Source organism: Corythoichthys intestinalis, chromosome 17 (genome assembly GCF_030265065.1).
Source record: "Corythoichthys intestinalis isolate RoL2023-P3 chromosome 17, ASM3026506v1, whole genome shotgun sequence".
Classification (NCBI taxonomy): Eukaryota; Metazoa; Chordata; class Actinopteri; order Syngnathiformes; family Syngnathidae; genus Corythoichthys; species Corythoichthys intestinalis.
In genome coordinates, this window is record NC_080411.1 from 8,766,324 (window position 1) to 9,311,463 (window position 545,140).

The following is a 545,140-nucleotide window of genomic DNA, read 5'->3' on the forward strand; positions in this document are numbered from 1 at the left end:
TTACTGCAAGTTTTCAACAGCTAATAAATCACTCTAACATCAGAAACTGAATACTTAAGGAAAACATGCAGAATCAATTATAAAGAATATGTAAATAGATTATTGATGAATTCTATATAAAATCACAACTTATGATAGAATAGAATAGCCCTTTATAATCATTATACACAATATACTGTTAGCAAAAGAGGCTAGCTGCCGCCTGGCGTAAACAGAGCCTTTCTGGTGAAAATTCTTGTGAGTAAATGCTTAAATCCCTGAATTCCTTATAGATATGGACTTAAAACAGTCTCGATTCTTGTTTAAAAGCAAAAAAACGTGCAGGTTGCATTTATTTTGTGTAAATTCTGCCAACTATGAGGCTAGTCAGTTACGAAAATTAGCTGCCTCCATTTGTAAACAAAGAAAATTCCTGGGTATAAATGCTTCAATCACGCATGCATGGTACGCAAAATGTAATATTTACCTTGAATCCTCGAACAAATCACTCCTGAGACAATCCTTCCTGTTTGTATGCTGTACAGCTTTTGTAGTTCTGCAAAAATCCAAGCTTAAATCTGACATGAGCGTGCGCCGTCTTCGGCTATTACTAAATGAAGCTCGGCCCCCTATAATAAGGCGTTACGCAAAGGATGATGAAGTGTCACGTCAATAGGTAATGAAGTCTATGACTACTTTGAAATTCTTTTTTTTTTCACAATTTCTATTTTATTTGGAAAACAATGAAGCTAAATTTAGCATTACTAAAGCATCCAGTGGGGCATCACAATACAATTAGCAATAACACGTTAAAGCAACACTAGATGACTTTTCAGTTTTGGTCGCTTTTAGCGGCGCCAATGAACAAAATCGGTAGTGTTTTGCCTTAAGGAAGACTGTGTTTCCCATTAGGACCAGCGCACACCCGCACAGTGTCGTAAAATCATGATCTCCCTGTCGCCTGCAAATGGTTTAAACATTTCTGTTTCTAGCGGCTGTGTGATGGATGAATAGCAATAAGGTAATGAATCCAGTTGTGGCTAAACAATAGCATATGACGGTGAGCAACCGTTGGGTTTAGTGTGAATAGAATAAAACTTTATTGTCATTGTCAGCAACAAATTAACTTTGTAAACAACAAAATTTGACGTGGCACTCCAGTAAAAAAAAATGTGTTTAATTAAAACAAAATAAATAGGAAAATATATACTCTAGGGCCAAAAGTGAGTAATTATAGCTCAGTTATGTGAAATAGTTAGAGTAACAGTCCGCTTACCCAGGTAGCGTGCGTCTTCACCTTGCTTGTCCGGAGCTAGAAAACGGAGGTAACTTGAGTTCAACGCATTCTAATTAGTCACACTGCGGTTATGTCAGTAGAAGCTTACTGTTCATCTGAGCGGCTTCATCCTTCTGAGCGGCCTCAAACTCCAGCAAATCTGTCAAAACAGTCAGTCATGCGTATCATCATAAACACATGACATAAAAACGGTTCATGATCTATACATGGGTTAATATGTTTTGTTATACTCATACAAAAAATAATCAGGATTTTATTTGGGAACGACTGAATTTTTTGGATGCAGCTGCTCATGGAGATTCATATATACCAAAGGGAGGTGCCTGTTTTGGTTTTAAGTCGCTAGCAGCTTTGGTTTGGAAAATATTCGAATTTTAAGTTTTTTAAAATAGGCCCCTTACGGATTGGGCTCAAGCCCCGTGACCTGTCAACCGATCGTGAAGTCTATGATTGGACATTATCATACTTGATCGCCGTGTCAAATAAATGCAAATCACCTGTTTTCTGCAGTTCCGTCAGGGAATCTGAAAAGAAAAAAAAAAGTACATTTGCAGTAGAAATTTGATGAACTATTTTTCTTCCTCCAATAACTGCTCACCATATTGAATCTTTTTCTCATTTTCAGCTGTTTGCAGCGATGCCGAGAAAGCTACCAGACAAATGTATTCATATTAAGGCACTGTTTAATCGATGAATGAATGAATTGCCTTCTGGAAGATTTTCATCATCTCACCAGAGTGAAGAGCCGACGCGGCCAGGACAACAAAAAGCGATGCTAGAAACCTCATCTTGCCCGTTTGTGCGACCAAACGGCATCGGATCGGAGCCTTTTATGTCCTGCGATGTCCCATCACATGTCCTGCTAGGATTCTGGTACCATTGTTCTACCTGAGTCACATCGGAATAACAGACTCATCCTTATTCTGAGTCTCAATGGACATCCATTGTTAGGCCTTGAATCACATGCGCCTTTATTTAGGGGAGGGAGCTCTGAGAACCCCCCTCGCATCCCCCCAAAAACCAAAACAAAAAAATAAAGACACGACATTGACAATAGAAGAGAATGTTTATTTCCTTTTGACAAAAATATAGTATACATTAAGCCCCTTTGAAAGTGCATGGACAAATGGTTCTCTTTTATCCCTTTCATGCATTAATTATATATATATATATATATATTTTTTTTTTGTTCGTTCATTCGTCCATCCCAGTCAAAATGAATTCGACGTCTAACGCCGTCAATGGCACCAAAAGGTAAGCATTACAGCCATCATCCTACTTTAAATTAATTGAATGTCTATTGCCACCAGTGGGATGCAAAATTTAGAGTGTAACCTGGGGCTTTGAACAATGTACAATTTCATTAATTAAATTTTTATTGACAATGTATTAATTGCTAATATACGGACCCCTTTAAAGGACAGGGACAGAAACAAAATAAATTTAAGCAATCTGGTGCGCACCAGAAACAATCGGGTAAACATTTAAGCATTTAAACTGGCGGACTTTTGGTATGCAAGTTAGCCAGTTGTTGTAAACATTAGCATCTTATAGCATTTAAGCTAGAGGAATATTGATATGCAAGTAAGCCAATTGTTGTAAATATTAGCATTATATAGCATTTAAGCTAGCGGACTTTTGCCATGCAAGTTAGCCAATTGTTTTAAACATTAGCATTATATAGCATTAAAGCTAACGGACTATTGCTATGCAAATTAGCCAATTGTTGTAAACATTAGCATCATATAGCATTTAAGCTAGCCGACTTTTGCTATGCAAGTTAGCCAATTGTTGTAAACATTAGCATCATATTGCATTGAAGCTAGAGGAATATTGATATGCAAGTAAGCCAATTGTTGTAAATATTAGCATTATATAGCATTTAAGCTAGCGGACTTTTGCCATGCAAGTTAGCCAATTGTTTTAAACATTAGCATTATATAGCATTAAAGCTAACGGACTATTGCTATGCAAATTAGCCAATTGTTGTAAACATTAGCATCATATAGCATTTAAGCTAGCAGACTTTCACTATGCAAATTAGCCAATTGTTGTAAACATTAGCATCATATAGCATTTAAGCTAGTAGACGTTTGCTATGCAAAATAGCCAATTGTTGTAAACATTAGCATTAATAGCATTTAAGCTAGAGGACTTTTGCTATGCAAATTAGCCAATTGTTGTAAACATTAGCATCATATAGCATATAAGCAAACGGACTACTGCTTTGCAAATTAGCAATTGTTGTAAACATTATCATCATATAGCATTTAAACTAGCAGACTTTTGCTATGCAAATTAGCCAACTGTTGTAAACGTTAGCGTTATATAGCACTTACGCTAGCGGACTTTTGCTATATATGCAATTAGCCAATTGTTGTAAACATTAGCATTATATAGCATTTAAGCTAGTTGACGTTTGCTATGCAAAGTAGCCAATTATTGTAAACATTAGCATTACATAGCACTTCAGCTAGCGGACTTTTGCTATGCAAATTAGCCAATTGGTTGTTAACATTAGCATTATATATCATTTAAGCTAGCGGACATTTGCTACGCAAATTAGCCAATTGGCTTAAACATTAGCATTATATAGCATTTAAGCTGACTTTTGCAATGCAAATTAGCCAAGTTTTGTAAACATTAGCATTATATAGCATTTAAGTTAGTGGACGTTTGCGATGCAAGTTAGCCAATTGTTGTAAACATTAGCTTTATATGGCATTTAAGCTAGCACTTTCGCTGTGAAAGTTTGCCAACTGCAGCAATGCCATTGGGGGGCAGTAGTCCGCTATCGTAATTGCTGTATAATGCTTATGTTTACCTGATAGTTTCTAGTACGCACCAGATTGCTTAAATTTATTTTATTTTTGTCGATTAAAAATATAAGTATCAGATCGGTATCGACAAAAAAATCATATCGCAAGTCAACAAAATCAGCATCGGGACATTGTTAGTCTCAAGTGTCAACGTTTGAATAGATTTCCACTGTCCCTGAAAGGGTTGGAAAAAAAGTACTATATGGCACGTATACAACAATCAAACCCGACAAATTTCTCTCCCTTGTGGCGATCACTGTAGCAAGATTCTATTGAACACGAGCATAGTTATTCAAGGCATCATTTACAGTGTATCATAAAAGTGAGTACACCCCTCACATTTCTGCAGATATTTAAGCATATCTTTTCATCAGACAACAGTAACAAAATGACACTTTGACACAATGAAAAGTAGTCTGTGTGCAGCTTACATAATAGAGTTAATTCATTTTCCCTCTCAAAATATTGCCATTAATATCTAAACCCCTGGCATTAAAAGTGAGTACACCCCTTTAAAAAAAAACATACATCCCTAAATGTCCAAATTGAGAACTGCTTGTCATTTTCCCTCCAAAATGTCATGTGACTCATTACAAGAGTGCTGTCAGCATTGCTGCAGAGACTGAAGAGGTGGGGGGTCAGGCTGTTAGTGCTCTGACCATACGCCGCACTCTACATCAAATTGGTGTGCATGGCTGTCACCCCAAGAGAAAGCCTCTTCTGAAGACGGTACAGCAGAAAGCCCGCAAACAGTTTGCTGAAGACATGTCAACAAAGCACATGAATTACTGGAACCATGTCCTATGGTCTGAGGAGACAGGCGGGTTTTCTTGTGTACCGTCTTCAGAAGAGGCTTCCTCCTGGTGTGACAGCCATGCACACCAATTTGATGTAGAGTGCAGCGTATTGTCTGACCACTAACAGGCTGACGCCCCACCTCTTCAATCTTTGCAGCAATGCTGACAGCACTCCTGTAACGAGTCACATGACAATTTGGAGGGAAAATGGCAAGCAGTACTCGTTTTGGACATTTAGGAATGTACGTTTTTTCAAAGGGGTGTACTCACTTTTGTTGCCAGGGGTTTAGATATTAATGGCTATATTTTGAGTTATTTTGAGGGGAAAACAAATTAACTATTATATAAGCGGCACATGCACACAGACTACTTTTCATTGTGTCAAAGTGTCGTTCTGGCAGTGTTGTCCCATGAAAAGATATACTTAAATCAGTGCTTCTCAATTATTTTCTGTTATGCCCCCCGCCCAGGAAGACATAAACGTTCCGCGCCCCCCCCAAATCTCTGCCGCCACTGTAAATATACTGTAGTATCATTTGTATATAAAATACTCCTCTGCATAACATTGTGTTCTTTTTAATATTAAAGAGAAAAGTAATATAGATCAACTTACAAACAAATAAAAATACTCATCCATACTGTTAAAATACACTCAAGATTTTTGAAAAATACAATTTAAAAAAGTCCATAAATAATAATAAATTCAAATTGATTAGCGACATTAACTTACGAGGACAATATGCCAAACAATTAGACCGAAAAAACAACAATTGATAGAACAAAAACGACAGTGTCATTGGACAGAGAGACAGTTTATTTTTGCTGCTGGCAGTATCAGCTCCTTTCCTATGTTGTGGAGTTATTTTGCACTGAGCAACTTGGTATGCCACCTTATATGATTATATGACAGTGCTCGCTGGTTTACTGATGTAACACTGACAAAGCGGGAGGATTGTTGGCAATATTCGGCACGTTTTTGCTAAAAAAAAAAAAAAAATTCAGCTGTCCGCTGCGAACATTTTTAGACAAAGTAAATAGACCGGTCTTTCCTCATCTCCCACTGTACTAAAAGTCAAAGCCAAAAGTTAAATGCTGCATACGCTTCGTCATATTTCCTTTTCTTAGCTTTTCATATCTCCAGAGCTCTTATTTGTGTGCTCTTGTTTGGTTAAAAAATATTGCGCACACGCTGAAAATGAGAGCGGCACTGCCACCCACTGAGTGGATGTACAATTACACTTAATTCTAGTACAGCAAAAAAGTACGTTCCCCAAGGTCACTTGCGCCACCTCCAGCATCGCTCTGCGCCCCCCAGGGGGGGCCCGCCCCACTATTTGAGAAGTACTGACTTAAATATCTGCAGAAACACGAGGGGTGTACTCACTTTTGTGATAGATTGTACTCTTTCAAACCCCCCCCCCACCCCCCCAAAAAAAATCCATAGTAGTCAGTTCAGGAGGTAGGACTGAGGGAGAAGTTATCAATAAGAAACAGCAAAGCACATTTACATACAAGTATAGAATTATACAAAATTAAGGCCAAGTAAGAAAAATAAGGGTAATTATCTCACATTTGCATTCTAATCCAGAGGAAAAATATTTGAAAGCGCTCACAGTAATGGCAATTGTTCTACTTGACATAGACAAAAAAACAAAAAAAAACCCTCACTAATACAGATTTGATACATCATTTTAAAGGCAAAATATAACTCATACATGCATTGGAATGAATTATTCTAACTGAATTACATAGTTTGTGTGGGCGTACCTAACTGAGAGTCACAAAGTAGGCACACAATTTTGGCAATACATCAAAGAATAGTTTCTTGACAAATCCTGCTGTGCCACATGGCTTCCGGTGCGTGGCCTCTAGTGATCCATTGCATTCATTATGTGGTTACGCCTACCAGCTACCGAGAAAAGTGTAAACCGCTTCCAGGTATACTCCAGCGTGACTTTTAGTGTTATGCGGCTGATTTCAAAAGAGAAGAAGATCGTGACCTGACAAAAACGCGTTTGATGGCATTTCTGAATTGGTTCAAGTTAATTTGCAATGACTTACATACAAATAGTTGGGATTGTAGAGTGCCTGCCCACTCAAAAATGGGACAGTTAAGATTCTATTTTTCTGATTTTGTTCCTGAAACAGTTACCAGCAAGAATATTTGATGGTAAATGTGGGAAATTACCTTCATTTCTGGACTATAAGTCGCACCAAAAAAAAACATCACTAGAATGTAAGCAGAGGTGGTAGAGTAGCCAAAAATTTTACTCGAGTAAGAGTAGCGTTACTTCAAAATAATATTACTCAAGTAAAAGTAGTCATCCAAAAAATGTACTTAAGTACAAGTAAAAAAGTATTTGTTGAAAAGAATACTCAAGTAATGAGTAACATTGTGAGTAACTGTTTAAGATGTTTCATTTTTTGTTGTTGTTTAGAGAATGGTATTTTTTCAGCACAGTTATCTTTATGAACTGTTATTACTATACTGTATTATAACCACATTAAGACAAAGAAATACAAAACAAAACAAATTCATTATTGGACCAAAGAGTGTAAGTGCCCTCTAGTGGAGAAAACATATTTCCTATTATGAAACTAAAACGATCATATCTCTGGTTTTCCGTGGTCAATCGGTGCCAAAAACAGATTAAAAGCTTATTAGCTAATGCTAAAATTTGAGTATGTACGTGTGTGCATACTTTTTGTCGTATTGACATCTCTATCCTGGCACAACAGTGACAATATCAATTAAAAAAAAAGATTTAGGTCTGACAACTGTTTTAAAACCAATATTTAGGTGTGGAGTTCAAAAGTGATCTCAGTTTTTCCTCTATCACGTCACGTTAATGAACTATAGGATCCCCTTTTTCTTAAAAAAAAAAAAAAAACATCTAATTTAGAAAAAAAATCAAAACATACATACAATGAAACATGAAAGAAACTGACACCAATTTTGAAATCAGCGTAACTTTTAGTTTTAATCAACATAAAAATGTACCTCAACATTTTTTTTAATTGTTCCCCAGTGTAATATGACTGGAATGTATAGTGCAAACATCAGCACTGCTTAGCGTTTTTAAGAAATCCATGTGCATGTTAAGAGGTTAAAGGTCCTAAAAAATGTCATGTCGAAAACATAAAAATGACTGCACAAATGTCATTTTATATAGAAAATTTGGCACGCAAATCTCGCTTGCTAGCATGCTTGCAGACTTCTAATCCTGTGCAAAGTGAGAATTTAAACGGCGTAAGGATTTGTGCCCCAGTGGAAAAAACAAAAATGACTGCACGAATGTAATTTTACATCTAGAAAACAAATTTGGCAATTAAATCTCACTTGCTAGCATGCTAACAGACTGCTAATCCTGCGCACACTGAGAACTGAAACGGGCTAAGAAAATGTGACTATGTGAAGGAAATGAAAATGACTGCACGAATGTACTTTTACATAGAGAAAACAAATTTGGCACTCAAATCACGCTTGCTAGCATGCTAGCAGGCTGCTATCCCTGTGCACACTGAGAACGTGCTAAGAATTTGTGACCATGTGAAAGAAATGAAAATGACCGCACAAATGCAATACATGTAGTCCCTAGGTTACGAACGAGTTCCGTTCCTACACTGGCGCCGTAAGCCAAATTTCCTTTTAAATCGGAATTAACTCTTCAACTACCCCTAAATACCCCCTATATCTCAAAATAACTATCCAAAAACATGTATTTAACATTATATTAATAAAACAAAGTAAAAAATAACTGTAAAATGGCAGGTGAGACACAGTTACACGACAAAAACAAAAAAGAAGACTGGAGATAAAATAGCAGATGAGCGCCGGGGTCGTAAAGTCGAAATCACGTAAGTCGGGTAAGCTGTAACTTAAATCTCACTTGCTAGCATGCTAGTAGACTGCTATCCCTGTGAAAATTGAGAACTCAAATGTGCTAAGAATGTGAGGCCATGTGAAAAAAATGAAAATGACTGCATGAATGTAATTTTACATATAGAAAACAAATTTGGCACTGACATCCCACTTGCTAGCATGCTAGCAGACCGCTATCCCTGTGCACATTGAGAACTTAAACGAATGTTTGAACATATGAAAAAAATGGAAATGACAGCACGAATATAATTTTACACAGAAAAAACAAATTCTGCACTGAAATCTTATTTGCGCATGTTGAAAAAAATGGGACTGATGATTTCAGTGAGCCAATTTTATGATTTTTTTTTTTTACAGGACCCATGAAAACCTGTGTAGAAAGAATGGAGCCCAAATTTTTCTAAGCTGACTAAGTAGCGCTTACAAAAAAACATTTTTGGAAAATAATTTTCTGACGAAAATAGAGTCAGACCCGCAGCTGCGATCACCCTGATACCCCGAATACCTGATCTTTTAGGGCAGGCTGCCCCGTGCGCTTCAGAGCTCTCCCCGCAAGCGCGTGTGCAGGTCCTCCTGGTCGATCCTCCCAGTCTGCTCGTGCCAGCGGTGGTGAGCCAGCAGTGCGGCGTTCCTGGCCGAGATGGCGCTCATCTCCATGGAGCTGGCCGCCCACTCCACGGCGCTCAGGTAGTAGAGTCGCTTGTGTAGGATAAAAGGCGGGATCTGGCGTCGCGGAGGCCGATAAGTCGGGTATGCCAACCACGGGGTCTGCGATACAGAATCCCACGAGAGGAACATGCGGGCGAGGTCGTCCTGGCTCAGCGCTCGAGGAGAAAACACCTTCCACACTTTGGCGCTGCTAGCCGGAGGTCGGCTGTATCCGGACGGGATGTGGACCGGGTCGAGGGAAGTCAAACTGTACATGACGTTGTCTTCGGAGTCCACGGTGAGTACCTCAGAGACCGTGAACTCCGAAGAGGGCCTCGTGACTCCGAGGTAGGAGGTGTTGAGCACTCCGTGGACCAGAACGGAGAACACCTGGTGGTAAATGCCGGGGAACTGCGACGCCGTCGGGGGAGATAGACCTGAGAAGGAGATGTCAGACTTGCCTTGGTGAAGTGGGGTCGCTATGACAACGATGTCATACATTGAATGCCCTGCGCCTGTGTCTCCTATATAGTTGACCTCATAGAAGCTGGTGGAAGGCCCTGCAAATAAGGACAGAAATAAAAATTCTTGATCATATGTAAGACACAAAATTTTAATTCATTAAAAACCACGGAAAATTTACACCGCGAAACTGCCGAAATATTGGTAAAACCTTTAAAAATAGCAACCCCCCCCAAAAAAAACAGTAAGAAAATACAAAAAAAAGCATGAAATAAACTGCTAAATCACAAAAATTATGCAAAAAAAAAAATCCTGTCAAAAAAATTACACCCCCACAAAAACAGTAAAAAAAGAACAAATTCACAATAAATCCATGAAAAATATATAAAAAATACATTTAAAAAGGCAAAAAAAAACTTCACTAAATGGCAAAAAAAAAAAAAAAAAAAACGTGCAAAAACAGCAAAAAAAAAAAAAAAAGCCAAACTGCAGAAAATTGGCAAAAATCACAAAAAACCCTGCCAAAATTGACACAACCCCCTGTCCACAAAAACACTAAAATCAGAAAGAACAATTTCGCAAAAAACAAAACATGAAAAATAAAAAAATTGAAAAAATACATTAAAAAGGAAAAAAACTGCACTGAATGGCAAAAATGTGCAAAAACAGCAACAAAAAAAATCTCAAACTGCAGAAAAATTGGCAAAACCTTGAAAAACTGCACATACAAACCCTGTATTTTAAAAAAGCCTGAAAAAATTGATATAATAAAAAAACACAATACATTGAAAAGGCAAAAACTGCACTAAAACGCAAAAAAATTGCGCAAAAACAGAAAAAATGGCAAAAACTTTAAAAAACTGCAAAATGAAAACCCAAAAAATAGGCAAAAAAATCACAAAAAATATGAAAAAAAAATTACACACATCCCAAAACACCTGAAATCAGAGTAAACACATTTGCAAAAAAAAAAAAAAAAAACCTAACTCCTTATAATTTTGATGTTATTTTAGTTTGTCGTTATAGGGGCACTGATTGGCTGCCATTGACGGCACTAGACGTCCAATCCACTTCGACCCTCCCAGTCTAAATGGATTAGACAACTGGCGCCCATCAATGGCAGCCATTGAGTTAGCAAAGTACTGACCTGAAAATGTCCCAAAATTGATAGCAATGGACTGAAAATATACAGAAAATGACACATGGGAGATAAGACTGGGCGATATGGCCTTATGTACTTATCACGGTAAATTGAGCAGATTTACCTCGATAACGATAAATTCGCCCAAGCGGGCTGTTGTATAATTTGAAAATCTGAATCAATGCATGATATACAAATTAACCTTTTCTTGTTGATTTATTCATCAGCTTTCAATTTAACCTATTTAACAATTGTACATGTAGTGTAACCATTAAGTATATAAACATATCTTGTATACCATAAGCATTCAAGTATGAACATTTATAAAAGCTTGTATACCTTGTTAATATTGAACAATATCAATATGGCCACTGTGCAATACTGCCCTTAATGCGTTTCTCATAAAGAACAACCAGAGTCTACCTGTCTTAGATGGTCGAACTTTAAAGGCAACGTTGGTCACTCTGGCTTGAATGAGTTCACTCTTGCTGTGATAAAGAAGCCCGGAGCAAACTCTCTTATTACCGCCATCCACCGCCCAATGGCCCGAGTCGGCTGCCGCAAGCGAAAGGGCACCTGGCACGACAACAAAAATACGTCAATAAAAGACTTCTTCACTTTGACGATGCAAGAAAGACTCCAATACCTGCCAGGCTGTTGATGCGGACACTTTGGCCATAAGTGACTCGTGTGAGGGGCGCCGCCACGTGGTTGAGAAAGATTTGAGGGAATCCTTCGGCTCTCATGGTTTCCTCCAGTGTGCGGTTCATCAGGCTAAGGAAATCGTCCCCACCCATGGCGTGTAGAAGTCGTTCAACACTGGTGAAGGAGTAACCGTACTGCTGGTATTGGTAGATCCTGCAGTTATAAGTCAATGGAGGAAACTATTGGCACTCCACGCCATAGGATGTGTAACATTTACTGTACTTTTCAGGCTATAAAATCACATTATTTTTCAAAGTTTGGCTGGGCTGTGACTTACTGTATATGTGTTTTTTTAATTTTATTTTTTTACACTAAGAGTTTGATGAAGTTCTGTTGTGTCGTTTATTTATACAGTGGTACCTTTACAAATTTAATTCGCTCCAGGACCTGGTTTGTAGGTCGAAATGGTCGTCTGTCGAGCGGGATTTTCCCATTAGAATACACTAAAATTCAATTCCTACGCTAAATACTTCATAAATACCACAGATAAAATTACAAATAGCAATTACACATAGCAAAAGCAAATTATAAATACAAATCTTTAACGTATAATGTTTGTCCTTGGTTTCTGATCATTTAAAAAATTTCCCTCAAAAAATGCAACTTATACCAATTTTTTTTTTTTTTTTTTTTTTGCTGGTGCAATGTATAGTGCAAAAAACAAGGTACTGCCTCTACTTGGCCTCACCTCATGAATTTATCCATAACACTCTCCACCCACATCTGCATGAACAGATAGTTGAGCCCGTAGCGCCACAGCATGCGCAAGAAGTTTACGATGAACCAGTCGCTCTCTTCGAAAGTGAGCTCATTGCCGTCAAACACTGCCTTTTTTGACGGGACGTCCTGGCGCATGGAGATGCCTGAATAAAGTTCGATTCATTTTTAGAGAGTCAAAACTTGTTCAGCCAGCTTTTCAGTTCAGAATACAGTGATCCCTCGTTTTTCGCGGTTTATGGGGACCAGAATCCGCCGCGATGTGAAAAACCGCAAAGCACTTCAAATGTAATAATTATAATAAGTTTTAAACTAGGGCTATCAAAATTATCGCGTTAACGGGAGGTAATTACGTTCAAATATTTGACGCAATTAATGCACAAACAGACTAAAATGACAGTACAGTGTAATGTCTGCTTGTTACTTGTTTTTTTTTTGTGTTTGGCGCCCTCTGCTGGCGTTTGGGTCCAACTGATTTTACGGGTTAGTACCATGAGTGAGCATGGTGTAAATATTGACATCAAGAATGGTGAGCTACAAGTTTATTTTTTGATTGAAAATTTTACAAATTTTAATAAAACGAAAACATTAAGAGGGGTTTTAATATAAAATTTCTATAACTTGTACTAACATTTACCTTTTAAGAACTACAAGTCTTTCTATCCATGGATCGCTTTAAGAGAATGTTAATAATGTTAATGCCATTTTATTGATTTATTGTTATAATAAACAAATACAGCACTTATGTACCGTATGTTGAATGTATATATCTGTCTTGTGTCTTATCTCTCCATTCCAACAATAATTTACAGAAAAATATGGCATATTTTATGGATGGTTCGAATTGCGATTAATTACGATTAATTAATTTTTAAGCTGTAGTTAACTTGATTAAAAATTTTAATCGTTTGACAGCCCTATTTTAAACATGTTACTTTCCCACCTTATTATTTTTATACAAGAATAAAGTAGAAAAATGCTTGTCTTTATTAAATGCTTCATTGAGCGAGTCCACTCAAATCAGCTCAAGTTGGTCACTTACACACAAAGAGTTGCCACAGCAACTGTTTAACAGGTTAAACGATGATTGACGCATGCGGCGCTTTGAAGTTTCAGCTTCCAAGCATCTTTGGCAAGATCAAACATTAACGTCTGTCAATCATCGTTATCTTTAATAAGCAATTCCAGTGCACTGCTTGAACAAGAAAAGCAGCAGGGGGGAGAGTGAGACTACGTGATCGGATCGGGGCAGCTCATCTGTTTTAATTTGTTTGTTTTTTAATTGAAAAAGAATCTGCGATGTACTAAGGGCAAGAAGTTTGAAGCGAAGGATCACTGTAGTTGCAAAATAGCCGAACTTGACGTGGAAATGACACCATTACCTAGTTTGTCAACAAAGTGCTTCATGTGAAGGTTGAGGGGATGGATGACCACGCCTCCCGTTTCATATTCCTGCTTAGCCATCTCAGCCGTCGCCAGTCGCCCACCGACATCGCCAGGTTCAAACACGTCGATCTTGACCGTGGCTCCGAACTCCTGCCTCAGGTAGAACGCTGCGGCCGCGCCACCGATGCCGGCTCCCACCACGGCTGGACACGAGAAACAGCAAGAATTTATCGACCCCATGTATGTGTGGAACAGTTTGAGTCGACCTCATTATTGACCACATATGTACAGCATGTCAATACGGAATTAGTAGTTTGTTGCTAAGGGAATGTTGGTTGTACACAAGTACAGAAACCACAGACCAGGATGTGGTTTATGCAAGTTTTAACTTCAACCTTTGACCCTTTGGTCACTACAGAGGACTTGCCGTTATTTTGAGAACATTTCCTGCTATATGTTAAAATGTCCAAAGATTGGGACAACTGGAAGTTAAACAAGGTCTAGGCCAAATCAAAAAATCTACTTAATAATAATGTGATAATCAATTGCGTAGTAGATTGATTGTTGTGCCTTTAATTGGAAGCTTTTCACAACATCTCACCTATGTTGGTAGGTGGCTCTAGGAGCTCAGGAGAAGAGGCCAAACTCCTCCTGATGCTGAGACAGATTCCCAAAAAGAGTAAGGATCTCAGGCTCAGGGTCTCAACACTCATGTTGGTCTTCTAGTGATCCAAGGAAATCTGAAACAAGATTAAGCAGCATCGTAGTGACTCAAGTGCCTTATCAGTTAATATGGCTCGAAGTCTAAGGCTGACCTAGTTAACTCTTAAACGCAATAACTCCTCAACACAATTTGGATGAAGCGTGTTCACCTCAGTATCGGAACACTCAATTTACGTTTCACACCTTATCAGGTCAATCAATGGGAAAAGAAAATATTTAAAATGACTCAACTAGGACTCACTGTTATTAACTTAAGCAACAATAACAAGTCTGCAGTTGTCCTTAGACTTTCACGTCAAAATAACAACTAACCTCACTATAACGAAGGTAATTTGACCTGTACTTACACAAAACGGGAGAAATTTACAAACTATATACACTCTATATTCTTGATTTTACACGGACAACCTACTGTCAGACTGAACACCACAGATAAGAACTGATAACTAGATACGCTATAGAGCACTGCTAAGCAACATGCTTTAATGGCGGCCATATTAGCGGGGGCAACGCTCCGTTAAAATGAATTAACGAACATTATTTAGGAGGCTTAATTAACAATATTAGAACATTAGGGGGAAAACTCACCCAGTTTGATTGCACCGTGTGCAAATTTCCATTTTCGCGCTGTCCACAAACATGGAATAAGCCGACACTTTATCCGCGAGTTTAGCGTCGCTGTTGGCACAAACTAAAAGTCGTTGTATCTAGTCATAGAACATAGGTAGCCAACTTGCGTCACACCCTTCCGTGTACGGATTCGTTTCAAAACAAAGGAAGTACACTTCTCTGCATAGATTACAAGGTTGATAATACAATAATATGCTGTTTTAGTACCTTAATTAAATATTAAACTTGCATTTATTTCCACAATGGTATGCAAGAACCATTTAAATAATCTTATAATTATTGTAATCTTGTATGTTTTATTTTGATGGCCACTTTCAATGTAAATTGGCCTGTTTAAAAAAAATACGCAATATCGTTATTTTCCTTAATGTAAAATAATAGCAACGTTTTTCCTGTTCTTTAAAAAATATATATTTTAATGACTTATAAATGTGAATAAAATTAAAGAAAAATGTTATAGAAAAAAAAGTTGATAGAAATAACCCGGAAGTGATGTACCGGTCTGCTCTTCTTAAACCATGCTGGAACGGAGGTGACCTTAGCATTCAATCTGTTAAATAAGTCAAATTTGTGCTTGACTTATTGCGTTAGACGTCTTTTCTGTATAAGTTTACTCTTAAATTTCTTTGAATAAAAAAGCACCCGGTACTAGCAGACATGGCGGAGGCTCAACAAGCACGCGTTCAGGCTGTAGTGGAAGAAATGGTCCAAAGCCTGGAGAGGGATCACATCCGAAAAATGCAGGTAAAGCCTCTGATTATACATACTTGGTCACGTGTGGACCATTATAAACGTGGCGTATTGGTGCTGGCAGGCTCGCATGTTCAAGTGCAGTGCTGAATGCTGTGATCGATCCACGGACTCAATGGTTCAAGTGCATCAATGCATTGATAGGTGTCACGCTCCTTTGGCTAAAGCCCAGGGGCTCGTTACTTCTGAGCTGGAGAAATTTCAGGTGAGGAATAGTGGTTTGCATCCATTTTTTGGTAAAGCTCTGGTTTATAATATAAGTCAATTTTCCCCAAACAATTCTCTGCAGGATCGTCTGGCCAGATGTACAATGCACTGTAATGACAAGGCGAAGGATCTGTTTGATTCTGGTGCCAAGGAACCAGCTGTCCGATCTCTAATGGAACGATGCGTGGGCAGTTGCGTGGATGACCACTTGAACCTGATCCCCAGCATGACCCGTAGAATCCAGGAGAACCTGGACTCTATTCCCCAATGAGACTATCGACTTCATTCATTGTACTGTTCTCATATTCAGAAGCGAATATGAACTTCGAGTGGAAGAAGCAATCCTCATCAGAACATGGCAAACACATAGTTCAGTATGCTGTGGAGTTTGGGATCATGCACCAGGAGGATACTTATGTTGTCATTTTTAATACAAGTATGTCCTACCTCCCATGTTGGGAAGGTATGTTGCTGGAAAAGAATTAAACGTGGTACAGGCTGCAACTGTTCTGTTCTATCTTTTGTAGAACATGGGGGGAAAAAAACATTGACCTACTTTCTACGCCAAATAATAGAAGTTAAAAGTTAAACCAGTTTTGATGATTGGTATACACTCATACAGTATATTAATAACAGTTAATATTAGGGCTGTCAAAATTATCGCATTAACGGGCGGTAATTGTTTTAATTACGTGAAAATATTTGACGCAATTAACGCACATGCCCCGCTCAAACAGATTAAAATGTCAGCACAGTGCAATGTCCACTTGTTACTTGTTTTTTGGAGTTTTGTCACCCTCTGCTGGCGCTTGGGTGCGACTGATTTTGTGGGCTTCTTTACCCATGTTGATTTATTGTTATAAACCCGGGCTGTCAAATTATTGTTGGAATGGAAAGATAAGACACAAGATGGATATATACATTTAACATATGGTACATAAGTACTGTATTTGTTTATTATAACAATAAATCAACAAGATGGCATTAACATTCTCTTAAAGTGATCCATGGATAAAATGACTTAATAGTTCTTAATAGATAAATGTTAGTAAAAGTTATAGACATTTTATATTAAAACCCCTCTGAATGTTTTCGTTTTATTAAAATTTTCAATCAAAAAATAAACTACCGGTAGTAGCTCGTCATTGTTGATGTCAATAATTACACCATGCTCACTCATGGTACTAACCATAAAATCAGTTGGACCCAAGCGCCAGCAGAGGGCGCCAAACACCAAAAAACAAGTAAAGACATTACACTATTCTGTCATTTTAATCTGTTTGAGCGGGCAATGTGCGTTAATTGCGTCAAATATTATAACGTGATTAATTTAAAAAATTAATTACCGCCCGTTAACGCGATAATTTTAACAGCCCTCTTATAAACAGTACTTATGTACCGTATGTTGAATGTATATATCCATCTTGTGTCTTATCTTTCCATTTCAACAATTTACAGAAAATGATGGCATACTTTATAGATGGTTTGAATTCAATTAATTACGATTAATTAATTTTTAAGCTGTAATTAACTCGATTAAAATTTTTAATAGTTTGACAGCCATATTAATCATTGACATCAACAATGGGGGGGCTAATAGTTTATTTTTTGATTGAAAATTTTAAAGATTTTATTAAAACGAAAACATTAGGAGGGATTTTAATATAACATTTCTATAACTTGTACTAACATTTATATTTTAAGAACTACAAATCTTTCTATCCATGGATCGCTTTAACAGAATGTTAATAATGTTAATGCCATCTTGTTGATTTATTGTTATAATAAACAAATACAGTACTTATGTACCGTATGTTAAATGTATACATCCATCTTTCCATTCCAACAATAATTTACAGACAATTATGGCATATTTTATAGATGGTTTGAATTGCGATTAATTACGATTATTTTTAAGCTGTAATTAACTCGATTAAAAATTTTAATCGTTTGACAGCCCTAGTTCATATAGATAACTTTGTTCTAAGAAAAAAAAAAATATTAGCAGTTACTCACAATGTTACTCATTGAGTATCTTCACACCAATTTTTTTTGCTTGTACTTGAGTACATTTTTTGGATGACTACTTTTACTTAATATTATTTTGAAGTAACCTTACCTACTCTTGAGTAAAATTTTTGGCTACTCTCCCCACTTCTGTATACTTGCTAAGTTGTAATACCAGCCAGAATTTGAGGTTATACGAAGACTGACACTCACATAAGGATGTGAGCTTTATGAAATGAAAAGTATGCTAGCGAACTTGTACCCACTGCTGGCATAGGTGATTAGCACATGAGCTAAGATCGTTCGATCACTGCTAACACCCCCAGTCAAATTGGATTGGACTATCGACGACAATGGCAGTGATACATGATCACTCAACGCCAGTCATCGCAGTTGGGAAGGATTTTATGTTTATCACTGTCAGTGAATGAGTTAATCATAAGACAATGGGCATTTGTTTACCAACTTGAGCAGTCAAAGCTGGCTAATACAGTGCAACTTATAGTGTAATAAAGAAATTGAGTTTTTTTTTTCCCCTCAAAGAAATAGGTCCTCAAAGCATTGAAAGTTAAATCTTTACAGTAGTGCTGTAAAACTCGAAACTGGTGTTGTCGCGTTAGGGTCTAAAGCTAAAATTCACAGTTTGGTCATGATCACAAGTGTACAAATAAAAATATATGATAGTCCCATTGGAGAAATTCTTTGACAGACCCAACTGGAAATCTGCAAGCATTCTAATTCTAGCATTCTAGTATTTTTCGGACTATAAGTTGCACTCCCCCTACCCCCATAGTTTGGCCGATGCGTGATTTATACGATGGAGCCACTTTCCAAATGTTTTTTTCAAACTAAACCACACCTTCTACCCCCGGAGTTGTTTAATAACTGAGGATTAACATTTCATTGGATTGAGTGATTTGTACGGGACCCCCCTAATGGGACATCGACAGAGATAATATAAATTTAAGCAATCTGGTGCACACCAGAAAGGCTCAAGTAAATATTAGCTTTACATAGCATTTAAGCTAGCAAGTTAGCCAATAGCGTACCGCACGAATGCTATTTTTAGACCGTGACGTCGCCATCGTAACGCGGAAGTGGGTCATTATAGACACGCCCTTGCATACAATCCATGTTATTTCTGCTTGTTTTCTCCGGTAATCTTTAAAAAAAAAAGAACATACCGAGTCAACACTGCTGCTACGGAACTTGCAGAAACAACTCTAGACGTTACAACATATGAAAAATGTTCTTCATACATTTCCCAAAACCAGAAACCAGGGGGAAAAAAATGTGATGAATGGATGAACTTGCGCGGACGTCCAAAAGACCAGTTTAATGCCAGCAAGGTGAAGCCATTCACATTTCATATGCAGTAAACATTTTGTTGGGGGCCATGGTCCTACAGAGGATGAAGAGCTAAGCCATTTTGATATTTTTACTTATTTTTAAGCGTGGCGTTTTGCTGTGCTCCTTCTGACAATGAATGACCTGAAAAAAATTCAAATGGTATATGACTGCCACTGTCACCTTTTCTGTTGCAAAAAAAAACTTTAGTAAGGGGGGAGGGTAAATAAATTATAGAATGAATTTGTTATGAAAAAATTAAAAGTGTTCCTTGGCTGTCTGTTGTTTTCTATTCTATTTTAGTTTTAAATTGCCTTTTAAGATGCCATGTCTGTTCTTGGAATTGGATTTTATCAAAATAATTTCCACCAAACATTTATACGCTGGTGTAGTGCTGCAACGATTAATCGATTAACCCGAGTATCCGATTAGAAAAAAAGATTCGCATCAAATTTTTCTGCTTCGAGTATTCGTTTCATTAAAGTGGCGTCGTAATGGTTTGTTTTTAAAGGGTTTGCATTTAGTTTTCTTAACTCGGGTGGATAAACGGCCGTCTATTCTACCTCATTTCACATGGCTGAATCCATCTGCTCCCTGTTAAGACCAACATAAGCTAGGTTTTTGTTTGAGCTAATGTTTTGTTATTTTTTTGCATTCGTAATTTAGTTTATATGTACTGTATATTTAGCCATTTTCTGTGGGAATATATGTCTGAACCATTTGTTAAGAGCATTGTAAAAAAACATTGGCATTTTATAGCATTTAAGCTAGTGGACTTTTGCTATGTGAGTTAGCCAACTGTTCTTATGTTGTACATAGATCCTCATTTATGCCTTTTGAGGCTCAGCACAAGTATTTTAATTTTTTATGTTCTTTATCCGATTACTCGATTATTCGAACTAAATGGTTCATTGATTAATCGACTGCTAAAATAATCGATAGCTGTAGCCCTACTCTGGTGCGACTTTTAGTTCGAAATATACGGTGATAAAGTTAGCACAGTACAGTCGCAAACATGTAAATATTACATTACGATACGATAGCACCACAGCCCATATCATCGGGCAGATTTATTGGCAAGAAACAACTTGTATACATACAAAAAATGTTAATAAAAATATAAATAAAGGCAGAAAAAACATAAGGGATGCCACTTAAGCATGAGTGACTGAAAGCTTGTACAGCCTTCCCTGACATGAGGCAAATTCATCAGCAGGTGATGAAATGTAACTTAATACAGAAGCAGTACATTGTGAAAAACCCCGTAGAAAAAAAAAAAGACGTGAGTGCTCGTGAAATAAAAGTTTTACAGTAGAAGTGAGTGAATCTTAACCCAAGTGGAGCACATCATTAAATTACTCGAGTGATTAGTTTTTTTCTTTACATATTCTAAATGTAATTACAAGGTGAAAACAAACTACGAATGTGTAAATGATATCCATTACTGCCAATCTTCAATACACGGTTCATTTTATCGGATGAAAACAGCTCATGTTGTGAAACTATCATACCTGTTGGCATACAAAAAAGGCATAATTCCAGAAATGCCAAGATGAAAGCGCCTGCGGAGTGTACAAACAGTGCCAACGTTACCACAGGAACGCGTGGCAGCTATCGGGCGTGCATCAGGAAATGCAGCGGCCGCTTCCCTCGTGCTCCGATGCCTCCTGGCGCTGGTCCGCGTACGGCGACGTGTACATGAAGTTGCAGCACACGTAGAGCGGGAAGGACAGCAGGCGGCTGTCGAGGTTCATGACTACATACTCCTAAAAAGAGGAGTATTAGTTAAAGGCCTTTTTAATTTTGGACCGCACGTACTTACCTGGTCCTTCTCAAGTGTGAGAAGCTGATAACCGGTAGAGCGGCTACACATCAGCTTGCCAAGATTGTCAAAGGAGGCCAAGCGTAACCTGGACAAGCAATATAAGCAGAAATTGTAGGAAACTAATGTATAGGGTTGCTTTTAGAGGTGTGCCATCTTAGGCACCCCACGATTCGATTCGATTACGATTCAGGGTGCTCCGATTCGATTATTGGACAATGATCACAGTACAACAAAAGAACAATTGGCTAACTTGCATAGCCAAAGTCCGCTAGCTTAAATGCTATAAAATGCTAACTCTTTTTTTACAATGCTCTTAACAAATGGCCTAGACACATATTCCCTCAAAAAATATGAAGGATGAAAACTAATTACGAATGCATTCAAACAATTAAAAGTTTTAATCGAGTTGATTACAGCTTAAAAATTAATTAATCGTAATTAATCGCAATTCAAACCATCTATAAAATATGCCATATTTTTCTGTAAATTATTGTTGGAATGGAAAGATAAGACACAAGACGGATATATACATTCAACATACGGTACATAAGTACTGTATTTCTTTATTATGACAATAAATCAAGATGGCATTAACATTATTAACATTCTCTTAAAGCGATCCATGGATAGAAAGACTTGTAGTTAAACGTTAGTACAAGTTAAAGGAATTTTATATTAAAACCCCTCTTAATGTTTTCGTTTTAATAAAATTTGTAAAATTTTCAATCAAAAAATAAACTAGTAGCCCGCCATTGTTGGTGTCAGTAATTACACAATGCTCATGGGTGCTTAAGCCCATAAAATCAGTCGCACCCAAGCACCAGCAGAGGGCGACAAAACTCCAAAAACATAAGCAACAAGTGGACATTGCACTGTGCTGTCATTTTAATCTGTTTGAGCGGGCCATGTGCGTTAATTGCGTCAAATATTTTAACGTGATTCATTAAAAAAAATTAATTACCACCCGTTAAAGCGATAATTTTGACAGCCCTAAATATGATATAATATAACACAATTAAATATATAATAACTAGAGATGTGCCGATCGATCGGGTCCGATCACGTCTTTTCAAAGTACCGGAATCGGCAAAAAAATATCGGCCATGCCTTTTTTTAATATATAGTTTAGTTAAATCGTTTTCTTATTGTATTTAATGTTACAGACATAATATAATACACTCATCCAGAGTCTTTAGTTTAGGCTTATTGTAGGGTTATTTAAAAAACCCATTAAAGGCGGCAATTAATTTATTAAAAAATGTGTCACATTAAATTATGTAACGTTGTTAAAATCTCCAATCACACTCAATCTGTAGTGCCACCATTTTACCTTTGAAGAGCAATCAAAAGCTGCGCAGCATGTGTAGAGTTAACTGTGGCAGCCTTTAATGACTTTCTTCAATTGGCTAATGCATTGCATTCACTCTCCTTTAGATTAGTAAAATCATGAGTAACAAAGTGGGGAAACAAAGTGCAAATGGATTTTATTCTTTACACCTTGAGTTACTTCCCAAAGCAGAGAAAATATATACATTGATAGCACGACGCACAGTCATGGTTTTACTTCCCATCATGGTTCCACTCCCATCATGCATTGGGGCATGCCGCTGTCATTTACTGAAAGCTCAACAAATACACTAGATGGCAATATTTAGTCACAATACACAAAGTCACGAGTCTTTCTATCCATAACGGTTTCACTTCCCATCATGCATTGGGGCATGCCTGCAGTATAATTTACAGAAAGCTAAACAAATACACTCGATGGCAATATTTAGTTACAATACACAAAGTCAAGTCTTTCTATCCGTGGATCCCTCTCACAGAAAGAATGTTAACAATGTAAATGCCATCTTGAGGATTTATTGTCATAATAAACAAAAACAAAGTACTTATGTACTGTATGTTGAATGTGTATATTCGTCCGAGTTTTATTCATTTTTTTCTTAATGCATTGCCAAAATGTATATGATCGGGAAAAATTATCGGAAATGACTGGAATTGAATCGGGAGCAAAAAAAAGCAATCGGATCGGGAAATATCGGGATCAGCAGATACTCAAACTAAAACGATCGGATCGGGAGCAAAAAAACATGATCGGAACAACCCTAATAATAACCCTCTCTGGGTTCTTCACAGAAAAAGCCAGGAAATAAATAACACAAGTTAAAAAAGTAAAAAAATAAAAAATAAAAATTATTTTTTAAAATTTGTTCATGTGGCCGGACCAAATGTGGAGGCAGGCAGTAGTTTGGGGACCCCTGCCTGAGGGTTTTATCCAACCCAGGATAAGAACCACTGACTTAAACACTATAATATAGCTCCGCACCGCTTACCTTTGTTTTGGACTCTCCCCCCCACCAACAACAAAAATACGGGGGGGATATCCTATATTTTATTTTTAGGCCATATTCTGTCAACCGCGCCCACAACAGGAAGTGAAGGCGTGGCCCCATCTCACCTGTACGCCAGATGTCTCCGTGGTTGCAGGCTCACAGCGCCCCCACATGGTTGACTTAATGTGTTCCTTTTGAAGATGATGAAGCGGTTGGTGTAGGTTACCAGCAGGTCAAAACCAAAGTTGAAACCTGTCCATCGCCAACAGTACTGAGAATTAAAAAAAAAAAAAAAAAAGTATATAATTTTGACATTACTTATTAATCAACAACAACAAAAACTCAATAAAATGTCTATGTCTCACTCACATCTCCATCTTTGGTCAGTTTTCTGCCACATCTCATACTGCTCAACTCAAATTCTTCTTTGTTGGTTTCCTGAGGGCTAATGAAGACCAGCATTAATCCATTAATTCCTTATATGGAACATAGTTTGAATAAGGTACAGATACAGTTGTGTCCAAAATTATTCACCCTACACCGCAATGCGGTATTGTAACAAGTCTGAAATTTCTCATTCATATAATTTTTTTTTTAGAAAGTACTTACTGTATTTTCTGGACTATAAGTCCCATTTTTTTCTCTCCATACTTTTGCTGAGCCTGCGACATTTACAGTGGGGCAAATAAGTATTTAGTCAACCACTAATTGTGCAAGTTCTCCCACTTGAAAATATTAGAGAGGCCTGTAATTGTCAACAAGGGTAAACCTCAACCATGAGAGACAGTGTGTGGGGAAAAAAAACAGAAAATCACATGCTCTGTGTTTTTATACGCATGTTTGCACGTGGGTGGGGAAAGAGGAAAGCAATTTCATCTGTGCTGTATGTTCTACATATATGCATATTTGACAATAAAGCTGAACTTGAACTTAAACTTCATCTCAATACTTTGTCATGTACCCTTTTTTGGCAATAACGGAGGCCAAACGTTTTCTGTAACTCTTCAAAAGCTTTTCACACACTGTTGCTGTTATTTTGGCCCACTCCTCCATGCAGATCTCCTCTAGAGCAGTGATGTTTTGGGGCTCTCGTTGGGCAACACGGACTTTCAACTCCTTCCACAGATTTTCTATGAGGTTGAGATCTGGAGACTGGCTTGGCCACTCCAGGACCTTGAAATGCTTCTTATGAAGCCACTCCTTTGTTGCCCTTGCTGTGTGTTTGGGATCATTGTCATGCTGAAAGACCCAGCCACGTCTCATCTTCAATGGCCTTGCTGATGGAAGGAGATTTTCATTCAAAATCTCTCGATACGTGGCCCCATTCATTCTTTCCTTTACACCAGGGGTGTCCAAACTTTTTGCAAAGGGGGCCAGATTTGGTGTGGCAAAAATGTGGGGGGCCGACCTTGGCTAACGTCCTTTATGTAGAACAATATAATTTGGGAAATATTAGTAAGGTATTCTGTGTGTCGCATTTGCTTTATTATTATTTTTAATTAATCATTTCAACAATCTTGCAACTAGCCTTTGTGCCGTTCTCTTTCGATTCTCGGGCTCTTGTGAAATATTGCTACTGTAAAGTTAAACTAGCTTCAAGTTGCTTCAATTTTTTCTCTGCGTATCTTCCCTGCGAATCTTGTCGTACATGTAAGCGTGTCTTGTTTGGTAATATCGCTTCACGTTGAACTCATTAAAAACACCGACTGTCTCTTTGCAATTAAGGCAGACACAGTTATTGCGTATTTTAGTGAAGAAATAGTCCAATTTTCACCTATCCTTGAAGTGTCGGCTGTCGCAGTCAACTTTTTGTTGTTGTTGTTGCCATCTAAGAATATTGGGAGTAAAAGGGTCAAAAGGGGTAATGTTGCTTTGAGTGCTGCCTCCTTTTAGTGGGTAAATGAGGAGCAGCATTTAGTGCGTAAGTTGGTAGCAGTACTGCTGACCAATTTATTAAGTCTGTGTGCGGGCCAGATTTTATTGATTTTATGACAGAGGCTGGGGGCCGGATGAAATTTGACCACGGGCCACATTTGGCCCCCGGGCCGGACTCTGGACATGTCTGCTTTACACAGATCAGTCGTCCTGGTCCCTTTGCTGAAAAACAGCCCCAAAGCATGATGTTTCCACCCCCATGCTTCACAGTGGGTATGGTGTTCTTCAGATGCAATTCAGTATTCTTTCACCTCCAAACACGAGAACCTGTCTTTCTACCAAAAAGTTCTATTTTGGTTTCATCTGACCAAAAAACATTCTCCCAGTCCTCTTCTGGAACATCCAAATGCTCTCTGGCGAACCGCAGATGGGCCTGGACGTGTACTTTCTTCAGCAGTGGGACACATCTGGCAGTGCAGGATTTGAGTCCCTGGCGGCGCACTGTGTTACTGATAGTAGCCTTTGTTACTGTGGTCCCAGCTCTCTGTAGGTCATTCACTAGGTCCCCCCGTGTGGTTCTGGGATTTTTGCTCACCGTTCTTGTTATCATTTTGACACCAGGAGGAGAGATCTTGCATGGAGCCCCTGATCGAGGGAGATTATCAGTGGTCTTGTTTGTCTCCCATTTTCTAATATTTGCTCCCACAGTTGATTTCTTTACACCAAGCATTTTACCTATAGCAGATTCAGTCTTCCCAGCCTGGTGCAGGTCTACAATTTTGTCTCTGGTGTCCTTCGACAGCTCTTTGGTCTTGGCCATAGTGGAGTTTGGAGTGTGACTGACTGAGCTTTTATACCAATAATGAGTTAAAACAGGTGCCATTAATACAGGTAACGAGTGGAGCCTCGTTAGACCTCGTTAGAAGAAGTTAGACCTCTTTGACAGCCAGAAATTTTGCTTGTTTTCAGGTGACCAAATACTTATTTTTCATTCTAATTTGGAAATAAATTCTTTAAAAATCAAACAATGTGATTTTCTGTTTTTTTTCCCCCCACATTCAGTCTCGCATGGTTGAGGTTTACCCATGTTGACAATTACAGGCCTCTCTAGTCTTTTCAAGTAGAAGAACTTGCACAAATGGTGGTTGACTAATTACTTATTTGCCCCACTGTATAATGTTAAAACATAGAATGCTTATGACAAAGCTAAACTGTCGCGGATTTACCCAAATGTAGACCTGACTTGTGACAGATGTCATATAGTGTTTTGTATAGTTGTTTTGGTCCTGTTGCACTGGAACTTTATCTGAAGTCCTGCTGTGCTTTATTGAGACGAACCCCTTGACCGGCATATTTGGAGTTGCCCCAGACCTGATCTCAATACATACTAAACAAAAACGGCTTTCTTTTTCATGTATAATTGAAAGGAGAGTCATTTGATTAGGATGGAAAGACCCAAATCCACCTTCTTACACTCACTGGATAAGGGATGTTATTTTGTGTATGGACCTTGAAAAGATTTACAATGCGAGGTTTTGAAAACGGTTTCTGTAAAGTTTGGCTCCCCTGTTCTAAGTTTGTTTTTCTATTGTTTCTGATTAGCCAGCCTCTTTTGTTTATTTATTTAATTTTGTTAATTAACGTTTCTCTCTATATTGTTTCACATATACAGCAATGTGAAAAAATTAAGACACCCGATTAAATATTCAGTTCTTTATTAAGAAAAGTTCACATATCAATGTCTGATTTTGTTTTTATCTCTGGGAAAAGAAAGTGATTTAATTGCAGGTAAAAAACAAAAATTACCATTGTTTTACTCATTAACCCATATAAATCAACAAAAATGCATAATCTAACTGAGGAAAAAGTTAGGACACCCTACCATCCAATAGCTAGTGTTACCCCCTTTGGCTAAAATAACTTCAGTGAGACGCTTCTGTTTTGCGATGCATGCTTTTATTTTGACGTAGGAAGCGTAGAGCAGGTAGTACTTTCGCACGCCAGTAGGAACGCATGTACACACGAAGAACGTATTTGCACACATGAAAAAGAGTGCACGCGCATACACGAGGACGAGCGCATCTACATTTACGAAGAAGTCCTCCAGCCGAGTGAGAGAGGGGGTGGGGGATACAGCTTAGCTCGCTGTCTACCTAGGACTTAGCTTTAACGTCTTGGCGTGTACAGTACAATGACCTATAATACATGTATTTGGATAGTTATTTTGAAATTTAGCAGGTATTCCGGGGTACTTAAAGGGTTAATTCCGACTTGCACGGAATTCAGGTTACGTTGCTAGCGTAGGAACGGAACTAGTTCGTAACCCGAGGAACTACCTGTATTCTGAAATGTTTATACTGGCCGACCATGGAGTAAACATTACCCGCAATCAGCTGCGAGAGGGCGCTCTTGGCTTGTAATTAAAAAGCCAAGAAATGTTAAGGCTCTTAAAGTATTAAATATATTAATATCATCTATATCAGCTGAGGTGTTGTAATGTATTGGCTTGCTAAGCTAAAGGGGTTTTATGTTAAGACTAGCAGCAGTATGTATATTCCTGACTGTGTGAAAAGTGGCGGAAATTGCTTAGTTTTGACAACTATTTAATTCGTTTTAACTACTCTTTTGTTGCTGCGTCACTGCGTTTGAGCAACAATGACGGACAACATACGGAACATTTAACTCCCAAAATTTGACTTATAGTCTAGTGCGAATTAGCTGCTGTTTTTTCTTTGTCTGATGCATTTTTCATTTGTTTGACTGACAGTGTATCACAAAAGTGAGTACACCCCTGGCATTTCTGCAGATATTTAAGTATATCTTTTCATGGCACAACACTGACAAAATGACACTTTGACACAATGAAAAGTAGTCTGAGTGCAGCTTATATAATAGAGTTAAGATACTTTCCTCTCAAAATAACTCAAAATATAGCCATTAATATCTAAACCCTTGACAACAAAAGTGAGTACACCCCTTTGAAAAAACGTACATCCCTAAATGTCCAAATTGAGTACTGTTTGTCAGTTTCCCTCCAAAATGTCATGTGACTTGTTACAGGAGTGGTGTCAGCATTGCTGCAGAGATTGAAGAGGTGAGGGGGTCAGCCTGTCAGTGCTCAGACCATACGCCGCACTCTACATCAAATTGGTGTGCATGGCTGTCACCCCAGGAGGAAGCCTTTTCTGAAGACGGTACACAAGAAAGCCCACAAACAGTTTGCTGAAGACATGTCAACAAAGCACATGAATTACTGGAACCATGTCCTATGGTCTGATAAGACGGGCGGGCTTTCTTGTGTACCGTCTTCAGAAGAGGCTTCCTCCTGGGGTGACAGCCATGCAAACCAATTTGATGTAGAGTGCGGCGTATGGTCTGAGCACTAACAGGCTGACCCCCCACCTCTTCAATCTCTGTAGCAATACTGACAGCACACTCCTGTAACGAGTCACATGACATTTTGGAGGGAAAATGACAAGCAGTACTCAATTTGAATATTTAGGGATGTACATAGTTCCCGTGCGGTGTACGCATTTTTGTTGCCAGGGGTTTCGGTATTAATGGCTATATTTTGAGTTATTTTGAGGGGAAAATAAATTAACTCTATTATATAAACTGCACACAGACTACTTTTTATTGTGTCAAAGTGTCATTTTGTCAGTGTTGTCCCATGAAAAGATATAAATATCTGCAGAAATGCCAGGGGTGTACTCACTTTTGTGATACACTGTAAACTCCAGAGCAACTTATAGTCGGAAAATACATTAAGTGTGATACCGACGAATGCCATGATACAATTATGAATAAGATTTAAAAAAGAAAAAAAAAAAAAAAAGAAAATTTAAAGTAAAAATATGATATCAAACACTAATTTTGAACACAACTGTATATACACAGGGATGGGCTTCTTACCCATTATCATTGTCAAATTCTGTCCGCAACATGGCGAACCACTGTGTCTTGTATACGGCTAACAACCAATCTGGAAGAATAAATTAAAGTAAAGAAAATGGTTCGTGTTTTTCTTGGTACATTTACAGAATTCAAATTAAATTGACATATACCAGAAGGTAAAATGTTGTCCTTCTCCAAAATGCGTGCGGAAGCGAGGTCGTTGACGATAAATTGGAGGCGCACGTGTTTGAACACGCGGGCAAAAGGGGCACCTTCCTCAGTGTTTAGGAAGGGCTCCCTCTCACACAAGTCTGGAAATCACATCAACAACAACAAAATAAGTCATAAAAAGTAAACAAAAAGAAGCATAGTCTTTTTTTTTTTTTTAAAACACACGTAGTACCTGTCCTCCGCTTGCATAGCCAGGCGTCGGCATCGGACAGAAGCTGCTTGATGGGTCCGTCCCACAAGGGGTCGAGCTGGAGGAACATCCACTGATGAAAAGACAAAATCATGAAACTCATTAATTCATTCACTGCCATTGATTAGATTTGACGGCATTGTCGGTGAAGGCGTTGAGTCAAGTAATTGGCAAAAATATGGTCGCTGGGACTTTGGGTTAGCAAGTCAAGTCATTGCGGCATAAAAATAAATATATACCTTCTTTAGAGCAGTGTAGACATCCATCTCTACCTGCATGACAAACAGATCAGATGACTGGATGAGCTGCTCCATCAACTCTGTTCTGAAAGAGAAAGATAAGGTTCAAGGGTGTAGAATTGCAAATGGGTGACTCTCATGGGAACTATGTATTACGGTAATGAATGACATTTACCCAAGCCATCTTAAAATAGCAAAATGCAATGCTGACTTAGTAATTTTTTTCCATCAACAGTTTGAACTCCCTAATATTTTATTTACAGTAAAATACCCAATTGATTAATGTCTAAAAACATGTAGCATGTACACACTATGGTAATGATCAACTATCATGGGGAAGTAAGCATATAAACCTAACTATTTACAATATTAAAAAAGGCCAAACAATCTTACTAGGGCTGCAGCTATTATTTTAGTAATTGATTAGTTACTTTGAGTAATCGGATTAGGAACATTTACTAGGTTTCAGAATCAAGTTTAGGAGAAGTTAAACCAAGGTTTGCTAAGATGGCACTTTCAAAAGAGCAAAAAAATAAACCTCCCAAGTGTTTCTTCACACTATGCAGAATTGCACTTTCAGTTAAGAATAAATAAAATACCTGAGCTTGGCCTCAAACGGTATAAAAAAAGTAAATGAATGAGGATCTAAGTACTGTACAACAAAAAGAACAATTGGCTAACAAAATTTTATTCGAAGCTTTTTTATAATCGAATTACTCGACTTAATTGATTAATCGTTGCAGTACTAAATCTTACCTTGTAGCCATCTTTTGTCTTGCCTTCTTTGTGGTGCATTATGGGTCAGAATAATATTTTTTTTTAACACTGTGAACCATGCACAGTGCAACAGTAATGAAAGCTGCATGCTTGGACACTAAATTTTCCTACAATATTTTCCAATATTATCAGGTGCCTGATAAAACAGGCCGATAAAAGCATTCCAAAATGATAGCGGTTTTTCCAATACCCGTTTTGAGTGGGCTAATATGCATATCTCAGTGACTTATTGGCACTTTGCACTTGATCCAAAAAACTGATGTTTGCACTATTTTGATTTCAACAAAAATATAGTGGTGCAATATAGGCACTTATCTTTTTGTCTTTGGATTGGAGACTCGTTTACAGTTTTGCACTTTGCATGCTTCAGGTGCGTTGTTCTTATTTTTCACTGAATGTTTATTTGGAAAGCCTTGAAGTTGTTATATTTATCATTATTAAAGCATCTAGTAGTGCATCACAATACAATTAGCCATATGTTAAGACACCACATATATCTGTATCTGTTTGATATCAGTATCGGATTTTTGGAGTTGGACAATATTGGATATCGGTTAAAAAGTCATTGTCAGACAACTAATATTCTTTTATACAAAGTAGGAAAACATTATAGCTTACAATAATGTACTCATTTATGTAGTTTTAGACACCTTTTTTTTCATGAATTTGCGACTCTAAAATCAGTTAAAAACTTCCGAAATACTCTTTTGGAAACAAATCATGGTCATGCCACATGATAGACATAACCATCTTTTGACTAAAAATGAACTACTTCAGGTCTTCATGACTATATCCTTAAATTTCTTCAAATATAAATTAGGTTAGCTTTATGAAAATCATCCATATATGTTTTTGTGTTCTTGTCATTAATACGCTTACCCAATTTCTTTCATCAACTCCACATTTTGGTGTGTCATGAGGTTGTTTAGAAGCCATTCCAGACATCTGCACAAAGACAGGTCAAATCAGCAGCAATTCGGAGTGTGAACAACCTTTGTGGCATAACAAACTAAAATGTGTTGCCTAGCAGAGCACAATGAGTCGAAAGTCCCACAAAGATTCCGAAATAAAAGGCAATAATGTTTCGGTGTTTCAAAAGTTCGAAATTGACATTTCCTGATTACATGTTCCATGAAGACCTCTTTTATGGATTCAAAGTTGTACTATCATAAAATAAACATCATTAAGTATTCAAAAATTGGATTTTGTAAAATGTACTCGACTAAGACTAATTTCTAGATTTGAAAAGTTCATTGAGAAACATCGAATAATAAATGCAGGTCAATATGGATTTAAAATTCAAAGAATTACTTCAATTGCAGCTATGGTATGGAACGGTATGCAACAATAAGAAAAAATAGGCTGTTGTACGTCAGACAAACTTGGTATTTCATGTGGGATTCCCCAGGGGTCAGTGTTAGGGCTTAAACTTTTCACTGTGTATATAAATGGTATTTTTAATGTATCTTAAGTACTGACAATGATTCTGTTCATAGATGACATGAATCATTTTACCAGTAGTGGCAGTTACGAGGAACTAATAACTAAAACTCTTTCAGGAATTTTTGTTTTGTTTTGTTTTGTTACGTGTTAAAGCGATCCTGTACCTTAAATACATGTAGGCTCTAATAAACCACAATTGTTCTCTTGTACTAAAATATGTTATTAGAAACACATAAAATGTTAAATCAATGGCAATATTTCATAATATTTACTACATATTTTGACCGTTAGTTGGCGCCATGGTTTGCGGGCTCGCAGCAATTACGTCATTGGGATCTTTCCAAATGTGTAGCGTGTTCAACAATTGCTTATTGCTGCCTAAACTCGTGAAGTAAAATGCCACAATGTGCTACTTTTGGATGCAATTTCCAGTCAAATGGAAACAAGGGGAGTGAAGTGAGTGGTCAAGGTGGAATTATTATTTTTAGTGAATAAATGTGCATAAGTGGAAGCTTCTCCGCCTTTTTGGTCCCTGTATGCACGTATCCTACCCACCACGCGTTACAACTGGCGCCCGAACATTTTTCCTGGATCCTCAGTCAAGTGAGGGATCCGTCTATTTTCTGGATCCGACAGTCCCACCACGTCTGCAATATTGGTTTCGGATCTATTTTTTTTATTCGTCGGTCCCACAGCGGCTTTTCGGATCAATCTATTTTGTGGAATCGACGGCCTGATCGCGGCTGCAACATTGCCATGGGATCGGTCTAATTCCTGGATCTTCGAGTGGATAAAAAACGCGGATTTGGATTACTATTTCAATCTTTTTTGTTGACTATTCTTCGTGGGAGTTTTCCCCAAATCATACCAAATAATCAAAGCACTATGGCACGCTACAGTGACGACAGTGACTCTGACATGGACCTTACAACAATGTTGGAGTTCGTCAGGGAACGCATGTTTGCGTACTGCAGAGCTCCTGAGTGAAGAGTGGTCAAGGTGGAAATATTTTTTTGTGAATAAAATTTGCATAGGTGGAAGCTTCTCCCCTTTTTGGTACTTTTATACATGTATCCTACCTACCACGCATTACAATGTACAAGACATGGATTACACAAGGTGTGCTCTTTGGCCTGTACTGTATGTAAAGCACACGACAGCTCTGGATGCTAACAATCTACATAATTATATTGGGATAAGTTTGAAAACGCAATATCCTTACCTTGAATATCTGCTAATAAAACCGGAGTTCCCAACAGCATACACTCTCCCTCTCAACCGGAGTTCCCAACAGCATACGCTCTCTCGCTCTGTTGTCATTGAGAATTTTGCCCAACTTTTGTCTTATCAGGTATTGGCTGCACGTATTTTTCCCTGAAGCTCGTCTTGTGAACGACCGACAGTGTTGTCCTGCTCCTCACGTTTCAGATCTGGTTCAAATTGGAAGGGTAGAACCGACGACATGTTGGGAAAGCTAACGAGTGACACGCTGGAATTTCGGCAACGGTCCCGGTGACGTCACGCACTGCGACGTAACAAGAATGGCGACCGATCACCTAAAATAATTTTACAAACTTTATTAAAACAAAAACATTAAGAGGGGTTTTAATATCAAATTATTATAACTCATACTAACATTTATCTTTTAAGAATTACTTGTCCTAAAAATAGAGGATCCCTTTAACAAATTGAAAGCTGATGAATTGCACTTGTGTAAAAAAAAAAAAAAAAAAAAAAAAACGCAACTGCCTAAGACAGAAAAAAAAGTATCAGGGAATATGGAAAGATTTTTCAGAATGAAAATCATTAGCATGTTGCTAACAAAATTCTGGCCTCTGATTGGTTTATTCATTTCTTCTTCCAAATACTGTATACCATCCTGTTTTTTTTCGTGTGCGGTACAATTACTAAAAATGACTTTTTAGCAGATTCTCAAGGTATAAAAACAGTTTAATGGCTCTTTGGAAGACGCAAGATATTGCTAACAGTCTGACTGCAATTTTGATATCACTGTAAATGGATCGCAGTGGACTGAACTGGCATCAATCAATCGAGACCCTTTGGTTGTTGATGAGGTTCAATGACATTAAGAATTAATTTTATACTGAAATGAAATTAACATGTTTTGGATGCATACAGAAACAGAAATTGTTAAAAAAATAAAAATAAAATAAAAATAAAAAACACCCACAAAAAGGTCAATATTTTGCTGCGCTGGGTCACATTGTGGAAGTCGCTCCACCAGACAGCAATGTCAGGATGATTAAACAAGCCATTAGAAACTAAACACAAACTTCCATTTTAAAGTCAGATTTAGCTCTTGGAAGAAAACAAGCACTGACTTTTTCATGACGGAATCCAAGCCGTAGATGCAAGAGGAAGCATAGTAGCCACACACAGTCTTAGAGCTGATGTTTTCCTTCATCGTCTCGCCGCACTGTTGTATCAAAGGATCCTGCCGGAACAATAACCTCCATGTCACAGTAGTGCAATTTTACCTAAACGGTAAATCCATTTACTAACCAGCTGTAGCATGCAAGCAGCTGCAAGGATACTGACAACCCCACTGGGCTTGATGAGAACGTCATCACGGTACAAGGATCCAAAGACGACATGCAGAGCTTGATCCACACAAAAAAGAGGACAAGTTGATGAAAACAGCACACAACATCATTCACTTGCCTCCTCACCTTCTATGTCAATGTTCTGGTCAGGTATCTCCAGGTTGATTTCTATCATATTAGACTCCTTCCAAGAGCCGCTAAACATACTGGAAAAATACCCTGACTGAGAAAGGGCAAAAGACGGCAAAGGTTAGGAAAGGCAACATTAGTAAGGTTAAAGGTTAACAATGTAGGATTGATGTCAAAAAATGGTACTGCAATTAGATCACAATATACAAGTCCAAGTTAGTTTATGTCACCATGACATACAGTGGGGCAAATAAGTATTTAGTCAACCACCAATTGTGCAAGTTCTCCTACTTGAAAAGATTAGAGAGGCCTGTAATTGTCAAAATGGGTAAAACTCAACCATGAGAGACACAATGTGGAAAAAAAAACTGAAAATCACATTGTTTGGTTTTTAAAGAATTTATTTCCAAATTAGAGTGGAAAATGGTCACCTACTGTACAGACAAGCAAGGTTTCTAGCTGTCAAAGAGGTCTGACTTCTTCTAACGAGGCTCCACTTGTTACCTGTATTAATGGCACCTGTTTTAACTCATTATCGGTATAAAAGACACCTGTCCACAAGCTCAATCAGTCACACTCCAAACTCCACTATGGCCAAGACCAGAGAGCTGTCGAAGGACACCAGAGACAAAATTGTAGACCTGCACCAGGCTGGGAAGACTGAATCTGCAATAGGTAAAATGCTTGGTGTAAAGATATCAACTGTGGGAGAAATTATTAGAAAATGGAAGACATACAAGACCACTGATAATCTTCCTCGATCTGGGGCTCCATGCAAGATCTCACCCCGTGGCGTCAAAATGATAACAAGAACGGTGAGCAAAAAAATCCCAGAACCACACGGGGGGACCTAGTGAATGATCTACAGAGAGGTGGGACCACAGTAACAAAGGCTACTATCTCTAACACAATGCGCCGGCAGGGACTCAAATCCTGCACTGCCAGACGTGTCCCCCTGCTGAAGAAAGTACACGTCCAGGCCAGTCTGCGGTTCGCTAGAGAGCATTTGGATGATCCGGAAGAGGCCTGGGAGAATGTGTTATGGTCAGATGAAACCAAAATAGAACTTTTTGGTAGAAACACAGGTTCTCGTGTTTGGAGGAGAAAGAATACTGAACTGCAACAGAAGAACACCATACCCACTGTGAAGCATGGGGGTGGAAACATGCTTTGGGGCTGTTTTTCTGCAAAAGGACCATGGCCACTGATCTGTGTAAAGCAAAGAATGGATGGGGCCATGCATCGAGAGATTTTGAGAGAAAATCTCCTTCCGTCAGCAAGGGCATTGAAGATGAGACGTGGCTGGTCTTTCAGCATGACAATGATCCCAAACACACAGCCAAGGCAACAAAGGAGTGGCTTCGTAAGAAGCATTTCAAAGTCCTAGAGTGGCCTAGCCAGTCTCCAGGTATCAACCACATAGAAAATCTGTGGAAGGAGTTGAAAGTCCGTGTTGCCCAACGACAGTCCCAAAACAACACTGCTCTAGAGGAGATCTGCATGGAGGAATGGGCCAAAATACCAGCAACAGTGTGTGAAAAGTTACAGAAAACGTTTGGCCTCCGTTATTGCCAACAAAGGGTACATAACAAAGTATTGAGATGAACTTTTGGTATTGGCCAAATACTTATTTTCCACCATGATTTGCAAATAAATTCTTTAAAAATCAAACGATGTGATTTTCTGGGTTTTTTTCCCCCACATTGTGTCTCTCATGGTTGAGGTTTACCCATGTTGACAATTACAGGCCTATCTAATATTTTCAAGTTGGAGAACTTGCACAATTAGTGATTGACTAAATACTTATTTGCCCCACTGTAAGTGAGAGACGGCTACTTTTCTCAATGTATAAGTACACTCCATTTATTTATTTATCGACTAAATTTATACACGTGTGTGTAAAGACTTTATCTTTGCCCCGGTCAATGGATCAACATGCTAAAAAATAACGTACCACCAGAAGAACAGCGGTCAATGGATCCACATGCTAAATATCATAGCACAAATGAATTTGTATCCTTATTTTGATTCTTGCCGTCTTGAATTCTTTGAGATTCGTAACTACGTTTTTTGCTTGAGAGGGTAGATATTAATGCTGCAACGACTAATTGATTAAGTCGAGAAATTTGCTGCTTCAAGGATTCGATTAGTGGCGTTGTAATGGTTTGTTTTTAAAGTGTCTCCCTTTAGTTTTATTGAAATGGGTGGATACACTGCAATCTCGTGGCAACAGTCAATATGAGATAACTCATCGAACATGGCTGAATCCAGCTGCTCCCTGTTAAGATCGACATAAGGTTGTAAGTTTTGGTTTGAGCTAACATGTTTGTTTGTTCGTTCGTAATTCAGTTTAGAGCTATATTTAGCAATTTTTGCAAGGGAATATGTGTATGATTTGTTGAGAGCATTGTTTAAAAAATAAATAAAATTTTCAAAAAAGAAAAAAAAAAACAAAAACATAACTTTACAGTCCCCTCAAGAAGATCGTCCGGTGTATGTGTGAGGTACAAGTGGAATCTTTATTTATTTATTTAAAAAAAAACAACCAAAAAAAACCTAAGTTCTGTCCCTGGATCCATACATTAAATTGGAACGAGGAATGACCTTTGTTATATCTCTTTTTTTTTTACCTGGCAGAGGTATAATTTATGAAGGTTCCACTCTTGTCCCAGCGCGCTGATGCGAATGTCGCTGTTTTCTCCATTGAGAAACAATGTTTGATAAATATAATTGGAGGTGCTTTTCAGTTTCTTCCTATTAAAGATTAACGAGAATCCCAAATATGGTTAAAGAAATGTCAGTACAACTTGCAAGTTAGTCAACAATGTCGGGCCCATTGACTTGCCTCCGTGGCGTATCGAGAACGGCGTCGTCGTCCTCCTTCTCATCTTCACAGTCGCACTGCGTATTTCGTTTCCTCTTCCATTCGCACTGATGTTTGCGGCTGCTTTCGCCGCTTTCCTCTGGTACCTTGGAGGACTGAAACCTGCTTCCCATGTTCCCCATCCTTTCCTGCACAAAGCGATGAAAACACAAATACAGTAGGGCAAGTAAGTATTTAGTCAACCACCAATTGTGCAAATTCTCCCACTTGAAAAGATTAGAGAGACCTGTAATTGTCAACATGGGTAAACCTCAACCATGAGCGACAGAACGTGGAAAAAATAAAAAGAAAATCACATTGTTTGATTTTTAAAGAATTTATTTGCAAATCATGGTGGAAAAATAGTATTTGCTCAATACCAAAAGTTCATCTCAATACTTTGTTATAGGGCTGCAGCTATCGAATATTTTAGTAGTCGATTAATCGATAGACTAGTTAGTTTGAATAATCGAGTAATCGGATAAGGAACATGAAAAATTAAAATATCTGAGCTGAGCCTCAAACAGTATATACAGGTATATATTTTTTTAAATGAGGATCCATGTACAACAAAAGATCAATTGGCTAACTTACATAGAAAAAGTCCGCTAGCTTAGATGCTATAAAATGCTAGTTGTTCTTTTTTTTTTTTTTTTTTTTTTTAACAATCCTCTTAACAAATGGTTCAGACACACATTCCCACAAAAAACGGCTAAATAGACCTATTAACTAAATAATGAATGCATTAAAAAACATGAGTTCAAACAAAAACCTAGTTTATGTTGGTCTTAACAGGGAGCAGCTGGATTCAGCCATGTGAAAAGAGGCAGACCAGAGGGCAGTGCATCCACCCTAATCAATAAAACTACTGTAAATCCAAACACTTTCAAAATAAACCATTTCAACGTCACTTTAATTGAACGAATACTCGAAGCAACAAAATTTAATTCGAATATTTATTTCTAATCGAATACTCGAGTTAATCGATTAATCGTTGCAGCTCTACTTTGTTATGTACCCTTTGTTGGCAATAACGGAGGCCAAATGTTTTTTGTAACTCTTCACAAGCTTTTCACACACTGTTGCTGGTATTTTGGCCCATTCCTCCATGCAGATCTCCTCTAGAGCAGTGATGTTTTGGAGCTGTCGTTAGGCAACACGGACTTTCAACTCCCTCCACAGATTTTCTATGGGGTTGATACCTGGAGACTGGCTAGGCCACTCCAGGACCTTGAAATGCTTCTCACGAAGCCACTCCTTTGTTGCCCTGGCTGTGTGTTTGGGATCAGTGTCATGCTGAAAGACCCAGCCGCGTCCCATCTTCAATGCCCTTGCTAATAAAAGGAGATTTTCACTCAAAATCTCTCGATACATGGCCCCATTCATTCTTTCCTTTACACAGCTCAGTCGTCCTGGTCCATTTCCAGAAAAACAGCCCCAAAGCATGATGTTTCCACCTCCATGCTTCACAGTGGGTATGGTGTTCTTCGGATGCAATTCAGTATTCTTTCTCCTCCAAACACGAGAACCTTTGTTTCTACCAAAAAGTTCTGTTTTGGTTTCATCTGACCATAACACATTCTCCCAGTCCTCTTCTGGATCATCCAAATGCTCTCTAGCGAACCACAGACGGGCCTGGACGTGTACTTTTTGACGCCACGGGGTGAGATCTTGCATGGAGCCCCAGATCGAGGGAGATTATCAGTGGTCTTGTATGTCTTACATTTTCTAATAATTGCTCCCACGGTTAATTTCTTTACACCCAGCGTTTTACCTATTGCAGATTCAGTCTTCCCAGCCTGGTGCAGGTCTATAATTTTGTCTCTGGTGTCCTTCGACAGCTCTTTGGTCTTGGCCATAGTGGAGTTTGGAGTGTGACTGACTGAAGTTGTGGACAGGTGTCTTTTATACCGATAATGAGTTAAAACAGGTGCCATTAATACAGGTAACGAGTTGAGCCTCGTTAGACCTTGTTAGAAGAAGTTAGGCATCTGTGACAGCCAGAAATCTTGCTTGATTGTAGGTGACCAAATATTTATTTTCCACTCTAATTTGGAAATAAATTCTTTAAAAATCAAACAATGTCACCCCCCCCCCCCCACATTCTGTCTCTCATGGTTGAGGTTTACCCATGTTGAGAATTACAGGCGTCTCTTAATCTTTTCAAGTAGGACAACTTGCACAATTGGTGGTTGACTAAATACTTATTTGCCCCACTGTTGGTGAAAGCCACACACATACAATGGAGCTTACATTTTACAAGTTCTACACACTGCTGCGTTCAAACAAGTGGTACGTGTATCGCTTTCAAAACAAAAAAAATCTTGTGAATAATACACTATGTCAATAGAATTTGCCGTACCAAATTGTGTTTATAATAGAAACAAACAAACTACTGAAATGTTGAGGATTTGTTGGATGGATACGAAACTTTTTGCTGCTATTGTACCTGGTGGATTTTTACATGACTTTTCCCCCCTCCACTGAATGCATACATTTTTAGTCTGTTGTTAATAACTTTATTCTGAAAACATAGCCAACACTATTGATTGCATGGGTCATCGATGATTTTCATCCGTGCATATGTTGTTTTTTATCGGCATGCTAAGTCAGCCCAATTGACCCGCGCTAGCTTAGCCACTCCGGAGCCCTGAAACTACAAATAACTAACATACTACACGGAATTTGTTGAAATCAACTTTACCTGCTACTTAAACCCTTGCTAACGCGAAGATTAAAGTGCGTAAGACAGGATAAAAAAAGTCTTAAATAGCATTATTATGTGAATTACAATCGTATTTTGACACGATTCGACTATATACAACAAATTGGCAAAGCGCAGATGACAAGAAATTACTCTTTTAATCTGCGGTTTAGCCACGCCTACCATTATAGGGCTCTAGGGTCCCCAACAGGACGTCTGCAGGTGAATGGTTTCATCCGATTTGGACTTAAGCCCGTTGAGGGGGAATTATTCATAACAGGGAAAATGCGACGAAGAGAGCAGCAAAATGTCATTCTGTCAATCTCTCTACTTCAAAATTTTTACAGGATATTCTTTTTATCGAAGTATTTTTCCCTAATTACCAAATAAATGGTATGGTCATGACAAATAACGGCCATGTGCTAAATGAAATATGAAATATTAAAAATGCACTTATTCAGTACGACATGGCAAAATTACTCCATAATGGTCAAAACTGTCCACTTCTTGCACCTCCCGAACTGTATTTTATGCCACCGGCTTTTGTCATTTCCCTGCCCGCCTCAGCTTCTGAGATGGAGGAAAGAGCGTAAATAACGGCGGGCTGGCAGTGCTTGTCGCTGGGATAAAACTCCGAAAATAGTCCATTCTCGGTGGGAAAAAAAACGGCCGACATGGGAGCACAGAGCTGCGCGTGGCCAAGCCGAGGAAAGCGCATTCTCGGCGGGCACGCGAGGAGGACTGATCGGGCTGGATCAGCCAAACCGTCGTTGTACTGGGGCCACAGCGGGCTGCCAGGACTCGCCATCAAGCCGAGAAAATCACATTCTGGGCGGGCACACAAAGAGGACTGGACGAGCAAAATCCAGCTCGCCGTTCTACTGGGGCCACGGCGGGCTGGCAGTGCTCGCTGAAAATAGCCCATTCTCGGCAGACATCGGAGCACGGAGCTGCTCGTGGCCATGCCGAGGAAAGTGCATTATCGGTGGGCACACAAAGAGCACCAGGGGGGGGGGGCGGCAATAGCCGCCGATCGCCGGCCACAAAGTGCAAGCCACTTCCTTATAAAATGTGTGCCATGATCCCAGTATTTGACATAATACAAAACACGATGTTTATTCACTTCCTCATAAGTCCAATGGTCACACAGCTGTCAGAATTGTTTTCTCCAGCACATTTGGCTGGCGTGATGCGAAAAATAAACGAATTAGTCCGCAAAATCAACTGAATCCGCAGTCGTTCTGCATAGTGTAGTATAGAGGAAGTCGGACATCCGGGCATTTAATGACCTCACCAGCCACAACACAGCGTCGCCATATTGTAAATGGGGCAAAAGACAAGTCACAAGCAGTTTCTCTGTCGTGCATTGTAATACTAACGCGTTTAACTTTCATTTGATTTGCGGTCTTTTTTCCGTCGGAATGGCGAAAAGTTGCTGTGTTGTGGGTTGTCACACAAGGAACAAGTTCGGAGCCGCATTTGAAGTTCTTCATTTTTCCACGTGAGAAAAAAAGGAGAAACAAATGGCTAAGAGCAATTAATCGAGGAACAGTAAAAGAAGACTGTTCCGTGGACTATTTTCGCCTGTGGGAACCTAAATCCAAGCACATTTACGTTTGCAGCCGACATTTTATTACTGGTGAGTACACTTTAATTTTTGCCCCAATTAGCTGCTAGGATTCAATAGACTAGGCAGTGGTTATTATTACCGTAACCAGCAACTCGCAAAGCATTATTTTTCTTTTGCCGTGAACTGCTCTGATTAGTCAATCGGAATATTATTGGCCTGGTCGGAATTGGTTATTTTGCCGTGATGTGCTCACGGCTAAATAACGCTTGGAGGCGAATTACCGGTTTCGGCAGAAATAATCACTTCTTATACACTACCAATTTTCTCAGTTCCACACAGTACATATTCCACGTAAATGATAAAGGTAAACTTACTGGGTGACTTTATGCGGTAGTTGTAGATGTTTCCGAACTCCACTGCAGGCCATTCCTTTGTTTATCCAGCTATCAGCTGCGACTTTGTATCGGCAGCTTTGTAAGCCAATAAACGCTAATTTTAAATTGCATCGCCTCCTCGCGTCTGTCGGCAGTGACTCTTGATAATAATAAGCCACATTTAAGACGTTTTTAGGAAAAAAGACGCAAAACACACCTGAAATGTATGAATTTCAGACATTTGTCTATGGAATGTTTAGCTGTGCGTTCCCCCTTCACAAAATGGCGACACGTTGCTAAGCGAGGTGACGTCATCGTGACATCACGCCGACTTCCTCCATTGGATGTATACTGAAGATGACTATCCAGTTGACGTCACATTCGGAATCCTCGTCAATCCAGGAAGTCGCGGGATTCAAAAAAACTGAATTAATATATCGATCGCTTTCGCACACATCCAAGCGCTCCATTTCATTCAGCAGCATAAAATACAGCGAAAAATATGAAATAAACATGCTTTTTGCTGTCATACGCACTTCAAGCCTGATGTAAAAAATTCTGAACTTTGCCTTTAATTTAACAAACTTCTACAATAATTAAAAAACGACCTGAATTTTATTACAAATTTGCTATAATTTACATGCTGACTAATTCTAGCATTTACACACCCAGGGTTTATAGGAAAAATTACTTGTCATAACTCAGTGAACAAATTAAGCAAATGAAATAAAAATAAAAATGGCATCATAATTTAGCTACGAACTAGCTAATACATGATAAAACAATTTCACAGGCTAAATTTGGGTTCGCATGTTCATCTTTTTCATCATATTTCCACTTTACCTTGCAATTTTAGAACTACTGCAGAAGTCACTATAGCGTGACCAACAGTTTGTGTAATGTGTCAAAACTCCTTCAGGTATCATCATTCCATCAGTTACTAGTACACCCTAAAAGGACTGAACGCGACCTATAGATGTTGCAGAAAGGTAAAAGGCTGCTCTCTTATATGACCTGCAAACCTATATGATGCTTAATTTAGCACGAAAATGTTACTTTACCTTTTGACGTGGACGGGACAGTCGGGTAGGTTTGACGTGGACTTTTGAGTACAAAACAAACCACGTCTGCCTGTTTCACCCACAGATGAGGATGGGTTAGCTCTTACGAATTACCATACAAAACAAAGTCTTTAACGACGACAGCGTCGGCCGTCACAAGCTAAGCTTTCGCAAAAGCCTATTCACCATTTACATATTGTCCAAAATTTGGAGAAAAATAGAAATTGAGATGTTTGCCGCTAAATAGCTATCCTGGGAAACTGCTTTTGTGTTTTTTCTCGTCTTCTTCTCTTGTAGCCTACGCGTACACAGGGTGCGTCACGCTGCTGAGCTCATTAGCGCCTTTCGTGTTGGAATGACGTAGTACATCTGATAACCCATAGATATCACATATGTCGAGATGTTAGAAGACGGAGTCAAGAGAAACTGTTGGCCATCTTGCGTCAGAAAAACTTTAGTGTAATTCATGGACTTACAAACGGGTGGTGTGACAAAATATCGATATGCTCCTGCCAAGAATCAAGATATCGTTTTAGAAAAATGTCCATTATAAAAAAAATAAATAAATAAATAAAAGGAACCAGCAAGTTACCACCAAAATATTCCACCAAAATAATGTCTCTGTTAACTCAGGCTGACAGTGCTAGACGCCCAATCAATTAAGCAGAGGTGGGTAGTATTGTGTTACATTTACTCCATTACATTTACTTGAGTAACCTTTTGAGAAAAATGTACTTCTTAAGTAGTTTAAGTAAGTAAGTAAGTAGTTTACTCAATACTTTTCACTTTTACTTGAGTAGATTTGTGAAGAAGAAACAATACTCTAACTCAGTTACTTTGGGCTACACTACAGTCCCTGACAAAAGTCTTATCGCTTATCCATTTTGTTGAAACAATTGCTAATAACCTGACTTTTAAATATTCAATTGGTTTCAGAAATGGCTCATATGAAAGGTAAGACCCTCCCAAATGATGGTGAATGTACAAAAATATATTTGTTTCACTGAAAAAAGATTTATCATTTAATGAAGACATAAAGGTCAAATTTTGGCAAGACAAAAGTTTTGTCGTCTACAGAAAGTAGAGTGAAAATTGAACAAAAAATGTAATTCAAATACAAAAAAAAATATGTTAGATGACATTAGCGAATTAAGTAGTGGTGCTGTAAGATCCAAATTCAATACTTTGTATGACTTCTATGGGCTTGAAGGGCTGCATCCATGCGGTTAGGCAAGGATTCATACAATTTATTGATGAAGTCATCAGGAACATCAAAGAAAGCAGTCTTGCATGCCTCCCAAAGTTCATCAACATTGTTGGGTTTCGTCTTCCCTGCTTCCTCTTTCATCCTGTTCATGTCTGGTGACTGGGCTGGCCACTCCTGGAGGATCTTGATCTTCTTTGCCTTGAGGAACTTTGAGGTAGAGATTGAAGTATGCAATGGAGCACCATCCTGCTGCAGAATGTGTCTCTTTTTATGGTTAGGAATGTAAGAGGCAGCTTAGATTTGTTGATATTTCAGACTATTTATGTTGCCTTCCACCCTGCAGATCTCTCGCACACCCCAATACTGGATGTAACCCCAGACCATAATTTTGCCACCACCAAACTTCACTGTTTTCTGAGTGAATCTCGGATCCATGCGGGCACCAGTAGGTCTCTTGCAATATTTGCAGCGACTGTGGTGTAATTCAATGGAAGATTCATCTGAAAAATCCACCTTTTGCCACAAAACAGTGAAGTTTGGTGTTGGCAAAATCATGGTCTGGGGTTACATCCAGAATGGTGGTGTGCAAAAGATCTGCAGGGTGGAAGGCAACATAAATAGTCTGAAATATCAACAAATCTTAGCTGCCTCTTACATTCCTAACCATAAAATGGACAAATTCTGCAGCAGGATGGTGCTCCATCGCATACTTCAATCTCTACCTCAAAGTTCCTCAAGGCAAAGAAGATCAAGATCCTCCAGGACTGGCCAGCCCAGTCACCAGACATGAAAAGGATGAAAGAGGAAGCATGGAAGACGAAACGCAAGAATGTTGATGAACTCTGGGAGGCATGCAAGACTGCTTTCTTTGATGCTCCTGATGACTTCATCAATAAATTGTATGAATCCTTCCCGAACCACATGGAAGTCATACAAAATATTAAATTTGGATCTCACGGCACCACTACTTAATTCGCTAATGTTATGTAACATATTTTTGTATTGGAAGTACATTTTTTGTTCAATTTTCACACGACTTTCTGTAGGCGACAAAACTTTTGTCTTGCCAAAATTTGACCTTTATGTCTTCATTAAATGATAAATCTTTTTTCAGTGAAACAAATATATTTTTGTACATTCAACATCATTTGGGAGGGTCTTAGCTTTCATATGAGCCATTTCTGAAACCAACTGAATTATTAAAAGTCAGGTTATTAATAATTGTTTCAACAAAATGGATAAGCGACAAGACTTTTGTCAGGGACTGTAGAGTCATTACATTTTTTTATCTTTATACTACATATTGACTTTATTTTTGCCAGGGATGCCGAAAGTGGCTATCTCAGTTTCACCAATGAGACGTAGCAACAATAACCACATGACCCCATGATACCATTCAGATGTAACAATGTTTTTTTTCTCCACTAGAGGGCACTCATGCTGCATTATTCTGGCCTAAATTCAATTATTTTTCTGGTTATATTTTTGGCCTAATATGGTCATATAATAGGTTATAGCATATTATAAAAATGACAATTAATATAGATGAAGTTGTGCTGAGAAAAACATAAACCATTATGAAAAAATCTGACATTTTAAGCAGTTACTCACAGTGTTAGTCATTACTTCAATAATGTATTCAACGAATACTTTTTTACTTGTACTTGACTAAATTTATGGATGACTACTTTTACTTGAGTAATATTTTTTAGAAGTAAAGCTACTCTTACTTGAGTAATTTTTTTTGTTACTCTACCCACTTATGCCATTTAGACTGGAATAGATGAATGATCGTTCATTCATTCCAAACCAGAGAGTTCACAGTCACTCTTTCCAATTTTCAGGCCATTTACAGGTCACTTTCTGTTCATTTTAGGGCATTCAAAGGTCACTTCCTCTTGAGTTTTAGTCACTGCCTATTCATCTGGGAGATTCCCGGGTCACTTCCTGTTCTGTAGCCCAAAATCAACAGGAAGTGACCCATAAAATGCCCCAAATTCAATAGGAAGTGACTGAAAATCAACAGGTAATTACCTAAAATGCAACAAAATTACCTCGTTGCCAGCCATTGGCTGCCACTGACGGCCATATATGTCTAATCCTTTTGAAGTGGGAGGAATGGCAGCGAATGAATGAATGTTTATTTGCTGCCATCATCCCAGTTCAAATGGATTGGACATCTACTCGTGTTATGTCCTCTGGTCTTGTGTTGACTACTTTTTGCGTTTAATTTCTTTCTAAGATTGTACATTGTTCATCCGTCCACAGGATGTCGCTATTGTAACTCTTACTTTGCAGTTTTTCTTTGGTATTGCTGTGTGCGCTTGGCTTCCCCTAGTGGCGACTTGCTGTAAACAGCAGGCAGAAAGAACTTTTTAATTCAGTTGGAAAAGAGGCCTTGAGGTTTTAAGACGTTACACACCTCCTCTGCACCATATACATCGTTGTGAACCCTTGACAAAACAAAATCTGTAAGTTTGTACGTTTTAACAATGGGTTAGATGTAATTTTGGTGTGTGTGTTCTGTTATTTTGTTGTTGTTTATGTGGCGCGAACCCACACGTTTTTGTGCTAAGCTAGAGTAGCCACTTCATTATTAGCTCATAATGGAACCATTTTTCTGTTATTTACATGAACATGGTATTGTATAGAACCTTTTATTTTGTGTATAACATTGGGGTTTTATGTATGTTTCAGTTTTACTACGCACACACACGTTCACACACAAAAATAAATGAGAGGAAGGAGTTTGGGCCTCCATTTTTCTTTGTCGGTTTGGCTCGCTGCCGAAGTCGAGTAGCCATACGCTCAACTGAGGGCAGAAGAACTAGTGATAAACTCATCCCAATTCATAGCAGAACCTTGTTTTTCTGTTTATTAGTTGTTTTTTCAAATATCGGATGATTTCCTGACCAATGTATTGATAATCGTCGTATCGCCATATCATAAGATTTGTATCGTGAATCTTATCGTATCGTGAGGTACCCAACCTTATAACAAACCGTATCAATGTAGCTATTCTTCCGTTTGGACGTTGGATTTTTTTTTTCATAATTACTAAGCAAATCTAAATTTTCCTGAATTTTTGACGATTTATGGCAAACCAAGCCGTTTGAACATTGTTAGAAAATCGAACAATCGGCTATTTTAAAGTCTAGGCTCCATCGACTAATTATCGAATAGTCAACAAGTGACGACGGTGGTCTCTATTGGCTAAGAGCGCGCAACAGATATCTAGGTTTTTTTTAATATATAATATCTATTAGAGATGTCCCGATCGATTGGGTCCGATCACGTCATTTTCAAAGTATCGGAATCGGCAAAAAAATATCGGCCATGCCTTTTTTTAATATATATATATATATATTTTTTTTTTATTAAATTGTTTTCTAATTGTATTTAACGTTACAGACATAATATGTTACACTCATCTAGAGTCTTAAATTTAGGCTTAAGGTAGGGTTATCAAATTTATCCCGATATCGGCGGTAATTAATTTTTTTAAAAAATGTATCACGTTAAAATATTTAACGCAATTAATGCATGCGCTGCACGATCCACTCACGCATTGTCACACTCAATCTGTAATGACGCCGTTTTACCGATATAGAGAGATTAAAAGCAGCGTAAAATGAGTAGAGTGAATTGTGGCAGCCTTTCAGCCTTTTTTTAATTGGCTAAAGCCTTACAATACCTCTTCCCACGATTAGAAATATCACGGGAAGCAATGTGGGGAAGCAAGGTAGCAATTGATCTTTTTCTTAACCCCTAATGTTATTTCCCAACGCAGAGAAGATTTATAAATTGGTAGCACTACGCACAGTCATGGGTCCACTTCCCATCATGCATTTGGACAGGGCTACGGTATCATTTTACTGAAAGCTCAACAAATACACTAGATGGCAATATTTAGTCACAATATACAAAGTCACATGTCTTCCTATCCGTGGATCCCTCTCACAGAAATAATGTTAATAATGTAAATGCCATCTTGAGGATTTATTGTCATAAGAAACAAATACAGTACTTATGTACTGTATGTTGAATGTATATATTCGTCCGAGTTTTATTCATTTTTTTCTTAATGCATTGCCAAAATGTAAATGATCGGGAAAAATTAACGGGAATGATTGGAATTGAATCGGGAGCAAAAAAAAGCAATCGGATCGGGAAATATCGGGATCGGCAGATACTCAAACTAAAACGATCGGGATCGAATCGGGAGCAAAAAAACTTGATCGGAACAACCCTAATATCTATATATAAACTGGATTCTTCGAAAAATATTTTTGTTGCAATGTTTGCTTCTTTTCTTTCGCATGCTTTGAAAAATATTTTTGTAGCTACGTTTGCTTATTATCTTTCTGCCTTCTAAAAGTTGGACCCCATTTATATCGGACTAAAACAACACTTTGTAAGTTTTCAGTTATGGTGTGGAAAAAAAACACAAAAGAGAATGAAAAAAAAATAAATCATTATCATTTTACACAAAACTCCAAAAATGCGCCGGACAAAAGTATTGGCACCCTTGCCCTAATACTATGTACCAAAACCTTTAGACGAAATAACTGCGAACAACCACTTCCGGTATCCATCATGAGTTTCTTACAATGCTCTGCTGGAATTTTAGACTATTCTTCTTTGGCCAACTGCTCCAGGTCTCTGAGATTTGAAGGGTGCCTTCTCCAAACTGCCAATTTCAGATCTCTCCACAGATGTTCTATGAGATTGAGGTCTGGACTCATTGCTTGCCACTTTAGAAGTCTCCAGTGCTTTCTCTGAAACCATTTTCTAGTGCTTTTTGAAGTGTGTTTTGGGTCATTGCCCTGCTGGAAGACCCATGACCTCTGAAGGAGACACTGGGCCCTAGAGGTGTGCAAAATTTCCGATTCTTAGATGATTCGCGATTCGGCCGGCGATTCTGTGTTTAAACAAAAACAATAATTGATTTTCAGAATTTCACAAGCAGTGAAAAAAGATGTTGCGATAAAAGTGTGTTCAGACCTGAGATGGGAATGTGCCTTTTTTGCCATTTGTTTTCCTTAATTGCCTGTTGTCGCTAATCGGCATCATACCTAAATGTATGACTATTTTATGGGCTATATTCAAATTAACACTTTCAATTTAATTTAGCATCTATTTGAAAGTAAAAACACACCCCAATTATTTTTTTTATTATTGGAAAAAAATTTAGGCATTAAGGGGTTAATTTACGCAAAAATGCATGGCATCCCCGCATTTCCTTCTACTCCTGAGTCCTCACAAATACAACATAATTTTATTTTTTGGGGGGTTCGGGCTCGGGCCTTCAAATCAAGTTAATTGATCTGGCTCGGGCCGGGTCGGGCTGGATTTTTTAGGCCCAAACTAAAAAGAAAGGACATACGTATTCATTCATTTTAATTAGGGCTGTCAAAATTATCGCGTTAACGCGCGGTAATTAATTTTTTTAATTAATCACGTTAAAATATTTGACGCAATTAACGCACATGTCCCGCTCAGAAAGTATTCTGCCTTTTGGTAAGTTTTACAGCAAGACATTTTGTGCTGTCCAACAGCGAACTCTTGTGGTCGCTTTGCGACATGGTTTATTGTTTTCTTTCCAGTTCATTATGGCTGCACGACGTCTCGGGCTGATAATGTTGTGCTTATATGATCCTTGGACAAGATTTGTCCGTAAGTATGGTTGTTGTAAAGAATGTACATATTATGTTAGTAAGCGAAATGTTATATTTTTTGTATGAGACGCTTTTTGTTTATGTTTAGTGAACCTGTATAGCGTGCTAAGCTAACGTTGTTGCTAATGAAATGATTGTGTACTTTTTTTTTTGTAGTTTTACGACGGTCTAAAGAGGACAATGGTTTGAGGCCATTTTATTAATAAATCAGATGAAAAAGGAAGAAGTCTAATTATTAAGGCGTCGTTCACTAGCTGTCTAGCTTTGGAAAAAGTAGACGCTTCGGAGTGAGGACAGCATAGACAGATTTAAATGACAGTAGAGTGAAATGCCCACTACAGTCCTTTTGTACCGTATGTTGAATGTATATATCCTTCTTGTGTCTTATCTTTCCATTCCAACAATTTATTTTACAGAATATATATATAATTTACAGAAAAATATGGCATATTTTATAGATGGTTTGAATTGCGATTAATTAATTTTTAAGCTGTAATTAACTCGATTAAAAATTTTCATCGTTTGACAGCCCTAATTTTAATCTGTTTGAGCGAGGCATGTGCGTTAATTGCGTCAAATATTTTAACGTGATTAATTTAAAAAATTTATTACCGCCCGTGAACACGATAATTTTGACAGCCCTAATATATACTGTCTTGTAACAATTTTTTTTTTTTTTTTTGGGATACACACGCACATTCATTCCAGCGAAAAAAAAAACCCACCCCCCCTGCAATGCGCAAAAAGAAAGGACATACGTATTCATTCAGTCAATGGGACTAAACATACAATCATCCAGCTTCATGTGGTGATGCGCGATAAATTATTGCTTACAGTTAACATACCAAATCCAATTTTATTGTCCTGACAGCAGGCTTTATTTCTTTTCATGGACATAAGTAAACTGGCATATTGACACATTCACAAATCACACAATCTGTAAATTCGCTGCCAACAGACCGGTCGCGCTCTACTCGCTGTACTTGGATTTCGCAGTGAGGGTGGATTTCATTTCCTCATAACTCCGCATGATTAGTTGCAATTGGTTGCTTTACAAATTCGCAGTAACAGCCACCACAAAACATTTTTGAAAAAGGGACTTTTACACAAACCTATGGAAAAATGACATCTTATTCAAATTCTTTTGTTATTACACTATTGTGACACATTCACATTAAACTGTAAATGTTGATTACACATCTAGCTAGCATATGAAAAAAATTATTGAGCATATATAGTACAGTGATCCCTTGTTTTTCGCGATTAATGGGGACCAGAACCCGCCGCGATAAGTGAAAAATCGCGATGTAGCGCCCCCCCCCCCCAAAAAAAGTTTTTGTATTTATTCATATTTAGCATTGGAAAGAGATACATATAAGACATGTTTTTTCACTTTTTTCAAACGTAGTATTTAAAAAAATATATATATATATACTATGGCTGTCAAACGATTAAAATTTTTAATCAAGTTAATCACAGTTTAAAAATTAATTAATCGCAATTAATCGCAATTCAAACCATCTATAAGATATGCCATATTTTTCTGTAAATTATTGTTGGAATGGAAAGAGAAGACACAAGACTGTTATTTACATTCAACACACTGTACATAAGTACTGTATTTGTTTATTATAACAATAAATCAATATGGCATTAACATTATTACCTTTCTTTTAAAGCGATCCATGTATAGAAAGACCTGTTGTTCTTAAAAGATAGATGTTAGTACAAATTATCGAAATTTTATTAAAACCCCTCTTATGTTTTCGTTTTAATAAAATTTGTAAAATTTTCAATCAAAAAATAAAGTAGTAGCTCGCCATTGTTAATGTCAATAATTACACATTGCTCATGGTGCAATGTGGGAAAATCAGTCGCACCCAAGCGCCAGCAGAGGGCGAAAAAATACCAAAAAGCACAAGTAACAAGGCACTGAGCTGTCATTTTAATCTGTTTGAGCGAGGCATGTGCGTTAATTGCGTCAAATATTTTAACGTGATTAATTTAAAAAATTAATTACCGCCCGTTAACACGATAATTTTGACAGCCCTAATATATACTGTCTTGTAACAAATGTTTTTTTTTTTTTTTTTGGATACACACGCACATTCATTCCAGCGAACCCCCCCCCCCCCCCCCCTCCACCCCCGCAATGCGCAAAAAGAAAGGACATACGTATTCATTCAGTCAATGGGACTAAACATACAATAATCCAGCTTCATGTGGTGATGCGCGATCAATTATTGCTTACAGTTAACGTACCAAATCTAATTTTATTGTCCTGACAGCAGGCTTTATTTCTTTTCATTGACATAAGTAAACTGGCATATTGACACATTCACAAATCACACGATCTGTAAATTCACTGCCAACAGACCCGTCGCACTCTACTCGCTCTACTTGGATTTTGCGGTGAGGGTGCATTTTATTTCCTCATAACTCCGCATGATTATCGCGCATTCCTCCTCCGTGAAGTAAGGTGACCGTGCCATCATCACAAGTAGTGTTTGACTGATCTCCGCCCCCTTTTATGTGAAGGTGCAGTAACTCTGACTGGGTTGACACAGGTCCGACTAATCAACCTCATAATCAGTGTCGTAGCACCGATTGACCACAAACTAGACAACTAGGCTTTGTCAACTTCGGTTACCCGCTGGTAAACTGGATTACTTCTGGGGAGGTTGAACTCCGTTCGTAGTATAGGCCACTGGGGCAGGGACGTCAGACCGAAGACTTTTCTGTGCCATAATCCAAAATCTCATCATTAGTTTTGTTTCAACATTACAGAACATGGAGTCCCGAGACGCGAGTGCAGGTAAACTTGTTAGCCTGGCTATGTTTTGTATTTTTAATTACCGGTAATACAAACACAGAGCTGCCAACTTTTAGAAAAAGCTTGGAGTGAGATTTTATTGGGGGTGACCAAAATTTTGCCCCGTACGCAAGCACCAGTGTTGTTAATCTTACTTTAAAAAAGTAATTAATTATAGTTACAAATTACTTCTCCCAAAAAGTAATTGCGTTAGTAACTCAATTACCTGAATGAAAGAGTAATTAGTTATTTGGCAAAGTAACTGGTGATAATTTTCATGTTTTGTTTTTTCTTCCCTCAAAAAATAAAAAAATAAAAATTTAATAAAAAACATAGGTAACAGTATGTGAAGTTTAAAAAGTTTTTGGGACAATTGGCCCTAGCCCAATTCTTTACCCTAATTTACCCTTTACCCTGAATCAATCGTTAAAAGTTGTTAAAATTGCTCCCATGATTGCATTAGTACTAGGGTTGTTCCGATCATGTTTTTTTGCTCCCGATCCGATCCTTATCGTTTAAGTTTGAGTATCTGCCGATCCAGATATTTCCCGATCCGATTGCTTTTTTTTTGCTCCCGATTCAATTCCAATCATTCCCGATAATTTTTCCCTATCATATACATTTTGGCAATGCATTAAGAAAAAAATGAATAAAACTCGGACGACTATATACATTCAACATACAGTGCATAAGTACTGTATTTGTTTATTATGACAATAAATCCTCAAGATGGCATTTACATTATTAACATTCTTTCTGTGACAGGGATCCACGGATAGAAAGACTTGTGACTTTGTATATTGTGACTAAATATTGCCATCTAGTGTATTTGTTGAGCTTTCGGTTAATGATACTGCAGCCATGCCCAAATGCATGATGGGAAGTGGAACCATGACTGTACGTAGTGCTACCAATTGATATATCTTCTTTGCGTTGGGAAATAACATTAGGTGTTATGAAAAAGATATATTGCTACCTTGCTTCCCCACATTGCTGCCCATGATATTTCTAATCGTAGGGAGAGGGATTGTAAGGCTTTAGCCAATTAAAAAAACGGCTCCAATGGCTGCCAAAATTCACTCTATTCATTTTATGCTGCCTTTTATCTCTCTATATAGGTATAACGGTGCCATTACAGAATGAGCGTGACAATGCGTGAGTGGGTCGTGCAGCGCATGCATTAATTGCGTTAAATATTTTAACGTGAAACATTTCTTAAAAAATTAATTACCGCCGTTATTGGGATAAATTTGATAACCCTACCTTAAGCCTAAACTAAAGACTCTGGATGAGTGTAACATATTATGTCTGTAACGTTAAAATACAATTAGAAAACGATTTCATTAAAAAATATTAGGGCTGTCAAACGTTTAAAATTTTTAATCGAGTTAATTACAGCTTAAAAATTAATTAATCATAATCAATCGCAATTAATCGCAATTCAAACCATCTATAAAATATGCCATATTTTTCTGTAAATTATTTTTGAAATGGAAAGATAAGACACAAGATGGATATATACATTCAAAATACAGTACATAAGGACTATTCGTTTATTATAACAATAAATCAACAAGATGGCATTAACATTATTAACATTCTGTTAAAGCGATCCATGGATAGAAAGACTTGTAGTTCTTAAAAGAAAAATGTTAGTACAAGTTATAGAAATTTTATATTAAAACCCCTCTTAATGTTTTCGTTTTAATAAAATTTGTAAAATTTTCAATCAAAAAATAAACTAGTAGCCCGCCATTGTTGATGTCAATAATTACTTACACAAGGCTCATGGGTGCTGAAGCCTATAAAATCAGTCGTACCCAAGCGCCAGCAGAGGGCGGCAAAACTCCATAAAACACAATTAACAAGCAGTTCACTGTACTGTCATTTAAATCTGTCTGAGCGTTGCATCAAATACTTTAACGTGATTAATTAAAAAAAATAATTAAAGCCCGTTAACGCGATAATTTTGACAGCCCTAAAAATATATATATATTAAAAAAAGGCATGGCCGATATTTTTTGCCAATTCCGTTACTTTGAAAATGACTTGATCGGACCCGATCGATCGGCAAAAAAAAGCAATCGGATCGGGAAATATCGGGATCGGCAGATACTCAAACTAAAACGATCGGGATTGGATCGGGAGCAAAAAAACATGATCGGAACAACCCTAGTTGCCAGTGTTCCGACCAAGACACGGCAGGATTTTATCACTGTAGCACGCAGGCACACAAGTTGGTGGCTCAAATATCAGGGAATTAGAATTTATTTGGGGTTGTACCCATGTTGTGCCCTGCATTCTGGTGGTTTATGGGGTCCAAAGCTATTGATGGGGCGGCCTACTGAAGATCATGATGGGCAACATTGGTTACATTCTATGAAGCAAAGACATAGTTGAAGGTCCACCGCCAGGACATTTTGGATTAATTTAATGTGATTTCCTTCCGTTTTTAAGTGATTTCCATTCAAGTGGATTGATTGACATTTTGATTGCAATGGTACTAATTGTTTTCTTAAGAGCACTTAATGATTTATGTTAGGGAAAAATGACACAAGATAAGTTAGGGAGGAATATTTTTCATTTTTCAAAGCCTCCCACCATTTCAGCTAACAAAGCAGTGGAACAAATAAAGTGCTATACATTAGTCTTTTTAAGCAATACAAAAGATAACAGATGATAAAAATAACTAAAATAGAGGTATGCTGATGAGCTGGTTAGTCTTTTTTTTTTCTATGACGTAGTCGGGCGTCAGTGAACAATAGGCTTCACCAGGCGTGAAAGTGGTTAGAATTTCTTGCCGGAACTTCCCAACGTGAAGGTCGCCATGGAGCCAGAAGTGTTTTTTTTTTTTTTTTTTGGAGGGGGGGGGGTCAAAACTACTGAAATGCAAAGAATACTGTTTTGGTCAGTTATTTCTATAACACATACAAAAACTGATTTTCATTCAAAATTGTATTTTTTCGATGATTTGCAAAATGAAAGTTAACAAAAACAGCTAATATAACCCCAACCTCCATCTCCTTATTTTCCCTCATTTCCTCACATACTAAATGCCAAACTTCAATTTTAACTACATAAGATCATAGGATGTATATTAAAATTGAAGATAATGTAAACATTTACTTTTTGTTGTGTTTTTTAACAATAAAGATAAAAGTAACATACAGTCAGAAAAATAAGTACAAATGACTTATATTATACAGAGTGAAATGGAATATATTTTGAAGATCGCGCAAACATTGACTTTTTTAAATTATAAGGAAATGAATAAGTAGCCTAACATAAATTAACAAATACAAGTCCAAAGTGCACATTGACAGCTAAGATATTCTGAACCTCCCCATCAGAGCAAATAAAATAAAACTAAATATGATATATTCATGATATGAATATTTCCTTGCTTTTAAAGATTTGATCCATTTTCTGTTGCATTGCCTTTTTTTTTTTTTTTTTTTAACCGTAATTTTCAGACTATAAGCCGCTACTTTTTTCCTTCATTTTGATACCTGTGGCTTATAGTCCAGTGTGGCTTATTTGTTCATTTTTTAGGTAACACTTTATTTGACAGCAGTGTCACAAGACTGTCATAAGATCATCAAAATTATGACATGACATTATCATGGACATTACTGAATGCTTATGTCATTAAGTATCATTTGGCAAATTATGTCACTAACTCAATTTTTGTCCATCTTGGATCTTTTGCATCCATTCAAAAGTGAGATTATTTGCCGGATAACACTTAATGACATCTATTATAAGCATTCATGAATGCTCAGGACAGAGACATGTCATAATTATGATTGTGTAATGACAGACTTGTGGCACCACTTTCAAATAAAGTGTTAGCAAATACCATAACGAGCAATTGATGAAACAATTGGAACAGTAACTGAAGAAATATTTAGCACAGAACATGATTTTTGATTGTATCCATTCAAAAGTGAGATTATTTGCCGGATAACACTTAATGACATCTATTATAAGCATTCATGAATGCTCAGGACAGAGACATGTCATAATTATGATTGTGTAATGACAGACTTGTGGCACCACTTTCAAATAAAGTGTTAGCAAATACCATAACTAGCAATTGATGAAACAATTGGAACAGTAACTGAAGAAATATTTAGCATAGAACATGATTTTTGATTGTTATTTACATCTGTAGCGCTGCAATGCATGCTAAGAGGCATGTTGGATGACAACGGTCAACAGCAGGTGGCAGCAGAGGTTGACTGTCTCCTCCAAGGGAGCAGTGATGGCCAAATGAAGCTTCTTGAAGCAATAAAGCTTTGCACTAATTGTTTCAAAGTTTAATGATGGTTCATTTGGTCTTATGACAGTCGGTCGTATGATGCCGCTGTCAAATAAGGTTGTACCGATTAATATCTTTTGGTGTAAATATCCCATGATACAGTGAGGACAGCTGCGGCTTATAGTCCAGTGCGGCTTATCTATGAACAAATGCCGTTTTCGTGCCAAATTTGGTGGGCTGCGGCTTATAGTCAGGTGCGCCTTATAGTGCGAAAATTAGGGTAATTTTTTTAATTTTTTGCTGTTTCAGAAAACATGCACATTTGAACCGATGAGAGCTAACTATCCCTGGTGATCACATGTCAGTATGTTAGCCAATTGGACAGATAAATGAGTCCAGGCATTTTGCTTTGCTGCGTGCATTCGCCCATTGACATGACCCCCCCACCCCCACCCCCCCCAATTCCCTAGTGGTTTGCTCCATTATGCTTCAGTCGCAAATTTGGCAGAAGTTTATTCTTGAAAGGAAATGTCATCGAAAAGACAACAAGGGTCGGGGGGCGGAAAAAAAAGCAGCGAGATGATGCCCGCGCATCACTTGCAGGTAAGAATGTCTTTTTTTTTTTTTAAACAATTGTTTATTTATTATCAGCTACGTTTACATGACCACAATAATCTGATAACTGGGAATAACCAGGTAATGACAATAATGAGATCTGACGCATTTACGTGCACTTCAGTGATGTGATAATCAGGAAAAATCTGGTTGACATGTTAAGTCAATAGTTGGATTTCTTTCCAAGTACATGACGTAAAACTCTTGGTCTCAGCATAGGCCTTCCTCCATGTCTACCAAAAACCCATGCTTGCTTGAAGTTGTCCCACTGAACCTCTTCAAATGCGAGTGTAGCGATTGCGTTACACAAGCTCGCTAACTGCAGAGTAGGCCCATAGGCTGAAAGCGAATCAGTTTGGCGTCCCTAAGGCCTCTCGAGCGACATCCGTTTTTCTTTTTGTACACATGCTCAGAGATGTAAAATAGCGGTGTTTATCAGATAAAGGATAGCGGACAATGCTCTTTACATGACCACTTGAATAATCTGGTAACTCCAGAAATCGGGTTATGATCGGTTTATTAGTGTGCACAACCAAAAAACCCCACTCCAAAACGCTGTGGCGGAAATGATGTGACTTGCAAATTCATTGCTCAATAAAAATTAAATGGAATGTTACGAGACATACCGGTTAGTGGTTTTATGCAACGACTATGTTGATACCAAAAATTTTCCATTAGTAAGAAGCCGTTGTCATTTCCGAGAGGTTCAGAGGCCAAGAGCGACATCTACTGGTGAAACTAATTAGAAGAAAAAAAAAACAATCTTAAAGCTATGTAGATTTCCCCTTTCATATTCATTGTTTCCACATTATGTCCAGAATGTTTATATAGTGCCCTATCAGTCCATGTCTATAAAGGTATAATATTAAAGTTTTCATGTATCTGTGTTTTAAATATGGGCCTGCATAATTATTTAGTTTTATTTATTTGAGTATTTAGTGCCAGTGGTAGTTTTTTTTTTTATAAAGACTTAATTATTATTATTTATATATATATATATTTCATTTTGTTTTTGTGTTTTTGTTTGGTTTGACAGTTTGAAACATTTGTGAATGTGAAATATTACTGTTGACAACTAAGTTATTTCGTAAAATAAAGCAATACTGACAAATGTTCAGATTTATTGTTCATTTCTATCGTTGGGGGGGGGGCACCACAAAGCATTTATGCCTAGGGCACCGAATAGCTAGCGCCGGCCCTGATTAAAATAAATGATAAATATCAGTGGAAACGGATTACGCTACTCAAGCACATTATTATGCTTGTTGTTAACACTCATGTATGTAAATCTGATGTTGGTAGATTGTTTTTTCCTTGGAGATGAAATGCATGTGTGTAGGCTTGCCACCCGTCCCTTGAAATACGGAATCGTCCCGTAATTGGGAATTAAAAGTTGTGTTCTATATTGAACCAATACAGAACGCAGTTTATTCCGTATTTCACAATTGTCCCATGGGGCGAACCGCGGGGATGGGCGGGCGGCGGTGCGCCCAGCCCATGCACGTCTGTCACACACAAATGCACACCTGTGCTCATGAGTGAAAACTGAGACAACAATAATGAAAAAAAAAGGGCAGGAGATATTAAAGACAGCAAGACAGTTATCTGCCTGCGGCCGCTGCTGTCTGCACTGCGCTCCACTTCCGGGTTTGTTGCCTAGTTACCTCGCTCGCTCTACTCAGTGCACTGCCCCGGGCGGTTTCAAAACAAAGATGTCTTAAACTGCAGACGCTCTTGGACACCCCACCTCATCCTCAAATGAGGAAACGTCTCCAAAAAATAGACTGGAGTGGGTGGCTCGATAGTCGTAAGATGATGATTATAAAGCGAACTGCAAGGCAGGCAGGAAAGTTTGCAGTGTCTCACGGAGGTGTAAAACAGCATGCTGCAGCCAGGGGACCTCCACAAACGGAATATAAGATCCCAAAAGAGCCTACATAACAATTCTTTGTACCTGAAACATCCCCTGAACTTGATTTGGTATGTTATCATGCTCTTGTATATGGATAACATATAGGCTATATTTACATTTACCTTCATACTGTACATCTTGCATTGATAGGAGCATAGCAAGGCTAATTCAGTTGCTTGCTACTATGGTTGATTATTTTCAGGAATGTTGATTGTTTTTTTTTGTTTTTTTTAACATGCATTTATTTTCAATCAATATGGAATGAATTTATGTACCCATAAAGAACATCTTATTTTGTTATGCTAACTAATGCTTCTCATTTGGAATTATTCTTAATAGATTAACAGCAAATAAACACTAAATAAATAGTCCTACTGCGAATATACTATCTATTGATTGATTAATAGTGATACCAAAATTAAAGCAATAATTTGAAATCATTCCACTCCTACCCTCTAAATTACTGCAGCTGAGGTGACACAGGTATAGCACAAAGTAAAACGTGGCCAGAGCTACAATAGTGCTGACTGTGGACACATGCTCAATCAGAAGATTTTTATGTGATTCCAAAATGGTGGAGAAAATGACTTTGGGTAGAACAAAGCAAGAGGCACTGTTGAAACAAGTCCTGGGTCCAAAGGCAGTGGGTGATGTGCTCAAGATCTTAACTTCACCCATCGCATTCTCCATCCAGACCGATGCCTCGAATAAATTGAGCAGGAAGAGGTCCAGTACTTCAGTCCAGAGTCTGGGGTCACCAACAAAAGGCTGGACTTCATAGAGGATGTAGACGAGTCAGCTGCTGGAATTGTAGCTTTCCTGGAACATTCCCTTAAGAAATTTGGCTTGTCAATGGGTCACATGACTGGATTCAGTGCCGACAAAACAAATTTTAATTACGATTTTCACAACTTCGTTTTCACTAACCTGCAGGGAAAAAAAAGTGCTGCAAGGAAACTGCAATGCCCACATAGTGCACAATACAGTTTTCTCATCTAAAAATAGATACATTTCTATGCATTTTAGCAGTTTTGGGTATGCCCCATTTTTTTCCGCCCGTAAGGCTTTGGGCGTGAGGGGGGCGTCCCTTATTTCTATTTCTGAAAGGTGGCAAACCTACATGTGTGGCAGTTTTGTATTTATTTATTTAGCGTTTTGACAGTTGCCGTCATATTTTCGGAATCAAAGCACCGTATACCGGAGCAGCGTTCCGGCCCTGAATCTTATACCGGAACTGCGTTCCTGACCGTTCCACTCACTTTCACCCCTGGGCTTCACTGATTGGTGGACAATGCTATTATCCGATTAGTTACTCGCAGGCTGGACGAAAAGACCGCTACTTCACGGATGCGCTCGTCAATCTTAGCACTTACTTGACAGATGCGCTTTTGAGTTTTCGCCCTAGCATCGCGGATGGCCCATTGTCGACACTCATCTTGGCATAGGAAAGCCACAAACACAAACAAAAGCACAAAGAATTGCGATAACTCATCCCGGTCCTAGGTCAAACTATACGACAATTTTCTCTCACGATGGCTTTATGTCAGACTACAGTGATAAAATCCTGCCGTGTCTTGGTCGGAACACTGGCAACACTGCAGGACGTGACAACGATCTGTCATCGCAGCCGTCTCTGAAGATCATTCGGCTACAATCAGTGAAATTAAGCCGGTTGCCTTTCACAAGTTTGTAGCTGATTGTATGTATGTCAGACTACACGGAAGATATCCCCATAAATTAACTCACTCACTCCCAGCCATTTTCACCAGTGCAAGGCCCTTTGCTCCCGGCCGTTTTTCTGGATTTTGATTGATTTTGTCAAGGTCCACAGAAAATTCTGTTCTATTGCTATATAGACATTGAACCCACCAAAAGAAAGATTAGACTCTCTTCTTTCAGCAGAAAAAAAAGTTCATATATTTTTCCATTCTTTAGAAATCAGCATTAGAAAATAGCTTGGTTTGAGCAATTTTCCAATTTCTGATGAAAAAAACGGAGAAAATAAGCCTTTTGTAAACGCATACATTTTAAACATAACTTTGACTTTAACACAGCCATTTTTTGCATTAGTTACATCCCAAACATCTGAATATTTTTTCCTTTTACAAAATATCATAATGTACAAGACAAATAGAGCTTTTGATAGCAAAGTAACAATTTGTTAACACATGACTACTGAGAGATGACGCCTGTTGTCGCCATGATGACGTGTAAACTTTTCCTTCATCGTTGTCTATCTCACAAAGATGGATTATTTTTCCGCCGCCTGGCATATATACCCTACCCACCGACGTCACAAAACCACGTGCTCGCTGCATGGTTCCGCCCACTTGTCCGTCATTTTGTCTCTGTATTAGCATTGGTTTCAATTGATCGAGGAATTTAAAATGCATTTCATGGAAGACCCGGTGCTTTCTGATGCCGTAAACTCACTGGATGTGTTGCATAAAAGGCGTTATGTGGAAAAGCTTCGTTCTATACAGTCGCCAGATCCATATTTGATGCCTAAATCGATGATTTTTGACCGGCTGCCTTCGCCGTCTCTGCCTGACGCTGATATTTACAACTATCTTGTCCACACAAAATCAGCCTATTCTCACGAAAGTTTGAAAAACTTTAAGAGCTTGGAGGCTTATAAATGCTACGTTGCTGGTTGGGTGAAACAGGTCCTCGTACACGAAAATTCGGCAGGAATCTTGTGCTCGGAAGGTGAGTTACGAAATTTTCAATTCAAAATCTTTTGTTCTTGCCAACATCCACTGTCAAGTCTAATGTATTTCATGTCATTTGTCAATGGAGCTAGGGCTTCTAATGTTTATATGGTTTAGCGATAGCACTCTCACTACATACATACGTGTATGTTGTCGGCGATTAGCCTAGCAATGATCTTAATTGTGGTTGTCAGCCCAAAACCCTCTAAATATATATTAAATGCATCTTACCAGATATAAAATGACTACTACATAATCTGTGGTAATCGTTTGGAGCCCAGTTTTCTCGTCGAATTGCAGCAGCCCATCTCGCTCTCTCCTCTCCGTGTCTCTTGGAATCCGGTAGAACTTCAAGTCTCTCCGTCTATCTTCTCTGTTATTGCAACCGACCGCCACACACGCCTTCACCATTTTGATTATTAATGTTAACGAGCAGAAAAACACGCCGTAAATAGGAGGAATGTACGTAGCCGTAACAGGTCAACACGATGTGTTGACGGACAAGTGGGCGGCACCAGTCAGGAGAGCGGAGTTGTGACGTCACGTGGGTAGGGTCTATAGCCGCCAGCGCTCCGACCGTGCTGCCCGGCCTTTCTTTGCTGTTGAATCGGGTTGCGGGTCTTTACAAAATGCGCTACTGCCCTCCAGTGGCCAATGTTATTGCTTTAAAATGGGTTTGGAGCCATGTTTTTTGTTTCTCAGATAGATAGCAAGCTATAGATTCTTCTTGTAAAAAAAAAAAATTTTTTTTTTTTAAACTCAAAAGACGTATAAATACGTTTTTGGGACAATGAAGCGTTTAAAAATAGAACATATTTATACGTTTCTGTGAGCAAATGAGTTAAACATGCTAGTCTTTGTATATTGGCATCGTCGGCACCAATTAGCTGATCATTGGCAGAGGCGTCGCGTCCAATTAGGCATACGCAGGCAATTGCCAAGGGCCCCCAGCCAGCAGGGGCCCCCAGAGGGCCAACAGAATTGGCACACAAAGATTTTGCAAACTCAGCTTCCCCGCACTGTTATAGCAAAAAGTATTGAGAGTGATTTAATACTGTGGAATTATTTGGCAGATTATCTATCAATTCTGTTATCAGTCCTAATTAGCATACATGTTTAAACAAGTCCAATTAGTTTTGACACTGTATGAATGTGCTAAGACTGATTCACCAAGAACTTAGTTTTCGCCACTTTTATGGCCAAGATGACCACACGCAAATTGGCAAAAGCTTTGTCATCTCTCCCACAGCAACTATAATTATTGTGGGAAGCGACATGGGGAAGAATGACAGGAGTCGATCTTTTTCTTAACACCCTATAGTGTACCCAACGCAGAGAAGATATAGCATTTGCAGCCACCGCACACAGTCATGGTCACGCCACCTCCCATCATGCATTCGGGCAGAACAGTTAAGTCACTACAGTATCATTTACTGAAAGCTCAACAAATACACTAGATGGCAATATTTAGTCACAATATACAAACTCACATTTATCCTTTAAGAATTATAAGTCTTTCTATCCGTGGATCCCTTTTACAGAAATAATGTTAATAAAGTTAATGCCATCTTGTGGATTTACTGTTATAATAAACAATTTCAGTACTTATGTACAGTATGTTGGATGTATATATCCGTCTTATCTTTCCATTCCACCAATAATTTACAGAAAAATATGGCATATTTTAGAGATGGTTTGAATTACGATTAATTAATTTTTAAGCTGTGATTAACTTGATAAAAAATTTTAATCTTTTGACAGCCCTAGTTAAATGTACACCTTATGCCTAAAGTATACATAACACAATAAAACAGAATTGTTGTGGAACTCAAAATGTTGACTGGACAGTTATGGACTATGCACATTAAATCATTAGTAACATAAAATATTACACAATACACCAAAGCAGTGACGTGCGGTCAGGGGAGGCAGGTGAGGCAGAGCCTCACCTGTCATCATGACAAAAAAATAATTATAGCATCAAATTTATATTAATATTTGTCCATTGCTCTTTATGTATGACTCATTTCAAACATTTTCTATAGTCAAAATCGCTGAATTTGCCCATTTCCTGTTCAAATAAAGAAATGAAACGAGAGGTGCGGCAGCACCGAGTAAAGCCTCACCTCTGATTGCGCAATCCTTAACAAACTGGGTTGATACATGGAATTGGAGCGTGCTGGTTGCCGTACATCTGCATGTCGCCATTATAATGTTTCCAGATACGTTTATTTGACCTGATTTTCCTCAGTCTGGCTAATGTCTTTAACCCTTAAAGTTTAATGTTTGTTAGCGACATATTTAGTTTTGCTGATGGGAAATAAAACCGCAGTGAAAAGGCGCAGGTTGCGGCAGATAGTACTCTGCCGCACTGCAAGGGGGCGTACGTGAAACTGGACTTTCCGTTAAAAGTGGACGCGGTTAACACAACGCCGGAGCTAAAAGGTTTGCTTCAAACTACGGGACAGAGGATAACTCGCGCTTTTCAAACGGACTGGTACACCCGAAAAGACTGGCAATGTGGCTGTCCTTCGAAAAATCGCCTTTGCTGCTTTCCCTGCCTTTTCTTCTCAACTTGTGCCAATGTCTGGACTAACACGAGATATTGTGACATTAAAAAACTACCACGAAGCCTCAGCAAACATGAGAGCTCGACCACTCACATTCAAAGCCTGTTTGCTTTAAAAACTTTTGGAAGCTCAAGGATCGATTTGGCTTTGACGAACAGCGGAAGCTCAACGGTAGCATCCTCAAAGCTAAGGTAATAAAAGAGTTTGAAAGACCTCATTAATGCAACCTGCATCCTAGCTAAACAGGAGTTAACATTTCGTGGTAACGATGAGCGTGTAGCTCTTCTAAACATGGCATATATGTAGAACGATTACATGGTTTTGCTGCGAAAGATGAAAGGTTAGCTAGACATTTGGACACATCCACTGTGTTTTCTGGCTTGTCAAATAGAACACAGAACGATCTAATTGAAGCAATCCTCTCCAGGCGGAGAGATTTTTTTTTAAAGTAAAGGAAAATAAGGAGGACTTTTACTAAAAGGGCGTAGATTTGCATAGGGACGGGAGGGACATAACACTACCAACTTTTCAGCATGCTAAAATTGTCCCTACCAACCTTTAAGCAACCTTACCTTTTTTGCATGATACAATGTTCAGTTATATAGAGAATTTAGATCTTTCAATAGTTCCATATGTTGTAAGGATAGAATTGACCCTACCATTATTAAGTGAATTATTTTCACTATGTTTATGTTTGCTAATAAAAACCAGACATTTATTCAGGAAGTTTTCAAAATGTTTCTTTAGTATTTTTTGAAAACAAAGGTTTGAATCGAACAGTATCATCTGAACCAATGCACGTAAAAGTTATTATCAGTAGATAAGGATTTATATTGCATTGATCATTTTGCCTATTAATTAATTAGGTTCATATACATGAGAAATGTGGCCCTTTGCCCCCTTCATCCAATCTGTTTGGTCTAATTAATGTCCCGTCCCCAGCAAAAAGTGTACCTACATGCAGGTTATGCTGTTATATCGTCCCTACGAATGTTGAGACCAAACCTATGCCCTTCCAAAGTAACGCCGGTTTTTGTGGTGAAGGACAGGCACAAGACCACAAACAGTTTTCATTTCAATCTTATTTAAAAAAAAAAAAAAAAAAAAAAAAAAAGAGCTTAGACCAAGAAAAATACAATAGAATATTTAAAAAGTAATTCTAATTCTTTGTTTTTCTTTTCACACTTTTTGTTTAGCAATATGTAATAAATTGATTAAAGTTTCAGAATTAAAAGTTTTAAAAACAACTGAATATTTCACTAAAGGTCAGAATTGAATTCTGTGGTTTTGTACACCAGGGTGTAGAGCAAATGCATGTTATTTTCTTACTTTTACGTATCGATAATATGTACCGTGTGTGCGTGTTTTGTGAAGAATGCTGATGAGATATGAAATAACCAGTAGCCAATTGAATAAGCTGCCCTTTTTGGTTTATATATTTGGAAATCTGACACTAAAGGAGTCAGTGCCTCACCAACCATGAACCTCACCGCACGTCACTGCACCAAAGTATATCAGTAGCGTGTCCTTAAGTCTTTCTGATAGTTTTCCCCTGACCTTTTTACTGCAATAATATAATGAACACCTGAAATTATGGCTTTTAGTTTTGGCCACCCCAAGATTTTAGGTGGCCCATCTGGCCACCCCTATGAAAAATTTCTGGAGGCGCCACTGTCAGAAAGCGCTCAGTAGGCGCAGGAGGCAGCGCTTTTTTCTGGAAAAAAGCCCCAAGTGTGAACACAGCCTAATACGAAATAAACAACGCTATATGAGCTGATGTTTTAAGCATGCTTGTAGTAGGCAAATAAACAAGGCTAACAAGGTGATCTCCTGCTGCTGGTTATGGGAACTGAGTTTACATTTACAACACAAAATCAAGTTCACACGCGAAAACACAAACAAATTTCTTTCAAGATTTAAAGGGGCAGTTTACATGGCGACTCTGCGACACAAAGATGCAATGACTGAGTAGCGGACTCGCCTCGCGTGCATTAGGTGTCAGCGAAGACGGAAGGCGAAGATGAAAAATTCTGAATCCTGCCTCCAAAGTGGAAGAATCCGATTGCGGGTGATTTAGGGGGGCTTCCTCGGCATGCATATCAAAGGCTCCCGCGGCGAGACCGCGCCGATAACGTCAGCACTAGTACACGTCACATTGGCCGTGCGCAGTGGTGCTACTAAACATTAAAAACAGCAAATATGGCGGAATGTCGGCTTTAATTTACCGTTTTAATAATATTTTAAAATTAAATATGTTGAATGTTTCCATTTTTGTGCCTTTGTGCAGTGGCGCCCCCAGGGGGTGGCCAGGGGTGGCCATGGCCACCCCTATAAATTTGTTGGCCACCCCACTGGCCACCCGGCTTGCCACTAAATCGTCGATTGTTGTAGCATCAATTATGCATTTCATCCCAAATTCAAATCTGCTAGCACCTGTTTTTCCCCAGTAATTATTTTGTTTTGTTAAATGTACACCTTCTGCCTAATATATACATAACCCAATAAAACAAAATTGTTGTGGAACTCAAAATGTTGACCTGACAGTTATGGACTATGCACATTAAATCATTAGTAACTAGGAGTGTCAAACAATTAAAATTTTTAATCGAGTTAATTACAGCTTAAAAATTAATTAATCGTAATTAATCGCAATTCAAACCATCTATAAAATATGCCATATTTTTCTGTAAATTACTGTTGGAATGGAAGAACAAAATGGATATACACATTCAACATATGGTACATAAGTACTGTATTTGTTTGTTATAACAATAAATCAACAAGATGGCATTACCATTATTAACATTCTGTTAAAGCGATCCATGGATAGAAAGACTTGTAATCCTTAAAAGATAATAAAATGTGTAAAATTTTCAATCAAAAAATAAACTGGTAGCCCGCCATTGTTAATGCTAATAATTACTTTCAAAATGCTCATGGGTGCTGAAGTCTATAAAATAAATCGCACCCAAGCGCCAGCAGAGGGCGACAAAACTCCGAAAAACACAACAAGTACACAATTCACTGTGCTGTCATTTTAATGTTTGAGCGGGGCATGTGCGTTAATTGCGTCAAATATTTTAATGTGATTAATTTTAAAAAAATAATTACTGCCCGTTAACGCGATAATTTTGACAGCCCTATTAGTAACATCAAATATTACATAATACACCAAAGTATATCAGTAGCCGTGTCCTTAAGTCTTTCTTATAGTTTTCCCCCTGAACTTTTTACTGCAATAATATAATGAAAACCTGAAATTATGGCTTTTAGTTTTGGCCACCCCAAGATTTTGAGTGGCCCCATCTGGCCACCCCTATGAAAAATTTCTGGAGGCGCCACTGCCTTTGTGAACAAAAGAAAAATGCCATTGCTTCGAGTGGGCGGGCATATTTTTTTCTGGGCTGATGGAGCTTGGTGGGGTCAAAGTGCATTATTCTCTGTCGCCCTGTAAATCTGCACTGCCCCCTAGGGCCTGGCATGAATACTACATCGTTTTCATGCGGAATTGCGACGTTGTTCGAATGGAGACGTAAATGAAAACGTAAATTTGAAATTTTTCGTATTCTCGGAGAGTCACCATGTAAACGGCCCCAAAGTTTAAAAGATTGGGTACTGTGGGGACTATTTTTTGCAAAATAGCCACCGAGAGGCTTAGAAGGCTCTGGGTTCCTTGACTCGTTGAATCATTCAAGATAAACTGAACGTAAAGTTTAAAGTGTTTATTCCAACTCAAAATTCAAACAATACTTCTTGTGGTTTCTAATCAAATCAACAGAACTAAACAATAACGTGCAGCAGTGAAACAACGGTCAACAGAAAATATGCCTTGAGCCAGCTAACCCCTTCGCTCTGTGTGTTCAACTGACTTGGCTCCTTCTGACAGCCCAATTGGAAGTAGGCATAACAGCTGAAATGTGTCAAAGGCTGATTACCTAAAACCACACCCACACCTACCAATTAGAAACCAAAGGTGACAGTCAAACAATAAGCAAAGGAAGATAATCAGGCTCCTAAACAAAAGAAATAGTTTAACATAATCAAAATCAACACTAATTGACATTACGGCTCATACAGGTACTTAATTGACGATATATGTCACTAAGTAATTATAACATACCTAATCTCTGTCTGTAATCTTCAGATTGGATATGACTTTCTTCAGAGATTCTTTGTCCATTCGAGTTTCTCCCGCGATTGTCTTCTTGAAGGTCTTCTTCTGTCGCAACTAGGATGTTTATGCAGCGAATAGGGTTACAGTGGCGAGTAGCGCCATCTACTGTCGGAGAGTTTGAAAAAGAAACGAACGAGCCTCGGCCTAAAATCCGATTGGTTTTTTTTGCGTGAGAAATTGGATGTGTGGCATGCGTGCGTGAGAAAACAGGCAATTGCGTGTGTCTCACGCTCAAAGCGTGAGAGTTGGCAGCTCTGTTTGAAACAGAGCATGAACAACATTTATTTGATTTTAAAATTGATACCTTAGCGTTTGCACGAGTTAGTTTAAATAGAAAATCCTGCACGACCAGTATGATGCACGTGTAGATCTTCCAAATGGGGTTGTGATTTTGTGAACTGTAGGCGCTTTAGTGGGCAGCGATGGAGATCAAAAATCAGCAAAAAGTCTTCCAGCCCCCAAAAAAACAGACAAAGCCGCACCCCAAAGTAAGATGGAGAAGATCTTCGGTTTCAAAAAGGAGGACCTGACCTCCTGGTCCAGCCTGGTGGCCCTCCTGAACCGGCCCATGGACCCTGCATCCCTGGGCATATTCCGCTGCTTGTTTGGTAAATAGATTCTTGTCCGCAATAGTTTTTAGATTTACTAGCAAGGTGATTGTTGACACAAAAATTGTGCAGGTCTGCTCATGGCTGTGGACATCACACAAGAGCGTGGCCTTAGTCGTGTGGACTACAAATACCTGGACGGTGCCCCCGTGTGCCGCTTCCCACTCTTCAACTTCCTAAAGCCTCTTCCAATGGACTGGATGTACCTGGTTTATCTGGTGATGTTCCTCGGTGGGTTTCCACCCCCATACATGTTCCCCCTCTGTTGCTTTAGGGTCTGTCAGCAGGGGGTGGAACTCTGAGCTAGATATGAAAGCACATGTGCAATTTGTTGCTTTACAAATTCACAGTAACAGCCACCACAAAACATTTTTGAAAAAGGGACGTTTACACAAACCTAAGGAAAAATGACATCTTATTTAAATTCTTTTGTTATTACACTATTGTGACACATTCACATTAAACTGTAAATGTTGATTACACATCTAACTAGTATATGAAAGAAATTATTGAGTATATATAGTACAGTGATCCCTTGTTTTTCGCGATTAATGGGGACCAGAACCCGCCGCGATAAGTGAAAAACCGCGAAATAGCGCACCCCCCCCAAAAAAGTTTATTTTTTTGTGTGTGTACAATGTATTTATTCAGATTTAACATTTGAAAGAGATACATATAAGACATGTTTTTCCACTTTTTTCAAAAGTAGTATTTTAAAAATATATGTATACTAGGGCTGTCAAACGATTAAAATTTTGAATCGAGTTAATCACAGCTTAAAAATTAATTAATTGTAATTAATCGCAATTCAAACCATCAATAAAATATGCCATATTTTTCTGAAAATTATGGTTAGAATGGAAAGATAAGACACAAGACGGTTATGTACATTCAACAGACTGTACATAAGTACTAGGGTTGTTCCGATAATTTTTTTTTGCCCCCGATCCGATCCCGATCGTTTTAGTTTGAGTATCTGCCGGTCCCGATATTTCCCGATCCGATTGCTTTTTTTTTTGCTCCTGATTCAATTCCAATCATTCCCGATAATTTTTCCCGATCATATACATTTTGGCAATGCATTGAGAAAAAAATGAATAAAACTCGGATGAATATATACATTCAACATACAGTACATAAGTACTGTATTTGTTTATTATGACAATCCTCAAGATGGCATTTACATTATTAACATTCTTTCTGTGAGAGGGATCCCCGGATACAAAGACTTGTGACTTTGTATATTGTGACTAAATATTGCCATCTAGTGTATTTGTTGAGCTTTCAGTAAATGATACCGCAGCCATGCCCAAATGCATGATGGGAAGTGGAACCATTACTGTGTGTAGTGCTACCAATTGATATATCTTCTCTGCGTTGGGAAATAACATAAGGTGTTAAGAAAAAGATCAAATGCTACAGTGCTTTCCCCACATTGCTTCCCATGATATTTCTAATCGAAGGGAGAGGGATTGTAAGGCTTTAGCCAATTAAAATAAGGCTCCAAAGGCTGCCAAAATTCACTCTACTCATTTTACGCTGCCTTTTAGCTTTCTATATAGGCAAGACGGCGCAATAACAGATGGATCGCGACAATGCGTGAGTGGGTCGTGCAGTGCATGCATTAATTGCGTTAAATATTTTAACGTGATACATTTTTTAAAAAATTAATTACCGCCATTATTGGGATAAATTTAATAACCCTACCTTAAGCCTAAACTAAAGACTCTGGATAAGTGTAACATATTATGTCTGTAACGTTAAATACAATTAGAAAACGATTTAATTTAAAAAATAAAAAAAGGCATGTCCGATATTTTTTTGCCGATTCCGATACTTTGAAAATGACGTGATCGGACCCGATCATCTCTAATAAGTACTGTATTTGTTTATTATAAAAATAAATAAACAAAATGGCATTAACATTAACATTCTGTTAAAGCGATCCATGGATAGAAAGACTTGTAATTCTTAAATGATTAATGTTAGTACAAATTATAGAAATTTTATATTAAAACCCCTCTTAATGTCTTCGTTTCAATAACATTTGTAAAATTTTCATTCAAAAAATAAACTAGTAGCTCGCCATTGTTGATGTCAATAATTACACATTGCTCATGGTGCAATGTGGTAAAATCAGTCCTACCCAAGCGCCAGCAGAGGGCGAAAAAACACCAAAAAACACAAGTAACAAGTGGACATGGCACTGAGCTGTCATGTTTGAGCGGGGCATGTGCGTTTATTGCGCCAAATATTTTAACGTGATTAATTTAAAAAATTAATTACCGCCCACTAACGCGATCATTTTGACAGCCCTAATATATACTGTCTTGTAATAAATGTTTGTTTTTTTTGTATACACACGCACATTCATTCCAGCGAATGTCATTTTGCATCTAGTTATATCTATGTACAGTACATGGGATATCTACCATGTCTACCATATCTACCATAACATGTGGGCGTAGTTTGTAGGCTATCTGCTACAACATGTATTATTGGAGCTACCTAACATCGCGTTTGCTTGGCGTCACAACTTTCTTGCCTCCTACCTACTCCTGTTCTGCTCTGTAGTCTCGGTGAGTCCGTCTCCCTCAGACTTTTCGAGCAATATAGTAACGCATAGTAACGCATGCCTTTCCGTCCTCAGTAACGGTAACGGCGTTGCCAAGATGAGAAAAGTAATTAATTAGATTACCCACTACTGAAAAAAATAACGCCGTTAGTAACGCCGTTATATTGTAACGCCGTTATTAACAACACTGATCGTTAGTATTCCATTCATTTTCTTGTTCCCAATTTCCCCACAGCGTTCGATACGTACTATTTACTGATGTGTATGTGTTTTGAAGGTGCGTTGGGTATCATGCTGGGCTGCTTGTACCGTCTTTCCTGCCTACTGTTCATCTCCACATACTGGTACATCTTCTTCCTGGACAAAATGGTATGGAATAATCACTCCTACCTCTACGGCCTCATAGGATTCCAACTCACACTTATGGACGGCAACAGATACTGGTGAGAGGTGGCTTTGAGCAAAAGTACCTGGAACGACTTTTACATTTTCGTTGCTATCTTTTAGGTCACTCGATGGCATGAGGCGACCTTCCATCAGAAACGCTCACGTGCCGCTTTGGAACTACACCTTGTTGAGGACGCAGGTTTGAGTATTACAGACATTCCTCTTTCCTATACGTATGTTGTCTAATAGTATTGTCTCTTAATAGATATTTATAGTGTACTTCATCGCTGGTGTCAAGAAGCTGGATGCCGATTGGATGGGGGGATACTCCAAGTCCTACCTAGCGGACCACTGGCTTTTTGATCCCTTCAAGTAGGTAGAATTTAGAACCCGTCTTAGTCTTAGTGCACACAAACTCATCACGTTAAATCCCATTTCAGGGTGATTCTTCCTGTGGACCTGGTAAGCTTGCTGGTGGTGCACGGTGGTGGCCTCATGCTGGATTTGAGTGCTGGTTACCTGCTGTTTTTCGATGCCACGCGGCCTTACGCGATGGTCTTTGTCAGCTACTTCCACTGCATGAACTCTCAGCTCTTCAGCATTGGTGAGTTTGTTCTGTCCAAAATTATTATTTTTGTAAATGCTATCATTGTCACCAATACATATTTATATTAGAGATGTTCCGATCGCATCCCGATCGATCGGGTCCGATCACGTCATTTTCAAAGTATCGGAATCGGCAAAAAAATATCGGCCATGCCTTTTTTAATGTATATATTTTTTAATTAAATCGTTTTCTAATTGTATTTAACGTTACATACATAATATGTTACACTCATCCAGAGTCTTTAGTTTAGGTTTAAGGTAGGGTTATCAAATTAATTCCGATAACGGCGGCAATCACTTTACTAAATAATTTATCACGTTAAAATATTTAACGCAATTAATGCATGCGCTGCACGACCCACTCACGCATTGTCACGCTCCATCTGTAATGGCGCCGTTTTGCTTATATAGAGAGCTAAAAGGCAGCGTAAAAGGAGTAGAGTGAATTTTGGCAGCCTTTGGAGCCTTATATTAATTGGCTAAAGCCTTACAATCCCTCTCCCCATGATTAGAAATATCATGGGAAGCAATGTGGGGAAGCAAGGCAGCAACTGATCTTTGTCTTAACACCGTATTTTCTTTCCCAACGCAGAGAAGATATATCTATTGGTAGCACTACACACAGTCATGGGTCCACTTCCCATCATGCATTTGGGTTGAACGGCTGCAGTATCATTTACTGAAAGCTCAACAAATACACTAGATGGCAATATTTAGTCACAATATACAAAGTCACAAGTCTGTATCCGTGGATCCCACTCACAGAAAGAATGTTAATAACGTAAATGCCATCTTGAGGATTTATTGTCATAACAAACAAATACAGTACTTAAGTACTGTATGTTTAATGTATATATTCGTCCGAGTTTTATTCCTTTTTTTTCTTAATGCATTGCCAAAATGTATATGATCGGGAAAAATTATCGGGAATGATTGGAATTGAATCGGGAGCAAAAAAAAGCAATCGGCTCGGGATGTATCGGGATCGGCAGATACTCAAACTAAAACGATGGGGATCGGATCGGGAGCAAAAAAACATGATCGGAACAACCCTAATATATATACCGTATTTTTCGGACTATAAGTCGCGTTTTTTTTTTCATATTTTGGCTGGGGGTGCGACTTATACTCAGGAGCGACTTATGTGTGGAATTATTAACACATTATGATATAATTTCACATATTATTTTGGTGTTTTGCAGTGACACTGATGGTTTTGTAAAGTTGTTAGCATGTTCTTATGCTATAGTTATCTGAATAACTCTTTATAGCTATGGCCACATTCGCGTTCTGCCTTTGGCAGTGTATGTTCAATAGTATTATTGACTTTTTTATCTTGAAATGGATGCATTTAGTTTGTGGCGCTTTCACGCCCACGTGAGGGCGCTCTCGCACTTGTTTACGTGACACGCCAGAAGAAGACGGACAGCTACGTAGCTCTGAGTGAGTGAGGGGCGAGTTAGCGAGAGAGAATAGACGGCTGCGAACCTACTTTCATTGTTTATGCTTTTAAAGAGCATATGACACCAGAAAAAACTCTTAAATGGCATTATTATGTGAATTTGAATCATATTTTGAGACGATTCGACTATATACAACAATTTAGCAAAGCGCAGATGACGAGAAATTAGTCTTTTAATCTGCCAGTTAGCCACGCCTACCATTATAGGGCTTTAGCGTCCCCAACAGGTGGATGACGTCAGCGGTAGACTGGGCTCATCGGTTTTACTATTCAGCCCATTGAGGGGGAATTGTTCAGAACGAGGAAAACGCGACGAAGAGAGCCGCAAAATGTCATTGTTTCAGTCTCTCTACTCCCAATATTTTTACAGGATATTCTTTTTATCCAAGTATTTTTCCCCAATAGCTATATAAATGGCTTGAGAAGGACCAGTCAGCCCGTCGAGGGGGAACTATTCACAATGAGGAAAACGCGACGAAGAGAGCGGCAAAATGTCATTGTTTCTGTCTCTTTACTTCAATATTTTTACAGGATATTCTTTTTACCCAAGTACTTTCCCCAATTGCTAAATAAATGGCATGGTCATGACAAATAACAATCTTGTGCTAAATGGAATATAAAATAATAAAAATCCATTTATTCAAGACGACATGGCAAAATTACTCCATAATGGTCAAAACAGTCGACTTCACCTTTACTGTCACACCTCCCGAACGATATTTTATGACACCTAAATCGGACATATGTAATTTCCCTTCCCCGGCTTCGGAGAATGTAAACAGACCAGAAGGAGTGACAGCTAGCCGACATGCTAACCCGAACCGAGGGACGTTTCAAAGTCTTCGAAGTGGAAAATCACACATAACTAGCCTGGATTATTTGACATGACGACCCGGTTGTCGAGTTTCTCTGCGGATCGGCAAACCGCCCGGCGGAGAGCAATTTACAGTTCGTTCCCTGGAGGAGGGTGGCTGGAGTTGTTGTGGAGCTAACGTGCTAACAGCTAACTGCTAATGAGCATGAGGATAGCTTTTTACATGCCTATCAATGATCAAACGTAAGTAGTCCTTTATTTAAAGGAATTTTATAGTGTTTACTTTGTAATCACTGTATTCGTATTTGACATAATACAAAACAAGATGTTTACTCACTTCCTCGTAAGTCCAATGGTCCCACAGTAAATATCCACGGTGAATGGGAACCTTTTGAAACTCCAAAAAGGCGCATACGCCTCTTCCTCATACAGAATGATTTTTCTGCAGCCGTTTGGCTGGCGTGATGCGAAAAATAAACGTATTAATCCGCAAAATCAGCTGAATCCTTCGTCCTCATACACAACAGTACACTGTAGCGTGAAGAGGACGTCTTCTACCGTACACGTCACAGCGCCCTCCTCCTCAATGCAAGACCGAAGCCGGAAGTCACTCATTTTCATGGCGCGGGATTCAAAAAACTAAATAAAAAATAGCGATCCCTTCCACACACATCCAAGCGGCCCATATCATTCAGGGGCATAAAATACCGCGTGTATTATGAAATAAACATGCTTTTTCGTGTCACAGGCACTTTAAGCCAAAAGAACTGCTGTGTTTTATAGAACAATATGTCTGTGAAAAAAAAGTCTTTGGAAGTAAGTTTGAGTTTGTTTATATGTGATCTTCCCCTCCCACAGGCATGTTCCCTTATGCAATGCTGGCGACCAGTCCACTCTTTTGCTATGCCGACTGGCCCAGGAGGTTCTTTGGTCGCTTCCCTGGCTTTCTCAAGGGCGCCCTGCCGCTTACGTCGGAAGAACCTCAGCCTAGTTCTTCTTGCGTTTACCCCGATCCCCCCAGCAGCAGACGGCAGCGGTCATCTACCACCTCCAGCTCTCCTAAATTCCGATTTAAACACAAACTGGCTGCCGTTTTTACTTTGGTCTACATCCTGGAGCAGTTCTTTCTGCCTTACTCTCACTTCATCACTCAGGTACAGTCACTTATTTGCATTATTGGTAAGGGTGTAACGGTACATGTATTTGTATTGAACCGTTTCGGTATGTGGTGCTCAGTTCGGAACGGAGGCGTACCGAACGAGTTTCTGACGTAATGTAACCCTTACTTTTCGAGGCTGTGAGTCGATCGGGTTACAGTTTCTTTGTGTAGATTATATTTACTCCGTCTTCTCTACTATAATGCGGACCAACACGGTAGGACAGTATAACCCAGAAACGTCAACGGCGCGACAACGTGGCCGCCGTGAGAGCGCAGTGAAAGGCGGGCGTTAAAGTCAATCAGCCAATGCACACCAGTCGCAGTGCGGCCGCGTGTTAGACGCGTCCCAGAAGCGGCTCAACACGACGCACGCGGAAAGAACGGCAGAGTTTATTATTTGACGCGAGATGCGACCCTCCTGCGCCAATACTACTACCGGTAGCTAGGATCGGAAAGACCGGAAGTCACTCGTGTAAAAATACGGTGGATCCGGTCGATTTTCAAACTAATATGCGATTCGTAACCCACTTTTTGAGTCCATCAGATCCCTTGAGTGGTAGATCGGGGCACAGTTGACTTGTCTTTGAATTACTGATGTCTTCTCTGCTATAATAATAACCAACATGGCCCCGTGTTCAATACAAAACCCTCCTACCACAACAAAACAAGTAGGAACTAATATTCGGAACTAACGTTATACAACATAAAATATACAATATAAATGAATACTACATCACATTTGTAAAATATAAACACATAATAAAATAAATAATAGCCCATTTAAATCAAATAAATTGAAATGAGCTAAAACACCTGAAATTAAATAATAAGACTAATACACAGATCCTGCTTACACAATTAAATGTATAAATTTCTGTGTGGCGCTTTAACTTGAGAAAATCCACCAGTAAAGCTTTTGAAAACCGTTCATAAGAAAAAAAAAAAGATTCATTGAGGCATTTCATTTGTAAAATACATGTTAAAATCTTTGTCATCTGGATTGCTTTTCTCTTTAGCACAGGACTTCTTTTTTCTTTCAGAAAGAAAGCTGACCAATACGCGTGGTCTGACAGGCAAATTGTTGTTGGATTGTCTTTAAATACCCGCTACTTTTTGAGCAGAATTCTAGCTCTGTATAGGCTAATGTTCCTATTGTTGAAAGCACAAAGGTGTGTAATAAACAACTAGCACATTTATATTTTGCATTTTGTTTTCTTACTGTACCGAAAATGAACTGAACCGTGACCTCAAAACTGAGGTACGTACCGAACCGAGATTTTTGTGTACTGTTACACCCCTAATTATTAGCATGTAGTCGCTTGCTTCGCTTTACTGTCAACAAAGTCTTATCACTCACTCACAGTTGAGCAATGAATGTCAGAAAGGTCAACTGATAAAACGGGATCGCCGCACTGTCGCTCACGTCCTGATTGTTTGCTTTCATCTGCCAGGGTTACAACAACTGGACTAACGGCTTGTATGGATACTCTTGGGACATGATGGTTAATTCCCGCAGACACCAGCACGTGAAGATCACGTACAAGGATGGAAAAACGGGAGAAGTCGGATACCTCAACCCGGGGGTGAGTTCCAGTATCCATGATACATCCTCAGAATCTCATTCTTATCTCATAATTTTTTAATCTAATTTTAGTTGACAAACTCAAATCTTAACAAAAACTCATCTCGAAATAACTATCCAAAAACATGTATTATATGCCATTGTACTGTCCTCGCCATGATGTTGGAGCTAAGCCCTAGCTAGCTAGCGAGCTAAGCTCCGAAATGACTATGTCAGACGTGTGGTCTGCTGACTTTATTCAGCTGCTCATGACATCAACACTTGCAGAATGTAACTGAAATAAAAATGAAATTAAATCAGTTTCATCTTCCATAACAGCAATTCAAATTGGCGCTTTTTAACTAGCTGCTGATACAGCAACAACAATGAACACAAACTTATTAGCATATACAGTGGGGCAAATAAGTATTTAGTCAACCACCAATTGTGCAAGTTCTCCTACTTGAAAAGATTAGAGAGGCCTGTAATTGTCAACATGGGTAAACCTCAGCCATGAGAGACGGAATGTAGGGGAAAAAAAATCAGCAAATCACATTGTTTGATTTTTAAAGAATTTATTTCCAAATTAGAGTGGAAAATAAGTATTTGGTCACCTACAAACAAGCAAGATTTCTGGCTGTCAAAGAGGTCTGACTTCTTCTAACGAGGTCTAACGAGGCTCCACTCGTTACCTGTATTAATGGCACCTGTTTTTAACTCATTATCGGTATATAAGACACCTGTCCACAATCTCAGTCAGTCACACTCCAAACTCCACTATGGCCAAGAACAAAGAGCTGTCGAAGGACACCAGAGACAAAATTCTAGACCTGCACCAGGCTGGGAAGACTGAATCTGCTATAGGTAAAACACTTGGTGTAAAGAAATCAATTGTGGGAGCAATTATTAGAAAATGGCAGACATACAAGACCACTGATAATCTCCCTCGATCTGGGGCTCCATGCAAGATCTCACCCCGTGCGGTCAAAATCATAACAAGAACGGTGAGCAAAAATCCCAGAACCACACGGGGGGGACCTAGTGAATGACCTACAGAGAGCTGGGACCACAGTAACAAAGGCTACTATCAGTAACACAATGCGCCGCCAGGGACTCAAATCCTGCACTGCCAGACGTGTCCCCCTCCTGAAGAAAGTACACGTCCAGGACCGTCTGCGGTTCGCTAGAGAGCATTTGGATGATCCAGAAGAGGACTGGGAGAATGTGTTATGGTCAGATGAAACCAAAATACCATAATTTCTCGAATATAAGGCGCATGCGTGTATAATGCGCACCCCAAATTTACTTGTAAAATCTAGGGGAAATTATTGTACCCGTTTATAACGCGCACCCTAATTTTAGCACCAATAAATAGAAGAATACAAGAAAACAGAGCTCGTGTACAGATACAGAAATGTCATTTTACTGACTGGTGAAACACAGCACAAGCATAGCACATTGGTAGTTCAAAACATTTCCATAAACTGACAATATTTACAGTAATAGGATGATTTGACAACTTCTCCAACTTACCAGAATCTCGGAGAAAACAAAACAGATATGACTTTTCTTTTAAAGGCTGCTGTATAACTTGCTCGTTTCATCATGATGAATAAATGTTTCTTCCATGGATTGATACGGTAAAATGAAAGAGAGAACGTAAGTCGGAAATCCGTAAGAGCTCATCGCTGTCAACACGACAGTAACAATAGGAACTATTGTTATTTGGGTTTGAGTTTCCCGAGGAACAGATATACTGTAGTTGACGGACACAGGAAGTCTGTGTGCTTACGTTTGTTATGGTCCGAGTTGCGGAGCTGCAATAAACGTTGACTAAAATGAGTTGAAGAAACTAAATTCTGTGCTTTATGAAGAGTGAAGAAAAGCAGAATTTAACACAGACGAAATCATTCGGCTGATTAGAGTGAAGTATTACCGAAACAAAATGGTGATGTCACGTACCGTAATGGTCAGCAACGGGTCGCCGCATACGTTTCTTTAACACAACGTGGCCGTGTCAATAAAAAAAATCGGTTTATATATATATACATGTAATATATATATTTTTCTGTCTCCATCCATGTACCCGTTTATAATGCGCACCATGATTTTACAAGTTGATTTGGGGGGGGGGGGGGGGGAGTGCGCGTTATATTTGGGAAATTACGGTTGAACATTTTGGTAGAAACACAGGTTCTCGTGTTTGGAGGAAAAAGAATACTAAATTGCACCATACCCACTGTGAAGCATGGGGGTGGAAACATCATGCTTTGGGGCTGTTTTTCTGCAAAGAGACCAGGACGACTGATCTGTGTAAAGGAAAGAATGAATGGGGCCATTTATCGAGAGATTTTGAGTGAAAATCTCCTTCCATCAGCAAGGGCATTGAAGATGATGGGTCTTTCAGCATGACAATGATCCCAAACACACAGCCAGGGCAACAAAGGAATGGCATCGTAAGAAGCATTTCAAGGTCCTGGAGTGGCCTAGCCAGTCTCCAGGTCTCAACCCCATAGAAAATCTGCAGAGGGAGTTGAAAGTCCGTGTTGCCCAAAGACAGCCCCAAAACATCACTGCTCTAGAGCAGATCTGCATGGAGGAATGGGCCAAAATACCAGCAACAGTGTGTGAAAAGCTTGTGAAGAGTTACAGAAAACGTTTGGCCTCCGTTATTGCCAACAAAGGGTACATAACAAAGTATTGAGATGAACTTTTGGTATTGACCAAATACCCTAATTTATGAGCCGCTACTTTTTTCCCTCATTTTGAATCCTGCGGCTTATAGTCCAGTGGGGCTTATTTGATGATGTATTTGGGTTAATAGGTAACACTTTGTTTGACAACGGCATCATAAGACTGTCATAAGATCGTCATAATTATGACATGACACGACACTATCATGGGCATTACTGAATTATTATGACAGATGTCAAAATGTGTCATGTTGCATATTATGTCACTAACTAAATTTATGTCCAGCTCAGATCTTTTACGTCCATTCAAAGGTGAGATAATTTGCTGGATGACACTAACCGACATCTATTATAAGCATTCAATAATGCCTATGACAGTGTCATGTAATAATTTTGACAGTATTATGACACCACCATCCAAGAAAATGTTACCAAATACCATAACTAGCAATTAATGAAACAACTGGAACAGTAAATGAAGAAATAATTAGGACAAAACATGAATTTTGATTGTTTTTACATATGTAGCGCCGCAATGCATGTTAGGAGGAATGTTGGATGACAACAGTGTTGACAGCAGGTGGCAGCAGAGGTTGACCGTCTCCCCCAAGGGAGCAGCGATGGCCAAATGAAGATTTTTAAAACAATAAGGCTTTGCACCAAATTGGTTCAAAGCTTAATGGTTGTTCATTTGGTTTCATGACAGTCTCATGATGCCATTGTCAAATGAAGTGTTACCAGTTAATATCTTTTGGTGTAAATATCCCATAATACAATGAGGACAACTGCGGCTTATAGTCCAGTGCGGCTTATCTATGAACAAATGCCGTTTTCATGTCGAATTTGGTGGCTGGCGGCTTATAGTCAGGTGCGCCTTATAGTCCAGAAATTACGGTACTTATTTTCCACCATGATTTGCAAATAAATTCTTTAAAAATCAAACCATGTGATTTTCTGTTTTTTTCCCCCACATTCTGTCTCTCATGGTTGATGTTTACCCATGTTGACAATTACAGGCCTCTCTAATATTTTCAAGTGGGAGAACAATTAGAACAATTGCACAATTAGTGGTTGACTAAATACTTATTTGCCCCACTGTATCAGTTAGCGTCTGTACATCATCAAAAACAATCACATTAACTCGCCCCAAGAATTCGACCACAATTGAAAACGCACAATAAACAGAACAAAAGGTGTTGCTTCTGGTTGCTTCACAAGCAACAAATGTGCGCGCAGGCTCTTTCCCTTCTCACTCGCAAGTCTCGCGTGCGGAAGTACTACCTGCTCTACGCTTCCTACGCCAAAATAAAAGTATGCATCACAAAACAAAAAACATTATAATAATAAAAACAATTTAAAAAAGACTGGAGAATCCAGCGTCGTACAGTCGAAATCACGTAAGTCGGGTACGTTGTAACCCGGGGACTACCTGTATCAGCATCTGAGAAAAGCATTTTTTGGGAAGCAATTCCTTGACTTACAGTGCTGGCCAAAAGTATTGGCACCCCTTCAATTCTCTCAGATAATGCTCAATTTCTCCTGGAAAATTATTGCAATTACACATGCTTTGGTAGTAATATCTACATTTATTTTACTTGCTTGTCTACCCTGCAACAAGTGAATGCTGGTATTACCCAGATCTTCATTCACAAAGTTATCTAAGTGGAGACCTGCAAGGTAACCACCATGTAACTACACACATTTTGTTCATGTGTGTAGAAAAAAACAAAAAAGAGAATGTAAAATGCTAATGATTTTTCTTTCCACAAAACTCCAAAAATGGGCCAGACAAAAGCGTTGGCACCCTTTGAAAAATCATGTGATGCTTCTCTAATTTGTGTAATTAACAGCACCTTTGGCACACAACAGGTGGTGGTAATAACTAATTCACACTTGCAGCCAGTTAAAATGGAGTGAAGGGAAAAGATACCATCATCGCACACACCATATAATTGTTTACATTAGTCTAACACATTCATCTAACTATTGTTTAAGCAGACTCCACTACATGCCCTTTGACACAGTAAAGTGAATCACCTTATCCAGGCTAATGAGGGGGAGATGAGAAAGAATGTTACAGGTTCTCGTGGGCACCGTCTAACTGTTTGCATTACTCTAACACACGTAATATAATTTATGAGGAAATAGTATTATTTTCATATCTACGGTAGGACTGCACTACTAATATAAAATAAATAGCACACCATAGTTTAATGAGAAGAAATAGAAGAGATACACAATTAGGGCTGTCCCAAACGACTAATTTTCTCCCGATTAGTCAGCCGACTATTTTTACGATTAGTCGACTAATCTAACAATTATTATTATTATTTTTTTTTTTTTTAATTTTTTTTTTTTTTACTAATTTAGCAATGAAATTTTTGTTGACGCTTATCAATTCACAAAAAACATATTGGAACACTCAAATTATTTATTAAAGTACAAATAAACACGTAAATAACAATAATAAATCACAAATAAACAATGAGTTCAAATGCTGATAGAATTAACTAGTGTAGCCTCCCGATTGAAAAGATGGTCTCTTAAACTGATGGTTTACAACTTTTATTCCATCCTTGATGTAAACACACTGTAAGAGCTACGGTGCACACAAATAAAGCAACATAATTAGAAATTAACAAAAACTTTTCACCTTTTTCCTTTTAAACCTTATTTATATATCAATGAATTGCCTATATGTATTGCATTTACCTTAATTTATTACCTTATCATTGACAATCTCTCCCTTGAGTGCAATCACTGTATATACTGTATATATTTATGACCTTTTAACCTTATATAATTTTCTATACCATAAAATAAACCATAACATGAAATAAACCTTTCAATTAGCATTAAGAACAATAGTAATAGCACTTATAGGCCCACTGTCAATGAAACATTATTATTTAGTAAGGCGACAGCACCCTCTGGTGTACAAAAAATGAAAAAAAAAAAATACAAACTGCGTGAAGGCGCTTGAGGTTTTTATTCACGGCCGACGTGCAGCCAAGCTTGGCATTGAAGAGACAGGACAGAAGAGTGTACTCTCCTTTGTTTCTTTGAAATAAGGCAATGTTTTGGACACTCTGGTGCGCTTTTTTTTGGCTTTGTGCCGCTTTCCCCGCTTGCAAACAGAGCATCCGACATTCTAACTTTCCACGCATATATTTTTTTAACCCTTCATTAACCGTCGACGGGATGTTGTGCTCGTCGACGGATTTACGTCATCGATGACGTCGACTATGTCGACTAGTCGGGACAGCTCTATACACAATGCCGTCTTATCACAGAAGCCCAACGCGTGCGTCACGAACAAGATTGACGCACCAACTCTTGCAATCAGCTCTCCCAGCAAACTCCAAGGACAAAGCGCTTTGTCCTAAAACAAGTACAAGCCAGCCCGGGCAACAAAGTTGATAGCGGGCGTCCCATCCGCGCACGAACCTAAGCCGCCCAAAACCGGCCACAGAGGGGAAGACCCAAAAGCAATGCCCAGACACACCTTCGGACACACCTTCAGCACGGTCCGCTTCGCCACGGACTTTAAAAAGACTGGACACTGAGATAACACAGATTTTTGCTGCTCGGAAACATGTAGCCTTGTTTTGGATCCAGAATTGTCCCTCCGTCGTCTGTTTTTGCCTTGTTTTTTACCATTGTCGACGAATAAATTGTCAACCTGTTTTCGGTGAGTGTTCTTCAAACTTTTGAAACATGGAGTCAGTACAAAGGGTTAAAAATAAGAAGAGAACGCGCGAAGTTCTGCCTTCCCGGTTGGCGCGCGCGGAGGCAGCATCGGCCGAGCGGCACTTGTTTGGCTGTCGCTTTTTCCGTGCGTCTTGGCCGGGGGGGGGCGAATTTCAACAGAAGTAAAGCTGACACAACTCCTGTCCTGTGTCCTTGTGTGTACCACATTGAGCATGGAGAAAAGAAAGAAGACCAAAGAACTGTCTGAGGGCTTCAGAAGCAAAATTGTGAGGAAACATGGGCGATCTCAAGGCTACAAGTCCATCTCCAAAGACCTGAATGTTCCTGTGTGTACCGTGCGCAGTATCATCAATAAGTGTAAAGCCCATGGCATGTTTGCAAAAACATTTTGGAAGGATGTTCTCTGGTCAGATGAGACAAAAGAAGAGCTTTTTGGGAAAAGGAATCAACATAGAGTTTACAGGGGGGGAAAAAATGAGGTCTTCAAAGAAAAGAACACTGTCCCCACAGTCAAACATGGCGGAGGTTCCCTGATGTTTTGGGGTTGCTTTGATTCCTCTGGCACTGGACTGCTTGGCCGTGTGCATGGCATTATGAAGTCTGAAGACTACTAACAATTTTTGCAGCATAATGTAGGGCTCAGTGTGAGAAAGCTGGGTTTCCCTCAGAGGTCATAAGTCTTCCAGCAGGCAATGACCCAAAACACACTTCAAAATGGTTTGAGAGAAAACACTGGAGACTTCTAAAGTGGCCAACAATGAGTCCAGACCTGAATCCTGTAGAACCACTATGGAGAGATCTGAAAATGGCAGTTTGGAGAAGGCACTCTTCAAATCTCAAAGACCTGGAGCAGTTGGCCAAAGAAGAACGGTCTAATATTCCAGCATCACAGTTATTTTGTCTAAAGGTTGTGCTACCAAGTATTTGGCTGAGGGTGCCAATACTTTTGTCCGGCCCATTTTGGGAGTTTTGTGTAAAATGATAATGATTAAATTTTTTTTCCCATTCTCTTTTGTGTTTTTTCATTGCACGCAAAATAAATGAAGATATTACTACCACAGCATTTGTAATTGCAATCATTTTCTGGAAGAAATTGAGCATTATCTGACACAACTGCAGGGGTGCCAATACTTTTGGCCAGCACTGTATTTCGTTACTAAATACAGATATTTTGCATTATACACAATCTGTGTGCGGCAGGCGTTCACGCAAAGCCGGCGCTGGAAGGACCACGGTGACATGCTAAAGCAGTACGCCACATGCCTTAGCGGCCTCTTGCCTCGCTACAACATCTCTGAGCCCCAAATCTACTTTGATATCTGGGTGTCCATCAATGAACGCTTTCAGCAGAGGTAACGTACCACAGCTCAGTATCAGCGATGACCACTACTGCGTTAGCATAATATTACTATTTTTAAGAGTAATAATCAGTCTAGTATGCATGTCATGAGGAGTATAGTTTCTTATCAAAATGGCATAGGAGCTACAGTGGGGCAAATAAGTATTTAGTCAACCACTAATTGTGCAAGTTCTCCCACTTCAAAATATTAGAGAGGCTTGTAATTGTCAACATGGGTAAACCTCAACCATGACAGACAGAATGTGGAAACAAAAACCCAGAAAATCACATTGTTTGATTTTTAAAGAATTTATTTGCAAATCATGGTGGAAAATAAGTATTTGGTCAATACCAAAAGTTCATCTCAATACTTTGTTATGTACCCTTTGTTGGCAATAACGGAGGCCAAACGTTTTCTGTAACTCTTCACAAGCTTTTCACACACTGTTGCTGGTATTTTGGCCCATTCCTCCATGCAGATCTGCTCTAGAGCAGTGATGTTTTGGGGCTGTCTTTGGGCAACACGGACTTTCAACTCCCTCTGCAGATTTTCTATGGGGTTGAGACCTGGAGACTGGCTAGGCCACTCCAGGACCTTGAAATGCTTCTTACGAAGCCACTCCTTTGTTGCCCTGGCTGTGTGTTTGGGATCATTGTAATGCTGAAAGACCCAGCCACGTCTCATCTTCAATGCCCTTGCTGATGGAAGATTTCCACTCAAAATCTCTGGATACATGGCCCCATTCATTCTTTCCTTTACACAGATCAGTCGTCCTGGCCCCTTTGCAGAAAAACAGCCCCAAACCATGATGTTTCCACCCCCATGCTTCACAGTGGGTATGGTGCAATTCAGTATTCTTTTTCCTCCAAACAATAGAACCAGTGTTTCTACCAAAAAGTTCTATTTTGGTTTCATCTGGCCATAACCCATTCTCCCAGTCCTCTTCTGGATCATCCAAATGCTCTCTAGCGAACTGCAGACGGGCCTGGACGTGTACTTTCTTCAGCAGGGGGACACGTCTGGCAGTGCAGGAATTGAGTCCCTGGCGGCGCTTTGTGTTACTGTGGTCCCAGCTCTCTGTAGGTCATTCACTAGGTCCCCCCGTGTGGTTCTGGGATTTTTGCTCCCCAATGTTGTTATCATTTTGACACCACGGGGTGAGGAGGGAGTTGAAAGTCCGTGTTGCCCAACGACAGCCCCAAAACATCACTGCTCTAGAGGAGATCTGCATGGAGGAATGGGCCAAAATACCAGCAACAGTGTGTGAAAAGCTTGTGAAGAGTTACAGAAAACGTTTGGCCTCCGTTATTGCCAACAAAGGGTATATAACAAAGTATTGAGATGAACTTTTGGGATAGACCAAATACTTATTTTCCACCATGATTTGCAAATAAATTCTTTAAAAAATCAAACAATGTGATTTTCAGTTTTTCTTTTTCACATTGTCTCTCATGGTTGAGGTTTACCCATGTTGACAATTACAAGCCTCTCTAATCATTCTAGGAGAACTTGCACAATTAGTGGTTGACTAAATACTTATTTGCCCCACTGTATGAGCCACAAGGATATTCAGCAGGATTCTAAGCGAATGAAAAAAAAAAGTAGCGGCTATAGTCTGAAAATTACAGTAAATAATAGAAAAGTTTGGAGTAGTGACGTCGTGATAGGATAGTTAGGCAAAAAACATGAAATCGACACTTTTTTTTTCTTAGTAGGCCACAAAAAACGTGACGGCAGGCCTTAAAGTTAGCTAGTGCAAGTGTACCTCAGGTTTTGTTTGGTTTCTCTAAGGACTTTCGACCCACGCGTGGACATCGTCAAGGCAGACTGGTCGCCGTTCCGACCCAACATGTGGCTAATGCCCCTCCTAGTGGACCTCTCGCCGTGGAGAAATAAGTTCCAAGAGATTGAAAGCACTTTGGACAACCAGACCAAAATAGTCTTCATTGCCGACTTCCCAGGTCCTGTAGTTACTAAATTGGTTCTACATGCATGAACAAAATGTGTGTACTTACACGGTGGTTACCTTGCAGGTCTCCACTTAGATAACTTTGTGAGTGAAGATCTGGGCAATACCAGCATTCACTTGTTGCAGGGTAGACTCAATGTTGAAGTAGTGGAGGAGAAGAAGAACTACTCTCTGGAGGCTGGGGAGAAGATACAGGTAAAAAGTACAAACATAATTGCGTAACATTTGAGTGTGTCAAACAATTTAGCGTCGGTCGTGTTGCAGGTTCCTGCCGGAGCTTACCACAGGGTGTACACGGTATCTGAGGGGCCATCGTGCTACATGTACGTTTACGTCAACACCACAGAGTCGGCGCTGCAGCAGAGCTTCAGCAAGCTGCTGGACCTCCAGGAGAGCATTCGCAATGGGACAGGTGACGTTCAAAGCCGCGGTTGTGTGCAATGTTCTTCCAGGTATTTTAGCGCATGAGTCACCCTTTATAGGGCAAGTGACTATTTTTGCTACTTGTATATTATCAATCATTATATACATTTTTTTTATAGTATTTTATGAATTTATATCTCGGTTGCCAGAAGTATCAAAAAGTGCCGAAGTATTGATTCTGAAATGTTTTATCGATATTGGATTGCATAAGTACCAATTTGTTTTTGCACTGCCGCAGGTCACCATGTTTTCATGGGATAAATTAGATTTAGCACTAATTCATATTTATATTTACTGATATTAATAGCAATATAAGATACTTTTGCATTTTCCTTGTTTATTCATTGTCTGCCACTAACTCCGCGCTAGATGTCCAATTCATTTGAACTGGGAGAAGGGGATGAACGTACTTCCATTCGACGTCTAGCGCCGTCAATGGCTGTGAAAGTTGAGCATTCACAGCCAGTCCTCCCAGTTTAAGTGAATTTGGAGTCTATCATCAATGGCAGCCAATGATTTAATTGCGCGTCACTTCAGTGTTAATTTTAGGGTAGTTACAGGTCACTTTCTGCACATTTTGAGGCATTCCAGGGTCTTTTTCTATAAATTTTGGATAATTTCCTGTTGATTTTAGGGCATTCAGGTCACTTTTTGGTTGATTTCAGGGCACTTGCTGTTGGTTTGGTTCAAATATGGGTCACTTTTTGTTGATTTTGGTGACTTTCAGGAGATTGAGGGGAATTCTTAGGTCACTTAGTTAACCCTAAAATAACTGCAACATGAAGCAATTATCAGAGAATCGCAAAATTTGAAAAAAAAGGTTCTAATGAAAACTTTTTTTCCAATTTGTGAAAAAATAAAAAAAAAGTCAAAAATGAATATGTGTAATTAGCGCTCTGATATCTATAACCCTTGCTAAATCCTGTTTGTTTTTCTCATGGAACCTGCAGATGCATGTGTTGACTTGCATCCATCTTTTTTTTTTCAAAAAGAATTGTCAAAATTCTGAATTAGTCTCAAATCATGAAATTTTAGGTGTATCAAATGTGATACGTTTGGCAATAAAAGGTTAATTTGGGGGCAATTGTGGGAAGGATTTTTTTTTTATTGGGTCAAAAATAATGACAGCCAATGGAAAAACACTATGAGTTAATGAAACAGTAAATTTTTTCCAAGCGGCTTCACTACGTTTTAAGAATGGGGGGCTTAGCCCACAGTAGTTCCACAGGATGTAAGTGAATGTAGCGTACAAGCACATAACAGCGAACAAAGACTAAAATTTATATATAAAGTGGGGCAAATAAGTATTTAGTCAACCACTAATTGTGCAAGTTCTCCCACTTGAAAATATTAGAGAGGCCTGTAATTGTCAACATGGTTAAACCTCAACCATGAGAGACAGAATGTGGAGAAAAAAAAACAGAAAATCACATTGTTTGATTTTTAAATAATTTATTTGTAAATCATGGTGGAAAATAAGTATTTGGTCAATACCAAAAGTTCATCTCAATACTTTGTTATGTACTCTTTGTTGGCAATAACGGAGGCCAAACATTTTCTGTAACTCATCACAAGCTTTTCACACATTGTTGCTGGTATTTTGGCCCATTCCTCCATGCAGATCTCCTCTAGAGCAGTGATGTTTTGGGGCCGTTGTTGAGCAACATGGACTTTCAACTCCCTCTGCAGATTTTCTATGGGGTTGAGACCTGGAGACTGGCTAGGCCACTCCAGGACCTTGAAATTCTTCTTACGAAGCCATTCCTTTGTTGCCCTGGCTGTGTGTTTGGGATCATTGACATGCTGAAAGATCCAGCCACCTCTCATCTTCAATGCCCTTGCTGATGGAAGGAGATTTTCACTCAAAATCTTTCGATACATGGCCCCATTCATTCTTTCCTTTACACAGATCAGTCATCCTGGTCCCTTTGCAGAAAAACAGCCCCAAACCATGATGTTTCCACCCCCATGCTTCACTGTGGGTATGGTGCAATTCAGTATTCTTTTTCCTCTAAACAAGAGAACCTGTGTTTCTACCAAAAAGTTCTATTTTGGTTTCATCTGACCATAACACATTCTCCCAGTCCTCTTCTGGATGATCCAAATGCTCTCTAGCGAACCGCAGCCATGTACTTTCTTCAGCAGGGGGACACGTCTGGCAGTGCAGGATTTGAGTCCTTGGCTGCGCATTGTGTTACTCATTGTAGCCTTTGTGACTTTGGTCCCAGCTCTCTGTAGGTCATTCACTAGGTCCCCCCCCCTGTGGTTCTGGGATTTTTGCTCCCCGTTCTTGTTATCATTTTGACGCCACGGGGTGAGGAGGGAGTTGAAAGTCCGTGTTGCCCAACGACAGCCCCAAAACATCACTGCTCTAGAGGAGATCTGCATGGAGGAATGGGCCAAAATACCAGCAACAGTGTGTGAAAAGCTTGTGAAGAGTTACAGAAAACGTTTGGCCTCCGTTAATGCCAACAAAGGGTACATAACAAACTATTGAGATGAACTTTTGGTATTGACCAAATACTTATTTTCCACCATGATTTGCAAATAAATTCTTTAAAAATCAAACAATGTGATTTTCTGGGTTTTTTTTTTCCACATTCTGTCTGTCATGGTTGAGGTTTACCCATGTTGACAATTACAGGCCTCTCTAATATTTTCAAGTGGGAGAACTTGCACAATTAGTGGTTGACTAAATACCTATTTGCCCCACTGTATGTATATATATTTTATATATATGCCTGACTTTTGTTTTGTGATGCATGCTTTTATTTTCGCGCAGGAAGCGTAGACTAGGAAACGCGCGCGTACAGACGCGCCCACACAACACATGCACACAGTGCACAGAGCAGCCGACTGACAGTGGTGACAGCCTGCGCGCACCTTTGTTGCTTGTGAAGCATCCAGAAGCGACAGCTGTACATAACCCCTTTTGTACTGCATATTTTGCGTTTTCAGTTGTGCTCAAATACTTGGGGCGAGTTTATGTGATCGTTTTTAATGATATGCGGAAGCTAACCGATACATGCTAATCGTTTGTTATAGAGATGTGATGCCGATTGATCGGGTCCGATCACGTCATTTTCAAAGTATTGGAATTGGCAAAAAAATATCAGACATGCCTTTTTTTAACATATATATATATATATATATATACATATATATATGGCGCCGTTTTACCTAAATAGAGAGCTAGAAGGCAGCGTAAAATGAGTAGAGTGAAATTTGGCAGCCTTGGAAGCCTTTTTCTAATTGGCTAAAGCCTTACAATCCCTCTCCCTATGATTAGAAATATTGTGGGAAGCAATGTGGGGAAGCAAGGTAGCAATTTATCTTTTTCTTAACACCCTATGTTATTTCCCAACGCAGAGAAGATATATCAATTGGTAGCACTACTCACAGTCATGGTTGCTAAAGGCGTGTTACATCCACCCATCATGCATTTGGGTATGGCCACAGTATCATTTACTGAAAGCTCAACAAATACACTAGATGGCAATATTTAGTCACAATATACAAAGTCACAAGTCTTTCTATCCGTGGATCCCTCTCACAGAAAGAATGTTAATAATGTAAATGCCATCTTGAGGATTTATTGTCATAATTAACAAATACAGTACTTATGTACTGTATGTTGAATGTATATATTCGTCCGAGTTTTATTCATTTTTTTCTTAATGCATTGCCAAATTGTATATTATTGGGAAAAATTATCGGGAATGATTGGAATTGGAATCGGGAGCAAAAAAGCAATCGGATCGGGAAATATCGGGATCGGCAGATACTCAAACTAAAACGATCGGGATCGGATCAGGAGCAAAAAAACATGATCGGAACAACCGTAGTTTGTTATTTTTGTATCAGCAGCTACTTGTAAACTCAAATTTGAATTGCTATGATTGAAGATGAAACTGATTGAATTTCATTTAGTTTCATTCTGCAAGTGTTGATGTCATGAGCAGCTGAATAAAGTCAGCAAACCACACGGACGTCTGACATCGTCATTTTGGAGCTTAGCTCACCGTCTAGCCAGGACTTTAGCTCCAACGTCTTGGCGAGGACAGTACAATGGCGTATAATACGTGTTTTGGATAGTTACAGTGCCTTGCAAAAGTATTCGGCCCCCTTGAACCTTGCAACCTTTCGCCACATTTCAGGCTTCAAACAGAAAGATATAAAATTTTAATTTTTTGTCAAGAATCAACAACAAGTGGGACACAATCGTGAAGTGGAACAAAATTTATTGGATAATTTAAACTTTTTTAACAAATAAAAAACTGAAAAGTGGGGCGTGCAATATTATTCGGCCCCCTTGCGTTAATACTTTGTAGCGCCACCTTTTGCTCCAATTACAGCTGCAAGTCGCTTGGGGTATGTTTCTATCAGTCTTGCACATCAAGAGACTGACATTCTTGCCCATTCTTCCTTGCAAAACAGCTCGAGCTCAGTGAGGTTGGATGGAGAGTGTTTGTGAACAGCAGTCTTCAGCTCTTTCCACAGATTCTCGATTGGATTCAGGTCTGGACTTTGACTTGGCCATTCGAACACCTGGATACGTTTATTTTTGAACCATTCCATTGTAGATTTGGCTTTATGTTTTGGATCATTGTCCTGTTGGAAGATAAATCTCTGTCCCAGTGTCAGGTCTTGTGCAGATACCAACAGGTTTTCTTCCAGAATGTTCCTGTATGTGGCTGCATCCATCTTCCCGTCAATTTCAGCCATCTTCCCTGCTGAAGAAAAGCAGGCCCAAACCATGATGCTGCCACCACCATGTTTGACAGTGGGGATGGTGTGTTCAGGGTGATGAGCTGTGTTGCTTTTACGCCAAACATATCGTTTTGCATTGTGGCCAAAAAGTTCAATTTTGGTTTCATCTGACCAGAGCACCTTCTTCCACATGTTTGGTGTGTCTCCCAGGTGGCTTGTGGCAAACTTTAAACGAGACTTTTTATGGATATCTTTGAGAAATGGCTTTCTTCTTGCCACTCTTCCATAAAGGCCAGATTTGTGCAGTGTACGACTGATTGCTGTCCTATGGACAGACTCTCCCACCTCAGCTGTAGATCTCTGCAGTTCATCCAGAGTGATCATGGGCCTCTTGGCTGCATCTCTGATCAGTTTTCTCCTTGTTTGAGAAGAAAGTTTGGAAGGACGGCCGGGTCTTGGTAGATTTGCAGTGGTCTGATGCTCTTTCCATTTCAATATGATGGCTTGCACAGTGCTCCTTGAGATGTTTAAAGCTTGGGAAATCTTTTTGTATCCAAATCCGGCTTTAAACTTCTCCACAACAGTATCTCGGACCTGCCTGGTGTGTTCCTTGGTTTTCATAATGCTCTCTGCACTTTAAACAGAACCCTGAGACTATCACAGAGCAGGTGCATTTATACGGAGACTTGATTACACACAGGTGGATTCTATTTATCATCATCGGTCATTTAGAACAACATTGGATCATTCAGAGATCCTCTCTGAACTTCTGGAGTGAGTTTGCTGCACTGAAAGTAAAGGGGCCGAATAATATTGCACGCCCCACTTTTAGTTTTTTATTTGTTAAAAAAGTTTAAATTATCCAATAAATGTTGTTCCACTTCACGATTGTGTCGCACTTGTTGTTGATTCTTGACAAAAAAATTAAATTTCATATCTTTATGTTTGAAGCCTGAAATGTGGCGAAAGGTTGCAAGGTTCAAGGGGGCCGATTACTTTTGCAAGGCACTGTATTTTGAGATTTAGGCGGTATTTAAAGGGTTAACAGCTTGCTATGATCCAAGGTTTTGATACTGGTGTGTGGCCACGGTGTAGACATCTGATGTTTCTCACTGTGGTCCGGAGTGTGCCTGCTCAGACACATGAAAAATTAGAGGGAACATTGGCCGTCAGCCCTCCTGATCAAAATGGATTGGTTGTTTAGCGCCCTCAATGGCAGCCAGTGAGTGCCCAAGCAAGTGGTCGAGCTAACTTGATTCTCCCCCAAACAGCAAAGGAGCCTCTTCCACCCGAGCTGCAGCCTCTCATGTCGAACGACGACAACACCGAGATTGATAGCGACCCTGATGATAACATCACAGACCCAGTCTTGAGGCTCTTCCTTAAGAGACAGCGTCACATCAAAGAGGTGAAGAAACGCAGGGAGGCCGGCGTGCTGGAGCGACTCGAGCGGTTCACCGTCAAGAAGTATCACGCTATACGACGAGGGTAAGTAAAGCAGAGTAAATCACCAATTCCATGACGATACGAGATCGACTCTTTAGTCGATATGCCATTATCACTTCCACGGTTCGATTCAAGGGTCTCTGATTGAATAGATGCAATAGAAACACAGTAATATCTGACACATAAGCATTCACTTTGTGATCTTTTCTTAAAGACCAAATGTGAAGTAATTTCATAAAATGCCTAATAGGGTCACATGAAAGTAGTTAAATATTATCCAACAAATAAAGCATGAAAAAATAATTTATATGTTATATATTTGACAAATAATCGCGTTTCCGAAGTTCGAGCCTGAAAGGGGACGAACCCGGAAGTGATACGTCACACCGAGAACAGCGATGGCAGCGCTCCATACAGCCGCCATACAAAGCCCTTCAAACAATGATTTAAACAACGATATAAGCGATAGATCAAGGGCAAGTGAGGAGATCCAAGTTTTTGAAGAGTTGGAGGAAGAGGAGGAGGTTGGAATTTTATGTTGGACCGTACATGTATTAGCCAGACGCTAACCAGGATGCAAGCAATGTGCCCAAACTACCTGACATGGAATGGAGACAAGACCCATCGAGATTACAAGATTGGTAAGATATAGGCTGTTATTATTTTTATGACTTGAAGCATGTCAGGTAAATAAACCACCTACTATTGCCTGGGATAAAAGAAAAGCTTTGACGAATCGCCGATCATGTTGTGGAATGAACAGTAGAAGCTAGCGACGTTAGCTTTTATTTACCCGATACAGTAGGTAGAACAAGTATTTGATACACTGACGATTTTGCTGGTTTTCCCACTTGCAAGCCATGTAGAGGTCTGTAATTTGTATCATAAGTTCTCTTCAACTGTGAGGGACGGAATCCAATACAAAAATCCAGAAAATCACATTGTATAATTTTTAGGGCTGTCAAATGAGTAAAATTTTTAATCGAGTTAATTACAGCTTAAAAATTAATTAATCGTAATTAATCGCTATTGAAACCATCTATAAAATATGCCATATTTTTCTGTAAATTATATATATATTCTGTAAAATAAATTGTTGGAATGGAAAGATAAGACACAAGATGGATATATACATTCAACATAAGGACTGTAGTGGGCATTTCACTCTACTGTCATTTAAATCTGTCTATGCTGTCCTCACTCCGAAGCGTCTACTTTTCCCAAAGCTAGACAGCTAGTGAACGACGCCTTAATAATCAGACTTCTTCCTTTTTCATCTGATTTATTGATAAAATGGCCTCAAACCATTGTCCTCTTCAGACCGTCGTAAAACTACAACAAAAAGTACACAAGCATTGCATGAACAACAACGTTAGCTTAGCACGCTATACAGGTTCACTAAACATAAACAAACAGCGTCTCATACAAAAAATCTAACATTTCGCTTACTAACATAATATGTTCATTCTACCATACTTACGGACAAATCTTGTCCAAGGATCATATAAGCACATTACAACGTAGGCGTCAGCCCGAGACGTCGTGCAGCCATATTGAACTGGCAAGAAAACAATAAACCATGTCGCAAAGCCACCACAAGAGTTCGCTGTTGGACAGCACAAAAAGCCTTGCTGTAAAACTTACAAAAGGCAAAATACTGTCTGAGCGGGACATGTGCGTTAATTGCGTCAAATATTTTAACGTGATTAATTAAAAAATTTAATTACCACCCGTTAACGCGATAATTTTGACAGCCCTAATGATTTTTAAATAATACATTTGTATTTAACTGCATGAAATAAGTATTTGATACATTACCAACCAGTAAATATTTCGGCTCTTAGTTCTTTTTTAAGAACCCCTCCTGTTCTCCACTCATTACAGGAAGTAACTGCACCTGTTTGAACTTGTTACCTGTATAAAAGACACCTGTTCACATGCTCAAACAAACAAACTCCAACCTCCCAACAATGGCCAAGACCAAAGAGCTGTGTAAGGACATCAGGGATAAAATAATAGACCTGCACAAGGCTGGGATGGGCTACAGGAAAATAAGCAAGCAGCTTGGTGAGAAGGTAACAACTGTTGGAGCGATTATTAGAAAATGGAAGAAGTTCAAGTTGACAGTCAATCTGCCTCGTTCTGGGGCACCATACAAGATCTCACCTTGTGGGGCATCACTGATCGTGAGGAAGGTGAGGGATCAGCCCAGAACAACACGACAGGACCTGGTCAATGACCTGAACAGAGCTGGAACAACAGTCTCGAATAAAACCATCGGAAACACATTACGCAGTCATGGATTAAAATCCTACAGCGCACGCAAGGTCCCGCTGCTGAAGCCAGTGCATGTCCAGACACGTCTGAAGTTTGCCACTGACCATCTGGATGATCCAGAGGAGCAATGGGAGGTCATGTGGTCGGATGAGACCAAAATTGAACTTTTTGGTCTTAACTCGGCTCGTCGTGTTTGGAGGAAAAAGAAGGATGAGTACAACCCCAAGAACACCATCCCAACTGTGAAACATGGAGGAGGAAACATCATTTTTTGGGGCTGCTTCTCTGCCAAGGGTACAGGACGACTGCACCGTATTGAGGGCGAGGATGGACGGGGCTATGTATCGCCAGATCTTGGCTGACAACCTCCTTCCTTCAGTGAGAGCCCTGAAGATGTGTCGTGGCTGGGTCTTCCAGCATGACAAAGACCCAAAGCACACAGCCAAGGCAACTAAAGAGTGGCTCCGTAAGAAGCATCTTAAGGTCCTGGAGAGGCCTAGCCAGTCACCAGATCTGAACCCGATAGAAAATCTATGGAGGGAGCTGAAAGTCCGTGTTGCCCGGCAGCAGCCTCGAAACCTGAAGGCTCTGGAGAAGATCTGCATGGAGGAGTGGGCCAAAATCTCTGCTGCAGTGTGTGCAAACCTTGTCAAGGACTACAGGAAACGTTTGGTATCTGTAATAGCAAACAAAGGTTTCTGTACTAAATATTAAGTTCGATTTTTGTGATGTATCAAATACTTATTTCATGCATTATATGCAAATTTACTATTTAAAAATCATACAACGTGATTTTCTGTTTTTTTGTATTCGATTCCGTCCCTCACAGTTGAAGAGAACTTATGATACAAATTACATACCTCTACATGCTTTGCAAGTTGGAAAACCAGCAAAATCGGCAGTGTATCAAATACTTGTTCTCCCCACTGTAAGTCGCACCCCCAGCCAAACTATGAAAAAAACTGCGTCTTATAGTCCCAAAAATACGGTACTTTTTTGCAAATCCTTGATCATAAGCAGACCGGTTGAGGAAGCAGGCATCTTCGAAGTGTTTGTAGTAGAGAACACTACTCGATGATGGCGTGAAATTCATTCGCTTCGTGCGAACGAAAGATGTCCATTTACGTGCCCTGCTATCCTTTGGCCACTCATACAACTTTTCTTTAAATTGAAAACAATACATCCCCACACACCGCCGTGGCATCTTACCGAGAAGCAATGCAACAATACTGTTCTATGGCGGACTTTCCTCGCAGTTCTCTGTGTGACGTCATTTCCGAAGATTTCCGAAGATTGTCGAAGAAAAGCATTTTCGTTGTCAAGGGCGTTGCTATGGGTTAAACAAAGAATCTGAAAGGGTTGCGTTAAAAAAATAACGACAATATGCTTATACTGTAATTGTTTAGCCATTGATATGATTCAAAAACATGGTTGGCCAACCTTACTTCACATTTGCTCTTTAAGATTCTTGATGACTGCCATCGCCATGCGAAACCTGGTGGTGGGATTGCCACCGATAGAGCAGCTGACGCAGGAAGTGGCGTTTGCTGACATGAAAGAACCCAAGGGTGAAAGTAACCAGTACAACCCGTCGAAAGATGAAGTTGGTCATGGAGAACTCTGAAGATGTTACTGCTGAATCAGAAGGACCTGGAATGTGTGCTCAATGGTACTACTGAACTGTTCGGGCATGAAAAATGGGTCAGGGGTTAAAAAGGTGAGAAGATTGTGGAGGAAATGTGTTCCGGTACACTGTACAACCCAACAAAATATTGAGCTCTGTCGACCCACACTGTGTTTCAGCAGGGCCGTGCAGAGACCGGTGGAGGGGCGGGTACTCGTAGATCAAAAGGGGCAATAATACACCTTACAACAACATAACTTACATTTTAACCAGCTTTAGATTATAATTGGTTGTGACCAGTGTTGTTAATAACGGCGTTACAATATAACGGCGTTACTAACGGTGTTATTTTTTTCAGTAGTGGGTAATCTAATTAATTACTTTTCTCATCTTGGCAACGCCGTTACCGTTACTGAGGACGGAAAGGCATGCGTTACTATATTGGTCGAAAAGTCTGAGGGAGACGGAGTCACCGAGACGACAGAGCAGAGCAGGCAAGAAAGTTGTGACGCCGAGCAAACGCGATGCTAGGTAGCTCCAATAATACATCTTGTAGCCGATAGCTAGTACAAACTACGCCTGCATGTTATGGTAGATATGGTAGACATGGTAGATATCACATGTACTGTACATAGATATAAGTAGATGCAAAATGACAGACATGGCACTAAATGAGTTAGTAGACAGCCCCCATCTTAAAGCAGTAGACTTTTTAGGACGGCTCTGTTGTAGAGAACCTAAGTAACTTTTTATCTAAAATACTTCTAAATCGGCAAAATCTTGACTTGAATCTATCTTTAAATGATGAAACAGGTTTAAAACTTTCATATGTCGAAAGTAGAGAAAAGGAAACTAATGCAATAATGGGAGCAATTTTAACAACTTTTAACAGTTGATTCAGGGTAAAGGGTAAATTAGGGTAAAGAATTGGGCTCGGGCCAATTGTACCAAAAACCTTCCCAAAAAACTTCACATAGTGTGGCCAATGTTTTTTTTTTTTTTTGAGGGGGGAAAAAAAAAAAAAAGTAATTATCACCAATTACTTTGCCAAGTAACTAATTACTCTTACATTCAGGTAATTGAGTTACTAACGCAATTACTTTTTGGGAGAAGTAATTTGTAACTATAATTAATTACTTTTTTTCAGTAAGATTAACAACACTGGTTGTGACTAGGCATGTGCCGGTATGAAATTTTGACGGTACGATAACCGTGAGCAAAAATACCGCGGTTTCACGGTATCACGGAATTGCAATTATAGCTCAAAAATTTTTTGAGATGTATGGGTTAGAAAAAATAAATTTTTTTCCATTGAACAGGATTTTTTTTTTTTCAGACCATAGTTGCAAATTGGAACATGAATACATTGTTAAAATAAATAATCAATAAAAAAAATATTTTAAATAAAATTAAACTAAATATAACTTATAGACTATACAGCTCAAGTTGCTCAAGATTAGAACAAGAACAAAATAATTTCTATAAAAAAGTAAAAACACTTCTGAATAAAAAAATTTAAAAATTTATACTGCATGACTTTTTTTTTTGAGGGTGGAAAAGCTTAAGTGAAGTTTCGCCATTTTCAGCCACTGTGTCAACTCTAGTCTACATGATGTCATGCCTTTGTGTTAAAAAGAACAATGAATTCATAAGTTAGTTAAAAATGTATGAGTTAGTTAAAATGTCAATATTGTTGTGGAAAGGTTTCATCTAAAAAATACAAAAAAAACAAAACAAAAAAACATTGGGAGTGAGACCTCACCTTGATCCAGCGAACGTGGATTTGTGCTTAGGGCAAGATCATCTTTCGCAATTAGCGATCTTTGACGCTATCACTTTTTCCCTTTCATTCAAGCGAATCAAGCTTGTTTCCTCACTCTGCGGCTGTCACACTCAATGAAGTTGTTCTCCCAGCTAAGCCTAGGCAAACATTCATCTTTGTAAGCTTTTAGTTTGTATATTGAATTTGAAAGGATAATGTGTGTTTTGTTTTTGACGAACTTTTTCCATGGTGCTAATCTGTTGAAGCTACTCACATGGAAAAATCTAATTGTACAACATTTTAAATGTATTCATTTTGTATATTACACTTACCACGATTTGAGAGCTCAATAAATTGAAGAACAGTACGCCTTATGTTTGGAGTATTTGTTTTTGGGTTAGCTGGTTGGCTTGCCGATAGCGTCACTTTCACACACAGCAACAAACGGGAGGGGGTGAGCGCTGCTGCGCCAAGCTGCTTCTGGCTGCATTTTTGACACAAGAAAAATAGCGAATACCGTACTACGGTCTGACGGAGAATTTTAGTGGTTTTGAAACCGCAACGTTTTCACACCACGGTAAACCGTGAAACCGGTAACCGGCACATGCCTAGATGTGACCAGTGTTGTCAGTGTAATCTGATTACTTTTTTCAGTAACGAGTAATCTAACGCATTCATTTTTCTACACCAGTAATCTGATTAAAGTTAGTTTCCTTAGTGTCTCTGTGTTACTATTTTTTTCATTGACTCATAACGTATGTAGAATGAAGAATACTGTCGTCATGTACGAAGAGCATTTTGAATAGAAAATGCTAAAATAAAAGGTTCCCGGTATGTGTTTCCATGACCACCTCTTAGCTATTTCCTGTTTTGGTCTCACGTCATGTGTTGTGGGAGTGAAGCGGGTGGGCATTTATGCCGAGTGTTGAGTTGTTGCGAGGGAATGTTGATCTGTGGATATCCATGAATGAAGGTGAGTATTTTTCCTTCATTCTGGAGAGTATCAGCAAAAGGTTGGACCCCCTACATGCGCGGCCGTCATCGCTCCAAGTTGGCAAGCTTTGTTTACATCATATGCGTGTTCAACATTTATGCCATGATTTATGTGTTCGTTTAGCATCTGTGGGATGTGTTGTAAGTCCGATTGAGTGTAAAGTGCTTAGTTGGCGCCACGTTTTGTGGCCAAATTGACCGCGTGTGTGTTGAGAGGAGTACTTCCGGGTTGTTAATGTGCACGGCTGCACGCGCATCCGCGCCCGCCACCACCTTTGTGTTTATTTCACTGTACAATCCACTTGTGTGTTGTTGATTATTGTGCCGTCAGTTTGCATTGTTTTACATTGGCACTGATATAGAGATGTCCCGATCCGATATTTGGATCGGATCGGACGCCGATATGGGCAAAAAAATGCGCATCGGTATCGGATCGGAACACGGAAAAATTCCGATCCAGACTTCCGATCCAGTTTTTTTTTTCGATCCGGTCCGGGTTTTCCAGCGCACCGATTTACATAATCCATTCCAGTTTTTTGCTACGGTTTCCCTAAAATCCGGTCCACATTTTACGGCACACCTTCAACACACTACATTTACACTACCGTCTCCCAATTTACAGAGAGACTTCATCGGTAAAAATGTCAGCTGTGTGGGATCATTTCACCTTAAAGGACGACAAAGAAGAAGAGGCAGCGTGCAAGATATGCCACAATAGAGTCAAGCGTAGTGGTAAAGCTGTAAGACGTTTTAATACAACACACCTAATCAAGCATTTAGTGACATACCACCACAAACAATATGAGGAGTATGTTAAGAAAACCGAAGACAAAAAGAAAGGTCCTACGCAACTAACATTGGCAGAAACTTTTGCTATGCGTGACGAACTGGCACTCGACAGTCCCAAAGCACAGGGAATAACAAGAGTCATTGCCGAAGAATTCATTCTGGATGACAAGCCATTATCTCACGTGAGTAAAGACGTGCGTTAGCAACATTGAAGTATTGAAAACCAGATGCGTTAGTAAACAGCCGCCATCTTAAAGCAGGAGACTTCCCTAGTAGGCTGTTGTGAACCTTCCAAGCGAACCTAATTAACTTTTTATCTAAAATACTCCTTAATCGGCAAAATCTTGACTTGAATCTATCTTCAAAACAGTTTTAAAACTTTCAATGTCGAAAGTAGACAGAAGGGAAATTATGGAATAACGGGAGCAATTTTAACAACTTTAACAGTTGATTTGCAAAATTAAATGAATTGAATGTAGTTTAAAGCTGCTGATACAGAATGGGGACTTGAGTATTTTATTTACTGTTTTAAAATGATAATTTGATACTGAAATAGTCGTTTATTTAAACCTGAGAGGCTTTTTATACAATTTTTGTAACTAATGCACGAAACATTAAAAGCATCTAATAGCTTGGGGGATTTGTGGGATTTTCCACTGAGGTTGTTGGTGTGTTTTGCTTTTTTAAGACTGTTTACAATATTATTTGCACGTTTTACTGAGTGACTATGCCATTTCTGTTTGTTATTTATAATGTTTTGTGTTTGTCACTGAATAAACAGGTCAGTTTCTTGTTACCAACCGTTGTGTGTTATTCAAACTCACCTAATTCAGCTGGCTAGTTGTTATCAAGAGTACTAAAACCTTTTTCAACATGAGTCTGACAACTAAGTAAGGAGGCTAAATAACTTTAAACTTTAATACATGCTCAGATAGGTCGGTATCGGCCAGTATCGGTATCGGATCGGAAGTGCAAAACAGTATCGGATCGGAAGTGCAAAAACCTGGATCGGGACATCCCTACACTATGCTGTTAACCATAACCCGAAATTCTGAAGTTTTGACATGAGGCTTGATCTTAGAGTTAGCGGGGTTTAGTTGGTCTGTGGAGTTGATTTCAACAAATTCCAAGCTGTTTGTTAGATATTTGTTAGTTTCAGGGCTCCGGAGTGGCTAAGCTAGCGCGAAATTCTGATATTCCCCTTTAAATTCAATCATCGGAAAGTCAATTACATGTGATGACATTTTTCTGTTGTCATTCTTATGTTGAGCCGGCAAAGGGAGAAAAATGGGTAAAAAGTAACTGATAATTACTTTTAAAGTAACAGTTACTTTGATAATGAAGTAATAGTAAAGTAACTAGATTACTTTTTTGAGGCGTAATCAGTAATCGGTAATTAAATTACTTTTTCAAGTAATCTGTGACAACACTGGCTGTGACTGTGACATACTTTAATTGGTAAGGGGCAACAGTGACTAGAAATTAGAGCAGTGAGGTAAACCGAAAATCTACCGTTACCGAAATTCTTCACGATGACCGACGTAATTTTGACCATGTCGGTAAATTCGCTAATTTAATAAAACAAGAAAATATTGTCTTTTCATCCCGCTTTGACTCTGTGTTGTTCGGCTATGTTCATTCCCCTTTAAGAAAGAAGTCAGTGTGCTTATGTATGGAGGCACGTGGTTTTCAGGAGGCCAAACAAACAGAAGCCCGGTAGGCTAACGCTAGCAGCTAACGCTACAAGCAAACGTGATGGAGTCGGGCTTAAGGGAGCTTCGCCAAACTTTCACCAGACATTAAGTAAACTCTTGGCGGGTTCCAGACGGGCTTTCACCCGCTGTCCTCCCTAGTTCTCACGATTTCAGGAGAGGATGCTTTCAGTGCTTTCTTGTAGCCAAGTCACAGGCTAACGCTAGTGGCTAACGCTACAAATGGACGTGATGGAGTCGGATAGCGGCTCTAACCTTGTCGAAACGCCTGAAATTAATGAGTGGACTGGGCACGGACTTCATTACTTTACAAGATTTTTTTTTTATACTTAATGTTTAGACTGCATGTGCAATTGTTAAATTGAAAGCTGGTAAATAAATTTAACGAGAAACTGTTAATTTGTATTCCATGCATCGATTCAAATTTTCAAATTACTGTATATAACAGTCCGCTTGGGCGAATTTATTGTCATTTATCGTTATCGAGGTAAATCTGCTCAATTTACCGTGATATGTACTTAAGGCAGTACTTCTCAAATGGTGGGGCGCGCCCCCCCCCCAGGGGGGCGCAGAGCGATGCCACGAGGGGCGCGAGTGACCTCGGGGAATATGCTTTTTTTTTTTTTTTTTTTTTTTTTTTTTGCCGTACTAGAATAAAGTGTACTTGCACATCCACTCCGTGGGTGGCAGTGGCGCTCTCATTTTCAAAGTGCGTGCAGTATTTTTGAAGTAAGCAAGAGCACACGGAAGAGACTCATGCAGAGCTGGACTCACGCAGCGAGCCACTGTCTTCTTCGGTTCTCACGTGTCCGGCCGAGAAGTGCCGTTTTCGGCTTGGGATCGTCACGACCACCGCCCTCACCTACGGTTCTCCCTCGGCCGCCGAGAATGCGCTTTTTTCGGGCCGTTTGCCTTTGACTTTTAATATAGTGGGAAATGAGGAAAGACCACTGTTTACTGAGTCTAAAAATGATTATAGCGGAGAAGCCAAATCAGTTAAGACGCCACTTAAAGACATTAGACCTCAATCTCATTGATAAACCGCTTGATTGTTTTTCAGCGAAAACGTGCCGAATATTGCCAATTGTCACAATCGTCCTGCTTTGTCAGTGTTATATCAGTAAACCAGTGAGCACTGTGGTGAATCAGCGAAAATAAAAACTTTCCTTCTGTCCAAAGACCTTTTTCCCCCCTTCTATTCAGTTTTGGTTTTTTTTCGGTCAAATTTTTTGGCATGTTGTCCTGAAGAGTAAATGTTTCTAATCAATTTGAATTGGTTATTATTTACTGATTTTATTACATTTTATTTTTCAGTATCAAATGGTCAAAAATGTACCTTGAGTGTATTTTTACAGTTTGGATGTGACTTTTTTTTTTTTTTTTTAACTTCAGGCAAATTGATGCGCGTTAAGTCTTTTCTGTTACAAGCAACACAATGTTAAAAAAGTTATACTTTATTATAAGTTGATCTATGTTACTTTTTTTCTTTAATAGAAAAAAAAGGACACAATGTTAGGCTGAGGCGTACTTATAATAGTAATATAGACGAATGATACTATTTACAGTGGCGGCAGAGAGTTGGGGGGGGCGCGAAACATTTACGTCTTCCTTGGGGGGGCGTAACAGAAAATAATTGAGAAGCACTGCTATAGACTGAAGTGCTTTTCTTTTTGTGAACATTATTTTTTTGGGAGAGATAGGAATATTATTTTCGTTGTGCTTTCACTAAACGATACTTATGTTTGTTGTGAAGGAGTTACCGAAGCTTATGCCAATAAACGGCGCGGTGCAAAGAACACCTGTGTCCACTCGCCTTTACTGTATAACATATATCTGTACATATCTTAACCAAAATACAACAAGAGACACATAATTGCCACTAAAAGAAAGAAAACTTACCGAAATATGTGTGGAGCACAAATAGCAATTTACATTGCATTGTGAATACAGCATAAACGTCTCACAACTACTAATTCGCCCACGTTTAGAAGAAATAATATGAGTATGGAACGGCGCTGTCACCAAGCGGCCGGTGGCATTCTCTTCACTTTTAATGTCCATAAACGGCCTCATTGTAATCTGTTTGACGCAAAGTGCGAGCGGGTCATCTAGTGCATGCGTTAATTGCATCAAATATTTTAACGTGATTAATTTAAAAAATTAATTAACGCCCGTTAACGCGATAATTTTGACAACCCTACCCTAAACATATGGCCAAATCTACACAGAAATGGTTCACCAGACACAAAATAAATTTCCTCCCATGGCCATCTCAGTCACCAGACCTCAACCCCATAGAAAACCTGTGGGGGTAGCTGAAGAGGAGAGTACAGAGGAGAGGACCCAGGTCTCTGGATGATTTTGAGAGATTCTGCAAAGAGTAATGGCTGAAGATCCCTCTTCCTGTCTTTTCCCATCTTGTGAAACATTATAGGAGAAGATTAGGTGCTGTTTTGTTGGCAAAAGGGGGTTGTACAAAGTATTAACACCAGGGGTGCTAAACATTGTGACACACATTATTTGATGTCAAATAATTATTTCTTTATGTGGGATTTTTCCCCCACTGAATAAATGCACTTGTATTGAAGGTTGGATTGTTCTCTTTTTTTCCATTAAGGTCCCATATTCGTTAGAAGAAAAAAAAATATTAGAAGCTAAAAAACACATAATTATTATAAATCCAATAATTATGGAGGGCACTGTATCTGTGTAAACTTGATAACCTGCAAAACTACTGCGGTCAGGCCAGTTTCCACAAGGAACAACTAAGTCAAGCACTTCAAAAATTTTCTTTGGTTTGAATCGAACGTTGTATCACGTGAACCAATACTCATAAAAGCTACTAGAAGTTAATACTGATATATTTTTAACTTTGATCATTTTGCCTATGAATTAATTAGGTTCATATTTGTGAGAAATGTGGACCTGGCCCCAATTCAATAGTCTGTTTGGTCTTATTAATGTCCCGTCCCCAGCAAAAAGTGTACATGCAGTTTATGCTGTTATATTGTCCCTACCAATGTTGAGACCAAACCTACGTCCTTGAATCTTCCTTTATGAATAATTGGAATATGTATTGTACATCGAAGTTGTTTCCTTTTTTTCTTTTTTTTTTTTTAAATAATTATTATTCACAAAGACAATGAAATGCGTTTTTTTACCTGTCTACTAACACACTGACCGTGTTTTCATTTCTTCATTAGAAAATAGAAAAATTAGTGAAACAAGCACACTTTGTAAATATTTGTTGGTTCAGTCCAAAGTGCACACATACAGACAATATACGGCATTAATGCCCTTTAGCCCCATTTTAACGTGAAAACATTTTTTTTTTTAAATGCAAATTGTGGATTAAAATTCTCTACTCACGGATATCACATTTACAACATTTTTTTTTTTGTGCTAACATTCGTCTAATATTTTGATGTCTACTCGTAAATTTACTTTGATGAGTCTGCTCGGAAATGACGTTATAATCTCATTATGGGCGGGCTTTAGAGGAAAAAACAGCCAATAGACGATGACTATCTCCTGAGGACAACATTCCTAAGCCCCGCCCCCTGGTCAGCCTGTGGTTTGGGTTTGCGTGGGACTGTGACACGTATGTTGGTCCGTCTTATTGACTCCACTGGGCAGGACACCTCCACCTGGGGCTGGGACGTCAAACCGAAGACTTTTCTGTGCCGTAATCCAAAACCCTATCATTAGTTTTGTTTCAACATTACAGTACATGGAGCCCAGAGACGCGAGTGCAGGTAAACTTGTTAGCCTGGCTATGTTTTGTATTTCTAAGTAATACAAACTTAGCATGAATAACATCTACTTGATTTTAAAATGGATACCTTAGCGTTTGCACGAGGCAATTCAAATAGAAACTCATGCAGGACCAGTATGACGCACGTGTAAATCTTCCAAATGGGGTTGTGATTTTGTGAATTGTAGGCGCTTTAGTGGGCAACGATGGAGATCAAAAAACTGCAAAAAGCCTTCCAACCCCCAAGAAAACAGACAAAGCCGCACCCCAAAGTAAGATGGAGCAGATCTTCGGTTTCAAAAAGGAAGACCTGACCTCCTGGTCCAGCCTGGTGGCCCTCCTGAACCGGCCCATGGACCCTGCATCCCTGGGCATATTCCGCTGCTTGTTTGGTAAATAGATTTTTCTCCGCAATAGTTTTTAGATTTACTATCAAGGTGATTGTTGACACAAAAATTGTGCAGGTCTGCTCATGGCTGTGGACATCACACAAGAGCGCGGCCTTAGTCATGTGGACTACAAATACCTGGACGGTGCCCCCGTGTGCCGGTTCCCACTCTTTAACTTCCTAAAGCCACTTCCAATGGACTGGATGTACCTGGTTTATCTGGTGATGTTCCTCGGTGGGTTTCCACTTCCACACATGTTCCCCCTTTGTTGCTTTAGGGTCTGTCAGCAGGGGGTGGAACTCTGAGCTAGACATAAAAGCACATATGCAATTTGTTGCTTTACAAATTCACAGTAACATTTTTGAAAAAGGGACGTTTACACAAACCTATGGAAAAATTACATCTTATTTAAATTATTTTGTTATTACACATCTAACTAGCATATGAAACAAATTATTGAGTATATATAGTATTTACAGTGTTATGAAAAAGTATCTGAACCTTTAGGAATTTCTCACATTTCTGCATAAAATCACTATTAAATGTGATCTGATATTTGTCAAAATCACACAGATTAAAAAACAGTGTCTTCTTTGACTAAAACAACCCAAACAATTATAGCTGTTCAGATTTTAATGAGGATAGTATGAAAACAATGACAGAAGGGGGGAAAATAAGTGAACCATCGCATTTAATATTTTGTGCCCCCGCCCCTTTGGCAGCAATAACTTCAACCGGACACTTCCTGTAGCTGTAGATCAGTCTGGCAAATCGATCAGGACTAATCTTGGCTCATTCTTCTCTACAAAACTGTTGTAGTTCAGTCAGATTCCTGGGATGTCTGGCATGAATCGCTGTCTGTAGGTCATGTCATAGCATCTAAATGGGTCTCAAGTCTGGACTTTGACTTGGCCACTCCAGAACGTGTATTTTGTTCTTCTGAAACCACTCTGAAGTTGATTTACTTCTGTGTTTTGGATCATTGTCTTTTGCAGCATCCATCCTCTTTTTAGCTTCAACTGTCTGACAGACGGCCTCAGGTTTTCTAGCAAAACATCCTGATAAACTTTTGAATTCTTTTTCCATTCATGATTGCAAGTTGTCCAGGCCCCGAGGTAGCAAAACAGCCCCAAGTAATGATGGTCCCTCCACCATGCTTCATGGTGGGGATGAGGTGTTGATGTTGGTGAGCTGTTCCATTTTTCCTCCACACGTCATTGTGTGTTACTCCCAAACAAATCAACTTTGGTTTCATCAGTCCACAAAATATTTTGCCAAAATATCTGTGGAGTGTCCAATTTTTTTTTGCGAACATTAAATGAGCAACAATGTTTTTTTAAACAGTGGTGGCTTCTTCCGTGGCGTCATTCCATGAACACCATTCTTGGCCATGGTTTTACATATAGTTGTTGTGCGCACAGAGATATTGGACTGTGCCAGTGATTTCTGTAAGTCTTTAGCAGACACTCTAGGGTTCTTTTTTACCTCTGAGTATTCTGCGCTGAACTCTTGGCATCATCTTCGGTGGACGGCCACTCCTTGGGAGAGAAGCAACAGTGCCAAATTCTCTCCATTTGTAGACAACTTCTCTGACTGTCGATTGATGAACACTTTTAGACTTTTAGAGATGGTTTTGTACCCAGCTTTATACAAATCAACAATCCTTGAGCACAGGTCTTCAGATAGCTCTTTTGACCGAGCCATGATGCACATCAGACAGTGCTTTTCATCGAGACAGTTCTTACCCGGTGTGTGTTTTATAGTGGGCAGGGCATATTTAAACCACTCATCAGTGATTGGGCACACACCTAACTTAAGTTGTTTGGTAAATATTGGTTTCAATTGCTCTTTGTCTCCCTAAGCAGAGGGTTCACTTCCTTATTTCCCCCCCCTTCTGTAATTGTTAGCGTGCTATCCTCATTAAAATATGAAAACCTATAAATGTTTGGGTGATTTTAGTTAAAACAGACAGGTTTTACATGTGATTTTGACAAAGACCAGATCACATTTGATGGTGATTTTATGCAGAAATGTGAGAAATTCCAAAAAGTTCAGATACTTTTACATACCACTCTATAAATATACACAAAAAATTTCAAGAATGTTTCACAACCTTGACAGTGTTGGTGTAGCCTCAAGCTAACAGGATATGGCTTTCAATGTCCTCTAGCTTGTAAAATGCATGCTTAATAGGGTTTAATTCATGAGATAGATTTGGTCGGTTTAAATCATTCCAATTTTTGCTGTCAAAAGGTCAAATTAGCTGTAAAATATTTGTATCATTAGTATTCCATTAATTTTCTTGTTCCTAATTTCCCCACAGCGGTTGATACGTTACTTTTTACATTATTGTTAAACTGATGTGTATGTGTTTGTAGGTGCGTTGGGTATCATGCTGGGCTGCTTGTACCGTCTTTCCTGCCTGATGTTCATCTCCACATACTGGTACATCTTCTTCCTGGACAAAACGGCATGGAATAATCACTCCTACCTCTATGGCCTCATAGGATTCCAGCTCACACTTATGGACGGCAACAGATACTGGTGAGGTGGCTTTGAGCAAAAGCACATGGAAGGACTTTTACATTTACGTTGCTATCTTTTAGGTCACTTGATGGCTTGAGACGACCTTCCATCAGAAACGCTCACGTGCCGCTTTGGAACTACACCTTGTTGAGGACGCAGGTTTGAGTATTGCGGACATTCCTGTTTCTTATATGTTGTCTAATAGTATTGTCTCTAAATAGATATTCATAGTGTACTTCATCGCTGGCGTCAAGAAGCTGGATGCCGATTGGATGGGGGGATATTCCATGTCCTACCTGGCGCACCACTGGCTTTTCGATCCCTTCAAGTAGGTATAATTTAGAACCCGTTTTAGTCTTAGTGCACACAAACTCATCACGTTAAATCCCATTTCAGGGTGATTCTTCCTGTGGACTTGGTAAGCTTGCTGGTGGTGCACGGTGGTGGCCTCATGCTGGATTTGAGTGCTGGTTACCTGCTGTTTTTCGATGCCACGCGGCCTTACGCGATCGTCTTTGTAAGCTACTTCCACTGCATGAACTCTCAGCTCTTCAGCATTGGTGAGTTTGTTCTGTCCACAATTATTATTTCGATAAATACTATCATTGTCACCAGTATATACATATTAGGGCTGTCAAAATTATCGCATTAACGGGCTTTAATTAATTTTTTAAATTAATCACGTTAAAATACTTGACGCAATTAATGCATGCACTAAATGACCCGCTTGCACATTGCCTCAAAAAGATTACAATGAGGCCGTTTATGGACATTAAGAGTGAAGAGAATGCCAACGGCCGCTTGGGGGCAGCACCGTTCCATACTCATGTTATTTCTTTTAAACGTGGGAGAATTAGTAGTTGTGAGACGTTTATGCTGTATTCACAATGCAATGCCAATTGCTATTTGTGCTCCACACATATTTCGGTAAGTTTTCTTTCTTTTAGTGGCAATTATGTGTCTCTTGTTGTATTTTGGGTAAGATATGTACAGATATATGTTATACAGTAAAGGCGAGTGGACACAGGCGTTCTTTGGACCGCGCGGTTTATTGGCATAAGCTTCTCCTTCACAACAAACATAAGTATCGTTTAGTGAAAGCACAACAAAAATAATATTCCTATCTCTCCCCAAAAAAAATAATGTTCACTAAAAGAAAAGCACTTCAGTCTATCGTAATGAGGCCCTATTCTGACACACAGTTAAACAACAATGCAAAATGAACTGGCATTCCATATCAAAATAGCTATGCAAAATACACGTAAAACTTTGGTCACTCTATTTTTATTATTGTTATTTTTATTCTTATTATTATATTAACTCTACTTTTGATAGAAAATTTTACAAATTTTATTAAAACAAGAACATGAAGAGGGGTTTTAATATAAAATTACTATAACTTGTAACTATAACAATTATCTTTTAAGAATTACAAGTCTTTCTATCCGTGGATCACTTTAACAGAAAGAATGTTAATAATGGCATTTGTGGATTTGTCACAGTAAACAAATACAGTACTTATGTACAGTATGTTGTATGTATATATCCGTCGTGTGTCTTATCTTTCCATTCCAACAATAATTTACAGAAAAATATGGCATATTTTAGAGATGGTTTCAATTGAGATTAATTGCGATTAATTACGATTAATTTTTAAGCTGTAATTAACTCGATTAAAAATTTTAATCGTTTGACAGCCCTAATACATATATATCTACAATATTTATACAGCGATCCCTCGCTACTTTGCGCCCTCATTCCATCGCAGATTTTTTAAATTAAAAAATACAGTATTTTATAGAGATGTCGTGATCATGTACAGCCTCTCACTCTCCGTCCTACTGCTTTTCTTGCTCAGCAGGCAGCTGAAATTTGCTTGCTAAAGTTAACACAAAAGAGTATAATACTCGAGAAATTATGAGACCTCTACTAATTGTGATTCGCGTTTGCTTCACAAAAATAAACAGCAACGCAAAGTTAGATAGGTTTGCTTGTAATAAGCCATGCCATTTGTTTTTATTTTTTAGAACAGCAACACAAAAAAATTAAGTCTGAAATCTCACTGGTGAGTAGAGCTGGGAATCTTTGGGCACCTAACGATTCGATTACGATTACGATTCAGAGGCTCCGATTAGATTATAAAACGATTATTGATGCACCCCCCTCCTTATTTATTTATTTAATTTATTTATTTATTTTAAGTTTTGTACATTAGTTCCAAAATTGTTCAAAAATACTCTCAGGCTAAACCAAACTACTATTTCAGTATCAAGTTAACTTATAGCAGTAAACAAATATACAAAAATAACATTAAATAAAAAAAACTCCAGTCCCCATTCTGTATCAGCAGCTTTAAACTACATTCAATTAATTTAATGTTGTGAATCAACCGTTAAAGTTGTTAAAATTGCTCCCGTTATTCCAGAATTTCCCTTTTGTCTACTTTTGACATGTGAAAGTTTTAAAACTATTTTAAAGATAGATTCAAGTCAATATTTTACCGATTTAGGAGTATTGTAGATAAAAAGTTAATTAGGTTTGCTTGGAAGGTTCGCTACAACAGCCTTGCAGGGAAGTTTACTGCTTTAAGATGGCGGCCGTTTACTAACGCCCGCATCTAGCTTTTTGCAGATGTGCTGCTGCCGCAACCGAGTCTATATTGCATCTAGTTCTATATAAATGATATCTACCGTAACATTATGTAGCTGTACTTGTAGCAGCTTTTCGGCAGCAGTCAGGTATGTTGTTGTGTTTTTTTAATCTCGTGGCATGAGTTGAGCTAGAGGCGTGAGTTGAGCGTTGGCATTACCCGAGGGGCCGGGTAATGAGAAGCATGATGTTTAGCTACTCTCGCTGCGCTCTTCCTCATTGCCCCCCAAAGACCGCGCGGCGCGCTGAGTGTATTGTACTTCCGCTTTACTTGGCATATTTCAATAATCGGAATTTGGATGTTTGTGAATCGTTCTCGAATCTTCCACGGCCGAATCGCGAATAATCTAAGAATCGGAAATTTTGCACACCTCTACTGGTGAGCTATTTTTAGAATTGGCCTGCTAACTACTCATGTGGTTTTTGGACATCCATTGGTTGCAGGTTACCCTGCCTAATGAAAAAAAAAGTCATTGGAAGTAAGTTTGAGTTTGTTTGTCTGTATACCCCCCCCCCCCCCCCCCAGGCATGTTCCCTTATGCAATGCTGGCGACCAGTCCACTCTTTTGCCATGCCGACTGGCCCAGGAGGTTCTTTGGTCACTTCCCTGGCTTTCTCAAGGGCGCTCTTCCGCTTACGTCGGAAGAACCTCAGCCTAGTTCTTCTTGTGCTTACCCTGATCCACCCAGCAGCAGACGGCAGCGGTCATCTTCCACCTCCAGCCCTCCTAAATTCCGATTTAAACACAAACTGGCTGCCGTTTTTACTTTGGTCTACATCCTGGAGCAGTTCTTTCTGCCTTACTCTCACTTCATCACTCAGGTACCATTGCTTATTTGCGTTATTAGCATGTAGTCGCTTGCGTCGGCCTTATGACGTTACTGTCAACAAAGTCTTATCACTCACTCACAGTTGAGCAATGATTGTCAGCAAGGTCAATTGATAAAACGGGATCGCCGCACTGTCTCTAACGTCCTGATCGTTTGCTTTCATCTGCCAGGGTTACAACAACTGGACTAATGGCTTGTATGGATACTCTTGGGACATGATGGTTCATTCCCGCAGCCACCAGCACGTGAAGATCACGTACAAGGATGGAAAAACGGGAGAAGTGGGATACCTCAACCCGGGGGTGAGTTCCATTGTTAGCAACTGTATTTAGCCATGAATCATCCTCAGAATCTCATATTCTCATCTCATTAAAATTGTGTCTAATTTTAGTTGACACTTACTCAAATCTTAACAAAAACTTATTTCGAAATACCTATCCAAAAACACGTATTATACGCCATTGTACTGTCCTCGCCACGATGTTGGAGCTAAGTCCTAGCTCGCTAGCGAGCTAAGCCTCGAAATGACAATGTCAGACGTCCGTGTGGTTTGCTGACTTTATTCAGCTGCTCATGACATCAACACTTGCAGAAAGAAACTAAAATAAAAATGAAATTAAATCAGTTTCATCTTCAATAACAGCTATTCAAGTTTGTGTTTATGACTAGCTGCTGATACAGCAACAACAATAAACACAAACGTATTAGCATGTACAGTGCTGGCCACAAGTATTGGCACTCCTGCAATTCTGTCAGATAATGCTCAATTTCTCCCAGAAAATGATTGCAATTACAAATGCTGTGGTAGTAATATCTTCATGTATTTTGCTTGCAATGAAAAAACACAAAAGAGACTGGGAAAAAAATTAAATCATTATAATTTTACTAGGACTGTAAACGATTAAAATTTTTAATCGAGTTAATTACAGCTTAAAAATTAATTAATCGCAATTCAAACCATCTATAAAATATGCCATATAATTCTGTAAATTATTGTTGGAATGGAAAGCTAAGACACAAGATGGATATATACATTCAACATACGGTACATAAGGACTGTATTTGTTTATTATAACAATAAATCAACAAGATGGCATTAATATTATTAACATTCTGTTAAAGCGATCCATGGATAGAAAGGCTTGTAGTTCTTAAAAGATAAATGTTAGTAAAAATTATAGAAACTTTATATTGAAACCCCTCCATGTTTTCGTTGTAATAAAATTTTTTTAAATTTTCAATCAAAAAATAAACTTTTAGCCCGCCATTGTTGATCTCAATAATTACTTACACAATGCTCATGGGTGCTGAAGCCTATAAAATCAGTCACACCCAAGCGCCACCAGAGAGCGGCAAAACTCCATAAAACACAATTAACAAGTAGGCATTTCATTGTACTGTCATTTAAATCTGTGTGAGAGGGGCATGTGCGTTAATTGCATCAAATATTTTAACGGGATTAATTTAAAAAATTAATTACCGCTCGTTAACGCGATAATTTTGACAGCCCTAAATTTTACACAAAACTCCAAAAATGGACAGGACAAAAGTATTGGCACCGTTTGAAAAATCATGTGACGCTTCTCTAATTTGTGTAATTAACAGCACCTGTTACTTACCTGTGGCACAGACTGGTGGTGGCAATAACTAAATCACACTTGCAGCCAGTTAAAATGGATTAAAGTTGACTCAACCTAGGTCCTGTCCCTATGTGTACAATATTGAGCATGGAGAAAAGAAAGAAGACCAAAGAACTGTCTGAGGACTTGAGAAACAAAATTGTGAGAAAGCATGGGCAATCTCAAGCCTACAAGTCAATCTCCAAAGACCTGAATGTTCCTGTGTCTACCGTGCGCAGTGTCATTAATAAGTGTAAAGCCCATGGCACTGTGGCTAACCTTTCTAGATGTCGACGGAAAAGAAAACTTGACGAGATTTCAATGAAAGATGGTGGCTAAAGAACATTCAAGCAAGTTCAAGCTGTCCTGCAGTCCGAGGGTACAACAATATCAACCCGACTGTCCGTCGGCGTCAGATTAAAAAGGGACTCTACCCAAAGAAATAAAAACGCCAGGCTGGAGTTTGCCAAAACTTACCTGAGAAAGCCAAAAATGTTATGGAAGGATGTTCTCTGGCCAGATGAGACAAAAGTTGAGCTTTTTGGGAAAAGGCATCAACTCAGAGTTTACAGGGAAAAAAAACAAGGCCTTCAAAGAAAAGAACACGGTCTCGACAGTCAAACACAGCGGAGGTTCACTGATTTTTTGGGGTTACTTTGCTGCCTCTGGCACTAGAGTGCTTGACCGTGTGCATGGCATTATGAAGTCTGAAGACTACCAACAATTTTTGCAGCATAATGTAGGGCCCAGTGTGAGAAAGCTGGGTCTCCCTCAGAGGTCATGGGTCTTCCAGCAGGACAATGACCCAAAACACACTTAAAAAAAGCACTAAAAATGGTTTGAGAGACAGCACTGGAGACTTATAAAGTGGCCAGATATGAGTCCAGCCCTGAATCCGGTAGAACACCTATGGAGAAATCTGTAAATGGCAGTTTAGAGAAGGCACCGTTCAAATCTGAGACCTGGAGCAGTTGGCCAAAGAAGGATGGTCTAAAATTCCAGCATCACAGTTATTTGTGCTAGCAAGTATTAGGCCGAGGGTGCCAATAGACCCTACCCACGTGACGTCACAACTCCTTCCTCCTGACTGGTGCCGCCCAATTGTCCGTCAACACATCATGTTTCCCTGTTACGGCTACGTACATTCCTCCTATTTACGACGTGTTTTTCTGCTCGTTAACATTAATAATCAAAATGGTGAAGGCGTGTGTGGCGGTCGGTTGCAATAACAGAGAAGATAGACGGAGAAGACGGAGAGACTTGAAGTTCTACCGGATTCCGAGAGACCCGAAGAGAAGAAAGCGAGATGGGCTGCTGCAATTCGACGAGAAAACTGGGCTCCAAACGATTACCACAGATTATGTAGTAGTCATTTTATATCTGGTAAGATGCATTTAATATATATTTAGAGGGTTTTGGGCTGACAACCACAATTAAGATCATTGCTAGGCTAATCGCCGACAACATACACGTATGTATGTAGTGAGAGTGCTATCGCTAAACCATATAAACATTAAAAGCCCTAACTCCATTGACAAACGACATGAAATACATTAGACTTGACAGTGGATGTTAGCAATAACAAAAGATTTTGAATTGAAAATTTCGTAACTCACCTTTCCAAGCACAAGATAGATTCCTGCTGAATTTTCGTGGACGAGGACCTGTTTCACCCAACCAGCAACGAAGTATTTATAAGCCTCCAAGCTCTTAAAGTTTTTCAAACTTTCGTGAGAATAGGCTGATTTTGTGTGGACAAGATAGTTGTACATATCAGGGGAGCTAGCAGATGTCAGGCAAATACGGCGGAGACAGCGGGTCGAAAAACATCGATTTAGGCATCAAATATGGATCTGGCGAATGGATAAACTGAAGCTTTTCCACATAACGCCTTTTATGCAACGCATCAAGTGAGTTTACGGCATCCGAAAGCACCGGGTCTTCCATGAAATGCGTTATAAATTGCTCAATCAATTGAGACCATTGATAATACAGACACAAAATGACGGACAAGTGGGCGGAACCATACAGCGAGCACGTGATTTTGTGACGTCGGTGGGTAGGGTCTATACTTTTGTCCGGCACATTTTGGGAGTTTTGTGTAAAATGATGATAATTTTTTTTTTCCCCATTCTTTTTTGTGTTTTTTCATTGTAGAAAAATAAATGAAGATATTACTACCAAAGCATTTGTAATTGCAATCATTTTCTGGGAGAAATTGAGCATTATCTGACAGAATTAGCCAGCACTGTATTTCAATACTAAATACAGATATTTTGCATTATACACACCCTGTGTATGGCAGGTGTTCACGCAAAGCCGGCGCTGGAAGGATCACGGTGACATGCTAAAGCAGTATGCCACATGCCTCAGTGGCCTCTTGCCTCGCTACAACATCTCTGAGCCCCAAATCTACTTCGACATCTGGGTGTCCATTAATGAACGCTTTCAGCAGAGGTAACACACAACAGCTCAGTATCAGCGATGACCAGTGTTGTCAGTAACGCGTTAAAAGTAGGCATGTGCCGGTTACCGGTTTCACGGTTTACCGTGGTGTGAAAACGTCGCGGTTTCAAAACCACTAAAATTTTCCGTCAGACTGTAGGACGGTATTTGCTATTTTTCTTGTGTCAAAAATGCAGCCAGAAGCGGCTTGGCGCAGCAGCGCTCACCCCCTCCCGTTTGTTGCTGTGTGTGAGAGTGACGCTATCGGCTACACAGCCAGCTAACCCAAAAACAATTACTCCAAACATAAGGCGTACTGTTCTTCAATTTATTGAGCTCTCAGATCGTGGTAAGTTTAATATACAAAATGAATACATTTAAAATGTTGTACAATTAGATTTTTCCATGTGAGTAGCTTCCACAGATTAGCACCATGGGAAAAGTTCGCCAAAAACAAAACACACATTTTCCTTTCAAATTCAATATACAAACTAAGTAAAAGCTTACAAAGATGAATGTTAGCCTAGGCTCAGCTGGGAGAGCAACTTAGTTGAGTGTTACAGCCGCAGAGTGAGAAAACAAGCTTGATTCGCTTGAATGAAGGGGAAAAAGTGATAGCATCAAAGATCGCTAATTGTGAACGATGATCTTGATCCCTAAGCACAAATCCACGTTCGCTGGATCAAGGTGTGGTCTCACTCTCAATGTTTTTTTGTTTTTTTCTTTTAGATGAAACCTTTCCACAACAATATTGACATTTTAACTAACTTATACATTTTTACCTAACTTATGAATTCCTTATGTTCTTTTTAACACAAAGGCATGACATCATGTAGACTAGAGTTGACACAGTGGCTGAAAATGGCGAAACTTCACTTAAGCTTTTCCACCCTCAAAAAAAAGTCATGCAGTATAAATTTTTAAAAATTTTATTCAGAAGTGTTTTTACTTAATAGAAATTATTTTGTTCTTGCTGTAATCTTGTGCAAATTGAGCTGTGACTGTGAGTATAGTCTATAAGTTATATTTATTTTAATTTTATTTCAAATATTTTTTTATTGATTATTTATTTTAACAATATATTCATGTTCCAATTTGCAACTATGGTCTGAAAAAAAAAAAAAAAAAAATCATGTTCAATGGAAAAAACTTTATTTATTTTTTTAACCCATACATCTCAAAATTTTTGGGAGCTATAATTGCAATACCGTGATACCGTGAAACCACGGTATTTTTGCTCACGGTTATCGTACTGTCAAAATCCCATACCGGCACATGCCTAGTTACAAGTAACTGATTACTTTCGTTCAGTAACCAGTAATCTAACGCTTTCATTTTTCGAGGCCAGTAATCTGATTAAAGTTTGTTTCCTTAGTGTCTGTGCGTTACTATTTTGTTTTTTCCTCATGATGTATGTAGAATAAAGAATACTGTAGTCATGTACGAAGAGAATCTGAATAGAAAATATTGCTCAAGTTTGGCAGTGACATCTGATGTCACGTTTTCTTATCGGGGAAAAAAAAACGGGTCACGTGTATTCCCATGCTCTGAGCGCTGTTGGCGGCCAACAAACAACTGGCTACCTCTCAGGATGCTAACAGTGGAAGACGTAGGATAAGAACCACAAACGGCTGCATTTGCTGATTGGACATACAGCCATGACTTCACATTTCTGTCTAATAAAGATGACCAAAAATATCCGTGCGTCGCAAACTTTGCGCTGGCGCAAAAGGGCAGTCGACCGCTAATAACTATCTAATTCAAGGAACCATTTGGAATTACAGCACAATGTGCCAAAAATCGAAACAAAGCCATCAGGTAACGAGACAGCCAGCACTTTTACAGTTTGTAACCAGGCTTTACATACATTTTATAGTTTGTAACCATAAGCGGAGTGTGACTTTGTGTGTGTGTGTGGGGGGGCATCATCATTTGTGCTTTTTATATATTTTCACTACTATTGTAAATTCTCACTGAAAATATCAAAACTGAATGAACATGAGGAATTATGTACTTGAAAACAGGTTTTATACTCTACATTTTTCAAAGTATCCACCCTTGAGGTGTCTCCCAACTTTTGGCCTATACTGCATGCATTATGAAATACTTTGTAGGATTCTTTTTCATTTCATTTGTTTTTGTTGTTTCTTTTATTGCTTTACAACTTTTATAGACAGCATTTTAACGGCTAGGCCTTTATTTTAAAGGGAGTTCAGAATTTTCGACATTAGGCTTCATCTCGGAGTTAGCGGGGGTTTAATTAGTCGTTAGAATCGTTTTGAACAAATTCCGTGCAGTTTGTCAGTTCTTTGTTAGTTTCAGGGCTCCGGAGCGGCTGAGCTAGTGCAAGTCAATGGTGGTTGAAATCAACTCCATCGACTAACTAAACCCCTACTAACTCGAAGATAAAGCCTTATCTGAAAATTTTTATTATTTCCGATGAAATTTTTCTGTTGAGGCAGCGAAGGGAGAAAAATTGGGAAAAGTAATTGACAAATTACTTTTAAAGTAACTTAGTTAATTTGCTTATTAAGTAATCAGTGAAGTAACTAGATTACTTTTTTGAGGAGTAATCAGTAATTTAATTACTTTTTGCATTAGCATAATATGACCATTTTTTGAGTGTAATAATCATTCATTGTAATAATCAGTCTAGTGTGCATGTCATTAGGAGTAAAGTTTCCTATCAAAGTGAGATAGAAGCACTTGCTATAATTTCTGGAGTAAATCGCACACCTGACTATAAACCACAATCACCAAATTTGATGTGAAAACAGTATAAGGTGGAAAACACTCAATGAGTTGAAGTTCCGCTCTGAGACTCCCAATTTTGACAAATTTCATAATTGTCCTATATGCTTGTGTGATACATCATTGGAAAGCTTAAAAATCTCAATTTTCTGGGGGATTTTTTTTTTTTAACAGGAGGGCATTTAAAAAAAAAAAAAAAAAAAAAAATTTAACCCCTAAGCCCTAACTCTAGGTGAGATAGCATGAGAGAGTATAATTAAAGACACCATGAATTTAACGAGATATTATCATGAACTTGCCTTGTTTCGATCCAAAAACTCCGTGTAGCATGTCACACCAAGTGTCAAGACACACATGAATGTCCACAGCTGGACTTTTGGGGGATTTTATAGGTGAAACACAGTAATACAACAAGGGTTGCAATGCAGAAATCGCAGATATCAAGGAGTGGTCGAGATTTTCTTTTCCAAATATTTACCCTCTGAAATGTTATTTTTTTTCTCCCAATTTTTCTTATGGGGGGGGGGGGGGGGGGAGTCACAAAACAATCAAGCGATAGTTATGTGGTAGACATCCGTGCCCTATTTACGGACACTATTTTTTCATTGTGACGTAATTTGTTTAAATGTTGAAAATATGCAAGTGAATAATTTTTTAAAGTGTTTTTTTTTTAATCTAAAAACTAGACATCAATTCATGATTCAAAGCTAAAAATTATAGACATTTGGAATCATTATTATTACTTACCTTTTTTTGGCTGGGTTGAAACAAAAGTGGTTGCCCGGTGTCTGTAAACGAGGGTCTCCAGGGTAAAACGGACAATTTAAAAAGTTTGTGGGCTTAATGCGCCATGAAACTGCTATGGTAGCATATAGACATATTGTTCTATCAAACACAAGCGTTCTTTTGGCTTAAAATACAGCAGTTTTTTTTAAAGAATGGTGCGAGAGCAGAACCATTCATATATGAGCCACAAGGATATTCAGCAGGGTTCAAAGCGAAAGAAAAAAAAAGTAGCGGCTTATAGTCTGAAAATTACAGTAAATAATAGTAGAAAAGTTTGGAGTAGCGACGTCGTGATAGGATACTCAGGCAAGAAACATGAAATCGACACTTTTTTTCTTAGTAGGCCACAAAAAACGTGACGGCGGGCCTTAAAGTTGGCTAGTACAGGTGTACCTCAGGTTATGTTTGGTTTCTCTAAGGATTTTCGACCCACGCGTGGACATCGTCAAGGCAGACTGGTCGCCATTCCGACCCAACATGTGGTTAATGCCCCTCCTGGTGGACCTCTCACCATGGAGAACTAAGTTCCAAGAGATTGAGAACACTTTGGACAACCAGACCGAAATAGTCTTCATTGCAGACTTCCCAGGTCCTGTATTACCTAAATTGCTTCTAAACGCATGAACAAAATGTGTGTACTTATGTGGTGGTTACCTTGCAGGTCTCCACTTAGAGAACTTTGTGAGTGAAGATCTGGGCAATACCAGCATTCACTTGTTGCAGGGTAGACTCAATGTGGAAGTAGTGGAAGAGAAGAAGAACTACACTCTGGAGGCTGGGGAGAAGATACAGGTAAAAAAGTACAATAATTGCGTAACATTTGAGTGTGTCAAACAATTTAGCGTCGGTCGTGGTGCAGGTTCCTGCCGGCGCTTACCACAGGGTGTACACGGTGTCTGAGGGGCCATCTTGCTACATGTACGTTTACGTCAACACCACAGAGTCGGCGCTGCAGCAGAGTTTCAGCAAGCTGCTGGACCTCCAGGAGAGCATTCGCAATGGGACAGGTGACGTTCAAAGCTGCCATAGTGTGCAATGTTCTTCAAGGTATTTTAGCCCATGCCCACCTTTTATAGGGCAAATGACTATTTTTGCTACTTGTATATTATCAATCATTATACCTTTTTTTATAATCCAATACTGCATTTTTATAGTATTTTATTATAATATTTTATTAATCTATATCAGGGTTGCCAGAAGTATCAAAAAGTGCCAAAGTATTGATTCTGAAATGTTGTATCCGGATTCGATATTGGATTGCAAAAGTATTGATTTGTTTTTGCACTACAGCAGGTCACCATGTTTTCATGGGGTAAATTAGACGTCTAGCATGGCTAGAAAGTTGAGCATTCACAGCCAATCCTCACAGTTTGAATGAATTTGAAGTCGATCATCAATGGCAGCCAATGATTTAATTGCCTGTCACTTCAGTGTTAATTTTAGGGTAGTTACGGGTCACATTTTGAGGCATTCCAGGGTCTTTTTCTATACATTTTGGATGATTTCCTGTTGATTTTAGGGGATTCGGGTCACTTTTTGTTGAGTTCGGGTCACTCTGTTCAGTCTGTTGGTTTGGGGCATTGTTGTTGAATGCTTTCACTGTTGATTTTGGTTACTTTTTGGAGAGTAGGGTAAATTTCCGGGTAACTTTGTTTATTGTTTTTTTGTGTGTGTGTGTGTGTGTGTGTGTATGTGGGTGGGGGTAAAAAAGTAACATTGGAGAAAAACGAAAAATTAAACATTTCATTTTTGGTTCATTTTGGTTATTCTGGAGAGTTTGGTGAATTCCCAGGTAACTTTGTTAATTTTTTTTTTGTGTGTTTGTGTGGGTTTGGGCGGGGGTAAAAAAATGACAGTGGAGAAAAACTAAAAATTAATGAAACATTTCATTTTTTGTTTTTATCGTCTAAATTTTAGATCATTTCCTGTTGATTTTAGGTCATTCAGGTCACAAAAATATATACGTTTTATACTCCGCAACACTCCCAGAAAAATTTGAAGAGAAAGTACTGTAATCGGTACTATAACATGTTTTGAACTTTTGTTTAAAAAAAATTTTTTTTTTTTTAAACACGCACAAAACAGTTTTTCAGTATCGAATCGGGACTATCGGTAGATTCTCAAAATCAGGTGACTCGGGTGCAAAAATATGCCATCAGGACATCCCTAGTAATTTGTATGATAAAAAGTTTTTAAAAATTAAAATCTAAAGTAATTAAAAACAAATACAGGCAGCCCCAGGTTACGAATGAGTTCCGTTCATAGCAGGCGACGTAACCCAAATTTCCGCATCAGTCGGAATGAACCCTTTAAGCACCTCTAAATACCTCCTAAATCTCAAAACAACTAACCAAAAACATGTATTATACGTCATTGTACAGTCCTAGCTAGACAGTGAGCTAAACTGTAATCTTTCCCCGCCCTTTTACTCGGCACGCTTACTCACATGAAGTACTACTACCGGCGCCAAAATAAAAGCATGCTTCACAAAACAAAGGTCAACATTTTATCAAATACAAATCTCGCCGAAGGGCAGAAATGTGATATTAATAAAATTTTAAAAATTTGGTACTGTGAGGTACAATTTACGCGACTTAAAGAAAAACGACTAGAGAAGAAATGGCGGACGAGTCGAAATCATGTCATAACCAGTGGCCTATACTACGAACCGAGTTCAACCTCCCCAGAAGTAATCCAGTTTACCAGCGGGTAACCGGAGTTGACAAAACCTGGTTGTCTAGTTTGTGATCAATCGGTGCTACGACGCTGATTATGAGGTTGATTAGTCGAACCTGTGTCAACCCAGTCAGAGTTACTGCGCGTTCACATAAAAGGGGGCGGAGAACAGAGTCAAACACTACTTGTGACGATGGCACGGGCACCTTACTTCACAGAGGAGGAATGCGCGATGATTAAAATCCACCCTCACCGCGAAATCCAACACCGATTCGGCGAGTTGAGCGCGACGGGTCTGTTGACAGCGAATTTACAGATCGTGTGATTTGTGAATGCGTCAATATGCCAGTTTACTTATGTCCATGAAAAGAAATAAAGCCTGCTGTCAGGACAATAAAAGAAGATTTGGTACGTTAACAGTAAGAAATAATTTATCGCGCATCACCACATGAAGCAGGATGATTGTATGTTTAGTCTCCTTGACTGTATGAATACGTATGTTCTTTTTTTTAGTTTGGGCCTAAAAAATCCAGCTCGACCCGACCCGAGTCCGATCAATCAACTTGATTTGCAGGCCCAAGCCCAACCCCCCCTCCCAGAATTTTATGTTATATTTGTGAGGACTCAGGAGAAGAAGAAAATGCGGGGATGCCATGCGTTGTTGCGTAAATTAAAGCCCGTCTTTTGTAACGAATTTTCGCTGACAAACAAGACTGTAAGATGCATATTCAATAAACATTTATATCTTTTATATTTGTGCGTCTGTCCTATCAGTGGATTTGACAATTTAATCTCTTCGAGTTGGCAGAAAAAAACGCAAGTTTTCTCAATGTTTAAATAGTCTACATATTTCTATGATTATTATAAATATTTACACAACGAAATAACGCTGGAAAGTCCGTTAAATATATTTCTTGTATGAGAGCAAAGCTCCGCATTCGTTTACATTCAGCGATTTCAACAATCAATTTGAAGCGTTTCCATACCCCACTCCGAATCGCACGGCATACAGTGTTCTTACGCAGATATTCAGCATCACCGATGGACTCATGGAATACATATATTGTTCCTGGCAAAAGAGCGCACGGACAGGCACACAAGCTGCGCGGTTGTGAGGGCCTGACTCGGCGGGTTACATTAGTGACGTCCGCCTCGATCAGTTGGAACAGGTAAAGAATTTCCTCACTTGAAAATATGTCTTTCATGGAGAACATCTTCCGGGTACGCCAGCGAATTTTGGCGGTCCCGAAATACCCGTGCCCTCCGGAGAGAGCCCCTCACAATCCGTGCGCCAATGTCGTATGGGTCGTCCAAGTACGCTGTCATTGTCAGGAGGACACGTCCGCGGAGGGGTGCTGTTTAAATAGAGCGTGGTTAATTGGAATCCTGATGTTAAGCAAGATCTAACTCTGACACGACCAGGTTTGGCGTGTGGCGTGTGTTGCCATGGCAACACTTCTCGGTTCCAACATATCCACCTTTCGTAGTCTCGCATAGCCGCGAACTTACGTCGCACGTGATAAAGTTACTCTCGAAGTTACCCTGCTAAGCCAGAAAACCGGCTTCGTAGTATAGGCCACAGGGGACTAACTGTAATCCGCTTATGCCCTCTAATAACACGCTAAAGTAGTTTTTGATGGTCATCTCTGTCAGCCCTCCCAATCAAAATAGATTGGATGTTTAGCGCCCTCAATGGCAGCCAATGAGTGCCCAATCAAGTGGTCGAGCTAACTTGATTCTCCCCCAAACAGCAACAGAGCCTCTTCCACCCGAGCTGCAGCCTCTCATGTTGAGCGACGACGACACCGTGATTGATAGCGACTCTAATGATAATAACATCACAGACCCAGTCTTGAAGCTCTTCCTTAAGAGGCAGCGTCGCATCAAAGAGGTGAAGAAACGCAGGGAGGCCGGCGTGCTGGAGCGACTCGAGCGGTTCACCGTCAAGAAGTATTACTCTATACGACGAGGGTAAGTGAAGCAGTGTAAATCACGAGATCAATTTTTGGGTAAATTTGCCATTATGACATCCACGGTTCGATTCAAGGGTCTTTGATTGAATAAATGCAATGCTTTGTGATCTGTTCCCAAGATTCTTGATGACTGCCATTGCCATGCGAAACCTGGCGGTGGGTTTGCCGCCGATAGAGCAGCTGACGCAGGAAGTGGCGTTTGCTAACATGAAAGAACCCGAGGGTGAAAGTAACCAGCACGACTCGTCGAAGGATGAAGTTGGTCATGGAGAACTCTGAAGATGTTACTGCTGAATCAAGGACCTGGACTGTGTTCTCAATGGTACTACTGGACTGTTACTACTAAGGCAAAAACAAGCAGATTCACAATGGACATTTTTGTTAAACTATTTGCCGTTTCAGGTCATGTTTAAACTAGGAAGTCAGTATTTTCGCCTAAAAGATTGTGCTGTTAAAAAGGGGACCAGATGTGTTTGTAAGGGAAACGATTGGACTGAGATGTGTATGAATGGTCGTTGACCAACTTTGAATATTTTACTGTAATTCAGGATCAGTAAAATAATCCGCTTTTACATTGTTGATTACTGTATTTCCTTCAAACAGTAGCCAGGCATGGCTTTCTCAGTTTTACTACAGTGGTATGAAAAAGTATCTGAACCTTTTGGAATTTGTCACATTTGTGCATAAAATCACCATCAAATCTGATCTTTGTCAAAATCACACAGATGAAAAAACATTTTATTTAACTAAAACCACTCAAATATTTATAGGTTTTCATATTTGAATGAGGACAGTATGCAAACAATGACTGTAGAGGGGAAAAATAAGTAAATCATCACATTTAATACCCCCCCCCCCTTTGGCAGCAATAACTTTTACTAGCGCTTCCTGTAGCTGCAGATCAGTCTGGCACATCGATAAGGACTAATTTTAGCCCATTCTTCTCTACAAAACTGCTGTAGTTCTGTCAGATTCCTGGGATGTCTGGCATGAATCGCTGTCTTTAGGTCATGCCACAGTATCTCAATGGGGTTCAAGTCTGGACTCTGACTTGGCCACTCCAGAACGTGTATTTTGTTCTTAAACCATTCAGAAGTTGATTTTCCTCTGTGTTTTGGATTATTGTCTTGTTGCAGCATCCATCCTCTTTTTAGCTTCAACTGTCTGACAGACTGACTCAGGTTTTCTTGCAAAAAATCCTGATAAACCTTTGAATTCACTATTCCATTCATGATTGCAAGTTGTCCAGGCCCTGAAGCAGCAAAACAGCCCCAAATCATGATGCTCCCTCCACCGGGCTTCACGGTGGCAATGAGGTGTTGATGTTGGTGAGCTGTTCCATTTTTTTCTCCGCACATGACGTTGTGTGTTCCTCCCAAACGATTCAAATTTGGTTTCATCAATCCACAAAATATTTTGCCAAAACTTCTGTGGTGTGTCCAAGTGCCTTTTTGTGAACATTAAACGAGCAACAATGTTTTTTTAGACAGCAGTGGCTTTCTCCGTGGAGTCCTCCCATGAACACCATTCTTGGCCATAGCTTTACACATAGTTGATGTGAGCAGAGATATTGGACTGTACCAGTGATTTCTCTAAATCTTTAGCAGACACTTGGGTTATTTTTTTCCTCTGAGTATTCTGCGTTGAACTTATGGCATCATCTTTGGTGGACGGCCACTCCTTGGTAAAGAAGCAACAGTGCCAAACTCTCTCCATTTGTAGACAACTTCTCTGACTGTCAATTGATGAACATTCAGACTTTTAGAGGTGGTTTTGTGTCCTTTCCCAGCTTTATACAAATCAACACTCCTTGATCACAGGTCTTCAGACCGAGCCATGAAGCACATCAGACAATGCTTCTCATCAAGACAATTCTTACCAGGTGTGTGTTTTATAGTGGGCAGTGCAGCTTTAAACCACTCAGTGATTGGGCACACATACCTGACAAATTGTTTGGTAAAAATTGGTTTGAATTGCTCTTTAAGTCTCCTTAGGCAGAGGGTTCACTTACTTATCCCCCCTCCTTCTGTCATTGTTTGCATGCTATCCTCATTGAAATATGAAAACCTATAAATGTTTGAGTGGTTTTAGTTAAAGCAGACACTGTTTTAACATCTGTGTGCATTTGACAAAGATCAGATCACATTTGATGGGGATTTCATGCAGAAATGCGAGAAATTCCAAAAGGTTCAGATATTTTTACATACCACTGTAGTTCTTGTTAAGGCTTGCAATAATAGAAAAAGAAACTAACGATGACTCGGTCATAATTGGAAACAAAATTTAAATCATTATTGCAAAACAACCTGTACAATTAGCGATGGTCACTGAAGAAATCTGAGAAATGTGTGAAGGGTTTGTTTATGCAATCCTATACTGTGAGTGAAACCATCCATTTTCCAAATTAAAAAAAGCTTTTTCTATACACTTTCATGATTAAAACAAACCAAAAAAAAAAGCCTGTGTTGTCAGTAACATTGTTTTAATCAGTCAGTTTCATTTATCTTATGGCACACTAGGACTTAGAACTCATCACAACACAAATAGTATACGAACTGATTCAATGCTGATTGAGTACAAGGTTTTACAAAATTGCTATTAACATAGATTTAACTTCACATTTTTCCAGGACATCTATTTACACAGGACAACATACAGGGATAGCTTCATTTTAGTAGGTCAAATAAAAATAAAGTAAAACTCAAAATGGATCGGATGTCTATCAGTGTCAATGGCAGGAAATGTGTTAGTGATGAGCTTCACTTTTTGAATAGAACTACAATGTGATTACATATTGCACAAAACGTGATACCTTGCCTTCATTTTTTGCAACGCATTACTGGTACTAGTGTCACATACTGGCCATTATTAAGTGTCACAATATTTTTTTTGGTAAAAATCATAAATGCATTAATCTCATCTGGTGAATAACAAAATCAAAAGCAACTAAGATCAGTCTTCAGGGTTTCAAATAAACCCAGTGTCCCTTAAAAGTCCTCTGTGACCCGGGCGCTGGTATTTGAAAGGGAGTGGCACCTCCTCGCTCTGCATATTTTTACAATTTTTTATTTTTTTTTTTTAAACCAGAACGCCTTGAATGCCTCATTTCCCATGTGGCTTCTCAGAGCAGCAGCTGTCCTTCAATCATATTTTAGTCAAGTAAATCGCCTCTTAAAAGATCGTGACTATTTTGCTACTTCATTCCCTTAAAACATCATTAACCCCTTGATGCCTACATTTACTTTAAATAAATCAAAAAGCATTGGGGGAATACATACGTACATTAAAATTGTTTACAGTATATAAAATTGAAAAGTACAATAAACTGGAAAATCGTAAAACAATACAAAAAGATCTTTTACAAAAAGAAATAGATGAAAATATAGAAAATGTACATAAAATGTTTTTTTGTTGTTGTTATTTTTAATATAGTCTTTTTTGGTAAGTGCCTTATGCTATAATTCCAACTTTTTATTTTTGAAACACAAAAAAAAAAAAAAAAAAAAAAATATATATATATATATATATCAGGGATTCCCCTATATTCAACAGATTGTGGCGCACCGCCACACTAAAATGAAAGCCGCCACGCCTGGCAAATGAGATGTATTTAATTTATTTATTTAAATAAAAAAAATTTTTTTAAGGCCGCTTCAAACTAGCGGCAGCCGAGTGGGAGGAGTTCAGCGGACACTTATTCATTGTGTATTGGAGCCTAATGTTCGTAACTATGCAGGCCCCCCCTTAAGAGACGCAAGGGGAACGAGTAGGAAGAATGGGAGAACGAGCGAGATAGCGAGAGATAGCGGTCGCATGTCGTAGCAGCCCGCTGTTATTTTGTTATTGTTTTTCTTTATTATTGTTACCACAATAAAGTGGGTAAGCAAATACAGACTTCTCTCCTTCTTGCCCATATCCGGGGCATTACAATAATTTGGATCGGACTTTTCGGCGAAAGTGAGCGGTGGACGGCCGTTTGGACGGAAAGCAAACTTTGACTAACTTGCGCTGAGAGACTGCGGAGAGGCGGGGCCCAAAATAAAGCCTTGCTCTATTTTCAGAGCGTTGGTCACAGTAAACGATTTATCAGTTCAAGCAGAGTAAAATGATACATATTCACGGTACAAGAACGTCGTTTCTGGTTCCATCGATTGGTAAGAAAAGGCTGTTTGTACGAGTGACGTGTGGGCGCTCCCGTCAGGGGGGACATTTCACGTGGAGTGGCTATTTTTCGGCACAACACCGGCGCGCCAACTTCAGACAATTACGGCTGACGAAACTTTGATAAATGCGCCCCCCCACCCAAATTTCGCGAGCTCTGGGACACTCGAAAAATGACTCTCATACCTCTCCTTGCTAAGTTAATGGTACCTCGACGTGCCTTTGTGTGGAAATTTAGTTTACGAACAACGGGGAAAAAACTATTCACCTTCTCACCGAATCAAGTAAAACTCTTTACACGGCTATTAGAATTCCCCCAGTGCTCTAAATGGGTCAGTTGACAGAAGGACTGTTATTGTTGTGGTAATGTAGTACTTATGAGGGTCAAATAAAAGGAAAAAGGAGGACTACGACGGTGGTCTGCAACCCGCGGCTCTCGGGCCGCATGCGGCTCTTTAGCGATGCTTCGGCGCTTTTTTTTTTTTTTAATGGAAAAAGATGGGGGAGGGAAATATATTTTTTTGTTTTAATAGGATTTCTAGGAGGACAAACATGACACAAACATTCTTTCAATTCATTAATATTGTAATGAAGTTAAACTTGTGGTGGCATAGTACAACAGAGTAGTCACGTGGTGCGTCATTCTCTATAGGATCCACTGCAGGGAAAATAAACATAAATAATATATATAATATAATAATAATATAATAAAATAATCATGAAGGCTAATTACGTATTTCTAGCCAACTTAGTCATTTCTATAGTAGGCTAATATAGCTAGTATCGATAATTATAAGGCTTGTACAAGGCTTTTAATTTTTTGTGGCTCCAGACATACTGTATCAGTTTTTTTTTTTGTTTTTTTTGGGGTCAAATATGGCTCTTTCATCAGTTTGGGTTGCCAACCCTGAGTCACTACGAGATGTAAGTCGTACTATTGCCACGAGAAAAAAAGTCGCATTAGTACATCGGGTAACGTAGCTGTAATCAGCTACGCATTTTACATACATGTACTGTAGCTGAGAGGTACAACATTAGCCTGGCTAATGAAATATTTCAAATATATCTTTGTTATGGTTCTTCTTGGGGGAAAAAATGAAGAAAAAAAAATTCGCTGTGGCACGACATGGTGAGGCTGTCCGACTCCGATGCAGCCCAACACCACAGCTTCAAAAAATCCTAGGGGAAACACTGTATATATATATATATATATATATGTTAGGGCTGTCAAAATTATCGCGTTAACGGGCGTTAATTTTTTAAATCACGTTAAAATATTTGACGCAATTAACGCATGCACTGAATGACTTGCTCGCATATTGCCTCAAACGGATTACAATGAGGCCGTTTATGGACATTAAGAGTGAAGAGAATGCCACCGGCCGCTTGGGGGCAGCGCCTTTCCATACTCATGTTATTTTTTCTAAACGTGGGAGAATTAGTAGTTGCGAGACGTTAATGCTGTATTCACAATGCAATGCAAATTGCTATTTGTGCTCCACACATATTTCGGTAAGTTTTCTTTCTTTTAGTGGCAGTTATGTGTCTCTTGTTGTATTTTGGGTAAGAGGTGTACAGATATATGTTATACAGTAAAGGCAAGTGGACACAGGCCTTCTTTGGACCGCGCCGTTTATTGGCATTAACTTTGGCAACTCCTTCACAACAAAAATAATATTCCTATCTCTCCCAAAAAAAAAAAATAATGTTCACAAAAAGAAAAGCACTTCAGTCTATAGTAATGAGGCCCTATTCTGACACACAGTTAAACAACAATGCAAAGTGAACTGGCATTCCATATCAAAATAGCTATGCAAAATACACGTAAAACTTTTCACTCTATTTTTATTATTGTTATTTTTATTCTTATTATTATATTAACTCTACTTTTGATTGAAAATTTTACAAATTTTATTAAAATGAAAACATGAAGAGGGGTTTTAATATAAAATTACTATAACTTGTAACTATAACATTTATCGTTTAAGAACTACAAGTCTTTCTATCCGTGGATCACTTTAACAGAAGGAATGTTATTAATGCCATTTGTGGATTTATTGTTACAATAAACAAATACAGTACTTATGTACAGTATGTTGTATGTACGTATATATCCGTCATGTGTCTTATCTTTCCATTCCAACAATAATTTACAGAAAAATATGGCATATTTTAGAGATGGTTTGAATTGCGATTAATTGCGAATAATTACGATTATTTTAAAGCTGTAATTAACGCAATTAAAATTTTTAATCGTTTGACAGCCCTAATATATATATATATATATATATATATATATATATATATATATATATGTATGTATATGTGTTAGGGCTGTATTTGACGCAATTAACACACATGCCCCGCTCAAACAGATTAAAATGACAGCACAGTAGAATGTCCACAATGTCGCCCTCTGCTGGCGCTTGGGTGCGACTGATTTTATGGGCTTAAGCACCCATGAGCATTGTGTAAATTATTGACATCAACGATGGTGGGCTACTAGTTTATTTTTTGATTGAAAATTTTACAAATTTTATTGAAACGAAAACATTAAGAGGGGTTTTAATATAAAATTTCTATAACTTGTACTAACATTTATCTTTTAAGAACTACAAGTCTTTCTATCCATGGATAGCTAACAGAATGTTAATAATGTTAATGCCATCTCGTTGATTTATTGTTATAATAAACAAATACAGTACTTTTGTACCGTATGTTGAATGTATATATCCATCCTGTCTTATCTTTGCATTCCAACAATAATTTACAGAAAAATATGGCATATTTTATAGATGGTTTGAATTGCGATTCATTACGATTAATTAATTTCTAAGCTGTAATTAACTCGATAAAAAAATTTAATCGTTTGACAGCCCTAATATCTATACATATATACACATTGGCAGTGTATCAAATACTTGTTCTCCCCACTGTATACACACACACATTCGTTTATTTTATTTCCCAATCTTACGATTTTCTCATTTTTAGCTGTATTTTTCAATTAAACTGACTACTTAGTACATTTTATCAGTACTATTTTTTTAACTTACGTATTCCTCCAATGCTTTATGTAGATGTGTTAACTCTTTGGACGTCCAATTCATTCGTTCATGCGCCGCCATCCCTCCCACTTGTAATGGATTGGATGTCTACTAGTGACTAAATCGGGACACCACACGATTGGACGTCTAGCATCGTCAATGACACTGAAAGACTTGTGTAAATTCAGACATCAAGGGATTCATGGTATTATTGCAATTCAAATGCCTCAAATCTATTGAGACAATAATACCGAGACCTTAAAGGGACATCGACAGACATGAAATACATTTAAGCAATCTTGTGCGCACTAGCAACAGTCTGGTCAACATTAGCATTGTGTAGCATTTAAGCTAGCGGACTGTTGCTTTGCAGTTTAGCCAATTGCAACAATGTAACAATTGTTGCAAGTTAGCCTATTGCAACAATTGCATAGCAAAAGTCTGCTAGCTTAAATGCTATATAATGCTAATGTTTACAACAATGGCGTACCGCAAGCAACACGTCACGTCCGCTCATTAATATTCATGACATTAGCTACTGTTGCGAAGGGGGGACACGCCACCGTTTGTCCCTAATAGGAAAAGAATGGAAATCGTGTACGAAGGAGATGTTTACAGAGCTAAACCTACCAATTCTTTCCGAAAATGATGTCCCTGGTGCCAAATTCACTGGCAAAGATGTGGAAGAACATAAAAAATGTTCAGTTAAAGAGATGGCTTGACTGTCGAAGGCTGAAAAAGACAGAAAAAAAACGAGCCGACCTTAGCATAGCCTTAGCTTTTTATCTACGCGACTGACAATGACATTCTCCTGTTTCAACAAGCTATCCTTTACCACCAGCCCTGTCTTTCTTATATATTTTATCCTTTGGTTGTCCTACATCTCTGACCGTTCTTGGGGGTAATTTATATTTTTAGTTTTGTGTAGCGATTGCAAATGCTACTCAGTGACAGCCAACGAACACTTAATTTTTTTCATTGTTAACAAATCTTAATTCTATAACTTATTTACACTTCCCCCTTACTAAAGTTTTTTTTTGTTTTTGTTTTTAACAACAGAAAATGTAACAGTGGCAGTCAGATACCATTTTAATTCTTTTCAGGTCATTCATTGTCAGAAAGAAGCAACACGGCACGTCATGCTAAAAAATAAGTTAAAAATATCAAAATGGCTTACCTCTTTGTCCTCTGAAAGACAATGCCAAACCAACAAAATGTTTACTGCATACAGTTGTGGTCAAAAGTTTACATACACTTGTGAAGAACGTGAACTTGTGAAGAAAAGTAGCGGAATTAACATTGTTTCTATGCAAGGGCGGGTCTATAATGTCCCATTTCGACTTTACTTCCACTTTACGATGCGACGTCACGGTCTAAAAAAAGCATGCGTGCGGTACACCATTGGCTAACTTGCATAGCAAAAGTCCGCTAACTTAAATGCTTTATAATGCTAATGTTTACTAGATTCTTTCTAGTGCGCACCAGTAACAATTTGGTTTTCTGGTACGCAACAGATTGCTTAAATTTATTTTATTTCTGTCATTGTCCCTTTAGGGGCTCCGTAGATTAAAGTAAGCACCCAAAAAACTAAATACCGTGTTATCGAAACATTGTAAATGAGGCAGAGTTTCTCTATCAGTCTTGCTTCCAGGCACACCTATTTCCCTTATTTTGTGGCTCTACCTGGGCTGTAGATCTGCATAGAAAACTCCACGGATGACGCCTTCAATTACAACATTGGGAAATGCATCTGAAAGACAAAAAGGAATGGAGAGAAAAAAAATTGATGCACATTCTGTTAATGAAATTTAGCATTGTTGATTTTGGTAAAAGCAAAATTTGTGCATTAGCTCTTACTATGTTACAGTAGTGTACTTTCCCAGTCCAAATTAAATGGACATCTAGCGCAGTTAATGGCACCCAGAAATGAGCATTCGCAGACAGTTGAAATGAATTGAATGTCTATCGTTGTCAATGGCAGGCAATGATCCGAATTAATATTGTAGCCTGAACTCACCATGTGGATCTGGCAGCAAGTAGGGGTCATTCAGAAACACCATGATGGGCTGGTGTGAAAGTTTACTAAAAATAAATAAATAAATAAATAAAAACTTGATGTTTTAAATAAATATGACAAACAACACAACTAAACTGACCTACCTCGATTCAACTGAATCTGTATCCAACGACCTAAAGGCGAAAAATTTTGATTAAAGCACCAGCCTTGTACCAGACTGAAAGCCACAAAAACAAGCATTTTTTGCTTTGAAGTTATCTTGAACTCACCCGCAACTCTCAGTCTTCGGCAGGGATGGGAAATGACGGATATTGAGGAAGTCTAGGAATATCTTTGGAAGAACCTCGTTCTCCATAATTATAGTCTGGCGAGAGAAAACGACATGGCATTGTTATACTGCGTGGCATAGTGTTCTGCTTTAGATGACCACAATGTATCCCACCAGGCCATCGGAGGGCAGTATAATACAGACTTGATACGTCTGCAATCAAAATAATCCGCACTAATAAATATTTTGTTAAATTTGAGGATTTACTGGGCTAATCTCAGACCTCAAATATTATGTTTAGCCCCATATCACATGAACATAATGAGAATAATTAGTAGGGATTTCCCGAAAGCAAAATTCTAGGCCAAAACCGAAAACTGGAAACACTTGGCCCAAAAACTATTCATTTTTTCTGGTATGTTGTAGCGAACCTTAGAGCAAAGCTAATTAACTTTTTATCTAAAATACTCCCAAATCGGCAAAATCTTGACTTGAATCAATCTTTAAATGATGAAACCGTTTTAAAACGTTCACATGTCGAAAGTAGACGGAAGGGAAATTATAGAATAACGGGAGCAGTTTTAACAACTTCAACGGTTGATTCACATCATTAAATTAATTGAATGCAGTTTAAAGCTGCTGATACAGAATGGGGACTTGAGTATTTTACTTACTGTTTTGAACTGTTAACTTCATATTGAAATAGTAGTTTATCAAAGCCTCAGAGGATTTTGTACAATTTTTGTCACTAATGTGCGAAACATTAAAAGCAGCTAATAGCTTTGTTGTGCATGCGAGTGTTGGCGAGTACCTGCAGGTAGAGTTCCAGTCCCTGTCTCCTCTGCTCCAATACTTTGGGGACCCAGTTTCTTACATGCTTGGACGGGATCTCAGGTGGTTTGATGCTCTTCTTCAGCTGCAAACAACAACAAAAAGGTGAACAAATCTCACTATATATATATATATATATATATATATATATATATACACACACACACATATACATTAGGGCTGTCAAACGATTAAAATTTTTAATCGAGTTAATTACAGCTTAAAAATTAATCAATCGTAATTAATCGCAATTCAAACCATCTATAAAATATGCCATCTTTTTCTGTAAATTATTGTTGGAATGGAAAGATAAGACACAAGACAATATACATTCAACATACGGTACATAAGTATTAGAGGTGTCCAAAATTTCCGATTCTAAGATTATTCGCGATTCGTCCGTGGAAGATTCGAGAACGAATCACAAACATCCAAATTCCGATTATTGAAATATGCAAGTAAAGCGGAAGTACACAACACTCAGCGCGCCGCGCGGTCTTCGGGACGGGACGGAGCGAGAGTAGCTAAACATGCTTCCCATTACCCGGCCTCTCGGGTAATGCCAATGCTCAACTCACGGCTCTAGCTCAACTCATGCAACGAGATTAAAAAAACAACAACAACAACATACCTGACTGCTGCCGAAAAGCTGCTACAAAGTTCATCCATATAATGTTATGGTGGATATCATTTATATAGGACTAGATGCAATATAGATTTGGTAGTGTTAGCAACACATCTATAAAAAGCTAGATGCGGGCGTTATAAACGGCCGCCATCTTAAAGCAGTACACTTCCCTGCAAGGCTTTTGTAGCTAACCTTCCAAGCAAACCTAATTAACTTTTTATCTAAAATACTCCTAAATCTGTAAAATATTGACTTGAATCTATCTTTAAAATAGTTTTAAAACTTTTACATGTCGAAAATAGACAAAAGGGAAATTATGGAATAACGTGAGCAATTTTAACAAATTTAACGGTTGATTCAAAACATTGAATTAATTGAATGTAGTTTAAAGCTGCTGATACAGAATGGGGACTGGAGTTTTTTTATTTACTTTTATTTTTGTATATTTGTTTACTGCTATATGTTATCTTGATACTGAAATAGTGTGGTTTAGCCTCAGAGTATTTTTGAACAATTTTGGAACTAATGTACAAAACATAAAAAAAAAAAAAAAAGAAAAAAAAAAGGGGGGGGGGGTGCATCAATAATCGTTTTATAATCGAATCGGAGTCTCTGAATCGTAATCGTAATCGAATCGTTAGGTGCCCAAAGATTCCCAGCTCTAATAAGTACTGTATTTTCTTTTTATTATAACAATAAATCAACAAGATGGCATTAACATTATTAACATTCTCTAAAAGCGATCCATTGATAGAAAGACTTGTAGTTCTTAAAAGATAAATGTTAGTACAAGTTATAGAAATTTTATATTAAAACCCCTCGTTTTATTAAAATTTGTAAAAATTTTCAATTAAAAAATAAGCTTGTAGCTCGCCATTGTTGATGTCAATAAGTACACCATGCTCACTCATGGTACTAACCCATAAAATCAGTTGGACCCAAACGCCAGCAGAGGGCGCCAAACACCAAAAAACTAGTAACAAGCGAACATTACACTGTACTGTCATTTTAGTCTGTTTTGAGTGGGGCATGTGCGTTAATTGCGTCAAATATTTTAACGTCATTAATTTAAAAAATTACTGCCCGTTAACGCGATAATTTTGACAGACCTAATACATATGTATATGGCGGAAAACACTCAGGTGACTTGAAGTTCCGCTCTGAGACCCCCAATTTGGCCAAATTTCAAAATTGTCCAATATGCATGTGTGATACATCATTGGAAAGCTTAAAATCTTGGTTTTCTGGAGGAATAAAAATTTTGAACAGTAGGGCATTTAAAAAAAATGTACCGTCATTTTCGCACATTAAGGCGCACCTGTCTATTAGGCGCCACACACCAAATTTGACACGAAAACGGCATTTGTTCATAGATAAGCCGCACTGGACTATAAGCCACAGCTGTCCTCACTGTATTATGGGATACTTACACCAAAAGATATTAACCGGTAACACTTTATTTGACAGTGGCATCATACAACTGTCATGAGACCAAATGAACCATCATGAAGCTTTGAACCAATTGCAAATTCATTGCTTCAAGAAGCTTCATTTGGCCATCACTGCTCCCTTGGGGGAGACAGTCAACCTCTGCTGCCACCTGCTGTCAACACTGTTGGATTTCCAACACGCCTCCTAGCATGCATTGCAGTACTACAGATGTAAATAACAACCCAAATTCATGTTCTGTGCTAATTATTTCTTCAGTTACTGTTCCAGTTGTTTCATTAATTGCTAGTAATGGTATTTGGTAACACTTTATTTGGCAGTGGCGCCTAAGACTGTCATTAGACCAGTACTTCTCAAATAGCGGGGCACGCCCCCCCAGGGGGGCGCAGAGCAATGCCAGGGGTGGCGCATGTGACCTCGGGGAACATGCTTTTTTTTTTTTTTTTTGCGCCGTATTTGAATAAAGTGTACTTGCGCATCCACTCAGTGGGTGGCAGTGGCACTCTCATTTTCGGAGTGCGAGCAATATTTTTGAAGTAAGCAAGAGCACAGTGCACACATAAAAGAGATATGAAGAGCTGTGCGCTCTTTTCGAAAGCCGTTTTCCGGCCTTGTTTTTGGCATAACACTGGACTCACGCAGCGACCCACTGTCTTCTCCGGTTCTCATGTGTCCGCCCGAGAAGTGCCATTTTCAGCTTGGGATCGTCACGACGACCGCCCTCACCTACGGTTCTCCCTCGGCCGCCGAGAATGCGCTTTTTTCAGGCCGTTCGCCTTTTGGCTTTGACTTTTAATACAGTGGGAGATGACGAAAGGCTTTATGTGTCTAAAAATGATTATAGCAGACAGACAGAAGCCAAATCAAATAAGACGCCACTTAAATACATTAGACCCCAATCTCATTGATAAGCCGCTTGATTATTTTTCGTCGAAAACGTGCCGAATATTGCCAACAATCGTCCCGCTTTGTCTGTGTTATATCAGTAAACCAGTGAGTACTGTTAGCATGCGCAGTGCAAAATAACCCCACACCATTGCAAAGGAGGTGATATTGTGAGCGGCGAAAATAAAAACTGTCCTTCTGTCCAAAGACATTTTTTCCTTCTATTCAGTTTTGTTTTTTTGGTCAAATTTTTTGGCATATTGCCCTCATGAGTTAATGTTTCTAATCAAATTGAATTTGTTTTTATTTACTGATTTTATTAAATTTTATTTTTCAGTATCAAATGGTCAAAAATGTACCTTGAGTGTATTTTTACAGTTTGGATGTGACTTTCTTTTAAATTCAGGCAAATTGTTGCGCATTAAGTCTTTTCTGTTACAAACATAAACAATGTTAATAAAGTTATACTTTATTATAAATTGATCTGTTACTTTTTTTTCTTCAGTAGAAAAAAAGGACACAATGTTAGGCTGAGGCATACTTATAATTGTAATTTTATAGACAAATGATACTATTTACAGTGGCGGCAGAGAGTTTGCAGGGGCGCGAAAAATTTACGTCTTCCTTGGGGGGGCGTAACAGAAAATAATTGAGAAGCACTGCATTAGACAATCATAATTTTGACTAGACACTGTCATGAGCATTAATGAATGCCTACAACAGATGTCATTTAGAGTTATCCGGTAAATTATCTCACTTTTAAAATGGATGTAAACGATCCAACATAAACGGAGTTAGTGACATAATTTGCCGGATGACACTTAATGACATCTGTCATCAGCATTCAGTAAAGCACATGATAGTGTCATGTCATTATTATGACGGTCTTATAACAGCCTTATGACGCTGGTGTCAAATAAAGCGTTACCTATTAACCCAAATAAATCAACAAATAAGCCGCATTGGACTATAAACCGCAGGATTCAAAATGAAGGAATAAAGTAGCGACTTCTAGTCCGAAAATTACGGTATACCCCTAAACCCTAACTCGATGTGAGAGCATTAGAGAGTATAATTAAAGACACCATGATTTTAACGAGATATTATCACGCACTAACCTTGTTTTAATCCAAAAACTTCGTGTAGCATGTCTCACAGTGTATCAAGACACAGCTGTGAATGGCCACAGCCGGACTTTTGGGGGATTTTATGGGCGAAACACGGTAATATAACAACGGTCGCAGTGCAGAAATCGCAGACATCAAGGAGTGGTCAAGATTTTCTTTTTCATATATTTACCATTTTAAACTTTTTTTTTTCCATTTTTTCTTTGTTTGGATCGATTATTTATCATGTAAAATGTTGGGGAAAATGTGACAGTAACAAAAAAAAAAAAAACAATTAGCGATAGTTATGAGGTAGAGATCCGTGACCTATTTACAGACACTATTTTTTTCATTGTGACGTAATTTGTTTAAGTTTATAAAATTATGCACTCGCATATTTTAAAGTCATTTTTTAAAAACTAAATATTAGACATCAGTTAATGATTCTAAGCTAAAAATGATAGACAATTCGAGTATTAAATATTATTACTTAGCTTCTTTTTATGGCTGGGTTGAAACAAAAGCGGTTGCGCAGTGTCTGTAAACGGGGGGTCTCCAGGGTAAAACGGAAAAATTAAAAATAGTTTGGGGGATTAATGCGCCATGAAACTGCTATGGCAGCATACATACATATTGTTCTATCAAACGAAACAGTTCTTTTGGCTGAAAATACAGCAGTTTTTTTTAAAGAGGGGTGTAAGAGCAGAGACTGCTTTTTCAGCCTTGTCTGTGCTTTCCGCCATATATATTATAACTTTCTTGTCAATTATTTTTAGAATCAAACTAGACCAGGGAGGGAAGAAGACCCAAATATAGGAACATGAGTGAATAGCAGGCATTCTGTTGAGAAGCTTTGTTCGCAATAAAAAATGGGAAGAGGAACTTTTTATGGCTGAGATTGCAAACAAAACGATGAACAGATTGTTTGCGGCCGGGTTTTCCTGTTTGCCAGCACTATAGATAACTAATGGCTGATACAGTGTGTTGTTTGAACTAAACATACATGATTTTGGAATGACCTAGAGAAACCAGTTTTTCCCACACCACTGTTTACACTTGGAAAACCTTGGCAGGGGTTTGCACATTCTGCTTTGTAATAAATAATTACAGTGTTGTTGATTTAGTGTTAATAAATTATTCAAGATGGAAGCCTGTAGCCCACACCCCAAACGTTATCTCAATGGCATAATACCAAAACGTGTGACGTCTCACCATTTTATGCAAGGAGTGGAATTCGCTATAGCGTTTCTCAACAACATGTTGCCTTCCGTTTATCAGCACGTCAATTCGAAAAACCTGAAAGAAAGGAAGAACCATGAGGGGGGAAAAGGGATGATTTCATCCACGTCCAGTCAGACACAAATGACAACTGATGTGTCAGTGATTATCAGGAGGAAACATGTGGCGGTGATGGTTAACGTCATACCGCTTTTGAAAGGGAAAGGTCAGCTACTAGGAACAAAACTACAACATGAAAAGCATTACTGAGAAAAGACATGATTTCATTTGAAATAATAGTGATTGTCATAATTATTTTTTAAAGAAATTTGAACAAAATATTAAATTCAAGATTTGCCACTGAAATAACTCCTGTTAACTCATTGGCTGCCATTGACGGCATTAGACATCCAATGCATTTAGACTGACAGTGCTGCTAGCCCCCCAGTAAAAATGGATTGGACATCTATCGCCGTCAATGGCACTGGAAGATGAAAATTCGTAGCTTGTCCTTCAGTTTAAATAATTTGGACATCTATCGTTGTCAGTAACAGGCAATGAGTAAATAAAGTAGTGCACATGTTCAATAATTATAAAAAGATAAATAAAAAAGATTGTCTTTCAGATTTTAACTGCAATGTCACGCCGCAGTTGTTAAACGTCAATAAAACACCTAACTCGATGTTAAACAGTGACAAAACATTGACAACTTGTGGTTTAAAATACAATTTTTTTTTTTTTTTTTTAATGTGATAAATTTCTCGTGTAGGATACAAACAAATCATGTGCAAGCTTACCGTGTAGCCCCTCTCGATATGGTTGTTTTCCGAGCGAAACGACGGTATACACACGCTGATAGGAGGCATGACGGCACAACTTGAGTACAACTTGAGTCCACAGTGATAACATTTAACAGATAAACACTGACGTTAACTGACAGTTTCACGAAGACGCTCGCGCGCACACACACACATGGGTAGGGAGCTAGCTAAAGAGTAGTACGCTCATATGTACTTGCGTACTTGCTTGCTCGCATGAAGGAGACACAGGGCGGGATTTATGACGTCACGCAAAGTATATCCCACAATGCATCTCTTATATTGAGGCTGGTGTGAGAGTACTTCGGTGATAAGTACGTATTTTAGCCTTGAATAATGTACAATATTACAAAAAATACATTTTAAAAAATTGTTAAGCAGTATAAGTAAGATTTTTCACGTAATTCCGTCTCTTGAAAAGCGCTGTGTAATTTTTTTATTTTTTATTTTTTATTTTTTTTTATTAAACAATACAAAACATACATATACCAAACATTACAAAACAACTAGTTCACATAGAATATACCCCTCTCAAAGCGCTGTGTAAATCAAAGTTATAGACCCTACTCACCTACGTCACAAAATGACGTGTCGCTGTATCCGGCCGCCATATTGTCCGTATTTTTTAGACTTCTTCTCATTGTTTTCAATTAGTCGTGCAAGTTATAGAGCAATTCATGGAAGCCCCGGTGTTATCTGACGCTGTAAACTCATTGGATGCGTTGCATAAAAGGCGTTATGTGGAAAAGCTTCAGTTTATCCATTCGCCAGATCCATATTTGATGCCTAAATCGATGTTTTTCGACCCGCTGTCTTCGCCGTATTTGCCTGACATCTGCTAGCTACGCTGATATTTGCAAGTATCTTGTCCACACAAAATCAGCCTATTCTCACGAAAGTTTGAAAAACTTTAAGAGCTTGGAGGCTTATAAATACTTTGTTGCTGGTTGGGTGAAACAGGTCCTCGTCCACGAAAATTCGGCAGGAATCTATCTTGTGCTTGGAAAGGTGAGTTATGAAATTTTCAATTCAAAATCTTTTGTTCTTGCTAACATCCACTGTCAAATCTAATGTATTTCATGTCATTTGTCAATGGAGCTAGGGCTTTTAATGTTTAAATGGTTTAGCGATAGCACTCTCACTGCATACATATATAATATGTAATAAATATGAAATGCGATAGCACTACTTCAGATTGTCCCTAGTTGAATTTATTTTTTGGCTTTTGACCTCAATAGTGAAATTGTAAATTAATTGTATGACAACTGTCTGATTATCCCCTTTTAATTATATATTTTCAGGTAGTTCATTCACAACGTCTGAGTGTATGTTGTTGGCGATTAGCCTAGCAATGATCTTAATTGTGGTTGTCAGCCCAAAACCCTCTAAATATATATCAAATGCATCTTACCAGATATAAAATAACTACTACATAATCTGTGGTAGTCGTTTGGAGCCCAGTTTTCTCGTCGAATTGCAGCAGTCAATCTCGGTCTCCTCTCCGGGTCTCTCGGAATACGGTAAAACTTCAAGTCTCTCTGTCTATCTTCTCTGTTTTTGCAACCGACCACCACACACGACTTCACCATTTTGATTAATGTTAACGAGCAGAAAAACACGCCATAATAGGAGGAATTTACGAAGCGCTAATGCATTAACATGACGAATATACGGACAACATGGCGCGGGGGCGTGGCTGTGACGTCACATGAGTAGGGTCTATAGTTATTCTGGACCGCCGACCCTGTTGAGGGACAGGTGGGGCGATTTTTTTATTGACGTCAGAGCACTGCAAGGTATCGAAACCCATTCGCGCCACAAAAAAAATGTATGAAAACTTTTTTTTTTTTTTCAACAAAACAAGAACTACTTTCCGCCAGTGGAATTTTTTTACTTGCTGGTGCCTGTTCTCGCCAGTATAAAAAAAAAAAAAGTTTTGTAGAGTAGAAATGGGCTTCTTGTTACGTTGAAAAAAAAAGTTTTCATACATTTTTTTCGTGGCGGGAATGGCTTTCCATACCTTGCAGATCTCTGACGTCAATAAAAATCGCCCCACCTGTCCGTCAACAGAGTCGGCGGTCCAGAAAAAAATTTCATACATTTTGTTTTTGTGCACTTTATTTTTTTTTACTTATTTATAAAAAAAAAAAATTTAAAAAAAAAGAAATTAAGGACTTATATTCGACATTCTGTACATTGAAGTAGACGCCGAAATTTATAATGCTTTTTTTTTCATCTTTCATCAGCGCTCTCTGGTGGCGAATGGAAGAAGTACACGCATAAAACGTCTCAATCAAGGTAGGTAGCAGGGGCGGAACTTAGGTGGGTGGCGGAGGTGCAGCCGGGCCTCCAAGGGGCCGGGTTTGCGGTTCTAATGTGGGCGTAGCTGGGCAAGGGGCGGGTCATACAGAAAAGTAGGATAATGAGCGGAGGTGAATTATAGTGTTTAACTGTTACAATATCTCTGCCAGCCGGTTGCCTCCACCCCCACCTTGGACGGTCCAGTTGGGGGTCCCGTTTAAGCTTATTTCACCCGGGCCCTGTTCACATTTGTTCCATCACTGGTAGGTAGATACAAATAAAAATGTAATATGTATTTATGAGAAAAAGGTCAAATTATATATGAAGACTTATGGCGCCATAAAACAATCCCTCTCACATAAAAGCACATTGGGAGTGCGTGCTTACAGACGGACAGACAGCCAGGTCAGTCAATTCAAATGGATCTTCCTTGCAATTTATACAGTATCACAAACTTTTATTGAAATAAGATTAATATTGAACACATTTTGCTGTAAAAAACAAAAACAAACAACTTCTATACTTTCATTGTGATTTAAAAATAAGGCATGTTATTGTATACTTTTGCAATTCAACGTCATTTAAAAGATTTAATGCTTTTATTTAATTATTTCCAACACTCAAAGGCAAGAACACAATCAAAAGAAAAACTAAGATATAAAATGAAGGAGTAAAACGGCAAAAAGGAAAGGCAAAATAACATCCAAATCTGAGAAAAAAACAAATACTGAAGGGACATAGCATGCACTGAAAATATTTTCTATTTTGTCTAATCTATAAACTATGAGTACTCTGACATTTCAAACTTTTTAAAAAATTGCGCCCTTGTGTTGTAAATACGTTCATATGCAGTCCTCCTTAATGTCAGCCACTCAGTTGCACGGTTCTCTTCCATTAATACCTAAAAAATAACAATGAATAGAACATGACTTAAGAGATCACAGATGCAAGCAATAATCAATCCGTAAGACGGTTCTTACGTCGCCATATGGCAACCAGACAAGTAAGCATAGTTGCCCGTGTAGCGGACGTCACAGCGCACAATGTTGTTGGTGTAGTCTTCCTCTGGCACCTGATAGGAAGGATTCACGCTAACCTGTGGACAAAAAGTGAAGAAGATTTTTGCTGGAATAGAAATAATATCTTTAATGGAATTTCCATGCTGCAAACCTTGAGGATGTAATTCCCTGGTTTCACGTCTGTGATGTCAATCCACTGGCAGTCGATGTCTGCGTTGTAGGTGTCGTAACATCCTGGACTCAAACCCTGGAAAATTAAGAAAAAGAACAGCACTGTTATGAAGTACCTGCATAAACTATCGTTTTTCATTGTTATATGCTTAAAACATTAGGAATGACAATAATTTATTGCGAAGAATTCTGAAGAATCTGTCATGGAACCCTTGGTGCTATTTGTTAGCACATCATATGAGAGTTTAAATCTAGAATGATTTTTTTCTGTGTTTTCCTCATCAAGGGCGTAAGTATGCATAGGGATGGTAGGGACATAACACTACCAACTTTTCAGGATGCTCCAATTGTCCCCACATACTTTCAAGCAACCTTATTTGCATTATGTAATGACCTCAGATATATAGGTAATTTATATTTCCTTCCGATATGTTGTAAAGAGAGAATAGACCATACCATTATTAGGTGAAATATTTTCAGACTTACAGTGAATCACAAAAGTGAGTACATCCCTCGCATTTCTGCAGATATTTAAGTATATCTTTTCATGAGACAACACTGACAAAATGCCACTTTGACACAATGAAAAGTAGTCTGCGTGTATCTTATATAATAGAGTTAATTCATTTTCCCCTCAAAATAACTCAAAATATAGCCAATAATATCTACTGTAAACCCCTGGCAACAAAAGTGGTACACCGCATGGGAACTACGTATATCCCGAAATGTCCAAATTGAGTACTGCTTGTCATTTTTCCTCCAAAATGTCATGTGACTTGTTACAGGAGTGCTGTCAGCATTGCTGCAGAGATTGAAGAGGTGGGAGGGGTCATTCCCACCACCATGCTTGACTGTAGGCATGACACACTTATCTTTGTAGTCCTCACCTGGTCGCCGCCACACATGCTTGAGACCATCAGAACCAAACAAATTAATCTTCGTCTCATCATGGTTCCAGTAATCCATGTGCTTTGTTGACATGTCTTCAGCAAACTGTTTGCGGGCTTTCTTGTGTACCGTGTACTTTCTTGTGTGTGGCGATGACCAGGTGAGGAGTACAAAGATAAGTGTGTCATGCCTACAGTCAAGCATGGTGGTGGGAATGACCCCCCCCCCCCCCACCTCTTCAATCTCCGCAGCAATGCTGACAGCACTCCTGTAACGAGTTACATGACATTTTGGAGGGAAAATGACAAGAAGTACTCAATTTGGACATTTAGGCATGTACGTAGCGTTTTTTCGGACAGCAGCAGCCACTGTAAGGAATGTAAAAAGATGTCAGTGTTGTGGAAGTGGGGACAACCCCACTAATTTTGCTACTGAAAGTCCGACCTGCATCAGATTTAGCATAACATTAAACTATGTGAACTTGCTAACCTGCAAAACTACTGTGGTCTAGCTAGCCGTATTTCATTTGGATCATTTATGTGCATTATCTGCATTACGGTAATGCAACGCGGTGGCTTCAGAGTGCAAGTCGCTTTATTTAGAAAAAAAAACAAAACAAAAAAACGGGGCGCTATCCAAGAATCGGTCCATTTCAGGGGGACATTGACATGAACTGACACGAAAAAAAAATCTGTGAAATGAAATCACACATCAGAATTTCATGTGAGTACTTTGATTCGAGTCTTGGGGTACTCTAGTATGCCTCAGATGTAGATTCGTCCTTATATACAGTATCTCAGATTTTTTTTCATTATTTTTTTTTTTCAAATCACTTTTAAATTACAATACTTTAGTTTGAGTCTACAGGTGCACCAGTGTCCCCCAGAAGTGGACCCATTCTTGGATAGCTCCCCGTTTTTTTAATAGAGGGACTTGCACTCACACACAGAGATTGGGGGGGGGGGGGGGTCCGGGGGGCATAGTCCCCTCCGGTGGCCGAAAAAGTCATTGCATGTAATTGACTTTCCTATAAAGGATATGAATTTAAAATTGACATTTTTTACTTTGTCTTAAAGTGGTTATGTAATAAGTTATAGTACAGTTTAATAATAACATTTCATATAGATAACCTTGTGCTGTTAAAAAAAAAAAGTTTAAAATCGAACATCGTAAGCAGCTATTCACAATGTTACTCATAACTCAAGTATTCTTTTCACCTTTCACCTACTTTTTTACTCTCACCTGAGTAAATCTTTTGGGTGACTACTTTTATTTGAGTATTAATAAAAAAAATTAAAAAAAAAAACAATATTATTTTGAAGTAAAAATACTCTTATTTGAGTCAAATTTTTGACTACCCTACCCACCTTTGGTGACAATATATCAAAATGGTGATATATCGCGATACTTTTGCATCCCAAAAGGTTATCGATATGCTCCTGCCAAAAATCGATACATCGTTTTAAAAAGGTGTTACTGTTTGGGAAAAAAAGGAACCAACAGGTATCTACCAAAATTTTCCACTAGAATAGTGTCTGTGTTAGCTCATCAGCTACCATTAACGGCGCTAGATAGCCTATCTATTTTGACTGGGAGAGTCAAAAATAGATTGGACATCTAGCGCCGTCAATGGCACTGAAACAGAGCGTTCACAGCCAGTCTTCCTGGTTTTAGGGGCATTTATAAGTCAATTCATGTTCATTTTAGGAAATTTACAGGTCACTGCCTGTTGATTTGGAGTAAATTCATGTTCATTTGAGGACATTCCAGGGTCACTTCCTGTTCAATGACTTAAAATCAACAGGAAGTGATTTGTAAATGTCATGAAATCCACAGGAAATGACCCAGAAACGAGCAAAACTCAACAGGAAGTGACCCAAAATCAATATATTGCATGTTGTTGAATTGATATCCTCACCCGCATATCGCCATATCGTGAGATCATCGTTATCGTGAGCCTTGTATTGCACATCGGATTGAATCGTGAGTTACCCAGAGGGTCGCAACCCTAATTGGCACTACAGTTTGCCAAATCTTGGGAAAAATAGATCTATTACGGCAACAAATACTACATGATTCTTGATCATGTCCGGTATATTTTGCCTCCGCTTGCATTAGCTAAGTGCATCACCTGAGTGTGTGATGTACAAGCGTAGCGCCTGTAGTAGCCGTAGTCGCAGGACGTGTCCTCAAGGCAGAAGCTAACTTTGTGGCCCTCGGCGACCGACCGCTGCGAAGTGGCATCCAGAAGCTCGTAGCGACTGAACTCGTCCATGCTGTGATAGTGCCTGTGGGGCCATACCACCATGTTTTAGCGCTGTACATACACCAAGGTAAGATGACTTTGTAGCTAGATGCTAGCTACAAAAATAAAAAATAAAATAAAAATACTCAACATTAGGCCTGAACGATATTGGAAAAAACTATTGTTGCGATTTTTTTTAGGTGTGCAATATATTGCGATATTATATTGCGATAGTAAAAAAAAAAAAAAATAATAAATAATTTTAAAGAAATATTCACTAGATGACTTGAATAGCTGTTTGGAAATACTTTGCATGACACACCGTGACCACAGTGTATTCATATAATACGGTTTCATTTGTGAATGATTAAGATTGCTGTATTATTATGAAGGGATCCAGGAAGCCATGTCTGCACAAAATAGATAATTTCTTGAACACAATATTTGACACTTCAACAGCAGCAAATACATTAAATGACAAATAAAAGAGCAGGTGCATTCGTCCCCTGAGTTTTTGACAAAATATAACAATAAATAACAACTTCGGTAAAATAACAACAAAGTTGTAAACATATTTGAACAAAAATATTAAATATGACAAATAAGAGTTGTTCACAAACTATAACAATAAATAAGAACCTCAGTAAAACAATAAAGTTGTCAACATATTTGAACTTAAATATTAAATCTGTCAAATAAAAGTGCAAGTGCATTAGTCCCCTGAGTTGTTTACACAAAATATAACAATATAGAACTGCAAAACTGCAACAAAGTTGTAAAAATATTTAAAAAATATTAAGTATCAAAACTTTATGTGCAGCTGTACTATAGTTATTTGAAAAATACGATTTACAGTTAATTTAAATATAAAAGAAACAGAAACTCAATTGAACTTGTAAATAATTGAACTGAATAACAGCAAATAACTGATGAATAACAGAACCATTTTAACTCCCAAATTTATGTATTTGTCTGCATATCGTCCACCTTCCTTGCTCAGCAATTCTCAACTGGGTCTCATAGGTTTTTGGCCAAGACTACTAGTTTATCCACCATTGCAGGCTTGAGACAACAACGTTGGCACGTAACAATGTTCCCACCTGTACTAAAAAGCCTCTGATGGGAAGCTCGTAGCAGGAATGCATAGATACCTGCGTTTTAAATGGTCCCACATGTTCGACGGATTACTTCTTGTTGAGGCAACCATGGCGAGGCACTGTCAACAGGGCTGTTTTTTGTTCCTTATATTCTTGTCGATAGCCAAAATACTTCCAAAACTCCTTTTGGAGACAGTCTTCCCTATTCAACGTGCTGCTTGATTGCTTGCTTTCACTTTGAAAACGGCCCCTCCTCCCTCCGCTCTGCTGTTCGGCCCCTCCTCCCTCCACTCCGCTCTAGCAGGGGAGGGGGAGGAGCCGATGACTGCGAGCTGGAGAGAATGAGAGACTGCACTCTCTTTCTCGCTCCTTGCTCAAAACAAACGTTTGTGGATTTAAAAAAATGAAATGAAAAAACTATCGCACGTCCTTGCGATGGGACTATTGCGCATGCGCACATCGCGATGGCGATGTTTAAACGATATATCGTTCAGGCCTACTCAACATACATCAGCAGTGTTTTGGAGTTCAGCCACATTTAGGGTGATTTGTACAGAATACAGAGAGTTGACCCCCTCCTCCAAACATAACTATGAAATGAGGTCATTTTTCTGCAGAATCAAGAAGCCATTTACTTTTCCATTAGGGAATAGGGTTCATCTATTACCGTTTGTTTTACAATGTCTGCGTTGTAAAGGAACACAACTGTCAGGTCAGGTAAAGTTCACATTGCATTGTGCTAGAAAGCTTAACTCATTCGCTGCCACTGACGGCCACAGATGTCCAATCTATTTGAATTTATTAGAATTTTCCTCACAGTAGTTTAAGCTCGCGAGATAGCAAGCAAGTACAATGGTCGGACATGATAGAAAATTAATTTACAAGGTGGAAAAAACTGACATATTTTCTAGGAATTAAATGACTGTCTTGTTTTTGATGGACTCTTAGGTCTACTATGGTACTGTATGTTGTTTAATAATAGGGATATTTGGAGAGGTTTTTTTTTTTTTTGGTAGTATTTGCCATTAAAAGTTTGAGAACCGCTAAGCTATCTAATTTGACTCACTCACCTTATGTCTAGTATTGTAAACATGATTTGTGGATTATTCCTTTTTATTCAATGAGACATTTTGACTCATTTGAGTTTATTTAGTGCTGCAACGATTAATCTATTAATTCGATTAGAAAAAAAGCTTTGAATTAAATTATGCTACTTTGAGTATTCGTTTAATTAAAGTGGCGTTTTAATGGTTTGTTTTGAAAGTGTTTGCATTTAGTTTTATTGATTTGGGTGGATACACTGCCCTCTAGTGGCAACAATAAATATGACATAGCTCATTTCACATGGCTGAATCCAGCTGCTCCCTGTTCAGACCAACATAAGCTAAGTTTTTGTTTGAGCTCATGTTTTTTTAAATGCATTCGTAATTTAGTTTATGGATATATTTAACCGTGTTTTGTGGGAAAATGTGTTTGAACCATTTGTGAGATCATTGTGAAAAAACCCCCAAAAAGTTAGCATTTTATAGCATTTAAGCTAGCAGACTTTTGCTATGCAAGTTAGCCAATTGTTCTTTTGTTGTACTTAAGATCCTCATTTATTATTATTATTTATAACATTTGAAGCTCAGCTCTGGTATTTAAAATTTTTATATTCCTTATCCGATTAATTGACTACTAAAATAATCGATAGCGGCAGCCCTAATTTTATTTACGCTATATGGAACATTATTAATATTACTGTGCAATTTTTCACAAACACGATGCAGTAGTCATTTATATTGACTATATTATGCTGTGTAGTTTAGTACCTACGTGAATATTAGCCGCTTTTGGACTGCAGGAACCTGAGTACTTAGTTCCTATAACTATTGGCCTCTCAAGTAGCTGTAGGAATATATGTGTATCATTCATTCATTCATTCATTCATTCCATATATGTTTTAGAATCCATAATCGGAAAAACAGATAATGATTTGTTATTTCATTTCTGGTTTTCAAAGAAAAAATATCAGTGTATCATTCGTTCATTCCATATCTGTTTTAGAATCCAAAATCGGAAAATGGATAACGATTTGTTGTTTCATTTTTCGTTTTCAGATAAAAAAATTAAAAACCTGAAAACAAATAACGGCCTGTTTTTCGCTGTTTTGATTGTTTTTAAATTAACAAATGCAATTTGAGGGTATGGAATTATCATGGTATTTTTGTTCTATTCATTTATTTTATTTACTGTATATGGACCATTATTTATATTATTGTGCATTTTTTTTAAAACACGATGGTAAATGGTGTTATACTTGTATAGCGCTTTACCACCTTTCAAGGTGCTCAAAGCGCTTTACACTATCTCGCCATCCACCTACTGGTGACGCAGCACCAGGAGCAATGTGGGGTTCAGTGTCTTGCTCAAGGACACTTAGACGAGTTCATCAGGGCGGAGACTTGAACCCACAACCTCTGGGTTGGGGGACAACTACTCTACCACTGAACCATGCCACCCCCACCACGATGTATTGATTTATATTCAATATTTTATGTTGTGTATTTTAATTCCTACGCGATTATTAGCCACTTTCAGACTGTAGGAACCTGAGTACTTAGTTCCTATAACTATTGGCCTCTGAAGTAGTTATATGAATATCCGTGTATCAAATCAAAAATCGGAAAACAAATAACTGCCTGTTTTTCACTGTTTTGATTTTGTTTTTAAATTAAAAATAGAATATGAGGGTATAGAATTATCATGGTTATTCGTTTTTGGTTTGTATGATTTTTGATGTGTAGTGACCCGGAAGTTGTTGACCTTTTTTCCCCGGGAAGGTCAGCCTGTCTCTACCAGGTAATTCCATTGATGGGTTAATCGAGTGGCACAATAGCTAACGTTCTACATTTACCGTATTGGTCCAAATATAAAACGGCCCTGATTATAAGATGACCACCTCTTTTTCAAGACTCAAGTTTGAAAAAATACTTTTTGAACACCAAATTTTTTTTAATACAGAAAATAATTACAGTACATCTGAAACAAATGATTATAACAATATATTTGAGAGAAAAAGCATGTTATTTTGCCTCATTCAAATCTTAATATCTGAACATTTAAATGTGTTAAAGTATAAAGTGCAATCACATTCGGAAATGAATGGCTTCTGGTTTTTGAAATGTAAATAAACCAATCTTTTGCGGTAAAACAACAAAATTGCAATAACTGCATTAACCATCAAAGTGAAGTCTAACTGTAACTTGTAGTCTTGAAACAAATCTGAATAAGGAAAAACATTGCAATAAAATAATGCAAACTGGTTAAACTTGAGAGTAGCTGAGATCTGTCATGACAGAACATAGCTTCAATGATATCTGTCGCCATCTAGCGTCGTGAATAGGTATAATGTCTAGACCGTGAATATAAGACAACCCCCACTTTTTCAGTCTTATTTCAATGCAAAAAACACCGTCTTATATTCGGGCCAATACGATATGTTACTTAATGTTTTTGTCAAGGATGGCGGTCGTGTAAGTGCTTTTCAAAGAGGGGAAATGCTATTTTTCGAACAGCGAACTCATATCAGAGGTGGAGGACGCAGCATGTCACATAAGTGACACAACCAAACACTGCTACAATGCGGGCTAACTACACACACAATAAGAAAATGTCACACATTGTCAATATATAACGGAAACTACAGCGAATTTTCATCTCGTTCTCGTCTCGTCAGATGACAACTGGCATTCGTCTCGTGATGTTTTAGTCTCCCAAGACACGTTTGTAGCTCGTCATCATCATGAAAATTGTTTCTTGACAAAATATTTTCGCTATCGTCATCGGTGAAGAAAACAACACTGCTTGAACACAAAAGTTACTGTAACGCGACCTCCCAACATCCTCAAGAAATATGGGTTACAGTCAGGGGTGAAAGTGGCTAGAATTTCTTGCCTCAACTCCCCGACGTGAAGGTCACCACGGAGACAGAAATGTTGTTTATTTATTTATTTTCTCTTTTTTTGGGGGGGGGGTTCAAACTTCCTAAAACTACTGAAATGCAAAGAAAACGGTTCTTTCTATAACACATACAAAAACAGATTTTCATTCAAAATTGTATTTTTTCAATGATTTGCAAAATTAAAAGTTAACAAAAACAGTAATAACCCCAACCTCCATCCACTAATTTTTATTTTTCCTCATTTCCTCACATACTAAATGCCAAATCTCAATTTTAACTACTTAAGACAGTGCTTCTCAATTATTTTCTGTTACGCCCCCCAGGAAGGCGTAATCGTTTCGCACCCCCCCAACTCTCTGCCGCCACTGTAAATTGTATAATTTTTCTATAAAATTATTATTATTATAATTACACCTCAGTATAACATTGTGTAGTTTTTAATATTATAGAAAAAGATATACAGGTCAACTTACAATAAAGTATAACGTTATTAACAGTGTTTTGTTGGTAACCTAAAAGAATAAAAAAAAAAAAAAAAGTCACATCCAAGCTGTAAAAATACACTCAAGGTACATTTTTTGACCATTTAATACTGAAAAATGAAATTTAATAAAATCAATAAATAATAAATTCAAATTGATTAGCAATATTATCTCATGACAACAATATGCCAAACCATTTGACCGAAACAACAAAAATAGAACAAAAACAACAGTGTCATTGGACAGAGGGACAGTTTTTATTTTTGATATTTTGCATTGAGCAACTTGTTATGCCACCTTATATGATGGTAACAGTGCTCGCTGGTTTACTGATGTAACACTGACCAAGCAGGACGATTGTTGGCAATATTTGGCAGGTCTTTGCTGAAAAAAAAAAAAAATCAAGCGGCTTATCAATGTGATTGGGGTCTAATCTTTTTAAGTGACGTCTTAATTGATTTGGCTTCCTGCTGTCCGTTGCAAAAATTTTTACATACAAACTGGTCTTTCCTCGTCTCCAACTGTATCAAAAGTCAAAGCCAAACACGGCATACGCTTCGTCATATTTCCTCATCTTAGCTCTTCATATCTTTAGCGCTCTTTGCTGTGTGCTCTTGTTTGGTTCAGAAATACTGTGCACACTTTGAAAATGACAGCGCCGCTGCCACCCACTGAGTGGATGTGCAATTGCACTTTATTCTAGTACGGCAAAAAAGTATGTTCCCCGAGGTCACATGCGCCACCCTGGGCATCGCTCTGTGCCCCACTGGGGGCACCCCACTATTTGAGAAGTACTGATTTAAGAACATAGGATGTATATTAAAATTGAAGTTATTGTAAACATTTACTTTTGCTTTCTTTTTTTTTTTTTTAATAATAAAGATATAAGTAAAATACATTCAGAAAAATAAGTACTTATATTATGCAGAGTGAATTGGAATATATTTTGAATATCGCGCAAACATTGACTTTTTTAAATCATAAGGAAATGAATAAGTAGCCTAACATAAATGAACAAATAGAAGTCCAAAGTGCACATTGACAGCTAAGATGTTCTGAACCTCCCCATCAGAACAAATAAAACTAAATATGATAAATACGGCTCCTCATAGCGTTTTGACAGTTGCCGTCATATTTTTGGAATCAAAGCACCGCGTACCAAAACAGCATTCCAGCCCTGAATCTTATACCGGAACTGCGTTCCTGACCGTTCTGGCCCACTTTCACCCCTGGTTACAGTATTAACAGAGAGTATGTGTTGTGGTAGTTAGTAAAAGAAGAATGACGTCCAATCCATTTTGAGTCACTATTGTCGTCAATGGAAGCCAAAGTGTTATCTCTATTGAAAAATAAAAGGCTTTTCTTTCAAAAGTAAGTCTCCTTATACATACTGGTGACAACTGTGCCATTCCCAGGCGTAGCGCGGCCTGCTGGGCCGGAAGTCAGCCGTGCCCTGGTTCTTGACTCTCTGGGGGAAGCGCAGCAGCATTCGGGTGTCGTAGTCTCGGGCCAAGTAGGCTGAGCTGAAAGCAGGAGAGAATATTTGTTTTTTTCCCAATCATGGTGTCCCGACTAGAGGTGTAGTTCCTGAGGGAAAACAGCCCGATCCTAAATTTCTGGCGGAAAATAGTACGCGTGCATGCGGTTGTTGCTGATGTGTTTACCATTCTGGCTCCTTTTCTCTCGGAAAACTATCATTACATTTACTCCAGTCTGCACTGTCAAGGCGGTATTTGAGTCATTTTACCTCCTCTCACAATTGCACCGAGGCAGTGCCTGGCCACAAGCACTTTATTATCCTGATTCAGTCCCTGAACCAGACGAACTGCTGTGTTGTTTTGGTTTAATTCGAAAAGCAGCCATGGCTGAAAAAGACACCCACGTACCTTGACAAACAGTTCTCCTCAGACGCGCATCTGAGGTTGTACATTGGCGTGCTCTGCACGTAGGCGGCTGTCTGAATGTAGTATGGGTCAAGCACCAGGTCTGGAAGACCTGCAACAAAAGCATTAGAAATGGAATTGAAATATTGTACATAATTAATTGACATAGAGTAAAAAACACAAATTTAACAATCACAACATCCATGAGTGAATACATTAGCTGCCTTTAGAAGGATTTTACTATATTTAATTCAATGTGTATCTCTGTTATTGTTGTTTTAATGATTTGTTGTTACCTTCATCAGAAGGTGAAATCTACAGAAGCAGACGTTATGTAGAATTCGGTTCTGCATGTCTGTTTGTTTCTGCGTATGTTTGTGTTAAATGTAACTCAAGAATGAAGAAACAGATTACCAATTTTAACAAATTTAAGGCATTTTTGTAATATGGCATATGGCATTTTGGGGTCAAAGGTAAACAGGGTCAAATAAAATTTGGCTGCTTAGGCGAAAGTCTGCAGTATTGATGAGCTCCTTTAGTTACACATACAAGTAGTTATTAACGGGTTTCGTTCCTACGCTGATGACGTAACCTGAATTTCCGCGTAAATCGGAATTAACTCATTAAGTACCCCTAAATACCCCTAAATCTCAAAATAACACTTCAGAAACATGTATCATATGTCATATTAACAAAATTAAGTAAAACAATAATATACTGTAATGTGAGATTCAATAAGGTACTGTTTACCTTTAAAAAAAAAAGACTGGAGACAAAATCGCAGACGAGACTCCAGGCGTCATAACGTCGAAATCATGTAAGTCGGTTTAGTTGTAACCCGGGTCCTCCTGTATTTTCTTTATTTTCACCAGATAGTTTCTGGGGCGAACCAGAAACAATCTGGCAAACATTAGCATTATATAGCATTTGCTAGTAGACTTTTGCTATTCAAGTTAGCCAATTGTTGTAAACATTAGTATTATATAGCATTTAAACAAGTGGACTTTTGCTACGCAAGTTAGCCAATTGTTTTGTAAACATTAGCATAATATAGTATTTAAGCTAGCAGATTTTTGCTATGCAAGTTAGCCAATTGTTCTGGAAACATTAGCATTACATAGCATTCAAGCTATTTGGACTATTTGCAGCAATGCAACAATTGGCTAACTTGCATAGCAAAAGTCGGCTAGCTTAAATGCTATACAATGCTAATGTTTACCAGGTTCTGTTGTTTATGTTGTGAATTTATTATATTTCTATCGATGTCCCTTTAGGCTTAGGGGCTCCGGCTGAAATTCTGTTTGTGAAATTCAAACAACACATTACCACCACCTACTGGACACATCGCTTTGCACACAAGTTTTGGCAGAGGTCTGTGTTGTGCTGCAGTGATCCCTCGTTTTTCACGGTTAATGAGGACCAGAACCAGCCGTGATAAGTGAAAAACTGCGAAGTAGCCCCCCACCCCCCATTGAACATTTTTGTTCAATGTATTTATTCAAATTTGTCATTGGAAAGAAATACATATAAGACATGTTTTTCATCTTTTTCCCCAAAGTATAATAAAAAAAACCTTTTATGTATGTATATATTTTAATAAATGGTTTTCAAGGACTTTAAATGTCATAATTATAATAGGTTTTAAACTTGTTACTGTCCCACAGAATTATTTTTAAACAAGAAAAAAAGTAGACAGCCAATCCATTAAAAAAAAAGATTGTCTTTATTAAATGCTGCATTGTGTGAGTCCACTCTAATTCGCTCCAGCGAGTCACTTACATACAATGAGTTGGCACAGCAACTGTTTAACAAGTTAAACGATGATTGACGCATGCAGCGCTTTAACCGTCTGTCATCATTACTTTGATAAGCAATTCCAGTTCACTCTCTGTTGAACAAAGAGCAGGGAAAGACAGTTTATCTGTATTTATTTATTTATTTAATTGAAAAGAAAAAATCCGCGATGGACTGAGGGCGCAAAGTTTGAAGCACAAAGTTGCAAGGGATCACTCTATTTAATTTATGTATTTTTCATTATTTACCTAAAAACGTTAAATATAGTTAATTATCATACATTATTTTTATATAATAATTATTGCAACGCATTTAATTATATTTTTTCCAAAATTTTATTCATATCACAAATTTATTTTGAATACAACAACATTCACATATTATTCACAAGTATTATTTTAAATACAATTGTATTTGACTGAAATTTTATAAAACCAAATATTAACTGTACAATAATAATAATACAGTGATCCCTTGCTACTTTGCGCTTCAAACGCCGCTCCCTCAGTCCATTGCGGATTTTATTTTTCAATTAAATAAAAATAAATACAGATGAGTTGGCTTTCCCTGCTCTTTGTTCAACAGAAAGTGAACTGGAGTTGCTTATTAAAGTAATGATGACAGACGGTTAAAGGGCTGCATGCGTCAATCATCGTTTAACTTGTTAAACAGTTGCTGTGCCAACTAATTGTATGTAAGTGACTCACTGGAGCGGATTAGAGTGGACTCACTCAATGCAACATTTAGACAAGCATTTAAAAAAAAAAAAAAAATGGATTGGGCATCTACTTTTTTTCTTGTTTAAAAATATTTTTTTTTTAAAAAAAATTTAATTAAAAAAAAAAAAATACGATGAGCTGTCCCAAGCTGATTGCTTAGTCTCACTCTCCCTCCCTCTCTCTCTCTCCCTGCTCTTTGATTTTCAGACAGTGCACTGGAGTTGCTTATTAAAGTTAACGATGATTGACAGATATTTGGGTTTGAGCTTGCCAGAGACACAAACTTCAAAGTGCTGCATGCGTCAATCATTGTTTAACGTGTTAAACAGTTGCTGTGGCAAGTGTGTAAGTGAGCAGCTTGAGGTGGACTCACTCAGTGAAGCATTTAATAAAGCCAAGCATTTTTCCACTACTTTATTCTTGTTTAAAAATAATTCAGTGGGACAGTAACATGTTTAAATCTTATCATAATTATTACATTTGAAGTGCTTGAAAACCATTTAGTAAAATCTAAATATACATTTCTTTTTTAAATTATACTTTGGGAAAAAAAGTGAAAAAACATGTCATATGGATCTCTTTCCAATGTTAAATCTGAATTAATTCATACAATTACAAAAAAAAAAATAATTTTTTTTTAAATAATTAAGGGTTGTTCCGATCATGTTTTTTTGCTCCCGATCCGATCCCGATCGTTTTAGTTTGAGTATATGCTGATCCCGATATTTCCCGATCCGATTGCTTTTTTTTTTTTTTTTTTGCTCCTGATTCAATTCCAATCATTCCCGATAATTTTTCCCGATCATATATATTTTGGCAATGCATTAAGAAAAAAATGAATAAAACTCGGACGAATATATACATTCAACATATGTTGAATGTATATATGTGTTTATTATGAAAATAAATCCTCAAGATGGCATTTACATTATTAACATTCTTTCTGTGAGAGGGATCCACGGAAAGAAAGACTTGTAATTCTTAAAGGATGAATGTGACTTTGTATATTGTGACTAAATATTGCCATCTAGTGTATTTGTTGAGCTTTCAGTAAATGATACTGCAGCCATTTAACTTCTGCCCAAATGCATGATGGGAAGTGCAGCCATGACTGTGCGTAGTGGTTCCAATTGATATATCTTCTCTGCGTTGGGAAATAAAATAGGGTGTTAAGAAAAAGATCAACTACTACTTTACTTCCCATATTGCTTCCCACGATATTTCTAATTGTTGAGAGAGGGATTGTAAGGCTTTAGCCAGTTATGAAATGGCTTTAAAGGCTGCCAAAATTCTCTCTACTCATTTTACGTTTCCTTATAGCTCTATGTGTACGTAAAACGTGCCGGGGATGGCGTGGCTCAGTGGTGGAGTAGTTGTCCCCCAACCCTGAGGCTGTGGGTTCGATTCTCCACCCTGATGAACTCGCCTAAGTATCCTTGAGCAAGATACTGAACCCTGCATTGCTCCTGGTGCTGTGTCACCAGTAGGTAGATGGCAATGTACTGTAAAGCGCTTTGAGTACCTTGAGAGGTAGAAAAGCGCTATACAAGTATAACACCATTACCATTATAGTTTGAACGCGACAATGCGTGAGTGGGTAGTGCAGCGCTTGCGTTAAATATTTTAATGTTATTACCGCCGTTAACGCGATAAATTTGATAGCTCTACTTTAAGCCAAAACTAAAAACTCTGGATGAGTGTAAGACATTTTGTCTGTAACGTTAAATACAATTAGAAAACGATTTAATTAAAAATATATATATACTATATATTAAAAAAAGGCATGTCCGATATTTTATTGCTGATTCCGATACTTTGAAAATGACGTGATCGGACTCCCGATCGAGCGGGACATCTCTAATAATAATATTTGGTGGGGGGGGTTGCACTACTTCGCGTTTTTTCACTTATTGCGCCGGGTTGTCCCCATTAACAGCGGAAAATGAGGGATCTAAGTGTATAGATCTAAGTATCTATTCAATTTTATGTCCAAAATATTCATTTTTAAATAACATTTAATGCCATATTAGTATAGTAAAGTAGAATAGTATTTCATTTTATATTTCATTTGATATTTTCTTTCAATATAGTTAGTCATTGTCGCATTGTCAAAGGCAGTCAATGAGTAAAAAAAAAAAAAAGGGCTAAGTTTCACCCTCCCACCAATCACTATAGTAGACTTCCAATCAATTTGAAGTGGGAGGGTGGCAGCCAATGAGTGTGCAAGTGTACCTAATAAAATGTCCGCAGCGTGCACACGTATTCACAGACTGTCCCGTTGTTATCCGCGGAACCGAGTCCTCACTCTTACCGTACTGATGGTACCTTGTGCCATATCCGGGTCTGGATCTGGACCTGGGTCTCTCGTACACATCGTAGTGATTGTAATAGGGGTTGTCGTGGTCTACATCGTAGGACTTAGACGGGTCATAGGGGTCGTCGGCGACCATCATGTCTTCCCTCTTGGGTTGCGGCGGGCTGACGGTCACTTTAGCATGGGTGTCATTCCTCCGATCGCCCGACGGGGGCTCCTGGCCCTGGCCCTGGCGGTGCTCTCTGCCCCTCACAAGCCGCTGGAGCGCGGCGGGCAGCGCTGCGGGCCGCTGCTCCGGGGTGTCCCGCGCCGGCTGCTTGGCGTCGCTGATGATGGTGATCGGCCTTTGCTGCACTTGTTCCTGCGGCGAGCCGCGACGCCTGGCCGGCTGATATTCGGCACCCTGGCTTAAAATGCTGAAAATATTGCCATTGTGAGACCACTGTAGCGTCTGCCGGAGTGCGCCCCCTGGGTTATTCCCTTGAGGAGGCGCCGGGTGTCTCTGACAATGCGCGCCCCGAAGGGTGAGGACAAATAAATAGACGCACGCAAATGCGTAAAGCGGCGTGCCGATGCGGAATCCCATGTCTGACTCACTCGCGACCCTGGCACTTGTCTTTTTTCAATTTACAAAGCCACCATGGCACTTGGGAGTCTAAAGTAGAAAGCGCACACTAGGTTTAGGATAGTGTGTAAAAATCACATTTCTCCACTCCTGCAGTCTGCTCATGCACTTATGAGGAGGCGGAGTTGTGAGCTGGCATTATGGGATGGTCTGTAACTAGTCATATAACAACTGATTACGTGACGTCTGTCTAACCCTGATGGGCCGAGTGTCTTAACCGTTTCAAGTATTTTTTTTTTTTGGTCATGTAAAAAACAGTTTCATAAAGAGCTGGCGTCCACATACGAGAACATCACATTTTGGGTCATGCAGGTCACACTTGTGCGAATGTGGACACCAGGCAGGGGCGTCACTAGACCTAATACAATACTGGGTCACTGGAGAGCGAAGTTACAGTGTACACAGATTGAGAATAAAGTGAATTACCGTAATGTCCGGACTATAATCCGCTACTTTTTTCGTTCATTTTGAATCCTGCGGTTTATAGTCCAGTGCGGCTTATTTGTTGATTTATTTGTGTTAGTAGGCAACCCATGCCTCCTAGCATGCATTGCAGCACAACAGATGTAAGTAACGATCAAAATTCATGTTCTTTGCTAATTATTTATTCATTTACTGTTCCAGTTGTTTCATTAATTGCTTGGTATGGTATTTGGTAACACTTTATTTGACAGCTGCGTCATAAGACTGTCATAAGACCATCATAATTATGACATGACACTATCATGGGCATTACTGAATGTTTATGACAAATGTCATGAAGTGTCATCCAGCAGATTATGTTACTAACTCCATTTATGTCCAGCTCGGACCTTTTACATCCATTCAAAAGTGAGATCATTTGCCGAATAAAACTGAATGATAACTGTTATAAGCATTCGTTAATGCTCATGACAGTGTCATGTCATAATTATGTCTAATTGTCTAATGACAGTGTTATGGCCCCACTGTCAAATAACGTGTTACCAAATACCGCAACTAGCAATTATTTAAACAAACAGGAACAGCAACTGAATAAATAATTAGCAAAGAACCTGAATTTTGATTGTTATTTACATCTGTTGCACTGCAATGCATGCTAGGAGGCATGATGGACAACAACAAAGTTGACAGCAGGTGGCATAAAAGGTTGAACCCAAGGAAGCAGTGATGGCCAAATAAAGCTTCTTGAAGCAATGAAGCTTTGCAGCCAATTGGTTAAAAGCTTCATGGTGGTTCATTTGGTCTTCTGACCATCATATGATGCTGCTGTCTAATGAAGTGTTACCGGCTATCTTTTGGTGTAAATATCCCATAATACAGTGAGGACAGCTGCGGCTTATAGTCCAGTGTGGCTTATCTATGAACAAATGTTGTTTTTGTGTCACATTTGGTGGGTGGCGGCTTATAGTGCAAAAATTACGGTAGTGGCTAGCAGCGAGTATTGATGTTGTGGTAATGTAACAGTGGGAACAGTGGTATGAAAATGTGTCTGAACCTTTTCGAATTTCTCACATTTCTGCATAAAATCACCATCAAATGTGAGCTGAGCTTTGTCAAAATCACACAGATTAAAAAAAAACAGTGTCTGCTTCAACTAAAACACCCAAACATTTATATGTTTTCATATTTTAATGAGGATAGTATGCAAACAGTGACGGGGGGGGGATAAGTACATGAACCCTCTGCCTAAGGAGACTTAAAGAGCAATTAAAACCAATTTTTACCAAATAAAATAAGTCAGGTGTGTGCCCAATCACTGATGAGTGGTTTAAAGCTGGCCAGCCCACTATAAAACACACACCTAGTAAGAATTGTCTTGATTAGAAGCATTGTCTGATGTGCATCATGGCTGTCTGAAGACCTGCGATCAAGATTTGTTGATTTGTATTGAGCTGGGAAAGGGTACAAAACCATCTCTAAAAGTCTGGATGTTCATCAATCAACAGTCAGAGAAGTTGTCTACAAATGGTGAGAGTCCGGCACTGTTGCTTCTCTCCTAAGGAGTGGCCGTCCACTAAAGATGACGCCATGAGTTCAGCGCAGAATACTCAGAGAGGTAAAAAAGAACCCTAGAGGGTCTGCTAAAGACTTACAGAAATCACTGGCACAGTCCAATATCACTATCCACCTATCACCTATATGTAAAGCTATGGCCAAGAATGGTGTTCAAGGGAGGACTCCACGGAGGAAGCCACTGCTGTCTAAAAAAAACATTGTTGCTCGTTTAATGTTTGCAAAAAGGCACTTGGACACTCCACAGAAGTTTTAGCCAAATATTTTGTGGACTGATGAAACCCAGGTTGAATTGTTTGGGAGTAACACACAACCTCATGTGTGGAGGAAAAATAACAGATCACCAACATCAACACCTCATCCCCACCATGAAGCATGGTGAGGGGAGCATCATGATTTGGGGCTGTTTTGCTACCTCAGGGCCTGGACAACTTGCAATCATTAATGGAAGAATGAATTCAAAAGGTTACCAGGATGTTTTGCAGGTAAACCTGAGGCCATCTGTCAGACAGTTGAAGCTTAAAAGAGGATGGATGCTGCAACAAGACAATGATCCAAAACACAGAAGTAAATCAACTTCAGAATGTTTTCAGAAGAACAAAATATACGTTCTGGAGTGGCTAAGTCAAAGTCCAGACTTGAGCCCCATTGAGATACTGTGGCATGACCTAAAGACAGCGATTCATGCCAGACATCCCATGAATCTGACTGAACTACAGCAGTTTTGTAGAGAAGAATGGGCCAAAATTAGTCCTGATCGATGTGCCAGACTGATCTGCGGCTATAGGAAGTGTCTGGTTGAAGTTATTGCTGCCGGGGGGGGGGGGGCACAAAAAATGTGATGGTTCACTTACTTATTTTTCCCCCTTCTGTCATTGTTTGCATACTATCCTCATTAAAATAAGAAAACATATAAATGTTTGGGTGGTTTTAGTTAAAGCAGACAATGTATTTTCATCTGTGTGATTTTAAAAAAGATCAGATCACAGTTGATGGTGTTTTTATGCAGAAATGTGAGTAATTCCAAAAGGTTCAGATAATTTTTCGTACCACGGTATATAACAATTTACAGTACTCAGACTAGGAGGCAGATGGCTGACTTGATATGATGAGTATGTGCATAGATATTGCAATATTATACAATACTATAGTGTAATTGTGCTTATATTACATATGCAGTACCCAGATTGAGACAGATGTCTGACAATATATCACTTAGTGAGATGCATGTTACAATGTTGTGGCATTAGCAGTGCAATGACAGTGACATTTCAATGCAAACTTGACGAGAGATGCTTACGCTTTCACGCGAATTCTGCAAAGATGGCAGAGCAACAAGAGACAAAAAGTTTTGTGTGAGTAAGGAAAAGAAGGGAGGCTACCAGGATATACAGAATAAACATTGGTCCGGCTTTCACTCGCTGGCGTGACGCAACCCAGCCGAACTCGTCAGCGCTGATGAGTTCGGGTGGTGTGGCGGGTTAGCCACACTAAGCTACAGGTTGCTAACCATCATATGCTATTGTTTAGCCACGACTGGAGTCATTATGTTATTACTATTCATCCTTCACACAGCCGCTGGAAACAGAATTGTCGTTTGATCCATATGCAGGTGACCAGGAGATTGATTTTTGATTGATTGAGGATTTTTCGACACTGCTGGTGTGCGCTCTTGGGAAACGCAGTCAGCCTTAAGGCAGAACACTACCGCTTTTGTCCACTGGCCTTGCTAAAATCATCCAAAACATAAAAGTAACATAGGGTTGCCTTAAAAAAAGAACAAAAAAATTAGGGCTGTCAAAATAACGGGTGGTAATTAATTTTTAAAATTAATCACGTTAAAATATTTGATGCAATTTACGCACATGCCCCGCTCAAACAGATTAAAATGACAGCACAGTGTCATGTGCACTTGTTACTTGTGTTTTTTGTCTTCCTCTGCTGGCGCTTTGGTGCGACTGAATTTATGGGTTTAAGCACGATGAGCATTGTGTAATTTTTGACAACAATGGCGAGCTACTAGTTTATTTTTTGATTGAAAATTTTACAAATTTTATTGAAACCATAACATTAAGAGGGGTTTTAATACAAAATTTCTATAACTTGTACTAACATTTATCTTTTAAGAACCACAAGTCTTTTTATCCATGGATCGCTTTAACAGAATGTTAATGTTAATGCCATCTTGTTGATTTATTGTTATAAGAAACAAATACAGTACTTATGTATAGTATTTTGAATTTATATATCCGTCTTGTGTCTTATCTTTCCATTCCAACAATAATTTACAGAAAAATATGGCATATTTTATAGATGGTTTGAATTGTGATTAATTACGATTAATTAATTTTTAAGTTGTGATTAACTCGATTGAAAATTTTAATCGTTTGACAGCCCTAAAAAAATCGTTTTCACTCGATTCCGATCCCCTGAAGAATGGCACAATCCGGCCTGATTTCCGATCATGTGATCAGATCGGGGACATCCCTCATTTTATCTTTTTTTAATTAACTATTTAAAAAATTAAAGGGCCGTCCAGCGATTGAATACAATATTATTACATATTTAACACAATCAGTTCCATTTCATCTAAAATAATAATTTAAACATGAGGCAATTTGGATGTTTTTTTGACACAGACACTAATGAAAGCCATTCTTTGTAATAAAACAGCATATCAAGATCCATTTCAATTTTACAGTGTTTAACAAATCGATCCAAGTCAATAAATTAGTGGTCCAGATCGTCTTTGAAAATATTCCATGTGACTCAGCCTGTAACTCAAAATGTCTCTAGACGAATTCCAGAATACTTCTACATATGTACATTTTATAATCTTGTCTCCTTTCATTTTACACAGGGAACAACTTACACTACTTATACTAAAAAAATAAACAATTCTGTATTACTGCGTCCTGTGGCCGCGTTAAATTTAAAACAAAACCCTGCGAAATCACAACCTCGGCCGTTAACGCCAGAGCTATAATGCACAGTTTCGGAAACATTACAACCTTTCATTTTCCTCTGCATAGAGAAAAATAACCTATACTTCGGCAAGGATATCGTGATTTAGGTTGGCAAATAAACAGCAATTGGATTGACCGCAAACGGCTGCAGTAATGACATTTTCACCCCACATGCAACCTTCCTGTCCTTAAATGTACTGGTGACTGTGTGGCCAAGCATGCCTGCCAACGGTTGGTTGGTTTAAACTTAATTGCTCATCAGAAGCAAGAACAGGATGTGGAACTCCCTCCGCTTGCTATGTGATCCCAACATAATCAAAATGTTTCTTTGACATTTACAGAAAATTTCACTGTTTTGGCTTGGCTGTGAATAAACAAGTGATAAAGGCAACTAGATTCTAAGATCATTGAAACAGATTTTTTTTAATGCCAAATTTTTTAACCTAAGTGGCTGAAAAATATGCATAAATATGCAATAAAGAGTTGTTGTTGTCTGATTATTATTATTACCGTATTGGCCCAAATATAAGACGGCTCTGATTATAAGACGACCCCCTCTTTTTCAAGACTCAAGTTTGAAAAAAAGACTTTTTGAACACCAAATTTTATACAGAAAATAATTACAGTACATCTAAAACAAATGATTATAACAATATATTTTAGAGAAAAAGCATGTTATTTTGCCTCATTCAAATCTTAATATCTGAACATTTAAATATGTACACAAAAGTGCAATCACATTCGTAAATGAATGGCTTCTGGTTTCTGAAATGTAAATAAACCAATCTATTGTGATAAAACAACAAAATTGCAGTAACTGCATTAACCATCAAAATGAAGTTTAACTGTAACTGTAGTCTTGAAACAGGTCTGAATAAGGAAAAACATTGCAACAAAATAATGCAAACTGGTTAAACTTGAGAGTAGCTGAGATCTGTCATGACAGAACATCGCTTCAATGATATCTGGCGCCATCTAGCGTCGTGAATGAGTATAACGTCTAGACCGTGACTATAAGACGACCCTCAATTTTTTTATTTCAATGCAAAAAACACTGCCTTATATTCGGGCCAATACGGTACTGATAATTCGAGTAGCTCGATTCTAAAATTTGATCGAGGAATTTTCTCCGCCTCGAGGAATCGTTTAATTTTGCCAGTTCTCAGCATGACGTTTTGGCCGGACTACTTTTAATGCGGCACACTGCGCTGATGCGTACTGTCAGAAGACAGAGGCGGCGGATATATTTGATTTAGAGCTGAAACGAATACTCGAGCAACTCGAGTAACTCGAGTTTAAAAACTGATCCGAGTAATTTTATTCACCTCGAGTAATCGTTTATTTTGACAGCTCTAAGCATCACGTTTTGCTCGGACTACTTTTAATGCGGGACAACGCGCTGATGTCACGTGCGTAGAGGAAGAAGCAAAAAAAAAAAACTTACTGCAGCCGACAACCGCTACAAACGACGCCGACGTTGCTAAATACTAGCCCGCTCATGCTACTTTAGTTGCAGGTGGCGTCCAGTGAGTCTCATAGAGATCACATGTATGTTGAACTAGATGCGCAATGACAGACTAGGCCGCGTCTGGGCAGCGTTAGCAAACAGCCGCCATCTTAAAGCAGTAGAGCGCTAAGCGCTAATAAAGAGCGCTAAACGCTAATATACTGTATAAGATTAACGTTACTGTCACTACTAGCTCACCTTACGTTAGCACTGCGGAGGGCTAGGTTTCAATTAATTAAGACCGCTTTCGATGCGTGGCTAACGTGTCTTACATACAGGCTATAACATAACATAGCGTTGTGGAGTGATGAGCATGTCAAATAAAAACTCAACAATGCTAACTATCAATTTTAGCTCAGTAATCATTGCTGGATAAAACACCAAGTAGCACTAGTCCCTGATGTGCTCCAATACAGCCTGTATCATACATTTATTCTGAACAGTGCAAAAACTTAAATCCTATCAGGACTTACAGTTTAGACTAACTTAAAACTTAACTAGAACTTAAAAATGGCTTGACACAAATAGAAATTTAATTGAAAAACGTAGGAAAAAATCCTAACTTTTAAGTGATGTGTGTTATCAAGCGTAAAGGCATTTTTAGGTGTGTTTATATATATATATATAAATAAGATCTAAAGGTTTTTTGAGTGAAAGCAGTGAATTAGTCATTTTTTTAAATTCTAGTTACATCTGAGATGCAATTGTTGGCTGTTTTCAACAATATACATCAAAAATAAAGACATTGATTGACTGAAAATGATAAAATGTCTTGTTTTCTCATGTATATCTATAATTGCTCTTCACCTAAAAATATATTTGTTTTATCCGATTACTCGATTAATCGATAGAATTTTCAGTCGATTACTCGATTACTAAAATATTCGATAGCTGCAGCCCTAATTTGATTTCAACCATGCATGAATATAGAGGTAACGACGAAGAGAGCTGACGAAAACGAAGTGAAAGGCACCAAGAAAAAGCAGAAAATGTCAAAAGTGTGGGAGCATTTCAAGCTGGACACCAAGCAAACACTGTTTCATGTATTCACTGTAAGACAGCGCTTACCGAAGGAACCCTGTTTACTCCGAGAGCGGAGGAGCTATACTCAGGAAAAGGTAAAATGAAGTTAACGTAGCGCTAATAAATAAAATTAACATAACGTAACGTTAGCCCTGCTGAGGGCTAGGTTTCTATTAGTTATAACTACTTTCGATGTGTGGCTAATGTGTCTTTCATACAGGCTTTATTTAATATGTAAAAACACAGCCCTGTAGAATGATGAGGGTGTAAAATAAAAACATAATAAAGCTAACTGTTATTTTTAGCTTGATGATGATTTTAGTCTAATGTGCTCCAATACAGTAGGTATCATATATTTATTTTCAACACTGCAAAAACTAAAAATCCTATCAGGACTGTTGGAAATTGACCTTTCAGCCGGAATCACGCCAGCCAAACCGCTGGAACCGCACTGGTGCAATTCCAATGACCCGGGCCAGCGCAACACCAACAACCCAGCTAAAACGCCAATGCATCTTAGTTTTAACTAGGGATGTCCCGATCGATCGGGATGCCGATCGATCACGTCATTTTCAAAGTATCAGAATCGGCAAAAAAATATCGGACATGCCTTTTTAAAATATATATATTTATATATATTTTTTTTTATTAAATCGTTTTCTAGTTGTATTTAACGTTACAGACATAATGTGTTACACTCTTCCAGAGTCTTTAGTTTAAGCTTAAGGTAGGGTTATCAAATTTATCGCGTTAACGGCGAGAATTAATAATTTTTATATTTATCCCGTTACAATATTTAACGCAATTAACGCACTCGCTGCACGACCCACTCACGCATTGTCGCGTTATATCTATAGTGGCGCCGTTTTACCCATACAGTATAAAGAGCTAAACGGCAGCGTAATATGAGTAGAGTGAATTTTGGCAGCCTTTGGGGCCTTTTTTAAATGGCTAAAGCCTTACAATCCCTCTCCCAACGATTAGAATATTCGTGGGAAGCAATGTGGGGAAGAAAGGTAGTAGTTGATCTTTTTCTTAACACCGTATGTTATTTCCCAATGCAGAGAAGATATATCAACTGGTACCACGACGCACAGTCATGGATGCACTTCCCATCATGCATTTGGGCAGAAGTTAAATGGCTTCAGTAACATTTACTGAAAGCTCAACAAATACACTAGATGGCAATATTTAGTCACAATATACAAAGTCACATTTATCCTTTAAGAATTACAACTCTTTCTATCCGTGGATCCCTCTCACAGAAAGAATGTTAATAATGTAAATGCCATCTTGAGGATTTATTGTCATAATAAACAAATTTAGTACTTATGTACTGTATGTTGAGTGTACAGTATATATTCGTCCGAGTTTTATTCATTTTTTTCTTAATGCATTGCCAAAATGTATATGATCGGGAAAAATTATCGGGAATGATTGGAATTGAATCGGAAGCAAAAAAAAAGCAATCGGATCGGGAAATATCGGGATCGGCAGATACCCAAACTAAAACGATCGGGATCGGATCGAGAGCAAAAAAACGTGATCGGAACAACCCTAGTTTTAACCCCTTGTACTGACTCCATTTTAAAAGCTGGAAAAAGGCTCCGAAACACAAGTTGACAAGTTATTCCAAGTTGACAGCAATCAGAAAGCAAGGCAGAACAGCAAATACTGTAGACCCAGACGAGGAGGAAAGCTGGCTTCAGGTTCCACGAGCAACAAGTACACAAAAATCATACACTTCATAATTATATTGATGGGTCACATCCGTCATACACTTTGCCACGCATGCAAGTAGGGGTTCTGCACACTTCAGAAGGAGTTATTCTCAAACACGCGCGCAGCGATCTAACACCGGTTTTAGGTTGAAAAAGTACGAAAGCTGTACCGCATACAAACCGGAAGGATTTTCTTAGGAGCGATTTGTTCGAGCATTCAATATAATTATTATATTTTCGTACCATGCACACATTTTGAAACGTGAAAGAATCAATGGGAGAAATTACCCACTACGGCATTGGCGTTATAGTTGGCAATATTTACATAAAATAAATGCTAACTGTACTTTTTTTTTTTTTTTTGCTTTTAACCAAGAATCGAGACTGTTTTACGTCCATATCTATAAAGAATTCAGGGATTTAAACATTTATTCACAAGAATTTTCAACGGAAAAAGCTTTTTGGTGATAAGGCGGCACTACAGTGGCTTAAAGACTAGAAGCACATTTGACATATTTACATCAAATAAATGCTAACTTCCCGGTTCTTTGCTCTTTTAACAAAGAAATGAGACTGATTTACGTCCATATCTATAAAGAATTCAGGGATTTACAGTAAGCATTTATTTACAAGAATTTCAAAGTAAAAAGCTCTTTGTGCTGACAAGGCGGCACTAGAGTGACTTAAAGACTAGAAGCACATTCGACATATTTACGTAAAATAAAGGCTAACTGTCCGGTTTTTTTTTTTTTTTTTTTTTTTGTTGCTTTAAACCGAGAATCGAGACTGTTTTACGTCCATCCCGATAAGAATTCAGGGATTTAAGCATTTATTCACAAGCATTTTCAACTTAAAAAGTTTTCACTTCAGAACTTACAATTTAGACTAAATTTAAAACTTAACTACAACTTAAAATTAGCTTGACACAAATGAAAATTTAATTGAAACATGTGGGGAAAAAACTCCTAACTTTCAAGTGATGTGGTTTTATCCGATTACTCAATTAATCGATGGAATTTTCATTAGAATACATGATTACTAAAATACTCGGTAACTGCAGCCCTAATTTGATCAAAATACTGGTGCAATCGCGACTACATTTTCAGAGATTGCGGTGGGTATGAATAGAGATGCTCACACACATTTTGATGAAAACAAAGCACTATTTTGGGATATTAACTTCCCGTCAATGGCAGCTAATGAGTTAATGAGCTCCCGATGAAGGTTTAGCAGAAGCTAGGAACAGTAAATGGCTTACTTAGATAATACACCGGACAGACGTCGTCATCATTGCCGATCACGTGAGGCTTCTAGTTCATCTTGTGTAAGCTTGTGGGCCTGAATGGAAGCCAAGTGGAGTCACAGAAGCATCCAAAAAGCTTTCCTCCCTGCAGAACCTCTTGGACTGCACACACACAAGATAAATATAAGTTTATGCCTCATAATTATACACATCTTTGCAGATTGAGAGAAGAGATGGAGAAATACTCAAACAAAAGAGAACATTTGAATGACTTTCACTGCCGTGCTGCTATAGTAGAGTTGTCACTAATTAAAATTTTGAATATTTTGGCTGCCAATGACGGCCATAGACGTCAAAATGGATTGGATGTTTAGTGTCCTTAATGCAAGCGCGTAGGTTTGGTCTGAACATTACGCCGTTCGATTCAAACCATTGTTTAAAAAAAAACAAACAAAAAAAACTAAAGAAACAATTTGAAAACTTCCAGAATACATTTCTGGATTTTAGTAGCAAATTTAAATTGCAATATTTGAACATAAATTATATTACCATACACAATAAATACAAACTTGTTAGTGATCTCTTAACTACCCAGGAATGCAAAAAAGAAAAAACATTTGTCTTCAGGCCCCTCAACATTGTCCAAATAAAGAAATTAAATATAACTGAAAGTTCTTAGGGAATAACAAAAAAAAATTAAAAATGAGCCTTTCCTAAGATAAAACACTATTGCTTTTGTCCACAAGCTTAGCCAAACTCAACAAAAAAATGAAAGCTCCTTTGGGCTGCTTTAAGACCACATAAATAAAATAAAAATTAAAATTGGGGTAAACTTTGGTTCACTACATTTATCGCACTTTAATTAACGTTAACAGTAGAAAACACATACAGGAGGACACTTCTCTCTAGGCAGTTTCCTCCTCGAGTTTTGTAGGTCAGCAAATTCACATAGTTTAATGTTATGCTAACTCTGATCAGAGGTGGGTAGAGTAGCCAAAAATTTTACTCAAGATAGAGTAGCGTTACTTCAAAATAATATTACTCCAATAAAGGTTGTCATCCAAAAAATGTACTCAAGTAAAAAAGTATCCAGTGAAAAGAATACACAAGTATTGAGTAACATGTTTTTTTTTTTTTTTTTTTAAACAATTGTGTTATTTTTACTCTCAGCACAAACTATATACAACTATATGAACTGTTGTTATAACGATACTGTACAATGACCCATTACATAACCACATTAAGCCAAATAAAAATAAAAAAAACATTAAATTAAAGAGGAAAAAACAGTAATGAAGCATTATTTGTTCAAACAGCATGAGCGCCCTGCCCTCTAGTGGAGAAAATAGTTCCTAGTTTGAGTATTGAATACTGTAGTTCCTTCATACTTAATATTATGAAATTAAAAGGATCATATCACCGGTTTTCTGTGGTCAATCGGTGCCATATAAAAACTGGGAGAGAGTTTTGAATCTGCAATTTTGATTCATGTTGACGGCAGCGCTCTACTGTATGTCAAATATTTTATTTGTTACGGTGCTTTAAAGACACTTGATTGAACAGGCTTGTGTGATCATAGAACGGCAAGCTTGGGTCTGATTGTTGTAATAAGTCATGTGATTACTGTTGCGACGTCTCATTGGTGAAATTAGTCGCACAACTCTTGGCAATAGCATCGCTAGCAGAAAAAATAAATAAATCTAATACGAAGAATAAACAGGAAAAATGTAACGATTCTTGTGTAGCCCAAAGTAGCGGAGTAAGAGTAGCGTTTTTTTCTTCACAAATCTACTCAAGTAAAAAGTATGGCTTAGTAAAACTACTCTTAGAAGTACATTTTTCTCAAAAAGTTCCTCAAGTAAATGTAACTGGGTACATGTAACACGTTACTACCCACCTCTGACTCTGATGTAGGTCGGACTTTCATTAGCAAAATTAGTGGTGTGTTCCCCACCTCCACTGCATTGAAGTCTTTTTACATAACTTACAGTGACTGCTGCTGCTGCCACCCCAAAAAAAACTTATAATAGGTCTCCTCTTCAAATGGGGCTGAGGAGACGGCATGTTGTCAACATGTTGTATTTCTGTAGGGGTGTGAGTGTGTGTGTGCGTGTGTGTGTGTGGGGGGGGGGGTCAAGTCATTAGCCAATGTGCATTTGAGGGAAGAAAAAACGGACTGGCACATTCAGCAGGTAAAAAGGGGTAAATAAGTCTAAACATAATGAAAATAATTCACTTTATAATGGTAGGGTAATGATAAACCTATCATTACAACATATGGGAAGATAATCAAAATAACCCATATAACTGAAGTCATTATATAATGCAAATAAGGTTGCTTAAAAGTTGGTGGGGACACATTGAGCATCTTGGAAAAAATGCAAATGAAATGTCATCTATTTTGATAGTCGATAAACCGTTTAAAAACATTGTTGATCTCAGAACACATTATAAAAAAAAAATCCTCCATATTTTATTTGATAACTTTTTAAAGTTGGGAACAGTGTATGCCGATTTTTTTTTTTTTGAATTATTATTGTTTGTTTTTTTTTTTTTTTAAATCAAAAATGAAAAAGAGGGAACAATTTTGAAAATATTCTCTTTTTATATATTTTAATTTATGAAATGAAACAAAGGAATAAACGGCACTTATTTACTTAGAAATGGGGAAAAATACAGTAAATCTTCTATTTTTAGTCTATGGGAATTTTACACTAATTTTATTTTAGCTAAAAACATTAAGCTAATGCACATGATTCTCTTCAGAATTTTTGTTTAATTAAAAAAATATTTTAAAAAATGTTTAAAATCTGAAAAATATTCTTTTCATCATCTTTTGATTAAGTGAATAAAAACAAACACAATATTTATTTATTTTGCTACATGGGGGAAATTGTAAAGATTCACCTATTTCTGGCTTACAGAAATTTTACATGAATTATATTTTAGTGAAAAACCCGAAGTCGATCCACGTGATTTACTTTCACTGTCCTCACAAAATGATGCGGCGGGCCGGATCTGGCCCCAGGGCCGCCAGTTTGACAACCCTGCTTTTATATCCCTTTCATTTCTTTGACGGTGCATCCTAAGAAAGTGAAAAACATGGCTCAGTGAGAAAGGCAGAGTCTGATCCAGCTGCAGCGGGTCACTGATGTTTTTTTTCCCTCGTAATTCACAGAACTTTCTCTCCTCCTCTCGTTCCCTCGCACATCTGTAAAGAATTAGCCAAGTTCTTTAGTTGCTGGAATCCACCTCAGGTCCACATTTTTGGCCTTTCGATTGAGCTGCAGGAATTTGAATCAATTCAGGCCTCTGATGAATTAAAACTGGCAGAACACAGAGAGTATAACAGAAAAAGTATCATATGGTACTCCACAGGGCACTTGCGTAGAGCCACTTTCCTTCTGACTTTAATGGAATGATGTCACGAATTTCTGGTAAAAAGTCTACTCTAGACGGACATTGCTATTTTAGGGAAATATCAAATTTGACTTCCAAACTCTGTTATGCTCATTGTGGTTTTTCAAAGAAAAACAAGAAGGAACAATAGAAATAGATGGAAGGGGTCTCCGTTTTCACACAATGCTAAATTTAACGTCAATTTATAGAGCTTTCACTTAAACAACATCTGGCAGCATTTTGTTTGACTGCACTTTTAAGACAAAAGAACTTTATTGAGTGTCATTTTCAGAGGCAGAGTAACAATTTCAGCTGATTTAGGATTCAGCCTATTGAGGGGGAAGATTCAGAATCAGGGAAATTGTGACAGAGAGCAGCAAAACTTCATCATTGTCTTAATTTCTCTACTCCAATATATATATATTTTTAAAGTATTTTTCCCCAATTGGTAAATATTTGACATGCTCATGACAAATAACAGTCTTGTGCTAAATGGAATATGAAATATTAAAAATGCATTTATTCAGTACGACAAGGCAAAATTACTGCATAATTGTCAAAACTGCTGACTTTTTAAACCTCCCGAATAGTATTTTATGCCATGGGAGTGAGTCCAGCTTTTGTCATTTCCCTGCCCCGGCTTCAGAGATGAAAGAAAGAACGTAAACAAAACAGGAGGCGTGACAGCTAGGCGACATACTAACTCGAACCGAGCGGCTTCTCCAAGTCTTTTCCTCGCCTTTCGAAAACTAACAATCACACAACACTAGTCCGTCTCATGTCACACACGGCGGGGGGGTTGATTGTCTTCACCGATCGGCCAGCCCCCGGCGGCGAGCAAGTTTTGACTCTGCTCGTCCCCAGGACGAACAAAGGAATGAACGCCGAAAATTGCACCATAGACTTCATAACCTATTGACATGACACTGGAAACGGGGCCGATTTGTAGGGGCCTATTTTCCAAAACTTCAAATTCAAAAATTGACAAAACCAAAGCTGCTACCGACCAAAACCAAAACAGCCATCTACTTTAGCCATATATGAGTCTCCATGAGCAGCGGCATTCAAAAAATTCAAATTCGTTCTTTTATAAAATCCCGATTAATTATTTTTTATATAAGAATAACACAACTTAAAATGGCTATAAAAGTCTCAAATTTTACACTAGATGCACACAAATCACCAAATGCAGAGATAATCACCAATATTTTCAGGATCAATAGCAATATTTAACATATCATAGAAGTTTTTGACCAAAATAGCAGCTTAACTTTTTTTTAAAGTTTCCAACAGCTAATAAATCATTCACTTTAACATCAGAAACTTACTACTTGAGGAAAACATGCAGAATCAATCATAAATAATATGTAAATAGATAATTAATAAATTCTATATACAATCACAACTTACTATAGAATAGAATATCCTTTTATTATCATTATACACTATATACTGTTAGCGAATGAGGCTAGCGGCCGCCTGGCGTAAACAGCTTTTCTGTTGAAATTTCTTGTGAATAAATGCTTAAATCCCCGGATTTTTCATAGATATGGACATCAAACAGTCTCGATTCTTGGTTAAATGCAAAGAAACCGTACAGTTAGCGTTTATTTTACGTATATTGATGAAGTACCACGCTACTATGTTAGCAAAAGAGGGTAGCGGACGCCTGGCGTAAAAGGAGCTTTTCTGGCGAAAATTTTTGTGAATAAATGCTTTAATTCCCGAATTCTTCATAGATATGGACGTAAAACAGTCTCGATTCTTGGTTAAAAGCAAAGAAACCATACAGGTAACATTTATTTCGCGTTAACATTGCAAACTATGAAGCTAGTCAGTTCCATGTGTAAACAAAGAAGAAAATTCCTGCGAATAAATGATTCAATCACGCATGCGTGGTACAAAAATATAATTTTTACCTTGAATCTTCAAACAAATCACTCCTGAGACAATCCTTCCTTTTTGTATACGGTACAGCTTTTGTAGTTAAAATCGTAACTAAATCCGAGCTTAAATCCGACATGAGCGTGTGCACTCTTCGGCTATTACGAAATGAAGCTCGGCCCCCTCTGATAAGGCGTGACGCAAAGAATGACGAAGTGTCAGGTCAATAGATTTTATAAGTCTATGATAGCGCATTCTCGTGGACAAACCGGCTGACATCGGAGCGCGTGGCTGCCTGAGCCCAAGCCAAGTATAACGGGCATGTGAAGAGAACCGAGGGGGGTGGATGCCTGGACACAATCGAGAACCGGAGACAAGAGCAGGGGGCTCCCCGGGCCCAAGCTGAGGAACGGCAGGCGACCATGCTGTGCGATAAGCCGCCGGTCGTCGGCCAAGTGGCCTTTTCGGTGGATAGGGAGCACTGTCGCCCACAAAATGCAAGCCACCTCCTTATTAAAACGTTTGCCATGATCTATTAAAACGTTTGCCATGACCCCAGTATTTGACATAACATAAAACACGTAGCTTACTCAGTTAAGTCATCCGTCCAATTGTTGCTCCATTGTTTTGCTCGTTATTCGTGTTGAAAAGGATCTTTTAGAAATCAAAAAAGGCTCACAGCATTCTCCCTGGTGTAGCAAGAAAAGCCTGCAGCACATTGGGCTGGCGTGACGCAAAAAAATAAACAAATTAATCCACAAAATCAGCTGAATCCTTCTGAATACAATACTAATGGCTGTTTTGTGAAGATGGTTAGTCCACTGACGTCAGATTCGCCTTCTTCCTCAATCCGAGACAGTGGCCGGAAGTCATCATTTGGTCATCATAGCGCGGGATTAAAAAATGTAATATATCGATCGCTTCCACACACACCCAAGCAGTCAATTTCAGGAGCATAAAATACCGCGTGTAATATGAACATATATATATACACATAAAAATATATATAAATATTTTAGAGCTGTCAAACGATTAAAACTTTTAATCGAGTTAATCACAGCTTAGAAATGAATTAATCGTAATTAATCGCAATTCAAACCATCTACAAAATATGCCACATTTTTGGAAAGATGGAAAGATAAGACACAAGACAGATATATACATTCAACATACTGTACATAAGTACTATATTTGTTTATTATAACAATAAATCAACAAGATGGCATTAACATTATTAACATTCTGTTAAAGCGATCCATGGATAGAAAGACTTGTAGTTCTTAAAAGATAAATGTTAGTACAAGTTATAGAAATTTTATATTAAAACCCCTCTTCAAGTTTTCGTTTTAATAAAATTTGTAAAATTTTCAATCCAAAAATAAATGAGTAGCCCGCCATTGTTCATACCAATAATTACTGACACAATGCTCATGGGTGCTGAAGCCTATAAAATCAGTTCAACCCAAGCGCCAGCCGAGGGCGACAAAACTCCGAAAAACACAACAAGTACACATTTCACTGTGCTGTCATATTAATGTTTGAGCAGGGCATGTGCGTTAATTGCGTCAAATATTTTAACGTGATTAATTAAAAAAATTAATTACCGCCCGTTAACATGATAATTTTGACAGCCCTAAAAATTTGTAAAAATTTCAAACAAAAAATAAACTAGTAGCTCACCATTGTTGATATCAATCATTACACAATGCTCATGGTGCTGAAACCCATAAAATCAGTCGTACCCAAGCGCCAGCAGAGGTTGACAACACACCAAAAAACACAAGTAACAAATGGACATGACACTGTGCTGACATTTTAAACTGTTTAATCTGTTTAACGTGACCAATTTAAAAAATTAACGCCCGGGATAAACAGGATAAAAGTTTTAATTGAGTTAATTACAGCTTTAAAATTATTCATTCATTCCTTGCCTACTGCCGGTAGTTAGTTGGGAAAAATTAATTAATCGCAATTAATCGCAATTCAAACATCTCTAAAATATGCCATATTTTTCTGTAAATTATTGTTGGAATGGAAAGATAAGACACACGACGGATATATACATACAACATACTGTACATAAGTACTGTATTTGTTTATTGTAACAATAAATCCACAAATGGCATTAACACTCTTTCTGTTAAAGTGATCCACAGATAGAAAGACTTATAGTTCTTAAACGATAAATGTTATAGTTACAAGTTATAGTAATTTTATATTAAAACCCCTCTTCATGTTTTCGTTTTATAAAATTTGTAAAATTTTCAATCAAAAGTAGAGTTAATATAATAATAAGAAGAATAAAAATAACAATAATAAAAATAGAGTGACCAAAGTCTAAGTTTTACTTGTATTTTGCATAGCTATTTTGACATGGAATGCCAGTTCATTTTGCATTGTTGTTTAACTGTGTGTCAGAATAGGGCCTCATGACAATAGACTGAAGTGCTTTTCTTTTTGTGAACATTTTTTTTTTTTTTTAAGAGATATGAATATTACTTTTGTTGTGCTTTCACTAAACGATACTTATGTTTGTTGTGAATTAGTTGCCAATAAACGGCGCGGTCCAAAGAATGCCTGTGTCCACTCGCCTTTACTGTATGACATATATCTGTACATACCTTACCCAAAATACAACAAGAGACACATAATTGCCACTAAAAGAAAGAAAACTTAACGAAATATGTGTGGAGCACAAATAGCAATTTGCATTGCATTGTGAATACAGCATAAACGTCTCACAACTACTAATTCTCCCACGTTTAGAAGAAATAACATGAGTATGCAATGGCACTGCCCCCAAGCGGCCGGTGGCATTCTCTTCACTCTTAATGTCCATAAACGGCCTCATTGTAATCTGTTTGAGGCAATATGCGAGCGGGTCATTCAGTGCATGCGTTAATTGTGTCAAATATTTTAACGTGATTAATTTAAAAAATTAACGCCCGTTAACGCGATAATTTTGACAGCCCTAATATATATATATATATATATATATATATATATATATATATATATATATATATAAACAGGCTTTTTTTGTGTCACAGGCACTTTAAATGTGTTTAGCACTAGTAAACGTCCAATCTATTTGAAGTGGGAGGGTTGGCAGCGAATGGTCATTTTGCGCCGTCCATGGCTGCCAAAGTGAGTTGAATGCGGTTTTACTGTATGTTAGTTTTCATAACCATTTCCTTTAAACGGTTGTCCTACATATTTTTCCTGTTTTCTTAAGCCTATGCAAATACATTCAGGCCAAGCACAAAGTTTTCTAACAGACAAAGATAATTGAAATATTTCCTCCCGTTTCATAAATACTGGTTTCCATTACTCTGTGAGCACTTTCGGGGGCTTGCGCCGCATTTACAGACACAGACACACGCACGTACACAGAGTCTGGTGGACTACGTGGCACTCTTTCGGAACTATGGGGGGAAGGAGGAGTGAAAGCGTAACCCGGCACACTTTACATATACTGTATAGTAGTTTGACTAACACTGTCAGGCAGATTTATAGATTAATAAAGGGAAAGAAATCTAGTTTATATCATAAGATCAGGAATGTGGTGGGAGATTTCAGTTGCCCCAGTTTCTCGGCACAGTGATAAAGACGCGTGCTTGCACATCTGTCATTTATGATGTGATGATTCCCAGTTGGGGAATTTTCTTGAACGTGTCGCAAGCTTTTCTTAAAGTTAAAATGGACAGTGGGTATTGCTGTGAAAAATATCACGATATGGGCCATGTATCATACATAACATGTCACAATGTTTACATGCAACGATTCAATATTTTTCATTCATTGGTGGAAATTATACAATGATTACGACAGCTTTCCCCTCCGCTCACTTTTTTTCAACTGACCTGCCTCATACAGTGGTATGAAAAAGTATCTGAACCTTTTGGAATTTCTCACATTTCTGCATAAAATCACCATCAAATGTGATCTGATCTTTGTCAAAGTCACACAGATGAAAATACAGTCTCTGCTTTAACTAAAACCACCCGAACATTTATCGGTTTTCATATTTTAATGAGAAGAGTATGCAAACAATGACAGAAGGGGGAAAATAAGTAAGTGAACCCTTTGCCGAAGGAGACTTCAAGAGTAATTGAAACCAATTTTACCAAACATTACATACACAATGAAGTCAGGTGTGTGCCCAATCACTGATGAGTGATTTAAAGCTGCCCTGCCCACTATAAAACACACACCTGGTAAGAATTGTATTGATGAGAAGCATTGTCTGATGTGCATCATGGCTCGGTCAAAAGAGCTGTCTGAAGACCTATGATCAAGGATTGTTGATTTATACCGTATTGGCCCGAATATTAGACGGTGATTTTTGCATTGAAATAAGACTGAAAAAGAGGGGGTCGTCTTATATTCGCGGTCCAGACATTATACCCATTCACGACGCTAGATGGCGCCAGATATCATTGAAGCGATGTTCTGTCATGACAGATCTCATCAACTATACTGTATGTAAAACAATGGCCAAGAATGGTGTTGATGGAAGGACTCCACGGAGGAAGCCACTGCTGTCTAAAAAAAACATTGTTGCGTGTTTAACGTTCGCAAAAAGGCACTTGGACACTCCACGGAAGTTTTGGCAAAATATTTTGTGGACTGATGAAACCAAAGGTGAATTATTTAGGAGTAACACACAACGTAATGTATGGAGGAAAAATGGAACAGCTCACCAACATCAACACCTCATCCCCAACGTGAAGCATGGTGGAGGGAGCATCATAATTTGGGGCTGTTTAGCTGCCTCAGGGCCTGGACAACTTGCAATCATTAATGGAAGAATGAATTCAAACGTTTATCAGGATGTTTTGCAGGGAAACCTGAGGCCGTCTGTCAGTTGAAGCTAAAAAGAGGATGGATGCTGCAACAAGACAATGATCCAAAACACAGGAGTAAATCAACTTCAGAATGGTTTCAGAAGAAAAAAATACACGTTCTGGAGTGGCCAAGTCAAATTCCAGACTTGAACCCCATTGAGATGCTGTGGCATGACCTAAATACAGCGATTCATGCCAGACATCCCAGGAATCTGACTGAACTACAGCAGTTTTGTAGAGAAGAATGGGTCAAAATTAGTCCTGATCGATGTGCCAGAATGATCTGCAGCTACAGGAAGTGTCTGGTTGAAGTTATTACTGCCAAAGGGGGGGGGGGGGCACAAAATATTAAATGTATTGGTTCACTTACTTATTTTCTCCCTTCTGTCATTGTTTACATACTGTCTTCATTAAAATATGAAAACCTATAAATGTTTGGGTGGTTGTAGTTAAAGCAGGCACTGTTTTTTCATCTGTGTGATTTTGACAAAGATCAAATGAGATTTGATGTTGATTTTATGCAGTAATGTGAGAAATTCCAAAAGGTTCATATACTTTTTCATACCACTATATGTTCAATGTACCAAGTCGTGCTAAAACCTAAAACTATCCAGTATAAACAGAAAACAGCAAAGTACCATATTTTTGCTCAAATATAATACTCAAATTTACACAGAAAAACTGACAAGCTGCACACCATTGTCACTGTCATTGCACTGCTAATGCCACGACATTGTCACATTGTCTCACTCAATATGCGGTTTTGTAAAAAAAAAAAAAGAATGGCTTTTATTAGTGTCTTTAATGTTTCAACAAAACAAAAAAAACACCCAAATTACTTCATATTTTATTTATTACTTTAGGTGAAATGAAACTGATTGTACTAAATGTGTAATAATTATGTGATAAATCGATTGAAGGCCCTTGTATTTTTCAAATAGCTTAGATAAAACTGCAATTATTTACTTTAGTTTCTTTCCAAGAGCTGTCACCATACTCAACTCAGGTTTGCACTGAAATTTCGATGTCATTGCACTGATAATGCCACAACATTGTCACATGCAGCTCACTAAGTAATATGTTGTCAGACATCTGTCTCAATCTGGGTACTGCATAATCTGTTTACTACATATGCAATATTTGCACAATTACATTAAAGCGATCTGAGACTGGGAAAAAAAGTCATGTTCAAATACAATAAATAAATAAAAATAAAGTGGGGAGGCAAGGAGACAGGAACTAGTCATTTGTAAAATGTCGAAAGTTTTATACAGGTAGTCCCCGGGTTACGGACGAATTCCATTCCTATGCTGGCGACATAACCTGAATTTCCGCGTAAATCGAAATTAACCCTTTTAGTACACCAAAATAACTATCCAAAAAGTCAAAATCGATTGTATTTTGTTTAATGATGGAGGATACACTGCCCTCTGGCGGCAGTGTTAGGTCTGGTTGGACTGTCGCCTTATATGACTGAGAAGCAGACTCAGACGTCTGACTGGATAAAGGATAGCTGCGCTCTGGTTCGGCCCACATACGGCTGTAAGTTGTTTCAGCTAATATATGTTTGTGTATGCATTTGTAATTAAGTTTAGAGCTACAGTTTGTGGAGTTACAGTGGGGCGAATAAGTATTTAGTCAATCACCAATTGTGCAAGTTCTCCTCCTTGAAAAGATTAGAGAGGCCTGTGCTGCCTCACCAGTAGGTGGATGGTGAGATAGTGTAAAGCGCTTTGAGCGCCTTGATAGGTGGAAAAGCGCTATATAAGTGTAACACCATTTACCATTTAACTGTCAACATGGGTAAACCTCAACCATGAGAGACAGAATGTGGGGAAAAAAAAACAGAAAATGACATTGTTTGATTTTTGAATAATTTATTTCCAAATTAGAGTAGAAAATAAGTATTTGGTCACCTAAAAACAAGCAAGATTTCTGGCTGTCAGAGAGGTCTAACTTCTTCTAACGAGGTCTAACGAGGCTCCACTCGTTACCTGTATTAATGGCACCTGTTTTAACTCATTATCGGTATAAAAGACACCTGTCCACAACCTCAGTCAGTCACACTCCAAACTCCACTATGACCAAGACCAAAGAGCTGTCGAAGGACACCAGAGACAAAATTCTAGACCTGCACCAGGCTGGGAGGACTGAATCTGCAATCGGTAAAATGCTTGGTGCAAAGAAATCAACTGTTGGAGCAATTATTACAAAATGGAAGACATACAAGACCACTGATAATCTGCCTCGATCTGGGGCTCAATGCAAGATCTCACCCCGTGGCGTTAAAATGATAACAAGAACTGTGGGCAAAAATCCCAGAACCACACGGGGGGACCTACTGAATGACCTAAAGAGAGCTGGGACCACAGTAACAAACGCTACTATCAGTAACACAATGCGCCGCCAGGGACTCAAATCCTGCACTGCCAGACGTGTCCCCCTGCTGAAGAAAGTACACGTCCAGGCCGTCTGGAGGACTGGGAGAATGTGTTATGGTCAGATGAAACCAAAGTAGAAATTTTTGGTAGAAACACAGGATCTCGTGTTTGGAGGAGAAAGAATACTGAATTGCGTCCGAAGAACACCATACCCACTGTGAAGCATGGGGGTGGAAACATCATGCTTTGGGGTTGTTTTTCTGCAAAGGTACCAGGATGACTGATCTGTATAAAGGAAACAATGAATGGGGCCATGTATCGAGAGATTTTGAGTGAAAATCTCCTTCCATCAGCAAGGGCATTGAAGATGAGACGTGGCTGGGTCTTTCAGCATGACAATGATCCCAAACAAACAGCCAGGGCAACAAAGGAGTGGCTTCGTAAGAAGCATTTCAAGGTCCTGGAGTGGCCTAGCCAGTCTCCAGATCTCAACCCCATAGAAAATCTGTGGAGGGAGTTGAAAGTCCGTGATGCCCAACGACAGCCCCAAAACATCTCTGCTCTAGAGGAGATCTGCATGGAGTAATAGGCCAAAATACCAGCAACAGTGTGTGAAAAGCTTGTGAAAAGTTACAGAAAACGTTTGGCCTCCGATATTGCCAACAAAGGGTACATAACAAAGTATTGAGATGAACTTTTGGTATTGACCATATACTTATTTTCCACCATGATTTGCAAATAAATTCTTTAAAAATCAAACAATGTGATCCCCCCCCCCCCACATTCTGTCTGTCATGGTTGAGGTTTACCCATGTTGACAATTACAGGCCTCTCTAATATTTTCAAGTGGGAGAACTTGCACAATTAGTGGTTGACTAAATACTTATTTGCCCCACTGTACATGTGAACGATTTGCTATGAGAATTGTAAATACGTTAGCTTTTAAGCTAGCGGACTTTAGTTCGGCAAATTCGGCTAATTTAATCTACTAAATTGACATATTGATCAGACGAGATGGACGTTTGAGCACCAATTGTTTTGTGTCAAGTGTTTTATTGTTCAAATGCAGGTCGTTTCGAACATAAGTGTTCATATGTGTGTTAGCTTTCCAAATTTTCAAAAGTGAAGGAAGTGAAAAGCTTCACAAAGCACAATTGCCTTGTTTGCTGTCTGTCAAGATGGACATAACACGTCATAATAATAAAGTAAAAAATAAGAAACTGAGAGGTACAATAAGGCAGGGGTTTTCAACCCAGTCCTCAAGGCACACTGTGGGTCCTGGTTTTTGTTCCAGCCGATCCAGCAGAGACAGTTGAACCAATGAGGCTTCTGCTAAAACAAGCCACACCTGACTGCAATCAACTGATTGCACTTGTAAAACACCAGATTGGGGAAAAAGTGTTGTCATCTTGTTTGGTAAGAATGAAATCCTGCACCCACAGTGTGCCTTAGTGGAATAGGTTGGGAACCCCTGCAATAAGGTACTATTTCTGCGAGTAAAAAAAAACAAAAAAACGACTGGAGACCTAATGGCGGACAAGACTACGGCTTGTCCGTTGTAAAGCCGAAATCGCGTAAGTCAAGTGCGTCATAACAAGCAGTATTAGGTAACTTTTCAGTTTTGGTCGATTTTAGCGACGCCGGTGGACAAAAGTGGTAGTATTTTGCCTTAAGGAAGACTGCATTTCCCCTGAGGACCAGCGCACGCCCGCACAGTTTTGTAAAATCATGATGTCCCGTTTGCCTGCAGATGGATTAAATGACATTTCTGTTTCCAGCAGCTGTGTGAAGGATGAATTGTAATAAGGTAATGAATCCAGTTGTGGATAAACAATAGCAAATGATGGTTAGCAACCGTGTGGCTTAGTGTGGCTTTAACGTTTGTGATTAATTTGCTGAATAAGGGGATCTCATATTTCCCATAATGCAAGAGGCTTGTCATTCTAGCTCATTGGCTGCCATTGATTGACGTCCAATTAATTTTGAATGATATCCACTCCCTGTTCAAATTGATTGAACTGCTACTACCTTTAAAGCAACACTAGTTCACTTTACAACTTTATCAAATATTTTCATAACATTTGTCATACGTCAACTGACAACTAGTTGAATGACACCTCATTGATTTCTTGAGGGGGTCTGTATCACTTTCACCGGTACTAATCAACTTTGAGGAGGGTGGCAGGAACCCTGCCACACGTTTGCTGTCATATGCTATTGCTTAACCACAATTCATTACTTTGTTATTATTCTTCCTTCACGCAGTGGCTGAAATTAGAAATGTCATTTAATCCACCTGCAGGCGACAGGGATATCATGATTTTACGACACTGTGCGGGTGTGCGCTAGTCCTGATGGGAAACGCAGTCTTACTTAAGGCAAAGCACTACCACTTTTGTCCACCGGCGTCTCTAAAATCAACCAAATCTGAAAAGTTACTAAGTGTTGCTTTAAAGGTTGTCTGTAACTCTTTGGCTGCCATCGACATTGTTGCTTCGCTGCCAACAATTCCAGTTAAAAAGGATTGGACGACTCTTAAATTCACAGTAGGATTAAAAAAAAAAACACATGATTGGATGTCTATGGGAATAACAAAATTCCACTTACGAGTGAACGTTCCACTTTGAAAAAATTAGCAAGACTGCTTTGCATTAAAGTATGAAAGGGGGAAATAGGAAAAACAGCACCATCTAAAGGACACTAAACATCATTGCATAATTCAAAATTCAGTCTTATCATCTTTTGACGAATTTACACACGCTTTTTGTGGTACAATATAAAATAAATCCATGTGTCATGCATATTTTACTGCCCCTAACATTGTCTCATGTGTTTGATTTTAAGAGCACATAAAATCTGTCTTAATTTCCTGAAATTAAACTCTCTTGGCCGCAGCTGTGAGTTTTCAGTGGTTTTTATTGAGCACAGAACAGAAACAGATGAAAAGAATTATAAAAAAGCATTCCGGCACGTCATTATTACATAAATAATCATCAAAATACAAACAAAAAATAAGACAAATTGCATGTTGTAACAGAAATGAGAACACGTTTAACAAATATAATGCCATTCTTGGTAGCCGCAAGTGCAGTGTGCCGAGGACCGACAGCAAAAAAAAGGGCTGGTGTCAGTCGGCTGGACAAAAGTGACAGAACTGAACGTCGACTTTGTGAGCGTGGATAAAGGCGGTGATAATCTGAAGAAGGTACTTGATTGAACTGGCACAATTGGACGATGAGTGCAGGCTGACACTGATGATGAATGGTTGAGGCTCTTCATTCAAACCAAGTCTGGTATCTGTGGGCACAAGGGACAAAATGAGGCTTCATGCGGGGCTCTACTTAGTCCAGCAGGTAATGCCGTTGTGTACATTTTCTGTCAATATAGCAGGGTTCTCAATTTCTGAAATTTTTTTTAGAGTGACACTAGGTGCGCGTGTATGTGTTGTGTTTCTAAGATTTTATTTACTGTATTGGCCCGAATATAAGACGGCCCTGATTATGAGACGACCCCTTCTTTTTCAAGACTCAAGTTTGAAAAAAGATTTTTTGAACACCAAATTAATTTTTATACAGACAATAATTACAGTACATCCGAAACAAATGATTATAACAATATATTTGAGAAAAAAAGCATGTTATTTTGCCTCATTCAAATCTTAATATCTGAACATTTAAATATGTAAATGGGCAATCACATTCGTAAATGAATGGCTTCTGGTTTTTGAAATGTAAATAGACCAATCTATTGTGATAAAACAACAAAATTGCAAAAACTGCATTAACCATGAAAATGAGGTCTAACTGTAACTGTAGTCTTGAAACAAATCTGAATAAGGAAAAACATTGCAATAAAATAATGCAAACTGGTTAAACTTGAGAGTAGCTGAGATCTGTCATGACAGAACATCGCTTCAATGATATCTGGCGCCATCTAGTGTCGTGTATGGGAATAACTTCTAGACGCGAATATAAGACGACCCCCTCTTTTTCGGTCTAATTTCAATGCAAAAAAACACCGTCTTATATTTGGGCCAATATATATTTTTAGCAGCGGGGGAACGAATAAATTTAAATAAATACATTTGAATTATATTAAATGGATTAATTTTACAACAATAATAACATGACTCCATTGCACCGATCAGACGCAAGCTTGCCGTTCTATGATCACGCCAGCCTGTTCAATCGTCTTTAAAGCACCGTAAAAAATGAAGTATTTGCTGCCCTCAACATGACTCTAAAGCGTGGATTAAAACTCTCTCCCAGTTTTATTTGGCGCCGATTGACCACGGAAAACCGGCGTTATGATGCTTTTGATTTGTAATAGTAACTGTGAAGGAACTATTCACTATTGAAACAAGGTACTATTTTCTCCACTAGAGGGCACTCATGCTCTTTGGACAAATAATGCTTCATTGCTGTCATCTTTTTTTCTCGTGGCGGAATTCAACATTTTTTTGTATTTTTTTGGCTTAATGTGGTTATGTAATGGGTTATTGACATTGTACAGTACCATTATAACATCAGTTCATACAGATAACAAGCTAACTTAAAAAAAATAACACTGATTATCAAACAAAAATGAAAACAGTTACTCACAATATTACTCATTACTTGAGTATTCTTTTCACCAAATACTTTTTTACTTGTACTTGAGTCCATTTTTTGGGAAACTACTTTTAATTGATAAGGGTAAAAGTACAAGACTGCTACGTAGTGACTTTATTTTTGCCAAAAATGCCGATTGTTTCAGTTTCAGTTAGGGCAGTCAAACGAGTTAGTTACAGCTTAAAAATTAATTAATCGTAATTAATCGCAATTCAAACCATCTATAAAATATGCCATATTTTTCTGTAAATTATTGCTGGAATGGAAAGATAAGACACAAGATGGATATATACATTCAACATACGGTACATAAGTACTGTATTTCTTTATTATAACAGTAAATCAACAAGATGGCATTAACATTATTAACATTCTGTTAAAGCGATCCATTGATAGAAAGACTTGTCATTCTTAAAAGATAAATGTTCGTACAAGTTATAGAAATTTTATATTAAAACCCCTCTTAATGTTTTCGTTTTGATAAAATTAGTAAAATTTTCAATAAAAAAATATACTAGTAGCCCGCCATTGTTGATGTCAATAATTACACCATGCTCACTCATGGTACTAACCCATAAAATCAGTTGGACCCAAACGCCAGCAGAGGGCGCCAAACACCAAAAAACAAGTAACAAGCGGACATTACACGGTACTGTCATTTTAGTCTGTTTGAGAGGGGCATGTGTGTTAATTGCGTCAAATATTTTAACGTGATTAATTTAAAAAATTTGTTACCGCCCGTTAATGCGATAATTTTGACAGCCCTAATTAAAACCCCTCTTAATGTTTTCATTTTAATAAAATTTGTAAAAATTTCAATCAAAAAATAAACTAGTTGCTCGCCTTTGTTGATGTCAATAATTACACAATACTCTTGGTGCTGAAACCCATAAAATCAGTCGCACCCAAGCGCCAGCAGAGGGCGACAAAACACCAAAAAACACAAGTAACAAGTGGACATTACACTGTGCTGTCATTTTAATCTGTTTAAACGGGGCATGTGCGTTAAATGCGTCAAATATTTTAACGTGATTAATTTAAAAAATTAATTACCGCCCATTAACGCGATAATTTTGACAGCTCTACTTTATTATTATTTATTATTTAAATGTTCAGATGTTAAGATTGAATGAGGCAAAATAACATGCCTTTTCTCTCAAATACATTGTTATAATCATTTGTTTCGGATGTACTGTAATTATTTTCTGTATAAAAATTAATGTGGTGTTTAAAAAGTCTTTTTTCAAACTTGAGTCTTGAAAAAGAGGGGTTCGTCTTATAATTAGGGCCGTCTTATATTCGGGCCAATACGGTAAATCAACAAATAAGCCGCACTGGACTATAAATGGCAGGATTCAAAATGAAGGAAAAAAGTAGCGGCTTATAGTCCGAAAATTACGGGTACCTAGCATTGAATTATCATGTTTCACTGCCATTGACAGTGATGGATGACCAATCCATTGGGAAGGGAATCTCTGATCAGTCAATGGCAGCCAAAGAGTTGTAAATTAAGTGTTTGTGTTCGTGTTATAGTTGGTGTGGTAACTACTTAAGCATTTTCAGGTGGCAAAGGCTCCTCAGTTGGCAGAGGCTCCACATTTCGCAATATGGGCTGCAAGAGAGAGAAAAAAATGTTAATACTGAACTAACTAGCAAGTGAAAACCATTTGCATCTAGTGGTTTAAAGGGACAGACAACACCTAGTATAAATGACCTGATGGGTGTTTAAAATAGTTAAGGATGCGAACGGCAAATTTCTTATAGACATAAGCACGAATAGACTGGCTTTTATATATGGCGGAAAACACAGACAAGACTGAAAAAGCAGTTTTTGCTCTTGCACTCCTCTTTAAAATAAACTGCTGTATTTTTAAGCCAAAAGAACTGTTGTGTTTGATAGAACAATATGTCTACGGTATATGCTGCCATAGCAGATTCATGGCGCATTAAGCCCCCGAACTATTTTTAATTTGTCCGTTTTACCCTGGAGACCCCCGTTTACAGACTTTGCGCAACCGCTTTTGTTTCAACCCAGCCATAAAACTAAGGTAATTAATTATATTATTCAAAATGTCTCTTATTTTTAGCTTAGAATCATTATTTGATGTCTAATATTTCGTTTAAAAAAAAAAAACAAAAACAAAAAAACTTTAAAAAATTATTAACTCGCATATTTTGAACTTTTAAACAAATTACGTCACAATGAAAAAAATGGTGTCTGCAAAAAAGTCACGGATATCTACCTCATAACTATCGCTAAATTGTTGTTGTTTTTTTTGTTATTGTCGCATTTTCTCCGATATGTTAGATGATAAATAATCGATCCAAACAAAGAAAAATTGAAAAACAACGTTTAAAAGGGTAAATATACGAAAAAGAAAATCTCGACCACTCCTTGATGTCTGCGATTTCTGCATCGCGACCCTTGTTATATTACCATGTTTCACCCATAAAATCCCCCAAAAATCCAGCTGTGTCTTGACACTCAGTGATGTATGCTACATGGAGTAAGTACAAGGTAAGTACGCGATAATATCTCGTTAAAGTCATGGTCTTTTAATTCTGCTCTTTCATGCTCTCACCTCCAAATAGGGTTTCATTGTTTAAATTTGTTTTAAATTTTCCCCCCCAGAAAATTGAAATTTTAAGCTTTCCAATGATGTATCAAACATGCATATCAGACAATTTTGAAAGTTGGCCAAATTGGGGTTCTCAGAGCGGAACTTCAAGTCACCTGAGTGTTTTCCGCCAATTTATTTTTTCTCTAACTACTTACACATCAGATAAAGTGTTTCTTTCAATTTACTAAACAAGATTTTTTTGGATAAAAGTGTTATCTGTCCTTTTAAGAAAGAGGATCACTCACTTCGACATCTTCATCATCCGGTGGGAGATCGGGGCAGGAACCGTTTTCTGGAAAATTAACCGTCACATATTATGTGCCTACATTCATACTTTATTCGTAAAAAGAATTCAAATGTCAAATTTGTTTGAACTAAGCGCAATACTAATGGTCCCACCTAAGAAATCTGTACAGCTCCTCTCTCTCCATGGCGACAGGTCAAGGCTTCGCACACTGTTGCAACGTACTAGCGGGTTTCTCCTTGAAATGAGGCTGAAGGTGTCTCTGGGGATAGTCGTGATGCCTGTGTTGTCGCAGATGATTCTGGAGAGGGTGGCGGTGTTCAAGGCGGCTCTTTGCCTCACCGAGAAGACGCCTGGGTTCTCGTACCACAGCCTATATACATTTTGCCAATAGTTTCATTAGTTACAGTCGTATGAAAAAGTATCTGAACCTTTTGGAGTTTCTCACGTTTTTGCCTAAAATCACCATCATTTGTGATCCATCTTTGTCAAAATCTCACAGATGAAAAAACAGTGTCTGCTTTAACTAAAACAACACAAATATTTATAGGTTTTCATATTTCAATGAGGATAGCATGCAAACAATGACAGAAGGAGGAAAAATAAATATGTGAACCATCACATTAAATATTTTGTGGCTCACCCTTTGGCAGCAATAACTCCAACCAGATGCTTCCTAAAGCTGCAGATCAGTTCGGCACATCGATTAGGACTAATCTTGGCCCATTCCTCTCTACAAAACTGCTATAGTTCAGTCAGATTCCTGGGATGTCTAGCATGAATCACTGTCTTTAGGTCATGCCACAGCATCTCAATGGGGTTCAAGTCTGGACTTTGACTTGGCCACTCCAGAATGTGTATTTTGTTCTTCTGAAACCATTCTGAAGTTGATTTACGTCTGTGTTTTAAATCATTGTCTTGTTGCAGCATCCATCCTCTTTTTAGCTTCAACTGTCTGACAGACTGCCTCAGGTTTTCCTGCAAAACATCCTGTTAAACTTTTGAATACATTCTTGCATTAATGATTGCAAGTTGTCCAGGCCCTGTAGTAGCAAAACAGCCCCAAATCATGATGCTCCCTCCACCATGCTTCACAGTGGGGATGAGGTGTTGATGTTGGTGAGCTGCACACATGATTTTGTGTGTTACTCCCAAACAATTCAACTTTGGTTTCATCAGTCTACAAAATATTTTGCCAAAACTTCTGTGGAGTGTTGAAGTGCCTTTTTGCGAACGTTAAACGACAAACAATGTTTTTTTAGACAGCAGTGGCTTCCTCCGTGGAGTCCTCCCTTGAACACCATTCTTGGCCATAGCTTTACAAATAGGTGATAGGTGTGTGCACAGAGATATTGGACTGTGCCAGTGATTTCTGTAAGTCTTTAGCAGACACTCTAGGGTTATTTTCTTACCTCTCTGAGTATTCTGCGCTGAACTCTTGGCATCATGTTTGGTGGATGGCCACTCCTTGGGAGAGAAGCAACAGTGCTAAACTCTCTCCATTTGTAGACTACTTCTCTATAAACTGATGAACATCCAGACTTTTCGAGATTGTTTTGTATCCTTTTCCAGCTTAGTCAACAATCCCTTGATCACAGGTCTTCAGACAGCTCTTTTGACCGAGCTATGATGCACATCAGAAAATGCTTCTCATCAAGACAATTCTTAGCAGGTGTGTGTTTTATAGTGGGCAGGGCAGCTTTAAACCACTCATCAGTGATTGGGCGCACACCTGACTTAAAATGTTTGGTAAAAATTGGTTTCAACTGCTCTTTAAGTCTCCTTAGGCAGAGGGTTCACTTACTTATTTTACCCCCTTCTGTCACTGTTTGCATGCTATCCTCATTAAAATATGAAAACCTGTTCATCAATCGACAGTCAGAGCAGTTGTCAACAAACTGAGAGTTTGGCACTGTTGATTCTCTCCCAAGGAGTGGCCGTCCACCAAAGAGCTCAGCGCAGAATACCCAGAGAGGGTAAAAAAGAACCCTAGAGTGCCTGCTAAAGACTTACAGAAATCACTGGCACAATTCAATACCAATGCGCACACATCAACAATCGGTAAAACTATGGCCAAGAATGGTTTTCATGGGAGGACTCCATGGAGGAAGCTACTGCTGTCTAAAAAAAACAAACATTGTTGCTCGTTTAATGTTTGCAAAAAGGCCCCTGTGACACTCCACAGAAGTTTTGGCAAAATATTTTGTGGACTAATGAAACCACAGTTGAATTGCTTGGGAGTAACACACATTGTCATGTATGAGGATAAATGGAACAGCTCACCAACATCAACACGTCATCCCGACCGTGAAGCATGGTGGAGGGAGCATCATGATTTGGGGCTGTTTTGCTGCCTCAGGCCATGGACAACTTGCAATCATTAGTGGAAGAATGAATTCAAAAGTTTATCAGGATATTTACAGGAAAACCTGAGGCCGTCTGTCAGATATTTGAAGCTGAAAAGAGGATGGATGCTGCGACAAGACAATGATCCAAAACACAGAAGTATATCAACTTCAGAATGGTTTCAGAAAAACAAAATACACATTCCGGAGTGGCCAAGTCAAACTATCCTCATTAAAATAAGGAAACCTACAAATGTTTGGGTGGTTTTAGTTAGAGATGTCCAATCATGTCATTTTCAAAGTATCGGAATTGGCAAAAAAATATCGGACATGCCTTTTTTCAATATTTTAACTAAATCGTTTTCTAATTGTATTTAACGTTACAGACATAATGTTACACTCATCCTTAAACCTTTAGTTTAGGTTTAAGGTAGGGTTATCAATCGATATCCCGATAACGGCGGCAATTAATTTATCAAAAAATGTGTCACGTTAAAATATTTAATGCTATTAATATATGCGCTGCACGACCCTCTCACTCATTGTCGAGCTCAATCTGTAATGACGTCGTTTTACCTATATAGAGAGATAAAAGGCAGCGCAAAATGAGTAGCGTGAATTTTGGCACTCTCCCAATGATTAGAATTATCATAGGAAGCAATATATCCATTGGTAGCACGACGCACAGTCATGGGGCATGGCCTGCAGTATCATTTACTGAAAGCTCAACAAATACACTAGATGGCAATATTTAGTCACAATATACAAAGTCACAAGTCTTTCTAACCGTGCATCCCTCTCACAGAAAGAATGTTAATAATGTAAATGCCATCTTGAGGATTTATTTTCATAATAAACAAATACAGTACTTATGTACTGTATGTTGAATGGATATATTCGTCCAAGTTTTATTCATTTTTTTCTTAATGCATTGCCAAATTGTATATGATCGGGAAAAATTATCGGGAATGATTGGAATTGAATCGGGAGCAAAAAAAAGCAATCGGATCGGGATATATCGGGATCGGCAGATACTCAAACTAAAACAATCGGGATCGGATCGGGAGCAAAAAAACATGATCGGAACAACCCTAGTTTTAGTTAAACAGACACTGTTTTTTCATCTGTGTGATTTTGACAAAGATCACATTTGATGGGGATTTTATGCAGAAATGTGAGAAATTCCAAAAGGTTCAGATCCCTTTTCATACCACTGTCAACAAGTGTCTGTCTATCTGTGGGTATGTGAGGCTAACCTGTCACCCTGGCGGATGTTCTTAAACTGAACGGCTATGAGGCAGGCAAACAGAGGTCCCACGCGGCCTCCGCGGACAAAGGGCTCAGCCACGCCCCCTAGCCAAATGTCGATATTGTCGGGTGTGCCATAGAGTTGCAGCAGCCTCCTAGCCAGATCGCTGTTGTTCAGCACTCGCGCGAGCTCTGCCTGGTTTTGGGGCTCGGACAGGTTACAGAATTTTCGCCAAGCATTGTAACCTAGTACAGAAAACGAGAGGGCGTGAGGGAGAAGTCATGTGAGATTATCATTAAGGGGTGATGCTAATGTACTAGGAGTCAAGATGTGACCTACCAGGCAAACCGTGGTCACGCCCCCTTTGCATGTTCAGGGATGCCAAGTCCAGAGCCAGGTGCTGCACGAACTGGAAGAGCCTTTCTCTCAGAGCGTCTACCATCATGTTGTCCTGAGTGTTCAATTTAGCAGGACGGCCCACCAAACCACGCAGCAGGGAGTCAATCCCACCTGGAGGACAAAACAAGAGGTGTACAGATACACTGGCACGATAAGATTGGTTGTCATTACATCAGTTAATTTTGAATACTGAGAAGCAATTTGTTCTATTAAAAAAAAAAAAAAACTGTTGGCAAGCAAGCAGGTTTCGGGTAAATATCATGATCACGAGGGTGATCAAACGTCCTCTTTGCCGGACATGTCCACTTTTCACATCCTGTTTGGCGCGTCCGGCAGGGTTTTATAAATTCATGAAAATGCCAAGTTTTTATTATTTTTCACAGGACCCATTAGCTTGTGTTGAAATTTACGCTTTGCACAGAATACTACAGTACTGTGCTGATCTAAAATTATCGCGTTAGCGGGCGGTAATTAATTTTTTAAAATTAATCACGTTAAAATATTTATAAAATAAAATAATATAACAGTCCGCTTGGGCGAATTTATCGTCATTTATCGTTATCGAGGTAAATCTGCTCAATTTACCGCGATGCGTGCTTAAGGCCATATCGCCCAGCCCCAATATATATGTTATAATTTCAAGAATTTAGACAAGTTTAAGTTGAAGAAGGTCCTTAATGATTAATCGGTTATCCAAAAAGTTGTGGATTAATTTGTTTATAGAATAGTTGTCGATTAATCGATTCATTGTTGCACCTCTAAAGGAAATACCACAAATATAGACATAAATCACAATTGGATTAGCCAAAGCTAACAACTTGAGGCTAACCACCAGTTTAAAGCCCCTTTTTCCTGTCAAGTGCATGCTACTCGTTGTTTACCTTTGCATTTTCGCAACATTCCTGAATAGTTTTCAGTCTAAAATTGAAAATGCCCTTTGGGGCATTTGAAGTGATTTAAATTTTCCACTGACTTGCGTGTAATATTTGATGGTCTTTGTGGAATTCTAATTTGAGTGCAGCTCACCTTCAAAAACGATTCTCCATGGAGTGAAGAAGGCTTTGAACAACGGGACGCTAGGGAACTGACTGGTCTCTCTGTAGTTGGCGTTCAGGCGGGATAAGGCGGGTTGGATGGCCAAGTGAGCAAAGCGGTAGGCTGCTGTGGCAAAAACATTGGAGATCCTGGGGTCCACCTTAGGGTTGTAGCCGGGGTAAGGTCCTAGGAACCTGCGCATGGCTTCGTCACCCACTATGTGCGGCAGGTAGTCGCGGATTGCAAACACCTAAAACACAAGGAAGAGTTAAAGATTCACGCTTTGACGAAACGTGATGACGCAGTCTGACCTGTGAGTATGCTCCCATGATCTTGCGAGCTTCCTGATACAGTGTCTCACTGTCCCATTGAGGATTTAGTCTTTTCAGCCCACGGGCTAGACGGTTGTGTTCACGCAAGAACAAAGTGTGAATGGAGGTCAGAGCCACGTTCTCATCCACACGGCCGTCACCTGGAAGGTATCAAATCCTTGAGATGCAAGTTTGCAACAACAAGATAAAAACTCGTTCAAAGCACGAGAGAAGACCAAACTTTTCACATACATTTGCTCTTGCAGTCAGATCGCGTCAAAGGGAGACCGCAAATCTTTCAAACAGACTTCAAGCCTTTGTTCTCTTTCCGAAAAGAAGTACTGTACACGACAATAATGTACCATAATTTTTGGACTATAAACCGCTACTTTTTCCCCTGGATTTTGAATCCTGCGGCTTATAGTCAACAGTGGCTCATTTGTTGATTTATTTGGGATAATAGATAACACTTTATTTGACATCGGCGTCATCAGACTGCCATAAAACTGTCACAATTATGACATGACACTAGAGATGTCATTCCGATTGATCGGGTCCGATCACGTCATTTTCAAAGTATCGGAATCGGCAAAAAAATATCGGCCATGCCTTTTTTAAATATATATATATTTTAATTAAATCGTTTTCTAATTGTATTTAACGTTACAGACATGTTACACTCGTCAAGAGTCTTTAATTTAGTCTTAGGGTAGGGTTATCAAAAACATCCCAATAACGGCGGCAATTATGTTATTATAAAATGTGTCACGATTAAATATTTCACACAGTTAATATGTACGTTGCACGACCCTCTCACTCATTGTCGTGCTCAATCTGTAATGACGCCGTTTTACTTATATAGAGAGATTTAAGACAGCGCAAAATTAGAGATATCATGGGAAGCAATGTGGGAAGCAAGGTGGCAATTGATCTTTGCCATAACACGTTAAGTTATTTCCCAAAGCAGAGAAGATATATCCATTGGTAGCACGACGCACAGTCATGGTTTTACTTCCCATCATGGTTCCACTTCCCATCATGCATTGGGGCATGGCCACAGTATCATTTACTGAAAGCTCAACAAATACACTAGATGGCAATATTTAGTCACAATATACAGTCACAAGTCTTTCTATCCGTGGATCCCTCTCACAGAAAGAATGTTAATAATGTAAATGCCATCTTGAGGATTTATTGTCATAATAAACAAATACAGTACTTATGTACTGTATGTTGAATGTATATATTCGTCCGAGTTTTATTCATTTTTATCTTAATGCATTGGCAAAATGTATATGATCGGGAATGATTGGAATTGAATCGGGAGCAGAAAAAAGCTATCGGATCGGGAAATATCGGGATCGGCACATACTCAAACCAAAACGATCGGGATCGGATCGGGAGCAAAAAAAACATGATCGGAACAACCCTAACTGCAACCCAGAACGTCACTATGAAGTAGGTGCAATCCGGGACTGTTGGCAACCCTACTATGAACTCTACCGTGCTGCTAAACTGCTATGCCACGAGGCGAAAACCAGAACTTCTATTGACCTACAAGCTATTTTCAAGGTGACTGACCTGCAATGAAACAGGGAACCTCAGTGGCGTTGGGGTCATTGGTAACCCTCCCACGGGTGGCGCACATTTCAGCTTTCAAAGGGCTGAAGGGCAGCAGCTCCCGTCCGTTGTCGCGAAACTCGGTATTGGTACGCATAAGGCCGTCGCTGTCGAGGTCGCGGAGGCTCAGGGCGAGCTTAGTCTCGGAGCCGTACACCTGACCCAAGTCCAGGAAGGCGGTCAAAGCGTTGATCTGCTCCCGCTTGTTGGGTTCTCCTCCAAAGTTGTAGGCCGAGAATCCCGTCCCGCACGCGGGGGCGGATCTGAACGAAGGGATGCAGCTATCCGGCCCGGTCGGCAAGCGTGGGTCGCCGGGCGGAATCTGTAGAGGAAACAGATACCGAATGATCGATGTATCCACACTCAAAAAAATGGGGTGTTGAACTGACAAAAAAAAAATTTATGGAAAGAATTTGCACCTGATAATATTGCTTTCCTTCAGCATTTAGCAATTGTGTCCTTTTAACATAAAGCACACATGTCTAGCCAATATTAGGCACTCATGTTGCGCGAACATAAAGCACTCTTGTTAAGCCAACATAAGGCACTCATGTTCACCCCAAAATACATGTTGAACCGACATTAAAGAAATACATAATTTGCACCTGATTAAATTGCTTTCCTTCAGTATTTAGCAATTGTGTTCTTTTAACATAAAGCACACATGTTGAGCCAACATAAGGCACAACTAGGGCTGTCAAATTTATCGCGTTAACAGGCGGTAATTAATTTATTTAATTATTTAATTAAAATATTTAACGGATGCATGGAACGACCCACTCACGCATTGCCGCAAACAGACTACAATGGCGACGTTCTACATACATACAGAGCTAAGAAGCAGTGACAGGTGAGTGGAGTGGATACAGGCATTCATTTGGACCGTGCTTTTAATTGCGTAAAGCTTTGACATCTCTTCCACAACAATTATAACTATTGAGGCGAGCAACGTGGGGAAGAATGACAGGAGTTGATCTTTTTCTTAACACCCTGCATTGTACACAACACAGAGAAGATATATTATTTGCAGCCGCCACACACAGTCATGGTTACCCACTTCCCATCATCCATCTGGGCAGAACAGTTTTGTCACGACATTAACATTTACTGAAAGCTCAAAACATACTCTAGATGGCAATATTTAGTCACAATATACAAACTCACATTTATCCTTTAAAAATCTATCCGTGGATCCCTTTCACAGAAAGAATGTTAATAATGTTAATGCAGTCTTGTGGATTTATTGTTATAATAAACAAATACAGTACCTGTGTACAGTATGTTGAATGTATATATCCGTCTTGTCTTATCTTTCCATTCCAACAATAATTTACGGAAACATATGGCATATTTTAGAGATGGTTTGAATTGCGATTAATTACGATGAATTAATTTCTAAGCTGTGATTAACTCGATTAAAGATTTTAATCGTTTGACAGCCCTAATTTTAACCTAAATGACCGTCAATGGCATCAATTTATATATGCCTCAATGGAATCCAGTACATTGGCATCAATAGTAGCGACATTCATGATAGTCAATGGCATGGACGTACATAGCTGTCGGTGGTATTGACTTACTTAGGCGCCACTTCAATGTCAATGGGCTGTAATGGTAAGTGGTCAAAAATCACAACCACCTATGTTTTCCTGTCATTAAAATGAATGGAATTCCGGTCATTTTGATATTTAAACGGTGCCGGACGGTTAAACGGTTTGGAGTCTCCACTGCGCCGAAAAAATGTGGATAATAAGATTATGAAAGAAAGAAATAAAAATAAAGTTGAGGAATTTTACTAGCTGGGCCTTTGCCTTTCAAAGTCCCATCTAATAAAAAATCTCTTTTCACATACAAAATAATAATTCAATGGTGACTGTACCAATGAGGTGTCCCTTACTTTTTCAGGGAGTTGGCAATCCTACTTTTAAATCTCGCGAGAAATCACGAGACTATTGCAATTAGTTGGAAAGACACATTAACATTATGTTGCATCAACAATATCTAATCAAGCTCCTCATTCACTGTTCATGTTTATGTAGAGACTGCATGATTCAATCATGCTTACCTTGGAAACATGATGGTTTATTGCTGTCTTTTAGTAAACTTTACAACCTGCCTGATTCATTTTTTTGAGTGCAATTATTTCATTTTTGGTCACGCTATTTGCATTCAAGGGACTGACCGCGATGGGGATGCACGGCTCGGTGCGCTCGCAACTCTCCTCGCAGTCGACTCCATTGCTGAATGAGCGAATGCTGGGTGAAAAGGGCGTGAAGGTCAGGTCGTGGTCGTTCCACTGGCCATACAACGTCACCATGTGCGAAAATTCTCTGTCGCTGACCACCCCCGCGTCCGTCGTGCTCAGGATATTATTCGACACCTGACGGACCTGATGGGGAAAGATGGGCGAGTGTTTTTTAGTTCAGCTCATCCGGTACGAACGAAGTTACAGTTTCCAAGCAAGTACCAGAGGAAGCAGGAAGTTTCTGAACGTTCGGTTGGTGTGCCATCCTTTAGGTACAGAGATGCCGTCGTCGTATTCCGCAGGAAGCCAACGGGTGAAGGGCGTGTTGGACGCTCCCAGGCGGGGGTTTTCTCTACAAAGCAAACATTTCTGTTTAGAAACCCTTGCTTGAGAAACTCCAAAGGAAGTGTACGGTTATGTATGGCTCAACTTGTTACACAAACAACAGTGTCGTTTCAACACTTTAGTGGTTTTCAGGTTTTCTTCACCAGTTGACATTAAGGGTGTGACAAAATATCGAAATGCTGATATATCGTGATACCAGTGTTGTTTTGAAAGATAATGCTTATTAGTCTTAGTCAGGGGTGTTCAGACTTTTTGCAAAGGGGGCCAGATTTGGCGTGTTAAAAATGTGGGGGGCCGACCTCGGCTCATGTCCTTTACGTAGACCAATATATTTAAGCAAAATTTAGCTAGCCATTCAGTGTGTTACATTTGCTTTATTATTTTTTTTAATGAATAATTTCAACACTCTCGCAACTAGCCTTTGCGGGATTCTCTTTTGACTCTCGGGCTCTTGCGAAATACTACTACTGTGAAATTAAACTAGCTTCAAGTTGCTTCAATTTCTCGCTGTGTATCTTCCCTGTAATCTTGTCGTACATGTCAGCATGTCTTGTTTGGTAATATCGCCTCACATTGAAATCTTTAAAAACAGCGACTGTCTTTGCAAATGAGGCAAGACACAGTTGTTGCGTATTTTAGTGAAGAAATAGTCCAATTTCCACCTATCCTTGAAGCGTCGGCTGTCACAGTCAACTTTCTTTTCTTTTTTTTTTGTTGATTGTCGCCATTTTAGAAAATGGAAGTAATGGGTCACACGGAGTAATGTTGCTTACCCCTTAAATACCTGCAACATGATACAATTATCAGAGAATCCCAAAATGTGAAAAAATAAGGTCTTCATGAAACCTATTTTTCAAATTTGTAAAAAGAAAAGTCAAAATGAATATGTGTAATAAGTGTTCTAATATCAACAGTACAACCAATGCTAAATCATGTTTTTTTCCCATGTAAACTGCAGATGCATGTGTTGACTTGCATACATCTTTTTTTTTTTTTCAAAAAGAAATGTCAACGTTCTAAATTAGTCTCAAAATCATGAAATTTTAAGTTTATCAAATGTGATACATTTGGCAATAAAGGGTTAAAGTGCTGCTGCCTTTTAGTGGGTAAATGAGGAGCAGCATTTCGTGTGTAAGCTACTTCATATGCTGGCTGCAGTACTGCTGACCAATTTATTAGGTCTGTGTGCGGGCCAGATGTTATTGATTTTATGACAGAGGCTGGGGGCCGGATGAAATTTGACCACGGGCCGCATTTGGCCCCCGGGCCGGACTTTGGACATGTCTGGTCTTAGTCATATTTTAGTCATCTCAAAATGTGTTTGTCTTCGTCCAGCTTTTGTGACGCAAACTCAAGACTAATTTCGTCTAGTTTTAGTCGACGTTTATTGATAATGTTTTCGTCTGTAAAATTAAAAAAATTAAAAAATACTCCCAAAAATAAACGAGCACATAATGTAGCATTATTAGGGCTGTCAAAATTATCGCGTTAACGGGCGGTAAATCATTTTTAAAGTTAATCACGTTAAAAAATTTAACGCATTTAACGCATGCGCGGAACGACCCACTCACGTATTGCCGCAAACAGACTACAATGACGCCGTTTGACGTTTATTGAGAGCTAAGAGGCAGAGACAAGCAAGTGGAGTGGACACAGGTATTCATTGGAGCCGCGCTATTTATTGATATAAGCTTTTGCATTTGTACCACAACAACTATAACTATTGTGGCAAGCGATGTGGGGAAGAATGACTGGAGATGATCTTAACACCCTGTATTGTACACAACACAGAGAAGATATACCATTTGCAGCTACCACTGTGAGTCATGGTTGCCCAAATTCCCATCATGCACTTGGGCAGTTAAGAACATTTAAGTCGCTACAGTATCATTTAGTGAAAGCACAACAAAAATATTCCTACCTCTCAAAAAAAAAAAAAAAAAGTTCACAAAAAGAAAAGCGCTCATTGCAAAGAGAACTGGCATTCCCAATCAAAATAGCTATGCAAAATAATACTCTTATTCAAACATTTCGTTTAGCTCAACAAATACACAAGATGGCAATATTTAGTCACAATATACAAACTATCAAAATTACTATAACTTCACGCAAAATTTGGAAATACAAGTTGTTTTTTTTGTTTTACAAGTTAAAATTAGTCATTTTACAGGTATTTATTTATTTATTTATTTATTTTTTTTTAAAGGTTACGAGTATCTTTTTTGGCTCATAAAACTCGACAAGAATGTGACAAAACTTGTGCACTTGTAATTGGTAATTTTTAACCCGTAGTGAAGAAAAAACACCTGTAGAACAAAACAAAAAAAAAAATACTTGCGAACAGAATAAAACAACTTGTAGAATTTATTCCTTCGAGTTTTTTTCATGTTTATTTTACAACGCAAAATTTGGAAATACAAGTGTTTTTTAGTTAAAATTGGTCTTTTTACAGGGATAATTTTCATTTTACAACCTCACTTCTTTTGGCACTATTCTATCTCCATACACTACCTATTCATCTGGGGCATTTGTAACCCAAAATTAACAGGAAGGAACCCAGAAATTCCCCAAAATCAACAAGCAGTGACAGAAAATCAACAGCGAATGACCTGAAATGCCCCAAAATTAACTCATTTGCTGCCATTAACTGCCATAGATGTCCAATCTGTTTGAAGTGGGAGGGATGGCAGGGAATAAACCAGTTCAAATGAATAGGACGTCTACTAGTGGTGAACTCAATTCAATTTGCAACAGAGGGATGGAAAGAGCTTGTTTTCCTATTTATTACTTGTATCGTAAAATATTTTAGATATGGATAATTGCTATACCACCATATTGTTAGATAATCATTATTGTGATCCTTGTATCGCAAATCATAACGTATTCAGAGGTTCCCACCTTTAGCTGACATACAATTGACCGACGGCCACTGTAAAATAGTTTAATACGGTCTCTCCTCTTTCCGCTACATTTGAGAACATTTAATTTATGCATTGTGAATTAGAAAAAGAGTTAAGAAGCTCACTTATTGTTGCAGACGCTCGTAGCAGTGCGATACTTGTCCAGGTTTTGTGTGCTACTACAAGGCGGAGGCCTGACTTGAGCGGCACATCCCGTTATTTTGCTGAGCCTCTCCAGATCCTCCGCCGAGAGCAAATCTGCAAGTAAATATATTGGACACATTAACCCAAAGGTCAACTCGTTCACCAGAAAACTGTGAAGTTGTGTGCAAATTACCTGTTGCGTTCAGGGAGCGTTTGTGGATGCGGTGCACCCTCTCCTGCACCAGGCGCAGGGTCTGCGCCATGTAGTCTGCAGACCTCACAAAGGAGCGAGTCTCTCCGCGAGGCTGCTTCATCAGACGCAAAGCATCATGAGGTTTCACCACGTCCTTGCGCACTCGTCTCAGACTTCTGGAAAGGACAACAAGGAAGACCAGGTTGATTTATCTGGAAATGTCCTAGACCAGGGGAGTCAAACTCATTTTGGTTCGTGGGCTACATTATAGCAGTCAGACCTCATGTGGGCCGGACTAAGTTGATTTTTCAGCAAATAAATTAACTGTCAATAGCACTGAAATGTGAGTATTTACAGCCAGTCCTCCCAGTTGAATTGAATTGGACATCTAACATTGTCAACGGAAGCCAATTTTAGGTCATTTTCAGATACTTCCTGTTGATTTTCAGTCACTTCTTTGTGAAATCATTGGCTGCCATTGACGGCGCTAGACGTCAATCCCATTCTGAGTGGGTGGGTGCGAATGAACGAACGACAGCGCACAAATCTAAGGTTTTACGGCGTCAATGTCAAAATACAAGCATGTGATTCTGGATGTACGGTACGAATGAGCTACTACCCCGTGGGTTGCATTGGACCCCCTGGCGGGCCCCTTCCAGGTTTAACACCCCCTGTCCGAGACATTTAGTTTCTGTATTAAGGTTTGTTGAAGGTTTTTTTTTTTTTTTTTTAAGAAATACAAATTCATTACAATATCATTGAGAGGTTGGTTACTATGTATTGCATTAAATTGGTATTCATTAATTAGTCTGATTGCACAAAATTGTTAAATATTTCAGTAACATGAAAACCATTCATGCAAGTTTGTTAACAAAGCCAAAACCTGTTCACTATATTTGACTCGACCTGATTCGATACAGAAACTGGGTTAACATCTTTATTACTTCACAACATTACTTCATTAACCCCTTGATGCCTGAATTTACATTTAACAAGTACTGTATACATCAAAAAGCATTGGGGAATACATAAGTACATGAAGATAATAATAATAATAAGAGGGAAATAAATAAATGTAGAAAATTAAATTGAATATATAATTAAAATTAGGAAAACCCGTTTTTTTTTTTTTTTTTTTAAAGTTAAACAATAACAAATAAAAAGAAATAAGAAAAAATAGAAAATTAAAAAATAAAATCAATATAAAAAATTACAGAAATTAAAAAAATATATTTAAAAAAACTAAAATAAGTAGAATATAAAAGATTAATTAAAATATTTTTTTCAAAAATAAAACATTAAAGTTTTAATTTTTTTAGGGGAAATATATATAAAAAATAAATTAAGGCCATTTTTCCCCCATCAAATTAAAACATTAAAATTTTAATTTTAGGGGAAAATATATATAAAAAATAAATTAAGGACATTTTTTTTTTTCATCAAATTAAAACATTAAAAATTTTAATTTTGGGGGGTAATATATAAAAAATAAATAATAATTAAAAAAATAGGTTAAGTGATAGTATATAAAAAGAAATAAGAAAACATAGAAAATTAAAATAGGAATTTTTTTTTTTTTAAATTGATCGAAATTTAAAAAAAAAAAAAAAAGATTTGGACAGAAAAAAACAAATAATTACAATATAAAAATGAATTACTTTTTTTTTTTTTTTTCAAAAATAAAACATTAACAAAAATTAAATTACATTTTTGGGGGGGGGAAATATACAAGAAATCCATTAATAATAAATTCCTCCTTTTTATGTTTTATTATTTAACAATTATATATATATATATATATTAGGGCTGTCAAAATTATCGCGTTAACGGGCGTTAATTAATTTTTTAAATTAATCCCGTTAAAATATTTGACGCAATTAACGCACTATGCCCGCTCAGACAGATTTGAATGTCAGTACAGTGAAAGGCCAACTTGTTAATTGTGTTTTATGGAGTTTTTCCGCCCTCTGCTGGCGCTCGGGTGTGACTTGCATATGTTATGTGGCGTAATGTCGCCCTCTGCTGGCGATTCAGTGCAGCGGATTATTTGGGTTTCGGCGCGCTTTTCTGACGTGATTATATGTCGATGTGAACTCACACTAATAGACAGTGCTATTCAGACCAGCTAACGTCCGCATCCAGTATTCAGTGGCAGTTCTCATAGCCCCATCACACTGTTTGTGTCTAATACATGCATCGCTTGTGAGTTATATTCCTCCTTTGTTTATATTCATGAGCATTAGATAGTTATTGATGATGTGTATTTGAATTTGTTCACAGATATGGTGAAATGCAGTTACATTGTTAGATGCTTGTGAGCTAATTGGCTAGTGCTACTGCTCAAATGGACACGTGTGTGTACATTTTATGTTATTTTGTGATTTATGCAAGTTATTGACACATTGCCCTGTTATTTTCAGTTTTACAAAAATACAAGAAACGTGCTCCTGTCAAAAAGAGATGACTTCAGTAAAGCCCATGCAACTTTGCCACACCATCTGATTTCTTTTTGGAACTTATGTTCGCTATCTGTCAATTTGTGTACTCACACACATTGAGGACAGAATAGGGCTACTAGTTTACTTTTTGATTGAAAATTTTTACAAATTTTATTAAAACGAAAACATTAAGAGGCGTTTTAATATAACATTTTATCCATGGATCACTTTAACAGAATGTTAAAAATGTTAATGCCATCTTGTTGATTTATTGTTATAATAAACAAATACAGTCCTTATGTACCGTATGTTGAATGTATATATCCATCTTGTCTTATCTTTCCATTCCAACAATAATTTACAGAAAAATATGGCATATTTTATAGATGGTTTGAATTGCGATTAATTGCGATTAATTACGATTAATTAATTTTTAAGCTGTAATTAACTCGATTAAAAATTGTAATCGTTTGACAGCCATAATATATATATATATATATATATATATATATATATATATATATATATATATATATATATTTTACCTTTAATTATTTTCTAATTTGGAACTGTGTGTTTCGAATTTAATCATCCAATTTAGTATTTTTTAATCAATAATATTTTTCACGTAAGCACAATAGATCTCATCACACTTAAAATAAGGTTCAACCCCTTAAAAAGTATCATTTTAGTAAAATAAAAAGGCTTATTATTTTGTTCAATTAGAAGTTATTTGTGTTCTTATAACAAAAAAAAGCAACTTATTTAATTTAAAAAAATATATTTTGTATGCTTTTTTCAATTTGTAAGTTGAATGCATGACAGAAAATTGCAAATTGTACAGAATTTATTTAACCTCATAAGACGTTAATTTGTTTGTTATTACACATTTGACAAAAACACTATTATTTCAATATGAATATGATACTGCATTAGTCGCAAGCTTTTTATTTAGATGAATACACAAAAACCCGACAAATCGAATCGACAAAAAACATTTATTTTAGGTTGTCAGCAACAACAACAAATCTAATTTCTAATCCGAAATTCCATAAATTATACCACTGCTACATTAAAAAAAAACGAAAGCAGTCAAACTTACTCTGCTCTGGAGTATGTGTAGGCATTATCAACAATCATCTTGGCTTCCTCAAAACATTGCTGAAGGAAAGCGCTACCGAGATATTCTACAAATACAACAACAAAAAAATCAAATTAAAAATCTGAAATATCCTTCAATTAATCAGTAGAAATGTAAAAAAAAAAATTCCAATTACCGGTTGGGTTCGAATGTGCTGGCACCAGGCAGATGCCCAGCAAGAAGAAGAAAGGAATAAGCATCTCTGAAAGCAATTCAAAACAGCAATTAACAATACGCCCAGTTTTAAACTGTTAATTGTATGCAAGTACTAGTTACTGCAGCTATAACAATTCCAAAAAGACAAGCGAAGGAGACAATGAGATATAATACAAGAAGCAACGGGATTACCTGCCAGAAGAAGTGAATTGTGCCATTGGAGTGATGCATCCCTTTTTATTTGGTGCCATGCGCAAGCCTCGCCCCTTTGAACTGCTCTGCCAGGTCAGTATCAGGAAATAAACACGTTTTCCTTGTTCCTTCTGACACAACCTGATAAAATAGTTTTAGATGACCTCAAAAAGTATATTAATAGTAAATAATATAACAAATATTGATTTTTTTTTCTTTTAAAGCCTTGTGCATCCCCTAAAAATTGATACAATAACTGTTACTTACCTGTGGCACATACGCAGTGGCGGACTTGGCAATTTTGGGGCCTAAAGCGAACATATCCAAGGGCCCTCTTAATGGGTCAGGGGTTAAAAAAGGTGAGAAGGGTGTGTGGGAAATATGTTCTGGTACACTAGGGCTGTCCTAAACGACAAATTTTCTCCTGATTAGTCAGCCGACTAGTTTTACGATTAATTACTAATCTGATAATTTTCTTTTTTTTACTAATTTAGCAATGAAATTTTTGTTGACGCTTATTAATTCACAAAACTATTTCAGAACACTTAAATTCTTTATTAAAGTACAAATAATCATTTAAATAACAATAATTAATCACAAATAAACAATGAGGTTAAATGCTGATAGCATTTACTAGTGCAAAAGAATGGAAAGTAAACAGATTCAGAACATTGACTTTGCCTTTCCAACGTTATTCAAAACAATTCTTTAAAAAAATTCTAGCAATATTATTATAATATACTACTATATTTAACAGTAGTATAATAATTATTAGATCGATCGGGTCCGATCACGTCATTTTCAAAGTAGCGGAGTTGGCAAAAAAATATCAGCCCTGCCTTTTTTTAATATATATATTAGGGCTGTCAAAATTATTGCGTTAACGGGCGTTAATTACTTTTTTAAAATTAATCACGTTAAAATATTTGACGCAATTAACGCAGATTACCCGCTCAGACAGATTTAAATGACGGTACAGTGAAACACCACTTGTTAATTGTGTTTTATGGAGTTTTGCCACCCTCTGCTGGCGCTTGGGTGCAACTGATTTTATAGGCTTCAGCCACCCATGAGCATTGTGAAAGTAATTATTGACATCAACAATGGCGGGCTACTAGTTTATTTTTTGATTGAAAATTTTACAAATTTCATTAAAATGAAAACATTAAGAAGGGTTTTAATATAAAATTTCTATAAATTGTATTATTTTTCTTTTAAGAACTACAAGTCTTTCTATCCATGAATCGCTTTAACAGACTGTTAATAATGTTAATGTCATCTTGTTGATTTATTGTCATAATAAACAAATACAGTCCTTATGTACCGTATGCTGAATGTATATATCCATCTTGTCTTGTCTTTCCATTCCAAAAATAATTCACAGAAAAATATGGCATATTTTATAGATGGTTTGAATTGCGATTAATTGTGATTAATTACGATTAATTAATTTTTAAGCTGTAATTAACTCGATTAAAAATTTTAATCATTTGACAGCCCTAATATATATATATTTTAATTAAATTGTTTTCTAATTGTATATAACGTTACAAACATAATATGTTACACTCATCCAGAGTCTTTAGTTGAGGCTTAAGGTAGGGTTATCAAATTTATCCCGATAACAGCGGTAATTAATTTTTAAAAAAATGTATCATGTTAAAATATTTAACGCAATAAATGCATCCGCTGCACGACCCACCCACGCATTGTCGCGCTCAATCTGTAATGGCGCCGTTTTACCTATATAGAGAGATAAAAGGCAGTGTAAAATGAATAGAGTGAATTTTAGCAGCCTTTGGAGCCTTTTTTTAATTGGCTAAAGCCTTACAATCCCTCTCCCTACGATTAGAAATATCATGGGAAGCAATGTGGGGTGGCAAGGTAGTAAATGATCTTTTTCTTAACACCTTACATTATTTCCCAACGCAGAGAAGATATATCAATTGGTAGCACTACGCACAGTCATGGTTCCACTTCCCATCATCCATTTGGGCATGGCAGTATCATTTACTGAAAGCTCAACAAATACACTAGATGGCTATATTTAGTCACAATATACAAAGTCACAAGTCTTTCTATCCGTGGATCCCTCTCACAGAAAGAATGTTAATAATGTAAATGCCATCTTGAGGATTTATTGTCATAATAAACAAATACAGTACTTATGTACTGTATGTTGAATGTATATATTCGTCCGAGTTTTATTCATTTTTTTCTTAATGCATTGCCAAAATGTATATGATCGGGAAAAATTATCGGGAATGATTGGAATTGAATCGGGAGCAAAAAAAAGTATCGGGATCGGCAAATACTCAAACTAAAACGATCAGGATTGGATCGGGTGCAAAAAAACATGAGCGGAACAACCCTAATAATTATTCATTTTCCATCATATTTGTCATGAAGAGTGTCATTTGAAAGCTATTCTTAGTGTAGAATCTGTATTATTTAGTATTTACTCAACATATTATAGTATTAATTCTGAAGTATGTGGAATTAACTCCAGAAATCATTATTTATATAACGAACATGACGTGCTTTTGCTGTTAAACAGCTGTTGAGTGTTATTGTATGACTGAATGGAACTGTACTACATTGTTTCGCCACAGGGTGTGCTGTCGTGTATTTTATGTTCAGTGTGAAGAAGAAGAAAGTTAAAAGAGGCATTAGAGGCCTGTTCTGAACTTCTCCCTCACTGCACTTTGGCTCTCATGGAAAGCACGTTCGCTCATGTGTTCGAAATAAACGATAGCCGATGTGCAAACTAGCAAGTGAGCTGTAAAAATAGCGAGCTTAGTGGCGTGAAAACCACGGTAGAGCTAAGTGAAGCTAACGAACAGCTAAGCAGAGCTAAGCGATGCTGAACGGCGCCAAATGAAGCTAAGTGACTGATACTCTGTTCGTCGTCGTGGAACAGTCCATTGTAGTGCGTGTGTGTGTGTGGGGGGGGTGATATAAATGCAGCATTCAAATGGCTTTTGTTTTTGTTTTGTTATTTGTTTGTTTGGTATGCTGACATAATTATACATGACAAATAGTTGGGGGTGCTGCTGGCTCCGGTGGCCCAAGCCGTTGCTCGTTGGGGCAAGGGCAGCTGGTTGGGGGCCCCCTACTGGTTGGGGGCCTAAGGCGATCGTCTACTTCGCCTGAATAGTAGATCCGCCTATGCACATACAGCGGGGCAAATAAGTATTTAGTCAACCACTAATTGTGCAAGTTCTCCCACTTGAAAATATTAGAGAGGCCTGCAATTGTCAACATGGTTAAACCTCAACCATGAGAGACAGAATGTGGGGAAAAAAACAATAACAGAAAATCACAATTTGATTTTTAAATAATTTATTTCCAAATTAGAGTGGAAAATAAGTATTTGGTCAATTCCAAAAGTTAATCTCAATACTTTGTTATGTACCCTTTGTTGGCAATAACGGAGGCCAAACGTTTTCTGTAACTCTTCACAAGCTTTTCACACACTGTTGCTGGTATTTTGGCCCATTCCTCCATGCAGATCTCCTCTAGAGCAGTGATGTTTTGAAATCAAACAATGTGATTTTCTGGGGTTTTTTCCCCACATTCTGTCTCTCATGGTTGAGGTTTACCCATGTTGACAATTACAGACCTCTCTAATATTTTCAAGTGGTAGAACTTGCACAATTAGTGGTTGACTAAATACTTATTTGCCCCACTGTAACAGGTGGTGGCAATAAATAAATCATACTTGCAGCCAGTTAAAATGGATTAAAGTTGACTCAACCTCTGTCCTGTATCCTTGTGTGTTCCACATTTAGCATGGAGAAAAGAAAGAAGACCAAACAACTGTCTGAGGACTTGAGCAGCAAAATTGTTAGGAAGCATGGGCAATCTCAAGGCTACAAGCAGAGGGTCCCCGGGGGCCCCAGGCAACAAGCAACATGGGGCCCTTCTGAGTCACGTGACACACATACATACTCGCACAGTATAATGAACACAAAGGTGGGGGGTGTGAGTGTGCGCTGCGTGCACATGTGGTCATCTTGGCCATAAAAGTGGCGAAAACTAAGCACTTTACACTGACTCATATGGATGTACTTACATTCGTTCATGGACGCATACATTTTAACAGGTGGCCGTCCTCTGCTCGAAATGCGCACCCTACGCCTATTCTCGCTCCCGGAATACGCAGCGCTTATGATGTAGGACGATAACAGGACTGGTTGCTATGGGAAGGTACGCATACCCAAGGAACCTTACTAAAAGGAGTATTTCTATTTTAGATGCAGATATGTTATATATTGTTCTTATAGAGTATTCGACGAGGAATACGACAGACCCATTAATAGACTTTTTGGGAAAAATCACCATTTCTTTAAGTAGTCACATGAATAATGAGGTGGCCTGTAAAAATCAATGTAAAACAACTCGGCAAGTACTTTCCAGAGAGTACTTGGTGAGTCGCTCTTTAAACAATCATGTGGTATTAATAGCTGATTGGACTTTCTTAAACATGTATAATTTACGTGACATGGTTAGTGCTGACTGGGATTGATACCAGAATCGTTAGATAATCTGCCAAATGATTCCATGGTATTGAAACACTCCCTGCACTTGTCGCTGCAACAGCGCAGTAAAGCTGCGTGTGCTAAATCTGTTGGCCTTCTGGGGGCCGAGGCTGGCTGGTGGCCCTAGGCAATTGCCTGGTTTGCCTAATGGGACGCGACGCCTCTGGCTACAAGTCCATCTCCAAACACCTGAATGTTCCTGTGTCTACTGTGCGCAGTGTCATCAATAAGTGTAAAGCCCATGGCACTGTGGCTAACCTCCCTAGATGTGGACAGAAAAGAAAAACTGACGAGACATTTCAACGAACGATTGTGCGGACGGTGAATAAAGAACCTCGACTAACATCCAAACAAGTTCAAGCTGTCCTGCAGTCCGAGGGTACAACAGTGTGAACCAGTACTATGCGTTGGCGTCTGAATGAAAAGGGACTCTATGGTAGGATACCCAGGAAGACCCCACTTCTGACCCAGAGACATAAAAAAGCCAGGCTGGAGTTTGCCAAAACTTACCTGAGAAAGCCAAAAAATTTTGGGAAGAATGTTCTCTGGTCAGATAAGACAAAAGTAGAGCTTTTTGGGAAAAAGGCATCAACATAGAGTTTACAGGGGGAAAAAATGTGGCCTTCAAAGAAAAAAATACAGTCCCAACAGTCAAACACGGCAGAGGTTCCCTGATGTTTTGGGGTTGCTTTGCTGCCTCTGGCACTGGACTGCTTGACCGTGTGCATGGCAATATAAAGTCTGAAGACTACTACCAAATTTTGCAGCATAATGTAGGGCCCAGTGTGAGAAAACTGGGTCTCCCTCAGAGGTCATGGGTCTTCCAGCAGGACAATGACCCAAAACACACTTCAAAAAGCACTAGAAAATGGTTTGAGAGAAATCACTGGAGACTTCTGAAGTGGCAAGCAATGAGTCCAGACCTGAATCCCATAGAACACCTGTGGAGAGATCTGAAAATGGCAGTTTGGAGAAGGCACCCTTCAAATCTCAGAGACCTGGAGAAGTTGGACAAAGAAGAATGGTCTAAAATTCCAGCAGAGCATTGTAAGAAACTCATTGATGGATACCGGAAGTGGTTGTTCGCAGTTATTTTGTCTAAAGGTTGTGCTACCAAGTATTAGGCTGAGGGTACCAATACTTTTGTCTGGCCCATTTTTTAGAGTTTTGTGTAAAATGATAATGATTTAATGTTATTTCTCATTGTCTTTAGTGTTTTTTAATCGCAAGCTAAATAAATGAAGATATTACTGCCAAAGCATTTGTAATTGCAATCATTTTCTGGGAGAAATTGAACATTATCTGACAGAATTGCAGGGGTGCCAATACTTTTGGCCAGCACTGTATGGGTCTTTTTCTGTTGATTTTGGATCACTTTCTGATGAGTTCGGGGTATTCCCATGTCACTTCCTGTACATTTTAGGTCACTTTCTGTCAATTTTAAGGCAGTTCAAAGACGTTTTTGTTGTTGTTTTCAAAAATAATGACCACCGATGGAAAAACACTGAAAGAGTTGCAGGAAATAAAAAGTAACATTCAAGTTTTTTTTTTTTTGGAGTATTGACGTCAAGTCCCAAATTTTTTTTTTAATTGTTTTTTTTTTTTTTTTTGTTTTTGTAATTGACAATTGAACTTTACCCTCATTTCTGACATTCTTGACTCATGAAAAGGATTCATTGTAGTAGGTGTGCTGCTATTTTGGGCTCTATTCTTCTGCTTGGCGCCAAGCTGGGAAGACAAAGTGGAATTGTGAACATGTTTGGAAATTCGGTGAATGTGCTACACACCTTGAAATGAAATTGTCGCAAGCTACAACTCTGACAAAATGGGGCAATTCCATTGGATTGTCCAGGAAGCGTACGAAGTGCGTTGAAGCCGAACTGAAGATAAATTGGTTAAATTGGTTTGGAAAAAAATCAGATTTTTTTAATGGATCGTCCTACGATACACTGAGTATTGCTGCAGTGTGTGCCTGAATATAAATGTAAAAAAGAAAAACAGCACTTTAATCAGTAATTTCCTCCTTTACTATTTTAACTCATATTCATATTAATTAGAGTTGTCTGATATTATCGGGTAGTCGATAATATCGGGAGATAAAAACTAGGGTTATATATTAACCAGTAATCGTGTGAATCCCTTGTGATTGTAAGCTCGGTGGCGACCGACCCTACGCCGCCCCATCGCCAATCCCGGCACCGGCAGTTGCTCAAAAGTTGGTGAGGACAATTTGAGCATCCTGTAAAGTTGATAGTGTTATGTCCCTACTAGGGTTGTTCCGATCATGTTTTTTTGCTCCCGATCCGATCCCGATCGTTTTAGTTTGAGTATCTGCTGATCCCGATATTTCCCGATCCGATTGCTTTTTTTTGCTCCCGATTCAATTCCAATCATTCCCGATAATTTTTCCCGATCATATACATTTTGGCAATGCATTAAGAAAAAAATGAATAAAACTCGGACGAATATATACATTCAACATACACTGTACTGTATTTGTTTATTATGACAATAAATCCTCAAGATGGCATTTACATTATTAACATTCTTTCTGTGAGAGGGATCCACGGGTAGAAAGACATGTGACTTTGTATATTGTGACTAAATATTGCCATCTAGTGTATTTGTTGAGCTTTCAGTAAATGATACTGTTGCCATGCCCAAATGCATGATGGGAAGTGGAACCATGACTGTGCGTAGTGCTACCAATTGATATATCTTCTCTGCGTTGGGCAATAACATAAGGTGTTAAGAAAAAATCAATTGCTACCTTGCTTCCCCACATTGCTTCCTATGATATTTCTAATCGTAGGGAGAGGGATTGCAAGGCTTTAGACAATTAAAAAAAGGCTCCAAAGGCTGCCAAAATTCACTCTACTCATTTTAAGCTGCCTTTTATCTCTCTATATAGGTAAAACGGCACCATTACAGATTGAGTGCGACAATGCGTGAGTGGGTCATGCAGTGCATGCATTAATTGCGTTAAATATTTTAACGTGACACATTTTTTAAAAAATTATCGGGATAAATTTGATAACCCTACCTTAAGCCTAAACTAAAGACTGGATGAGTGAAACATATTATGTCTGTAACGTTAAATACAATTAGAAAACGATTTAATTTTTTTAAAAAAAATTAAAAATATATATATATATATTTAAAAAAGGCATGACCGATATTTTTTTGCTGATTCCGATACTTTGAAAATTACATGATCGGACCCGATCCATCGGCATCCCGATCGATCGGGTCCGATCACATCTTTAATAAAAACATTTCAAAATCATATCGGATTATATCGACATTGGCTTTTTCATGATCTGTTTTGGGTCAATACAGTGGGGAGAACAAGTATTTGATACACTGCCAATGGGAAAACCTATTGGCAGTGTATCAAATACTTGTTCTCCCCACTGTATGCGTGTTACATTTAAAGTGAACTGTAGAATCCTTCTGCCTTCTTACAAGGGCTGGTCACAGCTTAGCACAGCAGTTATGCTTAGTGACCATTAGATGTCTCTAAACTGAGATGCTTGGAATTTTTTGCTATGTGATTATCATCATTATTAAAGCATCCAGTGGGGCATCACAATACAAATAGCCATAATACGTTCAGTTAATGACCGCATACTATACAGTGGTATGAAAAAGTATCTGAACATTTGGGAATTTCTCACATGTCTGCATAAAATGAGATCTGACCTTTGTCAAAATCACACAGATCAAAAAACAGTGTCTGGTTTAATTAAAACCACCCAAACATTTATAGATTTTCATATTTTAATGAGGACAGCATGCAAACAATGACAGGAGGGGGAAAAATAAGTAAGTAAACCCTCTTCTTAAGGAGACTTAAAGAGCAATTGAAACCAATTTTACCCAAAAATTTCATCTAGGTATGCGCCCAATCACTGATGAGAGGCCAATCACTATAAAACACATACCTGGTAAGAATTGTCTTGATGAGAAGCATTTTCTGATGTGCATCATGCCTCAGTCAAGAGCTGTCTGAAGATCTGCGATCAAGGATTGTTGATTTGTATAAAGAGATGTTCATCAATCCACAGTCAGAGAAGTTGTCTAAAAGTGGAGAGAGTTTAGTACTGTTGCTTCTCTCCCAAGGAGTGGCCGTCCACCAAAGAGTTCAGCGCGGAGTACTCAGAGAGGCAAAAAATAACCCTAGAGTGTCTGCTAAAGACTTACAGAAATCACTGGCACAGTCCAATATTAATGTGCACACATCAACCATATGTAAAACTATGGCTAAAAATGGTGTTCATGAGAGGACTCCACGGAGGAAGCCACTGCTGTCTAAAAAAAAAAAAAAAAACATTGTTGCTCGCTTAATGTTTGCTAAAAGCCCCCTGTGACACTCCACAGAAGTTTTGGCAAAATATTTTGTGGACTAATGAAACCACAGTTGAATAATTTGGGATTAAGACAAAACGTCATGTGTGGAGGAAAAATGAATCAGCTCACCAACATCAAAACCTCATCCCCACCGTGAAGCATGGTGGAGGGAGCATCATGATTTGGGGCTGTTTTGCTGCCTCAGGGCCTGGACAACTTGCAATTATTAATGGAAGAATGAATTCAAAAGTTTATTAGGATATTTTGCAGGAAAACCTGAGGCTGTCTGAGTTGAAGCTAAAAAGAGGATGGATACTGCAACAAGACAATGATCCAAAACACAGAAATAAATCAACTTCAGAATGGTTTCCGAGGAACTAAATACATGTTCTGGAGTGGCCACATCAAATTCCAGACTTGAACCCCATTGAGATGCTGTGGCATGACCTAAAGACAGCAATTCATGCTAGACATTACAGGAATCTGACTGAACTAAAGCAGTTTTGTAGAGAAGAATGGGCTAAGATTAGTCCTGATCGATGTGTCAGACTGATCTACAGCTACAGGAAGCGTCCAGTTGCAGTTATTGCTGCCAAAGGTGTAGGGGGGGGGGGGGGGTCCACTTACTTATTTTCCCCCCTTTTGTCATTGTTTGCATACTATCCTCAGTAAAATAAGAAAAACCACCCAAACATTTATAGGTTTAGTTAAAGCAGACAGTTTTTTAATCTGTGTCATTTTGACAAAGATCACATTTGATGGTGATTTTATGCAGAAATGTGAGAAATTCAAAAAGGTTCAGATACATTTTCTCTTCACTGGATATCGGTATCGGTTTGATATCTGTATCGGATTTTTGGAGTTGGACAGTATCGGCATACCAGTTAAAAAGTCATTATCGGACAACTCTAATGCGGGGTTAACCTTTGTATTCTGTCCAGGTCAACACAGACCCAGTTTTCAAGTTTGGGTAGCCAAAAATCAGTGGTACTTTTGACTTATCCAAATTTGAAAATGGGTCAATCTTGACCCGAAAATGCTGCAAAGGTTCAGTATTTTCCGCCTGAGTTAAATCACAGGTCAAATTTAACTCACTAGCAAAAAATGTGGGCAGATTTTGAACGGAACACAAGGATTAAAACAACTGTTAACTCGTCAAGCCTTAAAAAATATACGTAATACCACATTTTTCAAAATGTAAATTGCTGTTTATTCCATAGTTTTGCTGGAGGGGGGCGCGATTTATGTGTAATTTTTTGAAATGGATTACCCGACGAAAAAGACATGTTAGTTCTACAGTGTATTGTTTTGTGGTGCTCATGAGACGGGGACAATTGCATTTATTTCCACAAACAATGACAAATAATGGTTGGTCATTAACTCAAATGCCACGCACTCGTCACAGTGTCATAACAAAACTGCAATTATCACATTACAACAAACTAAACAGCATAACTAGCGAGTAATGAAACAATTGAACGGAGACACACACGTCACGGCTGAGGAAACCTTGATAAATGTGCTTTAAGTTTGAGACACTCAAAACATGGCTATCACACCTTCCAATGGCGTATCGCAAGCAACACGTCACTTTTTCTCATTAATATTCATGACGTTCGCAATTGTTGCTAGGCGGGTCAACCTCCCGTTTGTCCCCAATCGTAAATGAATGGAAATAGTGTACAAACGAGATGTTTACTGAGCTAAGCCTACCATTTCTTCATGAAAATGATGTCCCTGGTGCCAAACTCACTGGTAAAGATGTGGAATTACACATAAAAATGTTAAGCTAAAGAGATGGCTTGAGTGTCGAAGGCTGAAAAAGAAGGGAAAAAGAGCCGAGCCGACCTAAGCTTTAGCTTTTTGATCGACACCTTTTTCTTACGCCACTGACAATGACATTCTCTTGTTTCAACAATCTATCCTTTACCACCATATGCCCCGTCTTTCTTATATATTATATCCTCTGGTTGTCTTACGTCTCTGACCGTTCTTGGGGGCAATTTACATTGCTATTTTGTGTAGTGATCGCAAATGCTACTCGGTGACAGCCAACAAAAACTTAATTCTATAATTCATTTACACTTCCCCCTTACTAAAGTTGTTTTTTTTACAACAGAAAAGGTAACAGTGGCCGTCAGATACCATTTTAATTCTTTTCGGGTCATTCATTGTCAGACAGAAGCAGCACAGCAAAACGCCACGCTAAAAAGTAAGTAAAAATATCAAAATGGCTTACCTCTTTGTCCTCTGAAGGACCATGGCCCCCAACAAAATGTTTACTGCATATGAAATGTGAATGGCTTCACCTTGGTGGTGTTAAACTGGTCTTTTGGACGTTCGCGCAAGTTGATCCATTCTTCACATTTTTTCCTCCAGGTTTTTGGTTTCTGGAAACGTATGAATAAAACACCCTTCATATGTCGTAACATCATTTCTACAAGTTCCATAGCAGCAGTGTTTGAGCGGCATGTTTATTTTTGAAGGATTACCGGGAAAACATGCAAAGGCGTGTGTATAATGTCCCACTTCCGTGTTATGATGGCAACGTCAATGTCTAAAAATAGAATTCGTGCGGTATGCTATTGCTAAGCTAAATGATGTCTTGTAGTACGTTTGTGTGGAACTTTAGCTCACAGCAACAACAAAAAAACTATGCCGTTCTTGTCGAAACTAGTAAAGCTTTTTACAAGGCTATTACAATCTCTCCTATGCTTTAAAATAATGAAACTTGCAGCGTCAATGTCAGCCAGTGAGTTAAAAATAATGGATTTATATATGAGTTTACCACATAATCATAGGCGGATCTACTATTCAGGCAAAGTAGACGATCGCCTTAGGCCCCCAACCAGTAGGGGGCCCCCAACCAGCTGCCCTTGCCCGAACGAGCAAGGGCTTGGGCCACCGGAGCCAGCAGCACCCCCAACTATTCATCATGTATAATTATGTCAGCATACCAAACAAACAAATAACAAAACAAAAAAGAAAGCCATTTGAATGCTGCATTTATATTACCCCCCCCCCCCCCCCCCACGCACTACAATGGACTGTTCCACGACGACGGACTGAGTATCAGTCGCTTAGCTTCATTTAGCGCCGTTTAGCATCGCTTAGCTGTTCGTTAGCTTCACTTAGCTCTCCCGCGGTTTTCACGCCACTAAGCTTGCTATTTTTACAGCTCACTTGCTAGTTTGCACGTCGGCTATCGTTTATTTCGAACACATGAGCAAACGTGGTCTCCTTGAGAGCCAAAGTGCAGTGAGGGAGAAGTTGAGAATAGGCCTCTAATGCCTCTTTTAACTTTCTTCATCTTCTTCACACTGAACATAAAATACACGACAGCACACCCTGTGGCGAAACAATGTAGTACAGTTCCAATCAGTCATACAATAATACTCAACAGCTGGTAAACAGCAAAAGCACGTCATGTTCGTCATATAAATAATGATTTCTGGAGTTAATCCCACATACTTCAGAATTAATATTATAATATGTTGGGTAAATACTACATAATACAGATTCTACACTAAGAATAGCTTTCAAATGACACTTCATAACAAATATGATTGGCAATGAATAATTATTATGATTATTATACTACTATTATGTATAGTAATATACATAATAATATTGCTAGAATTTTTTAAAGAATTGTTTTGAATAATGTTGGAAAGGCAAAGTCAGTGTTCTGAATCTGTTTATTTTCCATTCTTTTGCACTAGTAAATGCTATCAGCATGTAATCTCATTGTTTATTTGTGATCAATTATTGTTATTTACATGATTATTTGTACTTTAATAAAGAATTTTAATGTTCCAAAATAGTTTTGTGAATTAATAAGCGTCAACAAAAATGTCATCGCTTAATTAGTAAAAAAAAAAAAAAAAAAAAGAAAGAAAGAAAATTATTAGTCGATTAATTGTAAAACTAGTCAGCTGACAAATCAGGAGGAAAAGTGTCGTTTAGGACAGCCCTAGTGTACCAGAACATATTTCCTCCACACCCTTCTCACGTTTTTAACCCCTGACCCATGAAGAGGGGCCCCTGGATATGTTCGCCTTAGGCCCCAAAATTGCCAAGTCCGCCACTGCACATAATAATCATTTGAAACTCATGTACATTTTGAAAATATTAAAAATTACTTTCTCTGGCTATTGTGGCTTTCTCCCTCATTCTGAAAAGACAATAATTCTATTTCAGTTCTTTCCCGCTTTTCAAATCCAGACTCAAAACATATCAGTTCAAATGATCATATCCAGCGTGACCTCTGTCCGCTTTTATGTTACAACGTCTGAACCTTAATTCTGCTTTTGATCCGTGTGCGCGCCAATTGAAATTCATATTTCTTGCACGGCGACCTTGAGTGTTTTGAAATAAAATGTGTCATTATTAAAATTGTCCTTATGAAAAGACTGCAATTAAGTGACAAAAAATAAAGCGTGTACCAAAGGTTACAAGGTCAAACTCGAAAAGAGCATTTCTTTGCCATTCATCCCGACAACAAAAATGGGAATGAAGAGAATTCCTCTGTTGAAATGTCGATTACAATTTGTCTCACTTTGGAGCAATGTACCAGACTTAATGTCTTGTTTTCGACTATTATAGAAGAATGTCAAAAACACTCATTCAAGTCATTGACCAACTTTTCAGAATGGCTCTGCTTTGAATAAATGAAAAACAATCACTTTTTAATTTTTACTTAGATGTGTGGTTCTTTAATTCGCTGCCACACTCCCTTTTCAAATGGACTGGATATCTACAAATAGAGTATTATCGATAATATCGGCCGATAAAAACATTTTAAAATGATATCGGATAATATCGACATAAGTTTTGGGCCAATATTCATGTTGCCTTCAAACGTAGAAGCCTTTTGCCTTTGTTCAAGGGCTGGTCACTGCTTAGCACAGCAGTTATGCTTATTGAACATTAGGTGTCTCCAAACTAAGATGCTTGGGATTTGTTATGTGAGCAGTCATATGAGCCTTGTCCAATGCAGATTTTAAACACTTGACAAGGTGATGATGGTGGAACTTTTGTTTGGTGCTGTTCCAGTGAGATTTACAAAGATGACTGCCAGAAAAAAACTTTGTAGCTTTGATCTTAAAGAAAAGACAAAATACTTTTTCTGTTTTGGATCGGGACGCGGTATCGGCAGATTCTCAAAATCAGGTGATTAGGACTCGGGTGCAAAAATATGCGATCGGGACATGCCTAATATATATTAGATATATATATATACAGTATATCTACATATATATACATATATACATATACATATATATATATATATATATATATATATATATACATATATACGCATATGTAGTGATCCCTCGTTTTCCGCGGTTAATTGGGACCAGAACGCGTCGCGATAAGTGGAAAAAAACGCGTAGTAGCGCAACAATTTTTTGTTTTGTGTTCAATGTTTTTATTCAGATTTAGCATTGGAATGAGATACGTGTAAGACATATTTTTTTCCAAAAGTATAATTAAAAAAAAACTTAGTTCAAAGTTAACTTAGACCCAAGTTCCAGCATCATCACCTTGTCAAGAGTCAAGAATCTGCATTGGACAAGGTGATGATGCTGGAACTTTTGTTTGGTGCTGTTCCAGTGAGATTTACAAAGATGACTGCCTGAAGAAAACATCATAATTCCCTCAGTCCTTGATGATATGGGACTGCATGTCATGGCTGTGGTTAAATCTTCAATAAATGCACAAGTTTACATTGAAATTTTAGACAGCTTTCTTATCCCTTTAATTGAAAATATGTTCGTCATTTTCCAAAATGACGCATCATGCCTCAGAGATAAAACTGTTAAAGCATTCCTTGGAGAAAGACTCATCCAGTCAATGCCGTGGCCTGCAAATAGCCCAGATCTCAACCCTTTTGAAAACCTGTGGTGAAAATTGACATAAAAATGGTCCACAGCAAGGCTCCGACCTGCAAGGATGATCTGGCAACTGCAAGCAAAGAGAGTTGGCACCAAATTGATGAAGAATACTCATCAAGTCCATGCCTCAGAGACTAAGCTGCCATAAAAGCCAGAGGTGGTGCAACCAAATACTAAAAGTGTGTTTTGATTGTTATTTCTTTGTTTGTTTCTAATGGTTCCATATTTTGTTCCTCAGAATGGAGTGATTCCATATATCCTCACTGGTTGATGCTCAGTGTCAGTGAGGCATGTGCTACACGATGGCTGGAGGAGGTGAAACTCCTGAACTTTTTTTACCCCCATCGAAGAAAACAAAATTGCTGGTATGGGAATACTTCGGCTACAAAAAAGTCACAGATGGCCGCGGCTTAGAGGAGGTGGGCCATACGACATGTAAAACGTGTGCGGAGGGTGGCTGCCGAGGCGGCAGTACCTCAAAAAAGACTTCATATTTATACAAAATTAAAGGTTAGTAATACTACATAATATAATATCACTATACAGTGGGGCAAATAAATATTTAGTCAACCCACAATTGTGCAAGTTCTCCTACTTGAAAAGATTAGAGAGGCCTGTAATTGTCAACATGGGTAAACCTCAACCATGAGAGACAGAATGTGGCAAAAAACAGAAAATCACATTGTTTGATTTTTAAAGAATTTATTTCCAAAATAGAGTGGAAAATAAGTATTTGGTCACCTACAAACAAGCAAGATTTCTGGCTGTCAAAGAGGTCTAACTTCTTCTAATGAGGTCTAACGAGGCTCCACTCGTTACCTGTATTAATGGCACCTGTTGTGACTCATTATCGGTATAAAAGCCACCTGTCCACAACCTCAGTCAGTCGCACTCCAAACTCCACTATGACCAAGACCAAAGAGCTGTCGAAGGACACCAGAGACAAAATTGTAGACCTGCACCAGGCTGGGAAGACTGAATCTGCAATAGGTAACACGCTTGGTGTAAAGAAATCAACTGTGGGAGCAATTATTAGAAAATGGAAGACATACAAGACCACTGATAATCTCCCTCGATCTGGGGCTCCATGCAAGATCCCACCCCGTGGCGTCAAAATGATAACAAGAACGGTAAGCAAAAATCCCAGAACCAAACGGGGGGACCTACTGAATGACCTGCAGAGGGATGGGACCACAGTAACAAAGGCTAGTATCAGTAACACAATGTGCCGCCAGGGACTCAAATCCTGCACTGCCAGACGTGTCCCCCTGCTGAAGCAAGTACACGTCCAGGCCTGTCTGCGGTTCACTAGAGAGCATTTGGATGATCCAGAAGAGGACTGGGAGAATGTGTTATGGTCAGATGAAACCATAATAGAACTTTTTGGTAGAAACACAGGTTGTCGTGATTGGAGGAGAAAGAATACTGAATTGCATCCGAAGAACACCATACCCACTGTGAAGCATGGGGTGGAAACATCATGCTTTGGGGCTGTTTTTCTGCAAAGGGACCAGGACAACTGATCTGTCTAAAGGAAAGAATGAATGGGGCCATGTATCGAGAGATTTTGAGTGAAAATCTCCTTCCATCAGCAAGGGCATTAAAGATGAGACGTGGCTCGGTCTTTCAGCATGACAATGATCCCAAACACAAAGCCAGGGCAACAAAGGAGTGGCTTCGTAAGAAGGATTTCAAGGTCCTGGAGTGGCCTAGCCAGTCTCCAGATCTCAACCCCATAGAAAATCTGGGGAGGGAGTTGAAAGTCCGTGTTGCCCAACGACAGCCCCAAAACATCACTGCTCTAGAGGAGATCTGCATGGATGAATGGGCCAAAATACCAGCAAAAGTGTGTGAAAAGCTTGTGAAGAGTTACAGAAAACGTTTGGCCTCCGTTATTGCCAACAATGGGGACATAACAAAGTACTGAGATGAACTTTTGGTATTGACCAAATACTTATTTTCCACCATGATTTGCAAATAAATTCTTTAAAAATCCAACAATGTGATTTTCTGTTTTTTTTTTTCCACATTCTGTCTCTCATGGTTGAGGTTTACCCATGATGACAATTACAGGCCTCTCTAATATTTTCAAGTGGGAGAACTTGCACAATTAGTGGTTGCCTAAATACTTATTTGCCCCACTGTATATATAATATTACAATGCGAGTTCTGGACTTTAAGTGGAAATGCATCTATGATTGAAATTCCAGACCTCTACCTGTGTTCTAAGTAGGTGAACTTGCTAAATTACAAGGAATGCAAACACTTCTGCTCCTCACTGTATGTTAAATATACATTCAAGCATCAAGGAGTTAATGGCTTTCATACCAAAAGGAGAAACTCTGACAAAAAAAAAAAAAAGTAAGTCGTAACTTGCACATCGTTGTTTGCAACATCCTAGAAAGTTGCATGAAGCCAGTCGAGTTCCTTTAATCGACTATGAAAAGCAGAAATTGCTTGAAATGTTAGTTAACTCATGTGTAGCAAGCAACCTCATTTCGCCAGTTCCACTGCCACTGCAGTGAGACGCCTCATTTGTCATTGTTGGGAAACGTTTTACAGCTTTTACTGTCAAAAACGACAGGGATAAAAGACGTGACCCATAGTGAAAGTTCAAAGTTCCTTTCATGGATCAAGGAATACAGTGGCTTTGGACATTGCTCAGCATTTATGATAGCAGTTGCTTACTGTACATGGAGGCTTATAGTTTCTTGTACACAACTCGTTTTCCGGAAGTTTAGAAGGAAGCATAGTAATAAACGTGTCAACTCTTGGCATGAGAGCTAGTAAAACATTATAAGAAGACTAGAAAGGGACCGAATCAGTGCACATACATTAACTCATTGGCTGCCACTGACAGCAAAAAAAGTCTATGGCCGTCAATGGCAGTGAAATATGATCACTCCATTGAAAAGCATTAATAAAAAAATAAGAGTAAACTGGAGAAGTACGCGCTACGGAGCCCCTAAAGTGACATTGACAGAAATGAAATAAATGTAAGCAATCTGGTGCGCACAAGAGGGTAAACATTAGCATGATATAGCATTTATGTTAGCTGACTTTTACTATGCAAGTTAGCCAATTGTAAAAAAAATAGCATTATATAGCATTTAAGCTCGGGGACATTTGCTATGCAAGTTAGCCAATTGTTGTAAACATTAGGGTTTTATAGCATATGACTTTTGCTATGCAAGTTAGCCAATTGCAACAATATAACAATTGGCGAACTTGCATAGCAAAATTCCACCAGTTTAAATGCTATATAATGCTAATGTTTACCAGATTAAGCAATCTGGTGCGCACCAGAAACAATCTGGTAAACAATAGCATTTTATAGCTTTTAAGATGGGGGATTTTTGCTACACAAATTAGCCAATTATTGTAAACACTATCATTATATCGCATTTAAAGACTATACGACAGGAGAAAAAAAGTCTTAAATAGCATTATTATGTGAATTAGAATCATAATTTGAGACGATTCGACTATATACAACAATTTAGCAAAGCGCAGATGACGAGAAATTAGTCTTTTAATCTGCCGGTTAGCCACGCCTACCATTATAGGGCTCTAGCGTCCCCAACAGGTGGATGACGTCAGTGGGAGAATGGGCTCATCGGTTTTACTATTCAGCCCATTGATAGGGAATTATTCAGAACGAGGAAAACGTGACGAAGAGATCCGCAAAATGTCATTGTTTCAGTCTCTCCACTCCAATATTTTTACAGGATATTCTTTTTATCCAAGTATTTTTCCCCAATTGCTAAAAAAAAGGCTTGAGAAGGACCAGTCAGCCCGTCGAGGGGGAACTATTCACAACGAGGAAAACGCGACGAAGAGAGCTGCAAAATGTCCTTGTTTCTGTCTCTTTACTTCAATATTTTTACAGGATATTCTTTTTATCCAAGTATTTTCCCCAATTGCTAAATAAATTGCATGGTCATGACAAATAACAGTCTTGTGCTAAATGGAATATGAAATAATAAAAATGCACTTATTCAGGACGACATGGCAAAATTACTCCATACTGGTCAAAACTGTCGACTTTACCTTTACTGTCGCACCTCCCGAACGATATTTTATGACACCTAAATCGGACATATGTCATTTCCTTTCCCCGGCTTCGGAGAATGTAAACAAACCAAGAGGCGTGACAGCTAGCCGACATGCTAACCAAAACCGAGTGATGTTTCAAAGTCTTCGAAGCGGAAAATCACACATAACTAGCCCAGATTATTTGACATGACGACTGGGTTGTTGATTGTCTTTGCGGATAGGCAAACCGCCCGGCGGAGAGCAATTTACAGTTCGTTCCCCGGAGGAGGACGGATGCAGTTGTTGTGCAGCTAACGTGCAGCTAATGTGCACGAGGAGAGCTTTTTACATGCCTATCAATGATCAAACGTAAATAGTCCTTTATTTAAAGAAAGTTTGTAGTGTTTACTTTGTAATCGCTGTATTAATATTTGACATAATACAAAACAAGATGTTTACTTACTTCCTCGTAAGTCCAATGGTCCCACAGTAGTAGGGCTTGGCCAATATCCACGGTGAATGGGAACCTTTTAAAACTCCAAAAAGGCGCACACGCCTCTCCCTCATAAAGCAAGATTTTTCTGCAGCCGTTTGGCTGGCGTGATGCGAAAAATAAACATATTAATCCGCAAAATCAGCTGAATCCTTAGTCCTCATACACAACAGTAGGCTGTATAGTGAAGAGGACTCCTTCTCCCGTACACGTCCCAGCGCCCTCCTCCTCAATGCAAGACCGAAGCCGGAAGTCACTCATTTTCATGGCGCGGGATTCAAAAAACTAAATAAATATAGCGATCGCTTCCACACACATCCAAGCGGTCCATATCATTCAGGAGCGTAAAATACGCGTGAATTATGAAATAAACATGCTTTATCGTGTCACATGCACTTTAAGATCGTGGATTTTTGCTACACAAGTTAGCCAATTGTTGTAAGCACTAGCATTGTATCGCATTTAAGCGAGCGGACATTTGCTGTGCAAGTTAGCCAATTGTTGTAAACATTACCATTATATAGCATTTGACTTTTGCAATGCAAGTTAGCCAATAGCGTACCGCACGAATGCTATTTTTAAACCTTGACGTCGTCATCGTAATGCGGAAGTGGGTCATTATAGACACACCCTTGCATACAGTCCATGTTATTTCTGCCTGTTTTCTCCGGTAATCTTTCAAAAAAAGAACATGCCGATCAAACACTGCTGCTATCGAACTTTTAGAATCGACTCTAGACATTACGACATAGAAAGGAGGTTTTCTTCATACGTTTCACGAAACCAAAAACTCGGAGGGAAAAATGTGAAGAATTTATCTACTCAACAAAACGGTTTCGATAAAATGCTAACTCTGGATCAGTTCGCCTCTTTTTCCAGTCTTTTTCAGCCCTCGACACTCAAGCCATCTCTTTAACTGAACATTTGTATGTTCTTCCACATCTTTACCAGTGAATTTGGCACCAGGGACATCATTTTTGGACAGAATTGGTAGGTTTAGCTCAATAAACATCTCGTTAATACACTATTTACATGCATCTAGCATGAGGGGAAATGTGAGCTTGACCCCCCTAGCAACAGTTGCTAACATCATGAATATTAATGAGCAAAAGTGACGTGTTGCTTGCGGTACGCCATAGTTGCAATTGGCTAACTTGCATAGCAAAAGTCAATTAGCTTAAATGCTATAAAATGTTAATGTTTACCAGATTGATTCTGGTGCGCACCAGATTGCTTAAATTTATTTTATTTCTGCCTATATCCCTTTCGGGGCTCCGTAATAAGCAAATAGGATATGCTGTAAAATTATGAGAGGTATCTCCTGCTCCATTTAATATTTTGCTGTGCAGAGTTGTCGGATATTATCGCGTAGCTGATAATATTGGTCGATAAAAGCATTTTAAAATGATAGCTGATAATATTGAGATCGGTTTTTAATCATCGGTTTTGGCCAAAATGCATATGGCAGGGCTTTATTGACACTTTGCACTTGCACTTGATCTGAAAAAAAAACTGATGTTTGCACTATTTTGATTTCAATAATAAATATAGTGAAGCAGGCACTTTTTCTTCAGTTGAAGTTGTTCTCTTATTTTTCACAGGATGTTTATTTGGAAAACCTTGAAGTTGTTATATTTATCATTAGTAGAGCATCCAGTGGGGACATCACAATACATTTAGCCATAATACGCAATATAATATAATATATAACATAATAGCGCTGCAACGAATAATCCATTAACTCGAGTAAATCGATTAGAAAAAAGCTTTGCTGCTTCGAGGATTCGTTTAATTAGAGTGGTGTTCTAATGTTTTGTTTTGAAAGTGTTTGCATTTAGTTTTATTAATTTGGGTGGATACACTGCCCTCTAATGGCAACAGTGTATATGACATAACTACTCTAACATGGCTGGATCCAGCTGCTCCCTGTTAAGACCAACATAAGGCTGTAAGTTTTTGTTTAAGCTAATATGATTGTTTATGCATTTGTAATTTACTTTTGAGGTATATTTAGCAGTTTTTTGTTGGAATATGTCTTTGAACGATTTGTTAAGAGCATTGTAAATAAAACATTAGCATTTTATAGCATTTAAGCTAGCGGACTTTTGCTTGACAAGACAATTGTTCTTTTGTTGTACATGAATCCTCATTTATTTATGTTTTATATCGTTTGAGGTTAAACTCAGGTATTTTAATGATCTTTAAATGCATTTATTGCTCTTGTGAAATGCAAGTGCAATTCTGCATGGTTTGAAAAAAATACTCGGGAATTTTAATTTGTATTCGCATTCAATACTCTTTTGAAAGTGCAATCTAAACTTGCATACCCTAAAATTTAATCTGCAACACATTGAATTTTCCTAATCCAATTATTCGAACTAACTAATTCATGGATTAATCGATCAGTTAAATAATCGATAGCTGCAGCCCTATAATAAAATATTTAACGTTTATGGCAAACTGCAGAGGACAAAAAGCAAAAATAAATGCAAACAAATAATTTTTCAAGTCAAATTATGCAAAATTTAAATTTTTTTAAATGTTACATTCATCATAATTAGTAACAAAGAAACATTTATTAACTCATTCAGTACCAAACATCATTTCACAAGATAAAGATTCTTGCAAGAGCCACGGAATATTATGTACTATGGCTACACGAACACAGAATTTACAAAAATAAAGATTTGTTTTTGCTCTTTTACATTTAGTTATAAGCAATTGAATATCATAAACAACATTGTTACAGTGCCCTCCATAATTATTGGCACCCCTGAAAAAGATGTGTTTTTTAGCTTCTAATAATTTTTAAAAAATTAAAAATAATATGGGAACTTAATGGAAAAAAAGAGAAAAATCCAACCTTCAATACTAGTGCATTCATTCAGTGGGGAAAAAATCCCACATAAAGAAAAAATTATTTGACATCAAATAATGTGTGTCACAATTATTAGCACCCCTGGTGTTTAATACTTTGTACAACCCCCTTTTGCCAACAAAACAAGGTCTGGGGACTGAGATGGCCATGGGAGCAGCTTGATGTTGTCTGGTGAACCATTTCTGTGTAGATGTGGCCATATGTTTAGGGTCATTGTCTTGCTGAAAGACCCAGTGACGACCCATCTTCAGCTTTCAGGCAGAGGGAAACAGATTTTGATTTAAAATGTCTTGGTATTTCAAAGCATTCATGATGCCATGCACCTTAACAAGGTTCCCAGGGCCTTTGGAAGCGAAACAGCCCCACAGCATCACTGACCCACCCCTTATACTTCACAGTGGGTATGAGGTGCTTTTCAGCATGCGCATCTTTCGTGGCACGCCAGACCCACTTAGAGTGTATGTTGCCAAAAAGCTCAATCCTTGGTCTCATCTGACCAAAGCACACGGTCCCAGTTGAAGCCTGGGACCGTGTGTATTTTTGTGTGAGACCAAGATTGACACGACACATTATTTGATGTCAAATAATTGTTTCTTTATGTGGGATTTGTTTTCCCTACTGAATGAATGCACTTGGAGGTTGGATTTTTCTCTTTTTTTCCATTAAGGTCCCATATTGTTTGAATTTAAAAAAAAAATTAGAAGCTAAAAAACACATCTTTTTCAGGGGTGCCAATAATTATGGAGGGCACTGTATGTGTCTTTGAGTTACTACACATTTTATAAAATTACTTTTTTTTTTTTTTTTTTTTTTTGGCATTTCTACTTGAATTTATTCATTTTAAACTTGACTTGCTAACAGCAAAGTAATACTAAGTACACATGTTGACCAGTTCTGCAATGTTATTTCGAATAACCATGTGCTAATGTGTTTGTCCGTTTGTTGCACTCGCGTATGGATTGACCTGATCACTACAGCAACCTTTCTGGTAAGCAATTAGGGTTAGGGTAATAATTAATTGCTTGAGAAATCTGCATTAATACATGACTGACGTGACATTTTTTTCTTGTGATTAACGGTATGTGTTTATTTTGATAGCCTTGTGACTGACAACACCTTAGAGTTATGCATTCCGTCATTACTGGTAGGCTTTTTTGCTTGGGAAATGATTGACACACTGTTGGGAAACAGAGGCTGTTAAAGGCATGGCAAGTGTGCAGTAGTTTAAAAATAAAATACTGTATATTTTTGGTAAAGAGTACATTCAAAAGTTGTGCTGCAACGATTAATCGATTAACTCGAGTATTTGATTAGAAAAATTATTCAAATTAAATTTTGTTGCTTCGAGTATTCGTTTAATGAAAGTGGCATTGTGATGGTTTATTTTGAAAGTGATGGCATTTAGTTTTATCGATTAGGGGGGATACACTGCCCTCTGATCTGCGTCTTTTCACATGACTGAATCCAACTGCTCCCTGTTAAGACCAACGTAAGCAAAGTTTTTGTTTGAGCTGTTTTTTAATGCATTCAGAATTTAGTTTATAGGTATATTTAGCCGTTTTTGGGGGGGGAATATGTGTCTGAATCATTTGTTAAGAGCATTGTGAAAAAAAAAAAAAATCGCATTTCATAGCATTGAAGCTAGTTGACTTTTTCTATGTAAGTTAGCCAACTGTTTTTAAGTTGTACATAGATCCTCATTTAAAAAAAAAAAAATACCATTTGAGGCTCAGCTCAGGTATTTTAATTTTGTATGGTCCTTATCCGATTACTCGATTAATCGAACTAAGTAGCCCATCGATTAATCGACTACTAAAATATTCGATAGCTGTAGCCCTATTCAAAAGCAGAGGTGAGTAGTAATGAGTTACATTTACTTGAGTAACTTTTGGAGAAAAATGTACTTCTTAGAGTAGTTTTACCACAATACTTTAACTTTTATTTGAGAAGATATGTGAAAAAGAAACCGTACTCTTACTCCGCTACTTTGACCTACACTAGAGTCGTTAAATTTTTCCTCTTTATTCTACATATTGACCTTATTATTGCCTGACATGCCGACAGGGGCTGTCTCAGTTTCACTAATGAGACATCGCAACAATAACCACATGACTCCATTATACCAATCAGTGGTAACAATGTTTTTGTCCACAAGAGGGCACTAGTTCTCTTTGGCCGGGTGTCTAAATTTGAAGATTTTTTTGGTCATTTTTTGGCCTAATATGGTCATGTAATAGGTTATAGTGCAGGAAACAGTGATGCCTCGCTACTTCGCGCTAAAGAGCATACGACAGGAGAAAAAAAGTCTTAAATAGCATTGTTATGTGAATTACAATCATATTTTGAGACGATTCGACTATATACAACAATTTAGCAAAGCGCAGATGACGAGAAATTAGTCTTTTAATCTGCCGGTTAGCCACGCCTACCATTATAGGGCTCTAGCGTCCCTAACAGGTGGATGACGTCAGCGGGAGACTGGGCTCATCGGTTTTACTATTCAGCCCATTGAGGGGGAATTATTCAGAACGAGGAAAACGCGACGAAGAGAGCCGCAAAATGTCATTGTTTCAGTCTTTCTACTCCAATATTTTTACAGGATATTCTTTTTATCCAAGTATTTTTCCCCAATAGCTAAAAAAATAGCTTGAGAATGACCAGGACCGGCACAGACCATTTGGGGGCCCTAAGCAAAATAATGCAAAGGCGCCCATATTTTTGGCCCACCATTTCGTCACAGTGTACTGTGAAACCCATACATGCAATCCAACCCATACGTCCATATTTTGTACATTAATCAGATTTTGTTGCACTGCATACTTCAAACTTCTCACCCCAAATGATTGTCAGAACTTACAGTTGATAGCGCCAAACCTTTTTCTAAAAGAGGAAATGAAGTTAAGGAAGGACTTTTATTTTTCTAAGCTTGTAATTAAGTATCAAAACTCACAAAAGTCAAAGCAAACTGTAGTAAACAAAATAGAATATAAACAATTGCAAAATTGGGGGGCCCCTAGTGGTCAGGGGCCCTAAGCAGCTGCATAGATTACGTATAGGCTGGGCCAGCCCTGGTCATGACAAGTAACAGTCTTGTGCTAAATGGAATATGAAATAATAAAAATGCACTTATTCAGGACGACATGGCAAAATGACTCCATAATGGTCAAAACTGTCGACTTCACCTTTACTGTCGCACCTCCCGAACGATACTTTATGACACCTAAATCGGACATATGTCATTTCCCTTTCCCGGCTTCAGAGAATGTAAACAAACCAAGAGGCGTGACAGCTAGCCAACACGCTAACCCGAACCGAGTGATGTTTCAAAGTCTTCGAAGCGGAAAATCACACATAACCAGTGTTGGACACGTTACTTTAAAAAAGTAATTAGTTACATTACTCACTACTTCTTCCAAAAAGTAACTGAGTTAGTAACTGAATTACTCTATAGTAAAAGTAACTAGTTACCAGGGATAGTAACTATTTCCCTTACTTTAAAAAGAACTTGTTGTATGTCAAAGAACTTGAAATTTTCTGAGCAGTATTCAAGTCAGTGGAATAGAGAAGAACAGACAGGTAGTTAACTTGTTAGGTGCTTCAGCAGATTTGAATTGCTTACCACAGATGTCGACAAAAGCTTTGCCCCGGGACATAAATTACACATTACATGCAGGTTCTTTCCTTTAATTTCAACAAACTTGAAATAGTGTCTATATCTCCACCTCTTAAAGGACAATTTTTCTTCTGAATGCTCTGCCATCCAGACCCTGTGCATCTGTTTTGCGTGTGTGTGTTTGCTGCACGCGCTGTTCCGGTTTCCTTGTGAAATCACCGGCCCTGATTGGCTTACCACGACACATGACTCTAACCCTCAGCCAATCACAATCACTTCCATCGCATCTCTCAAGGGGCTGGATTCAGGTAGGCTGGTTTCCCGACAATTCACGTCACCTTTAAAGCGTCTGCCATCCTCTAGATGGAAGCAGAATTATTGCTGGCTGACAGTGGGTGTAGGTGTAGCAAACACAGAAACGTTACCAAACTTTGGAAAGCATTGTCTAATTGAATGAGCAGGGGCAAACAGCTTGGAGTCAGAAGTATGTGCGCTATTCTCGAACCTGAACGCACCCCAAGTCTTGGATGACAAATCAACAGAGCAGAGAGTCGACTCGAGACGGCTGATAGTTTTGTCAATTTATTCAGAGTAAGTAACGCACCGCTTTTGACCGTCAGTAACGGTAACGGCGTTGTAACGGCGGAAAAAGTAATTAGTTAGATTACCCCGTTACTGAAAAAATAACGACATTACGTAACAGCGTTATTTATAACGGCGTTACTCCCAACATTGCACATAACTAGCCCGGATTATTTGACATAATGACTGGGTTGTTGATTGTCTTTGCGGATGGGCAAACCGCCCGGCGGAGAGCAATTTACAGCTCGTTCCCCGGAGGAGGGCGGCTGCTGTTGTTGTGCAGCTAACGTGCAGCTAATGTGCATGAGGAGAGCTTTTTACATGCCTATCAATGATCAAACGTAAGTAGTCCTTTATTTAAAGAAAGTTTGTAGTGTTTACTTTGTAATCGCTGTATTCGTGTTTGACATAATACAAAACAAGATGTTTACTCACTTCCTCATAAGTCCAATGGTCCCACAGTAGTAGGGCTTGTTTTGGCCAATATCCACAGTGAATGGGAACCTTTTGAAACTTCAAAACGGTGCACACGCCTCTCCCTCATAACGCAAGATTTTTCTGCAGCCGTTTGGCTGGCGTGATGCGAAAAATAAACGTATTAATCCGCAAAATCAGCTGAATCCTTAGTCCTCATACACAACAGTACGGCTGTATAGTGAAGAGGACGCCATCAACCGTACACGTCACAGCGCCCTTTCTCCTCAATGCAAGACCGAAGCCGGAAGTCACTCATTTTCATGGCGCGGGATTATAAAAACTAAATAAATATAGCAATCGCTTCCACACACTTCCAAGCGGTCCATATCATTCAGGAGCATAAAATACCGTGTGTATTATAAAATAAACATGCTTTTGCGTGTCACATGCACTTTAAACTTCACAATTTTGCTTTGTTAAAGTTAACGATGAGTGACAGGGGTGCTGCTTTGATCTTGCCAGAGACGCTTGGTAGCGCTTTCTTTCAAGCCGCAGATCTGTCAATCATCGTTTAGCTTGTTAAACACCAGCAGTAGTGTGTTGTGGCAAGACATGCATTTTTGCTATGTTATTCTTTTTGAAAAATAATTTGGTGGGACAGTAACATGTTGAAAACGTCCGTTTTTTAATTATATTTTAGGGGGAAAATGGAAAAAACATGTCTCATGTGTATCTCTTTCCAATGTTAAATCTGAATAAATACATTGAAAACACACGCACACAAAAAAAAAATCTTTGGAAATGTAAATAAGCTCCGCCTCTACTCCGCAGATTATCGCGGGGAGGTGGTCACTGTAATAATAACAGTTCACATGGATCAGTACTTCTCAAATAGTGGGGCGGGCCCCCCTAGGGGGGTGCAGAGCAATGCCAGGGGGAGTGGATGTGACCTCGGGGAAAATACTTTTTTGCCATACTTGAATAATGTATCATTTTCAAAGTGTGTGAAGTATTTTTGAACAAAACAAGAACACACAGCAAAGAGCACTGGAGATATTATGAGCTAAAACGAGGAAATATGACTAAGCGTATATAGCATTTAACTTTTAATACAGTGGGAGACGAGAAAAGACCAGTCTGTGTCTAAAAATGTTTGCAATGGACAACAGGAAGCCACATAAAAATAAGATGTCGCTTATAAACATATAAACAAACATTATAAACAGACCCCATTCACATTCATAAGCGACTTGATTTTTTTTTCAGCCAAGATTTACAAATTTTAGTAAAACGAAAACATTAAGAGGGGTTTTAATATAAAATTTCTATAACTTGTACTAACATTTTTCTTTTAAGAACTACAAGTCTTTCTATCCATGGATCGCTTTAACAGAATGTTAATAATGTTAATGCCATCTTGTTGATTTATTGTTATAATAAACAAATACAGTCCTTATGTACCGTATGTTGAATGTATATATCCATCTTGTGTCTTATCTTTCCATTCCAACAATACTTTACAGAAAAATATGGCATATTTTATAGATGGTTTGAATTGCGATTAATTGCGATTAATTACGATTAATTAATTTTTAAGCTGTAATCAACTCGATTAAAAATTTTAATCATTTGACAGCCCTAAAAAGGACACAATATTGTGCAGAGGTATGCTTATATTAATAATTTATAGGCAAATGATACAAATTACAGTGGCGGCAGAAAGTTGTGTGAGGGGAGCACTAAACGTTTACATCTTCCTGGGGGAGGGGGGGGGCGGAACAGAAAATAATGGAGAAGCACTGATATAGATGAAATTGCGCTGAGGAAAAAAAAAAACATTAATAAGAAAGAAAAAAATCTGACATTGTAAACAGTTACTCACAATGTTACTCATTACTTGAGTATTATTTTCGCCAAATACTTTACTTGTTCTTGAAAAAATTTTTGGATGACTGCTTTTACCTGTGTAATATTATTTAGAAGTAACGCTACTCTTCCTTGAGTAAAATTTTTGGCTACTATACCCACCTTTGTTCAAAAGCCACAAAATACTTCTTTACATCAGAAGTATTCAAAGTGCTTTTGTCTTTTTATTCTCCTTCTATTCAAGCAGTAGAATGTATAGATTGTGGTTTTTTTTGTGTTTTAGATGGCATTACTAATAGGATTTTCTTTTTTCACGATGTAGACTATCTAAAGTCAGCTGGCATGCAGCGCTCCTTTTTCAGGCTTTAACTTTGGTTGGTGGCCCTACAGATGACCCCCAGTCTTGCAAAATCCAACTGCAAATATGAGACAACATATTGGACAAACATTCTTTGCTGCCTTGTAATTCCTTCGCAAATTTGCCAATGTGCTATCTTTGTTGCAAGGCCGGCCCTCGGTGATTAGGTACACTAGGCAAAAGTACAGCTCCCCCCAAAATGACAGTTTTAAAGAATGTTGTATATTTTGTAAATATTGTATTTTCAGCAAATGGACCACCATGAAGCTTTGCAGCCAGATGATTCAAAGCTTCATTGCTTCAAGACGCTTCATTTGGCCATCACTGCTCAATGTAATCTATCACTTCCAACTACTGGTGCACGATAATTATCGGTCCGATAATAGGAACAATGACGTCATCCTAATAAATCCAATCACATAATTAATAGGACCGATAATACAGTATGAACTGTGCTTGCTGGCTGGGAAATCAGTTGACCATTTGCGGGGCATTGCTGCCACTTGACGGTCAGAATAATTCGCTGCATCGATAATTTGGCCCACAAACTCAGTCACTTTACACAGTGCTGTGTCTAGCGTTAGCATTGACAATCGTGAATGCTTTCTGTTACTTACGTTTCCGCCTCGGAAATATATGTCTGTAAGTATTTATGTTTACTATAACATATGGATGTGCAATATATGTTTACTTCGGTGGTGAAGGGTCATATGTACAGAACTTCATAAGTTGTTGTGTTATAAAAGCCAGCCAATGCTTAAGGCTAGTAGCTCAAGCTAGTGTGCTATTCTATACATACATATAATAGTTGTCGTGTAATGTTAGTCCTGTCAGCATGCTTAGTAGGATTTTATACTATGCAGAGAATAAACCTCATACTTTATTGAATATGGGTTCACTCACTGCCGTTTATATTGATTATTATAAGGCAAGCCATTAATCCTTTTTGTTCTATCATATTTTAGTTATGAGGAATGAGTGATAAACCTTACTATACAATGTTTACAGTGTTAGTTATAAGTTATTAAGTTATTGAGAGGCCTTTTGGTTATTGATAGGCTTGCTGTCCTAACCTGTCTCCCAGGTTAAGAAAGTTGTTTCATGGACCAAGACCACAACAGTCTCCTGTAGCACCAAATATTTTTATCTGATGACAAAGCACAATTCCTGTTGGGTTTATGTTTTAGTTCAGTGCTCATTGTTCAGGAAACACATCTTCAATTATATTGACTAATTGATTGTGATTGACTCAAATTATATTTATTTGAAAAAATAAATATTGGCACTTTATTTGACGTCAAGACTGTTCTCGTCTTTGTTTTGTTCATTATAAAAATGTTCATGTCATTATGAAAATTCTGGTGAGATCAAAGACAAATCTATGTTGAATCCACCATTATTTTTTTTTTTTAAACCTCCAGGTGTTCAAAAACTCGGGTGAATATACATTTAAAAATTTATATATCTATTATCTGTTATCAATATCGGCTTTGAGGAGCAGGAAGTTATCGATATCGGTTTCAAAAAATGGATATCGTGCACCCCTACTTCCAACGCTGTTGTTGTACACATATTGCTAGGCGTGCCTCATGCCTCCCAGCATGCAATGTGGTGCAGTAAATAAAGTTCCGAGTTCATGGTGATGTTATTTCTTCAGTTGCTGTTCCAGTTGTTTCATTCATTGCTAGTTATGCTATTTAGTGGTTTTGAGAATTTTAGTTTCGTTTTTAAAACCATTTAAAACCAGTTTCAATGACCTTCGGTTTAATGACCTGCCATTATTTATCATCGTTTGTGAATTGGATGGAAGTTTGTTTATTCTGTTTACACACTGGACCGCAAACTGTTCGTCGTGAGCGCCACAAAATAGCAGGTGATTATTTGTGGTTACTTTTACCAAGTATGTTCCCACACCGATTCAAATTGGTTCGTTTTTACATCTCTAACATTTTTTATATGTGGCATGTTTAAATGTACTTGATGTGTTGGAAAATGTTCAGGAGTTGTATTCGATAATTTGCGTCCTATGGTATACTGGGGGCAGGATTTAATAAGCTTTGGCTTCTCCCGTCAGCCCTTTTCGGGTTTTGCTGAATATAAACACAACTGAATGCTGTATGTTTGGATCTGCCATGCCTGAAAAGGAAATAAACAAATAAATAAGTATTTTTCCCCCTCTACTAGGTGGCGCCCTAGTCAACTGCCTAGCTCGCCAATACTCAGGACCGGCCCTACTTTGTTGTATCGTTTTTGCAACACATCGGGTGTTGAGCTCATCAGAATGTCAGCAGAGATGATTTTTCTTTAACACAGTCTAAAGGCAGTGATTATGATTATGTTTAGTGTATGCTGGTGTAGCATGTGTGTATCACAATTCTGCTTCAGTTTAAATTAGTGATAGACTGCGGCGAAGTCTGTGAAGGCCAAAATAGTCGAAAGTGACTCATGAAGCATGTTTGTGTTAGTTTGTCAATGCGGTTGTTATTTGGCAGGTCTCTTCCTGGGTCATGGAAGATAACAGAGTGACAGGTGTTGTCATTACATTCCAGTGTTTCTGCGGGGTGAATGGACATTGAAAATAAACTCCTGTCCTATCTTCATTTTTACCAAAATGACTATAAAATGTATCCATCCTGCCATATATGGTTTCATCATTGTAAGACAACATGACTGTTGCATTTATCAAAACAACTTATTAAGGGGTTTTCAGACTTACATGTACCCAGGGGTGAAAGTGGGCCAGAACGGTCAGGAACGCAGTTCCGGTATAAGATTCAGGGTCAGAACGCAGTTCCGGTGTCAAAACACTATGTAAAAAAAATAATATATGTATGTTAAGCTGCCACACATGCATTTCATCTCCAAGAAGAAAATTCAGAAATCTACCAACATCAGATTTACATACACAAGTGTTAACAACAAGCATAACAAAGTGCTTGTGTAGCATCATCCATTTCCACCAATATTTATTATTTATTTTATTCCACGGACGGCATGAAGGTTTCCCCAGCTGCTGTAGTTATCTGAGTCTGACGATGACGAGTCACGTCAATGTGCGAATGCACGCAGCAAAGCAAAACGCCTGGAACAGTAAAAAAAGGTTGTTGAATTGATGTGACAAAAAAGGGCAATGCAACATAAAAATGGATGAAATCTTTAAGAGCAACCAAAGAGTTGAGGCTTATTTATCATATTTATTGTTATTTGCTCTGATGGGGAGGTTCAGAACATCTTAGCCGTTAATATGCACTTTGGACTTATATTTGTTCATTTATGTTAGGCTACTTATTCATTTCCTTATGATTTAAAAAAGTCAATGTTTGCGCGATCTTCAAAATATATTCCATTTCACTCTGCATAATATAAGGCTACGTTCATACTACAGGTCTCAATGCACGAATCCGATTTTTTCGTGTTTTTCCGACTCGAGTGAGGCATTAACTTGACGGTCTGAACGTGACAAGTCGCATAGAACGGGACCATTTCAAATCCGATCTGGGTCACTTTCGTATGTGGTCTAAATCCGATCTGGGCCACATTTGTCCAGACTGTCGCGGCGGTCTGTACTGTCCAGTCCCGCAAATCGGATTTAATGCAGCAATTACGTCATCAAATAGCGAGAGAGTCGTTACCGTAGCGATGCACCTGTGCGTTATTAGCGCCTAGCTTGCAGTGAACACGGCTTTTGAGGAAGGGTTGAGCTTGACAACAGTCATAAAAAATAAAAACGGGTTGAGGATAAGCCTGAGAATGCTCAGTTTTCTCTCTGTTCCAAGTGAGCAATATTTCAACATTGCCTCCACGGCCGAGAGTCGGGACAAACTGCCCGTATGTGTGTGTGACGTGCACGGACAGTGCGTGCATGCTATCGATCCATATAAACTTTGAATATAAGCCTAAACGGGGATTATTTGTGTCTGTTATTTGTGTCCACCTTTTGAAAAGCAAAATATGATATCCCTGGAATGACGGATGACGTCTGTCATTTGTTTTGATGGTTCTGCGCATGCGGGTCTTCTTGCTTAGCGCGTGTCGGACTGCGAATTAGTGCGCATGCGTAATACTTGAACGGTCTCAATGGATAAAGGCAGTCTGAACGGGCACGCCAAAAAAACGGATATGACAAAAAATCGGATTCGTGCATTAAGACCTGTAGTATGAACGTAGCCTAAGTCATTTGTACTTAGTTTTCTGAATGTATGTTACTTATATCTTTTTTATTTAAAAAAAAAGAAAGTATATGTTTACATTAACTTTAATTTTAATATACATCCTATGTTCTTAAGTAATTAAAATTGAGATTTGGCATTTAGTATGTGAGGAAATGAGGGAAAATAAAAAATCAGGAGATGGAGGTTGGGGTTATTGCGTTTTTTGTTAACTTTTATTTTGCAAATCATTGAAAAAATACAATTTTGAATGAAAGTCGGTTTCTGTATAGAAATAACTGTGCCAAAACAGTGTTCTTTGCATTGCAGTAGTTTAAGAGGTTTGACAACCCCCCACCCCCCCAAATGAAAGAAAAATAAATAAATAAAATTTCTGGCTCCGTGGCGACCCTCACGTCGGGGAGTTCTGGCATGAAATTCTAGCTACTTTCACCCCTGCATGTACCTCTTTTCACTTGCTGAAGGTGCCGGTGTTCTGCCAAAAATATCCTACATCGGCGAAACGTACTACATTAGTCGAATTTGACACCTAAAGTACTACCGTGGGCTCTAAACTTGTTTTGTTTAGATGCATACAGGAATAAGGTACGAAAAAAATGCCTGCAGAAAATACTTAAATGTAGTTATATCAAATAAGGACGGTTTAAACACGCTACGTGACTAATGTGGTCAACTGCTTCAAAGCTAACACAAAAAAACACAATGGTTAAAAGTATGAGAGGGTAATACATGCAAAATGTATCTTTGAGGCTGTGAAAAGGTTCTAAATAACTAAATAAAAACAAAAATAGTGAGTAATCGCCGCCTCTAACCGATGTGCGCATGCGTGTGAATGCATGCGCAAGCGCCCTGAGCATTGTGTAGGACGATTCGCCGCGTAGTAAGGAATGGCCGAACACCGGTCCATTTTTTTTCCTCCTAAACGCACATTTAATTGGCTGATGACCATAGGCGGAGTTTGACTTTTGGGGCAGGGTGGCACAACATGTTGATGACCCCAAAACGCAGTGTCAGCAATAAAATTAAGTTTCAAGAATATTTATTATAATAATAAGTTGAAAATGAGCGTTTTTTTGTTTCCCATCATTCTTGAGGGGAATTCTAAATCAGGCTGCTTAGGACAGCTATACTTTTCGCCAAGATCGTCATCCATTGAATATGGTACGCCCGCCGGAGTCGTGCCAATGTAGTTACCCCAGTCAAAAATTATTTCAAAAGTTGCTTCAATCCAAAAAAAAAAAGTTCAATCAAAATATATATTTTCAATATAAAAAAAAATCAATCAAAAAGAAAAATATTTGAATGCAAAAATGAATTTGTAACTAAAAAAAGCTATTTTTCTTTGGATTTTTTTTTTTTTTTTTGATTGAAGTCAATTTTTTTGGGTTGAAGTAACTTTTTTGATTGAAGTAATGCTGTTTTGCATTTGGGCCACAGTTTGGCTAGGACATGTGTGTATAATTCAATCAAAAAATAAGTTGCTTCAAACAAAAAATATATATATTTTCAAAAGAAAAACCACTTCAATAAAAAAAAAAAAGAAAAATTTCAATCATAGAAAGAAAGTTTTTGAATGTGAAAAAATATTTGAGACACAAATATTTGCATTTGAACGCTTAATTTTTCATAAAAAAACATTTCTTTGATTTTAGCAATCCTTTTTGTATGACATTTGTGTCTAAATCATTCAATTCACAAGTTGCTTCAGTCAAAAAAATATTTTCAAAAAAAAGAAAAAAATCATTTGAAAAATAAAAATGCCCTCTCCTAATTTTTATTTTATTTTTTTTGTTGAAAATAATATGTAAAGCAAATGACCGTCTAAGGTGCTTGTCACATGATCTGTTCGAAAAATCATTTTGACCTATTATAAAGATATCTGTTTTTGTTCATTTCATTCATTTTTGTTGTTTGGTTTATGTCTTTACAACTTTTATATAAATAGGAAAGTCATTTACATGCAATGACACTATTCGGCCACCGGGGGGGCCTGGCCCCCTCTTAAACTCCGCTTATGCTGATGACTTGACCCAACCCACATACACACACACAGACATTAGATATTAGGGATGTTAGAAGTTTTTTTTTTTTCAGCCAGCAGCAGCCAATGTGAGAAATGTAAAAAGACGTCAATGTTGTGGAAGTGGGGAACACACCACTAATTTTGCTACTGAAAGTCCGAACTGCGTCAAAGTTAGCATAACATTAAACTGTGTGAACTTGCTAACTTGCAAAACTCGAGTAGGTAGCTGCTTAGAGAGACACGCCCTCCTTTATGTTCTACTGTTAATGTTAATTAATCTGTGAGAAATGTAGTCAACCGATTTTTACCCCCTTCTCCCCAATTTTACGTTTTATTTAATTCATGTGGCCTTAAAGCAGCCCGCAGGAGTTATTTATTTTATTTTATTTTTCGAGTTTGGCTGTGCTTGTGAACAAAAGCAGTAGTGTTTTACCTGAAGGACGGCTCCATTTTTATTTAACAATTTTTTGTTATTCCATGACAAAGAAGTTTTTTCAGTTGTCTTTTTTTTTTTTTTTTTTTTAGACAATGTTTAGTGGTCTTAAGACAAATGTTTGCTTTTTTGCATTGCTAGATGGTTAGGAGATAATTAACAAACTTGTATTTATTGTGTGTGTTAATTAGGGCTGTCAAACGATTAAAAATTTTAATCGAGTTAATTACAGCTAAAAATTAATTTATCGTAATTAATCACAATTCAAACCATCCATAAAATATGCCAGATTTTTTTGTAAATTATTGTTGGAGTAGAAAGATAAGACACAAGATGGATATATACATTCAACATATGGTACATAAGTACTGTATTTGTTTATTATATCAATAAATCAACAAGATGGCATTAATATTATTAACATTCTGTTAAAGCGATCCATGGATAGAAAGACTTGTAGTTCTTAAAAGATAAATGTTAGTACAAGTTATAGAAATTTTATATTAAAACAATGTTAATGTTAATGTTTTCGTTTGAATAAAATTTGTAAAATTTTCAATCAAAAAATAAACTAGTAGCCCGCCATTGTTGATGTTAATAATTACACAATGCTAATGGGTGCTTAAGCCCATAAAATCAGTCGCACCCAAGCGCCAGCAGAGGGTGACAAAACACCAAAAAACACAAGTAACAAGTGGACATTGATCTGTGCTGTCATTTTAATCTGTCTGAGCGGGGCATGTGTGTTAATTGCGTCAAATATTTTAACGTGATTAATTTAAAAAATTAACTACAATTTATGTTCAAATCATGCAATTTAAATTTGCTCATAAAATCCGGAATTTTTTTCCGGAAGATTTCAAAATGCTTTTTTAGTACTTTTTGAAAACAAAGGTTTGAATTGAACAGTGTAGGCTGAACCAATACACACAAAAGTTAGTATAAGTCAATGCAGATTTATTTTGACTAGGAAGTAGATGTCTGACCTCATATGTCAGTGCAAATGATAGTTTGTGCATAGATATTGATGTAACATCGCAAAAATGCTACAATGTAACTGCAAATATTGGATGTGCAGTACCCAAAATGAGACAGATGTCTGACAACATAGTACTGAGTGAGATGCGTGTGACAATGGTGTGGCATTAGCAGTGCAATGACTAACATTTGTGGACAAACTTGAGTTGAGTATGGCGACAGCTCTTGGAAAGAAATTGCCTCTTAGTCTATATAATTTGGCTAAGGCATACCTTTAGTGGAATTTTGGTAACTTTAAAAGCAGTTAAATGGTAGGAGGGTTCAAATTCCATCTGAATTTTAATTTATTTAGTTGAATGTTTGAAGGCTTTCCAAATGTTTAGGATGTTGTGACCGTACCTATTTTATGTAAGAAAGCTAAACTGCGGATAAAAGGTTAAATCACATTATAGATGTAATATGAATACCCTCTATGAACAACAGTTTACTATCTTGGAGTTTTCCGGGATTTAAAATCTCCTTTTCAAGACAATAGATGGTTTATTTGTCCTAAACCGCAAAATACGCATCAGTACCTGCTCCTGGACGGCTGCCTTGTGGGACAGGTCTTGCAGCCCACAACCCAACACTTCTTCCCCATGGTGTTTCACTGAAAGATATTAGATTGAAATGTCACATAAAATAAAACACGAAACAATAACGCAACAACAAAACAATTCTTTATAGATATGGACGTAAAACAGTCTTGATTTTTGGTTAAAAGCAAAAAAAAAAAAAAAAAACGTGCAGGTAGCATGTAGATTGCATAAATATTGCAAACTATAAGGCTAGTCAGTTTGGAAAATTAGGCCCCGCCATGTGTAAACGAAGAGCATTTTCCGTTGAAAATTGTTGTGAATAAATGCCTAAATCACTGAATTCTAAATAGGTATGGACGTAAAACAGTCTCGATTCTCAGTTAAAAGCAAAAAAAAAACAAAAACGTGCAGTTAGCGTTTATTTAACGTAAATATGTGGCAGTACAACGCTAGTCTGTTAGTGAATGTAGCTAGTGGCCGCCTGGTGTAAACAGAGCTTTTCCAGTGAAAATTCTTGTGAATAAATGCTTAAATCCCCAAATTCTTTATAGATATGGACGTAAAACAGTCTCGATTCTTGGTTAAAGGCAAAAAAAACCGTGCAGTTAGCGTTTATTTTACGTAAATATGTGGAAGTACAATGCGAGTCTGTTAGTGAATGTAGCTAGCGGCCGCCTGATGTAAACAGAGCTTTTCCGGTGAAAATTCTTGTGAATAAATGCTTAAATCCCCGAATTCTTTATAGATATGGACGTAAAACAGTCTTGATTCTTATTTAAAAGCAAAAATAACGTGCTGTTAACGTTTATTTTACGTAAATATGGCGAACTATGATGCCAATACAGTAGCTGCTAATTTCTCCCATTGATCTTTTTTCACAACATTTAAAACTGCATGCACGGTACGAAAAATATAATTACCTTGAATTCTCGAACAAATCACTCCTGAGACAATCCTACATGTTTGTGTGCGGTACAGCTTTCGTACTTTTTCACAAATCCAACTGAAATCCGGGTTGGGCTCACTGGATATGCTGTCTGCACTGACTACTACGACATGGTCCAGCCCCCTACGGTAAGGCCCAAAAGTGAATGCCAAATGTGTCTAGTCAATACATTTTGTACTCTATGTCTGATTTCATATATATTGTGCAATAATCTAATTGATGGTAACTTTCCATGCAAGGCAAAAGCAACCATTTATCTTATTCACAATTTTTATCCAGTTCACATAAATGAGACAGATTTTTTTTCAAGAACATAAGGGGCATAAAATTCATATATAGAATTTGCTAAAAACCTTTGGTTCCCCCAAAATTTCCCCCCAAATCTTTCCCATTCGTTTCTAATGGAATGCCATTGCCATGTAAGTCGTTCCATTCATTTCTAATAGGCAAAATTTCCCCTTAATTTTCAATGACAGAAAAACATGGGTGGTTGTGATTTTTGACCAAAACTTACCATTGCAGCCCATTGACATTCAACTGGCGCCCAAGTAAGTCAATGCCATTGACAGCCATGCATGTCCATACCAATGATGGACATGCATGTCAATTCTATTGATGCCAATGTACCTGAATTCAATTGACAGCCATGTACATCCATGCTATTGACGGCCATGTACGTCCATGCCATTGACACCAATGAACGTCCATGCCATTGATGGCCATGTGTGTCCATGCCATTGACAGCCATGTACGTCCTTGCCATTGACGGCCATGTACGTTCATGTCATTGACAGCCTTATAAGTCGATTCTATTGATGCCAATGTACTTGAATTCCATTGACGCATATGTGAGTCGATGCAATTGACGGCTATGTCTGTCAAAATTAGGGCTGTCAAACGATTAAAATTTTTAATCGAGTTAATTACAGCTTAAAAATTAATTAATCGCAATTAATCGCAATTCAAACCATCTATAAAATATGCCATATTTTTCTGTAAACTATTGTTGGAATGGAAAGATAAGACACAAGATGGATATATACATTCAACATACGGTACACAAGGACTGTATTTGTTTATTATAACAATAAATCAACAAGATGGCATTAACATTATTAACATTCTGTTAAAGTGATCCATGGATAGAAAGACTTGTAGTTCTTAAAAGAAAAATGTTAGTACAAGTTATAGAAATTTTATATTAAAACCTCTCTTAATGTTTTCGTTTTAATAAAATTTGTAAAATTTTCAAACAAAAAATAAACTAGTAGCCCGCCATTGTTGATGTCAATAATTACTTACACAATGCTCATGGGTGCTGAAGCCTATAAAATCAGTCGCACCCAAGCGCCAGCAGAGGGCGGCAAAACTCCATAAAACACAACAAGTCAGCGTTTCACTGTACTGTCATTTAAATCTGTCTGAGCGGGGCATCTGCGTTAATTGCGTCAAATATTTTAATGTGATTAATTTAAAAAATTTATTAACGCCCGTTAACGCGATAATTTTGACAGCCCTAGTCAAAATATAAACAGGAAGTGACAATATAATGTCTCCTAATCAATAGGAAGTGACCTGAAATCAGCGGGACGTGACCTCAACGGGTTTACTTAGATAGCAAAGCTACCATCGCAATTTCTCCAGAAATTCCATTTTATAGTTGTAACGTATTGGTGTTTTGATACATTTTTATGCATTTTAAAAGATTTATGTCTAAATTTTGTGGGGTTTGGAACAGATTGGGGTATTTACATGGAAAATGCGTCTCTACTGACAGAATTTCAAGTTAAGAAACTACTTCTAGAACCAATTAATTTCATAAGTAGAGGAACCACTGTATACCGTATCTGTTGACTATTCACACCTGTGGGGAATTGATAGCAGAACATTCCCACCTATGCAAATATGAATGTTATCAGAAATGCCTGATTTTCTTTCCTCTTTTAAACTCAGTAGGGTCAGGGCTGGGGGGGTGTCAGCCAATGCCTGTCAAATAAAAGCGGCATTTTGAAACTTACATTTGTAGAGACAGACTTGGCACTGTAAGAGGAAAATTAAAGAGGATGAACTCCATCACATTTGCTCTGCTTCTCCTCACTGGTCTCCAAGGTTGTGGTAAGACAGTTTTCGCTCCTCATATTTCATATATTAATATGATATATACAGTATATATTGTTTTCCTTGCAGCTCTGACTTTGGATAGTGATGGCTTAAACAATGGACTAGATGCAGTGATGATAGTAAGTTACATTTTTCTTAATTCTAAATAACTTACAGTTGCTACTAGCAATTTTAGCTGAAACAATATTTGTAAGCCATATTGTACACATCTAATATCTAATTTCGTGGGTATGGAAAAAAATATTATTTCATGTTTATTATACTGTATATAGCGGCACGGAAAAAAGTGGGCATGCCCAGGGTGCCCAAACATTTGCATATCACTGTATACTTGAACGGGAGATCAATTTGAACATACAGTATAAAGACTGTCATAGACTTCATAATGATATCGACGGGTCAGATTCGACCTTCACTGCACCACGCCTTCAAGTAGTAGAAGTAGGGTTGTTCCGATCATGTTTTTTTGCTCCCGATCCGATCCCGATCGTTTTAGTTTGAGTATCTGCCGATCACGATATTTCCCGATCCGATTGCTTTTTTTTTTTTGCTCCCGATTCAATTCCAATCATTCCGGATAATTTTTCCCGGTCATATACATTTTGGCAATGCATTAAGAAAACAATGAATAAGACTCGGATGAATATATACATTCAACATACAGTACATAATAAGGGTGTCAACAATAATCGATGCGGCGATGCGGGGCAGGGACGATTCGATTCGATGCGGGCAACACACTGAATCGATTCAGCGCATTTTAAAATACATAAGTACGTTCAAAAATCTTCCCTGCGCAATTCCGGTGATGCAATGGATTTGGTTTCCCCATTTGTATTGTTATTCTCATGTTTACCTGTAGAGAGAGCTACTTTACATTCAAAGCAAGCCCGTAGAGGTTAGATCGGGCCTAAAAAATTCCAGCCCAACCCGACACGGGCCGTTGGTATTGAAGCACGACCGGCCAGATCAATTAACTATAGATTTGGATGCCGAGCCGAGTGATGCAGGAAAAAAAACGCAGCAGCAGCAGCAATTTATTTTCATTTCTTCAACTTTTCTTACTGTTTAAATAGTCTACATATTTTTATAAGAGTTATAAAAGCCTTTACACAACGAAATAACGCTGGGAAAGTTTAATATAAAAAAAAAACACGGTTTTGCAGACACACAGAGGAGAAGATTCGAAAGGATCACATTTGCCTTTGTGTGCATAAATAAAAGTGTCTTTCCTAACAAATTCTCAGTTGGCAGACAAAAAACGCAAGTTTACTCAATATTTAAATAGTCTACATATTTTTAAGAGATTTATAAAAGCATTTACTCAACAAAATAACGCTGGGAAAGTTTAATATTTAAAAAAAAACACGGTTTTACAGACACACAGAGGAGAAGATTCGAAAGGATCACATTTGCCTTTGTGTGCATAAATAAAAGTGTCTTTCGTAACGAATTCTCAGTTGGCAGGAAAAAAAAAACGCAAGTTTACTCAATATTTAAATAGTTTACATATTTTTATGAAATTTATAGAAGCATTTACACAACGAAATAACGCTGGGAAAGTTTGATTTAAAAAAAAAAACCAAAAAACACGGTTTTACAGACACACAGAGGAGAAGATTCAAAAGGATCACATTTGCCTTTGTGTGCATAAATAAAAGTGTCTTTCGTAACGAATTCTCAGTTGGCAGGAAAAATGCAAGTTTACTCAATATTTAAATAGTCTACATATTTTTATGAGAATTATAAAAGCATTCACACAACGAAATAACGGGAGGAGAAGAAAAAGAGGGCTGCGCCACAGCCCTCTGCGCATTTTTATTTTAATTTTTTAAAAATAATTTATTAGTCCGGCGCGGCGGCCCGACCTGACCCACCGAAACGTGAATGCTTAACATTTCGGGTCGGGTTCGGGCACAAAATCTAACCTCTATGCAGGAGGGACGAGGAACCCAAATCCGCTTCCTTACTGGAGTAACGTCACAGACAAGCGCAGTTGTAATCGAGAGAGCAGAGAGATAGGACATAACATAACAATGGCTGAAACGGAGAAAGAGGGAGCGAGAAATATTATAGATATAAGATAGGCTAGGCCTACATTTTACTTTTGTTCTACATTGCAATTTAGTTGATGTTTTGTTTGCAACTGAACAGATCCCTGGATTGATATTGCGATAAAGATGCTGCTGCACTACAATATTTTCTTTGTCGTTTTCTTTAATATTTACTTGAATATTTTTATTGATGGGTCGTTGTGACTAAAATACAGTGACTGTTATTACTGATTTTGCACAGGAGTTCAGATGTTGCACTGTGTGAAAGGCTGCTACTGTGTGTAAAAAAAAAAAAAAAAAAAAAAGAGAAAGCCCTGGTCTCATTCAAAGCACTATTAAATGCTGTGATCTGATTTTTAAAAAAAAAAATATATATGAAAGTATACTATTTTCATTTGACTTCAACCAGGAGTGACACAAGAGCCAATAAAAAGTTGTTTAATGTCTGTCCGCTTGTGTTGGCTCATGATTCACGAAAAATATGCTTTGCTTTAGAATTTTAATGCATCCCAGGCTTTAATGCATCGCGATGCATTGCCGAATCGAACCGAATCGAATCGTGACCCTCTGAATCGAATCGAATCGTGGCCTTCCGAATCGAATCGAATCGTGAGGGCGGTGTCGATGCACACCTCTAATACATAAGTACTGTATTTGTTTATTATGATAATAAATCCTCAAGATGGCATTTACATTATTAACATTCTTTCTGTGAGAGGGATCCACGGATAGAAAGACTTGTAATTCTTAAAGGATAAATGTGACTTTGTATATTGTGACTAAATATTGCCATCTGGTGTATTTGTTGAGCTTTCAGTAAATGATACTGTAGCCATTTAACTGCTCTGCCCAAATGCTTGATGGGAAGTGCAACCATGACTGTGCGTAGGGGCACCCATTGATATATCTTCTCTGCGTTGGGAAAGAACATAGGGTGTTAAGAAAATTATCAACTACTACCTTTCCTCCCCACATTGCCTCCCATGTTATTTTAATTGCTGAGAGAGGTATAGAAAGGCTTTAGCCACATAAAAAATGGCTCCAAAGGCTGTCAAAATTCTCTCTACTCATTATACGCTGGCTGTTAGCGCTATCTATAGGTAAAACGGCGCTGTTATAGATTGGATGCGACAATGCGTGAGTGGGTCGTGTAGCGCACGCGTTAATTATTTAACGTGATTAATTTAAAAAAATACTAACCGCCGTTAACGCAATAAATTTGATAGCCCTACTTTAAGCCAAAACTACTCTGGATGAGTGTAAGACATTTTGTCTGTAACGTTAAATACAATTAGAAAACGATTTAATTAAAAAAATATATACAGTATATATTAAAAAAAAGCATGTCCGATATTTTTTTGCCGATTCCGATACTCTGAAAATGACGTGATTGGAGCCGATCGACCGGGACATCTCTATGAGTTACTAACTCAATTACTTTTTGGGAGAAGTAGTTTGTAACTGTAATTAAATACTTTTTAAAAGTAAGATTAACAACACTGGTCATAAAGATGAAGTCTGCAGAATGAAAAGTGATGAATGCGGAGATTTTATTCTGCCAATTTGTTGCCGAACACAATTTGCCCGCAACTATTGCCGATCACTTCTCAGAATTAGCAAAAGAAATGTTCCCTGACTCAAAGATTGCATGGGTAAGTTAATTTTATCAATTGACCTTTTTAATTTATAATTGGACACACTAACGAACTACCTTCAAGTCAAACTGAATTGCGAGCTGAAGTGCAGCCATCAAAAGACATGATAGAAACTGCCAAAAGTGCTACATACAATTATAACAAAAGTCAGTTAAATTTTAGTAATCATGATATAGCCGAAGATATTGATTGTTCTTTGATTGCACCAGGTTATATGTTACATTATTACCAATAAATTCATATTATTTTAAAAATTGAGTTGAATTTTTGTTTCATATTGCAACACTATATACAACGTTGTAAGATTAGTCACCAATTTGTAAGGGCATACGTCACTATTTGTAAGATTGCCAACGGCTTCGGGTTGACAGCTATGACTTTGTGTTCTTTTTTTAAACAGTGATACCTTTTTTCAAATGACATATTGATTCTTGGTTGAAGCATGCAAAGTATATGATGTACCATACCTAATGACCTGTCCATTGTGTGAACTTAAGAAGTATCATGTTATACAGTATGCTTTCACGTGCATTCATTTCTGCTGCAATTTTTGTGTCCAGGCTGGCAGTCCTTGTGACGACTGCACAAAAATAATCAACCTTCTCGGTGACCTGTTTTCCAACACGGACCTCCAGGTGACCACATTCCTCATTTGACCTTTCTTATCTTCCCACTGTACACATTGCTATCAAACAGAGAGTGTTCCATTCAAAAGAACAATTCCACAACAAATCCCAGGAATGTTGGTCAAAACATATCTATTTAGTATCAGAGGGAGCAGTCTTTGTAATGTGCATTACTGCCACCTAAAGGACTAGAGCAGTACAGTAGCAGAACGGTAATGCCATCTTGGGTTGTTCACAAATAATACAGTGCCCTCCATATTTATTGGCACCCCTGGTTAAGATGTGTTTTTTAGCTTCTAATTTTTTTTTTATTCAAATAATATGGGACCTTAATGGAAAAAAAAGAGAAAAATCCAACCTTCAATACAAGTGCATTTATTCAGTGGGGAAAAAATCCCACGTAAAGAAATAATTATTTGACTTCAAATAATGTGTGTCACAATTATTAGCACCCCTGGTGTTAATACTTTGTACAACCCACGTTTCCAACAAAACAAGGTCTGGGGACTGAGATGGCCATGGAAGGAGCTTCATTTTGTGTCTGGTGAACCATTTCTGTGTCGATTTGGCCATATGTTTCGGGTCATTGTCTTGCTGAAAGACCCAGTGACGACCCATCTTCAGCTTTCGGGCAGAGGACAACAGATTTTGATTAAAAATGTCCTGGTATTTCAAAGCATTCATGATGCCATGCACCCTAACAAGGTTCCCAGGGCCTGTGGAAGCGAAACAGCCCCACAGCATCACTGACCCACCCCCATACTTCACAGTGGATATGAGGTGCTTTTCAGCATGTGCATCTTTCGTGGCACGCCAGACCCAGTTAGAGTGTTTGTTGCCAAAAAGCTCAATCTTGGTCTCATCTGACCAAAGCACACGGTCCCAGGCTTCAACTGGGACCAACATTGGGACCAAGATTGAGCTTTTTGGAACCAAACACTATGTATGACAGTCTAACACGTATGACATTCTTATAGATATGTTAGTCTGACATGTATGAATTTCTGATGTCAGTCTGACAGGTAGATGGGGGAAAAACAACCTAACATACGTGGTTGTTTTTAGAGGAAAAAAGGATTACATGGTCGTTTTTTTTTTTTTAGAGCTATAAATACAATGGGGAGAACAAGTATTTGATACACTGCCAATGGGTTTTCCCATTGGCAGTGTATCAAATACTTGTTCTCCCCACTGTATATACAGTATGTTACTCGGATGGGTATGACATTCTGACTGGTATGATAGTCTGACGCATTTGTTGGTCTGACAGGTATGGCAGTGTGACATGTATAACTTTCTGATGGGTTTGACATTCTGACAGGTATGATAGTCTAACAGGTATGACATTCTTACATGTAAGATAGTCTGACGGGTATGACTTTCTGATGGGTATGAGGGTCTGACGGGTATGACATTGTGACAGGTATGGCAGTCTGACAGGTAGGCGGGGGGAAAAAAACCTTACCATACATGGTTGGTTTTAGAGGAAGGAAAAAAGGATTACATGGTTGTTTTTTTAGAGCTATAAATATATACAGTATGTTACTCGGATGGGTATGACATTCTGACAGGTATGATAGTCTGACGGGTTTGTTGGTCTGACAGGTATGGCAGTGTGACGTGTATAACTTTCTGATGGGTTTGACATTCTGACAGGTATGATAGTCTAACAGGTATGACATTCTTACATGTAAGATAGTCTGACGGGTATGACTTTCTGATGGGTATGAGGGTCTGACAGGTATGACATTGTGACAGGTATGGCAGTCTGACAGGTAGGTAGGGGGGAAAAAACCTTACCATACATGGTTGGTTTTAGAGGAAGCAAAAAAGGATTACATGGTAGTTTTTCAACAGGAAAATGCAAGCCTTGTTTTGTTGGCAAAAGGGGGTTGTACAAAGTATTAATATCAGGGGTGCTAATAATTGTGACACACATTATTTGATGTCAAATAATTTTTTCTTTATGTGTATTTTTTCCCCACTGAATGAAAGCAATTGTATTGAAGGTTGGATTTTTCTCTTTTTTTCCCTTAAGGTCCCATATTATTTGAATTTAAAAAAAAATATATATTAGAAGCTAAAAAACACATCTTAACCAGGGGTGCCAATAATTATGGAGGGCACTGTATACAGTATGTGTTTCTTTCCTGTCCACACGCTTTTTCCGATTCACACGCTGTTTAAATTTTTAAACGTTTCAAGAATTTACACAATTTAGGTTCTTTTAAATGGTTCCGTTGCGCCGAAATATTGGTTTTCAGACAAAACAGCCCCATTCAATTCCAGTGGCAAAAACAGTTCAAAATCTCTAAATGCTTTATCAAACTCCTATAATTCACACATTAAAAATCTTGCAAAATCAAGGCCAACAAACATTATCTGCCAACATTGTTGTTTTTGGCAGCCCTTTTAATTTTCGTCTGTCTTTTGGACAATAGTACTTATTAGTTTTAGTCATATTTTAGTCATTTCAAAATGCGGTTGTCTTCATCTTGTTTTTGTTGACAAAAACTCAAGACTAATTTTGTCTAGTTCTAATCGATGTTTACTCAGTGTTTCAGGCATGAAAATCACTCACTTTTCGGCGAAGTTCGCCGTTTTGAAGTCAAAAAGGGTGACCTACCGCAATTGTGTAGATCCGAGGAGAAAATTTTAATGGGGAGGGGGGGGTTTCATAATTCCATCTACCTAACTAACAACATGTTTTATTGAAGTTGCTAAGCCTGTCCCGATATGCAATGAGTCCATTTGTGGCAAGGTACATAAAAATGAGGGCGATAATTTTCACGGCTGCGTTTTATCCCCGCCTGCAAGCGTCGTGCGTGCATGCATACATTTGTGCGTGCGTGTAGATGACAGATGAGACTCCATTTCACAGATGTTTATTGGTAATCAAAACGCCGTAGAATTACAGTTCAGACATATAAAACACATGTATATTAAACACAGTAAACGTTAGCATTGCTACATTGAGACGAATGGGGAAAAAAAGACAACTTACTTTAGCCTGCTATAAAACATTGGCAATCTTCTCCAAAACGCAAACTTGCGGTTAAAAGGTGACACTTCAAACATGAAAAATCGTTGGTTAACAGCATTTGCAAACGAAAATATGAAAAGAAAAAAAAATCTATGAGTGACACCACAAGCAATAACGCAAAGTGCTTTTTTGCCGAGTGTGAAGCTGTTAGCGGTTTGGCGAACGGACTTGCGGGGATTATTTCAAAATAAAAGGATGTCACGTTCATATACTGTATGTATGTTTACATGTATGTATTTTAGTCTGAGGGGTATGACATTCGTACAGGTATGATAGTCTGACAGGTATGACTTTCTGATGGATATGACATTCTGACAGGTATGACTTTCTGATGGATATGACATTCTGACAGGTATGATAGTCTGACGGGTATGTTAGTCTGACAGGTATGACATTCTGACAGGTATGATAGGCTGACGGGTATGTTAGTCTGACAGGTATGACTTTCAGATGGGTATGACATTTTGACAGGTATGATAGTCTGACGGGTATGGCATTCTGACAGGTATGACTTTCTTATGGGTATGACATTCCGACAGGTATGGGAGTCTGACGCGTATGGCAGTCTGACGGGTATGTTAGTCTGACAGGTATGACTTTATGATGGGTATAACATTCTAACAAGTATGATAGTCCGACGGGTATGACATTGTGACGGGTATGATAGTCTGGCGGGTATGATAGTCTGACAGGTATGACTTTATGATTGGTATGACATTCTGACAGGTATGACTTTATGATGGGTATGACATTCTGATAGGTATGATAGTCTGACGGGAATGACATGCTGACAGGTATGACTTTCTGACAGGTATGATAGTCTGATGGGTATGTTAGTCTGACGTGTATGACTTTCTGATGGGTATGACAGTCGGGTACAGTCTGACGGGTGTGTTAGTCTGACATCTCTTTCTGATGGAAATGACGGTCTAACGGGTGTGACATTGTGACAGGTTGGCAGACTGACAGGTAGGTGGGGGGGGGACCTTACATGCTTACATGTAAGCTTAAGAGGGAGGAAAAAAGGCTTATATGGTCGTTTTTTTAGGGAAAAAAATAAGCCTCACTCTTCAGTCTTTTTTTCAAGGGATATAAATATGTATGTAGGAATGTATGTATGAATGTTAGGTCTTATGAGGGGAGGATGGATGGGGCTATGTATCGCCAGATCTTGGCTGACAACCTCCTTCCTTCAGTGAGAGCCCTGAAGATGGGTCGAGATTAATTTGTTTGGTTCCGATGGTCTCAAGCATGTGTGGCGGCGACCAGGTGAGGAGTACAAAGATAAGTGTGCCATGCCTACAGTCAAGCACGGTGGTGGGAAAGTCATGGTCTGGGGCTACATGTGCTGCAGGTGTTGGAGAGTTACATTCCATTGAAGGAAACATGAACTCCAACATGTACTGTGAAATACTGCAGCAGAGCATGATCCCCTCCCTCCAGAAACTCTATTATATAAGCTGCACACAGACTACTTTCCATTGTGTCCAAGTGTCATTTTGTCAGTGTTGTCCCTAGGGTTGTTCCGATCATGTTTTTTTGCTCCCGATCCGATCACGATCGTTTTAGTTTGAGTATCTGCCGATGCCGATATTTCCCGATCCGATTGCTTTTTTTTTGCTCCCGATTCAATTCCAATCATTCCCGATAATTTTTCCCGGTCATGTTCATTTTGGCAATGCATTAAGAAAAAAGTGAATAAAAATCGGACGAATATATACATTCAACATACAGTACATAAGTACTGTATTTGTTTATTATGACAATAAACCCTCACGATGGCATTTACATTATTAACATTCTTTCTGTGAGAGGGATCCACGGATAGAAAGACTTGTAATTCTGTAATTAAATGCATGATGGGAAGTGCAACCATGACTGTGCGTAGCGGCACCAATTGATATATCTTCTCTGCGTTGGGAAGTAACATAGGGTGTTAAGGAAAAGATTAACCACTACCGTTCTTCCCCACATTGCTTCCCACGATGTTTCTAATTGTTGTGAGGGGGATTTTAAGGCTTTAGCCAATTAAAAAGAGGCTCCAAAGACTGTCAAAATGCTCTCTACTCATTTTACGCTCCGTGTTAGCTCTATATATAGGTAAAACGGCGCCCTTATAGATGGAACGCGACAATGCGTGAGTGGGTCGTGCAGCGCATGCGTTGATTGCATTAAATATTTTAACGTGATTAATTTTTAAAAAATTAATTACCGCCGTTAACGCGATAAATTTGATAGCCCTACTTTAAGCCAAAACTAAAGACTCTGGATGAATGTAAGACATTTTGTCTGTAACGTTAAATACAATTAGAAAACGATTTAATAAAAAAATTATATATATATTAAAAAAAGGCATGTCCGATATTTTTTTGCCGATTCCGATACTTTGAAAATGACGTGATCGGACCCGATCACATCTTTACTCTAAGACATAGGACATAACATTTTGGCTTCTACGAGGTTGGTGGGAAACTTGACCAGAGTTATGCGGTGTGTAAAAAATGAAACATGAGAATAATAATACAAATGGGGAAACCAAATCCGTTGCCTCACCGGAATTGCGCAGGGAAGATTTTTGAACATACTTATATATTTTAAAATGCGCTGAATCGATTCGGCTTGTTGTCCGAATCGAATCGTCCATGCCCCAAAACGTGATGCATCGGCGCATCGATTATTGTTGACACCCCTAATTTCTACTAATGTTTACGTTGTCGTAATCATCAAAATGAAGGGTTAAAGACTTAAACGGAATGTTTCTTTCAGAAAAAAATCACCAAAGGCATTGGCAACCTATGTGATCACCTGCCTGGAAAAGCTAGCATGGCTGAATTCTGCAAGGAGGAGGTGGACAAGATCGTTCCAGTGGTCATCAGCTTAATTTCTGTGGTAGCGGTATGTTGCAGGAATGCGATGCAATACGTTATCTTCTGTATATAAATGATCAATGACTTCCATTTTGTCCGAGCGCAGAAGCCAGGGGACATCTGCAAAATCATGGGACTGTGCGGCTCCAACGAGCAACAAAAAACGCTCAGTATTTTGATCAACGAGGTCCTCCAGCTTGCCAAGGGGCAAGAAAATGTCAGTTGAAAAATGAGGATTACGTTGAAAATAATCCGTCGACAAGGTGGCAATTTAAAAGTGCTGTTTTGTTAGGAGAAACCAACTTCTCCGTGCTCTTTCTGCATCTTTTTCATCAAGACGTTAGACGACTTGCTGCCCAAAGAGAGAACTGAGGTAAGGTAGCATCATACTGTTCTACTAGTATCCTAATTTGCATTGAAAAAAACTTTTGCTATTCTTTTCCAGTGGCAGACAGTCGACAAAAAGTTTTGTGTTTTTTCGGTTCTTCGTAGTTTGAGGTTTTCAAGGTTTTTCAGTTTTTGTGGAATCTTCAGATTTTTCGGGCTTTTTTTTGCCGTTTTTTTCTTTTTTCTTTAGTTTACTCGGTTATTCAATTTTTCAGTTATTTTTTTTGTGTGTTTTTTTAAAAAAAAAATCACAGTATTTCTGTTTCATGGTTTTAGCGACTTTTGCGTTTTTTTTTTCAATTTTCTGATTTTTCACAGGTTTTTGCACAAAAAAAAAATAATTACAAGTTTTTTATGGTAAACCTTTTTTTTTTTTTGTCAGTGTAACTGTCAATGCCAAAGACGGCTATTTTCATCAATTTTTTGTTTATAGAATCTGATTCAGAGGGCGGAACTTAGGGGGGTGCTAGAGGTGCAACCGTACCTTGGCCCGGGCCTCTAAGGCTAGGTTCATACCACAGGTCTTAATGCACGAATCCAATTTTTCTGTGTTTTTCCGACTCAAGTGAGGTATTAACTTGACGATCTGTACTGGACAGGTCGCATAAAAGTGGACTACAGTATTTCAAATCCAGTCTAGGTCACTTTCGTATGTGGTTGAAATCCGATCTGGGCCACATTTTTCCCAAATGAACTGTCAAGTCCCCCAAATTGGAATTCAAGCAGCAGACTGGCGGTGGGGCGGCGTAGAGTCGGTTGCCAACGGGCTTACACTCAAAAAAGATTCACACGATTACTGGGTTCTAGATCACAGAGCTGATTTGTGTACACTCTACCCCTCCCAATCACTTAGCTTATAGACTCCCCCACTCCCCCTTCTTTCCCAGGTCAACAGGCCCCCCCATGGTGTCAAGCGGAACTACAACTAGCCGATGATAGCACCAACATATTAATAGTTAGTGTAGGCGTTCAATGTATTTCTTGTTGTTGTTTGTGTTTCTTTTCTTTGTTTTCTTTTCTTCTGTCCCCCCATACCCCCTTCCTGTACGCTGTTTTGTCATAATAAATGAGATATGTTGAATGTTCACAATGGGAATAAGTTATATTCTCATTGTGAAACATTAAACCTGTTCAGACCAACCGGACACTTAGACTTCCATTCTCCATGTCAAACAGCTGAACAGGACAGGTTAAAAAATAATAATAATTAAAAAAAAATTTAAAAAAGGAATTCAAGCAGCAAGTCAGCAAAGCGCGAGAGAGACAGGGTGCTACGGTAGTGGTGCAGCTGTGCATTAGCGTTAGCTGCCTAGCTTGAACGCGGCTTTTGGAGAAGGGACAGGCTTGACAACAGGCATAAAAAAATAAAATGGGTTGAGGATAAGCCCGAGAATGCTTGGTTTTCTCTCTGCTCCAAATGAGCAATATTTCAAGATTGCTTACACGGCCGGGAGTCGGGGCAAACTGTCCGTATGTGTGCGTCATGTGTAGTCATGTTTTGATGCTCTTGCGCATGCGGGTCAGTTTGCTCATCGCATCTCAGACTGCGAATTAGTGCACATGCGTGATACTTGAACAGACTCAATGGACAAAGGCAGTCTGAACGGGCACACCAAAAATACAGATAGGCCAAAAAATTGGTATTGTGCATTAAGACCTGCGGTATGAACCTAGCCTAAGGGGCATAAAGTGGGCATGTTAAAATATCTGCCAGTCGCTTGTCTGGACTGGGCCTGCGAAAAAATTTGCACTTGCCCACCCCCTAAGCACACCGGATGATCGTCTGGAGGGGCCCGCGAATAACTGTCCCCTCGAAGCCCCCTGTTGGATGATCCACTCGGGGGGGTCCCGTTTACACTCATCGCACCCGGGTCCTGTTCACATTTGTTCTGCCACTGGTTCATTCCCAGTCAAATGTAATGGACGTCTAGCGGCTTCAATGGCAGCCAATGAGCGCCCTATAGAGACTTAACTAAGTTTAAACTTAGTTTAAAATCTAAATGTTTTCGTGTTTATTTAGAGTTTGTTTTCCCTTATTTTGTGTTTTTTTTTTTTTGTGCAGTTTTTTCTTCTTCTTTTTCTTTTTTTAAACATTTTTGCAGTCTTCATGTGTTGTTTTTTTCTTACCGGTATTTATATATATATATATACATTTTTTTTTTTGTTTGTTTTTTTTGTTTTTTGTTTTTTTAAAAAACTTTTTTAACCTTTTTGTTTTCCAGGATTTTTCGACTTTTTTGCAGTTTTTCGTGGATTTGCTAGGGCCCGCGTTGATTTTGGGGCCTTTTTTGGTGAACGTTCATTTGTCAATTCCTGTAGATTTTGGGTCCTTTTGAGGGCACTATGTGTCGATATCTGGTCTTTTTTTTTTTTTGTGTCAAATTTTGGTAGTGCGGTACGTTTTTGTCAAAAAATGGATACAACTGCTGTTCGCCTTCATTTCCTGAATTTTTCCATTTGTAAATTATGTTATGCCTTTTTGGTGAACGTTCATTTGATAATTCCTGTAGATTTTGGGCCCTTTTGAGGGCACTACGTGTCGATATCTGGTCTTTTCTTTTTCAAATTTTGGTAGTGCGGTACATTTTTTGTCAAAAAATGGATACAACTGCTGTTTGCCTTCATTTCCTGATTTTTTCCCATTTTTAAATTATGTTAATTGGATAAAAACTGTAGGACGAGATACATTTTGAAATTTAAATTTTTTTTTGCCATTGAAACTGACTGCAGCCTTTTTTTTTTCCCAGAAGCGTTCAGCTGCAGCTCGCAGTATAAACCAACAGCGCCCCGTTTTTTAACAACCAATCAGATCAAGCGTTCACATTTGTTCCGCCACTGACTGATTACATTGTACCAATCAATGTGTGATCAAGTTGGATGTGTCGCAGGAAGCCGTGGTGCAGGCTCTGGAAGTCGTGTGTCAGATCCTCCCAGTCTCCTACCGTGATCAGTGCGAGGTAATCGTTGGCAGGTTCAGCAAGACGCTGATAGATGCCCTCATGAGCTACGCCACACCAAAGGCCATCTGCACCCTCATTCGCCTCTGCCCCAGTCAGGAGGGTCCTCCTGTTGGTGAGTCACTAAAACTGAATCCATTTTTTTGTATACTGTGGAAGAAAAGATTTCTGAACAACTTTGAGCTGATATCAGTATTCCATATTTCTAAATATGATCCATGTGCGTAGTCTTTGTAGTTTGATGATCGTTACCGTTTTAGGTGGTCTGGACCAGGGGTCCCCAAACGTTTTCCTGTGAGGGTCACATAACTTTTCCCTTCTCTGGTGAGGGGCCGGGTCAGTTTGTAACAGAAAAAGTGTGGGGATTGCAGGAGTGCCTAAATGTAAAAATTTATTGTTTTTCAGAAAGCCAAAATCAACTAAAACTTTCTGGATTCTTCACGGAACAAAAGTAAATATAATATAATATAATATAATATAATAACTAGGGTTGTTCTGATCATGTTTTTTTGCTCCCGATCCGATCCCGATCGTTTTAGTTTGAGTACCTGCCGATCCCTATATTTCCCGATCCGATTGCTATTTTTTTTTGGTCACGATTCAATTCCAATCATCCCCGATAATTTTTCCCGATCATATACATTTTGGCAATGCATTAAGAAAAAAATGAATAAAACTCGGACGAATATATACATTCAACATACAGTACATAAGTACTGTATTTGTTTATTATGACAATAAATCCTCAAGATGGCATTTACATTATTAACATTCTTTCTGTGAGAGGGATCCACGGATAGCAAGACTTGTAATTCTTAAAGGATAAATGTGACTTTGTAAATTGTGACTAAATATTGCCATCTGGTGTATTTGTTGAGCTTGCAGTAAATGATACTGTAGCCATTTAACTGTTCTGCCCAAATGCATGATGGGAAGTGCAACCATGACTGTGCGTAGTGTTACCAATTGATATATCTTCTCTGCGTTGGAAAGTAACATAGGGTGTTAAGGAAAAGATCAACCACTACCGTTCTTCCCCACATTGCTTCCCACGATATTTCTAATTGTTGAGAGAGGGATTTTAAGGCTGTAGCCAATTAAAAAGAGGCTCCAACGACTGCCAAAACTCAACTCATTTTACGCTGCCTGTTAGCTCTATATATAGGCAATACGGCGCCATTATAGATTGAACGTGACAATGCGTGAGTGGGTCGTGCAGCGCATTCGTTAATTGCATTAAATATTTTAACGTGATTGATTTAAAAAAAAATTATTACCGCCGTTTACACGATAAATTTGATAGCCCTACTTTAAGCCAAAAGTAAAGACTCTGGAAGAATGTAAGACATTTTGGCTAACGTTAAATACAATTAGAAAACGATTTAATTTAAATATATATATTAAAAAAAAGGCATGTCCGATATTTTTTTGCCGATTCCAATACTTTGAAAATGACGTGATCGGACCGATCGATCGGGACATCTTTAATAATAACACTATTAATTAAATAGATAATTACCAAATAACCCTCTCTGGGTTCTTCACAGGAAAAAACCCAGGAAATAAATAACATCATTGAAGAAAAAGAAAAAAAAATCTGGCCTGCGGGCCGTAGTTTGGAGACCCCTGGTCTAGACCATAAGCGGATTTTAAGGGGGGCCAGGCCCCCTCGGTGGCCGAAAAGTGTCATTGCATGTAATTGACTTTTCTATATATATATATATAAGTTGTACAGCAATAAAACTGCTACAAAAATGAATGAAATGAACAAAAAAAAATATTTTTATAACGGTTCAAAATTATTTTTCGAACAGATCATGTGACTAGCAACTTAGACGGTCATTTGCTTTACATTAAAATTTTAAAAAATCTTTCAAATGATTTTTTTTTCTTTGATTGAAAATATATTTTTTTTGATTGAAGCACCTTTTTGGGGATTAAATGATTTGGACACAAATGTCCTACCCATAATATGGCCCAAACACAAAAAGGATTGTTTCAATCTAAGAAAACCTTTTTCGATGAAAAATTAAGTGTTCAAATGCAAATTTTTCAATCTCAAATATTTTTTCGCATTCAAAAGCTTTTACTATCATTGAATTTTTTCATTTTTTTGATTGAAGTGATTTTTCTTTTTGAAAATATTTTTTCTTTTTTGAAGCAACTTATTTTTTGATTGAATAATGACAAAAATGTCCAAGCCAAAATGTGGCCCAAACACAAATCAACACTACTTCAATCCAAAAAAATAAAAAAACTTGACTTTGATACCCCCACCAAAAAAAAAAATTGTTTTAAAGGCTTTTGCATGCATTTTTTTGAGTTTCAAATTTATTTTTGCGTTCAAACATTTTCTTTTTGATTGAAGCGACTTTTTTTTTTGGTTGAAAATATATATTCTGATTGAAGCAACTTTTTCTTTAAATTTCAATCTAGCCTGTGAATTATCTTCTGTAACAGCAGGTGGCGCTGTTGATTCAATCAACTACAAGTAATCGCCCTAAAAACATAATTTAGCTCATTAGGCCAAGAATATAGCAGTTATTTCGTTCAAAAATAGTTATTCAGGGAATAGTGCACTAATAATTGGCCCATTGACACAATGATAGGCCGTTATTTTTGTGACCTAAATAAGGATGAATTATCGTGGATTCTGAATTTTTTTAACTACAGTATATCTCAGTCAATTTTTATTTTAGCAAATTTTCAGTACGTTTAAGATATGTACTTGACATTTGACCCAACAACTTGACCTTTGACCTAATTAGACCCTCGACCGCTTACAAATCAAAAGATTCACAAATAAGGCCTTTTTTTTGTGTCTTTATTATTCAATACCCCCCAAAAAGTCCCTTCAATCAAAAAAAAAAAAAAAAAAAAAAAAATGTGAATGCGAATGCAAAAATAAATTTGAAACTCAGAAAAATGCATGTGAAAGCTATTTTTCTTTGATTGATTTTTTTTTGTTAATTGGAGTCAAGTTTTTTTTTTTTTTGATTGAAGCAACTTTTTTGATTGAAGTAATGTTGATTTGTCTGGGCCACATTTTGGCTAGGACATTTTTTGTCTTTCATTCATTCAAAAAATAAGTTGCTTTAGACAAATATATCTTTTCAAAAAGAAAAATCAATCAAAAAAAGAAAATTTTCAATCATAGAAAATGTTTTTGAATGCGAAAAAATATTTGAGATTGAAAAATTTGCATTTGAACACTTAATTTTTCATTGAAAAAGTTTTCTTTGATTGAAGCAATCTCTTTTGTGTTTGGGCCATATTATGGGTAGGACATTTGTGTCTAAATCATTCAATTCCCAAAAAAAGTTGCTTCAATCAAAAAAAAAATATATATATATATATATATACAGTGCCTTGCAAAAGTATTCGGCCCCCTTGAATCTTGCATTCTTTCGCCACATTTCAGGCTTCAAACATAAAGATATGAAATGTAATTTTTTTTGTCAAGAATCATCAACAAGTGGGACACAATCGTGAAGTGGAACAACATTTATTGGATAATTTAAACTTTTTTAACAAATAAAAAACTGAAAAGTGGGGCGTGCAATATTATTCGGCCCCTTTACTTTCAGTGCAGCAAACTCACTCCAGAAGTTCAGTGAGGATCTCTGAATGATCCAATGTTGTCCTAAATGACCGATGATGATAAATAGAATCCACCTGTGAGTAATCAAGTCTCCGTATAAATGCACCTGCTCTGTGATAGTCTCAGGGTTCCGTTTAAAGTGCAGAGAGCATAATGAAAACCAAGGAACACACCAGGCAGGTCCGAGATACTGTTGTGGAGAAGTTTAAAGCCGGATTTGGATACAAAAAGATTTCCCAAGCTTTAAACATCTCAAGGAGCACTGTGCAAGCCATCATATTGAAATGGAAGGAGCATCAGACCACTGCAAATCTACCGAGACCCGGCCGTCCTTCCAAACTTTCTTCTCAAACAAGGAGAAAACTGACCAGAGATGCAGCCATGAGGCCCATGATCACTCTGGATGAACTGCAGAGATCTACAGCTGAGGTGGGAGAGTCTGTCCATAGGACAACAATCAGTCATACACTGCACAAATCTGGCCTTTATGGAAGAGTGGCAAGAAGAAAGCCATTTCTCAAAGATATCCATAAAAAGTCTCGTTTGAAGTTTGCCACGAGCCACCTGGGAGACACACCAAACATGTGGAAGAAGGTGCTCTGGTCAGATGAAACCAAAATTGAACTTTTTGGCCACAATGCAAAACGATATGTTTGGCGTAAAAGCAACACAGCTCATCACCCTGAACACACCATCCCCACTGTCAAACATGGTGGTGGCAGCATCATGGTTTGGGCCTGCTTTTCTTCAGCAGGGACAGGGAAGATGGTTAAAATTGACGGGAAGATGGATGCAGCCAAATACAGGAACATTCTGGAAGAAAACCTGTTGGTATCTGCACAAGACCTGAGACTGGGATGGAGATTTATCTTCCAACAGGACAATGATCCAAAACATAAAGCCAAATCTACAATGGAATGGCTAAAAAATAAACGTATCCAGGTGTTAGAATGGCCAAGTCAAAGTCCAGACCTGAATCCAATCGAGAATCTGTGGAAAGAGCTGAAGACTGCTGTTCACAAACACTCTCCATCCAACCTCACTGAGCTCGAGCTGTTTTGCAAGGAAGAATGGGCAAGAATGTCAGTCTCTCGATGTGCAAAACTGATAGAAACATACCCCAAGCGACTTGCAGCTGCAATTGGAGCAAAAGGTGGCGCTACAAAGTATTAACGCAAGGGGGCCGAATAATATTGCACGCCCCACTTTTCAGTTTATTTGTTAAAAAAGTTTAAATTATCCAATAAATGTTGTTCCACTTCACGATTGTGTCCCACTTGTTGTTGATTCTTGACAAAAAATTAAAATTTTATATCTTTGTTTGAAGCCTGAAATGTGGCGAAAGGTTGCAAGGTTCAAGGGGGCCGAATACTTTTGCAAGGCACTGTATATATATATATATATATATATATATATATATATTTTTTTTTTAATCAAAGAAAAAAATTATTTAAAAAATGAAATTGACCTCCCCAAATTTTTTTTGTGTGTGAAAATTATATGCAAAGCAAATGACCTTTTAAGGTGCTAGTCACATGATCTGTTTAAAAAATAATTATTATATAAAAATTTTTTTTTCATTTCATTCATTTTTGTTGCAGTTTTATTGCTTTACAACTTTTATATATATATGAAAGTCAATTTCATGCAATGACACTTTTGGGCCACCAGGGGGGGCCTGGCCCCCCTTAAAATCCGCTTATGGTCTAGATCTATATCATATAGTATATACAGTATCCCCAGAATGTACCTACCAAATTTAATTACGATCCGTCCACGAGTTGTGTCCTCACCAAAAATCAGGTGAGCCAGAATTTAAGACCCAAGCGATATCTGGGGGACCAACCAAGTCTACTAAATCTACATTTTCTTCCCTCAGATCCCTGTACTCTTGAAGCATACAGGTGCAGAGACCTGCAAACCTCTCTGAAATGTGGGGTAAGGCATCAACAGTTCTTATCACCTTATTTTATATGTTGGAATAATACCAATTTTTTTTTTCTCTATATGTAGACTTTGTTCTACTGTCAAAGATTTGCCTGGAAACCCCTGAGCGACAAACGTCGCTGAAGACCCCAGCTAGATGGACCAAGGCTGTGAAAATATTTAATCCCGGTATAGCACAAAGCCATTTTTTATTTTGTCAGGGTGGAAATATGTCAGCGCTCTGGTAAGAGCCAGGTGGCGTGTCCGTAAAAAAAAGCATATTTCTTTAACAGCTGTGATATTATTATTATTACTACAATGACACTTATCAGGTTCTGATTTAATGTTGGTGGGCTGTATTTGTATTTTCCTTTTCCTGAGAGGGTGACAGTATGGGTTCTCACGTAGTTAATACATTCATGTACTAGATTTTTTTTTTTTTACTTAAAATTTCCTTTTACACAAACCTGTGATCATTTTGCATCTGTTGTTGAATAAAACCTGTACTCCCCATTTTAGATGTACCCTCATTTTAAATCTCATTCTGGAAGAACTCGTGTTTTTATTTTAGTTCAAATACCGTTTGCGCATGTCTCACTTAAGTGGGTTTTCTCTGGGTAGTCCACATTCCTTCCAGATGACAAGGACATGCCCTCTTGATCCTAAATATTTTTAGAAACACTTTTGGAGAAATCTTGAGGCACAACTCCATGTACAAAGATGTGACACACAATCCAAAATGCATGAGTAACGCATGCCGTTTATTGTTTTAAAGGAGAAGCTTAACAGCAGATCTGACTACAGAGGATGTAACAGTGAATAATAAAAGGGTTGGGGTGTTCAGTAATGCAGAAATTGAGAAAAGGCACTTGCACAAGCCCACGGATAAAATTTTCCTTTACAAAATAACTAATGAAGGAACAACATCTGGGAGATCCCATGTAAACAGACTGGTTTCTCTGTACAACACCAGTCAATTAAGGTCTCTCCCATGTTTTGGGATGTAAACATAACAGTCATTCTTATACCTGATAATAAAAAAATAATAATAAAGCACACACACCCTTGGCACCACTACCGGTGATTCTCATCAAGTTTCTCTGTAATACACTCCTGGAACCACACAGTGGTGTCAGAGACAACAAATAACCTAATGTCAAGCCAAAACCCTTTTCACACTGCCTGTTAAAGCCTGGGTTTGTCAGTTTTTGAGACGGTTCGCTGTTGTGTATACTGTACGGCGCGCCCCAGACATGACATGAACTGGGGGGTAAGCGCGCGTGTACGAGCTAGCGGACGCGTGGTACTTCGCGTGCACGAGCTAGTAGACGCGTAGTACTTCGCGCGCACGAGCTAGTAGAAACTTAGTACTTCGCGCGCACGAGCTAGTAGAAACGTAGTACTTCGCGCGCACGAGCTAGTAGAAACGTAGTACTTCGCTAGCACGAGCTAGTAGAAACGTAGTACTTCGCGCGCACGAGCTAGTAGACACGTTTTACTTCGCGCGCGCGAGAGCTAGTAGACACGTTTTACTTCGTGCGCGCGAGAGCTAGTAGACACGTTTTACTTCGCGCGCACAAACTAGTAGACACGTAGTACTTCGTGCGCAGGAGCTAGTACTTCGCGCGTACGAGCTAGCAGACACATAGTACTTCGCGCGCACAAGCTAGTGCTTCGCGCGGACAAACTAGTAGACAAGTAGTACTTCGCGTGCACGAGCTAGTAGAAACGTAGAATTCGCACGCACGAGCTAGTAATTTGCGCGCACGAGCTGGTAGACACGTTTTACTTCGCGCGCACAAACTAGTAGACACGTAGTACTTCGCACGCACAAGCTAGTACTTCGCGCGCACGAGCTACTAGACACGCAGTACTTCGCGTGCACGAGCTAGTAGAAACGTAGAATTTTGCACGCACGAGCTAGTAGAAACGTAGTACTTCGCGCGCACGAGCTAGTAGAAACGTAGTACTTCGCGCGCACGAGCTAGTAGAAACGTAGTACTTCGCGCGCACCAGCTAGTGCTTCGCGCGCACCAGCTAGTACTTCGCGCGCACCAGCTAGTAGACACATAGTACTTCGTGCGCACAAACTAGTAGACACGTAGTACTTCGCTTCCACGAGCTAGTAGACTCGTAGTACTTCGCTTCCACGAGCTAGTAGACTCGTAGTACTTCGCGCGCACAAGCTAGTACTTCGCACGCACGTGGTAGTAGACACGTTATACTTCGCGCACACGAACTAGTAGACACGTACTTCGCCCGCACGAGCTAGTAGACACGTTATACTTCGAGCGCACGAGCTAGTAAAAGCGTAGTACTTCGCATGCACAAGCTAGTACTTCACGCGCACGAGCCAGTAGACACGTTATACTTCGCGCGCACGAGCTAGTAGACACGTTATACTGCGCGCGCATGAGCTACTACTTCGCGCGCACGAGCTACTACACGGGTAGTATTTCACGCGCACGAGTGTAATACTTCGCACGCACCAGCTAGTACTTCACGTGAACTAGCTAGTACTTCGCATGAGTTAATTATTTGTGCCCACAAAGTACAAGCTCGTTCACACCAAATGCTGGTTTGTGGGCACGGAGTAGTAGCTCGGCCGCACAAACTAGTAGCCCGTCCGCACAAAGCAGTAGCTCGTTCACACAAGTACTAGCTCTTTCACACAAAGTAAAAACTCGTTCACACCAGGTTCTAGTTCGTTCACACAAACTAGTAGCTCATGTGCATGAACAATTTGAGGGTGTGCACAACTTCATCTTTTTTTCATTAAAGTCATGTCTGGGCTCCGTAATACTGCATTGACATGGAATGTGTGGTTGAACAAAGTTGTGCACGTCACATTCAAGAAAGAAAAGTAACAGAAAATTTGAGTTCAATCTTCAAATTAACACGAAGGTGCCCTATAACACAACGTGAAAAGTAGGAAATCGACGGACATTTTAGCTCGCTGTTGATTTCAGTCCCATTACAGTGAAAAAAAAAAACATTTTACACATCAAGTATAGGGGGCAGTGCCACATGGCAAAGGCAGGCCCCACTGCCATTAACAGGCTGGGCTACTCATACTTAACCTCGTTTAACAACGATACCCTGACATTTTACAGTGATTTAACTATAACAAAAATGGAGTGTTCACGTGAAGCCCAACACAGCCAAAATTAGCAGCTTCTGACTTCTCTGTAAAACGTCAGAAAGAAAATGGCGTGAAGGGACAACCGAGCCGATGACGGTTGTGCGCTTGATTGGCTTGAGCAAAGTGTAATCTCAATGCATATGTGCTTCTCAAATAGGGTCGAGCAGGCAGACAAAATGGCTGAAAACTAAAAGACATGTTGCAGGAGGGCACGAAAAAGAAATAAGGACTTTCTTGCAGGGATTAAGGATAGCAGGAAGAAAACAGACGGTCACGCTAGGCTAATATTTGAGCTCCTTGGGAACCTCCCACGGAAAGAGAACGCGACCGAAGTGACCGTAAGCCGCAGTGCGCTGGTAGATGGGCTTCTTCAAGTCCAACTCTCTGCCACAGGAATGGACACGTTAGTGAGTAAAACACTGACGGGACGAGAAAACGGCAAGAATACCTGACGATGACTCCTGGACGCAGGTCGAAATTCTTCCTCACAATGTCCAACAGCTCACGCTCGTTCTTCTGGGACGTGCCGTAGTGGAAGATGGAGACGGAGAGCGGTTGCGCTACTCCGATGGCGTAAGACACCTACACCAGTTTTTTTTTAAGTCACATTTATAAGAGGTGAAAATATATCAAAATGGTGATGTATTACTACACTTTGTATCCCAAAAGTTATCAATATGTGCCATGCAAGTATCAATATATCGACTGCCATTAAAGGCACTAGACGTCGAGTTGAATGAGTTGAACGTTTAACGCCGTCAATGGCATTTAAACAAGAGCATTCGTGGCCAGTCTTCCCAGTTTTGTGGCTCATTTACAGGTCACTTCCTGCTCATTTTAGGGCATTTACAGATCACTTCCTGCCGATTTTGAGTCACTGCCTATTATTTGGGGACAGTCTTGGGTCACTTCCTGTTCAGTAACCCAAAATCAACAGGAAGCGACCTGTAAATGCGCAAAAATCAAGAAGAAGTGACAGAAAATTAGCGCTGCAACGATTAATCGATTAACTCGAGTAATTCGATAAGAGAAAAAATTTGAATCAAATCTTGGTACTTCGAGTATTTGTTTATGTAGCGCCCTAATGGTTTGTTTTGAAAGTGTTTGCATTTAGTTTTATTGATTTGGGTAGATACACTGCCCTCTCGTGGCAACAGTGAAGATGACATAACTCATTTAACATGGCCGAATCCAGTTGCTCCCTGTTAAGACCAGCATAAGATTAAGTTTTTGTTTGAGCTTATATTTTTTTATGCATTCGTAATTTAGTTTATAGGTGTATTTAGCCATTTTTTTAAATGGGAATATGTGTAAACGATCTGTTAAGAGCTTTTCAAACAAAATTTAGCATTTTATAGCATTTAAGCTAGCTGACTTTTGCTGTGCAAGTTAGCTACCGGTAATTGTTCTTTTGTTGTACATATGTAGATCCTCATTTACTTATTTATACCGTTTGAGGCTAATCTTAAGTATTTTAATTTGTTTTGAAATGAAAGTGCATATCTGCATAGTTTGAAGAAACACTTAGGAATTTTAATTTGTATTCGCATTTAATGTTCTTTTGAAAGTGCGACCTTGGCAAGCCTTTTTTTGACAACTCCTAAAACTTATTCTGCAACGCATTAAATGATCCTAATTTGATTACCCGACTATTCGAACTAACTAGTTGTTAGATTTATCGACTGCTACAGTACTTCTCAAATAGTGGGGGGCGTCCCCCAGAGCCATGCTGGGGGCGGCGCATGTGACCCTGGGGAAACATACTTTTTGCCGTGCTAGAATAAAATGTGGTAGCGCACCCACTCAGGAGACTTCTTTGGAGAGATACGGGGTGCGTAACAGAAAATAATTGAGAAGCACTTGACGACAATAATCGACAGCTGCAGCCGTACTGAAAATGACCCGAAATTCACCAAATTTAACACATTGGCTGCCATCGACGTCGGACCGATTAAGTGGGAGGGATGCCACCCTACCACTTAAAATGGATTTGACATCTACTCGTGATAAACTTATTTACAGCAACAGGTTGCTTTTCTGGTTATTCGTTGTATTGTAGAATGATTTTCCTGACCCGTGTACCGATAATTGTTGTACAGCTATATTGCAATGTAATCGTTACTGTGAGCCTTATATCGCATTTCGTATTGTGAGCTACCCAAAAGTTCTAGTTGTGATCTATGATTTTGTTCGCTCTTACCTGGACCAAAACGCGCCTGCACAGTCCCGCTTTCACCAGGGACTTGGCCACCCAGCGAGCGGCATACGCGGCAGAGCGGTCCACCTTGGTATAGTCCTTTCCGGAAAAAGCTCCGCCTCCGTGGGCCCCCCAGCCGCCGTAAGTGTCCACGATGATCTTGCGCCCGGTCAAACCGGCGTCACCCTGAGGGAGGCAACTCAACTGAAGTTTTGCAAAGCTCCCCAAGTATATATAATATTCAGATTTTTTTTCCCCGTCCACTTTTTCGGCGCGCCACACAGCCTACGCCCTTTGACCGATACTCAGCGTTCCAACTTTGTAACGATCCCCCCCAAAAATAATGCGACACAGGCAGTCTTTCGATTCTGCTCTTAGATGGGGGCTGAGATATTAACTTGCTGGGCGCCAGTCGACACCTCCGCCCTTGTTTTGAAATCACCTACGTTCTAATGGTACGTATTTGAGTGTATTTGTTTTGTTGTCTCGGCTCTCTGCCTACCGCTTAGGTTAGTACCGTATTGGCCCGGATATATAAGACAGTGTTTTTTGAACTGGAATAAGACTGAAAAAGTGGGGGTCGTCTTATGTCCGCGGTCTAGACATTATACCCATTCACGACGCTAGATGGCGCCAGATATCATTGAAGCGATGTTCTGTCATGACAGATCTCAGCTACTCTAAAGTTTAACCAGTTTGCATTATTTTATTGCAATGTTTTTCCTTATTCAGATTTGTTTCAAGACTACAGTTACAGTTAGACATCACTTTGATGGCTAATGCAGTTATTGCAATTTTGTTGTTTTATCACAATAGATTAATTTATTTACATTCAAAAACCAGAAGCCATTCATTTACGAATGTGATTGCACTTTAGTTTACATATTTAAATGTTCAGATATTAAGATTTGAATGAGGCAAAATAACATGCTTTTTTTCTCAAATATATTATTATAATCATTTGTTTTAGATGTACTGTAATCATTTTCTGTATAAAAATTAATTTGGTGTTCAAAAAGTCTTTTTTCAAACTTGAGTCTTGAAAAAGAGGGGGGTCGTCTTGTGACCAGGGCCGACTTATATGCGGGCCAATACGGTATTATTCATCTCCGTCGACCTACCGTCACGGATCCATTGTGTTATTCCCCATTTTCCGCGATCACGTGTATTTTTGTTTGTATTCAATATACCCTTGAATGCATCCCTCTGTTGTTTTCTGCTTTGAGGTACAACCTTGTTTCCGCAGTAGAGGACCCTAACATCGGCAACAAAATAAACTACACATTTCCAAAGATGGACAATGGATTTTCTTCCTCAACTATGATCCAGAAGCAATTTAATTTCGTTATGTTTTCAGTTTAATTTAACTATTTCCAGCTTGCCATGTTAATAATTGCGATGTTTGTTTACTGCTTTCGTCTTACTGCGAAGAAAGCGGAAATGACGATCGACCCACCATGACATTTACGTCATCAGCCATCGTGCTGTGACCTTGGGAATTTCACGATTGCTTTCACATAAGCCTCGTCCTGGGAATTATTCTACGACGCGACCTGTGAAATGTCCGCGTAATCTCCGTGTCAGTCGACCCGGGAATTTGCGTTCACATACAAGGGCTGCCAGTTTAAAGCCCGCGATTTACACGGTCTTTCGGCATGTGTCAAAGGGGCTTTAGTTTGGAGGCATCTAATGGTCGATAAGCATAACTGCTTTGCTAAACTGTGACCAGCCCTTGTACAAAGGCAGAAGGCTTCTAGAGTCACTTTGAAGGCATCATGCATATAGAATCAAAACCAATGTCAATATTATTCCATAACATTTTAGAATGATTGTATTAGCCGATATTATCGGGTAGCCGATAATATCAGGCAACTTTAATAAATTATGTTAAAAAAAGTTTTTTTTACCCGAAGTTTACATCATTTTTAATGCCTCGAACAATTAGTTTAATGCTTTTTAAGGCCTAAATTTTGACAAAATCCATTTAATGACTTCTAATGCTTTTTAATGACCAGCATAGACACTGTGCATTATCTTACCTTTCTGTTTGACATCCCCCTTGCCCAACCAAACCCCTAGGAGGCCTGGGTGCGGTCACACCCCCATAAGTTCCGCCCCAGGAATGAACGCTGCCATCCTCCCATTTCAAATAGATTGGATGTCTACTAGTAACAAACTCATTAAAATGCACAGCAGAAGGCTGATTGGTCCATCGTCATCAATTGAATGAAATTAAATGGAAGACCATTTCACTTACCTGCGGCCCCCCGATGACAAAGCGACCGCTAGGCTGAAGGTGATAGATTGTCTTCTCATCCAGGTAGCCGGGAGGGACAACCACTTTGACCACATGTTCTTTCAGACTGCGTCGCATTTCCTCAAGACTGACAAACTCGTCGTGCTGTACGGAGATCACGATGGTGTGGACTCGCAATGGCACCACGGCGCCGCGGTCTGTTCTGTACTGCACTGTGACCTGCAGATGTGACAAATATAGACATGACAAACTCAAAGCGCGAAGTCAGATCATCCGTCCGTGTGAGACCTGAGTTTTGGAATCCGGTCGGAGCCACGGCAGCGTTCCGTCCCGGCGTAATTCGGCCATTTTGGCATTTAGCTTGTGGGCCAGGACGATGGTAAGAGGCATACATTCCTCAGTTTCATCAGTGGCATACCCGAACATCAGACCCTACGCAAAAAGTCGTTTGATAAAATGAAAGCATGAACCGTCAATCTCAAGACGGGTGTGTCGTCACACCTGGTCGCCGGCGCCCACGTCCTCCTCTTTACGGTCCAGGTGAACGCCTTGAGCGATGTCGGAGGACTGCTGCTCCAAAGCCACCAGCACATTGCAGGTCTTGTAGTCGAAGCCTTCAGAGGATAAAAAGGAAATTCTCGATCATACTGAACGTTAGTTGACAGTAGGGGTGTTACAATATATCGAAAAGGTGATAGTTTGCGATACTTCGTAGCCTAAAAGGGTATCGATATGCTCCCACCAAGAATTATTCGAACCAACTGGTAGATTAATCGATAACCTAAATAATCGATAGCTGCAGCCTTAGTTCGAAAAATTGAGTAATCTGATTACCGTAATTTTCAGACTATAAGACGCTACTTTTTCCCCCTCGTTTTGAATCCTGCAGTTTATAGACCCTACCCACGTGACGTCACAACTCCTTCCTCCTGACTGGTGCCGCCCAATTGTCCGTCAACACATCATGTTTCCCTGTTACGGCTACGTACATTCCTCCTATTTACGACGTGTTTTTCTGCTCGTTAACATTAATAATCAAAATGGTGAAGGCGTGTGTGGCGGTCGGTTGCAATAACAGAGAAGATAGACGGAGAAGACGGAGAGACTTGAACTTCTACCGGATTCCGAGAGACCCGGAGAGAAGAGAGCGAGATGGGCTGCTGCAATTCGACGAGAAAACTGGGCTCCAAACGATTACCACAGATTATGTAGTAGTCATTTTATATCTGGTAAGATGCATTTAATATATATTTAGAGGGTTTTGGGCTGACAACCACAATTAAGATCATTGCTAGGCTAATCGCCGACAACATACACGTATGTATGTAGTAAAAGTGCTATCGCTAAACCATATAAACATTAAAAGCCCTAACTCCATTGACAAACGACATGAAATACATTAGACTTGACAGTGGATGTTAGCAATAACAAAAGATTTTGAATTGAAAATTTCGTAACTCACCTTTCCAAGCACAAGATAGATTCCTGCCGAATTTTCGTGGACGAGGACCTGTTTCACCCAACCAGCAACGAAGTATTTATAAGCCTCCAAGCTCTTAAAGTTTTTAAACTTTCGTGAGAATAGGCTGATTTTGTGTGGACAAGATAATTGTACAGTTCAGGGTAGCTAGCAGATGTCAGGCAAATACGGCGGAGACAGCGGGTCGAAAAACATCGATTTAGGCATCAAATATGGATCTGGCGAATGGATAAACTGAAGCTTTTCCACATAACGCCTTTTATGCAACGCATCAAGTGAGTTTACGGCATCCGAAAGCACCGGGTCTTCCATGAAATGCATTATAAATTGCTCGATCAATTGAGACCATTGATAATACAGACACAAAATGACGGACAAGTGGGCGGGACCATACAGCGAGCACGTGATTTTGTGACGTCGGTGGGTAGGGTCTATAGTCCAGTGCGGCCTATTTGTTGTTTTATTTTGGTTAATAGGTAACAAAGTCTCTGACATTCTTTGATAATTATGACATGACAATATCATGGGCATTAATGGCATATTAAATTATGTCACTAACTCCATTTATATCTAGCTCGGATCTTTACATCCATTCAAAAGTGAAATAAATTGCCGGACAACACAAAATGTCATCTGTCATAAGCAGACCCGTGCCGCCCATAAGGCGACGTAAGCAACCGCCTCAGGGCGCACCAGCGTCAAGGGCGTCAAGAAAAATATTCAAATAATATTTGATGATAGCAGTATTAAAAAAATATACAATCAATAAAACAAAAGAACAACAAAACCGTTAATAATAAGTCTTTAAATAATAATAAAATCATTTTTCTAGTGTGCCTTCTGAACATTTCACTTATTCCTGTGATTCGATAATTTCACTACGGACCCTAGTCTCACTCACGAGTCACGACTCAGCAGACGAGCGAGCTACCTGAAGGAGCTAATTTTAGCCTCCGCAATTGAGCGACGTTACGGTGACAAGTCAACTTCATGAAAAGAGACAAGCCCTCCGAGTCAGAAGAAAAAGGAAGAAGAGAGCAAAGACGTGACGAAAAAACGAGGTTTGTTGTGATGATTTTTTTCAACAGCATGAGCACGTAGACTTAGCGGAACTGCAAGCTAGCAGTTATTTACATACAGCTTATATGACTTAGTGCTAAAGCAAAATTATACTGAATCATTAGCAAGGCTGTTGTTTTAGAAATATTTTCAGTATTCAGCCAGCTGTGGATTAGTTTCAGTTAAATTTACTCCCCCTCCAATTTTAGAAAAATTTGGGCAAAGTGTATGGGAGACTAAAATTGTCTTGCTTATTTTCATGTGACGTGAACCACTTTTACCTTGTCTTAAATTGTGCTTTTCAAATAAATTGGCCTTGCCTAAAAGTGCCAAGGTTAATTAAATAAATACATCATTAAATATGGAATTAATAATTTTAAAGTTCTGTGGTATGGGGGATTAAAAGTGCCACGGATTTAAATGCAAACATTTGTTAATAAATGTGTCATTAATTCATTAAAATGCCGATCACGTTCATGTAAAAACATATTCAATTTATTAATTTTTTTGCTATCATATATTATTTAATTCATTATTATTGAATAGTCCTGTGTAGTTGCCGTGCTTTAAGAATTTATTTTCTTTTAACTACACCCATTAAAGATAGTGGCCCGATCCAATAGACAGGTACAGTAGGCTGCAAGAATTTAGGCGCTATTATGGTTATGTCATGCTGGTTTCACAATCAACAGTTATTTGACTAATATAATGTAACATAACACTTCCTTCTCTTTGTAGATGCTCTTCTGAAATATTTTCCGTCTACCTCTGTACATCCTGGGCCATCTTTTACAGCGAACTTATCCACATCAGCACTAAGTCCAAGCCCACCAAGTCCAGGAAAGAAGTTGACCTTCCAAAACAACTGTCATATGAAAGTGCAATAGGTCCTTTTCCATCAGTGAAGACAAGGTGAGTAAGGTTATAGGTCAAGGTGAAAAAAAAAAAGTTTAATTTTAAAGTGTTGTGGTTGTCTTTATATAGGTTTGTGTGGGCGGGTGTTAATCATATTGTAATAACAACTGTAATTTATTTAATGCATTTGTTTTTTTAAGTGTTTTTATTGGTGCTTTTGAATAGTTATTACAGCATTTTTCTTTTAATTTATGCACTTGTTCGTGGTCTTTTTTTATATAATAAATTACAAAGCGATAATGTGCTTTTTCAGTGTGAGAGTTTAAATATATGTGGTAAAACTGGGGGAGGGGGGCAACAAATGTGTTGCCTAGGGCACCAAATTGGTCAGGAACGGCCCTGATCATAAGCATTCATTAATGCCTTTGGCCGTGTCATGTCATAATTACAATAGTCTTATGACAGGCTTATGGCGCCACAGTCAAATGAAGTGTCACCAAATACCATAACTAGCAAATAATGAAACAGTAACTGAAGAAATAATTAGCAGAGGACATGAATTTTGATTGTTATTTACATCTGTAGTGCTGCAATGCATGCTAGGAGGCATGTCAGACGATAAGAGTGTTGACGCCACGTTGCAGCAGAGGTTGACAGTCTCACCCAAGGGAGCAGTGATGGCCAAATGAAGCTTCTTGAAGCAATGAAGCTTAGCGGCCAATTGGTTCAAAGTTTCATGGTGGTTCATTTGGTCTTATAATAGTCTTATCATGATGCTGTCAAATATCGAGTTACCGGTTAATATATTTTGGTGAAAATTTCCTTGTAGTATAGCTACGGCCCATAGTCCAGTGCGGCTTATCTATGAAAAAATGATGTTTTCGTGTCAAATTTGGTGGTTGGTGGCTTATAGTCAGGTGCGCCTTATAGTCCGAAAATTACGGTAGAAACATTTAAAGCGTTGCTGAATTAATTTTAGGAGATGTTTAATAAATAAAAGGTGTTTATGCTTGCCATAACATTTGGACTTGCCAAGATTGCACTTTCAAAAGAGCATAAAATGCAAATGCCAAATAAAATACCTGAGCGTTTCTTCATATGATGTAGGATTGCACTTTCATTTCACAAGCGTAATAAATTTAAAAACAATTTAAAATACCAGAGCTTAGCCTCAAATGGTATTAAAAAAATAAATGCAGATCTATGTGCAACAAAAGAACAATTGGCTAACTTGCTAGCCAATGCTATAAAATGCTTAAATGCGATAAAATGTCAACTTTGTTTTTTGTGTTACAAAGCTCTGGAAAAAATTCGTTCAGACACATGCTCCCACAAAAAACTGCTAACTTCTAAACTAAATAACAAATGCATAAACAAACAATCTCTAACAAAAACTTACCTTACGTTGGTTTTAACAGGGAGCAGCTGGATTCAGCAGAGTTAGACGAGTTATGTATTTCACTGTTGCCACTAGAGGGCAGTATATCCATCCAAATCCATAAAAATAAATCCAAACACCTTTCAAACTAACCATTACAAAACGAATCCTCGAAGCAGCAAAATTTAAATTGAAGCTTTTTTTCCCCCTAATCGAATTACTTGAGTTAATCGATTAATTGTTGTCGCACTAAAAACATGTTTCATAACACAGTGTTTCTTTGTTTTAGACCACACCAAGATCAGAAGAGATTCTCACGTTGCAGCACTTTTTTGTTTGTAAATTTACCTTTGGAAGAGTCATCATAGCCGATGTGCTTGATTGTCTCTCGTACAATCTTCTGGTAGTCTACCACAGCCCTAGAGGTGATCTCCCCAGCTAGCAGGATCATCCCCGTCTTAGCGACTGTCTCTGTAAGTGTGAAAGAGTTTAAATTGTAAGTGTGACAGATCCTGAATTACAACATGCAAGAACTAAAAGGTACGGAATGTAAAAACTTTGGAATCTATAGGAAGGACTTGGAACAGAAGGCATTTCAGCAAAGTTAAAGCATGTGAAGACGCTAACAGGATGGTTTGGGTGGGGGTGGAGTAGAGGAAAATGGCTGTAGGACATGTTCCATACCCATGAAGGCAACCCATTTAAAAGATAAAAGATTTTAGAGCTCCTTACAAAGTTTCAAATGTCCTCTATCATAAAAAATACTGACATACAGATGGACGGGTTGGGAGGGACAAAATAATGGAAACACCACTGCTTCTGGGACGCGTCTAACACGCGGCCGCACTGCGACTGATGTGCATTGGCTGATTGACTTAAACGCATGTGTTTCACTGCATTCTCGCGGCGGCCACGTTGTCGTGCCGTTGACGTTTCTGGGTTATATACTGTCCTATCGTGTTGTTCCTTATTATAGTAGAGAAGACAGAGTAAATATTAGAGCTGGGAATCTTTGGGCACCGAACGATTCGATTACGATTACGATTCAGAGGCTCCGATTCGATTATAAAACGATTATTGATGCACCCCCCTCCTTTTTTTGTACATTAGTTCCAAAATTGTTCAAAAATACTCTCAGGCTAAACCAAACTACTATTTCAGTATCAAGTTAGCATATAGCAGTAAACGAATATACAAAAATAACATTAAATAAAAAAACTCCAGTCCCCATTCTGTATCAGCAGCTTTAAACTACATTCAATTAATTTAATGTTGTGAATCAACCGTTAAAGTTGTTAAAATTGCTCCCCTTATTCCATAATTTCGCTTTTGTCTACTTTCGACATGTGAAAGTTTTAAAACTATTTTAAAGATAGATTCAAGTCAATATTTTACCCATTTAGGAGTATTTTAGATCAAAAGTTAATTAGGTTTGCTTGGAAGGTTCGCTACAACAGAAGTGTACTGCTTTAAGATGGCGGCCGTTTACTAACGCCCGCATCTAGCTTTTTGTAGATGTGCTGCTAACGCTACCGGATCTATAATGCATCTAGTCCTATATAAATGATATCTATCGTAACATTATGTGGCTGTACTTTGTAGCAGCTTTTCGGCAGCAGTCAGGTATGTTGTTGTGTTTTTTTTTTTATCTCGTGGCATGAGTTGAGCGAGAGCCGTGAGTTGAGCATTGGCGTTACCCGAGGGGCCGGGTAATGAGAAGCATGATGTTTAGCTACTCTCGCTCTGTTAGACCCGAAGACCGCGCGGCGCGCTGAGTGTGTTGTACTTCCGCTTTACTTGGCATATTTCAATAATCGGAATTTGGATGTTTATGAATCGTTCTCGAATCTTCCACGGCCGAATCGCGAATAATCTAAGAATCGGACATTTTGCACACCTCTAGTAAATATATTCTACACAAAGAAACTGTAACCCGATCGACTCACAGCCTCGAAAAGTAAGGGTTACATTACGTCAGAAACTCATTCGATACGCCTCCGTTCCGAACCGAGCACCCCGTACCGAAATGGTTCAATACAAATACATGTACCGTTACACCCTTAGTGCGCATGCGTGATACTTGAACGGGCTCCCTGGACAAAGGCAGTATGAACGGGCACGCCAAAAAAACAGACATGACACAAAATCGGATTTGTGCATTAAAAGGCCTGCAGTATGAACCTAGCCTTAGTGAAGCCAAATTTTTGTTACTGCTAATTAATTAATGTATTTTTCCCTTGTTGTTGAAGTGCAATTGTTTGTGTTACTACATCTTTATACATCTGTGCCTAAATGCTTAAGTAATTGAAGTGTAATTTTATTTTTTCATGAAAAATACATTTTATTTATACTGTGTTTCTGTGCGTTATTGATATTGAGTAAACGTTTATTGGGGGGGGCGCAATAATATCGCAATAATTTATGAGAGAATTTATCGCCCACTAAAACTCAAACTCAAAAACTTTTTCAGAGAACCCAATTGTTTACACGGCGACAGCATTTTGGGAAGCTGAAAATGCCTTCAGAGTGGAAATCTTGAAAACGCACCCCCACTGTCGGCGGCGACAGTGGGGGTGCGTTGAAACAGTTGACAGTGCAAAACTGAGTTTTGGGTGACAAATGACTTCCGTACTCCAGGGCAGAAGGTGGTGATAAACTGATAATGCTCCAATATATTTGTCAGTTTCTCCAGACATAATGGTTGTGTAAACGCGGAATTAAAATAACGGCTAAAGGCCATTATTGCATTATTGTGTAAGATTGTTGTCCTGTAAACGCGGCTTAAATTTCATGGGAGTGAAGTTTCTACTAGAATTGTAAGAATCTAATGCCAATTTCAATGATGAACGCAGAAAATTACTCGGATTTTATTTTTTAATCGTAATATTTGTCATGATTCAAAAGATGACTATACTAAGAAAAATTTGTGATTCAAGTTGAAATTGTATTACAATTAAGGTCTACTACTACGAAAAATAAAAAACTTACCACACGCTACTTTGGCATCAGGGTCTTGGGAGAGGTGTGCATCCAAAACAGCATCGCTAATTTGGTCACATATCTTATCTGGAGAATGAAAAACATTCATGAGATATTCCATTCAAAAAAATTTGTTATCCTCAGGGTAAATAAACCCACTTGAAGCAATGCTTTTAAACTTTTTTTAATTGATGTGGAGTGCAAACGCGCTGATTACTGGCCAATAGCTACGTCATGTTGTTGCCAGTAAACAGGATTTTACAATAATGCCATGTTTGTCTGACTTGTTATGAGCTTAACTCATTCACTGCCATTGACAGCGATAAATGTCAAAGGTATTTTGTATGGGAGCGACTGGCGACTAACGAACACAGGCAATATGTTAACCATTTTAGGGACAATGGTCACGAAAGTGGACATCAATACTGTAAAAAATATCTTTAGCATAACTCATACACTGCCACCCCAGATCACAGAGTATGTGTTGTGGTAGTTGATCAAAACTTTCAGTCCCTTCCTTTAAAATAGATTGGACGTCAATTGCCATCAATGGCAGAGAGAGTTAAGCTGGGAGGTGAGGTCACATATTGCCCGTCACAAAATACGTGCGGACAACACTAATACTACAACAGCGTACAGCACGAATGCTATTTTTAGACAGTGACATCGCCATCGTAATGCAGAAGTGGGACATTATAGACAAGCCCTCACATGCAATCAATGGAATTTCTGTTTTCTCCGGTAATCTTTCAAAAACGAACATGCCAATCAAACACTGCTGCTATGGAACTTGTAGAAACGACTTTAGAAATTAGGACATATGAAGGGTGTTTACTTCATAAGTTTCCCGAAACCATAAACTCTGAAGAAAAAATGTGAAGAACGGATCAACTCGCGCGGACATCCAGTTTAACGTCAGCAAGGTGAAGCCATTTACATTTCATATACAGTAAACATTTTGTTGGGGGCCATTGTCCTTCAGAGGACGAAGTGTTAAGCCGTTTTTATATTTTTCACTTATTTTTTAGCGTGGCGTTTTGCCGTGCTGCTTTTCTGACAATGAATGACCCGAAAAAAATTAAAATGATATCTGACTGCCACGGTTACCTTTTCTGTTGTAAGAAAACAACTTTAGTAAGGGGGAAGTGTAAATAAATTATAGACTTAATATTAGTTATTAATGAAAAAATTAAAAGTGTCCGTTGGCTGTCACCGAGTAGCATTTGCCGTCACTACACAAAAATAGCAATGTAAATTGCCCCCAAGAACGGTCAGGACGAAAGACAACCAGAGGATATAATATATAAGAAAGACAGGGCATATGGCGGTAAAGGATAGATTGTTGAAACAGGAGAATGTAATTGTCAGTGGCATAAGGCAATGCACACAAGAATAAGGTCCCGATAAAAAAGCCAACTCTGGATGAGGTCGACTCTTTTTCCCGTCTTTTTAAGCCCTCGACACTTAAGCCATCTCTTTAACTGAACATTTGTATGTTCTTCCTCATCTTTATAAGTGAATTTGGCACCAGGGACATAATTTTCAGACAGAATTGGTAGGTTTAGCTCAGTAAACATCCCATTTGTACACTATTTCCATTTATTTACTATTAGGGACAAACGGGAGATTGACCTGTCTAGCAAAAATTGCTAACGTCATGAATATTAATGAGCAAAAGTGATGTGTTGCTTGCGGTATGCCACTGGATGTCAAATGAGGGCAGCAAAATTTGGTCAATGGCCCTAAGTTTGAGACCCTTGTCCGATATGAATTTTCATTCCGTCATTCATCTTCTGAACTGCTTATCTTCACGAAGGTAGCAGGGGTGCTGGAGCCTATCCCAGCTACAAACGGGCAGGAGGCAGGGTCGATATGAATGCAATACAAACATTTAAGGGAAAAAAACTATAAAGTCATGCATCGGCATGTGCCAGTATGCATTTCTGACGGTATGATAACCTTCAGCAAAAATATCACGGTTTCACGGTATTGCAATTACGCCTCTAAAATGTGTTGCTTTGAGATACCCAATTTAAAAAATATAAACTAAACTTTTTTCCATTGAACAGGGTTTTTATTTTTCAAAACATATTAGCAAACTGCAACATAAGTATAAAGTTAAGTTAAAATAATCAAAAAATAAAAGAAAAAAATAAATATTCGAAATAAAATTAAATGACAGCTACAACTGTGACTCGCTAATACATTAGGGACGGTATGACGAAATTTTTTTGCGGTTTTGAAACCTTGACGTTTTCATACCATAGTATACCTTGAAACTCGTGCATAAAAGATTTAAGACGAAAACGTCACAAGACAAAACTAGACAATTACGAGGGAAATACAAATGAAATATACGGTAAATAATTTTCCCTTTCTGGGATACATGACATACGCGCTGTCGCACCCGGAATTGCGTCATAGTGCTAATTCACGTTCAAGTACGCCATACTGACTTTAAGAACCCATTCGAACGTTCATGAATACTCAAATATGTATGCATTTGTCATTCATAAACTACGTCTGCAAACCATTTATACAACGGAGCTCAACTAAAGTTAAAACGTACTAAAATAAACCAGTTTTGTGATTGACGGACGCAGTCCGTATCTACCTAGCAAGCTAGCAGCTGTGTTCCTGCCGCCTTGGTAGTTGGCTAAAAGTGCTTTAAAAACGGATAATAAAGTACTTCGAAATGCTGTAAACGCATAAAACGGCGAACCAAAGCACCGTGCTTCATTACAAAGTAACACCACATGACAATGTCCACTTAAAACGAGATGCAAGTCTATTATTTGCAATAATGTGTCATTCCCCCCCCCCCGGGCTAATAATTCAAACTCACCGGGGTGGCCTTCTCCAACAGATTCGGAGGTGAAGAGGAAGCAGTCGTCGTCGACGTGCAAGTTGTTATGGAAACCGTTGAGCTCGCCGTTCATCTTGGTCACTACTAGCTAACAAACTCAGCACTGTCCGAGAAATAGGACGAACAACAAATGGATCCAAATGTGTCTTCCTTCTGTTCTGACTCGGACAAAAAACTGAAGTAACACGCTGCGATGCGCTTTAGGCGACCCGCCGGTGATCTGCTGCAAACCGGTTGGATTACTTGAGTCGTTTCACGTGAGGAGGCAGGAGTGGCTTGTGTAGTGGCCAGCCCATAATTTGCTCGCGTTACCTACCATGTGGCGCAGATGGGTGCGATGTAAACACAAGGCCTTTTTAGCTTGGTATGACGGGGATTGTACAGATTCCCCGTAAAGTGGCTTTAGTACAAATTTTTTGTATTTTATTTTTTAAATTTTGAACCTAATATCACTATGTTGACTCCTTGGCTGACATCATTGACGCCGATAGACGTCCAATCCACTTTAAATGTCGCTTCAAATTGAATGGATTGGACGCCTAACGCCGTCAGCGGCACGAAAACATGATCGTTCAGTGTATGCCAAGGTGTTACGGGAGGACAACTGCCACCCTAAAAGATAGGCTTGCCACTCCAGTTGCCTCCCCAGTCTGGACAGATGAAAATTTAAATTTGACATTTAGAATAATTCCTCGTTTTTCACGGTTATTGGGGACCGCCAACCCCGCGAAAACTGAAAATCCGCGAAGTAGAGGCGGAGCTTATTTACATTAATTATTTGTGTGGGTGTGTTAAATGTATTTATTCAGATATAACAGCGTTGGAAAGATACATTTAAGATATGTTTTTTCCCAACGTAAAATTTTAAAAAATTAACAAATGTATATGTATATTTTAATAAATGGTTATTTTAAGCACTGCAAATGTAATAATCAAGATACAAATGAGATATACAGTGGGGCAAATAAGTATTTAGTCAACCACCAATTGTGCAAGTTCTACTTGAAAAGATTAGAAAGGCCTGTAACTGTCAACATGGGTAAACCTCAACCATGAGAGACAGAATGTGGAAAAAAAAAACAGAAAATCACATGGTTTGATTTTTAAAGAATTTATTTCCAAATTAGAGTGAAAAATAAGTATTTGGTCACCTACAAACAAGCAAGATTTCTGGCTGTCAAAGAGGTCTAACTTCTTCTAACGAGGTATAACGAGGCTCCACTCGTTAACTGTATTAATGGCACCTGTTTTAACTCATTATCGGTATAAAAGACACCTGTCCACAACCTCAGTCAGTCACACTCCAAACTCCACTTTGGCCAAGACCAAAGAGCTGTTGAAGGACACCAGATAAATTGTAGATCTGCACCAGGCTGGGAAGACTGAATCTGCAATAGGTAAAACGCTTGGAAAGAAATCAACCGTGGGAGCTATTATCATACTGAATTGCATCCGAAGAACACCATACCCACTGTGAAGCATGGGGGTGGAAACGTCATGCTTTGGGGCTGTTTTTCTGCAAAGGGACTAGGATGACTGATCTGTGTAAAGGAAAGAATGAATGGGGCCATGTATCGAGAGATTTTGAGTGGAAAATCTCCTTCCATCAGCAAGGGCATTGAAGATGAGATGTGGCTGGGTCTTTCAGCATGACAATGATCCCAAACACACAGCCAGGGCAACAAAGGAGTGGCTTCGTAAGAAGCATTTCAAGGTCCTGGAGTGGCCTAGCCAGTCTCCAGATCTCAACCCCATAGAAAATCTGTGGAGGGAGTTGAAAGTCCACGTTGCCCAACGACAGCCCCAAAACATCACTGCTCTAGAGGAGATCTGCATGGAGGAATGGGCCAAAATACCAGCAACAGTGTGTGAAAAGCTTGTGAAGAGTTACAGAAAACGTCTGGCCTCCGTTATTGCCAACAAAGGGTACATAAAAAAGTATTGAGATGAACTTTTAGTATTGACCAAATACTTATTTTCCACCACGATATGCTAAACGGGACGTTTTTCAGCTTTACAGACAGCAAACAAAGCAATTGTGCTTTTTGAAGCTTTTTACTTCCTTCACTTTTGACAATTTGTAAAGCTGTAACACACATATGTACACATCTGTTCAGAACGACACGCATTTTAACAATAAAACTCGACACAAAATGATTGGTGTTCAAACGTCCATCTAGTCTGATCAATATGTAAATTTAGTAAATTAGCCTAATTTACACTACGGTTCAAAAGTTTGGGGTCTATGCGACCCCAAAACTTTTGAAACGTACTGTATCATTTAGGATTTTTCTTTATGTACACTACAGTTCAAAAGTTTGGGGTCTAAGAAAACCCCAAACATTTGAACGGTGGTATACATCACAAAACTCCGCTAGCTTAAATGCTACAAATGCTAACATATTTACAATTCGCATAGTATATCACTCACACGAAACTCCACAAACTGTAGCTGTAAACTTAATTACAAATGCATACACCAACATATATTAGCTGAAACAACTTACAGCCTTATGTCGGCCAAACCACAGCGCAGCTATCCTTTATCCATGTGAGACTTCTGAGTGCTCCTGTATGGAAGCATTATTGAACGACAGTCCAGCCAGACCCAACGCTGCCACCAGAGGGCAGTGTATTCTCTACCATCAAACTAAATACAGTACTTTTGTACTTTAGGGAGTTATTTTGAATTTTAAATGGTTAATTCTGAAGCCACATCGTTGCATTACCGTGGACGGCTATCTTCACTCTGTTGTTCCTTGTTCCTGACTGCAGTTGTTTTGCAGGTTAGCAAGTTTGCACAGTTTAATTTTATACTGTATGCTATTCTGTATAATATGGAATTCAGAAGTAGTATTTGTCGAAAATTATTTTTGCCCAAAAACAGCAAAAAACAACGCCAAAGAGTCATTACCAAGGTTGTCTCAGCAGCTGTCACACCTGACAGTGTTATCACATACTGTATTTGTCTACAAAAGTCATTCTGTAGATGCGTCATGACCACCCTGTACATCAGGGGCCCCCAAACTACGGCCCGTGGGCCGGATATGGCCCGCCTCGACATTTGGTCCGGCCCCCTGAACAATTTTTTGTTTTGTTTTTCCAATAGTGTTATTTATTTCCTGGCTTTTTTTCTGTGAAGAACCCAGAGAGGGTTATTTGGTTATTACCTATTTAATTAATAGTGTTATTATCGCGTTAACGGGCGTTAATTAATTTTTTAAATTAATCACGTCAAAATATTTGACGCAATTAACGCAGATGCCCCGCTCAGAGAGATTTAAATGACAGTACACAGTGAAACGCTCACTTGTTGTGTTTTATGGAGTTTTGCCGCCCTCTGCTGGCGCTTGGGTGCGACTGATTTTATAGGCTTCAGCATCCATGAGCATTGTGTAAGTAATTATTGACAACAACAATGGCGGGCTACTAGTTTATTTTTTGATTGAAAATTTTACAAATTTTATTAAAATGAAAACATTAAGAGGGGTTTTAATATAAAATTTCTATAACTTGTACTAACATTTTTCTTTTAAGAACTACAAGTCTTTCTATCCATGGATGGCTTAAACAGAATGTTAATAATGTTAATGCCATCTTGTTGATTTCTTGTTACAATAAACAAATACAGTCCTTATGTACCGTATGTTGAATGTATATATCCGTCTTGTGTCTTATCTTTTCATTCCAACAATAATTTACAGATAAATATGGCATATTTTATAGATGGTTTGAATTGCGATTAAATGCGATTAATTACGATTAATTAATTTTTAAGCTGTAATTAACTCAATTAAAAATTTTAATCGTTTGACCGCCCTAGTTATATTATGTTTAGGGCTGTCAAATGATTAAAAATTTTTAATCGCGTTAATCGCAGCTTAAAAATTAATTAATCGTAATTATTCGCAATTCAAACCATCTATAAAATATGCCATATTTTTCTGTAAATTATTTTTGGAATGGAAAGATAGGACTCAAGACGGATATATACATTCAACATACTGTACATAAGTACTGTATTTGTTTATTATAACAATAAATCAACAAGATGGCATTAACATTATTAACATTCTGTTAAAGCGATCCATGGATAGAAAGACTTGTACTTCTTAAAAGATAAATGTTAGTACAAGTTATCGAAATTTTATAATAAACCCCTCTTAATGTTTTCGTTTTGATAAAATTTGTAAAATTTTCAATCAAAAATTTAAACTAGTAGCTCGCCATTGTTGATGTCAATAATTACTCAATGCTCATGGTGCTGAAACCCATAAAATCAGTCGCACCCAAGCGCCAGCAGAGGCGCCAAAACACCAAAAAACACAAGTAACAAATGGACATGACAGTGTGCTGTCATTTTAATCTGTTTGGGCGGGGCATGTGCGTTAAATGCGTCAGATATTTTAACGTGATTAATTTAAAAAATTAATTACCGCCCGTTAACGCGATCATTTTGACAGCCCTAATTATTTTTATTTTATTTACTTTTGTTCCATGAAGAATCCAGAAAGGGTTATTTGATTGTGGCTTTCTGAAAAACAATACATTTTTACATTTAGGCGCTCCTGCAATCGTCACACTTTTTCTGTTACAAACTGACCCGGCCCCTCATCAGAGAAGGGAAAAGTTATGTGGCCCTCACAGGAAAAAGTTTGGGGACCCTTGCTGTACATGAACAGAACCAAATAAACTGCTCATAAGATGAAGCCAGTTTTTGTCACATTTTTCTTTTATTGATCCAGTGGGGTTTATCTTGCTTGCCTTGCGTCTTTCTGCCTATCGGCTTTGTAATTACAAAGCCTCGCTAATCCAAAGTCTCGTCTCGATTGAAAAAAAAACATCAGGATAAGCCTCACATGCCTCTGTAAACCTATCGTCTTAATAGATTGGTAGTGTTGGCAGGTTGTAACAAAGGTTCAATTTGTCCACTCTAATTTACACGTGCACAGTTGCATCTGATGTACTTAACGTGTAAAGGCCAGTCAGTCAAGGGGCACATAAAAACACAAGGACACGTTGATGCTACATTCTTCACATACAGTATACGGTCAGGAATTCACGTTGAAATTCGTTAAATTTGGTTCATGTAAAGATGCGTCATTCCAGAATTGGCGACAATACTTGTGTATTAAACCAATATTTATTCCTGTATTTTACCAAATCTGTATCAATGTTAGCTTTTTCTCACAGGGCTAGCTTTTTAGCTAGCTTGAATGCTGACCAAAAGGTCAAACCTGTGTAAATAAGAACAAATAAATAATTGTCTTATTCTTATCACATCTAACTATGATCAGAGGTGGGTAGTAACGTGTTACATTTACCGTAATTTTCGGACTATAAGACGCAATTTTTCCCCCTCATTTTGAATCCAGCGGATTATAGTCCAGTGCGGCTTTTTTGTTGATTTATTGGGTTAATAGGTAACACTTTCTTTGACAGTGGCGTATAAGACCGCCATAATTATGACATGACACCAACATGGGCATTAATGACATTATGAATTATGTCATTAACTTCATTTATGTCCAGCTCGGTTCATTACATCCATTCAAAAGTGAGATAATTTGCCAGATGACACAAAATGATATCTGTCATAAGTATGTTTTTTGCTCCCGATCCGATCCCGATCGTTTTAGTTTGAGTATCTGCTGATCCCGATATTTCCCGATCCAATTGCTTGTTTTTTTGCTCCTGATTCAATTCCGATCATTCCCGATGATTTTTCCCGATTATATACATTTTGGCAATGCATTAAGAAAAAAATGAATAAAACTCGGACGAATATATACATTCAACATATAGTACATAAGTACTATATTTGTTTATTATGACAATAAATCCTCAAGATGGCATTTACATTATTAACATTCTTTCTGTGAGAGGGATCCACGGATAGAAAGACTTGTGACTTTGTATATTGTGACTAAATATTGCCATCTAGTGTATTTGTTGAGCTTTCAGTAAATGATACTGTAGCCATTTAACTGTTCTGCCCAAATGCATGATGGGAAGTGCAACCACGACTGTGCGTAGTGGCACCAATTGCTATATCTTCTCTGCGTTGGGTAGTAACGTTGGGTGTTAAGGAAAAGATCAACCACTACCGTTCTTCCCCACATTGCTCCCCACGATATATCTAATTGTTGAGAGAGGGATTTTAAGGCTTTAGCCAATTAAAAAGAGGCTCCAAAGACTGCCAAAATTCTCTGTTCTCATTTTACGCTACCTGTTAGCTCTATATATAGGGAAAACGGCGCCATTATAGATTGAACGCGACAATGCGTGAGTGGGTCGTGCAGCGCATGCGTTAATTGCATGAAATATTTTAACATGATTAATTTTTAAAAAAAATAATTACCGCGATAAATTTGATAGCCCTACTTTAAGCCAAAACTAAAGACTCTGGATGAATGTAAGACATTTTGTCTGTAACGTTAAATACAATTAGAAAACAATTTAATTTAAAAAAAAAAAAAAAAATATATATATATATATATATATATATATATATATATATATTAAAAAAAGGCATGTCCGATATTTTTTTGCCGATTCCGATACTTTGAAAATGACGTGATCGGACCCGATCGATCGGGACATCTTTTGTCATAAGCATTTATTAATGCTCATGGCAGTATCATGTCATAATTATGATGTTCTTATGACAGTCTTATGGCGCCACTTTCAAATAAAGTGTTACCAAATACAATAACTAGCAATGAATGAAACAACCGGAACAGTAACTGAAGAAATAATTAGCAAAGAACATGTATTTTGATTGTTGTTAACATCTGTAGCGCTGCATTGCATGCTAGGAGGCATGTTGGATGACAACAGTGTTAACAGCAGGTGGCAGCAGAGGTAGACTGACTCCCTTAAAGGGAACCACGGATAAAAAGACATGTCGTCCTTAAAAGATAAATGTCAGTCCGAGTGAAAATAATTTGATATTAAAACCCTTCTTAATGTTTTTGTTGTAATACATTTTGTAAAATTTTAAATAAAAAAATAAACTAGTAGCTCGCCGTTGTTATTGACGTCGCAGGGCAGTGAAGTCACAGGGCCACGCTGCCGTACTTCTCTGCCACTGTAACTATGTAAGGTAGTGATTTAAATACACCACAATGTGTCAATGGCAATTTTTATATTAATAAGACATCAAGCCAATGAGTGCGTTTTGTCCTTCGACTGAGGCCGTAGCACCCTGTTATTTTTTTAGACTGGGTCTATTGTGATTCACGTTCATTTGAGAATGTTCATTTAGAAACTACATCCCTAAATGTCCAAATTGACTACTGCTTGTCATTTTCCCTCCAAAATGTCATGTGACTCGTTAGTGTTACCAGGAGACTAAAGGCAGTTCTGGATACTCACTTTTGTTGCCAGGGGTTTATACAGTGCCTTGCAAAAGTATTCGGCCCCCTTGAACCTTGCAACCTTTCGCCACATTTCAGGCTTCAAACATAAAGATATAAAATTTTAATTTTTTGTCAAGAATCAACAACAAGTGGGACACAATCGTGAAGTGGAACAACATTTATTGGATAATTGAAACTTTTTTAACAAATAAAAAACTGAAAAGTGGGGCGTGCAATATTATTCGGCCCCCTTGCGTTAATAGCGCCACCTTTTGCTCCAATTACAGCTGCAAGTCGCTTGGGGTATGTTTCTATCAGTTTTGCACATCGAGAGACTGACATTCTTGCCCATTCTTCCTTGCAAAACAGCTCGAGCTCAGTGAGGTTGGATGGAGAGTGTTTGTGAACAGCAGTCTTCAGCTCTTTCCACAGATTCTCGATTGGATTCAGGTCTGGACTTTGACTTGGCCATTCTAACACCTGGATACCTTTATTTTTGAACCATTCCATTGTAGATTTGGCTTTATGTTTTGGATCATTGTCCTGTTGGAAGATAAATCTCCGTCCCAGTCTCAGGTCTTGTGCAGATACCAACAGGTTTTCTTCCAGAATGTTCCTGTATTTGGCTGCATCCATCTTCCCGTCAATTTTAACCATCTTCCCTGTCCCTGCTGAAGAAAAGCAGGCCCAAACCATGATGCTGCCACCACCATGTTTGACAGTGGGGATGGTGTGTTCAGGGTGATGAGCTGTGTTGCTTTTATGCCAAACATATCGTTTTGCATTGTGGCCAAAAAGTTCAATTTTGGTTTCATCTGACCAGAGCATCTTCTTCCACATGTTTGGTGTGTCTCCCAGGTGGCTTGTGGCAAACTTTAAACGAGACTTTTTATGGATATCTTTGAGAAATGGCTTTCTTCCAGCCACTCTTCCATAAAGGCCAGATTTGTGCAGTGTACGACTGATTGTTGTCCTATGGACAGACTCTCCCACCTCAGCTGTAGATCTCTGCAGTTCATCCAGAGTGATCATGGGCCTCTTGGCTGCATCTCTGATCAGTTTTCTCCTTGTTTGAGAAGAAAGTTTGGAAGGACGGCCGGGTCTTGGTAGATTTGCAGTGGTCTGATGCTCCTTCCATTTCAATATGATGGCTTGCACAGTGCTCCTTGAGATGTTTAAAGCTTGGGAAATCTTTTTGTATCCAAATCCGGCTTTAAACTTCTCCACAACAGTATCTCGGACCTGCCTGGTGTGTTCCTTGGTTTTCATAATGCTCTCTGCACTTTAAACAGAACCCTGAGACTATCACAGAGCAGGTGCATTTATACGGAGACTTGATTACACACAGGTGGATTCTATTTATCATCATCGGTCATTTAGGACAACATTGGATCATTCAGAGATCCTCACTGAACATCTGGAGTGAGTTTGCTGCACTGAAAGTAAAGGGGCCGAATAATATTGCACGCCCCACTTTTCAGTTTTTTATTTGTTAAAAAAGTTTAAATTATCCAATAAATGTTGTTCCACTTCACGATTGTGTCCCACTTGTTGTTGATTCTTGACAAAAAAATTAAATTTCATATCTTTATGTTTGAAGCCTGAAATGTGGCGAAAGGTTGCAAGATTCAAGGGGGCCGAATACTTTTGCAAGGCACTGTATATTAATGGCTATATTTTGAGTTATTTTGAGTGGGAAAATTAACTCTATAATATAAGCTGCACACAGACTTCTTTTCATTGTGTCAAAGTGTCATTTTGTCAGTGTTGTCCCATGAAAAGATATAGTTAAATATCTCCAGAAATGCAAGGGGTGTACTCACTTTTGTGATACACTGTATTAAGTTTATTTAAACAAATGTAGATTCTTCGGAGGAAGAGAGGGTACAAGAGAACTTTTTTTTGGTATGTTTAAGGTTATTTCAAGCATTATTTTCTCTTATTATTTTTTTTTTAGATTTGGTCTCAGGACTATTTCCTCAGAAACAGCATTTTAAAAAAAAATCAATTAACCTTTTCATGCACAAATATTGACTTTTTGGTTGCCTAACAGATCACTCATTTAAATATTGGCTGAAACATGAGCATCCACAGCTAGTCTTTCCGGTTTGAATTAATTGGACGTCTATCGCAATCCATGGCATGCAATGAATGAAGTACCATATAAAAATATGTATATTGAGTTTTTTTAGACAGTGAATTGGCGTCATCCTGTAGTAGGATTAAGCACAAAAACATTAGCTTCAATTTTAATGTACATCCAATGTTCTTAAGTAGTTAAAATTGAGGTTTTGCATTTAGATGTGAGGAAATGAGGGAAAATAAAAATTATGAGATGGAGCTTGGGGTTACTGCTGTTTTTGTTAACTTTTACAAAAATATATACAGTATATATATTTTATCTGCATTTCAGTGGTTTTAGCAGATTTGATGACCCCCCAAAGGAAAAAAAAAATAAAAATTCTGGCTCCATTCATGTCAGGGAGTTCCGGTAAGAAATTCTAGCCACTTTCACCCTGATAATAGCTAACTTGACTTTGGATTCTTGAAGAGAAATCTATAATATTACAGATAAACTAGTGCTGTCAAACGATTAAAATTTTTAATCGAGTTAATCACAACTTAAAAATTCATTAATCGTAATTAATCGCAATTCAAACCATCTCTAAAATATGCCATATTTTTCTGTAAATTATTGTTGGAATGGAAAAATTAGACAAGACGGATATATACATTCAACATACTGTACATAAGTACTGTATTTGTTTATTATAACAATAAATCCACAAGATGGCATTAACATTATTAACATTCTTTCTGTGAAAGGGATCCACGGATAGAAAGACTTGTAATTCTTAAAAGATAAATGTTAGTTTGTATATTGTGACTAAATATTGCCATCTAGTGTATTTGTTAAGCTAAACGAAAACTTTGAATATAGTTTGCCCAAATGCATGACGGGGAAGTTGGGCAACCATGACTATCAGTGGTGGCTGCAAATCGTATATCTTCTCTGTGTTGCTTTCAATACACGGTGTTAAGAAAAAGAAAAAGATCATCTCCTGTCATTCTTCTCCACGTAGCTCGCCACAATAGTTATAATTGATGTGGAAGAGATGCCAAAGCTTTTGCCAATAAATAGAACGGCCCCAAAGAATGCCTAATTCCACTCCACTCGTTTGTCTCTGCCTCGTAGCTCTCAATATACGTAAAACGGCGCCATTGTAGTCTGTTTGCGGCAATGCGTGAGTGGGTCGTTCCGTGCATGTGATGAGGGAAAATATTATGTTATGCCTTAACATTAGCACATTATGCCTTTGTGATGTATGATTGCCTCTGTGACCTAGATTGTAACAACTTGTTATTATTTTTCACCTTGGGTTCAATAGTTAGGAGGGAATCTCACGAGATAACTTGTTTTGCACCATAGTAAGCGCTTGGGTTCCATAGTTAGGAGGGAATCTCACGAGATAACTTGTTTTGCACCCATAATATTTACCGCAGGGACAGAACATCTGTTGCCAGGACAGCACAGCTTGCTACCATGTGAGAAGCCCTTTTTCAAGGGGCTGAACCAAAAGTAGCTTTAATATTTGTCATTGGGCGGGGTGCGCGCCTTCTGGGGGCGGGGGTTGGCCGTCCCCGCCCCCACGGGGCGCGTTCCTACAAGAACCGGACATTTCCGGGCGACCCGCGAAGTCCGCTGGAGGATCACGTATGGATCGCTCAGCTTTGTTCCTCCGCCGTTTTACCGGAGCATTGGCTCCCCGCTCATTTGTCACGCTAAGCGATTTTCATTGCTAAGGAACATCTCGCTGTGCTGTAACGGTAGTGCGGGGATTCTGGGATTGACAAGCTAGATCTAGCGTCATCGTTACCACTTGTTCTTGTTTTGATGTGTGTTTGATTGCTCTTGTGTGATTGTAATCAATAAATCTCATTTATCCTTCATTTTCTAATCAATAAACATCGTATATTTCGCAAAAGTGTGCCTTTTGCTGACTCACAGCGAACCTGGAAATTTCGGAAAACAGCATGCGTTAAATGTGTTAAATATTTTAACGTGGTTAATTGAAAAAATTCATTACCGCCCGTTAACGCGATAAATTTGACAGCCCTAAAATAAACCTCTTGAAATGATTTGATTCATTTCTTTGATCATTAAACTGCAAAATCGGATTTTTAAAGATTAAAAATAAATAAATCAAATTGCTTAACTTCTCTTGTATTTCCCGTCAGTGTTGTGATGTTTTTGCAGAAGAAAGACTTGTGACTAGCTGTCCACTGTACTGACCCGTGAAAATGTCCTCCAATTTTGGAATGACCCAGCTACTAAGAACCTAATCCCGAATGTTTTATACTTGGCTGAAAACAATAGACACACAAACTATCTCCAATCAATCGATACAACCGATCCATATTTCGACTGTCTACTGGCCTCACATTCGTTGCGTGTGTTTCTACACACTGGAGCGGATGGTGCTATAAAAGCAGTTATTATTGCGATGTAAGTCCCGGATCGAGTGATTTCGCACACATACTACATTACTGTCCATCTCCTCTATGAAGTGTTGCTTCCGAGATGTTTGAGCCCCGTGGGGCTAACCTGAGCAGGCCTGTGCTCCCCTAAAATGGCAACGATCAGGGCTTCCGGTGCCGTAACCCCTCCGCCCGGGGACACGGGGCTCCGGGGACTGAGCGGGCTGATGGCCGGAGACGACTGCGAGCCGGTGGAGAACAGTCGTTCTTTTTTACAGCCGGGTGAGCGGCTGCCCGTCTCTTTGGGAAGGGGGCACAAGCTGAGCCCTTGCAGGGACGGGAGGGAGTTGGACGCCACGGCGGGGCTGCGGCTGCGACGGCAGTGATGATGCTTAATAGGTTTCGGGCTGGGGCTGCGGGAGTTGGGCGCTAACAGGACCACGGTGCTGTCGTCTTCCGAGCTCACCTCGGAGCTGTCGGAACGGTGTGCCGACGGGCTGTGGATCGGAAGCTTAATCTGTCCGGGGTGAGAACGAACTTGAATATTTTGCACGTGAACGTCGCGTGACCTCATTGGTTACACCTGATTTATCAAATTATCTTTTAGAATTGTTAAGAATAACTGAAAACTCATCAGTTTGCAAAATTGAAATTTACATGCTCTTCTCAAGTGCACATACAGTATGTTGGAATTGAAGTGGGATCAAAAGATTCATTATTTCACAGGAACATTTGCAGAAATGTAAATCATAGACTTCATAATTTTATTGACGGGTCAAATCCGTCAGCCACTGCGTCACGCCTTCAAGTAAGGGGCCATCCCACACTCCGCTTCAGTTATTCTTTGTCGGTTGCAGTGACACATGCAGCGATCCAACGACGGATTTAAGTTGAAAAAATACGAAAGCTGTACTGCATTCAAACAGGAAGGATTGTCTCAGGAACGATTTTGTCAAGGATTCAAGGTAATTATTATATTATTCGTACCATGCATGCATTTTGAAACGTTGTGAAAAAAAATCAATGGGAGAAACCGCTACGGACTAGCATCATTCTTCGATATATTTACGTAATATAAATGCAAACTGCCCGTGTTTTTTTTTTGTTTTTTTTTGCTTTTATCCAAGTATCGACTCTTTTACGTCCATATCTATTAAGAATTCAGAGATTTAAGCATTTATTCACAAGAATTTTCTACGGAAAAAGTTCTTTGTTTACATATGGCGGCGGCTAATTTCCTTACTTACTAGCCTCATAGTTCGCAATGTTTACGTAAAATAAATGCGACCTGCACGTTTTTTTGTTTTTAACCAAGAATCCAGACTCTTTTACGTCCATATCTATAAAGAATTCAGGGATTTAAACATTTATTCACAAGAATTTTCAACGGAAAAAGCTCTCTGTTTACACATGGCGGCGGCTAATTTCCTTACTTACTAGCCTCATAGTTCGCAATATTTACGGAAAATAAATGCTACCTGCACGGTTTTTTTGCTTTTAACCAAGAATCCAGACTCTTTTACATCCATATCTATATAGAATTCAGGGATTTAAGCATTTATTCACAAGAATTTTCAACGGAAAAAGCTCTCTGTTTACATATGGCGGCTGCTAATTTCCTTACTTAATAGCCTCATAGTTCGCAATATTTACGTAAAATAAATGCTACCTGCATGGTTTTTTGCTTTTAACCAAGAATCAAGACTGTTTTACGTCCATATCTATATAGAATTCAGGGATTTAAGCACTTATTCACAAGAATTTTCACCGGAAAAGCTCTCTTTACATATGGCGGCCCCCACATTGACAGACAGACGAGCATCGTACTTCGACATATTTACTTAAAATGAACGATAACTGCCCGTTTTTTGCTTTTAACCAAGAATCTAGACTGTTTTACGTGCATATCTATAAAAATTCAGGGATTTAACCATTTATCCACAAGAATTTTCAACGTAAAAAGCTCTTTGTGTTTCCACTTGGTCAGCTTTGACGGAGATAGGCCCCCTATTAATCAGCCTCGCACCCCTTCATTATATTATGAAGTCTATGTGTAAATAGCAACCATACCTGAATGTTTGTTGACAATCCAACAATACTGTTCATATTATTACTGTAGAAACCCAGGATGTATTCACAATCATCTCTTGGTAAGTCCTCCTCTGAAAATGACACCTGGAAGAGGAAAAAAAGAATAGAAATGATCCCAGTCCCAGAGTTTGAATATTAATGTATGGCCCACCTGCCCAGCGTGCTCCCCTTTGGCCCACACATATGCTTGGTAATCTTTATGGTGCCTAAATCCCACCTGTGTGCAGAAATATAAGTACAGTATGGAAATATAAGTGACGAGGTAGATAAAAAAAAAAAAAAAAGCTTTTTACCTTGTATATGGCTACCCAATCCCATGAGCTGCGATGATAATTGGAAGCAAACGTGAACTTTACTGTTGCATCGGAGACTTTCAGCCATTCCTTGTTGGCCTGCAGCTCCACCAAAGGCATGTCAACCCTGAAGGGAAACTGCCATAAAGAAGCATGCACTGAAAGACTGCAATGATACATAATTTCATCAATTTATGATGCTCCAATGTTTTTTAATTACAGTTTTTCCATCCCCTACAGAGATACTATGTGATTATTTACAATTCTCGTAATTTATGATTTTCTGTATTCTAATATTACGATTTTTATTTATATAATTGTTCATTTTTATTTTCATTAACCCTTTCATGCACAAATTGAATTCAAAATTTATTTTTCGATTACAATCTCATAGGACAGAGGTCTCAAACTTGCTTCTCGAGGGCCAATTGCGGCCCGCAGGACAATATCATGCAGCCCCCATTAGATATCCAATTGTAGTATTATGTAAAAGTATTTTGCGAGGCGTAATTAATAAATAAATAAATTAATTAATTAATTTAAAAAAAAAATATATATATATATATATACAGTGGGGAGAACAAGTATTTGATACACTGCCAATGGGTTTTCCCATTGACTGTGTGTCAAATACTTGTTCTCCCCACTGTATATACATATATTAGGGCTGTCAAAATTATCGCGTTAACGGGCGGTAATTAATTTTTAAAAATTAATCACGTTAAAATATTTGACGCAATTAACGCACATGCCCCGCTCAAACAGATTAAAATGACAGGAGTGTCATGTGTACTTGTTACTTGTGTTTTTTTGTGTTTTGTTGCCCTCTGCTGGCGAATGGGTGCGACTGATTAAAATTGACATGTACAATGGCGAGCTACTAGTTTATTATTTGATTGAAAATTTTACAAATTTTATTAAAACGAAACATTAAGAGGGGTTTTAATATAAAATTTCTATAACTTGTACTAACATTTATCTTTTAAGAACTACAAGTCTTTCGATCCATGGATCGCTTTAACAGAATGTTAATGTTAATGCCATCTTGCTGATTTATTGTTATAATAAACAAATACAGTACTTATGTACTGTATGTTGAATGTATATATCCGTCTTGTGTCTTTATCTTTCCATTCCAACAATAATGTACAGAAAAATATGGCATATTTTATAGATGGTTTGAAGTGCAATTAATTACGATTAATTAATTTTTAAGCTGTAATTAACTCGATTAAAAATTTTAATCGTTTGACAGCTCTAATATATATATATATATATATATATATATATATATATACACACATACTGTACATACATATAAACAAATAGAATGTTTAGAACAGTTTGGGGGGAAAAAAAATATATATATACATTTTTTTTTTTTTGAGTCATGAGTAATAAAGAATATAAAAAATATAAAATTAAATAATAAAACTTTTAAATGCACATATAAAAATAATTTCAAACAAAAGAAATGAAGTAATTGCAGGATACGTTATTGGGGGAAAAAATAGCAATAAATAATAAATAATTTTGACAATGTAAATAAAAAAGCAGGGAGTAATAAATACAAAATAATTAAAAATAAAATAAATAAATAATAAAATTTCTAAATACATATATGCAAATAACTTTAAACAGAAGTAGTGAATAAATTGAATGATGTTTTCCCCCAAAAAATTAAAATTAAAATACTAATAACTAAAAAGAAATTTAAAAAAAAACACAAATACAAAAAGCCATGACGAATAATACATATAAATAATTCTAAATAAACTAACTAATAAAATAATAAAATAAACAAAAAGGAAGAAAAAGAAATGAATTAATTGAAGGACACAATTTGAAAAAAAAAACCCTAAATAGTAATAAATAAAAATAAATAAAAAAAATTTCAAATTAAAAAAAAGCTATCACTAATTGAAGAAAAATGTAAATAATCCCAAATAAAATAACAAAAAATTACAAAACTTCTTATCAACTTACAAATGTTATGAAAATATTTTTTAAAGGTTGAAAAGTTACCTAGTGCTGCTTTGAATGTTCACAAATTTAATAATTGTGCATCTCAAACTATTCATCCAATGAACCACCTAAAAAAAATACCAACTTCTCATAAATACAGTAGCACAGTGTTCGTTAGCAACAAGATAGAGCTTTTATTCTTTATATAAATCACAGGAAATAACATTATGAAAGAAAAATCTGAATGCGGTTTTCAGATATGTGAAACGTTGACTCACATGCAGGGAAAACAGGGCCGACACAGGCTTGTGGTCACTGATGGTGAAGCCCATGTGGCTTTTGTATTCGTGCTGCGTCACTTTGGTTGCGCCACCCAGCCATGAGGTCAGGCCCCTCTGAAGTGCCGCGTTGTGGGTAGGAACAGGGGAGCCGGTGCGACGGAGGCGCCACAGGATGCGATCGGTCCACGCGGGCTTCCTCTTTTTCGCGCTGAATAACATTGTTGTGGGAAAATCAAAAATTTGCGAAATGAAAGGGTGAGCTTGTGACTCATCTGGACAATGGAGGCCTGACCTTGTGTCATAGGTGTGGGTGCCCACATCAAACTTATACGTGGGCGGGAATTTGAGCGGACCCTCCGTGAAGCCTTCCAGGATGGATTCTGTGCTTTTAGCCAGGTTGAGCTGGACAAACGCAAAGGTCATACCAGGTCATATAAATAGACTCTATGACAGTAAAGAGTGTTACTATAGTAGTACCGTAATTTTCGGACTATAAGCCGCCACACACCAAATTTGACACGAAAACGGCATTTGATCATAGGAAACCGCACTGGACTATAAGCCGCAGCTGTCCTCACTATATTATGGGATATTTACACCAAAGATATTAACCCCTAGCACTATACTTGACAGAGGCTTCATAAGACTGTCATAAGATCAAATGAACCACCATGAAGCTTTGAACCAATTGGCTGCAAAGCTTCATTGCTTCAAGAAGCTTCATTTGGCCATCACTGTTCCCATGCGGGAGACAGTCAACCTCTGCTGCCACCTGCTGTTGTCGTCCAACATGCCTCCTAAAATGTATTGCAGAGCTACAGATGTAAATAACAATCAAAATTCGTGTTCTGTGCTATTTATTTCTTTAGTTACTATTCCAGTTGTTTCATTGATTATTAGTTATGGTATTTGGTAACACTTTGACAGTGGTGCCATAAGACTGTCATAAGGTCAAATGAATCACAATGAATCTTTGAACTAATTGGCTGCAAAGCTTCATTGCATCAAGAAGCTCCATTTGGCCATTACTGTTCCCTTGAGGAAGACAGTCAAACTCTGCTGCCACCTGCTGTCAACACTGTTGTCGTCCAACATGCCTCCTAAAATGTATTGCAGAGCTACCGATGTAAATAACAATCAAAATTCATGTTCTGTGCTAATTATTTCTTCAGTTACTATTGTTTCATTAATTATTAGTTATGATATTTTGTAACACTTTATTTGACAGTGGTGCCATAAGACTAGTGCTGCAACGATTAATTGATTAACTCGAGTATTCGATTAAAAAAAAAGATTCGAATTACAGTTTGCTGCTTCGAGTATTCGTTTAATTAAAGTGGGGTCGTAATGGTTTGTTTTGTAAGTGTTTGCATTTAGTTTTATTGATTTGGGTGGATACACAGCCTTTAGTCTACCTCATTTCACAAGGCTGAATCCAGCTGCTCCCTGTTAAGACCAACATAAGCTTAGTTTTTGTTTGAAAGTTTTCTTTTAATGCATACCTAATTTAGTTTAAAGGGATATTTAGCCAATGTTTGTGGTAATATGTGTCTGAACCATTTGTTAAGCGCATTTTTTTTTAAAAAGTTAGTATTTATAGCATTTAAGCTAGCAGACTTTTGTTAAGTTAGCGAATTGTTCTTTTGTTGTACATAGACCATTATTTATTTTTTAATACCATTTGAGGCTCAGCTAAAGTATTTTATATAGTTTATGGCTCAGCTAAAGTATTTTAATTTTTTATGTTCCTTATCCGATTACTCGATTATTCGAACTAATTAGTTCATCGATTAACTGACCACTAAAATAATCGATAGCTGCAGCCCTACATAAGACTGTCATAAGATGAAAAGAACCACCATTAACCATTTGCAGCCAATTGGTTCAAAGCTTCATTGCTTCGAAAAAGTTCATTTGTCCATCACTGCTCCCTTGTGGGAGACAGTCAACGTCTGCTGCCACCTGCTGTCAACACTGTTGTTGTCCAACATGCCTCCTAACATGCATTGCAGCGCTACAGATGTAAATAACAATCAAAATTCATGTTCTGTGCTAATTTTTCTTCATTTACTGTTCTAGTTGTTTCATTAATTGCTAAATATGGTATTTGGTAACGCTTGGTGGTGCCATAAGATCAATGAACCACCATGAATTCATTGCTTCAAGAAGCTTCATTTGGCCATCACTGCTCCCTTGCGGGAGACAGTCAACCTCTGCTGCCACCTGCTGTCAACACTGTTGTCGTCCAACATGCCTCCTAACATGCATTGCAGCGCTACAGTTGTAAATGACAATCAAAATTCATGGTCTGTGCTCATTAGTTATTCAGTTAATGTTCCAGTTGTTTCATTCATTTTTAATTATGGTATCCGGTAACACTTTATTTGACAGTGGCACCATAATACTGTCATAAGACCTTCATAATTATGACATGACATGTCATTAAGTTTCATCCGGCAAATTATCTCACTTTTGAATAGATGTAAAGGTCTGAGCCGAACATACAGTAAATGTAGTTAGTGACATAATTCATTATGTCATTAATGCCTATGATAGTGACATGTCATGATTATGACGGTCTTATGGCAGTCTTATAACGCCGCTGTCAAAAAAAAGTGTTACCTATTAACCCAAAAAAATCAACGAATAACTGCAATGGACTATAAGCCGCAGGATTCAAAATGAAGGGGAAAAAGTAGCGGCTTATCGTTCGAAATTTACGGTACTCTCAAGCCTTGTTCAAACTGCCAGCCAAAACCCGATTTTTAGCCTATCTAGATTGAAACCGGAATGCTCTTTCATAGTCTGAACAGTCCCAACGCACAATCAGATCTGCAAAAACCTGCAAATACAGTACAGGTAGTCCCCGGGTTACGACGTACTCGATTTACGCGATTTCGACTTTCCAGAGTCTCGTCTGCCATTTTGTCTCCAGTCATTTTTTTGGGGGGACGCATAAACAGTACCTTATTGCACCTCACAGTGTCTCATTTTTACTTTACTTTATCAATATGACGTGTTCTGTCCTCACTAAATGTGAAGTTGTTTAGCTTTACAGACATCAAACAAGGCAATTGAGCTTTTTACTTCCTTCACTTTTGACAATTTTGAAAGCTGTAACACTCATATGTACACTTACTGTATGTTCGAAAAGACACACATTTTAACAAAAAACAACAACATTTCAGACAAAACAATTGGTGTTCAAATGCCCATATAGTCTGATCAATATGTAAAATTAGTAGATTCAATTAGCCTAATTTGCCTAAAAAGTCTGCTATCTTAAATGCTACAAATGCTAACGTATTTACAATTCTCATAGCAAATCACTCACACGTAATTCCACAAACTGTAGCTGTAAACTTAATTACATATGCACACAGAAACATATATTAGCGGAAACAACTTACAGTCTTATAGTTATTTTGGGGTAACTGAAAGGGTTAATTCCGACTTACGCGGAGATTCGAGCAAAATTGGTTCGTAACCCGTGGACTACCTCTATTAATGATGATCCTGACCTGATCTCTCTCCCACAGCAGAGGCAGCTTATTGCTATCAATGGCGCATTTCACCACATGGATATCATAATCTTCAATTCGAAAGTTCAAATCTCCAAACCAAAAGACGACGCTGGGAAAAGAGAAAACATTAAGCCTTGTATTTTCCTACGCCTTCACGAAGAAAGTCACCCACTCGTGATCCAGCACCCCAGTGGCAGCCCCTCCTTCAAACTGCTGCTGCTGCAGGATGCTCTCAAAGTCCTCCATCCGCTGCTCCAGGTTCCTCATGTGAGCAGGCAGATGGCAATTGAGGAAGCACACGGGGTGTCCAAACACGGTCATCCTGGCACTCACGCCGCCTTTGTTGCCCTACAGGGAGCACACACAACAGCAAGAATCAATATGTCATTTCAAAAAGGTCTCACTGTTTTTAAAACTAAATAAAAAAGGGTTGCCCTGTAAATCTTCGAATAAAATTGTGTATACGTTAGCTCATTGGCTACCTTTGACGGCGCTAGACATCCGATTCATTTTGACAGGATTGGACATCTAGCACCGTCAGTGGCACTGAAATCAGAGCACGTCTTCTGGGTATTTACTCTCTGTTTGTTTTAGGGCATTTACGGGTTACTTCTAAAACTTACTTCTAATTTTCAGGGTTACTGTCATAAGACCAAATAAACACCATGAAGCTTTGAACCAATTAGCTGCAAAGCTTCATTGCTTCAAAAAGCTTAATTTGGCATTAACTGCTCCCCCTTGGGGAAGACAGTCAACCTTTGCTGCCACCTGCTGTCAACATTTTTGTTGTCCAATATGCCTCCTAGCATGCATTGCAGCGCTACAGATGTAAATAACAATTAAAATTCATGTTTTGTGCTAATTATTTCTTTAGTTACTGTTCCAGTTGTTTCATTAATTATTAGTTATGGTATTTGGTGACACTTTATTTGACAGTGGTGCCAAAAGACTGTCTTAAGATCATCATAATTATGACATGACATTGCCATGAGCATTGACATGAGCATTGAATGCTTATAACAGATGTCATTTAGTGTCATCTGGCAAATTATCTCACTTTTGAATAGATGTACAGTGGGGAGAACATGTATTTGATACACTGCCGATTTTGCTGGTTTTCCCACTTGCAAAGCATGTAGAGGTCTGTAATTTGTATCATAAGCTCTCTTCAACTGTGAGGGACGGAATCTAATACAAAAAAAAAGAAAATCACGTATGATTTTTAAATAATAAATTTGCATTTAATTGCATGATATAAGTATTTGATACATCACAAAAATCGAACTTAATATTTGGTACAGAAACCTTTGTTTACTATTACAGATACCAAACGTTTTCTGTAGTCCTTGACAAGGTTTGCACACACTGCAGCAAGGATTTTGGCCCACTCCTCCATGCAGATCTTCTCCAGAGCCTTCTGGTTTCGGGGTTGCTGCCGGTCAACAAGGACTTTCAGCTCCCTCCATAGATTTTATATCGGGTTCAGATATGGTGACTGGCTAGGCCACTCCGGGACCTTAAGATGCTTCTAACGGAGCCACTCTTTAGTTGCCTTGGCTGTGTGCTTTGTTGTCGTTGTCATGCTGGAAGACCCAGGCACGACCCATCTTCAGCGCTCTCACTGAAGGAAGGAGGTTGTCAGCCAAGATCTGGCAATACATAGCCCCATCCATCCTCCCCTCAATACGGTGCAGTCGTCATGTACCCTTGGCAGAGAAGCAGCCCCAAAAAATGATGTTTCCTCCTCCATGTTTCACGGTTGGGATAGTGTTCTTGGGGTTGTACTCATCCTTCTTTTTCCTCCAAACACGACGAGCAGAGTTTAGACCAAAAAGTTCAATTTTGGTCTCATCCGACCACATGACCTTCTCCCATTGCTCCTCTGGATCATCCAGATGGTCAGTGGCAAACTTCAGACGTGTCTGGACATGCACTGGCTTCAGCAGCGGGACCTTGCGTGCGCTGTAGGATTTTAATCCATGACGGCGTAATGTGTTTCCGATTGTTTTCTTCGAGACTGTGGTTCCAGCTCTCTTCAGGTCATTGACCAGGTCCTGCCGTGTAGTTCTGGGCTGATCCCTCACCTTCCTCATGATCAGTGATGCCCCACGAGGTGAGATCTTGCATGGAGCCCAAGAACGAGGCAGATTGACCGTCAACTTGAACTTCTTCCATTTTCTAATAATCGCTCCAACAGTTGTTACCTTCTCACCAAGCTGCTTGCTTATTTTCTTGTAGCCCATCCCAGCCTTGTGCAGGTCTATTATTTTATCCCTGATGTCCTTACACAGCTCTTTGGTCTTGGCCATTGTGGAGAGGTTGGAGTTTGTTTGTTTGAGCATTTGAACAGGTGTCTTTTATACAGGTAACAAGTTCAAACAGGTGCAGTTACCTCCGGTAATGAGTGGAGAACAGGAGCGGTTCTTAAAAAAGAACTAAGAGCCGAAATATTTACTAGTTGGTAATGTATCAAATACTTATTTCATGCAGTTAAATACAAATTTATTATTTAAAAATTATACAATGTGATTTTCTGGATTTTTGTATTAGATTCCGTCCCTCACAGTTGAAGAGAACTTATGATACAAATTACAGCCCTCTACATGGCTTGCAAGTTGGAAAACCAGCAAAATCGGCAGTGTATCAAATACTTGTTCTCCCCACTGTAAAAGATCTTAATGCTGATGATAGTGTCATGTCATAATTATGATGATCTTATGACGCCGCTGTCAAAGAAAGTGTTACCTATTATCCCAATAAACCTGCTGTCAACACTTGTCGTCCAACATGCGTCCTGACATGCATTGCAGCGCTACAGATGTAAATAACAATCAAAATTCATGTTCTGTGCTAATTATTTCTTCAGTTACTGTTCCATTGTCATTAATTGCTAATTATGGTATTTGGTAACCCTTTGACAGTGGTGCCATTAGACAGTCATAAGATCAAATGAACCACCAATGGCCATCACTGCTCCCTTGGGGGAGACAGTTTACCTCTGTTGCCACATGCTGTCAACACTGTTGTCGTTCAACTGCCTCCTAGCCTCAAAATACATGTTCTGTGCTAATTAGTTCTTCAGTTACTGTTCCTGATGTTTCATTAATTGCTAGTTATGGTATTTTGTAACACTTTATTTGACAGTGGCGCTATAAGACTGTCATAAGACCATCATAATTATAACATGACACTGTTATGAGTGTTGATGAATGTTTATAACCACAGGCGGTTTTCGCTATGGGCAATGTGGGCGACCGCCCAGGGCGCAATCTATTTGGGGGCGCACGAGCGCCCTCGGGAAAAGAAACCAAAAAAAACCCGCTAGTTTTCCAGACTATTACCGCTCATTTCCACGTCAAATTAATAAAGTGGGCGTTTGTGCGCCCCTTTTTCAGAGGAGCCCCAGAGGGCCAATAGATTTGGCACACAAAGATTTAGCACACTCAGCTTCCCCGCACTGTCAAAGCTAAAAATATTAGGTATAATCATATACCATGGCATTATTTAGCAGATTATCTCTCTGTTCTGTTATCAATCCCAAAGAGTAATCATACATAGGCTCTGTCTGTCAGATTTGACACTGTAAATTTGTGCAAAGAATGGTTCACCAAGATCTTCAAGAAAAGTATTTACTCCAATACTCAATGGTGGTTTTCACAGGCCACCTCATTATTCATGTGCCTACTTAAAGAAATGGTGATTTTTCCAAGAAAGTCTATTAATGGGTATATCGTATTCCTCGTTGAATACTCTATAAGAAAAATAAACCATATATGCATCTAAAATAATCCTAAACGATTTTATTAGCAATTTTAATACTCCTTTTAGCAAGGTTCCTTGGGTATGCCGCTGCGTACGTTTCCATAGCAACCAGTCCTGTTACGTCACAAGTGCTGCATATTCTGAGAACGAGAATAGGCGTAAATCAAAAAGTAAATCCGAACTTTTAAGATTTTTTTGGGTTGAATTTGAATCATATTTCACATCACTTAATATGATACAAAATAATAAATGCAAGCCTAGTATAGAAGCTCATGCAAAATTGTTTAGTACTTAATTAATTTCCTCTTGAGTTATTATTTTTATTTACTATTTTTTTGTATGTTTAATGATGTAAATATGTTGAGATGGTTATATTCTATGTGAACTAGTTGTTTGTATTATTTGTTATTTGTATGTTTTGTAGTGTTCAATAAAAAAAAATAAAAAAAATAAAAAAATTCGAGCAGAGGGGGCCACCCCACCTGTTTGAGGATTAATCTGTGCGTCAATGAACGAATGTAAGTATTTCCTCTTCATGCCATAAAGTTGATAAGTTAGAGCAGTTATCAGCGCGACCGTTTCGTGTTTTTCCTCTTACGTCGGCTAGTTGATCCCACTCGTTCTCGCTGCGTCGAGGAGAGCATTCCTTACATTATATTTGCATTGCACATTTGCTTTAAGAGGGAAGGTGTTAGTTTAGCATCTTAAAATGATGTTGTACATCCATATGAGTGTAAAGTGCTTAGTTTTCGCCACTTTTATGGCCAAGATGACCGCACGCAGCGCGCATTCGAACCCCCCCACCTTAGTGTTGTATCGGTCGCGAACGATTCGGTCTTTTTGAACGAATTGTTTGGGTGAACGAGACCGAACTAATCACCATCTGCACTGATTCGTTCTATGAAGTTAGGGCTTGTTCGCTGCGTGGGAGGGCGTTGAAGGAATTTAGTCCTCCCAGCCCAAACCCCACGGGGAGGCCGGCAACAGAACGGAAATGTGCTCCGCCGCTCGACGCCCCCGAAGAGCCAGGCCAGGAGGAAGCCAAACTCAGCGCGTTCCTGTGTTAACCCTTTGCACACTGACTCCATGTTTCAAAAGCTTGAAGAACACTCGCCGAAAACAGGTTGACAAATTATTCGTCGACAATGGTAAAAAACAAGGCAAAAACAGACGACGGAGGGACAATTCTGGATCCAAAACAAGGCTACATGTTTCCGAGCAGAAGAAATCTGTCTTATCTCAGTGTCCAGTCTTTTTTAAGTCTTTGCTGACGCGGGTCTTGTCGAAGGCGTTTCTGGGCGTTGCTTTTGGGCCGCCCCCGCTGTGGCCGGTTTTGGGCGGCTTAGGTTCGTGCGCGGATTGGGACGCCCGCTATCAACTTTGCTGCCCAGGCTGGTTGTACTTGTTTTAGGACAAAGCGCTTTGTCCTTGGAGTTTGCTGGGAGAGCAGATTACCCGAGTTGGTGCGTCACTCTTGTGATAAGACGGCATTGTGTATCTCTTCTATTTCTTCTCATTAAACTATGGTGTGCTATTTATTTTATATTAGTAGTGTAGTCCTACCGTAAATATTAAAATGATACTATTTCCTGATTAATTATATTACGTGTGTTAGACTAATGCAAACAGTTAGACGGTGCCTACGAAAACCTGTGCCATACGTATGTGTTAGACTATATATGTGTTAGACTAATGCAGACAATTATATGGTGTGTGCGATGCCGATATCGTTTCTCCTTCAGCGTTGAGCAAGCGGCAGCGTCTTCTGACATCACACACGACCAATCAGACGCCAGCCTCATCGCGGGCAGGGGAGGGAGCGGAAACAGAATCAGGGCGTCTGTCACTCACTTCCACGTGTAGCCAATAAGCAGCCAGCATGCACGCAAGGGGGCAAGACTGAGTTATGTCACTTCCCGTTCAGTGACTCGGTCCTCCGGTTCCTGACCTAGCTTGCTGCTAACTTTGACTTTCCAGTAATGCGGTAAACGAGTCAAAAAATGGAAGGAAATGACTTTGTCACATATTTGTTAATGTGGAGCCTATCAAATGCTGCTCAAACAGACAAAACACCACACAAATCTAGTGAGCATGGTTTAGTGTACTACTTTTCTCAACAGACTCGGGACTACCTATGACTGACAACATACTATCAAATTTACAGTAGTTAAAACACGGGTAGCTAAAAATAAATTAAAAAAAAAAAACACGGGTAGCTACGAGGCAAGCAAAAGTGAGCTGTGGTCGCGTGACGGCACTCACGGCAGTGAAGGGGACAGAGAACTGTCACTATATGGAGGCTTCATGGCAGCGATATTTACCTCATATGCGCACAGAAAAAATATTTAGTATTATCACCATAATACTGATTTGCAATGAAACTGTATATACATGTCAATTTTTTCTGACTGTTTTTTTTTTTTTTTTTTTTCGTGTCAAAGCGTGTCGGGTGTTGGTTGATTTGACAAATTATGTCCATCCGTCCATCATGTGCTACTCAAAAACAACGCACGCGGACACGGGAGATGTCGCAATATGTCTACATTTTTCTTAACAGACTAATGAGAGTAGAAAGGCAACATCGTAAAGAGCAAACAATTATTTCTCGTCAGCATTCGACGATCTGAGATGAGGGGGCGACAGGGAAGCTGACCGGATTATTTTATTTGTTAATACCAGTGCAAAAATTCAATACGATCATCTTAATACTGATTTGCAATTAAACTGTCGAATATCAAAATGTAGTATTGTTTTTATTTCAGAGCAGCACATTTGACAACTAGCTATTTACACTTCAGTTTTAACAATAGTGACCTAAAATAATAGTGATGAGCATAAAAACAAAAATACAACAGAGCGAGAGGTAAATATGATGTGTTGGTCGTTCCATATTTAGAAATTAAACTTTCGATTTATTTTTATTTTTGTGACAGCAAGCATGCTGCGTTGGCTGGTAGCAGCAGCATTGTTTATGTGATCAAGAACATGCTAAAGAAAGTCCGTGCGCCCCCGACCCCAAACCCCCACTCCCTCCACAAAAGGAAAATGTTTAACCGTGTCCTAAATCGAAATGCAAGCACGAGCCATGACTTTGAGCCCATAGAACTATGACAGACGACGCGGAAGTTCTCCCTCGCTTTTGCAGCAGCAGGGAGGGAGACGAGGCTGTCTGTGAAAGCTGAATAATACCGCCTGTCACTCATTTCTGAAACTACGACGAGCGGTCAGTGAGGAGCCTGTGTGCAAGAGAGGGAGGGACCAAGCAATGTCACTTCCCGTTCAGTTATGCTGCGAAGCGGTCTTTGGTGATTCGTTCGGCAACGTCACTTCCCGTTCAGTAACCGAACGATTCGTTTGGGCGGGGAGGGAAATGAGGGGGGCGAACGATTCGTTGAACGATTTGTTTGAACGAATCTTTTTACTGAACGAACCGGAATGGATTCGTTTACTCAAGTGAATGACAGATCCCGTCACTACCCCACCTTCGCGTTCATTTTACTCCGCAAATATGTATGTCTGTCACGTGACTCAGAGTGAGAGTGGGCGGCGATCGGGCCTTTTTTTAATTGGCAAAATGAAGAGAAGTTATCCGACTGGAAATGAAAAAAGAAAGAAAAAAAAAAAAAGCAGAAGAGGAGAAAAGGAAGCAAGACAGCGGTGAGTGTACTATGTTACTGTAGTTTTATGTCCTTATGAGTGTCCTAAAAAGCACTCTATGAGACTGAGGCGTTATTATACTTTTATTAAATATGCTATTGCTCCAAGTCCAACTGTCCCCCTTACTTGCACAGGCTCAAAGGCCCCCATGTTGCTTGTTGCCTGGGGCCCCCTGGGACCCTTGCTACGTCTCTGCCCTTACTATCATGTCATGGGGGGGGCTGATGGGGTGGTTCGCCCAGGGCGCGAAAGTAGTCAGGACTGCCACTGCTTATAACAGATATCATTTAGTGTCATCCGGCAAATTATCTCACTTTTGAATGAACGTAAAAGATCCGAGATGGACATAAATAGAGTTAGTGACATAATTTGCCAGATGACACTTAATGACATCTGTCATAAGCATTCAGTAATGCCCATGATAGTGTCATGTCATAATTATGATTGTGTAATGAAAGTTTTATGGCACAACTGTCAAAGAAAGTATTACCAAATACAATAACTGGCAATTACTGAAACAACTAGAACAGGAACTGAAGAAACAATTAGCACAGAACATACATTTTGATTGATATTTACATCTATAGCACAGCAATGCATGGTAGAAAGCATGTTGGAGAAAAGTTAATTATGACAGTCTTATGACGCCGCTGTCAATAGAGTGTTACCTACTAACCCAAATAAATCAACAAATAAGCTGCACTGGTATATGAGCCGCAGGATTCAAAATGAAGGGAAAAACTAGTGGCTTATAGTCCGAAAATTACTGTAATAAGTGGAGGTGGGAATCTCTAGGTACCTAACGATTCGATTATGATTCAGAGGCTAGTTTTAGTTCTAGTTTTCTATACATGTGCAGCTAACGCCGCCGAGTGTCATACCGCATCTGGTTCTGTATGCATGTGGTATCTACCGTAGCATTATGTGGACGTAGTTTGTAGCCGCTGTCAGCAGCCGTCAGGTATAATTATTAAAAAAAATATATATTTTTTTTTTCATCTAGCGGCATGACTTAAGCCGGAGCCGTGAGTTGAGCATTGTCATTACCCGGGCAATGACAAGCATGATGTTTACTCTCGGTCTGTTCCTCATTGCGTCCCGAAGACCGCGCTGACTGTTTTAGTTCCGCTTTACTTGACGTATTTCAATAATCGGAATTTGGATGTTTGTGAATCGTTCTCGAATCTTCCAGGGCCGAATCACGAATAATCTAAGAATCGAAAATTTCGCACACCTCTAGTAATAAGGTATTGTCACAACTAGGGTTGTTCCGATCATGTTTTTTTGCTCCAGACCCGATCCCGATCGTTTTAGTTTGAGTATCTGCCAATCCCGATATTTCCCAATCCGATTGCTTTTTTTTGCTCCCGATTCAATTCCAATCATTCCCGATAATTTCTCCCGATCATAAACATTTTGGCAATGCATTAAGAAAAAAATGAATAAAACTCGGACGAATATATACATTCAACATACAGTACATAAGTACTGTATTTGTTTATTATGACAATAAATCCTCAAGATGGCATTTACATTATTAACATTCTTTCTGTGAGAAGGATCCACGGATAGAAAGACTTGTAATTCTTAAAGGATAAATGTGACTTTGTATATTGTGACTAAATATTGCCATCTAGTGTATTTGTTGAGCTTTCAGTAAATGATACTGTAGCCATCTGTTCTGCCCAAATGCATGATGGGAAGTGCACCAATGACTGTGCGTAGTGGTACCAATTGATATATCTTCTCTGCTTTGGGAAATAACATAGGGAGTTAAGAAAAGATCAACTACCTTTCTTCCCCACATTGATTCCCACGATATTTCTAATCTTAGAGAGAGGGATTGTAAGGCTTTAGCCAATTAAAAAAAGGCTCCAAAGGCTGTCAAAATTCACTCTACTCATTTTACGCAGCCTTTTAGCTCTATATATAGATAAAACGGCGCCATTACAGATTGAACGCAACAATGCGTGAGTGGGTCGTGCAGCGCATGCGTTAATTGCGTTAAATATTTTAACGTGATAAATTTTCAAATAAATTAATTACCGCCGTTAACGGGATAAATTTGATAACCCTACCTTAAGCCTAAACTAAAGACTCTGGATGAGTGTAACATATTATGTCTGTAACGTTAAATACAATTAGAAAACAATTTAGTTAAAAAATATATATATATTAAAAAAAGGCATGTCCGATATTTTTTGGCCGATTCCGATACTTTGAAAATGACGTGACCCGATCGATCGGCATCTCTAATAACAAGAGTAGCGATGCAGAAATCACAGACATCAAGGAGTGGTCGAGATTTTCTTTTTCATATATTTACCCTTTTAAACGTTTTTTTTTTTTTTTTTTCTTTGTTTGGATCGATTATTTATCATCTAACATATCGGAGAAAATGCGACAGTAACAAAAAAAAAAAAACAATTACGCGATAGATATGAGGTAGATATCCATGACTTATTTACAGACACAAATTTTTTCATTGTGACATAATAATTATCTTTGTTTTATGGCTGGGTTGAAACAAAAGCGGTTGCACGACGTCTGTAAACGGGGGTTTCCAGGGTAAAAAGGACAAATTAAAAATAGTTGTGGGCCTAATGCGCCATAAATCTGCTATGGCAGCATATAGACATATTGTTCTATCAAACACAACAGTTCTTTTGGCTTAAAATACCGCAGTTTATTCTAAAGAGGAGTGCAAGAGCAGAAACTGCTTTTTCAGCCTTGTCTGTGTTTCCCGCCACATGTGAAACTCATGGGATTTTGAGCCTTTATTTAGGTTGAGAACCAGTGCTTTTAGTATTGTCAGTAGGCCGCTCAGCTGAAGGGGCCCGTGGAAGCTCGTTGCACCTGGACCCTGTTCACATTTGTTCCGCCACTGGTTCAAACACAAATAGGAATGAATTGTCATTTTATGATTTAAATACCCATGACCTTGGCTGGTCAATCTTAAAAATGAAATGAATTCTAACAACTAAAAGCAAGCATGTACTGCTTAAAGGAGCTAAAAGTACTACAAAAACCTTGGTGGAGGTCCGCGTCCTCTAAGCGCTCTCGTTTTCAAAGCCTGACGCCTTCTGCTGCACTGACCTCAAAAAAGGAGACTGCAGCATCACGCGGGTGTTACGTCGACGTCAACAACGCGAGGAAGGTCACGTGCTCCACCTTTCAAAACCCTGCTCGTTCAGACGTCCTGACGCTTACCCGCGACGGCAAATAGTGCAAGGTGATGAATTCAAAGCAGCGTGGCGCCTACCCAACACCCGCCGAGTCCTGTGCGAGTGCTCTGTGTCTGCACGCCACGGAGGAACGGAAGATGGACAAATTTGGAGAAGACTAGCAGCAGCACACCTTGCATCCGCTGGGATGCCACCTGAGAAGAGAGACATTAAAAAATGAATGATAAAATGAATACTCTTGCTGATGCATCTTAACCGACCAGAACGTATCCGAAGGGACTGAGCGTGTCCATACAGAGCTCGCTCCACTGGTCTGAGAAAAGAGCATCCTTCAGTCGTTTGTTGATCATGGAGTTCACCTCCTGGAGCCTGCGTTGAATTGAAAATGGAACGGTCAGCAGGAAAGGGACAGATGAGCGAGTGGGCGGCCCGCTTACCCGATGACAAACATGTCGACGGTCCCATCTGACACGTCGTGTCCGAACACCGCGCTGATGTCATCCGGCGGGACGGCCGAGCCCACGTTCCATGTGGCGATGTGGACCCTGTGCCAGGGCACGCGCCGCATTAGTTTTAAGTGATAGTCAATGTGAAATCTCTAAGTGTGTCTGGACTAAGAGGGGAAAAAAAAGGTTAAGCATGATTAACCCCGCTTTTTACCTCAGAGAAAAGTGTTCCCTGTGCATGTTGTTACATAATCACTAGGGATATATTCTGTAGGGCGCAATGCTGTGATGTATTGGGTTATAAGTAGTGTTGCACCAATACCATTTTTTTGGCTACAGATATCGATTCCTGGTTGTGTGGTAGCAGCCAATACTGTATTGATACCACATAAAAAAATAAACAAATTAAAAAAAAGATAGATATTAGGGCTGTCAAACGATTAAAATTTTTAATCGAGTTAATCACAGCTTAAAAATTAATTAATCGTAATTAATCGCAATTCAAACCATCTATAAAATATGCCATATTTTTCTGTAAATTATTGTTGGAATGGAAAGATAAGACACAAGACGGATATACACATTCAACATACTGTACATAAGGACTGTATTTGTTTATTATAACAATAAATCAACAAGATGCCATTAACATTATTAACATTCTGTTAAAGCGATCCATGGATAGAAAGACTTGTAGTTCTTAAAAGATAAATGTTACTACAAGTTATAGAAATTTTATATTAAAACCCCTCTTAATGTTTTTGTTTTAATAAAATTTGTATAATTTTCAATCAAAAAATAAACTAGTAGGTCGCCATTGTTGATGTCAATAATTAAACAAATCTCATGGTCCTAAAATCAGTCGCACCCAAGCGCCAGCAGAGGGCGACAAAACTCCCAAAAACACAAGTTCTAGGTGCACATGACCTTTTGCTATAATTTTAATCTGTTTGAGTGGGGCATGTGCATTAATTGCGTCAAATATTTTAACGTGATTAATCAAAAAAGTTAATTACCGCCCGTTAACGCGATAATTTCGACAGCCTTAATTATATATGTGTGTGTGTGTATGTGTATGTATATATATATATATATATATATATATATATATATATATATATATATATTTATATATATTTATATACAGTGGGGCAAATAAGCATTTAATCAACCACCAATTGTGCAAGTTCTCCTACTTGAAAAGATTAGAGAGGCCTGTAATTGTCAACATGGGTAAACTTCAACCATGAGAGACAGAGTGTGGGAAAAAAACAGAAAATCACATTGTTTGATTTTTAAAGAATTTATTTCAAAATTAAAGTGGAAAATAAGTATTTGGTCACCTACAAACAAGCAAGAGTTCTGGCTGTCAAAGAGGTCGAACTTCTTCTAACGAGCTCGAATGAGGCTCCACTCGTTACCTGTATTAATGGCACCTGTTTTAACTCATTATAGGTATAAAAGACACCTGTCCACAAACTCAGTCAGTCACACTCCAAACTCCACTACGGCCAAGACCAAAGAGCTGTCGAAGGACACCTGAGACAAAATTGTAGACCTGCACCAAGCTGGAAAGACTGAATCTGCAATAGGTAAAACGCTTGGTGTAAAGAAATCAACCGTGGGAGCAATTATTAGAAAATGGAAGACATATAAGACCACTGATAATCCCCCTCGATCTGGGGCTCCATGCAAGATCTCACCCCGTGGCGTCAAAATGATAACAAGAAAGGTGAGCAAAAATCCCAGAACCACACGGGGGGACCTAGTGAATGACCTACAGAGAGCTGGCACCTCAGTAACACAATGCGCCGCCAGGGACTCAAATCCTGCACTGCCAGACGTGTCCTCCTGCTGAAGAAAGTACACGTGCAGGTCGTCTGCGGTTCGATAGAGAGCATTTGGATGATCCAGAAGAGGACTGGTAGAATGTGTTATGGTCAGATGAAACCAAAATAGAACTTTTTGGTAGAAACACAGGTTCTCGTGTTTGGAGGAGAAAGAATACTGAATTGCATCTGAAGAACACCATACCAACTGTGAAGCATGGGGTGGAAACCTCATGCTTTGGGGCTGTTTTTCTGCAAAGGGACCAGGACGACTAATCTATGTAAAGGAAAGAATGAATGGGGCCATGTATCGAGAGATTTTGAGTGAAAATCTCCTTCCATCAGCAAGGGCATTGAAGATAAGACGTGGCTGGGTCTTTCAGCATGACAATGATCCCAAACACACAGCCAGGGCAACAAAAGAGTGGCTTCGTAAAAAGCATTTCAAGGTCCTGGAGTGGCTTAGCCAGTCTCCAGATCTCAACCTCAAAGAAAATCTGTGGAGGAGTTGAAAGTCCGTGTTGCCCAACGACAGCCCCAAAACCTCACTGCTCTAGAGGAGATCTGCATGGAGGAATGGGCCAAAATACCAGCAACAGTGTGTGAAAAGCTTGTGAAGAGTTACAGAAAACGTTTGGCTTCCATTATGGCCAACAAAGGTTACATAACAAAGAATTAAGATGAACTTTTGGTATTGACCAAATGCTTATTTTCCACCATGATTTGCAAATAAATTCTTTAAAACTCAAACAACGTGATTTTCAGGTTTTTTTTCCACATTCTGTCTCTCATGGTTGAAGTTACCCATGTTGACAATTACAGGCCTCTCTAATATTTTCAAGAGGGAGAACTTGCACAATTAGTGGTTGACTAAATGCTTATATATGTATATAGTTATGGCGGAAAACAAAGACAAGACTGAAAAAGCAGTTTCTGCTCTTTCACTCCTCTTTAAAATAAACTGCTGTATTTTAAGCCAAAAGAATTGTTGTAATAATATAATAGAATATGTCTATATGCTGCCATTAAGCCCGCGAACTATTTTTAATTTCTCCGTTTTACCCAGGAAACCTTTTGTTTCAACCGGCCATAAAAAGAAGGTGAGATGAGAAATGAGATACGTGTAAGACATGTTTTTTCCATTTTTTCCAAAAGTATAATTTAAAAAAAAACTTAGTTCAAAGTTAACTTAGACCAGGGGTGGGCATTACGTCGATCGCGATCGACCAGTCGATCGCAACGCTAGTGTGGGTGGCTCGCACCATCAAAAAAAAAAAAACAACAACCAAAAAAAAAAAAAAAATTTTTTTTTTTAATGTACATAGTTAATTATGTTATGTTAGCAAACATAATTTACTGTCCATTTTTTATTTATATTTTTTTAAATGTACACAGTTATTTGTGTTTTGTGAGCAACATAACCTCATATGTTGCTCACAAAGCATAATTACTGTAACTGTACATTTAAATTTTTTTCTTTTTTTTTTACTTCACCCTCCTCTCTTAAGGTAGATCGCGGGAGGTTGTCTCATTTAAAAGTAGATCTTGGAGCAAAAAACTTTGAGCACCCCTGACTTAGACTAAAGTTCCAGCATCATCAGATTATCAAGAGTCAAGAATCTGAATTGGACAAGGTGATGATGCTGGAACTTTTGTTTGGTACTGTTCCAGTGAGATTTACAAAGATGACTGCCTGAAGAAAACATCAAAATTCCCTCAGTCCTTGATGATACGGGGCTGCATGTCCGGTAAAGGCACTCGGGAGATGGCTGTGGTTAAATCTTCAATAAATGCACAAGTTAACATTGAAATTTTAGACAGCTATGTTATCACTTCAATTGAAAATATTTTTGTCATTTTCCAAGATGACGATGCATTATCCACAGAGCTAAAACTTAAAGCATTCCTTGGAGAAAGACTCATCCAGTCAATGGCATGTCCTGCAAATAGCCCAGATCTCAACCCTATTGAAAACCTGTGGTGGAAATTGAAAAAAAAAAAGGTCCACAGCAAGGCTTTGACCAGCAAGGATGATCAGGCAACTGTAATCAATGAGAGTTGGCACCAAATTGATGAAGAATACTCAACAAGTCCATGCCTCAGAGACTGCAAGCTGTCATATAAGCCAGATGTGGTGCTACTACATACTAGAGATGTGTTTTGATTGTTATTTCTTTGTTTGTTTCTCATGATTCCATTTTTTTCCCCTCAGAATGGAGTGATTCCATATATACTTCCCTGCACTTGCTCTATAAAAGTAACATTTACTGACCACCACAATGTTTTTTATTCATTTCTTTTAGAGTTTCTGAATGCTAAGGAGTTGCACTTTTGAACTAATTCATTATTTTTTCAAGCTTTTTATCTGAGTTTGTTCTACATGATAAAATGTCTGAGTGAGTGCTTGTCCAAGACTTGTGATTCCATACTTTTTGCTCGGTGCTGTATATCTAAAAATGTATACTGTATATATTTTTTTCTCCTAGCTATACATCGCCTAGGACACAGTCACGCAGGGACAGGCCTGTTGGAAAATATGTGTTTGTAGGGAGCCTTGATGTCTCACAAAAACTGCTCTTTGAAAAGGGGAGAGTAGACTTCTTTTTTTAATCCATTGTAGAGCCATTTTTTCAGACCTTCTAGTTGGATAGCATAAAAAGTGCTACTTGTGTTTATGTGCAATGGAGGTTATGGGAAGACTGCCAAGTGGATTTAATGTAGCTCCATCACTTTGTCAGCTGGGAGCTTTTAAAGAAAGACTTGGATTCATGTGAAGCCTTCAGGCGCGTTTTCGCTCGCTTACTGCTGCTGCGTTCGGACACAGCACGGTCAGCACTTAATGGCTAAGCAGACAGCACTTAACAGACACAACAGAAGAGTCACTAGTGATAGTCTCACCTGAAGTCACTGCTATCATCCTTGGCTCGTGTCGTATTGGCAGGCGGTGAGGGACTCAGACTAGAGTTTGGGTTCAGGGATGCCTGAGGACTGTGAGGAGACACCACGGACTCAGACGGGGACCGAGGCGAGACGTTGGCGCTATGCGGTCCCGGGATGCAAGCCGGGATCAAATCTACATTCTTGGTAGCGGATTTAGTCCTGAGGGCAGTGGGTCTCGGTCGGCTTATTCCGACCAGCGTCACCGGTGCTGACCCGGACTTGATTGCTTGGTAGTCCAGCTCAGATGAGCTGACAGGTAGTGCACGAAGTGGACCCGGTTTTGGGTCATGTGGTCCAGGTTGCAATTTGGGTGGTTTCTGACGCGTGGAATCCATTAGCCTGCACGGAACAAAATGCAGTTAACAGAGAAACGAAGAGCTGGTTTTTTGGTTTTAATTGTGCAAAAACAGAACCATTTAACCCTCCTGTTATATCGACAGGTCAAAATGAGCGGTTTTAAATTTCAACACACCTTGAAGGGTACATTTTTTCCCCTATTTTAAATACTGTATTTTCCGCACTGTAAGGCGCACTTCAGTATAAGGTAGAGATGTCCCTTTCGATCGGATCCGATCACGTCATTTTCAAAGTATTGGAATCGGCAAAAAAATATCGGCCATGCCTTTTTTTTTTTTAATATATGTATATTTTTTAATTAAATCGTTTTCTAATTGTATTTAACGTTACAGACATAATATGTTACACTCATCCAGAGTCTTTAGTTTAGGCTTAAGGTAGAGTTATCAAATGTATCCCGATAACGGCGGTAATTAATTTTTTAAAAGATGTATCACGTTAAAATATTTAACGCAATTAATGCATACGTTGCTCGACCCACTCACGCATTGTCACGCTCAATTGGTAATGGCGCCGATTTACCTATTTAGAGAGACGAAAGGCAGTGTAAACTGAGAAGAGTGAATTTTGGCAGCCTTTGGAGCCTTTTTTTAATTGGCTAAAGCCTTACAATCCCTCTCCCTACGATTAGAAATATCATGGGAAACAATGTGGGGAAGCAAGGTAGCAATTGATATTTTTCTGAACACCTTGTTATTTCCCAACGCAGAGAAGATATATCAATTGGTAGCACTACGCGCAGTCATGGTTCCACTTCCCATTATGCATATAGGCATGGCTACAGTATCATTTACTGAAAGCTCAACAAATACACTAGATGGCAATATTTAGTCACAATATACAAAGTCACAAGTCTTTCTATCCGTGGATCCCTCTCACAGAAAGAATGTTAATAATGTAAATGCCATCTTGAGGATTTATTGTCATAATAAACAAATACAGTACTTATATACTGTATGTTGAATGTATATATTGGTCCGAGTTTTATTCATTTTTTTCTTAATGCATTGCCAAAATGTATATGATCGGGAAAAATTATCGGAAATGATTGGAATTGAATCAGGAGCAAAAAAAAAGCAATCTGATCAGGAAATATTGGGATCGGCAGATACTCAATCTAAAACGATCGGGATCGGATCGTGAGCAAAAAAACATGATCGGAACAACCCTAGTATAAGGTGCACCTTCAAAAAATGACTTTTTATACAACTTTTTTCATATACAGTTAGTCCCCGGGCATAGACTTCACAATGATATTGACGGGACACATTCCCAGACACTGCGGCACGCCTTCAAGTAGGGGGCCTTCCCACACTCCGCTTCAGTCGGTCGAAGTCGGTCGCTGTTATTCTCAAACCTATGCAGCGATCCAACGCCGGATTTAGGTTGAAAAAGTACGAAAGCTGTCCCGCATACAAACAGGAAGGATTAGCTCAGGAGTGATTTGTTCGAGGATTCAAGGTAATTACAGTGGTACCTCTACATACGAATTTAATTCGTTCCAGGACCTTGTTTGTAAGTCGAAATGGTCGTATGTCGAGCAGGATTTTCCCATAGGAATACATTATAATTCCATTAATTCGTTCCAAAGCCTAAAAACATACACTAAATTCTTAATAAATACTGCTGGCACTGTTACAAATGGCAATTAAACATAGAAAAACAAATAAGTTATAAATAAATAATTCAGAATAATATAATAATAAGAAGAATAATTAATAATTATTCCTGTAAATAATGTAACGAATCGGATTCTAATATGGCGGACACTTTTTACTGTCCCTGAACGCACCGCGAAGCTGACGTCTCAGTGAGATAGGTCGGTGCGGTAGAGATAATACTTTCGTTTTCTTGAGAGCAGTCAACTGCTTAAGACAATGGGCGTTTTGTGTTGGATAAGTTCTTAAATAAATGATAAAAACGTGACGAAGCTGGCGATTTCCTTGGCAATGTTACCACAATAATAATTGTCACCTTAACTTATAAATAGTGGCGAACGGTGGTCGGAAGAGGACCATGGAGCTGTATTGTTGAGCCAGTTCAGGGACGCGCACCCCAAGCTCATATTTTTCTATAACTTGCATCTTCATTTCAAAGGTAAGCATCACTTTTTTCCTTGTTTCTCCAACTGTATCAACTTTTTTTGAAAACTGTGTTGATTTCTCACACAAGAAAATCCACCGTGCGTTCGTTTGCAGTGCTGTCATGTCGTCGTATTTCGAGCAACTCGTCGGATGTAGAAACAAATGGCGGCTCAAATTTTACGTCGGATGTCGAAAAGATCGTGTGTCGAAGTGATCGTATGTAGAGGTACCACTGTATTATATTTTTCGTACTATGTATGCATTTTGAAACGTGAAAAAAAATCAATGGGAGAAATTAACCGGTACCGCAAAGGCGTCATAATTCACAATATTTATGTCAAATAATTTCTAACTGCTAGGTTTCTTGCATTTAACCAAGAATCGAGACTGTTTTACGTTCATAGCTATAAAGAATTCAGGGATTTACGCATTTATTCACAAGAATTTTCAACGGAAAAAGCTCTTTGTGGTGATAAGGCAGCGCCACAGTGGCTTAAAGACAAGCAGCACATTCGACATATTTACGTAAAATAAATGCTAACTGCCCGTTTTTTTGTTTTTGTTTTGCTTTAAACCAAGAATCGAGGCCATTCTACGTCCATATCTATAAAGAATTCAGGGAGTTACGCATTTATTCACAAGATCTTTCAACGTAAAAAGCTCTTTGTGGTGATAAGGCAGCGCCGCAGTGGCTTAAAGACAAGCAGCACATTCGACATATTTACATAAAATAAATGCTAACTGCCCGATTCTTTGCTCCTTTAACAAAGAATCGAGACTGTTTTACATCCATATCTATGAAGAATTCAGGGATTTAAGCAATTATTTACAATAATGTTAATAATAAATAATAATAATATGTTCAAGAAACCAGTCTGAGATGATTCCAGCTTCATGACATGGCGCATTATCCTGCTGAAAGTAGCCATCAGAAGTTGGGTACATTGTGGTCATAAAGGGATGGACATGGTCAGCAACAATACTCAGGTAGGCTGTGGCGTTCCAACGATGCTCAATTGGTACCATGGGGCCCAAAGAGTGGAAAGAAAATATTCCCCACACCATTACACCGCCACCACCAGCCTGAACCGTTGATACAAGACAGGATGGATCCATGGTTTCATGTTGTTGACGCCAAATTCTGACCCTACCATCCGAATGTCGCAGCAGAAATCGAGACTCGTCATACCAGGCAATGTTTTTCCAATCTTCTATTGTCCAATTTCGATGAGCTTATGCAAATTGTAGCCTCAGTTTCCTGTTCTTAGCTGAAAGGAGTGGCACCTGGCTTGGTCTTCTGCTGCTGTAGCCCATCTGCCTCAAAGTTTGACGTACTGTGCATTCAGAGATGCTCTTCTGCCTACCTTGGTTGTAACAGGTGGTTATTTGAGTCACTGTTGCCTTTCTATCAGCTCGAACCAGTCTGGCCATTCTCCTCTGACCTCTGGCATTAACAAGGCATTTCCGCCCACAGAACTGCCGCTCACTGGATATTTTTTCTTTTTCGGACTATTCTCTGTAAACCCTAGAGATGGTTGTGCGTGAAAATCCCAGTAGATCAGCAGTTTCTGAAATACTCTGACCAGCCCTTCTGGCACCAACAACCATGCCACGTTCAAAGTCACTCAAATCACCGTTCTTCCCCATACTGATGCTCGGTTTGAACTGCAGGAGATTGTCTTAAACCATGTCTACATGCCTAAATGCACTGAGTTGCCGCCATGTGATTGGCTGATTAGAAATTAAGTGTTAACGAGCAGTTGGACAGATGTACCTATTAAAGTGTCCGGTGAGTGTATATCCTGGTAGCCTTCCTTTTTTCCCCTCCTCAGACAAAACTTTTTTGTCTCTTGTTGCTCTGCCACCTTTACAGAATTCGCGCGAAAGCGTTCGCATCAACTTCTGTCTTTATAGTAAATAGGGAAAGGGCAAGTGACGTATGCCGTAAAGCTGTCAGCGCATTTGTAGTTTTTTTCTGTGTGGCAGGGTTCCTGCCACCCTCCTCAAAGTAAATTAGTGCCGATGAAAGCGAGACAGACCCCCCTTAAGATATAAAAAAGGTGTCATTCAACTAGTTGTCAGTCGACATATCATCACAAATAAAGATGATGCCGATCGATCGGGTCCGATCACGTCATTTTCAAAGTATCGGAATCGGCAAAAAATATCGGACATGCCTTTTTTAAATATATATATATATATATATATATATATATATTTTAATTAAATCGTTTTCTAATTGCATTTAACGTTACAGACAAAATGTCTTAAATTCATCCAGAGTATTTAGTTTTGGCTTAAAGTAGGGCTATCAAATTTATCGCGTAAACGGCGGTAATTAATTTTTAAAAAATTAATCACGTTAAAATATTTAATGCAATTGACGCATGCGCTGCACGACCCACTCACGCATTGTCGCATTCAATCTATAATGGCGCCGTTTTACCTATATATAGAGCTAACAGGCAGCGTAAAATGAGTAGAGAGAATTTTGGCAGTCTTTGAGCCTTTTTTTAATTGGCTAAAGCCTTAAAATCCCTCTCTCAACAATTAAAAATATCGTGGAAGCAATGTGGGGAAGAACGGTAGTGCTTGATCTTTTCCTTAACACCTATGTTACTTCCCAAAGCAGAGAAGATATATTAATTGGTGCCACTACGCACAGTCATGGTTGAACTTCCCATCACGCATTTGGGCAGAACAGTTAAATGGCTACAGTATCATTTACTGAAAGCTCAACAAATACACTAGATGGCAATATTTAGTCACAATATACAAGGTCACATTTATCCTTTAAGAATTACAAGTCTTTCTATCCGTGGATCCCTCTCACAGAAAGAACGTTAATAATGTTAATGCCATCTTGAGGATTTATTGTCATAATAAACAAATACAGTACTTATGTACTGTATGTTGAATGTATATATTCGTCCGAGTTTTATTCATTTTTTTCTTAATGCATTGCCAAAATGTATATGATCGGGAAAAATTATCGGGAATGATTGGAATTGAATCGGGGGCAAAAAAAAAAAAAAAAAGCAATCGAATCGGGAAATATCGGGATCGGCAGATACTCAAACTAAAACGATCGGGATCGGATCGGGAGGGAAAAAAATGATCGGAACAACCCTAATCACAACTGTTATAAAAATATTTTATAAAGGTTGAAAAGGTAAGTGTTGCTTTTAAACTGTTCAGACCATAAAAAGGACACTCAGATTCCTATTCCAGGTTCATTCGCCCCTTCCAGCCAAAATGGATCGGGCGATTATCGCCGTCACTAGCCGCCAATGAGTCTAAGCTTAATTTTTCGACACTTGTACAACAAAACATGGTTAACGGGAGGGTTAATTTTGGACAATTTTGAAACCGCATTTGCAGTTCTAACGACATTAAACAAATGCCACTTCATATTTGATTGTTTTTTTTTTTTTTAATGACGCCACTGAACTATCCCCCCCAGACAGCTGCTGATAATGCCATCATGACTCTGCAAATGGGAACTAAGTTTGGACGTCGGTCCTGTTCCTGAGCAATGTTAATTAGCACCTGACCTCCTTTGAATGATAACGGAGGACACACATCCGCTCGCGATGTAGTCGTGCTCAGACAGGTCAAAAGGTTGGACATCCCCCCCAACACACCGCCACGCTTTTGTTTACCCGAGCCTCTTTTAAATTATGTATGAAATGCAAATTAGCATCCAGACAGGCTCAAGTCAAGCAACAAATGATTGTCATCCATACAAAGGCAAGAATTTGAAATACAGATGTCATAGGACAGTGATGTTGACGTCTATAAAAATGATATTTGTCCTACCTTTAATGTGTTCTGCTGCAAGGTGAAGCACTGAGCAAAGCTCATAAATTCCTTAAGGGAGGAGCGAAGAGATCGAGTTGCTGGAGGAACACCGGCCACCGGACAGGAGACGCTCAAGTGACTTCACGCATGTTGACTGATGATGATAATGATGCTGAGGGAGAGGATTGGCGCTGATCCGACTTAATGTTGCACCGTGCAGCTGGACACAGCATCCTGCACGTCAACCTCCCTGCCTCGCTCTACCTCTCTCTCTCGCTCACTGACACTCCCCCGTCAGTGACGCATGAGTCTCATAAAAAGCAGAGATCATCTTACCACTAAATCTACCTCAGTCGTAGTTAACAGTAAGGCCTGTCGCGATAACAAATTTTAGTAGGCGATGTCTCACCCAGTTATGTGAAAAAATTAGGACACCCCATTAAATATTCCATTCTTTATTAAGAATAGGGTTGTCAAAATTATTGCGTTAACGGGCGGTAATTAATTGTTTTAATTAATCACGTTAAAATTAGGGCTGTTAAACGATTAAAATGTTTAATCGAGTTAATCACAGCTTAAAAATTAATAGTAATTAATCGCACTTCAAACCATCTATAAAATATGCCATATTTTTCTGTAAATTAATGTTGGAATCGAAAGATAAGACACAAGACGGATACATACATTCAACATACTGTACATAAGTACTGTATTTGTTTATGATAACAATAAATCAATAAGATGGCATTAACATTCTGTTAAAGCCATCCATGGATAGAAAGACTTGTAGTTCTTAAAGGATAAATGTTAGTACAAGTTATAGAAATTTTATAATAAAACCCCTCTTAATGTTTTCGTTTTGATAAAATTTGTAAAATTTTCAATCAAAAAAATAAACTAGTTGCTCGCCATTGTTGATGTCAACCCATAAAATCAGTCGCACCGAAGCACCAGCAGAGGGAGACAAAAACATAAGTAACAAGTGGACATGACACTGCTGTCATTTTAATCTGTTTGAGCGGGGCATGTGCGTTAATTGCGTCAAATATTTTAGCGTGATTAAATTACAAAATTAATTAACGCCCGTTAATGCGATAATTTTGACAGTCCTAGTTAAAATATTTGACGCAATTAATGCATATGCCCCGCTCAAACAGATTTAAATGACAGCAGTGTAATGTCTGCTTGTTACTTGTTTTTTTGGTGTTTGGCGTCCTCTGCTGGCGCTTCGGCCAAAATGATTTTATAAGTTTCAGCACAATGATTGAGCATGGTGTAATTATTGACATAAACAATGGCGAGCTACTAGTTTATTTTTTGATTGAAATTTTTTAAAAATTTGAATAAAACGAAAACATTAAGAGGGGTTTTAATATAACATTACTATAACCTGTACTAACATTTATCTTTTAAGAACTACAAGTCTTTCTATCCATGGATCGCTTTAAGAGACTGTTAATAATGTTAATGCCATCTTGTTGATTTATTGTTATAATAAACAAATACAGTACTTATGTACCGTATGTTGAATGTATATATCCGTCTTGTGTCCTATCTTTCCATTCCAACAATAATTTACAGAAAAATATGGCATATTTTATGGATGGTTTGAATTGCGATTCATTACGATTAATTAATTTTTAAGCTGTAATTAACTCGATTAAAAATTTAAATCGTTTGACACCCCTTGTATATACATATAGTAGGATACTATGAAATTAATACTATATATTTAATTTTTGTTACTGTGACTATGTGTGCCTTTTATTCAAAAATAATTTTGGTAATATTTCAATGAGCCCTCTGCTTTATCTATTTTTAGGTTAAAACAAAAGTTGAAAATTTTTTCCCCTCCCCCAAAAATGCGGAATGCACACCAGAAAAAGCCTCTGAACTCACACATAGTATTCTGAAAATGATTGTCCGGGACATTGCAATTCATTTTAACATTTAGAACAATATAGACAATGACATACCACAGAAAGAGTAAGAATTGTTTTGACTCCTGTTAAAAAGGTGAAGTCACAGTGTTTACGTTTGCATTTTTTTTTTGTTGCACTAGTTAATGCCAGCAGCATTTGACCTCATTGTTTGTGATTTATTATTGATATTTATGTTATTTATTTATACGTTAATAAAGAATTTAGGTGTTCCAAAATGTTTTTTGTGAATTAATAAGCTTCAACAAAAAATTCACGATTAAGGTAGTAAAAAAAATAAAATAAAATAAAATAAATAAATAAATCATTAGATTAGTTGACTAATCGTAAAAATAGTCGGCTGACTAATCGGGAGGAAATTAGTCGTTTGGGACAGCCCTAGACGATATAGCCGTAATGCACACAATGTAAACAATGATCCAAATATGGGACAGTTAGCTTGACTCTGTTGTTCCTTGTGGAGGCTGGCCTGACCGCAGTAGTTTAGCAGTTTAGCAAGTTTAATGTTATGCTAAGGTCGGACTTTCAGTAGCAAAATTAGTGGTGTTTCCCCCACTGCCACAACATATACATCTTTTTACATGACTTGCAGTGGCTGCTGGCGGCCGGAAAAAAAACCTTCTAATATCTCTCCTCTCAGAAGGGGGCGGAGGAGGCAGCATGTTGTCCACCTGAATTTTTTCAGGATGTGCGAGTATGTGTCTTTGTAGTGGGGCGGAGGGCTTCAAGTCATCAGCCAGCCAAACGTTTGTTTGGGGGTGTGGCACATTCAGCAAGTGAAAAGGGAGAAATCTAAGTCTGAACATAATGAAAATAATTCACTTAATAATGGTAGGGTCTATTCTATTATTACAGAATATGGGTAGATAATCTAAATTACCTAAATAACTGAACTCTTTATATAATGCAAATGAGGTTGCTTAGAAGTTAAAAGTTGGTGGGAACAATTTGAGCACCCTGAAAAGTAGTGTTATGTGCCTATTGTCCCTATGCAAACCTACGCCCTTGGTTTGGGTCATTGTCATGTTGCAGGGTCCAGTTTCGCTTCAGCTTTAATTTTTTTTTACAGATGATCTCACTTGTTCCTCAAGCACCCTCTGATACACGATAGAATTCATGGTGGATTCTATGATGGTGAGCTGGCCAGGTCCTGCTGCAGGAAAGCATCCCCAAACCATGACAGTTCCACCTCCATGCTTCACAATTGGTATGAGGTTCTTTTCCTGTAATGCTGTATTGGGTTTACGCCAAACACGTCCTCTGTTCTGGTGTCCAAATAATTCAATTTTAGATTCATCTGTCCAAAGAACATTATTCTATCCTGGTCTTTGTCTACATTCACTCTGGCAAACTTCATGTTCTCTTTGAGAGCAAAGGTTTCCTCCTTGCACACCTCCCATGAAGGTTAAACTTGTGAAGTCTTTTTCTGATTGTAAAGGCATGCACTTTCACATCAACAATAGCAAGAGCCTGTTGTAGGTCCCGTGATGACATTTGAGGGTTTTTGCAGACTTCTTTTAGCATCCTGCGGTCTGCTCTCGGGTGAACGTGCTTGAAAGGCCAGACTTGGGCATGTTGGAAGTTGTTTTGAATGTCTTCCACTTGTAAACTATTTTCCAGACAGTGGAATGGCAGATTTTTTATTCTTTTGAGATCTTTTGAAATCCCTTACCAGACTCATAAGTGTCTACAATCATCTTTTTGAAGGCCTCAGACAGCTCCTTTGATCTCACCATGGTGTTTTCTCTTACTTCAACAGTCAGGGGCACACCAAACTAATGAGAGGTTTAATTAAGGCAAGCCTCCTTCAAAACAATGGGTAATGATGTTCTAATCATGTGCACTTGATGTGATACAATTGTGTGTTATTTTCTCCATTTTAATTGGGATTGAATGTGGGGGTTTCCTAATTTATTCCTCAACAGAAATTGCATTTATTTAAAATTACATTTTACAGAAAGTTATAAAATACCTTTTTTTCCCAGTTTTAATTGCTTAGTTCTTACTTGTTACTTGAATCTCTCAAGATTGTTAAAATCGATATTAAATATCCATATGACCAAATATGTTACAAAACATACATGCTTCCATTGGGTGTCCTTATTTTTTTCACATCACTGTTAATTCCAAACTCTCGTATTTAGTGCATGGCCATTTATAAAACAAATACACACCATGAAAAGTTTTATGGCAGATGACAGTGATTTCTCAAGCAATAAACAATTCCATTAAATTTAAGAGAATTTAAGACCTTGATTGTCCGGATTTTAAATTTCAGACTTTTTAAGGACCCGTGGGAACCCTGTAAATAACTAATAAATAAATAGCAATAACTACATATCTATATATATTTTTAAAGTCAAACAATAAATTAAAAACAATTCGCAATAAATTGAAGAAAAAATAATAATAACGGCATGAATTCAAATAGTTTGGATCGTGTGCTTTTTGCTCAGGGAATTTTATTTATTTTGCCCGTGACCTTACGTGGCTTAACTCCTTATCTGCCATTGACGGCAATAGACGTCCAATCCATTTCAATTGGGAGGAACTGCAAGCGTCCATTGCCGTCAGCAGGTGTTTTCAATTTATTTTCCTACTTTTACTGTCTACCATAACACCTGAGCTAGCAGCAAATGTGTTAAGATAATGATAATTTTTTAATAAGATGTCAACAGTAGTGACCACTGTCCCTGAAAAGGTTAAATTTCTTTATTTGAAAACAAGTGGTGGATAAATTATAATACAGAGAATAAACAGAAAATAAAATTAACACAATATATAAAGAATAATCGTAGGTTAGCTAAAGAGACGACGATGTGTTTCGTACAAAAACTTACGTCGCTGTCGTGGTAAATGGGGACGTAACTCAAAACAAGCTTGCGTAGCAGCAACGCGGCGGTTGTACTCGCCAACAACAAGAAATAGATACTATTCTTGTTTTATCACTAGTTTTAGAATTTCGCTTGATAATCTTGTTTTAGAAGTGTATTTCAAATCCATATTAGCAGCAATTAAGACTTAATACTGGAAGAAAACGGTAACGTAGAAAATTACGCAAACGTATGTAGAATGTCATTCCGAAGGTTTGCGTAGTAGCGTAAAAGCCTATAAACACGTAGTATTCGGACATATTTTTGGTTTACAAGTATTTCGTGCAATTATTTACTGTAATTATGACTTTAATCAGCATTAATGTGTATTAAGAGAAAAGATAGACAAGTTGCGTTACGTACAGAAAGTTATGTTGTAGGAAAGGAACCTGACGTAATGCTGCTTTCACATGCTCTGGGAAATATGAATCTAACTAATTATGAGTGAGTCCGTCCATGTGCTTTAGTTGACATAGCAAAAAAAAAACCTGTTTTAGACCTATTCATCTACTACAACGAGAAGAGAATGCATCAACATCCAAACGGTAAGTTTTTGTTTATAACTGAACATTTTAGTAAAAACTTGGGGAAGAAATAAGTTACGTTATTGTACTAGTGTCAAGAAAGCGGGAACATTTATTATAAATATTGGAAAAAACTAAACAACAAAAAAAAAACGTATAACTTCTTAACATTCACAATTTGTTGTTCGCGCGCCTCCATTTTGAAAAGTAAAAGGTCCATCCATCTGGGAAACTTGGGTTTCATAATAATATCCCAGTTCTCCAGAAAATACGACTTGCATAGGCGGAGTTTGACTTTTGGGGCAGGGGTGCACAACATGTTGATGGCCCCGAAACGCAGTGTCAGCAATATAATTAACTTACGAGAATATTTATAATAATAAGTTGACAATGAGCGTTTTTTGTTTCCCATCATTCTTGAGGGGAATACTAAATAAGGCTGCTTAGGCAATACTTTTCGACTAGATCGTCATCCATTGAATATGGTACGCCCACCGGTGTCGTGCCAATGTAGTTACCCCAGTCAAAAATTTGGGCGGAGCCATATGGAGGTTGTGTCTTAATTATTCAATTTAAAAAAAAGTTGCTTCAATTAAAAAAAAAAAAAAAAAAGTTGCTGCAATAAACAATATGCTTTCAACGAAATAAAAAGTCGCTTCAATAAAAAAAAAAAAAAAAGTGTTTGATTGCAAAAATAAATTTGAAACTCAAAAAAATGCATGTGAAAGCTATATTTCTTTGTTTTTTTTTGTTTTTTTTTGATTGAAGCAACTTTTTTGCTTGAAGTCATTTTGATTTGTGTTTGGGCCACATTTTGGCTAGGAATTTTTTCTATTAGTCAATCAAAAAATAAGTTGCTTCAAAAAAATATATTTTCAAAAACAAAAATCATTTCAATCAAAAAAAGAAAAAAATCAATCATAGAAAAAGCTTTTGAATGCGAAAAAATATTTGAGATTGGAAAATTTGCATTTGAACATTTTTCATTGAAAAAGTTTTCTTTGATTGAAGCAATCCTTTTTGTGTTTGGACCATATTATGGGTAGGACATTTGTGTCTAAATCATTCAATCCCCCAAAAGGTTGCTTCAATCAGAAAAAATATTTTCAATCAAAGAAAAAAATCATTTGAAAAATAAAATTGCCCTCCTCTAATATATATATATATTTAATTATATGCAAAGTAAATTACCCTCTAAGGTGATAGTCACGTAATCTGTTCAAAAACTATTTTTGACCCATGAAAAAAATCTATTTTTTTGTTCATTTCATTCATTTTTGTTGCAGTTTTGTTGCTTTATATAGGAAAGTCAATTACATGCAATGACAACCCCCCCGCGTATTATCCGCTTATGCTTGAAGTGCATGTCAAATAATTTTCCACTTGACAGTTGGTATTTACCATTTTTACGGCAGCACATGAAGGCAACATTACAGTACGTCATCATCAAGCTAACATACTGGTCTCTTTTTGTAGATGTTTTTCGCGTCGTAATTCTATTATTGTTATTACCATACGTGTTTCAAGTGTGACTATTTATTATTTTAATGAATTTCGATGTGTTCGTCAAAGTTACGTCGATGTCGTAAGAACTGACCCTGAATACGTCGTCGCGTCGTGTACCCGGAACAGTTTACGGTATTCTCACTTTCCGCCGCTCGCCATTTTGGGTTGTTGTGCCTTAAACGCTTTTTTTTTTCTTTTTAGAGTGACTTTCTAGCCTTCGGTATGGCACCCAAAGGCAAGACGGACTCGTCCGACGGCCGCCGTATGAAGAAAAGGAAAGCCATCACCATGGAGGTGAAGTTAGATATCGTAAAGCGATCGAGACGTGGAGAAACTCCAACCAGCATCGGTCGTGTGCTCGACTTAAGCCGCTCCACCGTCGCTACGATCATCAAGGATCAAGAACGTATTTTGGAGCACGTGAAAGCATCCCCGCATATGAAATCTACTATCATAAGCAAGCAGAACGGCGGGCTCATGATGGAGATGGAAAGATTGCTATTGCGTTGGCTTGGGGACCAGCATCAGCGAGGTCTGCCTGTGAGTTTGGTGTTGATCCAACAAGAAGCTAAGCGTCTATTCGAGATGCTGAAAAGCGAAAAGTGGGCAGGCAGTGAGGGGAAATCGTTCGTCGCAAGTAGAGGTTGGTTCATGCGATTCAAAGCTCGTGCAAATTTGCATAACCTTAAAGTGGAGGGTGAAGCCACAAGTGGTGAGCATGAAGCTGGGAGTGATTTCCCCAATGCCTTGGCTGAGATCATCAAGGAGGGGGTGAATGAATGTTGTGACCAACAAGTACTAGGTGAGGATTCGCTTTTGAAGCCTACTTTAAATATCATCAAGATGGATGTAGAAGCGGTTCAGAAAGAGGAGCCGGATTCACCGATCCCTGAGCCTAAGAAGTTCACTTGCAAGAACTTGGCGGCTGGTTTCTTGCTGATAGAGGAAGGTTTAGCAAAGTTCCAAGCTGAGGACCCCGATACGAACAGATACGCCAGAGTCTTCAAAGGGGTGATGGATAACCTGAGGTGTTACAAGGAGATGTGGGAGGAGGAAAAGAGAGCTTCCTTCCAGTCTAACCTCGAGCGGTTCTTCAAGATGGTCGAGAGGCCCCTTCCGGATCCCGTACCGTCGACTTCGACCGCTTCCACGTCTCCTGCGAACAAGTAGACTTGAAACAATTCCCAGTTTAACGTCCTCACTACCTCATCTGCTTCTTTACCTTCTCCACGACCTTTAGATTCTTCCTTAGCATCTCCATCTTTCCATCAGCTGAGCCAGAATCTTCTCTGCAGTCCAGGTAAAGCCTTTTTGTGGCTTGAGTAGAGCTATCGATTATTTAAGTAATCAATTAATTGATCAATTAGTTCGTTCGATTAATCAGATTAGGAACATTTAATGTGTTACAGAATCAATTTTCGAAGAAGTAAGACAAAGTTAGACTACTAAAATAATCAAAAATTGCAGCCCTATTAATCTATCAACTATATTTATATCAACTATATATACTGTATAAGGGCTGTCAAATGAATAAAATTTTTAATCGTGTTAATTACACTTGAAAATTAATTAATCGTAATTAATCGCAATTCAAACCGTCTATAAAATATGCCATATTTTTCTGTAAATTATTGTTGGAATGGAAAGATAAGACAAGATGGATATATATACATTCAACATACGGTACATAGGGACTGTATTTGTTTATTATAACAATAAATCAAGATGGCATTAACATTATTAACATTCTGTTAAAGCAATCCATGGATAGAAAGACTTGTAGTCCTTGAAAGATAAATGTTAGTACAAGTTGTAGAAATTTTATATTAAAACCCCTCTTAATGTTTTCGTTTTAATAAAATTTGTAAAAATTTCAATTAAAAAATAAGCTAGTAGCCCGCCATTGTTGTCAATAATTACTTACACAATATATAATTAATATATTTTATATAATATATATAATATATAATGTAAAATATAAAAATATAATGCAAATGGCGTAAAACACTCAGGTGACATTAAGTTCCGCTCTGAGACCCCCAATTTGGACAAATTTCAAAATTGTCCTATACGCATGTGTGATATATCATTGGAAAGCTTGAAATTTCAATTTTCTGGGGGAAGAAAAATTTTGAAAAGGAGGGCATTTTTTGAAAAAAACCTTTTTTTTTTTTTCAACAGCAAAACCCTATCTGGAGGTGAGAGCAGAATTACAGACGCCGTGACTTTAACGAGATATTATCGCAGACTTACCTTGTTTCGATCCAAAAACTCCATGTAGCATGTATTAACGAGTGTCAAGACACAGCTGTGAATGGCCACAACTGGATTTTTTTGAGCTTTTATGGGTTAAACATGGTCATATAACAAGGGTCGCGATGCAGAAATCGCAGACATCAAGGAGTGGTTGAGATCTTCTTTTTCATATATTTACCCTTTTAAAAAAAAAATTCCGATTTTTCTTTGTTTGGATCGAATATTTATCATCTAACATATTGGAGAAAATTACCGTAACAAAAAAAATACAATTAAGCAATAGTTATGAGGTAGATATCCGTGACTTTTTTACAGACACCATTTTTTTCATTGTGACAAAATTTGTTTAAAAGTTTAAAATATGCGAGTGAATAATTTTTTAAAGTCGTTTTTTTTTTTTTTAAACGAAATATGAGACATCAATTAATGATTAAGCTAAAAACAACAGACATTTTGAATAAATATAATTCATTACCTTCGTTTTATGGCTGGGTTGAAACAAAAGCGGTTGTGCGACGTCTGTAAACTGGTTTTCAGGGTAAAACGGACAAATTCAAAATAGCTTGGTGGCTTAAAGTGCCATGAATCTGCTATGGCAGCATATAGACATATAGTTCTATCAAACACAACAGTTGTTTTCGCTTAAAATACAGTAGTTTCTTTTAAAGAGGAGTGCAAGAGCAGAAACTGCTTTTTCAGTCTTGTCTGTGTTTTCCGCCAAATACATGTAATGCATTTCAGAATACATTTTATGAGATGTAACACAAAGGCTCACTCAGATTGCACTTTCAAAAGAGCATTAAATCGAATACAAAATTTGAGTGTTTCTTCAAACTATGCAGAATTGCACTTTCGTTTGAAAATAAATTATAGTACCTGAGCTTAGCCTCAAACGGTATTAAAAAATGAGGATCTAAGTACAACAAGAGAATAGTTGGCTAATTTGTATAGCTAGCTTCATTGCGATAAAATGCTTTTTTTTTGTACAATGCTCTTAAATCGTTCAAACACATATTTCCACAAAAAAAAACAACCTATAAACTAAATTACGAATGCATAAAAAAAAGGCTCATTCAAACAAAAACTTACCTGATGTTGGTCTTAACAGGGAGCAGCTGGATTCAGCCATGTAAAATGAGTTTTGTCAAATTTACTGTTGCCACTAGAGGGCAGTGTATCCACCCAAATCAATAAAACGACATGCAAACACTTTAAAAACAAACCATTACAACGCCACTCTAATTGAACTAATACTCGAATTCTCTCTAATCGAATTACTTGAGCTAACCGATTAATCGTTGCAGCCCTAAACAAAGGCTTGCTAAGAATGCACTTTCAAAAGAGCATGAAATTGCGCTTTCATTTCACAAGAGAAATCAATTACCTGAGCTTAGCCTCAAATGGTATTAAAAAAAAAAAAAGGATCTAGGTACAACAAAAGAACAATTCGCTAACTTGCATAGCAAAAGTATGCTATCTTAAATGCTATAAAAAGCAAACTTTTTTTCTTTTTTTTTTTTTAACAATGCTTTTAACACATATTCCCATATGTGTGTAATATATGTCATATTCACTGTTGTCACTAGAGGGCAGTGTATCCACCCAAATCAATAAAACTACATGCAAACACTTTCAAAACAAAACCATTGCAACTCCACTCTAATTCAACGAATACTCGAAGCAGCGAAATTTGATTGAAAGCTTTTTTTTCCTAATCGAATTACTCGAGTTAACCGATGAATCGTTGTAGCACTGAACAAAAGCTTGATAAGATTGCACTTTCAAAAGAGCATGAAATGCGAATACAAAATAAAATTCACTAGTGTTTTTTTCAAATTCTGCACAATCGCACTTTCATTTCAAAAGAGCAATAAATTCATTTACAAATTAAATACCTGAGAATCATAAAGGAAAATAAATTAGGATCTAAGTACAACAAAAGAATTGTCTAACTTGCACAGTAAATGTCCGCTAGCTTTAATGCTATAAAATGCTAACTTTTTTTCTTTTTTAACCGTGCTCTTAAAAATGTGTTCAAATGCATATTCCCACCAAAAACTGCTAAATATACGTACCTATAAACTAAATTATGAATGAATAAAAAACATTAGCTCAAACAAACTTATGTTGGTCTTAACAAGGAGCAGCTGGATTCAGCCATGTTGAATGAGTTATGTCATATTCACTGTTGCCACTAGAGGGTAGTGTCACTACCCAAATCAGTAAAATTAAATGCAAACACTTTCAAAACAAACCATTACAACGCCACTCTAGTTAAACGTATCCTCAACGTTATCATGTTTTAGATATGCTGTTTTGGTTTTTAAAAAAAAATTTCATTAGTGTGGCACCGATACGGTGCTAAAATGACATCAGAGTACTAAGATGGTGATAGCTGTCCAATCGTGTGGCGTCCTTCTGCTGCGAATTTGAAAGAGTTTATCACTAGTAGACGTCCAATCCGTTTGAAGTGGGAGTGATGGCAGCGAATGAAGGAACGTTCAAATTACTCTGAATTTTTTGGGTGGAATGTATTTTTGATTCTAAAACACGTACATAATATTGTATTAAATCAATCGTAAGCCCTTGAATTAGATTGAATTGTGAACTTGCACTCCTATGTGATACATTAAAACTGTTCAGACCATAACATAAGACCAAAAAAAAAAATCAAATCAGACGGACGTATCGTCTTTTGTCCAAAAACAACTTAATTACGATGAGTCATTATTTAGATTATATTTGGCAACTTTAATCCAGAATGTGCTTTATTATTTGTATTCTTTCTTGTGCAAGTGTGTTTTATCATGTCCATTAATAACTATGTTCAAAAGTTATATCTCTTGTGTGCGGATGGAAAACAAAACTAAACAAAGAATACGTTGTGTTCCAAATCTAAAATGGAGCTATTATGTCTATACTTAATTGTAATGTGAGTCCATAACTACAACGGAGTATTAGCCCCCCCGAAAAAAAGGACTACGATATTAAAATCATACTGTAACTAGGAGAAAGTTGTATTATTACATAGGGGTAATGTAGCTAAGCCGCTACGCACTTTACGTACGTGTAACTTAGCTAGGAGCTACGACAAAGCATTAGTATAAATCCTTCTGTTTATTATAATTTAATGGTAAGTGAGCCAAAAGACAAAGGATTTCCTTATTTACGAAGCAGATTCTAAAATACAGACTCAGGAGATGCACAATACTTTTCCAATTCACGATTACGTCCCTTACGTAAAACTGCATAAAATTATGCTAAGCAATTCACTATAACATCACTTATGTTAAACTATGTAAAGCTACTACGTAGCTGCGAGCTAATGCCAAGTATTAGTATAAATCATTCCATTGACAATAATTTTATATAGATGAGCCAAAATATAAAGGGTTTCCTTATTTGTAAAACAGATTCTAAACCACAAAGACACTTTCAATATTGTGGATTTTATTGGAGGCAACAACAATTATAATACAACTTTTATTCTCGTAGTAATAGTATGAGAGGAAAAAGTTGTACTATATTTACGAGGAAAAAAGTCGAATCAATAGTACAGGTCTAAAAGTTTTATTATTACGTAAGGCTAATGTAGCAGTTGCTCAGCATTAAAACAACAACCCTAGGTAATATAGAACTGGACTTAAACGATATATGATCAAATTGATTTTATGTAAAACACGTATCACTACTACTAGTAATATTAATTAATTGAATATTAATGAGAGCGACAGTAAGAGACAGAGCGTGTGTCTATGACTCGTATCATTACTTACACAATATATACACACACCCACCCTCTCTCAACACAGGTTAGGTTTAACTCAGGCGTAGTGTCAGTGAGTGCTGCCGCTCCAAGCCACAGATTTCTCGCTGTATTTTTGGGACATAAAAATTAGCTAATACGGTATGAAGCAAAATTTTTGTGGTTTTGAAACCGATAACCGGCACATGCCTCGAGGTAATAGTGAATAATTATATGCATCTCCCGAGTCTATATTTTAGAGTCTGCTTTGTAATTAAGGAAATCCTGCTTTTTTTGGCTAATCTACATCAAATCATAATCAATAGATTTATAGTTGGGTTGTCAAAATTATCGCGTTGACGGGCGGTGATTTTTTAAAATCAAGCACGTTTAAATATTTGACGCATTTAACGCACATGTCCTGCTCAGATTAAAATGACAGCACAGTGTCATGTCCACTTGTTACTTGTGTTTTTGGTGTTTTGTCGCCCTCTTCTGGCGCTTGGGTGTGACAGATTTTATGGGTTTCAGCACCATTAGCATTGTATAATTATTGATATCAACAATGGCGAACAACTAGTTTTATTAAAACGAAAACATTAAGAGGGGTTTTAATATAGGGCTGCAGCTATCGAATATTTTAGTAATCGAGTAACCGGATAAAACATTTTTTTTCTAGGTAAAGAGCAATTATAGATGAGAAAACAAGACATTTCATCTAATATTGAACCATTTTCAGTCAATCAATGACTTTATTTTCGATGTACATTGTTGAAAACAGCCAAAAATTGCGTCTGAAATGTGACTTTAAAAAAAAAGACTAATTCACTCGTTTCACTCAAAAAACGTTTAGATCTTATAAACAATATATATATTTCTTTCCTTAAAAATTTAATTACGCTTGATAACACACATTACTTAAAAGTTAGGTGTTTTTCCCACGTGTTTCGATTGAAATTCCACTTGTGTCAAGCGATAAGTTTTACTAGTTAAGTTATTCTAAACTGTAAGTCATGATAGGATTTTGAGATTTGCAGTGTTCAAAATAAATGTTGTGCTGTCTTGGACCACATTAGGCACCAGTGCTACTTAGTGTTTTATCCAGCAATGACTACTGAGCTCAAAATGAGTTAGCATTATTAAGTTTTACACCCTAATCACTCTACAGCGCTGTTTTCACAGATTAAATAAAGCCTGTATGTAAGAGTTAGCCACGCATCGACAGTAGTCATAATGAATAGAAACCTAGCCCTCCGCAGGGATAACGTTACGTTAGCGAGTGACAGCAACATTAATCTTATTTATGAGCGCTGAGAAGTGGACTGCTTTAAGATGGCGGCTGTTTTATTAACGCCGCCAAATCGGTCATTTCGTATCTAGTTCTACGTACATGTGATATCTATGACACGCATACAGACGCTACCTGCTACCACGTAGCAACATGCAAGCTTTGTGTTTAGCAACGTCGGCTGCAGTAAGTTTAAAAAAAAATTTTTTTTTATTGCTTCTTCCTCTACGCACGTGACGTCAGCACTTTGTCCCGCATTAAAAGTAGTCCGGGCAAAACTTGATGCTGGCAAAATTAAACGATTACTCGAGGTGAATAAAATTAATCGGATCGGTTTTTAAAATCGAGTTACTCGAGGTGCTCGAGTATTCGTTTCAGCTGTATTTTAATTAGGGCTGTCAAAATTATCGCGTTAACGCGCGTTGATTAATTTTTTAAATTAATCACGTTAAAATATTTGACGCAATTAACGCAGATGCCCCGCTCAGAGTTTTAAATGACAGTACACATTGAAACGCTCACTTGTTGTGTTTTGCCGCCCTCTGCTGGCGCTCGGGTGCAACTGATTTTATAGGCATCTATGAGCATTGAGTAAGTAATTATTGACATCAACAATGGCGGGCTACTAGTTTATTTTTTGATTGAAAATTTTACAAATTTTATTAAAATGAAAACATTAAGAGGGGTTTTAATATAAAATTCCTCTAACTTGTACTAACATTTTTCTATTAAGAACTACAAGTCTTTCTATCCATGGATCGCTTTAACAGAATGTTAATAATGTCAATGCCATCTTGTTGATTTATTGTTATAATAAACAAATAGTCCTTATGTACCGTATGTTGAATGTATATATCCATCTTGTGTCTTATCTTTCCATTTCAACAATAATTTACAGAAAAATATGGCATATTTTATAGATGGTTTGAATTGCGATTAATTACAATTAATCTTTAAGCTGTAATTAACTCGATTAAAAATGTTAATCGTTTGACAGCCCTAATTTTCCTATAAAATTTCTATAACTTCTACTAACATTTATCTTTTAAGAACTACAGTACAAGTCTTTCTATCCATGGATCGCTTTAACAGAATGTTAATAATGGTAATGCCATCTTGTTGATTTATTGTTATAATAAACAAATACATGTACTTATGTACAGTATGTTGAATGTATATATCCGTCTTGAGTCTTTCCATTTCAACAATAATTTACAGAAAAATATGGCATATTTTATAGATGGTTTGAATTGCGACTAATTACAATTAATTTTTAAGCTGTGATTAACTCGATTAAAAAATTTAATCCTTTGACAGCCCTAATTTATACTAATGCTTCGTGTCGTAGCTCCCAGTTAACGTACACAGTCGTAAAGTTCGTAGCGGCTTATTCGGCTACATTACCCCCTTGTAATAATACTTTTTTTCTTGTCGCAGTAGTACAACTTTAATCTTGTAGTCCTATTTGGCCCTAATACTCCGTCATACATAACAAACAAACCCTAAGATCGTTTCTTGGTTTTAACCAGGCCTTTTTCCACCAGACAGCGGTAGAACTCCTGGATGTACGTGTAAACGCACTTCCAGTCGGGCTCCTTCATCCGGACCAAGTCTTCGGGGTCCAGCAGAGGGGGACAGCCGGCCAGCTTCCTGCGGACGGAGACGCGTCAAAATTGACGCGAAAGGTCACAGGAAGAACGCGGAGCTCACTCTGCGGTGCTGAACGCTAGCTGGAAGTTGTCTCTGGGCTTGTGGGGGTTCAGGATGGAATACTCAAAGGCGTCAGGGAAGAAGCGGTGCACCAAGGCGCAGAAAGCGATGCCGTCCTTCCAGCTGGAGGAAAAGTTTTGGATGTCCACCCCCTAAAATAGTGGAGACAGATGCAATGAGAGGAGACAGAACATAAAAATCCGTCACATGGGAGAGAAGGGACAAGATGACCTCATATGGCTCCGTTTTGGCCTTGCACCAGTCCAGAAGCATCTGTTTGACGTTTTTAGCATTGGGGACTGTGGAGGGCAGGCTTTTTTGGGCAGCTGGAGCAGAACCAACCTTACTAAGGAGAATTAAAGATATCAGAGTACGCAAGTATTGAAAATGCCAAGACAAAGGGGGTTCTCGCTATGCGACAGTGGTTAAGACTTGCATACAAAATCTGGGTTATAGATTTCAGAACAATGCGAAACAAACTGAAGACCCCCTGGACACAAAAATGGAGTTTTAAATACTGTTTGTGCACATTAACATGTCATGCAATATTGTTTTAATGTATTAACGGGACTCTTAAAAGTAGTCCGAAATGACGAAGAATATCGTCAATTTATATTATACAAATTAACTGTATTCAACTGTGATAGGCTCCAGCACCTCCGTGACCCTCGTGAGGAAAAGCGGCATGGAAAATGAATGAATGAATGAACTGTACAGTACTGATATTTCTTAAATGAGTTACACAGAACTACCACTAGATGTCCCAATACCAGCAAACCAGTTGTGATAAATCACCACACAACACAAACATATGGTGCAGAACTATTGTTATTGTGATTTTTTTCATCATATCGTCCAGCACTACATTTTTTTTTTATTTTTTATATTAAATGAACAAATATTGAGATTTATTTCACCCAATAATGGCCTTACACTCATTTTTAAATACGAATAGTGTTGCACCAATACCATTAATTTGCTTCCCAATTCCGATACTGTACAAATACACTTTTTTTTTTTTTAATACTAAATTAAATTAATACGTATACACTTGACTGTAAAGTAACTGTTCTTCAGACTTGGTTAGTGTTTAACTATCCGCTATTGACAGCGCTAGACGTCCAATCCGCTTGAGGCGGGAGGATGGCAGGGGCATTAAAAGGGAAGTTCAGAATTTTTTACATTAGGCTTACTCTTCGAGTCGGTGGAGTTGATTTTAGTTCTGCAACGATTAATCGATTAACTCAATTCGATTAAAGATTTGAATTGAATTTTGCTGCTTCGAGTATTCGTTTTTAATTATTGTAATGGTTTGTTTTGAAAGTGTTTGCATTTAGTTTTATTGATTCGGGTGGATACACTACCCTCTAGTGGCAACAGTGAATATGACATACAGTGGGGAGAACAAGTATTTGATACACAGTCAATGGGAAAACCCATTGGCATGTTTTCAGGATGAAGTTATTAAAATGGAAAACCCATTGGCAGTGTATCAAATACTTGTTCTCCCCACTGTAAGTCATTTCAAATGGCTGCTCCCTGTTAAGACTAACATAAGTTTTTGTTTTAGCGAATGTATTAAATTAGTGTCGGGGTATATTTAGGTGTTCTTTGTGGGAATATGTTTGAACCCTTTTTCGAAAGAGCATTGTGAAAAAATATATATATAACATTTAAGTTAGTGTTTCTTATCCAATTACTCAATTTTTCTAACTAGTTCATCAATTAATCGACTATTAAAAAAATCGATAGCTGTAGCCCTAGTTGATTTTAACAAATTCTGTGCAGTTTGTTAGTTATTTGTTAGTTGCAGGGCTCCGGAGTGGCTAAGCTAGCGCTGGTCAGTGGCCCCTTCCTAGCATGCCAACAAAAAACTACATATGCACGCATGAAAATCACTGATGACTCGTGCAATCAATGTTTTCAGGATGAAGTTATTAAAATTTACCATTACATGTCAATCACAGTAGTATCATAACAGCAACATTTGTAATCCAGCAGCTCTGTAGGTAGCAGAGTGGAGTGATATTTTTTTCCACCGGTGTGTTTATGTAGTAGCCAGCAACAAGTATCCAGTTTGTATTGTTCCTTGTTCTTCATAGAGAATTTGTGGAAACTCATTTGCCCATTTCTTCTGTTTCCACTGCCTCTAAATGCACGTTTAACTATGTTGCCGTTCTTCAGTTAAGACTCTGTAGACTTATGCTCCATTCGAGGAAGGTAGGAACTTGTAGGCCTGAACGATATTGCAAAAAACTATTGCAGCGATTTTTTGGGGGTTTGCGATATTAAAAATATATATATATACACTGTAATTTCTGGACTATAAGGCGCACCTGACTGTAAGCCGCCAGCCACCAAATTTGACATGAAAACGGCATTTGTTCATAGATAAGCCTCACTGCACTATAAGCCGCGGTTGTCCTCATTGTATGATGGGATATTTACACCAAAAGATATTAACTGGTAACACTTCATTTGACAATGGCACCATAAGACTGTCATGAGACCAAATGAACCACAATTAAGCTTTGAGCCAATTGGCTGCAAAGCCTTATTGTCACTAAAAGCTTCATTTGGCCATCACTGCTTCCTTGAGGTAGACAGTCAACCTCTGCTGCCACCTGCTCTCAACACTGTTGTCATCCAACATTCCTCCTAGCATGCATGGCGGTGCTACAGATGTACATAACAGTCATGTTCTGTGCTAATTATTTCTTCAGTTACTGTTCCGGTTGTTTCATTAATTGCTAGTTATGGTATTTGGCAACATTTTCTTGGATAGTGGTGCCATAATACTGTCATAAGACAGTCGTAATTATTACATGACACTGTCATAAGCATTAATGAATGCTTATAATAGATGTCGGTTAGTGTCATCCAGCAAATTATCTCACTTTTGAATGGACGTAAAAGATCTGAGCTGGACATAAATGGATTTAGTGACATAATATGCCACATGACACATATTGACATCTGTTATAAGCATTCAGTAATGCCCATGATAGTTTCATGTCATAATTATGATGTTCTTATGACAGTCTTATGATTCCGCTGTTAAATAAAGTGTTACCTATTAACCCAAATAAATCAACAAATAAGCCACCCTGGGCTATAAGCTGCAGGATTCAAAATGAGGGGGAAAAAGTAGCGGCTTATAGTCCGAAAATTAGGGTATATACAGTGTTGTTTTTTTTTTTTTTTTAAAGAAATTTTTACTAGATGACTTGAATAGCTGTTTGGAAAGACTTTGGATGACTCACCATGACCACAGTGTACAGTATTCCATCGTTTTTCGCGGTTAATAGGGACCAGAACCCGCCGCGATAAGTGAAAAACCGCGAAGTAGCGCAAATAGTTCAGCAGAAATAAATACGGCGGATTGGTGTGACATTGTTTTGGCCGCATGGGTATTTTTTAACAATTAGCTGAATTATGAATTTATATGACTATGTTAAATCTGTTAAAATAGTTTATTGGCATGCTAGAATGGGACCATTGAATGGCACTAACTTAGCCACTCCGGAGCCCTGACGTTAATAACAACAAACTGCAGAGAATTTGTTTGAATCAACTCCACCGACTAACCTCGCTATCTCGAAGGTCAAGCCTAATGTAAAAAATTCCTCACTTCCGCTTTAATGTGATTGCACACTTTATATTAGAAAAAAATGATTTCTTGAATGATATTTGAAATGAATTGGTATAAACTAACGTGGTGTTTTTCTTTGTGTAAATGTGAGAACTGATATTGCCGCAATGACTCACCCGCCTGCAGTCATGGAGAAGGCTGGTCGATCTAATAAGAGGGGGGGGGGGAATTAATTAACATTGATAGAAAAAAATGGATATGGAATAACTGAAGAGGAGTAGAAAATGAGTCACTGTTTGTCGAAGGCTGCTGGTTAATAGGTGGTTTTGTTGCACCCGCAACTCCCTTGATTGACGTGCCTTTGCTTAAAACCTCCTGCCGGGATGCTCGCTCCTGCTCCCGCTTGTCTGACAATGAGTTTCAAATAGAGTCATTACGATGATGTGCTTATACACTGATTGTCATTGGCATGGTTGTTTTTGGCTGTCATTGGAATGGGCATCCACTGCTGGCCAAAAGTATTGCCGCCCCTGTAATTCTGTCAGATAATGCTTAATTTCTCCCAGAAAATGATCGCAATTACAAATGCTTTGGTAGTAATGTCTTCATTTATTTTGCTTGCATTGAAAAAACACAAAAGAGAATGGGAAAAAAAATATCGTTTTGCACAAAACTCCCAAAATGGGCCGGACAAAAGTATTGGCACCATTTGAAAAATCATGTGATGCTTCTCTAATTTGTGTAATCAACACCACCCGTTACTTACCTGTGGTGCCAATAACAATCACACTTGCAGCCAGTTAAAATGGATTAAAGTTGACACAACCTTTGTCCTGTGTTCTTGTGTGTACCACATTGAGCATGGAGAAAAGAAAGAAGACCAAAGAACTGTGAGGACTTGAGAAGCAAAACTGTGAGCAAGCATAGGCAATCTCAAAACTATAAGTCCATCTCAAAAGACTTGAATGTTCCTGTGTCTACCCTGCGCAGTGTCATCAATAAGTGTAAAGCCCATGGAACTGTGGCTAACTTCCCTAGATATGGACAGAAAAGAAAAATTGACGAGCGATATCAACTAAAGATTGTGCGGATGATGGATAAAGACCCTCGACTAATATCCAAAGAAGGTCCCCTTGGACAACAGTTGTCAACCCATACTATCCGTCGGCGTCTGAATGAAAAGGGACTCTATTGTAGGATACTCAGGACGACCCCACTTCTGACCCAAAGACATAAAAAGTTTGCCAAAACGTTTTGGAAGAATGTTCTCTGGTCAGATGAGACAAAAGTAAAGCTTTTTGGGAAAAGGCATCAACATTGAGTTTACAGGGGGGAAAAAAAAGAAAAAAACACGGTCCCCACAGTCAAACATGGCAGAGGTTCCCTGATGTTTTGGGGTTGCTTTGCTTCCTCTGGCACTGGACTGCTTGAGCGTGTGCATGGCATTATGAAGTCTGAAGACTACCAACAAATTTTGCTGCATAATATCGGGCCCAGTGTGAGAAAGCTGGGTCATGGGTCTTCCAGCAGGACAATGAACCAAAACAAACATGCAAAAGCACTAGAAAAGGGTTTGAGAGAAAGCACTGGAGAGTTCTATAGTGCCCAGAATTGAGTCCAGGCCTGAATCCCATAGAACACCTGTGGGGAGATCCGAAAATGGCGGTTTGGAGAAGGCACCATTCAAATCGTAAGAGACCTGGAGCAGTTGGCCAAAGAATGGTCTAAAAATGTAAGAAACTCATTGATGGATACCGGAAGCGGTTGTTCGCATTTATTTCGTCTAATGGTTGTGCTACCAAGTATTAGTCTGAGGGTGCCAATACTTTTGTCCGGCCCATTTTTGGAGCTTTGTGTAAAATGATAATGATTTAAAAAATATATATTTTTCACTCTTTTTTTGTGTCTTTTCATTGCAAGCCCAATAAATATATTACTACCAAAGCATTTATAATTGCAACCATTTTCTGGGAGAAATTGAGCATTCTCTGACAGAATTGCAGGGGTGCCAATACTTTTGGCCAGCAGCAGGGGTGAAAGTGGGCGGGAACGGTCAGGAACGCAGTTCCGGTATAAGATTCAGGGCTGGAACGCTGTTCCGGTATACGGTGCTTTGATTCCGAAAATATGACGACAACTGTCAAAACGCTATGGAAAAAAAGAAAAATACAAAGCTGCCACACATGCATTTCATCTCCAAGAAGAAAACAATCTACCAACATCAAATTTACATACACAAGTGTTAACAACAACCATAATAAAGTGCTGTGTAGGGTACTCCGTTTCCACCGATATTTATTTTATTCCACGGATGGCATGGAGGTTTCCCCAGCTGCTGCAGTTATCTGAGTCTGACGAATCCACGAGGCAAAGCAAAACGCCTGGACTCATTTATCCATTCAATCGGCTGACATACTAACATGTGATCACCAGAGATAGTTAGCTCTGATTGGTTCAGATGTGCAATTTTTCTGAAACAGCAAGAAAAAAAATAGGGCAATGCAACAGAAAATGGATCAAATCTTTAAGAGCAAGGAAAGAGCTAAGGTGGCTTATTTATCAATTTCTTTTTACTTGCTCTGATGGGGAGGTTCAGAACATCTTAGCTGTCAATGTGCACTTTGGGCTTATATTTGTTAATTTGTGTTAGGCTACCTATTCATTTCCTTAAGATTTAAAAAAGGAAATTTATATCTTTATTATTAAAAAACAACAAAAAGTAAATGTTTACATTATCTTCAATTTTAGTATACATCCTATGTTCTTAAGTAGTTAAAATTTAGATTTGGCATGTAGTATGTGAGGAAACGAGGAAAAATAAAAATTAGGAGATGGAGGTTGGGGTTATAGCTGTTTTTGTTAACTTTTATTTTGCAAATCATTGAAAAAATACAATTTAGAATGAAAATCAGTGTTTGTATGTGTTATAGAAAAAAAAAAAAAAAAAAAGCTAAAATTTCTGGCTTCATGGCGACCTTCACGTCGGGGGGTTCCGGCAAGAAATTCTAACCACTTTCACCCCTGGCCAGCAGTGTACATGCCCCTCAATGGCACTGATGTACATTGGCCTCAATGGAATCGACTTACATGGGTGTCATTGGCATGGACGTTTTTGGCTGCCCACTGAATGTCAATGGGTTTTAATGCCAAGTTTTTGGTCAAAAATCATAACCACCAATAGATATGTTTTTGGGCGCGCCAATGTAGATGTAGAATGGTATATATATATATATATATATATTTTTTTTTTTTTTTCTTTTTGTATTGACCCCTGCACTAGGGCGTCATCCAGAGTTAAGGTCACCTCGTTTTTGGTCAAAAATAATAACCACCAAGAGATGTTTTGGGTGTGCCAATGTAGACGTAGAATGGTATTTTTTTTTTTTTTTTTTAGTATTGACCCCTGCACTAGTGCATCATCCAGAGTTAAGGTCACCTCGTTTTTTCTTCAGCAGCTCCCTCAACGCCGCACGGATGAGCCGCCGCTCTTCAAATTCCGTAGCGTCATCCAGCTAAAAACAAATATTTGTCGCATACTCAAAATGCCAGTTCCTACATTTCCATATACAGTGGGGCAAATAAGTATTTAATCAACCACTAATTGTGCAAGTTCTCCCTCTTGAAAATATTAGAGAGGCCTGTAATTGTCAACATGGGTAAACCTCAACCATGAGAGACAGAATGTGGAAAAAAAAACAGAAAATCACGTTGTCTAATTTTTAAAGAATTTATTCACAAATCATGGTAGAAAATAAGTAATTGGTCAATACCAAAAGTTCATCTCACTACTTTGTTGGCAATAATGGGGGCCAAACGTTTTCTGTAACTCTTCACAAGCTTTTCACACACTGTTGCTGGTATTTTGGCCTATTCCTCCATGCAGATCTCCTCTAGAGCAGTGATGTTTTGGGGCTGTCGTTAGGCAACACGGACTTTCAACTCCCTCCTCACCCCGTGGCGTCAAAATGACAACAACAACGGTGAGCAAAAATCCCAGAACCAAATGGCGGGACCTAGTGAATGACCTACAGAGAGCTGGGACCACAGTAAAAAAGGCTACTATCAGTAACACAATGCGCCGCCAGGGACTCAAATCCTGCACTGCCAGATGTGTCCCCCTGCTGAAGAAAGTACACGTCCAGGCCCGTCTGCGGTTCCTAGAGAGCATTTGGATGATCCAGAAGAAGACCGGGAGAATGTGTTATGGTCAGATGAAACCAAAATAGAACTTTTTGGTCAGAACACAGGTTCTCGTGTTTGGAGGAGAAAGAATACTGAATTGCATCCGAAGAACACCATACCCACTGTGAAGCATGGGGGTGGAAACATCATGCTTTGGGGCTGTTTTTCTGCAAAGGGACCAGGACGACCGATCTGTGTAAAAGAAAGAATGAATGGGACCATGTATCGAGAGATTTTGAGTGAAAATCTCCTTCCATCAGCAAGGGCATTGCAGATGAGACGTGGCTGGGTCTTTCAGCATGACAATCATCCCAAACACACAACCAGGGCAACAAAGGAGTGGCTTCGTAAGAAGCATTTCAAGGTCCTAGAGTGGCCTAGCCAGTCTCCAGATCTCAAACCCATAGAAAATCTGTGGAGGGAGTTGAAAGTCCGTGTTGCCCAACGACATCACTGCTCTAGAGGAGATCTGCATGGAGGAATGGACCAAAATACCAGCAACAATGTGTGAAAAGCTTGTGAAGAGTTACAGAAAACGTTTGGCCTCCGTTATTGCCAACAAAGGGTACATAACAAAGTATTGAGATGAACTTTTGGTATTGAACAAATGCTTATTTTCCACCATGATTGGCGAATAAATTCTTTAAAAATTAAACAATGTGATTTTCAGTTTTTTTCCCACATTCTGTCTCTCATGGTTGAAGTTTACCCATGTTGACAAATACAGGCCTCTGTAATATTTTCAAGTGGGAGAACTTGCTCAATTAGTGGTTGACTAAATACTTATTTGCCCCACTGTAAATCCCAGTCATTTAAAACTGAATTTTAGCTACCGCTTTGCAACCGAGTATCATCAAGAATTCTACTCACCATTTTGTTCAGAACGTCCTCATCGTCAATCGCGGCGAGTTGCTCGCTAGTCACGCTCGATTCGTGCTGAGGTGTTTCCTCCATCACTGAGGCCAGATTAAAAAGTTGGGATACCAGTGGGACATTCCCAGCATCCCGTGTGCCTTCAGCCTGTGTTAGTACAAAGAATGTAAACGGAGAGGGAAATGCAGAAGTGGCTGTCAGCGTCACTGCAGCGACTGGCCCAGTGTTTGGGAAAACACGTACAAATATAGTAATGGAGCAGAGCGAGTGCAGCAATCTGATAAGGGAGCGCAGGGAAAGCCCTAATAAAGCCAAGAGCGTGAGAATAATGACATTACAGCATAAAAACATGTACCTGCAGTTGAGATCTTTGGATGGTTTTATTGCTCTTCAGAGGGATATGATAAAGTACCCAAGAAGTCTTTTTCTGGAATCAGCCTTGTTCAAAGAGTTCATGAATCAAAAACAGTGACAATGTTAATACAGTCCCTGACAAAAGTCTTGTCGCTTATCCATTTTGTAGAAACAATTGCTAATAACCTGACTTTTAATTATTCAATTGGTTTCAGAAATGGCTCGAATGAAAGCTAAGACCCTCCCAAATGATGTTGAATATACAAAAATATATTTGTTTCGCTGAAAAAAGATTTATCATTCAATGAGGACATAAAGGTCAAATTTTGGCAAAACTAAATTTTTGTCACCTACAGAAAGTAGTGTGAAAATTGAACAAAAAATGTACTTCAAATACAAAAATATGTTACGTAACATAAGCGAATTAAGTAGTGGTGCTGTGAGATCCAAATTTAAAGTTTTGTATTACTTCCATGTGGTTCGGCAAGGATTTATACAATTTATTGATGAAGTCATCAGGAACATCAAAGAAAGCAGTCTTGCATGCCTCCCAGAGTTCATCAACATTCTTGGGTTTCGTCTTCCATGCTTCCTCTTTCATCCTGTTCATGTCTTGTGACCGAGATGGCCAGTCCTGGATGACCTTGATCTTCTTTGCCTTGAGGAACTTTGAGGTAGAGATTGAAATATGCGATGGAGCACCATCCTGCTGCAGAATTTGTCCCTTTTTATGGTTAGGAATGTAAGAGGCAGCTAAGATTTGTTGATATCTCCGACTATTTATGTTTCCTTCCACCCTGCAGATCTCTCTCACACCCCCATAGTGGATGCAACCCCAGACCATGATTTTGCCACCACCAAACTTCACTGTTTTGTGGCAAAAGGTGGATTTTTCAGATGAATCTTCCATTGAATTACACCATAGTCACCGCAAATATTGCAGGAGACCTACTGGAGCCCGCATGGATCCGAGATTCACTCAGAAAACAGTGAAGTTTGGGTATGGGGGTGTGTGAGAGATCTGCAGGGTGGAAGGCAACATAAATAGTCTGAAATATCAACAAATCTTAGCTGCCTCTTACATTCCTAACCATAAAAAGGGACAAATTCTGCAGCAGGATGGCGCTCCATCACATATTCAATCTCTACCTCAAAGTTCCTCAAGGCAAAGAAGATCAAGATCCTCCAGGACCTGTCAGCCCAGTCACCAGACATGAACATCATTGAGCATGTCTGGGGTAGGATGAAAGAGGAAGCATGGAAGACGAAACCCAAGAATGTTGATGAACTCTGGGAGGCATGCAAGACTGCTTTTTTTGATGTTCCTGATGACTTCATCAATAAATTGTATGAATCCTTGTCGAACCCCATGGAAGTCATACAAAACATTAAATTTGGATCTCACAGCACCACCACTTAATTGGCTTATGTTATGCAACATATTTTTGTATTTGAAGTACATTTTTTGTTCAATTTTCACGCTGTTTTCTGTAGGTGACAAAAATTTAGTTTTGCCAAAATTTGACCTTTATGTCCTCATTGAATGATACATCTTTTTTCAGCGAAACAAATATATTTTTGTATATTCAACATCATTTGGGAGGGTCTTAGCTTTCATTCGAGCCATTTCTGAAACCAATTGAATAATTAAAAGTCAGGTTATAGGTTATTAGCAATTGTTTCTACAAAATGGATTAGCGATAAGACTTTTGTCAGGGACTCTATGATTTGCAGCGTAAATTACCATATTTGCTGGACTTTAAGTGGGTTTTTCATAATTTGGCTGGGCATGGTAGGCTGATTGCACACTCCAAATTGTACGTAGGTCTGAATGGTGGTTTGTTTCTATGTGCCCTGCTTCCTGACTGTTGTTAGCTGGGATAGGCTCCAGCACCCTCTGCAGCCTTCGTGACGATGAGCGGTTCAGATGATGAATGACCACTTGGCGAGTTGAAAATTGCATGTGAACGCCGACCTTGAGTTGTATTTTCTACTGGAGAAAGGTGATTTTAGGATGATACATCAATTTTCCGAGATGTGACAACCTTTTACTGTTCAAAATGGCAGAGCGCGAACAAGAAGTATTTTCAAAAGATTCATCGTCAGTTTGCATTTTTAACACCAGTATAATCATGTCATGTCCACATTTATAAAAATCGTCAATAATGTTTAGTGACAAACAAAAACTTACCGTTAAACAGTTTTGCAACATACCAAAGAAGTCCATGTCTGCCATGTTTATTTATTTTTTGCTATGATTGCTACAATTGCAAAAAACATATGGATAAGAAAATATATGTATTGTGCTAAAGTTAGCCCTCGTCCTAGCTGTGCTAGCATGATAGCTAACATGACTGGATACATGATTAGAAATATATAATTTTACAAATAAAATTAAAATTAAATTATTTCATTTATAGCTTTAAAACAGTGGACACGTTATGATCAACAACACTGAGCGTACTTGCAAAATATAATTTCAAAAGGAGGTAAAAAGTCAAATTGCTTACCGCAGTTCAATTTCCCACCACTGGTGTGATGTTATCGCAGGAGAGTGATGTCGTTAATAAATGGGGAATTTTCTTAAAAGGACACCAACACAACTTAACAAAGTGGACAGTGACACTGGGTACTTTTTTTGTTAAATAATATATTTTAATTAAAAAAAAAAAATTAAACATTATTAAACTTTATCCAGGAAAATTGTATATAACAATTATTTTGGAATTAACTTGTATTAGTTATTTTATTGACTGAATTTGAATGAATCACACTGGGGACATAGCAAAATTCCATAACGTTTTACCAGAAGTAAATTAAATTTAAAAAAATTAATTTAGGAGCCTGTACTCTTCAATTTATAATTGTCAACACACAAAAAAATACTCTAATTTTCGCACGATTAGGCGCACCTGACTATAAGCCGCCACTCACCAAATTTGACACGAAAACGACGTTTAAAGTTAATCCGCACTGGACTATAAACCACAGCTGTCCTAACTGTATTATGGGATATTTACACCAAAAGATATTATCTTGTAACACTTTGACAGCGGCATCATACGACTGTCATAAGATCAAATGAACCACCGTGAAGTTTTGAACCAATTCGCTGCAAAGCTTCATTGCTTCAACAAGCTTCATTTGGCCATCACTGCTTCCTTTGAGGAGACCGTCAACCTCTGCTGCCACCTGCTGTCAACACTGTTGTTGTCCAACATGCCTCCTAGCATGCATTGCTCCACTACAGATGTAAATAACAATCAAAATTCATGTTCTGTGCTAATTATTTCTTCAGTTACTGTTCCAGTTGTTTCATTAATTGCCAGTTATGTTATTTGGTAACACTTTATTTGACTGTGGTGCCATAAGACTGTCATAAGACAATCCAAATTATGACATGACACTGTCATGAGCACTAATGAATGTTTATAACATATCAATTAGTGTTATCTGGCAAATTATCTCACTCAATGGATGTAAAAGATCCGAGCTGGACATAAATGGAGTGACATAATTTGCCGGTTGACACTTAATGACATCTGTCATAAGCATTCAGTAATGCCCATGATGTCATAATTATGACCGTCTTATGACACTGCTGTCAAATAAAGTGTTACCTATTAATGCAAATACATCAAAAAATAAGCCGCACTGGACTATAAGCCTCAGGATTCAAAATGAGGGAAAAAAGAAGCGGCTTATAGTCCGAAAATTACGATAATTTGAGTAAGTCCCAACTTTAGTGAAAATACAGCTTAATTTATGCTAGGGATACAAATAAAAAAATTAATAAAAATAATAACTAGGAATTGCAATTTCTGGTGAAATTACGATTGGGCTTTGCTATAGTAGACACAGATCTATCAGGTCGCATCTTATTGATTTGGGGACATTTCGAGGACACGTCTAGTTGATATCAGGTCGCGTCCTGTTGCTTAAGGGACATTTCGGGGACACGTCCTGTTGCATGGTTGTCATTGGCATCGACTTAATTGGGCACCAGTTGAATGTCAATGTCTGTAATAGTAAGTTTTTGGTCGAAAATCACAACCACATTGGATTTCCTGCCTTTGAAAATGAATGGAAAATTTGGAAGTAAATGCCCGTCAATGGCATGGACGGGACTAGCTGTCAATAGCATCGACTTACTTGGGTGCCAGTTGAATGTCAATGGTCTCCCATGGTAAATGGTAAAAAATCACAAAAACCTGTTGCCATTGAAAATGAATGGGAAATTTGGACGTACATGGCTGTCAATGGCATTCCGTTAGAGATGAATGGGAAAGTTTTTTTTTTTTTTTTTTTTTTAAACCTGCGTTTATGGGCGAATGGAAAATTTTTTTTGGGGGGGGGGGGGGTCTTTTCGAAAATTTCCCTGCGTTGCGCGAGAAAGAAAATTGCACAAATCAATTATCGTACCAGTTTTTATTCCTAATGAAGAAAAACAGCAGATTGCGTTTGCATGATCTCCCCAACATTTATAAAGACATCCAAAACAAAATGGCAAAAGCTAAAGAATGTCTCAATAAGGCCTTATGCATTCTTAACAGTAAAAATACACCAACTAAATAATAACAACATAAGTACATCCAACCAGCAGCTGTATATGGCGCGCGTTAACCCCGTTCTTAGCAGTTCTCGCACTGCTGTTGAAAAGCTGCTTGAGGTATTTAATAGTGCTTCATCGCTAAACTATCTTTTTAAAGTTAAATCTATCAATGAAATTGTGGAGGCTGAACATGAACATCTTGTACAGCGACGTCTCATTAAATAAGAATAATTCTCGTTATTCGTCAAATAATCCATGTTGTAACCGTCAATTATGATTAGAGCTAAACGAAAACAAAAAATGGACGGCTTTGGCGTCTTCCTGGTAACCAGGTTGACACCACAGTGCAAAGAAAACGCTTAAACCCACGTAAGCATTTGGCAAATGTGTACATTTACAAGTGTTTCTTGTCAATATTCCGCCCGACAACAGTAACACTGACGATGAATGTTCAAATATTAAAAAAAAAAAAAAAAGATTCTTAAATAAAATGGAGGAGGAAAATTAAACATGGAATAAAATGTAAGTAAAACACAGTTAAAGAGTGAGATAATGAGTTTAACACTAGTAGACGTCACAACCTTCCCACTTCAAATATATTGACGTCTATCGCCTTCAGTGGATGTTTAACGTGTGCTTCTAGTGGAGATTTATTCACTGCAATCTGTGTCATAACATTAAACAAGAAAAAAAAAGCTGCCAGAAGCCTAGACCCTGAACAGGATTAAGGACCAGGGTTCTAAGTACTAAAGGTCGACCGATATGAGATTTTCAGAGGCCAATAGGGATTAAAAAAAAAAAAAAAAAAAAAAAAAAAAACATGTTTAAAGCCGGTTTTGTAAGCCGACATTATCATAACAAAGCAATTGAAACACTCATTTTATACAGTAAGTGTATATATTAGAAGTTCAATTTTTTTCCAGCTACATCTTTTTGTAACACTTGCCACTAGGTAGTGCAAAATCTCAATTAAAAAAAGAACACGCAAACAGTGAACGCAACTGTTATCCTATTAAATCTGCTGATATCACCCGATCTTGAATAAAACGTACATATATCGAGCCGATATATCGGTCGACCTTTACAATGTAACAGTCCATCCTACACATTACAGTATGCTAAGCCACCCAGTTTTTAAACGTCAGTTCGCTTTGCAGTGGAGTTTAGGTGACGTGCCGTGATTCTGGCGAGGTATCCAAACGAGTGGAAGTGTGCTTACATGCATAAATACGCCAAGGAGTTCACGTCGGAGTGACGCAGGTAGGAGTGGTGGTCCTAAAACAACAACAAAAAAACAATGTTTCTGGCTTTCAGAGAAACACAAAAGAGGACGAATGAGTACAGTAATCCCCATTCTCCACACATTTACGATGATCACTGGATGTTCACTTAGTTTTTGTGCTTAAACCTACCATAAGATGGCACTAAAGCACCGTTTAATAACTCTAAAGTTGGATATACACTGCTCAAAAAAATCAGGGACAAACTTTTGAGCCCTCCCAGTCGAAATGCAAGGGCGTAGGTTTGCAACTTTTCAAGATGCTCAAATTGTCCCCACCAACTTTTAAGCACCCTTATTTGCAATTATATGATGAGTTTGGTTACGTAGGTAATTTAGATTGTCTTCACATACTGTATGTTGTACGGATATAATCGACCCTACCATTATTAAGTGAATTATTTTCATTATGTTCGGGCTTACATTTCCCCCTTTTTACTTGCTGTATGTGCCAGTTCATTTTTTTTCACTCTAATATCATGCCGCCTCCTCTGAAGAGGAGGGATATTAGATTTTTTTTTCTGGCCAGCAACAGCAGCCATTGTAAGTAATGTAAAAAGACGTCAGTGTTTTGGAGGTGGGGGACACACCACTAATTTTGCTACTGAAGTCCGACTTGCATCAGATTTAGCATAACATTAAACTCTGTAAACTTGCTAACCTGCAAAACAGTGAGAAGCTTCTGAGAGAGAAGTGTCCTCTTATATGTTTTTGACTGTTAAGTTTAATTAAACTGTGAGAAATGGTAGGTATTTAGGCAGCCAATGTTGAGTAGTCTTAAAATTTTTTTTTGCATAGTTAAGAGATTATTAGTATCTAAGTTTGAATTTATTGTGTATGTTAATATTAGTGTTGCAACGATTAATCGATTAACTCGAGTAAGTCGATCAGAAAAAAAAAACTTCAAATCAAATTTTGCTGCTTCAAATATTCGTTTAATTAGAGTGGCATTGTACGGAGCCCCCCGGGTGCCAGGATAGAAAAAATAAAAAAACCTAGCTAATCTGTACCCACAGTTTACTAATCTGTGGGTACAGTTTAGTAATCTGTACCCACAGTTTACTAATCTGTACCCACAGTTTAGTAAACTGCACCCACAGTTTACTAATCTGTACCCACAGTTTAGCTATCTGTACCCACAGATTACTAAACTGTACCCACAGATTACTAAACTGTACCCACAGTTTACTAATCTGTACCCACAGATTACTAAACTGTGCCCACAGTTTACTAATCTTTACCCACAGATTACTAAACTGTGCCCACAGTTTTCTAATCTGTACCCACAGTTTACTAAACTGTGCCCACAGTTTAGCAATGATCCGGAAACAGTAGTCACCAATGTTTGGCGGGGACTCCGAGTCCAAACGCCGAGGGACCGACCAAGCAACCATCTGCACCATTTGCCCTCGGCGAACAAAGGGGTTTTAAAAGGGAGCTATTGCACGTTTTCTTTGGTAGGCGTCGTTCAGGTGTCATCAATCACTATGGCAAGTTGTGTTTGCACATTTTCTGTGCTGCTGTCGTGTCCGTGCGTGCTTAATTCAAGCAGTGTTCATTTGTCAGTTAGCTATTTTTAGTAGCCGCATTAGCGGCTACTAACACACAACATGCCATATTGATTGATGACACCTGAAAATGTAGACGGCTACCAAAGAAAATGTGCAATAGTTACCTTTTAAAACCCCTTTGTTCGCCGAGGGCAAAAGGTGCAGGTGCTTGCTCGGTCGGTCCCTCGGCGTTTGGAGTCCCCGCCAAACATTGGTGACTACAGTTTCCGGGTTATTGCTAAACTGAGGGTACAGATTAGTAATCTGTGGGTACAGTTTAGTAAACTGTGGGTACAGATTAGTAAACTGTGGGTACAGTTTAGTAAACTGTGGGTACAGATTAGTAAACTGTGGTTACAGTTTAGTAATCTGTGGGTACAGATTAGTAAACTGTGGGTACAGTTTAGTAATCTGTGGGTACAGATTAGTAAACTGTGGGTACAGATTACTAAACTGTACCCACAGTTTAGTAAACTGTGGGTACAGATTAGCTAGGATTTTTTATTTTTTCTATCCTGGCACCCGGGGGGCTCCGTAGCATTGTGATGGTTTGTTTTGAAAGGGTTTGAATTTAGTTTTACTGATTTGAATGGATACACTCCCCTCTGGTGGCAACAGTGAATATGACATAACTCCAACTACGTTAAGTTTTTGTTTTGTTTTTGTTAAGCTTTTATGTTTGTTTATACATTTTTAATTTAGTTTCGAAGTATATTTAGAATTTTTTCATGGGAAAAGCGTTGGAATGATTTATTAATAGCTTTGGAAAAAAAAACATGCTAGCATATTATAGCATTTAAGCTAGCAGACTTTTGCTCTGCAGGTTAGCAATTTCTTTTGTCGTACTTAGATCATTTATTTTTCTAATACAGCTTGAGGCTAAGCGCAGCTATTTTAATTGTTTAATGAAAGTGAAATTCTGCATAGTTTGAAGAAACACCCAGGAATTTTATTTTGTACTCACATTTAATGCTCTTCTGAAAGTGCAATCTTAGCATGCCAAAAAAAAGTATTATAAACACTTCTTTCATTTTACATTTTCAAAAATGTATTCTGCTAAGCATTAAATGTTTATAATCCGATTATTCGATCTTTCAAACTAACTAATCAATAGATTAATCGATTACTATTGCAGTTTAAATTCGCTAACAAAACAAAGACATTTATTCTGAAAGTTTTCAAAGAGTTTCTTTAGTAGTTTTTGAAACGAAGGTTTGAATCGAACGGTATCTCACCTGAACCAATGCACATAAAAGTTAATGTAGAATCTCAATAACATTTGGTTAATTATGTATGTTAGTTGGGAATAATTTATTTTGGTTCTTTAAGACAGGCTTGTTATTTGTTTGTTTGGTTTCGTAGGACAGGTTTGTGACGTCACGTCGTACGATATAATGCGGGAGTGACTGTGCGGACGGGCAGTTGGCGTAAAAGCTGAAGGACGCATAAGTCACAGATAAGAGCCATAACAGTTTTGACATCTCTTTCACTCTACCTCTCTCTCTCATCTTTCAGTTGCCGTTTTGTTGACCTTTTTGGATGTCAAGCTGTGGATTACTTTTTTGTTGGATTAAAAGAACGAACGCATTAAGAGCGGCGTGAGAGTTTTTCTTTGCCGCTGTCCAGCGGTACGCAAGGGGGACGGAGGAGGAGATCGTCAGGCTGAGGGCTTTTTGTGTTGTGAACTGTACAGTTAATATACCGTAATTTTCGGACTATAAGCCGCAACTTTTTTCCAACATTTTGAATCTTGCAGCTAATAGTCCAGTGCGGCTTATCGCTTTACTTATTTGGGTTAATAGGTAACACTTTGACAATGGTGTCATAAGACTGCCATAAGACCGTCATAATTATGACATGGTTATGACACCATCATGGCCGTTAATGAATGCTTATGACAGATGTCATTAAGTATCATCTGGCAAATTATGTCACCAACACTCCATTTATGTCCAGCTCAGATCTTTTGCATCTTTTCAAAAGTGAGATAATTTGCCGGATGACACAAAATGACATCTATCATGATGTCATTAATGCTCATGGCAGTGTCATGTCATAATTATGATGGTCTTATGACAGTTTTATGGTGCCATTTTCAAATAAAGTTTTACCAAATACCAGAGCTAGCAATTTATGAAACAACTGGAAGAGTAACTTAAGAAAAAGTTAGCACATAACATGAATTTTGATTGTTATTTAATATTTGTAGGGCTACAATGCATGCTAGGAGGCACGTTGGACGAAAACAGTGTTGACAGCAGGTGGCAGCAGAGGTTGACCGTCTCCCCCAAGGGAGCAGTGATAGCCAAATGAAGCTTTTTGAAGCAATGAAACTTTGCAGCCAATAGGTTCGAAGCTTTATGGTGGCTCATTTGGTCTTATAACAGTCTTATGATGCCGCTGTCAAATAAAGTTTTAACGGTTAATATATTTTGTTGTAAATATCCCATAATACGGTGAGGACCGTTGCAGCTTATTGTCCAGTGCAGCCTATCTATGAACAAATGCTGTTTACGTGTCAAATTTAGTGGGTGGCGGCTTATAGTCAGGTGCGCCTTAAAGTCCAGAAATTACGGTAAGTCAATAGATTTATTATGCATTGATCGTTTAGCCTATCAATCAGTTAGGTTCATATTCTTGAGGAATGTAGCCCTGACCCCCGTTCACCCAATCTGTTTGGTCTTATTAATGTCCCACCTCCAGCAAAAAGTGTACATGCAGGTTATGCTGTTATGTCGTCCCTACCAATGTTGAGACCAAACCTACGCCCTTGCAAATGGATGTCTTGCTGTGTCAATGGCTGCCAGTGAGTTAAATGAGTTTCCCGTAAGTGTTTGAAAGAAATCATAATTTGTGCTCAGAATGGGACAAATTCGAAACTTCAAAGGCAATTGTGAACATTTTTAGGGGCCAGTATTATCAATGAAAAGTGGGGGATTCCTGTACTCTTGCACATCAGTGAGAATTACCTTTTAAATTTAGCTGCTCTCACCTACTTAAGCAGAACTTCCTTCCTGCACTTCAGTCCGTCTTATTCTTCATCTCCAGCTCTGTTCTTTGCTGGCGACTCCTCATTTCATCATCATTTATTTTGTCCCCACCTTGGGAATCTGTCGTTTTGGCTCTGCGCGTGTCCACGTAGCTGACGATGAGCTCGGAGTTCTGATAGATTAGCATGCCGGACAGCGTGAGCGCGGCGCCGGCGCAGCTCAAGGCGGACAGCTCGCTGCCGAAGAGCAGCTGGGACAGTAGCAGGTTGCCCACTACGCTCAGGTTGCCCAGAATGTGTAGGGTGACGGCCGAGGTGAGCGTGATGACGCAGCTGCTGGCCAGGTTGTACAGGACCGAGCCCAAGCAGCTGAGCAGGATGAAGACCCAAAGGTGCCGGTCGTAGTGCAGCGGTGACTCCAGCAGGGCCCAGTTCTCCAGCGCCAGGGCCGCCACGGTCAAGATGCAGAAGCTTGGGATGGACATCAAGTAGAGCAGGAACACCGAGTTGATCTTCTCTTCCTGGAGGAGAATGCCTGAATGGAAAGAATGGACCATCTTTTACTGAAATCCAAAAATAATACGCGGTGATGTCAGGAGCGTAGCACCGATCCCAATACGGTATTAAAATGCAGGCATCGGCTAATGCAGTGATCCCTCATTTTCTGCACCCCCCCCCCACGATAATCAAAACCCACACAGTACAGGCGAAGCTAATTTACATTATTATTATAATTTTTTTTAAACTGTAGTTTAAAAAAAAAAAACCCCAAAAAATACGTAGTATCGGTACAGTATCAGCCAATATCAAACAGCCGGGTAGCACTAGCCGTGCAACGTTGGTAAAGCAGATTAATCCGAGTCGATTAATCAATGAACCAGTTAGTTCGAATAATTAAAATACCTGAGCTGAGCCTCAAACGGTTCAAAAAAAGTTAATAAATGAGGATCTATGTACAATAAAAGAACAACTGGCTAACTTACATAGCAAAAGTCCGCTAGCTTAAATGCTACCATAAAATGCTAACTTTTTCTTTTTTTTTTTAAACAATCCCCTAAACAAATGGTTTAAACTAGTACTGCAACGATTAATTGATTAACCCGAGTAATTTGATTAGGAAAAAAAATTTGAATTCAATGTTGCTGCTTCGAGTATTCGTTTAATTAAAGTGGCGTTGCAATGGTTTGTTTTGAAAGTGTTTGCATTTAGTTTTATTGATTTGGGTTGATACACTGCCATCTAGTGGCAACATTGAAAATGACATAACTCATTTCACATGGCTCAATCTCGGTGCTCCCTGCTAAGACCAACATAAGCATACTTGTTTGAGCTAATGTTTTTTTAATGCATTCGTGATTTAGTTAATAGGTATATTTAGCCGTTCTTTTGTTGGAATGTGTGTTTGAATCATTTGTCTAGAGCAGGGGTGTCCAAACTTTTTGTAAAGGGGGCCAGATTTGGTGCGGTAAAAATATGGGGGGCCGATCCTGGCTGACGTCCTTTACGTAGAGCAATATATTTAAGCAAATTTTAGCAAGCCATTCTGTGTGTCACATTTGCTTTATTATTGTTTTTAATAATTTCAACAATCTCGCAACTAGCCTTTGTGGCGTTCTTTTTTGACTCTCGGGCTCTTGCGAAATACTGCTGCTGTGAAATTTAACTAGCTTCAAGTTGCTTCAATTTCTTCAATTTCTCGCTGTAATCTTGTCTAGGGCTGCAGCTATCGAATATTTTAGTAGTCGATTAATCGATGCTCTACTTAGTTCGAATAGTCGAGTAATCGGATAAGGAACATGAAAAATTAAAATACCTGAGCTGAGCCTCAAACGGTATATATATATTTTTTAAAATGAGGATCAATGTACAACAAAAGAACAACTGGCTAACTTACATAGAAAAAGTCCGCTAGCTTAAATGCTAAATTAAAAAAAAAAATTTTTTTTTATACAATGCTCTTAACAAATGGCTCAGACACAAATTCCCACAAAAAACGGCTAAATATACCTATAAACTAAAATAAGAATGCATTAAAAAAACATTAGCTCAAACAAAAACTTAGCTTACGTTGGTCTTAACAGGGAGCAGTTGGATTCAGCCATGCGAAAAGAGGCAGACCAGAGGGCAGTGTATCCACCCTCATCAATAAAACTAATTGCAAACTTTCAAAATAAACCATTAAAATGGCACTTAAATTAAACAAATACTCGAAGCAACAAAATTTAATTAGAATATTTTTTTTGTAATCGAATACTCCAGTTAATCGATTAATCGTTGCAGCACTAATCTTGTCGTACATGTCTTGTCTTGTTTGGTAATATCGCCTCACATTTAACGCTTTAAGAACAGTGACTGTCTCTGCAAATAAGGCAGACACAGTTGTTGGGTATTTCAGTGAAGAAATAGTCAAATTTCGACCTATCCTTGAAGCGTCGGCCGTTGCAGCCAACTTTTTTTTTTTGTCGTCGCCATTTTAGAAAATTGGAAGGGTCACATGGGGTAATGTTGCTTAGAGTGCTGTTGCCTCTTAGTGGGTAAATGAGGAGCAGCATTTAGTGTGTAAGCTACTTCATATGCTGATAGCAGTACTGTTGACCAATTTATTAAGTCTGTGTGCGGGCCAGACGTTATTGATTTTATGACAGAGGCTGGGGCCGGATGAAATTTGACCACGGGCCGCATTTGGCCCCCGGGCCGGACTTTGGACATGTCTGGTCTCGAGCATTGTAAAAAGAAAAAAAAATTTAGCCTCTAATAGCATTAAAGCTAGCGGACTTTTGCTATGTAAGTTGGCCAACTTTGTTTGCCTTTTGTTGTACTTAGATCCTAATTTACTAATTTTTCATACCGTTTGAGACTCAGCTCAGTTATTTTAATTTTTTACGTTCCTTATCCGATTACGCGATTATTCAAACTAACTAGTTCATCGATTAATCGATTTCTAAAATAATCCATAGCTGCAGCCCTAGTAAAACACATATTACCACAAAACAGCTAAATATACAGTACCTATAAACTAAATTAAGAATGCATTAAAAAGCATTAGTGCAACCAAAAACTTAGCTTATGTTGGTATTAACAGGGAGATTCAGCCATGTGAAACGAGTTATGTCATATTCACTGTCGCCACTAGAGAGAAGTGTATCGACCAAAATCAATAAAACTAAATGCAAACACTTTCTAGACAAACCATTACAACACCACTTTATTCAAACAAATACTCGAAGCAGCAAAATTTAATTCAAATCTTTTTCCTAATCGAATTATTCGAGTAAATTGATTAATAACTGGAGGACTAGTTAACACTCTTAGCTCCAATATAAACGAGACAACATACTGTAACTTCAAACCATGCTTGAAATTCACTGTGTCCAAACACTTTTTTTGAGTTGCCTGAAGCTGCAAAATGCAAACTAACCATGTTACAAGCACTAATCTAATGAGAGACGACACTCCTACTGAAGAAAGAGAAACCTATTAAGCGGAGCCTGTGGCAAATGCTTTTACTCGCCGGGAAAAGAACATGAGAAGAATTGGAACATTGGGAACATTTAGTGAAGGACCGCTTGGTCCACATGACATGAATTCCATAAAATGTGTGTCTGTCCCACCAATTTGTTGCTGAAACTTTTTGAATCGGCATGTAGTTTTAAAACGGCAGCAACACGTCAAGTTTGGGAAAATGGAAAATTTCTTAAGAACTCTGATAATGGAGAAAATCAAGTTCAAACACAAAAAAATGACCCTGCTCGTGAGGGCAGCCATTTTGTGAGGTCAGTTATACCCACACATAAACACTGATAAAATATAGCATGTGAAAATAAGATATTAATGACGTCATGAGAAAGGGCAGGCAATCTGCAATACTCGCATTTGATGGGCTAAAATAGTAGCAGAAGTCTGACTAAAAAATGAAGCATTCGTTGTCTATCAGTGCCAAATAAAAACTGGGAGAGAGGTTGAAATTACTGGTACACGATAAATATTGGTCCGATAATAGGAATTATGACGTCATCCCGGTAAATCCAATAACATTTATAATAGGACCGATAATATGTACCGTTCTGGCTTTACAGTTTCTGGTATGGGAAATCAGTTGACCATTTAAGGGCCATTGCTCCCACCTGGTCAGAATAATTCAATGCACCTATTTTTTGTTACAGTAGTTTGGTTCAATCACTTACACATTGCGGTGTCTAGCGGTAGCATTGACAGTCGTGAATTCTTTCTTTTATGTTTCCGCCTCGGAAATATATGTAAGTATTTTATGTTTACTATTACATATGGATTTGCAAAATATGTTTACTTCTGTGGTGAAGGGTCATATGTACAGAACTTCGTAAGTTGTGTTATAGAAGCCAGCCAATGCTTTAGTAGCTCAAGCTAATGTGCTATGCTATACATATAATAGTTGTGTATATAAGTGTATTGTGCAGTTTGTTGTATATTGAGTATTGAATATGTGTATTTTTCTGTTGTACTTTCACAATATTAAGACGAGTGTCTTCCCATAAAAGCAAGAAAAGACCAAGCTTTGTGGTTTATGGAAGTTCATTCATTCTTAGCTGGCTGTAAGGCAGTGCAGAAGTGAAACGCACTGTTTTGTTCATGTCCTTATGAAAAATCTGATGCGATCAAAAGCATATCTATGTTGAATCCACGACTATTTTTTATTTTTATTTTTTTAAACCTCCAGGTGTTCAAAAACTCAGGTTATACATTTAAAAAATTATATATTCATTATCGGTTATCGGTATCGGCTTTGAGGAGCAGGAAGTTATTGATTTCGGTTTCAAAAAATGGATATCGTGCACCCCTACTTTTAAGAAGTACAAGTCTTTCTATCCATGGATCGCTTTAACAGAATGTTAATAATGTTAATGCATGTTGAATGTATATATCCCTCTTGTGTGCTATCTTTCCATTCCAACAATAATTTACAGAAAAATATGGCATATTTTAGAGATGGTTTGAATTGCTATTAATTACGATTAATTAATTTTTAAGCTGTGATTAAAAATTTGATTGTTTGACAGCCATACTTCAAACAAATAAATATGTGACTCAACTAGAGATGTTGGTATCGGACCCGATTTTCAAAGTATCGGAATCGGCAGAAAAATATCGGACATGCCTTTTTTAAATATATATACACTGTATATATTTTAATTAAATCGTTTTGTAATCGTATTTAACGTTACAGACATAATATGTTAGACTCATCCAGAGTCTTTAGTTTAGGCTTAAGGTAGGGCTATCGAATTTATCCCGATAACGGCGGTAATTAATTTTTTAAAAAATGTATCACGTTAAAATATTTAACGCAATTAATGCATGCGCTGCACGACCCACTCACGCATTGTCCCACTCAATCTGTAATGGCGCCGTTCGACCTATATAGAGAGATAAAAGGCAGCGGAAAATGAGTACAGTGAATTTTGGCAGCCTTTGGAGCCTTTTTTAATTGGCTAAAGTTTTACAATCCCTCTCCCTACGATTAGAAATATCATCAGGAAGCAATGTGGGTAAGCAAAGTACTAATTGATCTTTTTCTTAATACCCTATGTTATTTCCCAACGCAGAGAAGATATATCAATTGGTAGCACTACGCACAGTCATGGTTCCACTTCCCATCATGCATTTGGGCATGGCTACAGTATCATTTACTGATACACTAGAAATACACTAGATGGCAATATTTAGTCACAACATACAAAGTCACAAGTCTTTCTATCCGTGGATCCCTCTCACAGAAAGAATGTTAATAATGTAAATGCCATCTTGAGGATTTATTGTCATAATAAACAAATACAGTACTTATGTACTGTATGTTGAATGTATAAATTCGTCCGAGTTTTATTCATTTTTTTCTTAATGCATTGCCAAAATGTATATGATCGGGATTGGCAGATACTCAAACTAAAACGATCGGGATCGGATCGGGAGCAAAAAAACATGATCGGAACAACCCTAGACTCAACCTTTCCAGTAAATCATGACTTTATAATCCATATTGCAAATTGCTGATTGTATGACTTACTCTGTTGAATGGACTTGACGCCCCTGAACATGGTGGCCGCAATGACAAACAAGCAGCCGGTCTGGTCGTACTGGACCTCACCCATAATACTGAAGGAAGCCCCTAGGCAGATGGGCATCATGGCTGTGTACTTAAGGATGTGATGCTGCTTGCCCAGGATCAAAGTGGAGATGGCCAGAGTGAAAAGCGGCGTGGTGGTGTAGATCATTTGCGCGAAGGACAGCTGGACGTAGTTCAGACCCATGTTGCCGAAAGCGATGCTGGCGCAAAACGTGAGGCTCAGTAGGAAGATTTTACATTTAGCCACGGGTGTCAAGTCCTGCTCCGCCACCCCCGTGCAGCTGATCACCCGTAGTTTAATCAAGCCGTAGTCCACCACGATGGCTGTCAGCATGTGCAGAGCAGACAGCAAGAGGGGGTACCTGAAGTTGTACACGGCAAAGATCCATTTGTTGAGGCTAGAGATGGTCGTGCCGGTTACTAGCCAAACAATGATCGCGGAAAGCAGGTGGAGCATCTCGGCGGGAGGTCGCCTCCCGTCTCCCGGTTGCGCGCTCGCCTTGTGCTTGGAGACGCCATCGGGGTGGATCATGATGGGATCATTGTGCTCGCTGTGGAGGAAGCAGGAATTGATTAATGACAAGAAAATCAATAATGAAATTTCCTGTTACAATGTAATTTATCTCTACTAGAGGTCCAAACCATTTGAAGTTCAAATGGATTCCCAAAGAGTCAAAATTAAATAAAAACATTTTGAAATAGAGCAGAAGTATTTGCACCCCTTGTGATTTTGCAAGTTCGCCCCCTTAGAAAATAGGTAGAGGTCTGAAATTTCAATCATAGATGCATTTCCACTTATAAGGAGATAATCTTAAAAAAAGAAGCCGGAACTCACATTGTATGATTGTTCAATAATTTATTTGTAATTTACTGGGGTTGATAAGTATTTGTACCCCTGAGAAAATCAGTGCTAATTAGAGCTGAAACGAATACTCGAGCAACTCGAGCAACTCGAGTAACTCGAGTTTAAAAACTGATCCGAGTAATTTCATTCACCTCGAGGAATCGTTTAATTTTGCCAGCTCTAAGCATCACGTTTTGCCCGGACTACTTTTAATGCGGGACAACGCGCTGACATCACCTGCGTAGAGGAAGAAGCAATTAAAAAAAATTTTTTTTTTTAAATTACCGCAGCCGACAGCCGCTACAAACTACGCCGAAGTTGCTAAAAAACAGCCATGATGCTAGTTTGGTAGCAGGTAGTGTCCGATGCGTCTCATAGATATCGCATGCATTTAAGACTAGATGCGAAATGCCAGACTCGGCCGCGTCTGGGCAGCGTTAGTAAACAGCCGCCATCTTTAAGCAGTAGACTTCTCATCGCTAATAAATATAACGTTACTGTCACTCGCTAACTTAACGTTAGCCCATCGGAGGGCTGAGTTTCTATTGATTATGACCACTGTCAATGCGTGGCTAACGTGTCTTACATACAGGCTTTATTTAATCTGTAAAAACACAGCCCTGTAGAGTGATGAGGGTGTAAAATTAAAACATAATAAAGCTAACTGTCAGTTTTAGCTCAGTAGTCATTACTGAATAAATCTGCTCCAATACAGCAGGTATCATACATTTATTTTGAACACTGCAAAAACTCAAAATCCTACCAGTACTTACAGTTTAGATTAACTTAAAACTTAACTAAAACTTAAAAATAGCTTGACACAAATGGAAATTAAATTGAAACACACGTAGCTTTCAAGTGATGTGTGTTATCATGCGTAATTACATTTTTAGGTAAGAAATATGTTTTTTTTTTAATAAGATCTAGAAGTTTTTTGAGTGAAAGCAGTGAATTTTTTTTTTCTAGTCACATCTTAGATGCAATTGTTGGCTGTTTTCAACAATGTACATCGAAAATAAAGACTTTGATTGACTGAAAATGGTTCAATATTGGATTAAATGTCTTTTTTTCTCATGTATATTTATAATTGCTCTTTACCTGAAAAATGTTTTATCCGATTACTCGATTAATCGATAGAATTTTCAGCCGATTACTCAATTACTAAAATATTCAATAGCTGCAGCCCTAGTGCTAATATTTAGTGCAGAAGCCGTTGTTTCCGATTACAGTGGTCAGACGCGTTCTTTAGTTCTTAACCAGGTTTTTACATATGGAAACAGGGATTTTGGCTGTCAGGTTTGGGGCTGTTTCAGCTCCATCCAAATATTTTCTATTGGATTGGGGTCTGTAGACTGGCTAGGCCACTCCAGAACCTTGATATGCTTTTTACGCAGCCAGCCTGCTCAGCTTGGCTATGTGCTTCAGATCATTGGCACGTTGGAGGATCCAGCCACGACTCATCTTCGAGTCTCTGACTGTGGGAAGGAAGTTTTACATTTCACCATTCATCCTCTGCTTTATACAGTGCAGTCGTCCTGTCCCCATTGCCGAAAAGCAGCCCCAAAGCATGACGTTTCCACCCCCATACTTCACAGTGGGGATGGTGTTCTTGGGAATATATCATTCTTCTTTCCCCTCCACACACGACGTGTAAAGTTTGCACCAAAAAGTTCTACTTTGGTCCCATATGACTTTATCCCATGACCCTTCTGTATCCTTCAGATGGTCCCTGGCAAACTTCACATATACTGGCTTCAACATGGGAACCTTCTTAGCAAAACATGATTTCAAACCATTGAACCGTAGTGTTCTACTGACAGTAGCGTTTGAAACTGTACATCCAGCTCTGTTCAGGTCATTGAGCAGCTCCTGTCATGTAGTAGTAGGCTGAGCAGTCACTTTTCTCAACATGAGTGATGCCCTACGAGGAGAGGTTTAACATGGAGCCCCAGCCCGAGGTAGATTATCAGTCATGTTTAGTCTTTACCATTTTCTAACAATTGCTGCAACTGTTGATTTATGCTCACCAAGCTGCTTTCCAATTCTCCCATAGCCTTTTCCAGCTTTGTGGAGCTCAACAATTTTTTCTCTGGTGTCTTTTGTACGCTCTCCCGTCTTGCCCATGGTAGCAATTGGATTCTGACTGACTGTTGGGTGCACAGATGACAATCTTGAGCTGAAACGGGTGATGGTGGGTGGTTACTCATGGGGTAAAGGTGGACTTTAATTAAGGTAGCTTGACAACTCTTGAGTGTCATAAGTATTGTTGATTTTCAGGGGTACAAATACTTATGAACTCCAGTAAATTACAAATAAATTATTTAAAAAAAAAAAAAAATACAATGGTGTGTTCTGGATTTTCTTTTTCATAGATTACGTGTCTAAGTGGAAATGCAACTATGGTTGAAATTTCAGACCTCTATACAATATATATTTTTTCTAATTTCATAATGTCATTTCTCAGCACAATGAATTGTATTCTATCAATCAAATACATAAGGTGGAGTCAGTTAAGTGATTGGCTGGATCGTGGAGTCTGGTTAGCTACGTTAGCATTTGAAGATTGGATGATCTGCCTGAGGCCAAATCACTTTTTGATTGACAGCGAAATGAGCGAATCAGCGATCTTGTCGTATTAACATCTGTGGGAGGCATTTTTCAATTTTCATTCTGTCGTTCTGAATTCAACCGGACACTTATTATGGTCATCCTAGCGGTGCTTGCTATGTTAAAAACGATGAGCAAAAAGTCAAGCTAATTTGTAGGGGTTTTTTTCTACTGTAGCTGCTAGCGTTTGGAGACCTGACTTCTGGCACTTTAGTTTCTTTCCCTACTGTACAGCGGGTGCCGCTGAGCAAAGCAAAGCACTCACAGGCGGATACACTTTGAGCTTCCCCTCATTGAAAGACCAGCATCCGCCATTGGTTGCTAGTAAAAGTCCACTTTCTTGTGAGCCACCTCATGTGTTAATACGGGGGCCTGCCAATTTGCTTTTGGAATAACAAGTGTATGTGTTGGAAGGTCGAGGCAGATCTTGGCACTAGAGGACATTTGTCCTGGCCGGCCAGCTTTTAATTGTTCTTTTCTTAATAAATGTTTTCCGGTGGTGATTGCTTTCTTTTCGTTGCTGAATTGTGTGTCATCTCCTAATCATTAAGAAAATTAATGAAAAGAGGGGGGAAAAAACTTGTTTTTTTAAATCTGGGCTTTTTCCCCGTCTCTTGCGCCTCTCCCCACGTGCTTCTATTTTGATGACGTAGCCCGTTGCGTAACACCCGCCTGGGCAATAATCTACTGTATTACACCAGCAAAAAAGACGAGAAATATTGATGTAATCGAATTCTGCTTTTGACTCACCACAACGTAAATAATCATGGATGACGCATAGGGAGGAATGTCAACAGTCGCGATATGAATAGCCACGGCATAATATTGATATTTCAACAGTGGCTTATTGGCAAACATCAGTTGGCTCCTACGCGCTACTCGAAGGCGAACCTTTTCATTCAACGAGGTTTCGCACTGCTTCAAATTAACGCAACACCGCGTGTTAAACATTATATTTAGATTTTGTAAATGATATAGCAGTAGTCTGTTTACGTGAAAATTGAAACGCTTACCTTATTTGACCTTTTCAAGGATTCGGGCTCCCCTGGCTTGTGTTGTTATGCTAACGGACTCGTGGCTAGCTAGCGGTCTGTCAAAAACAGGCAAGCCTTTCACTTCCGCGTTTGTGACGTCGACGACACGTCATTGGCGTTCCAGCGTGTTTTTATCACAAGATTCGCTTGATATTTTTCACCTTAGCGACCACCTTGAGAGAAAAGGCGAGACAGCAGTTCAGTCTCAACGCGTCAGGATGTACTTAAAATGGTCAACGGATTTTTTTCCCTTTTCTTAAAGGGCCAGCGCACTATTTTGAAACTAGGGTGACCATATTTTGATTTCCAAAAAAGAGGACACTCAGCCTGGCCTTAAGATACTTGAATTTTACTCGAAGTTCACTCAAAATGCCTGTATCACTTTAATATATTTAAAGTGTGCCCCCTCACTCTGGTTGGAAAATGCATTTTGAAAAAAAAAAAAAAATGTATATATATATATATATATATATATATATATATATATATATATATATATATATATATTAGGGCTGTCAAAATTATCGCGTTAACGCGCGGTAATTAAAAAAAAAAATCACGTTAAAATATTTGACGAAATTAATGCACATGTCCCACTCAGACAGTATTCTGCCTTTTGGTAAGTTTTACAGCAAGGTTTTTTTGTGCTGTCTAACAGCGAACTCTTGTGGTCGCTTTGCTTTCTTGCCAGTTCAATATGGCTGCACGACGTCACGGGCTGACGCCTACGTTGTAATGTTGTGCTTATATGATCCTTGGACAAGATTTGTCCGTAAGTATGGTTGTTGTAAAGAATGTACATATTATGTTAGTAGGCGAAATGTGTATTTTTTTGTATGAGACGCTTTTTGTTTATGTTTAGTGAACCTGTATAGCGTGCTAAGCTAACGTTGTTGCTAATGCAATGCTTGTGTACTTTTTTTTTTGTAGTTTCACTACAGTCTAAAGAGGACAATGGTTTGAGGCCATTTTATTAATAAATCAGATGAAAAAGGAAGAAGTCTGATTATTAAGGCGTCGTTCACTAGCTGTCTAGCTTTGGAAAAAGTAGACGCTTCGGAGTGAGGACAGCATAGACAGATTTAAATGACAGTAGAGTGAAATGTCCACTACAGTCCTTATGTACTGTATGTTGAATGTATATATCCATCTTGTGTCTTATCTTTCCATTCCAACAATTTATTTTACAGAATATACATATAATTCACAGAAAAATATGGCATATTTTATAGATGGTTTGAATTGCGATTAATTACGATTAATTAATTAATTTTTAATCGTTTGACAGCCCTTATATATATATATATATATATATATATATATAAATAATTCAGACCCATTGAAATGTAGTCCACTCAATTAGGCTTGAGCGTATGACGTGGCACTCGCGAGTTTTCCGCCGCTATCGCCATTATGGAAGCGGTAAACATAAACAGTGAGGCATTTCAACACAGGTCGCTCTTTAAAAATGGTTGGAAATTATTGTGCGGTAAAGAATTGCAACAACCGATCGAATAGAAAGGAGAATGTACAGCTCGACGGAACGCCATTGAGTTTCTTCCGGATCCCTACATGGAGAAAAGGCGAGGGAAAGGTAATATCTGAACTCACCAAACGTCGAAGAATGGCATGGGTGGCCTCGATCAGAAGGAAGGGCATAACGTTTGATTCTCCAGTTACAGAGTTTGCTCTATGCACCTCCACTCCGGTAAGTTAATTTAGTTTGTTTACGCAAATTTCGGTAACTTTATGCCCTAAGTCGGCCTGTTGTTAGCTATAGCTACAGCTAAACAACTAGCATGCATACATGTGCATTGTCTTCATAAGACATAATTCCTGTCGTTGCTAAATGAAAAAGCTGTAATATTTTGACGTGAGAGAGTGGCAAAGAATTTGTACACAGGCTACATTTTCTGCAACAAAAAATTTGTACATCCGTGGTCACATACTAATGTAAACACACATTGCCTACCTTTGCTAGAAAGATGGTGTTGCCGTTTGCTATGGTCATAATGTGCAGATCCTGCACCCATCCGCAGCAAAACTGTTCGTAGCTTTGTAGCGATTTGTAGTTTCGGAATTGCTGATGAGTGTAGTAACTTACACCAAACACTAAATACAGCACGATGTCAGTTTCGCGTAGTGGTGGAAGCTTGTCGACATCTTTATTCCATTTGTGTTCGGCTTGCTCGCAAGGGTCAACATTGTTCACATCCTTAAAACTGCTCACATATCTGTCCATCGCGGTGGTAACAAGTTTGTCTCTGTATCGAACTGGCAAGTTTTCCTTACTTTTTTCCATCTTTGGCACTCGTAGTTGAACTGTATTTGCCGTTAAGTTTAAATGTCCCGTGATGCAGACGTGCTTCCGAAATGGCTGGGTTGTCGCAAATCTCGCATGATCCCGTGCTGCTGTGACGTAAACGCTCGAGCCTAATACACATACAAACAGTAGGCTATGTGTCAACTAAACATTTTTATAAATTACTATAGCGACAATTGTCCTTGACAAATTGTTATTCCCATTCAATTTATATTCTCATTCAATATTCTAGATTGCACACAAACAATAACCGAAAAAAACTGACAAACTATTCAACCAGCATGTTTCCAAACGTTGCAGTTCAAAACTACGTTTCCCATTATGCCTAGCGTGGTTTAGCTTACTGATAGTTAGCTGAGGCAAAAATCAAACTTTGCTATAAAACTTCACAATCAGCAGCAGCGTAACGATGCGACACCAAACGGGATTTTACAGTCAAAGCGCCAACAGAAGTCAACAGTTGCCATTACATACGTATTTATCGTAAAAAATTTAACAACTGGGCAGGCGTTGTGGCCAAATCGTCAACCCAGTAGATGGCGGTAATGCCTCATGATAGGGTAAACTGCCAACAAAAACAAGAACAACTACTCTTTCTATCCCTTCTAGTAGGAGCCATGTCAACGGCTGCCACCCAGCGGCCGGAGGGATTCTCTTCAAATTGGTCCTGTGAAAAATCATAAAAAACGGGCATTTTTATGAATTTATAAAACCCGCCCGGATACTACGTGAGAGTAGGACTTGTCCGGGCAAAAGAGGACGTTTGGTCACCCTATTGAAACCAGAGGCGTATTTAGTCATTTGGCCGGTAAGGGCAAACAAATGAACAGGATGTAGTGTTTATTGTAACGGTGTAGGTTTGGTTTCAACATTGGTAGTTGGAATATACAGTGGGGCAAATAAGTACTTAGTCAATCACTAATTGTGCAACCAGTGGCGAACTTGGCAATTTTGGGGCATAAGGCGAACATATCCCGGAGACCTCTTCATGGGTCAGGGGTTAAAAAGGTGAGAAGGGTGTGGAGCACAGGTGTCAAACTTGATTCCAGAAAGGGCTTCATGGGTGCAGGTTTGCTTTCCAACCAATGAAGAGGACACCTTTTCACCAATTAGATCTTTTACATGTGTAATCAGTTAAACTTTGTCAGGTGCTGCTTGTTTCAGCAGGAAGTTCATTAGTTAAACTCTGTGCGTTATCAGTTGGAACAAAATCCAGCACCCACTAGGCCCTTTCTGGAAACGGTTTGACACCTGTGGTGTGGAGGAAATACAGTGGGGAGAACAAGTATTTGATACACTGCCGATTTTGCTGGTTTTCCCACTTGCAAGCCATGTAGAGGTCTGTAATTTGTATCATAAGTTCTCTTCAACTGTGAGGGACGGAATCTAATACAAAAATCGAGAAAATCACATTGCATAATTTTTAAATAATAAATTTGTTTTTACCTGCATGAGTACAAGTATTTGATACATTACCAACTAGTAAATATTTCGGCTCTTAGTTCTTTTTTAAGAACCCCACCTGTTCTCCACTCATTACCGGAAGTAACTGCACCTGTTTGAACTTGTTACCTGTATAAAAGACACCTGTTCACATGCTCAAACAAACAAACAAACTCCAACCTCTCCACAATGGCCAAGACCAAAGAGCTGTGTAAGGACATCAGGGATAAAATAACAGACCTGCACAAGGCTGGGATGGGCTACAGGAAAATAAGCAAGCAGCTTGGTGAGAAGGTAACAACTGTTGGAGCGATTATTAGAAAATGGAAGACGTTCAAGTTGACGGTCAATCTGCCTCGTTCTGGGGCTCCATGCAAGATCTCACCTCGTGGGGCATCACTGATCATGAGGAAGGTGAGGGATCAGCCCAATACTACACAGCAGGACCTGGTCAATGACCCGATGAGAGTTGGAACCACAGTCTCGAAGAAAACCATCGGAAACACATTACGCCGTCATGGATTAAAATCCTACTGCGCACGCAAGGTCCCGCTGCTGAAGCCAGTGCATGTCCAGACACATCTGAAGTTTGCCACTGACCATCTGGAGGATCCAGAGGAGCAATGGGAGAAGGTCATGTGGTCGGATGGGACCAAAATGGAACTTTTTGGTCTAAACTCGGCTCGTCGTGTTTAGAGGAAAAAGAAGGATGAGTACAACCCCAAGAACACCATCCCAACCGTGAAACATGGAGGAGGAAACATCATTTTTTGGGGCTGCTTCTCTGCCAAGGGTACAGGACACTGCACCGTATTGAGGGGAGGATGGATCGGGCTATGTATCACCAGATCTTGGCTGACAACCTCCTTCCTTCAGTGAGAGCCCTGAAGATGGGTCGTGGCTGGGTCTTCCAGCATGACAACGATCCAAAGCACACAGCCAAGGCAACTAAAGAGTGGCTCCGTAAGAAGCATCTTAAGGTCCTGGAGTGGCCCAGCCAGTCACCAGATCTGAACCCGATAGAAAATCTATGGAGGGAGCTGAAAGTCCGTGTTGCCCGGCAGCAGCCCTGAAACCTGAAGGCTCTGGAGAAGATCTGCATGCAGGAGTGGGCCAAAATCCCTGCTGCAGTGTGTGCAAACCTTGTCAAGGACTACAGGAAACGTTTGGTATCTGTAATAGCAAACAACGGTTTCTGTACCAAATATTAAGTTCGATTTTTGTGATGTATCAAATACTTATTTCATGCAATGAAATGCAAATTTATTATTTAAAAATCATACAACGTGAAATTTTTTTTTGTATTAGATTCCGTCCCTCACAGTTGAAGAGAGCTTATGATACAAATTACAGACCTCTACATGCTGTGCAAGTGGGAAAACCAGCAAAATCGGCAGTGTATCAAATACTTGTTCTCCCCACTGTAATAGTGGTATAATAATTATTCATTGCCAATCATATTTGTCATAAAGAGTGTCATTTGAAAGCTATTCTTAGTGTAGAATCTGAATTCTGTAGTATTTACTCTACATATTATAGTATTAATTCTGAAGTATGTGAGATTAACTCCAGAAATCGTTATTTATATGACGAACATGATGTGCTTTTATTTTGAAATGTTCACCGGAGGTACGTTCACTAAACCGCCAACCGAAAGCTTTTCACTCCGTAAAAAAACATTCTTCGTCATTGCTTGTGGTGTCACTAATAGATTTAATTTTTTTTTTTCCATTAGCAAATGCTGTTAACCAGCTGTTGAGTGTTATTGTATGACTGATTGGAGCTGTACTGCATTGTTTGGCCACAGGGTGTGCTGTCGTGTATTTTATGTTCAATGTGAAGAAGGAGAAGAGTTAAAAGAGGCATTAGCGGCCTTGTGTCAACTTCTCCCTCACTGTACTTTGGCTCTCATTGAGAGCACGTTCGCTCATGTGTTCGAAATAAACGATAGCCGACATGCAAAGTAGCAAGTGAGCAGTAAAAATAGCGAGCTTAGTGGCGTGAAAAACGCGGGAGAGCTAAGTGAAGCTAACGAACAGCTAAGTGGAGCTAAGCGATGCTAAACGGAGCTAAGCGAAGCTAAACGGCGCTAAATGAAGCTAAGCGACTGATACTCAGTCCATCGTCGTGGAACAGTCCATTGTAGTGCGTGTGTGTGTGTGGGGGGGGAGATAATAAAAATGCAGCATTCAAATGGCTTTCTTTTTTGTTTTGTTATTTGGTTGTTTGGTATGCTGACATAATTATACATGACGAATAGTTGGGGGTGCTGCTGGCTCCGGTGGCCCAAAGCCCTTGCTCGTTGGGGCAAGGGCAGCTGGTTGGGGGCCCCCGACTGATTGGGGGCCTAAGGCGATCGCCTACTTCGCCTAAATAATAGAGCCGCCTATGTGTGCAAGTTATCCCACTTGAAAATATTAAAGAGGCCTGTAATTGTCAACATGGGTAAACCTCAACCTTGAGAGACAATGTGGAAAAAACCCCAGAAAATCACATTGTTTGATTTTTAAAGAATGTATTTGCAAATCATGGTGGAAAATAAGTATTTGGTCAATACCAAAAGTTCATCTCAATACTTTGTTATGTACCCTTTGTTGGCAATAACGGAGGCCAAAGGTTTTCTGTAACTCTTCACAAGCTTTTCACACACTGTTGCTGGTATTTTGGCCCATTCCTCCATGCAGATCTCCTCTAGAGCAGTGATGTTTTGGGGCTGTCATTGGGCAACACGGACTTTCAACTCCCTCAGGAAACCACCGCCATGTTTGACTGTGGGGACCGTGTTCTTTTCTTTGAAGGGCTCGTTTTTTTCCCCTGTAAACTTTATGTTGATGCCTCTTCCAAAAAAGCTCTAACATTCTTCTAAAACGTTTTTGGTTTTCTCAGATAAGTTTTGTCAAACTCTAGCCTGGCTTTTTTATGTCTCTAGGTCAGAAGTGGGGTCCTATCCTACCATAGAGTCCCTTTTTATTCAGACGCCGATGTTAACACAGTTGTACCCTTGGACTGCAGGACAGCTTGAACTTGTTTGGATGTTAGTCGAGGTTCTTTATCCACCATCCGCACAATCTTTCTTTGAAATCTCCCGTCAATTTTTCTTTTTCGTCCACATCTCGGGAGGTTAGCCACAGTGCCATGGGCTTTACACGTATTGATGACATTACGCAAGATAGACACAGGAACATTCAGGTCTTTGGAGATGGACTTGTAGCCTTGAGATTCTCAATTCCTCAGACAGTCCTTTGGTCTTCTTTCTTTTCCCCATGCTCAATGTGGTACACACAAGGACACAGGACAGAGGTTGAGTCAACTTTAATCCGTTTTAACTGGCTCCACGTGTGATTTAGTTATTGCCACCACCTGTTATGTGCCACAGGTAAATAACAGGTGTGGTTTTTCAGAGGCTGCCAATACTTTTGTCCGGCTCATATTTGGAGTTTTGAGTAAAATGATATTTAATTCCCTCCCCCCATTCTCTTTTGTGCTTTTTCATTGCAGGCAAAATAAGAAGATATTACTACCAAAGCATTTGTAATTGCAATCATTTTCTGGGAGAAATTGAACATTATCTGACAGAATTGCAGGGGTGCCAATACTTTTGGCCAGCACTGTATGAGTGTTACAGCTTTACAAGATGTCAAAAGTGAAGGAAGTAAAAAAACTTCAAAAAGCACAGTTTCTTTGTCTGCTGTCTGTCAAGCTGAACAACTTCACGTTTAGTGAGGATAGAACAAGTCATGGTAATAAGGTAAAGTAAAAAATAAGATACTTTGAGGTACAATTAGGTACTGTTTGTGCGACTTAGAAAAAAAAAATGACTGGAGATGGCGTCGTAAAGTCGAAATCGCTTAAGTAGAGTACGTCGTAACCCGGGGACAGTGTTGTCAGTAACACGTTAGTTAGTAACGCGTTACTGTAATCTGATTACTTTTTTCAGTCACGAGTAGTCAAACGCGTTCATTTTTCTACACCAGTAATCTGATTAAAGTTAGTTCCCTCAGTGTCTCTGCGTTACTATTTTTTTCATTGCCTCATAACGTATGTAGAATGAAGGATATTGTAGTCCTGTACGAAGAGCATTTTGAATAGTAAATGCTAAAATAAAAGGTTCCCGGTACGTGTTTCCATGACAACCTCTTAGCTATTTCCTGTTTTGGTCTCACGTCACGTGTTGTGGGACTGAGGCGGGTGGACATTCGCGCCGAGTGTTGAGACGTTGCTAGGGAATGTTGATCTTTAGATATCCATGAATGAAGGTGAGTATTTTTCCTTCATTCTGGAGGGTATCAGCAAAAGGTTGTACCCCCTACATGCGCAGCCGTTTCGTAGCTTTGCCATAGCAACGACGGGCATCATATGCGTGTTGCACATTTATGCCGTGAGGTGATGTGTTTAGCATCTGTGGGATGTGTTGTAAGTCCGATTGAGTGTAAAGTGCTTAGTTGCCGCCATGTTTTGTGGCCAAATTGACCGCGTGTGCGTTGAGAGGAGTACTTCCGGGTTGTTAATGTGCAAGGCTGCACGCGCATCCGTGCCCGTCACCACCTTTGTGTTTATTGCACTGTACGATTTTAATCCACTTGTGTGTTGTTGATTATTGTGCCATCAGTTTGCATTGTTTTACATTGGCACTGATATGCTGTTAACCATACCCTGAAATTCAGAAGTTTTGACATGAGGCTTCATCTTAGAGTTAGTGAGGTTTAATTGGTCGGTGGAGTTGATTTCAACACATTCCAAGCAGTTTGTCAGATATTTGTTAGTTTCAGGGCTCCGGAGTGGCTAAGCTAGCGCCGAATTCTGATATTCCCCATTAAATTCAATCATCGGAAAGTCAATTACATGTGATCACATTTTTCTGTTGTCATTCTTATGTTGAGGCGGCAAAGGGAGAAAAATGGGTAAAAAGTAACTGATAGATTACTTTTAAAGTAACTTACTTACTTTGATAATGAAGTAATCAGTAAAGTAACTAGATTACTTTTTTGAGGCGTAATCAGTAATTAAATTACTATTTCAAGTAATCTGTGACAACACTGCCCGGGGACTACCTGTATTGGTAGTCGTATTGCAGAGTACAATTGTACCACATCAAACTGCCATTCATACAGCTTGAAAACACTCTCCGTTTACTGTTTAACATTAATGGTAGTTGATAACACCGTCTCGAAAGCAAACAACACATCTCAGGGACAGCTTTGTGTTTTTATGTGAGCTAAAAAAAAGGTAACATATTTAACATTTTCAAGGTCGTCTGGCACAAATGGTGAGTTCACATGTTCCAGAAAGAGTCCAGTCACAGTTAACACCACGTTTTAAATGGGGCCCTGAGTCAAGCGCCCCAAAAATCATGCATAGCTACAGTACTGTACATGGGAGTATGTCAAAAGCTTGGCATTTGGGTTAAGTTGCAGGTAAACATCACTGTTGTGCTTTATCTAAAGAACACATAACTGTTAAAAGTCATCGATAATCTAACCTGGAATTTCATGATATTTATATTGTTTACACAATGTTAAATAGTAACCATAATATATATAGTGTGTGAATTAACTTTAACCTATGTAGTTCTACTTCTATATTTGAGCTATATACAGTAGGAAAACAAAAAACAAAAGTCAACCAGCGACTCATCATTTTTGTACAATAATCAGATTAATACACAGTACACTAAAACAAAACTGCACTCAAGTCATTTAGTATTGGTGCCATTTTAGTCATATTTTATCCCTCATTCTTAAAAAAAAAAAAAAAAAAAAAAAGAATTCATTTTTCGAAAAGATTAGCATTCTGAATAGATTGGGTATTTTTGTGCAGCGTAAACACACATTTTGTGTATCTACCCGAGAACATTTTTTCCTCAAGTAACAGAACACTTGTTGCAGACAGTTTTAACCAGTAATGACAAGACAGAAACATCTAAAACTAACCTGTATTTGGACTAAGAACGCCCAAAACTTTGTTGTCTAAATCCAATGTTTAAGACTGAATGCATTCCAGTGTAATGTTAAATCAACAATTTCCGTACATGATCATTCACTGCCACCCGCCCAGTTCAAACGGATTGGACATCTACTAGTGATAAACTCATTCCAATTCACAGCAGAAGGATGAAAGTAAATTGTTTTTCGGTTCATCAGTTGTTTTGTTGAATATCCTAGAATGATTTCCTGACCAATGTATTGATAATTGTTCGTATAGTGAGCTACCCTGAGGTTGCCACCCCTATTCCGAAGCAATACCTTGAAAATCAGCTTCGTCCAGCCCAGGAAGCTCCAGAACGCAACCATGTTGTGGCCCTTTAAAGGCTGAAATCTCTTGTCAGAAGCGAGTTTCAAGAAGCAGGTTTTGGAATGACAAGTTCGGCGCAGTGCTCTTTCTCTGTCTTTTCCTAAAAAGATTAGCATGTTTTGGCTTAGAATCGACCTGACTGTTGACAGGACTGCAGGATATATAAGTGACAGCTGCTGTTTTGGTTTGTTCTAGAAGATTTCAGGGCACATGCTCCAGTCCTGCCTTTCTTTGGCCTCCCAGTAGCCTCCCCTGTAGATGTAGGTGCTTTCTCCTGTTGCATCATCAGTTTTCTTCTCGAACCACAGCGGCTGGTACACCTCCATTTCTTGTCCTGCACATATGGCATTATATCCAGTAAGAGTGAAACGATACATTTATTCGGATCAATATCAATCGGAGGCCATTAAATCGAAATCAAATCGTGGCAGACTTTGCTTGTTTTATTGTATCATGCAGTCATGAAATTGGTGATTTACACCCCTAATATCCTGACTGGTAAGTGTTTGAATACAATACTTAACCCTTTCATGCACAAATCATAATTTTTATTCCCACTGAAATGTTCTTATTACATTCATATAAGGGTTTCAAAATGTGGTCTAGGGGCAAATTTCAGCCCACGGGAATATATTTTGTGGACCCCATTCGACATTTAATTGTAGTGTTCGTATTGCCTGCATGCATTTTGCGATAGGCAAATTTATTATTTGTGACCTCCTATAGACCCTACCCACCGACGTCACAAAATCACGTGCTCGCTGTATTGTTCCGCCCCCTTGTCCGTCATTTTGTGTCTGTATTATCAATGGTCTCAATTGATCGAGCAATTTATAATGCATTTCATGGAAGACCCGGTGCTTTCGGATGCCGTAAACTCAATGGATGCGTTGCATACAAGGCGTTATGTGGAAAAGCTTCAGTTTATCCATTCGCCAGATCCATATTTGATGCCTAAATCGATGTTTTTCGACCCGCTGTTTCCGCCGTATTTGCCTGACATCTGCTAGCTACCCTGATATGTACAACTATCTTGTCCACACAAAATCAGCCTATTCTCACGAAAGTTTGAAAAACTTTAAGAGCTTGGAGGCTTATAAATACTTTGTTGCTGGTTGGGTGAAACAGGTCCTCGTCCACGAAAATTCGGCAGGAATCTATCTTGTGCTTGGAAAGGAGAGTTACGAAATTTTCAATTCAAAATCTTTTGTTCTTGCTAACATCCACTGTCAAGTCTAATGTATTTCATGTCATTTGTCAATGGAGTTAGGGCTTTTAATGTTTATATGGTTTAGCGATAGCACTCTCACTACATACATACGTGTATGTTGTCGGCGATTAGCCTAGCAATGATCTTAATTGTGGTTGTCAGCCCAAAACCCTCTAAATATATATTAAATGCATCTTACCAGATATAAAATGACTACTACATAATCTGTGGTAATCGTTTGGAGCCCAGTTTTCTCGTCGAATTGCAGCAGCCCATCTCGCTCTCTCCTCTCCGGGTCTCTCGGAATCCGGTAGAACTTCAAGTCTCTCCGTCTATCTTCTCTGTTATTGCAACCGACCGCCACACACGCCTTCACCATTTTGATTATTATTGTTAACGAGCAGAAAAACACGTCGTAAATAGGAGGAATGTACGTAGCCGTAACAGCTAAACACGATGTGTTGACGGACAATTGGGCGGCACCAGTCAGGAGGGCGGAGTTGTGACGTCACGTGGGTAGGGTCTATAGACCCCAATTGCGTGACGTCACAACTCCGCCCCCCTGACGGATGCAACCATATTGTCCGTCAGCTCATCGTTTTTCTGCTTGTCTAAGGAATCACCGCCTAGTAAACGAACCCAAAAACCTTCCTGACAATCATCAACATTGATCCATCAAAATGGTGAAGGCATGTGTGGCGGTTGGTTGCAGTAACAGAGAAGATAAACGGTCATTTTAGTAGTTGCTGTGTGCCCATTGTTAAAAGGGCAAATCTCGAAAGCAGCACGGTTTGTTTATCTCGGTCCATGATGCGTTTGTGTCGACAGCGCCGAAAACATCAATATGATGCCAACATGATCGCAGACATCATCAGACGGAGACTACGAAGCTCGTTAACATTTTGTGTAATTTAATTATTTAAAACTGATCTTACAGTCGTAAATCCATTACTGTAATGCGTCCATGAAAACATTTTATGTTTTCACGTCAATAAAGCGTTATAAATAAGCGCTCCCGTCAGGAGGGACATTTCACACAGGGCAGCTATTTTTCGGCACACACCGGCCCGTTGTCGATCAAGTTTCATTTTACAATCGTGACAAAGGTGACGCTCAGCTGACCAAATGTCGGTTTATATTCGGGCCCGTGCCGATTTTGGGTACCCGACTCCTCATCGTGACATAAACTGGAGTATGATTGGAAATTTTGTGGTCTCAGGACGAGCTCTGACGCACGGGACCGGATCAGACGGGAGGAAACATCGGTTTGGGCATCAAATATGGATCTGGCGACTGGATCGACCAAAGCTTTTCCAAATAACGGGTTTTATGCAACTCATCCAATGTGTTTACATCGTCTGAAAGCACCGGGGCTTCCATAATTTGCAAATGAATCCAACTTTAGAAACTACGATCATTGACAATACGGACACACAATGACTGACAATATGGCGGCACAATACAGCGATCACGTGATCGTGTGACGTTGGTGATTGGGGTCTATATCTAACTCTTTGGCTGCCATGGAGAGCAATAGACGTCCAATCCATTTAACTGGGAGGGGCTGGAAGGGCTCAAATGATCGCTTCAAGCCACTTCCAGTTATAATGGATTGGACATCTCTTGCCATCAAACGGTGTTTTCAATATCAATTCCCCTCTTTTACCACCTAACACAACACATAATGAATGAGTTAAGCTAATGCTAATTTTATTTAATTGATATCCACTGTAGTGATCACTGTCTCTGAGAAATTTAAAGCAACACTTGGTAACTTTTCAGTTTTGGTTGATTTTAGCGACGCTGGTGGACAAAAGTGGTAGTGTTTTGCCTTAAGGAAAACTGAGTTTCCCATTAGGAGCAGTGCTGCGTTTCTCTATTACATTAGCACACATTTACTCTTTCATGCACACATCCACACACCAATGTTGCTGTTGCCATGCTAGGCACTGCAAACCAGTTGGGGGCAAATTAGGGTTCAGTGGCTTGCCCAAGGCCACTTCGACAGAGGGCAGTAGTAGCCAGGAATCGAACCGCTGACCCTTCGGTCCCAGGACAACTCCAGCTAACAACTGCACTATTTAGTCAGACAATGTTGAGTGTTCTTAAGACAAATGTTTATTTCTATTTTTTATTCTTGGAAAGTCAAGAGATTATTAACAAGTTCGTATTTATTGTGTACGTTAATATAAAGAAACACTATATAACTTTTTAGTTTTGGTCAATTTTAGTGACGCCGCTGGACAAAAGTGGTAGTTGTTTGCCTTAAAGAAGACTGCGTTTCCCATGAGGACCAGTGCACACCCGCACAGTGTCGTAAAATCATCAATCAATAAAAAAAATCATCTCCCGGTTGCCTGCAGATGGATCAAAAACATTGTTTCCAGCGGCTGTGTGAAGGAGAAATGGTAATAAGGTAATGAATCCAGTTGTGGCTAAACACTAGCATATGATGGTTAGCAAATGTGTGGCTTAGTGTGGCTAACCCCTCCACCCCACCCGAACTAGTCAGCGCTGAAAGCGAGTGAAAGTCGGGCCAATGTTTATTAGAGCTGGGAATCTTTGGGCACCTAACGATTCGATTACGATTATGATTCAGAGGCTCCGATTCAATTATAAAACGATTATTGATGCACCCTCCTCCCTTTTTTTTTTTTTTTATGTTTTGTACATTAGTTCCAAAATTGTTCAAAAATCCTCTCAGGCTAAACCAAACTACTATTTCAGTATCAAGTTAACATATAACAGTAAACAAATATACAAAAATAACAGTAAATAAAAAACTCCAGTCGCCGTTCTGTATCAGCAGCTTTAAACTACATTCAATTAATTTAATGTTGTGAATCAACTGTTAGTTGTTAAAATTGCTCCCGTTATTCCATGATTTCCCTTTATGTCTAGTTTTGTCAAAGTTTTAAAACTATTTCATCATTTAAAGATAGATTCAAGTCAAGATTCTGCCAATTTAGGAGTATTTTAGATAAAAAAGTTAATTAGGTTCGCTACAACAGAGCCTTTTAGCGAGGTCTACTGCTTTAAGATGGCGGCTGTTTACTTACGCCGAAAAGTCTGTCATTTCGCATCTCTGTTCAATAATACATGTTCTAACACTGACGTCGTCTGTGTTTTGCATCTAGTTCTACATATATATGATATCTACTGTAGCCGTATGTTTGTAACAACTAGCAACTGGGCGTTGTTTGTAGCGGCTGTCAGCCGCAGTCAGGTATGATTGTTTTTTTATCTAGCGGCATGAGTTGAACATGATATTTACTCTCGGTCCGTTCCTCATTGCGTCCCAAAGACCGCGCTGACTGTGTTTTACTTCTGCTTTACCTGGTATAATTTAATAATCGGAATTTGGATATTTGTGAATCGTTCTCGAATCTTCCACGTCCGAATCGCGAATAATCTAAGAATCGGAAATTTTGCACGCCTCTAATGTTTATTCAGTATATCCTGGTAGCCTCCCTTTTTTTCCTCCTCAGATGAAACTTTTTGTCTCTTTTGTTGCTCTGCCATCTTTCAAGAATTCGCGCGAAAGCGTTCGCATCTACTTCCTTCTTTATAATGAAAGGGGAAAGGGGGAAGTGACAGATGCCTTAAAGCAGTAAGCAAATTTGTTGGGTTTTTTTGTGTGTGGCAGGGTTCCTGCCACCCTCCTCAAAGTTAATTAGTGCCGGTGAAAGTGATACAGATATAAAGATTTATATATAGATATAGATAAAGATATAAAAGAGGTGTCATTTAACCAGTTGTCAGTCGGGATATTATCACAAATGTTATGAAAATATTTTATAAAGTTTGAAAAGTTACCAAGTGTTGCTTTAAAGAAGAACACAAACAAAATATGAGGTTGATTCTCATACTAACATAAGAGAAACACTGTCAGTGTGCTAATGCGAAGCAGCTAAAATGGCAATATTGGTACACAAAGCCCAGCTATATAGACAGTGACACGTTTATGTTTTAAATGTACAGATAGGACAAAGTACTGTAAGATACAATATTCAATCTGGACTTGCCTTCCTCCAGCGCCTGCATGTTTTGGACCTCCCTCTTCTTCCTCTCCAGCCGCTGACACTCCTCCAGACGCTGCTTCTGGGTGTTTGCTTCATCCCACAGGCCCACCTCCATCAGCCGCTGGTCTGGACGCATACGGCTGTCAGTGGGCGCGATGCCTTCTTCTGGCTCATTCAGAGTCAAAGCCAAGGCGGAGAAATAATGCATGTTTTCCGCATTGTCCCTAAAGAAGCCAAAGAGATGGAAGTCAGAATGAGATTCAGTCATGTAATAATTGATGTATTTGAAAGTACATACGGGAGCGGGTATTTCTTCCACAAGAGTTTTGGCTGAAGAGTTTGATAAACTGTCTTTTGTTTGCCTTCTGAGCCTCCACTTCCTTGACTGCTGTCTACTATTTTGGCACTCTCCATCTTTTCATCCCAGGTTCCTGATAGTATATAATGTGCTGTTCCCTCCCTGTCCTCCACCACACCAGTCACCTAGAAAAGAAATCACAAGCGATTCCAGCAGAGTTTGCAAGTCTTAAAGCACTTGCACATGCTTGGGCAATGCAAAGCAAAAACATTTTTATAGCACAATTCAACACAAGGTTTACAAAAAAATCAACCACAACACAGATAAAATGGTACATAAAAATCACATGAAATCATCAAGAACGTTTGGACAAAAACAAGTCAAACAGGAAATAAAAATAAAACAAAAATAGAATGAAAAGCAAACGTCATATACCCTATTTTCCGGACCATAAGTTGCACTTAAAAAAAAAAAAAAAAATTCTCCATAGTTTGGCCGGGCCTGCGACTTATACTCAGGTGTGACTTAGATATTGATGCTTATACTTGAAGCATGGCCTCTACTTCAAGTTGGTGCAATTGTTCAAAATTGATACTGAAGATGAAGACTTGAATAGATTTGGTAGTGATATCGGGATTTTTTTGTTTATCGTTATCGGAGTAACTTAACATGTTAACAGATCCCTAATTAGCGTTTTTTCTCTCTCTTCTCTCTTTTACTACTACATTAATGTACAATGTATGTGCTTGGTCTCCAATTAAATAAAGTGACTTTCCAAATTTGACTTATACTCCAGTACGACATGCCCCCCCCCCCCCCCCCCACACACACACACACCTATTCGATGTGCATTTTTGGCAGGTGTGATACTCGGGTGCGACTTATAGTCCAAAAAATAAGGTAACTTGAAATCTGAAGTACCGTAATTTTTAGACTATAAACCGCTACTTTTTTCCTTCATTTTGAATCCTGCGGCTTTTCGTCCAGTGCGGCTTATTTGTTGATTTATTTGGGTTAATAGGCAACACTTTATTTGACAGCTGCGTCATAAGACAGTCATAATTATGACGTGACACTATCATGAGCATTACTGAATGCTTATGTCATTAAGTGTCACCTGGCAAATTATGTCACTAACTCCATTTATGTCCATCTTGGATCTTTTACATCCATTCAAAAGTGAGATAATTTGCCGGATAACAATAAATGACATCTTTTATAAGCATTCATTAATGCTCATGACAGTGTCATGTAGGGGTGTAACGATACAGAAAAATCTCGGTTCGGTACGTACCTCGGTTTTGAGGTCACGGTTCGGTTCATTTTCGGTACAGTAAGAAAACAAAATGCAAAATATAAATGTGCTAGTTGTTTATTACACATTTTTGTGCTTTCAACAATAGGAACATTTGCCTATACAAAGCTAGAATTCTGCTCAAAAAGTAGCGGGTCTTTAAAGATAATCCAAGAACAATTTGCCTTTCAGACCCTGCGTATTGGTCAGCTTTCTTTCTGAAAGAAAGAAGAAAAAAGAAGTCCTGTGCTAAAGAGAAAAGCGGTCCCAATGACAAAGATTTTAACATGTATTTAACAAATGAAATGCCTCAATGAAACATTTTTTTTTCTTATGAATGGTTTTCAAAAGCTTTATTGGTGGATTTTCTCAAGTTAAAGCGCCACAGAGAAATTAATAAATTTAATTGTGTAAGCAGGATATGTGTATTATTCTTATTATTTAATTACATGTATTTTAGCTCATTTCAATTTATTTTATTTAAATGGACTATTATTTATTTTATTATGTGCTTATATTTTACAAATGTGATGGAGTATTTATTTATATTGTATATTTTATGTTGTATAACTTTAGTTCCTATGTGAATATTAGTTCCTACTTGTTTTATTGTGGTAGGAGGGTTTTGTATTGAACACGGGGCCGTGTTGGTTATTATTATAGCAGAGAAGACAGGAGTAAATCAACAAAGACAAGTCAACTGTGCCCCGATCTACCACTCAAGAGATCTGATGGACTCAAAAAGTAGGTTACGATTGCATATTAGTTTAAAAATCGACCGGATCCACCGTATTTTTACACGAGTGACTTATATTACGTCAGAAACTCGTTCGGTACGCGTCCGTTCCGAACCGAGCACCACGAACCGAAACGGTTCAATACTACTACATGTACCGTTACACCCTTAGTGTCATGTCATAATTATGATTCTCTAATGACAGTCTTATGGCGCCACTGTCAAATAAAGTCTTGCCAAATACCATAATTAGTAATTAATGAAACAACTGGAACAGTAACTGAAGAAATAATTACCACAAAACATGAATTTTGATTGTTATTTCCATTCGTGGCGCTGCAATGCATGCTAAGAGGCCTGTTGGACAACAACAGTGTTGACCGCAGAGGTTGACTGTCTCGTTCTAAGGGAGCAGTGATGGCCAAATGAAGCGTCTTGAAGCAATGAAGCTTTGCAGCCAATTGGTTCTAAGTTTCATAGTGGTTCATTTGGTCGTTTGACAGTTGTATGATGCCGCTGTCAAATAAAATGTTACCGGTTAATATCTTTTGGTGTAAATATCCCATAATACAGTGAGGACAGCTGTGAATTTTAGTCCAGTACGGCTTATCCTTAAACAAATGGTGTTTTTGTGCCAAATTTTGTTGGAGGCGGCTTATAGTCAGGTGTGCCTTATAGTGCGAAAATTACGGTACATGGGTAGTTATAAATACGCTGTTCGCTAACTGTTTGAGGACGCTTCAGGCAGGGTTCGTTTATCTTTTTTATAGCCAACTTCGAGCACTTTTTAAAGTCTGCTTCCCTGCTAAAGCTGCTGCGCCCCATGACCCGACCCCGGATTAAGCAGTCGATAATGGATGAATGGATGGAAACAATATCTAAATGTTTTGTTGTTTTTCATTTTTACGATCAGGCAGAAATAAAATATGGTGCCTTCTCACAAGTACGCAAACATCTGCCAAAATGTTCTACATCCTGGAGACTCAAGTAACCTATTTTGAAAGGAGCCAATTTCAGTGCATTCCTGGTAGCAGTGAGCGATTTGTGATAATTGCGCTTTCTTTGAATTTTTGGACACTGGAAAAATGGCTTTCACGCCTCCAATTGCTAAGCTAAATGATATCTCGATGTACGTTTGTTTGAAACGGTAGTTCACAACAACAACTATTCCCTTCTCACTGAAACTAGTAAAGCTCTTTACAATTACAAAAAAGCTATCACAATAGTCCTCCTTAAAATAATTCTTTTGCTGCCAAATTAATGTCATTTAAGACCAGAAGGAGGTGATCTTACACTGGTCACCGGTCACCATATTTGTGCACCTAGTCAATATTGTCCTCATTTTCATTTATAGGAAGAGGCTGTCATACTTTGCGTGGGACATCTCTCGAGAAGTAGCTGTAGGGCGAGAACTTCAGATGACATGTATCCTTGGTGGTGTTGCTCACAATGTCGATGTCACCAGACTGCCAGAAACAAAGTGAATCATTTTAGACTTCTGGCATGGCACATTTCAAGAATTCAAGTTTCATATTTTGAGGGAATACAATACATAAAATGAACACAATGAGCGAAACTCAACCTGATCAATCCAGAGTTTCCCCACGATAATATTGTGCACTGTCGAGGTCACTTTGCTCCACACGTAGTGGTTCCCGCTTGAGTGGAACTGCAAGTGAATCTTTCCTGTTGTAGATTAAAGGACCTTTAGATATCAGTAACAAATGTTAGATTTTAATTAAAAAATAATCGTGCGACTACAAACGACTAAACTAACGACCTAGGAAACTAAATGTTTAAGGTGCGTTCATGAACGCCACGCTCCTGAAAGGACGCCTACGCAAAAAGGAGCAGCCTCATGTGTGACATCATCTGCGGGGGTCACCTCCAAACTGGAAGTTTATAATTTTTCGGCGTTGTACGGTGCATGCTGCTGATGCTTCTTACCTAGTGGCATGACAGAGATGTACTTCCCACGGAATTTGCTGTCAATAGTTATGTGTTGCCACAGGGTCCATCCACGCTGTGAAGTGACGTGGTGGGCAGCAGCTGGTGGGTGGTGACTAACCTGGAAGTGAATCACAGAAGTAACTCCATATTTTAAAATCCCTGATGAATTCTGGTCTAGCCAAATCAAGGATTAGTTCCAGCTTTGGCTTACACTTAACTGAGCAACAATGGACAAACTCCCATTTTAAAGATTAATCTAATGCCAATTAAATCAGGGATTAACACCCACAAAAAAAAAATAATCAGAAAACAAGTTATGATTCCACCTTTATAGGGCACTCATTTAACTCAATAGCTTCCATTGACGGGGCTAAGTATCCAATTTATTTTTAAATGGAAGAGGCTGTGGCGAATGATCGCTTCTAGTTCAAATGAAATGGACGTCTATCATGTTAGTGGTGGGCAATGAGTTAAATACTATTAAATCAAAAATAACTTTAATGTTATTGGAGGCCAAACCCAGAGTGAATTTCTGTTTTTAGTCAATTTCGTTTGATTCCTATTGGTTTCAATTCCGCTTATCCTCACAAGGGTCACGGGGGTGCTGGAGCCTATCCCAGCTAACTATGAGCAAGAGGCAGGACCTACCCTGAATTGGTTGCCAGCAGAGGTGGGTAGTAACCAGTGTTGTTAATAACGGCGTTACAATATAATGGCGTTACTAACGGCATTATTTTTTTCAGTAGTGGGTAATCTAATTAATTACTTTTCTCATCTTGGCAACGCCATTACCGTTATTGAGGACGGAAAGGCATGCGTTACAATGCGTTACTATATTGGTCGAAAAGTCTGAGGGAGACGGACTCACCGAGACGACAGAGCAGAGCAGGAGTAGGGAGGAGGCAAGAAAGTTGTGACGCCGAGCAAACGCGATGCTAGGTAGCTCCAATAATACATGTTGTAGCCGATAGCTTACAAACTACGCCCGCATGTTATGGTAGATATGGTAGACATGGTAGATATCACATGTACAGTACATAGATATAACTAGATGCAAAATGACAGACATGGCACTAAATGAGTTAGTAGACAGCCGCCATCTTAAAGCAGTAGACTTTTTAGGACGGCTCTGTTGTAGAGAACCTTCCTAGCGAACCTAAGTAACTTTTTATCTAAAATACTTCTAAATTGGCAAAATCTTGACTTGAATCTATCTTTAAATGATGAAACAGTTTTAAAACTTTCATATGTCGAAAGTAGAGAGAAGGGAACTAATGCAATAATGGGAGCAATTTTAACAACTTTTAATAGTCGATTCAGGGTAAAGGGTAAACTAGGGTAAAGAATTGGGCTCGGGCCAATTGTACCAAAAACCTTCACAAAAAACTTCACGTAGTGTGGCCAATGTTTTTTTTTTTTTTTTTAATTTTTTTTTAGGGAAAAAAAAAAAAGTAATTATCACCAATTACTTTGCCAAGTAACTAATTACTCTGACATTCAGGTAATTGAGTTACTAACGCAATTACTTTTTGGGAGAAGTAATTTGTAACTATAATTAATTACTTTTTTTCAGTAAGATTAACAACACTGGTAGTAACCAAAGGTGGGTAGAGAAGCCAAAAATTGTACTCAAGTAAGAGTAACGTTACTTCAGAATAATATTACTCAAGTAGAAGTATCTCTTCATGGGACAACACTGACAAAATGACACTTTGACACAGTTAAAGTAGTCTGTGTGCAGCTTATATAATAGAGTTAATTTATTTCCCCCTCAAAATAAATAATTGACACAGATAGACGTCCAGTCCATTTAAATTGTGAGTATTGGGCTGACTGCCCTTATAGTTCAAATAACTCATTGACACAGATAGACGTCCAATCCATTTAAATTGTGAGTATTGGGCTGACTGCCCTTATAGTTCAAATAGATGGGACGTCTACCACTGCCAAGCTAATTTAAATTCACAGGAGAAGTAAAAGCGGCACATGATTGGACGTCGATCATCGTCAGTGAGTTATGATACGAATGTATAAGTGTGACTATTTTGGGGCTTTGACTCACCTGTTCACAGATGGAGCGGTAGCCATATTCCTGCAGGCGGTCCAGTTCATAGGTCTCCCCAAGTAGAGGGTTGAAGGGTTTAGATGTGCGATGTATGGTGGTGGAGTAGGAAGAGACTGAAAAGGCGGCTACCAGACACATCTGCTCCAGAGATGAGTCGCAGCGAGCCGCCCGGTCCAAGAGCTCGCTGTACTCCACGTCCTCGGTCAGACGCTGCAGCATCGACAGCGGCTCGTTGAAGTTGACCTGCCGTCAATAAGGAACTGAGTTGGACTGAATCACAATTATTGTTTGGATTTGTATGCGATGCATTTACAGGCATTGGTATTTTCGACAAGTCTTTCCCAATACAGTTCTTCATGATGCTCCACAGGTTGAGGGAATAATTGGGTTTGTCTGGAATACGGTTACGTCTTGTTCGGCGTAGCTGCATGTGGTTTGAGTCTGAGGTGTCCTGAAAGAAATTAAGGCTATATCTTAGTAAGCCTGGATGGTAAATCAACTTTTTTTTACGTTTTTTTTCTTTTCTTTTTTTAAATACTTTAAATTCCAAAAATAATTTGACGCAAAAAAAAAAAAAAAAAAAAAAAATTCATACAAGTCTGGCCTGTGTAAAATTTGCTCCTGGAACTGAATTAATTTTTTTTACAGTATTCATTTATTTACAAATCTCTTATAAATTCACATAACTAAACTCTTTACCTGCCATGGACGGCAATAGGCATCCAATCCATTTGAATTGAGAAGTTTTCCAGTTCAAATGGTTTGGGCATCTACTAGTAATAAACCCATTTAAAATTCACTGTTAAAATAAGCCACTTCGCGCAGCCCTACTCCAATATGTCATATAAACGAAGGAAGCGAGGTAAGACACCTACATTCTCGTTATGGGTCCAGTCACTGGGGATTCCGCCACTTTTCATACTCTGACTACTCCCTGAGCGCCTGAGAAAGGGAGTAATACCTTGGTGAAGCGAGAAAGTTAAACGGATGACTTTAGTATACACGAGAAGTCTCACCTGTGCTTAGTCTCGGCATTCACAGTTATGAATGAAGGAGCGTCTTCCATGGCGTCAAAGAATTCATCATTCTCATCACTCTCGTCCACCTCGCGAGATCTCTGCCCACCTGCCGGGATATAAAAACATCACTGGGTCTCTTCCAGTGCTTCCAAAACCGTGACAAGTAGCGTGTAAAGCTGTACAAAATGTTGGTCAGGCACAACAAAATCAAATTTTTTGAACCATTCAGACTACTGATAAAATTAAACATGTATACCCTTATATACAAAAACATTTTGAGTAATTGTCGACTAAAACCAGACGAACACATTTTGAAATGACTAAGACTAATAAGTATTTTCCTCCAAAAGACTTAAGACGAAAACTAAAACGGCTGCAAAACAATAGTCCTCAAAATGAACTATAGTGATCTCTCGTTTTTCGCGGTTATTGGCGGCCAGAACCCGTCGCGATAAGTGAAAAACAACAAAGTAGCACCCCCCCCAACCCACCCAAAAAAACTTTGTGTTCAATGTATTCGGATTCAGCATTTGAAAGATACATATAAAGACATGTTTTTTCACTTTTTCTTCCCAAATTAAACATGTATATATTTTAGTGCTGCAACGATTAATCGATTAACTCGAGTATTCGATTAAAAAAAATATTATAATTAAATTTTGTTGCTTTGAATATTTATTGAATTAAAGTTGAGTTGTAATGGTTTATTTTGAAAGTGTTTACATTTACCTTTATTGATTTGGGTGGATACACTGCCCTCTGGTCTGCCTCCTTTCATATGGCTGAAACCAACTGCTCCCTGTTAAGACCAACCGAGCTAAGTTTTTGTTTGGGCTAATTTTTTTTAATGCATTCGTAGTTTAGTTTATAGGTATATTTAGCCATTTTTTGTGGGAATATGAGTCTGAACCATTTGTTAAGAGCATTAAAAAAAAAAGTTAGCATTTTATAACATTTAAGGTAGCGGACTTTTGCTATGTAAGTTAGCCAATTGTTCTTTTGTTGTACTTAGATACTCATGTATTTTTTTTATACCATTTGAGGCTCAATCGGGTATTTTAATTTTTCGTCTTCCTTATCCGATTACTCGATTATTCGAACTAACTAGTTCATCGATTAATCAACTACTAAAATAATTGATAGCTGCAGCCCTAATATACAGTATATTAATAAATGGTTTTTAAGCACTTCAAATGTAATAATTATGTTAAGTTTTAAACATGTTACTGTCCCACCGAATTATTTTTAAACAAGAATAAAGTAGAAAAATTCTTGTTTTTATCAAATGGTTCATTGAGCGGGCCCACGCGGGCCCAGCTACTCACTTACACACAATGAGTTGCCACAGCAACTGTTTAACAAGTTAAACGATGAATGACACATGCGCCGCTTTTAATAACCAACTCCAGTGCACAGCCTGACCAACAAAGAGCAGCAGGAGGGAGAGTGAGACTACGTGATCGGCTCGGAACGACTCATCTGTATTTATTCTTTTTCTAATTGGGAAAAAAAATCCGCGATGGACTGAGGGCGCGAAGTTTGAAGCATGAAGTAGCGGACTTGGAACTGGATTTTATTAAATCCTTTTGTCCATAAAAATGCGACTTATGTTTTTTTTCTTCGTCATTATGCATTTCCTAGCTTGTGCGAATTATATTCTGGAGCGATTTATAGTCCGGAAAATACGATATATCAACAGGCAGCTTTTGTGCGTTTGCAATTAAGAATAGACCGGTGTCTCTCACCTGTGTAAGAGGTGGGCTTCTCCCTCCAGGCTGTCTCCAGGCTATTGTGCTGTTTGGCTAGCTGCTCAATGGTGGTCTCCAGATAGTGACGCTGCTCTTGCTCATGCTGCAGGGTTTTCTGCCACCTGCGGTTTTGAGCTTGTGCTACATCCAGGAAGTCACGACAAGCCTGACAAGTGCAAACACAACACGGGGTTCCGTCGACACGTTCCCCGTCCGATTTTCAGCTAACGGCGGCAACACTCACATTGATCATAGCATTGGAGGTAATGCGAAAGAGAGCGGCTCGCTCATTAACAGCCTTCACTTTGTCCGTGTTGTCAATGCACGCGCGGAGATCCTCGAATTCGCTGAGGGAGCGCTGGAGGGCAGCGCCATGCTTTCCGATCAGCTCGTTACAGGTGCTCAGATCATCCAGTTTGCTGGCCAACGTCTTTAGCGTGCCTTGGCTCAACACTCGAGCGTCATGCGTGCCTGGACTTTCGTCATCACCTGAGTCATCTGCTCAGAAACACCAGGACACAAAAAATGTCTATATGCGATTGACTGGATAAGACAGAAGCAACTCAAACAAGCTGTATCCAAGACAGATTTTAAACTGTGGTCATTCATCCTAAAGGTTAAGAGTAGGGTTGGGAACCTCTGGGTTCCCCACGATACGATACACGGTTCACAATACCGATTATCTCACAATATGGCGACATAACAATTATCAAAACATGGTTCAGGGAATAATTTTTTGGTATTCTACAACTAATGAACAGGAAAAACGAGCTCTGCTCTTCATTTCTTAACCTTAGACTTACTCACCGAACCCAGTTTAAGAACCATTTGTTTAAAACAAATGAACACGACATCGTCGTGCATCTGGAAATTACATCCAAGGATGAGCCAGACTTGTGGAAGTCTGCAATTCTCTTCCTGATATTTTGGCTTACTTCTATTGACTTTTCCATGATGGAACACCAAAAAAAAAAATGGTTTCAGGTGTACCTTCAAATCAAAGATGGAAATGCAAAAATTATCAATACATGGGACAGGAAATAATTAAAGGATATTCTACAAAAGTAATAAACAGAAAAATAAGCTATTTTCATCCTTCTGCTGTGAATTGGAATGAGTTTATTGCTTTTAGACGTCCAATACATTTGAATAGGGAGGCTGTTTTATACAGAGGGAGAAGACACAGTGGTATGAAGAAGTATCTGAACCTTTTGGAATTTCTCACATTTCTGCATAAAATCACCATCAAGTGTGATCGGATCTTTGTCAAAATCACACAGATGTAAAAACTGTGTCTGCTTTAACTAAAACCACCCAAACGTTTATAGGTTTTCATATTTTTAATGTGGATAGCATACAATCAATGACAGAAGGGGAGAAAAATAAGTACCGTATTTTTCGGACTATAAGTCGCACCCGAGTATAAGTTGCACCAGCCATAAAATGCCCAACGAAGAGGGAAAAAAAAAACATATAAAAGTAGCACTGGGGTATAAATCGCATTTTTGGGGGAAATTTACTTGATAAAATCCAACACATAGAACAGATATGTCATCTGTAAAGGCAATGAAAAATAAAAATGCAATAGATAACAACATGCTGAATAAATGTACAGTATGACAATGTTACATAATGCATTAACAACCAAATGTGAATGTGGCCGATATGTTAACTTAACATAGCTATTAAGAGTTATTCAGGTAACTATAGCATAAAGAACATGCTAACAAGTTTACCAAACCATCGATGTCACTCCAAAACACCAAAATAAAATGTGAAATGATATCATAATTATCAATAATTTCACACAAAAGTCGCTCCTGAGTATAATTTGCATCCCCAGCCAAGCTATGAAAAAAAACTGCGACTTATAGTCCGAAAAATACGGTAATTGAACCCTCTGCCTAAGGAGACTTAAAGAGCAATTGAAACCAATTTTTACCAAACATTTTAAGTCAGGTGTGTGCCCAATCACTGATGAGTGGTTTAAAGTTGCCCTGCCCACTATAAACCACACACCTGGTAAAAATTGTTTTGATTGATTGATTGATTGTCTGATGTGAATCATAGCTCGGTCAAAAGAGCTGTCTGAAGACCTGCGATCAAGGATTGTTGATTTGTATGAAGCTGGGAAAGTATACAAAACCATCTCTAAAAGTCTGGATGTTCATCAATCAACAGTCAGAGAAGTTGTCTACAAATGGAGAGAGTTTGGCACTGTTGCTTCTCTCCCAAGGAGTGGCCGTCCACCAAAGATGACGCCAAGAGTTCAGTGCAGAATACTCATAGAGGTAAAAAAGAACCCTACAGTATCTGCTAAAGATTCACAGAAATCACTGCCACAGCCCAATATCTGGGTGCACACATCAATTGTATGTAAAACTACGGCCAAAAATGGTGTTCCTGGGAGGACTCCACAGAAGAAGCCACTGCTGTCTAAAAAAAAAAAAACATTGGTGCTCGTTTAATGTTCGCAAAAAGCCACTTGGACACTCCACAGAAGTTTTTGCAAAATATTTTGTGGACTGATGAAACCAAAGTTTAATTGTTTGGGGGTAACACAACGTCATGTGTGGAGGAAAAATGGAACAGCTAACCAACATCAACACCTCACCCCCACCGTGAAGCATGGTGGAGGGAGCATCATGATTTGGGGCAATTTTGCTGCTTTAGGACCTGGACAAATTGCAATCATTAATGGAAGATGTTTTGCATGAAAACCAGAAGCCATCTGTCAGACAGTTGAAGCTAAAAAGAGGATGGATGCTGCAACAAGCCAATGATCCAAAACACAGAAGTAAATCAACTTCAGAGTGGTTTCAGAAGAACAAAATACACGTTCTGGAGTGGCCAAGTCAAAGTCCAGACTTGAACCCCATTGAGATGCTGTGGCATGACCTAAAGACAGCGATTCATACCAGACATCCCAGGAATCTGACTAAACCACACCAGTTTTGTAGAGAAGAATGGGCCAAGATTAGTCCTGATCAATGTGCCAGATCGATATGCAGCTACAGAAAGCGTCTGGTTGGTTATTGTTGCCAAAGGGGGGGGGGGGGGGGGGCACAAAATATTAAATGTGATGGTTTATTTACTTATTTTCATTTACTTATTTTTCCCCCTTCTGTCATTGTTTGCATATTATCGTCATTAAAATATGAAAACCTATAAAAGTTTGGGTGGTTTTAGTTATGGAAGACACTGTTTTTTCATCTGTGTGATTTTGACAAAGATCAGATCACATTTGATGGTGATTTTTACAGAAATGTGAGAAATTCCAAAAGGTTCAGAAACTTTTTCATACCACTGTAATAGTAAAAGTACTGTGGCTAGTGCAAACCCGCGGAGTGTTATAGTCCCAATTTTGATCATTTCCTCCTACGTGTGTCCATAGTGATGCTCAATCCATCAACTGTGGGTGTGCTCGCACTCATGAGTCACCGATGACAATCTCCAAAGTACTTAGAATTCATAATCCCATGTATTTCTACTTATTTTCTGTGATATGTGTTGAAAGTATGTCACAATACAGAAGCATTATGCAATTATTTGATTCCTCTTCTAAATAGGTCAAGATATTTGAAGGGTTTTCGAACCTCTCCTAGATCACAGTCCCCTCCTAATTTTTGTTGTTGTTGTACATCCTGACTCATCTTTTTAAAATGAAGATTTTGTTGTCTTAGACTGGGTCGTCACTCCGAGGAAAATCCATGTGACTGATGGAGAGTCTCAGAGAAAGAAAGGGTGGAGGCAAATTGGACTGCGTCATCTTCCCCAACTTCTAAAAATAGCCAAGCTTTCTGACTGCACAGACTTATGTTTCCAGGGCAACTGTGTACATTTACAATTTCCCCTCGTGGAAAAAGATGGCGCGTCAGGAATGGGCTGCTATATTTTTTGGGAATGAAAATAAAAACATAAATAAAAAACCCTCTAGAGACCCGGCATCTCCGTGCAGTATGTAGACATTACATTTTGTGTCATGTAGGCCACAATATTAACTTTGACAAGCTATGAATTTTACTTAGATTGTCACTAGTAAATGTCCAAACTGTATTCTACATGACTTTTTATTTATTTTATTTTTTTAACTCATTGGCTAACATTGACGTCTGCTTGTGATGAATTCATTTAAATTCAAAATAGAAGGATGAACAGAGACATAATTGGACGTCTATCATTGTCAATGGCACTGAAAGAGGTAATTACTGTGTTTTCCACACTATAAGGCGCATTGAAGTATAATGCGCACCAACCATAAACTGCCTATTTTAAAACTCTTTTCTTACAGAATATAGCAGGGTTTCCCCTACAGATTTAAGATAGTGGCGAAACGCCACACTAGAATAAAAGCCGCCAAGCCTTGCAAATGATGTAGCGGAAGCCTAGTGTGAAGGGTTCAGCGGCAACCTATTAATTGTGTATTGTAATGTCCGTAATTAAGCGCGGCCACTTAAAAGACGATCGGACTGGGGAGCTGTGACGTAGAGGGAAGCGAGTAGGAAGAATAGGAGAACGGGCTAGACAGCGAGAGATAGCCATCGCATGTTGCAGCAGCCTGCTGTTATTGTTTTTCATTATTGTTGTTGCCACAAAAAAGTGGGTAAGCCAATACAGACTCCTCTCCTTCTCCCCCCCCCATCCGGGTCGGTAAAATATTTCGGATCGGACTTTTTGGCGAAAGTGAGCGGTGGACGCCCGTCTTGAACGGAAGGCCAAGTTTGAATGAATTTGTGCCGAGAGGCGAGGCCCAAAGCGTCGGCGCACTAACATCAACAACACATCCAATAGCAGAGGGGCAAGTGTACTTATATCTGTGCTATCAGGCTATATCGGCAGACAGATATGCACAATCACGGCTGCTGTGACCTTGATAAATGCGCTTTTTTTCAAGTTTCGCATGCTCTGTAACACTCGAAAAATGACTCTCACACCTTTCCCTGCTAAGTTAATGGTACCTCGATGTGAGTTTGTGTGGGAAAAAAAAAACAAAAAAAAACTGTTCACCTTCTCACCGTAACTAGTAAAACTCTTTACACAGCTATTAGAATTTCCCCCTACTCCTTGAAATGGGTCCGTTAACAGATGGGCTATTATTGTTGTGGTAATGCAGTACGTGTTAGGGCCAAATAAAAGGAAAAACGACTATGAAAAATTCTCTATTTGTCAAGATATGATGCAATTTCGCCAGGGCAGGACATGGTGAGGCTGTCAGACTCCAATGCAGCCCACCACCACAGCTTCAAAAAACCCTAGGGGAAACCCTGTATAGGGCGTATTGAAATATAAGACGCAGTAGCAGTAGTAGTAGTAGTGGTTGAGGTTGCGTATTGCATCCACTAGATGGAGCTGCGCTACAGTGACTGTCATGCCATGATTAACTAATATTGATCCATATGTAGGGCGCATTGGATTATAAGGTGCACTTTCTGCTTTTGAGAAAACTGAAGGCTTTTAGGTGCGCCTTATAAGACGGAAAATGCGGTACTCAAAATAGTAATTTTCCATAGAAAGGGTTATTTCACTATTTTTTTGCAATAGGTTAACATGTTAAATAGCTAAAAATGTGCACAAGCTGTAAATATGTCAAAATCTTTAAAAAGAAAAACAACCTACTTTTAATGCTCTCCTAACTCGGAGTGTGTCAATATATTGAATTGTGATATATTGTGATTTTTGTATCCCAAAATTTTATCAATATGCTTCCGTGAAGAATCTATCGTTTTATAAAGGTGTCACGGTTTAAAAAAATGTTTTGAAAGAGTACAATTGTGTCTATGTTAACTCACTGTTGTTCATTCAATCCCTCCCAGTCAGTATGGATTGAACGTCCAGCCATCCACCATCATTGGCACTGAAACCAAAGGATTTTAGGGCATTTACAGGTTACTTCCTGGTGATTTTCAGTCACTTCCTAGTTCATTTCCTATAAATTTTGGGATAGTCCTAACTAACTCCCTGTTAAGTAACCCTAAATCAATAAGAAATGACCCAAAATCAACAAGAAATGACCTAAAATGCCCAAAGTGGCTGCCATTGACGGCTATAGATGCCCAATCCGTGAGAAGTGGGAGCGGTTTTAAATGCTGATATTTCCTGCTGATTGACAATTTAAGCATTAATCTAATACTCATTATTTAAGTGGTTAGCCATTCTGAGACAAAAACAGAACACGAACAATGCTAAAATGCCAGGTCAGAGTAAGAGGAAGCATTAATGTACTTATTATAGGTGGAATTTAAACCACCTCCACCTTTTTTCCCCCCAAAATAATTTCACTAGTGCAAAAAAAGCCACTATATCTCTTAACTGTAAATGTTATAGTAAAATATTCCCATTGATAAATTTCAGCAACATAATAAACAATGAGTGAATTAATCATTAGCACAAAATTTCAAATAAAGGGTGCTTGCTCACTACTGTAGACGAACCTTTATGAGCGCGAATGAAAATCAGCAATTCCACATGCATGTTAACACACACGGATGCCTGTAGTTTCTATTTTAAAGCCTTAATCTTTCCTGAGCAGTAAGCAATTAATTAGTTACTTACAAGGTGACATTCATTGGGAAATCTGCATTCATCCCGCCCTATTTGTCAGCGTGCGAGCTGAGGAATATTTTGAATGAAAATCTTCCTTCTCTCTCTCCTCGCTCTCATTTATTTAACTATCCATCGCCTGCTTCCAGACGGGGAGGTGGAGCCCAAAGCAAGGTCATTCATTCAGTCTTGCTGTCGTCACAGTTGAGCACACCAGGGAGAGGGAGAGGAGGCGGGAGTGTTTACGTCATTGTGACACTCGGAGTATTAGATGTGTATTAAATTCATTCTGTGAAACTTCATTACATGTCAGGGTCAAACATCCCATCAGGAAAGGATAGTGATGACGACGAGGACAACATGATAACATCCACGTCACTTTAGAATGGCCTTGACTGATACTTCCTGAACAATACTACCCTCTTGTGCCCAGTGAATAATATACAGACATTCAGGCGAGGCCTTTTCAATAGAGAGACAGCAAGAACGAAAAGTGGTATTTGACAATGGCAAATTGGCTTTTGGCACATGGCAGTTTTTGTGGCATATGGCAAAATGTTTTTTGGCATCTGTTAGTTTTTTTCGGGCAAATGGCAAAATAGCTTTTGGCAAATGGCAAAAATGGCAGTTATTTTGCCATTTGGCAGTTTTTTTTTAAAGATGGCAATGTAGCTTTGGGCATAAGGCAGGGTTTTTTTTGGCATACGTATACATGTATATTTTGCAAAATATTTTTTGGTACATGGCCAAACAGCTTTTGGCATATGCCATATGTTAAAACCCTGCCATATGCCCCCCAAAAATGTCATACGCCCAAAAACATTTTGCCATATGCCAAATGACAATGACGACAACATGATGACGTCAACCTCACTTTAGAATGCCCTTGAGTGATACTTCCTGAACAATACTACCCTCTTGTGTGCAGCGAACAATGTACAGACATTCTTTCAGGCGAGGCCTTTTCTTTACAGAGACTGCAAGAACAAAAAGTGGTATTTGACAATGGTTAAATGTTTTTTTGCATATGGCAGTTTTTTTGGGCATATGCCAAAATAGCTTTGGCATTTGACAGGGTTTTTTTGGCATATGGCAAAATGGCTTTTGGCAAATGGCAGTTTTTTTTTTTTTACATACGGCAAAATAGCTTTTGGCATATGGCAGTTCTTTTTTACATATGGCTAAATAGCACAGGGCATAAGGCAGGGTTTTTTTTGGCATTTGTGTATATGTATATCTGGTAAAATAGCTTCTGGCATATGGCAAAATAGCTTTTGGCGCATTGCAGAATAGCTTCTGACATGCCATATGTAAAATAAAAATAAAAAACTGCACCCCCCCAAATGTCATATGCCAAAAGCCATTTTGCCATATGCCAACTGACACATGCCAAATAACAATTGACAATGACAACAACATGATGTCCATTCTGATCCTGAAAAAACCTTATATGCCAAAACCCATGTTAACGTGAGATTTGTATCGCAAATCATATCGTGAGGTTTCCACTAGGGTTGTTCCGATCATGTTTTTTTGCTCCCGAGCCAATCCCGATCGTTTTAGCTTGAGTATCTGCCGATCCCGATATTTCCCGATCCAATTGCTTTTTTTTTTTTTTTTTTTTTTTGCTCCCGATTCAATTCCAGTCATTCCCGATAATTTTTCCCGATCATATACATTTTGGCAATGCATTAAGAAAAAAGTGAATAAAACTCGGACGAATATATACATTCAACATACAGTACATAAGTACTGTACTTGTTTATTATGACAATAAATCCTCAAGATGGCATTTACATTACATTCATTTATAACATTCTTTCTGTGAGAGGGATCCACAGATAGAAAGACTTGTGACTTTGTATATTGTGACTAAATATTGCCATCTAGTGTATTTGTTGAGCTTTCAGTAAATGATCTTGTAGCCATGCCCAAAAGCATGATGGGAAGTGGAACCATGACTGTGCGTAGTACTACCAAGTGATATATCTTCTCTGCGTTAGGAAATAACATAAGGTGATAAGAAAAAGATCAATTGCTACCTTGCTTCCCCACATTGCTTGCCATGATATGTCTAATCATAGGGAGAGGAAGTGTAAGGCTTTAGCCAATTAAAAGAGGGCTCCAAAGGCTGCCAAATTTCACTCAACTCATTAACACTGCCTTTTATCTCTCTATATAGGTAAAATGGCACCATTACAGATTGAGCGCGACAATGCGTGAGTGGGTCGTGCAGCGCATGCATTAACGGGACACATTTTTAAAAAAATTAATTACCGCCGTCATTAGGATAAATTTGATAACCCTACCTTAAGCCTAAACTAAAGACTCTGGATGAGTAAATATTATGTCTGTAACGTTAAATACAATTAGAAAACAATTTAATTACAAAATATATATATATTGTATATAAAAAAAAAGGCATGGCCGATATTTTTTTTGCTGATTCCGATACTTTGAAAATGACGTGATCGGACGCCGATCGATCGGGACATCTCTAGTTCCCACCTCTCTAGAATTCGGTGGACAAAAACAGGAAGTGAACGATGAAATCACAGTATCATGTTGTGGTACTGTTTTACATTTTCTTTGAACCTAACGGCAAATAGGAGATCAATTTGAACCTTGATTATGTTGGCTTGGATTCTAATGTATAGTTTACTTTATGAGAAACTAAAACAAAAGTACAGTGGTACCTCTACCTTACGAAATCAGTTCAAGAAGTAGTTTTGTAAACTGAAAAATCCATGAATAGAGATGCGTTTTCCATGTAAATGCCCTAATTAGGGTTGTTCCGATCATGTTTTTTTTTGCTCCCGATCCGATCCCGATCGTTTTAGTTTGAGTATCTGCTGATCCCGATATATCCCGATCAGATTGCCTTTTTTTGCTCCCGATTCAATTCCAATCATTCCCGATAATTTTTCCCAATCATACACATTTTGGCAATGCATTAAGAAAAAAATGAATAAAACTCGGGCGAATATATACATTCAATATACAGTACTTCATAAGTACTGTATTTGTTTATTATGACAATAAATCCTCAAGATGGCATTTACATTATTAACATTCTTTCTGTGAGAGGGATCCACGAATAGAAAGACTTGTGACTTCGTGTATTATGACTAAATACTGCCATCTAGTGTGTTTGGCTATCTAGTGTGTTTGTTGAGCTTTCAGTAAATGATACTGCAGCATGCCCCAATGCTTGATGGGAAGTGAAACCATGATGGGAACTGGGAAGTAAAACCATGACTGTGGGTTGTGCTACAAATGGATATATCTTCTCTGCTTTCGGGAATAAGTTGAGGTGTTAAGACAATGATCTATTGCCACCTTGCTTCCCATGATGTTTCTAATCATAGGGAGAAGGAATGCAAGGTAGAAGCCAATTAAAGATTGGTATCAAAGGCTGCCAAAATTCACTCTACTCTTTTGATGCTGCCTATTATCTCTCTAAATAGGTAACACTGCGTTGGAACAGATTGTGCGCGATAGTGAGTGAGAGGGTCGTACAACGAATATATTAATGGCAACAAATATTTTAGCATGACAATGAATAATTGCTGTCGATGTTGGGATATTTTTGATAATCCTACATTAAGCCTAAACTAAAGACTCTGGATGAGTGTAACACATTATGTCTGTAATGTTAAATACAAATAGAAAAAGATTAAATTGAAATATATATACATTAATATAAGGCCTGGCCGATATTTTTTTGCCGATCCCGATACTTTGAAAATGACATGATCGGACCCGATCGATTCATCTCCAGCCCTAATTCAGTCCAAGCCACCCAAAATTCGGACATTAAATCTTTAATAAAGCATAAAAATGCATCAAAACATGTAACAAATACATGTTACAAAAAGATTATTGCACACCAAACATGAGAGTTGTGCATGTAAAGCTGTCGGAACACCTCATGGCCCGAGGGGCGAATGCAGAGGACGCTGGGATACACACATACAGTAGAGGTCCCTCCTAGCCAATTGGATGCGAGGAAGATACTAGGAAATCGCCAATGGCAAAGCAGCTATAACTATGTTACGTTCAGTAAACTCAGAGCTGCGAGTAGCAGCTCATACCGTGTTTTTGTCTTTCGTATCCTGACATTTTATTACATAAAAAAAGGCAAAGTTTTCAGGTTGAAGTGCATCATAACCTGAAAATTCCGTATGTAGAGACGTTTGTAAGTAGATGTACCACTGTATACTTCGGAAAACTTTCCCCACTTTAGAAAACTTTAACGTTTACCTTATAAGAAATGCTGTGAGCGTGCAAACTCCATTTGAAGTCCGTCGAGAAGCTTACCAGAGTGATGAATGAGGGCATTGGCATTGATTTTGGCCTGCTGCAGTGTCGACAACCAGTGCTGACACTCCCCTTCAGAGGTGGCCTTCAAGTGATAGCTCCGACCTCCGTTGGTTATCAGGAAGTTGCACGCGTCACCCTGCTCGATTTGAGCGGCCGCAAGGGGAATTGTGCCTCGGCAGGTGTGCCTCATCTCTGCCTGCGTTCTTAAAGGTGGACAGAAAGTAACACAATTTCCATTGGTCACGCAGGAGGATTAATAAATTATAAATTTGAGTGTATAATTTCTTGATCAAAGAATTTGTAAACAGGAGGGACCAGCAGGGTTCACTTTAACACAAAAAAATGATTCGGGTTGCATTCCTTTTAATCTTCTCAAAATGACGCATCTGGTCTGTATCGGGGAAATCAGAAATTCAAAGGATTTGGAAATTTTCAAGCTAACTCTTTCATGCATGAATCAAGATTTTTTTTTAACCCTTACTCATATAACTCATTGCCTGCCATTTATTGTGTTAGATGTCGAAAATTATTTTGCCTGGGATGGACGAATGAACGTCAAATGAGTGCCATCAATGGCACTTAAAGATGAGCAATCATAGCAAGTTTTCCCGGTTTGAATGAATTGAAAGTCTATTGCAATCCATGGCATGCTATCAGTTAAATACTATGGAGAAAAAAAAATACAAATAAAAAAATCAACATACAGTGATGCTTGTTACTTCGCACTTTAAACTTGGTGCTCTCAGTCCATTGTGGATTTTTTTCAATTAAAAAAAAAAAAAAAAATACAGTATTTTATTTAAAAATGTTAAGATATATGAATGTATACACGGAGCCCCTAAAGCAGCGGTCTCAAACCGACTCCACAAAGGGCCGCAGTGGGTCCTGGTTTTTGTTCCAACAGATCCAGCACAAACAGTTCAACCAATGAGGTTTCTACTAACATAAGCAGCACCTGATTGCAATCAACTGATTACACTTGTAAGAAACCAGATTGGTGAAAAGGTATTTGTCTCGTTTGGTTGGAATGAAATCCAGTACCCCCTGCGGCCCTTTGAGGACCGGTTTGAGACCACTGCCCTAAAGGGACATCAAAAGAAATATAATAAATTGAAACAATCTGGTAAGCATTAGCATTTAAGATATCAGACTTTTTTTTAATTTTCACAATATTTTACGAACACACAGTGAACGCTGAGGAATATCCCATTAAGACCATCCCAAATTATTGTCTTTTCTGCATTATTTTTATGACAAAAACAACGCAATAATAAAAAAACAAATAAATTCGATTTACAGACATCACAACAAGTCCACCCGAGGAATAGTGACCTTCACGCAGCTCCTTTTACCTGTAATATGAGAGCAGGCCATTGCTGAGGACGAACCACCGCCTCTGGTATCCCTTCAAGTAGTTGGTCCATTTGAACAGCCAGCCTTTGTGGGTGTCCAGACGCGGCAGTTGGATCCCCGGGAGAGTCGGGGAGGGCAAACTCCTCACCAGCTCATCCATGAGCTTTCCTCGTAAGGGTAAAAAAAAAAAAAAAAAAAAAAAAGCGACGCGGAGAACCGCTAGCTTCCCCGTCCAGATGAGCCCAGCTGTGCAGGCTAAGCTAACCGACTGCAGCTGGACGGCTAACTGTACCAAATCAGTGTCCTCCCACAGCCCACCATGTACCCCCTGGAGAGGGACGAATTATCCGAAAATAATTGCAGACGTCAAATAAATGAAAATAAAAGTGCACGCTTTCTTCGAACGACTTGCATTTTGAAAATTGACGTTGTAATAAATAGCTCACAAGGATGCCATTAATGATAGCAGGCAGCAGGTGTACGCAGGGCGGCCACGTTTCGAGGACAACTGGAAAAGACAAAAACAAGTGTTAAAATTCATTAGCTTTTCAAATGTAGGATAAGGAAAAAAATTTTTTTTAATTTATACTGTACCGCGTTAAGATATTTGAACTTTTGCTGCCCCTGGTTATCATCGAACTGAAGATGCAGGTTTGTTTGCGACAGTGTTGGCAAAATACGGCACAGCTATAATTAGGTGCATAAAAATAGAAACTGGTATTAACTCATAAACGTCCAATTCATTTAAACTGGGGAGGACTGGCTGTGAAATCTCTTTTCAGTGCCATTAAATTGATAATTCAATGTAACGCATTCTTACATTTAAAAATAACGCTTTAACTGCCCTAATCCCAAAGAAAATGAGAAAATAAAAGTAATACTAAAACATCGTCAGGGATAGTAATGCATGCTTTTAATATGCGCAAAGAATTTTTCATAAAAACTTTTTGACATTCAGTGAAAGCTCAAATTTTCCTGTCCCAGGTTTAGGACTGCAGCTGTCGATTGTTAAAGTAATCGGTTAATCTATCGATTAGTTAGTTCGAATAATCAAGATATCTGATTACAATTATTCAATGCATTACAAAATTAATTTTAGGATATGTAAAACAAGTGTGCAATAATACTTGTTTTGGCTTGCTAAGATTACTTACTTTCAAAAGTGCATCAAATGCGAATACAAAATAAAATTCCTAAGCGTTTCTTCAAACTATGAAGAATTGCACTTTCATTTCACAAGAACGATAAGTGCATTTAAAAATAAATTTAAAATACTCGAGCTTGGCCTCAAATGATATAAAGAAATAATGAGGATCTAAGTACAACAAAAGACTAATTTGTATCGGAAAAGTCTTAGCTTAAATGCTATAAAATGCTAACTTACTTTTGTGCTCTTAACAATTCATTCAAACACATACTCCAACAAAAAACTGCTAAACATAGTTCTACACTAAGTAAATGCATAAACAAACATTAGCTCAAACAAAAACTTACCTTATGTTGGTCTTAACAGGGGGCAGCTGGATTCAGCCATGTTTGGCGGTCATATTCACTGTTGCCACTAGAGGACAGTATCCACCCAAAATCAACAGGACTAAATGCAAACACTTTCATTACAAAGCATTACGCCGCCACTTTATTAAACGAATCCTTGTCGCAGCAAAATTTGATTCGAAGATTTTTTTCTAATTGAATTACTCAAGTTAATCTATGCCGTACTACTTAGGTTATGTCTACCAAGTTAAATTGTATCCACTACCCAGGGTGACTTCGTGCTCATGGCAAAAGTGTAGCTAGGAGGTTCATTAATTGGTAGTTATGCTACTTGGTTTGTTGTCATTTGATAATTTGTTTCATTTTGAAACCTTGAGTTTGAATTAATTTTTTTATTTAATCAAATGTCATTATTTAACATTGTATTTGGAAGTAATCTGCTTGCATGCTGTACATGTGAATTGTGAGTGCCAAAAATAGCAAGTTGCTATTGCAGACCAGGTCGGGAACAGCAAATATTTTCAATATGTATCCTGTTGGACTGGACATCATGTTAGAAAACTTTTGGGAAGCATATAATTTGTTTTTTTTTCCCCCCCCTAAAGTTTTTTTTTTTTTTTTTTTTGAAAAAAAAAAAAAAAAAAAAGCAATTTGGCGCCCCCTCCACTGGATAGCCCCCTAGGCAACCACCTCACTCGCCTATGCCCGTTGCCAACTCAAATAAAAGGCTTTATGTTTAGTTTGCTTGCGAGTCTTGAAAGCTTTATTCAACACATCAAAATGGCAAAGTATCAGACTCTTATACAGAGTTGTTTAAATAAATATCAAGATTACCTATATCAACAAATACAATAAATGGTTGCATTTAATATGCAGATTACAGGTTAGGTTACACTTAAATAAACAAATAAGCAAACAACATACACATTGTTTCAATTTGGCATCTTCACAATCATAAACCGGGAAAATGCTTCTACAATCATTTCCAAAAAGTGCTTCTTTGGAAGAGAATATTTTCCATTATTTGATGAAATTGAAAAACACCCAATCAATCATGACTCTTTATGGCACAGTATGCTAGAAAATGTTACGAACTGTACATTGTGCCGTATAATAATTTGCTTTTAAGCAAATGCAGCTCACACTCAGCACAATGCAGCTTTTTTACTCACCGGAATGTTTCACGATATCTCAATTGAAATCGTTAAAACAAAAAACTTGTGACGTTTGCAGGGTGGAGAAGTAAGGCAGTCAGTACAGCAGGTAGGAAATTTCTGTTTTCAAATCATCACGGTGGAAAAAAACGGTTGCTACGAGAGTGAATTCTCATCGTTTTGAGGGTTCCTTGTCATTTTCACAGTGAGGATTGTCCCAGTGTATGCAGCATCCTTATCCACTAAAAAGGCCCACTTCCACGTTTGTGTTCAATACATCAGAGGAGGCCGTCTTGCTCTGAAACCGAGGACAGCAACGAGAAGTCGAAGGGTACAAACTTGACCCCCATCCCGTGGTAAAATTTGTTCTGAAATTCCACCCTAGCAACAAAAATAACAGCAATCACAATCATTTTTAGAAATCTGACCTACACTCAACCAAAAATGAGCCTGACTAGAATAAATGCATTTTACACTGTAGGCTTAGTTAGCGTAGCCAAGTATAAATTAATACTGTATTTTCCGGACTACAACTCGCACCTATTTTCTAATACTTTGGCTGAGCCTGTGAGATACTCAGGTGTGACATCAAGGGCGTAGGTTTGCATGGGGACATAACACGACCAACTTTTCAGGATGATCAAATTGCCCTTACCAACTTTGAAGCAACCTTATATGCTAGGGCTGTCAAAATTATCGCGTTAACAGGCGGTAATTAATTTTTTTAATTAATCACGTTAAAATATTTGACGCAATTAACGCACATGCCCCGCTCAAACAGATTAAAATGACAGCACAGTGTCATGTGCACTTGTGGTGTGTTTTTTTTTTTTTTTTTTCGCCCTCTGCTGGCGCTTGGGTGCGACTGATTTTATGGCTTTAAGCAATCGGAGCATTGTGTAATTATTGACATCAACAATAGCGAGCTACTAGTTTATTTTTTGATTGAAAATTTTACAAATTTTATTAAAACGAAAACATTCAGAGGGGTTTTAATATAAAATTTCTATAACTTGTACTAACATTTATCTTTTAAGAAACTACAAGTCTTTCTATCCATGGATCGCTGTAACAGAATGTTAATGCCATCTTGATTTATTGTTATAATAAACAAATACAGTACTTATGTACAGTATGTTAAATGTATATATCAGTCTTGTGTCTTATCTTCCCATTCCAACAATAATTTACAGAAAAATATGGCATATTTTATAGATGGTTTGTATTGCGATTAATTACGATGAATTAATTTTTAAGCTAAGCTGTGATTAACTCGATTAAAAATTTTAATCGTTTGACAGCCCTGTTATATGCATGATATAATGAGTTCAGTCATATAGGTCATTTAGATTGTCTTCCCATATGTTGTAAGGATAGAATTGACCCTACCATTATTAAGTGAATTATTTTCATTATGTTCAAAGTTACTTACATTTACCCCTTTGCACTTGCCCTCAAATGCACGTCTGATTGGCTGATGACTTGTCCCCCGACACACACACACGCACGCTTACACTCACACATCCCCGACAGAAATACATGTCGACAAAATGCCGCCTCCTTCGAACAGGAGGGATATGATTAGGTTTTTTTTTTTCGACCAGCAGCAGCCACTGTAAGTAATTTAAAAAGGCACCAATGTGGGAAACACACCTCTTATTTTGCTACTGAAAGTCTGACCTGTTTCAGAGTTTCCATAACATTAAACTGTGTGAACTGGCTAACCTGCAAAACTCGAGTAGGAAGCTGCTTGGAGAGAAGTGTCCTTCTGTTTGTGTTTTCTACTGTTAACGTTAATTAAACTGAGAAATGTAGTGAACTGCTGGAAACTAGAACTACAGAAACGTGAGCAAGAAGCTGCTTCGAGAGAGAGAGAGGGGGCTGCATAACCCCATATGTTGCTCACACAACACAACATATACACAACCATAGACTTCATAACCTAGTGATGATGTCTATGACACAACAGAATCATAAATAACTGTGTACATTAAAAGAAAAAAAAAATTGGGGTGCCGCTTTAAGCTAGCAGGAGCTTCGGTTAGCTGAGTATTAGCCAAAACAGTGAGTAAAACGCCGTGTGTGTGCTATGAAAATAGCGTACTGCACGAATGCTATTTTTAGACCGTGACGTTGCCATCGTAACGCGGGAGTGGGTCATTATAGACACGCCCTCGCAACAATCAATATTATTTCTGCTTGTTTTCTACGTAATCTTTCAAAAAAAAAACAAAAAAAAACATGCCGATCAAACACTGCTGCTATGGAACTTGTAGAAACGACTAAACATTACGACATATGAAGGATGTTTTCTTCACACGTTTCCCGAAACCAAAAACTCCGAGGAAAAAAATGAAGAATGGATCAACTTGCGCGGACAACCAAAAGACCAGTTTAACGCCAGAAAGATGAAGCCATTCACATTTCAGATGAAATAAACATATTTGTTGGGGGCCATGGTCCAGCAGAGGTGAGCTCCGAAGAGGTAAGCCATTTTAATATTTTTACTTATTTTTAGCGTGGCGTTTTGCCGTGCCGTTTCTGTCTGACAATCCATGACCTGGAAAAAATTAAAATGGAATCTGACTGCCACTGTTACCTTTTCTGTTGTAAAAAAACAACTTTAGTAAGGGGAAAGTGTAAATAAATTATAGAATTAAGATTTTTTATTAATGACAAAACTAAACGTGTTCGTTGGCTATCACTGAGTAGCCTTTGCAATCGCTACACAAAAATAGCAATGTAAATTGCCCCCAAGAACGGTCAGAGACGTAAGACAACCAGAGGATATAATATATAAAAAAGACAGGGCATATGGTGGTAAAGGATAGATTGTTGAAACGGGAGAATATCATTGTCAGTGGCGTAAGGCAATGTACACAAGAAAAAGGTGTCGATAAAAAAGCTAACTCTGGATCAGGTCAGCTCTTTTTCCCGTCTTTTTCAGCCCTCGACACTCAAGCCATCTCTTTAACTGAACATTTGTATGTTCCTCCACATCTTTACCAGTGAATTTGGCACCAGGGACATCATTTTCGGACAGAATTGGTAGGTTTAGCTCAGTAAACATCTCGTTCGTACACTACTTCCATGCATTTACCACTAGGGACAAAGGTGAGGTTGACCCGCTTCGCAACAATTGCTAACGTCATGAATATTAATGAGCAAAAGTGACGTGTTGCTTGCGGTACACCATTGAAGAAAGCTGACGAAGTGGCCATTGTTGAGCTGAATTGCCAAAACATAGCTTGCTAAGCTAAAGGGTGCTTATGTTGGCACTAGCGGCAGCACTGTTATTTGTTATTGTGTGCAACTATTCCATTCATTTGAACTGATTTTTTGTTGCTGAAATAACTGAAGATACATGCAGCGTTTTGGAGGACAGCTGGATGACCACTTGGTCACTGGAAACTAGTAAGAGAAACTGGGAGCTAATGTGGAGACTGGAAAGCAACTACGGTTAAGCTAACGGGACCATCAGTTAGCTGAGTGCTAGCCAAAACAGCGAGTAAAAGGCTGTGTGCGTGCCATGAAAGTTGGAGAAAGCTGACGAAGTGGCCATTGTTGAGCTTGCTAAGCTAAAGGGTCCTTATGTTAGCACTAGCAGCACCATTCATTTGAACCGCTCCATTGTTGCTGAAGCAACTGAAGCTACTTACATAAAGATACATACCACATTGTCCTCCAAAAACTTATAGTCCTGTGCGATTCATCCCTGTTTTTAACTAGTTCGACTTATAGCCAGAGCAACTTATAGCCCGGAAAATACAGTAATTGTTGTGAATGATAACACACCAATTTCACGCAAATTTAATATAAACCACATGTTCGTTTGACATTCCAGCGATGACGAAGGCTCACCAGTGGAGACGGAGAGCGTGGAGGAAGGCCGACAAACCTTCCATCACCAGCAGGATGGACACAGTGAGCAGCGCAAAGACGGCAAACACAGGCACTAAAAACACCACCCCTACTCTAGTCGTGATCCTCAAGCCCAGGCGCATCACCATGTCCCACAATACCTCTGAAAGCTCTGTGAGTATATAAAAACAACAGCAAAACAACAAAATAGACCATTATTATTAGTGGTGTAACAACATAGATTTTTGTAAAATTTCCACTAGAATAGTGTCTGTGTTAGCTCGTTGGCTGCCATTGACGACGCTAGAGGACCAATTCATTTTGAATGGACATCTAAGGCCATCAACGGCACTCAAACATGAGCATTCAAAGCCAGTTTTTACAGTTTAAATGAATTGCAAGTCTATTGTTTTCAATGGCAGGCAAAGAAGTGACTACGTACGTGCATGTGCCAAGCTGAGAGCCCAGAGTCGCAGGTACGATGCAGTGTTGGAGATACAGCCAAGGCAGAACTCAATGGTATGAATGGCCTGATGCAGGAGCACGTCTGCAAAGTCAAACTGCAGCACAAATCGCAATGGAAACCAGTTACTTTTTTGCTTAGTTTATGCCAGAGGATGGCGAACGTTGCGTTACAACAATACAACTAATACATTTCAGTACAAAAAGGCCTAAATACATTTGAACAAGAAATTGCAAAACTACAAAAAAAAAAAACTATAAAAATCTGCTGTACTTTGCCCAGTCATACTTCATACACTTACCGACCACAATATTACGCATACTTACACAGCATAACTAGATTTAATAATAAAATATCTGCATCCACTACAAACATGCTTATTGTTGTAAGTGTTCATATATACTACAGTGATCCCTCGGTTTTCACGGTTAATGGGGACCAGGACCCGCTGCGATAAGTGGAAAAACCATGAAGTAGCAAAAAGTAGCTTTCTCTCACCTTTCTGGGACGAATGTCCCTGTGGCTTATCTCATCAAGTCCCTCCTCTTCATCATCCTCATAAGTCGGAGGGGCTGAACTGTCATCCTCACTAGCCCGCCTCACCCTTTCATAGCCCTGACAGAAGAAAACATTGTGGTGGAATTGAATTTTTTGAGACTTTAAAACCCCTATGACCAAGATTTACTTAAAGTACCTGTGACCCAAAAAAAAGCATGTTTATTTCATATTACACGCAATATTTTCCGTTCCCGAATGAAATGGACCACTTGGATGGATGCAGAAGCGATCAACATATTTCTTGCCAAATTTTTTAAAATCCCGTGCTACGAAAATTAGACTTCTGGCCACGGTCTCGGATTTAGGGAGAAGGCGAATGTAACATTAACGGGAGACATCATCTTCACTATACAGCCATACTATTGTATGCAAAAGGATTGCGAATCCAGCTGATTTTGTGGATTAATTCGTTTATTTTTTACGTCACGCCAGCCAAATGTGTTGCACGTTTTTGTTGCTACACAAGGGAGAGTGGTGTGAGCCTTTCTGGGTTTTAAAAAGATCCTGTTGACCGCAAAGAATGAGCAAAACAAGTATGACAATGGAGCAACCATTGGATGAACGAAGAAGTGAGTAAGCTACGAGTTTTATATTCTGTCAAATACTAGGGTCGTGGAACACGTTTTAATAAGGAGGTGGCTTGCATTTTGTGGGTGACAATTAGGGTTGGGCATCGAACATCGAGCATTGATGGGACCCGGGTTCTAACACTCCGGTTCGAATTTTTAAATTCCGATTCCATGTTTCGATGCCCTGACCGCCGAGCGGTAAAAAATTGCTGCCGAAAACCACGAAGAAGCAGCCACAAAAAGCGCGTGTTTGTGCATTGCAACTTGATTACAACCACAGTGAGGCGGCGCTCAAAAGTTTGGTTTACCTTTAAAAAAAATAAAAAATAAAGACCAGTCAGCTCAGTGCAACATTTGCGTCAGAACCAGGTAAGTAGAACAATACTTTACGTCTGTCTTCTGCTGTCCCAGCGACCTGACCCGGGATTAAGCAGTAGATGATGGATGGAATAGTACAAGAATAAATCTGATTATTAGGTTGGGGTGTGGTTGATATCATGTAAATTGAACTAGATGTCAAATGACACTCAGCAGCGTTAGATCATGTAAAAACTAGATGAAAAATGACAGACTCGCTAGCGTTAGTAAACAGCCTCCATTTTAAAGCAGTATATGCCTCCGTTAAAATCAACAGTATTAAAATGATCTTTGTTTTAGAATCTGTTGTGTTGCTTATTTAGATAGATGCAACCATATGAAGCATTCGATTACTTTTTTATAGGGCTGTCAAAATTATCGCGTTAACGGGCGTTAATTATTTTTTAAAATTAATCACGTTAAAATATTTGACGCAATTAACGCACCCGCTGGCATATTGCCTCAAACATTACAATGAGGCCGTTTCTGGACATTAAGAGTGAAGAGAATGCCACCGGCCGCTTGGGGGCAGCGCCGTTCCATACTCATGTCTTCTAAACGTGGGAGAATTAGTAGTTGTGAGACGTTTATGCTGTATTCACAATGCAATGCAAATTGCTATTTGTGCTCCACACATATTTCGGTAAGTTTTCTTTCTTTTAGTGGCAATTATGTGTCTCTTGTTTTATTTTGGGTAAGATATGTACAGATATAGTGGGGAGAACAAGTATTTGATACACTGCCAATGGGTTTTGGCAGTGTATCAAATACTTGCTCTCCCCACTGTATATGTTATACAGTAAAGGCGAGTGGACACAGGCGCGCCGTTTATTGGCATAAGCTTCTCCTTCACAACAAACATAAGTATCCTTTAGTGAAAGCACAACAAAAATAATATTCCTATCTCTCTCTCAAAAAAAAATAATGTTCTCAAAAAGAAAAGCACTTCAGTCTATAGTAATGAGGCCCTATTCTGACACACAGTTAAACAACAATGCTAAATAAACTGGCATTCCATATCAATTTAGCTATGCAAAATACACGTAAAACTTTTCACTCTATTTTTATTTTTATTATTGTTATTTTTATTCTTATTATTATTATATTAACTCTACTTTTGATTGAAAATTTTACAAATTTTATTAAAACGAAAACATGAAGAGGGGTTTTAATATAAAATTACTATAACTTGTAACTATAACATTTATCGTTTAAGAACTACAAGTCTTTCTATCCGTGGATCACTTTAACAAAGAATGTTAATAATGCCATTTGTGGATTTATTGTTACAATAAACAAATACAGTACTGATGTACAGTATGTTGTATGTATATACCCGTCATGTGTCTTATCTTTCCATTCCAACAATAATTTACATAAAAATATGGCATATTTTAGAGATGGTTTGAATTGCGATTAATTGCGATTAATTACGATTAATTAATTTTTAAGCTGTAATTAACTCGATTAAAAATTTTAATCGTTTGACAGCCCTACTTTAATGAACTCTTAGCAGTGAAACAATAGCATCAAATCACATAGCATCATTGCCAGACGCTCTCATCTCTTCTTCTCCGCATTATACGTACACTCCTACAGCGCCACTCACTGGCCAAACTGGTATTGTCACAACATAAACTTTGCATGTGTCTGTAAACACAACAGAATCTGTTTTTACAGGTAAGGAAACATTATTGTTTTACCTCATCGACATCAAATTATAATCAACAGAAGAATTTATACTAATGCTTCGTTGTAGCTCCTAGCTAAGGCACATGTATGGCAAAAGAATATGAGCAAATGTTTTCTCTGTGAGCTTTTGAAAAATAAACATCTTTGTGAAATTGCACTCCTGTGGAAAGAAACCTAAACCCCCTAACTTAATCACAATCAAGTTCAAAGACTGATATTTATATACAAGTTAAAAATAGCCCTGTAAGTTCATATATGTAGTTCATATAGTTAAAAAATTTCATAGTAATTGTATTAATAATAAATAATAATAATAAAAAAATAAATACATTTTAAATTCATATAAATTAAAAAAAAAAAAACTGAGAAGACATTAATATAAGCAAATACATTTTTAAACTATCAATTTTTTGACCCCTCTTATAAGAATTGGAATCAAGAATCGTTCGGAACCGGAATCGAAACATGGAACGGGAATTGGAATCATTCAATTTCAAACAATGCCCAACCCTGGTGACAATGCTCCCTGTCCACCTAGAAGGCGGGAGTGGCCGCCTCCCTTGGCCGACGCTCTGGTCTACGGTTCTCGATTGTGTCGAGACTTCCACCCCCCTCAGCCCTCTTTGCGTGCCCGCCGAGAGAGCGCTATCCTCGGCTTGGGCCCGGGGATCCCAGATGGAGGCGCTAGAGCACTATAATGACCGTAGGAGCTCAACGGCAGATTAAGACTTGTTTATCGTCATTTGCGCTTTTCCAAATTGTTGTATATAGTCGAATCGTCTCAAAATATGATTTTAATTCCAATAATAATGCTATTTAAAAATGTTTTACCATGTTACAGGCACTTTAAGCTCTGTCTGTTCAGACCCGTGTGTGAAACCTGAAGTGGAAAGCTGACATACTCTGCGCCTGCGTAGGCCTTTGCCTCCACGATGCATCCAGTAGAGGAACATAGGTTTTCCAAGTAGCAGGACGGGTGCAGACATCATGGCGATTACAAGCAGAAAAATCTGCAATCCTGTCTGAGAAGGAGAAAAAAAAAAAACCCCACTTGAACAGGAACCTAAACTGCCAGCCCCCCAACCCCGTTATGATCGCTGCCAACCCTCCCAGTCGAAATGGATTGGACGTCTCGCAGCGTCAATGGCAGGCGAACTGGAGTTGACTAAGGGCTTAGCAAATGAATCGTCATTAATTTTGAGAGTCACTAAACACTTTAAAGATATTGTTGACCTCAAAATGGTCAAAATTTTTATGTGCCTCATTTTTATTTCCCTTTAATTAACCCTTTCATGTATGTATTAAGTTTTTTTTTTTTTTTTTTTTTTAAACCCTTACAGGGCACAAATCCAACTAATTGGCTGCCCTTGACGGTGCTTGAATCCATTTAGACTTTTTTACTCAACATTATAAATTTATAAATACAATAATGAATAATAATTCGAAATGTTATAATAATTGCTAGTATGACTTGTAGTATTTTTTCAATTGACTAAAAGTAGTCCAAAAAATATATATATACAAAGAAACTAGGGCTGTCAAACGATTAAAATTTTTAATCGAGTTAATCACAGCTTAAAAATTAATTAATCCTAATTAATCGCAATTCAAACCATCTATTAAATATGCCATATTTTTCTGTAAATTATTGTTGGAATGGAAAGACACAAGACTGATATATACATTCAACATACTGTACATAAGTACTGTATTTGTTTATTATAACAATAAATCAACAAGATGGCATTAACATTAACATTCTGTTAGAGCGATCCGTGGATAGAAAGATTTGTAGTTCATAAAGGATAAATGTTATCGAAATTTTATATCAAAACCCCTCTAATGTTTTCGTTTTAATAAAATTTAAATAAAATTAAATAAAATTTTCAAATCAAAAAATAAACTACTAGCTCGCCATTGTTGATGTCAATAATTACACAATGCTCATTGTGCTTAAACCCATAAATTCAGTCGCACCAAAGCGTCAGCAGAGGGAGACCAAAAAAAAAAAGTAACAATGGACATGTCACTGTGCTGTCATTTTAATCTGTTTGAACGGGGCATGTGCGTTAATTGCGTCAAATATTTTAACATGATTAATTTAAAAAAATAATTACCGCCCGTTAACGCAATAATTTTGACAGCCCTAAAAAAAATGTAAATATTCACTTTTTATAAGTATTTTATTTATCTATCATTAATTTATTTACATTTGTTTGATAAGCAAAAAAAGGGAAAAACAGTAAAAATTGTCTTTTTCATTTTCGGATTGAATTTAGTAATTTAGTTCAGTTGTAAGGAAGAAAAAAAATGTAATATTCTCCAACTTTTTGACTACCGTAATTTTACAATAATTTTAATCCAGGAGTTAATGAACATGATTAACTTTCGCGGGCCACACAAATTGATGCGGCGGGCCGGTTCTGGCCTCCAGGCCAACAGTTTGACACCCTCACCATGTAATCGCATATGCAAGTGACAGGACAACAGGAACTGACTAAGGATGATTAAGAAAGTCACGTTTCGATACCTGTCCCGGGTACAGAGGAGCAATATCCTTCCCTTGCATGACAAACATATTAATGTAGTGGATGAGGATGCTGGGAGCCTGACTGGAGTCCCGCGCAGAGAAGGCCAACCACTTATAGAAGATCATGAAAACCAGATAACCGAAAAGACAGAGCAGGAAGAGCAGCTCCGGAAGAAACAGCAGATAGACATCATACTTTTGCTGAAAATGTCTGAGGAGAAAGGAGGAAAATATTGAAGATTAGACAACTTTCCGAGCCATAAGCACTTATGCAGTGACTCACAAGTGATTGAAGACACTCAAAACCACGCCAAAGCTCATGTGGATAACCCCGATGACCACGGACATCTTCATTTTATACGAGTTGAGGAAGGATAGACGGTTAACTGCCATGCTCCATATCTGTAAAATGAACCATTTTCCTGTGAGTGATATGGGCCATCCATTGTCAAATTATGCAAGATGTGCGCATTTACTCACAGGGTCAATGCCAAATGGGTACGGGCCGCTGAACACTCCGCTAACGTTTGGGTCCAATGTGAGTAAAGTGTTCGTTTGAAGTGTTTTGTTCCTGCAAATGTACAAAGTAGATCATGCCCAATTAATCCAAAGCACATGGATATTTTTTAAGATTATAATGGGAATTAACAGAAAAGTATTTTGGAGTCATTTAAGACCTAAGTATGCTGCTGAAGGACAAGTGTTCGCTTCTGGGAGATAATAGGATGAAACCTTGCCCATTAAAATCAAAGTAATGAGGTTTAGCACGCAATTTTTACCATTTCTAGCTCTTTGAAACGGCTGTCAAAACATGACTTCAAAAAGGCAAACGTATGTGTTCATTTTTTTTGTTTGCACAGCAGAAAAAAGTGGGCCCGAAGGACAATTCTAGTGAACATTCAAAATTAATGACGAAATTGGTACTATTTCTGATTAACACCAAAAAGATGTGTAAAATCTGCAATATATAATTTTTTTTCCCCCTCAAAGTTTTTGTTATATATTATAATATTTTTTTTTTAACTAAATAATAGACATTCATCGAGGAAGTACATTAGCGTAGTTCATAAAGTTGACCTGATTGATATGTGCAGTAGTGAGGCTGCCTCTTGGTAATTAGGTAAATGGACTGTGAAGCTAAACAAGTGAAATTAAGTAAAAATTTGCATTAAATGTGGTTGTTTTAATAAAGCTTATGTTTTACATTAAAATGTACAGTATAATTAAATATGCAGTTGGAGGTAAAACTGCAATTATTTATCTCCTATATGACCTCAATTTTTTTCGTTCCCATCAAAGAGACTTTTAGCACCCCTGTGAATAGCATACGTCCACTGGTGACTGGTGAACATGGCCTTGACGCTCCAGCCCGAGCCGAATATATTAAGCGATTTGGAGAAGCAGTCGTTGTATATAAGGCCGGTGTAGACGGAGAACAGCCCCATCATGAGGATGATGTAGCGCCCATTGAAGAAGGTTGCCCATATCTGCGGAACAACATCCGTTAATAGAAATTCAACAAAAGAAAAACAAAATAATAAGTAGTGGGGAAAAAAAAAGTTTCACCTCATTACTGGAACGTTTCCTTCTTTGCTTTTTTTCCGTCAGCACCATCCAGAGGGCAAAGAGGCTCATCAGCACACCGTGACCCATGTCGCCGAACATGACGGCGAACAAGAAGGGGAACGTGATTATAGTGTAGGGTGCTGTGAATTAGGAATACATACTTGTAACGAAAGCTTGGAATGAATTCGGCGATTCACGTGTAAAACACGATTCATTACACGAAAAAAAAACATGGTACATAAACCACTCGGGGACGAGTTAATTTTGTATCTTGAGGTAGCACTGTATTAGTCCTTCGATCCAAACGTATGCGAACTAACTAGACCCAAAGCAGAGCTTACCTGGGCTCACCTCACGGTAGTCCCCAACACCATAGGCCTCCACGATGCTCTGAAATCCACATGTGAACTTGTTGGTTCGGACTAAAGTAGGTGGTGTATCTGCACTCGGGATGCGGTTTACAAAGGATGGAACTGTGGCGTCGCCTTTTCGCTGAAAGAGAAAAAAAACATGCTGCAAATGGGAGTCCTTACAAAGCAATATTTTTGAGTGTAGTATCATTTTCTGGCTTCCAATACAGATTCTAACACCCAGCTACAGTTTATCACAAAAGTGAGTACATCCCTCGCATTTCTGCAGATATTTGAGTATATCTTTTCATGGGACAACACTGACAAAAATGACACTTGGACACAATGAAGAGTAGTCTGTGTGCAGCTTATATAATAGAGTTAATTTATTTTCTCCTCAAAATATAGCCATTAATATCTAAACCCCTGGCAACAAAAGTCAGTACACTGTATGGGAACTACGTACATCCCTAAATGTCCAAATTGAGTACTGCTTGTCATTTTCCCTCCAAAATGTCATGTGACTCGTTACAGGAGTGCTGTCAGTATTACTGCAGAGATTGAAGAGGTGGCGGGTCATTTCCACCACCATACTTGACTGTAGGCATGACACACTTATCTTTGTACTCCACACCTGGTCGCCGATCATGTCATTTTCAAAGTATCGGAATCAGCAAAAAAATATCGGACATGCCTTTTTTTTAATATATATATATTTTTTAATTAAATTGTTTTCTAATTGTATTTAACGTTACAGACATAATGTGTTACACTCTTCCAGAGTCTTTTGTTTAAGCTTAAGGTAGGGTTATCAAATTTATCGCATTAACGGCGAGAATATTTTTTACATTTATCATGTTACAATATTTAATGCAATTAACGCATGCGCTGCACGACCCACTCACGCATTGTCGCGTTCAATCTATAATGGCGCCGTTTTACCCATACTGTATATAGAGCTAAAAGGCAGCATAAAATGAGTAGAGTGAATTTTGGCAGCCTTTGGAGCCTTTTTTTAATTGGCTAAAGCCTTACAATCACTCTCCCAACAATTAGAATAATTGTGGGAAGCAATGTGGGGAAGAAAGGTAGTAGTGGATCTTTTCCTTAACCCCCTATGTTATTTCCCAACGCAGAGAAGATATATAAATTGGTACCACGACGCACAGTCATGGTTGCATTTCCCATCATGCATCTGGGCATAAGTTAAATGCCTACAGTATCATTTACTGAAAGCTCAACAAATACACTAGATGGCAATATTTAGTCAAAATATACAAAGTCACATTTATCCTTTAAGAATTACAAGTCTTTCTATCCGTGGATCCCTCTCACAGAAAGAATAATGTAAATGCCATCTTGAGGATTTATTGTCATAATAAACAAATACAGTACTTATGTACTGTATGTTGAATGTATATATTCGTCCGAGTTTTATTCATTTTTTCTTAATGCATTGCCAAAATGTATATGATCGGGAAAAATTATCGGGAATGATTGGAATTGAATCGGGAGCAAAAAAAAAAAAAAAAAAAAAAAAAAGCAATCGGATCGGGAAATATCGGGATCGGCAGATACTCAAACTAAAACGATCGGATTGGGAGCAAAAAAACATGATCCGAACAACCCTAATCGGAACCAAACAAATTAATCTTTGTCTCATCAGACCATAGGACATGGTTCCAGTAAACCATGTGCTTTGTTGACATGTCTTCAGCAAACTGTTTGCGGGCTTTCTTGTGTACAGGGGTGACAGCCATGCACACCAATTTGATGTGGAGTACCGCGTATGGTCTGAGCACCAACAGGCTGACCAATGTCCAATCCATTTAAAGCGGGAGGGTGGCAGCGAAACTTCCTTCGCTGCCACCCTCTTACTTCAAATGGATTGGACATCTAAGAGTGATTAAACCCAAAGTCACAGCATCACCTTGGCAAAGGCAACAAGGTACTAGTATCGGTGGAACACGAGTTCCACTTTCTGGATGGATGGACGGATGCATGTAACTCATTTGAATGTTCTTACCGAACCTTCCTCAAGCGCCCCCCGTAGGTTTGCCAGGTCACTGACAGGACACCACACCTCAGCGATTAAACACTTGTTGGTGACGTCGAAACTACACAGGTTGAGGATGTGGTAGATGGCCTTCATTTTTTTCACCTGTACCACCCAAGCGTACGCAGACTCTGCGGCCCTCTGCAGCACCTGCTTCAGGTAGTCCTCAGTACGATGAAGAACCTGTGGTGAAGAGAAGCTCATTGTTTTAACTCAAAACATCACGTCTGAGCTGCCTTACGTTGTTGAGGTCTTGAATGCGCGTTCGTAAGCTGTCCAGCGTGTCCGCCCTCTCCTCGTCATTTTCAGGGTGAGGGTAGAGATGGCAATGGTAGCTGAGGAAGACAGTCAGATCATGGAGAAGACCGAAATGACTGGCTCAGTGAAGTAAGTTCATGCAGAACTTACCAATCACAGATTTTTTGAACCTTCTGTCCAATCTGATCTCCCCAAAAGGAGATGAGGAATACGACATTCTTGCTTATTTCACCCTGAAAAAACATTGACAATGATAGAGGAAAGTTCGGTAAGAATGTTCAAATGATCTCCATGCATTCATCCCTCTAGAAAGTGGAACTATTGAAAAATAGTAGGGTTCCATCAAGTGTTGTTTTCGTTAACGATGACGATAACGAAAATATTTCGTTGACGAACAATTTTTAATTGATGATGAATGGACGAATGTCAGTTTTCGTCTGAAGGAGAAAAACTTCGCCGTCGCTTCCATCATAAGTTCACAATGTGTGACATTTTCTTATAGTATGTATAGTGAGCACTTTGTCGCGATAAATTTTAGTAGGCGATATATGTCTCATAAATTATTGCCGATATGCGATATTATTGCCTGTTTTTTTTTTTTACCAATTCAACCACAACTATATTGACAATACATCCTAATAAATCACCTATTCAAATGCAATAAATTGTTATTCTTAAATAAAACACAAACTATATTAAAATTTATCAATATCAAAAAAAAAAAAAAAAAAACATGCATAAGGAGTCATTTTAAAGCTAGTTAAGTGCAGAATTTAAAATAGGTGAGAAACCCAATGTCATTTTTGTTGTCTGCCAATTAAAGCCCATTAAAAGTGTTAATTTGATCCAAAATGACTGTCATCTTGTCCTGCAAAGTGCATATGCAACGAATTTGAAGCTAAATTATTATCATTTATTACATCATATTATCATTACCAATCAAATTTTTCATAATGGGTGTCATTTTACATGTATTCTTAGTGTAGAATCTGAAGTATATGTGATTGCCTCCAGAAATCTGAACATGACGCGCTTTTATTTTGAAATGTTCACCGGAAGTATGTTTGCTAAGCCACTAACCGAAAGCTTTACACTCAGTTTATAACAACAACAACAACAACAACAAAAAAACCCAAAGTGCACTTCGCTTTCATCAAGCTTGCGGTGTCAGTAATAGATTTTTTTTTCTTTTGTTCACATCACTTACAAATTATTAAATCCAGCGAGTTTTCGTGTTTGAAGTGCCACCTTTAGACCCCAATTTTGCGTTGTGGAGAAGACTGTCATTGTTTTATAGCAGGCTAAAGTGGTTAGTTAATTGTGTTTTTTCTATTAGCCTCAATATAGCTATGCTAACGTTTTACAATGTTTAATATAAAGTGTTTCCTTATTTTGTATGTCTTACCTTTAATTCCACAGCGTGTTGATGGCCAATAAACATCTGTGAAAGCTACTGGAGTCTCATATGCAATCAACACTCACGTGTGCCGAGGGCACGCAGCACACGCATGCACAAATATATGCACGCATGCATGCACGCAGTGATAAATCGCAGCCGGGAAAATTACCGCCCTCATTTTTATTTACCGTGCGATAATTTGACTTATAGCATATCGTGACAGGGTTAGTTAGCACGCATCGTAGCGGTGTTTGGTCGTGTCACTTGTGTGATGTGCTACGTCCCCCAGCCCCACACACACACGCTTACTCACCTGTGTCTTCTCCAGGCTCCAGACTTTTGTGAAACATGTCAGGTACTGCTTGGTAAATTTTATTTTCTTATTTTGGCTAGATATGCTATGTTGCTTTAGCCTTTAAACGGTCTGTGCGGAGTGATTATCACACACTAAATGTAACCTGTAGCATTAGCATAGCGTTCCCGTGAGCATTTAGCGTGCTGAGTGTCGTCATAAACTCTTGGAAAACTTTTTACATACAAATCGTAGTGTCCAGGTGAGTTTAGGTTATTGAAAAGAATGCACTGTTTTCCTGTTGAGTGTGTATTATCATCACAACGATAGTGACGTCCTTGTAGACGCTACAATTATGTGCTCGTCTGTCAATGTTCATTCGAAATTTTTGGAAACCTTTTATTTATTCATTCATTCATGGATGTCTGTAAACTTTTGAAGTTTACAGATGAAAACATTGTGTAATTGTCAATTAAAACTAGATGAAGACGAACACATTTTGAAATGACTAAAATATGACTAAAGTATTTTTGTCCAAAAGACTAAGACGTAAATTAAAGGGCTGCCAAAAACAACACTGGTTCCCTAGTGACGGAACTGATTCGGCACTAAAATGACATCATCGGTATTGGGAAATATGAAGAACTAATGTGCTCATACAGTTCAATAAGTACTTTTCGAGATCTAGTTTCCAACCATTGGTCGCCCTACTCAAGATGGCGGCCAGCTACGTATACAACTGTTAAAAAAAAAGCAAAAAAAAAAAAAAAAAGGGGAGCACTTCTCGCCCTTTCTGGGGTGATGCTGTGAATTTGTAGTTTATCACTAGTAGACATCGACGTAGACAAAAATGTCTACGATTGATAAACTCTTAAATTCACAAAAGAAGAATGAAAAATGCCACATGACTGCATGTCATTTATCGTCAATGGCAGTGAAACTAAGTCGCACCAGTCAAAAATGCATAATTTAGGGTTACATTTTTTAAATAGGTGTCTTAACATAATAACAAATTTCATCCCAAAACTTTCTGCAGCTAAACTTTTCAGTGCAGGATGGAAGTATTTGAAATGACCTCACCGTCTCAAGGTCAGCGAGGTTCTCATCCACTTCTGCGTAGCTGAGGATGGTGTAGCCCTTGCAAACCCTCCACAGCATGCGCTCGAAGGCTTCCACTTTCACCCGCTGGATAAGGCCTGAGATAAATCTACAAACCAGCACAAAAATATACTGTAGTCATGTAAAAAAATTAGGACACCCATTAAATATTCAGTTCTTTTTTTAAGCAATGTTCACATATTAATGTCTCATCTTGTTTTTCTTTATCTCTGGATAAGAAAGTGATGTAAATGCAGGTAAACAACAAAAATTAACATTGTATTAGTTATTAAACCAAATATATATTTTCTAAATAAGGAAAAAGTTAGGACACCCTACCACCTGATAGCTAGTGTTACCTCCTTTGGCTTAAAATCAACGCAGAATACTTTCAGATGTGAGATGTTTGAGGGGTTTCTTGCATGTGCAGCCCGTTTCAAGTCACCCGCAGCATCTCACTGGGATTAAGATCTGGGCTTTGACTTTGCCATTCCAGGACTCTCCATTTCTTCCTTTTCAGCCAGTCCTTGGTGGATTTACTGGTATGTTTTGGATCATTGTCATGTTGCAGGGTCCAGTTTTGCATCAGCTTCAATTTTTTTTCACAGGGGATCTCACATTTTCCTCAAGCATTCTCTGATTCACGATAGAATTCATGAAGAATTCTATGATGGTGAGCTGGCCAGGTCCTGCTGTAGCAAAGCCTCCCCAAACCCTAACAATTCCACCTCCATGCTTCACAGTTGGTATGAGGTTCTTTCCCTGGAATGCTGTATTGGGTTTACGCCAAACATGTCCTCTGTTCTGGTGTCCAAATAATTCAATTTAGATTAATCTGTCCAAAGAACATTATTCCAGAAGTCCTGGTCTTTTATATACATTCACTCTGGCAAACTTTAGTCAGGCCTTCATGTTCTTCTTGGAAAGCAAAGGTTTCCCCCTTGCACATCTCCCATGAAGGTTAAACTTGTGAAGTCTGTTTTTTAAAATGTAGAGGCATGCACTTTCACATCAACAGTAGCAAGAGCCTGCTGTAGGTCCTGTGATGACATTTTAGGGTTTTTGGAGACATCTTTTGGCATCTTGCGCTCTGCTCTCGGGGTGAACTTTCTTGGACGACCACACCTGGGCATGGTGGCAGTTGTTTTGAATGTCCTCCAATAGTAGACTATTTCCTGGACAGTGGAATGGCTGATTTTATATTCTTTCAAGATCTTTTGAAATCCCTTACCAGACTCATAAGCGTCTACAATCTTCTTTCTGAAGATCTCCGACAGCTCCTTTGATCTCATCATCGTGTTTTCTCTCACTTCAACAGTCGGGGGCACACCAAACTAAATGTGAGGTTAAATAATATCCATATGACCAAATATGTTAGCTCCCTAGGGTGTCCTAATTTCACCCTACTTTGCGTTTTTTCACTTATCGCGGCGGTTTCTGGTCAAAATAAACCACGAAAAACGAGGTATTACTGTAATCGATAGCTGCACCCCTACATTTGAATGTACCGTTACATCCCTAGTACATACACTTGTCTCATGGAGGAAATGGCGGCCGCTCACCCAAGCTTGGCTCCGAGTCTTTGCATGCCGGTGTATCCAGATACAGAGTCTGCATCCATTGTGGGGAATTCTTCATACTGGGGACCAAGAGCCTCGTGCTGATTATGGAAAAGTGACAGAGTAGTTTAATGTGGTGAGTTGCCAGATTCACACCTTGAATGTGCAGTCATGTTTCGGAATTGAACATTGACGTCATGCAAAAATAATACACCAAATTCAGATTTATTGACTTCCACACTTCACCAAATCCTGCCTCATGTTCTGTGATTTGTGATTCCAAAGTGGAAATACAACTGAACACTAGACTGACTTGCCATATACAGTGGAGCAAATAAGTATTTAGTCAACCACTAATTGCGCAAGTTCTCCAACTTGAAAATATTAGAGAGGCCTGGAATTGTCAACATGGGTAAACCTCAACCATGAGACAGAATGTGGGAAAAAAAAACAGAGAAAATCACATTGTTTGATTTTTAAAGAATTTATTTGCAAATCATGGTGGAAAATAAGTATTTGGTCAATACCAAAAGTTCATTTCAATACTTTGTTATGTACCCTTTGTTGGCAATAACAGAGGCCAAACGTTTTCTGCAACTCTTCACAAGCTTTTCACACACCGTTGCTGGTATTTTGGCCCATTCCTCCATGCAGATATCCTCTAGAGCAGTGATGTTTTGGGGCTGATGTTGGGCAACGCGGACTTTCAACTCCCTCCACAAATTTTCTATGGGGTTGAGATCTGGAGACTAGCTAAGCCACTCCAGGACCTTGAAATGCTTCTTATGAAGCCACTCCCTTGTTGCGCTGGCTGTGTGTTTGGGATCATTGTCATGCTGAAAGACCCAGCCACGTCTCATCTTCAATGCACTTGCTGATGGAAGGAGATTTTCACTCAAAATCTCTCGATACATGGCCGCATTCATTCTTTCATTTACACAATTCAGTCGTCCTGGTCCCTTTGCAGAAAAACAGCACCAAAGCATGATGTTTCCACCCCCATGCTTCACAGTGGGTATGGTGTTCATCGGATGCAATTCAGTATTCTTTCTCGTCCAAACAAGAGAACCTGTGTTTCTACCAAAAAGTTCTATTTTGGTTTCATCTGACCATAACACATTCTTCCAGTCCCCTTCTGAATCATCCAAATGCTCTCTAGCGAACCGCAGATGGGCCTGGACGTTTACTTTCTTCAGCAGGGGGACACGTCTGGCAGGGCAGGATTTCAGTCCCTGGCGGCGCATTGTGCTACTGATAGTAGCCTTTGTTACTGTGGTCCCAGCTCTCTGGAGGTAATTCACTAGGTCCCCCCGTGTGGTTCTGGGATTTTTGCTCACCGTTCTTGTTATCATTTTGATGCCACGGGGTGAGATCTTGCACGGAGCCCCAGATCGAGGGAGATTATCAGTGGTCTTGTATGTCTTCCATTGTCTAACAATTTCTCCCACAGTTGATTTCTTTACACCAAGCGTTTTACCTATTGCAGATTCAGTCTTCCCAGACTGGTGCAGGTCTACAAATGATGTCTCTGGTGTCCTTCGACAGCTCTTTGGTCTTGGCCAAAGTGGAGTTAGGAGTGTGACTGACTGAAATTGTGGACAGGTGTCTTTTATACCGATGAGTTAAAACAGGTGCCATTAATACAGGTAACGAGTGGAGCCTCAATAAACCTCGTTAGAAGAAGTTAGACCTCTTTGACAGCCAGAAATCTTGCTTGTTTGTAGGTGACCAAATACTTATTTTCCACTCTAATTTGGAAATACATTCTTTAAAAATCAAACAATGTGATTATCTGTTTTTTTTTCTCCACATTCTGTCTCTCATGGTTGAGGTTTACCCATGTTGACAATTACAGGCCTCTCTAATCTTTTCAAGTAGGAAAACTTGCACAATTGGTGGTTGACTAAATACTTATTTGTCCCACTGTATCTCGTACATGGCCAAGTCAGGCAGGCTTGCCAGGCTAGTGCTGTCCCACTTTATTTGTGTAGGTGACACTAATGAGCAATAAGACACTCACTCTGGATCGGCTGTGTATGAAGGTGCGCGTGATCTTCAGCATGTGCGTGTACTCGATAAGCTCCAGCAGGTTTCTGCGCAGCTTCTCTTTGTTCCTCGCCACCTCGCTGAGCTCCATCTCCAACCTTTGAAGTTGCTCCTGCACACAACAAAATGGCAGACTGTATCCCAATACCTTAAATGTCATGTAATCTGTCAACACTCACCATGATCTCTAGCACTTGTCTAGGTGGAGGGGCAAGTGGGCTCTCATCCTCCTCAGGAATGGCGATTTTAGCCTTTTGGATCTCTCTCAGCAGATAACCTGACCACAAAAGTGAGTTTTGTTTTGCTGACGTTGTATGTTTAGCATCCCCAGGGGTCATCTTTACCCAGAATCCTCTCCATCTCTTCACATCTCTTGATCTCGCTGACGAAGCGCCGTTGGAAGGAGCTGACGCTTGGATTGAGCTGTAACCAGAGTAGTCAATGAGGTTCACGGTGATCAGTGGGTGAGAGTTTAGTAAACAGCACACTCAGCACTTTTGCAAACGTACGAATCAACACACTTGTGTTTCTCATTAACCTTATTGCGGTCATCATTCCAGTCATTCTGCCAAGCGATACCAAAAAATGTACCAGACTATCTGCGCAAAGTGTGTGAATTAGAGTTGTCCGATATTATAAAATAGCCGATAAAATCGGCCGATAAAAGCATTGTCAAATGATATCGGATAATATCGACATCCATTTTGGGCCATAATGCATATGGCAGTGCAGTCATGTCCACTTATTGCCTGCCTGCGTTTCTGGTGTTTTTTCGCACCCTGTTGGCGTTTAGGTGTAATTACTTTTCATAAATTACGGCACTGTCTCCTGAAGTAATCATATGTCGACGAACAGAGAGATTTACAGACGAGCTAACTAGTGCTGCAACAATTAATCGATTAACTTGAGTAATTCATTTAGAAAAAAGCTTCGAATCAGATGTTTCTGCTTCGAGTCATCGTTTGAGTGGTGTTGTAGTGGTTTGTTTTGAAAACGTTTGCATTTAATTTTATTGATTTGGGTGGATACACTGCTCTCTAGTGGAAAAGTGAATATGACATAACTCATTTAACATGGCTGATTCCAGCTGCTCCCTGTTAAGACCAATATAAGGTATGTTTTTGTTGAGCTAAAATGTTTAAGCTTCGTTATTTAGCTTAATAAGTATATGTTGCAGTTTTTTGTGGGAATATGTGTTTGAACAATTTGTTTAGAGAATTGTATTTAAAAAAACAAAAACAAAAAAAAACAAAAAAAAAAACTGCATTTTATAGCATTTAAGCTAGCGGACCTTTGCTCTGCAAGTTAGCCAAATGTTCTTTTGTTGTACATAGATCATAATTTACGGAATTTACGGACTATAAGGCACACTAGACAAGTTTTTGTTTAAGCTAATATGGTTCTTTATGCATTTGTAATTTAGTTTATTTGTATATTTAGCCGTTTTTTGTTGGAATATGTGTTTGAACAATTTGTTTAGAGCATTGTAAAAAAAAAAAAAAAAAAAAAAAAAAAAAAGTTAGCATTTTATAGCATTTAAGCTAGCGGACTTTTGCTATACAAGTTAGCTAATTGTTCTTTTGTTGCACTTGGATCCTCATTTATCTTTTTGTAATACCGGTTGAAATATGCTCAGTTATCTCAACTTATTTTTTAATGAAAGTGCAATTCTGCATATTTTGAAGAAACACTTTTAATTTGAATTAAAAAAAAAAAAAGTTTTGCTGAGCATAGATCCTAATTTCTGTAATTTACGGACTATTAGGTGCACTAGACAAGTTAAAAGCGAATATGTTTCTTTATGCATTTGTAATCTAGTTTATACGTATATTTACCAGATTTTTGTCAGAATATGTGTTTGAACGATTTGTTTAGAGCATTGTAAAAAAAAAAAAAAAAAAAAAAAAAAAAAAGTTAGCATTTTATAGCATTTAAGCTAGCAGACTTTTGCTATAAAAGTTAGCTAATTGTTCTTTTGTTGCACTTAGATCCTCATTTATCTTTTTTTAATACCGGTTAGATCCTCATTTATCTTTTTTTAATACCGGTTGAGAATAAGATCAAGTATTTTAACTTATTTTTTAATGAAAGTGCAATTCTGCATATTTTGAAGAAACACTTTGTATTCAAATTTAATGCTCTTTTGAAAGTGCAATTTTCAAAATCTTTGTTTCACATCTCCTAAAATTCATTCTGTAACACATCAAATGTTCCTGGTTGGATTACTCGATTATTCGAACTAACTAGTTGATAGATTAATATATCGATAGCTGCAGCCCTCGAGCTAACGTCTGCAGCCAATGTACCATAGCAGTTCTTGCCATCTCACCACGTTGTTTGTGCCTTATGCAAGCATCAGTTGTAAGTTACATTCTTCCTTTGTTCGTGTAGTATATTGGAGATGTGTATATTTCGTTTTGTTTGCCATTGTGGTTAAATTTTTTCATTGCTTGAAAACTGTACTACCAGTTGCTATTCATATTGACACCTGGTGTATAATTTGCTTATTTTGTGACTCTATTTCATATTATTGACACAATGTTTTGTTGTTTTCAGTTTTACAAAAAAAGTATCAGTGCTCTTGTCAAGAAAAGATGATAACAGTAAAGCCAATTCAACTTTAGTCCAGCCGACTTGTTCTCTATCTGTCGAATTTTGTACCCACGCACATTGTTGACAGAATAAGTGCCTTATTGGCACTTGCACTTGATCCCAAAAAACTGATGTTTGCACCATTTTGATTTCAACAATAAATATAGTTGTGCATTGTAGGCACTTTTTCCACATAACTTCAGTTGAAATTGTTCTCTTATTTTTCACAGAATGTTTATTTAGAAAACCTTGAAGTTGTAACATTTATCATTAGTAAAGCATCCAGTGGGGCATCACAATGCAATAAGTCGTAATACGTTAAGTCCACGACCACATATATTGGTATCCGTTTGATATCGTATCGGATTTTAAGAGTTGGACAACTTTGGTTAAAAGTCATTATCAGTTAACTTGGGTGTTAATGATACGTGAGACCTAGCTAAAACAGCGAGATGATGAGTTACAAAGTTCAGGCTCTGTCGTGGTTGGCATGGTATCTCTCAGTAGTATATGTGTCTGATTTGAGTAAGTTGAGAAAAAGTATGTTAAGTGGAAAAAAACTCTAGAATTGATGCTTATATTGATGTATTTAACCAAAGTGTGTGAAGAATAATATCAAAATTATACAGTGGGATCTGGAGGTTCGAGTGGCCAAATGTGAGGAAATAATTTATTGAAGTCAATCTTGTAGATCAAGACAGTTGTTCCTCAAATCATTTTCCATTTATGAAATGATTAACCCCCCCCCCCACACACACACACACAAAAAAACATATTTAAAGTATTAAATTCAGTCATTCTTCAAAGAGGATAAAGAATATATGCCTGTTAGTACTGTTATTTCTATTTACATATATTGCTCAACTGTTTGTTACAGTATTGGCATATACCGATACCGCACAGTCAGGTATCGGAATCAGGAGCAAAAAATCGTTTCGGCACAACAATAAAATAAATATAGCAACAATATACAGGTAGTCCCTGGGTTACAAATGAGTTCCATTCCTACGCTGGCAACGTACACGAATTTCCGTATAAATCTGAATTAACCCTTTAAAAAATCAAAATAACAATCCCAGAAGTCCAAAGGCATTGTATTTTGTTTGATGGTGGCGGATACACAGCCCTCTAGTGGCAGCGTTGGGTCTGGCTAGACTGTCGTTCAATAATGCTTCCATACAGGAGCACTCAGACGTCTCACATGGATAAAGGATAGCTGCGCTCTGGCTTGGCCAACATACAACATACGTAAGTTGTTTCAGCTAATGTATGTTTGTGTATGCATTTGTCATCAAATTTAGAGCTACAGTTTGTGGAGTTACGTGTGCTATGAGACTTGTAAATGCGTTAGCATTCGTAGCATTTTAGCTAGCAGACTTTTGTGAGGCAAATTAGGCTAATTTAATCGACTAAATTTACATATTGATCAGACGAGATGGACGTTTGAACACATTTTGTGTTGAGTGAAGACTAGAGGCTAAATGGCGGACGAGACTCTGGCGTCGTAAAGTCGAAATCGCGCAAGTTAAGTACGTCATAACCCGGGGACCCCCTGTACTCTTAACTCATTGCCAACCATTGGCAACAGTAGATGTCCAATTCATTTGAACTAGGAGGACTGGCTATAAATGCTAATGTTCTAGCACCACTGACAGGCCTAGACGTCTAATCCATTTAGACTGGGAGAGGCGAATGAACTAGCATCGTCAATGGCAGCCAGTATTTAACATAGACACTATTCTAGTGGAATACTTTTGTCTAGGTGAAAAATTTTAGTAGCTGTTCCTTTGTTAAATATCTTATTAAAATAATATATCGATTCTTGGTAAGCATATCGATAACCAGAGTTGGGTAGCAACTCGTTACATGTACTCCGTTACATTTACCGGATTACTTTTTGAGAATAATATACTTCTAAGAGTAGTTTTACTAAGCTATACTTTTTCGTGATTCGTGAAGAAAAAAATGCTACTCTTACTCCGCTACTTTGGGCAACACAAGAGTCGTTACATTTTTCCTCTTTTTTCTACATATGATTTTTTTTTGCCAGCGATGCCAAGAGTAGAGACATGCATAGTGTATTACCGGGGTAGCTCTACCTATTTCCCCAATGAGACGTCGCAACAATAATCACATGACTCCATTACACCAATCAGACGCAAGCTTAACATTCTATCTTCACGCCAGCCTGTTCAATCATGTGGTGTCTTTAAAGCAGCGTGAAAAATGAAGTACTTGATATAGAGCGCTGCCCTCAACGTGACTCAAAAGCACGGATTTTAACCTCTCTCCCAGGTTTTATTTAGCACCGATTGCCCACGGAAAACCAGAGATATGATCTTTTTGATTTCAAAATAGTAATTATGAAGGAACTCTTTACTATTCAAACTATTTCCTCCACAAGAGGACAGTCATGCTCTTTGGACGAATCATGCTTCACTTATATAATTTTTTTTCTCCCATCACAATTTAATAATTTATTTTTTATTTTTTATTATTTTGGCTTAATATGGTTATGTAATGGATTATTGTACATTATCATTATAACAATAGTCCATATGGATAACTTTCTCAGAAAAAAAATACCATTGTTAAAAAAAATATTTTTTTTTCTCTCGTCACAATTTAATGATTTTTTTTTTTTTTTTTTGGTATTCCTTTGGCTTAATATGGTTATGTATTGGGTTACCGTACCGTATCATTATAACAATAGTCCATATTTATAACTTTCTGCTCGGAAAAAAAAAATTAACCATTGTTAAAAAAAATAAAATCACACTTCATAAGCAGTTACTCACAATGTTACTCATTACTTGAGTATTCTTTTCACCAAATACTTTTTTTACTTGTACTTGAGTAAATTTTTTGGATGACTACTTTTATTTTAGTAATATTATTTTGATGTAACGCTACTCGAGTAAAATTTTTGGCTACTCCACCCACCTCTGTCAATAAATAACCTATTATCACGATTAGTGCTGCAATGATTAATCGATTAACTCGAGTATTCGATTAGGAAAAAAAGATTCGAATTAAATTTGGTGCCTCGAGTATTCGTTTAATTAAAGTGGGGTTGTAATGGTTTATTTTGTAAGTGTTTGCATTGAGTTTTATTGATTTGGGTGGCTACACTGCCCTCTTGTCTGCCTCATTTCACATGGTTGAATCCAGCTGGTCCATGTTAAGACCAACATAAGTGTTTGTTTGAGCTAATGTTTTCTAATGCATTCGTAATTTAGTTTACAGGTATATTTAGCCATTTTCTTTGGGAATATGTGTCCGAACCATTTGATAAGAGAAAAAAATAAGTTAGCGTTTTATAGCATTTAAGCTAGCAGACTTTTGCTGTTTAAATTAGCCAATTGTTCTTTTGTTGTACATAAATTCTTATTTCATTTTTTTTTATAAAGTTTGAGGCTCAGCTCAGGTATTTTAATTTTTCATGTTCCTTATCCGATTACTCAATTATTCGAATAACTAGTTCGATTAACCGACTACTAAAATAATCGATAGCTGCAGCCCTAATGACGATATTTCACAAAATCGATATATCGTCACACCCCTACTACATTTACATGCATGCATCTCTGCAGGTGCACTTTCGATGCTTAAAATGCTGACGGGTCTCATGTCATTTTTTTTTTTTTTTTGCTGGTTTTCTATACTTACATCTCGGAACTCGACCAGGCCCAGTTCACCCAGCTCACTGATGCAGTCGTACTCGGAACCGGATTGCAGGAACAACTGGGCCAAACACATCTCCTCGCTTCGAAACACCATCTTTTAACGTGGCGTTGCGTCTTTCAAAACAAACTCAATAACATCACCACAATTCGGAAGCTCTTCACCAATTGGCACGAGGATTAATTACGAATTATCCCCGTCCTTGCCCTTGTCGCCTGGCTGTTAAAGGGACAAAAAAGGAAGATACCGAAGACAAAAGCCTCCCTTGTCGGACCTCTGCATCGAGGCAGGCTTCATCCTCGCTACCTTTCGACACCTGTCACTCGACGACGTTAAAACACGGGCAAAGCACAGCGCTAGCAGAGCGTAAACCTAGAAAAAGATAAATAATCCAACTGAAGCGGCGCCAGCAAATTAAAAACACGTCACTGGTGGGTTAAAGAGCTCGGGCCTTTCTTTATTCGCACCGCGCCGCTCGCCAATTGACACAGATTGAGTCTGGGCTGGGTTGCCAGATCCGCCGTATCCCGCTCTCAAGGAATGATGCTGCCTTCATATGCTCTGGGAAAAAATAACTTCACCACTTGGTTATCGCACCAATAACTATGAAAAAAAATAAATAAATAAATTAAAAAAAAAAACACATATCGCAAACTCGGACTTGAAAAAAAAAATCCACTGGTGGAAACAGGCACCAGCAAGTTAAAATTAAAAAAAAAAAAATCCACTGGTAATGGGCTTCTCGTTTTGTTGGGGGAAAAAAGCTTTTTTTTGTGGCGGGAATGGGCTTCCATACATTTGCGTCTTTTACTATTCAATCGAAAAAATAAGTTGCTTTAAACAAACAAACAAACAAACAAAAAAATATATATATATTTTTTTCAATCATAGAGTTTTTGAATGCGAAAAAATATTTTAGACTCAAAAATTTGAACACTTCTATTTTTCATTGTAAAACAAAGGCTTGCCGAGATTGCGTTTTCAAAACAGCATTAAATGCGAATACAAAATAGAATTCCGAGTGTTTCTTTAAGCTATGCAAAATTACACTTTCATTTAAAAATAAATTAAAATGCCTGACCTGAAAATAAATAAATGAGGATCTAAGTACAACAAAAGAACAATTGGCTAACTTACATAGAAAAAGCAAAAGTCATAGCAAAAATGCTAATGTTTTTTGACAATGCTCTTAACAAATTGTTCAAACAGTTAATCCCCCCCAAAACGGCTAAATATACCTACAGACCTTGTTGTTCTGTTGTAAGTTTACGTCCTTTTATTGTTTTTATTTAATCGCTCCCTTGTATTTTACGGCTGTAACTTTGACCTGAGTCTGTTATTCTATCTCTTAACTAAATTACGAATGTATAAAAAACAAATCGTATTGACCCGAATATAAGACGGCCCTGATTATAAGACGACGCCCTCTTTTTCAAGACTCAAGTTTGGAAAAAAGACCTTTTGAATACCAAATTCATTTTTACAGAAAATAATTACACTACATCTGAAACAAACGATAACAATATATTTAAGAGAAAAAGCATGTTATTTTTCCTCATTCAAATCTGAATATAAGAACATTTAAATATGCAAACCAGAGTGCAATCACATTCGTAAATGGCTTCTGGTTTTTGAAATGTAAATAAACCAATCTATTGTGATAAAACAACAAAATTGCAATAACTGCATTAACCATCAAAGTGAAGTATAACTAACTGTAGTCTTTACACAAATCTGAATAAGGAAAAACATTGCAATAAAAGAATGCAAACCGGTTAAACTTGAGAGTAGCTGAGCTTTCATGACAGAACATCGCTTCAATGATATCTGGCGCCATCTAGCGTCGTGAATGGGTTTAACGTCTAGACCGCGAATATAAGACGACCCCCACTTTTTCAGTCTTATTTCAATGCAAAAAAACACCGTCTTATATTCGGGCCAATACGGGTATGTGTAGGGCATTTGTGTCCAAATATTTCAATCCCCCCAAAAATTAGCTTCAATAAAAAAAATTCAAAGAAAAAAAATCATTTGCAAAAATAAAATTGCCCACCCCTAAAAATAATAATTTTAGAAAATATATTTTTATTAGAATTTTTTTTTTTTTTTTTTTAGTGGCGGGATTGAAGTGGAAAAAGTGTTGAACACCCTTTTTGTTGATTGAACCATTTTGACACAAATGTTGCACTTTGCCTATTAGGCAGACATGTTTGAGTGACATGTGGCTACACCAATGGCGTAAGCCTGAAAAGCTTGAAGCAAGAATCATGGCCACCACTCGGCCCGAGATGAAAATAGCGCGCCTGAAGCAGATGACGGGCTCGATGCGAGGTGCGCGCCTCTATGATCCGTGAGCCTGCTGCTTAATTTTTAATTCGCTCCCACTGGAGTGCCGCGACGCTGAAGCTGTTACACGGACACCGGAGGATGGATGAACTAATCAAACACATTGGCTGTTAACGGCACTGAAAGATAAGCATTCACTATCAGTCGTAATTATTTTGTTTTGCATAAATAAAGAGTCAGACAAGTTCCAGATTTATCATCACAAATTTAATTAGAGGGAAAAAAACAGAACCTTGTCCTGTTATTTCTTCAAGCTCTGTGCCAATCTGTTCAGTTCTTGTGACAATGCGGTCACCGTGTCCAGGATGCGTTGCTTGTCCTTCCCGTCCAGCCGAGCTTCGCACCTCTGCGCGAATTTGTCGGGGTGCCAAAGCGCCTGTTGCTGGCGCAACGCCTTTCGGAACGCCGTCGCGTCCTTGCGGTCCACGCCGTGCAGCATGACGTCCACCATCTCCTGAACGGTGCCGCGCGGCGCCGGCCAGGGGATGTCGGCGTAGCTCAGCAGCTCGACGGCGCCGCTGTTGAACGTGTTGGCGCACATTTGCTCGTAACGACGCTTTTTCCCTTGCCGAGTTTCTTCCTCTTTACGCGCGGCGCGAGACAAATATTCCTCGTGTTCCTTCTGTAGCCTGGCGTGGAGTTCCTTGTAGCTCTCTCCGTCTTCTCGCTTAGTCTTTTTCTTTCTTCCGCCGGATGACGAGGCGGCCATTTTCTGAGCTTCGGCGTGCTTCTTTGCGAAATATTCTCTTCTGATGCGATCGGCCCAGTCGCCGTAGTCCTCCTCGTCGTCGTCAACAGGAAGGTAGTCATCTGCTGTGAAGCAAACCCAAAAACGCAGAAATTACAATGAATGAAGCACAAGGGTATACTGTATAGGAGATATATTATAAAAATAAGACATGACGTATTTCTCGGACCATAAGCTGCTTTTTTAATCTCCGTATGTACCGTATGTTTTTTTTTTTAACAAGCAAGCTTCATATTCTACACACTAGGGTGATTGTTCCATTTTGACAACAATTTTCACAGTGGTGGATGCTGGTTATTGAAAAAGGGGAAGCTCCATTTCGGCCTACATCATAAAATGTGTTGGTTTATTTTAGGGCTGCAGCTATCCATTATTTTAGTAGTCGAATAATCTATTAACTAGTTTGTTCGAATAATTGCGTAATCAGATTAGGGAACATTTAACACTGAAAGTCCAGGGTTTTTTGGGGGCATCAAATGACCCCAATACCAAACTGACTACTGAGCTTTGTTAAACAATAGACCACTCGAACAAGCAAACAAGCAGGCCATCCCCCTACACACTCCCGTGGAGTCGCTGCCTAGGTTTGAAGGGGTGTTTCACTCTGGATAGCTGCAATTAGCATCTTGAATATAAGACAGACGGGTGGATTTCTTGGTGGGTCTTGCAAAGGAATTGGTTTGCTCTCATATGGGCGCAAAGAAGACGCAGAAGGAAAAATTTCTTCGGCAACAACCTCCAACACCTAACCCAGGGAAAAGAGCGAAGTATCATATGTCACCACATAAAAACTTTTTTTTTTTTTTTTACATTATACCATCTCTTGTACTATGGGCATACTGCAGCTTTTGGAATATGTAAAAAGGTTGTCCACCCGATTGCCTGCCTGAGCGGTCCACTGTCCAACAAAGCCAAGGCAGCTCTCCCCCACAAACACTAAAGATGCTAACTGGAGCAATCCAACCCTGTGGTTTTGCTAATGTGAATGGGAATGAATGATGAGGACCGTAGTGCTCACAAAAGATATGGTTATTAGGGTCAGATGATCCTTCTCTGGTTACAAAAGTGATTTGTATCAACTGATCCACCCTTGGTAGTTCTAGTGTTAATGTTTTGCGGAATCAATTTTAGGAGATGTAAAACCAAGGCTTGCCAAGATTGCGCTTTCAAAAGAGCATTAAATGCGAATACAAAATAGAATTAGTTAAATAGTGTTTCTTCAAACTATTCAGAATTACATTTTCATTTAAATATAAATTAAAATACCTGACATGAAAATAAATAAATGAGGATCTATGTACAAGAAAAGAACAATTGGCTAACTTACATAGCAAAAGTCAGCTAGCATAAATGCTATAAAATGCTAACTGTTTTTGACAATGCTCTTAACAAATCGTTCAAACACCCAAATTAATAAAACTAAATGCAAACACTTTCAAAACAAACCATTACAACGCCATTCTAATTAAACAAATACTCGAAGCAGCAAAATTTGATTCAAAGCTTTTTTCTAATCGAATTACTCGAGTTAATCGATTAATCGTTGCAGTACTAGTTTATTTATATGGAAATTCTACCCTCTGTGCCTTTTCAAGAAAATGATCTGTGACCCTGTCATACCGACAAAGTGTCTTTTCCAGGGACTTGACTAGTGACCTCTCAATGGCCAGCAGGGCTACTCTGCTTCAACGGCCTTGGCTCAATTTGTTGTGGGTATACGACTTGAGTCGGTTTAAACAGGAAAAGCTCCTCTATACCAGTTTTGTTTTTTTGTCAGGGATGCTGATAACAAAAAATATTTCGTCAACGAACAACTTTTTCATGACGATGACGAGCTAAAAACGTGTCTTCGGATACTAAAACATAACGAGACGAATTCCAGTTTTCGTCTGACGGGACGAGAAGGAGATGAAAATTCCGTCATAAGTTCACAATGTGCGACATTTTCTTATTGTATGTGTAGCTAGCACACATCGTAGCAAATATGAAATAATAGTAAATATTTTACCATCATAAACACCAAAGGTTTCGTAGAATTCATCTTCGCATTCACCAAACAGCTTCTCCAGCCAGTCTTTTTCTGGATCAGCTCGAGATGGGCCGCTTGTGCCGGATCTAGAAGGCTGTATGGAACACAGAGTTTTTTAGGTGCATTTTGGCAATGACAGTACAATGACGTATAAGACATGATTTTGGATAGTGATTTTGAGACTTAGGGGGTATTTAGGGGTACTTAAAGTGCATGTGACACGAAAAAGCATATTTATTTCATAATACACGCTGTATTTTATGCTCCTGAATGATATGGACTGCTTGGATGTGTGTGGAAGCGATCGCTATATTTATTTAGTTTTTTGAATCCCACTCCATGAAAATGAGTGACTTCCGGCTTCGGTCTTGCATTGAGGAGGATGGCGCTGTGACGTGTACAGGTGAAGGCGTCCTCTTCACTATACAGCTGTACTGTTGTGTATGAGGACTAAGGATTCAGCTGATTTTGCGGATTAATATGTTTATTTTTCGCATCACGCCAGCCAAACGGCTGCAGAAAAATCTTGCTGTATGAGGCAGAGGCATGTGCGCCTTTTTGGAGTTTCAAAAGGTTCCCATTCACCATGGATATTGGCCAAAACAAACTGTGGGACCATTGGACTTACGAGGAAGTGAGTAAACATCTTGTTTTGTATTATGTCAAATACGAATATAGCGATTACAAAGTAAACACTACAAACTTTCTTTAAATAAAGGACCAATTACGTTTGATCATTGATAGCCATGTAAAAAGTTCTCCTCATGCACATTAGCTGCACAACAACTGCAGCCCCCTTCCTCTGGGAAACGAGCTGTAAATTGCTCTCCGCCGGTTGGTTTGCCGAGCCGCGAAGACAATCGACAACCCAGTCTTCATGTCAAATAATCCGGGCTAGTTATGTGTGATTTTCCACTTCGAAGACTTTGAAACATCACTTGGTTCGGGTTAGCTGTCACGCCTCTTGGTTTGTTTACATTCTCCGAAGCCGGGGAAGGGAAATGATATATGTCCGATTTAGGTGTCATAAAATATCGTTCGGGAGGTGCGACAGTAAAGGTGAACTCGACAGTTTTGACCATTATGGACTAATTTTGCCATGTCGTCCTGAATAAGTGCATTTTTATTATTTCATATCCCATTTAGCACAAGACTGTTATTTGTCATGACCATGCCATTTATTCAGCAATTGGGGAAAATGCTTGGATAAAAATAATATCCTGTAAAAATATTGAAGAGACAGAAACAATGACATTTTGCAGCTCTCTTCATCGCGTTTTCCTCGTTGTGAATAGTTCCCCCTCCACGGGCTGACAGGTCCTTCTCAAGCCATTTATTTAGCTATTGGGCGAAAAATACTTGGAGAAAAAGAATATCCTGTAAAAATATTGGAGTAGAGAGACTGAAACAATGACATTTTGCGGCTCTCTTTGTTGCGTTTTCCTCGTTCTGAATAATTCCCCCTCAATGGGCTGAATAGTAAAACCGATGAGCCCAGTCTCCCGCTGACGTCATCCACCTGTTGGGGACGCTAGAGCCCGATAATGGTAGGCGTTGCTAACTGGCAGATTAAAAGACTAATTTTTCGTCATCTGCGCTTTGCTAAATTGTTGTATATAGTCGAATCGTCTCAAAATATGATTCTAATTCACATAATAATGCTATTTAAGAAAAGGGTTAAGTCTGACTTAGGCGGAAATTCAGGTTACGTATCCAGCGTAGGGACAGAACTCGTTTGTAACTCGGGGACTTGTATCTCGATATATCACCTTTTCAACATAAGTGGTACCTCGACATACGATCGCATTGACGTACGAGTACCTTTCGACTTCCGACGTAAAATTTGACTCGCCATTTGTCTCGACGTATGACGACATGCTTGAATTACGACGATTTATGCCAGCGTCGCAATTTCATTATTCTCCCGCATGACGGGCGCATGGCTGATTTTCTTGTCAGAGGAATAAACATAGGTTCCAAGAAGGTTAGTGCAGGTGAAAAAATGGAAAAAGGTGACACTTACCATTGAATTTAAGAAAGAAATAATAGAAAATAAGAGTGTGGTGTAAGTGATCTGGCTAGACAACACGGTTCAGATCCGCCCCACCCCGCCAACAACAACGTAACATGAAAAGCGAAAGTAAAATCTTCCCACTCTACTGGACCTCTTTCTCGTCAGTCACACGGTGTGTTCAGGAACAGCGTGCAAAACACAACTGCAACATTAGAACCCGACTTGTTACATTAATTTGTTATTACTTTTACCTGCACTATTACTAATCCGACTTCTATTTATAATTTTTCTGTTATGCTATGTGTAATTGTACCTGGAGTAATTCTTCAGGATTTAGTGTAGGATTTTGAGCAGTGGAACAAATTAATGGAATTACAATGTATTATGAGAAAATCCCACTCAACATACGACCACTTCGCTTACAAACCAGGTCCTGGAACCAATCAAATTTGTATGTAGAGGTACCACCGTATTGTCACAATGCTAATTAAGACTAGGGCTGTCCCAGACGACTAATTTTCTCCCGATTTGTCAGCCCACTATTTTTACGATTAGTCGACTAATCTAATTTTTGATGACGCTAATTAATTCACGAAAACATTTTCTTTATTCAAGTACAAATAAACACGTAAATAACAGAAATCACATAAACAATGAGGTCAAATGCTAATAGCATTAACTAGTGCAAAAGAATGGAATGTAAACAGATTCAGAACACTGACTTTGCCTTTCCAACATGATTAAAAAAAAAGTTCTTAAAAAATACCTAGCATTAATATTATAGTATACTACTATATATTATAGTAGTATAATAATTATTCATTGCCTATCAGATTTTTCATAAAGGGTGTCATTTTAAAGCTATTCTTAGTGTAGAATCTGAATTCTTAAGTATGTGGGATTAACTCAGTACTCCTCAAATAGTGGGGCGGAGAGCAATGCTGGGGGTGGCACATGTGACCTTGGGGAACATACTTTTTTGCCGTACTAGTTTAAAGTGTAACTGCACATCCACTTAGTGGGTGGCAGTGCCGCTCTCATTTTCAGCGTGTGCGCAGTATTTTTGAGCACACAGCAAAGAGCACCGGAGATATGAAAAGCTAAGACAAGCAAATATGACGACGCGTAAGTAGCATGCCATTTGCCTTTGACTTTTAGTACAATGGGAGACGAGGAAAGACCAGTCTGTTTACTTTGTCTAAAAATGTTCGCGGCGGACAGCAGGAATTATTTTTTTCTACGAAAACGCGCCGAATATTGCCAACAATCCTCCCGCTTAGTCAGTGGTACATAGGTAAACCAGCAAGCACCGTCAGCATCAATATCAAGCGGCATACTTAGTTGCTCAGTGCAAAATAACCCCACACCATAGCAAAGGAGCTGATACTGCCTGCAGCAAAAATAAAAATTGTCCCTCCGTCCAATGACACTGTTGTTTTTGTTCTACTAATTTTAGTTTTTGCTGTCTAATTGTTTGACATATTATCCTAATGAGTTAATGTTGCTGATCAATTTGAATTGATTATTATTTATTGATTTTATTAAGTTTTAATTTTCAGTATAAAACGGTCAAAAAATGTATCGAGTGTATTTTTACAGTATGGATGTGTTTTTTTTCTTTGTTTTTTTTTTACACTTTATTGTAAGTCGATTTATATTACCTTTTTCTTTCAATATTAAAAAGAACACAATGTTATGCAGAGGTGTACTTATAATTAGGGCTGTCAAACGATTAAATTTTTTAATCGAGTTAATTACAGCTTAAAAATCAATTAATCGTAATTAATCGCAATTCAAACAATCTATAAACTACCCATATTTTTCTATAAATTATTGTTGGAATCGAAAGATAAGACACAAGATGGGTATATACATTCAACATACGGTACATAGGGACTGTATTTGTTTATTATAACAATAAATCAACAAGATGGCTTTAACATTATTAACATTCTGTTAAAGCGATCCATGGATAGAAAGACTTGTAGTTCTTAAAAGATGAATGTTAGTACAAGTTATAGAAATTTTATATTAAAACCCGTCTTAATGTTTTCGTTTTAATAAAATTTGTAAAAATTTCAATCAAAAAATAAACTAGTAGCTCGCCATTGTTGATGTCAATAATTACTTAAACAATGCTCATGGGTGCTGAAGCCTGTAAAATCAGTCGCACCCAAGCGCCAGCAGAGGGCGGCAAAACTCAATAAAACACAATTGACATGTGGGCATTTTTCTGTACTGTCATTTAAATCTGTCTGAGCGGGGCATGTGCGATAATTGCGTCAAATATTTTAACGTGATTAATTTAAAAAATTAATTACCGCCCGTTAACGCGATAATTTTGACAGCCCTACTTATAATCATAAGAATTTTATATACAAATTTAAGACCTAGTGTCTTCTTACGTGGACATCAAACTTTGGGTCATGTAAGCCACACTTGTATACACCAAATGTTAATATAGTGGCCAAAATGCCCCAAAATGTTATTTGCACGTATGTGGAAAAATGTTATTTGCATGTATGTGGACACCAGGTCTGTAAAAGGTTAAGTTTTTCAAACAACCAAAAACAGTGACTTGCTGTGAATTAAAACATACACTGTAAAAAAAAAAAAAAAAAAACAACCCATAGAATTTACTCAATAAAATTGAGGTAACAATTTACACTCAGTTTGAGAGTGTAAATTATACCCAATTTTACTTGTATACTATGTAATATTACTTGTATAATAACTAATACAAGTAATATTACTTATTATACAAGTAATATTCCATAGTATACAAGTCATATAATAATAATAATAATAATGATAGTATAATAAGTAATACAAGTCATATTACTTATTATACAAGTAATATTACATAGTATACAAGTAATACAAGTCATATTACTTATTATACAAGTAATATTACATAGTATACAGGTAAAATTGGGTATAATTTACACTATCTAACTGAGTAAATTGTTAAAGGTATAGTGTAGATTTTACCGAATTTTACTAAGTATACAAGTTTGTATACTAAGTAATATTACTTGTATGGTTAGTAAAATTGGCTAAAATATACACTATCAAACTAAGTGTAAATTGTTACCTCAATTTAATTGAGTAAATTCTATAGTTTGTTTATTACAGTGTAGGTAAAATTAACAATAGTGCGTTTATGAGCAGCTGCTCAAAGTACCTTTAATTCTGGTCACTTGTTCTTTTAGCTTAACAATTTAGATGAAATGTAAAATACCTCTGAGTGCTTCAACCCATCTAGAAGGTCCTGTGGTGTCACGCCAGCATAATTAGAGGCGTGCATGGCCTCCGGGCAATTCTTCCTGAGAGGTACAACCAGATCGTCATAGGCTGCAGGAAGAAAAAGTATAGCATTATAAATTTGTGATTCTATTTATAGTTCTGTAGTTTTGTCAAGCATTTGGTTCATTGCTTCAAGGCAACTTTGATTTTGAGCTACCAAAATAGGTTATGAACAGAACATTGTAAATGATGTCAACCTAATTAAATCATTCACTGCCATTGACGTTGATAGGCGAACCACAATTGACTCACTGTTAATTCAACCTCTATGAAGTTGGTCCCCCATCAGATGCAAATTTCTTTAAAAATGATGTCAATTGTTTGTACTACTATTGTTTTTGGGATATTTGCAATTATTTTATAGGTCAATCAGAAGTCAACCAGCCCCACATTCTGATTAACTCATTCACTCCCAATCATTTTCACCGGAGCAAGGCCCTTCGCAAGGAGGTTGCACCGATGAAAATGGCTGGGAGTGAATGAGTTAAATGCGATTTTTATGTATAATTTTATTTCCTGTTTCGATTGTGTTTGTTTTTACGGTCTTTTGATTTAATTTTATTTAAATGATCTTCGTGTGATGTGAAGCACTTTGAATTGCCTTGTGTTGAATTGTGGTATAAAAATAAATTTGCCTTGCCTTGCTTTGCCCCTACTTTACTCCTACTGGTGACTGAATGTTACTTTTTGTTTGTCCTGTTAAAAGCTTTATAACTTTTAGTTTGCGCTGCTACGGTTTTATTGATATTATACTTACTTAATTTTTCACTAAAAGCGTCACAACAAACAACTTCGCGGTTTTTCACTTATCGTGGCGGGTTCTGGTCCCCGTTAACCGTGAAAAACGAGGGATCACTGTGTATACATAACCGTTACAGCACAAACGATTGACATCATTTTTTTTTATCATGTTAATGTTCGTCTGATGGGGGGCCAACTTCACGGAGCTGAAAATTACAATCCTTCCTACCACCAGACAAGCTTTAATGTTATTTCAGAAAATGAACAATAGTTGGCATTGACTGGGCGTCTATCACCGTTATCAGCACTAAAGCAACATATTCAATACCAATTCAAATGGATTGGACGTCTTTCGCCGTCAATGACAGCTAATGAGCTAAACAACAAATATAATGTCCATATGTCTTTCTCACCCGTTTTTCCGTGTTTAAGAGCTCTATTCACGGCGACATGTAACGCCGTGTCACCTTTCCTGTCGACTCGTAGCACATCGGCTCCGTGTTCGAGCAGCAGTCGCACCACGGCGTCGTCTCCCAGGCTACAAGCCAACTGCAACGGGCTCCTCTGCCTCTTTCCCTGGGAGAAGTTCACGTCCAAGTCCCGGTGCTTCCGCAGGTACGACTTCAGTTTCATCAGGCTGCCCTCCTCGATGTACTTCCAAAGACGCTTTTGCCCACGAGTTAGCATACCAAGAGCAGTCACTTTATCACGATTGAATGAATAAAATTACTAGATTTAAACAGAGCATTGCTAGCGTAGGTTAGCTACATTGATCAGCAGTGACATTGTCCGTTTGCAAAATAGTTCCGGACACAAACAAGAGTCACAACATAGAGTTCCGCCTGGGTGTGCTTTTGCCACTAGATGTCAGTACTGACACTTGTACTGTATTTTTTTTTTTTACCAGAGCAGTTGTACTCAGTAAGCCTCACGTTAACTAATTGGCTCCCATTGACGTTGATAGGCGTCCGATCTATTTGACCTGGAAGAGCTCGCAGTGAATGATCATATTTCAGTGCCATTGATGCGGGAAAACTCTTTTATCGCGATATAAGCTATTTTATGTCACAATAATGGTAATGGTATTTTTTTTGTGATTATTTGATGAAAAATGCATTTGTAAGTGGATTTTTCCCCCCAATGTAGCAGGAGTTGCTATGTGTATTTACCCTCCTCATAATTTTATTATTTTTCATTTACTATTTTCTTTATTATCCCTTTTAGTGACAGTGGTCATTACAGTGGAAATCTGTTCAAAAGTCACCAGTCGGCAATGATATCTGTAATAATTAGAGATGTCCCGATCCGATATTTGGATCGGATCAAACACCGATATGGGCAAAAAAATGCGCATCGGATCGGAACACGGAAAAATTCCGATCCAGACTTCCGATCCAGTTTTTTTTTTTTTTTTTTTAAATCCGGTCCGGGTTTTCCAGCGCACCGATTTACATAATCCATTCCATTTTTTTCTTCGGTTTCCCTAAACTCTGATCCGCATTTTACGGCACACCTTCGACACACTACATTTACATTACCGTCTCCCAATTTACCGAGAGACTTTATTGGTCAAAATGTCAGCTGTGTGGGATCATTTCACCTTAAAGGACAACAAAGACGAAGAGGCAGAGTGCAACATATGTCACAATAAAGTCAAGCGTAGTGGTAAAGCTGTAAGAAGTTTTAATATAACCAACCTAATCAAGCATTTAGTGAAATACCACCACAAACAATATGAGGAGTATGTTAAGAAAACCGAAGACAAAAAGAAAGGTCCGACACAACTAACACTGGCAGAAACCTTTGCTATGCATGACAAACTGGCACTCGACAGTCCCAAAGCCCACGGAATAACAAGAGTCATTGCCGAAGAATTCATTCTGGATGACGAGCCATTATCTCTCGTGAGTAAAGACGCACCATCCAACACTTAGAACCACGGACAACATCATTACATCCTAGAGCGATTCGGCCGTGGAAGATTCGAGAAAGATTCACAAACATCCAAATCCCGATTATTGAAATACGTCAGGTAAAGCGGAACTAATACACAGCGCGGTCTTCGGGACGCAATGAGAAACTGACCGCATTGCGTCCCCAAAGTTAACATAATGCTTGTCATAGACCCGGGTAATGCCAATGCTCAACTCACGGCTTTAGCTCAACTCATGCCGCTGGTTAAAAAACACAAGAATACCTGACTGCTGCTGACAGCCGCTGCAAACTACCGCTGCAAACTATGTCAACGTCGTTTTACTGGAGATAATAGATATCATATGTATATAGAACTAGATGTAAATGGACAGACTCGACTGCGTTAGCAACATTGATGTATTGGAAACCAGATGCGTTAGTAAACAGCCGCCATCTTAAAGCAGAAGACTTCCCTAGTAGGCTGTTGTGAACCTTCCAAGCGAACCTAATTAACTTTTTATCTAAAATACTCCTAAATCGGCAAAATCTTGACTTGAATCTATCTTCAAAACAGTTTTAAAACTTTCACATGTCGAAAGTAGACAGAAGGGAAATTATGGAATAACGGGAGCAATTTTAACAGCTTTAACAGTTGATTTGCAAAATTAAATGAATTGAATGTAGTTTAAAGCTGCTGATACAGAATGGGGACTTGAGTATTTTATTTACTGTTTTAAAATGTTAACTTGATACTGAAATAGTCGTTTATTTAAACCTGAGAGGCTTTTTATACAATTTCTGTAACTAATGCACGAAACATTAAAAGCATCTAATAGCTTGGGGGATTTGTGGGATTTTCCACTGAGGTTGTTGGTGTGTTTTGCTTTTTTAAGACAGTTTACAATATTATTTGCACGTTTTACTGACTGACTATGCCATTTCTGTTTGTTATTTATGATGTTTTGTGTTTGTCACTGAATAAACAGGTCAGTTTCTTGTTACCAACCGTTGTGTGTTCTTCAAACTCACCTAATTCAGCTGGCTAGTTGTTATCAAGAGTACTAAAACCTTTTTCAACATGAGTCTGACAACTAAGTAAGGAGGCTAAATAACTTTAAACTTTAACACATGCTCAGATAGGTCGGTATCGGTATCGGCCAGTATCGGTATCGGATCGGAAGTGCAAAAACCTGGATCGGGACATAATGTAACGAATCGGGTTCTAATGTGGCGGATGTGTTTTGCGTGGTGTACATGAATGCAGCGCGTGGCTGAAGTGACTGAGTGAGACAGGTGCACGAGAGTTTTTACTTTCACTTTTCATTTTCTGTTGTTGGCGTCAGCTGCGGCGGATAGTAGGCGTGTTGTGTTGCAAAAGTTCTGAAAAACCTGACGGATCTGGCGATTTCTTTGACGATGTTACAATAATAATAATTGTCACCTTAACTTATAAAGACTGGCGAACGGACGTCGGAGGAGGGCCGTCGAGATCGCAGACATTTTACAGCCGTATTGTCGAGCCAGTTCACGGACGTGTGAACCACCACCTCATTTCCATCTTCATTTCAATGGTAAATCCTTACCTTTTTCCTTTTTTCACCACCTGCACTAACCTTCTTGGAACACATGTTGATTTCTCCCACAAGAAAATCCACCGTGCATCCATAGGGGGAGTTTGAGTTTTGGGGAAGTGGGGGCACAACATGTTGACGACCCCGAAACGCAGTGTCAGCAATAAAACATGCATGAATATTTATAATAATAAGTTGACAATGAGCGTTTTTTGTTTCCCATCATTATTGAGAGGAATTCTAAATCAGGCTGCTTAGGCAATACTTTTCGTCAAGATCGTCATCCATTGAATATGGTACGCCCCCCGGTTTCATGCTAATGTAGTTACGCGAGTCAAAAATTGTATCCCCTGGGCGGAGCCATATGGAGGTAGATTTGTGTCTATTATTCAATCGAAAAAAAGTTGCTTCAATCAATATATATATTTTTAATAAAAAAAGAGACTTCAATAAAAAAAATGTGTTTGAATGCAAAAATAAATTTGAAACTCAAAAAAATGCATGTGAAAGCTATTTTTTAAAAAATTTATTTTATTTTTTTTAATGGAGTCAAGTTTTTTTTTTGATTGAAGCAACTTTTTTGATTGAAGTAATGTTGATTTGTGTTTGGGCCACATTTTGGCTAGGACGTTTTTGTCTTTAATATTCAATCAAAAAATAAGTTGCTTCAAAAAATATATATTTTCAAAAAGAAAAATCACTTCAATCAAAAAAAGAAAAATGTCAATCATAGAAAACGTTTTTGAATGCGAAAAAATATTTGAGATTGAAACATTTGCATTTGAACACTTCATTTTTTAATGGAAAAAGTTTTCTTTGATTGAAGCCATCCTTTTTGTGTTTGGGCCATATAATGGGTAGGACATTTGTGTCTAAATCATTCAATCACAAAAAAAGTTGCTTCAATCAAAAAAAATATATTTTCAATCAAAAAAAAAAAAAATCATTTGAAAAATAAAATTGCCCTCCCCTGATTTTATCTATTTATTTTTTAATTATATGCAAAGCAAATGACCGTCTAAGGTGCTAGTCACATGATCTATTCGAAAAATAATTTTGACCCTTTATAAAAACATATTTTTTTGTTCATTTATTTTGTTTTTGTTGGAGTTTTATTGCTTTACAACTTTTATATATATATATAGGAAAGTCAATTTCATGGACACTTTTCGGCCACCAGGGGGGGCCTGGCCCCGCTGCCCCCCCTTAAAATCCGCTTATGCGTGCGTCCGTCTTGGGGGAAAACAAAGAAACTGCTGCGCTGTCATAAATTGTCGTATTTCGAGCATGTTGTCGGGTGTAGAAACAAAAGTTTTACGTCAGACGTCGAAAAGGTCGAAAAGATCGTGTGTCGAGATACCACTAGATATGCTTTATAAAACAAAAATCATAATTTGTGTGTGAAAGGCTTATTTATGTATTTGTGGGAAATTTTCTTGCTAAAATCCAACACATAGAACAAATATGTCAACCTGAAAGGCAATTTAAAACTAGAAACTGCAATATCTGGAGAAATTACTCTGGGTCTTTCCTGTGAGGAGATACAGATCTTAGTCCTGCCTAGGGCTTTCAATGGAATGGACAAACATTAGCATCAATGGCATTAAACAAAGTAAATGCCATTAAGAAATGAATGGGAAATTTGGACGTCTATGGCCGTCAATGGCAGCACCCTTCATAAGCGTCAATGGTATCAGGAAAGTTTGGGGGACACGTCCTATTGATATCTGGTCATTTCCTGTTGATTTGGGGACATTGTTTTTTTTTGCCATTGAAAATGAATGGGAAAAAATTAGGACGTCCATGGCCGTCAATGGCATCGAGTTATATAGGCGCCAATGGAATCCAAGTACATCAGCATCAATAGAACGGCCAAACATGCCGTTAAATGGCATGAAACAAAGTAAATGCCATTAGAAAAAATGACTGGGAAATTTGGACGTCCATGGCCGTCAATGGCAGCACCCTCCATGAGCGTCAATGGAATTGGGGAAGTTGGGGGGACACGTCCTATTGATATCTGGTCATTTCCTGTTGATTTGGGGACATTGTTTTTTTTTGCCATTGAAAATGAATGGAAAAAAATTTGCACGTCCATGACCGTCAATGGCATCGACTTACATAGACGCCAATGGAATCCAAGTAAATCAGCATCAATAGAATGGACAAACATGCCGGTAAATGGTATTAAACAAAGTAAATGTCATTAGAAAAGATGACAGGGAAATTTGGACGTCAATGGCCGTCAATGGCAGCACCCACCATAAGCGTCAATGGAATTGGGGAAGTTGGGGGGACACGTCCTTGTCCTTGATAGGACAACATGCTGAATAAGTGTACAGTATGATAATGTTACATGATGCACGAACAACGAAATGCGAACGTGGCCGGTATGTTAACGTAACATAGCTATTAAGCTATTAACTATAGCATAAAGAACATGCTAACAAGTTTACCAAACCATCAGTGTCACTCCAAAACACCAAAATAACATTTGAAATGATATAATAATTAGAGATGCAATGCCGATCGATCGGGTCCGATCACGTCATTTTCAAAGTATCGGAATCGGCAAAAAAATATCGGACATGCCTTTTTTAAATATATATATATATATATATATATATATATATATATATATTTTTTTTTTTTTAATTAAATCGTTTTCTAATTGTATTTAACGTTACAGACATAATATGTTACACTCATCCAGAGTCTTTAGTTTAGGCTTAAGATAGGGTTATCAAATTTATCCCGATAACGGCTGCACGACCCACTCACGCGTTGTCGCGCACAATCTGTAATGGCGCCGTTTTACCTATATAGAGAGCTTAAAGGCAGCGTAACATGAGTAGAGTGAATTTTGGCAGCCTTAGGAGCCTTTTTTTTTATTTCCCTACGATTAGAAATATCGTGGGAAGCAATGTGGGGAAGCAAGGTAGCATTTGATCTTTTTCTTAACACCCTATGTTATTTCCCAACCCAGATAAGATATATCAATTGGTAGCACTACGCACAGTCATTGTTGCTAAAGGTGTGTTACATCCACCCATCATGCATTGGGGCATGGCCACAGTATCATTTACTGAAAGCTCAACAAATACACTAGATGGCAATATTTAGTCACAATATACAAAGTCACAAGTCTTTCTATCCGTGGATCCCTCTCACAGAAAGAATGTTAATAATGTAAATGCCATCTTGAGGATTTATTGTCATAATAAACAAATATAGTACTTATGTACTGTATACTGAATGTATATATTCATCCGAGTTTTATTCATTTTTTTCTTAATGCATTGCCAAAATGTATATGATCGGGAAAAATTATCGGGAATGATTGGAATTGAATCGGGAGCAAAAAAAAAAGCAATCGGATCGGGAAATATCGGGATCGGCAGATACTCAAACTAAAATGATCGGGATCGGATCGGGAGCAAAAAAACATGATCGGAACAACCCTAATAATAATGTATTAATAATTTCACACAGAAGTCTCTCCAGAGTATAAGTCGCACACCCCCAGCCAAACTATGAAAAAAAAACGCAACTTATAGTCCGAAAAATACCGTACTAGCTACTATATGTAGCGAACAATCAGCATAATTAGCATAAAAATTATGACGTGAGAAAATTTACTATCCTTTTTGCTATATATTTTGTCATTTCAACCAGCACTTGGCGTCCATAGCAGCCATTGAGTTCATGAACGGCTGCGATGAACAAGCTATTTATTTATTTATTTATTTTTAAACCCTAAGTGTTTGAAAAAAAATACCTTTTGGCAATTTGGCCAAAATATTACAGCCTAAACTTTTGCCAACTAGTGTTTTTAATGCAAAATATTTTTGTAGGTATGACTTTGCATTCTGGCTAACAATTTGCATTGTCACTTTAGAAATGGATCTCGCGCAGTTTAATTTAAGACAGTAAAGCGCACTTGTGCTTGTTTGAATAAACAGTAACAACAGCCAATTCTTCCAGGTTGTTAATAATATGTGCCAGATTCCACATGACTTACTCAGTATGCATCCGCGCTCCCCTCTGTGTCTCTGTGGGTTTCTTGTGCGCCCCAGGCGCCTTTCAAAATGCCACCTGTCAGGAAGCCGTCACGTCAACTGACTGCTTCTGCATAAATCTTTTCAAAATTGTGTGTAGCTCTGAAAAGGAAAAAAAAGGGAATAATTTTGAATTCAATTTCAGAACAACTTTCTTATGTCAATATGAATACATAATCAGGATCACGTGGCATCAAATAAAATTCAACTGACAAACTGCGGTTTGATGAGTCAACAAATATTAGTCCAGCTGAGCAGCTGTCAGAACATGACGAATTGCTATTCTCGAATGGAACGCACAAATGACGTGTATATTTTCTGTAGAAATTTGGGGGAACTTGATCATTTAATTTCTGATTTCTTTAAAAATTCCAACCATTTTCCTGCTTTAAGAAGTAAACATAGTACTACAGACGGTATCGCCATCACAAAACCTGCATTAACTATATCGGCGACACAACATTTTAACATTCTAAAGTGTCAAGGATGTGTAAAAATAAGCCAACAGCTGTCAATAGTAAAATGTTAAGTATGGGTATGCGGTACATCACCAAAACAAACACAAACCCCAACAACCAAGAATCTGCTGCTTGCCAGAAGGTAGCTACTGCTAAACTGCGACTCCAAAAACTTCATTGCGTTTTGGTTTACCTTTTGGCTTTGACACAATTGCAAGGGCATAGGTTTGCATAGGAACGGTACGGACATAACACTACCAACTTTACAGGATGCTCAAATTGTCCCCACCAACTTTTAAGCAACCTTATTTGCATTATATAAAGACTTTAGCTATATACAGTTGTGGTCAAAAGTTTACATACACTTGTGAAGAACATAATGTCATGGCTCTCTTGAGTTTCCAGTGTTTTCTACAACTCTGATTTTTCTCAGATAGAGTGATTGGAACAGATACTTCTTTGTCACAAAAAAACATTCATGAAGTTTGGTTCTTTTATGACTTTATTATGGGTAAACAGAAAAAGTGATTAAATCTGCTGGGTCAAAAATATACATACAGCAACACGAATTTGCAATTTCTTGTGAGTGATTATTGACTTGAACAACCATTGACTTGAACAAGTCAGGAAAGTCACTTGGAGCCATTTCAGAGCAGCTGCAGGTCCCAAGAGCAACAGTGTAAACAATTGTTTGTTAGTATAAAGTGCATGGCACTGTTTTGTCACTGGCACGATCAGGAAGAAAACGCAAGCTATCACCTGCTGCTGAGAGAAAATTGGTCAGGAGGGTGAAGATTCAACCGAGAATCACCAAAAAGCAGATCTGCCAAGAATTAGAAGCTGCTGGAACACAGGTGTCAGTGTCCACAGTCAAGCGTGTTTGGCATCTCCATGGACTGAGAGGCTGCCGTGCAAGAAGGAAGCCCTTGCTCCAAAAGCGGCACCTTAAGGCTCGACTGAAGTTTGCTGCTGATCACATGGACAAAGATAAGACCTTCTGGAGGAAAGTTCTGTGGTCAGACGAAACAAAAATCGAGCTGTTTGGCCACAATGCCCAGCAATATGTTTGGAGGAGAAAAGGTGAGGCCTTTAACGCCAAGTACACCATGCCTACCGTCAAGCACGGTGGTGGTAGTATTATGCTGTGGGGCTGTTTTGCTGCCAATGGAACTGGTGCTTTACAGAAAGTAAATGGGATAATGAAGAATGAGGATTACCTTCAAATTCTTCGAGATAACCTAATGTCATCAGCCGGAAGATTGGGTCTTGGGCGCGCAGTTGGGTGTTCCAACAGGACAATGACCCCAAACACACATCAAAAGTGGTAATGGAATGGCTAAATCAGGCTAGAATTAAGGTTTTTGAATGGCCTTCCCAAAGTCCTGACTTAAACCCCATTGAGAACTTGTGGACAATGCTGAAGAAACAAGTCCATGTCAGAAAGGCATCAAATTTAACTGAACTGCACCAATTCTGTCAAGAAGAGTGGTCAAAGATTCAACCAGAAGCTTGCCAGAAGCTTGTGGATGGCTACCAAAAGCGCCTAATTGAAGGGAAAATGGCCAAGGGACATGTTACCAAATATTAGCGCTGCTGTATGTATATTTTTGACCCAGCAGATTTGATCACTTTTTTCTGTTCACCCATAATAAAGTGATAAAAGAACCAAACTTCGTGAATGTTTTTTGTGACAAAGAAGTATCTGTTCCAATCACTCTATCAGAGAAAAATCTGAGTTGTAGAAATAACTGGAAACTCAAGAGAGCCATGACATAATGTTCTTCACAAGTGTATGTAAACTTTTGACCACAACTGTAGGTAATTTAGATTCTCTTCCCATATGTTGAAATGATAGAATAGAATAGTGGTGTCAACAATAATCGATGCGGCGATGCATCCCGACGCGGGGCATGAACGATTCGATACGATGCAGGCAACAAGCCGAATTAGAATAGTGGTGTCAACAATAATTGATGCGGCGATGCATCCCGATGTGGGGCATGGACGATTCGATTCGATGCGGGCAACAAGCCGAATCGATTCAGCGCATTTTAAAATATATAAGTACGTTAAAAAATCTTCCCTGCGCAATTCCGGTGATGCAACGGATTTGGTTTCCCCATTTGTATGATTTTTCTCTTGTTTCATTTTTTACACACCGCATAACTCTGGTCAAGTTTCCCACTAACCTCGTAGAAGCCAAAATGTCTCCAGATGTCTGCTTTCAAAGTCTTAGGTGCATCAATAATCTTTCTCGCTCCCTTTTTCTCCGCTTCAGCCATTGTTATGTTATGTCCTATCTCTTAGAGGTTAGATCTTGTGCCCAAACCCGATTAACATTTTTGGGCATTCGGGTCGGGCCAAAAATGTTAAGCGTTCACGTTCGGGTTGGGTCGGGCCGCCGCGCCGGACGAATAAATTATATATATATATATATAAAAAAAAAAAAAAAAAAAAAAAAAGGGATAAAACTGAGAGCAGGCTCTCTGTATTGTGCATTTGCTTGTGCACGCACATGAACGCCATGGCCCACATGTTTTTTTTTTTTTTTTATATTAAACTTTCCCAGCGTTATTTCGTTGTGTAAATGCTTTTATAATGATCATAAAAATATGTAGACTATTTAAACATTAAGAAAACTTGCGTTTTTTTCTGCCAACTGAGAATTCGTTACGAAAGACACTTTTATTTATGCACACAAAGGCAACAGAAATGTGATCCTTTTGAAACTTCTCCTCTGTGTGTCTGTAAAACCGCATGTTTCTTTTTTTTTTTTTTTTTTTTTTTATATTAAACTTTCCCAGCGTTGTTTGGTTGTGTAAATGCTTTTATAATGATCATAAAAATATGTAGACTATTTAAACATTAAGATAACTTGCGTTTTTTTCTGCCAACTCAGAATTCGTTACAAAAGACACTTTTATTTATGCACACAAAGGCAACAGAAATGTGATCCTTTTGAAACTTCTCCTCTGTGTGCCTGCAAAACCGCATGTTTTTTCTTTTCTTTTCTTTTTTTTTTTTTTTTAAATATTGAACTTTCCTAGCGTTATTTGGTTGTGTAAATCCTTTTATAATGGTCATAAAAACATGTAGACTATTTAAACATTAAGAAAACTTGCGTTTTTTTCTGCCAACTTGAAGAAATGAAAATAAATTGCTGCTGCTAAGTTTTTTTCCCCTCGTCACTCCAACAAAAAAACAAACAAACAAAATTTCGGGTTTTTCGGGCTGGGCCTGCAAATCTAGTTAATTGATCGGGCTCGGGCCGGGTCGGGCTAATAAATTATATTTTTAAAAAATGGGATAAAACCGAGAGCAGGCTCTCTGTATCGTGCATTTGCTTGTGCACACACACGAACGCCGTGGCCCGCATGTTTTTTTTTCTTTTGATTAAACTTTCCCAAGCGTTATTTTGTTGTGTAAATGCTTTTATAATTATCATAAAAATATGTAGACTATTTAAACATTAAGAAAAATTGCATTTTTGTCTGCCAACTCAGAATTCGTTACAAAAGACACTTTTATTTATGCACACAAAGGCAACAGAAATGTGATCCTTTTGAAACTTCTCTGTGTGTCTGCAAAGCCGCATGTTTTTTTTTTTTTTTTAAATATTAAACTTTCGCAGCGTTATTTGGTTGTGTAAATGCTTTCATAATGGTCATAAAAATATGTAGACTATTTAAACATTAAGAAAACTTGCGTTTTTTTCTGCCAACTCGAAGAAATGAAAATAAATTGCTGCTGCTGCGTTTTTTTCCCTCGTCACTCCAACAAAAAAACAAACAAACAAAATTTCGGGTTTTTCGGGCTGGGCCTGCAAATCTAGTTAATTGATCGGGCCGGGCCGGGTCGGGCTTCAGTACCAGTGGGCCGTGTTGGGTCGGGCTGGATTTTTTAGGCCCGATCTAACCTCTATTGCACATATATAGTGGGCTAGGCCTACATTTTACTTTTGTTCTACATTGCAATTTAGTTGATGTTTTGTTTGCAACTGAACTGATCCCTGGATTGATTTTGCGATAAAGATGCTGCTGCACTACAATATTTTATTTGTCGTTTTCTTTAATATTTACTTGAATATTTTTATTGATGGGTCGTTGTGACTAAAATACAAGGACTGTTATTACTGATTTTGCACTGGAGTTCAGATGTTGCACTGTGTGAAAGGCTGCTACTGTGTGTAAAAAAAAACGAGAAAGCCCTGGTCTCATTCAAAGCACTAATTAAATGCTGTGATCTGTTTTTTTAAAAAAAAATATATATATATCTGAAAGTATTTTCATTTGACTTCAACCAGGAGTGACACAAGAGCCAATAAAAAGTTGTTTAATGTCTGACTGCTTGTGTTGCCTCATGATTCACAAAAAATATGCTTTGCTTTAGAATTTTAATGCATCCCAGTCTTTAATGCATCGTGATGCATTGCCGAATCGAACCGAATCGTGACCCTCTGAATGGAATCGAATCGAATCGTGGCCCTCCGAATCGTAATCGAATCGAATCGTGAGGGCATATTGTATGGTAGAATAGACCCCACCATTATGAAGTGAATTATTTTTATTATGTTCACATTTACATTTATCCGTTTTTACTTGCTGAATGTGCCGGTCCACCCCCCCCCCCACCCCCCCCCCAAACAAACGTTTGGTTGGCTGATGACTTGAAGCCCCTGTCCCACCACAAAGACACACACACATACTCACACAGCCCCAACAGATCTAGCCAACAACATGCCACCTCCTTTGCCCCCTTCGGAGAGGAGGGATATTAGTTTTTTGTTTTTTTTCCCGGCCAGCAGCAGCCACAGTAAGTCATGTAAAAAGACATCAATATTGTGGAAGTGGGCGAAACACCACTAATTTTGATACAAGGGTCCGACCTGCATCAGAGTTTGCATAACATTACACTTGCTAACCTGCAAAACTACTGCGGTCAGGCTAGCCTCTACAGGGAACAACAAAGTCAAGCTAGCTGTCCCTGATTTGGATCATTGTTTGCATTATGTGCATTACAGTAATATTGTCCCTACCAATGTTGAGACCAAACCTACGCCCTAGCACTATAGTAATAGCAGATAAGCTAGCAAGTCTGTAGCATATGCCTCGTGAAAAACAAGGTTTCAGTCCCGTCCTCTCGGCCGCAGCATTTTGGCTACACAAATAATGTTTTTACTATGACACTGAGACAATTTGCACCTAGAGGGTTTATACCAGGGGTGTGACAATATATAGAAAAGGTGATATATCGCAATACTTTGTCGCCCAAAATGTTGTTGATATGCTCCCACAAAGAATCGATGCATCCTTTTAAACAGGTGTGAATATTTCTTTTAAAAAATAAAAATCTTCCATTGAATAGTGTGTACGTTAGCTAACTGGCTAACATCCAATTCATTTTGACTGGATGGGGTGTCAAGCGCCGCCAATGTTACTGAAACCAGAGTATTCGCAGCCAGTCTTTTATTGGGCATTTAGTGGTTATTTCCAGTTCATTGTTGGATTAGGGCTGTCAAACGATTAAAATTTTTAATCGAGTTAATCACAGCTTAAAAATTAATTAATCGTAATTAATCGCAATTCAAACCATCTATAAAATATGCCATATTTTTCTGTAAATTATTGTTGGAATGGAAAGATAAGACACAAGACGGATATATACATTCAACATACTGTATATAAGTACGGTATTTGTTTATCATAACAATAAATCAACAAGATGGCATTAACATTATTAACATTCTATTAAAGCGATCCATGGATAGAAAGACTTGTAGTTCTTAAAAGATAAATGTTAGTACGTTATAGAAATTTTATATTAAAAACCCTCTTAATGTTTTCGTTTTAATAAAATTTGTAAAATTTTCAATCAAAAAAATAAACTAGTAGCTCGCCATTGTTGACGTCAATAATAATTATGGTGCTGAAACCCTTAAAATCAGTCGCACTCAAGCGCCAGCAGAGGGCGACAAAACACAAAAAAACACAAGTAACAAGTGGAAATGACACTTTGCTGTCTTTTTAATCTGTTTGAGCGGGGCATATGCGTTAATTGCGTCAAATATTTTGACAGGATGAATTTTAAAAAATTAATTAACGCCCGTTAACGCGATAATTTTGACAGCCCTTTGTAGCATATTGGTTACCGTAATTTTCAGACTATAAGACATTACTATTTTCCCTTATTTTGAATCCTGCGGCTTAGTTCTTGATTTATTTAAGTTAATAGGCAACACTTTATTAGACAGCGGCGTCATAACACTGCCATAAGACTGTCATAATTATGGCATGACACTATCATGGGCATTAATGATTTTTTATGACAGATGTAATTAAATGTCATCCAGCAAATTATGTCACTAACCATCTATGTCCAGCTTGGATCTTTTACATCCATTCAAAAGTGAGATAATTTGCCGGATGACACAAAATGTTGTCTGTCATAAGCATTCATTAATGCACATGGCAGTAACATGTCAATAATTATGATGGTCTTATGACAGTCTTATGGCGCCCCTGCAAATAAAGTGTTACCAAATACCATAACTGGCAATTAATGAAAAAACTGGAGCAGTAGCTGAGGACATAATTAGCACAGAACATGAATTTTGATTGTTATTTACATCAGTAGCGCTGCAATGCATGCTAGGGGGCATGTTGGACGACAACAGTGTTGACAGCAGGTGGCAGCAGAGGTTGACTGCCTCATTCCAAGGGAGCAGTGATGGCCAACTGAAGCTTCTTGAAGCAAGGAAACCTTGCAGCTAATTGGTTCAAAGCTTCATGGTGGTTCATTTGGTCTTATGACAGTCTTTTGATGCCGCTGTCAAATAAAGTGCTATCGGTTAAAATCTTTTGGTGAAAATATCCCATAATACAGTGAGAACAGTCGCGGCTTATAGTCCAAAGCGGCTTATCTCTGAACAAATGCCGTTTCCGTATCAAATTTGGTGGGTGCCGGCTTATAGTCAGGTGCGCCATATAGTCCGAAAATTTCGGTACTTCTTGTTGATTTTGAGTCACTTCCAATTCATTTTGGGACATTCTTTGAGTCAGTTCCTTTTCAGTATCACAAAATCAACAGGCAGTGACCTGTAAATGCCCCTAAATCAACAGGAAATGACTCGTAAATGCCCCAACGGAAATGGAAGTGACTGAAAATCAACAGCAAATGACCTGAAATGTCCCAAAACGAACTCATTACCTGGCACTGGCTGCCACTGACAGCCATAGACGTCCAATTCGAAATGGGAGAGAGAGCAGTCGATTTTGACGCTACTTGTTGACTAATCGCTTAAAAAAATCTTCCTCTGGCCAAGATGCACCCTCCCGCCAAGTTTGACGACCGTGCGATTCCTCATCCAATGATAAAGCAGGACAAATATTCTACTGAATTACAGTATAGTATGATTGGAACCCTCTGCCACCTAATTGTTCTGCTTGTCACTATATATCACTGGAATGGATGGAAGAACAAAGCTCCATTATTTGGAGTGAATAAACAGTCATTTTCACACCAACTAAGTGGAACTGGATCATTTCCAGCGGCACAGTGGTCTGGAATCACTAACTCACTCATCATCATCTGTACGTTGGCCCTCACTGTGCTGCTTTCTTTACCTGCCACCAACGAAGAGCTTGCAGCTGAGCCATCTCGGCCTCCGCCTCAGGTCACAGAGCATCCTTTTAGGACCTGAAGAGAAGGCCGGAGATGCAGGGATGAAGGGACACTTTGTGCTAGATGGGACGCTTGCATTTAGGCCAAGATCCGGAGCCTCTCTCGAAAAGCCGGTCTCCTTCCTCGGAAACGACGTGTCGCAATTAAATGATGGCGCCTTTGAGAGTGAGGGAGAAAGAGATGTGTGATTAGTGAGGTGCTTTCTGGCTCACGGTGTTTTGTTGCAAAAACAAGACTCCCGTCCTTCAAGATGCGTGAAACAGCGCCCTAAAAGACAGGATATCCCTGATCAGGAACCCTGACTCGCTCCCCCGTCCTTTGTCTTTGCTGCCCCTTGCAGACTCCTGACACTCCACGCCAGGAAGCTCAGCGTCCCGCCACAAAGAAGTTAGGCCAATGTCATCTCCAGGGCCAGTTGCGGCTTCTCCCCTATTGTTAAGAATCAGGGGAGAAACACTGCGTTTGTTTCCTGCGTCTATTTTCTGTGTGAAGCGCTTTATTAGCTTTGGATTTATGGCAGTGAAGACACGCGCTCGCCGCACACAGCAGGCCTGACTGGAAAGCAAACAATAGCACGACCACCCATTGATATGCCAATTAATAGCTGTCCATACAGAAAGCTTCTCTTGTGTTTCTATAGCAGTGGTTCATGGGGGTTGGCATGAAAATGTAGTCTACATAAAAGTTCTATTCTAGACAGAACTTGGTGATCTTACTCACTGCTATTGGTCCTCTGTTAAAATACAGACCGACCGACAGACGCGTCAGTCAGTCAGTCGCGTCAGTCAGTCAGTCAGACAGTCAGTCAGTCGCGTCAGTCAGTCAGTCAGACAGACAGACAGACAGACAGACGCGTCAGTCAGTCAGACAGACGCGTCAGTCAGACGCATCAGTCAGTCAGACAGACATGTCAGTCAGTCAGTCAGTCAGTCAGACATGTCAGTCAGTCAGTCAGACAGACATGTCAGTCAGTCAGTCAGTCAGACATGTCAGTCAGTCAGTCAGACAGACATGTCAGTCAGTCAGTCAGACAGACATGTCAGTCAGTCAGTCAGACAGACATGTCAGTCAGACAGACATGCCAGACAGACATGTCAGACAGACAGACATGCCAGACAGACATGTCAGACAGACAGACATGCCAGACAGACATGTCAGACAGACGGACAGACAGACGCGTCAGTCAGACAGACAGACGGACAGACAGACGTGTCAGTCAGTCAGTCAGTCAGACAGACAGAGTCAGACAGAGGCAGTCAGACAGACAGACAGATGTTTCAGACAGACAGATGTTTCATACAGACAGACAGACGGTCAGTCAGTCGTGTCAGTCAGTCAGACAGACGGACAGACGTGACAGTCAGACAGACAGACGTGTCACACAGACAACTCTAGACAGCTACGTAGTTCTAGATCGATAGATAGCTCTAAACAGCTAATGCTGGATCAGTAGTGTCCAAACTATTCCACATAGGGCCGCCGTGGGTGATGGACGTGTCAGGCAGACAGACAGACGTGTCAGTCAGTCAGTCAGTCAGACAGACGTGTCAGACAGACGTGTCAGACAGTCAGATAGATAGCTTTTGACAACTAGTTCTGGATCGATAGCTCTCGACACCTAACTCTAAATCAGTGGAGTCCAAACTATTCCACATATGGCCGCAGTGGGTGATGGATTTCATTCCAATAAAACCAACAACAAACAACAAACACCAATCTGATGTCTTAAAAATCTAAACAGTTGATCGCAGTCACCTGCTGCTAGTTGTAGCAGAAACGTTATTGGTTAAACTCTCTGTGCTCGATTGGTAGGAACAAAAACCCGGACCCACAGGGGTCCTTGAGGACTGGTTTGGGAGCCACTGCTCTAGAAATATAGCTAGACAGACAGATAGATAGCTGTAGATAGATAGATACCTAGACCTTGATCGCTAGCTAGCAAATGCATGAGAGACCAACTCATGAAAGTGTGAAGCTGTTCTTTACAAAAAGTATCAGCTCTCCAGGACTTATTTTTCCACACGTTGTTTGACGGAGAAACATAAAAAATCTGGTCAGCCGTAAAAGCGCATCAAAGACGTTGAGTGGCAACTCCACAGTGTCCACGCGCCATGAAATGTTTTTGAGTCTTAAGGTAACACGAGCGCACGAGCGTCATAAAAAAGCTCTGTGAAAATAATCTAGGCAGGTTATGTTACGCAGCAGGATACGGCTTTGATGCAGAAAGGTCAGATACTTTAGCGAAGCGTCGCTTGTGAAATTGGCCTCGCCAATAAAAAGCTGATGAGTCCACAGGGAATGAATACATCTTGTACTGTATGTACATGATGACTGAGAAGTTATTAGATACGCTTACTTGCGAGGATAGACGTCTTCATGCAATGCTACATGTATTTCTATTTTGTACAGTAAATTTGTATTTATTTCCAAAAAATTAATGGCTACTAATGATAAGCACCAATGATGAATGGATCTTTGCACCACTTACTACTTATTTATATTTAAAATACTTTTTGTCACTTGTATTTATTTTAATGACAAGAAAATTATATTTTTCTAAGTTCTGTCACATATTATTTTACAAACCCTTCGGATTTACTGCAATCATCACTATTTGTGTATTTCAGAATATAAATGTATTTACATTGAATTTATTAAAAAAAAAAAAATCCTTAAAAGCTTGTTCAATGTATTTTTATAGTTTTATACTTATTGCATTCATAACTTTTTAAAAAATATATTTACATTGATTTTAATTATTTATATTAATTATTTATTGAGTTCATTCATATTTTATTCAAATGGACGAACAAAGAGATTTTGTATTTGTTAATTTTCTCATTTTACTACACATTGTCTTTATTGAATTCACCTATGTACATTTTAATTATCTATTTCATCATTTACAATATTTTACCAAAATTTCATAGATTTTTTGGGGCACTTTTTGCATTAATCACAATGCCTTTTGAATATATATTTATTGTTTCTGGGAAATAATTACAATCAATCTAATGTTACTTTGTCACATTTTTTCCACTTTTTGTTCACGTTTTTTCCACTTTTTGTTCACGTTTGAAAAAAATAACGATTGGAGACAAAATGGCGCATAAGACCCTGGCGTCGTAAATTCAAAATTGCGAAAAAGTCAAGTGCGTTGTCACCCGGTGATTACCTGTATATGTTTTTTTTATTTTATTTGAACCAATATAAAAATATATTGCATGTGGGAGTGTATGTTCACTGGTAATAGTTTACAGTTAGCTGTATGTAGGTCTGCAGCTATTGATTATTTTAGTAGTCGATTAATCTATCAGAGAGTTACTTCGAATAAACGAGTAATCAGATTAAGAACAATAAATGTAGCAATGTTGCAGAATAAGTTTTAGGAGATGTAAAACAAAGGCTTGCTAAGATTGAATTTTGAAAGGAGCATTAAATGCGAATACAAAAAAAATCCTCAATGTTTCTTCAAACTATGCAGAATTACACTTTCATTAAAAAAATAAATTAAAATACACAAGCTTAACCTCAAACTGTATTAAAAATAAATAAATAAATGAGAATCAAAGTACAACAAAAGAACAATTGGCTAACTTGCATAGCAAAATTCTGCTAGCTTAAATACTATAAAATGCTAACTTAATTTTTTTTTTCACAGTGCTCTTAAAAAAATCATTCAAACACATATTCCCACAAAAAACTACTAAATATAGCAATAAACTAAATTATGAAAGCATTAAAAAAAAAACATTAGCTCAACTTACCTTATGTTGGTCTTAACAGCAGCTTGATTCTGCAGTGTTAAATGCGTTATTTCATATTCACTGTTGCCACTAGAGGGCAGTGTATCCACCAAATAAATAAAACTAAATGCAAACACTTTCAAAACAAACCATTACAACGGCCCTCTAGTTAAACGAATACTCGAAGCAGCAAAATTGAATTCTAAGCTTTGTTTTTCTAATCAAATTACTTGAGTTAATCGATTAATCGTTGCAGCACTAGCGGCATAGGCGGAGTTTGACTTTTGGGGCAGGAGGGGCACAACATGTTGATGACCCCGAAACGCAGTGTCAGCAATAAATTCAAGAATATTTATAATAATAAGTTGACAATTATGGCGGTAGATGGAGATGGAGGTGTCATTATTATTCAATCAAAAAAAGTTGCTTCAATAAAAAAAAAAGTATTTTAGTTCAAAAATAAATTTGAAATTTAAAAAAAGTAAAAAAAAAAAAAAATGCATATGAAAGCTATTTTTCTTTCATTTTTTTTTTTATTGAAGTCAAGTTTTTTTGAGATTGAAGCAACTTTTTTCATTGAAGTAATGTTGATTTGTGTTTGGGCCAGATTTTGGCTAGGACATTTTTGTCTTTATTATTCAATCTAAAAATAAGTTCAGAAAAACAGATTTTCAAAAAGAAAACCACCTCGATCAAAAAAAAAGACAAATTCCAATCATAGAAAAAGTTTTGGAATGCGAAAAAATATTTGATATTGAAAATTTTGCATTTTAACACTTAATTTTTCATGGAAAATCTTTTTTGTGTTTGGGCCATATTATGATTAGGACATTTGTATCTTAATCATTCAATCCCCCAAAAAGTTGCTTCAATCAAAAAAAAAAGTTTTTTTTCAATCAAAGAAAAAAATCATTTTTAAAAAAAATATTTTTAAAAAAATCTAATTATCTATTATTATTTGTTTTAATTATATGCAAAGCAAATGACCGTCTAAAGTGCTCGCAAAATAATTTTGACCCATTACAAAAATATATATTTTTTGTTCATTTCATTCATTTTTGTTGCAGTTATATTGCTTTACAACTTATATATATATATATATATATATAAATATAGGAAAGTCAATTACATGCAATGACACTTTTCGGCCACCAGGGGGGCCTTGAACCCCCTTAAAATCCGCTTATGACTAGCGGTGTGTAATCCAACATGAAAAATTTGTAGTATTTTATTTGTATTTTTTTTTTAAGTTAGCAAACTGGCGAGTGCTACCTGATTTAACTGTTACCAGTCGATCTCTGCAAAAAGGGTGAGTTGTCTATTGCCTTTAAACAGTGAATTAAAGACAATAACCAGGGCCGGCCCAGCCTATACACAGACTATGCAGCTGCTTAGGGCCCCTGACCACTAGGGGGCCCAGATAGGGGGCAATCTGGCAATTGTTTAATTTATATTCTATTTTGTTTACTACAGTTTGCTTTATTTGACTTTTTTGAGCTTTGATACTTGATTACAACCTTAAAAAAATAAAAGTTCTTCCTTAACTTCTTTCTTTCCTCTTTTAGAAAAAGGTTTGGCGTTATCTACTGTAAGTACTGACAATCATTTGGGGTGAGAAGTTTGAAGAATGCAGTGCAACAAAATCTAATTCATGTACAAAATATGGACATAGAGGTTGGGTTGCATGTATGGGTTTCACAGTACACTGTGACGAAATGGTGAGGCAAAAATATGGGCCCCTTGGCATTATTTTGCTTAGGGCCCCCAAATGGCCTGGGCCGGCCCTGACAATAACAATACAAATTCACAAGTTTGATGTTTTCTTGTATAGATTTTGCACTTTAATAACAGCTGTTTTTTTTTGTTTTAGCCTATAGAATAAACTTTACCTTAAAATGCTGTGATCAAAAAAGGCTTTTTGTTTTTTCTGTTGTGCTGAACCCGTACCGAGCCGTGACCCCTGTACCGAAGTACGTACCAACTATAAAGAATTGAGCTAGCTGACCTTCCTTTCTTTGGCGAGCTTAGCTCGCCGCATTCAAGCATTGTGATTTCAATTGATTCTGACATATCTCGCCATGAGCCACCAATACAGACGAACGCCACGTTAAAAACCATTCCACTCGGATTAAGCTGCTCCTTCTGTCTCCCTGATTACGCCTCTAAGAAGCTCATTACCGTCCAGAGTCATCAACAATGAGCTTTAAAATCTGTTTTTTAGTTTTGTATGATTTAGAAAAATATTTTGTCTTTAGGAATTGTTGATAGCACACAGGGATGGGAGGGTAGAAGTGAGGAACAGAGCGCCAACATGCATTTCCTGTAGACATACGCTTTGATTTGAAGGCTCAGCGCACGACACAATGGGAGGGCCACCGCCTCCCCTCAGCAATGCGTCCTCAGGAAGAAACAAACGTTCAACTGAGGCGAGAAAATACATTCCAGCAAAAAAAACAGTAAGGAAGTAGACACAACACAGAACAACAATATTTCCTAGGGTTGTTTTCAGTGTTTTTTTAATTACAAATCATACACAATCATCACTAATGTAAAAAAATATTCACAAATCCATGTTTTTGTCAAGAACAAATGCAATGTGTCTGACAAAAGACACACCAGACACGAATACACACACGTAGCCTGTCAAAGCAGTCACCTTTTAATTGGGCTCTCCGTCCAGGCAGTCTGAAAACATTTGTCAGCTGCCATCTGTCCATCTGTCTAGACCCCCTCCTTGCTCCCCGAGACCCCCGTCTCTTCTTACCACACTTATCAGAGCCCAACACCTCATACCGACACACGCACACGGCTGGAAATGCCGCAGACGCTGACGTCTTGTCGGGTCGTCGCACCTCTCGTGGATGACACAACATTAAAAAGATGGAAGTAGAGAGAGTTCAGAACTGAAGTAATAGAAACTTTGTGAATATGGCAAAAAAATGGAGATCAGAAAGATGGATACACAATTTCCGTGGCGCTAACTGAAGAGAATTGCTTGTGCTAGCTTAAAAATGATTAGCTTACAGTGTTGAAACAGTTACTGCAGAATCTGAAGTGTTTATTTGTCCAGTTATTTAGCGCATTTGAACGTTAGCAAGACTTTCTAACGTTAGCAACATGCTAATGCTTGCTAGCTTTCTTAAAAAAAAAAAAAACTAAAACAACCATGAGACATGTAACATGTAAGTTCATGAAAGAGTAAAGTTATTTTTTTGTGTAGTTTTAAGTTATCAAAACGTAGTTAAAATTCCTGTTCACATTTGTTCTTCTGTTTGAACTTGATTTGAACCAGTTCTACTTTCAGTCTTTTCTTTTACACAAGTTGTAATACTTAGAACGTGAGTACTTTTGCCATCTCTGAAAATATGAGAACACTTTCAATCTTCAGTTGAACCCATTCAAGTGGAAGTCCACCCATAAATGAGACAGGAGGAGAAGCTGAGCATTTTTGGAGATACATTCCACGCAGTCAACTTCATGTTTGGTCCCTTAAAAGTCAGTAGTCCACAAAGTCAATATTTGAAAAGTGAGCACCAAGCAATGATTGAGTCCTTCTTGGTTAGACCTTGGTGGCCAGGGACTGGGCTTCTGTCTTCTGAGAGGACAAGGAGCTAGCAGGGCTGGCGTGCAAGGACTTCTTCAGATGGAGCAGACACAGGCACTGCGACCTGAAACGCAGGTCGAAGAAGGCGTAGAGGAATGGGTTGAGGCAGCTGTTGACGTACGCCAGGCAAGTGGCGTACGGGTGGGCCAGCAGTAGGAAACGTAGGAAGGCGCAAGTAGCGGGGAACAGGTCCAGGTAGGACAGGGCGTCCGCGCTCTTCACCACGTGGAAGGGAATCCAGCAGGCTGCGAAAACCACCACAAGCGTGGTGATGATCTTCAAGAGCCGGCGCTTACGTTGGTCCTCCTTCCGCAAGGTGTTGAAGTGGCGCGTCACGGTGCAGCCGATGAATCCGTAGCAAACCATCATGGCCAGGAAGGGTAGAAGAAAGCCCAGGGCGGACGAGGAAATGCTCAAGCCTGCGATCCATAGACTCTCCTGGCGCTTGTTGGTCACCACCAGTCCGAAGTCCATAGCGCAGGATGTACGGTTGCTACCCGGGTCGTGGCGGGTGGTGCGAAAGATGAGGGTGGGCGCTGCCAGGAGGCCCGACAGTGTCCAGATGGCGGCCAGCGAGGCGCGCATGTGACCGCGGGTGCGCAACTGGGTGCTGGACAGCGAATGCACGATGGCCAAGTAGCGGTCAAAGCTCATGCAAGTGAGGAGGAAGACGCTGGCGTACATGTTGAGGAGCACCACGTAGCTACTGATCTTGCACAGAGCCACACCGAAAGGCCAGTGGTAGCCCATGGCCGTGTAGACCGCCCAGAGGGGCAGCGTGACCACAAAGGTCAGGTCGGCCATGGCGAGGTTGCCGATGTAGACGTCGGCCGCCCGCCGCTTGCCCTGCGCCCGCCACACTGTGAAGATGACTACGCCATTGCCCGACAGGCCTAAAATAAAGATGAGCATGTAGAGCACCGGGATGACCGAGTAGGACGGCGTCCACTCAGAGTAGTCGCACATGGTGGAGTTCTCCGTCTCCTCGTAGTCATAGTACTCATACGGGCTTTCAGTGGGCTCCATGGCTTTTCTCTTGGTTTAGCACCAGTGTGTTGCCGCCTGCGCGGTCATCCCGCTCTTATATACTCGCCCCCCTGCGAGCCGTGAACCCTCCCTAGGATGCTCCTCCTTCGCAACACAGCCTCCTACTCTCTGTGGAAACACGCCCACTCATTTGTAACTCATTGAAACATGGCAAATTACATTTGCTCTGCTATTTTTCTTCTCTTGTACTCACTTGACATGGAACCAAGTGTGAACAGATAGCTGGTTGCAATAGTGTTTTGTTGTAAAGGACATTATTATATGGGGCTTTGCCTTGCAAAGAAGAAAGAGGAAATACAAAGTACCCTAATTTTCGGACTATAAGCCGCTACTTTTTTCCCTCATTTTGAATCCTGCGGTTTATAGTCCAGTGGGGCTTATTTGATGATTTATTTGGGTTAATACAGTGCTTCTCAATTATTTTCTGTTATGCCCCCCACAGGAAGATGTAAACGTTCCACCCCCCCCCAAAATCTCTGCCACCACTGTAAATATACTGTATTATCATTTGCAGACACGGCGCTCCGCATACGCATAACACGCACTGCGCGTAGGGCACCAATTGCCTGAAGGGGCACCCAAAAAAAATCTTAGTCTGTAAAAAATCCTAAAAAATAGTAATTGTAATAATAACAACAATATATAGTATTAGTATTTAAAATAAAACTTTGTAAAGCCCGATAAATGCAAGTAATACAAATATAAGTAACATAAGTAATTTTTCTGTTTTTTTTTTTTTTATTTCCATTACCCAATTATAGAATTATATCATGATTATAAATGTTTTTATTAGCATTTATCCAAACTTGACAATATTGGTGGTGGTTATATTCTATTAATACTGTTTGAAACATTGCGTCAATGTAATAATAATAATTGAAAAATATACAGTATTTTAATGTGTTATTGTTTTAGAGAGGATTTTGAACAGTAGAAAATTAGAGATGTTCCGATCATGTCATTTTCAAAGTATCGGAATCTGCAAAAAAATATCGGACATGCCTTTTTTTTAATATATATATATATATATATATTTTTTTTTTTTAAAATCAAATCGTTTTCTAATTGTATTTAACGTTACAGACATATTATGTTACACTCATCCAGAGTCTTTAGGCTTAAGGTAGGGTTATCAAATTTATCCCGATAATGGCGGTAATTATTTTTTAAACAAATGTATCACGTTAAAATATTTCACGCAATTAATGCATGCGCTGCACGACCCATTCACGCATTGTCGCGCTCCATCCGTAGTGGCGCCGTTTTACCTATATAGAGAGCTAAAAGGCAGCGTAAAATGAGTAGAGTGAATTTTGGCAGCCTTTGGAGCCTTTTATTAATTGGCTAAAGCCTTACAATCCCTCTCCCTACGTTTAGAAATATCGTGGGAAGCAATGTGGGGAAGCAAGGTAGTAATTGATCTTTTTCTTAGCACCCTACGTTATTTCCCAACGCAGAGAAGATATATCAATTGGTAGCACTACGCACAGTCATGGTTGCACTTCCCATCATGCACTTGGGCATGGCTACAGTATCATTTACTGAAAGCTCAACAAATACACTAGATGGCAATATTTAGTCACAATATACAAAGTCACATTTACAATTTAAGAATTACAAGTCTTTCTATCTGTGGATCCCTCTCACAGAAAGAATGTTAATAATGTAAATGCCATCTTGAGGATTTATTGTCATAATAAACAAATACAGTACTTATGTACTGTATGTTGATATTCGTCCGAGTTTTATTATTTTTTTTCTTAATGCATTGCCAAAATGTATATGATCGGGAAAAATTATCAGGAATGATTGGAATTGAATCGGGAGCAAAAAAAAAAAAAAACAATCGGATCGGGAAATATCGGGATCGGCAGATACTCAAACTAAAACGATCGGGATCGGATCGGGAGCAAAAAAACATGATCAGAACAACCCTAGTAGAAATCATACAGTCCGTTTAAATTTATGTATATAAGTAATTACAGCAATTCTTCATGTTTAAGTGCAGGATTAATAGAGAACCTGACTTCATATTTTCTTTAAAAAAAAAAAAAAAAAAAAAAAAAACAGACGAACAACAGATCTAAGTGGATCTTAGTGATGGAAATATTTTCTGTTTTTCGCCCGAGGCTTTAAATGTCAGCATGTATACGTGTTTAGACAGTCAGCCACCAGTCAAGCCCGGGCATGATGAGTTCCATCGACTACCATTCATTTTAAAATCAATGAAAGAGTCGTTACCTTATCACTGTGCAGCTAACGGCCAAATACTAAAGCTTCTTCGTCTTCCATTCTACGATTGCCCGTGGATATGCCCCGACATGCACCACCGCAAACCAACATGGTAAAAGTCATCAGACCCTGAATTAATTAGAACAACAATAAGAACACATTCAAGCTTGTTATGTAAACTGATAGCAGCCCTAAGGATAACAGTTTAGACAGTTTAAGAAAATAGTCAAGAGGGATTTATTTTAGGGCTGTCAAACGATTAAAATTTTTAATCGAGTAAATTACAGCTTACAAATTAATTAATCGTAATTAATCGCAATTGAAACCATCTCTAAAATATGCCATATTGTTCTGTAAATTATTGTTGGAATGAAAAGACACAAGACGGATATATACATACATTCAACATACGGTACATAAGTACTGTATTTGTAAAATATTATATATATATATATATATATATATATTAAAATAATAGATCAACAAGATGGCATTAACATTATTAACATTGTTAAAGCGATCCATGGATAGAAAGACTTGTAGTTCTTAAAAGATAAATGTTAGTACAAGTTATAGAAATTTTATATTAAAACCTCTCTTAATGTTTTCGTTTTAATAAAATTTGTAAAATTTTCAATCAAAAATATAAACTAGTAGCCTGCCATTGTTGATGTCAATAATTACACAATGCTCATGGGTGCTTAAGCCCATAAAATCAGTCGTACCCAAGCGCCAGCAGAGGGCGACAAAAATCCAAAAAACACAAGTCACAAGTTGGCATTGCACTGTGCTGTCATTTTAATCTGTTTGAGCGGGGAATGTGCGTTAATTGCGTCAAATATTTTAACGTGATTAATTTTAAAAATTAATTACCGCCGGTTAACACGATAATTTTGATAGCCCTAATTTACTTTTTTCATTGTAAATAGGGTCAGCCAATCTTATTTACTGTATTTTCTGGAGTCACACTTTTTTATAGTTTCAATGTACTTAGATTCCATTGACACCTATGTAAGTTGATACCATTGACATCCATGGACGTCCAAAAATTTTCCCATTCATTTTCAATGGCAAAAAAACAACGTCCCCAAATCAGTAGGAAATGACCAGATATCAATAGGACGTGTACCCCAAATGTCCCTGATTGCATTGACGCTTATGTAGGGTGATGCCATTGACGTCCATGGACGTCCAAATTTCCCATTCATTTCTAATGGCATTTTATCATGTTTTTTCATTCTATTGATGCCAATGTACTTGGATTCCATTGACACCTATGTAAGTTGATACCACTGACTTCCATGGACGTCCAAATTTTTCCCCATTCATTTTCAATGGGAATTTTTTTATTCCCCCCCAAATCAACAGAAAATGACTAGATATCAATAGGACGTGTCCCCCAAACTTCCCCAATTCCATTGACGCTTATGAAGGGTGATGCCATTGACGTCCATGGACGTCCAAATTTCCCATTCATTTCTAATGGCATTTTATTATGTTTTTTCATTGTATTGATGACAATGTACTTGGATTCCATTGACAACTATGTAAGTTGATAACATTGACTTCCATGGACGTCCAAATTTTTCCCCATTCATTTTCAATGGGAATTTTTTTATTCCCCCCCAAATCAACAGAAAATGACTAGATATCAATAGAACGTGTCCCCCAAACTTCCCCAATTCCATTGACGCTTATGGAGGGTGATGCCATTGACGTCCCTGGACGTCCAAATTTACCATTCATTTCTAATGGCATTTAATTATGTTTTTACATTCTATTGATGCCAATGTACTTGGATTCCATTGACGCCTATGTAGGTTGATACCATTGACGTCCATGGACGTCCAAATTTTTTCCCATTCATTTTCAATGGCAAAAAAACTATATCCCCAAATCAACAGGAAATGACCAGATATCAATAGGACGTGTACCCCAAATGTCCCCAATTGCATTGACGCTGATGGAGGGTGCTGCCATTGACGGACATGGACGTCCAATTTTCCCAATCATTTCTAATGGCGTTTACATTGTTTAATGCCATTGACTGGCATTAATGTCCATTCTATTGCTAGACCTGAGTGGGGCTAAGATCTGTATCTCCACAGAGGAAAGACCCAGGTGTAATTTCTCCCGAAATTGCAGTTTCTAGTTAAATTTGCTATTCGCCAAGTCCAACTGTCCCCCTTACTTGCACATGCTCAAAGGGCCCCATGTTGCCTGTTGGCTGGGGCCCCTGGGGACCCTTGCTACGCCTCTGCATGCGGGTTATGCCATATCGTCCCTACCAACGTTGAGACCAAACCTACACCCTTGAGTCATTGACACAATTTATATCAGCGGTTTGCCCACAAGAAAAAATGCCAATTAGCAGCACTTTTTTCTATTTGACTGAACAGGACTTTTGTCTTATTTGTGGACTGAATTTTTTTTTTCATGTTTTTTACTCAGAACCTTTATTAAAAACGTTAACAAGTTTTATGTACTTACAGTACAGTTGTAGACTACAGTCAGGAAGCTGCAATAAAATATTTCATTTGAAGGAAATCGTCATCCAATTTGTCTTTATTCTTTCTTACAACATGCCTAAAACAACTTCAATTTAAATTGTGAAGGTAATTGAAAAAAGCGACATTTATCCGATTAATCGTTTAATTAATCGTCTGATTTATCAATTTTAAAAATAGTCGTTAGTTGCTGCCCTAATTTCTGAATAGTGAACTGCAACTACATGGCAGATTATTGTACTAATATTTAGTACCCTTTCCATTTGTGTACAAGCAGCATTCTCCCCCCCCCCTCTGTGTCCCAGGTGGGCCCTTTCAGTCCACAACTCTGCACGAAGAAGTGGGTGGGAGGGCAACAGTGGCGCCGACCCAGTGACATTTAGACACAACTACTGTATCACTCAACAATGTCAAATCCTAAGCACTGATCCCTTCCTCCTGTGCTAGGCGCTCATCCTTCCCCATTACACATGCCTTCCTCTCATTATAAAGCCTTACGCTAAACTCCTCTGCTTTTACCACCTTTTTCCTCCTTTTTTTCCTTTTATTTTTTTAAAAAATTGTGACGCACGCAAGATGTATCAATTTTACGACTTTAATTGTGTGTATTAAACTCCGCCCAACTTGTGTCTTATCCTGCTTGTTTGTCCGTCCTGGCAAAAGCAGGAAAAACCTGCAAATAAATCAAAGTGAACTTCCCATCCTTTGGTGGCACCGTGTTCTGTTTTTAGCCAAGTGTTGGCAGGGATGTCAACAGAAGGAAAAGAAGAAAATTATTTTGGTTGGTAGGTATTGTTTCGTTGTTTGCTAGTTGGGTTATGCAAATTCCAGACATGATATTATACATTTATTTCAAAAGTGTGGTCAATTTAGCGGTATTTTTCCGACTTCATTCATATGGCAGTAGGTCTAAAGTTGGCCCCCCATCTGGCGCAAATTTATATCAACATGTAAATTGTTTGCGCCACATGTGTGCTGCTTTTTGCTTTTAAAGTTTTTGTTTGTGCTGCTATCGTTTTTAAGATATTTACAATTATTTTATCGGTTAATCTGGGATCAACCAGCCCCATAGCTTAACTAAAAATGGCTAAAAACTGTCAATCGTGTGTGCTGTTAAATTTTTCCAGGAAGTAGCATTATAATCAGTGTTGTTAATCTTACTTTAAAAAAGCAATTAGTTATAGTTACAAATTACTTCTCCCAAAAAGTAATTGAGTTCATTAAAAAATACATATATATATTAAAAAAAGGCATGTCCGATATTTTTTTTAAAGATGCACCGATACCGATACTAGTATCGGCAGGGGGCGCCGATCCGGCCCAAAATGGTGGTATCGGTATCGGCGAGTACCAACAAAGACGGCGCCGATACCATTTACCGGTCCATTATTATAACATTTGACCACAGCCTTTTTCTCCTCCTGGCGCTCACTACACTCTGTGTTGTGTGATGACACGTGAACACCAAACAGCTATCGCTATTGGCCTGCTCCAGACCAATGAGAGCGGGCCAATAGCCACTCCTGACCAATCAAAAGGGGGCTTTTTCATATGGACGAAAAACAAACCAGGAAATATGGGGGCGCCGCGGCGGTCGGGAAATATTTCCAAATAGAAATCCCGTCGATTAAAATCAATGGCTGCATGCAAGATTTGCGGCCTGAAAGTTTGGAGATGTGGAGTTAAATCGGCCAGTTTCAATACCTCGAACTTGATAAAACATTTGAAGACGGAACGTGAACGAACACAACGAGTTTGAGCCTGCAAGAGCAGGACTGCTATCCAGAGGAAGAAGGCCGCTGGACCGGAGCAACAATCTCTGGTCAGTTCACTTCGTCTACTTTACTTTTATTGTCTTTTACTGAAAGAAATGCCGCAGTAATTTGGGAAGTGTTTCCAAAGTATTGTTGCCACCTTTCAGAAATAGAAATAAGGGACTCCCACCTCCCGAAAAAAAGGAGAGACGAGATGCCGTGGTCAATTATTATTACTTATAATTGTTAGCGTCCGCAAATGCGGAAACAAGGTTGAACCTCGAAGCAGACAACAAGCGGGGGATACATAAAAGGGTTTAATGATTGCAAACAAAAAATCACACGCGATCGCGGGACAGTAGAAATAACAAAAGGAGTCTGTGACAGCAGGTCGACGGACAAACTAAGACGATAGGCAGCGGTTACAAACGAGAGCAGCACACTAACAGAAAAACCCAATGCAGGGGCATAACAAGCAAATGTAGCTGATTATCGTGCCAGATGTCAAATAGCGATCAGCAAGGCAAATATCTCGGCAGCCTTCTCTGAGATCACCCGTACTTAAATGCTGCGTTGATGAGCCTGCATTGGATTCAAGTGCCACGCCCCCACGCCCAGCAACAAAACACAATCTAACCAGCAGCAGAATGTGACAATATTTCATGAAAGTTGCACTGTTTGGACTTTGAGAGGTTTAAAAAAGTTTATTCAGTTCATTCAGAGTTTATTATTATGAATTTATTTTTACTTTCTTACTGTTGGGCTAGTATTATACATGTTTTATTAATTTCACAAATTTAACACTATTTTGGCCTTTGAGAGCAGAAGGTTTATTCAACTATTGTCTACTAGGGTTTAGTGTACTTTTTCCTATTTTGCAAAGGTAAGCAACAGCCTGACAAAGCCTAGATAGCAATGATTTCACATCCAATTATGTAGCTCTTTGGAAAAAAAAAAAAAAAAAAATATATATATATATATATATATATATATATATATATATATATAATTGGGGTGGTATCGGTATGGTATCGGTATCGGCCGATACTGCACAGCCAGGTATCGGTATCGGTGCCAAAAAATGGTATCGGTGCAACACTAATTTTTTTTGCCGATTCTGATACTTTGAAAATGACGTGATCGGACCCGATCAATCAGGATGCCGATCGATCGGGACATCTTTAGCAGCAAGCACTCTGAGCAACATATAAGGTGGCATACCAAGTTGTTCAGTGTAAACATCTCTATTTACATTGGTAGCAGAGAGTTGGGGGGGGGGGCGCGAAACATTTACGTCTTCCTCCTAATTTAGAAGCACTGTGTTAAAATAACATTAAATTCTTTTCAAATATACCCCCCAAAAAAATTTGAAAAAATAACGGGCTGTCAGAGTGCCGCGAGTCCAGCCAAAAAATAAAGAAGTGCGACTTAAAGTCCTGAAAATGTAGTATTTTTCCAATGTTTGTTTGACCAAATTAACATCTTTTTTTGCTGTTTGAGCCAGAATAGAACCACTCATTTCAGCATAAAAACACAACAAAGTAAAAAGAAAAGTGTGGTCTTACTTGCACCCGCTTGACTTGATATGAGTTGCCCTAACAGTCCACCTGTGACCCTTAATAGATTTTCATGTTGTTGCTGCTGTCCTCTCCTGTGTGGCCTTGCCCTGTAAACCACACACTGTGATCACAATGAGGACTTCTTTCCATTTATGCCCATCATCTATCAGTGACAAGTTAATCACACCGAGCAGAAAAATTGGATGTGATGCTAAAAAAACAAAACAAAACAGAAAAAGCAATCCACCCTAAAAAACAAACACCCGCCAATAATTTAGAAAAGAGCATCTTTGATCTTTTTATCCAGACCTTGCATGTTTGAGGGACACTTTTTGGTGATACTTGTGACGCCCCAACAGTGAGGTGGTATGTGTGTGTGTGGAAAAGGTGGGTGGCAGTTGTTTGATGTGTGTGTTAAACTGTCACAGACAGCATGCACGCACAGAACGAGAGCTAAATGTTTTGGGGGGTTGTGCAGAGACAGCTGGTTCCTCAAGGCTTTATTTGTAGCAGTGTCTGAGTCACTCATGACATATACGCTGTCCTTGTCGCTAAACTTTAGCATAGCATTTGTAGCGAGACCTGCAGGTCAATTGGTTTGGTGGCAAATTGTACTGATTTACCCGGAATTTAAAGGCATTTTGGAGCAGATTTTCAATCGGTGACATCAAGCTAAAAATATCCCCTTAGTAAAAAGGCACAAAAACGAATGCGTTGTATACTGTATATCGTAGGGTGACCATATTTTGATTTCCCAAAAAGAGGACACTCAGCCCGGCCTCGAGATACTTGAATTTTACTCGAAGTCCACTCCAAGATGCCGATATAACTTTAATATTAGGGCTGTCAAACGATTAAAATTTTTAATTGAGTTAATTACAGCTTAAAAATTAATTAATCACAATTCAAACCATCTATAAAATATGCCATATTTTTCTGTAAATTATTGTTGGAATGGAAGGATAAGACAAGATGGATATTTACATTCAACATACGGTACATAAGTACTGTATTTGTTTATTAAAACAATAAATCAACAAGATGGCATTAACATTATCAACATTCTGTTAAAGCTATCCATGGATCGAAAGACTTGTAGTTCTTAAAAGGAAGCGTTAGTACAAGTTATAGAAATGTTATATTAAAACCCCTCTTAATGTTTTCATTTTAATAAAATTTGTAAAATTTTCAATAAAAAAATAAACTAGTAGCCCGCCATTGTTGATGTAAATAATTACACAAGGCTCATGGGTGCTGAAGCCCATAAAATCAGTCGCACCCAAGCGCCAGCAGAGGGCGACAAAACTCCAAAAAACACAAGTCACAAGTGGACATTTGCACTGTGCTGTCATTTTAATCTGTTTGAGTGGGGCATGTGCGTTAATTGCGTCAAATATTTTAACGTGATTAATTTAAAAAATTAATTACCGCCCGTTAACACGATAATTTTGTCAGCCCTATTAAATATATTTAAAGTGTGCCTCCTCCGTCCAGATAGAAAAATTCAGTTTTATTAAAAAAAAATAAAAATAAAATAAATAAATAAAAAAAACAGGCCTATTGCCATACAGTATATATTATAGAATATATGGAAATATTTTTTTACTGAACTGGTTACTCAACAGGCTTCATTCTTCCTGAAAAAAAAAAAAAAAAAAAAACGAATAATGATGAACATATATATAAAATGCAGACCCATGGAAATGTAGTCCAGTCAATACGCACACACAGTAGGCTATGTGCCAACTCAACATTTTTATAAATTACTATCACGACAATTGTCGTTGACAGATTATTATTCCCACTCAATTTTTATTCCCATTCAGTGTTTTAGATTGTACACAAACAATAACCAAAATAAACTGACAAGCTATTCAACCAGCATGTTTCCAAACGCAGCACTTCAAAACTACATCGCCCATAATGCCTAGCGCGACTGAGCAAACTGATAGCTACCCTGTTAGCGAGTACCGGCCGAGGCAAAATCAAACTTTGCTATAAAAGTTTACAATCATCGGCAGCGCAACGATGCAACACCAAACGGGATTTTACAGATTACGCCAGTACAAATCTCAGACAGAAGTCAACAGTTGCCATTATATACGTATTTATCGTAAAAAACTCTTAACTGGGCAGGCGCTCCTACTTAAAATATAATACTAACTATCAACCGACATTAGATGGTGGTAATTCCCCACGAAACAAAGGGTAAACTGCCAACAAAAAACAAGAAGAAGATCTACTCCTTCTCCCGCCCCTACTAGTCGGAGCCATGTCAACGCAGGCAGGTGCTGCCTCCTAGCGGCCGGAGGGATTCTCTTCAAATTGGTACCATGAAAAATCATAAAAACCGGACATTTTCATGAATTTATGAAACCCGGCCGAACACTCCGGAGAGCACGTTATAAGAGGACATGTCCGGGCAAAAGAGGACGTTTGGTCACCCTGGTGTATCGTGATGCTTTGCATCCTAAAAGGTTATTGATATGCTCATGCCAAGAATCGAAATATCGTTTTAAAAAGGTGTCAATGTTTATAAAATATATATCAAAGGAACCAACAAGTTACTACCAAAATCTTCCACCATAGTAGTGTCTCAGTCAACTCTACTGCTGCCATTGACGGCGGTCGTCGCCCAATCCAATTAGACGGGGAAGAGTGAATGAACATTTGTTCGTTCGTTCGAAACCAGAGCATTCACAGTCACTCTTTCCGATTTTCAGGGCATTTACAGGTCAATTTCTGCTCATTGTAGGGCATTGACAGTAAAATAAAATGCCCCAAATTCAACAGATAGTAACCCTGAAACGCTCCAAAATCAACAAAAAGTGACTGGAAATCAACAGGTAAATGACCTGAAATGGCCCAAAATTATCTCGTTGCCTGGCATGGGCGGCCACTCACAGCCATATAAGTGGGAGGGGCCCGTTCGAAGTGGGAGGAGTTCATTCGCTGCCACCATCGCAGTTCAAATGGATTGGACGTCTACTATTGATAAACATATAGCAGAAGGATGAAGATGGCTTGTTTTTGTGTTTATTAGTTGTTTTCTAGAATGATTTTCTGACCAATGTATTTATAATCGTTGTATTGCCACACCATGAGATCGTTATCATGAATTTTGTATTGCAAATCGTATTGTAACGTATCATGAGGTACCAAGGTACCTATTGTGCTCAGGTTGAATTGGTCTTTCTAACCAGAATTAGCATTTAGACTAAGAATGTGACAATATATTGAAAAGGTGATATATTGCAATTCTTTGTAGCCTTAAAAGTTAACGATATGCTCCCGCCAAGGATTGATATATCGTTTTAAAAAGGGGTCACTGTTCAAAAAAAAAAAAAAAAAAAAAAGACAAGTTGCTAGCAAAATCTTCCATAAGAATAGTGTCTACGTTAACTCCAATTCGTTTTGACTGGACTGGACATCAACCGCCGTCAATGGCACTGAAACCAAAGCATTCACAGCCAGTCTTGTGTGAGCATTTACAGGTCAGTTCCTGTTCATTTTAGGGCATTTACAGGTTACTTCCTGTTAATTTTGAGTCACTTCCTATTAATTTGGGGACATTTTCGAGACACTTCCTGTTCAGTAACCCAAAATCAACAACGAAGTGACCAGAAAATGCCCCAAAATCAAAACGAAGTGACTGAAAATCAACAGGAGATGCCCTGAAATGCCCCAAAATTAACTCACTGCCTGGCATTGGCTGCCACTGACTGCCATAGACGCCCAATCTGTTTGAAGTGGGAGGGATCCAGTTCAAACGGACTGTACGTCTACTCGTGATAAACTCACACTCCAATTCAGATTAAAATTTGTTGAATATCGTTGAAAGATTTCCTGACCCATGTATCGATAATTGTTGCCATATCGTGAGCCTTGTATCGCAAATCAAATATCGTATCGTAAATTACCCACAGGTTCCCACCCCTAATTTTGACTGACAGTAATTTTGAGAAAATGTTGTGTCATGTTAGCCTTTGATTAGTTCTTATTTAAATGGCAAAAAAAAATCTACAGGGAATGATGTAAAACTTTTATCAATCTGCCTTAATTTGCAGTTTAACTTGTCAGGTACTCCTGCTGTATGTTAGCATACCATAGCATTTTATCACTAAAACTAGCAACAAACACTAGGTCATTTTCATGTGATGCTAATCAAGAATTTCAGCTGTTCACATTGCAAATAGCACCTTAATACAAGGCCAAATTTTGAAAAGTTATGGATCTCACCATTCGACAACACTTCCGCCTCCACTTCCTGAACTTAGCTTGATCCCGTTTTAAAATCTATCGAGCAACAATTTAACATATTCATTAGGGCTGTCAAACGATTAAAATTTTTAATCGAGTTAATTACAGCTTTAAAATTAATTAATCGTAATTAATCGCAATTAATCGCAATTCAAACCATCTCTAAAATATGCCATATTTTTCTGTAAATCATTGTTGGAATGGAAAGATAAGACACAAGACGGATATATACATACAACATACTGTACATAAGTGCTGAATTTGTTTATTATAACAATAAATCCACAAATGGCATTATTAACATTCTTTCTGTTTAAGTGATCCATGGACAGTAAGACTTAAGATAAATGTTATAGTTACAAATTATAGTAATTTTATATCAAAACCCCTCTTCATATTTTCGTTTAAATAAAATTTGTACAATTTTCAATCAAAAGTAGAGTTAATATAATAATAATAAGAATAAAAATAACAATAATAAGAATTGAGTGACCAAACTCTGGGTAATGCCAGTTCACTTTGCATTGTTGTTTAGCTGTGTGAGAATAGGGCCTCATTACTACAGACTTAAGTGCTTTTCTTTTTGTGAACATTGTTTTTTTTTAGAGATAGCAATATTATTTTCATTGTGCTTTCACTAAATGATACTTCTGTTTGTTGTGAAGGAGTTGCAGAAGCGTATTCCAATAAACAGCGCAGCCCAAAGAACGCCTGCGTCCACTCGCCTTTATAACAGATATATTTCTGAGCATATCGTACCCAAAATACAACAAGAGACACATAATTGCCACTAAAAGAAAGCAAACTTACCGAAATATGTGTGGAACACAAAGCAACAGCATAAACGTCTCACAACTACTAATTCTCCCACTATTAGAAGAAATAACATTAGTATGGAATGGCGCTGCGCTGCCCCCAAGCGGCCGGTGGCATTCTCTTCACTCTAAATGTCCATAAACGGCCTCATTGAAATCTGTTTGAGGCAACGGCGAGAGCGGCTCATTCAGTGCATGCGTTAATTGCGTCAAATATTTTAACGTGATTAATTTAAAAAATTAATTAACGCCCGTTAACGCGATAATTTTGACAGCCCTAATATTCATGCATTAATCCTCAATCCATGCTAGCGATTTGCTGGTTTTCATCAGGTATCTAACTACATTAATGCAGCCAAAAGGGACACCACAGGTACCCCCAGACATTTTGGCGTCCCTCCCCTTTCATTTACTAATTGTCAAAAAAGCAGGCATTTGACACCAGCTTGTTAGCCACAAAGGCTTCAAAGTAGGAGACGTTAACACCTTTTGTTCGTTACCATCAGTGAAAATGGTAGCGACTAATGGGGCCCTATTTGTGGCTGAGAGTTTGCTGGAGTGCTAGAAAATCTGGGGTTGTGAGTTTAATTCTCAGTTGGGCCTAACAAGCAAAGCTTCAAATGTTATGTGTTATGGACTGGCCTAGTAATATTTAACTGATAGTACAATGATGTCTCTGTTTTTACATATAATGCATTATGAGTTTTTAGGGCAGACACAGATTAATTCGGTGTTCTGAATGTCAGATGGAGCAGGATAAAGGGCCTTGTAGCAGTTAGAGCACTGGTCTAGTAAACCAGGGGTCGTGAGTTCAATTCTCACTAAGGCCTTTCATCTATAAAGGAAGGACTCATTAATAATTTGACTCATCACCCCAAGATTGTACACTAAATAGTTGTGCGACAATACAGCGGTACATCTACTTAAGAATGTCTCTACATACAGAATTTTCAGACATCCCAGGAATCTGACCAAGATTAGTTCTGATTGATGTGCCAGACTGATTTGCAGCTACTGGAAGCGTCTGGTTGAAGTTATTGCTGCCAAAGGGGGCACAAAATATTAAATGTGATGGTTCACTTACTTATTTTCCCCCCTTCTGTCATTGTTTTCATACTATCCTCATTAAAAAAAAATGAAAACCTATAAATGTTTGGCTGGTTTTAGTTAAAGCAGACACTGTTCTTTCATCAGTGTGATTTTGTCAAAGATCTGATCACTTTGACTTTTGGGCCAGGGGGCGCAAAACATGTTGATGACCCCAAAACACAGTGATGGCAATAAAATTAACTTACAAGATAATTTATAATAATAAGTTGAAAATGAGCGTTTTTTTTTGTTTGTTTGTTTGTTTCCCATCATTCTTGAGGGGAATTCTAAATCAGGCTGCTTAGGACAGCTACAGTATACCCGCCAAGATCGTCATCCATTGAATATGGTACGCCCGTCGGTGTCATGCCAATGTTGTCACCCCAGTCAAAAATTGTATCCCCTGGGCAGAGACATATGGAGGTAGATTTGTGTCTTCATTATTTGATTAAAAAAATGTGTTTGAATGCAAAAACAAATTTGAAACTAAAAAAAAAATGCATTTGAAATCTATTTATCTTTGATTTTTTTGTTGTTGACTGCAGTCATTTTTTTTTTTTTTTTGATTGAACCAACTTTTTTGATTGAAGTAATATTTTTTTTGTTTTGTTTGGGCCACATTTTGGCAAGGACATTTGTGTCTTTATTATTCAATCAAAAAATAAGTTGCTTCAAACAAAAATTATATATATTCAATAGGGCTGTCAAAATTATCGCGTTAACGCGCGGTAATTAATTTTTTAAATTAATCACGTTAAAATATTTGACGCAATTAACGCAAATGTCCCGCTCAGACAGTATTCTGCCTTTTGGTAAGTTTTACAGCAAGGCTTTTTGTGCTGTCTAACAGCGAACTCTTGTGGTCGCTTTGCGACATGGTTTATTTTTTTCTTGCCAGTTCAATATGGCTGCACGACGTCTCGGGCTGACGCCTACGTTGTAATGTTGTGCTAAATGATCCTTGGACAAGATTTGTCCATAAGTATGGTTGTTGTAAAGAATGTACATATTATGTTAGTAAGCGAAATGTTATATTTTTTGTATGAGACGCTTTTTGTTTATGTTTAGTGAACCTGTATAGCGTGCTAAGCTAACGTTGTTGCTAATGCAATGCTTGTGTACTTTTTTTTGTAGTTTTACGACGGTCTAAAGAGGACAATGGTTTGAGGCTATTTTATTAATAAATCAGATGAAAAAGGAAGAAGTCTGATTATTAAGGCGTCGTTCACTAGCTGTCCAGCTTTGGAAAAAGTAGACACTTCGGAGTGAGGACAGCATAGACATAGAATGACAGTAGAGTGAAATGCCCACTACAGTCCTTATGTACCATATGTTGAATGTATATATCCATCTTGTGTCTTATCTTTCCATTCCAACAATTTATTTTACAGAATATATATATAATTTACAGAAAAATATGGCATATTTTATAGATGGTTTGAATTGCGATTAATTGCGATTAATTACGATTAATTAATTTTTAAGCTGTAATTGACTCGATTAAAAATTTTAATCGTTTGACAGCCCTAATATTCAAACGAAAAAACACTTCAATCAAAAAAAGAAAAATTTCAATCATAGAATAAAGTTTTTGAATGCGAAAAAATATTTGAGACTCAAAAATTTGCATTTGAATACTTAATTTTTCATTGATAATATTTTCTTTAATTGAAGCAATCCCTTTTTTAGTTTGGGCCATATTATGGCCAGGACATTTATGTATAAATCATTCAATCCCCCCAAAAGTTGCTTCAATCATAAAAAATTTTAAACAAAGAAAAAATCATTTGAAAAATAAAATTGCCCTCCCCTAATTTTATTTATTTATTTATTTAGTAAATAGTATGCAAAGCAAATGACCCTCTAAGGTGCTAGTCACATGATCTGTTCAAAAAATAATTTTGACCCTTTATGAAAATATCTTTTTTTGTTCATGTCATTCATTTTTGTTGTTTGCTTTAATTCTTTAAAACTTTTATATACATATAAAAGAAAGTCGATTACGTGCAATGACACTTTTCGGCCACCAGGCCCCCCCCCCCCCCCCTTAACTCCGCTTATGGCTAGACATTAAGTGATCACCTTTCAAAAATAAATATCAACCAGGCCTAATGCGTAATATTTCAATGTAGTCGTGTTTAGGCTGGGACACCTCACATGCATGCCAGATATGAAAAGGATTGCACCTTGTATCAGGAAGTAATTAGTCATTTACTTAATTGGCGTGTTGCCAAAAAAACGCCCGACTTTGGTACCCCGCCCAGGTCAGGTCCGTGAATGAAAACTCACCATTTTCATAACCTACCATCTGATACAGTGCCTTGCAAAAGTATTCGGCCCCCTTGAACCTTGCAACCTTTCGCCACATTTCAGGCTTCAAACATAAAGATATAAAATTTTAATTTTTTGTCAAGAATCAACGACAAGTGGGACACAATCGTGAAGTGGAACAAAATTTATTGGATAATTTAAACTTTTTTAACAAATAAAAAACTGAAAAGTGGGGCGTGCAATATTATTCAGCCCCCTTGCGTTAATACTATGTAGCGCCACCTTTTGCTCCAATTACAGCTGCAAGTCGCTTGGGGTATGTTTCTATCCGTTTTGCACATCGAGAGACTGACATTCTTGCCCATTCTTCCTTGCAAAACAGCTCGAGCTCAGTGAGGTTGGATGGAGAGTGTTTGTGAACAGCATTCTTCAGCTCTTTCCACAGATTCTCGATTGGATTCAGGTCTGCACTTTGACTTGGCCATTCTAACACCTGGATACGTTTATCTTTGAACCATTCCATTGTAGATTTGGCTTTATGTTTTGGATCATTGTCCTGTTGGAAGATAAATCTCCGTCCAAGTCTCAGGTCTTGTGCAGATACCAACAGGTTTTCTTCCAGAATGTTCCTGTATTTGGCTGCATCCATCTTCCCGTCAATTTTAACCATCTTCCCTGTCCCTGCTGAAGAAAAGCAGGCCCAAATCATGATGCTGCCACCACCATGTTTGACAGTGGGGATGGTGTGTTCAGGGTGATGAGCTGTGTTGCTTTTACGCCAAAGGCCAGATTTGTGCAGTGTACGACTGATTGTTGTCCTATGGACAGACTCTCCCACCTCAGCTGTAGATCTCTGCAGTTCATCCAGAGTGATCATGGGCCTCTTGGCTGCATCTCTGATCAGTTTTCTCCTTGTTTGAGAAGAAAGTTTGGAAGGACAGCCGGGTCTTGGTAGATTTGCAGTGGTCTGATGCTCCTTCATTTCAATATGATGGCTTGCACAGTGCTCCTTGAGATGTTTAAAGCTTGGGAAATCTTTTTGTATCCAAATCTGGCTTTAAACTTCTCCACAACAGTATCTCGGACCTGCCTGGTGTGTTCCTTGGTTTTCATAATGCTCTCTGCACTTTAAACAGAACCCTGAGACTATCACAGAGCAGGTGCATTTATACGGAGACTTGATTACACACAGGTGGATTCTATTTATCATCATCGGTCATTTAGGACAACACTGGATCATTCAGAGATCCTCACTGAACTTCTGGAGTGAGTTTGCTGCACTGAAAGTAAAGGGGCCGAATAATATTGCACGCCCCACTTTTCAAGTTTTTATTTGTTAAAAATGTTTAAATTATCCAATAAATGTTGTTCCACTTCACGATTGTGTCCCACTTGTTGTTGATTCTTGACAAAAAAATTAAATTTCATATCTTTATGTTTGAAGCCTGAAATGTGGCGAAAGGTTGCAAGATTCAAGGGGGCCGAATACTTTTGCAAGGCACTGTATATGTCTTTAACAGTCTGACCAATTTTGAGGAGGGTCCAACTAACTGCCTCGGTGTAATGGTTTCAAACGTGCACCCTGGTTTTCAAGTAAAATGGCATGTTTTTCAACATTCAATCCTAAATACCCGATTTCCTGTTGGGTTTGGAATATGGGTGCTACAGACTTTTTGAGAAAGTTTTAGACAACCTATCGACTCCCCAAATTTCATCGCTCTACGTTGAAAAACATCAAACGAAATGGCATTTTTTAAATTTAAAGGGGGCACCATTGAGCCATTTAGTGACATTTTTTCGTAACGTTGCTAAATTATCGAAATTTACGCGAACCCTCAGGTATGTGCAAAATTTGAGTTTTTGAGCATGTTCAGGCCTTCAAATTGGCCATTTTCATTTGCCATGAAAAAAAATAAATAAATAAACCTTTGCATTCCAATAGGGCCTTCGCACTAAGTGCGCTCGGGCCCTAACAATGACTAAACCATCTACGTACATGCAAATACTATCTAGAAATAAATTCTTGAATCCAAATTTTTTTTTATTCCGAGTAACGTAGCAAGTATTGAATTGAGATTCTTCAAGACGAACTCCGATTCACCTACTATTGTCTGCAGAGGAACAATGTCATCACTGTGGACTTCCTTGAGGCCATCCAGCACATGTGCACGATGTGTTTGTCTGACCTTTCGAACCACGTGACATCCAGAGCTGAACCATGGTTGCTTTCCCTAATGAGCCGCTCACCTTACTGGGGTGGGAAGATGTGGATGTCAAGCTTCTGTTTGGAGGTTCGCCGGAGGAATGTGTTGATCGCAACCTTCCTGCTTTCCACTTGTTGTCTCCTGAACCAGAAGTAGGCCAGATGGAATGTTTATCCGATATAAGAGTGAGGAGATGGAAATTCCCAATAACGTATGTGCAAAAAAAAATGTAAATAAGTTGGACGTGAACTTACGGAATGAAAGCTGGAATCAGAAGCCGAGCATATCAATTGGGCTTGTTTACACAGGTGACGTGTTGGGTCAGCGTTTGCAGTTGGTGGTCACTTCCTGTCCTACAAAAAAAAAAGGAACTAGGGTGAGGGAGAATCACCCACGACCTGAGAAAGGAAGCAAAAGTGAAGCATTAAAAAAACATTATTTACAACACAAAGCCCAAAAGAAATCGTTGCGTAAACACTGAAGAACTTTTTGAAAATCCTAACATTATTCCCGTGGGAAAGTGTGACGGAGAAGTCCAAACTGTGTGTGAATTATTTTAAAATGCTCTCGAGGATTTAGGAAGCTTTCCAGTGTGCGACTCCGTGCGTAACGTGAACCGTTTTATGGAGCTTTGCGGATGTTTTAACTTCAGAGATTTAAAACTGGAGCGAGTTTGGTTTCAAGACTCACACTTGTACTTAAATTTACGCCCGCGTCCAACACAAACACACAGAGATTGTGTGGAACACTGAAACACAATAAGCTATTGTAACCTTAAACCCAGAGGTCTCAACTAACATGTGCTTTTGTCATTAGTTTCAATTATAAGGCCATGAAGTCAGCCTGTGATGACACGTACATCCCTTGCTTGGACCGAAGCAAAAATATGTCAAACTAATCCTCTAATCTAATGTATTTATTTGTGAAGCCTGTGTTTACGACTTTTGAATATGACTAATTGTTTTTACAGGCTTTTTATTTTTGAGTCATTGGCTGCCATCGACAGCTGTAGACGTCCAATTTATTTTGAGAGGGAGTGGCAAATGACCTAAAACTTTCAATGGTTTTTCAATTTTTGGCAATTTTTGTTGTGGCTTTTTTAAAGTTTTTTTTTTTTTTTTTTTTTTAAGGTTTTTTTTTTTTTTTTTTTAGTTTTTCCATCGTTTATGATTTTTCTTCTTTTTTTTTGCAGTTTTACAGTTCTTTTTTGCTGTTTTCACATGATTTATAACCTTCTATCGCGCATTTGTGCGTTTTTCATAGTTTAGACTTCTTTTTTATCCACTTCCTGTAGATTTGGTTTTTTTTTTTTGGGCCACTTCCTGTTGATATCAGCTCCATTCCCATTGAAAATGAATGGGGATGTGTTTGTCAAATTGAGGTAGAACCAGAGGCGTCGCGTCCCATTAGGCAAACAAGGCAATTGCCTAGATTTGATGTCTATCCCTGTCAATGTTAGTTAATGAGTTAACAACAGTTGATTTTGTATTTGTTTGCTTTATACTCATTTACTGTATATAACTTTGAATGTTATTTTGGTCAGTCTTTGAAATATTTTGAAACTCTTAACATTTGTGGGACTGCAAGTTACTTTTCTACTTTACAGTAGTGCCTTGTTCACCACTGCGTATTCATAAAGTAGCTGCACAATTTGTTCAAATACCTACATTTTAATTGTATTGTACTTAAAACAGACAAAAAAATCTATTGTATTCTATAATTTTTGTTCTTTTTTTGTTTTTATTTCTATTTCCCTTTCATATATGAATTATTACCCCCCTCCCATTCATACAGTATTTACAGGGGTCTCAAGAGTATTATTGTTACAGCATTCTAAATAGAGTTGTCTGATAATGACTTTGTAACCGATATCCTGATATTGTTCAACTAAAAAAATCCTAAATTTTATGCGAACGTGCACTTACCGGTAACGTATTATGGCTAATTTTATTGTGATGCTCAAATGGATGCTTTACTAATGATAAATGTAACAACTTCAAGGTTTTCCAAATAAGCATTGTGCGAAATATAAGAGAACAACTTAAATTGAAGTTATGGGAAAAAGTGCCTATTTTGCACCACTGTATTAAGTTTATAATATTTTTTTTTTCAATCAATTATTATTCATTTAATTTTTGCACCATGAATGCAAATGGTCTGATCACAAAACAAATGCCAAGCATCTTAGTTCGGAGACATCTAACGGTCAATAAGGCTAACTGCTGTGCTAAGCTGTGACCGGCCCTTGTACGAATGCAGAAGGCAATTTATTTTGAATGCGACATGCATATTGGCCCAAAACTGAAAAAAAAAAAAAATAACATGTCGATATTATCTGATATAATTTTCAAATGATGTCATTGTAGAACGCTGTTTAATGCGTTAGTTGGACAGCATAAATTACGTATTTCTAATTTTTGTCTTGTTGCCCTCAGCAATCTTGCCTGCTAATGGTGCCGTTAGTGTTATCAGACCACAAGGCTGGCTGCTTGACCCACTTCAGTCCAATCAATGCTTATCAGGACCAGAACAGGACTCTCGTTTTTTTTTAAGTAGCATTTTTTTCCCCTTCTGCAGTCTTTGTGTATCCTCTAAGAGCCCCGTTTCCTCATCAGCAATGGAGGGGGATTAGATGGACGGGAAGAGAGGAGACAGTGGGGATGTGACCCAACAATGGCAGGAAGTGGCTTCAGATCAGCGCCAGATAAGTGCAAAAAATTGCAAGCTCACAAACATCCCCGTTGAAGAGATAAACACACTCAAAATGTGATAAATAAAATGTTGCATGAGCTGAAGAGCTAAAAATAGATTCATTCAGCAACTAAGCAAGCAGTTGAATCGGTCACTGTACGGACACGATACAAAACACGACCAACTGTGAATAACTATTGGAGACACAATATTGGAAAAGTAGCATGAAAGTGTATAAAGTGTGAAAGAGGACAGCATACACTGTAAAAAATTCTACTTCCGAAAAGTTATGTGATCTTAAGATTTTCAACAGACAAAACTCAAACTTTCAAGTTTTCTTCAGTAACATGTTGAGTACTGTAATTTTCGCACTATAAGCTACTTTTTTCCCTTAGTTTAAAGTTTAGTTAAAGTTTTGAGTTTCTGCAACAAGTTGATTTTTTAAGTTTTGAAGAAAAAAAACAAGTGAAATACGTTGATTTGAACTTTTTGTTGTAGTTGTTACAGTGTAAAAGGTGGCGGTGACGAGGGCCTGGTGTATAAACAGCACATCTGGGGTCATTCTAAGGTCCCCTAAAATAGAAAATCTGATATCTATAGAGGATGTTGGTTGTGTAAACAGGAGTTTGCTCAGTTTTCTCCAATACAAATTATATAACATACAATTAGGTCATTAAATAGTGACACAATTGACTATCTTAATGTGAAATACGTGTCTTGGCTCAGAAATGGTTAGGAAAGACTAGGGAGAGCTACATAATCAACTACAGTTGTACCTCTACTTACGAACATCTCTAGAGAATTTTCAGGTTGAGACACGCCTCAACGGGAAAATATTGCCTCTTGTTACGAAAGAAATTTCAGGATACGAAAGGCAAAAATACAGTATGGCTGGTACCCGCAGCTATCAGAGTTTACTGAACGTAACATACTTATAGCTGCTTTGCCATTGGCTATTGTTTGGCATTCCTGGCATCCAATTGACTAAGAGGGACCTCTACTGTCTGTGTATGTGTGTATCCCAGCGTCCTATTCATTCGCCCCTCGTGTTCCAACACCTTCACATGAGTGTATTCACTTTTATTCTTTATTCCTGTTTTTTTACATTATGCACAACTCTGATTTAATGTTTATTGTGCAATAATCCAATTGTACATGTATTTGTTACATGTTTTAAAGCAATTTTCTGCATTATAAAAGAATTATGTCTGAAATTTGGGGGCTTGGAATGGATTATCATTAGGGTATTAACAGTACATGGAAAAACACGTCTCGAATTACAGAATTTTCAAGTTACGAAACTACTTCCAGAACCAATTGATTTCCTAAGTAGAGGTACAACTGTATTTGTTGAACATTTTATCCATGTGAAAACAGTCCACAACTTAAAAAACAAAAAACAAAAAAACAAACAAACAAAAAACTGGTTACTGCGATTAAAGGCCTTTTTCAGAAACTAAGAAAATCATATGAACTCTAAACATTGATGTTTTTTTTAAAATGAAAATTTCAAATGTAAATGCACCTGAGTTCAATTCTATGATACAATCCAGTAAAAAAATACTTTTCGTGGATTTTAATTAGCCAAATGTGGCAATCATTGAAGATAAAATGGTCAACTCGATTTAAAAAAATAGATTTACCATCATTTTCGGACTATAAACCGCTACTTTTCCCCCTCATTTTGAATCCTGCGGCTTTTAGTCAAGTGCGGTTTATTTGTTGATTTATTCGAGTTAATAGGTAGCACTTTATCTGACAGTAGCGACATACGACTGCCATAATTATGACATGACACCAGAGGTTGCGCGAGACTTTTTCGTTGTCTGTCATTTTGACTGACAGGGTCATAAAAATCCGGTCATAATCTATTTTTACCCGTCACTTCAATTTTTAAAATGATGATAATGACATTGTGGTGACCCTTTGTTTGGCATAATTCACCGTCCGTACTTGTGTGTCCATTTGACCGAGCGCGTTACCGGCTACGACAAAGTCACGTGACAGAGACTTAAGAGCCGCGCACGTTCCGGCTTGAATAGCGAGTTCACAGAGAGCAGCAGAGCTACAGCGGCTGGACACAGCAATTCGAGCTAACAAGACTCTTAACATTGCATACCGCTTCAACATATTCAATAGTTTTTAGTTTTCATTCATTTTAAATTAATATTCTGTCCGAACAAGCTTAACAGAGAATCCACACCGTGCCATCACACATCAAGCAGATGAATATGTAACTTTTTCTCCGCATTGACAAAAACAGCTGACTGTGGCCCCAGTAGGTAGGCTACATATTATGGAACAATGAAATTAACAGTTCACCTGCTGTGGCTTGAACGTAGTCTCACACTTTCCTCCTGGTGCGCATGGACTTGAATTGCGTGCCCGCTTGTGCAGTCCCTTTTTTTTCACCTCTTTTATCAACACCATCGTCGTTTGGGGGGTTTTGAAGAAACTTCGGACACTCAGTTGCCTTGACATTTTTCAGAGTAAGGCCAACGACGTCATGCATCAAGAGAGACAATAGCTAATTAATATGCTCACTCGCCACCCTGTGGTCTGGGGTGTGAATTGCAACCTGTCAAAATGACAGATGGAATTCAGTTTTTTCCGTCACCGTTTTAAAAAATCGGTCAACGACGGAAAATATTCGGTTAACGCGACCCCTGCATGACACTATCATGGGCACTAATGAATGCTTATGACAGATGTCATTAAGTGTCATCCGGCAAATTATGTCACTAACTCAATTTATGTCCAGCTCGGATCTTTTACTTCCATTTAAAAGTGAGATCATTTGCCGGATGACACAAAATGACATCAGTCATAAGCATTCATTAATGCTAATGGCAGTGTCATAATTATGATGGTCTAATGACTAATGTCTTACAGCGCCACTTTCAAATAAAGTGCTACCAAATACCATAACTAGCAATTATTCAAACAACTGGAACAGAAACTGAAAAAATAATTGGCACAGAACATACACTTTGTTATTTACATCTGTAGCGCTGCAATGCATGCTAGGAGGCACGGAGGACGACAACAGTATTGACAGAAGGTTGCAGCAGAGGTTGACTGTCTCCTCCAAAGAGCAGTCATGGCCAAATGAAGCTTCTTGAAACACTGAAGCTTTGCAGCCAATTGGTTCAAAGCTTCATGTTGGTTCATTTGGTCTTATGAAAGTCTTATGGCACCACTGTAAAAGTGTTACCAAATACCATAACTAATAATTAATGAAACAACTGGAATAGTAACTGAAGAAATAATTAGCACAGAACATGAATTTGGATTGTTATTCACATCTGTAGCGCTGCAATGCATGCTAGGAGGCATGTTGGACGACAACAGTGTTGACAGCAGGTGGCAGCATAGGTTGACTGTCACCCCCAAAAGGAGCAGTGGTGGCCAAATGAAACTTCTTGAAACAATGAAGCTTTGCAGCCAATTGGTTCATGTTGTTTCATTTGGTCTTTTGACAGTCTTATGATGATGCTGTCAAATGAAGTGTTGCCGGTTAATATCTTCTGGTGAAAATATCCCTGGAATATATAGCTGCGGCTTATAGTCCAGTGCGGCTTATCTATGAACTAGGGCTGTCAAAATTATCGCGTTAACGGGCGGTAATTAATTTTTTGAATTAATCACGTTAAAATATTTGACACAATTAACGCACATGCCCCGCTCAAACAAATTAAAATAACAGTACAGTGTAATGTCCGCTTGTGACTTGTTTTTTGGTGTTTGGCGCCCTCTGTTGGCGCTTGGGTGCGACTGATTTTATGGGTTAGTACCATGAGTGAGCATGGTGTAATTATTGACATCAACAATGGCGAGTTTATTTTTTGATTGAAAATTTTACAAATTTTAATAAAACAAAAACATTAAGAGGGGTTATAATATAAAATTTCTAAAACTTGTACTAACATTTATCTTTTAAGAACTACAAGTCTTTCTATTCATGGATTGCGTTAAGAGAATGTTAATAATGTTAATGCCATCTTGTTGATTTATTGTTATAATAAACAAATACAGTACATACAGTGGGGAGAACAAGTATTTGATACACTGCCAATGGGAAAACCCATTGGCAGTGTATCAAATACTTGTTCTCCCCACTGTATGTACCGTATGTTGAATGTATATATCCTTCTTGTGTCTTATCTTTCCATTCCAACAATAATTTACAGAAAAATATGGCATATTTTATTGATGGTTTGAATTGCGATTAATTACGATTAAATAATTTTAAAGATGTAATTAACTCGATTAAAAATTTTAATCGTTTGACAGCCTACTATGAACAAATGCCTGTTCGTGTCAAATTTGGTGGGTTGCGGCTTATAGTCGGGTGCGCCTTATAGTCCGAAAATCACTGTATACAAAGTTGGACACAAATGGCCAGCGTAGTCATCATCATTCATGAAAAAAAGGGAGATCCCTGCAATGACGTTTTACATCCTATCACAAATCTTCATGATTAAAAAAAAGCTGACGTTCACTCTACGCACGAGTGGCTACTGTTATCCTGAGGAAAACCATTAAAGGATACACACTTCCTGGGCAGCGTGCATTGAAAGAGCATCTGTGGCACTTCTGACCTGTGCTGCCACTCCACTTCCTGTCCCACACGTGCAACTCCCCTGCCTTTTATTTATTTTCCTCAACCAAACATGGAAAAGTACTACAAGGGAAACGCAAGGCCAGGTTTGACTTTTCGAGTTACACATGCCTACCATTTGTGGAAACAGTGACTACGCCTCAGAGCAAAAAGCAAGCTCCATGAAGGCCTATTTGGATGGGTGTTGGAAGAATTTCATGCATCAAAACCTGTTGTTGATTAACCAGAACCAAGGGCGTAGTTTTGCATAGGAACGGTAAGGACAAAACACAGCAACTTTTCAGGATGCTCAAAGCAACCTTATTTGCGTTATATAATGACTTCAGTTACATAGGTCATTTAAATTGTCTTCCCATGTTTTAATTGTTGTAATTGACCCCACCATTATTAAGTGAATCATTTTCATTATGTTCAGACTTACATTTGCCTCACTTGCTGAATGTACCAGTCCATTTTCCCTACTAAACGCACATTTGATTGGCTGATGACTTGATGAACACATCCACACCGACATTAGAAATTAGACTTTTTTTCCCCAGCTAGCAGCAGCCACTGTAAGAAAGGTAAAAAGACGCCAATGTTGTGGAAGTGGGGAACACACCACTAATTTTGCTACTGAAAGTCCAACGTGCATCAGAGTTAGCATAAAATTAAACTGTGTGAACTTGATAACCTGCAAAACTCAAGTAAGTAGCTGCTTAGAGAGGTGTCCTGTATGTTTTCTCTACTGTTAACGTTAATTAAATTGTAAGTAATGTCGTGAACCGAGTTTTATCCCCTTCTCCCCAACTTTACTTTTTATTTTATTTATGTGGTCTTAAAGTAGCCCACAGGAGCGTTCATTGTTTTGCTGAGTTTGACTGTGCTTGTGGACAAAAGCAGTAGTGTTTTACCTGAAGGATGGCTCCATTTTTATTTATCTTTTAATTCTCTGACAAAAGTTTTTTCAGCTTTATTTAATTTCTTTATTTAGATAACATTGAGTCGTCTTAAAAGAATTTATTATTATTATTTGCATTCCTGGATATTTAAAAGATGATTAACAAGCTTGTACTTATTGTGTATTTTAATATAATATAAGTTAAAATAATGCAATTTAAATTTGCTCATAAAATCCAGACATTTTTCCTGAAAGTTTTCATAATATTTCTTTCGTAAGTTTTGAAAACGTTTTGATTTGAACGGTGTAGGCTGAACCAATACACATAAAAATATACATTAGGTCAATACAGATTATTTTGCATTGATCATTAAGAATGTCCTGTCCCCAGCAAAAATAATGTACATGCAGGTTATGCCACATCGTCCCTACCGATGTTGAGACCAAACCTACGCCCTGTCCAGAACAGACTAAGTTCCCCCGTTTTTCCCCTTACTGGCGCTGGCAACCCTCCCAATTCAAATGAATTAGATGTCTAATAATGACAAAGTAATTAAAATTCACAGCCTAAGCATAAAAAAAGCCATTTGGATTGGACATTTATCATCTTCAACCCAAATAAAATTCAAATATTTGGACATTTGCGTGTTTGATGGTATACAATTGCACACAATCACATACTAATAAATAAACAAAGATAGCAGATGAGATTTACCAGCCTCCCACTGGGTTTTTGTCTTGGGTGCCTAGCGTCTATCCCGCTAATCTCCTTTTTGCGAAGAGGTCACAAAAAGGGCACAAGGGGGGATAAAAGGAGCAACTTTGTTACCAAAAAGCTTGAGACGAGCATTACAAGCTCACCAAGCCCAGACTTTAATCTCCCTGGAGCTTCACACATATGGTCATCTCCTCGACGATACCACCTTTGTCAAAACACACAAAACATCTCAAGTTGACTCAGAACTGAGAAAGATATTTGCATAAGAGTACCATTAATTATTAAGCGAGTTACGCAACTAAATGAGAAGGTTAAAAGTGTTATGCAGCTTTATTCTATGTACAGTGCAAATATAACAACAAATGTCCTATACTGTAAGATTAGCACACTGAAGATTTTAATAGAGAACAAATACACTACTAACAAATTGTTACAATACAAATACAGTATAAATACCAAAACCGCAATGTTGATTAACAATTCCGTGATTCTCTTAAGCGGCTTTATGTTAGCTATTTAAGCTATTACTGCAATTACTGAAACTTCACTCACCGTTCTTCAAGGAGGTATATAATGGAGCAGGGGTGTCCAAATCACAACCCGCTGCCCAGTTTTCATTGGCCCGCAGCAAACGATGAAAAAAAATCATTGAATATGGCCCGCACAAGAAGGTTGAGTTCAGCATATATTCTGCTGCATTTTCAAGGACTTGACGTAAAACTCAAAACCTTGAAAACACGACCGTAAAATCCAAGCATTTTCAAGGATTTCAAAGACCCGTATGAACCCTGCTCACTGCCATTGACTGCAACAGTTGTCCAATCGAATTTGACTTACCAGTCAAAATTGAGAGGATGTCCATCGCCGTCAATGGTAGCCACTGAGATAATACTGTACTTAGAATTTTTTTTTTTTAAAAAGCCAATCTTTTTTTACCTGATGGACCGCCTCTGAAAACGATGAGATCGGTTGTTTTAGACAACGTTGAGGATAACAAAACGATTTCGTCAACAAACAAAACATGACAATTGTGAATTTTATTCATGCTTAAAACACAACCATTATACATTATACGTTGTATGCTTTGTTATGCTTGCATGAGAACATTGTAGCATAGAGCATCATTATATTAATCTGTTTGAGTGTGCCTCCCCATAGCCTTGACTATTGTGGACTGTATCACAATATGCTCAAATATGGACTGTTATGTTCCTGCGTTTTCCAGTATGCCCTGAATGAATACAAGAGAGGACCGTGGCTCATCAGGCTGAGCTCATCATCTTTCTAGCCAGAGCCGGTGTTCAAGGTCTCAGCTCAAAGATGTTTTTGTACGGAAAAATACCCAGGTTTGTGAGATGATGAGTTTCGTTTCTTAGAAAGTTTCGTTTCACGGTGGGCTTCGGCACCGCCCTTTCAACAGTATAAATGTCCAGCCTCTATTCTACTTTGTACTTCTGGGTGATCACAGCTCCTGGCTGAATCACATCATTTTGTACCCGAGAGCTCTTGTTCACAAACCCTTCGAAGCAAAGCAATCCATGGTTGGGGTCTGATTCATTTCTCATTGAGCTATCGAGTTGACGCTTGTCTTGGAGTTCAAACTTGAGCTTCCCTGACAACAATAAAGCTGACTTTGACGAATGATAGTTTTTGTCGGACGAGACGAGAAGAAAATGCACCATAGTTTTCGTCACATGTTCACAATTTGTAACATTTTAAAGTTTAATTAGCCTGTATCGTATCAGTGTCTAGTTGTGTCACTCATGTGATGTGCTACGCCCTCGCCCCCCAATTCACCAGTGTCCTCTCTAGCCTTGCTTCATTTGAAACACACGATTTAATTTGTTTTCTTATCTTGGCAAGACAGAATATGCAATGTTGCTTTAGCCTTAAAAGGTATGTGCTGAGTGATCATCACACACTAAATGTAACTGATAGCGTTAGCATAGCATTCAGGCAAGCGTCCTCTTAACAGTTTCTCCCGTTGGGACAATGCGTCCCAAAGATTTTTTAAAATTCACAGTGGGTATAGGAATCATAGCAATTTAATTTTACTTATATTATTATTCATATCATTTATTTTGAGAAATATATATATATATATATATACAGTATATTTTTTAAAGACTCTGTGGTGAAAGAGTTAAACGCTGACATTTTTTTTTTTTCATGGTTTGTGGCGTCCAGGTCGGTATAATCAATTGAAAATAATGTACTGTTTTCCTGGAGTGTATCATCATCAAGTTGGCGTTATCCTTGTAGATGCTACAATCTTTGGAAATGTGTGGGTTATTTCGTTGTCGATGCCGACATGTGTATTAAATTGTTTTCTTGCTTATAGACTTGTCGACTTGTCGCTAACAAAATCTGAGACTAGTCGGCAGGAAAATTATGTTGAAACTCCCATCCCTAATTTCTAGTTGGCCCTTGCATTCTTCAAGTGTTCTGAAAGCGGCCTATGGAGAAAAAACATTTGGACAACCCTAAAATAGAGCTACAAATTTTTTCCACAGCTGAATTGTCAGTGTTTTAATACCTTCAAAACTGCATGGGCAATCATTTAAGTAAAATTTGACAATTTACATAACAGTAATATAAATATTGACTCACCCTTTGTTGACGCATTGCAGTAGTAGTCACTGAGCAATTACTTTTATACAATACACAGTAAACTGTCATGAATGTAAAAAGAAGTGTTAGTCAGTAGTCACAGTTGTAGTACTTCAGAACAATTTATGGTTTTAAATTTGGACAAACCTCTACATTTCAAATTGTGCATATGGGAACTACAGCTTGATTTCAATATATTGGGCCTTCAAGCAAAGGGCAGCTGACCTTCATCATTCAGGCATGTAAAAAGTGAGGCTAAAAAGCCGCAAAGATTGCGGCGCTGTGGGAATTCTCCCACATTTGAAATGCTAATTCCTGGCCGAGCTGAAAGAGCCGGAGAAACAGGTGTCCGAGGAAGTGCGCTGCTGCAGGGAGGGTGGCGGGTGAACATGAACACAGGGTCTACTGTGCTATCGAACGTTGCCACTACTCTGTGTGCAGGGTGTTTTGCTCTCTCTTCTCATTGTCTTATTATTAAATGTGGCCTCCACAATAAAAGCAGTCAATGAAAATGTGACGCTTCAAATATAATCTGATTTTAAAACACCACAGCTTGATTTGCAGTTATTATTGGTCTTAAGTGGCAGTCCATTAGCGCCCTCTACAGAAAAAAGTGCATTTGGTGCGTCCGCCTCACAGTTCTGAGGTTCAGTGTTTGAATCCAGTCTTACTGGAATTTGAGGACAAGTGCTAGAAAATAGAATAATTATTGAAGGGAATAGGTACCGTTCTCGCACACACCATATAATTGTTTGCATTAGTGTAACACATTCATTTAGCTATAGTTTAGGAAGACTTCACTCAGTGGCCTTGACACAGTAAAGTTAATCCCCATATCGGGGCTCCTGAGGGGGAAATAGAAAAATGGTACCGTTTCTCGTAGGCACCGTTTAACTGGTTGCATTACTCGAACACACGTAATATAAGGAAATATCAGGAAATAGTATCATTTCTCATATTTACTGTAGGACTGCACTACTCTAACACACCTAATGTAAAATAAATAGCACACCCCAGTTTAAAGCAACAGAATAGATACACAACGCCATCTTATCACAGAAGCCCAACGTATGAGTCACGAGCAAGATTGATGCATCAACTCTGGCAATCAGTTCTCCGGACAACGAACAAGGACAAAGACCAGTGCGCTTTGTCCTAAAACAAGTAGCGCCAGCCCGGATAACAAAGTTGATAGAGGGCGCTTGGGACATCAAGACCAGCGTCGGTCACTGTGGTAACCACATCACATCCGCGCACGAACCAAAACCGCCCAAGACCAGCCACAGCGGGATGGTCCGAAACAACACGCAGTCACACCTTCGGCCCGGCCCTCCTACACCACGGACTTAAAAAACACTGGATACTGAGATAACACAGATTTGCTGCTCAGAAACATTTTCTATGTAGCCTTGCTTTGGATTCAGCATTGTTAAATGTTATTTTAATGATCTTCATGTGATGTAAAGCACTTTGAATTGCCTTGTGTTGAATTGTGCTATATAAATAAATTTGCCTTGCCCTCCCTCCGTTGTCTGTTTTTGCCTTGTTTTTGACCATTGTCGACGAATAAATTGTCAACCTGCTTTCGGTGAGTCTTCTTCAAACTTTTGAAACATGGAGTCAGTACAAAGGGTTAAAATAAGAAGAGAACGCGCGGAATTTCCGCCTTCCCGGTTGGCACGCTCCCGCGTGTGGCTTGGCCATGGGGGCGAATTCCAACATTATCAAATGCTCATCAAAGTCAAACTTTTTTGTTAGAAAATGACAGAAAACACAAATGTTCAAATACCCACCACGGTACACCTTTATAAAGTTGATTGCAGACAAAGATGTGTTACATTTAAACACCATTATCAAGATTTACATCTGTTATTTGCTGCTCTTCCCCTAAAAGTGTAAAACACATATTTCAATATCGCTTGAGCTTATGTCATTGTCAAAAAAATACTACATTATACAGTACAATCATTTGGCTGCATTTGTGACTTAGGAATCTATAAAAATACATATAATCTATATATCTGGCTCAGAAACGGAGGATGTAAACCATTGGTGTTTGCACGACTACAATCTCCCAATGTTAGTGATCTTTTTCAGTAACAGTCCTTCAAATTCTTTCTGCGCAGCCTCGCTCATTTCATTCCATACATGAATAAACACTCCCAGTCTGATAGAGGCAACACACCCAACATAAAAATCTTTGGCATCATGGCAAAACAATGTCCCTGAACATGTTCCTTCATTAAAAGGAGTCAAAGTAGCGTGAAGGTGCTGCGCACTCCTATGTACAACAAAATAACATACTGGGGAAGAAGGTAAAATACCGTCATTTGTTTTAACTTAGTGCATGGGAACACACTGGATACATTAAATTCGCATAAGATAGCTAATAATATCCAATGTGAGAACGTAAAAATAAAGATGTAGCTTTATTACCTTAGTAAAGCTTAAAAAAGCTCACACGGTGGCTCTTATTAGATGATGATGATCACTTAGGATGGTAAATTATCTGCACAATAGCAGCTCCATCCTCTCGATGCTGATCCAGCCACAGGCAAAAAAAAGTGCAAACTGCGCATTATTGCCACCTGCAGCTCAATGTGGGGAATCACAGAGTGAATTAGACTGATAGCCGACGTAGCATTTATTCCATTTTCTTGATATCCAGCTTCATTACGTAATTGTCTTTGACGGCGCTAGACGTCCAATCCATTTCAACTGGGAGTTCTGGCATGCTCCAAGTTCAAATGGATTGGACGTCTCCTAGTGGTAAACGCTTTTACATTCACAGCAGAAGGATGAAAAGAGCACGATTGGACACCTGTCAGCTAAAGCTGTAATCAAGCATACTGAATTACAAGAAGCGTATTGCGACCAACCATTTAAAAAAAAAAAAAAAAAAAGTCCAGTATCACGTTTTTACGTGATAATTATCATGTTTTTACTTGATAGTTATCACGTTTTTACATTTGGCGGAAAACAGACAAGACTGAAAAAGCAGTTTCTGCTCTTTCACTCCTCTTTAAAAGAAACTGCTGTATTTTAAGCCAAATCAACTGTTGTGTTTGATAGAACAATATGTCTATATGCTGCCATAGCAGATTCATGGCGCATTAAGCCCCCGAACTATTTTTAATTTGTCCGTTTTACCCTGGAAACCCCCGTTTACAGACGTCGCGCAACCGCTTTTGTTTCAACCCAGCCATAAAACGAGGGTAATTAATTATATTTATTATTCAAAATGTCTTTTTTTAGCCTAGAATCATTAACTGATGTCTAATATTTTGTTTAAAAAAAAAAACGACTTCAAAACATTATTCACTCGCATATTTTAAACTTTTAACAAATTACATCACAATGAAAAAAATGGTGTCTGTAAAAGTCACAGATATCTACATCTTTATCACTTAATTGTATTTTTTTGTTACTGTCGCATTTTCTCCGATATCTTAGATGATAAATAATTGATCCAAACAAAGAAAAATTGAAAAAAAAAGTTTCAAAGGGTAAATATATGAAAAAGAAAATCTTGACCACTCCTTGATGTCTGCGATTTCTGCATCGCGACCCTTGTTATATTACCATGTTTTACCCATAAAATCCCCCCAAAATCCAGCTGTTGCCATTTACAGCTGTGTCTTGACACTCAGTGATACATGCTACATGTTTTTGTATGAGTTTTTGGATCGAAACAAGTAAAGTACGCAATAAAATCTCGTTCAAGTCATGGCGTCTGTAATTCTGCTCTCGCGTGCTCTCACCTCAAGATAGGGTTTTGCTGTTTAAAAAAACTTCTGTTTTTCAAATGCCCTCCAATTCAAAATTTTCCTTCCCCCAGAAAATTGAGATATTAAGCTTATGTGTCACACGTGCATATCGGACAATTTTGAAATTTGGCCAAATTGGTTGTCTCAGAGCAGAACTTCAAGTCAACAAGTCACCTGAGTTTTCCGCCATATACCGTTTTTACAGGATAGTACTGTATCGCATTTTTAATTATCACGTTTTTACATGACAGCATCACGTTTTTACATGTTATCAAGATTCTAAGTGATGGTATCAAGTTTTCACATGATATCCCGTTTCTAAATGATATCACGTTTTTACATAATCACGTTGCTACATGATAGTGATCACATTTTTACGCGACGCTATCATGTAAATACGTGATATTGGACTTTTTTTTTTTTTTTTTGGGTGGCAGCAACACGTTGCCGTACTGAATAAATGCTTCAATAGCTTTTTTTCCCACAAAACGTCCTCATCGGAATAATTGCGAGCTCACCGTGCTATAGATAAGTGTCGTTCTCGGCGCCGCTATCGCTCTCTTTTGACGCGTTTGCGCTTGGCGGTCGAAGGAGCGGCGACGGTTCCGGGAGAGGTTGTGAGGCATTACCGGTCTCCTCCGACGGCAGGACGCTCTTTTTCCGATTCTTCCTTTTAGCCCTGCGGGTGCTCCTGTCGCCGTCTACCTCGGGTGGGGTTTCCACAATGATGGTGGGCCTCTGCCTCAGATCCTGTCGGTCCGGCGGCTCGGCAACCATGACGGCCTTGGCGCCGTGCATTCTGGGAGGGGACTTGCAGCGGAGGTCGCCGTGGGTCTCCTTCCAGCGCCGCAGCTGTGCCAGGTGCTCCTTCTCGATGTCTTTTGCTGATATGGGCAGGTCTATGGTCTGAATTATAGCGTTTTACAGTGATAACAATGAGATATTGTAATTATTAAAAAAATAAAAATAAAATAAAAATCGCGAATCCAAATAGGTAGGGAAGCACTAAAATTGAAATTCTTTTCCAGAAAACTGAGGCCGAAAAACGAAAAATATTTTAATCCAAAATTAAGCCAATCTTTATTCATATTTTTTGGTTTTTAATTTTATATAATATACAAATTCTCAATGCTTAGGATTACAACAATATTTATATGATAATTCAGTAATGACATTTCAGCAATGAATAACACAAAAAAAGATTAAACGCGAAATTAAACGTTTAACTTTATGCACTATATAGTAAAAACCATGTTCAAAATGCAGATAAATAATTTGCGTTCATGCCTTTTGTACTTCATTTTTCACAATTTGTATTATATTTTGCTCTTCTGTTGCCATGCCATTTAAAAAGTACCATTGATTTTTGCATACCCAAACTTTAAAATGGGTCGATTTTGACTCGAACACAATACGAGGGCAAAGCAACTTCTGTACTGTTATTTTCATGAAAAGCAGCGTTCCAGACTAAATCCAAAACCCATTTCGGCTACCGAATTTTCAGTGCGTATCTAATAGGGAATGGCAAGATGAGAAATAACGTCAACTCACCTCTCGCACTAGAAAACTCTCCTGCATGTATTGAGGTGGTATGGCTCGAAGAAGCTCCATTGTTTCATACATCCCCGGGCAGGCCTTCACCTTCTCTGAAGATCCTAGCGTGCATTTGAGAAGGACCAGGCCGACGCGGAAGAGAATTTTCACTCCTGAGAAAAATAAGAAAGGCTTCTATAGGAGACGCGAAGACTGGAACTAGCGCCACAAACAAAAGTAGTGCTGCAACAATTAATCGATTAACTTGAGTAATTTGATTAATAAAAGCTTTGAAACAAATTTTGCTGCTTAAAGGATTCGTTTAATTAGATAAGCGTTGTAATGGTTTATTTTGAAAGTGTTTGCATTTTGTTTCATTGATTTGGGGAGGTTACACAGCCCTCTAGTGGGCACAATGAATATGACATAACTTATTTAAAATGGCTGAATCCAGCTGCTCCCTGTTAAGACCATCAAAAGATAAGTTTTTGTTTGAGCTAATGTTTTTTATACATTCATAATTTAGTTCATAGGTATATTTAGCAGTTTTTTGTGGGAATATGTGTTTGAATGATTTGTCAAGAGCATTGTAAAAAAACCAAAAACAAACGTTACTATTTTATAGCATTTAAGCTAGCAGACTTTGGCAAAGCAAGTTAGCCAAGTGTCCTTGTGTTGCACTTAGATCCTCGTTGATTTATTATTTTTTGTATACCATTAGAGGTTAAGATCAGGTATTTTATTTTTGAATGCATTGACTGCTCTTGTGAAAATCAAGTGCAATTCTGCACAGTTCGAAGAAACACTCCAGAACTTTACTTTGGATTCGCATTTAATGCTCTTTTGAAAGTGCAATCTTAGCAACCCTGTGTTTTACATTCATTCTGCAATGCGTTAAATTTTCCTAATCCAATTACTCGATTACTTAAATAATCGATGGCTTCAGCTATAGTTTTTTTGTTACAGGACGATTTTTGATGCAAGTTTTTTTATATGCTGCATACTCCAGTGTAACCGTGGGGACCTCTGGGTGAATCCCAATACGATTTGGGAAACGATAACGATTAGTCAGGAAATCAATAACAATGGGTTTTCTTGCAAATGCGGACAATCTACCAAAAAACGTTCGTCTTCCTCACAAACTACGAGAATATTTGAGTGACATTTCTGTAAAGAAATACAGCCAGACTATATTATTATATTATTTTTATAAACAAATGTCTTTCTTCAGTAATCACCTGCTTTTGACAACGATAGACCTCCAGTTCATTTAAACTGTGAGGACTTTGAGTGCCATTGATGGCGCTATATATCCAGTTCACTTGGACTGGGAATGAAAGAACCCAGTCCAAATGAATTGGACGTCTAGCACCGTAAATGGAAGCTAATGAGTTAATATAGACGCTAGTGAAAAAAAAAAAGTTGTTTTGGAAAGTTTTGGTTCAATCAAACGCAATTTCTGATTTTCATTTTCATGAATTTTTACAATCATAACACTTTCAGTTTTAGTAGGTTTTTCTTTCATTAACAGGGTGGGAAGCAACTATTTTGGCCAAGTGGATATATCTGCCTGAGCGTAAAACACTTCAACTGTTTTAGTTCTCTGTTAAGCGAGCCGTTAAAAAAATGGTGCCTTGCTACCATCTGCTGGCAAATTTAGGTCATTGTCGTTTGACTTTTAAAAGATGTATGAATAAACCGAGACAAATCACAGAAATTTGTGATTAAATAAATTAACCTCATACATCAAGGCGACACTGAAAACTATTTTTGTGCCATTTTTAACTGATGAACGTTCAAATGTTGTGCTTTGGCTTAACAAACGTTGGAAAACACTTATATAGCATAAGTGCCACGTCTTACCCTCACAGAGGAACATGTCCCACACGCGAAGCACGGATGCCCATGGGAGCGTGCGGGAGAAGGCGCACATGAACCACTCGGTCATGTACATGATGGGCTCCACCTTGTGCTGCTTGAGGTGTCTGTGCGCCACTGGGGAAACCCTTCGCAGTAGCGCGTAAAGAATCTCTCCGTCCAGTTGGATGGCTTCCTGCATGGAACGATATGGAGGGAGGTGAGTGACTCCTTTCGCGACTTAATCTCCTTATCCCATCATGCTATTAAGTGTTTGGCGTATTGGTATCCCTCAAAGACGGAGCCAAGGACAGACAGAATGATCCCAGCAGACACACTGTGGATTAGATAAAGAAAAAAAAACAGCTTGTACCTTACCTTTTTAAAGACAAAAATGAGTCCTTTTGTATGTAAATGAAAAAAAAATCCATTTTTAAAAGTGAATTAGCAAGAGTGACTATTTATAAGTGAGCAATGAGATTGCAGGAGTACATTTTTTATTCACGGCCATGTGCCAATTTTTAACGCTTTCGTGCACAAACTATGTTTTTTTTTAACCTTGACAAAGCACTCATTTAACTCACTGGCTGTGACTGAAGGTGCTAGACGTCCAATCCAATTTGACAGGGAGGGGAAATTGAATGAACTTCGCCCCTCCCAGTCTAAATGGATTGGACATCTAGCGCCGTCATTGGCACTGAAACATGAGCATTCACAGCCAGTGTTCCTGGTTTAAATGAATTGGATTTTAATAGCCATCTATGGCATGCAATGGGTTAAATACTATAAAGGGAAAAAAAAAATCTATTTTAGTTTTACTCGAGGCCGTAACCAGTGTATATTTCTGTTTTAATGCATTTTAATTTGATTAATGTAGTTTTTATTAGAACTGTATTCATTTATAAATGTATTTACTGTATAATTATAAATAGGCCTGTCACAAAAACACATTTTAGTAGGTGATGAGCTATTGCTGCTTTGCTATATTGTTGTCAATTTTTTTTAAAATCAATTCAATCACAAATATAGTGACAATACATCCGATCAAATCACCTAGTCAAATGCAATATTTTTTCCTTAAATAAAACACAAACTGTATTAAAAATGATTTAAAAAAATAAAAATAAAAAACGAGAGTAACGAGTAATTTTAAAGCTGGTTAAGTGCAGAATATGAAATAAGAGAGAAACCCAATGGCATTTTTGTTGTCTGCCAATTAGAGCCCAATCAAAGTGTTTATTTGCTAACCAGTTAGTTCCAGCTATCCAATTCAAATCCAAAACAAAAATCCTAACGGGAGCAATTTTAACAACTTTAACAGTTGATTCACAACATTAAATGACTTCCAAACATAGCAAAGGTTACTATGTTGTTGTTGTTTTTTTGAATGAAAAAAAAAAAAAAAAAAACATGAAAGGTAACAACAGTTACTTTGCCAAGTACCAACTAATTACTCTTACATTCAGGTAACTGCGTTACTAAATTACTTTTTTGGAGAAGTAATTTGTAAATGTAATTAATTACTTTTTTAAAGTAAGATTAACAACACTTATAGCCACTGTGCCTTAAAGGGTTGAACATTTCTCCTGGTTGTCAAGTTCCTATTTTACTGACATGCAGCCGTCAATGTTTCAGACAGATACATTTAATAGGAAGTGACCGGTCAATGCCCCTGAATCAACAGGACGTGACACGGAAATGTGACAAAATCAACAGGGAAAGACATAGAATTGTCTCAAAATCAAGAGGAAATGCATGGGAACTAACAGACTGGCACAAAAGCATTCCCACACAATATCACCATAAATTGTATTTTCTAGTTAGTATACAGAGTTGTGTCAAACTGTACACCATGCTAAAATACTAGGAACAGGCAACTCCCAACAAAATGTAGTACAGCATTTAGTTTGACAGCCATACAATGTATTGTTAAATTTAGTACCTCTCTGACAGTATCAGTTCTTAGGGATTTCTGTACATTATGCCCACATGATGGTGTTCTGAGTGAGCTTCTTACCAGCCCTGTACTGTAGTATCCAGGAAGGTACTTCTCACAAATCTGGACAAGGACCCAGAAGGCCTCCTAGGACATAACACAACAATCTAATATTGCACAAGGAGCCCAAGTATAGAGTATTTGTGATGCTTAGTTGATTTTACCTCAGCCGGCATGTGCATGAGGAGCACAGCAGCGATTGGCGCCTGCGCCTGGCAGTAGCCCTCCTCCGGACGGTGCAGTGTGTACGCCTTCAACACGCTGAACAAGTCCTTCTGTCTGCATGTGTGTGTGGATGAATTGATGGATAATTGAATGGATACTTAAAACCATGGAAAACTAGTTTGAGGCTTTGTAGGGCAGTCATTGGCTGCTAATGGCGAAAGAGGTCAATGGCAGCCAATGAGTTAACAAGGAAGTGGTCTTAAAATGCCTCCAAAGTAATAGGAAGTGACTGCAAATCGACAGGAAATGACCCGTTCAAAAGAGAAAAGGCATCCCAATGCAATTTATCCAGAAAATGCATTCTAGTATTATTTGTTTACAATGACTTGCAGTAATTTTCAGACTATAAAGGGCACCTGCCCATTTGCAGCCACCTATCAAATTTGACACGAAAACGACATTTGTTAATAGATAAGCCGCACTGGGCTATAAGCCGCAACTGTCCTTACTGTATTATGGGATATTTACACCAAAACATATTAACCGGTAACACTTTATTCGACAGCGGCATCATAAGACTGTCATAAGACCGAATGAACCACCATTCATTGCTTCAAAAAGCCTCATTTGGCCATCACTGCTCCCTTGGGGGAGACAGTCAACCTCTGCTGCCACCTGCTGTTAACACTATTGTTGTCCGACATGCCTCCTAGCATGCACTGCAGCGCAACAGGTGTAAATAATAATCAAAATTCATGTTGTATGCTATTTATTTCTTCAGTTACTGCAGTGTTTCCCACAAATGAACGAGACTGTGGCGGGCCGCCACAGTCTCGTTTGCCCCCCCCCCCCCGCCGAATAAAAAAAAGAAGATAATAATCAGATGCGTCAGTCAGCCGATTACACAGCTGTAGCCCACTCAACTCTACTACCCGCGAGAGCGCGCGCGCGGGTAGTAGAGTAGCATTTTAGAGTAGCATTTTATTTATTTATTTAAGAGACGCAAGGGGAACGAGTAGGAAGAATGGGAGAACGAGCGAGATAGCGAGAGATAGCGGTCGCATGTCTTAGCAGCACGCTGTTATTTTGTTATTGTTTTTCTGTATTATTGTTACCACAATCAAGTGGGTAAGCAAATACAGACTTCTCTCCTTCTTCCCCATATCCGGGGCATTGGATCGGACTTTTCGGCGAAAGTGAGCGGTGGACGGCCGTCTTGGACGTAAAGCAAACTTTGATTGAACTTGCGCGGAGAGGCGGGGCCCAAAATAAAGCCTTGCTCTATTTTCAGAGCGTTGGTCACAATAAAATATTTATTAGTTCAAGCAGAGTAAAATGATGCATATTCACGGTACAAGAACGTCGTTTCCGTGTCCATCGATTGGTAAGAAAAGGCTGTTTGTACGAGTGACGCGTGGGCGCTCCCGTCAGGGGGGACATTTCGCGTGGAGTGGCTATTTTTCGGCACAACACCGGCGCGCCAACTTCAGACAAATTACGGCTGACGAAACTTTGATAAATGCGCCCCCCCCCAATTTCGCGAGCTCTGGGACACTCGAAAAATGACTCTCATACCTCTCCTTGCTAAGTTAATGGTACCTCGATGTGCGTTTGTGTGGAAATTTAGTTCACGAACAACGGGGGAAAAACTATTCACCTTCTCACCGAATCAAGTAAAACTCTTTACACGGCTATTAGAATTCCCCCAGTCCTGTAAATGGGTCAGTTGACAGAAGGGCTGTTATTGTTGTGGTAATGTAGTACTTACGAGGGTCAAATAAAAAGGAAAAAGGAAGACTACGACGGCGGTCTGAAACCCGCGGCTCTCGGACTGCATGCGGCTCTTTAGCGCTGCTTTTTTTTTTTTTTTTTTTAATGGAAAAAGATGGGGGAGGGAAATATATTTTTTGTTTTAATAGGATTTCTAGGAGGACAAACATGACACAAACATTCTTTCAATTCATTAATATTGTAATGAAGTTAAACTTGTGGTGGCATCGTACAACAGAGTAGTCACGTGGTGCGCTATAGGATCCACTGCAGGGAAAATAAACATTTAATCATGAAGGCTAATTATGTATTTCTAGCCAACTTAGTCATTTTTATAGTAGGCTAATATAGCTAGTATTGATAATTATAAGGCTTGTACTAGGCTTTGAATTTTTTGCTGCTCCAGACATACTGTATTAGTTTGTTTTTTTTGGGGGGGGGTGGGGGTCAAATATGGCTCTTTCAACAGTTTGGGTTGCCAACCCTGAGTCACTACGAGATGTAAGTCGTACTATTGCTACGAGAAAAAAAGTCGCATTATTACATAGGGTAACGTAGCTGTAATCAGCTACGCATTTTACATACATATACCGTAGCTGAGAGCTATAACATTAGCCTAGCTAATGAAATATTTCAAATATATCTTTGTTATGGTTCTTCTTGGGGGAAAAAAAATAATGAAGAAAAAAAAAAAAATTCGCCGTGGCACGACATGGTGAGGCTGTCCGACTCCGATGCAGCCCACCACCACAGTCTCCTAAAATCCTGTGGGAAACACTGTACTGTTCCAGTTGTTTCATTAATAGCTAATGATGGTATTTGATAACACTTTATTTGACAGTGGCTGCATAAGACTGTCATAAGACAATCATAATTATGACATCATGATGATAATGTCATGAGCATTAATGAATGCTTAAAACGATGTCATTAAGTGTCATCCGGCAAATGATCTCACTTTTGAACAGATGTAAAAGATTCGAGCTGGACATAAATGTAGTTAGTGACATAATTTGCCAGATAATATTAATGACATCTGTCATAAGCATTCAGTAATGCCCGTGATAGTGTCATGTCATTATTATGACGGTCTTATGACAGTCTAATGACACAACTGTCAAGAAGCATCACCTATAGACCCCCAAAAAAAATCAACAAATAAGCCACACTGGACTATAAACAACAGCATTCAAAATGAGGGAAAAAAATAGCAGCTTATAGTCCGAAAATTACGGTATATTACAACAACACAGTATGTATTATCTATTGAGGCGCACAGCCAGTCAGTGCTTACCCGTGTCCCCCCCTAGCTGAAAACATTTCATGGAAGGGAAACTGTCGGTGGAGGTCTCTCTCAATGATGTCCACCCATTTGGGATCTCCCGGTAGCCTCTCCAACTCCTAAAAATAATAGTTTAATTGCACGATTAAAAAAAGATGTCCTGACATTATCGTGTATCACCATTCCGTGTCAACTAGTACTCTAATAAAAGACTTGTACAACCAGTCATTCCCCCAAAAAATATTTATCGGCGCTTCCCTGGCAAATTCCATTGCAAGACGTGAAATTCGGACTAAAGGCGCATAAAATTCCACTTGCACAAGAAATGTTAAACTAACCTGAAATTTGCCCTGGTTTTGCTGCACCTTCACTTTTCCTCCCGTCAGGTAGAGCCAGGCACGACCACGCAATGAGGGCGGAATTCCCTTCTGGCAGCGATCTTTCACCTAGTTACCGCACATTAAAAAACATAAAGCATAAGAAATTTGGGGTCCAAATGGTTTACAAAGTTCCGGTTTGAACTAGTAATCATCAAAGACTGAACGTATTGCCTGTTCTTTAGCTTTTTCTCGCTTAAACGTGGAAGAATCAAGAAGTAAGCAGACTGACATTTAAGAGAATTGTTAGGTTAATGTGTCCTGATATGTGTTGCTTACACTAACAACATGGATAAATAGACGGGGGGGACCTTCTTGTGCTTTTTGGCCATCCACTTGTCCCAGCTGTCCAGCATCTCCAGCCATTTGGCTTCCCGCTGTCTCAACACGTATGACGGGATTTCTTCTGCACTGCAGGGAGTAAATAAAATCAAAGTTAGCAGATACTTTTTATTTCACTTCAAATTTTCTGTGATATAAAAATGCCTGATTTTATTTTCCCATCTCAGAGTGGATATAACGACACCAATGACCATAATTTCTAGAAAACCGGAAACATTGCTCTCGATTATTTACAGTGATCCCTCGCGCTTCAAACTTCGCGCCCTCAGTCCATCGTGGATTTTTTTTCAGTTAAAAAAAAAATACAGATGAGCTGTCCTGAGTCAATCGCGTAGTCTCACTCTCGCTCCCTCCTTCACTTTTCCTGCACTTTGTTTGTCAAGCCGTGCACTGGAGTTGCTTTTCAAAGTTAACGATGTTGACAGATGTTTGGGTTTGATCTTGCCACAGATGCTTGTAAGCCAAAGCTTCAAAGCACCACATGCGTCAATCATCATTTCACTTGTTAAACAGTTGCTGTGGCAACTCATTGTGTGTAAGTGAGCAGCTGGAGCAGATTTGAGTGGACTCACTCAATGAAGCATTTAACTAATTCACTCCCAGCCATTTTCACCGGAGCAAGGCTTTTCGCTCCTGGCTGTTTTACTGGATTTTGACTGATTTTACAAGGCCCAAAGAAAATTCTGTTCTATTGCTATATAAACATGGAACTCACCAAATGAAAGACTAGACTCTCTTCTTTCAGCAGAAAACAAAAGTTAGTTCATATCTTTTTCCATTCTTTAGAAATCAGCGTTAGAAAATAGCTTAGTTTGAGCTATTTTCCAATTTCTGATGAAAAGAAGAGAAATTGAGCTTTATGTAAAAGCATACATTTCAAACATAACTTTGACTTTACCACAGCTATTTTTCGCTTTTGTGACATCCCAAACATCTGATGAATAATGTTTTGGTTCTACAAAATAACATAAACAACAAGACAAATAGAGCTTTTGATCTCAAAGTAACAATTTATTTACACATAACTTAACTACTGAACTGTTTGAACTATTTGCGCACATAACAACGGGGAAGGCTGTCGGCTGCTCCCAGTTGAATGAGGTGGCTCCCAGTAATCTGATCAGTCCGGATCAAGATTGGTCTAACTTTTTTCATCATCTTCATCGTTGGTTTCAAGCTCGGGCTCAGGAGTAAAGCAACGTGAGCTCCGCGGAACGCGTGTGGAACCTGACGCTGTTGTGGCCGTCACCGTTCGTCCCATCAAGATAGATTTTTAAAAAATACTTCTTTGACGATGGTTTCGTTTTCTTTTCAAAATACTCCTCTGGTGTCGTTTGCCTTTTTTTCCCCCCCGATCGTTCGCCAAATTTTCCCTCAAATTCTCACGCGTTTTCACAAGATCCCTCCAACTTCCGTTTCCTGACTATTTTTCTTCACTTCCTTTCTTGGCCCGAGATGAGTTCTTCCAAAATGCGCTACTGCCCTCCAGTGGCCAGTTCTATTGCTTTAAAATGAGTTTTGAGCATTGTGCATTGCAGTTTAGGTGAAACAGAACTTAGAGATGCCTCTTGTCAAAAAACAAAACAAAACAAAAAAAAAAACGTAAAAGACTTTTTTTGTTTTTGGGACACTGAAACAATTAAAAATAGAACGTATTTATACGTTTTTGGGAGCAAATGAGTTAATAAAGCCAAGCATTTTTCTACTACTTTATTCTTATTTAAAAATAATTAGTTGGGATAGCAACATGTTTAAATCTTATCATAATTATTACATTTGAAGTGATTAAAAAACATTTATCAAAATATAATGTTTTTTTTAATAGTTTGGGAAATAAAGTGAAAAAAAATGTCTAATATATATCTCTTGCCAATGCTAAATTTGAATAAATACATTAATGAACACACACTTTTTTATTTTTTTGGGTGCACTACTTCGCTATTTTTCACTTATCGCGGCGGGTTCTAGTCCCCATTAACCGCGAAAAACAAGGGATCACTGTATAGCCTACTTAGAGATATTTCACGATAGTAACACGAAAAACTCATTACAACGTCACTCAGCATCTTTAAATTGTGCATTGCAAATGTGTGGGCAGACATTAACACAAATCTTATATTAAATCTAATGAGATTAGTTTAAATTAAAATGCAAGTAACATATTTTCTTTCAGTGACTCATCCATTCAATCTGTAGCAAACTGCTTACCACATTCTCCACTGAAAACATCTTGTTTGAAGCACAATCCTAGCTGAACCAAGAAATATAACAAACAACCATGAATTTTGTACATTTTCTAGACTTACTCCAGTCCAGGGTACTGCTGGGTTCCACCTGTAAAGCCGTATTTGTCCACTTCTTTCTCCCCGGACGTGTCAGTCCCATTATCCGAACCCAGTGTGACTAAATCGGAGCCAAAAGACCGACTGCTCCCGTTGCTTGTCAGCTTCTCGGCGCTACCCTCCTCAAAGTCAATGCTTTCATCACCCCGGTCGGTGTTTGCCATTTAACCAACATTTATATTTGCTGCAAACACGCCCTTTTTGTACACACTTAATCGCCCTAGCCAAATTTCTCAACTGCTATCACGAGAGTAAGCTAATTTAGCTATGAGAAATGCGTCTTAGCTTTTTAATGAAACGCTCTGCTTCAAAAGTAAATTCTTCAATGGGGTTCCCCCCGTTATTCTGACAAGAAAATATATTTATTTTCGCGTAAAAACATGCAGCGCTAACCTGCTAGCCTAAACACAACGTGCTAGCATAACACGCACCTGTCAGCTGAATTATGTCGTTACTAAATCTGCTTCTGTCAGCAGGAATGCAGGCTAGCACGTGAGAAAGAAATAACAGAAACAGCTCTCTACCGCCTTCCATGTGGGACAATGTCGCACTACAACGTTACAACAACTTCAAAAGTGTCCAAAATGTTGACCGAATGTTTTCATTATTGAGATGACGGGAAAGTACGGTGGCTGAGAAGTGTAAAACGCCGTTAAAAAATTGTGAAACGAAATTACAGAAAACAAAACAAATTTATATTTCAGGAAAAAAAATTAAAGCTGAAATAATATGCATTTCAGAAAACGCTAAAGGTGAAAAAAAAAAAAAAAAAAACATACAATTCTGGAAACATAGCAAAAGCCTAAGCAAATATACATTTCAGTAAAAAAAAATAACAAAAAGCAAAACAAATTTACATTCCAGGAAACAAATGAACCCTTTGAGGGTTAAACACCTCTAAAGGTACCAAAACCCAGGAGTTTCACAGGTGCATTCACCGAACCCTTCAGAATTTCATAATAAAGCCATTGTTTTACGAATTCAAAACCGAGCAAGCTAAAATCTAAGTGAACACCCGTTCAAATTCCCTCCAGATTTCGAATTTAACTACAAATAATTTTGTCTTTTGATGTTGATTTTCACATTGGAAAACGAAACTCATTTCATTCACTGTTCCTTTTTTGTTTTCATGTCTACATTCTCATTTTATTGTCGGATCCTTGCATCTGATACTATTTTTACGGCGTAAAATGAAGCAAATGTTTTTTTTTCTTTTTTAAAATAATGTTATAAGTTGTTCACATTGTCTGTCTGTCGGTCTGTTATACTTTCTCACACCAACTGCCAGTCAACCTTCCACCGAGCAATGTTACTTTTAAAACGTAATTAGTTACGAATTACTTTTCCCAAAAAGTAATTGAGTTAGTAACTCAGTTACCTGAATGTATGAGTAATTAGTTACTTGGCAGAGTAACTGGTGTTACTTTCATGTTTTTTTTTTTTTTTTTCAAAAAAACAAAACAAAAACAAAGTAACCTTTGCTACGTTTGGAAGTCATTTATTTATTATTTCATCTCGACGTGAAAGTTTTAAAACTGTTTCATCATTTAAATATAGATTCAAGTCAAGATTTTGCAGATTTAGGAGTATTTTTAGATAAAAACTTACTTAGGTTTGCTAGGAAGGTTCATTACAACAGAGCCTTTCTGAGAAGTGTACTGCTCTAAAATGGCGGCTGTTTACTAATGCCACCAAGTCTGTCATTTCGCATGTAGTTCATATGCATGAGATATCTAGGCGCAGATTGTAGGCTGTCGGCTACAGTCAGGAAATATTGGAGCCACCTAGCCTAGCATCGCGTTTGCAACAGCGTCACAACAAACACTTCGATCTCAGTGTCTCTGACTTTTCTCGCGTCATTCAACCAACTTAGTAACGCATAGTAACGCACATTGTCTCGTTGCCGAAATGGTGACAACATCCGAACGGAGGAAACAAAAGGTAATGCACGAAAAACGTAGATTTTGAATGTATGGCGTTAGGGTTGCCACCTTTCAGAAATAAGAAATATGGGACGCCCTCCTTGCGCCCAAAGCTGTTCAGGCAGAGAAAAAAAGGGACATCCCCAAAACTCCTAAAATACATAGAAATGTGTCTATTCATTTATATTCCATATTAGTTCAATACGGAACGCAACATTTAATTCCCAATTTCTGATTGTTCCTTATTTTAAGGGACAGGTGGCAACCCTATATGGCGTACACATTTAAAAAACAGTACTCACTTGTACAAATTACGCCGAAACCGTACAACTTGACAGGTATGTCAAAGATAAGCCGCACTGGACTCTAAGCTGGAGCTGTCCTCACTGTATTATGGGATATTTACAGCAAAAGATAACACTTTATTTGACAGCGGCATCATACGGCTATCATGAGACCAAATGAACCATCATTAAACTTTGAACCAATTGGCTGCAAAGCTTCATTGCTTCAAGAAGCTTCATTTGACCATCACTGCTCCCTTGAGGGAGACAATCAACCTCTGCTGCCACCTGCTGTCAACACTGTTGTTGTCCAACATGCCTCCTAGCATGCATTGCAGCACTACAGATGTAAATAACAATCAAAATTCATGTTCTGTGCTAATTATTTATTCAGTTATTGTCCCAGTTGTTTCATTAATCGCTAGTTATCGTATTTGGTAACACTTTATTGACTGTGGCGCCATAAGACTGTCATTAGATAATAATTATAATTAGGGTTGTTCCGATCATGTTTTTTTTGCTCCCGATCTGATCCCGATCGTTTTAGTTTGAGTATCTGCCGATCCCGATATTTCCCGATCCGATTGCTTTTTTTTTGCTCCCGATTCAATTCCAATCATTCCCGATAATTTTTCTCGATCATATACATTTTGGCAATGCATTAAGAAAAAAATGAATAAAACTCGGAAGAATATATACATTCAACATACAGTACATAAGTACTGTATTTGTTTATTATGACAATAAATCCTCAAGATGGCATTTACATTATTAACATTCTTTCTGTGAGAGGGATAAATGTGACTTTATATATTGTGACTAAATATTGCCATCTACTGTATTTGTTGAAATTTCAGTAAATGATACTGTAGCCATTTAACTGTTCTGCCCAAATGCATGATGGAAAGTGCACCCATGACTGTGCATAGTGGCACCAATTGATATATCTTCTCTGCGTAGGAAAATAACACATGGTGTTAAGCAAAAGATCAACTACTATCTTTCTTACCCACATTGCTTCCCACGATAGTCCTAATTATTGAAAGGGGGATTGTAAGGCTTTAGCCAATTAAAAAAAGGTTCCAAAGACTGCCAAAACTCACTCTACTCATCTTGCGCTGCCTTTCAGCTCTCTCTCTCTCTCTCTATATATATATAGGTGAAACGGCGCCATTATAGATTGAACGCGACAATACGTGAGTGGGTCGTGCAGCGCAGCGCATGCGTTAAATATTTTGACGTGATTAAATTCAAACAGGTGGCACGGTGGCTGAGTGGTTAGCACGTCTGCCTCACAGTTCTAAGATCAAGGGTTCAATCCCGGGCTTCGGCCTTCCTGTGTGGAGTTTGCATGTTCTCCCCGTGCCTGCGTGGGTTTCCTCCCACATCCCAAAAACATGCTTGGTAGGCTGATTGAACACTCTAAATTGTCCGTAGGTATGAGTGTGTGCGTGAATGGTTGAATGTCTCCTTGTGCCCTGCAATTGGCTGGCAACCAGTTCAGGGTGTCCCCTGCCTACTGCCCCAAGTTAGCTGGGATAGGCTCCAGCACCTCTGCGACCCTCGTGAGGAAAAGCGGCATGGAAAATGAATGAATAAATTCAAACATTAATTACCGCCGTTAACGCGATAAATTTTATAGCCCTACTTTAAGCCAAAACTAAAGACTCTGGATGAGTGTAAGACATTTTGTCTGTAACGTTAAAGACAATTAGAAAACGATTTAATTAAGAAATATATTATATATATTAAAAAAAGGCATGTCCGATATTTTTTTGCCGATTCCGATACTTTGAAAATGACGTGATCGGACCCGATCGATCGGGACATCTTTAATTCTAATTATTATCACATATGTAGCTTATAGTCCGAAAATTACGATATTTAAGTTCTCGAACTAAGTCAATAACAACTCCACTCAAATACTCTTTTGTATAAATACTAGATTTTTTTATTTAAATATTGTACATTGTTTGAAAACATATTTACACAAATTAGACCTGCATTATTACACTGTGACAAAGATGTAGCGTTCATTCACTCATACTAATATCGCATGTTGGAAAAAACGACAATCATACCAGTCGTCGTGATGGCATAAGCACCTTCGCTTTGAATGGAACGACACAATCAGGGTTGAGTTGGGTTTTAGCAGACGGCATTGAACAACAAGCACTGGACAAAATGGACGAGACGAGCTTGCAAAGACAGGGAAGGCCTCTTGATGACAGGTCAATGGATGTGTTAAGGCTGTGCTCCCCTTTCAGTCACACGCAAAATTTCACAGCATTTCTGCCTTTGTCTGCATAAACATTAAATATTTCCAGAACATATGCATTCTAAAGACACAGGAACACATTTGAATGGATTGACGGAAACCATACCAAGAGAACAGCACGGACAATCAAATAACTACGTTTTAAAGACTTTCCATGAAAATCCCTCACAATAACACCGCCATTTTTTGATCTTCAGTCTCCACAGACACAATGTTGCTTAAAGCAGTTCCTACTGGACAAAGTCCCTTCTATATGGCTTTCCTTCTTTGGCTTCAGAAACCTGTCACGCACATGAGATGTGTTAATAATAAAACAACATACAGTATTCAAGAAAACGGACAAAAACCTTCAGACACGTCTCCACCACATCATATTCTGAGCACAAATTGTACAGTATTGCTGCATAATGGTGTTTACAACAAGGCGCACTGATGAAAACACAAAGAAAATGTTTCTTTGGTGTGCCCATTTAGAAACTCTTAAGACATTTAGCGTCCCGTGTGGTTAGCCGACGGGCAGCTTGCCGTGAGGGAACAGTAGGACACACGTCTGGGGATTCATTTACGTAAGGGGATTGAATGCAGCTTGCACACACAAGCGCTCTTTACAATCACAGTGAACATGTTCATGTAATTCAGCTCATATACAAACATTAAACGAGAAGCAGCGGATTCAATAATAAATGCAAACAGGACACACACGAAAAAAAAACTCATCTAATAAGTTACGTTTGTAATTCATCATTCATACATACTGTATTTCCTCAAATAGTACGGCATCAGTGGAACACATTCACGGTAGTTCAATTAGATGGTGTGATAATAACTATACCAGTGGTTCTTAAACTTGCTAAAGGTAGCGAACACAAGTTTCACATGAGGATTCACCGAACCCTTCGGAATATTTTCAAATTAAAAACCGATATATCTAAGCTAGCAAGCTAATAATTTAACAAATTACCGTTCAAAATTCTTATTTTGACAGCATGTTTATAAACAGGTCAAAATTTGAGACCACACTGCTCATTGGTCTGTTGTATTCCCTCATACTATACCAAATGAGTCAACCTTCCACTGAGCAAACCAGTTCCTCCTCCCATTAGATCAAGGACTAGCAGTTAAAAGAAATGAATGATGCCTGTAAACTGGGAGCAAAACCTGGTCTAAAAAGCCACTTTGTCAAGATTTAATCAGCGTATGAAGATAAGGCTCTGCATTTCTTTCCCTTCCCTGAACCCCTTAGACTTACTCACTGAACCCAGGTTAAGAACCACTGAACTTTACCAAAAAAAACCCCAAAAACTTTTGGGATGTTTTTTGTTCGACTAATCAATTTCTGTGTTGAAAACAAAATCATGGCAATACAAAATTTCCCATTTTTCTGGACAGCAATGTAATGCAATACATTATTTTTCAAACTGGTAATATTGTTGTAAATGATCCAACTCTATGGGAGAACAATGGGCTTAGTAGTTGCTTCCTGGGTTTGAATATCAGCCCGGATGGAAGACAATAAACTTGTTGCTATTCATGCACGACACAAAAAGGCTTGGTCTTTAAAAAAAACTTTCCACTACAAAGTACCGTATTTTTCGGACAATAAGTCGCATCGGCCAAAAAATGCGCAATGAAGACGGAAAAACCCAAGTCGCATTTTTTAGACAAATTTGAGAAAAATCCACCTGGCCACCTAGCTTTTAGCCCACGATTAGTTTTTTTTTTTTTTTTTGGTTTTATTTCAGTAAGCGGAACCTCCGCATTTCGCCCGTCCTTTACAAGTTTCTCACCAACTCCAAACTTTCTTTTTGCTGCTCGATTACTGCTTTCAGCTGCATATTTCACTACTTGCAGCTTGTAATCTGCAAAATATGATTTTCTTTTCAGTGCCATTTTATTCAGCCCTTCTCAGTTGTTTTTACAAGTTACCGCCAAAATTGAAACATAGGGCTTTAGCACGTTCTTGTGGTTAAGTGTGAAAATAACGCGAAATCATATAATAATGTGTTGATAATTTCACACTTAAGTCGCTCCCCTGGTCAAACTATTAAAAAATAAATAAATAAATTCTTATAGTCCCAAAAATACGGTACATTTCTGTATAAATTTACAGTAGAAATACATTTTGTAATGTTTTTGTTCGCCGATATAGAGTGAAATTATATGATCGAAACTATGAAGTAATAAATGCTGGGAAACACTGCTGTATAATACCGTCTGGATACAAATCTTGACAATTATTTTAATATGAAAACCTGGCAATTCTGGCAGTTCATCAATTAAATCACTATAAGAGCAAATACAGCATTTTATCCAGGCATACACTTTCAAACATTACCGTTTAAAAAATATACATCTCTTATCTTCACACCTGACCTATGGTTGCAACGGTAAGCATTACCAGATGCTATAGAGTTTCTTTGTGAACATCAAATGACGCGCAACATCACTCAAACATACACACGTGCTCCCTTTACTTCCGCAGCAAATGTTCGTTCAAACAATGTCTGTGAACGCAACTCTCCCAACAGTAATTCAACGAAACCAAAATTATTTACAACCTGGCATAGGCACATCCTGCCCCCAGTCTCAAACCAAGAGAACTTTGCATGTTGTCTGTTGTATGTTCCTCCTTCATTCCCCAAACCAACTTCTCGAATTTGGTGTCAATAACACCAATGGAAAGACATTCTTGAGCTTGTGTGTTCATTGTCACCAACGAACCATTCCCAAAAAATGGCTTACTCCTCTTACCACGTTATGAAATGAGGTGTAATTTGGAGGGCTTATATGCAGTGTTAGGCTTCTTCTGCATCATGATCAATGTAAAACAGGAGGAAACTAAAACCAAAAGGGCAAGGGTGAACAAGTAGGTGTTGTGTCCTAGGGCCACGAGGAAGTCAAGTGGACGGGTCCGGATGGGGGTTAAGTGAGCCCTGCAGACCACGCAAACACATCAGAGCCCACACGCGCCTTAGTCCGTATATTCGGCCACAATGGACAGCAGCACCGTGATGTCGTCCGGTTTCCCACCTGCAGAACAGACAAGAGGGGTTCGAGGTGAGCAGGTAAGTCAATTTTCTTTTGATAAAGGTTTGGGGAAGCCTAGGCGCCTGCTACTATAAAGTACTTTAGAAGTTTTCAAGTTCGGGGGCCCGGTTTGGCCAGCTATTGTCGCGTTCTGCTGATTGTCAGAATTTGTTTTTGTTGTCGAGCCGGCTGTGGGGGCGTGCCGACCTCGCACCTACAGCTAATCCCTGCTCGTCAGCTATAGTATATAAACGCAGGCTATCCGGGAGAAGAACGCCGAGATATTTCCCTTGCTGGTCGCCATTAACACGTACTGCTTTCGAGTCGCTTTGTATTTGCCTTCTAGTTCATTGGACGTCTTAGTTTTGTGATCCTCTACCTTGTGTAGGTATTGAGTGTATTTTTGTTTGTCTTTTTGGCTCTCTGCCCTCCGCTCGGTTTTCGCGTTTTTTGATCCCCGTCGACCTATTTGTCACGGACCCCTTTTGTTATTCCCTTCTTATCACGTTCTCGTGTTTTGTTTTATTTGTGATTATTAAATCCCCGAACGCTTCCCCTCTGTTGTCTGTTTTTGGGTTCAATCTTGTTCACCGCATTCGCGGATCATAACAGCTACAGACCCTACCCACCGACGTCACAAAATCACGTGATCGCTGTATTGTTCCGCCCCCTTGTCCGTCATTTTGTATCTGTAATATCAATGGTCTCAATTGATCGAGCAATTTATAATGCATTTCATGGAAGACCCGGTGCTTTCGGATGCCGTAAACTCACTTGATGCGTTGCATAAAAGGCGTTATGTGGAAAAGCTTCAGTTTATCCATTCGCCAGATCCATATTTGATGCCTAAATCGATGTTTTTCGACCTGCTGACTTCGCCATATTTGCCTGACATCTGCTAGCTACCCTGATATTTACAACTATCTTGTCCACACAAAATCAGCCTATTCTCACGAAAGTTTGAAAAACTTTAAGAGCTTGGAGGCTTATAAATACTTCGTTGCTGGTTGGGTGAAACAGGTCCTCGTCCACGAAAATTCGGCAGGAATCTATCTTGTGCTTGGAAAGGTGAGTTACGAAATTTTCAATTCAAAATCTTTTGTTCTTGCTAACATCCACTGTCAAGTCTAATGTATTTCATTTCATTTGTCAATGGAGCTAGGGCTTTTAATGTTTATATGGTTTAGCGATAGCACTCTCACTACATACATTCGTGTATGTTGTCGGCGATTAGGCTAGCAATGATCTTAATTGTGGTTGTCAGCCCAAAGCCCTCTAAATATATATTAAATGCATCTTACCAGATATAAAATGACTACTACATAATCTGTGGTAATCGTTTAGAGCCCAGTTTTCTCGTCGAATTGCAGCAGCCCATCTCGCTCTCTCCACTCCGGGTCTCTCGGAATCCGGTAGAACTTCAAGTCTCTCCGTCTACCTTCTCTGTTATTGCAACCGACCGCCACACACGCCTTCACCGTTTTGATTATTAATGTTAACGAGCAGAAAAACACACCGTAAATAGGAGGAATGTACGTAGCCGTAACAGGTAAACACGATGTGTTGACGGACAATTGGGCGGCACCAGTCAGGAGGGCGGAGTTGTGACGTCACGTGGGTAGGGTCTATTGCTGGAAATAGTTTCTTTTTAGCCTATTTTAATTAATGACTGTGTAAAAGGAGTAGTGTTGTTTTTCGCAGCCATTTTAATTTTCATGTTAGTCTTATGGAGGAAATGCTTATTTCCGTAATTTTCGGACTGTAAGTCGCTACTTTTCCCCCTCGTTTTGAATCCTGCGGCTTATAGTCGATTGAGTCTAATTTGTTGACTTATTTGGGTTAATAGGTAACACTTTATTTGACAGCGGCGTCATAACACTGTCATAAGACAGTCACAATTATGACATGATACAGTCATAGGCCTTAATGAATGCTTATGACAGATGTGTCATCCGGCAAAGTTTGCCACTACCTCCATTGATGTCCAGCTTTTACATCCATTCAAAAGTGAAATAATTTGACGGACAACACTGAATGAAATCTGTCATAAGCACTCGTTAATGCCATAATTACGTTGGTCCTATGACAGTGTTATGACTAGAGCTGTCCCGACTAGTCGACGTCATTGATGACGTAAATGCGTCGACGGGCAAAACATACCATCGACGGGTATTGACGGGTTAAAAAAAAAAATTACATGGGGATAAAGTTTAGAATGGCTGTAAGAAGTTTTAATTCAACCAACCTAATCAAACATTTAGCGAACTACCACCACAAAAAATATAATCAGTTTTTTAAGAAAACCGAAGACAAAAAGAAAGGTCCTACGCAACTAACACTGGCAGAAACTTTTGCGATGCGTGACAAACTGGCACTCGACAGTCCCAAACCCCAGGGAATAACAAGAGTCGAAGAATTCATTCTGGACGACGAGCCATTATCTCTCGTGAGTAAAGACGCACCATCCAACACTTAGAACCGCGGTACACCATGCCCAGCCGTCATTACATCCTTGAGCGATTCGGCCGTGGAAGATTCGAGAACGATTCACAAACATCCAAATTCCGATTTATGAAATATGTCGAGTAAAGCGGAACCAATACACGGCGCGGTCTTCGGGACGCAGTGAGAAACGGACCGCATTGCGTCCCGAGAGTAAACATCATGCTTGTCGTATACCCGGGTAATGCCAATGCTCAACTCACGGCTTTAGCTCAACTCATGCCGCTGGATAAAAAACACAATACCTGACTGCTGCTGACAGCCGCTACAAACTACATCAACATCGTTTAACTGTAGATAATAGATATCATATGTATATAGAACTAGATGCAAAACGACAGACTCGACTGCGTCAGCAACATTGAAGTACGGAAAACTAGATGAGTTAGTAAACGGCCGCCAACTGAAAGCAGGAGACTTCCCTAGTTGGCTGTTGTGAACCTTCCAAGCGAACCTAATTAACTTTTTATCTAAAATACTCCTAAATCGGCAAAATCTTGACTTGAATCTATCTTCAAAACAGTTTTAAAACTTTCACATGTCGAAAGTAGACAGAAGGAAAATTATGGAATAACGGGAGTAATTTTAACAACTTTAACAGTTGATTCGCAAAATTAAATGAATTGAATGTAGTTTAAAGCTGCTGATACAGAATGGGGACTTGAGTATTTTATTTACTGTTTTAAAATGTTAACTTGATACTGAAATAGTCATTTATTTAAACCTGAGAGGCTTTTTATACAATTATTGTAACTAATGCTCGAAACATTAAAAGCATCTAATAGCTTGGGGGGGGGGTTGTGGGATTTTCCACTGAAGTTGTTTGTGTTTTGCTTTTTTAAGACAGTTTACAATATTATTTCCACGTTTTACTGACTGACTATGCCATTTCTGTTTGTTATTTATGTTTTGTGTTTGTCACTGAATAAACGGGTCAGTTTCTTGTTACCAACCGTTGTGTGTTATTCAAACTCACCTAATTCAGCTGGCTAGTTGTTATCAGGAGTACTAAAACTCTTTTCAACATGAGTCTGACAACTAAGTAAGGAGGCTAAATAACTTTAACACATGCTCAGATAGGCCGGCATCGGTATCGGCCAGTATCGGTATCGGATCGGAAGTGCAAAACAATATCGGTATTGGATCAGAAGTGCAACCTGGATCGGGACATCCCTACTTTAATTATCGTCATTGTTGACAAAAGCAACAGTGTGACTGCATAATGTTAATGTTCCTGGCAACTGAGGGACATTCTTACCTCTTACATTCAGGCCATTGTCACAAGCAAACTGTGCAAATGGGGACATATAGTTGGGATCGTAGGCGAGGTTGTGCGCTTGCTTTGCTATACTCTGTGCGGTCTGCAGGATGCTGTCATAGTTTGTAGTCTGAAAAGGAAGTGAAACAATTACGACGGGATAAAAAATAAGTAAGCTAATGAAAAAGGAATTCACACCTTGAGTTTTTTGAGCTCTTGAAGGATCATGTAGTCTGGCATGTTATCAAAGAGGCCATCCGTAGCGGTGAGGATGATGTCACCCAGCTGTACATCAAAGGAGGAACTGTCGGCAGCTTCAGGACTGGAAGTGGAATAAAAAAAGGAGTGTTGAGAGTCAAGTGAAACTGGAACTCTTCTACTTCATCATTAAGAAGGCGGCAGTGTGGAGACAGTGTCTGTTAACTCGCCACTGTTGACATGGTAGCAGTCTGGCCTTGCCAGAGAATCTTGTTGTCGTCACTGCTGCAGATTTATTTCCAGAAGCCTTAAAGAGCTTCTTCGTGAGGAGTTATTTTTAAATGGATGTTGGACATGGGCAAGCACCGGTGACGTTAATGGTCCAGCGGTAATTGTGAAAATAACTTAAGTAACATAGGTTCCAAACTCATCAGTAATGCATTTGAAACTTTGTTATACGGTGGGGCAAATAAGTATTTAGTCAACCACCAATTGTGCAAGTTCTCCTACTTGAAAAGATTAGAGAGGCCTGTAATTGTCAAAATGGGTAAACTCCAACCATGAGAGACAATGTGGAAAAAAAAAAAAAAAAAAATCACATTGTTTGATTTTTAAAGAATTTATTTGCAAATCATGGTGGAAAATAAGTATTTGGTCAATACCAAAAGTTCATCTCAATACTTTGGTATGAACCCTTTTTTGGCAATAACGGAGGCCAAACATTTTCTGTAACTCTTCGCTTGGTGTAAAGATATCAATTGTGGGAGCAATTATTAGAAAATGGAAGACATACAAGACTACTGATAATCTCCCTCGAGCTGGGGCTCCATGCAAGATCTCACCCCGTGGCGTCAAAATGATAACAAGAACGGTGAGCAAAAATCCCAGAACCACACGGGGGGACCTAGTGAATGACCTACAGAGTGCTGGGACCACAGTAACAAAGGCTACTATCAGTAACCCAATGCCCCGTCACGAACTCAAAACCTGCACTGCCAGACGTGTACCCCTGCTGAAGAAAGTACATGTCCAGGCCCGTCTGCGGTTCGCTAGAGACCATTTGGATAATCCAGAAAAGGACTGGGAGACTGTCTTATGGTCAGATGAAACCAAAATAGAACTTTTTGGTAGAAACACAAGTTCTCGTGTTTGGAGGAGAAAGGATACTGAATTGCATCTGAAGAACACCATACCCACTGTGAAGCATGGGGGTGGAAACATCATGCTTTGGGGCTGTTTTTCTGCAAAGGGACCAGGACGACTGATCTGTGTAAAGGAAAGAATGAATGGGGCCATGTGTCGAGAGAGTCTGAGTGAAAATCTCCTTCCATCAGCAAGGGCATTGAAGATGAGACGTGGCTGGGTCTTTCAGCATGACAATGATCCCAAACACACAGCCAGGGCAACAAAGGAGTGGCTTCGTAAGAAGCATTTCAAGGTCCTGGAGTGGCCTAGCCAGTCTCTGGATCTCAACTCCATAGAAATCATTCTCCTAGTCCTCTTCTGGATCATCCAAATGCTCTCTAGCGAACCGCAGACGGGCCTGGACGTGTACTTTCTTCAGCAGGGGTACACGTCTGGCCGTGCAGGATTTGAGTCCCTGGCGGCGCAATGTGTTACTGATAGTAGCCTTTGTTACTGTGTTCCCAGCTCTCTGAAGGTCGTTCACTAGGTCCCCCTGTGTGGTTCTGGGATTTTTGCTCCCCGTTCTTGTTATCATTTTGACGCCACGGGGTGAGGAGGGTGTTGAAAGTCCGTGTTGCCCAACGACAGCCCCAAAACATCACTGCTCTAGAGGAGATCTGCATGGGGGAATGGGCCAAAATACCAGCAACAGTGTGTGAAAAGCTTATGAAGAGTTACAGAAAACGTTTGGCCTCAGTTATTGCCAACAAAGGGTACACAACAAAGTTTCGAGATGAAATTTTGGTACTGACCAAATACTTATTGTCCACCATGATTTGCAAATAAATTCTTTAAAAATCAAACAATGGGTGATTCTCTGTTTTTTTCTTTCCACATTCTGTCTCTTATGGTTGAGGTTTACTTACCCATGTTGACAATTACAGGCCTCTCTAATATTTTCAAGTGGGAGAACTTGCACAATTATTGGTTGACTAAATACTTATTTGCCCCACTGTACATACATGCGAATTGTCAGAAATTTCACAGAAAACTAGCTATCTAAGTAATTAGCGAGCTAAAAACAAGTAGTTTGTTCCTTCATTCGCCTAGTCCCAGTCAAAATGAATTGGACGTCAAGTGCCTTCAATGGCAGTTGATTGATTATTGCTGAGAGCATATCGATAAGATCCCAATTTTGAAACATTGTATTGTCACATTCCGACTAACAAATGTGTTTATGAAGAAAATGTGAAATGAAAATATCGAGCTCTAAATTCCCACGAGTGCTAAAATGAAAGTGCTCGTACCATTAGGAAGCCGTGGAAAGTGTTGTGGTTCCGTTGGGGCCATCATCATTGGAAAGGAAACTGGATTTCTGGGGCGGGACCGGATCATTTTATTCCATTAACTTTAATGGGAGGAATTACTTCCTTTGGTCCGCTAACAGAGAATTAAAATCATGAAGCAAGGTTCCACCGACCACTCAAACTGCAGTATTCGTCAACCGGTTTTATGTCATGCCTCCACTAATGGCATTTTGTTTTTTCAACCTTGTTCAGTTTTCCACTGATGAGGGCATACCAGAGCGCTAAATCTATTTGATACTAGCAGTATGTAGCAGTGCTTGTGCTGGATTGTTTGTGCTAAGGTTTGCTAAATCGACACATAAGAAACCTTGAAATCAGGGCTTCCCCATGATTATTTTTTTAAGGTATGTATTTGTGGAGCATTATGGCCTGGTATTGCTTGGGTGAAAAAGCGAAACTTGGCCTTTTCTATGCTATTTTGAGTTTCCAATGAATGTTCTGCATTTAATGGAGGCTTACGGAGATCAAACCCATCTAAGAACACTCCCAGACACATAAAGTACAACTGAGTTAAATTAGCTAGCTATCACGCCTTTTGGTTTGTTTAATTCTCCGAAGCCAGGGAAGGGAAATGACATATGTCCGATTTAGGTGTCATAAAATATCGTTCGGGAGGTAAGTTGCGACAGTAAAGGTGAAGTCGACAGTTTTGACCATTATGGAGTAATTCTGCCATGTCGTCCTGAATAAATGCATTTTTATCATTTCATATTCCATTTAGCACAAGACTGTTATTTGTCATGACCATGCCATTTATTTTGCTATTGGGGAAAAATACTTGGATAAAAGAATATCCTGTAAAAATATTGAAGTAAAGAGACAGAAACAATGACATTTTGCAGCTCTCTTCGTCGCGTTTTCCGCGTTGTGAATAGTTCCCCCTCGACGGGCTGACTGGTCCTTCTCAAGCCATTTATATAGCTATTGGGGGAAAATACTTGGATAAAAAGAATATCCTGTGATAATGTTGGAGTAGAGAGACTGAAACAGTGACATTTTGCAGCTCTTTTCGTCGCGTTTTCCTCAATCTGAATAATTCCCCATCAATGGGCTGAATAGTAAAACCCGATAAGCCCAGTCTACCGCTGACGTCATCCACCTGTTGGGGACGCTAAAGCCCTATAATGGTAGGCGTGGCTAACCGGCAGATTAAAAGACTAATTTCTCGTCATCTGCGCTTTGCTAAATTGTTGTATATAGTCGAATCGTCTCAAAATATGATTCTAAATCACATAATAATGCCATTTAAGACTTTTTTTCTCCTGTCGTATGCTGTTTAAGACATCCAGACGAAATTAATCCGTTATTAATGTTCCAGAAAATTGTACATTTTTTAAAAATCCAGCGTCTTGTTGTGGACTACTCAAAGCCACAACGTATCATCTCAGCACATTTTAATTTGTACATGAAACTGTAAAGTTTGAAAACCAACTGCGACATTACAATCGCTCGAGACTAGCTCTACAATGATTAATCAATTAACTCGATTAGAAAATAAGCTTCAAATCAACTTTTGCTGCTTCAAGTATTCGATTAATTAGTGACGTTGTAATGGTTTTTTTTTAAAGTGTTGCATTTAGTTTTATTGATTTGGGTGGATAAACTGCCCTCTAGTAGCAACAGTGAATATACCATAACTCGTCTAACATGAATGAATCCAGCTGCTCCCTGTTAAGACCAACAGAAGCTATGTTTTTGTTTGGGCTAATATGTTTGTTTATGCATTCGTTATTTAGTTCAGAAGTATATTTAGCAGTTTTTTGTGTGCCTATGCGTTTTAGAACATTGTAATAAATGTTAGCGTTTTATAGCATTTAAGCTAGCGAACATTTGTAATGCAAGTGAGCCAATTTTCTCTTGTTGTACGTAGATCCTCATTTATTTAATTATATCGCGTCAGGCTAAGCGGAAGTATTTTATTTTTAAATGCATTGATTGCTCGTCTGCCATTTTTCTCCATTTTTTTTTTTTCAAAGTCACGTAAACAGTATTTTATTGTACCTCACAGTATATTATTTACTTCATTTTATTAATGTGACTGTTCTGCCCTTTGGCAAAATGTGTATTTGATTATAATGTTAACTTTTGTTCTGTGATGCATGCTTATATTTTAGCGCAGGAAGCTTAGAGTATTTCCACGCGCAGCTGAGTGATGGAGAGGGGAAAGATTACAGCTTAGCTCGCTGTCTAGCTCGGGCTTGGTTCCAACATCTTAGCGAGGACAGTACAATGATATATTATACATGCTTTTGGGTAGTTATTTGGAGATTTTGGGGGTATTTATGGGTACTTAAAGGGTTCATTTCGACTTGCGTGGAAATTCGTGTTACATGAAAAAAATACAGCATGATAAATTGAGCGATCTTGGTTGTAATTTTGACTTTTTTTGCTGTCGCTGGACGTTCTCTTTTTTTTGTAAAGTTGGTTCAGTAGTGTAAATATAAATATATATTTTTTTGCAATATTATAATAACTCTGGATTATTTTGTTGCTTGTTGTCCTTTTCCTCATAATGTCATGTCAAAAGGCCCGCGCCTAAGTGGTGTCATTTATTGTGTATTAACATTATTTTCTTCACTATCAAAAGTCTCAATAAATTTTCATTTTATATACTTGAATACTTTTGAGCAACCGTAATCACACAAAGGTCATTTGTACTCGGTGTTGTCTGTCCCTTTAATAATTCATCAGATTTCCCGTTACGTCAGACAGCACATGCTCAGCACAGCAAAGGCCAAGGCGCGCCTCTTTTCATAGTGCGTCACGAGCCATCGCCTCCCACCTGTCACTGAGCACTACTCCTTCAGCTCCCGGGGGAGCAATGGACAGCTGGAAGGGCGTGTTGAAGTAGTGCTGCTGCTCGTCCGAACGGTGCACCACCTCGCCGCCGCGCACCACCAGGAAACCAGAGTCGCCGAGGTTACACGTATGGAGCTGGTGACTCCGTCGGTCCAGCACCACAATGCAGGCGGTGCTGCTCCCTGAAACGAAAAAGTAAAAAACTCCTAAGACCTCGAGGTGTTCAGTTGTTATTTATAATGCGTGTTAACTGCAACCTTGGTGGGTGAAACTCAGCCTTCAGCTCAAGTACTCAACACATTGTCCTTGAAATGAATGCAAAAGCCGAACTGTTTATTTAACAAAAATGATGTTAAAACTTATTTTAGTTTGTCATTTGGTCTACATTTCATACAATAAACAACTTTGAATCAAGCCATTATCCTGTGCGATGAGGGGATTATAACTTTGTTGTGTCTTACCAAGAAGGGGAACTTTGTTCTGCAGAAGCTCATAGTAACCAGATGTTAGGATGCCCACCGGATTGCTAGGAGTGAAGCGGCCCTCCTTCACAAGTCGCTCGCAGGTTCTCATCAATGTTGCAGAGAACTGAGATGGGTCGACGCCGTAGTCCCGCCAGCCTCCCACGCCATCAGCTACACCTGTGACGGCAAACGCAAATCTTTCCCTTCAATTCAATTCAATTTAATTTACAGCCATACTTCCAAGAGAGCTATTTTAAACACAGAGTTGACCGACATAGAATAGAAATCCTAAAAATTCGACGTACATAAAACTAATGGAACATTATTGTTGGGAAGATGGTTATGTACTAGCCCTGCAATGATTACTCGATTAACTCCAGTAATTCGATTAGAAAAAAAGATTTGAATTGAATTTTGTTTTGAGAATTCGTTTAATTAAAGTGGCGTTACAATGGTTTGTTTTGAAAGTGTTTGCATTTATTTTTATTGATTCGGTGTATACACTACCTTCTAGTGGCAACAGTGAATATGACATCACTCATTTAACATGGCGGAATCCAGCTACTCCCTGTTAAAACAAACAAGGTAATTTTTTGTTTGAGCTAATATGTTTTTAATGCATTTAATTTAAGTGACGTTGTAATGGTTTGTTTTTAAAGAGTTTGCATTTATTTTTATCGATTGGGTGGATACACTACCCTCTAGTGGAAACAATGAATATGACATCACTCATTTGACATGGCTGAAACCAGCTGCTCCCTGTTAAGACAAACTTAAGCTCAGTTTTTGTTTGAGCTAATATGTTTTTAATGCAATTGTTTAATCAAAGTGGCGTTGTAATGGTTTGTTTTGAAAGTGTTTGCATTTATTTTTATCGATTGGGTGGATACACTACCCTCTAGTGGAAAGAGTGAATATGACATAACTCATTTAACATGGCCGAATCCAGCTGCTCCCTGTTAAGACCGACATAAGGTAAATTTTTGTTTGAGCTAACATGTTTTTTAAATGCATTCCTAATTTTATTCATAGGTTATTTTGTCGTTTTTAGTGGGAATATGTGTTTGAACGATTTGTTAAAAAAACAAACAAAAAAAAAAAACGTTGCTTGGACTTTTGCTATGTTAGCGAATTGTTCTTTTTTGCTCATTAATTTTTTATACCATTTGAGGCTAATATCCGTTATTTTAAATGTTTATGTTGCTAATCCGATTACTCGATTATTCAAACCAACTAAACGACTACTAAAATAATCATTAGCTGCAGCCCTATTATGTACTTTGGTCAGCAGTTATTTTTTGTAGTGTTTATGCATAATGTAAATGGTCGGACTCAATTCACAACACAAAAACCCAGGCACTACATCATAATCTGGTGACATCAGTACCGTAATTTTCGGACTATGAGTCGCACCTGAGTATAAGTCGCACCAGCCCAAAAATGTGCAATTACTTGATAAAATCCAACACATAGAACACATGTCATCTTGAAAGGCAATTTAAAATAAAAATACAATAGAGAACAACATGCTGAATAAGTGTACAGTATGATAACGTTACGAACGTGGCCGGTATGTTAACGTAACGCAGCTACTATGAGTTATTCATATAACTATAGCATAAAGATCATGCTAACAAGTTTACCAAACCACCAGTGTAAATCCAAAACAGCAAAATAATATGTGAAATGATATAATAATGTGTTAATAATTTCACACATAAGTCGCTCCAGAGTATAAGTCGCACCTCCAGCCAAACTATGAAAAAAAACGACTTATAGTCCGAAAATGATTCGTCTTTCATCTTCAAAATCGTTAAATATACATTTTAAAATGTTTGAAATAACACTGCATTGGTCAAAATTATAACACGTAAAATGTACACAAGATGTGAATATTTTGTTTGCGAAATAGTTTGCTTGTCTGCAATCTTCTGACCACTTAGGTTAGCTTGATTGTGGAGTATCTCCCCTTGTAGTTTCACATAGCCTTCACCTGAATTACAAGGTCGACAAGGGTCGATCACAATATTAATGACAACATATCACATCTAAGCACTTGAAATCTCCTGAAAATGTCGTGCAAAAACCTTTGCTCAGTGTTGAGATATCGATCTTAGAAAATCAGATCATAAAATGTTCTTCCTTTGTCTCTGTAGTCATAATCAATGGAGCATTGTCTGATATGCTATAATTTCAATATCTGATCAGTTATTGCAAGAATGGTACCATTTTTATTGGAAAATGTAAATCTGTGTGATGGAATCACTTAAATTACACTTAGACTCTTTTGAAATATATTTACAAGTCTTAACACAAGCTATTCACGTGGTTTTGTCATGTTTTCCACTTCATATGCATACATTTTAAAGGCTAAATCGTCCGCACTAGTACATTCAAAGAATAATACCTTTAAGACAAAGTCTTGCTCTCGGAAGGTCACATGAAAACATTTTTAAACGAAGTTTCACTCATTTAAACATGTCTGAGGACAATAGCGAATTTCATCCAAGCTAAGCGGTGCTAAACCTGTTAGCAAAATGGCCGCCTCCATGCTCGACCATTCTGACCTTGTTGTTTTCAGTGAGATAGATTAGAATTTGCGTCAACTTAGTCTCTGGATGTCTATAAATCACTTTATTTACACCCGCCGACTCGTTTCCGTTTATTATCTTGCGCCGCTTTGACGTTTCAATGTATCTAGGTGAAAGGTCGTTTGGTTAACGGCGCAAAAACTGCTCTTCGAGATCATATTAGAACGATTTAATAACTCGGTTCACTGTAGATTTTACAAGATTAATGTACTTTATTAAAGCAAACACGTGTTTCAAAATAAGAGTCAAAACGTAAGGTTAAGGCGGTGTTAGCGCAGGGGGTGGAGGCTGTTATGTTTTCATCGTGAGGTCAGTCCACGTGCAGTGGTTGACGGACCACTGAAGGTCAATTAGGTATCATCAAAGCAGATAGTCGGGTTGAAAGTGTCCACGATCGGGGTGAACTTACCCAAAACGTCGGCGCTTTTGTTCCTGGCGATGAAGCAGGCATCGTCCCCGTAGCACATCCCTTTCTTGAGAATCCCCTTCCGAAAGTCCTTGCCGAAGCCATAGCTAGCGGTGACGAGGCTGTAGTCGCGCCCGTCCGTCTGCGAAAGTCCACCGAGGACTGCCCTGGCTACCAATCTGCCATAAGACAGTACGGATAACATCCCCAACCCAGCGAGAAGCCGAAGCTAAGACTTCTCACGCGGTCCTCTTTCTCGACTCGTCCCGCTCGGTCTCTTCTTCGGATTAGGGCGTTTTTTAGCCACCCATTCGCGCCACACCGCTCCGTTTCTGCGAGTGACTATCTATCCTTCAACTTTTGTTGAAAGCTAGCAATGACTAACGCGGCGCTGGGTCTTTGTTGCTGGTTTCGTGAGAGCAGTTCCTCCACTAGGCACTCTCCTTTCCGACATCTTTCCACGGTGCACCACAACACGCGAGGACATACGGGTATCTGGAAGTTTACTGTCATGACGTCAACGCTGCACAGCCCCGTCCTCGAAAGTGCGCATGCGCGGTAGGTGCGCTTGTTTTAGAACCCGTGGCGCCACTCAAGAAGTAATTTGATTTATGCCAGGCGACCTGCCAAAATGTTCTTGTTACTTTCATAAATTATTTTTTATAGGTCTCAGAAAAAGGCAGAAATAACAAAATATTGTTGTGACAGCGCGCTCCAGTGGGGCGTTTTAAACTGAAGTAACGCAGTCCTCATCATAGATATGATAAACATAAGAATAGATGTCACGAGGCATATAAAGTAACTTTCGGCCATTTTGCATGGGACAACCTCACCGCTGGGCTCTTCATCAAGGGACCGAAGTGGAACGATTTTCCATTGATTGAAGTACATTGATCCCTTGTTTTTCGCGGTTAATGGGGACCAGAACCCGCCGCAATCTTTGAAAAGCCGCGAAGTAGCGCCCCCACTCCCAAATATAAATATTTTAGGGCTGTCAAAATTATCGCGTTAACGGGCGGTAATTAATTTTTTAAATTAATCACGTTAAAATATTTGACACAGTTAACGCACTTGCCCCGCTCAGATTAAAATGACAGCAGTGTAATGTCCGCTTGTTACTTGTTACCTGTTTTTTGTTGTTTGGCGCCCTCTGCTGGTGCTTGGGTCCAAATAATTTTATGGGTTTGGGGAGCGAGCATGGTGTAATGACATCAACAATGGCGAGCTACTAATTTATTTTTTGATTGAAAATTTTACAAATTTTAATAAAACGAAAACATTAAGAGGGGTTTTAAGATAAAATTTCTATAACTTCTACTAACATTTATCTTTTAAGAACTACAAGTTTTTTTTATCCATGGATCGCTTTAAGAGAATGTTAATAATGTTAATGGCATCTTGTTGATTTATTGTTATAATAAACAAATACAGTACGTATGTACCATATGTTGAATGTATATATCCGTCTTGTGTCTTTTCATTCCAACAATAATTTACAGAAAAATATGGCATATTTTATAGATGGTTTGAATTGCGATTAATTACGATTAATTAATTTTTAAGCTGTAATTAACTCGATTGAAAATTTTAATCGTTTGACAGCTCTAATATATTTGTATGTTCAATGTATTTTTTCATGTATTTAAGACATGCTTTTTCACTTTTTCCCCCAAGGTATAATTTAAAAAAAATGTATATGTATATTTTTTATTTAATGATTTTTAAGCACTTCAAATGGAATAATTATGGTAGTGGGTAGGTAGGTAATTAAGTTTTAAACATGTTACGGTCCCACCGAACTATTTTTAAACAAGACCCAGATAGCAGATTGACATTGAAATTTTTTTGAAACAACATTGTTCTATGGTATGTCAGGCGATGGTTGGGTTAACATTGTGTTACAGTTGATTAACTAATATTGACAAATAGTTGATTTATGATTGACCGGGAAATATGATTGAAAAGTCATTGAATTATGGATGAGCAGGCGTTTTGGTCGAAAACATAACATTGATTCAGCGTTGTATTATTAATAATCGAAATGACGTTTAGGTTTTGTAAGGATTTTAACGTTGAAACCACATCAACTGAGGGTGCAAAAGTGACGTTGATTCAACGATATAAGATCGAAAGCGGAATGTTGATCCAACATCTTTTCAACATCGGTGTGCTATCTGGGGAATATAGTAGTAGAAAAATGCTTATCTTTATGAAATGCTACATTGAGTAAGTCCACCCTAATCCACTCAAGCTGATTACTTACACAGAATGAGTTGCCACAGCAGCTATTTAACAAATTAAAAGATGATTGACGCATGTGGCGCTTTGAAGTTCGTGTCTCTGGCAAGCTGAAACCCAAACATCTGTCAGTCATCATTAGCTTTAATAAGCAACTCCAGTGCACTGCCTAATGAACAAAGAGAAAAAAAAAAGTGCTATACAAATAACTGTGCCTCGCCTTGCATCGCTGACGTTTATGAAAAACCAAACATTTTGAAAATCGGTCGAAAACTGTAACTACTTATAGTAGGGCTGTCAAAATTATCGCGTTAACGGGTGTTAATTATTTTTTTTTTAATTAATCACGTTAAAGTATTTGACGCAATTAACGCACATGCCCCGCTCAAACAGATTAAAGGGGATGTCATGCCCTGGGAAAATGTTAATATTCCATCATTTATCCATAAACGCATGCCTTTTGTATTCACATCATGCCACTTCGTGTAATTACACACAAGAAAATGAGAGAAATTTGGCTCGATTGTCA

At 38.5% G+C, this 545,140-nt stretch overlaps 20 protein-coding genes across 32 annotated transcripts; 5 read left to right on the forward strand and 15 right to left on the reverse strand.

Annotated features, from left to right (window-relative positions):
- Positions 1-5,184: 5,184 nt before the first annotated feature.
- Positions 5,185-15,275, reverse strand: pcyox1 (prenylcysteine oxidase 1). Of its 2 annotated transcripts, none has more exons than XM_057819825.1 (7): positions 15,146-15,275; positions 14,436-14,574; positions 13,831-14,037; positions 12,420-12,594; positions 11,673-11,884; positions 11,450-11,602; positions 5,185-9,983 (listed from the first exon to the last, which is right to left on the reverse strand). In XM_057819825.1, the coding sequence occupies exons 2-7, from the start codon at positions 14,545-14,547 to the stop codon at positions 9,313-9,315; spliced, it is 1,530 nt and encodes a 509-aa protein (XP_057675808.1). In that variant the 5' UTR covers positions 14,548-14,574; positions 15,146-15,275; the 3' UTR covers positions 5,185-9,312. The 2 variants fall into 2 exon arrangements, with proteins under 2 accessions (XP_057675808.1, XP_057675807.1); XM_057819824.1 differs by lacking the exon at positions 15,146-15,275 and adding an exon at positions 14,905-14,994.
- Positions 15,276-15,666: 391 nt separating this feature from the next.
- Positions 15,667-16,948, forward strand: fam136a (family with sequence similarity 136 member A). Its single transcript, XM_057819826.1, has 3 exons — positions 15,667-15,931; positions 16,002-16,142; positions 16,227-16,948. Exons 1-3 carry the CDS (start codon positions 15,845-15,847, stop codon positions 16,413-16,415), a joined length of 417 nt encoding a protein of 138 aa, XP_057675809.1. The 5' UTR covers positions 15,667-15,844; the 3' UTR covers positions 16,416-16,948.
- A 2,406-nt stretch (positions 16,949-19,354) lies between these two features.
- On the reverse strand, positions 19,355-76,327 carry gmcl1 (germ cell-less, spermatogenesis associated). Of its 2 annotated transcripts, XM_057819484.1 has the most exons (16): positions 76,303-76,327; positions 69,460-70,424; positions 37,847-38,013; positions 37,632-37,755; positions 34,999-35,095; positions 34,832-34,929; positions 34,651-34,763; positions 31,745-31,810; positions 30,089-30,173; positions 29,832-29,922; positions 29,599-29,739; positions 29,447-29,516; positions 24,029-24,104; positions 23,785-23,930; positions 21,321-21,408; positions 19,355-21,264 (listed from the first exon to the last, which is right to left on the reverse strand). In XM_057819484.1, exons 3-16 carry the CDS (start codon positions 38,005-38,007, stop codon positions 21,124-21,126), a joined length of 1,497 nt encoding a protein of 498 aa, XP_057675467.1. In that variant the 5' UTR covers positions 38,008-38,013; positions 69,460-70,424; positions 76,303-76,327; the 3' UTR covers positions 19,355-21,123. The 2 variants fall into 2 exon arrangements, with proteins under 2 accessions (XP_057675467.1, XP_057675466.1); XM_057819483.1 differs by lacking the exons at positions 69,460-70,424; positions 76,303-76,327 and adding an exon at positions 43,574-43,895 and having other exon boundaries at positions 19,401-21,264.
- Positions 53,010-103,134, forward strand: LOC130905794 (vitamin K-dependent gamma-carboxylase-like). The gene is made up of 15 exons (XM_057819482.1): positions 53,010-53,273; positions 69,918-70,121; positions 70,194-70,352; positions 72,974-73,139; positions 73,204-73,282; positions 73,349-73,455; positions 73,524-73,687; positions 76,824-77,119; positions 78,576-78,707; positions 86,290-86,441; positions 88,221-88,390; positions 88,463-88,593; positions 88,663-88,810; positions 94,803-95,019; positions 98,719-103,134. Exons 1-15 carry the CDS (start codon positions 53,249-53,251, stop codon positions 98,876-98,878), a joined length of 2,310 nt encoding a protein of 769 aa, XP_057675465.1. The 5' UTR covers positions 53,010-53,248; the 3' UTR covers positions 98,879-103,134.
- A 4,548-nt stretch (positions 103,135-107,682) lies between these two features.
- LOC130905793 (vitamin K-dependent gamma-carboxylase-like) lies at positions 107,683-129,608 on the forward strand. Its single transcript, XM_057819481.1, has 15 exons — positions 107,683-107,889; positions 108,077-108,280; positions 108,353-108,511; positions 110,656-110,821; positions 110,884-110,962; positions 111,025-111,131; positions 111,200-111,363; positions 113,979-114,274; positions 114,453-114,584; positions 118,207-118,358; positions 122,303-122,472; positions 122,545-122,675; positions 122,743-122,890; positions 126,311-126,530; positions 126,652-129,608. The coding sequence occupies exons 1-15, from the start codon at positions 107,865-107,867 to the stop codon at positions 126,809-126,811; spliced, it is 2,313 nt and encodes a 770-aa protein (XP_057675464.1). The 5' UTR covers positions 107,683-107,864; the 3' UTR covers positions 126,812-129,608.
- On the reverse strand, positions 128,998-143,179 carry snx24 (sorting nexin 24). The gene is made up of 7 exons (XM_057819490.1): positions 142,940-143,179; positions 142,137-142,220; positions 136,837-136,941; positions 136,027-136,121; positions 135,901-135,930; positions 135,758-135,822; positions 128,998-135,490 (listed from the first exon to the last, which is right to left on the reverse strand). The coding sequence occupies exons 1-7, from the start codon at positions 143,006-143,008 to the stop codon at positions 135,420-135,422; spliced, it is 519 nt and encodes a 172-aa protein (XP_057675473.1). The 5' UTR covers positions 143,009-143,179; the 3' UTR covers positions 128,998-135,419.
- A 2,545-nt stretch (positions 143,180-145,724) lies between these two features.
- loxa (lysyl oxidase a) lies at positions 145,725-162,552 on the reverse strand. Its single transcript, XM_057819486.1, has 7 exons — positions 161,814-162,552; positions 156,993-157,101; positions 156,498-156,629; positions 149,471-149,627; positions 146,432-146,527; positions 146,242-146,357; positions 145,725-146,162 (listed from the first exon to the last, which is right to left on the reverse strand). Exons 1-7 carry the CDS (start codon positions 162,400-162,402, stop codon positions 146,156-146,158), a joined length of 1,206 nt encoding a protein of 401 aa, XP_057675469.1. The 5' UTR covers positions 162,403-162,552; the 3' UTR covers positions 145,725-146,155.
- A 25,753-nt stretch (positions 162,553-188,305) lies between these two features.
- Positions 188,306-209,550, reverse strand: mpx (myeloid-specific peroxidase). Its single transcript, XM_057819480.1, has 15 exons — positions 209,384-209,550; positions 209,209-209,293; positions 205,669-205,844; positions 205,457-205,589; positions 202,309-202,438; positions 202,024-202,230; positions 199,803-200,163; positions 198,222-198,382; positions 197,902-198,160; positions 196,816-196,986; positions 196,484-196,721; positions 193,038-193,255; positions 192,884-192,930; positions 191,567-191,629; positions 188,306-188,704 (listed from the first exon to the last, which is right to left on the reverse strand). The coding sequence occupies exons 1-14, from the start codon at positions 209,445-209,447 to the stop codon at positions 191,567-191,569; spliced, it is 2,313 nt and encodes a 770-aa protein (XP_057675463.1). The 5' UTR covers positions 209,448-209,550; the 3' UTR covers positions 188,306-188,704.
- A 5,544-nt stretch (positions 209,551-215,094) lies between these two features.
- sftpba (surfactant protein Ba) lies at positions 215,095-269,489 on the forward strand. Of its 2 annotated transcripts, XM_057819488.1 has the most exons (11): positions 235,354-235,710; positions 247,785-247,880; positions 249,779-249,867; positions 249,940-249,992; positions 254,143-254,217; positions 260,018-260,146; positions 260,225-260,335; positions 260,411-260,491; positions 263,394-263,577; positions 268,943-269,001; positions 269,077-269,489. In XM_057819488.1, exons 2-11 carry the CDS (start codon positions 247,837-247,839, stop codon positions 269,131-269,133), a joined length of 882 nt encoding a protein of 293 aa, XP_057675471.1. In that variant the 5' UTR covers positions 235,354-235,710; positions 247,785-247,836; the 3' UTR covers positions 269,134-269,489. The 2 variants fall into 2 exon arrangements, with proteins under 2 accessions (XP_057675472.1, XP_057675471.1); XM_057819489.1 differs by lacking the exons at positions 235,354-235,710; positions 247,785-247,880 and adding an exon at positions 215,095-215,183.
- A 239-nt stretch (positions 269,490-269,728) lies between these two features.
- mat2aa (methionine adenosyltransferase 2Aa) lies at positions 269,729-287,480 on the reverse strand. Its single transcript, XM_057819487.1, has 9 exons — positions 287,182-287,480; positions 284,346-284,423; positions 281,706-281,828; positions 277,087-277,199; positions 276,874-277,017; positions 276,586-276,804; positions 274,332-274,514; positions 272,580-272,713; positions 269,729-272,515 (listed from the first exon to the last, which is right to left on the reverse strand). Exons 1-9 carry the CDS (start codon positions 287,273-287,275, stop codon positions 272,413-272,415), a joined length of 1,191 nt encoding a protein of 396 aa, XP_057675470.1. The 5' UTR covers positions 287,276-287,480; the 3' UTR covers positions 269,729-272,412.
- Positions 287,481-296,198: 8,718 nt separating this feature from the next.
- LOC130905828 (phosphatidylinositol 4,5-bisphosphate 5-phosphatase A) lies at positions 296,199-329,522 on the reverse strand. The gene is made up of 13 exons (XM_057819542.1): positions 329,276-329,522; positions 322,974-323,354; positions 318,238-318,345; positions 318,061-318,169; positions 317,878-317,994; positions 307,369-307,544; positions 307,194-307,305; positions 303,965-304,074; positions 303,670-303,880; positions 301,427-301,564; positions 301,285-301,350; positions 301,113-301,217; positions 296,199-299,559 (listed from the first exon to the last, which is right to left on the reverse strand). Exons 2-13 carry the CDS (start codon positions 323,348-323,350, stop codon positions 299,125-299,127), a joined length of 2,064 nt encoding a protein of 687 aa, XP_057675525.1. The 5' UTR covers positions 323,351-323,354; positions 329,276-329,522; the 3' UTR covers positions 296,199-299,124.
- Positions 329,523-336,044: 6,522 nt separating this feature from the next.
- LOC130905773 (tigger transposable element-derived protein 1-like) lies at positions 336,045-348,299 on the forward strand. Its single transcript, XM_057819441.1, has 3 exons — positions 336,045-336,232; positions 336,302-337,400; positions 344,934-348,299. The coding sequence occupies exon 2, from the start codon at positions 336,323-336,325 to the stop codon at positions 337,268-337,270; it is 948 nt and encodes a 315-aa protein (XP_057675424.1). The 5' UTR covers positions 336,045-336,232; positions 336,302-336,322; the 3' UTR covers positions 337,271-337,400; positions 344,934-348,299.
- Positions 338,282-354,034, reverse strand: smtna (smoothelin a). Its single transcript, XM_057819442.1, has 7 exons — positions 353,744-354,034; positions 352,128-352,203; positions 348,985-349,098; positions 348,868-348,898; positions 345,331-345,445; positions 345,100-345,251; positions 338,282-345,039 (listed from the first exon to the last, which is right to left on the reverse strand). Exons 1-7 carry the CDS (start codon positions 353,825-353,827, stop codon positions 344,892-344,894), a joined length of 720 nt encoding a protein of 239 aa, XP_057675425.1. The 5' UTR covers positions 353,828-354,034; the 3' UTR covers positions 338,282-344,891.
- Positions 354,035-358,450: 4,416 nt separating this feature from the next.
- Positions 358,451-375,280, reverse strand: slc35e4 (solute carrier family 35 member E4). Of its 3 annotated transcripts, XR_009061193.1 has the most exons (5): positions 375,035-375,280; positions 373,442-373,590; positions 370,511-371,121; positions 364,451-365,005; positions 358,451-359,927 (listed from the first exon to the last, which is right to left on the reverse strand). XR_009061193.1 is itself a non-coding variant. In XM_057819934.1 (4 exons), the coding sequence occupies exons 2-3, from the start codon at positions 371,100-371,102 to the stop codon at positions 364,503-364,505; spliced, it is 1,095 nt and encodes a 364-aa protein (XP_057675917.1). In that variant the 5' UTR covers positions 371,103-371,121; positions 375,035-375,280; the 3' UTR covers positions 358,451-359,927; positions 364,474-364,502. The 3 variants fall into 3 exon arrangements, 1 of the variants encoding a protein (XP_057675917.1); XM_057819934.1 differs by lacking the exon at positions 373,442-373,590 and having other exon boundaries at positions 364,474-365,005; XR_009061192.1 differs by lacking the exon at positions 373,442-373,590 and having other exon boundaries at positions 358,452-359,927.
- Positions 375,281-382,218: 6,938 nt separating this feature from the next.
- On the reverse strand, positions 382,219-412,368 carry osbp2a (oxysterol binding protein 2a). Of its 4 annotated transcripts, XM_057819716.1 has the most exons (15): positions 412,265-412,368; positions 411,670-412,178; positions 410,315-410,520; positions 399,699-399,952; positions 399,452-399,620; positions 397,704-397,812; positions 397,563-397,629; positions 397,001-397,138; positions 396,685-396,930; positions 394,620-394,740; positions 394,255-394,358; positions 394,043-394,138; positions 390,643-390,827; positions 390,348-390,568; positions 382,219-385,446 (listed from the first exon to the last, which is right to left on the reverse strand). In XM_057819716.1, the coding sequence occupies exons 2-15, from the start codon at positions 411,828-411,830 to the stop codon at positions 385,304-385,306; spliced, it is 2,220 nt and encodes a 739-aa protein (XP_057675699.1). In that variant the 5' UTR covers positions 411,831-412,178; positions 412,265-412,368; the 3' UTR covers positions 382,219-385,303. The 4 variants fall into 4 exon arrangements, with proteins under 4 accessions (XP_057675699.1, XP_057675702.1, XP_057675701.1 ...); XM_057819719.1 differs by lacking the exons at positions 410,315-410,520; positions 411,670-412,178; positions 412,265-412,368 and adding exons at positions 405,244-405,308; positions 406,007-406,101 and having other exon boundaries at positions 382,220-385,446; XM_057819718.1 differs by lacking the exons at positions 410,315-410,520; positions 411,670-412,178; positions 412,265-412,368 and adding an exon at positions 406,007-406,197 and having other exon boundaries at positions 382,220-385,446.
- A 1,534-nt stretch (positions 412,369-413,902) lies between these two features.
- Positions 413,903-441,776, reverse strand: atp6v0a2a (ATPase H+ transporting V0 subunit a2a). The gene is made up of 20 exons (XM_057819390.1): positions 441,234-441,776; positions 435,317-435,395; positions 435,152-435,249; positions 434,947-435,084; positions 432,930-433,027; positions 431,350-431,476; positions 428,729-428,811; positions 428,562-428,655; positions 428,291-428,503; positions 426,256-426,406; positions 425,915-426,054; positions 425,678-425,835; positions 424,829-424,919; positions 424,632-424,750; positions 424,349-424,559; positions 422,721-422,840; positions 419,141-419,257; positions 418,622-418,739; positions 418,180-418,351; positions 413,903-414,699 (listed from the first exon to the last, which is right to left on the reverse strand). Exons 1-20 carry the CDS (start codon positions 441,342-441,344, stop codon positions 414,597-414,599), a joined length of 2,541 nt encoding a protein of 846 aa, XP_057675373.1. The 5' UTR covers positions 441,345-441,776; the 3' UTR covers positions 413,903-414,596.
- A 1,872-nt stretch (positions 441,777-443,648) lies between these two features.
- nfkbil1 (nuclear factor of kappa light polypeptide gene enhancer in B-cells inhibitor-like 1) lies at positions 443,649-453,291 on the reverse strand. 2 transcript variants are annotated; one of them, XM_057818149.1, is made up of 4 exons: positions 452,846-453,291; positions 451,627-451,739; positions 446,351-446,465; positions 443,649-444,404 (listed from the first exon to the last, which is right to left on the reverse strand). In XM_057818149.1, exons 1-4 carry the CDS (start codon positions 453,117-453,119, stop codon positions 443,836-443,838), a joined length of 1,071 nt encoding a protein of 356 aa, XP_057674132.1. In that variant the 5' UTR covers positions 453,120-453,291; the 3' UTR covers positions 443,649-443,835. The 2 variants fall into 2 exon arrangements, with proteins under 2 accessions (XP_057674132.1, XP_057674134.1); XM_057818151.1 differs by having other exon boundaries at positions 443,763-444,407; positions 452,846-453,279.
- A 19,884-nt stretch (positions 453,292-473,175) lies between these two features.
- LOC130905666 (apelin receptor B-like) lies at positions 473,176-476,927 on the reverse strand. Its single transcript, XM_057819255.1, has one exon. The coding sequence runs from the start codon at positions 476,487-476,489 to the stop codon at positions 475,419-475,421; it is 1,071 nt and encodes a 356-aa protein (XP_057675238.1). The 5' UTR covers positions 476,490-476,927; the 3' UTR covers positions 473,176-475,418.
- A 1,783-nt stretch (positions 476,928-478,710) lies between these two features.
- On the reverse strand, positions 478,711-522,749 carry LOC130905895 (TBC1 domain family member 10A-like). 4 transcript variants are annotated; one of them, XR_009061163.1, is made up of 13 exons: positions 522,117-522,749; positions 519,780-519,879; positions 519,430-519,537; positions 519,104-519,210; positions 516,039-516,153; positions 515,896-515,961; positions 513,885-514,074; positions 512,040-512,194; positions 511,007-511,394; positions 495,456-495,554; positions 495,245-495,342; positions 484,569-484,669; positions 478,711-478,871 (listed from the first exon to the last, which is right to left on the reverse strand). XR_009061163.1 is itself a non-coding variant. In XM_057819671.1 (9 exons), the coding sequence occupies exons 1-9, from the start codon at positions 522,314-522,316 to the stop codon at positions 511,011-511,013; spliced, it is 1,425 nt and encodes a 474-aa protein (XP_057675654.1). In that variant the 5' UTR covers positions 522,317-522,749; the 3' UTR covers positions 508,517-511,010. The 4 variants fall into 4 exon arrangements, 2 of the variants coding, with proteins under 2 accessions (XP_057675654.1, XP_057675655.1); XR_009061162.1 differs by lacking the exon at positions 478,711-478,871 and having other exon boundaries at positions 484,332-484,669; XM_057819671.1 differs by lacking the exons at positions 478,711-478,871; positions 484,569-484,669; positions 495,245-495,342; positions 495,456-495,554 and having other exon boundaries at positions 508,517-511,394.
- Positions 522,750-528,851: 6,102 nt separating this feature from the next.
- Positions 528,852-542,860, reverse strand: LOC130905500 (protein phosphatase PTC7 homolog). The gene is made up of 6 exons (XM_057818989.1): positions 542,377-542,860; positions 539,374-539,553; positions 538,896-539,094; positions 533,622-533,745; positions 533,424-533,553; positions 528,852-529,666 (listed from the first exon to the last, which is right to left on the reverse strand). Exons 1-6 carry the CDS (start codon positions 542,576-542,578, stop codon positions 529,608-529,610), a joined length of 894 nt encoding a protein of 297 aa, XP_057674972.1. The 5' UTR covers positions 542,579-542,860; the 3' UTR covers positions 528,852-529,607.
- Between the last annotated feature and the right edge of the window lie 2,280 nt (positions 542,861-545,140).

Coding starts and splice junctions, on each gene's coding strand:
- pcyox1 (XM_057819825.1), bottom strand. CDS start 14,547: ATGAGTGTTGAGACCCTGAGCCTGAGATCCTTACTCTTTTTGGGAATC. Junction 12,595..13,830: donor GCACTTTGTTGACAAACTAG/GTAATGGTGTCA, acceptor AACTTTATTCAG/GCATCTCCATGCGCCAGGAC. Junction 9,984..11,449: donor AGTTCGACCATCTAAGACAG/GTAGACTCTGGT, acceptor CCTTATTTGCAG/GGCCTTCCACCAGCTTCTAT.
- fam136a (XM_057819826.1), top strand. CDS start 15,845: ATGGCGGAGGCTCAACAAGCACGCGTTCAGGCTGTAGTGGAAGAAATG. Junction 15,932..16,001: donor ATCACATCCGAAAAATGCAG/GTAAAGCCTCTG, acceptor TGGTGCTGGCAG/GCTCGCATGTTCAAGTGCAG. Junction 16,143..16,226: donor CTGAGCTGGAGAAATTTCAG/GTGAGGAATAGT, acceptor AATTCTCTGCAG/GATCGTCTGGCCAGATGTAC.
- gmcl1 (XM_057819484.1), bottom strand. CDS start 38,007: ATGGGGAACATGGGAAGCAGGTTTCAGTCCTCCAAGGTACCAGAGGAA. Junction 37,756..37,846: donor GTTCTCGATACGCCACGGAG/GCAAGTCAATGG, acceptor AATCTTTAATAG/GAAGAAACTGAAAAGCACCT. Junction 29,923..30,088: donor TCTACACTGCTCTAAAGAAG/GTATATATTTAT, acceptor TCTTTTCATCAG/TGGATGTTCCTCCAGCTCGA.
- LOC130905794 (XM_057819482.1), top strand. CDS start 53,249: ATGGAGTCCCGAGACGCGAGTGCAG. Junction 73,283..73,348: donor ACACCTTGTTGAGGACGCAG/GTTTGAGTATTA, acceptor GTCTCTTAATAG/ATATTTATAGTGTACTTCAT. Junction 86,442..88,220: donor AATGAACGCTTTCAGCAGAG/GTAACGTACCAC, acceptor GGTTTCTCTAAG/GACTTTCGACCCACGCGTGG.
- LOC130905793 (XM_057819481.1), top strand. CDS start 107,865: ATGGAGCCCAGAGACGCGAGTGCAG. Junction 110,822..110,883: donor ATGGACGGCAACAGATACTG/GTGAGGTGGCTT, acceptor GCTATCTTTTAG/GTCACTTGATGGCTTGAGAC. Junction 110,963..111,024: donor ACACCTTGTTGAGGACGCAG/GTTTGAGTATTG, acceptor GTCTCTAAATAG/ATATTCATAGTGTACTTCAT.
- snx24 (XM_057819490.1), bottom strand. CDS start 143,008: ATGCCTCCTATCAGCGTGTGTATACCGTCGTTTCGCTCGGAAAACAAC. Junction 142,221..142,939: donor ATATCGAGAGGGGCTACACG/GTAAGCTTGCAC, acceptor CCTTTCTTTCAG/GTTTTTCGAATTGACGTGCT. Junction 135,491..135,757: donor CTTGCTGCCAGATCCACATG/GTGAGTTCAGGC, acceptor TTTGTCTTTCAG/ATGCATTTCCCAATGTTGTA.
- loxa (XM_057819486.1), bottom strand. CDS start 162,402: ATGGGATTCCGCATCGGCACGCCGCTTTACGCATTTGCGTGCGTCTAT. Junction 157,102..161,813: donor CACAAGGTACCATCAGTACG/GTAAGAGTGAGG, acceptor CTTTTGTTGCAG/GTCTTCCAGACCTGGTGCTT. Junction 146,528..149,470: donor CTTGTACATCACACACTCAG/GTGATGCACTTA, acceptor TTAATTTTCCAG/GGTTTGAGTCCAGGATGTTA.
- mpx (XM_057819480.1), bottom strand. CDS start 209,447: ATGCTTATTCCTTTCTTCTTCTTGCTGGGCATCTGCCTGGTGCCAGCA. Junction 196,987..197,901: donor ATGGAGAATCGTTTTTGAAG/GTGAGCTGCACT, acceptor TTTGTCCTCCAG/GTGGGATTGACTCCCTGCTG. Junction 193,256..196,483: donor AACATCCGCCAGGGTGACAG/GTTAGCCTCACA, acceptor AAATGTATATAG/GCTGTGGTACGAGAACCCAG.
- sftpba (XM_057819488.1), top strand. CDS start 247,837: ATGCTGTCTGCACTGACTACTACGACATGGTCCAGCCCCCTACG. Junction 249,993..254,142: donor GACTAGATGCAGTGATGATA/GTAAGTTACATT, acceptor TTTTGTGTCCAG/GCTGGCAGTCCTTGTGACGA. Junction 263,578..268,942: donor TCAGGAGGGTCCTCCTGTTG/GTGAGTCACTAA, acceptor TTCTTCCCTCAG/ATCCCTGTACTCTTGAAGCA.
- mat2aa (XM_057819487.1), bottom strand. CDS start 287,275: ATGAACGGCGAGCTCAACGGTTTCCATAACAACTTGCACGTCGACGAC. Junction 276,805..276,873: donor GACCGGATTCCAAAACTCAG/GTCTCACACGGA, acceptor TCACATCTGCAG/GTCACAGTGCAGTACAGAAC. Junction 274,515..276,585: donor TTGTCATCGGGGGGCCGCAG/GTAAGTGAAATG, acceptor TGCCTCCCTCAG/GGTGACGCCGGTTTGACCGG.
- LOC130905828 (XM_057819542.1), bottom strand. CDS start 323,350: ATGGATTCCACGCGTCAGAAACCACCCAAATTGCAACCTGGACCACAT. Junction 318,170..318,237: donor GTCGACATGTTTGTCATCGG/GTAAGCGGGCCG, acceptor AATTCAACGCAG/GCTCCAGGAGGTGAACTCCA. Junction 307,545..317,877: donor CAGGACTCGGCGGGTGTTGG/GTAGGCGCCACG, acceptor TGCTCCCTGTAG/GGCAACAAAGGCGGCGTGAG.
- LOC130905773 (XM_057819441.1), top strand. CDS start 336,323: ATGGCACCCAAAGGCAAGACGGACTCGTCCGACGGCCGCCGTATGAAG.
- smtna (XM_057819442.1), bottom strand. CDS start 353,827: ATGGAGGAAACACCTCAGCACGAATCGAGCGTGACTAGCGAGCAACTC. Junction 352,204..353,743: donor AGGACGTTCTGAACAAAATG/GTGAGTAGAATT, acceptor ATTTGTTTTTAG/CTGGATGACGCTACGGAATT. Junction 348,899..348,984: donor CCAGCAGCCTTCGACAAACA/GTGACTCATTTT, acceptor CCCTCTTATTAG/ATCGACCAGCCTTCTCCATG.
- slc35e4 (XM_057819934.1), bottom strand. CDS start 371,102: ATGATCCACCCCGATGGCGTCTCCAAGCACAAGGCGAGCGCGCAACCG. Junction 365,006..370,510: donor CGTCAAGTCCATTCAACAGA/GTAAGTCATACA, acceptor CTTTCCATTCAG/GCATTCTCCTCCAGGAAGAG.
- osbp2a (XM_057819716.1), bottom strand. CDS start 411,830: ATGGATGAGCTGGTGAGGAGTTTGCCCTCCCCGACTCTCCCGGGGATC. Junction 399,953..410,314: donor TGCCCTCATTCATCACTCTG/GTAAGCTTCTCG, acceptor GTTTCTGAGCAG/ATGACTCAGGTGATGACGAA. Junction 399,621..399,698: donor CCTCCAATGCTATGATCAAT/GTGAGTGTTGCC, acceptor TGCACTTGTCAG/GCTTGTCGTGACTTCCTGGA.
- atp6v0a2a (XM_057819390.1), bottom strand. CDS start 441,344: ATGGTGTTTCGAAGCGAGGAGATGTGTTTGGCCCAGTTGTTCCTGCAA. Junction 426,055..426,255: donor CTACCGTGAGGTGAGCCCAG/GTAAGCTCTGCT, acceptor CCTAATTCACAG/CACCCTACACTATAATCACG. Junction 424,751..424,828: donor ACCCATTTGGCATTGACCCT/GTGAGTAAATGC, acceptor TTCATTTTACAG/ATATGGAGCATGGCAGTTAA.
- nfkbil1 (XM_057818151.1), bottom strand. CDS start 453,119: ATGCTAACTCGTGGGCAAAAGCGTCTTTGGAAGTACATCGAGGAGGGC. Junction 451,740..452,845: donor TCTTAAACACGGAAAAACGG/GTGAGAAAGACA, acceptor TTCTTCCTGCAG/CCTATGACGATCTGGTTGTA. Junction 446,466..451,626: donor ATGGGTTGAAGCACTCAGAG/GTATTTTACATT, acceptor TGTTCCATACAG/CCTTCTAGATCCGGCACAAG.
- LOC130905666 (XM_057819255.1), bottom strand. CDS start 476,489: ATGGAGCCCACTGAAAGCCCGTATGAGTACTATGACTACGAGGAGACG.
- LOC130905895 (XM_057819671.1), bottom strand. CDS start 522,316: ATGGCAAACACCGACCGGGGTGATGAAAGCATTGACTTTGAGGAGGGT. Junction 519,538..519,779: donor TGGCCAAAAAGCACAAGAAG/GTCCCCCCCGTC, acceptor TGCGGTAACTAG/GTGAAAGATCGCTGCCAGAA. Junction 514,075..515,895: donor GATACTACAGTACAGGGCTG/GTAAGAAGCTCA, acceptor CGTTCCATGCAG/GAAGCCATCCAACTGGACGG.
- LOC130905500 (XM_057818989.1), bottom strand. CDS start 542,578: ATGTTATCCGTACTGTCTTATGGCAGATTGGTAGCCAGGGCAGTCCTC. Junction 539,095..539,373: donor GAACAAAGTTCCCCTTCTTG/GTAAGACACAAC, acceptor TTTTCGTTTCAG/GGAGCAGCACCGCCTGCATT. Junction 529,667..533,423: donor CAATGGCCTGAATGTAAGAG/GTAAGAATGTCC, acceptor TCTGTTCTGCAG/GTGGGAAACCGGACGACATC.